The following is a 576716-nucleotide window of genomic DNA, read 5'->3' as shown; positions in this document are numbered from 1 at the left end:
CATGGGTTTTTTTTGCCTTCCCCTGGATCAACATGTTAGGGCATGTTAGGTTAGGCTATGGGTTGAACTAGATGGACTTACAGTCTTCCTTCAACCTTAATAACTATGTAACTATTACTGCAGCCCGCCACCAGTCAGGCCTTTATGGTAGAGTGGCCCAATGGAAACCTCTCCTCAGTGCAAGACATATGAAAACTTGAACAGAATTTGCTAAAAAAACACTTGAAGGACTCCCAGACTATGAGATATAAGATTCTCTGGTCTGATGAGATGAAGATAGACTTTTTTGGTGACAATTCTAAGCTGTATGTGTGGAGTCCTGACCTAAACCCAATTGAGCATCTCTGGAGAGACCTGAAAATGACTGTCCACCAACGTTTACCATCTAACCTGATGGAACTGGAGAGGATCTGCAAGGAAGAATGGCAGAGGATTCCCAAATTCAGGTGTGAAAATCAAAAGGGTGCTTCTACTCAATACTCATCAAAGGGTCTGAATACTTATGACCATGTGATATTTCAATTTTTCTTTTTTAATAAATTTGCAAAAAATTTTTACATTTCTATTCTTTTTTTCAGTTAAGATGGCGTACAGAGTGTACATTAACCCCTTAAGCCCCGAGGGTGGTTTGCATGTTAATAACCGGGCCAATTTTTACAATTCTGACCACTGTCCCTTTATGAGGTTATAACTCTGGAACGCTTGAACGGATCCTGGTGATTCTGACCTTGTTTTCTCGTGACATATTGTACTTCATGATAGTGGTAAAATTTCTTTGATATTACCTGTGTTTATTTGGGAAAAAAAACGGAAATTTGGTAAAAATTTCGCAATTTTCTAATTTTGAATTTTTATGCCCTTAAATCACAAAGATATGTCACACAAAATGCTTAATAAGTAACATTTCCCACATGTCTACTTTACATCAGCACAATTTTGGAAACAAATTTTTTTTTTTGTTAGGGAGTTATAAGGGTTAAAATTTGACCAGCAATTTCTCATTTTTACAACACCATTATTTTTAGGGACCACATCACATTTGAAGTCATTTTGAGGGCTCTATATAATAGAAAATAACCAAGTCTGACACCATTCTAAAAATTGCACCCCTCAAGGTGCTCAAAACCACATTCAAGAAGTTTATTAACCCTTCTGGTGCTTCACAGGAATTTTTGGAATGTTTAAAAAAAAAAATGAACATTTAATTTTTTTTCACAAAAAATTTACTTCAGCTCCAATTTGTTTTATTTTACCAAGGGTAACAGGAGAAAATGGACCCCAAAAATTGTTGTACAATTTGTCCTGAGTACCCCGATACCCCATATGTGGGGGTAAACCACTGTTTGGGCGCATGGCAGAGCTCGGAAGGGAAGGAATGCAAAATTGGCTGGAATTGAGATGGGACATCACGTTGCATTTGCAGAGCCCCTGATGTACCTAAACAGTAGAAACCCCCCACAAGTGACCCCATATTGGAACCTAGACCCCCCAAGGAACTTATCTAGATGTGCTGTGAGAACTTTGAACTCCCAAGTATTTCACTACAGTTTATAACACAGAGCCGTGAAAATAAAAAATCATTTATTTCTACAAAAATGTTTTTTTAGCCCCCCAAATTTTTATTTTCCCAAGGGTAACAAGAGAAATTGGACTCCAGAAGTTGTTGTCCAATTTGTCCTGAGTACGCTGATACCCCATATGTTGGGGTAAACCCCTGTTTGGGCGCTCGGAAGAGCTCGAAAGGGAAGGAGCACTGTTTTACTTTTTCAATGCAGAATTGGCTGGAATTGAGATCGGACGCCATGTCGCATTTGGAGAGCCCTGATGTGCCTAAACAGTGAAAACCCCCAATTCTACTGAAACCCTAACCCAAACACACCCCTAACCCTAATCCCAACCACACCCCTAACCCCAACTCCAACACACCCCTAACCCTAATCCCAACTATAACCTTAACCACACCCCTAACCCTGACATACCCCTAACCCTAATCCCAACTGTAAATGTAATCCAACCCTAACCCTAGCCCCAACCCTAACCGTAGCCCTAACCCTAATGGGAAAATGGAAATAAATACATTTTTCTAATTCTTTTATTTTTCCCTAACTAAGGGGGTGATGAAGGGGGGTTTGATTTACTTTTATAGCGGGTTTTTTAGCTGATTTTTATGATTGGCAGCCGTCACACACTAAAAGACACTTTTTATTGAAAAAAATATTTTTTTCGTCTCCACATTTTGAGAGCTATAATTTTTGCATATTTTGGTCCACAGAGTCATGTGAGGTCTTGTTTTTTGCGGGACGAGTTGACGTTTTCATAGGTAACATTTTCGAGCACGTAACTTTTTTTGATCGCTTTTCATTCCGATTTTTGTGAGGCAGTATGACCAAAAACAGCTATTCATGAATTTCTTTGGGGGGAAGGGGGGGGGGGGCGTTAATACCATTCCGCGTTTGGTAAAATGGATAAAGCAGTTTTATTCGTCGGGTCAGTATGATTACAGTGATACCTCATTTATATAATTTTTTATGTTTTGGCTCTTTTATAAGATAAAAACTATTTTATAGAAAAATGATTATTTTTGCATCGCTTTATTCTGAGGACTATAACTTTTTTATTTTTTCACTGGTGATGCTGTATGGCAGCTCGTTTTTTGCAGGACAAGATGACGTTTTCAGAGGTACCATCATTATTTATATCTGTCTTTTTGATCACGTGCTATTCCACTTTTTGTTCGGCGGTATGCTAATAAAGCATTGTTTTTTGCCTCGTTTCTTTATTTTTTTTACGGTGTTCACTGAAGGGGTTAGCTAGTGGGACAGTTTTATAGATCGGGTCGTTACAGACGCAGATTCGCAAGTGATTTACAGTACAATGTAAATCAATAGGAAAAAAAAATGCTGTGCTAATAGTGCTGAAAATTCCGTGCGGAAACGCTGCGGATTAAAAAAAGTAGCATGTCACTTCCTTTGTGCGGATCTGCATTGCTTTTGTACCCATTCCATTATAGAAATCCGCAGGGGTTAAAAACAAAGTAAATCCACACATAATCCGCAGCAAATCTGCACAAAAAAACGCATCAAATCCGCACCTGCGTTTTCCGCCAAGAGATACAGAATCCGCACAAAAAATTCCTAAGGCTAATCCGCAACGTGGGCACATAGCCTAAAAGTATATACGCTTATTATTTCACATGGGAATTCGTGTATTTCTACCTTTTTTCTATGCAAATTGCCTCTTCAGAGAAAAAGAGGACTTGAACTCTATAGCACCTCCTATTGGAAGTAGCGATCCTACAAGTTACAATCAACCCTTAAGGCTATGTGCACACGTAAGAAAAGAGGTGCAGAATTTTCTGCACTAAATCTGCATCTCCTGGCAGAAAACGCAGGTGCAGAGTTGATGCAGTTTCGGGGCAGTTTCTGTGCAGTTTCTGTGCAGATTTTACCAGTGCATATTTTTATCATGGAGGGGTGCAGAAACGCTGCAGAACTGCACAAAAGAAGCGACGTGCACTTCTTTGAAATCTGCAGCGTTTCTGCGGAATTGCCGCGGAAATTTCTGCGGAAATTTCCGCGGCAATTCTGCAGCTCCTGCCGCGGGTATATCGCATGCGGAATTGGCATGCATATTCCCGCAGAAAACTAGCGTTTTGCAAGCATAATTAGCTTGCAGAATGCTAGCGTTTTCCAAGCGATCTGTAGCATCGCTTGGAAAACTGATTGACAGGTTGGTCACACTTGTCAAACATAGTGTTTGACAAGTGTGACCAACTTTTTACTATTGATGCAGCCTATACCGCATCAATAGTAAAAGATAGAATGCTAAAAATAATTAAAAAAAATAAAAAAATGGTCAGCAGCTTCCGTTCCTATAGATGGCGTGTGTGCAGGACCTTTGATGACGTCGCAGTCACTTGATCGCGACGTCATCGCGATCATGTGACCGCGACGTCATCGCAGGTCCTTCACACACACCATCTATAGGAACGGAAGCGGACACGTGCACCGCTGAAAGGCGGGAGGACTCCGGGGGCTATCGAAGGTGAGTATATCATGATTTTTTATTTTAATTATTTTTTTTTTTTTAAATTATATGGTGCCCAGTCCGTGGAGGAGAGTCTCCTCTCCTCCACCCTGGGTACCAACCGCACATGATCTGCTTACTTCCCGCATGGTGGGCATAGCCCCCTGCGGGAAGTAAGCAGATCAATGCATTCCTAGGTGTGTGGAATCCTCGCGATTCCGCAAATTTATTGAACATGCTGCATATTTTTCCGGAATGCGATTCCGCTGAGGAAAAAAATGCAGCATGTGCACAAAAAATGCAGATTGCATTCTATTAAATAGGATGCTTAATGTGAGCGTTTTTTTTGCGGTTTTATAGCGTTTTTATAGCGAAAAAAATGCGAAAAATCTGCTACGTGTGCACACAGCCTAAATCGCAGTGCAGTTCTGCAGCGTTTCTGCACTAAATCTGCATCATGTGCACATACCTTTAACGAGTCTTGCAATATGACTTAGAATAAGAGCCAAATCAGTATCTCAATTCGCAGACACGGTATTTTGGGCTGTTGGCCCTCGTCAGTGCGAAGCATGAGAACTGATTTGGCTAGGTGAGAGGCTCTGGACTGAGGTCTGAGGGGTAAGGTTTCTCCTTGTGGAGAGTGACGTACCAGCTCTGACGAATGTTGACGAGGGCTAACAGCCGCAAACACCGTGTCTGCGAATTGAAATACTGATTTGGCTTTTATCCTAAGTCATATTGCACGACTCGTTAAAGGGTTGACTGTGACTTGTAGGATCGCTACTTCCAACAGGTGGTGCTATAGAGTTCAAGTCCTCTTTTTCTCTGAAGAAGTAATTTGCATATTACATTTCCCAGAGGAGCATTGCACGGCGAATAAGCCTCCTTACCTTGACAAGCCAGAGATGGTATGTCACTTTCCACAAGGAGAGAAAACATACCCATTTTCAGCAGACAATATCTCTGTTTTGTGTAATCCAGACAGTAGTGACAGCAGTGGCGTAACTTGAAACTCATGGGCCCCGATGCGAAAGCTCCAACGGGGCCCCCGAATATTTTAAATCTTTAATAGCAATAGTCTTTTTCTATAGGCCAAAGGGACTTTTAGGGCCCTCTAGGCTCCAGGGCCCGGGTGCGATTGCAACCCCTGCACCTGTTGTAATTACACCCGAGTGACAGGAGGTCATCCTGCCAGAGATTACAAGCACTGATTTAGTGACTGTAGTCAGAGCCAATGTTGATCGGTGCTGTGTGTGGCTGTGAAACCTGATCCTGTAGCAATCAGCACAGAGCTCCGGGGCCACAGTGAGTAAATCACTGTACTCTGACCTGTTAAAATATAAATAAAACAATTTCTGAGCGGGGCTCACCTGCTATTGGCAGTGCGGAGACAGGGAGAAGCTGCAGGAGCGTGACAAATGGTGGATCTCAGGCCACATTGTGTGCTGATCTCCATCTACAAAGGTGGGATGCTGTCCTGGCTGGGAGGAGGAGCTAAGCAGACAGGGACGTGTGCACGTATGGACACTGGAGGGAGACACGGGCCTCCGCCCGAATTAAAGTGCCTAGCAATGAGCCTGGCAGTACGCCACTGGATGGAGGCCCTTAAGGTGAGTGGGGGCCCAAGGCATTTGCCTAGTCTGCCTGCCTCTAACGCCGGCCCCGATGACCACCAATACGTCTTTTTACTGACCTGCGATTTAAGAGAAGAGCATTCTCCGACAGGTGACAATCCTGCAGCTGTCAGCTGTACACTGTAGCTGACAACTTGCTGCATCAATAGTGACTACAGCATCTAAATGGTTAACAGAGTGTGGGGCTCCCTCTTAAATTCCATTGGCACCCTGAGATCTTGCTCATGTGGTCTTGATGTTTGTCATCGCAGTTCATGGCCAAATAATGGGCTTAGAGTCTTCCGGCTAGAGCAGCTTGTTCAGAAGTTAGCGACATTTAGATGGTAAAAATAACATTTTTCCTTTCTGTCATGACACTTTTAATTAATTCCTGAAAAGCACCTGAAGGGTTAATAAACTACCTGAAATCAATTTTGAATACATTGAAGGGGGTGTTTTTTTTAAATGGTATCACTTTTGGGGGTTTCCAATATATAGGACCCCCAAAGTCACTTACAAACTGAACAGGTCCCGAAAAAAAAGTTTTGTAAATTTCCTTGAAAAAATGAAAAATTACTGCTACATTATTAATCCTTCCAAAATGCTAACAAAATAAAACATTTCAAAAATGGTGCCAATGTAAAGCAGACATGAGGGAAATGTTATTTATTAATGTTTTTGTAATGTGCTGCTGCAGTGCAGTATAGTGCAACCTCCACCAGGAGGTGCTGGTTAAGGAAAAGAGGTTGTACACACAGCGCAGCAATACTGAACAACAACACATGTGTCACAGGTAATGAGAGAGAAGTCAGACATTCCAAGGTCATACACAGACAGATAAGCGCAGTACACAGGGGAAGTCAGAAGAATGGTCGGGGACAAACAAGAAGTCAGAGCCTACCGGGAACGTGGTAACCAAAATGTGAGACGTAAGACGAAGTCGGGATACAAGCCAGAGGTCAGAACAAGTCATAAACAGGTACAGGCAGTCAGAGGCAAAAAAGGAACACTAGTACAAGTGAACAGGTCAGGTGCTCAAGCCGTGCAGCATGAACTATAGCTGACACTGGCCCACAGGCTGCAGAGAACTTAAATAGCTCAGCCAGCTTCAAAGTTAGGCAGAGGGGATTAACTCCCATATGACCAGTCCAGAGAGAAGACAGCTGAACATAAACTCAGAACTGGATCATGACAGTTTTATTGTGGTATAACTATCTGGATTGAAGGGATAATCATTAAAAATTTGAAAATTGCAAATTTTTTAAAATTTTGGTCAAATTTCTGATATTTTTATAACAAAACGTAAAACATATCAGCTTAAATTTACCATTATCATAAAGTATAATGTTAATTATGCAAATTGTCTCTTCAGAGAGGAAGAGAGCTAGAACTCTAGTGCCACCTATTTGAGGGTAGCAATTCTACAAGTCAATGTTGACCCTTTAACCAGCCTTGTCATATCACTTAGGATAATAGCCAAACGAGAATCTCAATTTGCAGACACTGTGTTTCGGGGCACTGCCCCTCATCAGTGCAAAGCGGAGGTCTGGTTTGGCTGTGTGAGAGGCGTCAGACTGTTATCCAACAAGTATTGTTTATCCTTGCGGAGATCGACATGCTAAGCATGCCGAGATGAGGAGACTTAAACCCGCAATGCTCCTCTGGGTAATATGCAAATTATGCAAATTGTCTCTTCTGAGAGGAAGAGAGCTAGAATTCTAGTGCCGCCTATTTGAGGGTAGCAATCCTACAAGTCAATTTTGACCCTTTAACGAGCCTTGTCACATGATTTAGGATAATAGCGGCAACATTGACTTGTAGGATTGCTACCCTCAAATAGGTGGCACTAGACTTCTAGCTCTCTTCCTCTCTGAAGAGACAATTTGCATAATTAGCATATTACCCAGAGGAGCATTGCGGCTTTAAGTCTCCTCATCTCGGAATGCTTAGCATGTCGATCTCCGCAAGGAGAAACGATACTTCTTGGATAAAGCATAATGTGTCACAAAAAAAAAATCTCAAAATCAATGGGTTATGTATTTCAGAGTTATTACTACTTAAAGTGACAGATCAATGCAAAAATACCCAGACTCATATTGTTCAGTATGCCAAGCAATTAATGCCTAGCTACTTACATAACACTCCATGATAATTATATTCAAAAAGGAGAAAAATTGGAGTTTTTGGCAAAATTTCTATAACAACCTTTATTGAAACAGACCAAACATATATTAACAAACAAGATTTAAAAGATGTGATTAAAAAGGACACCAACACTGGCGGTGCTGGGGTGCGTCCAGTGGTGTGCCTCAGTCTGGGTAAGATGACCCTTTTATTCAACATAACATCTAGGTTGATTTTTGTGACCATATGTATTAAGGGGGCAGTATGGGAGAGGAATCCCCAGAGAAGATTCTACAACAGCCACTGGGCTATATTGATTAATGTCCTCCCTCCATTAACCTTTGGGAGCAGGTGGATGGACTTGTAGGTGATGGGGTCCTTAAAATATCATGTTGATTGAAGCCCTTTAGTATTACATTTAGTACTGAGTGCGGCCAGTGTTGGAGTCCTTTTTAATCACATCTTTTAAATCTTGTTTGTTAATATATATTTGAAGGTCTGTTTCAATAAAGGTTTTTATAGAAAATTTGCCAAAAACTCCAATGTTTCTCCTTTTTGAATATAATGTGACAGATGTTAGATTTTTAAAATTTGGCACCATCACTAAGGTGTTAAAACTGTTGAAGAAGGCACAAAAATTGTAATGAACATATAATACATTTGATGCACACAATGTACAATGCTTTTTTACAAAATTTGGGTACATTTTGCTCAGTAAATCTCCCTTTTATTCATCCCAATTGTGATCATTTTCTTTCCAAATGTATTCTCAACTGAGGTGCTGCATTTAATGAAAACATGTGCAATTTGCTAGTAGTGGTTGTGTAAAAGCAGCACTACATGTGTCAATACGTGTTAAAAAAAACACATTTGCTATCTAAGTTACAACTTGCAAACATCTGCTTAATCAATCGTTAACTCCCCCACTCCCACCCCTTCCTCTTACTCATAATATAATCTTACAGAAAATGTACTGCTTATATAGCGTGAGCTGGGACCATCGTGGGCACATCCCTGTAGAGTGACCATCATCGGCATTTTCATTTCAGCTCCTCTGCTACTTGGACAAAAACCGTATGTATGATATCTTCATTTACTCTCTCTTTCCCAATCTGCCTTTTATACAATCTTTGCATTACATCAGAACTTTAAATATTGAAACAGATTTGTTAATAAATAGAGTAAACAACAAAAACATTGGATTCGAGAATATTACAAATCAAAGTATTTACAGAATTGCTTAGTAAAAAATAGCATTTAATGGAAAATAACAATTCTGAACAACCTTTTCTTAGATCCCTGTTCTGTACTGTTTCTGCCCCATAAAATGGGGTGTGTATTTACAGTTTAAAGAAAAAGAAGTTTTATTATATTATGTTACTGCACAAATTGGCACGTTTCTATCAGGAGGGAAAGGAGAACACAGACTTATTAAGATGCAGCAGGGTTGTTATTTTATGAAAATAAAAAAGAAGTGAGAATAGAGTGTGTTTATGTAGAAAGATGTATTGGACGAGCCGACAAGTCCTCTTTTATTAGATTCATTATATACAGGTGCTTCTCACTAAATTAGAATATCATCAAAAAATTAATTTATTTCAGTTCTTCAAAACAAAAAGTAAAACTCATATTATATAGAGTCATTACAAACAGAGTGATCTATTTCAAGTGTTTATTTCGGTTAATGTTGATAATTATGGCTTACAGCCAATGAAAACCGTAAAGTCATTATCTCAGTAAATTAGAATACTTTATAACACCAGTTTGAAAAATGATTTTAAAATCCGAAATGTTGGCCTACTGAAATGTATATTCATTAAATGCACTCATTACTTGGTCGGGGCTCCTTTTGCATCAATTGCTGTATCATTGCGGTGTGGCATGGAGGCGATCAGCCTGTGGCACTGCTAAGGTGTTATGGAATCCCAGGTTGCTTTGATAGCAGCCTTCAGCTTGTCTGCATTGTTGGGTCTGATGTCTCTCATCTTCCTCTTGACAATACCCCATAGATTCTCTATGGGGTTAAGGTCAGGTGTTGTGTATCCGCTTTTTGGGCTCCCCTGGTGGTTGCTGGTGGTATTGGTGACTTGTTTGCACTTTGCTTCTTCTGTTCACCTGCTTCCATCAGCGTTTGGGAGTTTCCTATTTAACCTTGCTCTCCAGTCATTTCCTTGCCGGTCATCATTGCAACCAGAGCCTTCGGTTGCATGTTCCTGCTACTAGTCTGCTGATCAGCTAAGTGGACTTTGTCCTTTTGTTTTGTATCTTTTGTCCAGTTTGCAGTTTTTGTAATTCTCTGTAGCTGGAAGCTCTTGCGGGCTGAAATTGCCACTCCTGTGTCATGAGTTGACACAGGAGTCTTAAAGTAATTTCAGGATGGTTTTTGAAAGGGTTTTCAGTTGACCGTGAAGTCCTCTTTTGTATCCTTCTGCTATTTAGTAAGTGGACCTCTCTTTGCTAAATCTACTTTCATACTGTGTATGTCTTTTCCTCTTAATTCACCGTTATTACATGTGGGGGGCTGCTATCATCTTTTGGGGTATTTCCCTAGAGGTAAGCCAGGTCTGTTTCTTCCTCTACCAGGCGTAGTTAGTCCTCCGGCTGGCGCGTGGCATTTAGGAAGCCGTAGGTATGCTCCCTAGCTACTATTAGTTGTGTGGTAGATTTAGCTCACGGTCAACTCGAGTTTCCATCACCCGAGAGCTCGTTCGTTATTTATATGTTTCTTACGTTCCCTTGCCATTGGGAACCATGACGGTATGACCGGCCAGTGTTAAACTTATTGGCAGAAGAAAGGAGAGAAAAAGGAAGTCTGTAAATTTTTTTTTTTTTCTTTTTCCCTATGCTTGCTTCATAGTTGGATCAGTTGTATTTCAGCTCTAATTACTGCCTTTGCCTTTCTCTCCTTATAATCCTTGAATGGCTCTGAGCTCACCTGTTTAAAGATGGATCCTCAGAGTTTGGCTGCAGGTTTAAATAATCTTGCTACGAAGGTTCACAATTTACAAGATTTTGTTATGTATACTCCTATTTCTGAACCTAAAATCCCTACACCAGAGGTGTTTTCCGGAGATAGATCTCGGTTTCTGAATTTCAAGTATAATTGTAAATTGTTCCTTTCTCTCAGACCTCACTCCTCAGGAGATCCTGTCCAGCAGGTTAAGATTGTAATTTCTTTGCTGCGAGGTGACCCTCAAAATTGGGCATTTTCATTGGCACCAGGGGATCCTGCGTTGCTCAATGTGGATGCGTTTTTCCTGGCTTTAGGGTTGCTTTATGAGGAACCTAATTTGGAGATTCAAGCTGAAAAAGCTTTGATAGCCCTATCTCAAGGGCAAGATGAAGCTGAGATATACTGCCAAAAATTTCGTAAATGGTCTGTGCTTACTCAGTGGAATGAGTGCGCCTTAGCAGCAAATTTCAGAGAGGGCCTTTCTGATGCCGTTAAAGATGTTATGGTCGGGTTCCCTGCGCCTACAGGTCTGAATGAGTCCATGACAATGGCAATTCAGATTGATCGGCGGTTGCGGGAGCGCAAACCCGTGCACCATTTGGCGGTATCTTCTGAAGAGATGCCAGAGAAAATGCAATGTGACAGAATTATGTCCAGAAGCGAGCGGCAGAATTATAGGCATAAAAATGGGTTATGCTTCTATTGTGGTGATTCTGCTCATGTTATATCGGCATGCTCTAAACGTACTAGGAAGGTTGACAAGTCTATTTCAATTGGCACTTTACAGTCCAAATTTATTTTTTCTGTAACCTTGATTTGTTTATTATCAGTTATCACCGTGGATGCCTATGTGGACTCTGGCGCCGCTCTGAGTCTTATGGACTGGTCCTTTGCCAGGCGCTGTGGGTTTGATTTAGAGCCTCTGGAAGTCCCTATACCTCTGAAGGGTATTGATTCTACACCTTTGGCTTGTAATAAACCACAGTTCTGGACGCAAGTGACTATGCGTATGACTCCAGACCATCAGGAGGTGATTCGCTTCCTTGTGTTGTACAATTTACATGATGTTTTGGTGCTTGGATTACCATGGTTACAGTCTCATAACCCAGTCCTTGACTGGAAAGCTATGTCTGTGTTAAGCTGGGGATGTCGGGGGGCTCATGGGGACACTCCTTTGGTGTCCATTTCGTCATCTATTCCATCTGAGATTCCGGCATTTTTGTCTGATTATCGTGATATTTTTGAAGAGCCTAAGATTGGTTCACTCCCTCCTCATAGGGATTGTGATTGCGCCATAGATCTGATTCCTGGCAGTAAATTTCCAAAGGGTCGTTTGTTTAACCTATCTGTACCTGAACATGCTGCTATGCGCGAGTATATTAAGGAGTCCCTGGAAAAGGGACATATTCGTCCTTCTTCATCACCTTTAGGAGCCGGTTTTTTCTTTGTCTCTAAAAAGGATGGCTCTCTGAGGCCTTGTATTGATTATCGACTCCTGAATAAAATTACAGTCAAATATCAGTATCCGTTGCCTTTGCTGACTGATTTGTTTGCTCGCATAAGGGGGGCTAAGTGGTTCTCTAAGATTGATCTTCGTGGGGCGTATAATTTGGTGCGAATTAAGCAGGGGGATGAGTGGAAAACCGCATTTAATACGCCTGAGGGCCATTTTGAGTATTTGGTAATGCCTTTCGGCCTTTCTAATGCACCTTCTGTCTTTCAGTCCTTAATGCATGATATTTTCCGTGAATATTTGGATAAATTTATGATAGTGTACTTGGATGATATTTTGATTTTTTCTGATGACTGGGAGTCTCATGTTCAGCAGGTCAGGAGGGTTTTTCAGGTTTTGCGGGAGAATTCTTTGTGTGTAAAGGGTTCAAAGTGTGTTTTTGGGGTTCAAAAAATTTCCTTTTTGGGGTACATTTTTTCCCCTTCTTCTATTGAGATGGACCCTGTCAAGGTTCGGGCTATTTACGACTGGACGCAGCCTACTTCTCTGAAGAGTCTCCAGAAATTCTTGGGCTTTGCTAATTTTTATCGTCGATTTATAGCTGGTTTTTCTGGCGTTGCTAAACCTCTGACGGATTTGACTAAAAAGGGTGCTGATGTTGCCAATTGGTCCCCTGCTGCCGTGGAGGCCTTTCGGGAGCTTAAGCACCACTTTTTGTCTGCCCCTGTGTTGCGCCAGCCTGATGTTTCTCTTCCCTTTCAGGTTGAGGTCGATGCTTCCGAGATCGGAGCGGGGGCGGTTTTGTCGCAGAAAAGTTCCGACTGCTCAGTGATGAGACCTTGTGCGTTCTTTTCGCGAAAATTTTCGGCCGCCGAGCGAAACTATGATGTTGGTAATCGGGAGCTTTTGGCCATGAAGTGGGCATTTGAGGAGTGGCGTTATTGGCTTGAGGGTGCCAAACATCAGGTGGTAGTTTTGACTGATCACAAGAATTTAATTTATTTGGAGTCTGCCAGGCGCCTGAATCCTAGACAGGCACGTTGGTCGTTGTTCTTTTCCCGGTTTAATTTTGTGGTCTCGTACTTACCGGGTTCTAGGAACGTGAAGGCAGATGCTCTTTCTAGGAGTTTTGAGCCTGACTCTCCTGGGAATTCTGAACCTGCTGGTGTCCTTAAGGATGGAGTGGTTTTGTCTGCTGTCTCTCCAGATTTGCGACGTGCTTTGCAAGAATTTCAGGCGGATAGACCTGATCATTGTCCGTCTGGTAGACTGTTTGTTCCTGACGAGTGGACCACTAGAGTCATCTCGGAAGTTCATTCTTCTACTCTGGCAGGTCATCCGGGAATTTTTGGCACCAGAGATTTGGTGGCTAGATCCTTCTGGTGGCCTTCCCTGTCTCGAGATGTGCGTGTTTTTGTGCAGTCTTGCGATGTGTGTGCTCGGGCCAAGCCTTGTTGTTCTAGGGCTAGTGGGTTGTTGTTGCCCTTGCCTATTCCGAAGAGGCCTTGGACGCACATCTCTATGGACTTTATCTCGGACCTCCCTGTTTCTCCGAAGATGTCTGTCATCTGGGTGGTGTGTGACCGTTTTTCTAAAATGGTTCATTTGGTGCCATTGCCTAAGTTGCCTTCCTCATCTGAGTTGGTCCCTCTGTTTTTTCAAAATGTGGTTCGCTTGCATGGTATTCCGGAAAACATCGTTTCTGACAGGGGTACCCAGTTCGTGTCTAGATTTTGGCGGGCAGTCTGTGCCAGGTTGGGCATTGATTTGTCTTTTTTGTCTGCATTCCATCCTCAGACCAATGGCCAGACGGAACGAACTAATCAAACTTTGGAGACTTATTTGAGGTGTTTTGTGTCTGCGGATCAGGATGATTGGGTTGCCTTTCTGCCATTGGCGGAGTTTGCTCTTAATAATCGGGCTAGTTCTGCCACTTTGGTTTCTCCTTTCTTTTGCAATTCAGGGTTTCATCCGCGTTTTTCATCTGGTCAGGTTGAATCTTCGGATTGTCCTGGAGTGGATGCGGTAGTGGATCGGTTGCATCAGATTTGGGGACAAGTGGTGGATAATTTGGAATTGTCCCAGGAGAGGACTCAGCAGTTTGCTAACCGCCGTCGTCGTGTTGGCCCCCACCTTTGTGTTGGGGACTTGGTGTGGTTGTCTTCCCGTTTTGTCCCTATGAGGGTTTCTTCTCCTAAATTTAAGCCTCGGTTCATCGGTCCTTATAGGATTTTGGAGATTCTTAACCCTGTCTCCTTTCGTTTGGACCTCCCGGCATCTTTCGCTATCCATAATGTGTTCCATCGGTCGCTGTTGCGGAGATATGAGGTACCGGTGGTTCCTTCTACTGAACCTCCTGCTCCTGTGCTGGTGGAGGGTGAATTGGAGTACGTGGTAGAAAAGATCTTGGACTCCCGTATTTCCAGACGGAGACTTCAATATCTGGTTAAATGGAAGGGCTATGGTCAGGAAGATAATTCTTGGGTAACTGCCTCTGATGTTCATGCCTCGGATTTGGTTCGTGCCTTTCATAGGGCTCATCCAGATCGCCCTGGCGGTTCTTGTGAGGGTTCGGTGCCCCCTCCTTAAGGGGAGGGTACTGTTGTGTATCCGCTTTTTGGGCTCCCCTGGTGGTTGCTGGTGGTATTGGTGACTTGTTTGCACTTTGCTTCTTCTGTTCACCTGCTTCCATCAGCGTTTGGGAGTTTCCTATTTAGCCTTGCTCTCCAGTCATTTCCTTGCCGGTCATCATTGTAACCAGAGCCTTCGGTTGCATGTTCCTGCTACTAGTCTGCTGATCAGCTAAGTGGACTTTGTCCTTTTGTTTTGTATCTTTTGTCCAGTTTGCAGTTTTTGTAATTCTCTGTAGCTGGAAGCTCTTGCGGGCTGAAATTGCCACTCCTGTGTCATGAGTTGACACAGGAGTCTTAAAGTAATTTCAGGATGGTTTTTGAAAGGGTTTTCAGTTGACCGTGAAGTCCTCTTTTGTATCCTTCTGCTATTTAGTAAGTGGACCTCTCTTTGCTAAATCTACTTTCATACTGTGTATGTCTTTTCCTCTTAATTCACCGTTATTACATGTGGGGGGCTGCTATCATCTTTTGGGGTATTTCCCTAGAGGTAAGCCAGGTCTGTTTCTTCCTCTACCAGGCGTAGTTAGTCCTCCGGCTGGCGCGTGGCATTTAGGAAGCCGTAGGTATGCTCCCTGGCTACTATTAGTTGTGTGGTAGATTTAGCTCACGGTCAACTCGAGTTTCCATCACCCGAGAGCTCGTTCGTTATTTATATGTTTCTTACGTTCCCTTGCCATTGGGAACCATGACAGTCAGGCAAGTTTGCTGGTGTCACGATCTCCATTCTATTCCTGTCTGCTGTTACTTTGTGTAGAGGCTGTCAGTCTGTATTGGCTGTGCTGGGTCTGTGCTGCAATCATCTGTGTTTACTTTGGTTGATTAGCCTTCTACTTAAGTATGTTAGCTCCTTCATCCAGTGTCAATCATACACTTGCTGCTGCCTGTATAAGACTGATCCCTCTGTGCTCTGTGCCTGACCCAGGCTGACTTTATTCTCTTCCCGGACTTAGACTCTTTGCTTGTGACTTGACTTCTCTTGTGCCTGCTCCCTGTAAAATGTCTTGTCTTTCTGGTTTTCCTGACCTCGACTAGTAAATTGGATTTCGTCTTTGACTTCCCCTTGTTGTACTGCGCCATTTCCTGGACCTGACCTCAGATTGTTTGACCTCCCTTTACTTATTCTGTAAGTAGTGTATATTTTTGCTTTGTGTTATTGTCATGTCGGACGCTATTCACACTAGGGCGTCCGACAGACAGCGGTAATTCCACATTCGTCCACTATACGCTCAGTGGCGCCGGCTAGACTTTATCCAGGTTGTCCGGGATTAATCTAACTGGTAATCGGGTTGGAGGCTGGGTCACGCCCGTGGCCTTTAAAAAGTCATTCTGGACTTTTGGCGTCGCCGAATATAGCTTGTGTCTTGTGCCTGGTGATCTCGGTCTGGAGTGGTGGTCTGTTGTGAACTGTGTTTCTGGGCTCCCTCTGGTGGTCACTAACGGTATTGTGTTAGGTATGTCTTGTTGCAGGCCTGAGCTCCAGCTGTGTCGTTAAGCAGTGGGTGTTTCCTATTTGAGTCTCCTCTGGACTCAGTCTCTTGCCTGGCATCGTTGTATCCAGACCTATTTGGTCTCCTCCGGATTCCTTTCAGTCTGCCTCATGCAAGAAAAGCTAAGTCTGTTTTGTACAATTTGGATCGTTTGCATTATTCAGTGTTTTTGTCCAGCTTGCTTTACATTTGATTTTTTGACTCGCTGGAAGCTCTAGGGGGCTGATATTCTCCCTCCACACCGTCAGTGGGTGTGGGGGTTCTTGAATGTTCAGCGTGGATGTTTTGTAGGGTTTTCTTCTAACCGCATAGTCCACTATCTATTTTCTGCTATTTAGACTATTGGGCCTCACTTTGCTGAATCTAGTTCATCTCTACGTTTGTGTTTTCCTCTTGCCTCACCGTTATTATTTGTTGGGGGCTTTCTATATCTTTGGGGTTCAATTTCTCTGGAGGCAAGCGAGGTCTTATTTTTTCTCTCTAGGGGTAGTCAGTTCTCCGGCTGGCTCGAGACATCTAGAACCAACGTAGGCACGTTCACCGGCTACTTTTAGTTGTTTGTGTTAGGATCAGGTATGCGGTTAGCCCAGTTTCCACCTCCCTAGAGCAGTATTTATATTTTGCTATCTTGCCGGAATATCAGAGATCCTCTGCCATTGGGATCATAACAGAATGCCAGGCCAAAAGAAAATGTTTAATGCATCGCAGAAGCGGGATTAAAAAGAAGTTCTGAGTTTTTTTTTTGTTTGTTTTTTTTTTGCTGCAGTTTGCCTAGCTTCTTCCATCCCCTTTTTCTCTGAGTGGCTGAAACTCTGCTGCAGATATGAATGTCCAGACTCTGACTTCTAGTGTGGATCAGCTTGTTGCTAGGGTGCAAAGCATTCAGGATTTTGTTATCCATAGCCCTATGTCTGAACCAAAAATACCTATTCCTGAGCCGTTTTTTGGAGATAGATCTAAGTTCCTGAATTTTAGGAATAATTGCAAATTGTTTCTGTCTCTGAAACCTCGTTCCTCTGGTGATTCAGCTCAGCAAGTTAGGATTGTTATTTCCTTTTTGCGCGGCGACCCTCAAGATTGGGCTTTCTCTCTGGCGCCAGGAGATCCTGCATTGGTGAATGTTGATGCGTTTTTTCTGGCACTTGGTTTGCTTTATGAGGAGCCTAATCTTGAAAATCAGGCTGAAAAAATGTTGCTGGTTATCTCTCAGGGTCAGGACGAAGCTGAGGTATATTGCCAAAAATTTCGGAAATGGTCCGTGCTTACTCAATGGAATGAGTGTGCACTGGCCGCAAATTTCAGAAATGGTCTTTCTGAAGCCATTAAAGATGTGATGGTGGGGTTTCCTATCCCTACAGGTCTAAATGATTCAATGGCTCTAGCCATTCAAATTGATCGACGTTTGCGGGAGCGCAAATCTGATAATCCTTTGGCGGTGCTGTCTGAACGGTCACCTGATTCTATGCAATGTGACAGAATTCTGACCAGAGCCGAGCGACAAAATCATAGACGTCAAAATGGGTTGTGTTTCTACTGTGGTGATTCAACACATGTTATCTCAGCATGCTCTAAACATTTAAAGAAAAAAGTTAATCCTGTCGCCATTGGTACTTTTCAGCCTAAGTTTATTTTGTCTGTGACTTTAATTTGTTCATTATCTTCTTACTCAGTTATGGCTTTTGTGGATTCTGGTGCTGCTTTAAGTCTGATGGATTTGTCGTTTGCCAAGCCCTGCGGTTTTGTCCTGGAGCCTTTGGAAAATCCTATTCCTCTTAGAGGAATTGATTCTACGCCATTGGCAGAGAATAAACCTCAGTATTGGACGCAGGTGACCATGTGCATGACTCCTGTACATCAGGAGGTGATTTGTTTTTTGGTACTGCATAAAATGCATGATGTTGTCGTTTTGGGTCTGCCATGGTTACAGGCCCATAATCCAGTTTTAGATTGGAAAGCTATGACTGTGTCTAGTTGGGGGTGTCAGGGGATTCATGGCGATTCTCCATTGGTGTCTATTGCTTCTTCTTCTCCTTCTGAGATCCCTGAGTTTTTGTCAGACTTTCAGGATGTATTTAATGAGGCCAGGTCCAGTGCCCTTCCTCCTCATAGGGACTGTGATTGTGCTATAGATTTGATTCCTGGTAGTAAGTTTCCTAAGGGACGACTCTTTAATTTATCTGTGCCAGAGCATGCCGCGATGCGGAGTTATATAAAGGAGTCTTTGGAGAAGGGACATATTCGCCCATCCTCGTCTCCTCTTGGTGCAGGATTCTTTTTTGTGGGCAAGAAAGACGGGTCTCTGAGACCTTGTATTGATTATCGTCTTCTGAATAAGATCACTGTTAAATTTCAGTATCCTTTGCCATTGTTGTCTGATTTGTTTGCTCGGATTAAGGGATCCAGTTGGTTCACCAAGATAGATCTTCGTGGTGCGTATAACCTTGTGCGCATAAAGCAGGGAGATGAATGGAAAACGGCATTTAATACGCCCGAGGGTCATTTTGAGTACCTGGTGATGCCTTTCGGATTATCTAATGCTCCTTCTGTGTTTCAGTCCTTCATGCATGACATCTTCCGGAAATATCTGGATAAATTTATGATTATTTATCTGGATGATATTTTGTTTTTTTCTGATGACTGGGAGTCCCATGTGAACCAGGTCAGGATGGTGTTTCAGGTTTTGCGGGAGAATGCTCTATTTGTGAAGGGCTCAAAATGTATCTTTGGGGTACAGAAGGTTTCTTTTTTGGGTTTTATTTTTTCCCCTTCTACTGTGGAGATGGACCCAGTTAAGGTCCGTGCCATTCATGACTGGACTCAGCCCACGTCTGTTAAGAGCCTGCAGAAGTTCTTGGGCTTTGCTAATTTTTACCGTCGTTTTATCGCTAATTTCTCCAGCGTGGTTAAACCTTTGACGGATATGACCAAGAAGGGTTCTGATGTTGCGAATTGGTCTCCTGCGGCCGTGGAGGCCTTTCGGGAGCTGAAGCGTCGGTTTACTTCAGCGCCAGTCTTGTGCCAGCCGGATGTCTCTCTTCCCTTCCAGGTTGAAGTTGATGCTTCTGAGATTGGTGCAGGGGCTGTTTTGTCGCAAAAAAGTTCTGATGGCTCCGTGATGAAGCCATGCGCCTTCTTTTCAAGGAAATTTTCGCCTGCTGAGCGGAACTACGATGTCGGTAATCGGGAGTTGTTGGCCATGAAGTGGGCATTTGAGGAGTGGCGACATTGGCTCGAGGGAGCTAGACATCGTGTGGTGGTCTTGACTGATCATAAAAATCTGATTTACCTCGAGTCTGCCAAGCGCCTGAATGCTAGACAGGCCCGTTGGTCGTTGTTTTTCTCCCGTTTTGACTTTGTGGTCTCGTACCTGCCTGGTTCGAAGAACGTGAAGGCTGATGCACTTTCTAGGAGTTTTGTGCCTGATTCTCCGGGAGTCTCTGAGCCGGCTGGTATTCTCAGAGAGGGAGTAATTTTGTCTGCCATTTCCCCAGATTTGCGACGAGGGCTGCAAAAATTTCAGGCTGATAGGCCTGATCGTTGTCCACCAGAGAGATTGTTTGTCCCTGATGGATGGACCAACAGAGTTATTTCTGAGGTTCATTCTTCGGTGTTGGCGGGACATCCTGGGATTTTCGGTACCAGAGATTTGGTGGCTAGGTCCTTTTGGTGGCCTTCCTTGTCGCGGGATATGCGTTCTTTTGTGCAGTCCTGTGGGACTTGTGCTCGGGCTAAGCCTTGCTGTTCTCATGCCAGCGGGTTGCTTTTGCCTTTGCCTATCCCAAAGAGGCCTTGGACGCACATTTCCATGGATTTCATTTCGGATCTTCCGGTGTCTCGGAAGATGTCTGTCATCTGGGTGGTGTGCGATCATTTTTCTAAAATGGTCCATTTGGTGCCCTTGCCTAAGTTGCCTTCCTCCTCTGATTTGGTTCCTTTGTTCTTTCAGAATGTGGTTCGTTTGCATGGCATCCCTGAAAATATTGTATCTGACAGAGGATCCCAGTTTATGTCCAGATTCTGGCGATCCTTTTGTGCTAAGATGGGTATTGATTTGTCTTTTTCGTCGGCTTTTCATCCTCAGACTAATGGCCAGACCGAGCGAACTAATCAGACGTTAGAGACTTATTTGAGATGTTTTGTTTCTGCTGATCAGGACGACTGGGTTACCTTTTTGCCACTGGCCGAGTTTGCCCTTAATAATCGGGCTAGTTCTGCCACCTTGGTTTCACCCTTTTTCTGCAACTCTGGTTTTCATCCTCATTTCTCCTCGGGTCAGGTTGAACCTCCTGACTGTCCTGGGGTTGATTCTGTGGTGGATAGGTTGCAGCGGATTTGGAACCATGTGGTGGACAATTTGAAATTGTCACAAGACAAGGCCCAGCGGTTTGCGAACCGCCGCCGCGGTGTGGGTCCCCGACTTCGTGTTGGGGATTTGGTTTGGTTGTCTTCTCGGCATGTTCCTTTGAAAGTCTCCTCTCCTAAGTTCAAGCCTCGCTTTATCGGTCCTTATAAGATTTTGGAAATCCTTAACCCGGTGTCTTTTCGCTTGGACCTTCCAGCGTCTTTTGCTATTCATAATGTGTTCCATAGGTCCTTGTTGCGGCGGTACGTGGTGCCTATGGTTCCTGCTGTTGAGCCTCCTGCCCCGGTTTTGGTTGAGGGCGAGTTGGAGTACGTGATGGAGAAGATTCTGGATTCTCGTATCTCTAGATGGAAACTCCAGTATTTAGTTAAGTGGAAAGGCTATGGTCAGGAGGATAATTCCTGGGTTGTCGCCTCTGATGTTCATGCGGCTGATTTGGTTCATGCCTTTCACGCTGCTCATCCTGATCGCCCTGGGGGTCTTGGTGAGGGTTCGGTGACCCCTCCTCAAGGGGGGGGTACTGTTGTGAACTGTGTTTCTGGGCTCCCTCTGGTGGTCACTAACGATATTGTGTTAGGTATGTCTTGTTGCAGGCCTGAGCTCCAGCTGTGTCGTTAAGCAGTGGGTGTTTCCTATTTGAGTCTCCTCTGGACTCAGTCTCTTGCCTGGCATCGTTGTATCCAGACCTATTTGGTCTCCTCCGGATTCCTTTCAGTCTGCCTCATGCAAGAAAAGCTAAGTCTGTTTTGTACAATTTGGATCGTTTGCATTATTCAGTGTTTTTGTCCAGCTTGCTTTACATTTGATTTTTTGACTCGCTGGAAGCTCTAGGGGGCTGATATTCTCCCTCCACACCGTCAGTGGGTGTGGGGGTTCTTGAATGTTCAGCGTGGATGTTTTGTAGGGTTTTCTTCTAACCGCATAGTCCACTATCTATTTTCTGCTATTTAGACTATTGGGCCTCACTTTGCTGAATCTAGTTCATCTCTACGTTTGTGTTTTCCTCTTGCCTCACCGTTATTATTTGTTGGGGGCTTTCTATATCTTTGGGGTTCAATTTCTCTGGAGGCAAGCGAGGTCTTATTTTTTCTCTCTAGGGGTAGTCAGTTCTCCGGCTGGCTCGAGACATCTAGAACCAACGTAGGCACGTTCACCGGCTACTTTTAGTTGTTTGTGTTAGGATCAGGTATGCGGTTAGCCCAGTTTCCACCTCCCTAGAGCAGTATTTATATTTTGCTATCTTGCCGGAATATCAGAGATCCTCTGCCATTGGGATCATAACAGTGGTCTAGGAGAAGAAATATCGTATCTGGTGGTGTGTTATCCTTTGTCATATTTCTCCTTCCTATATTTGTATTTGTTTTGCCCTGTGCACATTATAGTGTTTTCCTGTGTGTCTGCGGCGTGGTGCGTTTTTTAGTTTTCCCTGTCTGTGCTTTCTGTAGGGGTTGGTGTGTGGTCTAATCACTGGGTGGCGGGTGGAGGTTTCAGCTTAGGACTGAAACAGGAGTCAGGGTCAGGCCTGGCGGCCCAGACAAGCACACCATCAGTGTAAATTTTGGGAGAGGGACAGACAGGGTTTTCCCTAGTCTGAGGGACATCGCAGAGGCCCGGGTAAACAGCTGTAGTTTACCCAGTACCCGCATGACTGTTATATTAGTCTCTCTCCACGTCTGGGGCTAACATTTATTATAGTGACTCATGCCACATTACGATTAACCATTCATTTTTTTTCTTTTTCCACCTATGGATCCGTTACGTACTTTGTGTGATCAGGTGGCGAACCTGACTCAGTTAGTCCAAGATCTGGCCTTAGAGCGACACAAACTAGCAACCTCATAGGCTCAGTTACAGGGCCAGATTTCTGGTACTCTTACAGACCCTCAGAATCTCTTTCCTTAAACCACTGTTATGACTTCTGAACCATCTGACGTATCTTTGAGCCCCCCTGAACCTGTTATAGCACTCCTGGACAAATTTTCAGGGGAAAAAGACCAGTTCAGAATTTTTAAAGAGAGTTGTAAATTATTGTTTACCTTGCGCCCCCGGTTATCAGGGAGTAACAGCAGGTGGGAATTACAATGTCACTTTTGCAGGGGAGTAGGGGGTCCTCAGACCTGCGCATTTTCCCTACCCTCTTTTGCTCCTGAACGTCTTTCGCTGGAGGCGTTTTTGACACTTTAGGACAGATCTATAACAAACCTGACAGGGTCAATGTGGCTGAGACAAGGATCATGAACCTGACACAGGGGAACCGCACAGCAGAAGACTATTGTACTGGGTTTTGTCAGTGGTCTACTGAGGTCCTGTGGAATGACGCAGCTCTCAGGTGCCAATTCCTCAGGGGTCTTTTGGAGTCTTTAAAGGATTGGGTTTCATTGTGTCAGCCTCTGAGTTTAAGATGGATCCTGGGAAAGTTCAGGCCATCATTGATTGGATTCAACCCAGCGAACTCAAGGCTCTGCAGCACTTTTTAGGGTTCGCAAATTATTACAGAAAATTTATTAGTGAATTTTCTCAGATCGTCAAGCCTCTTATGGACCTCACTCATAAAGGGGCAGAGCTAAAGGTTTGGTCGCCAGAAGCGGTTGGGGCTTTTGATAATTTGAAGGAATGTTTTATGTCTGCTCCTGTTCTTGTGCAACCAGACCTCCAGAGGCAGTTCATTGTGGAGGTAGATGCTTCTGAGGTCAGGGTGGGGGCTGTATTGTCTCAAGGTCCTGAGACTTTAACTAACCTGCGACCATCTGCCTTCTCTAAAAAAATTTCTCCTGCTGAAAGAAACTATGATGTGGGTAATTGGGAGTTACTTGCTGTCAAGTTGGCTTTTGAAGAATGGAGGTATTTTTTGGAAGGTTCCATTCATCCAATAACCACGGTGACAGATCATAAAAATCTAGCTTATATTGAATCTGCCAAGCAGTTGACACCTAGACAGGCCCGATGGTCTATATTTTTCTCACAATTTAATTTTTCTATTACGTTCAGACCAGTCTAAGAACGTGAGGGCGGATGCCTTGTCTCGTAGTCTTGATTCTGTGTCTCCTCCAGAACCTCCTTCCTCCATTCTTCCTCAGGGTATTGTTGTGGCCATGGTTTCCTCTGAGCTGGAAGCTGAAATCCGTACTGCTCATTCCTTGGCTCCTTCCAATACCCCTGAATGCTAGCTTTTGCAAGAATTCCATGGTTCTGAGTTGAATGGTCATCCAGGGGTCACTGCCACCCAGAAGGCAGCTTCTAGACACTTTTGGTGGTCTGCTATGCATAAGGATATTAGAGATGTTGTGTCAGCTTGTGAAACTTGAGCACACACTAAAGTACAGCATTGCCGGACAGCCGGGGGAATTGGCTGCTTTGCCAATTCCGGAAAGACCATGGTATGATCTGATCTGATATGGATTTCATTTCAGATTTACCGCTGTCTGAGGGGATGACTGCTATTTGGGTGGTAGTCGATCGCTTTAGCAAACAAGTTCACTTCGTCCCATTATCTGGATTACCCAATGCTGAAACTCTCACCAAACTGTTTATTACTCATATGGTACGATTGCATGGGATTCCTCTAAATATTGTATCGGATAGGGGTGTACAATTTGTCTCTAGATTTTGGAGAGCTTTCTGCAGAAAATTGGGGATTGATTTGTCCTTTTCCTCCGCTTATCACCCTGAAACTCAGACAGAGAAGACAATTCAGTCTTTGAAGCAAATTTTAACATGTTTTGTTGCCAATCAGCAGGAGAATTAGTCATCATTTCTTCCTCTGGCTGAGTTTGCTTTTAACAGTGAGGTTAATCAGTCCACGGGGACCTCAACGTTTTTCTGTAATTACGGGTTTCATCCTCATTTTGGTGAGTTATCCAGGATAAGTTCCGGGTGTACTGGGGTGGATGTCACCATCCAAGAGCTGGGGGATGTCTGGAGGGAGGTTATAAAGAACTTTGGGGTGGCTCAGTATCGGCAAAAGAGGAAAGTCGATAGCAAGCGCTCGTCATGGGCTGCCTTCAAAGTGGGAGATAAGGTATGGTTATCCTCTAAGAATATTAGATTGAAGATGCCCTCGCAGAAGTTGGGTCCTAGATTCATTGGTCCGTATGAAATTCTGGAGGTGGTCAATCCAGTTTCCTTCCGATTAAAACTCCTTCAATATTTCCGTATTCCTAATGTGTTCCATAAGTCATTGTTGAAGGACTTTATTCCCTCTGCTCTGTCTTCCTTGCCCCGCCTCCTCCGGTGTCTATTGAGGGAAGCTTGAAATATAACATAGTAACATAGTTTTTAAGATTTAAGGAAGACTTTAAGTCCATTAAGTTCAACCCATATTCTAACCTAACCTGCCCTAACATGTTGATCCAGAGGAAGGCAAAAAAAAACCCATGTGGCAAAGAGTAAGCTCCACATTGGGGACAAAAATTCCTTCCCGACTCCACATACGGCAATCATACTAGTTCCCTGGATCAACGCCCTATCAAGGAATCTAGTGTATATAACCTGTAACATTATTCTTTTCAAGAAAGGCATCCCAGCCCTTCTTAAATTTTAGTAATGGATCACTCATTACAACATCATACGGCAGAGAGTTCCATAGTCTCACTGCTCTTACAGTAAAGAATCCGCGTCTGTTATTATGCTTAAACCTTCTTTCATCCAGACATAGATGATGCCCCCTTGTCCCTGTCTCAGGTCTATGAGTAAAAAGATCATTAGACAGGTCTTTGTACTTTATTTATACATTGTATTGATACATTGTAATAAGATCACCCCTTAGCCTTTGTTTTTCCAAAGTAAATAACCACAAGTGTAACAACCTATCTTGGTATTGCAGACCCCCCAGTCCTCTAATAACCTTGGTCGCTCTTCTCTGCACCCGCTCTAGTTCAGCTATGTCTTTCTTATACACCGGAGACCAGAACTGTGCACAGTATTCTAAGTGTAGTCGCACTAGTGACTTGTATAGAGGTAAAATTATGTTTTCCTCATGAGCATCTATGCCTCTTTTAATGCATCCCATTATTTTAATAGCTTTTGCAGCAGCTGCCTGACACTGGCCACTGAATATGAGTTTGTCATCCACCCATACACTCATGTCTTTTTCAGTGACAGTTTTGTCCAGTGTTTTACAATTAAGCACATAATTACACCTCTTATTTCTTCTGCCCCAGTGCACGACTTTGCAGGCCACAAATGTGCATGTGTCTGCACAAACGGTTAGAAACCGACTCCATGAGGATGGTCTGAGTGCCCGACGTCCACAGATGGGGGTTGTGCTCACAGCCCAACACCGTGCAGGACTCTTGGCATTTGTCACAGAACAACAGAATTGGCAAACTCTCCACTGGCACCCTATGCTCTTCACAGATGAAAGCAGGTTCACACTGAGCATATAAGACAGACGTGACAGAGTCTGGAGACTTTGAAGATATACAGTAAGATCGAAACACGCGTTAAGGGGTACGCTGAACCTGCACTTATATAGGGTAATTATAATAACTTTGGATATTTTGTGTCTGATATTTTCATTCTTATATTTGGGTACCTCAAAGTTATGGTGTGCACATTATTATTGGTCACTTAGCCTGATATTATAGTAATAATGATATTTACTTAATGTGTATTGCTTTATGCCTTTGGATATATTATAGCTACATGAATTAATTTTTACCATCTTTGCACTATGCACTTTATGTCCTGTATTTAGTTTTATTCATACCTTGATTTATATTGGTTTGTGGTTTCTTATATGTGGCATACCTTATATGTATACAGTGGGGCAAAAAAGTATTTAGTCAGTCAGCAATAGTGCAAGTTCCACCACTTAAAAAGATGAGAGGCGTCTGTAATTTACATCATAGGTAGACCTCAACTATGGGAGACAAACTGAGAAAAAAAAATCCAGAAAATCACATTGTCTGTTTTTTTATCATTTTATTTGCATATTCTGGTGGAAAATAAGTATTTGGTCAGAAACAAACAATCAAGATTTCTGGCTCTCACAGACCTGTAACTTCTTCTTTAAGAGTCTCCTCTTTCCTCCACTCATTACCTGTAGTAATGGCACCTGTTTAAACTTGTTATCAGTATAAAAAGACACCTGTGCACACCCTCAAACAGTCTGACTCCAAACTCCACTATGGTGAAGACCAAAGAGCTGTCAAAGGACACCAGAAACAAAATTGTAGCCCTGCACCAGGCTGGGAAGACTGAATCTGCAATAGCCAACCAGCTTGGAGTGAAGAAATCAACAGTGGGAGCAATAATTAGAAAATGGAAGACATTCAAGACCACTGATAATCTTTCTCGATCTGGGGCTCCACGCAAAATCCCACCCCGTGGGGTCAGAATGATCACAAGAACGGTGAGCAAAAATCCCAGAACCACGCGGGGGGACCTAGTGAATGAACTGCAGAGAGCTGGGACCAATGTAACAAGGCCTACCATAAGTAACACACTACGCCACCATGGACTCAGATCCTGCAGTGCCAGACGTGTCCCACTGCTTAAGCCAGTACATGTCCGGGCCCGTCTGAAGTTTGCTAGAGAGCATTTGGATGATCCAGAGGAGTTTTGGGAGAATGTCCTATGGTCTGATGAAACCAAACTGGAACTGTTTGGTAGAAACACAACTTGTCGTGTTTGGAGGAAATAGAATACTGAGTTGCATCCATCCAACACCATACCTACTGTAAAGCATGGTGGTGGAAACATCATACTTTGGGGCTGTTTCTCTGCAAAGGGGCCAGGACGACTGATCCGGGTACATGAAAGAATGAATGGGGCCATGTATCGTGAGATTTTGAGTGCAAACCTCCTTCCATCAGCAAGGGCATTGAAGATGAAACGTGGCTGGGTCTTTCAACATGACAATGATCCAAAGCACACCGCCAGGGCAAGGAAGGAGTGGCTTCGTAAGAAGCATTTCAAGGTCCTGGAGTGGCCTAGCCAGTCTCCAGATCTCAACCCTATAGAAAACCTTTGGAGGGAGTTGAAAGTCCGTGTTGCCAAGCGAAAAACCAAAAACATCACTGCTCTAGAGGAGATCTGCATGGAGGAATGGGCCAACATACCAACAACAGTGTGTGGCAACCTTGTGAAGACTTACAGAAAACGTTTGACCTCTGTCATTGCCAACAAAGGATATATTACAAAGTATTGAGATGAAATTTTGTTTCTGACCAAATACTTATTTTCCACCATAATATGCAAATAAAATGATAAAAAAACAGACAATGTGATTTTCTGGATTTTTTTTTCTCAGTTTGTCTCCCGTAGTTGAGGTCTACCTATGATGTAAATTACAGACGCCTCTCATCTTTTTAAGTGGTGGAACTTGCACTATTGCTGACTGACTAAATACTTTTTTGCCCCACTGTACATCGCCCTATTCAAGGCATAATCTTATTACTTAATGTCCAGCATTTGCGTTTTCTCCATCACATGTATGGTTTACTGGCATTTCCTACTTTTAATTGTTCTTAAAAAATGTTCTTAAAAAATGTTATATTTGAATAAATTTTCTTTATATTTAAGTTTAATGGTGTTGGAGGACTTTGTCTCTTTCGTTCCACCGATTCACATGCGGTCCTCCGTGTGTACTTTGGGGCTACTCATTCTTGTTTAACCTTGTCTTAACCTGAACTCGCCATGTCTGAGTCTGAGCCTTTACCAGTCCTGTCTAAACCAGTACTGGCACCCTGAGTCTGTCCTGCCTGAATCAGCTCTAATAATCTTTATGGCATGACCCTGATACTGTTCTGCTGGCAACTTTGAGTCTGTACCATAATTCCTGACCCCTGGGGTCAGCTTCTGAGGTTCCAGGATCTATCCTGAAGTGGCACCTGGTGACCACTTGTGGATCAAGTCTAACCACATCAACTGGGACTCTAGTGAAAACCCAGGTGATTGCTTAGTTACACCCCTCTAGACTCTCTTTGGTCCATGGCACAGTGGATTCACGATTAGAGATGAGCGAATATTTCAGTGTTCGATTTGGATAATGTTCGCCAAATTTGCAATATTCGTCGAACATTACCGAACTCCATTCACCTCAATGGGAGGCAAAAACAAACGCATGCACAACACCTTAGAATGGCCCCAAATGCTGACAAAACACATCAAATGAGGACAGACACCAGGAAAGTGGCCTCAATTAACACACAGTACAAATTGCAACATGGAACTGCAGCAATCAGCCAGGCATGAGGTATTGGGGTCTGGGTCAGCATTTAAAGCTTTCCAATGAATGTCACAGTAAGATGAGTTGGGTGAGGGATCGGTGGGAGCCCTGACACCACATGCTACACCTCTACCTGCTTTCATGCTGAGCCACACTCAGGTGGCACAAATATCAGTTCTCTAGACTACCATTGTCAGAAAAATTTAAGGATAGTAATACGGGTAGTTGAGTACTAGGAAGTGGAGGTCTGATGGTTTCAGAGGCCTACTGCTACAGGCAACACGCATGAAGGAGACCTAACCAACCAGGAGTGTTCAAATTTCCCCAAATTATTGGCAGACACCACCAAAGTGGCATCAATTTCACCACAGTAGAAATAGTAGAATAGTGACCAACAGGTCTTTCACTACACCCAATACAGCAGATGGATACCCAACCAGTAGTGTTCACGTTTCCAAAAATTATTGGCAGACACCACCAAATTGGCATCAATTTCACCACAGTAGAAATAGTCTAATAGGGACCAACAGGTCTTTCTCTACACCCAATACAGCAGATGGACACCCAACCAGGAGTGTTCACATTTTAAAAAATGAGGGCCTGACCCCACCGAAGTGGAATAACTTTTACGACAATAGAAATAGTATATTTGGGACCGACACTCCTGTCTTCCACTGCAGCTAACACAGCAGATGTAGACCAACCATGACTGTTCACATTTCCACACATTTGTGTTAATATCAGCAGCAAGAGCATCCTCAGAAGCGACACTAAAGATATCAGAAAGTGCAGTTACGCGACATTAATGCATCACACTAAAATTGCAATATCACTAGTCTCTACAGTCTGCTATTGGGGTGCAAAAGTCCTTGGAGATCCATGACTTGTTCATCTTAATGAAAGGTAGGCAGTCAACACTTTCAGGGGACAGATGTATGTGTTTATCTGTCAGGACACCACCTGCAGCGCTGAGGACATGTTCTGAGAGAATGCTGGCTGCTGGTCATGATAAAACCTCCAAGGCATGTGATGCGAGCTCAGGCCACTCATCCATTTTGGAAGACCAAAATGTGAAAGGGTCCAAACCCTCCCTGATGGTATTGATATTTAGTTCTAGATACTCCTGCGCCATCCTCTCCATTAATTCACAACGTGTAAGACATGTTGGTGCACAAGTTGGTCTAAAAAAAAGTGTGAAAGGACTCATAGAAATTGCTTCTTCCACTTCCACCACAGCTGCTGCTGCTAATGTTTTGGCGTTGACGAATTGACGTGCCGGAGGTTCTAAGTCTACAGCTGCGATGTGAACTGTATGCTTCACTGCTGTCTTGGGGAAAAGCTCTCAAGGTTGTATAAAAGCGTGTTTCGATACTCCAGCATTCGCGGGTCCCTTTCTAAGGGGAATCATCTGGCAAAATTTGCTTTCATAACGTGGATCTAATAAGGTGGCAACCCAGTAGTCAGCATTACTCCTAATCATTAATATACAGGATCATGTTGCAGCAAGAAGGCATTCATATGTCGGCCTCTACCATGAGATCCGAGCCCGTTCTATGTTGGTGGCTGGGTAACAATGAGGCTTGTTTCCTTCATCCCCTCCTGCCAACCACGAACAACAGAGAGTGGAGGATTATCCTCTTCATCCTACAGTTGCGTGCTAGTGATGAGCTAGTATACTCGTTGCACGGGTTTTCCAGAGCATGCTTGGGTGGTCTCCGAGTATTTGTGAGTGCTCGAAGATTTAGTTTTCCTTGCCGCAGCTGGATGATTTGCGGCTACTAGACAGCTTGATTACATGTGGGGATTCCCTAGCAACCAGGCAACCCCCACATGTACTCAGGCTGGCTAGTAGCTGTAAATCATCCAGCTGCGGCAAGGAAAACTAAATCTCCGAGCAGTCATAAATACTCGGAGATCACCCGAGCGTGCTCGGGAAAACATGAGCAACGAGTATATTCGCTCATCACTATTGCTTGCCCATCATCTCTTCCTTCTCCATTTGTTCCTCGGATCTTCAAACTTCGATAACAGTTTGTCTGTAGTGTGTTGAGCATTCCGATACCGCAAGTATCGGGTATCGGCCGATACTTGCGGGTATCGGAATTCCGATACCGAGATCCGATACTTTTGTGGTATCGGGAATCGGTATCGGGATTAATATCAATGTGTAAAAGAAAGAATTAAAATAAAAAATAGGGATATACTCACCTCTCCGACGCAGCCTGGACTTTACCGCCGTAACCGGGAGCCGTTGTACCTAAAAATGCGCGCTTGAAGGGCCTTAGATGACGTCACGGCGCTCTGATTGGTCCGTAGCGGTCGCGTGACCGCTACGGACCAATCACAAAGCAGTGACGTCACCTAAGGTCTTTCAAGCGCTTGAAAGACCTTAGGTGACGTCACGGCTTTGTGATTGGTCGCGTAGCGGTCACGCGACCGCTACGGACCAATCAAAGCGCCGTGACCTCATCTAAGGCCCTTCAAGCGCGTATTCTTAGGTACAACGGCTCCCGGTTACGGCGGTAAAGTCCAGGCTGCGTCGGAGGGTGAGTATATCCCTATTTTTTATTTTAATTCTTTCTTTTACACATTGATATGGATCCCAGGGCCTGAAGGAGAGTTTCCTCTCCTTCAGACCCTGGGAACCATACAGGATACCGTCCGATACTTGGTGTCCCATTGACTTGTATTGGTATCGGGTATCGGTATCAGATTAGATCCGATACTTTGCCGGTATCGGCCGATACTTTCCGATACCGATACTTTCAAGTATCGGACGGTATCGCTCAACACTATTTGTCTGTTATCATCGCCAGTCCCCCACGATCGCTGTAATCCACCCTCCCTTGGCACCTGCCTGTGTGACAACAGTCTTGAACTTTGAGACAATGTTATCCCTTCCGCAGCCTCCTCTGCTTCCTCCTCTTCTTCTGGGACCACCATCTCCTCCCGCAGGCTATTCAAAGTCTGCTCCACCATATAAATGACCAGAATAGTGATGCTGATGACGGTGTCATCAGCGCTAACCATCTTAGTAGCCATTTTAAAACTGTGCAGAAGGGTGCAGAAGTCCTTTATCTGTGCCCACTCTGTAAACGTGATATGAGCCACCTCCGTACTGCGTTGACCCAGGCTATACGATATGACATACTGCGCCAGGGCTTGTTGCTGCTGCCACAGTCGCTGCAACATGTGCAGAGGGGAATTCCACCGTGTTGGCAATTCGCATATCAATCTGTTAACTGGCATGGACAAAGACCTCTGTATCGATGCAAGTCGATGAGCAGAGGGGTGCGAATGGCGGAAATGAGCACACAGCTTACGCGCTTTCTGGAGCAGGTAACCCAGGCCAGGATAGTGGCTGGGAAAACATTGTACCACCAGGTTGAGGATGTGAGCCATGCAAGGCACATGTGTGAGCTTGCCTCACTGTAGGGCTGCCACCATTATCATACACGGCCTTCCCTGGATGCAGGTTCAGCAGAGACAGCCATTGATCAATTTCAGCCTGGAGATTTGTCTGCAACTCTTCAGCTGTATGACTGCAATCTTAAAGGCATATCAATTTTAAAACTGCCTGATTGCAGTGAGCCCTGACTGCACAGTATGGAGGTGGTGGGGATTTGCTATGCACTGTTGGAACGCATGTCTCATGAATGTAGAGGTTGAGGATGCAGGTGGAGGCAGAAGCAGTGGAGGAAGTGTTAAATGTAGAAGTTTGGCCTGCAAGCCTTGGAGCGAGATGTAACGCCTTTGGCCATGCTTACTTGTCCAAGTGTCTTTGGTGAAATGCACCTTGGCAGACAGAGATTTTGTCAAGGAACGGGTGATGTTGTTTGCTACCTGCTGGTGTAGCGCAGGCACAGCTTTCTTAGAAAAGTAATGGCGACTGGGTAATTGGTACTAGGGGACTGCGATGGCCATCAGCTTTCAGAAAACTTCGGTATCCACCAGGCGGAAAGGAAGCATTTCCGTGGCCAACAAATTGGAGATGGTGAAGTTCAACCTCTTAGCTTCGTCATGTGTAGGAGGAAACAATCTTTTCCATGACCACAACTGCGGAATCGTGCGCTGGCTACAGTGCTGTGAGAGGGCTGAGTACTGTGAACCAGACAATCTGCTGGACTGTGAGAAAGGTGCAGGTGGAGATGAAACTGTGGATTGAGAAACTTGTGGTGTGATCGTTCTCTAAGATCGGTCAAAAACAGCAGGCATTTCTGCTTCCGTTACAAACTGAATGCGGCCTCTCAGTCAGCGTGACTTGATCGGGTAAAAAACCCAAGGTTCTGCGGTCATAGACCTGCATCTCAATAGTTGGCATGTTAACAGAGGAGGAAGAAGCAGCAGATGCGATTGATGTGGCAGCTGATGGTGGTTGATGTCATCTGGTCCACATTTTTGCGCAATGGGATTCCCACACTAAAGCATGTTGATTGCGCATGTGAAGGTTCATACATGTAGTAGTCAAATTATTGCACTTTTTTACCTCAACTCAGTTTTTTTTTGTAAAGTTTGCAGATTGCATGAGTTGGCTCATCCTCTGCAGTGTCAAAAAAAAACCAGGCTAGGTAACCCTTACCACCCCTGGGAGCTGCAGACCCATGGATGCTGCAGGTCAGAGGCACAGTTGTGGCTGAGGATGCATTGCTAGTTGTGGCTGCATCACTATGTGTCTGCGATGGATGGTGCAACATAACCTCCTCATCTTCCTCCTCAGATGATCTACTCAGCTGTGTGCCTCTATGTTCACTGGGATGTAACACCTCATCATCATCCTCTGTGTTATCAAATTCCTCACCATTGGAGTCACCCTCCTCCTCTTTTTGCCCTGACAGCACATTACAGTCCACGTGAGCCTCAGATACCTGAGTCTCATCAGGATCACCTCCCCCAGGGGTTAACGTCTGATGATAAGAGTCAGGATGCTGTTCAGACCATACTTCTTCCTGCCCCAGATCCAAGCTAAAAAAAATTTGGGCATCGGTGCAGGTTTCCTTCTCTTGACTCTGAGAAGCTTTTGCGTACACTTCTGATGAACATGGTATAAATTGTGTGAACAGCTCTTCAGACTCACCCATCTGTTGTTCCGTACAGTCAGTTGAACATTTGGATAGTTGGGATGCGGGGGAAGCAAGGGGAATTTGAGTGCCACATCTGTGGACTGTATTGGGTGTGATGTTGAGGTGGAGGAAGGGGAGGAGAGGCCACTTGAAGCTGCACTTGCCATCCACTCGAGTACATGCTCTTTCTGGGCATCATCGACAAGGCCTACCGCTATGCGTCTGCCAAACAAAGGTAGTTGTGTAGCCTGTCCAGTAACATAGGTTGGCAGTTGTCTTTGCATAGAATGTGACGTTGCTTCACTAGTGATTTTACAAACGTTACCACCTATCCCACGTACACCTTGAACACCAAGCCTAATTCCCCTTCCACCACAGCCTCGCTTTTTCCCAGTCATGTTGCCTAGATGCTACAAACTATTTTCAATGTCAGGTCCCTTACTTTGTGATATTAATAACAGAAGAATTTGTTTGTGGCCTATGTATCAGGCCTCTATAACACACTAGATGCTACAAACTATTTTTCAAGTCAGGTCCCTTACTGTATGACGTTAATGACAGAAGAATTTGTTTGTGGCCTATGTGTCAGGCCTCTATAACCTACTACAGCTAACATAGAAAAAAACTCAGAAAAAACACATACCAAGTGATGAAGCCTTCCTAATACCCTGTCTGATGACAAATGCACACTTAGCAGGATGCAGCAGGCCTCCACTGATAAAGGCTAGGTGCGGCACGAGTGCAAACTACTTGATAAAAACAACCACCCCTATCCTCCAAACATTGCAGGGGTTGGCTGCCTAGTAGAAAAAATGCACATTGATATGACTCACATAGGACGCCAGTCACACTGATAGGTGTGGTGCACAGTGTCTGGTATGCAACCTATTAATGACGCCCCTTGTATTAACAGGCGGGCTGCCCAGCACTATAATATGCAGCACACGGTGACAGACGCCCCCCCAAAAAAAACCTAACCAACATAAAAAGGCCTGGCCACATCCTGCCAAAAAGGATATGATATAGTGCAAAAAAATGTATGCATATGATAAACACATACACTATATGAGGTATTGGTTTATTATTTTGGCCAAAACAACGTAAGCCCGCAACCCAACGTCAAGGGTCCCCATAATAATGCGGGTCCTACCACTAATATCATAAAACAGCTAACATAGAAAAAAACTCAGAAAAAACACATACCAAGTGATGAAGCCTTCCTAATACCCTGTCTGATGACAAATGCACACTTAGCAGGATGCAGCAGGCCTCCACTGATAAAGGCTAGGTGCGGCACGAGTGCAAACTACTTGATAAAAACAACCACCCCTATCCTCAGTGGAGGCCTGCTGCATCCTGCTAAGTGTGCATTTGTCATCAGACAGGGTATTAGGAAGGCTTCATCACTTGGTATGTGTTTTTTCTGAGTTTTTTTCTATGTTAGCTGTTTTATGATATTAGTGGTAGGACCCGCATTATTATGGGGACCCTTGACGTTGGGTTGCGGGCTTACGTTGTTTTGGCCAAAATAATAAACCAATACCTCATATAGTGTATGTGTTTATCATATGCATACATTTTTTTGCACTATATCATATCCTTTTTTGCAGGATGTGGCCAGGCCTTTTTATGTTGGTTAGGTTTTTTTTGGGGGGGCGTCTGTCACCGTGTGCTGCATATTATAGTGCTGGGCAGCCCGCCTGTTAATACAAGGGGCGTCATTAATAGGTTGCATACCAGACACTGTGCACCACACCTATCAGTGTGACTGGCGTCCTATGTGAGTCATATCAATGTGCATTTTTTCTACTAGGCAGCCAACCCCTGCAATGTTTGGAGGATAGGGGTGGTTGTTTTTATCAAGTAGTTTGCACTCGTGCCGCACCTAGCCTTTATCAGTGGAGGCCTGCTGCATCCTGCTAAGTGTGCATTTGTCATCAGACAGGGTATTAGGAAGGCTTCATCACTTGGTATGTGTTTTCTCTATAACCTACTACATGCTACAAACTATTTTTCAAGTCAGGTCCCTTACTGTATATATTAATAACAGAAGAATTTGTTTGTGGCCTATGTATCAGGCCTCTATCACACTAGATGCTACAAACTATTTTTCAAGTCAGGTCCCTTACTGTATGACATTAATAACAGAATAATTTGTTTGTGGCCTCTGGATCAGGCCTCTACAGCTTAATTTCAACCCAAACAAATGACAAAGTGTGATACAGAGGGTTGTCTAACTTTTTGCAACTGAAAAATTATAATTTTTTTTAATGTACCTTAGGTCTGCAGATAGGTACTATCACCGCCACAAAATGACTACGTGGGATACAGCAGGCTGTTTCACATTTAGCAACAGAAAAAATTATACCTTTTTTTTTAATGTGCCTTAGGTCTGCAGACAGTTTTTTTCACCACAGCACTAGATTACAAGGTGGGATACAGCAGGCTGTTTAATATTTTTTCACTAGCTACATGAGAATTAGAATGCTATACTTGTGCATTGATCACAATAGATGCAGTGCACAACACGTGCCCTGCTGGATTTGTTTGTGCACCTCAGTGTGGCCAAAAAAGAAAAAACAGTCCTGCAAGGTAAATTTAACAGCCACACTGGACACTAGCTTCCTACAGTATTTGACTGATATACAACCACCTATATAACTAGCTAAAATGTGGGATACAGCAGGCTTTTTCACATTTACCTACTGAAATAATATTATCTAGAATGCTATACTCGTGCATGAAGCACTATAAAAGCAGTGCACAACACACTTGTAGAACATGTGCCCTGCCGGCTATGTCTGAAAACCTCAGTAATGCCATAAAAAAAAAATTACGGAAGCTAAATTTTACAGCCACACTAGACACTATCTAGCCACACTATCTGACTGATATACAACCGCCTAACTAAATAGCTGAAATCTTACTAGTAAAACTGGCAGTGTCAGGAGCAGCCTCTCTGCGCTGTATCCGTGTCCAAATGGTGCTAAAACCACATGTCTACTACTTACATGGAGAGGGACATGTGATTTCAGCAGCCAATGACACAAGCCATGGTGTCAGGACATTGTGGGTGTTTCCTGCGCCCTGATTGGTTAGCTGCAATGTGAACACAAAGTTAGGAAAAAAAAATTACTGCTATGCTGTTCTTCCAAGAGCACCATGCCTCTGAGCTCTGCAAACTCCCTCCCATCATCAAACACGTGCCAAATGCTTATGATACACCACCATTATTAGGCCGGCGTCACACTAGGCATATGAAAATACGGTCCGTTTTTTATGGCCATAATACGCAGAAATGTTCCCAAAATAGTTATCCGTATGTCATCCGTAGGCAGGGTGTGGCAGCGTATTTTGCGCCTGTCATCCTCCGTATGTAATCCGTATGGCATCCTTACTGCGATATTTTCTCGCAGGCTTGCAAAACCGACATACAGTGGATTCATGGGCTCAAATATTCGTTAAAACATATATACAGTCTATATATATATATATATATATATATATATATATATATATATGTCAGAGAGACATATATATGTATGTATATATATATCTAATATATAATTGCCTAGAATACTACTTCCTGCAATTTGTGCCAACTTCCGTGGCTTTGTCCGGAGCTATTGTCCGGAGCTATTGTCCGGAGCTAATGTCCGGAGATAAGTGACGTCACCAGTGTCCTACACCCAGGCAGAGCACAGTGGCCCCAGGCAGAGCACAGGGGCCCCAGGCAGAACATGGGGCCCCAGGCAGAGCACAGGGGCCCCAGGCAGAGCACAGGGGCCCCAGGCAGCATATGGGGCCCCAGGCAGAGCACAGGGGCCCCAGGCAGCATATGGGGCCCCAGGCAGAGCACAGTGGCCACAGGCAGAGCACACACCAAATCGGAGGCCGAGGGGCCCCGCCAACCAAATCGGAGGCCGAGCGGCCCCGCCCACCAAAGCGGAGGCCGAGGGGCCCGGCCCCGCCCACCAAATCAGAGGCCGAGGGTCCCCGCCCACCAAATCGGAGGCCGAGGGTCCCCGCCCAACTAATCGGAGGCCGAGGGTCCCCGCCCACCTAATCGGAGGCCGAGGGTCCCCGCCCACCAAATCGGAGGCCGAGGGTCCCCGCCCACCAAATCGGAGGCCGAGGGTCCCCGCCCACCAAATCGGAGGCCGAGGGTCCCCGCCCACCACATCGGAGGCCGAGGGGCCCCGCCCACCAAATCGGAGGCCGAGGGTCCCCGCCCACCAAATCGGAGGCTGAGGGTCCACACCATCCAAATCGGAGGCCGAGGGGCCCCGTCCACCAAATCGGAGGCCAAGGGTCCCCGCCCACCAAATCGGAGGCCGAGGGTCCCCTCCCACCAAATCGGAGGCCGAGGGTCCACACCATCCAAATCGGAGGCCGAGGGGCCCCGTCCACCAAATCGGAGGCCGAGGGGCCCCGTCCACCAAATCGGAGGCCGACGGGCCCCACCCACCAAAGCGGAGGCCGAGGGTCCCCGCCCACCAAATCGGAGGCCGAGGGTCCCCGCCCACCAAATCGGAGGCCGAGGGTCCCCGCCCACCAAATTGGAGGCCGAGGGGCCCCACCAACCAAATCGGAGGCCGAGGAGCCCCACCCACCAAATTGAAGGTCGAGGGGCCCCGCCCACGAAAGCGGAGGCCGAGGGTCCCCGCACACCAAATCGGAGGCAGAGGGACCCCGCCCACCAAATCGGAGGCCGAGGGGCCCCGCCCACCAAAGCGGAGGCCGAGGGTCCCCGACCACCAAATCGGAGGCCGAGGGTCCCTGCCCACCAAATCAGAGGCCGAGGGTCCCCGCCCACCAAATCGGAGGCCGAGGGTCCCCGCCCACCAAATCGGAGGCCGAGAGTCCCCGCACACCAAATCGGAGGCCGAGGGGCCCCGCCAACCAAATCGGAGGCCCAGGGGCTTTGCCAACCAAATCGGAGGCCGAGGAGCCCCGCCCACCAAATCGAAGGCCGAGCGGCCCCGCCCACCAAAGCGGAGGCCAAGGGGCCTGGCCCCGCCCACCAAAGCGGAGGCCGAGGGGCCCCGCCCACCACATCGGAGGCCGAGGGTCCCCGCCCACCAAATCGGAGGCCGAGGGTCCCCACACACCAAATCGGAGGCCGAGGGGCCCCGCCCACCAAATCGACCGAGGGTCCCCGCTCACCAAATCGGAGGCCGAGAGTCCCCGCCCACCAAATCGGAGGCCGAGGGGCCCCGCCAACCAAATCGGAGGCCGAGGAGCCCCGCCCAACAAATCGAAGGCCGAGCGGCCCCGCCCACCAAAGCAGAGGCCGAGGGGCCTGGCCCCGCCCACCAAAGCGGAGGCCGAGGGGCCCCGTCCACCAAATCGGAGGCCAAGGGTCCCCGCCCACCAAATCGGAGGCCGAGGGTCCCCTCCCACCAAATCGGAGGCCGAGGGTCCACACCATCCAAATCGGAGGCCGAGGGGCCCCGTCCACCAAATCGGAGGCCGACGGGCCCCACCCACCAAAGCGGAGGCCGAGGGTCCCCGCCCACCAAATCGGAGGCCGAGGGTCCCCGCCCACCAAATCGGAGGCCGAGGGTCCCCGCCCACCAAATTGGAGGCCGAGGGGCCCCACCAACCAAATCGGAGGCCGAGGAGCCCCACCCACCAAATTGAAGGTCGAGGGGCCCCGCCCAAGAAAGCGGAGGCCGAGGGTCCCCGCACACCAAATCGGAGGCAGAGGGACCCCGCCCACCAAATCGGAGGCCGAGGGGCCCCGCCCACCAAAGCGGAGGCCGAGGGTCCCCGACCACCAAATCGGAGGCCGAGGGTCCCTGCCCACCAAATCAGAGGCCGAGGGTCCCCGCCCACCAAATCGGAGGCCGAGGGTCCCCGCCCACCAAATCGGAGGCCGAGAGTCCCCGCACACCAAATCGGAGGCCGAGGGGCCCCGCCAACCAAATCGGAGGCCCAGGGGCTTTGCCAACCAAATCGGAGGCCGAGGAGCCCCGCCCACCAAATCGAAGGCCGAGCGGCCCCGCCCACCAAAGCGGAGGCCGAGGGGCCTGGCCCCGCCCACCAAAGTGGAGGCCGAGGGGCCCCGCCCACCACATCGGAGGCCGAGGGTCCCCGCCCACCAAATCGGAGCCCGAGGGTCCCCACCCACCAAATCGGAGGCCGAGGGTCCCCACACACCAAATCGGAGGCCGAGGGTCCCCGCCCACCAAATCGGAGGCCGAGGGGCCCCGCCTACCAAATCGGAGGCCGAGGGTCCCCGCCCACCAAATCGGAGGCCGAGGGTCCCCGCCCACCAAATCGGAGGCCAGGGGTCCCCGCCCACCAAATCGGAGGCCGAGGGGCCCCGCCCACCACATCGGAGGCCGATGGGCCCCGCCCACCAAATCGGAGGCCGAGGGTCCCCGCCCACCAAATCGGAGGCCGAGGGTCCCCGCCCACCAAATCGGAGGCCGAGGGTCCACACCAACCAAATCGGAGGCCGAGGGGCCCCGCCCACCAAATCGAAGGCCGAGGGGCCCCGCCCACCAAAGCGGAGGCCGAGGGTCCCCGCACACCAAATCGGAGGCAGAGGGACCCCGCCCACCAAATCGGAGGCCGAGGGGCCCCGCCCACCAAAGCGGAGGCTGAGGGTCCCCGACCACCAAATCGGAGGCCGAGGGTCCCCGCCCACCAAATCGGAGGCCGAGGGTCCCCACCCACCAAATCAGAGGCCGAGGGTCCCCGCCCACCAAATCGGAGGCCGAGAGTCCCCGCCCACCAAATCGGAGGCCGAGGGGCCCCGCCAACCAAATCGGAGGCCGAGGGGCCCCGCCAACCAAATCGGAGGCCGAGGAGCCCCGCCCACCAAATCGAAGGCCGAGCGGCCCCGCCCACCAAAGCGGAGGCCGAGGGGCCCGGCCCCGCCCACCAAAGCGGAGGCCGAGGGGCCCCGCCCACCACATCGGAGACCGAGGGGCCCCGCCCACCAAATCGGAGGCCGAGGGTCCCCACCCACCAAATCGGAGGCCGATGGTCCCCGCCCACCAAATCTGAGGCCGAGGGTCCCCGCCCACCAAATTGGAGGCCGAGGGTCCCCGCCCACCAAATTGGAGGCCGAGGGTCCACGCCCACCAAATCGGAGGCCGAGGGTCCCCGCCCACCAAATCGGAGGCCGAGGGGCCCCGCCCACCAAATCGGAGGCCGAGGGGCCCCGCCCACCAAATCGGAGGCCGAGGGTCCCCGCCCACCAAATCGGAGGATAAGGGGCCCCGCCCACCAAATCGGAGGCCGAGGGGCCACACCAACCAAATCAGAGGCCGAGGAGCCCCGCCCACCAAATCGAAGGCCGAGCGGCCCCGCCCACCAAAGCAGAGGCAGAGGGACCCCGCCCACCAAATCGGAGGCCGTGGGGCCCCGCCAACCAAAGCGGAGGCCGAGGGTCCCCGCCCACCAAATCGGAGGCAGAGGGACCCCGCCCACCAAATCGGAGGCCGAGGGGCCCCGCCCACCAAAGCGGAGGCCGAGGGTCCCCACCCACCAAATCGGAGGACGAGGGGCCCCACCAACCAAATTGGAGGCCGAGGAGCCCCACCCACCAAAAGTAAGTGCGGCCCCAAAAGTAAGTGCGCCCCCGGGTGCAAAAGTAAGTGCGCCCCCGGGTGCAAAAGTAAGTGTGCCCCCGGGTGCAAAAGTAAGTGCGCCCCCGGGTGCAAAAGTAAGTGCGCCCCCGGGTGCAAAAGTAAGTGCGCCCCCGGGTGCACAAGTAAGTGCGCCTCCGGGTGCAAAAGTAAGTGCGCCCCCGGGTGCAAAAGTAAGCGCGCCCCCGGCCCCGGGTGCAAAAGTAAGCGCGCCCCCCAGTCCCGTGTGTGAAAAGTGCTGCTGTAAAGCTGGTAGCGCTGTTCAAGCACCATGTATTTCCTTCAGGAAATGCCCATCTAATATATAATTGCCTAGAATACTACTTCCTGCAATTTGTGCCAACTTCCGTGGCTTTGTCCGGAGCTAATGTCCGGAGATAATGTCCGGAGCTAATGTCCGGAGATAATGTCCGGAGCTAATGTCCGGAGCTAATGTCCGGAGATTAGTGACGTCACCAGTGTCCTACACCCAGGCAGAGCACAGGGGCCCCAGGCAGCATATGGGGCCCCAGGCAGAGCACAGTGGTCCCAGGCAGAGCACAGGGGCCCCAGGCAGCCTATGGGGCCCCAGGCAGAGCACAGTGGCCCCAGGCAGAGCACAGGTGCCCCAGGCAGCATATGGGGCCCCAGGCAGAGCACAGGGGCCCCAGGCAGCATATGGGGCCCCAGGCAGAGCACAGTGGCCCCAGGCAGAGCACAGGGGCCCCAGGCAGAACATGGGGCCCCAGGCAGAGCACAGGGGCCCCAGGCAGAGCACAGGGGCCCCAGGCAGCATATGGGGCCCCAGGCAGAGCACAGGGGCCCCAGGCAGAGCACAGGGGCCCCAGGCAGCATATGGGGCCCCAGGCAGAGCACAGGGGCCCCAGGCAGCATATGGGGCCCCAGGCAGAGCACAGTGGCCCCAGGCAGAGCACAGGGGCCCCAGGCAGAACATGGGGCCCCAGGCAGAGCACAGGGGCCCCAGGCAGCATATGGGGCCCCAGGCAGAGCACAGGGCCCCCAGGCAGCATATGGGGCCCCAGGCAGAGCACAGTGGCCCCAGACAGCATATGGGGCCCCAGGCAGAGCACAGTGGCCCCAGGCAGAGCACAGGGGCCCCAGGCAGCATATGGGGCCCCAGGCAGAGCACAGTGGTCCCAGGCAGAGCACAGGGGCCCCAGGCAGCTTATGGGGCCCCAGGCAGAGCACAGTGGCCCCAGGCAGAACATGGGGCCCCAGGCAGAGCACAGTGGCCCCAGGCAGAACATGGGGCCCCAGGCAGAGCACAGGGGCCCCAGGCAGAGCACAGGGGCCCCAGGCAACATATGGGGCCCCAGGCAGAGCACAGGGGCCCCAGGCAGCATATGGGGCCCCAGGCAGAGCACAGTGGCCCCAGGCAGAGCACAGGGGCCCCAGGCAGCATATGGGGCCCCAGGCAGAGCACAGTGGTCCCAGGCAGAGCACAGGGGCCCCAGGCAGCCTATGGGGCCCCAGGCAGAGCACAGTGGCCCCAGGCAGAACATGGGGCCCCAGGCAGAGCACAGGGGCCCCAGGCAGAGCACAGGGGCCCCAGGCAGCATATGGGGCCCCAGGCAGAGCACAGTGGTCCCAGGTAGAGCACAGGGGCCCCAGGCAGCCTATGGGGCCCCAGGCAGAGCACAGGGGCCCCAGGCAGCATATGGGGCCCCAGGCAGAGCACAGGGGCCCCAGGCGGCATATGGGGCCCCAGGCAGAGCACAGTGGCCCCAGGCAGAGCACAGGGGCCCCAGGCAGAACATGGGGCCCCAGGCAGAGCACAGGGGCCCCAGGCAGCATATGGGGCCCCAGGCAGAGCACAGGGGCCCCAGGCAGCATATGGGGCCCCAGGCAGAGCACAGCGATATTTTGGACCACTGTGTGGTGTTTCAGACCCCCTGTGTGATGTCTGGGGCCCTGTTCTTAAATATATTAAAGATTAAAGTAACGTATATTAAAGTATATTATAGATCAAATTTGACACGTTTATAAGCACCATTGAGTGATATACTCAAGAATGACATAATTTTTCAACATTTTATGGTTTCAAACTGTAAACACTCACGAGTTTTTTTTACTTCAACCAGAAAACCTTAACGGTTCATAAAAAACTTGACTGTTCAGGATATGATAAAAGTCATAGTATTCTGAATCTTTAACTTATAAAGATACCTTTACATGGGGTGATTATTGGTTCCAGAGAGGCTTTCGGCCGATAATCGTACACATGGCTGGTGACAGGACAATACAATATAAACGTTCAAAGGTAAACACTGATAACATTAAAATCTAATATATAATTGCCTAGAATACTACTTCCGGCAATTTGTGCCAACTTCCGTGGCTTTGTCCGGAGATAATGTCCGGAGATAAGTGACGTCACCAGCGTCCTACACCCGCTCAGGGTGGACAAAGATATATGCCTTCGTGGTGCGCGGCACTTTTCTGATTGGTTGCCGCCTGCCGCGAGCGACCAATCAGAAATGTGCCGTACTGTCAAGAATTGTCAAGAGCTGGTGAGTGCAGCCATTTTTTGTTCTTTCTTACTATTATTTATTAATTGTATTATTCTTACATTTGAATAAATAAAGTATATATGGATTCTAGACTCCCGATTCTTTAGAATCGGGCTGCCATCTAGTATATATATATATATATATATATATATATATATATATACTGTATTTATATTTAATTCAGCGCTAGATAGCAGAAAAGCCGGTAATTCAATTGACGGCTTTTCCTATCTCCTTCACAAACACGACATGATATGAGACATGGTTTACATACAGTAAACCATCTCATATCCCTTCTTTTATTACATATTCCTCTTTACTAATGTAAGAAGTGTCTTGGTGTCAAATTTGGGGTCTCTAGCTATTAAATTAAAAGGCTAAATCGCGGAAAAAACTGGTGTGGGCTCCCGCGCAATTTTCTCCGCCAGAGTGGGAAAGCCAGTGACTGAGGGCAGATATTAATAGTCTAGGGAGGGACCATGGTTATTGCCCCCCCCGGCTTAAAACATCTGCCCTCAGCCACCCCAGAAAAGGCACATTTGTAAAGATGCGCCTATTCTGGCACTTAGCCTCTCTCTTCCCACTCCCGTGTAGCGGTGGGATATGGGGTAATGAAGGGTTAATGTCACCTTGCTATTGTAAGGTGACATTAAGCCAGGTTAATAATGGAGAGGCGTCAGTTATGACACCTATCCATTATTAATCCAATAGTACGAAATGGTTAATAAAACACACACACATTATTAAAAAGTATTTTAATGAAATAAAGACACATGTTGCTTTAATATTTTATTATACTCTTAATGCACCTGAAGACCTTTGTCACCTGAAATAAAGTTAAACAAAACAAACAACAATATTCCATACCGTCTGTCGTTCAGTCTTGTCCCACGCTGTAAATCCATCTGAAGGGGTTAAATCATTTTACACCCAGGAGCTCCGCTAATGCAGCTGTGCTCCTGTCTGTAAAACTTGGTGAATGAATGGAGTGCAGGGGAATGTACTGTAGTTACCTCGAGTCACAGTGATGCGCCCTCTGCTGGATGAACTCATATGAACTCGAGCCTCGGAAAATATTCTGAAAAGTTCTTAACAGCAACTACTTCTGTTTTGACGGCAGGATCCTCCACCAGCTCAGGGGCACCGCTATGGGGAGCCCCTGTGCGCCAAGCTACGCCAACCTGTTCCTCGGCAGGTGGGAGGACAGTGTCGTCTTCTCAGAGATCAACGAGGAGTTCACTGTCTATATTGACCTATGGGTTCGTTATATAGACGACGTCTTTGTTTTGTGGAAGGGTACTAGAGAGACTTTCCAGAGGTTCATGTCTTCTTTAAATCTTAATGACGTGGGCCTGAGGTTTACCTCAGAAATGGAGGAGAGAAGTTTACCATTCCTGGACATCACAATCTCAAAGTCGACTAGTGGTGACGGCCTCGAGACAACCATCTTTAGGAAACCCACCTCTACAAATTCCATGTTGAGGTGGGACAGCCACCACCCCTACCCACTTAAAAAAGGTATCCCTAAGGGTCAGTATCTGCGCTTGAGAAGAAACTGTTCTAATGATACTGATTTCAAGATTAAAGGATCTGAGGCGTAGATTTTTGGCGAGGGGGTACCCTGACCGGGTGCTGAGGGAGGCATACCATTTTGCTAGGGGGCAAGTCAGAAACAGCTTACTGACACCACGAGAAAGAGAGGGGGATGGATTAAGAACTATCAGAATGATTTGTGCCTTTGACAATGGGGCTCCTTCTGTCAGGGCTATACTTAAAAAACACTGGAGCATCCTTGCTATGGATGATGATCTCAGAGACGCTGTAGGAGAACAGCCACGGATTACATACAGAAAATGTAATAAAACGTTGGGTGACCGACTAGTACATAGTCATTTGAGTACACCTGTAAGGGATACCTGGTTACCAAAGAGGCCTAGAGGATGTTACAGATGTGGTACGTGTTGTGGATTCTGTTTTTGGGCTCCCTCTGGTGGTTACAACTGGTACTGGGTGACTTTGGTGGGTTGCGGTTTCTGGTTTCCACCTGTCCATCAGAGGCTGGGTGTTTCCTATTTAACCTGGCTTCCCTGTCATTCCCTTGCCGGCTATCAATGTTCTCAGATGTTCTCAGTTTGGTTCTGACTACCTGCTTCCAGATCTCTCAGGATAAGCTAAGTTATGCTTTTCAGTTGTTTGGTTTTTTGTCCAGCTTGCTAAATATTATTCTATGCTAGTTGGAAGCTCTAGTGGGCTGAGGTGCTCCCCATGTGCCATGAGTTGGCACATGGGTGCTTGTAATCTCAGGATGGTTTTTGATTAGGGTTTTTTGCTGACCGCTCAGACCCCTTTTGTATCCTTCTGCTTTCTAGTTATAGCGGGCCTCGTTTTGCTAACTCTATTTTCATATCTATGTGCGTGCCTTCCTCTCATTTTCACCGTCAATACATGTGGGGGGCAACTATACCTTTGGGGTTTATTTCTCTGGAGGCAAGTTAGGTCTTTATTTTCTCTGCAGTGCTAGTTAGCTCTTAGGCTGGCGCGTGGCGTCTAGAATCAACGTAGGCACGCTCCCTGGCTATTTCTAGTTGTGTTTGTCAGGAGTAGGGCAGCGGTCAGCCCAGGTTCCATCACCCTAGAGCTCGTCCGTTATTTTAGTTATTTTTGCTTGTCCAGTGCGATCCCCTAGCCATTGGGATCCATAACAATTTAATACGCCTGAGACTGTTATGGATCCCAATGGCTAGGGGATCGCACTGGACAAGCAAAAATAACTAAAATAACGGACGAGCTCTAGGGTGATGGAACCTGGGCTGACCGCTGCCCTACTCCTGACAAACACAACTAGAAATAGCCAGGGAGCGTGCCTACGTTGATTCTAGACGCCACGCGCCAGCCTAAGAGCTAACTAGCACTGCAGAGAAAATAAAGACCTAACTTGCCTCCAGAGAAATAAACCCCAAAGGTATAGTTGCCCCCCACATGTATTGACGGTGAAAATGAGAGGAAGGCACGCACATAGATATGAAAATAGAGTTAGCAAAACGAGGCCCGCTATAACTAGAAAGCAGAAGGATACAAAAGGGGTCTGAGCGGTCAGCAAAAAACCCTAATCAAAAACCATCCTGAGATTACAAGCACCCATGTGCCAACTCATGGCACATGGGGAGCACCTCAGCCCACTAGAGCTTCCAACTAGCATAGAATAATATTTAGCAAGCTGGACAAAAAACCAAACAACTGAAAAGCATAACTTAGCTTATCCTGAGAGATCTGGAAGCAGGTAGTCAGAACCAAACTGAGCACATCTGAGAACATTGATAGCCGGCAAGGGAATGACAGGGAAGCCAGGTTAAATAGGAAACACCCAGCCTCTGATGGACAGGTGGAAACCAGAAACCGCAACCCACCAAAGTCACCCAGTACCAGTTGTAACCACCAGAGGGAGCCCAAAAACAGAATCCACAACAGGTACGTGTGTTGCGTGTGAATCAATACAGGTGGGCAGGGAATTCTGCAACACTCACACACAACAGACATACACTATAAAAGAATTTATCAATTGTAAAACAAAAGGAGTTATCTACAGAGCTGAATATATATATGGTATCACCTATATCGGTAAGACGATCAGAGAATTCAGGAGACGGGTGGGAGAGCACCTGGGGGATATTAGAAATCAAAGAGATACCCCCATTGCCAGACATATCAACATCAGTCATGGTGGCAATGTTAAAGCCATAAGTTTCATGGGGATTGATAAGGTCCCTCCACCAGATAGGGGAGGAGATTTTGATAAGATCCTATTGCAGAGAGAAACAAGATGGATCTTTTTGTTGGACACCTGTCACCCCCGTGGACTTAATGACCAACTTAATTTTAGCTGTTTTCTCTAGGTTTACTCTGATGCTCCAAATAGGTGTTTCCTTTCCCCATACCCTCTTTTTCGTAGTATCCCCCTCTCTCCCTCCTTCCCCCCCCTCTTTCCATTTTAGGTTTCTAGCATTCAAGTTGGCCAATGTCTGTGATCCTGTCCTGCCATTGAGAATCAGCCAAATTAAACAAAACGTCATTGCTTTCATAATTTCGGTACAGGGTCAATATCCTGTCCCGTGGCTCTCCTCTTTACTGTATTTCTGGTTTCGGTGGTTTGGATACGCTAATACCACTGATTGATCTTCCAGAAATGAGGAATGCTTTTTTATTTATGGACAAAGAGACTCGATGAGTCTCATATGTATATGGCCCTTTTGTCTACCTGACTGCTGTGAATTGTAGTCAGGGTTATTCCATCTAATATCCGTTACCCCCTCCATATATCTCCTCCCCTCACTCTCCCCTCCTTTCTCTTCCCAATTCCTGCCTCCTCCCTTCCCTTCCTGTGCCTGCTAATTATGATCTTAAGCCCTGAGTACCATATATATGTGGCATGGACACTTCCAGCCACATGCATGTTATCCGGAGTTCCATTAGTGTATATGTGGCATGGACACTTCCAGCCACTGCTATACCATTTTGTGTATGTGACAATACTGTCTGAAAGTAAATATGATATAGGTAGGGTATGGTGTCTGTCGTCTTCTTTACTGTAGGGGTCAGATATATGCGGCACGAAGTGGGTTTGGTTAGCGCTTCATAATTGCAGCGCGTCGGACTGTATGGGCACTGAGGGCATCAGGTGAGCTCTGTTTGCGTTCCACTATTGGAGCGCACTATAGGAATAACGGCGAACCGGAAGTGACATATTCAAGATGGCGTTGGTACTTCCGGTTTCGCCTGCACGCTTTGTTCGTAACAATGCAGGAGACTGGGTGGTTTTGGCGTGCGTTCCAGTGGAGGAACGCAGCGTGGAGCCTGTCTGGCAATGATAGCGATGACATGTGAGCAGGGGCTGCTAGTAATGACATCACACGCCGGGAGGAGGGACCTTGTGTGTATAAGGTTTATATGGAGGTAGTGGGTGCCATACACAGATGACTCACATATTGTGACACATGGTCACATAGGATCGCTCACTCCTGGGACTACTTAGCCACTGCTAATACCCGACTCTTATGGACATTTGAGCTGATATCTGGGCCTATTGGCCATTGAAAACTCCCCTGATGACTCTCCGGGATTGGAGAGGAAACGCGTAGGGAGGCGTTTGAGATATTTTTCAAGTTGGGGGTGTCCATAGTGAGGCTTATTTGGGACCTGTCCTTGTGAGGACAGGAGTTACTGCTGGGGCACGACAGGGGTTTAGGGAAAAGGTCCCCATATCCCCTACCTCACTCTGCTACCGTGGACCCTCCCTGGACCATGCACAACCAATGTGGGGACCCTTTCTTCCATAATTGGTGAGATCAAACCAGTTTTTTTACTAGAGCACAGTTTTCGTCATGAGCACTTTTTTTTGTATTATATGTGTTTAGTTTGTCCATTTTAAATTTATTAGTAAAGGTTATGTTTTAACAATTGGGTCAAACTCTTCTGGCTGCTGTATACTACTTACCCTAAGAGTTGTGCAACAGTTTGGTTATTCTGGGCTGTGGCTGATTATATAATAAAATATTAAAACAACATGTGTCTTTATTTCATTAAAATACTTTTTAATAATGTGTGTGTGTTTTATTAACCATTTCGTACTATTGGATTAATAATGGATAGGTGTCATAATTGACGCCATTAGGCCAGGTTAATAATGGAGAGGTGTCAATTATGACACCTCTCCATTATTAACCTGGCCTAATGTCACCTTACAATAGCAAGGTGACATTAACCCTTCATTACCCCATATCCCACAGCTACAGGGGAGTGGGCAGAGAGAGGCTAAGTGCCAGAATAGGCGCATCTTACAGATGTGCCTTTTCTGGGGTGGCTGGGGGCAGATGTTTTTAGCCGGGGGGGTCCTATAACCATGGTCCCTCTCTCGGCTATTAATATCTGCCCTCAGTCACTGGCTTTCCCACTCTGGCGGAGAAAATTGAAAATTGCGCGGGAGCCCACGCCAATTTTTTCCGGAATTTAACCCTTTAATTTAATAGCTAGAGACCCCAAATTTTACGCAGAGACACTTCTTACATTAGTAAAGAGGAATATGTAATAAAAGAAGGGATATGAGATGGTTTACTGTATGTAATCCATATCTCATATCCTGTCGGGATACCGGCTTTTCTGCTATCTAGCACTGAATTAAATATAAATATATATATATGTCTCACTGATATATATATATATATATATATATATATATATATATATATATATATATATACCTATTCTATGTGTACACATTTATTCTACCTATTCTATTCTGTCAGTGTGATTTTACTGTACACTGAATTGCCGGCTTTTCTAGAGAACACCGTTGCGTATTTCTCGCAAGTCACACTGCTGGTCCATGTGTAATCCGTAATTTTCTCGCCCCCATAGACTTTCATTGGCGTATTTTTTGCGCAATACGCTGACAAACGCAGCATGCTGTGATTTTCTGCGGCCGTACAAGACCGTATAATATGGATCCGTAAAATACGGCAGATAGGAGCTGGGCCATAGAGAATCATTGTACCGTATGCAATCCGTATTTTCTGCGCCTCTCATACGTCCGTAAAACACGCCAGTGTGACGCCGGCCTCAAAGTGCTGAAAATATTTTTGTGGCAACGCAAATATTTTCCTGCCCTTTTACCAAATGTTACCGATTTTTAACGATTTTATAACATTTTGCTAGAGTTTCCGATCACAAATCTGAATGTGCCATATTCGTGCCGAATGTATGTTTGGCGATCGTTTTCCGATCAAATTCACTCATTTCTATTCACGATCGACCAGCATGACATGGATCCTACAAAATTTAAATTTTAGGATCTATTCAGTTTTTGTTTTGGGGCCTTTTCTCATTTTGTCCAACATTGTAGACAAAATCTGTAACAGAAGCTCCTAATAAAGCCTCTAATACAGATGTGAACAGAGCATAAGCAAATAGATTAAAAAGTTGTTTTTAAATTTGCACAAAAAATAGTAAAAAATGACTATTAATAATGTGACTACAATTTTATTTGTATTACAGTTTATAAGAAATATGACTTCCGATAAAGATAGATACTCCCTTGTCAAGGGTGTCAGAAGCCTGGATTTCTCTGGCGACAAGGTGCCATGCAAACTACTCCTGAATGGTGACACCTCATTCCCAGTATTAGTGACTCCTAAAAGGCATGTACTCGTCGCTGCCTCTAAATATGGAAAAGGACGAGTAGTAGTTATGAGCCATGAAGCATATTTGAATCTTCCTCCCTTTATGGATTTCCTGAAGAACACAATATTCTGGCTGAAACCATCTTCAGAAGCAGTAATTGGTGTTGACAAGAAGTTCAACCATTTAGAGACGACCCTCTCTCAGTCTGGATACAAAGTTGAAAAAATTTCTGGTCTGAAGAAAGGTTTGGGAGTGCTCTGTATATCTGGATATGATGATAGTCAGGCTGTGGAGATTGTATCCTTTGTAAAAGAAGGTGGAGGCCTTCTTATTGGAGCGCAAGCCTGGCATTGGTCTTCTACCCACACACAAGATAATGTTCTGCTCCATTTCCCAGGAAATAAGATAACTTCTGTTGCTGGAGTGTATTTCACTGCTGAATATGGAGAAAAAGGTGTTTTTGATGTGAGTGACCACATGCCAAGGACGCCATGGTGGAATTAGTGAGTATTCAAATACATAAGATATCTAATAATGTAGAAATGCAATTGTAGTTTTATCATGAAGTTACTGTAAAAGAAATTTCCAGGTTACTTTTTTGTTTCAGAGAGATGCTTTAACAAAAATACACCTGCTTATATTTCAAATCCTTATTGTTTCCTCCACTATATACTCATGGCTTATATTTATATTACTACTGTGATGATGTGACTTACCAACATGAGACCACTGCTGTAAATCACTGGGTCCATACTTCCGATACACGAATATAGCAAACAACAACAAATGTAAAAAAACTATAAAACATACTTTATATGAAAAAATTACATATAGGCTCTAAATAGTATCACATAGAAAAGAGGGTGACAAATAGCAGGAAAGGACATGTGACAAGTAGATTGTAAATGAATATCTTATATCTAACTATTGACACAAAGCTGGCATATAACAGTACCAATTTAATACAGTTTCAATGATCTCTTACACTGTAAAATATAGTCTTTATCACCGTGTCTTGTCAGTAATGGATATCACTGTAAAAATAAGATTTTTACAGGACATTGAGAAAAATAATAAGATAATATGACATGGAATAACAATTCTAATTAACAAATCCATCATGTCTTCTCTTGGAATGGTGCCCAGTTCGATGCGCGACATTCTATAGCCTCATTTCTCTGGAAATATGCTTTGCTTTAACGGGCCAAACCACATGTTAATGTCCATATTTACTTTGGCGATACCCCTCCTTGATACTATATACAGAACCCATATGTATGCGTCTACTGGGCAATATACTACGTGGCTGGGCAATATGCTACGTGGATATGCATATTCTAGAATACCCGATGCTTTAGAATCGGGCCTCCATCTAGTGTGTGTGTATACATATATATATATATATATATATATATATATATATATAAAAGAAAAAAAAGAAAAAAATTGGAACAGCATCAAATATTACCTTACAAAACATGCAAAGCTCTCCCAACCAGCAATCCAATGGTAGATTCAAAAAAAGGAAAGCAGCACAAAAAAGGTTTGAAAAAAAATAAGTGGACTTTAATGGCTGAATGGCGTGGCTTGAGAAAGGATATTACATCCGAAACGTTGCCATGCCATTCAGGCATTAAAGTCCACTTATTTTTTTCAAACCTTTTTTGTGCTGCTTTCCTTTTTTTGAATATATATATATATATATATATATATATATATATAATGTGACACGCCCATCAGGGCCGTGGGGTACTCGGAAGCGGGTCGGACAGTTCTTTGGGGAAGTCACGGGACCGTGACCTGACTCCGTGGCTCTGGCTGTGTTGTAAAATGGGGAATATATATATGGGATTTAACGTGACGCCACCTGTGGTGTTCGGCAACAGATGGCCGACACTGCTAAAGGAGACCGCTGGGGCAGATGGTGACGCAGCTGGGATGGTTCTGCTCCCCACAGGTGGAGCTGGGCCCCAGGGCTACCGGTTCCGTTTGTCAGGCTTCGTGTACCTTGTGGTACAGGACTCAGGGCGCAAGAGATCACTGGAGGACACAAGGGCTGTAGTTTTCTTTTCCTTTACTTGATGGTTAATAGTACAGACCAGGGCACTGGTAACAGATCATAATGGAGAGCCGGGCAGCCTGGAACCAATTTTGGATACACCTGGCCAGGTAGGTATGTAGGCCTTCCTTCTGCGCTGTCCTCCCTTTTTCCTTGCTGCCTCACAGCTCACCCTCCTGCTGCTAACTGTCTCTCTCTGTTTTTAAAAACAATCCGTTGCTTGAAGCCAGGCAGCTCGAGCCTATCACAGGTGCTGTTCCTTTGTGTCAGCTCCAGGCTCTGGTATGCTGCTGTGCCGCCGGGTATTACATATGGTCAGGAGACCTGCAGTCCCCTGCCCTCTGGATTTAGCTGCCGGGACTTAAGTACCCACGCAACCACAGACTCCGGTATCTGATTCCTAGCGCTCAGCTGTGGGGAAAGTTTATGTCACAGGGAAACTAGGTAGACTAAGGCTGGTTACCCGGGCCCCTGCAATATCCCTCAGGCTAGGGAAACCCTGTCTGTCCCATTCCCATAAGTTACACTAAAGGTGTGCATGTCTGGGCTGCCAGGCCTGACCCTGACTCCTGTTTCAGCCCTAAGCTGAAACCACCACCCACCACCCAGTGAAGAGACCACACACCAATCCCCACAGAAAGCACAGAAAGGGAAAACTGAAAAACGCACCACGCTGCAGACACACAGGAATACACTATAATGTGCACAGGGCAAAACAAATACAAATAGGAAGGAGGAATATGACAAAGGATTATACACCACCAGATACGATATTCCTACAACGAGACCACCACTCCAGACCGGAATCACCAGGCATAAAGCTCAAGCTATAATCGGTGACGCCCAAAGTCCAGCGCGACTATTTAAAGGCCGTGGGCGTGACCCAGCCTCCAACCTGATTACCAGCTAGATTAACCCCGAGCAAGCTGGATAAAATCTAGCCGACGCCACTGAGCGTGTAGTGGACGTAAGTGGAATTACTGCTGTCTGTCAGACGCCCTAGTGTGAACAGCGTCCGTCATGACAGTTTAATCACTGCTCCACTCCCCAGGTTCTGCTTGATTTCTCTCCTACTGACACTTGGTAAGGGGACCCCTCCTTGCTTCCAGGCATGACATTACTCCCTGTGAGGGAGGCATTGCCACTGCGGAAACCAAACTCCTGGGGTGCCACATTCCCCCCTAGAGAAATTCAGTACTCCCGGACTGAGGAAACAAATAATAAACAAATTAACAAGTGAACAATCAGAACTATTTACAAGATTTCAAAAATAAAAATTACAAAAAACAAAACTCAAAAATAGTCATGGTGATCTTTAATCCATGCGTCATTGTCCATTGTTCATTCCTGAGCCAGGTTGGTAACTATATACAAGTATTGTCCTGGTCACAACGAGTCCAGTGACCCAATCGTCCATTAAATCAAGTAAAATAGGATAGCTCAAGAGTTCTTACAGAATCTCTGTAGGCTCATATGCTTGACGGTTACGTACTTACATTACATATTTACATATCTTATTTGCACAATCTACTAACATGCAGAACATTATGGGGATTTGACCTAGGGAACTATGGGTAGACCTTCGTAGCACTGGTACTGCCGTAGTGCGCTCTCTATTGGCTGTGCTACAGGTGACTCTACGCAGCACGGATATACCTGATGTTCTACGACCACAGAAGCTCACGGTGGGCATGACAGATTCGCCGCTGGCAGGGGGTGGATTCTCTTGCTCCGCTGCTGGTGTGGCATCTGCTGGTTGAGCCCGCTGGTCTTCAGGCTGGTCTTGAGTCACATCTTTTCTGGCACTACTAGCTGGGCGAAGGTCAAAATGTGCACGACTATGGCCTGATTCACCCTTGTCCAGTTTTAGGGAACTTGCCGAGTACTGTGCCGATCTTTTCCTCCACCTCTTCCACTGGCTGAGGAATGTCTTGGTCTTCATTCCTTTCATTTAGTTGGTCAGGGCATGGTTTTAGATGATCCCTTCACACTGCCGCTAAGGTTTCTCCTCCATCTTTACTGATGAGGCACACCTTGGTGTTGTCAAAGTCTGAAGGTAAAACGGTGTATGGCTCAGCCTCCCAGTGGTCGTCTAGTTTGTGAACTCTTATCTTCCTTTTGAGTATCTGTTCTCCAGGTGACAAGGGAACTGCAGGGATTTGCTGATTATAATTTCTTTCCTGCCTCTGTCTTGCCTGGGACAAACTTTTCTCTACACATTCTTGCACCTTGTGATGTTGTTGCTGCCACTCTGTATCCCAGTCTGCATCTGGTGATGTCATCTCAGGTGTTAAAACTCCCATGTCCAAGTTCATGGGTAACTTGCCAGGTCTTGCCCTCATCAGGTAGGCGGGTGTACAGTTGGTGGAGTTCACCTGGATGTAGTTATATAAGTCTACCAAATCCGGTAACGTCTCTCGCCACAGGCTATGCTCTTCCAGGGGCAGAGTCTACAGGTCTATTACTACCTGGTTCATTTTCTTGCATAACCCGTTGGTCTCGGGATGATACGGCGTGGTTATTATTTTCTTACAGCCGTACAGGTTACAGAACTCCTAGAAAAAGTCTGCTTCAAAGGCTGGGTCATGGTCTGTAAGCACTCGTTCAGGGTAACCGTGCGGGTGGCAAAAGTGTTAATGAAATGCTTTGGCTGCCATCTGATCCTTCACTTGCACTACTACCATGAACCGGGAGTAGTGGTCTACTATGTTGAGGACGTAGACATAGCCTGACTGGCTTGGGACCAGCTTTATGTGGTCCAATAATAATAAGATTCTTTATTTTTATATAGCGCTAACATATTCCGCAGCGCTTTACACATTATCATTGCTGTCCCCATTGGGGCTCATAATCTAAATTGCCTATCAGTATGACTTTGGAATGTGGGAGGAAACCGGAGAACCCGGAGGAAACCCACGCAAACACAGAGAGAGCATACTCTTTGCAGATGTTGTCCTTGGTGGGATTCGAACCCCGGACTCCAGCGCTGCAAGGCTACGGTGCTAACCACTGCGCCACTGTACTGCCCTGGTCCAAGGTTACCAGCTCAAGCGGTTGTTTGGTGACTATGGGCTGTAGGGGAGTCTTCTGGCTATCACGGTCTTTCCATCTCAGGTTGCATTCTCGACACTATTTCTCGATTTCTTTCCTCATATAAACCCAGTAGAATCGCTCACGTAGCAGGACTTCCAACTTCTTCCACCTGAAGTGTCCTGTTCCATCGTGGTACACTTCTAAGACCATTGGCTCATCCCGCTTCGGTTCTACCACCTGTCAGACCAGTTTGTGGGTTCGTGAGACATTTCTCTGACACAGCTTTCCCTCATAGATGAACAGCTTGCCCTTCTCCTTCCACAACTGTTGGGTCTCTTGTGGAGCATCTGGACCAGATTGCGAATCAGCTTGTGTCAGCAATTGCTTTACTAGGCGGACTGCTGGATCACTGTCCTGTGTTTCTGCACATCCATGGTGGGGCAATGGGTTAATCGTTGCCTCTTGCACGGCATAGCGCTTGTCCCTCATGCAGTGGGAGCACTGGGCCACACCGGGGTGGTGGAAGGCTGGTAACTTAATTTCTTTGAGTTCCTCCGGGTTTTCTCCCCCATCGGGCAAGTTGGGCATCCTGGACAGCTCATCAGCATTAGCGTTTTTATGCCCCGCCCGGTATTTGATGGTAAACTTGTAATTGGACAGCCGAGCCATCCATCTCTTCTCCAACGCACCTAGCTTCGCTGTTTCAAGGTGGGTCAGCGGATTATTATCTGTATAAATGGTAAACTTCGATGAAGCCAGGTAGTGCTTGAAGCGCCTTGTTACCGCCCAGACTATGGCGAGAAACTCCAGTTTAAAGGAACTATAGTTGTCGGGGGTTCCTTTCCGTGGGACAAAGCTTCCTGGTGGCGTAGGTAATCACTCTCTCTGCCTTGCTGTACCTGGGACAGCACTGTTCCCAATCCCACGTTGCTGGCATCTGTATAGAGTATAAAGGGTTGGCCATAGTCGGGGTAGGCCAGAACTTCGTCTACCGTAAGAGCCATCTTCAACTGAGTGAAGGATTCTTCTTCTCTTTTACTCCACTCGAACGGAGGACTCAGGTTCTTGGCCTTCTTGGACTGGCCTATTAGCAGATCCTGCATAGGTGCCACTATCTTGTGAAGCCCTTTATGAATCTCCTGTAGAAACCTACCAGCCCGAAGAACTGGCACACTTCCTTGATAGTGGAGGGTCTTGGCCAGTGATTGATCACAGTGACTTTTTCAGGGTCTGGTGCCACACTTTCGGAGCTTACCACGTGACCTAGGTACTGTACCTTGGGCTTCAACAGGTGGCACTTGGACGGCTTTACTTTCAGGCCAAAACCAGATAAGGCCTCAAACATCTCAGCCAGGTGGTCTTCGTACGTCTTTGAGTAGACAATGACATCGTCCAGATACAAAAAAAAATGGTTTCAAATTTTCTATGTCCTAGGCAGCATTCAATTAACCGCTGGAATGTTCCTGGTGCATTGCAGAGACCGAATGGCATGCAGTTGAACTCGCAAAGGCCCATTGGTGTCATAAACGCTGTCTTCTCTTTGTCTGCTTCTGCCATGGGAACCTGCCAATACCCACTGGTGAAATCTAAAGTGGAGAAATAGTTAGCTGACGTCAGTGCAGCTAATGATTCCTCAATCCGTGGTAACAGGTAGGCATCTTTATGTGTAATGTGGTTAATCTGCCTGTAGTCAACACACATCCTCATTGTACCATCTTTCTTTTTAATGAGGACTAACTGAGCTGCCCACGGGCTACAACTATCTCTGATTACCCCAGCCTCCTTCATCTCCTGTAACATACCCTTGGCACATTGATAGTGAACTGGGGGTACAGGCCGATACCTCTCTTTAATGGGCGGATGATCTTTGGTAGGGATATGGTGTTGGACCCCTTTTACCTGCCCAACGTCTAGAGGGTGTTTGCTAAAGACCCGCTCATATTCTCGAACCACCCGGTAAGCCCCATGCTTTTGGTGCGAAGGGGTGGAGTCAGTACCTATGTGTAGCTTCTGACACCAATCCTCCAGCTGCCCCTCAGAGCCATTGTCCTCCGCCTGGAAGCAAGGGTTCCACTGCCTTTATTGCATTATTACTGACAGTGTACAGCTTAGCATGGGTGGCATACCGGGGTAAATGGACCTCTTTCTCCCCACAGTTCAGGATGTGTATCAGTACCCTCCCCTTGCAGACATCGACTACCCCTCTGGCTGTCAGGATGGTGGGTCTACTATCAGAGTACACGGATTCTACCATGGCCTGGTAATCTTGACCCCTGAGGCCTATTGCTGCCCGACACCAAATCAACATTTCACTCCTAGGGGGTAATGCAATGGGGAATGGATCACTCACTCTGACACTGCCGACTTCTCCACCAGACAGCTCTACCTGTTGTCTCAGCATCAGGGCTCTGATTTCCTTTTACAGGACACGCTGCTGACTGGAACTGGTGGTCTTGGCTACCTGTTGCAACAAAACAATAATGCCTCAAAGACAATTCTCTATTACATTGGGGCTTAGAGTAATCATAGGATGGCATTCTTGTCTGTCAATATCAACTATAATCAAACCTTGCGACTGCAATTTTACTCGGCCAACCTTGAAGGTTACCAAGGTCAGGAGAAGAAGAAGAGTAGCGAAATGTGCGTAGGGGCGGCAGGCTGGGGTCCATGTTTCTCTTCCTTTAAGTAAGTTACATCTCGGCACATGTTTTATATTGCACTTTTTAGTAGGACCGCACTACTCTGCACTTATTAACCAAAAACACAACTAGAATCAGCATGATAGAGGCGAACCGCCTTCTAAGTTTAGATTAATGAAAACAAATAGGTACTAATATGCTGATTAAGGAAAGGGACTAGATGACCGGACTGGTCACTAAGACAAATATAGCAAAGGATGGGTCACAAGGGCCCAGAAGAAACGACCTTCAAGTCCATATGAAACAGTATATAAATAACCTTTATTAATCATAAACAGGTGAGGTATAGTGCCACATGGTGTACACAGACACCGCACAGACGTGTAAGCGTACCAGGGGCGCACGGAGCCGGGGACGAGAAACACCCGCAACCGTCAATTTATCATCAAAGGACTCACACTCCCTATGTATGGGAGAGATTCATATAGATAGCAAAAAATATGCTTTCAACAATAGGGACATAAGGTGCTCAATGTTAAATCTAGTATAGAATCATAGTCCAACGTATAGTATAACAAAACGGCATAGTCCCAAAATTTAGAGGAAAGTAAAAGGTGCTAGTTACCTCTTAGTAGAGTGCAGGGTGTAAGGCTCCCAGGGTCCGTGCGCCCACCCCGATGCGCGTTTCAGTCACACACCTTCTTCAGGGGGCAGTTTCGGTCACACACCTGAAGAAGGTGTGTTTCATATGGACTTGAAGGTCATTTCTTCTGGGCCCTTGTGACCCATCCTTTACTACTCTGCACTTGCAGATTATATCCTGTCTGCTGTAATTAGCATTCAGGGAGATTGCTTTCACATACCTTTCAATACATGCGCTGTTTTCCTTACTAAATAATTCCCTCTTTCAAATAGCTGGACATAATTGTTTTTTTACTATACACAGCATGTTTTTGCATAAACTATTTTTATAACTATATTAAACCTTTGTGCCTTTTGCTATTTATGTACAGCAATGCTCTACCAAATAATATTTTACTATATTTATAATTATTGATTGTGTAGATTGTTGTCTATATTATTCCTGGTTCTATTTTTTCCCCTTTTTTGACCTGCTTGGTATGTGGTACTCTATTCTTATGTAAATGAATTTTTGTCTGATATATAATAAAATATTGTAATTTTGAAAGTACTCCTTACCTCTTTGGTTAAATACATAATAGAGGCTACAGTGTGTCATTGCAATTGGAGTTTAATTACCTTTACAATTTTGAGATTTCGTGGTGTCTAATTATATTTCTTTGCAACTGTCTCACTTGACTGACCGGCAGGTCACACGATGCTCCATACTGTATAATGGCCACACAGTGCTCCATACTGTATAATGGCAACACATGATGCTCTGTACTGTATAATGGCCACACATGATGCTCCATACTGTATAATGGCCACACATGATGCTCTATACTGTATAATGGCCACACATGATGCTCCATACTGTATAATGGCCACACATGATGCTCTATACTGTATAATGGCCACACAGTGCTCCATACTGTATAATGGCCACACATGATGCTCAATACTGTATGATGGCCACACAGTGCTCCATACAGTAAAATGGGTCCACATGATGCTGGGTACAGTATAACGGCCCCACTCATATAGTGCTGTTATCTGAGTACTATATGGCCACTTCCCTCCCTCCCCACCCCCACTCCACCAAACTGCCTCCCTCATGGTCTCGTCTTAGTTGATATTCTTCTCATTCCTCTGCAGTCCTTACATGGAGATACAGACCCCGCAGGTCCCACCATGTGAGACGTATACACACTGCAGAGCTGAGATACACGACGGATACAGTGCAGAGCTTAGATACATGATGTATATACTGTACACAGCACTGCGCAGAGATACACGAGGGATACAGCGCACAGCTGAGATACAGGACTATACAGTACAGAGCTGAGATACATGAAGTATACACCGTACACAACACAGTGCTGAGATACACAATTAATACACCGTACACAGCGCAGCGCTGAGTTACACGACGGATACAGTGCAGAGCTGAGATACACGATGTATACACTGTACACAGTGCTGTGCTGAGATACACGATGTATACACCGTACACAATGCAGCGCTGAGATACACAACGTATACACTGTGCACAACTCAGTGCTGAGTTAGGCCTCTTTCACACTTCCGTCTTTGAGCTCCTGTCGAAATCCGTTGATTTTTGAAAAAACAGGATCCAGCAAATGTTTCTACTGGATCTGTTTTTTTCATAGACTTGTATTAGCTACGGATTGTGACGGATGGCCTTCCGTTTCATCCATCGTGCGCTGGATCCGTCGGAACATTGCTGTCCGTCGGGCGGATACAATGCACAGAGAAATGTTTTTTCTGTACGTCAAAAAATCGGATACAGCACAGAGCTGAGATACACGATGTATACACCGTACACAATGTACACAGAACAGTGCTGAGATACATGATGTATACACTGTACACAACGCAGAGCTGAGATACACGATGTATACAGAGAGCTGCAATCCAGAGCACAGACACGTCACTGTGAATTACAGCCTGTACGCTCACATCCAGGATGGAGGACTGCGGGTCTTTGCGCTCTAGAAATGGGGCGCCACCGTGTTAGAAATACAAGACACTTACTGATATTCTTCACCAATCTCCACCCGGCAGCTCAACCAAAGGCTTGTGCCGACACAGGAGGCAGCGTCCTACCATCAGGAGACCAGAGCAATGTGGGGCTGGCTGACCGCGCATTTCAGTACCCAAGCCAGGCCCCTTCTCTGTGCATGCACGGGCCGTGATGGTGATGGGAGACAGATTCCCACTCACTTCAGTGGCAGCCAGCCCCTTTACCTGTAATAGGTGGTGGTGGAGAAAGGGCCACTGTCCGCAGTCGGCCAGCCCCCTTCACACACAGCATCTAGGTCACACCAGCAGAGAAAATGTCTTCTGTGAAGGGCACAAGGTGGGTGGCAGAGCCACTGGGACCAGTCATCAAGAAAGAACGGCACAGTTTGACGTTGGTGCAACATTGCGCCATTTTGCACAGAGAGCAGCCGTCTGGGTGGAGGCAGAACTTGGGCATTTCAGGAGGTTTTCTCCTCCATTCACATCTAAAGCTGCTTGGAACATGGGCGGGGTGGGGCGAGGGGGGGAAGCTGCCCCCCTAAAAGCAGGGGCACGCCGCGCACCTATCATGATGAGGACTGGCCACCTGTTTTTCCTGCCGCCAGCCCTTTAAATGTTCGGGCACGGCGGCTTTACAGGTGCATGCATCAGTGAGTCAGTGGTCCATGTGCCCTGCACAGAGGGGTTAAGAACACCTGATGTTGATCAGGACGTTCTTTATGGGCAGAGAGAGAGTGCTCTGCTCTCCCCGTCTCTCGCCCCTGGCTGCAGCAAGCTGCTGAACGTATCAGGATCAGGTCTCAGGCATCCGGAGGAGCTCCCAGTATCCGTGCGCTCCGGAGGCAATCGCTACAGGTGCTGAGCTGGGGCCTGGGGCTGATGTATATACAGGGGCTGGGAGCTGGCTGTGGCTGGGCTGATGTATATACAGGGGTTTGGGGCTGGCTTGGCTGATGTATATACAGGTCACGTGCTGGGGCTGGCTGTGGCTGGGCTGATGTATATACAGGGGCTGGCTGTGGCTGGGCTGATGTATATACAGGGGCTGGCTGGTTTGATGTATATACAGGTGCTGGGGGCTTGGGCTGATGTATATACAGGGGCTGGCTTTGGCTGGGCTGATGTATATACAGGTGGTGCTAGGCTCAATGGGCTGGGGCTGGTAATATATACAGGTGGTGCTAAGCTCAGTGGGCTGGGGATGATATATACAGGTGGTGCTGGGTTCAGTTGGCTGGGGCCGGTGATGGCGTATATACAGGTATAGGGCTCATTATACTGTATGGCGTATTATATGGGGCACATTCTGTAACGAATGGAAACGGAGGCACAGAAGTTGAAGTTCACATCAGTTTTTATTAGGATTAGACGTGGAACCTCGGGACCACTGTCCAGGAGGCTCCGAATGGGGCGTGACTACGTGAGCCCCAGACACTTGTGGTAAGTCAGAATGGAATGCCTGGGGGACACGGGTGCTACCTCCAGTTAGACCCCGAACTCATAGCAGCTGTCCCAGCGGGACAAACAGGGTTAGCGGGAGACGTGGAGCTAACCAGGTGATACTGGGTGGAACGGTAGCAGCAGGTTCCAGTGGTACTGGCGGTGTCCGGAGATGAGGATGGCAGATTGGCGGAACGAGATGGATCTGGCGTAGACAGAGCAAACGTCGTCCAAGATTGCCGGGTAACCAGTAGCTGATGATCTGTGGAGACAGACAGTATAAGCAGAGTACTGGCAGAGAACTTCAGAAACAGAAGCACATGCTGACAGGAACCGGAAGAAGCAACAGTGGATACTTGTTGCTCCGGCGCCATCCCTATGGTGGAGGAGCTAGAAATAGCAATGAACATCACGCCATTGGCCAGAAGCATCTTTTTAAAAAATGTGCGCTGTCTCTTTAAGAGACCGGGAGTGAGCACCCGCGTGACCTAAGCACTCTGCCTGAGAACCTGCTGGCAGCGCGCCAGGAAGCAGGAGAGGAGGGAGAGGCAGAGGCTGCATCCTGACAGCGTGGAGCCAGCACATAGCAGGAGTCCTGACGGGGACCCCGCAAAGGTACAGAAACCGAACCGGGTGTAACAGTATCCCCCTCTTTACGCCCCCTCTTTTTCAAGCCTGCGTAGAATCTTTTTAGAAGAAGAGGAGCCCGTATATTCTCCTTAGGCAAACATGACCTCTCCTCAGGACCAAAGCCCCTCCAATCCACCAGATAATAGGTGGCCAAGATATTCTCTACCTCAAAAACATCCTCCTCACTGACAGGATTTGGAGTAGAACCCGAATCTTTAAAGAAGGAACTCAAAACTACTGGTTTGAGAAGGGAGACATGAAAAGAGTTAGACACACGTAAAGAAGGAGGCAATTTCAATTTGTACGAAACTGCGTTAATTTGTTTTAAGACTACAAATGGACCAATGAAGCGAGGCCCCAGTTTGTATGAGGGCATCCTCAGACGATATACTTGGAGGAAAGCCACACCTTATCTCCAGGCTGAAAGATTGGAGCTTCCAGACGTCTTTTGTCCGCATGCCTCTTCATACCTTGTGAGGCCTTCTCCAAGGTGACTTTTGTGTCACTCCATATCTTCGAGAATTCTCCAGTAAAGGTGTCAGCTGCAGGAACCCATGAAGGCCCGGAGATGGGAAGAGGAATCCCAGGTTGGAGTCCAAACACAATCTGAAAAGGAGATTTTTCTGGAAGATTCACTTACTTGATTATTGTACGAGAATTCTGCCCAAGGCAGCAACTTGATCCAGTCATCATTATGCACATTGATGAAATGTTGCAAGAATCCAGTCAGGATTTGATTGGTCCTCTCTATTTGCCCATTGGATTGAGGATGGTATGCAGAAGAGAAATCCAGCTCCACTTGCACAGATTTACAAACCGCTCTCCAGATCTTGGAGGTGAACTGGGCACCCCTGTCAGACACAATGTGGAGAGGAAATCCATGAAGACAGAAGATGTGCTGAATAAAATGATCCGCGAGCTCAGAAGCAGATGGAAGACCAGGTAGTGGAACAAAATGAGCCATCTTTGAGAAACGATCCACCACTACCCAGATAACAGAACAACCAGAAGAAACAGGAAGATCAGTAATGAAGTCCATCGCGATGTGCTGCCAGGGAACAGAAGGAACAGAAAGGGGTAATAACTGCCCGGAGGGGAGATGTTTAGCAGTCTTGTGGCGGGCACATGAAGGACAGGTAGCAACACATTACAGGACATCTTTGCAACGAGAAATCAATTGCAAAGTTTTCTTCTGACCGGCATGACCGGCCAATTTTGAAGAGTAAACCCAGCGGAGAACTCTAATCTTATCAGAACTAGAAACAAGAGTCTTACCCGGAGGAAGACGAGCAAGATTAACTGCAGCAACGGACACAAACCTGGACGGTTCAATGATGTGTTGCGGTTCTTCCTCAGAGTCGGGAGGCAGGAACGCTCTAGAGAGTGCATCAGCTTTAACGTTCTTATTAGTTGGACGAAAATGAAGAACAAAATTAAATCGAGCAAAAAATAAGTCCCAACGGGCCTGGCGAGGATTCAATCTTTGAGTGGATTGGAGATAAGCGAGGTTTTTATGATCAGTAAAGATGACAACCTGATGAACAGCTCCCTCAAGGAGATGCCACCACTCCTGCAGGGCTAACTTGATTGCCAACAATTCACGATCTCCTACAGAATAATTCCTTTCAGAAGTGGAAAAAACCTTGGAGAAAAAACCACAAGTAACCATCCGACCAGTAGATGACTTCTGGGAGAGAACCGTGCCAGCACCTAAAGAAGAAGCGTCTACCTCAAGAAAAAACTGTTGACAGAATGCGGACGATAGAGAACAGGTGTGGAAGAAAAGGCCTGTTTTAGAGAAACGAAAGTCTCCTCTGCCTCAGGAGTCCATTCCTTGGCGTTCGCGCCTTTCCGGGTCAAGGCCAAGATGGGTGCCACTCGGGTGGAAAAGTGTGGAATAAACAAACGGTAATAGTTGGCAAACCCCAGTAAGTGTTGTATGGCTTTCAAGCCGGATGGACGAGGCCATTTTAGGATAGCAGATGCCTTTTCCAGATCCATCTTTAAACCTGTGGACGAGAGTATGTATCCAAGAAAGGGCAGAGAGGCTTGTTCAAAGAGACACTTTTCAAATTTAGCATAAAGTCTGTTCTCCCTGAGTCTTTGTAAGACCAGACGTACTTGTCTCCGATGAGAGGCTAAATCTGCAGAGAAGATCAAAATGTCGTCCAGGTAAACGACCACACACGAATAGAGCAGATCTCTGTCTGAAAATATCAGATTCCTGAAAAACTGCAGGTGCATTGCTTAGGCCGAATGGCATTACCAGGAATTTGTAGTGTCCATCCCGGGTGTTAAATGCGGTTTTCCACTCGTCTCCTTCACAAATGCGTATCAGGTTGTAGGCCCCCCTGAGGTCCAGTTTGGTGAAGATTGTAGAACCCCTAAGACAGTCAAACAACTCAGAAATTAGTGTCAATGGATACCTGTTCTTTACCGTAATCTGATTCAGCCCCCTGTAATTGATACAGGGCCGTAGGGAACCATCTTTTTTCTTCACGAAGAAGATTCCTGCTCCGGCTGGCGAGGATGACTTCCGAATAAATCCCCTGGCCAGGTTCTGCTGAATGTATTCATATATGGAGAGAGTCTCTGCTTGAGAAAGAGGATAAATTCGCCCTCGAGGAGGAGATGTTCCGGGAAGCAGATCGATGGGGCAATCATACGACCTGTGCGGAGGTAATTTCTCCGCTTCATTTTTCTCAAAGACATCAGCGAAGGACCAGTAAGAAGATGGTAGACCCGGCAGGGCAGTGACCTGGACTGGAGGAAGGACAGGACGGACGGGAATGATACACCGATCCAAGCAGGAGTCTCCCCAGCGCAGAACCTCTCCCGTCTTCCAATTTAAGACTGGTTCATGTATCCGAAACCATGGTAGACCTAGAAGCAAGGGGTGAGACGAATCTGGCAACACATAAAAGCAGATTCTTTCAGAATGCATTAAACCTACCCGGAGTTCCAAAGGCTCAGTCTGGAACCGAACGGACTCGGACAGAGGTTTGCCATCCACGGATTTCACCTGCAACGGTTCCGGAAGGTGCTGGACTGGTATCTGATAACGATCCATTAGTGCCTGCTGAATGAGATTTCCGGTGGCTTTGGAATCCAGGTGACTGAATTCTGAAAATGTTATCTTGCCAAAGACCACGGACACAGCAATTTGTAGTAAAGGAGAGAGATGATCCTTACCTAGGGTATCCTCTCCTACAGACCCTAAGCACTGAAGTTTCCCGACTTCTTTGGACAAGAGTGGATATAATGCTTAGAACTGCCACAGTAGAAACAGCTCCCCTCCTGGCAGCGTGCCTCCTGGCGGCGGTTGCCAAAGCTTACTTGATCTACCTCCATAGCCATAGGTGAGGAAGATGAAGTTGAGGAGGTCGATGATTTAGGAGTGTTAGAAACCTGATGGTAGGACCCCTTTTCACATTTGGTCTCCTTGGAGTGTTCTTGAAACCGTAGATAAATCCGAACTGCCAGGGAAATCAGGTCATCCAGAATTATAGGTATGTCCCATCCCGCCAGCTCATCCTTAATTCTTCCCGAAAGACCCTGCCAGAAGGTTGCCACCAAGGCTTCGTTGTTCCAGGATAATTCAGACGATAGGGTACGAAACTGCACCGTATACTGAGCTACTGTAAGATCCTCCTGTCGTAGTCGAAGAAGAGCTGAAGCTGTCGATGTAGCACGACAGGGTTCATCAAAGGTCCTGCGAAATGCCTCAAAAAAAGATTGGAGATTAGTAACCATAGGATCCATTCTCTCCCACAGTGGATTCAACCAGGCAAGAGCTTCTCCATCAAGATGGGACATGATGAAACCCACCTTGGCCCGATCAGAAGAAAACATATGCCCCAGGAGTTCAAAGTGCAGTGTGCACTGGTTAATGAATCCCCGACACTGAACGGAATCACCACAGAAGCGGGTGGGAGCCCCCAGGCAAGGACCTTTAATTGCAGTACAGCTTGATATCTGGATACCAGTAGCAGAGACAGGTGCAGTCAAAGAAGCCAGGGTATCCATGCGAGCAGACACGTTGTGCAGAAAAGTCATGAGCTTGTCCTGTTGACCCTTTAGACCAGTGTTTCTCAACTCCAGTCCTCAAGACCCCACAACAGGTTATGTTTTCAGGATTTCCTTAGTATTGCATAGGCGATGGAATTAATGCTTGAGCAGGTGATGAAATTATCACCTGTGCAATACTAGGGAAATCCTGAAAACATGACCTGTTGTGGGGCCTTGAGGACTGGAGTTGAGAAACACTGCTTTACATGGTTAACTTCTTGACATAGCTCCACGGCCGGCAAAGTCTGGAATCCAGCGGGTTCCATGGGCAGAGCAATCTGTAACGAATGGAAATGGAGGCACAGAATTTGAAGTTCACATTAGTTTTTATTAGGATTAGACGTGGCACCTCGGGACCACGGTCCGGGGGGGCTCCGAAGGGGGCGTGACTATGTGAGTCCCAGACACACGTGGTAAATCCCCTCGAACAGGGTCAGAATGGAATGCCTGGGGGACACGGGTGCTACCTCCAGTTAGACCCCGAACTCGTAGCAGCTGTCCCAGCAGGACAAACGGACAAGCAGGGTTAGCAGGAGACGTGGAGCTAACCAGGTGATACCAGGTGGATGGGTAGAAGCAGGTTCCAGCGGTACTGGCGTTGTCCGGAGATGAGGATGGCAGATTGGTGGGACGAGACAGATCTGGCGTAGACAGAGCGAACATCGTCCAAGATGGCGGGTAACCAGTAGCTGATGATCTGTGGAGACAGAGAGTATAAGCAGAGCAGTGGCAGAGAACTTCAGAAACAGAAGCACATGCTGACAGGAACCGGAAGAAGCAACAGTGGATACTTGTTGCTCCGGCGCCCTCCCTATGGTGGAGGAGCTAGAAATAGCAATGAACAACATGCCATTGGCCAGAAGCATCTTTTTAAAAAATGTGCACTGTCTCTTTAAGAGACCGGGAGTGAGCGCGAGCGTGACCTAAGCACTCTACCTGAGAACCTGCTGGCAGCATGCCAGGAAGCAGGAGAGGAGGGAGAGGCAGAGGCTGCATCCTGACAGCATGGAGCCAGCACAGAGCGGGAGTCCCGACGGGGACCTCGCAAAGGTACAGAAACCGTACCGGGTGTAACACATTATACTTAATGGAGCAATATATGGGAATCATTATTCTGTATGGAGCAATATATGTTATTCTGTCTAGAGCGCAATGTGGTGCCCATTATACTGTATGGAGCAATATATGTGGCTTATTATTCTGTATGGAGCAATACATGGGGCTCATTATTCTGTATAGAGTAATATATGGGGCTCATTATACTGTATGGAGCACTATATGGTACCCAAAATATTGTGTGGAGCAATATATGGGGCAGGTTATTCTGTATGGAGCACTGTGCGGTGCCCACAATACTGTATAGAGGACTATGTGGTGCCCATAATACTTTATGGAGCAATATATGGGGCTCATTATACTGTATGGAGCAATATATGGGGCATGTTATTCTGTATGGAATGCTATGCGGTACCCACAATACTGTATGGAGGACTATGTGGTGCCCATAATACTGTATGGAGCAATATATGGGGCTCATTATACTGTATGGAGCAATACATAGGGCTCATTATACTGTATGGAGCAATACATGAGGCTCATTATTATGTATGGAGCACTATGTGGTGTCCAGAATACTGTATGGAGGACTATACTGTCTGATTTATGACCTATTGTAGAATGTACAATAGTTATCACTCATGTAATGTATGGGGGGACTGTGTATAAGATTGGAGCCCTATAGGTGGGCTGTACTGTATGTGTTTGGGGGGGTGCCGTTTTGAAGTTTGCCTCAGGCAGCAGTGTGGCTAGGTTCACCCCTGAGGGAGTGGTTCAGCACGGATTACCTCATGTGAGGATACTACTGCATATCCAGTGTAGAATCGCCCATCCTGGTGGTATCTGGAGCCATCTACAAAAAAACTCAAAATCTTCATTACGAACAGGTGTTTTTTTTTCATGTACGTGTGTAAAATCCACTTTTTCCTGGCTGATCAGTTCAATGCAGTCATGTTCATACGTCATGTCAAAGTACTCTTCCTCACTTGCTAATACTGTCACCAATTCCCTCTTTCCTGAATCCACAGGCAGAAGGGTGGCTGGATTCAGAACATTACATCTTTTGAGGGTGACTTATTCAGGAAGAGCTCATTCAAGTGGAGCTGTCTGGCCATAGACAACTGTTTTGGTTGAACTTGTAAGAGTATGGCATGGATGTCATGTGGGGAGTAAATTGTCAAAGGAAAAGTCAGTGTGATCTCACATGCCTAGCGGTAGTGCAGCAGCTACTACAGCATGGACAAACGTAGAAGACCCTCTGATCACTGGGTCTAATTGTGCTCAGTAGTAAGCTATCGGTCTCTTTTCCTCCATGTTGCTGTGTCAGCACCTGTTATGATCCGGTGGTAGGATCTCAAAACTGACCTGATACATATAACCAGAATGTTAGGACAAGTTCTGGGGATGTGGAAGCTATACTGATCGCGATCCTGATCCTATCCAACACACTAAAGGCAGCCGTGGAGCCAGGGCCGGACTGGCCATAGGGCACTTCTGGCAAATGCCAGAAGGGCCGGTGCCAGTGGTGGGCCGCTCAATCCGCCGCCCCCGCCGTCGCATTCAACTATACCGGCGTATAGACGCCGGTACAGTTGAATGCAATGATGGAGGAGAGAGTGTCTACAGACGCTCCTCTCCCATCATTCCCCGCTCTGCCTCTGACACTGCGGGTGCGCGATGATGTCATATCATCGCGCACCTGCTGTGTCCCGGGCAGACTGCAGCTGCTGAGACAGGAGCAGGAACCAGGAAGCAACGCTGGGCACGAGGAGAGGTGAGGAGAGTTTTTTTTTTTTTCTGGACTGTGGGGCCATTCTCGGAGGAGGTGAGGGGAGGAAGAGAAGAGATGTGGGCTGTATATAGTTCTCTGTGGGCTGTGCTCTGTGCTGTATACTACTGTGGGCTGTATATAGTTCTCTGTGGGCTGTGCTCTGTGCTGTATACTGCTGTGGGCTGTATATAGTTCTCTGTGGGCTGTGCTCTGTGCTGTATACTGCTGTGGGCTGTATATAGTTCTCTGTGGGCTGTGCTCTGTGCTGTATACTGCTGTGGGCTGTATATAGCTCTCTGTGGGCTGTATATAGTTCTCTGTGGGCTGTGCTCTGTGCTGTATACTGCTGTGGGCTGTATATAGTTTTCTGTGGGCTGTGCTCTGTGTGTATACTACTGTGGGCTGTATATAGTTCTCTGTGGGCTGTGCTCTGTGCTGTATACTGCTGTGGGCTGTATATAGTTCTCTGTGGGCTGTGCTCTGTGCTGTATACTGCTGTGGGCTGTATATAGTTCTCTGTGGGCTGTGCTCTGTGCTGTATACTATTGTGGGCTGTATATAGTTCTCTGTGGGCTGTGCTCTGTGCTGTATACTGCTGTGGGCTGTATATAGCTCTCTGTGGGCTGTGCTCTGTGCTGTATACTACTGTGGGCTGTATATAGTTCTCTGTGGGCTGTGCTCTGTGCTGTATACTGCTGTGGGCTGTATATAGCTCTCTGTGGGCTGTGCTCTGCGCTGTATACTACTGTGTGCTCTGTGCTATATATAGTTCTCTGTGGGCTGTGCTCTGTGCTGTATACTGCTGTGGGCTGTATATAGCTCTCTGTGGGCTGTGCTCTGTGCTGTATACTACTGTGTGCTCTGTGCTATATATAGTTCTCTGTGGGCTGTATATAGTTCTCTGTGGGCTGTGCTCTGTGCTGTATACTGCTGTGGGCTGTATATAGCTCTCTGTGGGCTGTGCTCTGTGCTGTATACTACTGTGTGCTCTGTGCTATATATAGTTCTCTGTGGGCTGTGCTCTGTGCTGTATACTGCTGTGGGCTGTATATAGCTCTCTGTGGGCTGTGCTCTGTGCTGTATACTGCTGTGGGCTGTATATAGTTCTCTGTGGGCTGTGCTCTGTGCTGTATACTACTGTGGGCTGTATATAGTTCTCTGTGGGCTGTGCTCTGTGCTGTATACTGCTGTGGGCTGTATATAGCTCTCTGTGGGCTGTGCTCTGTGCTGTATACTACTGTGTGCTCTGTGCTATATATAGTTCTCTGTGGGCTGTGCTCTGTGCTGTATACTGCTGTGGGCTGTATATAGTTCTCTGTGGGCTGTGCTCTGTGCTGTATACTGCTGTGGGCTGTATATAGTTCTCTGTGGGCTGTGCTCTGTGCTGTATACTACTGTGGGCTGTATATAGCTCTCTGTGGGCTGTGCTCTGTGCTGTATACTACTGTGGGCTGTATATAGTTCTCTGTGGGCTGTGCTCTGTGCTGTATACTGCTGTGGGCTGTATATAGCTCTCTTTGGGCTGTGCTCTGTGCTGTATACTACTGTGTGCTCTGTGCTATATATAGTTCTCTGTGGGCTGTGCTCTGTGCTGTATACTGCTGTGGGCTGTATATAGCTCTCTGTGGGCTGTGCTCTGTGCTGTATACTACTGTGTGCTCTGTGCTATATATAGTTCTCTGTGGGCTGTGCTCTGTGCTGTATACTGCTGTGGGCTGTATATAGTTCTCTGTGGGCTGTGCTCTGTGCTGTATACTGCTGTGGGCTGTATATAGTTCTCTGTGGGCTGTGCTCTGTGCTGTATACTACTGTGGGCTGTATATAGTTCTCTGTGGGCTGTGCTCTGTGCTGTATACTGCTGTGGGCTGTATATAGTTCTCTGTGGGCTGTGCTCTGTGCTGTATACTACTGTGGGCTGTATATAGCTCTCTGTGGGCTGTGCTCTGTGCTGTATACTACTGTGGGCTGTATATAGTTCTCTGTGGGCTGTGCTCTGTGCTGTATACTGCTGTGGGCTGTATATAGCTCTCTGTGGGCTGTGCTCTGTGCTGTATACTACTGTGTGCTCTGTGCTATATATAGTTCTCTGTGGGCTGTGCTCTGTGCTGTATACTACTGTGGGCTGTATATAGCTCTCTGTGGGCTGTGCTCTGTGCTGTATACTGCTGTGGGCTGTATATAGTTCTCTGTGGGCTGTGCTCTGTGCTGTATACTGCTGTGGGCTGTATATAGTTCTCTGTGGGCTGTGCTCTGTGCTGTATACTACTGTGGGCTGTATATAGTTCTCTGTGGGCTGTGCTCTGTGCTGTATACTGCTGTGGGCTGTATATAGCTCTCTGTGGGCTGTGCTCTGTGCTGTATACTACTGTGTGCTCTGTGCTATATATAGTTCTCTGTGGGCTGTGCTCTGTGCTGTATACTGCTGTGGGCTGTATATAGTTCTCTGTGGGCTGTGCTCTGTGCTGTATACTGCTGTGGGCTGTATATAGTTCTCTGTGGGCTGTGCTCTGTGCTGTATACTACTGTGGGCTGTATATAGCTCTCTGTGGGCTGTGCTCTGTGCTGTATACTACTGTGGGCTGTATATAGTTATCTGTGGGCTGTGCTCTGTGCTGTATGCTACTGTGGGCTGTATATAGTTCTCTGTGGGCTGTGCTCTGTGCTGTATATAGTTCTCTGTGGGCTGTGCTCTGTGCTGTATACTACTGTGGGCTGTATATAGTTATCTGTGGGCTGTGCTGTATGCTACTGTGGGCTGTATATAGTTCTCTGTGGGCTGTGCTCTGTGCTGTATATAGTTCTCTGTGGGCTGTGCTCTGTGCTGTATACTACTGTGGGCTGTATATAGTTATCTGTGGGCTGTGCTCTGTGCTGTATGCTACTGTGGGCTGTATATAGTTCTCTGTGGGCTGTGCTCTGTGCTGTATATAGTTCTCTGTGGGCTGTGCTCTGTGCTGTATACTGCTGTGGGCTGTATATAGTTCTCTGTGGGCTGTGCTCTGTGCTGTATACTGCTGTGGGCTGTATATAGTTCTCTGTGGGCTGTGCTCTGTGCTGTATACTACTGTGGGCTGTATATAGCTCTCTGTGGGCTGTGCTCTGTGCTGTATACTACTGTGGGCTGTATATAGTTATCTGTGGGCTGTGCTCTGTGCTGTATGCTACTGTGGGCTGTATATAGTTCTCTGTGGGCTGTGCTCTGTGCTGTATATAGTTCTCTGTGGGCTGTGCTCTGTGCTGTATACTACTGTGGGCTGTATATAGTTATCTGTGGGCTGTGCTGTATGCTACTGTGGGCTGTATATAGTTCTCTGTGGGCTGTGCTCTGTGCTGTATATAGTTCTCTGTGGGCTGTGCTCTGTGCTGTATACTACTGTGGGCTGTATATAGTTATCTGTGGGCTGTGCTCTGTGCTGTATGCTACTGTGGGCTGTATATAGTTCTCTGTGGGCTGTGCTCTGTGCTGTATATAGTTCTATGTGGGCTGTGCTCTGTGCTGTATACTACTGTGGGCTGTATATAGTTCTCTGTGGGCTGTGCTCTGTGCTGTATACTACTGTGTGCTGTATATAGTTCTCTGTGGGCTGTGCTGTATATAGTACTCTGTGGGCTGTGCTGTATATAGTACTCTGTGGGCTGTGCTGTATATAGTACTCTGTGGGCTGTGCTGTATATAGTACTCTGTGGGCTGTGCTGTGTATAGTACTCTGTGGGCTGTGCTGTATATAGTACTCTGTGGGCTGTGCTGTATATAGTACTCTGTGGGCTGTGCTGTATATAGTACTCTCTGGGCTGTGCTGTATATAGTACTCTCTGGGCTGTGCTGTATATAGTACTCTCTGGGCTGTGCTTTATATAGTACTCTGGGCTGTGCTGTATATAGTACTCTGGGCTGTGCTTTATATAGTTCTCTGTGGGCTGTGCTGTATATAGTTCTCTGTGGGCTGTGCTGTATATAGTTCTCTGTGGGCTGTGCTGTATATATTACTTTGTGGGCTGTGCTGTATATATTACTTTGTGGGCTGTGCTGTATATATTACTCTGTGGGCTGTGCTGTATACTACTGTGTGGACTGTGCTGTATACTTCTACGTGGGCTGTGCTGTATACTACTGTGTGGTTTGTGCTGTATACTACTGTGTGGTCTGTGCTGAATACTGCTGTGTGGGCTGTGTTATCTACTACGCGAGCTGTGCTATAGTATGCAGGCTGTGCTGTATACTATGCGGTTTGTGCTATATAATATGCGGGCTTTGCTATATACTATGGGGAGTATATTATATTCTATGGGGGAGGCCATGTTATGTACTATGTGGCTGTGTTATATACTATTGTGGGGGTATATTATATTCTATGGGGGAGGCTGCGTTATATACTATGGGGGGCTGCATTATATTCTATGGGGGGCTACATTATATATTATGGGGAGGTGGGCTGTATTATATTCTATGGGGGTTACATACTCTGGGGTGGCTGCATTATACTCTGTGGGGTGGCTGCATTATACTCTGGGGTGGCTGCATTATACTCTGGGGTGGCTGCATTATACTCTGGGGTGGCTGCATTATACTATATGTGGGCTGCATTATACTGTATCGAGGACTATGGGGAATACGTTATACTATATGAAGAACTATGGGGTGCATTATACTATGGGAAGTGAATTGTACTACATGGATGACTGTGGCGGTGCATTATACTATATGGAGCACTATGAGGATTGTATTATGCTATATGGAGGACTATGAGGATTGTATTATGCTATATGGAGGACTATGAGGAGTGTATTATACTATGTGGAGGACTGAGCAGTGTATTTTAATATATGGAGGACTATAGGGAGTGTATTATACTATATGGAGGACTATGGAGCACATTATAATATATGGAGGACTTTACTAAACAAGTAAAATGCTGCATATTCGGATTGTTTTTGCTGGAACAAAAAGCCTTGTTGTCAGCAGCACATTGCCAGTGTAAACTGTAGATGTGCTGCTGAAAACATGATACTGTATGGTGATCTATTAGTGATCGTTCTGTCTCATCATTATTCCTCAGCTGGTGGAAAGAGGCCGGGAAACAAGCGTTGAACAACTTCAGTATTGTCGATCAAACTCGTTTAGCGGCCTGAACTCAGCGCACGTAAATACAACAGAAAGGCTTCTGTGTGATGTGCAATATGTTAGCATTTGGGGCCCCATTTTAAACTTTGCCTAGGGCCCCACTTTGCCTAAAACCGGCCCTGCCTACAAGTGTACAAAGATATTATACAGTCACCATGTGACAAGTGGGCCTGTGTAACTTCAAATGCCAGGGCTGAATTTTAGTCCCAGTCCGGCCCTGCGTGGAGCGTTACCTAAAAACCTAGACGCCTCTTCACAGCCTGAGAAACTGACTGCCCCCAGAGAGAAAGCAAAGACCTCACTTGCCTCAGAGAAATAACCCCAAAGTTATAGACAGCCCCCCACAAATAATAACGGTGAGTTAAGGGGAAAATACAAACATAGAAATGAAACAGGTTTAGCAAATGAGGCCCGCTAACACTAGATAGACAGAAAATAGATAGGAATCTGTGCGGTCAGTACAAAAACTATCAAAAATAAACCACGCAGAGAATACAAGAACCCCCACACCGACTCACGATGTGAGGGGCGCACTCTGCACCCCAGAACTAACCAGCAAGCAAAAAATCACATAAAAGCAAGCTGGACTGAACTCATCATATACTGAGAAACGTTTTCAAGGAAATAATGAGCAAAATGAACAAGCAAACTTAGCTTCTCCAGCAGGAGACTGGTCACAAGGAATATTCAGGAGAGCTGAGAATCAGGACTGAATACACCGACAGCAGGCAACAAATGAAGGTCCAGGTGAGTTAAATAGGCCCAGCATAGAAGGAAATGAAGCAGCTGAGCCCAGCCATATCGCTAAAGGCCACCAGAGGGAGCCCAAGAACAAACTCACACAGTACCACTCATGACCACAGGAGGGAGCCCGAGAACGGAATTCACAACAGCACCGCCTGTTTTCTCTCTTCAGTCAGGTGTGTTGTACCTTCAGCAATACAGTGGCCTAGAACCCTTCTATATCACGTTCCTTGGGGTGCCATCAAGCACAACGGGCAGGACTGGCCATCCTCCCACGTACTTGTCTCGCCTGTTTTGTGGGCCCTCTGCCCCAGGGGTTGCTTGTTTAAATTACAGAATCTTGCAATGTGCCCCGCTTTGTTGCAGCGGCAACAGATGGGCCATCTGTCCTGGTCGTAGCGATATTTGTCTCTCCCTCTGGTAGGTGGGATTCTCCTCTGCCGTTGCCACGGGACGTCATCTGGACTGGAGGCCAGCTGGATCTTCTCCTTTGGGGACGCTTGCATGAAGTGCACAGTTTTGGTTAGTGCAGCCACACTTTTGGTCAGCTCCTGGACCTAAAGACAGAGGCCTGCAGAGGAGTCATTATTTAGGGTCTGCGCATTGGCCTTCATGGGTGCCAGGGAAAAGGATGCCGCCTCCTGGTGGTATGTGATAGCTGGGCCCTGGAGGGGTGCAGTGCCACTTGGTGTTGGTTCTCACAGCACCTTGATGGCCCGGTCTTTAAATCGTCCAGGTCAGGGTTTTGCATGGCCATAATGCGCAGCTGTGTCCGCTAAGCGGTAGACAGGAGCCCCTCAGTAAACTGCTCAGTTAGCAATCTGTCCTCATATCGCACACTGTCAGGGTCTACCTGTTTAATGGCCTGCAGCACCTCTTGCAGGTTTAGGGTATAGTCCTGTACACTGTCCTGTGCCCTTTGTTTGCACCCGCAGAATTTCATTTTAATCTCTGCTGCTGTGCGGGTGTCAAAAGTATCCTTCAGCCGGGCCAGGATTTGCCTAACAGTTCTTTTGTCGGTGTCCGGCCAGGACTTCACCACCCACTGGGCCACACCAGTTAGCTGGCCAATAAGGATGCTGACTTTTTGGCTCTCTGACAGGGGGTACACTTCGAATAAACTATGTAGTCTCTCTAAAGTTGCTCAGGGTGTGTGACCCCCCTGAGTACTGAGGTAGCCAGGCCGCCCCTGGGATATATGGCATGGATAAAGGCATTACGGGTGCTTCGGCCACGCCCGCTGCTGGATCCTCCCCTAGACTGGGCATCTTCTTCCCTCCTAGTGAACCTCAGCCAGGCTCTGGGTATCATTACCGTAGTAAGCAGCTGCTCCGCACTCAAGATGGATTGAGCTCCCAGGGGTTTCCAAGTCGGAGCCTCCTGCTTTCTGCATGCCGTGTGGTGCAGTAATCGCGGCTATTATACAGTTTAATAAAATAAATCTATGGCACACAGTACGAAATCCTGTTCGTGATGCCAAAATGACACGCCCATCAGGGCCGTGGAGTACTCGGAACCAGGTCAGACAGTTCTTTGGGGGAAGTCACGGGGCCGTGACATGACTCCGTGGCCCTGGCTGTGCCGTAACATGGGGAATATGTATATGGGATTTAACATGATGCCACCTGTGGTGTTCGGCAACGGATGGCCGACGCTGCTAAAAGAGACCGCTGGGGCTGATGGTGATGCAGCTGGGATGGTTCTGCTCCTCACAGGTGGAGCTGGGCCCCAGGGCTACCGGTTCCATTTATGTCAGGCTTTGTGTACCTTGTGGTGCAGGACTCAGGGCGCAAGAAATCACTGGAGGACACAAGGGCTGTAGTTTTCTTTTCCTTTACTTGATGGTTGATAGTACAGACTGGGGCACTGGTAACAGATCGTAATGGAGAGCCGGGCAGCGTGGAAGCAATTTTGAATACACTTGGCCAGGTAGGTACGAAGGTATTCCTTCTGTGCGGTCCTCCCTTTTTTCTTGCTGCTTCACAGCTCACCCTCCTGCTGCTGTCTCTCTGTTTTTAAAAACAAACCGTTGCCCGCATGGCAGGCAGCTCGAGCCTATCACAAGTGCCGTTCCTTTGTGTCGGCTCCAGGCTGTGGTATCTGCTGTGCCGCCGGGTATTAGATCGGGCCAGGAGACCTGCAGTCCTCTGCCCTACAGATTTAGCTGCCAGGACTTCAGTACCCATGCAGCCATGGACTCCGGTATTTGATTCCTAGCTCTCAGCTCTGGGGTGAGGTTAATCACATCTCCAGTCCCCAAGTCATGCTCACCTTCTCTCCTACTGACACGTGGTAAGGGGACCCCTCCTTGCTTCCAGGGATGACATTACTCCCTGTGAGGGAGGCATTGTCACTGTGGCAACCGGACTCCTGGGGTGCCACACATGAATAAACAGTCATGGCCAAAAGCCATGAGACTGACACAAACTTTAGTCTTCACGTTTGCTGCCTAAGTTTTGTGTTTATTTGCGTTAACTCTAGATTTTTATGATGAGTGATTAGATGAATTGCATCGTTTCTCCTTATGGAGAGTGACATACCATCTCTGGCTTGTCAAGGTAAGGAGGCTTATTAACCGTACAATGCTCCTCTGGGAATTTAAATATGCAAATTGCCTCTTCTGAGAAAAAGAGGACTTAACTCTATAGCGCCACCTGTTGGAAGTAGCGATCCTACAAGTCACAATTAACCCTTTAATGAGTCGTGCAATATGACTTAGGATAAAAGCCAAATCAGTATCTCAATTCGCAGACACGGTGTTTGTAGGATCGCTACTTCCAACAGGTGGCGCTATAGAGTTAAGTCCTCTTTTTCTCAGAAGAGGCAATTTGCATATTTAAATTCCCAGAGGAGCATTGTACGGCAAATAAGCCTCCTTACCTTGACAAGCCAGAGATGGTATGTCACTCTCCATAAGGAGAAATGATACCCCTTAGACCCCAGTCCAGAGCCTCTCACCTAGCCAAATCAGTTCTCATGCTTCGCACTGACGAGGGCCAACAGCCCGAAACACCGTGTCTGCGAATTGAGATACTGATTTGGCTTTTATCCTAAGTCATATTGCACGACTCGTTAAAGGGTTGATTGTGACTTGTAGGATCGCTACTTCCAACAGGTGGCGCTATAGAGTTAAGTACTCTTTTTCTCAGAAGAGGCAATTTGCATATTTAAATTCCCAGAGGAGCATTGTACGGCAAATAAGCCTCCTTACCTTGACAAGCCAGAGATGGTATGTCACTCTCATAAGGAGAAACAATACCCCTTAGGCCCCAGTCCAGAGCCTCTCACCTAGCCAAATCAGTTCTCATGCTTCGCACTGACGAGGGCCAACAGCCCGAAACACCGTGTCTGCGAATTGAGATACTGATTTGGCTTTTATCCTAAGTCATATTGCACGACTCGTTAAAGGGTTGATTGTGACTTTTAGGATCGCTACTTCCAACAGGTGGCGCTATAGAGTTAAGTCCTCTTTTTCTCAGAAGAGGCAATTTGCATATTTAGATGAATTGCAGTCATTCCTTGCCATGAAAATTAAAGAAGCCCTCCCACTAACTTTTTCTATTCTCTAAATCTATGAATATGTGTATGTAGGTTACTGTCGGTGTGATAATACACTCACCTACCGCCTTCTTCTACAGATTCAGAACCGTTCTGCGTCTCTCCTGAGTGACTTCATCATTTTGCAGCTTCTCCAGGTCACACTGCGTTTTGTCTGATCCGGATATCGTTTTTACAATTCAAGTCTATGGAGCACCACAACAAGGCTTCATAGGCCTGCACAGTAAAGGAAACTTCCGGCTCACACATAGAATACAGAGTGATCCAGAGATTCTTAGGTGTGGTGACGTTACTGAGAAGAGGATCGAACCTGTGCTGAATACTAGAGAAGATGACTGATGCATTAGGATAGTATGTGGATTAATATAGTGAAGTAATGCGGTAAAAGGGTTGTCCAGGATTAGAAAAAAAGGTTGTTGGGTTTTTTTTTATCAGAAATAGCAACAGACTTGTTTATGGGCTTTGTCTAGTAATGCAATTTAGCCCTATTCAATCTGTATACAACTGAAAGCAACTCCCTTTTACATTTCAGAGCTTTAAACTTATCCTGAATATTTTTGTCATATTGTTTTATGCAGTTACAAGTCTAATGTAACTGTATTGATATATGACCTACATTAACTAAATGGGGGATCAGGTGGAGGTCATTCAGAGCTAGCACTTGCTGCAGCTCAAGCTTCATCCTGTATTCACAACCCCAGGTTCAAAATATTGATACATTTTTTTTTAATTGGACAGACAACAGAATTTTTTTAAACCATGTCTCTTTTCTCTTAGTGCTAATGTTTCTGATTATTTTCTCTTTGTAGCATGGACTTTACCAAAAGCCTAAAGACTATCCTGCAAAATATAACTACTCTGGATATCAGTGGGAGATATATTCCTTCAGAACTTCTGCTTCATGGACCTCTGACCTTTCCAGTTGGAATGACTGATGATTATCAGTGCTTTGTTGGGGCAGCCTTTTATGGCAGAGGACGTGTTGTTGTTGAAGGACATGAAGAATTTTTATCTAAACCTGAACTGAAGACTTTCACCATGAACACAATTTCTTGGTTAGACATGAGTAGAAAGGGGAAGATTGGTGTGAATAAAGAATTGAAAGCCCTTGCTGACTTCTTACAGAAAGAAGGCTTACCTTGTGTAGTATCTGATTTGGTTCCAGGACTCAGTGTGTACTGCTGTAGAGCTCACAGTGATACGGAAGCAGAAACAATCCAGCAGTTTGTAGCAGAGGGAGGAAGTCTTTTTATTGGTGGACAATCTTGGTCCTGGTCCTACTCCCATCCAGATGTGGTTTCTCAATATCCTGGCAATAAGATCATTAACAAATTTGGAATCACCATTCTGTCCAGGACAATTGAGCCAAAGTTGTATAAAGCATTGGATCCTCAGACAGAAGCTAACACATATCTCTTCCCCAGAGCATTGTGCCAACTCTTGAAGGATCTGAAAAGTGTGGCTGAGCTGAAGCCACCTCTGAGCTCCTGGATGTCCCAGCTCAAAAAGGATGTGACCAGTTTTTTGAAGTTACCGGCAAGTCCTATTGTTTCATCAATGTGGCAAGAGCTTTCAGACTTTGTGCAACCATTTAATTTACCCAATGTAAGCAAAGAGCGTCCAGTAAAAAGCTGCTCCAAGGAGGCTTTCATCATGATCTTGGCCCAGGAAATGAGCTGTATGGATAAACTGGGTGATCCCTGTGTTACAGTGCATATTGATGCAACAAACTTAGGTAATTAATCTACAACTAAAATGTATACTTTACAGAAGATCTAATCATACGTTGACTAATTATTTTATACATACTCTCTTTTCATAAAATCATGAAGTGATTCTTTTGCAATATAATATCCTACTACAATATGATTTTATACATTGATTGTAGTAACAAATATTTATTGAATTTTATTACATGTAGGTTCTGATGCCTGGAGAAGTACAGGACTCTACCTGGCTCCTAGAATAAAAGCAACACTTTTATTTCCAGCATCAGCTGTAGGGAAAGGTCTACAGGTAATTTTTAGAATAGGCGTTACAACATATATGTAAAGTGCCATGGAATAAATGGCGCTATAATAATAAATAATAATAATGTATTTTATAAAGTTGCCTAATGAAGGAGTTACTGTGATACTAGAAAACAACTGCATACATAGAGATATCCTTTAAATCTCAATATGCAAATAAATCTCCAAATCTTAACATAAAGTTGTTTGCAGGTCCAAAATCCTGTGCTTAAAGGGGTTGTCCACTACTAGGACAACCCTTTCTTAAACTAAATTTTTAGCCCTGATAAAATAATAAAACCTATACTCACCTACCATGCTGGCTCTGTTCCAACAGTGTCGGCACGCTCTCTCCCCGGGGCTGTGATGTGGTGGAATGACACGTAATGCCCGGCCCCCAATCAGCGCTGCCGTTACTGTCTCCACCTTCGGACAAACTGAACATGAGGAGGAAGTCCGGGATGAGCTGCAGCCCTGGCTTCCTTTTCGTGTTCAGTTGGTCCTAAGGCAGGGACATTGATGCCAGCGCTGATTGGGCACCGGCGTCACATGTCACAACACCGCATTTAATCGGGGCCGAACATTTGGTTTAAGACGGGGTTGTCCTAGTAGTGGACAACCTCTTTAATTATCTGTTAACCTATGTCTGTTGCAATCTGAGCTATCTTTTATAAATAGCTTCAAATTCCTATGTACTGTATAGATATAGATTTTAAAGACAGCATGCTGACCACCTGACGCTGCCACAAAAGAGATAATGGGAGGTTACTGCATATTGTCTTCTTATTAATTTCAATTTATGGCAATATGAGGTACCACTAGTATGCTAAATGTTTATACTTAAAGAGTTCTCTACCATTGGGAAATCCCTTCTTAAATGTCCCAAATAAAATAAAAACAACAGATACTGGCCTCCTGGACTGTCGTTGTTCTGGCAATGTTTGATGAAAGGTTGTAGCACTCCCGTGAATAATAATGTCTAGTGAGAAACTGCATACCAACATCACTGGGACAGCGCCAATCCCAGAGGTGAGTATGTGTTTTTATTTTATTTAGGACACTGGAGCATTTAGGAAGGGGTGGCCCACTACTGGACAAAGCCTTCGTAAATGCTATAGTGCCCCAAATAAATGAAATTTAATACTAAACTTTCTCTTTTGATGACTACAGGCAAATAGCATGTTTTCTTTATAATTTATGTTTATGCAGAAAAATGGAGTTCTAATCTCTGAAAAGTTATAATAATAAAATAATCAGCGTGTGTCAACTTTCTTCTGCTGGGGCTTTGAACTCTACAATAAGAGAAGCATTTAGGATTTCTAATGTTAGAGCCTGCTGAATGATGTGGTCATTTCTGTTCTGTAGTTTGAGGCTGTGTGCACACGTTCAGGATTTTTCGCATTTTTTTCGCTTTTTTCCCCCTATAAAAACGAGATAAAAACACTTTAAAAACGCATGCATATGCATCCCATCATTTATAATGAATTCTGCAATTTTTGTGCATATGTTGCGTCTTTTTCCACGAAAATTTTTATACTGATAACAAGTTTAAACAGGTGCCATTACTACAGGTAATGAGTGGAGGAAAGAGGAGACTCTTAAAGAAGAAGTTACAGGTCTGTGAGAGCCAGAAATCTTGATTGTTTGTTTCTGACCAAATACTTATTTTCCACCATAAAATGCAAATAAAATGATAAAAAAACAGACAATGTGATTTTATGGATTTTTTTTTCTCAGTTTGTCTCCCATAGTTGAGGTCTACCTATGATGTAAATTACAGACGCCTCTCATCTTTTTAAGTGGTGGAACTTGCACTATTGCTGACTGACTAAATACTTTTTTGCCCCACTGTAGGTTCTAGTGCAGCAATAACAATGACATCTTTTTGCAGCAATCTTATGTGCCAACGCTGAGAAATCATGTGTTGAAGGCACATGCAAATTTATCTTGATGTGCAGTGTTGATGTGTCCTTCCTGGCCTCATATGATACTAAGAGCTATGCAGGCAGGCTTTTTCTGTGTATAAAATACCAAGGAAATTTTACTACAAAATAATAAAATAAATAACAATTAAGCCATGGGGATAAATGTAAGGTCATGCACTTGGGTAGAGCAAATAAGATGTATAATTATGTGCTTAATTGTAAAACACTGGGAAAAAACCTGGGTGTATGGGTGGATGACAAACTCACATTTAGTGGCCAGTGTCAGGCAGCTGCTACAAAGGCAAATAAAATAATGGGATGCATTAAAACAGGCATAGTGTTATGGACTGGTGATTTAGGAGCGACATGCGACTAGCTCTGAGCAGGTGGTAACTATACTGACCGCAGTGTTGTGAATTTGCTTTTTGCTCCCTCTAGTGGTTGCTAGTTTTTTGACTCTGGTTTTTCTGTCATTCCTTTTATCCGCACCTGGGTCGTTAGTTAGGGGTGTTGCTATATAAGCTCCCTGGACCTTCAGTTCAATGCCTGGCAACGTAGTTATCAGAGCTAGTCTGCTGTGCTCTTGTCTACTGATCCTGGTTCCAGTTATATCAGCTAAGTCTGCCTTTTGCTTTTTGCTATTTGTTTTGGTTTTGTATTTTTGTCCAGCTTGTTCCAAATCTATATCCTGACCTTTGCTGGAAGCTCTAGGGGGGCTGGTGTTCTCCCCCCGGACCGTTAGACGGTTCGGGGGTTCTTGAATTTCCAGTGTGGATTTTGATAGGGTTTTTGTTGACCATATAAGTTACCTTTCTTTATTCTGCTATCAGTAAGCGGGCCTCTCTGTGCTAAACCTGGTTCATTTCTGTGTTTGTCATTTCCTCTTACCTAACCGTCATTATTTGTGGGGGGCTTCTATCCAGCTTTGGGGTCCCCTTCTCTGGAGGCAAGAAAGGTCTTTGTTTTCCTCTACTAGGGGTAGCTAGATTCTCCGGCTGGCGCGTGTCATCTAGAATCAACGTAGGAATGATCCCCGGCTACTTCTAGTGTTGGCGTTAGGAGTAGATATATGGTCAACCCAGTTACCACTGCCCTATGAGCTGGATTTTTGTACTCTGCAGACTACCACGTTCCTCTGAGACCCTCGCCATTGGGGTCATAACAGTTTGCCAGGCCAGTATTAAATGTTTAATGCATTGCAGAAGAGGGATTATAAGAAAGAAGATTCTGAGTTTTTTTTTTTTTTTTCTTCTTCCCCTTTACCTCAGAGTGGCTATGCTTGCTGCAGACATGAATGTCCAGACCTTGATTACAAGTGTGGACCAGCTGGCTACTCGTGTGCAGGGCATACAAGACTATGTTATCAGAAATCCTAGGTCAGAACCTAAAATACCGATTCCTGAACTGTTTTCCGGAGACAGGTTTAAGTTTAGGAATTTCGTGAATAATTGTAAATTGTTTTTGTCCCTGAGACCCTGTTCATCTGGAGATTCTGCTCAGCAAGTAAAAATTGTTATTTCGTTCTTACGGGGCGACCCTCAGGATTGGGCTTTTTAGCTGGCGCCAGGAGATCCGGCATTGGCTGATCTTGATGCGTTTTTTCTGGCGCTCGGTTTACTTTATGAGGAACCCAATCTTGAGATTCAGGCAGAAAAGGCCTTGCTGGCTATGTCTCAGGGGCAGGACGAGGCTGAAGTGTATTGCCAAAAATTTCGGAAATGGTCCGTTCTGACACATTGGAACGAGTGTGCACTGGCCGCTAATTTTAGAAATGGCCTTTCTGAAGCCATTAAGAATGTTATGGTGGGTTTTCCCATTCCCACAGGTCTGAATGATACTATGGCACTGGCTATTCAAATTGACCGGCGGTTGCGGGAGCGCAAAACCGCAAATTCCCTCATGGTGTTGTCTGAACAGACACCTAATTCGGTGCAATGTGATAGAAAAACCGCAAATTCCCTCATGGTGTTGTCTGAACAGACACCTGATTTAATGCAATGTGATAGAATCCTGACTAGAAATGAGCGGAAAATTCATAGACGCCGGAATGGCTTGTGCTACTACTGTGGTGATTCTACACATGTTATCTCAGCATGCTCTAAACGTATAGCTAAGGTTGTTAGTCCTGTCACCGTTGGTAATTTGCAACCTAAATTTATTCTGTCTGTAACTTTGATTTGCTCACTGTCATCTTATCCTGTCATGGCGTTTGTAGATTCAGGTGCTGCCCTGAGTCTCATGGATCTCTCATTTGCTAAGCGCTGTGGTTTTACTCTTGAACCATTAGAAAATCCTATTCCTCTTAGGGGTATTGATGCTACACCATTGGCAGCAAATAAACCGCAGTATTGGACACAGGTTACCATGTGCATGACTCCTGAACACCGCGAGGTGATACGTTTCCTGGTTTTACATAAAATGCATGATTTGGTTGTTTTAGGGCTGCCATGGTTACAGACCCATAATCCAGTCCTGGACTGGAAGGCTATGTCAGTCTCAAGTTGGGGCTGTCGTGGTATTCATGGGGATTCCCTGCCTGTGTCTATTGCTTCTTCTACGCCTTCGGAAGTTCCGGAGTATTTGTCTGATTATCAGGATGTCTTCAGTGAGTCTGAGTCCAGTGCACTGCCTCCTCATAGGGACTGTGACTGTGCTATAGATTTGATCCCAGGCAGTAAATTTCCTAAGGGAAGACTGTTTAATCTGTCGGTACCTGAACATACCGCTATGCGTTCATATATCAAGGAGTCTCTGGAGAAAGGACATATTCGTCCGTCTTCTTCCCCTCTTGGTGCGGGATTCTTTTTTGTGGCAAAAAAGGACGGATCTTTGAGACCTTGTATTGATTATCGGCTTTTAAATAAGATCACTGTCAAATTTCAGTATCCTTTACCGCTGTTGTCTGACTTGTTTGCCCGGATTAAGGGTGCCAAGTGGTTCACCAAGATAGACCTTCGTGGTGCGTACAACCTTGTGCGCATTAAGCAAGGTGATGAATGGAAAACCGCATTCAATACGCCCGAAGGTCATTTTGAGTACTTGGTGATGCCTTTTGGGCTCTCCAATGCGCCTTCAGTTTTTCAGTCCTTTATGCATGACATTTTCCGGAAGTATCTGGATAAATTTTTGATTGTTTATCTGGATGATATTTTGGTTTTTTTCTGATAATTGGGATTCGCATGTGGAGCAGGTCAGGTTGGTCTTTAAAATTTTGCGTGAAAATTCTTTGTTTGTCAAGGGCTCAAAGTGTCTCTTTGGTGTACAGAAGGTTCCCTTTTTGGGGTTCATTTTTTCCCCTTCTGCTGTGGAGATGGACCCAGTCAAGGTCCGAGCTATTCTTGATTGGACTCAGCCCTCGTCAGTTAAGAGTCTTCAGAAGTTCTTGGGCTTCGCTAACTTCTACCGTCGTTTTATCGCTAATTTTTCTAGCATTGTGAAACCTTTGACGGATATGACCAAGAAGGGCTCCGATGTAGCTAACTGGGCTCCTGCTGCCGTGGAGGCTTTCCAGGAGTTGAAACGCCGGTTTACTTCGGCGCCTGTTTTGTGCCAGCCTGACGTCTCACTTCCCTTTCAGGTTGAGGTGGATGCTTCGGAGATTGGGGCAGGGGCCGTTTTGTCGCAGAGAGGCCCTGGTTGCTCTGTTATGAAACCTTGTGCCTTTTTCTCTAGGAAGTTTTCGCCTGCCGAGCGAAATTATGATGTGGGCAATCGGGAGTTGTTGGCCATGAAATGGGCATTTGAGGAGTGGCGTCATTGGCTCGAGGGTGCTAAGCATCGTGTGGTGGTCTTGACTGATCACAAAAATCTGATGTATCTCGAGTCTGCTAAACGCCTTAATCCGAGACAGGCCCGCTGGTCATTGTTTTTCTCCCGCTTTGATTTTGTTGTCTCGTATTTACCAGGTTCAAAGAATGTGAAGGCCGATGCTCTTTCTAGGAGCTTTGTGCCTGATGCTCCTGGAGTCGCTGATCCTGTTGGTATTCTTAAAGATGGAGTTATCTTGTCAGCTATTTCTCCGGATCTGCGACGTGTGTTGCAGAGATTTCAGGCTGATAGGCCTGAGTCTTGTCCACCTGACAGACTGTTTGTCCCGGATAAGTGGACCAGCAGAGTCATTTCCGAGGTTCATTCCTCGGTGTTGGCAGGTCACCCGGGAATTTTTGGCACCAGAGATCTGGTGGCCAGGTCCTTTTGGTGGCCTTCCTTGTCAAGGGATGTGCGGTCATTTGTGCAGTCCTGTGGGACTTGTGCTCGAGCTAAGCCTTGCTGTTCTCGTGCCAGCGGTTTGCTCTTGCCCTTGCCTGTCCCGAAGAGACCTTGGACACATATCTCCATGGATTTCATTTCTGATCTTCCGCTATCTCAGGGCATGTCTGTTATCTGGGTGATATGTGATCGCTTCTCCAAGATGGTCCATTTGGTTCCTTTGCCTAAGCTGCCTTCCTCTTCCGATCTGGTTCCTGTGTTTTTCCAGAACGTGGTTCGTTTGCACGGCATCCCTGAGAATATTGTGTCAGACAGAGGATCCCAGTTCGTTTCCAGGTTCTGGCGATCCTTTTGTAGTAGGATGGGCATTGATTTGTCGTTTTCGTCTGCTTTCCATCCTCAGACTAATGGACAGACGGAGCGAACCAATCAGACTTTGGAGGCTTATTTGAGGTGTTTTGTCTCTGCTGATCAGGACGATTGGGTGACATTCTTGCCGTTGGCTGAGTTTGCCCTTAATAATCGGGCTAGTTCCGCCACCTTGGTTTCACCTTTTTTCTGCAACTCTGGTTTCCATCCTCGCTTTTCTTCGGGTCATGTGGAGCCTTCTGACTGTCCTGGGGTGGATTCTGTGGTGGATAGGTTGCAGCAGATCTGGAATCATGTGGTGGACAACTTGAAGTTGTCACAGGAGAAGGCTCAGCGCTTTGCCAACCGCCGCCGCGGTGTGGGTCCCCGACTACGCGTTGGGGATTTGGTATGGCTTTCTTCCCGCTTTGTTCCTATGAAGGTCTCCTCTCCCAAATTTAAACCTCGTTTTATTGGGCCTTACAAGATATTGGAAATCCTTAATCCTGTATCTTTTCGTCTGGATCTTCCTGTGTCGTTTGCTATTCACAATGTATTTCATAGGTCCTTGTTGCGGCGGTACATTGTGCCTGTAGTTCCTTCTGTTGAGCCTCCTGCTCCGGTGTTGGTTGAGGGCGAGTTGGAGTACGTGGTGGAGAAGATCTTGGATTCTCGCCTCTCCAGGCGGAGGCTTCAGTACCTGGTCAAGTGGAAGGGCTATGGTCAGGAGGATAATTCCTGGGTGGTCGCCTCTGATGTTCATGCGGCCGATTTAGTTCGTGCCTTTCATGCCGCTCATCCTGATCGCCCTGGTGGTCGTGGTGAGGGTTCGGTGACCCCTCACTAAGGGGGGGGTACTGTTGTGAATTTGCTTTTTGCTCCCTCTAGTGGTTGCTAGTTTTTTGACTCTGGTTTTTCTGTCATTCCTTTTATCCGCACCTGGGTCGTTAGTTAGGGGTGTTGCTATATAAGCTCCCTGGACCTTCAGTTCAATGCCTGGCAACGTAGTTATCAGAGCTAGTCTGCTGTGCTCTTGTCTACTGATCCTGGTTCCAGTTATATCAGCTAAGTCTGCCTTTTGCTTTTTGCTATTTGTTTTGGTTTTGTATTTTTGTCCAGCTTGTTCCAAATCTATATCCTGACCTTTGCTGGAAGCTCTAGGGGGGCTGGTGTTCTCCCCCCGGACCGTTAGACGGTTCGGGGGTTCTTGAATTTCCAGTGTGGATTTTGATAGGGTTTTTGTTGACCATATAAGTTACCTTTCTTTATTCTGCTATCAGTAAGCGGGCCTCTCTGTGCTAAACCTGGTTCATTTCTGTGTTTGTCATTTCCTCTTACCTAACCGTCATTATTTGTGGGGGGCTTCTATCCAGCTTTGGGGTCCCCTTCTCTGGAGGCAAGAAAGGTCTTTGTTTTCCTCTACTAGGGGTAGCTAGATTCTCCGGCTGGCGCGTGTCATCTAGAATCAACGTAGGAATGATCCCCGGCTACTTCTAGTGTTGGCGTTAGGAGTAGATATATGGTCAACCCAGTTACCACTGCCCTATGAGCTGGATTTTTGTACTCTGCAGACTACCACGTTCCTCTGAGACCCTCGCCATTGGGGTCATAACACCGCAGTTCCTGATCTTAACACAACACTAGAAGTAGCCGTGGGATGTTCCTGTCACTCCCTGGACACCTCGTCACAGCCGGAGAACTAGCTACCCCTAAAGGTAGAAACAGGAAAGCTATCTTGCCTCAGAGAAAATCCCCAAAGGATAGACAGCCCCCCACAAATAATGACTGTGAGAGGAGAAGGAAATGACATACATAGAATGAAACAAGATTCAGCAAAGGAGGCCACTTCTAGCTAGATAGATAGTACAGGACAGAACACTGTGCGGTCAGTAATAAAAACTAGAAAAAGTCCACCGCAGAGAAATGCAAAAATCTCCACACCTGACTAAAGGTGTGGAGGGCAAAATCTGCTGCCCAGAGCTTCCAGCTTAGCTGAATAGATCCATACTGATAAGCTGGACAAATGAGCAAAACATAGAATGTGCTGAACAATAAGTCCACAACAAGAGGACTGCAAAAGGACAAGCAAGGACTTATCTTTGCTGAACAGGTCAGAGTGTCAGGGAAATCCAAAAGAGCCGTGACTCCAAGCAGGAACAATTGAAAACTGGCATTGATTGAGGGATAAGGCCAGACTAAAATAGCCAAGCCAGAAAGACGAACAGTGGAAGCAGCTGCTGATGCTAAATCCAAGAAGCAGCCATACCACTCAAAACCACCAGAGGGAGCCCAAGAGCAGAACTCACAAAAGTGCTACTTACAACCACCGGAGGGAGCCCAAGAATGGAATTCACAACAGTACCCCCCCCCTTGAGGAGGGGTCACCGAACCCTCACCAGAGCCCCAAGGCTGATCAGGACGAGCCAAGTGAAAAGGACGAACCAAATCGGCGGCATGAACATCGGAGGCAACCACCCAAGAATTATCCTCCTGGCCATAACCCTTCCACTTGACAAGATACTGAAGCCTCCGCCTCGAAAAACGAGAATCCAATATTTTCTCAACCACATATTCCAACTCCCCCTCAACCAACACCGGGGCAGGAGGATCAACAGAGGGAACAACGGGTACCACATATCTCCGCAACAAAGATCTATGGAAAACATTGTGGATGGCAAAAGAGGCTGGAAGGGCCAAACGAAAAGACACTGGATTGATAATCTCAGAAATCTTATAAGGACCAATAAACCGAGGCTTGAACTTAGGGGAAGAAACCTTCATATGAACATGACGAGAAGATAACCAGACTAAATCCCCCACCCGAAGCCGAGGACCAACACACCGACGGCGGTTAGCAAAACGCTGAGCCTTTTCCTGAGACAACGTCAAATTGTCTACCACATGAGTCCAAATCTGCTGCAACCTGTCCACCACAGAATCCACACCAGGACAATCAGAAGGCTCAACCTGCCCTGAAGAAAAACGAGGATGGAAACCAAAATTAAAAAAAAAAGGCAAAACCAAAGTAGCCGAACTGGCCCGATTATTAAGGGCAAACTCGGCCAACGGCAAGAAAGCCACCCAATCATCCTGATCAGCAGACACAAAGCATCTCAAATAGGTTTCCAAGGTTTGGTTAGTTCGCTCAGTTTGGCCATTTGTCTGAGGATGGAACGCCGAAGAAAAAGACAAATTAATGCCCATCCTAGCACAAAAGGCCCGCCAAAACCTGGAAACAAACTGGGAACCTCTGTCAGACACAATATTTTCCGGAATGCCATGCAAACGAACCACATGCTGAAAAAACAATGGAACCAAATCAGAGGAGGAAGGCAATTTAGGCAAAGGTACCAAATGGACCATTTTAGAGAACCGGTCACAAACCACCCAGATAACAGACATCCTCTGGGACACAGGAAGATCCAAAATAAAATCCATGGAAATATGCGTCCAGGGCCTCTCAGGGACAGGCAAAGGCAAAAGCAACCCACTAGCGCGGGAACAGCAAGGCTTAGCCCGGACACAAGTCCCACAGGACTGCACAAAAGAACGCACATCCCGCGACAAGGAAGGCCACCAAAAGGACCTAGCAACCAAATCTCTGGTACCAAAAATCCCAGGATGACCGGCCAACATCGAACAATGGACCTCAGAAATTACCTTACTTGTCCATCTATCAGGAACAAACAGCTTCCCCATAGGACAGCGGTCAGGTTTATCAGCCTGAAATTCCTGAAGCACCCGCCGTAAATCAGGGGAGATGGCAGAAAGAACCACCCCTTCCCTAAGAATGCCAACCGGCTCAAGAACTCCAGGAGAATCAGGCAAAAAACTCCTAGAGAGGGCATCCGCTTTAACATTCTTAGATCCTGGAAGATATGAGACCACAAAATCGAAACGGGAGAAAAACAGGGACCATCGAGCCTGTCTAGGGTTCAGCCGCTTGGCCGACTCGAGGTAAATCAGATTCTTATGATCGGTCAAGACCACAACGCGGTGCCTGGCTCCCTCAAGCCAATGTCGCCACTCCTCAAATGCCCACTTCATAGCCAACAACTCCCGATTGCCGACATCATAATTGCGTTCCGCAGGCGAAAACTTTCAGGAAAAGAAGGCACATGGTTTCATCAAGGAACCATCAGAATTCCTCTGTGACAAAACGGCCCCTGCCCCAATCTCAGAAGCGTCAACCTCAACCTGAAAAGGAAGAGAAACATCAGGCTGACGCAACACAGGGGCAGAAGTAAATCGGCATTTAAGCTCCTGAAAGGCCTCAACAGCCACAGAGGACCAATTCGTCACATCAGCGCCTTTCTTCGTCAAATCGGTCAGGGGTTTAACCACACTGGAGAAGTTGGCAATGAAACGGCGATAAAAATTAGCAAAGCCCAAAAATTTCTGAAGGCTCTTCACAGATGTGGGCTGAATCCAGTCATGAATGGCTTGGACCTTAACAGGATCCATTTCTATAGACGAAGGAGAAAAAATAAACCCCAAAAAAGAGACCTTCTGAACTCCAAATAGGCACTTAGACCCCTTCACAAATAGGGCATTATCACGAAGGATCTGGAATACCATCCTGACCTGCTTCACATGAGACTCCCAATCATCGGAAAAAATCAAAATATCATCCAAATACACAATCAAGAATTTATCAAGATAATTGCGGAAAATATCATGCATGAAGGACTGAAATACAGAAGGAGCATTAGAAAGCCCGAAAGGCATCACAAGGTATTCAAAATGGCCTTCGGGCGTATTAAATGCAGTTTTCCATTCGTCACCCTGTTTAATACGAACAAGATTATATGCCCCTCGAAGGTCAATCTTGGTAAACCAACTAGCCCCCTTAATCCGAGCAAACAAATCTGAAAGCAAAGGTAAAGGGTATTGGAATTTGACCGTGATCTTATTAAGAAGGCGATAATCAATACAGGGTCTCAAGGAGCCATCCTTCTTGGCAACAAAAAAGAATCTCGCTCCCAATGTTGACGAAGACATCCGAATATGCCCCTTCTCCAAAGACTCCTTAACATAGCTCCGCATGGCGGCATGCTCTGGCACAGATAAATTGAAAAGTCAGCCCTTAGGGAACTTACAGCCAGGAATCAAGTCAATAGCACAATCACAGTCCCTATGTGGAGGAAGGGAACTGGACTTGGGCTCATCAAATACATCCTGGAAATCTGACAAAAATTCAGGAACATCAGAAGAGGGGGAAGAGGAAATTGACATCAAAGGAACGTCACTATGTACCCCTTGACAACCCCAACTAGTCACAGACATAGATTTCCAATCCAGCACTGGATTGTGTACTTGTAACCATGGAAAACCCAGTACAACAACATCATGTAAATTATGCAACACCAGAAAACGGCAATCTTCCTGTGGGCTGGAGCCATGCACATAGTCAGCTGAGTCCAATACTGAGGTTTATTCTTGGCCAAAGGTGTAGCATCAATACCCCTCAAAGGAATAGGGCTCTGCAAAGGCTGCAAAGAAAAACCACAGCACCTGGCGAATTCTAAGTCCATTAAGTTCAGGGCAGCGCCTGAATCCACAAATGCCATGACAGAAACGGATGACAATGAGCAAATAAGGGTCACAGACAGGAAAAATTTAGGCTGTACAGTACTGATGGTAACAGATCTAGCTACCCTCTTAATACGCTTAGGGCAATCAGAAATAGGATATGAACAGAATCACCACAGTAAAAACACAGCCCATTCTGACGTCTGTATCCCCTCTGTTCTGCTCTAGTCAAAATCCTATCACATTGCATAGGCTCAGGACTCTGTTCAGAGGACGCTGCCATATGGTGCACCACTTTGCGCTCGCGCAGGCGCCGATCAATCTGAATGGCTAGAGACATAGATTCGCTCAAACCAACAGGCGTGGGGAACCCCACCATAACGTCTTTAAGGGCTTCAGAAAGACCCTTTCTGAAAATTGCTGCCAGAGCGTCCTCATTTCATTTAGTGAGCACAGACCATTTTCTAAATTTCTGGCAGTATAATTCTGCCGCTTCCTGACCCTGACACAGGGCCAACAAGGTTTTTTCCGCATGATCCACAGAGTTAGGTTCGTCATACAATAATCCGAGCGATTGAAAAAATGCATCTACATTAAGCAATGCTGGATCCCCTGACTCAAGGGAGAATGCCCAGTCCTGAGGGTCACCACGCAGCAAATAAATAACTATTTTAACTTGCTGAATGGGATCACCAGAGGAACGGGGTTTCAGAGCAAAAAAAAATTTGCAGTTATTTTTAAAGTTCAAAAACTTGGATCTATCCCCATAAAACAAATCTGGAGTAGGAATTCTAGGCTCTAAAACCAAAGTCTGAACAACAGAATCTTGGATACTCTGTACTCTTGCAGCAAGCTGATCCACACGAGAAAACAAACCCTGAACATCCATGCCCGCGCCCAAATCCTGAATCACCCAGAGATTAAGAGGAAGGAAAAAGACAAAACAGACTAAAGAAAAAAAAAAAAATTTCCTTCTTTTGAGATGCATTCAACTCATTTTTGGCCAGTTGTACTGTTATGGACTGGTGATTTAGGAGCGACATGCGACTAGCTCTGAGCAGGTGGTAACTATACTGACCGCAGATCCTGATCTTAACACAACACTAGAAGTAGCCGCGGGATGTTCCTGTCACTCCCTGGACACCTCGTCACAGCCGGAGAACTAGCTACCCCTAAAGGTAGAAACAGGAAAGCTATCTTGCCTCAGAGAAAATCCCCAAAGGATAGACAGCCCCCCACAAATAATGACTGTGAGAGGAGAAGGAAATGACATACATAGAATGAAACAAGATTCAGCAAAGGAGGCCACTTCTAGCTAGATAGATAGTACAGGACAGAACACTGTGCGGTCAGTAATAAAAACTAGAAAAAGTCCACCGCAGAGAAATGCAAAAATCTTCACACCTGACTAAAGGTGTGGAGGGCAAAATCTGCTGCCCAGAGCTTCCAGCTTAGCTGAATAGATCCATACTGATAAGCTGGACAAATGAGCAAAACATAGAATGTGCTGAACAATAAGTCCACAACAAGAGGACTGCAAAAGGACAAGCAAGGACTTATCTTTGCTGAACAGGTCAGAGTGTCAGGGAAATCCAAAAGAGCCGTGACTCCAAGCAGGAACAATTGACAACTGGCATTGATTGAGGGATAAGGCCAGACTAAAATAGCCGAGCCAGAAAGACGATCAGTGGAAGCAGCTGCTGATGCTAAATCCAAGAAGCAGCCATACCACTCAAAACCACCGGAGGGAGCCCAAGAGCAGAACTCACAAAAGTGCTACTTACAACCACCAGAGGGAGCCCAAGAGCGGAATTCACAACAGCATAGATGCTCATGAGGGGAACATAATTTTACCTCTATACAAGTCACTAGTTCGACCACACTTAGAATACTGTGTACAGTTCTGGTCTCCGGTGTATAAGAAAGACATAGCTGAACTAGAGCGGGTGCAGAGAAGAGCGACCAAGGTTATTAGAGGACTGGGGGGTCTGCAATACCAAGATTAGGTTATTACACTTGGGGCTATTTAGTTTGGAAAAATGAAGACTAAGGGGTGATCTTATTTTAATGTATAAGTATATGAGAGGACAGTACAAAGACCTTTCTGATGATCTTTTTAATCATAGACCTGAGACAGGGACAAGGGGGCATCCTCTACGACTGGAGGAAAGAAGGTTTAAGCAAAATAACAGACGCGGATTCTTTACTGTAAGAGCAGTGAGACTATGGAACTCTCTTCCGTATGATGTTGTAATAATGAGTGATTCATTACTTAAATTTAAGAGGGGACTGGATGCCTTTCTTGAAAAGTATAATGTTACAGGTTATATATACTAGATTCCTTGATAGGGCGTTGATCCAGGGAACTAGTCTGATTGCCGTATGTGGAGTCGGGAAGGAATTTTATTCCCCAATGTGGAGCTTACTCTTTGCCACATGGGTCTTTTTTGCCTTCCTCTGAATCAACATGTTAGGGTATGTTAGGTTAGGCTATGGGTTGAACTAGATTGACTTAGTCTTCCTTCAACCTTAATAACAATGTTACTATGATGCACTCTAAAATCATTGTAGAATAAAAACAAGGGTGATGACTAATTAAGAGTGGTGTAGTGCATGTCAGTCTTAGTGAAGTGCTCGGTTGAGTACACTGGCATGATTCATTATGTGGCATGTGATGCTTAATGAATCAGGTGCGCCGGATATCAAGTGGGTACTGTTGCCAAAAATATACGTCAAATGGAGGCAAGCATACATTTGTACAGTGTCCATGACAAGAGGAAAATGAATGGCAACTAGAGTTAACAAGTCACCACTTATTTAGACGTGAATCTTGTGACCAGGAACGCAGCAGTAAATCACAGCTGGTAAACGGTGCTCAGCATGATAATGTGACATGGAGAAAGAAAAATTGCGGCACTCACCAGCTGGAATATATACAATAGTCTTTAATACACCATCAGTGCTTTAGACGAAGAGATGGATATGCAGGATTGCAGAGGTGTGCGGGGAGAGAGGCCAATGGCCGTTTCGCGAACACTCGCTTCAACTTTTGTATAGTAAGCTATGCCACTTTAGTGGTATACCTTATGATGAATTTGATGAACGGGCGTGACCACACCCCATTCCACCCATCCTACTCCCATATTAGTGTAGCTGGCCGGGACTAGAGTGGAAACGCCAGAAATTGCAATATTTTTGCGTGTCTGCCAGATAGGGCACAAATATTTTGGCATATTAGGCTACTTTCACACTTCCGTCGGTACGGGGCCGTCGCAAACCCTCGGCCCGACGTAATTTAGCACAACGTGGGCAGCGCATGCAGATTTACAATGCATCCGCTGCCCAGTGTGATGAGCGGGGAGGAGGGGGCGGAGTTCCGGCCGCGCATGCGCGGTCGGAAATGGCGAACACGTCGCACAGAAAAAGTTACATTGAACTTTTTTTGTGCGTCGCGTCCGCCAAAACACAACGCATCCGTCGCACGACGGATGCGACGTGTGCCCATCCGTCGAGATCCATCGCTTATTCAAGTCTATGGGCAAAAAACGCGTCCTGCAAACACATTTGCAGGATCAGTTTTTTGCCCATAACGACGGATTGCGACGGAGGGTAAAAGACGGAAGTGTGAAAGTAGCCTAAAGGTGCTTATGCCAGATTTTTGGTATAAATGCCTTAACAAATCACAGCAAAGGACTTTTTGATACATGAATGAATGTCCAATAGACACTTTGAAACCTAAAAATTAATCAACATGAAAGTCTAGTGTTAGAGATGTGCGATAGTTTGAAGTTTGAATTTGCCTCAAGAGAAAGACAGAAAGATCCACTGGGAATCCCTGATCTCCAATTCACTAAACACCACTGTAAAAGGTACGATAAACCAATATGTGAAGTCAAATGGTGCTGTGCAGGGAAGCCCACTTGACCACGGAAAACTAAATTGCTTCTCTAATGTGGGAAATGTTGCTGGGAAAGTTTTTTATGTTTGCAAATTAAATTACAAAGTGTTCAAATTTGCGTGGAAACGCAAATATCAGGAAATTCGACAAGAACTCAATCCTCCCCAGATTGATCCACTCATCTCCAGCTATTGCATTATATGCCTGTATATGAATTATAGAATGACTTAATCATCTTGATCCATAAATTAAATTACATACAAAGACAGGGGTAGTCTGGATTGTGCACCACCGTGTTACGTGATCTTATACTTTCTTTACTTCTTGTGATTATTTTTAGTATCTTTTAATTCTATTGCTAACTTTGTATTTATTTGAATCTATAGGCTATTGACAGTAGCTGGGTGTAACTTAATATATGGATTTTGATGATGAAGTTATTCCATACTCTGTTAATGAGTATAAAGTGTATTATGACTCCATAACTTTGCTGTCAGTGTGGGGCTCTTGCAACATAATTTCTATGGATGTTTGTATTGACCAGTACTCACATTAAGAGATTTCATCAGATAACTTAACTTAACCACATATCCTGTACAAAGATTTCAGAAGAGGTATAATTTTCCATCGGAATTCTTGTATAATGCACAGTAGTAACAGCAGCATCTGCCGTAGTTGCAGTAGGTGCAATAGTAGTACCTGCAGTAGATTGCAGTAGGTAAAAAGACGATTCTGAACCAGACATGCATCAAGATGAACTAGCAACATGGCTGACATACACTATTTGAGCAAGAAGAGCGGGGTTACTGACATCAGAGCTGGGCTACAGGGAGAGAGACAGGGCAAACTGATTACACATCACTTTTATAGAAACAATACAATGACAATACAATGCTGTATGATTCTCAAGTCGTGGGATATGTCATAATGCGCTAGCACTTTAATGTTGGTGAATTTCCAGGTTTCATTATTTGCTATCAGACATTCATTCCTGTATCATACAGTTCTTGGTTTTATTCTTTATTGATTTTAGTGTGCATCATGGCATAATAGTTTTTTTTTTTCAAGATATTATTTTGAAGTAAGTATTCTTGGTATTCAAGGTTTTTGTCTGGCTTATAGGATTTATTATTTATTAATTTGTTTGGTCCAGATTGATTTTTCTGCATCCAACCAGAACTAATTTTATGCACTATCATACTGCATTTTAGGTCCAGATCGGCTGTCAGACAGATGACCTGAGCTCAGCAGAACAGTTGTGTCGTGCCCCAGTGGTCGTCTGTAAAAAGAACGTTGTTAATGAGAAAGTTGTGATATCCAATGTCTGGGGAGGACTCCTGTATGTTATTGTCAAGGGGAAAAGTCAACTAGGAACAGTTCCCATTACAGTCTATGGAGCAGAACCAGCTCCAATATTTATAAATGGTAAGTGAGATGTATCTTTTTTATGTTCAATTAAAAGCACCGTTCAAAAAGGACATACTCTGCACATGACAAGCTCAAAGTTGGTTGAAGTGCAACCATATTAGTTTTATTGCCCAAATAAGTTTATCAGAAACTTATGCTAAATGGTTATTAGGTTTCTCAACTCTCCGGGTGTCTTCACATTAGGAGTAAGCAACTTGAAAACAAAATAGTACCCTCAAAAATATAATAATAATAACTTTATATAGCGCCAAAATATTTTGCAGCACTTTACAAATATAGAAATATGCAATGGAGCTTTGTGAAAGCTTAATTTTTGTGGTATGAGTTGCCTTTTATTGGTATTCTGTAAATTTGGGGTGCATAAGAGCTTTGATTGTTTTTTTCGGCGGGATAGATGATTTAAAAACAAACCGCACTCTGGTCGTTGTTTATTATTTTTTTTTATCGCATTTATCAAAGAGATTAAATAACATAATAATAATATGGATTGTTATGGAGGCCAAAGTCCTACATGTGTATCTTTTCTTCTCTTTTTTGACATAATAAAATATTGGTAATGGGCAAAATGTTTGTTATTGATGGTATAATTTGCTGCAATATTTCTGTATTGCAGTGAATTGTCCCTCTCAGCATTACACTGGAGGCAGTCTATTAGGCTCTACCAATGGCAGATCCTATATTCACAACAAATCTGGAGGCCAGTATAAAGCTGAATTTACACTTAAAAATTATCGCGAACAAACTTTCTTAAGAACGGTCATGGTTCCACCCCCAAGTGTGTCTGGGATGCAGTTACTGACAGCTCGTCAGTCCAATCTGGTATAGGGGTGTGCTGAAGCTGTCGGTACTTTGATTTACAACTTGGCCATCCAGTCTGGTACAGGGGTGTGCTGAGCTATCAATGTGTTGATTGACATTTCAACTATCCAATCTGAGACTGTGAGACGTCGGCTGTCTCCATGTGTTCATAATTCCAGTTAATCCCCATCTTCTTAACTGAGCTGTTTCTCCCAGACCTCTGCCAGACGTACATTCAGCCTTTGAGGCTTGTGCTTTCCTGTGCTTTGAGTTCTGTATGCTTAATCTGTTGCCTGACCTTGGCTTTCGTTCTGACCATCCACCTGTTTAACCCCTTCAGCTCTGGCCCGTTATCCTCCTGGTACTCTGACCTCAAAATGTTACCTTACCACGCTTTTATCTCTTTCTGCTGTTTATGACGTACCCTCCTGGCTTCTGACCTTGGACTCCTTGACCACTCTGACTCACGCCTTGGCCGTGAGAAGTGACAAGCATCACATTACGTCTGGCCAATACAATTTTCTTTTTCACCAGTATGGATCCTGTTCACACGCTCTTTGACTAGGTGGCGAATTTCATGCAGATGACTCAGGATCTGGCCAAGGATTGCCACAGTCTAGAGTCATCGCAATATCAGTTGCAGGGCCAGATAAATAACTTGATGAAGACCCCCCATAGCCCCCCACTGCCGGCAGTGGCTAAGACGTCAGTACTAGGGATGAGCGAGTATAATCGTGGATATTCGGTGCTCGGCAAGTAATGAGGTACTCGTAAAATGGCGAATATTTGACTACTCGCCGAGTACTATTCGGATCTCCCGCCCAGCATAGTATAGATGTATATATTATATATATATAGGTCATTGACACTCATATATATATATATATATATATATATTTGTGTGTATATATATATATCTTTATATTTCATAGAGAGTTTGGTAGCAGAACAGCCAACAATAGCCGACGGGGTATGAAACATGGTTTACATACAGTAAACTATTGCAGAAGTTAGATTTTTATATGTCCCTCACTAATAATGTTAGTAGTGTTTGTGTAAAATTTGGGAGCTGTAGGGATTAAATTAAAGGATTAATTCACGGAAAAAACTGTCAATTTTCTCAGCCAGAGAGGGAAAGCCAGTGACTGAGGGCAGATATTAATAGCCTAGAGAGGGACCATGGTTATTGCCCCCCCCCCCCCGGCTAAAAACATCTGCCCCAGCCATCCCAGAAAAGGCGCATCTGTAAGATGTAAGATGTAAGATGTAAGCTGGTCTCTCCTGAACCCGTGATGTCTCTCCCTGATAAATTTTTGGAAGAGAGACCAGATTAGGGTATTCATGGAGATCTGTAAGTTATTTTTTATCCTGAACCCCCAGGGGAGGAGTTCCTGTGGGTTGAACAAGAACACTCTTTTAACAATAATTTTTTGGTGTAAACAGGCTGCCATTCACCTGATGAGTGAAAACGTTTGTTCTTCGAGTGAAATGACCTATTGTGCAGAGCAAGAGATCACTGTGCTTGGCTGCACATTGTACTGTATAAACAGGACTAGGACTGCTGAGAACAAGAGCAGTCTTTTAGACCTAAACAATCTACTACTGTGTATTTCTACTGTACATTAAATTCACCTCAAAGTGAATGGATTTTACAGAAATCTGATGCCCATTGTGCATTTTTTCTTTGTGATGTGCAAACTGATTTCTAGTGTGTTTTTGCAATCAACAAGCTATCATTTTTTTCTTGCTGTAAATTTACAGATTTTCCCCTATAGACTTCAATGGGGGAGGAAACTCTGCTTGCAAATGTGTTTATGCTTTTTAGTGCATTTCTACTAAATATGCTTGCCATCTGCACTTAATCAGTAAAGTTTTAGCAAAATTAAGTACGGTAACTAACAGAAAGCTTCCAAATCAAATCCGTTTTCTCTAAAAAAAATAACATAGCAAAAGGAGACAAAAATCGCGGCAGAATAAAACATAAAAACACATGTAAAAATGCACTCAAAATGGATGTAACTAGCTAACCTAAATCAAGCAGAAATTCCTTGCCATTTTCAATATCTCTTGCTAATATAAGCAGAGACTGAAAACCCAAGGCTTCATGGAGCATGGAGTCTGTAAGGTAGCATGTGGATGAGAAAATAGTAGAAGTTAATTTCTGCATCTTCTCCATTCTGTGTCCATGAAATTCAAAAACTTGAATGCGTGCACGTCATCTGATTTGCAGAGCCGCAGCCATTTGCAGAGCATGCTGCAACTTTTTTTCTCATGCTGAATCAGTGGGGGTGCCAGATATCAGACACCCACCAATGTGATGTTGATGAGTTAAGTGGACAAGAGCTTTAACTATTAATTTTAGACCAATGATCTTTGGTATTGTGTTTCCCCCAGGCCAGACTGAAGTTTCATCCTGGTTGGAGACAATTCGTACATCCAAAATCCCTTGGGCTGAGCTGATAACAGAAAATATAATTTTGACTGTTCCTTCTGATTCAATCCGATCATTACAAGATCCAGATGTTTTGTTATCTCAGTGGGACACCATAATGTGTGCAATAGCCGAACTGGCAGTAATTCCAAAGAAATTTCTGCGCCCTGAAAGATTTGTTGCAGATGTGCAAATCTCAGCAGGTAAGAGACGTAGCCATTGAGAAAACATAAAATCTGCTAATAGAAGATATCTTTAGTAGGTTTCAGTAAGTGCAAAGCATTGCTCACCATAGACTGATTATAATGAGGGCATTCTGTGCTACCATCCGGGGCAAAAGGTTCCAGGATGCCCATCGCCAGATTACCCTCATCATATGGCAATGGCGGCCCACATATCCCGGCAGGTAGCTTTCCTGGCGCTGCGTTGTCAATGATACAGAATGGCAGTGCAGCTCCAGGTAAGCTCCCGTCGCCTCTGCTGTGATGTGCCAACATTTTGACATCATCAGCTGGCGCTGACATGATGACGTTATCGCAAGTACGCGCTGGCCAGTAGAACTGGAGCCTCAGGGACCTAGCAGAGAGCCAGGGGAATGCGAATGAGGTGAATATGTCTGTATGTGTTGTTTTTTTATTAATTTGTATGGCATATGAGCGCTCCTACTATGTATAGATTGCTTTGTGCAGGCTCATAATGTATATTGGAGGCTATATTGGGGTGTATACTATATATTGGTGGCAATGTAGGGGCAGCACGGTGGCTAAGTGGTTAGCACTGCAGCCTTGCAGCGCTGGAGTCCTGGGTTCTAATCTCACCTTGGATAACATCTTCAAGGAGTTTGTATGTGTTTGCGTGTGTTTCCTCCGGGTACTCCAGTTTCCTCCCACAATCCAAAGACCTACTGATAGGGAATTTAGATTGTGAGCCCCATTGGGGACAGCGATGATAATGTGTGCAAAACTGTAAAGCGCTGCGGAATATGTTAGCGCTATATAAAAAAATAAAGAAGAAAGAAGGCTGTATATACCATATATAGAAGGCTTTATAGTGGCTCATACTGTATATAGGAGGTTATTTGCAGACTCATAGTGTATAAAGAAGGCTATGTGGGAGTGCAAACTGCATATACAAGGCTATGTGGGGGCTCAAACTGTATATAGGAGGCTATGCGGGGGCTCACACTGTATATAGAGGGCTATGTAAGGGCTAATACCGCATATAGGAGGCTATTTGTGGACTCATACTGCATATAGGGGGCTATGTGGGGGATCATACAGTATCTTCGGGGCTGTGTGGAGGCTCCTATTGTATGTAGGGGGCTATGTTCTGTTCTGTTATCCTCATTGCAATACGGCTTATGGTCTCCTTTTCTTGTCCTGACTGAAGCAATTGTCCCTTGTTCCTGAAAATCCTGAATGACCAAAAGAGGGTGAAAATGCATTGGAAGAAGATGCCATTAAGCTAGGTAGACGTGTGTTCAGGCCATACAGGGTAATATAATAATTTTCATAATTCAATACAAACCGCCACCTGCCAACATGGCTGGCGGAACCACATAACTATTTATTATTATTATTTATTTATATAGCACCATTAATTCCATAGTGCTGTACATGAGAAAGGGGTTACATACAGAGTTATAAATATCGTTTACAGTAAACAGGTTTACAGTGACAGACTGGTACAGAGGGGAGAGGACCCTGTCCTTGCGGACTTAAATTATATGCAGAGGATATCTGTTCAATATATCAATAACACTGTGATCTCAGCTTTTCCATCAAGTAATCATGTATTGTATATTAACTTTTGAATAGTAAGCAGTAAACATAATGTATTTGACAAGGAGGCAATATGAACTGTTACTCCATAATTACACCCAAACTCAACATGTGCATGGTCACATAGGAGATGAAGATTACACCATTACTTTTCTAATTATCGTCCTGTCTGAATGAAATGGGGTGGACATAGGACTGTCTAACCAGGGATCCCATATGCGGGATATTCTATTCTTAGCTGCTAATGACTGAGCCAAAAATAATTGTTGACAATTTACGTTAATTCTTTCAACCACTTAATAGTAGGTACATTCTGATCTTTCCAGTTAGCCACAAGAGTTAATCTAGCAGCAATTAAAATGTGAGTTAGGGAACCTCTAAGATCAAAAGGAACTTTATCCTTTCCAATGTGATGTACCATTAAGCTGGGGTCCAATAATATCTGCATCATGAGAACCTTTTTAATAAGATGGGTTACCCCCTCCCAAAATTTAGTGACTATGGGACAAAACCACCACAGATGACCCAATGTACCTTTCTCTCCACATCCTTTCCAACATAGTGAGGACTGTAACAACCCTGCCGGCATCACTGCATGGCCTCTCATCCCCCACCTGCCTTACACACCAACTTGCTCACTACTTCGGGCCATGCTGTGAGTTCTGTATTTTGCCGGCTCCATGCTATGTGCCTTATGTCTCCTGCCTACTCTGTGCATGCTTCCTGGCTGTGTGCATAGGGGGCGGCGACGGCAATTCCTGGTTCTTATAGAGTCAGTGTGCACCTTCCTAAGGTGTCCCCGGCCAATTTCCAAGAGGCCTCAGGTACTTAAGGCATTCCCACCCTTAGGGGAATGCCTGAGCAACTATTTCCCTCAGTCAGTGTCTTGCTGCTGAGGCGCCAGGTCCTGTCTTGTTTCCGCCTTCTCTGGGGGCTGCATTCCCAGACCTGTTACCTTGCGCTTTGTGTCCTATGTTTCCGCCTCCTGGAGGGGTGCATACTTAGACCTGTGTCCTTGTCCAAGATTTTTTTCCATGTCCGTCCTTATCTGTACTTTGTCCTATTCTTGTATCCTAGATTCTGTCCCTGTACCTGATCTTGTTTGAACTCAGTTCTAACCTATATCTGTTTGTTTCCTTGTCAGTGGCTTCCTTTCCCTGCTGTGTGTATCCTTGTGTCTTCTCCGTCTGCCCTGCTCTCGCTCCACACTCTGCGGTTCTGCTCTCGCTCTGCAGCTCCGTTCTGCTCTTGCTCTGCGGCTCTGCTCTCGATCTGTGGCTCTGCTCTCGCTCTGCGGTTCTACCCTGCTCCGCTCCTTGTGGTTCTGCCCTGCACCACTCCTTGCGGTTCTGCCCTGCTCCGCTCCTTGCGGTTCTGCCCTGCTCCACTCCTTGCGGTTCTGCCCTGCTCTGCTCGTTGCAGTTCTGCCCTGCTCCGCTCCTTGCGGTTCTGCCCTGCTCCGCTCCTTGCGGTTCTGCCCTGCTCCGCTGCTTGCGGTTCTGCCCTGCTCTGCTGCTTGCGGTTCTGCCCTGCTTCACTCCTTGCGGTTCTGCCCTGCTCCGCTCCTTGCGGTTCTACCCTGCTCCGCTCCTTGCGGTTCTGCTCAGCTCTTGTTTCGCACCTCCTGTGTCTTTGTCCTTACAGTCTTAACAGGTCCCTACCTGTTCCCATATTCCACTCTCACCTGTCTGTGTTCCTGTCCTTCCCGAGTCAGTCGCTGCTCCTTCAGTGTGTACCAGTCTTTACCTGTTCCCATATACCACTCACGACTGCCTGTGTCTCAGCCGTGCCCACCTGTCTACCAGTGTCTCAACAGTGCCCACCTGCCTGCCAGTTTCTCAGCATGCCTGCCTGCCAGTGTTCCGTCCCCCAGTGGGATTAGCAGCCACAGCCAGACTCCACCCTGGAGTGGTACCTGGCAGCTACCTGCCGCACAAGCCTGACCTCACCATCAGAGGCTCCAGTGAACACCAAGGAAGCTGTTTAGTCACGTCCCTTCCAGGGAAGTCTGGTTTGTGGCACAGTGGGGCCACTCCCCCCACGCTCACGCCAACCAGTCAGGACTGATTTGGAACAAAATGAGCTACTTTCGCTGGCCACTGATACCATCGTACGTGTATCTTTTTCAAGTGTTCAAGAAGGTTTATACATGAGGATACATGTTGTACCTCTCCCAAACCCACCCTCCACTCGTCCAGTTCCAGGGATAAGGCTAATTCCGATTCCCAGTGCTTCATATAGGGTAGTTTATCAACTAAATCTATCTCATTCAGAGCTTTGTATAAAATTGAAACTCCTTTAGAATTAGATTCCGGTCATAGAATATAACTATTAGCCCGGTGTTCTATGGGGAGAGTGAAAAATACAGATTGTGGGGAGGTCTGGATGAGGTTTCGAAGTTGAAAGTATTGGTAAAAATAACGCAGAATCCCTGGAAATATTGCTGTCAATCGATCGAAGGGGATGACCGACAAATTGTCCATTAAGTCTTGCACATTTTTTACTCCTGCCTCTACCCATTTTTGAAGATTAAGAAAGGGAATGTGAGATTCAAGGGCTCTTAGTGAGTTGTCTGTTATGGGAATTTTTGTATAAATCAGTTTTATTGGTCAGAACAATAAAGAAAACATTTGAAAATACAAATTAGTAAATCTGTGCATTATTAGACAGTAGTTACATATTAATCAGATAAAACAACGTAACAATACTTGAGTCTTTCAATATAGTTGTCTGACTGATAATGTTGTTATTCATCTCGAGATTGTGAAATACTAACAGTAGAGATATTTAATAATTATCACTAAGTTGTTTTGTAAACAATTAAGGATATAATATATATTCAATCAAGTTATGGGGAAGACAAACAATTAGAGAAGAAAAGAAAAGAAAGGGAGATAGAAAGAAGAAGAGAGGGGTGGATGAAGGTATGGGAATGTGAGAAAAGGGGGGAGGGGGGGGAGAGTGGCTGTCGTCACGTCCAGCAGCCAAGGCGCAGGCCACGAAACGATCTGGGAGCTCACATGAGTGAGCTATATGATACATCAAGTTTTAGAAATCCAAAGATCTAGCTCAGGGGTTTCCCTAAAAGCAATCCAGGGGGCCCAAGTATTGTAGGTTTTTTCAAAATTATCAGATGACTGATTTATCAGTTGCTCCATTCTATAGATGTTATTGAGTTCGCCCACAAATTCCGCACGAGAAGGAAATTTTTCTTGTTTCCAAAAACGTGGAATTAAATTCCTAACTGCAGTAAGAAAATGTCTAAGAATGCCTCTTTTGAATCGAGATATCGACAAGTCACATAAGGACAGCAATGCTAGACTCGCTGAAGGTTGGATCTGTGTGATAGACAGCTTGTTATGAAGTTCAAAAATAGCCAACCACAGATCCTTTATGGGGGGGCAGTCCCACCAAATATGCATGTAAGAGCCTATTTCCTTTAAGCATCTCCAACAGGTGTCAGGAGTCGTGGGGAACACCGCATGTACCATGGATGGGCATCTATACCATCTTGCTAGGATCTTGTAGCTCCTCTCCTGTGATACCGCGCACAATGACGATCTAGACGAGAATAGAAGGATTTTTTCCCTGTCCTCGGAAGATAAGGGTCTTCCCAGATCACCCTCCCATCTCGAGAAAAACATTGGCCAACCCTGTGGCGAGGCTCCCCCCTCTTTAAAGATTTTATATAGCAGTGAGACAGTGTGATCTGGGGGGTTTGTTGATATGCAGAGCATCTCAAAGGGAGTTAGCGGCCTACTGATATTAGTTTGTTTAATAGTCTTGTGGATATAGCTTTTCAGCTGCTCATAAAAAAAACAGTCAACAGATTGCGCTTCGTCCTCTGGGAATAATTCCGGAAGAGACTTCATCCGATTATCCTTCAAATAATCATGGACGATGGGTTTGGAATCTTTATTTTTGTTTAAATACATCTCTTTATGTAGCCCTGCCGGGAAAGTGGGGTTATCATAAATCGGAGTCAAGGGGCCCGGGACAGCTGCAATCTGGAGGTCTTTGTTTCTGTTTTTAATAAGGAGCAATATGTTTCTTGTGAGAAAGGGTATATAAACATCCAGCCCCGACCCCCCGCCCCCAGACCAGAGAACAACTTGAGAATCACAACCATTAAGATCGTTTTCCAAGTTTACCCACTTTTTACTGGTTTTACTGTGATAAAGATCCAGGATGCATGATCCTATTGATGCATAACTATAAATCGCAAAATCCGGGAGGCCCAAACCGCCCATCAGTTTAGATCTACTTAATAATGAGTAGGAGATACGTGCCCGGTTATGGGACCAGACGAAGCGAGTGATTATTTGTTTGAGGCGAGAAAAGAAGGAGGCTGGTAAGAATAGAGGAATTGTTTGAAAAAAATATAAGAGGCGAGGCAGAAGATCCATTTTAACTGCATTAATCCTGCCTAACCAATATAATTGGAGCTTGTGCCAATTCTCTAAATCCTATATTGCTTTTTGAAGGGTTGGCGCAAAGTTGGTCTCAAACAATTTAGACGTTCTACTTGTAATTTTGATACCCAGGTAGGTGAGAAAGTCAAAACGCCATTTAAATGGGAAGGTCGTTCTCAATTTATCAACCAAGGGGAGTGGCAGTGAAATATTCAGGATTTCGGATTTGAGGGAGTTCATTTTAAAATTACTTAAAAGGCTGAATTTATTTAGTTCCGAGATAATGTTTGGTAAGCTCGTAGAGGGGGATGTGATATATAGGAGGATGTCATCTGCAAAAAGTGCTAGTTTATGTTCTTCAGACCGTAGTTTTATACCCTTAATTGAGGGGTTATTTCTCAGGGCCACAGCCAGATGCTCCATTGTTAGGACATATAAAAGGGGGGAAAGCGGGCACCCCTGCCTCGTACCATTTCTGATCAGAAACAGATCCGATAATACACCGTTTACCTTGACCTGTGCACTAGGGGAGGAATACAAGGCGGAGATCCTGCGCAACATATTTTCTTTTAAGCCAATTTCCTCTAGGGTCTGAAAGATGAACTCCCAATGCACCCGGTCAAAAGCTTTTTCAGCATCGATTGACATGATACATAGGGGATCCCCCCCCCCACCCGCCTTATCAAGTAGGGATATAGTACGGATTGTGTTGTCTCTTGCTTCTCATCCTGGCACAAAGCCCACCTGATCCTGGTTTATTAATTTTGGCAACAAGGGGCGTAACCTATTGGCTAACATCTTCGCATATATTTTAATATCTAAATTTATCAGAGAGATCGGGCGATAATTATCACATGTAGAGGGATCTTTACCGGGCTTGGGTAGAACTGTTATGTGAGCAGTGAGTGCTTGAGAAGGTAAGGGCTCTCCAAGAGAGACAGAGTTACAAGCCTTCAAAAATATTGGACTGAGTAATGTGTTAAACGACTTGTAGAAGCCTGCTGAAAACCCGTCAGGGCCTGGGCTCTTTCCTTGTTTCAAATCTCTAATGGTTTCAGAAACTTCCTCCACTGAGAATTCCCTTTCAAGATCAAGCAAATCACCTTCAGGCAATATGGGTAATTTGTGTTCCTGTAGGTACGATTTAATTTTGCTACGTAATGAATGTAGTGGAGCGTCTTTATAATGTCCTGCTATGTTATATAGAGATTTATAGTATTCACTAAAGTTAGAAAGAATATCTCTAGTATGAAACACTTTTGTCCCCTGTCTGTTCCTAATAAAAGGGATGTAGGTATTGGGATTACGTCTATTGAGGGCTCTGGCCAAGAGCCTACCACTTTTATTGCCGAGCTGGTAGAATTGACTCTTGAGTCTCTCTCTGAGACACCTGGGTTTTTGGTCTATGATGGTTAGCAGCTTTTGTCTGGCTGAAGAGAGCTGAGCAAATGTGTTAGCCTCAAGGTTTCGTTTATGTTTGTTTTCCAATTGGTGAATTTGCTCTGTTAGGCTGACTATTTCTGCTGCTCTTTCCCTTTTCAAGCGTGCACCATGAGAGATGAGGACGCCTCTTATTACACTTTTTAAAGCCTCCCATTTCACAGTAGGGGACGTGGTGTCCCTCTCGTGGTCAGCCATGAATTCTATGATTGTTTGTTCAATTCTGGTTTTACATATGTGATCCTGGAGCAAGTTTTCATTCAAACGCCAGGAGAAACATGGTCTCGAGGCAGAATGAAGCGAGATTGTTAGGTAAATAGGAGCGTGATCTGACCAGAAAATCGACCCCACGTCAGCCCTCACCTGCATATCAAGCAGCTTATGTGAAATGAAAAAATAGTCTATTCTGCTGTAAGTATTGTGTATTTTTGAGAAGAAACTATAGTCCCTAGTTGACGAGTTAAGGACCCTCCAGACATCTATCAGTCTCAAGCTGTGCAGTTGAGATCTTATTTTGTTAATGGAAGATGCAGGATATGAAGACTTACCCGAGGAGACATCCACCCGCAGGATTCATTGGGATATTAAAGTCGCCCCCAAGTATCACAGGAGAGGAACCAGTGAACTCCTCGAGGCGTCTTTTGCAATCGGCTCCAAACTTCTGCTGCCCTTGGTTTGGGAAATATACGTTAGCTATTACAAGTTTGTGGTTTGCCCATGTAATAAGTAAGAAGAGAAATCTGCCATTCTTATCAATTAGTGAGTCCAAGATCTCAGGCACAAAAGATCTGTGGAAGGCTATTGAGATACCCTTAGATTTCGAGAATGGATTTGGGCTGTGATACCATTTAGGATAATTTTTTGTGATACACTGTGGCACCGCACCAGTTTTAAAGTGTGTCTCTTGGAGCAGTAGCACAGAGATCCGTTTCTTGTGGCTATCAAATAGGACCTGACGTCTTTTCTCTCGTATATTTAGCCCCTTTCCGTTGAAGGAGCAAAATTTGATTTCATCCATTATCGAAAACCTTTACGTCAGCTCGCAATAACGTGCGCCCCATCCACCAAAGCACACGACAGCCACTGGTAGAAAGGAAAAAACAGTAGGAGGGGAGGAAAAGAGACAGGTTAAAGAAGAGCTAATAGAACATGGAAAACAAAACAGAAGGTGCGCTAGGGTTTACGCACCAAGCCAAACTTTGCATCTGTGAAATTAGGGCGAGAAAATGGAGAAGGAAAAGTTTCCTCCTCCTCTCCTACCCGTGCACCCCAAGTGGATAAAGGAAGCCGAGAGGAACACCAGCTTCCCCCATCCCCCCAACGAACCTGGTAAGGCCCGCGGATAAAAACATGTAAACACGTAAAGTAAGGTTAAACATAGTAATAACTCTTATGTAGGACAAATTCTCCGCATGCCACCGGAAGACCGCACGAGTAAAAATAATATTAATAATGCGTAAGCACATATATATACATGCCACACCGATGTCACACGGAACACCGCGTGCCCAAATGATTAAAGGTTAGAATCAAACCTCCAAGGCGAGCCTACAATGGGACAAACCGTCCCACTAGCAAGGTCGATCAGTCAACAACAGGAATCCTTGAAACCACTCAACCACAGCAGTGTCCAAGTTTATTGCAGCAACGAGCAGAAACTATATAAAATAAAAAGAAAACATGGGAACAAAGAAGAAGAACTTCATGGAGGATCAGGAGAGCCTTCATTGGTGCGCCGGTTCTTGGAACGGGGGATCTTGAGCCATCTAGGAGGAGCATCCGGGAGAGTCGGGACTAGAGGCCAAACCGGGAGATCTATTAGTGGGAGTTCAAATGTGCCCAGGATGTTGGCCAGATCTCCGATCCGGCGGAAATATGCGCTTTTACCTCCTTTGAAAGCTATTAGTTGAAAAGGGAACCCCCATCTGTAAGGGATGTCCCTTTCTTTGAGAACCGTCAACAGAGGCTTTAGGGCTTTACGTAAGAATAGAGTACGTCTTGATAAGTCTGATAGGAGTAGGATTGGTTGACCTTCAAATTGGAGTGATCCTTTTTTCCTAGAGGCCGTCATGATGGCCTCCTTAATTCTGAAGTAATGCACCCTGCAGATGACGTCTCTGGGGCGTGATTCAGACGTAGGTTTAGGACCAAGAGATCTATGAATTCTGTCAAACTCAATGGTGTTGTCCTCACAGTCGCCGAGAATGTCCAAGAATATTTTCTGAGCTGTGCGGTCTAGATCCTGAGGACCAACCGATTCTGGGAGACCACGTATGCGGATATTATTACGCCTGTTGCGGTTTTCCAGGTCCTCAAGACCGGACGCCATTTCCTCCAGTTTCATGGTGTGGTCCATTAAAATTTCGCTGTGTGTCTGAAGTTCTTGTGAGATATCTTCTTGTGTCCCTTCCACGTCCTCTATACGTGATGTAAATTCCATCTGCAGGTTATGTATCTCCTTTTTGTACGAGTTTTCAAGCCTGCAAGCAAAACTTTCCAGGTCTGATTTAGTAGGAAGAGCTTTAATATATTTACTCAATTCAGCTATATTCATGTCCTCAGGCATTTCTCTGTCTCCACCACCATTATCTGATATTTTCTTAGGAGAGTTATGAGAGGTCTGTGGATCTTTTGAAGAGGAACTATTTTTATGCGGAGTTTGCGACATAGCTGATCTGGTGTTTCTTGTTTGGAGTGGTTGATTTAAGAACCGTTCCATGTCCTCAATAGAAGGCTCCTTGTGTAAGCTTGAGGGTTGCCCCGAAATCTTCTTACTTTTACCCATATATGTCCGCTGCCGCTGATTGCCCGCTATAGTGTTCAGGGGGGCATGGGGGTGCAGCGGTCACTGCATTAGGCACGGTCCCCCATCAGCAAGCCCCCTCCAGGGTGCATTTGATTATGGCCTTAAAGTTGGTGAAGCATATATTGTGTCCTGGACCAGGAGAGAGGGGCCTCTAAATGTCATAAACAGTCTCAGCACTAGGTGTCGCCAGAGGACTGAAAATGTGAGGTGTGGGCTTATTAGGTGGTAAGCTGATGTTTGCTTCACTGTATTCCTGAAGATAAAGCACAAAGACAGCCCAGGAAATAGTGATGGTAAGGTGGCTACTTCTTTTCAATAGTAAGGGCTATGTGTAAGTCAATATGCAGGGAAGCCAGATATCTTCAGTAAGCCCGCCCCAAAATGGTGTTTCATTGAGAGGGGATCTGATCCCAAGATGGCATCCACCCCTCCACTGGCGGGAAAACGACCAACGCCGGGGGCACCTGTTATGGATCCCAATGGCTAGGGGATCGCACGGACAAGCAAAAATAACTCAAATAACGGACGAGCTCTAGGGTGATGGAACCTGGGCTGACCGCTGCCCTACTCCTGACAAACACAACTAGAAATAGCCAGGGAGCGTGCCTACGTTGATTCTAGACGCCTCGCGCCAGCCTAAGAGCTAACTAGCACTGCAGAGAAAATTAAGACCTAGCTTGCCTCCAGAGAAATAAACCCCAAAGGTATTGTTGCCCCCCACATGTATTGACGGTGAAAATGAGAGGAAGGCACGCACATAGATATGAAAATAGAGTTAGCAAAACGAGGCCCGCTATAACTAGAAAGCAGAAGGATACAAAAGGGGTCTGAGCGGTCAGCAAAAAACCCTAATCAAAAACCATCCTGAGATTACAAGCACCCATGTGCCAACTCATGGCACATGGGGAGCACCTCAGCCCACTAGAGCTTCCAACTAGCATAGAGTAATATTTAGCAAGCTGGACAAAAAACAAAACAACTGAAAAGCATAACTTAGCTTATCCTGAGAGATCTGGAAGCAGGTAGTCAGAACCAAACTGAGCACATCTGAGTACATTGATAGCCGGCAAGGGAATAACAGGAAAGCCAGGTTAAATAGGAAACACCCAGCCTCTGATGGACAGGTGGAAACCAGAGACCGCAACCCACCAAAGTCACCCAGTACCAGTTGTAACCACCAGAGGGAGCCCAAAAACAGAATCCACAACAGTACCCCCCCTTGAGGAGGGGTCACCGAACCCTCACAAGAACCCCCAGGGCGATCAGGATGCGCTCTATGGAAGGCGCGGACCAAATCAGTCGCATGAACATCAGAGGCGACCACCCAGGAATTATCCTCCTGACCATAACCCTTCCACTTAACCAAATACTGGAGTTTACGTCTGGAAACACGAGAATCCAAGATCTTCTCAACAACATACTCCAATTCTCCCTCCACCAGCACCGGAGCAGGAGGCTCAACCGAAGGAACAACGGGCACCTCATACCTCCGCAATAACGACCGATGGAACACGTTATGAATAGCAAACGATGCTGGGAGATCCAAACGAAAAGATACAGGGTTAAGAATCTCCAAGATCTTATAAGGACCGATGAACCGAGGCTTGAACTTGGGAGAAGAGACCTTCATAGGGACAAAACGAGAAGACAACCACACCAAGTCCCCAACACGAAGTCGGGGACCCACGCGGCGACGGCGATTAGCAAACTGCTGAGCCTTCTCTTGAGACAACTTCAAATTGTCCACCACCTGATTCCAAATCTGATATAGCCTGTCCACCACCACGTCCACTCCAGGACAATCCGAAGGCTCCACCTGACCAGAGGAAAAACGAGGATGAAACCCCGAATTACAAAAGAAAGGAGAAACCAAAGTAGCAGAACTAGCCCGATTATTAAGGGCAAATTCGGCCAGTGGCAAAAAGGCAACCCAGTCATCTTGATCAGCAGAAACAAAACACCTTAAATAAGTTTCCAAGGTCTGATTAGTTCGCTCCGTCTGGCCATTCGTCTGAGGATGGAATGCAGACGAGAAAGACAAATTAATGCCCATCTTAGCACAAAACGTCCGCCAAAATCTAGACACAAACTGGGATCCCCTGTCAGAAACGATATTCTCCGGAATCCCATGCAAACGAACCACGTTCTGAAAAAATAAAGGGACCAACTCAGAGGAGGAAGGCAACTTAGGCAAGGGTACCAAATGAACCATCTTAGAAAAGCGGTCACACACAACCCTGTTGTGAAATTGGATTCTGGGCTCCCCCGGTGGCCACTTGTGGAATTGAACTTGTGTGCATCATCCCCTCTGTTCACCTGCTCCTATCAGGATGTGGGAGTCGCTATATAACCTTGCTCCTCTGTCAGTTTCATGCCGGTCAACAATGTCATCAGAAGCCTTTCTGTGCATGTTCCTGCTACTAGACAACTCCCAGCTAAGTTGGACTTTTGTCCTTGTGTGTTTTTGCATTTTGTTCCTGTTCACAGCTGCTGTTTCGTTACTGTGTCTGGAAAGCTCTTGTGATCGGAAATTGCCACTCTGGTGTTATGAGTTAATGCTAGAGTCTTAAAGTAATTTCTGGATGGTGTTTTGATAGGGTTTTCTGCTGACCATGAAAGTGCCCTTTCTGTCTTCCTGCTATCTAGTAAGCGGACCTCGATTTTGCTAAACCTATTTTCATACTACGTTTGTCATTTCATCTAAAATCACCGCCAATACATGTGGGGGCCTCTGTCTGCCTTTTGGGAAAATTTCTCTAGAGGTGAGCCAGGACTGTCTTTTCCTCTGCTAGGATTAGGTAGTTCTCCGGCTGGCGCTGGGCATCTAGGGATAAAAAACGTAGGCATGCTACCCGGCCACTTCTAGTTGTGCGGCAGGTTTAGTTCATGGTCAGTATAGTTTCCATCTTCCAAGAGCTAGTTCTCATATATGCTGGGCTATGTTCTCTCGCCATTGAGAATCATGACAGTTTGACCGGCCCAAAAAAGGGTTAAATTACTGGCTGAGAAAGGAGAGAAAAAAGAAGTCTGCTACAATTTTTTTTTTTTTTTCCTCTAGTTCTGAGTGTGCTCTTAATTGAATCACTTGCTAGTCTGCCTATACTGCAGCCTTCCTTTCTTTCTCTCCTTCTAATCTTTGAATGGCTCTGTGTTCACCTGTTTCAAATGGATCTTCAGAGTGTAGCTGCAGGTTTGAATGTTCTCGCCACAAAGGTACAAAATTTGCAAGATTTTGTTGTTCATGCACCTGTGTCTGAGCCTAGAATTCCTTTGCCTGAATTCTTCTCGGGGAATAGATCTCACTTTCAAAATTTTAAAAATAATTGCAAATTGTTTTTGTCTCTGAAGTCTCGCTCTGCCGGAGACCCTGCACAGCAGGTCAGGATTGTCATTTCCTTGCTCCGGGGCGACCCTCAAGACTGGGCTTTTGCATTGGCACCAGGGGATCCTGCGTTGCTCAATGTGGATGCGTTTTTTCTGGCCTTGGGGTTGCTTTATGAGGAACCTCATTTAGAGCTTCAGGCGGAAAAGGCCTTGATGTCCTTGTCTCAGGGGCAAGATGAAGCTGAAATATACTGCCAAAAATTCCGCAAATGGTCTGTGCTTACTCAGTGGAATGAGTGCGCCCTGGCGGGGATTTTCAGAGAAGGTCTCTCTGATGCCATTAAGGATGTTATGGTGGGGTTCCCTGTGCCTGCGAGTCTGAATGAGTCCATGACGATGGCTATTCAGATCGATAGGCGTCTGCGGGAGCGCAAACCTGTGCACCATTTGGCGGTGTCTACTGAGAAAACGCCAGAAAATATGCAATGTGATAGAATTCTGTCCAGAAGCGAGCGGCAGAATTTTAGACGAAAAAATGGGTTGTGCTTCTATTGTGGTGATTCAACTCATGTTATATCAGCATGCTTTAAGCGTACTAAGAAGCCTGACAAGTCTGTTTCAATTGGCACTTTACAGTCTAAGTTTATTCTATCTGTAACCCTGATTTGTTCTTTGTCATCTATTACCGCGGACGCCTATGTCGACTCTGGCGCTGCTTTGAGTCTTATGGATTGGTCCTTTGCCAAACGCTGTGGGTATGATTTGGAGCCATTGGAGGCTCCGATACCTCTGAAAGGGATTGACTCCACCCCATTGGCTAGTAATAAACCACAATACTGGACACAAGTGACTATGCGTGTTAATCCGGATCACCAGGAAGTTATTCGCTTTCTGGTGCTGTATAATCTGCATGATGTTTTGGTGCTGGGATTGCCATGGCTGCAATCTCATAACCCAGTCCTCGACTGGAGAGCTATGTCTGTGTTAAGCTGGGGATGTAAGGGAACTCATGGGGACGTACCTTTGGTTTCCATTTCATCATCTATTCCCTCTGAGATTCCTGAATTCTTGTCTGACTTTCGTGACGTTTTTGAAGAACCCAAGGTTGGTTCACTACCTCCGCACCGGGAGTGCGATTGTGCCATAGACTTGATTCCGGGTAGTAAATACCCTAAGGGTCGTTTATTTAATCTGTCTGTGCCTGAACACGCTGCTATGCGAGAATATATAAAGGAGTCCTTGGAAAAGGGACATATTCGTCCTTCGTCATCTCCCTTAGGAGCCGGTTTTTTCTTTGTGTCTAAGAAAGACGGCTCTTTGAGGCCGTGTATTGATTATCGACTTTTGAATAAAATCACGGTTAAATATCAATATCCGTTACCACTGCTTACTGATTTGTTTGCTCGTATAAAGGGGGCCAAGTGGTTCTCTAAGATTGATCTCCGTGGGGCGTATAATTTGGTGCGAATCAAGCAGGGGGATGAGTGGAAAACCGCATTTAATACGCCCGAGGGCCATTTTGAGTATTTGGTGATGCCTTTTGGTCTTTCAAATGCCCCTTCAGTCTTCCAGTCCTTTATGCATGACATTTTCCGCGATTATTTGGATAAATTTATGATTGTATATCTGGATGATATTCTGATTTTTTCGGATGACTGGGACTCTCATGTCCAGCTGGTCAGGAGGGTTTTTCAGGTTTTGCGGTCTAATTCCTTGTGTGTGAAGGGTTCTAAGTGTGTTTTTGGGGTTCAAAAGATTTCCTTCTTGGGATACATTTTTTCCCCCTCTTCCATCGAGATGGATCCTGTCAAGGTTCAGGCTATTGGTGATTGGACGCAACCCTCTTCTCTTAAGAGTCTTCAGAAATTTTTGGGCTTTGCTAACTTTCATCGTCGATTTATTGCTGGTTTTTCTGATGTTGTAAAACCATTGACTGATTTGACTAAGAAGGGTGCTGATGTTGCTGATTGGTCCCCTGATGCTGTGGAGGCCTTTCGGGAGCTCAAGCGCCGCTTTTCTTCCGCCCCAGTGTTGCGTCAGCCTGATGTTGCTCTTCCTTTTCAGGTTGAGGTCGACGCTTCTGAAATCGGAGCTGGGGCGGTGTTGTCGCAGAGAAGTTCCGACTGCTCCGTGATGAGACCTTGTGCTTTTTTTTCCCGTAAATTTTCGCCCGCCGAGCGGAATTATGATATTGGGAATCGGGAGCTTTTGGCCATGAAGTGGGCTTTTGAGGAGTGGCGTCACTGGCTTGAGGGGGCCAGACATCAGGTGGTGGTATTGACTGACCACAAAAATTTAATTTACCTTGAGTCTGCCAGGCGCCTGAATCCTAGACAGGCGCGCTGGTCGTTGTTTTTCTCTCGGTTTAATTTTGTGGTGTCGTACCTACCGGGTTCTAAGAATGTTAAGGCGGATGCCCTTTCTAGGAGTTTTGAGCCTGACTCCCCTGGTAATTCTGAGCCCACAGGTATCCTTAAAGATGGAGTGATATTGTCTGCCGTTTCTCCAGACCTGCGGCGGGCCTTGCAGGAGTTTCAGGCGGATAGACCTGATCGTTGCCCACCTGGTAGACTGTTTGTTCCTGATGATTGGACCAGTAGAGTCATCTCTGAGGTTCATTCTTCTGCGTTGGCAGGTCATCCTGGAATCTTTGGTACCAGGGATTTGGTGGCAAGGTCCTTCTGGTGGCCTTCCCTGTCACGAGATGTGCGAGGCTTTGTGCAGTCTTGTGACGTTTGTGCTCGGGCCAAGCCTTGTTGTTCTCGGGCTAGTGGATTGTTGTTACCCTTGCCTATCCCGAAGAGGCCTTGGACGCACATCTCGATGGATTTTATTTCGGATCTGCCTGTTTCTCAGAAGATGTCTGTCATCTGGGTGGTGTGTGACCGTTTCTCTAAGATGGTCCATCTGGTTCCCTTGCCTAAGTTGCCTTCTTCTTCCGAGTTGGTTCCTCTGTTTTTTCAAAATGTTGTTCGTTTGCATGGTATTCCGGAGAATATCGTTTCTGACAGAGGGACCCAATTCGTGTCTAGATTTTGGCGGGCATTCTGTGCTAGGATGGGCATAGATTTGTCTTTTTCGTCTGCTTTCCATCCTCAGACTAATGGCCAGACCGAGCGGACTAATCAGACCTTGGAGACATATTTGAGGTGTTTTGTGTCTGCGGATCAGGATGATTGGGTTGCTTTTTTGCCTTTGGCGGAGTTCGCCCTCAATAATCGGGCCAGCTCTGCCACCTTGGTGTCCCCGTTTTTCTGTAATTCAGGGTTTCATCCTCGATTTTCCTCCGGTCAAGTGGAATCTTCGGATTGTCCTGGAGTGGATGCTGTGGTGGAGAGGTTGCATCAGATTTGGGGGCAGGTGGTGGACAATTTGAAGTTGTCCCAGGAGAAGACTCAGCTTTTTGCCAACCGCCGTCGTCGTGTTGGTCCTCGGCTTTGTGTTGGGGACTTGGTGTGGTTGTCTTCTCGTTTTGTCCCTATGAGGGTTTCTTCTCCTAAGTTTAAGCCTCGGTTCATCGGCCCGTACAAGATATTGGAGATTCTTAACCCTGTGTCCTTCCGTTTGGACCTCCCTGCATCCTTTTCGATTCATAATGTTTTTCATCGGTCATTGTTGCGCAGGTATGAGGTACCGGTTGTGCCTTCCGTTGAGCCTCCTGCTCCGGTGTTGGTTGAGGGTGAGTTGGAGTACGTTGTGGAAAAGATCTTAGACTCTCGTGTTTCCAGACGGAAACTCCAGTATCTGGTCAAATGGAAGGGATACGGTCAGGAGGATAATTCTTGGGTCACCGCCTCTGATGTTCATGCCTCCGATCTTGTCCGTGCCTTTCATAGGGCTCATCCTGATCGCCCTGGTGGTTCTGGTGAGGGTTCGGTGCCCCCTCCTTGAGGGGGGGGTACTGTTGTGAAATTGGATTCTGGGCTCCCCCGGTGGCCACTTGTGGAATTGAACTTGTGTGCATCATCCCCTCTGTTCACCTGCTCCTATCAGGATGTGGGAGTCGCTATATAACCTTGCTCCTCTGTCAGTTTCATGCCGGTCAACAATGTCATCAGAAGCCTTTCTGTGCATGTTCCTGCTACTAGACAACTCCCAGCTAAGTTGGACTTTTGTCCTTGTGTGTTTTTGCATTTTGTTCCTGCTCACAGCTGCTGTTTCGTTACTGTGTCTGGAAAGCTCTTGTGATCGGAATTTGCCACTCTGGTGTTATGAGTTAATGCTAGAGTCTTAAAGTAATTTCTGGATGGTGTTTTGATAGGGTTTTCTGCTGACCATGAAAGTGCCCTTTCTGTCTTCCTGCTATCTAGTAAGCGGACCTCGATTTTGCTAAACCTATTTTCATACTACGTTTGTCATTTCATCTAAAATCACCGCCAATACATGTGGGGGCCTCTGTCTGCCTTTTGGGAAAATTTCTCTAGAGGTGAGCCAGGACTGTCTTTTCCTCTGCTAGGATTAGGTAGTTCTCCGGCTGGCGCTGGGCATCTAGGGATAAAAAACGTAGGCATGCTACCCGGCCACTTCTAGTTGTGCGGCAGGTTTAGTTCATGGTCAGTATAGTTTCCATCTTCCAAGAGCTAGTTCTCATATATGCTGGGCTATGTTCTCTCGCCATTGAGAATCATGACACAACCCAGATAACGGACATTTTCTGTGAGACAGGGAGATCTGAAATAAAATCCATGGAAATGTGCGTCCAAGGCCTCTTCGGGATAGGCAAGGATAACAACAACCCACTGGCCCGAGAACAGCAAGGCTTAGCCCGAGCACACACTTCACAAGACTGCACAAAGGTGCGCACATCCCTTGACAAGGAAGGCCACCAAAAAGACCTGGCCACCAAGTCTCTAGTACCAAATATTCCCGGATGACCAGCCAACACAGAAGAATGGACCTCGGAGATGACTCTACTGGTCCAATCATCCGGAACAAACAGTCTTTCTGGTGGACAACGATCAGGTTTATCCGCCTGAAACTCCTGCAATGCACGTCGCAAGTCTGGGGAAACGGCGGACAATATTACCCCATCCCTAAGGATACCAGTAGGCCCAGAGTCTCCAGGAGAGTCAGGCACAAAACTCCTGGAAAGAGCATCTGCCTTCACATTCTTTGAACCTGGCAGGTATGAAACCACAAAATTGAAACGAGAAAAAAACAACGACCAACGAGCCTGTCTAGGATTCAGACGCCTGGCAGACTCAAGGTAAATCAGATTTTTGTGATCAGTCAAGACCACCACACGATGTCTAGCACCCTCAAGCCAATGACGCCACTCCTCAAATGCCCACTTCATGGCCAAAAGCTCCCGATTACCCACATCATAATTGCGCTCGGCGGGCGAGAATTTTCTAGAAAAGAACGCACATGGCTTCATCACCGAGCCATCGGAACTTCTCTGTGACAAAACCGCCCCCGCTCCAATCTCGGAAGCATCAACCTCAACCTGAAAAGGAAGTGAAACATCTGGTTGACATAACACAGGAGCAGAAGAAAATCGGCGCTTAAGTTCCTGAAAGGCCTCCACAGCCGTAGGAGACCAATTAGCAACATCAGCACCCTTTTTAGTCAAATCAGTCAAAGGTTTAACAACACTGGAAAAATTAGCAATGAACCGACGATAAAAATTAGCAAAACCCAAGAACCTCTGAAGACTCTTAACAGAAGTAGGTTGTGTCCAGTCACAAATCGCCTGAACCTTGACGGGATCCATCTCAATAGTAGAAGGAGAAAAAATGTACCCCAAAAAAGAAATCTTCTGGACTCCGAAGAGACATTTCGAGCCCTTCACAAACAGAGAATTGGCCCGCAGGACTTGAAACACCTTCCTGACCTGTAGAACATGAGACTCCCAGTCATCAGAAAACACCAAAATATCATCCAAATACACAATCATAAACTTATCCAGATATTCACGGAAAATATTGTGCATAAAGGACTGAAAGACTGAAGGAGCATTAGAAAGTCCAAAAGGCATTACCAAATACTCAAAATGGCCCTCAGGCGTATTAAATGCGGTTTTCCACTCATCACCCTGCTTTATCCGCACAAGATTATACGCACCGCGAAGATCTATCTTAGTGAACCACCTAGCCCCCTTAATGCGAGCAAACAAATTAGTCAATAATGGCAATGGATACTGATATTTGACTGTAATCTTATTCAGAAGGCGATAATCTATACAAGGCCTCAGGGAACCATCTTTTTTAGCCACGAAAAAAAAACCTGCTCCCAGAGTGGACAAAGATGGACGAATATGTCCCTTTTCCAAGGACTCCTTAATATAATTCCGCATAGCAGTATGCTCTGGCACTGACAGATTAAATAAACGACCCTTAGGGAACTTACTGCCAGGAATCAATTCTATAGCACAGTCACAATCCCTATGAGGAGGGAGCGAATTGAGCTTAGGCTCCTCAAAAACATCCCGATAGTCAGTCAAAAACGCAGGGACCTCAGAAGGAGTAGATGAAGCGATTGAAATCAGAGGTGCATCATCATGAACCCCCTGACATCCCCAGCTTAACACAGACATTGTTTTCCAATCCAGGACTGGATTATGAGTTTGTAACCATGGCAGACCAAGCACTAGTACATCATGTAAATTATACAGTACAAGGAAGCGAATCACCTCCTGATGAACGGGAGTCATGCGCATGGTCACTTGTGTCCAGTACTGCGGTTTATTCATAGCCAATGGTGTAGAGTCAATTCCCTTCAAAGGAATAGGAACCTCCAGAGGCTCCAGACTAAAACCGCAGCGTTTGGCAAATGACCAATCCATAAGACTCAGGGCAGCGCCCGAATCCACATAGGCATCGACGGAAATGGATGACAGTGAACAAATCAGAGTTACAGACAAAATGAACTTAGACTGCAGAGTACTAATGGCAAAAGATTTATCAACCTTTTTTGTGCGTTTAGAGCATGCTGATATAACATGAGCTGAATCACCACAATAAAAACACAATCCATTTTTCCGCCTATAATTTTGCCGTTCACTTCTGGACTGAATTCTATCACATTGCATAGTCTCAGGTGCCTGTTCAGAAGACACCGCCAACTGGTGCACAGGTTTGCGCTCCCGCAAACGCCGATCAATCTGAATGGCCATAGTCATAGACTCATTCAGACCTGTAGGCGCAGGGAACCCCACCATAATATCCTTAATGGCCTCAGAAAGACCATCTCTGAAGTTTGCAGCCAGGGCGCACTCATTCCACTGAGTAAGTACCGACCATTTCCGAAATTTTTGACAATATACTTCCGCTTCATCATGCCCCTGAGAGAGGGCTAATAAAGCCTTTTCAGCCTGAATCTCCAGGTTAGGTTCCTCATAGAGCAATCCCAGTGCCAGAAAAAACGCATCCACACTGAGCAATGCAGGATCCCCTGGTGCCAATGCAAATGCCCAATTCTGAGGGTCGCCCCGCAGGAAAGATATTACAATCTTGACCTGCTGAGCAGGGTCTGCAGACGAGCGAGATTTCAAAGAAAGAAACAATTTGCAATTGTTCCTGAAATTCAGGAAGGTAGATCTATCTCCAGAAAAAAACTCCGGAATAGGAATTCTAGGCTCAGACATAGGAGTGTGAACAACAAAATCCTGTATGTTTTGAACTTTTGCAGCGAGATTATTCAGGCTGGAAGCCAAACTCTGGACATCCATGTTAAACAGCTAAGGTCAGAGCCATTCAAGGGTTAAGAGGAGGTAAGAAGCAGCTAGACAGCAATTAAAGGCTAGGCAGCAAAACTCTGAGGGAAAAAAAAAAAAAAAAAAATTCCCTTCAACACTTCTTTTTCTCCTGCTTCAGCCCAAACAATTAACACTTTGCAGGCCGGCTATACTGTTATGGATCCCAATGGCTAGGGGATCGCACGGACAAGCAAAAATAACTCAAATAACGGACGAGCTCTAGGGTGATGGAACCTGGGCTGACCGCTGCCCTACTCCTGACAAACACAACTAGAAATAGCCAGGGAGCTGTTGTGAATTAGCTTTTTGCTCCCTCTAGTGGTTACTAGTTTTTTGACTCTGGTTTTTCTGTCATTCCTTTTATCCGCACCTGGGTCGTTAGTTAGGGGTGTTGCTATATAAGCTCCCTGGACCTTCAGTTCAATGCCTGGCAACGTAGTTATCAGAGCTAGTCTGCTGTGCTCTTGTCTACTGATCCTGGTTCCAGTTATATCAGCTAAGTCTGCCTTTTGCTTTTTGCTATTTGTTTTGGTTTTGTATTTTTGTCCAGCTTGTTGCAAATCTATATCCTGACCTTCTCTGGAAGCTCTAGGGGGCTGGTGTTCTCCCCCCGGACCGTTAGACGGTTCGGGGGTTCTTGAATTTCCAGTGTGGATTTTGATAGGGTTTTTGTTGACCATATAAGTTACCTTTCTTTATTCTGCTATTAGTTAGCGGGCCTCTCTGTGCTAAACCTGGTTCATTTCTGTGTTTGTCATTTCCTCTTACCTCACCGTCATTATTTGTGGGGGGCTTCTATCCAGCTTTGGGGTCCCCTTCTCTGGAGGCAAGAAAGGTCTTTGTTTTCCTCTACTAGGGGTAGCTAGATTCTCCAGCTGGCGCGTGTCATCTAGAATCAACGTAGGAATGATCCCCGGCTACTTCTAGTGTTGGCGTTAGGAGTAGATATATGGTCAACCAAGTTACCACTGCCCTATGAGCTGGATTTTTGTATTCTGCAGACTTCCACGTTCCTCTGAGACCCTCGCCATTGGGGTCATAACAGTTTGCCAGGCCAGTATTAAATGTTTAATGCATTGCAGAAGAGGGATTATAAGAAAGAAGATTCTGAGTTTTTTTTTTTTTTTTCTTTCTCCTTCCCCTTTACCTCAGAGTGGCTATGCTTGCTGCAGACATGAATGTCCAGACCTTGATTACAAGTGTGGACCAGCTGGCTACTCGTGTGCAGGGCATACAAGACTATGTTATCAGAAATCCTAGGTCAGAACCTAAAATACCGATTCCTGAACTGTTTTCCGGAGACAGGTTTAAGTTTAGGAATTTCGTGAATAATTGTAAATTGTTTTTGTCCCTGAGACCCTGTTCATCTGGAGATTCTGCTCAGCAAGTAAAAATAGTTATTTCGTTCTTACGGGGCGACCCTCAGGATTGGGCTTTTTCGCTGGCGCCAGGAGATCCGGCATTGGCTGATCTTGATGCGTTTTTTCTGGCGCTCGGTTTACTTTATGAGGAACCCAATCTTGAGATTCAGGCAGAAAAGGCCTTGCTGTCTATGTCTCAGGGGCAGGACGAGGCTGAAGTGTATTGCCAAAAATTTCGGAAATGGTCCGTGCTGACACATTGGAACGAGTGTGCACTGGCCGCTAATTTTAGAAATGGCCTTTCTGAAGCCATTAAGAATGTTATGGTGGGTTTTCCCATTCCCACAGGTCTGAATGATACTATGGCACTGGCTATTCAAATTGACCGGCGGTTGCGGGAGCGCAAAACCGCAAATTCCCTCATGGTGTTGTCTGAACAGACACCTAATTCGGTGCAATGTGATAGAAAAACCGCAAATTCCCTCATGGTGTTGTCTGAACAGACACCTGATTTAATGCAATGTGATAGAATCCTGACTAGAAATGAGCGGAAAATTCATAGACGCCGGAATGGCTTGTGCTACTACTGTGGTGATTCTACACATGTTATCTCAGCATGCTCTAAACGTATAGCTAAGGTTGTTAGTCCTGTCACCGTTGGTAATTTGCAACCTAAATTTATTCTGTCTGTAACTTTGATTTGCTCACTGTCATCTTATCCTGTCATGGCGTTTGTAGATTCAGGTGCTGCCCTGAGTCTCATGGATCTCTCATTTGCTAAGCGCTGTGGATTTACTCTTGAACCATTAGAAAATCCTATTCCTCTTAGGGGTATTGATGCTACACCATTGGCAGCAAATAAACCGCAGTATTGGACTCAGGTTACCATGTGCATGACTCCTGAACACCGCGAGGTGATACGTTTCCTGGTTTTACATAAAATGCATGATTTGGTCGTTTTAGGGCTGCCATGGTTACAGACCCATAATCCAGTCCTGGACTGGAAGGCTATGTCAGTCTCAAGTTGGGGCTGTCGTGGTATTCATGAGGATTCCCTGCCTGTGTCTATTGCTTCTTCTACGCCTTCGGAAGTTCCGGAGTATTTGTCTGATTATCAGGATGTCTTCAGTGAGTCTGAGTCCAGTGCACTGCCTCCTCATAGGGACTGTGACTGTGCTATAGATTTGATCCCAGGCAGTAAATTTCCTAAGGGAAGACTGTTTAATCTGTCGGTACCTGAACATACCGCTATGCGTTCATATATCAAGGAGTCTCTGGAAAAAGGACATATTCGTCCGTCTTCTTCCCCTCTTGGTGCGGGATTCTTTTTTGTGGCAAAAAAGGACGGATCTTTGAGACCTTGTATTGATTATCGGCTTTTAAATAAGATCACTGTCAAATTTCAGTATCCTTTACCGCTGTTGTCTGACTTGTTTGCCCGGATTAAGGGTGCCAAGTGGTTCACCAAGATAGACCTTCGTGGTGCGTACAACCTTGTGCGCATTAAGCAAGGTGATGAATGGAAAACCGCATTCAATACGCCCGAAGGTCATTTTGAGTACTTGGTGATGCCTTTTGGGCTCTCCAATGCGCCTTCAGTTTTTCAGTCCTTTATGCATGACATTTTCCGGAAGTATCTGGATAAATTTTTGATTGTTTATCTGGATGATATTTTGGTTTTTTCTGATAATTGGGATTCGCATGTGGAGCAGGTCAGGTTGGTCTTTAAAATTTTGCGTGAAAATTCTTTGTTTGTCAAGGGCTCTAAGTGTCTCTTTGGTGTACAGAAGGTTCCCTTTTTGGGGTTCATTTTTTCCCCTTCTGCTGTGGAGATGGACCCAGTCAAGGTCCGAGCTATTCTTGATTGGACTCAGCCCTCGTCAGTTAAGAGTCTTCAGAAGTTCTTGGGCTTCGCTAACTTCTACCGTCGTTTTATCGCTAATTTTTCTAGCATTGTGAAACCTTTGACGGATATGACCAAGAAGGGCTCCGATGTAGCTAACTGGGCTCCTGCTGCCGTGGAGGCTTTCCAGGAGTTGAAACGCCGGTTTACTTCGGCGCCTGTTTTGTGCCAGCCTGACGTCTCACTTCCCTTTCAGGTTGAGGTGGATGCTTCGGAAATTGGGGCAGGGGCCGTTTTGTCGCAGAGAGGCCCTGGTGGCTCTGTTATGAAACCTTGTGCCTTTTTCTCTAGGAAGTTTTCGCCTGCCGAGCGAAATTATGATGTGGGCAATCGGGAGTTGTTGGCCATGAAATGGGCATTTGAGGAGTGGCGTCATTGGCTCGAGGGTGCTAAGCATCGTGTGGTGGTCTTGACTGATCACAAAAATCTGATGTATCTCGAGTCTGCTAAACGCCTTAATCCGAGACAGGCCCGCTGGTCATTGTTTTTCTCCCGCTTTGATTTTGTTGTCTCGTATTTACCAGGTTCAAAGAATGTGAAGGCCGATGCTCTTTCTAGGAGCTTTGTGCCTGATGCTCCTGGAGTCGCTGATCCTGTTGGTATTCTTAAAGATGGAGTTATCTTGTCAGCCATTTCTCCGGATCTGCGACGTGTGTTGCAGAGATTTCAGGCTGATAGGCCTGAGTCTTGTCCACCTGACAGACTGTTTGTCCCGGATAAGTGGACCAGCAGAGTCATTTCCGAGGTTCATTCCTCGGTGTTGGCAGGTCACCCGGGAATTTTTGGCACCAGAGATCTGGTGGCCAGGTCCTTTTGGTGGCCTTCCTTGTCAAGGGATGTGCGGTCATTTGTGCAGTCCTGTGGGACTTGTGCTCGAGCTAAGCCTTGCTGTTCTCGTGCCAGCGGTTTGCTCTTGCCCTTGCCTGTCCCGAAGAGACCTTGGACACATATCTCCATGGATTTCATTTCTGATCTTCCGCTATCTCAGGGCATGTCCGTTATCTGGGTGATATGTGATCGCTTCTCCAAGATGGTCCATTTGGTTCCTTTGCCTAAGCTGCCTTCCTCTTCCGATCTGGTTCCTGTGTTTTTCCAGAACGTGGTTCGTTTGCACGGCATCCCTGAGAATATTGTGTCAGACAGAGGATCCCAGTTCGTTTCCAGGTTCTGGCGATCCTTTTGTAGTAGGATGGGCATTGATTTGTCGTTTTCGTCTGCTTTCCATCCTCAGACTAATGGACAGACGGAGCGAACCAATCAGACTTTGGAGGCTTATTTGAGGTGTTTTGTCTCTGCTGATCAGGACGATTAGGTGACATTCTTGCCGTTGGCTGAGTTTGCCCTTAATAATCGGGCTAGTTCCGCCACCTTGGTTTCGCCTTTTTTCTGCAACTCTGGTTTCCATCCTCGCTTTTCTTCGGGTCATGTGGAGCCTTCTGACTGTCCTGGGGTGGATTCTGTGGTGGATAGGTTGCAACAGATCTGGAATCATGTGGTGGACAACTTGAAGTTGTCACAGGAGAAGGCTCAGCACTTTGCCAACCGCCGCCGCGGTGTGGGTCCCCGACTACGCGTTGGGGATTTGGTGTGGCTTTCTTCCCGCTTTGTTCCTATGAAGGTCTCCTCTCCCAAATTTAAACCTCGTTTTATTGGGCCTTACAAGATATTGGAAATCCTTAATCCTGTATCTTTTCGTCTGGATCTTCCTGTGTCGTTTGCTATTCACAATGTATTTCATAGGTCCTTGTTGCGGCGGTACATTGTGCCTGTAGTTCCTTCTGCTGAGCCTCCTGCTCCGGTGTTGGTTGAGGGCGAGTTGGAGTACGTGGTGGAGAAGATCTTGGATTCTCGCCTCTCCAGGCGGAGGCTTCAGTACCTGGTCAAGTGGAAGGGCTATGGTCAGGAGGATAATTCCTGGGTGGTCGCCTCGGATGTTCATGCGGCCGATTTAGTTCGTGCCTTTCATGCCGCTCATCCTGATCGCCCTGGTGGTCGTGGTGAGGGTTCGGTGACCCCTTACTAAGGGGGGGGTACTGTTGTGAATTAGCTTTTTGCTCCCTCTAGTGGTTACTAGTTTTTTGACTCTGGTTTTTCTGTCATTCCTTTTATCCGCACCTGGGTCGTTAGTTAGGGGTGTTGCTATATAAGCTCCCTGGACCTTCAGTTCAATGCCTGGCAACGTAGTTATCAGAGCTAGTCTGCTGTGCTCTTGTCTACTGATCCTGGTTCCAGTTATATCAGCTAAGTCTGCCTTTTGCTTTTTGCTATTTGTTTTGGTTTTGTATTTTTGTCCAGCTTGTTGCAAATCTATATCCTGACCTTCTCTGGAAGCTCTAGGGGGCTGGTGTTCTCCCCCCGGACCGTTAGACGGTTCGGGGGTTCTTGAATTTCCAGTGTGGATTTTGATAGGGTTTTTGTTGACCATATAAGTTACCTTTCTTTATTCTGCTATTAGTTAGCGGGCCTCTCTGTGCTAAACCTGGTTCATTTCTGTGTTTGTCATTTCCTCTTACCTCACCGTCATTATTTGTGGGGGGCTTCTATCCAGCTTTGGGGTCCCCTTCTCTGGAGGCAAGAAAGGTCTTTGTTTTCCTCTACTAGGGGTAGCTAGATTCTCCGGCTGGCGCGTGTCATCTAGAATCAACGTAGGAATGATCCCCGGCTACTTCTAGTGTTGGCGTTAGGAGTAGATATATGGTCAACCAAGTTACCACTGCCCTATGAGCTGGATTTTTGTATTCTGCAGACTTCCACGTTCCTCTGAGACCCTCGCCATTGGGGTCATAACAGGGAGCGTGCCTACATTGATTCTAGACGCCTCGCGCCAGCCTAAGAGCTAACTAGCACTGCAGAGAAAATTAAGACCTAGCTTGCCTCCAGAGAAATAAACCCCAAAGGTATAGTTGCCCCCCACATGTATTGACGGTGAAAATGAGAGGAAGGCACGCACATAGATATGAAAATAGAGTTAGCAAAACGAGGCCCGCTATAACTAGAAAGCAGAAGGATACAAAAGGGGTCTGAGCGGTCAGCAAAAAACCCTAATCAAAAACCATCCTGAGATTACAAGCACCCATGTGCCAACTCATGGCACATGGGGAGCACCTCAGCCCACTAGAGCTTCCAACTAGCATAGAGTAATATTTAGCAAGCTGGACAAAAAACAAAACAACTGAAAAGCATAACTTAGCTTATCCTGAGAGATCTGGAAGCAGGTAGTCAGAACCAAACTGAGCACATCTGAGTACATTGATAGCCGGCAAGGGAATGACAGGAAAGCCAGGTTAAATAGGAAACACCCAGCCTCTGATGGACAGGTGGAAACCAGAGACCGCAACCCACCAAAGTCACCCAGTACCAGTTGTAACCACCAGAGGCAGCCCAAAAACAGAATCCACAACAGGCACCACGGTGGGAATCCCAGGGAGCCTCCTGTCCAGCCGGAGCCAGCGCTATCCCGCTCACCTTCTAATCCTGTGCAGTGAGACCGGAGTACTCATCAGGGACTCTCCTGCAGGGGTTCCGGTAAGTGTACCTGCAGCGTCCTCACCGCCCGCGCCGCGTGAGGCTCAAGTGTGAGAGGGACCCTTTCTCACCTCCCCCAGTAAGACGGGGGACCGGCAAACTTCCGACCTCCGCCGTGCACCTTGTGGCTTGCCGCCCGCCGGACCTCCTCGGGCCGATTGCTGTGTCTGTGGAGACTCGGCTTTGCCGGCCTGATTCCGGCGCGACCGCGCTGTGAGGCCGCTCCGCTTCTAGGGGTCTGGTGTGCCTCTTCGTCTCTGGTATGTTACCAGAGATTATTTGGTGGTCTGTGGTCTGTGCTTAATTGGGGTCCGGGGGAAGACCTTTATCTCCTCTTTGTTGGAGGAGCTCACCACCATGCGTCCTTCTTCACCAACCGCTGGCCACGCCCCCCCTGTTATGGGAATTTTAATCAATTTTGGGGCCAGTGTTCTCCAATATTTTAAGGTAACCTCCATTGTCAGGAGGCACGGAGTATAGGAGCTTTGTTTAATTGTCTCAGTTTCCAATACCGATCTGGTTGTGCCCCCTTTTAGCAAAAAAAAAGATTCTATTTGAAACCTTGTTGGGGTTGTTGACTAGCCACCAACTCCAGATCCCCCCTAGAATGGCTGCTCTATAATATGCTAATATATATTCGGAACTCCCATTCCCCCAAATTGTAGGTATAGTACATTGTTTTACTGGCCACTCTGGGTTTCTTATTAGCCCATATGAATTGGTTGGTTATCCCCTGAAGGGAAGATATATCTCAGGGGGATCTTAATCGGGAGGCAGCTAAAGCAATATACATTTTTTGGAAGTAGCATCATCTTAAAAGTATTAATTCTGGCTATCCACGACACAGATACAATTTGAAGATTCTCTAGGTCTTTTTTTATGGACTTTAATAATTTGGGGATATTACTGTCTAGCAGACTTTTGGAGGGGGTGAGCATATTACCCAAGTATGAGATTCCATCTTCCACCCACTCGAAAGGGTATTGATGCTTCAGGCGGTCTCTCACATCGGAGGAAACTAAAATAGGGAGAACCAAAGATTTATTGGCATTAAGTTTGTAATAAGATACTTTGGCAAACTCCTCCAATGCGGATAGAATATTTTGAAAAGTTGATTCTACATTTGTACATGATATAATATCTGCATATAGGCCAATTTTATGTTCCACCGACCCCACCGTAATACTCGAGATGCCACAGGAAGTTCTAATCTTTTCAGCCAATGGCTCCATACACAGGGCAAAAATAATGGGGGATAGAGGACACACCTGACAGGTACCATTAGATATTTGAAATGGATCTGATAGGAACCCCGAGGATAACACTCTTGCATTGGGGTTACAGTACATGGCTACCACAGCCGAAAAGATGGGACCTGTCAGTCCAAATTTAGTACACTCCTTAGGTAACCCCAGTGCACCCTATCAAAAGCTTTTTCAGTATCACGTGACAAGGATGCACTGGGGGAACCACAGAGCTCAGCAACTTTAATCAGATTAATCATTCTACGTGTTCCATCCTTCGCTTCGCGTCTCCCCACATACCCAACTTGGTCAAGGAAGATAATATTTTTTTGAACATATCTTTACGTCACAATTCAAAAGAGAAAAATAGGCCTGAAGTTACCTGGGCATGTAGGCAGTTTACCTGGTTTCTTTAATGTAGTAATCGTAGTCTCCAGATTAGAAGTGGACACAGATTCTTTTTTTTTTTTTTTTTTTATTTTTTATTTTCAAATTTTCAAATTACATGAACAAACAAAATGGTACACATGAATCTGAGACATCGTGTTACATACTTCTGAAAAGAATAAAAAGTACCATACAACTGCATATTAATATCGAGGTGACCATAACTATAGTTTATTTGCCTAAAATATAGGTGGCAATTTTAGGTCACGAGGTTCGGGTTGTGCAATCCAATAGGCTGAAAACAAAATAGTAAACAATAAACATGTAACTCCAGAACAACAAAAACTGGGGGTGAAAAGAGGGGGGGGGGGAAATACCGGAGGGGAGATAGTGGTCGATGTAGATATTTCTGAGTATAGGTTATTGGCTTGGGGAGGACGGATACACTACCACCCAAAACCAGTAGAAATTAGTCAGGAAGTTTCGACCATCTGTAGCAGAGTGCCATAGAGAGTATTTAAGTAAATCTAAAGAACCAGGTGAGTGAATAGTGCCCGGGTCCACCACAGTGCATTGTCAATAAATTCGATGATTTCACAGGGGAACCATTTTGTATAGCTAAGAAGAATAGCTAGTGGAAGGCAGCGAAGAAGGATTATTTAACATTTGCCATGGTAACCATGTCCGAAAGAATTTATCATGTGAATAAGAGTCCCAGCTGGACAATTCCTCCATCCTACAGATTTCCTGAACTTTTTTGGTCCATTCATCAATATGAGGGGGGTTCTTTTGTCTCCAGTGCAACGAGATCAAGTGTTTGGCTGCGGCTATTAGAAGAGGGAGAAGGTCATGTTTTTTTCGGTTTGTATGACTTCGTGGGAAGTGACAGTAGAGTTTCTTGGGGTGTTAGGTTGTGAGTTATCAGTCCCAATTGACGGAGTCGGTCGGAAACGTCTTTCCAGAATTTTGTGATAGTTGGGCATGACCAGAATATGTGTGATAATGAACCCTTTGACTTCATGCATCTCCAACAAAGAGGAGAGTCTGAGAGGCCCAGGTGATAGAGTGATTCGGGGGTTCTATACCATCTGGAAAGGACTTTAAAAGCATTCTCCTGTAACAGGACACATCTTGAGAACCCATGTGAGTGTCCTAAAATTTGATTTGATTCCTTGTTGGAGAGAGATATGTTTAATTCAGACTCCCAGGAGGATAGGTATAAGGGTTTGAAATTAGTGTTTGGGGAAATTAAATTATGGTATAGTTTAGATATTAATTTAGAGGGTATGGGATTAAGTTTTAGTATAAGTTCGAACCAAAGCCAATCTGGGTTGTGTTGTATGTTTGACTTTAGATTGGACATGATATGCTGAACGTGGTGTACTTGTATGAAGTCTCGGGGACGCTTCTTGGCTTCACATGGCCAATTGTTGTTACAGTTAATTAGATTAGAAAGCAAATGAGAAACTGGGAGATTCGGTAATGAGTCCCAAAGGTCAAATGCATCTACATATTTTGGATCAATGAGCCAAGGTACGACCCCCAGAGGCATGCTATCAAAAAAGAGACAGTATGGCCAGTTATTTGGGATCAGTTTCCTCCTAATGGACAGTGTTGTGCTAGTTATTTCTTCAAGGGAATTTTTTGGGGGGATGGCTGAGGTCCAGAGGTATTTCTCAGCTCCTTTTCCCAATAGTAAAAGTTCCAGATTAGGTGTTTTATGGGAGGGTCTGGGTTTGGTGAGAGATATCCACCTGGCCAAGTGGATTGCCCGGTAGTAATTCTCAAAATGTGGAAGTCCAAGACCCCCTTTTTTTTTCGGGAGTGAGAGGATTTTGAATGGGAGTCTAGGTCTTTTACCCTTCCAGACATATCTTTTGACCATTTTATTGATTGCCGTGAAGAAAGTCTTGGGGAGAGGTATAGGAATCATGTTCATTGGGTAGAATATCCTTGGAAGGATATACGATTTGATTATGTTTATCCTCCCAATCCATGAAATGTATGGTAAAGGCCCCGTCTCACATAGCGAGATCGCTAGCGAGATCGCTGCTGAGTCACAAGTTTTGTGACGCAACAGCGACCTCCATAGCGATCTCGCTATGTGTGACACGTACCAGCGATCAGGCCCCTGCTGCGAGATCGCTGGTCGTGTCGGAATGGCCTGGACCTTTTTTTGGTCGTTGAGGCCCCGCTGACATCGCTGAATCGGTGTGTGTGACACCGATCCAGCGATGTCTTCACTGGTAACCAGGGTAAACATCGGGTTACTAAGCGCAGGGCCGCGCTTAGTAACCCGATGTTTACCCTGGTTACCAGCGTAAATGTAAAAAAAAAAAAACAGTACATACTCGCCTTTCGGTGTCCAGGTCCCTTGCCGTCTGCTTCCTGCTCTCACTGACTGCCGCCGTACAGTGAGAAGTGAGAGCACAGCAGTGACGTCACCGTTGCGCTCTGCTCTCGCTGTACGGCCGGATCTCAGTCAGAGCAGGAAGCAGACGGCAAGGGACCTGGACACCGAAAGGCGAGTATGTACTGTTTTTTTTTTTTTACATTTACGCTGGTAACCAGGGTAAACATCGGGTTACTAAGCGCGGCCCTGCGCTTAGTAACCCGATGTTTACCCTGGTTACCCGGGTGCTGCAGGGGGACTTCGGCATCGTTGAAGACAGTTTCAACGATGCCGAAGTCGTTCCCCTGATCGTTGGTCGCTGGAGAGAGCTGTCTGTGTGACAGCTCCCCAGCGACCACACAACGACTTACCAACGATCACGGCCAGGTCATATCGCTGGTCGTGATCGTTGGTAAATCGCTTAGTGAGACGGGGCCTTAAGTCATAGGTTTGAAGGAGTGTTTGAAGGTTGTCCAGGAGGGGCTCAAAATTGTGTTTGTATAGAGTGTAGGGGTTTGCAGTGAGAAAGACACCTAGGTATTTCAATTTATCTGTAAGCCAATTAAAGGGGGTAGACTTTTTGAGATGTAGGGTGACCTCGTCTGGTAGTGAGATGTTCATGACTTCTGACTTGTGCATATTTACTTTGAAGTTGGAAACTACTCCAAACTCCTCGAGAAGTTTCGAAATAGAGGGGAATGCGGACTTAGGGTTTGAGATTAAGATCATAAGGTTGTCAGCGAAAGCAGCTGTCTTAAATTCTATATGATCCACGGTTAGACCTCTTATAGATTCTTCTTGTCTTATTTTCTGTATTAGCGTCTCCATAACCAACACAAAGAGCGTTGGGGAGAGAGGGCAGCCCTGCCTGGTCCCGTTTCTTATCCCAAAAGAATCCGAAAGTAACCCGTTGACTCTAACTCTAGCAGTTGGAGTTGAATACAGAGTCATGATGGCATCAATAAGAGGTTGTGGGAAGTCAAACTTCTTTAGAGAGCATACCATATAATGCCAGCTGACTCTGTCGAAGGCCTTCTCGGCGTCAGTTGATAATAGAGCCAACGGGATTCCGGAGCGTCTGGCATGTGAGATGGCTAAAAGGATTTTTAATGTGTTGTCCTTCCCTTCACGACCTCTGACAAAACCCACTTGGTCAGGGTGTATCAGGGAATCAAGGACACTATTGATCCTAGACACAGATTCTTTTACCTGCCAATGCTTATAAAGTCACAAAAGAAACAGGGATAATATTTGTTGGAAATGGCGATAATATTAATTTGGCAACCCGTCTGGTCCGGGGGCTTTATTACTCTTTGTCAATTTAATAGCAGTCCTAATCTCCTCGTCAGTGAAGGGAGCGTTAAGACATTTTAGCTGGTCTTGGGATACTCGGGGTAAATTAATATTTTGTAAATATTGATCAATCTACGACTGAGATGGTTGAGGAGTTTGAGGATCTCTATAAAGAGGGTCTCTATATAGATTATAAAGTTGGGTATAGTATTGGGCAAATAGGCCTGCTATCTCCGTGGGGTTCCGAACATAATTTCCATGAGGGTCTACAAGGTGATCAATTCTGGTTTGCATTTCGCGTTTTTTAAAAAACTCTGCATGCCAGTAGGGCTCCAGCTCTGTCCCCAGTTGCATAAAATCTCGTTTTCATTTTTTTTTAAGATTATATGCATAAATAGAAAGGAGATTTTCTCATAATTTAAATCTAAACTTACATGTAGTTTCTGAGTTATCAAAAGAAGGGTTGGATTTATTAATTAGTTCTAATTGATGGAGTTGCGTTATTATCTTATTTCTGCTCCTCTCTCTTTTCCGTTTCAAATAAGACGCCTGTTGAATGAATATTCCTCTAATGACCACCTTATGTGCTGACCATAAGGTCTCATCTCAAACCTCCCCCACATCATTAATGTTAAAGTAATGTGAAAGTTCTGATTACAGTTTTTCCATCCCATGCTTGTCAAGGACAAGAGAGGTATTTAATCGCCACCTAGAGGATGGGTTTGTGTGGTGTGGCAGGGCAAGTATCAAGGTCACTGAGGTGTGATCCAACCAGGAAATTAATCCAATTTTTGCTGAGACACATCTGCCTAAGGCCTTACTATCGACTAGAAAATAATCCTGTCTACTGTAGGTCTGATGTCGAAAGGAATACAAAGTAAAGTCCCTTTCGGTGGCTTGAGAATATCTCCAGTAATCATGTAAATGGAACTTGCTAATCAAAGGTTGTAATTCTTTCCGGAAGTAGTTCTTTTTATTAGAACAATCTACAAGTCTATCTACAGGAATATTGAAACGTGTGCACATACCCTCAATGAGGCTCTTAAGGAAGTGCGCAGACTCTCCATATCCCTTTTGTGAGAGGTACATTACACTCCTGCTCCCCTGTGTCCACTGCACCTCCCACCATGCCATGTGAGGAGTGAGAAGATCCAGAGGGAGATGCAGGCACCATTTTACCTGAACTCCTAGCAGTCTTCCCTCTGGAAAAGAAGTCCTCCAATCTTGGTGGGGATCAACGTTTCTTGGTTCTCCCCCTGGTCATCATGCGCCCAGAGCCTTCAGACACCTGCAGCCTGTGTTATGGAGGTAAGGATTCTGACTGGAAGCTGCTGTGTGCCGGTGTTAGGACCACAGTCTCAGGAGCCCTGGAGTTCTGCAACTGCTGCCATCTGAATGCAGGCCACGCCCCCTGAAGGGTTAGCCTCTTTGTAACAAGGACATCATATATGTTTCCTCTTGAACTTTGTTAGGGTTTTTTTTCTGGTCAGATTGTTCAAACATATTTATTATATATATATATGTACAATATATATATATATATATATATATATATATATATATATATATATATTGTACATATATATATATATACACTGTACATATACCGTATATACTCGAGTATAAGCTGACCCGAGTATAAGCCGACCCCCCTAATTTTGGCACCAAAAACTGGGAAAACTTAATGGCTCGAGTATAAGCCTAGGGTGGGAAATGCAGCAGCTACCGGTAAATGTCAAAAGTAAAAATAGATACCAATAAAAGTAAAATTAATTGAGACATCAGTAGGTTAAGTGTTTTTGAATATCCATATTGAATCAGGAGCCCCATATAATGCTCCATAAAGTTTATGATGGCCCCATAAGATGCTCCATATTAAAGTATGCCCCACATAATCCTGCATAAAGGTTAATAATGGCCCCATAAGATGCTCCATAGACACATTTGCCCAATATAATGCGGCACAAACGTTGATTATGGCCCCATAAAGATATTTGCCCCATATAGTGCTGCACAAATGTTGATTATGGCCCCATACAGACACTTGCCCCATATAGTGCTGCACAAACGTTATGGCACCATAGATGCTCCATACAGACACTTGCCCCATTTGCTGTTGCTGCGATAAAAAAAAAAAAAAAAAATCACATACTCACCTCTCCGTCGCTCATGCCCCCGGCACTTTCAATATTCACCCGCTCCATCTTCAGCGTCTTCTGCACTGACGTTCAGGCCAAGGGCGCACACTAACCACGTCACCACGCCCTCTGACCTGGGCGTCACTGCAGAAGATGCTGAAGACAGAGCGGCGCTGGAACGAGGAGCAGGTGAATATTGCGCAGCGCTCCCCTCCCCGTTATACTCACCTGCTCCTGGCGCTGTGCAGTCCCTGGCTTCCCCGGCACCTTCTTCCTGTATTGAGCGGTCACCGTTACCACTCATTACAGTAATGAATATGCGGCTCCACCTCTATGGGAGGTGGAGCCACATATTCATTATGGAATGAGCAGTACCTTGTGACCGCTCAGTACAGGAAGAAGCTGGGGCACCAGTGACCTGCAGGGACCGCGCCGGGAGCAGCTGAGTATAATTAGACAGCCCCCGCACCCCCTCCCCTGCCGACCCCTGGGTATGACTCGAGTATAAGCCGAGAGGGGAACATTCAGCCCAAAAAAGTGGGCTGAAAATCTCGGCTTATACTCGAGTATATACGGTATATATATACATACTAGATGGTGGCCCGATTCTAACGCATTGGGTATTCTAGAATATGTATGTATGTATATATATAGCAGCCACATAGTATATAGCACAGCCCACATAACACAGACAGCCACGTAGTATATAGCACAGCCACGTAGTATATAGCACAGCCCACGTAGTATATAGCACAGCCACGTAGTATATAGCACAGCCCACGTAGTATATAGCACAGCCCACGTAGTAAATAGCACAGCCACGTAGTATATAGCACAGCCACGTAGTATATAGCACAGCCACGTGGTATATAACACAGCCACGTAGTTTATAAAACAGCCACGTAGTATATAACACAGCCCACGCAGTATATAACACAGCCCACGCAGTATATAACACAGCCCACGTAACACAGACAGCCACGAAGTATATGGCACAGCCATGTAGTATATAGCATAGCCACGTAGTATATAGCAGCCACTTAGTATATAGAAGCCACTTAGTATATAACACTGCCCATGTAGTATACAGCACAGCCAAGTAGTATATAATACAGCCCACGTAATATATAGCACAGCCCATGTAATATATAACACAGCCCATGTAACACAGACAGCCACATAGTATGTAGCACAGCCACATAGTATATAGCATAGCCATGTAGTATATAGCAGCCACTTAGTATATAACACTGCCCACATAGTATATAGCACAGCCGCGTAGTATATAACACAGCCCACGTAATATATAGCACAGCCCACGTAATATATAACACTGCCTACGTAGTATATAACACTGCCCATGTAGTATATAACACTGCCCACGTAGTATATAACACAGCCACGTAGTATATAGCACAGCCACATAGTATATAGCACAGCCACGTAGTATATAAAACAGCCACATAGTATATAACACAGCCCACGTAGTATATAACACTGCCCATGTAGTATATAACACAGCCCACGTAGTATATAACACTGCCCACGCAGTGTATAACACAGCCCACGCAGTGTATAACACTGCCCACGTAGTATATAACACTGCTCACATAATATATAGCACAGCTGACATAGTATACAACACTGCCCATGTATATAGCAGCCACGCAGTATATAACACAGCCCAAGTACTATATAGCAGTGTGGGCACCATATCCCCGTTAAAAAAAAATTAAAATAAAAAATAGTTATATACTCACCCTCCGGCGGCCCCCGGATTAAGGCGAGGCATTTAGCGATGCTCCTTGCGATGCTCCAGTCACAAGAATGCATAGCCCAGAGCGTTGCGAGGAACGGGAAAGGTGCCGGAAGGTGAGAATAGCATCAATAGTAAAAAGTTCGTCACATAGGATAAATAGCAGCGGACTGTTATAACGCTATGTGGGTGGCGGGTGCTGACTGGGGGGGGAGTATGGAGGGGGCACTGAGTGCAGGGGAGTAGGGGGCGGCCATTTTGCGGCCGGGCTGTGCCCATCGCTGATTGGTCGCAGCCAGCTCGTCGCGACCAATCAGCGACTTGGGATTTCTGTGACATATAGAAAGACAGACAGATAGACAGAAAGACGGAAGTGACCCTTAGACAATTATATAGGAGATATCACACTTGTGGGGTCACACTTGTGACAAACTCACACGAGTCTTGCACCTCAATGCCCGGAACTGCCGCCTGCACTCGAGACCGGAGTGTGCGGCTGCATGAACTTATATGGAGCGGTCCTAGTGCCAGTGGCAGTGCCGGGTGTTGAGGTACGAGACTCGTTTCGTCACAAAACATTTCACTCTCGGGCTAAGCCTACAATTTATGGGCAGGTAGAGCTGATTACGGCCACCTGCAAGGTCAATGGCCCTACCTGCTCCATAAATTGTTGGCTTAGCCCGAGAGTGACATGTTTTGTCCATTGTTGTAGACTGGTGGCCCATAAGTGGCATGTACAGTAGAGTAGGACCCATCAGAGGGAGGTCACCTTGCCATGGTTGATGGGCATACATGAATTGGCCAATTTATGCGCAAAGAACCTTCATTTTCATCTATTACTGTAAGTTTTGTAAAAAAAAGAAAGTTTGAGAGGTATAATCTATATAGAATATTTTAAATGTTTTTCTGTATTTTCACATGGCCTAGATTCATGCACATGTGCTGCTGTGTTCTTTTTTGTCTATATAATGCAGTTTTGCAGCGTTCACGTGTTCACATTATGAGTACTGGTTGTTTTTTTTTGTCCATCTATACATCTATCTATCTGTGTGTGTAAACATTATTCTTCAATGGAGTATGTAAATGAAGAAGTTGGACAAGAAATGACATCACAATTATTTTTTTTGTTCAATAATAGATCTTTAGTTAGCTTTCAAAAACGCATAAAAATCTGCATAAAAAAAACACATGAAAATCAGCATCAAAAAGCACATAAAAAACGCATCAAATCCACACCTGCGTTTTCTGCCAAGAGTGGAAGAATCTGCACAGAAAATTCCACAGGAAAATCTGCAACGTGTGCACATACCCTTAGGGTGCCAAACTCCGCTTTCAGGAAGGGAATTGTTAAGTGCAAAACTAGTCCCCATTTCCCCTCATTTCTGTTCTTTTTTTATATCACTGTTTTTCTGCGCAGATGTGTGTGCATTTACAGTATGTCTGTATGTATTGGGTTTTTAAACTAGCTAAATAAAGAGAAAACTTTTTAATGTTTTTTTTTTCTTATGGTTTACATGTATAAGGTCCCCATAGGTTGATCACTGTGGTTGTTGATTGAGGGGACAATGTGGAGGCTCATATTTTATGTACGGGGCCATGTGGTGAGTCATATTGTATATAGGGGGATGACGGCATACTTAATTCTGTTCGATATTAAGTCATACAATTATTAATAACTTTTTTTTTTTATAATATACAGTAGCGATCAAACATTGAGCATGTTTTTTTTTTAAAGTGTGAGTAGTACTGTCTGGTTGTTGTGATGCCATTTTCCTGGTGATAAATTGAAAGTACATGAAGTTGTCATCATGCAAAACCTTAATTTTAACCAAAATGCTTTAGAATATAGATATGGACATTGAATTAAAGAAAACTGACTGCTAAACGTTTTGCATATACAACATAGAGAGTAATTCATTGCTTATAATGCCATAGCTTAGTATTTTGTAGCATAATCTCTTGCTTTAATTACTGCACCACACTGATGGCCATTAAAGCCACTAAGGTATTCAAGAAGACATCCTGAGGGATCTTGCCCCATCCATTCGCAGATCTGCAAACAATTCTTTATTGCTATGGGTACGGGCCCCAACTCATAGCCCTAACTCATCCCAAAGGTGCTTTATAGGATTTAAATCAGGCGATTGGCTCGGCCATTGCAACACGCAAACATTTCTCTTTGCTAACCCATTTTTTACTAAATTGGTTGTGTGCTTAGGATCATTGTCTTGCTGGAATTTCCAGCCCCTGCCTACTTTGGTTTTACAATGTGGCAGCATGATATTCTCCAGTATATTATTGAACATGGTAGCATTCATATTTCCATCAATTCTATGTAGAGGGCCAATGGCAGATGCAAAAAAGCACCCCCAACCATCAACCATGACATTGTTACCACCATGTTTCATTGTAGGTGTTTGGCACCTTTCATCATTACATTTTTCAAATGGGTGGCACATATAGTGCTTGCCATCACTACCAAGCAGATTGAACTTGTTTTTATCTGACCACAACACATTAGACCAATCTGACTATTTCTATTGGTTGTGTTCTTTGGCAAACTCAAGTTGAACCTTCTTTGCAGAGATGAAAGACTTCTTGACTGGAACTTGTGCATTCCATCCTATTGCTCTTAGCTGTCGCACCACAGTTTGGCGACTCACTTTGACACTAAATTCTTTGCTCATTTTGTGCGAAATCTGTACTGTACTTTTATGAACATCAGATACTGACTTTTTCTTAATGATGTGATCAACTTTGGAGGAAGTTTTCTGTAATCATCTACTTCTAGGTTTGTCATCTGTTCCATAACCTTTTTTTTCATTCTTTATTATACTTGACACTTGACTCTGAGAACAGTTGAATTCCATAACTACCTCTTTTTGGCTTTTGCCTGTCTTCACTCTAATAATCATACTCTTCCTGACATCTGGTGATAAATTTGACTTTGTCTATGCCATTTTTTAACCTAAAAATACATATGGAGAAAATTTTTTTTGACTACCATTGACAACTGAAAAATTTGACAAGCCATCACAAAATATGCAAAAATTTGGCAAAGCAAATGTTGAAATCTAACACATAAAGGGATAAAACAATGTCAAACACAATTTTCATCCATATAGCTGACAACCATTTGCTTCCATTTTACTAAAATCACCAGGAAAATGACACCACAACAACTAGACAGAAGTATCACACTTTTAATAAAACACAATGTTTAGCCGCTATTGTATTAATATTGAGCAGAATTAATTTCAGTCTGTTGGTTCGGCCTGAACAATAGTCACGGTCTGTCATGTGGCCCCATGGGAAAATGAATCTCCCACCCCTGCTCTATTTTGTATAACACTATGTTAAGTACAGTGCTGTACATGATGGAAACATTTACTGTATTGTTTTCCATCTACAAATGAGCACCAGAGCATCTGTGTGTAGTGAAGTAGTGTGTAGTGATGGGTGAATTCCTGGATGTTTGAGCAGGCTGAACAGTTAGAAAAAAGTTTGGTTCAGGTACCAGAACAGTACCCGAACCTGGACCCCATTCGCATGAATGGGGTCCCGAACATCCAGTGTTTACCATGCTTTCATATGCACTGCCTCTGTTCGGCAGTAAGATCAATACCTCCATTCATAGAGCTGTGATTCACATACTGACAGCAAGAGCCTGCAGCTGTGAGCAGAGGTAAAAAGTTTATCTCCAATTACAGACATTGGCTGATAGGACTACTTGTAATGATTATAAGGGATAACTCAGGAGACTCTTTCCATGGAACAAGACAACTACAGGACACAGTTTTATAAGTGGTAAAGTCTATATTATCACACAGTGATTCAAAGAGGTACAGAGAGAAACTCAAGTCCACAACACTTGGTGTAAATATTAAACACAGCTTAACAGTCTATAGGAAACTTCAGAGGAAAATGCAATCACGCAGAAAGTCTATGAAGCACAATTATTCTTGAGGATACTTGACACGAATAAGTCCTTGGTAGTCCAAACACAGATAGATATGCTTATAAGGCAGTTCAAATAATATCTTAGCACAACCAGGGAGGCCTGGGTAAAAGTCTCAGGTTTAAGCAGAGCAGCAACAGCTTACATGTCCAGCAAATGCAGATGGAAACAAACACAAGCAGCCAGATGGAGGATTACTGGAAACCGATGTATGCAGCAGAAACTCAGAGCTGAGTAGCAGGATCTCCACACAGGTTCACAGGAGCAGGTGCAGGTGCAAAGCCAGGGAGTCATCAGGAGCTGGATGCAAGGCAGAATACTCTAGCACAGACTAAAGGCTGGGGTGGAGTTATATAGCAGGAAGACACAGTGCACATGAGACCAAAGACGTCATCTTGGAAAAGGGCTGTAATGCACAAAAGGTAATCAAAATGTTCAGAGTCCTGACACTACTACTCCCATCAGCCTACGCATGTTGTCGCTGATAACAACGAGAACAGGCAAAGGCTGATGGAAGTATTCATAAGCTTGTGCATGCGATATTAATAAATACATTTTAAAAATGACGTGGGTTCTCCTGTAGTTTTGATAAACAGCCAGGCAAAACTGAAAGCTGCAGGCTGAAACCTTCAGCTGTCAACTATAGCAAGGCTGGTTATCAAGAATAAAGTTGTCCTCACACTTTTTTAAAACAATTATTTAAATAAATAATTGTAAAAAACAGAATGGGGTCCCCCCAGACAGCTGGAGGCTGGTATTCTCTGGCTGGGGCTGGTAAGGGGCCATGGTTATTGCCCCCCCAGCCTAAAAATAGCAGCCTGCAGCTGCCCCAGAAAAGGCACATCTATTAGATGCACCAATTCTGGTGCTTTGTGCGGCTCTTCCCACTTGCCCTGTGGTGGTGGCAAGTGGGGTTAATATTTGTGGGGTTGATGTAACCTTTGTATTGTCAGGTGACATCAAGCCCACAGCTTAGTAATGGAGATGCATCTCTAAGACAGCTATCCATTACTAATTCTATAGTTATATTGTAAATAAACAAACAGTCTGTATAAAGTACTTTATTTGAAATAAAAAAACCTCTGTTTTACCCTCCTATTTAACAATAACAAACACAGTTATACTCACCTAACGCTCATTCCATTGAAGCTATCGCCTCCTGTAAAAAAACAGAAAATAATAAACAACCATAATACTCACCTAACACCCATCCCATTGAAGACATCATCTCCTGTAAATAAACAACCATATCCATTACCTGTCAGACATTCTGTCCCATGCTGTAATCCATGTCTGCGATAAATAATTTTTAACCTGGACGATGCGACCATTCAGGCTAAAAGCTACTGGAGAATTTTCAGCCTCAGTGACTAGTGGTGATGTCATGGGGGTTAACACAGGTCACTGAGTCTGCCAATGAACTGCGGTGACGTCAGTGAGATCACTGCCAAAACTAGTTCTGAGCTCAGTGAGTTCACCAATGTTCACCATGAGAACTTTGAACTGTGATGAACTCACTGAGCTCAGCACTAAGACTTTTTTTTCTCATGGTGCTGGCGGTGATATTACTGAGGTCACCATAGTTCATTGGCAATATCCATGGCCCCTTATCAGCCTGAGAATATCAGCCAGCCCAGCTGTCTGCTTTAGCTTGGCTGGTTGTCAAAAATGCAGAGAATCCACACCATTATTTTTTTATTTATTTAAATAAATATAACCACCCTTGCTAAAGCTGACAGCTAAGTGTTGCAGCCCACAGCTGTCAGTTTTGCCTGACTGGTTATCAATAATAATACGGAACCTACGCTATTTTTTTTTACATTTATTTATTCATATCGCAGGTGCCAGCTGATGAATACACCCATCACTGGTGCCTGCTTTTGCTGTTATCAGCGACAGCAGGCATAGGCTGATGGGAGCAGTAATTCCATCGGCCGACGCCTGTGATCAGAGGTAAACTTTTAACCTCTGGTCACAGCTGCAAGTTCACGCTGTCATCTGACAACATGGCAACTTCAGCGCTCTGACCGGTGGTAATGATCTTACCACCGTTCAGAGCCACCAGTGCGAGAAATACCCATTGATCGGGGTGCCGAACCCGAACAGTAGCTGCTCGGTACGAACCCCGTACTTTAGTGTTCGGGTTCACCCATATTTACCTGTGTGTTACTCATATGACCTATCACATGATTTATCAGGGGATCATGTGACATGTCACGTGATACATTGGGTACCTGGGGGGGCCATGCATTCCACTTTGCCTGGTCGCTGGCTACTTTTAATCCATCCCTGGTGCTCATTATCTTATTGCTGCTATTATATAAATAGTGTTTAACATGTGTGAATACTTTACATTTTAGGATGGATGCATGCTGGATACCCAGTCATGTGTCTTCAACAGTCAGTCAAAGACTTCACAGATCTTAAAATCATAAAGAAAGATGGAATGTGGGGTCCCATACATGAACTTGGGCACAATCAACAGCAGCATGCTTGGGAATTCCCTCCTCACACTACAGAAGCCACATGTAACCTGTGGTCGATATATGTACATGAAAATGTGCTGGGAATCCCCAGAGATAAGGCTCATAATGATCTGAAACCAGAGAAAAGAGATGCCAGTATCAAAGAGTATTTGAAGAATGGGCCAAAATTGGCAGAATGGAATAAGTGGACTGCACTTGAGACTTATCTGCAGGTAAGACACAGAACTAATTTCCTTTCTTTATAATTTATTTTGCTCTCTATAATAACCACATCAAATCACTAAAGAAGCCATCCTTACTAACACATGGCAAAAATACCAGTTCACTGCAGGATGTAGACAAACTCCAATGATATATGATGGCGCTAGCACAGTTACAAAATGTGGATGAATGTCCACTCACACACCTACAGTATTACCCATGAGGGCTGTGGATGTTAATACTTAATATGCATTCAGATAAGGTGCCAGTCATACGGTAACCTGTAGCTCACTATGCTGGCTAACAGTCTATTGATTATGCAATACTACTTGATCAGACAGGTTCTATAAGGGTACCCCACAAGTATCGCAACCCTCTTTTCCCACAACAATATTTCAGGGCTTATGGTGACTAGGGATGAGCGAATTTGATCGGGTCCCTGCTTATTCGGCAAGCTATAACTATAGCGCCCAACAAACAGGCTCTCCATGCATGTGTTGTGTCTGTGAATCAGCCGTGACACATGCAGCTGTGGTGCCGAACAGCTGATCAGCCGGGAGCTCCAGGTTTGGGGAAAACATGGATGGTCACATAAGTGAGGTGTGCCAATAGGCCAGTCTGAAGAAAAACTTTTTAGGCCACATTTAAAACTGTGGGTATTTGGAATTAATTGAATTGTGCTGGGTAGTGCACTCAAAAGTATTGACGCAGCACATGAGAATTCTTGGTGACAGGAGTGGGATGTTCGGATTATAGAGGATGTTAGTTTTAGGTCATTAGCAGTGAGGAGGGCATGGGTAGGGTGGTAGACTGAGATGAGGGAGGAGATGTAGGGTGGTGCTAATCCGTGGAGCACTTTGTGGGTCAGAGTGATAAGTTTTAGTGATGAGCGAACTCGCCACTACTCGGTACTCGCCCGAGTATCACTATGCTCTGTGTACTCTGCGAGCACCAAGTATTTCCGGGATTATTCGGCGGAAGCTCAGGTCTCCTCCTTAATTTTGGTGCTTTTTAGAGTGCCAATCAGCATGCAGGGATTGTCTGCCATGCACTGTAATACCGCAGCCATCTTTGTTGTGGTATTATAGTGATTGGATGGCCGCACAGCATCATCAGGTCTATAAAAGACCTGGCACCACCCTGCTCGCCGCATCCTGCTCTGGACTCAGCTAGTGTAGGGAGAGCTGATGATGAGATAGGGTCAGATTCTTACATTTATTAGTTAGTGTGAGTCTACTAGTGTTCAATCCACAAATCCTGATAAACCAAAAGTCCTTTTTAGGGCTAATTCGGGGGGTACATAGATTGCAGTGCAAGGTAGGCAGGGGAGTCTATGGGCACATATCCACATCAGTGCAAGGCCTGCAGGCACTCTATTTGAGTATATAGATCTCACTGCATACATCCAAAATCTCCATTCCTGTCTGCTGCTGCGTATTTTATATATACGTAGCTGTAGGTATCCGTAGCAATTTTTTATTTTTTTTTGCACCTTATACCTGCTAATTTTAATAGAAAGCAATCCAGGGTCCTGATGTACCCTGATGAAGGAGTGCGTTACACTTTGAAACGCGTTGGTTAGTTTTGGCCCTATTGAGGTTCTATAGGCCAGTGACGTCACACGCTGCTTGTCAGTGTCGGACATTTTTTTCTCCATGCATCCAGGGACGCCACCGGCCGGGACGTCTCTGGTGCTGCACGTAATAGCGGTAACTCTCCACCTTCTGTTACCAGCACCAGAAGGTGCGCGTGTACCCTCTGGAGCGTACAGGGATTTTTCGGCCCCAGCTAGCAACGACGTGTGTGAGTCTTGTGCTCCGGTCCTTTGGAAGGCGGCAAGCTTCTTAGCAACCCGTACATGCCTTCGTGCACTAGGTATGTAAACAAATTGTCAATAAGTATTCAACTGCATCTGTAACTATATTGTGCAACAGGATTGTAGCATACGTGGGCGCAATACAAGGAAGTGTTGCCTTTTTGTGTATAAACTATTTGGTGGGCACGCATACCAGTGTTATGTACGGGGTGGTGCTTATGACCTTTTAGAGCAACAGAGTTGCTAATTTTGGGATTAGCCTCAGGCACTCGTAGCGCGGTATTTCTTACTATACATTTGTATTGAACTTTTAAAATATTTCAGTAGTCCATTTAAAATGGGCAAGGCAGGGGCAAGGGACGTGATGCTGATGGTGCATGCAGAGGATGAGGCCATGGCCAAGCTGAAAGTGGGCCACAAGAAAGACCCACATCTTCTCGCTCGATCTTCCTGTCCCTGTTTCTAGGGGACCACAGCACACCACTATTGAAGCCAGAGCAGTGTGAAACATTTGTTGGTTGGATAGCTGTTGTGAATTTGGATTCTGGGCTCCCCCGGTGGCTACTGGTGGAATTGAACTGGTGTCTTCATCTTCTCTGTTCACCTGTTCCCATCAAGATGTGGGAGTCGCTATATAACCTTGCTGCTCTGTTAGTTGCTTGCCGGTCAACAATGTTATCAGAAGCCTCTCTGTGCTTGTTCCTGCTCCTAGACAACTACTAGATAAGTTGGACTCTTGTCCATGTTTGTTTTTGCATTTTTGTTCCAGTTCACAGCTGTAGTTTCGTTACTGTGTCTGGAAAGCTCTTGTGAACAGGAATTGCCACTCTGGTGTTATGAGTTAATGCCAGAGTTTTAAAGTAATTTCTGGATGGTGTTTTGATAGGGTTTTTAGCTGACCATGAAAGTGTCCTTTCTGTCTTCTGCTATGTAGTAAGTGGACCTCAAATTTGCTAAACCTATTTTCATACTACGTTTGTTATTTCATCTTGATTCACCGCCAATACATGTGGGGGGCCTCTGTCTCCTTTCGGGGTATTTCTCTAGAGGTGAGCTAGGACTAATATTTTCCTCTGCTAGCTTTATTTAGTCCTCCGGCTGGTGCTGGGCATCTAGAATCAACGTAGGCATGCTACCCGGCCACTGCTAGTTGTGCGTTAGGTTTAGTTCATGGTCAGCTCAGTTTCCATCTTCCAAGAGCTAGTTCCTATATATGCTGATGCTATGATCTCTTGCCATTGAGATCATGACAGTTTGACCGGCCCACTAAAGGGTTAAAATCCTTGGCTGAGAAAGGAGAGAAATAAGTAGTCTGCTGAAATTTTTTTTTTTTTTTTTTTTCTCTCCTTTGAATGGCTCTGTGTTCACCTGTTTGCAATGGATCTTCAGAGTGTAACTGCAGGTTTGAATAATCTCGCCACGAAGGTACAAAATTTGCAAGATTTTGTTTGTCATGCACCTGTATCTGAGCCGAGAATTCCTTTGCCGGAATTTTTCTCGGGGAATAGATCTGGGTTTCAGAATTTTCGAAATAATTGCAAATTATTTTTGTCCCTGAAATCTCGCTCTGCCGGAGATCCTGCACAGCAGGTCAGGATTGTGATTTCCTTGCTCCGGGGCGACCCTCAAGACTGGGCTTTTTCATTGACACCAGGGGATCCTGCGTTGCTCAATGTGGATGCGTTTTTTCTGGCCTTGGGGTTGCTTTATGACGAACCTCATTTGGAGCTTCAGGCAGAAAAAACTTTGATGTCCCTATCTCAGGGGCAAGATGAAGCGGAAATTTACTGCCAAAGATTCCGTAAATGGTCTGTGCTTACTCAGTGGAATGAGTGCGCCCTGGCGGCGACTTTCAGAGAGGGTCTCTCTGATGCCATTAAGGATGTTATGGTGGGGTTCCCTGTGCCTGCGGGTCTGAATGAGTCCATGACAATGGCTATTCAGATCGATAGGCGTTTGCGGGAGCGCAAACCAGTGCACCATCTGGCGTTGTCCACTGAGAAATCGCCAGAGAGTATGCAGTGTGATAGAATTCTGTCCCGAAGCGAGCGGCAGAATTTTAGACGGAAAAATGGGTTGTGTTTCTATTGTGGTGATTCTACTCATGTTATATCAGCATGCTCTAAGCGCACTAAAAAGCTTGATAAGTCTGTTTCCATTTGCACCTTACCGTCTAAGTTTATTCTATCTGTGACCCTGATTTGCTCTTTGTCATCTATTACCACGGACGCCTATGTCGACTCTGGCGCCCCTTTGAGTCTTATGGATTGGTCCTTTGCCAAACGCTGTGGGTATGATTTAGAGCCTTTGGAGACTCCTATTCCTCTGAAGGGGATTGACTCCACCCCATTGGCTAATAATAAACCACAATACTGGACACAAGTAACTATGCGTATTAATCCGGATCACCAGGAGATTATTCGCTTTCTGGTGCTGTATAATCTACATGATGATTTGGTGCTAGGATTGCCTTGGCTGCAATCTCACAACCCAGTCCTCGACTGGAAAGCTATGTCTGTGTTGAGCTGGGGATGTAAGGGGGCTCATGGGGATGTACCTGTGGTTTCCATTTCATCATCTATTCCCTCTGAAATTCCTGAGTTCCTGTCTGACTATCGTGACGTCTTTGAAGAATCCAAGCTTGATTCGTTACCTCCGCACCGAGAGTGCGATTGTGCCATAGATTTAATCCCGGGTAGTAAATACCCAAAGGGTCGTTTATTTAATCTGTCTGTGCCTGAACATGCTGCTATGCGTGAATATATAAAGGAGTCCTTGGAAAAGGGACATATTCGTCCATCGTCATCTCCCTTAGGAGCCGGTTTTTTCTTCGTGTCAAAAAAAGACGGCTCTTTGAGACCATGTATTGATTATCGGCTTTTGAATAAAATCACTGTTAAATATCAATACCCATTGCCGTTGCTGACTGATTTGTTTGCTCGCATAAAGGGGGCCAAGTGGTTCTCTAAGATTGACCTTCGTGGGGCGTATAATTTGGTGCGAATCAGGCAGGGGGATGAGTGGAAAACCGCATTTAATACGCCCGAGGGCCACTTTGAGTATTTAGTGATGCCTTTTGGTCTTTCAAATGCTCCGTCAGTTTTCCAGTCCTTTATGCATGATATTTTTCGCGATTATTTGGATAAATTTATGATTGTGTATCTGGATGATATTCTGATTTTTTCGGATGACTGGGACTCTCATGTCCAGCAAGTCAGGAGGGTTTTTCAGGTTTTGCGGCCTAATTCTTTGTGTGTGAAGGGTTCTAAGTGTGTTTTTGGGGTACAGAGGATTTCCTTTTTGGGATATATTTTTTCCCCCTCTTCCATTGAAATGGATCCTGTCAAGGTTCAAGCTATTTGTGATTGGACGCAGCCCTCTTCTCTTAAGAGTCTTCAGAAATTTTTAGGCTTTGCTAACTTTTATCGTCGATTTATTGCTGGTTTTTCGGATATTGCTAAGCCATTGACCGATTTGACTAAGAAGGGTGCTGATGTTGCTGATTGGTCCCCTGATGCTGTGGAGGCCTTTCGGGAGCTTAAGCGCCGTTTTTCCTCTGCCCCTGTGTTGCGTCAGCCTGATGTTGCTCTACCTTTTCAGGTTGAGGTCGACGCTTCTGAGATCGGAGCTGGGGCAGTGTTGTCGCAGAAAAGTTCTGACTGCTCCGTGATGAGGCCTTGTGCCTTCTTTTCCCGTAAATTTTCGCCCGCTGAGCGGAATTATGATGTTGGGAATCGGGAGCTTTTGGCCATGAAGTGGGCTTTTGAGGAGTGGCGCCATTGGCTTGAGGGGGCCAGACATCAGGTGGTGGTATTGACTGACCACAAAAATTTGGTTTATCTTGAGACTGCCAGGCGCCTGAATCCTAGACAGGCGCGCTGGTCATTATTTTTCTCTCGGTTTAATTTTGTGGTGTCATACCTACCGGGTTCTAAGAATGTTAAGGCCGATGCCCTTTCTAGGAGTTTTGAGCCTGACTCGCCTGGTAACTCTGAGCCCACAGGTATCCTTAAGGATGGAGTGGTATTGTCAGCCGTTTCTCCAGACCTGCGGCGGGCCTTGCAGGAGTTTCAGGCGGATAGACCTGATCGTTGCCCACCTGATAAACTGTTTGTTCCTGATGATTGGACCAGTAGAGTCATCTCTGAGGTTCATTCTTCTGCGTTGGCAGGTCATCCTGGCATTTTTGGTACCAGGGATTTGGTGGCAAGGTCCTTCTGGTGGCCTTCCCTGTCACGAGATGTGCGAGGCTTTGTGCAGTCTTGTGACGTTTGTGCTCGGGCCAAGCCTTGTTGTTCTCGGGCTAGTGGATTGTTGTTGCCCTTGCCTATTCCTAAGAGGCCTTGGACGCACATCTCGATGGATTTTATTTCAGATCTGCCTGTTTCTCAGAAGATGTCTGTCATCTGGGTGGTGTGTGACCGTTTCTCTAAGATGGTCCATTTGGTTCCTCTGCCCAAGTTGCCTTCTTCTTCCGAGTTGGTTCCTCTGTTTTTTCAAAATGTTGTTCGTTTGCATGGTATTCCTGAGAATATCGTTTCTGACAGAGGGACCCAATTCGTGTCTAGATTTTGGCGGGCATTCTGTGCTAGGATGGGCATAGATTTATCTTTTTCGTCCGCTTTCCATCCTCAGACGAATGGCCAGACTGAGCGGATTAATCAGACCCTGGAGACATATCTGAGGTGTTTTGTGTCTGCTGACCAGGATGATTGGGTTGCTTTTTTGCCATTGGCGGAGTTCGCTCTCAATAATCGGGCCAGCTCTGCCACTTTGGTGTCCCCGTTTTTCTGTAATTCGGGGTTTCATCCTCGATTTTCCTCTGGTCATGTGGAATCTTCGGATTGTCCTGGAGTGGATGCTGTGGTGGAGAGATTGCATCAGATCTGGGGGCAGGTGGTGGACAATTTGAGGTTGTCCCAGGAGAAGACTCAGCTTTTTGCTAACCGCCGTCGTCGTGTTGGTCCTCGTCTTCATGTTGGGGACTTGGTGTGGTTGTCTTCTCGTTTTGTCCCTATGAGGGTCTCTTCTCCTAAGTTAAGCCTCGGTTCATCGGCCCGTATAAGATATTGGAGATTCTTAACCCTGTTTCCTTCCGTTTGGACCTCCCTGCATCCTTTTCTATTCATAACGTTTTTCATCGGTCATTATTGCGCAGGTATGAGGTACCGGTTGTGCCTTCCGTTGAGCCTCCTGCTCCGGTGTTGGTTGAGGGTGAGTTGGAGTACGTTGTGGAGAAAATCTTAGACTCTCGTGTTTCCAGACGGAGACTCCAGTATCTGGTCAAGTGGAAGGGATACGGCCAGGAGGATAATTCTTGGGTGAATGCATCTGATGTTCATGCCTCTGATCTGGTTCGTGCCTTTCATAGGGCCCATCCTGATCGCCCTGGTGGTTCGGGTGAGGGTTCGGTGCCCCCTCCTTGAGGGGGGGGTACTGTTGTGAATTTGGATTCTGGGCTCCCCCGGTGGCTACTGGTGGAATTGAACTGGTGTCTTCATCTTCTCTGTTCACCTGTTCCCATCAAGATGTGGGAGTCGCTATATAACCTTGCTGCTCTGTTAGTTGCTTGCCGGTCAACAATGTTATCAGAAGCCTCTCTGTGCTTGTTCCTGCTCCTAGACAACTACTAGATAAGTTGGACTCTTGTCCATGTTTGTTTTTGCATTTTTGTTCCAGTTCACAGCTGTAGTTTCGTTACTGTGTCTGGAAAGCTCTTGTGAACAGGAATTGCCACTCTGGTGTTATGAGTTAATGCCAGAGTTTTAAAGTAATTTCTGGATGGTGTTTTGATAGGGTTTTTAGCTGACCATGAAAGTGTCCTTTCTGTCTTCTGCTATGTAGTAAGTGGACCTCAAATTTGCTAAACCTATTTTCATACTACGTTTGTTATTTCATCTTGATTCACCGCCAATACATGTGGGGGGCCTCTGTCTCCTTTCGGGGTATTTCTCTAGAGGTGAGCTAGGACTAATATTTTCCTCTGCTAGCTTTATTTAGTCCTCCGGCTGGTGCTGGGCATCTAGAATCAACGTAGGCATGCTACCCGGCCACTGCTAGTTGTGCGTTAGGTTTAGTTCATGGTCAGCTCAGTTTCCATCTTCCAAGAGCTAGTTCCTATATATGCTGATGCTATGATCTCTTGCCATTGAGATCATGACAGATAGCGGATAATGCTTCCAGTCACTTAACCACCATCACCAACACGTCTTCCACACGGTCAAGTCTGAGTAGCCGTGAGTGTGGACCTCATATTACTCACCCTGATCCTTCTTCCTCCCACCATGCCGAGTACCCTGAGAAAACTGATCCCACACTTGGATACTCCAAAGAGCTGTTCAGTTTTCCCTTTAAAGACTCCGGACTCTCGGCCGGTCAACTTGAAGTGGGGCAAGATGAGATCGCATGCAGCGATGCCCAAAGATTTGAGCAGCCATGGTCACACAAAGGCAATGGTGGGAAAGTGTCACAAGAGGTGGATGATCATGAGACACAATTGCCAGAAAGTCAAGAGGAGGAGCAGGGTGCGGAAGTGGAAGTTGACCCAACATGGCAGGAGGACATGCAGAGTGAGGATAGCAGCACACATGGGGAAGGAGGCATAGCACCCCAACAGGCAGGAAGAAGCAGTGTGGTGACCGCAGACAGAAGGCGTGCATATGTTCCCCATAACACCAACATGACGGAAGTTGCCATTCCAACTGTTAGATCTTCCTGAGTCTGGTTATTTTTTAAACATTCTGCAGATAACCCCAAACAGGCCATTTGCAGCACCTGCCATGCCCGTATCAACCGGGTGTATCAAAACTGCCAGACTGACCACCATCGGCATGATCAGGCACATGGCAGCAAAGCACTCGACTTTGTGGGCCAAACCCCAGGCTACAGGAACACTGTCTGCAGGTGACACCACTACTTCTTCCACTGTTTTGCGTAGAAGCCAATCCCCAGTCCACAGTGCATGCGAAGATGCCTCATGCCCTGCACCTGTTGTTGCCCACAGTCAACCAGTACCATCATCAAGCCCGTCCACGTCCTTGTCCCAGCGCAGCCTTCAGTTGTCTATACCCCAGTCATTGGAACGCAAGCAGAAATACCCAGCCAACGCCCCACAGGCCACAGTACTAAATTCTAACATTTCTTGTCTGCTTGCGCTCGAAATGTTGCCTTTTAAGCTCATTGAGATGGAAGCTTTCCGCAACCTGATGGCGGCGGCCGTCCCAAGGTACTCGGTCCCCAGTCGCCACTATTTATCCTGGTGTGCCGTACATGTATTACACCAGGAGAACAACCCAGACAATCAATCTATGGACTACCAGAGAAGCACCACGCAGGTAATAGATTATAAAATGCCTTTATTTAATATTAGTGGCAAGGTTAAAACATAATAAATATGTATGCGCTTAACAGGACTGAAAATACCACTTATGATTGTTTCAAAGAACAGATGGTAAGGCAGACCCAATTATATATATATATATATATATATATATATATATATATATATATATATATATATATATCTCCAATCCCTCAATGGTGCAAAAAAGAATTAATGTGCATACTGTATATACTGTATATAAACCATAATAAAGAACGGTGCACTCAAATAAATCATGTGATTGAGTGTAAAGGATTCAAATACAGTATATTGTATAATGCAAAGTGCAGTGTGCAAAGTAAAAAATCACATACTAAAAATCTGATCACACTTAAAAGTGTTTCAACAATAAATAAAGTGCAACGTGCAAGGAGGGATTTGGGAAATTATAGGTATATACAGTACCTTTAAGAGTGATCAAATTTTTAGTATGTGATTTTCTACTTTGCACACTGCACTTTGCATTATACAATATACTGTATTTGGATCCTAAAAGAAAATCTCAATAAACCTATAAGCAGCATTATATCAACAGTTGAATTTAATATCCAAAATAGGGAAAAACATCCATCTTTTTATCATTTAAATAGCTGCACAGGAATAGGACTTATTAAAGGCCCAATCGCCACAAGTATAAATAGAAAACCAGGAAGGAAAAAATGCGATCAAAGAGGCCAATATAATACAAAGTAACAAAACTTTATTTACACAAATAATTTAGCAGAGATTAACAGTGGGTATTCTCACAAAACCAAAAGTGCTATCTAACAAAAGAAAACGCGGGACATGGACTGATGGTGGCTTGGGTAATCATAATACATATATAAATAAAGTTGGATATCTATATATACAAAAGGAAGATTATGAACACTCTGGACAAGCATCAGAGACACATGGGTCTCCTATCAGTATCACTAACAGATATGCACAGCTATCCATAGCTGAGGAGAGCAATGATACCCCTGGAAGAAATGAATTGCCTGGGCCGAGTCATAATAACAGTACCATATTTAATGAAGGTACCAAAAAGAAACATACTGACATTTATAGGAGACTGACGAGAACCGCCATCACCCCAAAATCATATAAACCCCCTACAAGGATAGGATTGGCCACTAATATTAATAGTAAAAATAACAACAACCCCAAGAGAATCCCTAGTCTCCTATCTAACAGAGGGAGAGGATTCAAATCGCAAACAACAATCAATCGGGATTTTTTCGGGTAAATATTCCAAAACCAAAAGAGGTAAGAGGGGGGGGGGGACTCTCCAAAAAGAAAGTAACTAAACCTCCCTCCACCCAAAAAATATTTAATCTAAGTTCTCATGTACTTTCCGAAAATGAAATCTCTCTCCTTCAGAAGGGATTGAAATTCGCACCAACTGCGACCGCGAAACCCTTCAATTTATATATTAGCCTAAAACAGTTTCTACGAAACTTGGTCATTAAAAAATATTTTCTCAAAAAGGGCCCACAGCTTACCACCGCGGATGCCCAGGAATACATACAGACATCGTTGTCCAATCCCTCTACGTTTCATCCTATACAGGAATATTCGAACGCATTTCGTGCATTTGAATCTGCAGTAACACAAGATATCAGAAAAATTAAAATAAAAAATCCAAAATATATTTCCCAAAATTTAAATAATCTTGAAAGGAAAGCACTACTCGAGCTCCAAGAGAATAACGGTATTGTGATACGCCCCGCTGATAAAGGGGGTGGGATCGTCCTACTTAACCAGACTGCATACCAGGAGGAATCTGGCAGACTCCTTAATGATGTAATTACCTATAAGAAACTCACTAGTGACCCCACTGAACGTTATGTCAAGATTCTTAATGTTCTAGCATCACGGGGCAAATATCGAGGTATTCTAAATAAAAAAGAATTCCAATTTATCCTAAATAAAAACCCCAGTACTGCAGTATTTTATTACCTTCCCAAAGTGCACAAGGATGAGACGCACCCACCAGGTAGACCTATTATTTCAGGCATTAATTGCCTGACTTCGAATTTATCACGTTATGTCGACTCACACCTTCAGAAGTGTATGTCTATTGTCCCGGCCTATCTTACAGACACCAGTCAAGTGCTCCAACTATTGGAAAAAATACATTGGGAGAATGGCTTCATCTTAGGAACACTTGACATTAAGTCACTATATACGGTGATAAGCCATTCAAAAGGATGCGAAGCGGCCAAATATTATCTGAACAAGTTGGACATTTACAAGGATACACAGATCAGGTTCATCATGGAGAGCATTTCATTTATTTTAGAACATAACTATTTTGTTTATGACGGCCAGTTCTACCTTCAGACATGGGGAACGGCCATGGGTACCCGCTTCGCTCCCAGCTATGCGAACTTGTACGTAGCCAAATGGGAGGAGCTACACATAAAACTCACCGACAGCCCTCACACTGGGTTGGTCATGTGGAAACGCTTTATAGACGATGTACTATTCATTTGGAATGGCCCCCAATACAAGTTGGATGCATTTATTGCCACCCTCAATTCAAACGATTTCGGGCTAGAATTTACGGCCACTACCAGCAAAACGGAAATCACCTTTTTAGATTTGAGTATCTTCATTGAGGACAATCAGGTGCTAACTAAATGCCACCGTAAGGCGGTGGACTGCAATGGCTTCATCGACATAAATAGCTGTCACCTACCCATCTGGTTGAACAATATTCCTAAAAGTCAATTCACCCGAATAAGACGGAACTGTACTAAACTACAGGATTATGAAACTGAGGCAGAATACCTGGCAGGGAAATTTCTTGAAAAAGGTTATCCGAAGGATCTAATTGAGGCAGCCAACAAGGAGGTACACGAAACCTCTAGAGACACCCTCATACATAAAACAAGGAGGGATACAAGCACCCTAGGGAGCATTCCAGAACAAATTCACCAACTACCCATCATCACGCAGTACCACCAGGGATATAAACACTTCACCAAAATTATACGTAAACATTGGTCAACCCTCCAATTAGACAGAGTGATAGGTGAACTACTACCACAACATCCAAGATTTATTTTTCGGAAATCTCAAACTATTGGGAACATTATAGCTCCAACAACTAGAAAGGGTCCTATTAAGAGTACACTCTCAAAAAATCCAGGTTTCACACCATGCGGTACGTGTTCCTGTTGTGTGCGTACTAACTTCAGGAAAACAAAACAACTGAGATTCTTCAACTCGGATGGAACCTGGGAATTTTTAATTAAGGACGACATATCGTGTTGGTCATCGGGAGTTATTTATTTAATTAAGTGCCCTTGCGACAAAATATACGTGGGCCGTACTAAACGTAGATTGATGGATAGGCTGAAGGAACATTTTAACAATATAGAAAAAGGCTTTGAAGGCCATCCTCTGTCAAGACATTTTAAGGAGCACCATGGTAGATCAACCAGGGGACTCACCTTCTGTGGCATTCAGGGGGTGCATAGGAATGGGAGGGGAGGTGACTATATTAAACTAATGTCACGTACAGAGTCCAAGTGGATCTTTACATTGGACAGTTTAGCCCCTAAAGGCTTGAATCATGAGGTTGAGCTTTATGCCTTCGCATGAATAAAGATGTTCTTCAGCCCCTCTTTTCTTTACTCTATTTTATTTGATTTTATTTCATAAACTCCTATATGACCCCCTTCTTCCCTCTCCCTGTGCATCCATTTCTTATTTTTGTCCGTGGCTTTATCTATTCTCCACCCCACCATGTGCACATTGTACCCCAATGTATGCATGGGGTGGATTATATTCACTTTTACCATAGGGTGGTTTTTAGAATGTTTATTGTTTTTTGTTCTTTTTTAGAAACCGCCATTTTTAACAAGCCCCCATTTTTAATGTATCTAATGTATATTTTTTAATGTATTTATGGAATAAAGTTTTTTATACGTATAGAGATTTCTACATATATAGGGATACACACCGCTTTTATTGTTGCACATTTATCTCCCCTACTTATCCACTTAAATCGAATTCCAGACCAGTTTTGCAAGTAGGTGTGGCTTTTATATGTTTTTTAGAGCATCAGGGGTTATATTAAGAGCAGGAGACAGCTGGGACCTATAGCCCTGACGAAGAAGGTCCGGAGACCTTCGAAACGCGTAGGCACTTTGGTCCCAATTCGGCACCCGTCCTCTGCTCTTTTTTTCCCTTTCCCATCCTGGTGACGTCACCCTGACCACACGCCCCCTCATTCCACCGCTCTCTCTAGCGGTGCCCTCGCAGCCCACGTGTGCCGGCTAACAGCGCTTCAGGCGTGTGCAGGCAGAGCACTAGCAAGGGAGGACGCTCCCCACTCAGTGAGTGTTTCTGCCGTGCCACACCGCCGTTTGGACCCCTCCAGCTCCGGACACACAGGTGGCTGTTGCCCCTGCTCCAATACATACCAGCACAACGCCAGCACCTGCACCTCAGCCATGCTATAAACAGTAAGTGTGCGGTCACTTCAAACTTGTCTGATATATATCGATCACTCTACACATGTACCGACCGTGGCAGTAAGATCTAGTGTTGCTGGTGATTACGAGTAACGGCTATCTGGCATTTGCGCATTATTATTATCAGTGTTATTATCAGTGTTGTTATTGGGGGTTGTAGCCACTTTTTCACTGGCTGCTGCCTCTGCAGGTTACCAATTAGTAGCATTTTTGCGTCCATGCATAGGTTTTTTCACTTTTTAGGTACACCTATCTAACTGCATTTCCTTGGTTGGTTAGCGCGGTGTCCTTATTTATTTAACACGGATATCTATATATACCAACCCTCATAGCAATAAATTATTATGGCGAGTCCAAGAGATCACTACGGTATTGTAGAAAGAACCGGGAATAGAAAAATAATATCACCAATGGGAGAAAGTATCATTGATACAGCCGTTAATAGTTCGAGAAACATATCATACCTGATGGTAAAACAAGGACCACCAAAGTAATGAAATGAGGGAGCCGTCCATACAGTCCACGTCACCCCGACGCGCGTTTCGGCAGAGCCTTCGTCAGGGGGCATGGCTTAGATTAATTGTGCACGTTTAAATCCGGAACCTATCAGTGAATGGCCGGAAGTATTATCCTATCACTATGGTAACACAGTATTGTTTATGGGCAAAGAATTACCATCAATAATGCCGATAATTCGGCAGAATATATCAGATCCACAAGGATACACCATGCAGCATCGGCATATATAGTATAACGGAGAAATGTCCCATCGCTACTTAATTGACACTTGCGCTGCCGAAAACCGGGCTCTGTCGGCCGGCGTCCGCGTCACAGGGAGGCGGAGCCAGGACACATGTGACCTGACCCACGTGACCCTTAAGACGCCGAGAGCCGGGAGACACAGCCAAGCACAGCGCGCATGCGTACAGAGCGATGGGCACAGAGACGGGATCTCCACCAGAACGAGGAAAAGGAAGAACATGTGTAAGGATAACATATTCTGGTCAAAGTGAAGAATTAGGACAACTTCATTCATATAATAGCAAGAAATAATGCAGTAATCACAGTACAAATGTAATCAAAACATATTTACAGAGATTAAATAATACAGTACATGCGATCCATATAATTAGTAAATAATGTAGTAATAAGCCAATCCTTCCATAGACCAATGGTAATAACTTCACATGGATGAAAGGTGAATTCACTTCATTTATCCTGAACCAGGGAGTATAGTACTTGAGCACTCAGAGACACAACAAGGTTAGGGGTGATCCTAAAATATTAAAATAAAATTAAAAACAAGAATAAAAAGTTAGATAAACATAGTCAGATGGAACAGAGACTAACAGGCACCAACTTAGAGAAAAGGAGCAAAACTAATCTGTTCATTAAGACCATTAGGGTGGAGTGTATTCAGGGACCAAATCCAGCGTGATTCCATTTGGGCAAGTCTTTCTGTCATCCTACCACCACGGATATTACTATCTAGGGAATCAATACCCCTTGCGCGGAATAAGGAGGCATCACAGTTATGGTGTAACCAAAAATGCTTAGGGACCGTTTTCAATAATAAAACATCTGTATGTTCCTTGGCAGCAAGGATATCTCTTACATGTTCCCTTATACGTATTTTCAAAGGGCGTGTGGTGAGCCCGATATAAATAAGCCCACAGGGGCATGTAGCAAAGTAGACCACATATCGAGTGGAACACGTGATATACTTCTTAATTTTAAACGTCCTCGACCTGTCAGCATTAAAGAAAGAATCACATCTTTCGATGTTTGGACACGCCACACATCTCCCACAAGGAACACAGACAATTTTTCTGGAAAATTGATCCAGAAACGTGGGCTTACTAACTGCATTATAGTGGCTGTGTACCAAGATATCCCGTAAGTTCTTAGAGCGTCTAGTAGAAAAGGCAGGCCTTTCAGGTATATATTTAGCAATTACGGGATCCGCACGTAAAATAGGCCACGATCTCATAAGTGCCTGTCTCAATAATTCAAAGTGATTATGATAACCAGTAACAAATCTCACCATGTCAGTTTGTATTTTAAAGTTAGATTTGTACAATAGATCGTGGCGAGAGGAATGTCTGGCACGATTGTAGGCATATTTAACCATTCTGCGACTATAGCCCCTCTCATAGAGTCTTAGTTTAAGATCAATAGCCTGTCTTTCAAAATCAGCACCACTCGAACAGATTCTTCGCAAGCGAAGAAACTGTCCAGTAGGAATCGACCGAATTACATGTGCTGGATGAGCGGATGAGGCGTGCAGCAAAGAATTTGTCGATGTAGGCTTTCTAAAAATGTCCGTATGTATATCATCATTAACATCCCTTTTGACCAAAACATCTAGAAACTCTACTCTCTCTCTGTCAAAGTGATATGTAAGTTTAATATTGCAGTCATTCGTATTTAGAGATTCCATGAATTGTTGCAATAAATCAACTGAACCCTGCCAGATCAGGAATACATCATCTATGTACCGCGTCCATAAAGGGACGCGGTCCATAGATGAGGCCCGATCAGACAGGAAGAGGTCCCTCTCCCACAGCCCCAGGAACAGACCAGCGTAGGCCGGCGCGAAGGCCGCCCCCATGGCTGTCCCTTGGAGCTGCAGGAAGAAGTCCCCTTAAAAGTAAAAAAATTATGAGTTAAAGTAAATTCAAGAATCTCCAACACAAAATCCTGAAACTCAATAGGGTAATCAGACATGCTCAAGAAATACTTCACAGCACAGAGACCATCAGAATGTCTGATGCTCGTGTAAAGTGACTCTACATCAGCCACTACCATAAGTGCATCAGGATCAAGATGTAAGTCATCAATGGTCCTGAGGAACACTCCGGTGTCCTTTAAGAATGAAGGAAGACTGGTAACAAAAGGCTGAAGTATGGAATCAATCCAACGATTGACATGATCCCGTCTCTGTGCCCATCGCTCTGTACGCATGCGCGCTGTGCTTGGCTGTGTCTCCCGGCTCTCGGCGTCTGAAGGGTCACGTGGGTCAGGTCACATGTGTCCTGGCTCCGCCTCCCTGTGACGCGGACGCCGGCCGACAGAGCCCGGTTTTCGGCAGCGCAAGCGTCAATTAAGTAGCGATGGGACATTTCTCCGTTATACTATATATGCCGATGCTGCATGGTGTATCCTTGTGGATCTGATATATTCTGCCGAATTATCGGCATTATTGATGGTAATTCTTTGCCCATAAACAATACTGTGTTACCATAGTGATGGGATAATACTTCCGGCCATTCACTGATAGGTTCCGGGTTCTTATTTAAACGTGCACAATTTATCTAAGCCATACCCCCTGACGAAGGCTCTGCCGAAACGCGCGTCGGGGTGACGTGGACTGTATGGACGGCTCCCTCATTTCATTACTTTGGTGGTCCTTGTTTTACCATAAGGTATGATATGTTTCTTGAACTATTAATGGCTGTATCATTGATACTTTCTCCCATTGGTGATATTATTTTTCTATTCCCGGTTCTTTCTACAATACCGTAGTGATCTCTTGGACTCACCATAATAATTTATTGCTATGAGGGTTGGTATATATAGATATCCAACTTTATTTATATATGTATTATGATTACCCAAGCCACCATCAGTCCATGTCCCGCGTTTTCTTTTGTTAGATAGCACTTTTGGTTTTGTGAGAGTACCCACTGTTAATCTCTGCTAAATTATTTGTATAAATAAAGTTTTGTTACTTTGTATTATATTGGCCTCTTTGATCGCATTTTTTCCTTCCTGGTTTTCTATTTGTATTTGGATCCTTTACACTTAATCACATGATTTATTTGAGTGCACCGTTCTATATTATGGTTTATCTGTATGCACATTAATTCTTTTTTGCACTATTGAGGGATTGGAGAGAGATATATATATAATTGCTGTTACTGGGAAAGTCCACCTAACCACAGACACGTGGACAAGTGCTTGTGGGCAGGGACAGTACATCTCACTGACGGCACACTGGGTTAACAGTGGGTTAGTGGAAGCCGGGACCCAGTCGGACTTTGGGATGGAACACATCCTCCTGATGCTGAGGATTGCGGGCCCTACATCAATCAGGGTTGCCCCCACAATCTACAGCTCCTGCACCTCTCCCCCCTCTTCCTCTTCAGCCTCCATCTCTGAAAGGAGCACATCAGTCAGAAGATGGAAGCACTGCAGCACTGTGTCAGCCAAGAGGCAACAGGCTGTGCTGAAGCTAATCTGCTTAGGTGACAAAACGCACAATGCTGAAGAGTTGTGGACAGCGCTGAAAGAGCAGTCAGATTTTTGGCTGACACCGCTGAACCAACAGCCAGGCATGGTCGTGTGTGACAATGGCTGGAACCTGGTGGCAGCTCTGAAGCAAGGTGAGCTCACACGCATACCTTGCCTGGCCCATGTGCTTAACCTCGTCGTTCAATGTTTTCTCAAAAGCTACCCGGAGCTGACGGATCTGCTAGTGAACGTACGCTGCCTGTCTGCCCATTTTAGAAAGTCATCTACAGCTTCAGCCATCCTTGCCGTGCTTCAGCAGTGTTTGCATCTTCCGGCTCACCGACTGGTGTGTGATGTCCCCACACTTTGGAACTCTACATTGCATATGTTCGAAAGGATTTGTTAGCAGAAGAGGGCAGTTGTTGACTACCAGCATCAACAAGGCCATCGTTATTCAGTTCAGAATCCAAACATAAGACCTCAGGAGTGGACATGGATGTCAGACATATGTACCATTTTCAAAAACTTGAATTGAGGACTCCACCAAGATGGAGAGTGGTGATGACACTATAATTTACGTCACCATCCCACTTCTCTGCATTTTGAAAACCTCTCTGTTTACAATTAAAGAGGATGCATTGCAGGTGGAGCACAATGATATGGAGCAAGGAACCATACAGGGTGATCACATTCAGCCCAGCCTCATGTCGTCCTAACGTGGATTGGTAGACAATGAGGAAGAGGAGGAGGAGGAACAGGAGCTACTTTCATGTGCTATAGACGGTACTACAAGCACAGCTGTCATACCGTCTGTTCAGCGTGGATGGCCTGAGGATGGAGGAGGAGGAGGACAGCATGGTCAGTCATCCTGTTGGTGAGGACACAGAAGTCTTGCCTGTTAGCAGTCTGGCATGCATAGCTGACTTTATGTTGCGCTGCGTTTCCCGTGACCCTTACATTATTACAATTTTCAGTGACACTCATTACTGGTTGGTGACACATCTAGACGCACGCTACAAGGAGAGCTTTCAATCTCCTCTTTCAGAGGCAGACAGGTGTATTAAAATGTTGTAGTACCAGAAGGCCCTTGTAGCGGAATTAATAAAAAAAATTCCCATCTGAGAATGCTGGCAGCAGACATCAGTTTGTTGTACAACCAAGGAATCCAAGCGAGAGAGAGAAGTACAATCCAGAATTGGCAAGGGAACAATGGCAAAGTTCTGGGACAGCTTTCTCAGACCCTTCCATCGTGCCCGCACAGAGGCATGGGGTGCTGTCACAAGAAGTGCAATGTTTGGGAAGATGCTGAGGGAGTACCTTGCTGATCGTACAAACGTCCTCCGTGATTTCTCTGTGCCTTTTAATTATTGGGTATCCAAGCTGAACACGTGGCATGAACTGGCTCTCTACGCCTTGGCTAGTGTTCTGTCAGAGCAGGTTTTTAGTGCTGCTGGTGGAATTATAACAGATAAGCGCATCCGCCTGTCAACTGAAAATGCTGACAGGCTGACTCTTATAAAAATGAACAAGGGCTGGATTGGGCAAGACTTCTGTACACCACCAAATGAAAGCAGCGGAACATAACCTCAAATACATTGTCTTTTTTCTGGAGGTGTATTCTCATGCACCTCTTCACAACCACACATGGGCATACGCCTCTTGATTTGGTCTGTTTGGTGTTATCCTCCTCCCTATCCTCATCCTCATCATCCACAACCACTAGAACACCAGGTTGAACGTATTCCATGATGCAAATGTAATGACCCAGGGTCATGGTCGTCACAGTGGCATTGCTTTCCCCATGGGGAGAGTGATGTCACGCTTGGAAGCGATGAAGGATATCTTTCACCAGGTAATCACTTACATACAACACGTTCATACTCCAGGCCAGAAGGGGGAGCTCTAAACCTGGATTAAGGGGAAGTTCCCTCATATTCTGGCTGGAGAGGAAGTTAGAGAGGATTCTGTCTGAGGACAGAGAAGAGAGCAGACAGACAGAGTGTTCGAAGGTCTGAAGGAGCTGTGTAGTCCGAGGTACTACAGCTCCTGGAGGAAGAGAACAGAAGGAATGAACAACTTGTAGAAAGAGCGCAGGAGCGAGAAAGCACAGGAGAATAACCCCAGTGGAGCAGAGCTGAGAATTGTCTACCTCCCTGGCTAGTGCAGATTCTTGGTAGCCGGAAGACCCTGGCAGTGCTGAACTCTATAGTGGCATAGCTGAAACCAGCACGACAGCTGGATTGTGCATCATCACCTGTCCGCATTGATACCCAGGAGACAGTGATACTGTATCTATAGTGCCCGGGTCATGATAGAGACCCTCTAAAAAGGCCCAGTTCACCTGTCATACGGGTGGTGTCCTAACCTTTATGGGGGTCAGAGAGGAACTGTGAGGACCTTATTGGAAGCCTTAGGCAGTAAGGGACTACAACACTACCGCACTTGGAGGAAGGCTTTGATCTTCATCTGGTAAAGGGGACTCTGGATTCGCTTCCAAGCCGGCGGGACTCTGCTTGCCCTGTGATCTGGTGCCCTGGACTGTGGTTGCCTGAAGCCTTCAGTAAACCAGGTAAAGAGACTGCAAACCTGTGTCCTCATTCTTTACCACACCATTCACCATCTTCCATCTACACACAGGGAGCCCTGGGGACCTACTTCACCTGTGGGAAGTTATACCATCTAGCTGCCATAACACCACCCCAGAGGAGCCCTTTAAGCAGCGTTGGTCCATACTGACCGAATACCACAGGTGGCGTCACAAACATGAACTTTATTCATAAAACGCATCAAAAACGCTATGTGTGAACATAGCCAAAGTGGTGGAGGAACATTTTGGTCTGGGGTTAATTATTTTGCGTTATATACAAGTCATTACCCTGGAAAGGATATACCTTAACATATTTCCCAGCAAAATCCATTTTGGTTTCGTTTTTGTATGTTTTTTGATGCACCTGTAAAAATGGCATGAAACTCTGACAACATTGCTTACAGCTGTGACCTAGGAGTCAGAAAGGCTTCCAGGGGCGATCCCTATGATGATCCTGTGTCATTTGAGCTGAGTTTCCATCATTTTCAGTCGTTTTCAGACCTTAAAAGGACCCCCTGGGGGATCGTGTTAAAAATACTCAGGTTTCCCATAGACTTACATTGGGCTCATTGCTCGGGTCGAGTACTCGAGTATTCCAATTTGCTCGACCTGAGCAACGAGCTTCCGAGCATTTTAGTGCTCGCCCATCACTAAAAAGTTTATAATAAACTGTGTAATGGATGGGCAAACAGTGAAATGAGCAGTTGACAAGGAATATGATTCTGGCCTCATTCAGGACGGATTGGAGAGGGAAGAGTTTAGTAAGAGGGAGACCGATTAGTAGAGAATTGCAATAGTCCAAACGAGAATGAATAAGAGCAACATTAAAAGATTTTGCAGAGTGAAAGGTCAGAAAAGGTTGATTTCTGGAGATGATTTTGAAGAGCAGGTGACATGAGTGAGTGAGTAAGTAAGTGATCGGAAGTACGGGGTGAATGAAATATCTAAATCAAATATGACCTGAAGACAGCAGGCATGTTTCTGGGGAGTAATGGTAGAACCACGCATGGAAATGCACATGGGTAGATTAGTGGAGGGAGGAAACATGAGGAGTTCAGTTTTTAACAGATTCAGTTTTAGATAGAGGGAGGACATAATGTTAGAGATGGCAGAAAGACAATCACTGGTATTTTATAGTAATGCAGGGGTGATATCAGGAGGCGATGTGTATAATTGGGTGTCAACTACATAGAGATGGTACAGAAAATCAAATCTACTGATGGTTTGTCCAATATGGGCAATATACAGTTTAAGGAAAAGAGGTGGCCTAGATCCTTGAGAAACCCTGACAATAAGGGGAAAAGGAGAGGAAGAGGAGCCAACTAATGATACAGTGAAGGAATGGTCAGAGAGACAGGAGGAGAGCCAGGTGAAAGTAGTATCCTTGAGTCTGAAAGCATGGAGGATAGTGGGGAGGAGCTGATGATCCACTGTGCTGAATGCTGCAGAGAGATCCAGGAGAATCAGCAGGGAGTAGTGACTAGTAATGAGCGAGTATACTCATTCGGGTTATCCCAAGCACGCTCGGGTGGTCTCCGAGTATTTGTGAGTGCTCGGAGCAGGGTCGGACTGGCCCACCAGAGAACTGGAGGATTCTCTGGTGGGCCCAGGCACTTAGACCTGCTGGCATACAGGGCAGGCAGCTTCTCCAGGGGCTCCAGGGGCCCCCAGCCAGTGGCGTGTCCCTAATAGCGGCACACCACACAGCTGCTATGGGTCCCGTGAGTCAGGGGGGCCCACCCAGTGCCAACAGAGCAGCAGCTGGAGACAGGAGCCTGTCCCTGTTGCTAAAGAGAAATTAATATTCACACTTCCCCATGCCCCCATGGGCATTGAGAGAAGTGAATATTTATTTTACTTTAATCGCGACAGTGTTAGCTGCTGGCTGAGGCTAACACTGCCTGCAGGGTAGATGCTAGAATGTATAGGTTGCTTCCAGGTATGATGTCTTTTCCGGGAGACAGCTAGAATGTATGGGCTGCAGTCAGGACCTGGCTGGAGCCCATACATTCTATCTACAACCGAGAAATCTGCCGGCGATGAAGATGCTGCCGGGATGTGCTGTGGCTGCGGGAAACATGCGGAGAGGTGAGTGGTGCTGTGTGTGTCTGTGTGCGTGCGTGAGTGGTGCTGTGTGTGTGTGCGTGCGTGAGTGGTGCAGTGCTGTGTGTTTGTGTGGTGCTGTGTGTGAGAGTGGTGCTGTGTGTGTGTATTTGAAAGGGCAATGATGTGGGTGATGGAGAGAGCAGTGATGCGGTGGTGGGGGAGAAGGCAATGTTGGTGGTGGAAAGGACAATAGAGTAGTGGGGGAGGAGGCAATGATGGAGGTGGTGGAATGGGCAATGATGGGATGGTGGGGTGAAGGCAATGATGGTTGTGGTGGAAAGGACAATGATGGTGGTGGGGGAGGCAATGATGGAGGAGATGGTGAAGGCAATTATGGGAGTGGTGGGGAGAAAAAATTTATAGAGGTAGTGGAAAGGGAAATGATGGTGTGGTGGGGAGAAGGCAATGATGTGGTGGAAAGGACAATGATGGTAGTGGTGGAAAGGACAATGATGGTGGTGATGGGGGAGGAGGCAATGATGGAGGTGGTGGAATGGGCAATGATGAGGTAGTGGGGAGAAAGCAATGATGGAGGTGTAGGAAAAGGCAATGATAGGGGTGGTGGGTGAGAAGGTAATGATGGAGGTGGTGATGAGGACAATGATAGGGTGGAGGGGGAGAACAATGATGAGGTGGGGGCTGTATTATACCCTATGAGGGGGGGCTGCATTATATTATATGAGGGAGGCTGTGTTATACTATATGAGGGGGTTGCATTATACTTTATGAAGGGCTACATTATATTCTGTGGGGGGCTGTGTGGATCAATTAAGGCCACTATTCTGGTGTCTGCCCCTAATTTGATATGTTTGTGTAGTTTTGGGCCCATTTGAAGGTGTATTGTAAGTGATTGTTTTTGCCTCTCATTGACTCCAATGACGTTAAGCTATGTTCGGCGAATATTCGATGAATGAATCAGCGAATTTTGCAAAATCGGCAATCGTAATCCGAACCGAATATTGAAATATTCGTTAATCTCTAGTTACAATACAAAATAAGACAGTGTGGATTTTGTCATCCTATTTGACCAAGTCAGATTTAAGAAAACCTGACATGGGCTTTTATTTTTGGAGAGATCTGCAGGATGGTGGTTTGGTTGGTTTCTCCCTCCAATCTGGGTTTTGCGAGTGGTCCATATTCATGATTCACATTTAAACTTTGAGTTTCAGTATGTCAGTTTGTTTGCAAGCATCTTAGCAGGGAGCTCTGTGCAGTACAGGTCTTTGTGAAGACTTCTCTTTTAGGACACATTAGATCCGTTGTTAATAACTTTTTGTTCTATTGTTTCAGCTACAGGAGGGTTTTGGTTGGGATCCCTTCAAACATCTTTTCTCCAAGTACCAGACCACGTCCGACGTCAGTAAAGATAATAAAGATAAGATGAATCTTTGGGCAAAGTTGTTCTCTCAAGCAGTCAATAAAAACCTGGCGCCATTTTTCCAAGTCTGGGGGTGGCCCATTGATGAAGCAACCAGAAATGAATTGACCACACTGCCAGAATGGGAGAATGACCCAATAAAAAAATATATTGTGTGAATATAATTATGTTAAAGAGGTTTTCCATTCTTGAAATTAGATAAAAAATAACAACCATAAAATAAAGTATCTGACAGCTTCAGCCAAGCATTGACCACAGTGGCTACATACAGTATATATATATATATATATATATATTTCTGTAGTGGTTAGTGATTTGCAATCTTGGTAACATGCCCATCTGTCAGAAACAGCAAGTGTAAACATGCTATTTTCAAGAATTTTAGATGGTTTAAGTAGTGGAAAACCTCTCTAAAGCAATATAAAGTTGTACATTGCATGGTGTGTTTTCAATGATTGCTGAAAGAAGTTGCCTGACTTATTGACTAAGGTGTCTACAGTAGATATCCCTTCAATTAACTATTCTTCTACAATATCAGAGTATGAACTTTCTATGTAGTTAATTAATGTGCTAGCTTTTAGTGGTGTTGCCCCTCATGGGATGCAAGTGCTGATTTCTGTATTGATAGCTTACCACTTGCCAACTGTCTGATGGCAATATAACCTAAAGATCAGATATCCAAACTCTCTTACAACCCCGGACAACACAAATTTATTTTAGTACGGTTATAAAAAAAAAATGACATATAAAATTAAGAAAGACACACATTTTCTATTTTACTCTAGTAATACACATAATACACATTCCTCAGCATTGAAATTGAACACCTAGAAGAAAAAGTAATAAGAATATGGAGATCACAGGATCGATAATCCTGTTATTGATCTGCAAATAATGAAAAAATGAAAACAACATTTTCAAAACTCTCGATTTATTTAGTATCGAGTAATAGTAACAGAAATACAAGAACTTACATGCTATCAATGAGGTTATTAACAGGCATTGAAGAAATGTTCTGCCATGATAAATGCACTTGGGTACTTAAATCATCTGTTGTTACAGTTGCCAGCAAATGACATCCCAGATGTGCTCGATGGAAGACAAGTCCGAAGACACTGCTGGTCATGGTAATACCATGTGATCTTGTGCTGTCATGTTGAAAAATAGCTTCTGGGACACTTTGGATAAATGGCTGTACCACAGTGTTCACAATTGATCCATTTTGTATTACAAGTCAAATTGGATATCACATACCAAGCTTAAGGTATCAAACAGTGTCTACACAAACCATCAGAAGTTGTTTGCACATGGTGCTAAGAGCCAGATGTCACCATGGTAGTACTCCTGTGCTTATAATGTGGGGTTACATAATGTACAGTAGCCAGATCCCTCTGGTTTTAATTCCACGTACACGATCAGCCTGACATTACATTGATTTGGTGCTGGAACCAGTGCTGTAGACATTTCTCCAAAGTGCCCCATTGGCCGTTTTTCAGCATGACAACATCAGGCTGCAAGTTGCTTGCACTATTGTGTGCCACCTGCATGCCTTAAATGTGCTACAATGGCCTGCAAACTTGTCTCCCATCGAGCTCATCTAGGATGTCATTGCTCGGCAATTGCAAAGGAAGTTGCCAGAAGTGGATTTTGATTTACGTTCACAAGTGCATTCGGTGTGGCAGAACATTCCTCAGACAACCATTAATATTATTGATAACATGTCAAGGTGTGTAAGTGCATGTGCTTCTTTGTCTGGCACTTACTCTCAATACTTAATAAACTATGTGTTGAAATTGTGTTTCCATGTTTTCATCATATGCCTATCATTAACATGTCTATCAATCCTATAATATCCATTATTCCACATTTTTTTCATTCTTGGTGCTACAATTTCAATATTGAGGATTGTATTTAGTCAATGTAAAAATGGTAAAAAAAAAACAAATGATAGAAAAGGATTTGGAAAGCATAATAGAATAAGCAATGTTCTACCCATCAAACTTGTACATTGGTAAAATTAAGATGCTTAGCTTTTTCTGTTCTTTAGCAGGAGAAAATTCCTCCTATTGTGGCATGTTTATCATGAAAGGCATACTATTGAGGAAGGAAAACAACTATACATATAGAATTGATTGTTCATGGACTGCTACAGTACTTGTATTTTTTCTTGTTTTAAAGTGTTTCAAATATTTTATTCTTATTGCTTTGTTAAACTCTTGCAATAAAGCCTTTCTAAGCTATAAACTGTTTTTATGTTTTCTACAAGAGCAATGTTGTCATCTCTTTGTCCTTTAGGTACTTTTCTGACTACTACCATAATACACTGGGGGAGGTTTATAAAATCTGACACCCACAAGAGCAACTTGCATTGCACACATGTTTATGCCTCCTTATTTTTTGTAGCTTACATGGTTGGTAAATTTAGCCAAGGAAAATAATCCATGAAATCACAAAGTGTGATCTAATGCAAGATGTGCTAAATAAATAAAATGTTGCAGACTGGTGAAACTGTTTGTGATGTGCACCCATTACATATTCAATTGCAATCCCTAGAGAGTAATGGAAATATTTTGTACAGCTATATAGAAAATAAAGTACTGCCACTAGTCTGTGGTTCTTGGCTCCACGACACACATTGACATCAACAAAATGTAAATGGTCACAGTAATAAGCAAAATAGAGCAGATCTTGGCAATCTGCAGACTATATTTGGGAAACTGGAAACAGTTTTGGTTGGGATCCCTTGAAATGTCTTTTCTCCAAGTACTAGAAACATATCCATTGTCAGTGAAAATATTAAAGATAAGATGATTTTTTAGGCAAAGTTGTTCTCTCAACCAGGCAGCCTCCAGCATTGCATATCCCCCCAAAATCCCACCACAGGCCACTCACTCCATCGCACTACCCCCAAATCCCACCACAAGCATCCCCCAAGCAGCATTACACACACCCCAAAATCGCACCACAGTTGTCCCGTGATTATTGCTTACCCCCAACCCCATAGGCATCTCCCAAAACTCAATACTCACCAAATCCTACTACAGGCAGCCGCCAGCATTGCACACTTCCCAAAATCTGACCACAGGCAGCCCCAAGCATTGCACTCCCCCCAAAATCTCACCACATGTGTCACCCCAGCATTTCACACTCGGAAATTCACTACAGGTCTCCCCTACCCCCAAAAAAAATTCTAGACTCTGAGGACACCACAATTCACCCTTTTTCACTTGCAGCTTCTCATTGATGCAGAACAAGCGCTTGTGATGGAAGATGTGCCTATCTCCCACCCTGAAGATTGGTGGGCTGTGCTCCAGAAGTATCCAATACGTGATGGAAATAACATCATACCTACCATGAGCCCATTCTAGCATCGATAGTTTGTACTGCACATAGCAGCCTCTTTAGCGGAAGAGAAAGGGCTTTATTTTGCTACAGATGGCAGAGAAAAGCACCAATTTTTACAGTGTCTAGAATTTTATATAAAAACTGTTGGAGGAAAATAGCGCAATAGGGTTTTATCTGAGATTAAACAGTCAATGCAAGGTAAAAGCACTCACCAAACGTAGCTTAGGACAAGCATTGGAGAGATTTGCTGCTGCAGATCCACGGATCCACGAGGGACCGGACGTTGAAAATACAAAGTAGGAGAACGTGGTCAAATTCTGCGCTGCTGAATCATGTAGTCCAAAGGTATTATTAAAAGTGGTTTTTATTCAACCTGTTTCTGAGTTTCCAAGAACTCCATCAGGAAATAATCTTATGTGGTATTTCCTTTGGACTACATGATTCAGTAACGCAGAATTTGACCACATTCTCCTACTTTGTATTTAGAAATTTAAATATGATTAGCAGCCCAGGCCACAGATATCGGTTTCCATTGTGACTAGTAACTTGCAGTCTTGTTACGTATCTGTACGTAATATAAAGTGCTGACATACTATTGTCAAGAATTTGAATGGTTTCATTAGTGGACAATCTTTTTAAAGCAATATAAAATTGTAGATTACATGATAGGTACTCAAGGGCTGCTGAAAGATGTTACATGGTTTATTGACCATGGCATTTTAATTTCATTTCAAATATCTATTCTTCTAACAAAATTAGAGTATGAGCTTTCAATGTAGTTACATAATGTGCCAGCATTGGTGGTGTTGCCCCTTATGGAATGCAAATGCTGTAAGTGCTCTCTGTGCTGACAGCTTACCACGTGTGTTATCCACTTGCAGTCTGCCTGATGACAACATAATTTCAGTTTATTTACATTATAGAGCCATTAAAAAAAACAGTAATCATGTGCTATGTCATTTGATTAGAAGGTGCCCGGTAGGGAATAGAGCTGCTTTACATCTGAAGTTGTATCTCTTCTGTAACTAGGGATGATATGCTCCAACATTTCAGAGTAAAAATAATTCTAAAGAGCAGATGTCTGCCAAAACTCATAACCTTGGACAACATAACTTTTAGGACAGTTATCAAATTTATACATTATAATAAAATTACATTATACAATTATAAAACATGGAGATATGGAACACATTAGACAATTTAAATGAGGCTGGAAGACGCAATCTATAGGCTACCGGATTAACTATTTCCACAATCTCGTAAGGCCCGATGAACTTAGGGCCTAATTTGGCTGACGGAACCTTCAGGTTGATATTCTATGTGGAAAGCTAAACCTTCTCCCCAACCTGAAACATGTGACCTGGAGTTCTCTTTCCATCTGTGAACAACTTATACCTCCCTTGAGCCCTGGAAATATTACGCCTTACCTCAGCCCACAGATCCCTTAACCGCTGAACAGATCCCTCTGCCCCGGGACAACCGGAATCCAATCGTGAGAGTTCCCCAAAATGAGGATTAAAGCTATAATTGATCAGAAATGGGGACATACTAGTGGACTGACATACCCGTTTGTTGAAGGTGAATTCAGCCAAAGGTAAAGCGTTGTACCAGTCATCTTGCCTAACAGAGGTCAAGAATCTGTTCCAAGGACTGATTGGTGCATTCTGTCTGGCCATTACTCTTTGGGAGATATGCGGAAGAGAAAGACAAAGAAATACCCAATTTCTTACAGAAAGCCCTCCAAAATTTAGCCATAAACTGCACACCTCTGTCAGACACAACATTCAGGGGTGCCCCATGCAATCAGACAACATGCTGAACAAACAATATGGACAAAGTCTCGGCTGAGGGCAATGAGGTTAAAGGAACAAATTGGGCTTGCTTAGAAAACCTGTCCACCACCACCCATATCACAGTATTACCCAAGGATGGAGGGAGATTGGTAATGAAGTCCATGGACAGGTGAGTACATGGCCTCTCAGGAACCGGTAAAAAGGAATAGAAGTGCTTTTGGTAGCTTAGCCCCTGGAACTAACACAGTGGCACAATCAAAAGAGTCTATGTGGCGGTAAAACCTCAGCCTCGCTTTCGGAGGACACGTCTTCGAAGTCCTTCAGGTACTCTGGAATACCCTCCAGACCGACAGACGACACAGAGACAGACTTAATGGGTTCAGATAATAATACAGATTCACAACCATGGTTCACACAATTAGAGCCCCATTGAACAATCTCCCCATCACCCAATTGAAGATAGGGTTATGGCGTTGCAACCAGGGCATTCCCAACACCAACCCAGCAGGCAAGTTCCCCAAGACAAAGCAACTTATCTGTTATGACCTGGTGGTTAAGGAGCATCACCGATATGACCTGGTGGTTAAAAGGAAGCATGGGACAAGCTCTGGAGAGGTGGCAACTTTACTGACCGCAGTTCCTAATCCTAACACCAACACTAGAAATAGCCGTGGGATGTTCCTGTCACTCCCTAGACACCTCGTCACAGCCTGAGAACTAACTACCCCTAAAGATGGAAACAGAAAACTATCTTGCCTCAGAGAAATTCCCAAAAGGAAAGATAGCCCCCCACAAATATTGACTGTGAGTGGAGAGGGAAATGACATACACAGAAATGAAAACAGATTTTAGCAAAGGAGGCCAATTCTAATCTAGATAGACAGAAATAGGAAAGGATACTGTGCAGTCAGTATTAAAAACTAAAAATCCACGCAGAGTTTACAAAAATGATCTCCACACCGACTCACGGTGTGGAGGGGCAAATCTGCTTCCCCAGAGCTTCCAGCTAGCCTGAATATATCATAATGACAAGCTGGACAAAAGACACATATCATGAACTGAGCAATAAAGTCCAAAGCAAATGGACAACAAAAGAACCAGCAAGAACTTATCTTTTGCTGAAATGGACAGGCCACCAGAGAAATTCAAGGAGAGATCTGAATCCAACCCAGAAAACATTGACAGCTGGCATGAACTAAAGACCAGAGCCAGGTTAAATAGCAAGGCCAGGAGAAACGATAAGTGAGAGCAGCTGCTACAGCAAAACTCAAGGAGCAGCAGTTCCACTTGAAACCACCAGAGGGAGCCCAAGGGCAGAACTAACAAAAGTACCATTCACAACCACAGGAGGGAGCCCCAGAACGGAATTCACAACAGTACCCCCCCCCTTGAGGAGGGGTCACCGAACCCTCACCAGAGCCCCCAGGCCGATCAGGATGAGCCAAGTGAAAAGCACAAACCAAATCGGCAGCATGGACATCGGAGGCAACAACCCAAGAATTATCCTCCTGGCCATAACCCTTCCACTTGACCAGATACTGAAGCTTCCTCCTCGAAAAACGAGAATCCAAAATCTTCTCCACCGCATATTCCAATTCCCCCTCAACCAACACTGGAGCAGGAGGATCAACGGAGGGAACCATGGGCACCACATATCTCCGCAACAAAGATCTATGGGCCACATTATGAATGGAAAAAGAAGCTGGAAGGGCCAAACGAAAAGACACCGGATTGATAATTTCAGAAATCTTATAAGGACCAATAAAGCGAGGCTTAAACTTAGGAGAAGAAACCTTCATAGGAACATGACGAGAAGACAACCAGACCAAATCCCCAACATGAAGCCAGGGACCAACACACCGACGACGGTTAGCAAAACGTTGAGCCTTTTCCTGAGACAACGTTAAATTGTCCACCACATGAGTCCAAATCTGCTGCAACCTGTCCACCACAGAATCCACACCAGGACAGTCAGAAGGCTCAACCTGCCCCGAAGAAAAACGAGGATGAAAACCAAAGTTACAAAAGAAGGGCGAAACCAAGGTAGCCGAACTAGCCCGATTATTAAGGGCAAACTCGGCCAACGGCAAGAAGGTCACCCAATCATCCTGATCAGCAGACACAAAGCATCTCAAATAGGTTTCCAAAATCTGATTGGTTCGCTCCGTTTGGCCATTTGTCTGAGGATGAAATGCTGAAGAAAAAGACAAATCAATGCCCATTCTAGCACAAAAGGACTGCCAAAACCTAGAAACAAACTGGGAACCTCTATCAGACACAATATTCTCTGGAATGCCATGCAAACGAACCACATGCTGAAAAAATAATGGAACCAAATCAGAGGAGGAAGGCAACTTAGGCAAAGGTACCAAATGGACCATCTTAGAAAACCGATCACAAACCACCCAGATGACAGACATCTTCTGAGAAACAGGAATATCAGAAATAAAATCCATGGAAATATGCGTCCAGGGCCTCTCAGGGATCGGCAAAGGCAAAAGCAACCCGCTAGCACGGGAACAGCAAGGTTTGGCCCGGGCACAAGTCCCACAGGACTGCACAAAAGAACGCACATCCCGAGACAAGGAAGGCCACCAAAAGGACCTAGCAACCAAATTTCTGGTACCAAAAATCCCAGGATGACCAGCCAACACTGAACAATGAACCTCAGAAATTACCCTGCCAGTCCATCTATCAGGAACAAACAGTTTCCCCACTGGACAGCGGTCAGGTTTATCAGCCTGAAACTCCCGAAGCACCCGCCGCAAATCAGGGGAGATGGCACAAAGAATCACCCCTTCCTTGAGAATACCAGCCGGCTCAAGGACTCCCGGAGAATCAGGCAAAAAACTCCTAGAAAGGGCATCAGCCTTCACATTCTTAGATCCGGGAAGATACGAGACCACAAAATCAAAACGGGAGAAAAACAGAGACCATCGAGCCTGTCTAGGATTCAACCGCTTGGCAGACTCGAGGTAAATCAGATTCTTATGATCGGTCAAGACCACAACGTGATGCTTGGCTCCCTCAAGCCAATGTCGCCACTCCTCAAATGCCCACTTCATAGCCAACAACTCCCGATTGCCAACATCATAATTACGCTCAGCAGGCGAAAACTTTCTGGAGAAGAAAGCACACGGTTTCATCAAAGAGCCATCAGAACTTCTCTGAGACAAAACGGCCCCTGCCCCAATCTCAGAAGCGTCAACCTCAACCTGAAAAGGGAGAGAAACATCTGGCTGACGCAACACAGGGACAGAAGTAAAAGACGTTTAAGCTCCTGAAAGGCCTCCACAGCCGCAGAGGACCAATTCATCACATCAGCGCCTTTCTTCGTCAAATCGGTCAGAGGCTTAACCACACTGGAAAAATTAGCAATGAAGCGGCGATAAAAATTAGCAAAGCCCAAAAATTTCTGAAGGCTCTTCACAGATGTGGGTTGAGTCCAATCATGGATGGCCTGGACTTTAACAGGGTCCATTTCAATAGCCGAGGGAGAAAAAATGAAACCCAAAAAAGAAACCTTCTGAACTCTAAAGAGGCACTTAGACCCCTTCACAAACAACGCATTAGCACGAAGGACCTGAAATACCATCCTGACCTGCTTCACATGAGACTCCCAATCATCGGAAAAAACCAAAATATCATCCAAATATACAATCATGAATTTATCCAGATAATTCCGGAAGATATCATGCATAAAGGACTGAAACACAGACGGAGCATTAGAAAGCCCGAATTGCATCACAAGGTATTCAAAATGGCCCTCGGGCGTATTAAATGCTGTTTTCCATTCATCACCCTGTTTGATACGAACAAGATTATACGCCCCTCGAAGGTCAATCTTGGTAAACCAACTAGCCCCCTTAATCCGAGCAAACAAATCAGAAAGCAAAGGTAAGGGGTACTGGAATTTGACCGTGATCTTATTGAGAAGGCGATAATCTATACAGGGCCTCAAGGAGCCGTCCATCTTGGCAACAAAAAAGAACCCCGCTCCCAACGGTGACGAGGATGGGCAAATATGCCCCTTCTCCAAAGACTCCTTTACATAACTCTGCATAGCGGCATGCTCTGGCACAGACAGATTGAAAAGTCGGCCCTTAGGGAACTTACAGCCAGGAATCAAGTTAATAGCACAATCACAGTCCCTATGAGGAGGTAGGGAACTGGACTTGGGCTCATCAAATATATCCTGGAAATCCGACAAAAACTCAGGAACTTCAGAAGAAGGGGAAGAGGAAATTGACATCAAAGGAATATCACTATGTATCCCTTGACAACCCCAACTAGTCACAGATATAGATTTCCAATCCAGCACTGGATTATGTACCTGTAACCATGGAAAACCCAGCACAACAACATCATGCAAATTATGCAACACCAAAAAGCGAATATTTTCCTGATGTGCTGGAGCCATGTACATGGTCAACTGTGTCCAGTACTGAGGTTTATTCTTGGCCAATGGCGTAGCATCAATCCCCCTTAAGGGAATAGGGCTCTGCAAAGGCTCCAAGGAAAAACAACAGCGTTTGGCAAATTCTAAGTCCATTAAGTTCAGGGCAGCGCCAGAATCCACAAATGCCCAGTCCTGCGGGTCGCCACGCAGGAGAGAAATGACAATCTTCACCTGCTGAATGGGGTCACCAGAGGAACGGGGTCTCAGAGCAAAAAACAATCTGCAGTTATTTTTAAAGTTCAAAAATTTAGATCTATCCCCAGAAAACAAAATCAGGAATAGGAATTCTAGGCTCTAAAACCGGAGTCTGGACAACATAATCTTGGATACTCTGTACCCTTGCAGCGAGTTGATCCACACGCAAGGACAGACCCTGAACCTCCATATCAGCACCAGAATCCTGAACCACCCAGAGATTAAGGGGAAAAAAAAGACAAAACAGGCTGCAAAGGAAAAAAAATGGTTCAGAACTTTTCTTTTCCCTCTTTTGAGATGCATTCAACACATTGTTGGCCAGCTGTACTGTTATGACCTGGTGGTTAAGGAGCATCACCGATATGACCTGGTGGTTAAAAGGAAGCATGGGACAAGCTCTGGAGAGGTGGCAACTTTACTGACCGCAGTTCCTAATCCTAACACCAACACTAGAAATAGCCGTGGGATGTTCCTGTCACTCCCTAGACACCTCGTCACAGCCTGAGAACTAACTACCCCTAAAGATGGAAACAGAAAACTATCTTGCCTCAGAGAAATTCCCAAAAGGAAAGATAGCCCCCCACAAATATTGACTGTGAGTGGAGAGGGAAATGACATACACAGAAATGAAAACAGATTTTAGCAAAGGAGGCCAATTCTAATCTAGATAGACACAAATAGGAAAGGATACTGTGCGGTCAGTATTAAAAACTAAAAATCCACGCAGAGTTTACAAAAATGATCTCCATACCGACTCACAGTGTGGAGGGGCAAATCTGCTTCCCCAGAGCTTCCAGCTAGCCTGAATATATCATAATGACAAGCTGGACAAAAGACACATATCATGAACTGAGCAATAAAGTCCAAAGCAAATGGACAACAAAAGAACCAGCAAGAACTTATCTTTTGCTGAAATGGACAGGCCACCAGAGAAATTCAAGGAGAGATCTGAATCCAACCCAGAAAACATTGACAGCTGGCATGAACTAAAGACCAGAGCCAGGTTAAATAGCAAGGCCAGGAGAAACGATAAGTGAGAGCAGCTGCTACAGCAAAACTCAAGGAGCAGCAGTTCCACTTGAAACCACCAGAGGGAGCCCAAGGGCAGAACTAACAAAAGTACCATTCACAACCACAGGAGGGAGCCCCAGAACGGAATTCACAACACTTATCTCTTCAACTTGATCAGAGACTACTTTGAAGGAAAAGATCTCAGAGACGTAACAACACCAACCCAGCAGGCAAGTTCCCCAAGACAAAGCAACTTATCTCTTCAACTTGATCAGAGACTACTTTGAAGGAAAAGACCTCAGAGACATAACAAATTTCTTCTTTAGTGAGGGGATAGGAGTCAATGGCCACCACTTTCATCGGAGTCTGGAGTCTAACTGCCCCTATCTTGCATTGGGAAATCAAATGAGGACTGACCAAGTTGATGAACAAACTGCAGTCCACAAAAGCAGTAGAAAAATATGGACAACCATCCACCAACAGTTCCACTGGCAGTAAAACTTTTGCAAATGAGGAAAAGTGTACCTGAGGGTCTGGATGGCCGCCTTCTTGAATAGTGAAGGGCAGGAAGGGCAATCCCTCTTCCAGTGTTCCGACTCTCCACAATAGAAGCACAGCAGCTTCTCATGACGACGTGTTCTCTCTCTTTCAAAGTAATGGCCCCCACCTCCATAGCCTCAGAGGTGGCCACGGCTTCATCTCCACTGGGGAGCAATGATGTTTCCAGTTTCATAACACCTCTTGCCCGTAATCTGCGATCCATATGAACCGCTTGGGTCATGGTGTCTTCCATGGAATCAGGTGGAGGATGAAGCGCCAGGTCACCCTTCAGATGTTTTGACAGGCCTCTATGGAACAACCCCGGAGGGCGGTGTCATCCCACGAAACCTCTGCAGCCCAACGTCTGAATTCTGAGCAAAACCACTGGTGCTTACCCTAATAAACACTCATCACCATATCCTCTGCCAGACGCACTCTATCAGGCTCATCGTAAATGTGCCGTAGGGCCTCAAAAAATGCACCCACCGACACTCTCAGGGGCCGTAGAGGGGAGAGAAAACGCCCAGGCTTGCGGAGCCCTCCTAAGCAGAGTCATGACATCGCCCACCCTCTAACTTTCATCTCCAGAGGAACGGGGTCTTAGCGAGAAGAAAAGCCTGCAGTCCTCCTTAAAGACTCTAAATTCTTTTTTGTTACCGTAAAATGTATCAGGTAACTTAATCGGGGGTTCGGGGGGAACAGAGTGACTTCTCTAGCCCCTGCCCCTGAATTCCTGAGGACAGAGCCCCCTGAACCGTGTCCGTCACCTGCTGTTGGGACTGGGCCAGGGCTTGCTGCTTTAGGTTTAGTTTCTGCAGCGTCTGAGACAGGTGCTTCACCTGCTCAGACAGGGTGGGCATTGGGTCAATACTGCACCCTAAAGATAGAAGGACACCCAACAACAGAGTTGTGAAATATGAGCTTCAGTGGAGTACACACCTGAGAAAACAGGAAAGATCTGAGCCTTTTCCTGCTCCCTCTTCTGCTAGTCTTGGACCTTTTCTCCCGCTCACTAGTCATTTATAAAGGGTAAACAATATGTTGAGATCATATGAACCAAAGTACATGGTTATCAGTTGCCACTACATTCTATTCCTTGTGACTTTACCCCGCACCTCAGGGCTAGGGCGATGGGAGGGTCTGAGAAAACTGTCCCAGAACTTTGCCAGTGTTCCCCTGCCTCTGCTGGATAGGAGTTGTCTCTCTCGACTATACTTCTTGGTTGTCCAACGAACTGTTATGTCTGCCGCAAGCGTTTTGAGATGGAATTTTTTTTACTAATTCTGCAATAATGGCCCTCTGGTAATGCAGCATTTTAGTACACCTGTCTGCCTCTGGAAGAAGAGATCGAAAGTTCTCTTTGTAGCGTGGGTTTAAAAGTGTCACTACCCAGTAATGACTGTCACCCAAAATTTTTACAATACGATGGTCACGGGAAAGGCAGCACAACATAAAGTCAGCCATGCGTGACAGACTGGCAACAGGCAAGTCGTCCATGTCCTCACCAACAGAACGACTGACCAAGGTGTCCTCTTCCTCCCTGTCCTCAGGCCATCCACGCTGAACAGACGGTAAGATAGTTGTGCTTGTAGTACCGTCTACAGTGCATGAAAGTAGCTCCTGTTCTTCCTCCTCCTCCTCTACCTCATTGGCAAACAATGCACATTCGGATGACATGAGGCTGGGCTGTGTGTAATCACCCTGTATGGTTCCTTGCCCAATGTCCTCCTGCTCCACCTGCAATGCATCCTCTTTCATTGTGAGCAGAGAGCTTTTAAGAATGCAGAGAAGCAGAATGGTGACACTAATTATGGCATCATCGCCGCTCACCATCTTGGTGGACTCCTCAAAGTTTTGGAGGATGTTACATATATGTCTGACATCCATGTCCACTCCTGAGTTCTTATCTGTGGAGTCTGACCTGAATAACGATGGCGTTGTTGATGCTGGTATTCAACAACTGCTCTCTTCTGCTCACAAATCCTTTCCAACATATGCAGTGTAGAGTTCCAACGCATGGGGACATCACACACCAGTCAGTGAGCCGGAAGCTGCAATAGCTGCTGAAGGGATGCAAGGGATGCTGAAGCTGTAGCTGACTTTCTAAAATGGGCACACAGGCGGCGTACTTTCACAAACCAATCTGGCAGCTCTGGGTAGCTTTTTAGAAACCGTTGAACAACGAGGTTCAGCACATGGGCCAGGCATGGTACGTGTGTCAGTTCGCCTCACCTCAGAGCCACCACCAGGTTCCTGCATTGTCACACACAACCATGCCTGGCAACAGGTTCAGCGGTGTCAGCCACAGATTTGCCTGCTCTTTCAGAGCTGTCCACAACTCTTCAGCATTGTGCAGTTTGTCACCGAAGCATATTAGCTTCAGAACAGCCTGTTGCCCCTTGGATTTGGCCGTGCTGCAGTGCTTCCAGCTTGGGACTGATGTGCTCATTTCAGAGATGGAGGCTGAAGAGGAGGAGGTGCCGGAGCTGTAGACTGTGGGGACAACCCTGATAGACATAGGGTTCGCAATCCTTGGAGTCGGGAGGATGTGTTCCATCCCAATGTCTGACTGGGTCCCGGCTTCCACTATGTTAACCCAGTGTGCCGTCAGTGAGATGTACAGTCCCTGGCCACAAGTACTTGTCCAAGTGTCTATGGTTAGGTGGACTTTTCCAGTAACTGCATTGTTGAGGGCACAGGTAATGTTGTGGGACACGTGCTTGTGTAATACCGGGGCGGCACAGCAGGAGAAATAGTGGTGGCTGGTGACCGAGTAGTTTGGGACGGCCGCGACCATTCCATCTCCATGAGCCTAAAAGGCAACATTTTCAACACAAGCAGTTGAGAAATATTAGAATTTAGTACTGTGGCCTGTGGGGCGTTGGCTGCATATTTTCGCTTGCATTCCAATGACTGAGGTATGGACAACTGAAGTCTGCGCTGGGACAAGGATGTTGGCGTGCTTGATGATGGTGCTATTTGAGTGTGGGCAATGGCAGGTGCAGGGCAGGAGTCATCTCCGCATGCACCGTGGACAGGGGATTGGCTTGCACGCACAACAGTGGAAGAAGCAGTGGTGTCACTCGCAGACGCTGTTCCTGGACCCTGGGTTTGGGCCCACAAAGTTGGGTGCTTTGCTGCCATGTGCCTGATCATGCTGGTGGTGGTAAGGCTGGTAGTTTTGCTACCCCTGCTGATGCTGGCATGACAGGTGTTACAAATGGCCTGTTTGGGGTTATTGGTAGAGTCTTTAAAAAATAACTAGACTTGGAAAGACCTAACAGTTGGACTGGCAACTTCCGTCATGCTGGTGTTACAGGGAATGGTTGCCCGCCTTCTGTCTGCAGCCACCACACTGCTTCTTCCTGCTTGAAGGGGTGCTACACCTCCCTCCCCCTGTGTGCTGCTGTCCTCACTCTGCATGAGCTCCTGCCAGGTTGGGTCAGTTACTATATCATCCATCACCTTATCTTCCACTTCTGCACCCTGGTCCTCCTCCTGACTTTCTGGCAATTGTGTCTCATCATCGTCCACCTTTTGTGACCGTGACTGCTGAAATATTTGGCCATCACTACATGGAATCTCATCTTGCCCCGCTTCAAGTGGACGGGTGAGAGGCCCAAATCTATAAATGGAAAAGTGAAGAGCTCTTCAGAGTGTCCGAGTGTGGGATCAGATGTCTCAGGGCACTCAGCATAGTGGGAGGAAGAAGGATCAGGGTGAGTAATATGTGGTTCAGATTCACGGCTACTCAGACTTGACCATGTGGAAGATAGTGTGCTGGTGGCCAAGTAACTGGTAGTATTATCCGCTATCCAACCAAAAACCTTTTCACACTGCTCTGGCTTCAATAGTGCTGTCTTGCAGAGGTCCCCTAGGACTTCGGACACTAAGGTCCAGCGAAAAGATGTGGGTGTTTTTTGTGGCCCAATTTCAGCTTGCCCGTGGCCTCGGCCTTGGCATGCACCATCACATTCACTTCCCCGTCCCTTGCCACGCGCCTTGCCCATAGTAAATGGACTAGAATATTTTACACGCTCACTACAAATGGCTGAATTGGAAACGAACTTGTATGTGATACGTGTGCCGGAAAACCACACGTTAAACTATCTGGACTTTAGTTAAAAATGTTTTTTTGGTTATCAAATTGGTGTCAATAAGTTGGGTAACAGACAGCAAAAACACTAGAATATGTAGGCATGAAATGGTCAAATTTTTAGCACAGATAGATGAGGCCTGTCACAGAAATACCACACTGCCAAATATGTGGCCTGTATTTTTTTTGAGGTTTGCTAAATAGTGCTGTATATAAGTAAAGTAACAGACAGGAAAAAAACTGGAATAACGACCTAAAATGCACAAACTTGGAGCACGCAGATATATGGGGCCTGTTACGGAAATACCACACTGCCAAATATGTGGCCTGTATTTTTTTTGAGGTTTGCTAAATAGTGCTGTATATAAGTAGAGTAACAGATAGAAAAAAAAAATTAATAACGGTCTAAAATGCCCAAACTTGGAGCACGCAGATATATGAAGCCTATCATGGAAATACCACACTGCCAAATATGTGGCCTGTATTTTTTTTGAGGTTTGCTAAATAGTGCTATATATAAGTAGAGTAATAGACAGGAAAAAAAATGGAACAACGGCCTAAAATGCCCAACCTTGGAGCACACAGATGTATGAGGCCTGTCACGGAAATGCCACACTGCCAAATATGTGGTCTGCATTTTTTTTGAGGTTTGCTAAATAGTGCTGTATATAAGTAGAGTAACAGACAGGAAAAAAAATGGAATAACGGAATAAAATGCCCAAACTTGGAGCACGCAGATATATGAGGCCTGTCGCAGAAATACCACACTGCCAAATATGTACCTAGTAGTCAACTGAAAATGCTGACAGGCTGACTCTTATAAAAATGAACAACAGCTGCATTGGGCCTGACTTCTCTACACTACCGAATGATAGCAGCGTAACATAAATTCAAATCCAGTGTCTTTTTTTGGAAGATCTATTCCAATACACCTCTTCACACCCACACATGGGTATACGCTTCCTGATTTTGGCTATTTGAAGTTGTCTTCCTCGTTCTCATCCTCATCATCCAACACCACTATATCACCAGGGTGACCGTGGTCCGTGATGCAACACCCACATAATTTTTTTAAACTTGATACCCGTTACAAAAAGCTTTTATTATTATTATTATTTATTTATATAGCACCATTGATCCCATGGTGCTGTACATGAGAAGGGGTTACATACAAGTTACAGATATCACTTACAGTAAACAAACAATGACGGACTGATATAGAGGGGCGAGGACCCTGCCCTTGTGGGCTTACATTCTACAGGATTATGGGGAAGGAGACAGTAGGTTGGGGGTTGCCTGAGCTCCGGTATTGGTGAGGCGGTAGCTTCAGTAGTAATGAGGAGGCAGCGGGGTCAGTGCAGGCTGTAGGCTTTCCTGAAGAGATAAGTTTTCAGGTTCCGTCTGAAGGATCCGACTGTGGTTGATAGTCGGACGTGTTGGGGCAGAGAGTTCCAGAGGATGGGGGATATTCGGGAGAAGTCTTGGAGGCGATTGGATGAGAAGCGAATAAGTGTGGAGGAGAGAAGGAGGACTTGGGAGGACCGGAGATTATGTGAGGGAAGATATCGGGAGATTAGTTCAGAGATATAAGGAGGAGACAGGTTATGGATGGCTTTGTAGGTCAGTATTAGTAATTTGAACTGGATACCCTGAGGGAATGGGAGCCAGTGAAGAGATTTGCAGAGGGGGGATGCGGAGGAGTAGCGAGGAGAGAGATGGATTAGTCGGGCAGCAGAGTTAAGGATGGACTGGAGAGGTGCAAGGGTGTTAGCAGGGAGGCCACAGAAAAGGATGTTGCAGTAGTCAAGGCGGGAGATGATGAAGGCATGCACAAGCATTTTAGAAGATTGAGGGTTGAGGAAAGGACGGATTCTGAAGATATTTTTGAGCTGGAGGCGACAGGAGGTGGAAAGAGCTTGGATGTGCGGTTTGAAGGACAGGGCAGAGTCGAAGGTTACTCCGAGACAGCGGACTTGGGGTACAGGGGAAAGCATGATGTCATTGATTGCGATAGATAGGTCAGGTAAGGAAGATTTGTGGGATGGAGGAAAGATGATGAGTTCAGATTTGTCCACATTGAGTTTTAGGAAGCAAGAGGAGAAGAAGGAGGATATGGCTGATAGGCACTCTGGGATTCTGGACAGCAGAGCGGTGACGTCTGGGCCAGAGAGGTAGATCTGAGTGTCATCAGCATAGAGGTGGTACTGGAATCCATGGGACTTTATGAGTTGTCCCAAGCCAAGTGTATAGATTGAGAAGAGTAGGGGTCCTAGAACAGAGCCTTGGGGGACTCCAACAGAGAGAGGGTGGGATGAGGAGGTAGTGTGGGAGTGGGAGACGCTGAATGTGCGGTTGGAAAGGTACGAGGCGATCCAGGATAGGGCGAGGTCTTTGATGCCAAAGGAGGAGAAGATCTGTAGTAGGAGGCAGTGGTCAACTGTGTCAAAAGCAGAGGACAGGTCTAGAAGGAGGAGTACAGAGTATTGTCCAGTAGCTTTGGCGGTAAGTAGGTCATTAGTGATTTTGGTCAGGGCAGTCTCAGTTGAGTGATGGGGGCGGAAACCAGATTGTAGATTGTCGAACAACAAGTTAGATGAGAAGTGGGAGGAGAGTTCAGCATGGACGTGCTGCTCCAGGAGTTTGGAAGAGAATGGGAGCAGTGTTGTGTATCCGCTTTTTGGGCTCCCCTGGTGGTTGCTGGTGGTACTGGTGACTTGTTTGCACTTTGCTTCTTCTGTTCACCTGCTTCCATCAGTGTTTGGGAGTTTCCTATTTAGCCTTGCTCTCCAGTCATTTCCTTGCCGGTCATCATTGTAACCAGAGCCTTCGGTTGCATGTTCCTGCTACTAGTCTGCTGATCAGCTAAGTGGACTTTGTCCTTTTGTTTTGTACCTTTTGTCCAGTTTGCAGTTTTTGTGATTCTCTGTAGCTGGAAGCTCTTGCGGGCTGAAATTGCTACTCCTGTGTCATGAGTTTACACAGGAGTCTTAAAGTAATTTCAGGATGGTTTTTTGAAAGGGTTTTCAGTTGACCGTGAAGTCCTCTTTTGTATCCTTCTGCTATCTAGAAAGTGGACCTCTCTTTGCTAAATCTACTTTCATACTGTGTATGTCTTTTCCTCTTAATTCACCGTTATTACATGTGGGGGGCTGCTATCATCTTTTGGGGTATTTCCCTAGAGGTAAGCCAGGTCTGTTTCTTCCTCTACCAGGCGTAGTTAGTCCTCCGGCTGGCGCGTGGCATATAGGAAGCCGTAGGTATGCTCCCTGGCTACTGTTAGTTGTGTGGTAGATTTAGCTCACGGTCAACTCGAGTTTCCATCACCCGAGAGCTCGTTCGTTACTTATGTGTTTTTTACGTTCCCTTGCCATTGGGAACCATGACAGAGCAGCGATATTGGGCGATAGCTGGACATAGCAGTTGGATCGAGGGTTGGCTTTTTAAGGATAGGCTTGATTGTGGCATGTTTGAACGCAGAGGGGAAGGTGCCAGAAGTTAGTGATAGGTTGAAGAGGTGGGTTAGGGATGGGATAAGTGTGGTGGTGAGGTTGGGGAGGAGGTGGGATGGGATGGGGTCGAGCACACAGGTGGTGAGGTGCGATTTGGAGAGGAGACAATTAAGCCCCCCTTCAGTGATGTTGGATAGGGAGGTTATGGGGTTTGGGCATTTGTCTGGTATACAAAGGGGTTGTGGTGGTTGAACAATAAAGACTTGCCTTGTCTGGTCGATCTTATTTTGAAAGTGTGTGGCAAAGTCCTCAGGAGAGATGAGGGAGGTTGGAGGGGGCAGTGGGGGGCGGAGGAGGGAGTTAAAGGTTTTGAATAACTGTTTGGGGTTGTAGGATAGGTAAGATATGAGGGTTGTGAAGTAGGCCTGTTTAGCAGAGGTGAGTGCAGATTTAAAAGCAAGTGTTGTTTGTTTGAATACAGTGAAGTCATCTTGCGAGTGTGTTTTCTTCCAACGCCGCTCCGCAACCCTGGACACTTGCCGGAGCTTTTTAGTGGTGTTATTGTGCTAAGGTTGTCTATTGATACATCACACTCTGCCATGGACGAGAGGGGCAACTGTGTCAATAGCTGATGCGAGAGTGGCATTGTAGAAAGCAGTGGCAGTGTCTGTGTTGTAGAGTGAGGATATGGATGCCAGTGGTAGGATGGAGTCAGAGAGTGTGGGTGTCTAGGTGTGCAAGGTTTCTGCGTGGGTGCACATGTTGCTGGACATGGATGACCGGTGAGGAGGACAGGGATGAGAAGGTGAGCAGATGGTGGTCGGATAGAGGGAGAGGGGAGGTGGTGAAGTTAGATAGAGAGCAGAGATGGGTGAATACCAGGTCTAGTGTATGCCCGTCCGTGTGGGTGGCTGCAGAGGACCGTTGAGTAAGTCCAAAGGATGAGGTAAAGGACAGAAGTTTGGAGGCTGTTGACTGAAGGGTATCAATGGGGATGTTGAAGTCACCCATGATGATGGTGGGAATGTCATCAGAGAGAAGGGGGAAGAAGCCAGGTGGAGAATTGGTCAAAGGCAGTGGCAGGGCCCGGAGGTCGGTATTTTATACAGTATGTTCATGTATACCCCCCATGGGTAAATGTTTGTCAGCCCATACACTTAGAGTATGGGTACTACAAGTATAGGAGACCCGCGCCTTTATAATTGGAGCATTTTTTATGAGGCCCTCCTCCTCCTCGTCTCATCAAAGGAGTATTGGGGTGTGTCCAAATTTTTGGCAGCAATTGCATTCACTGCATAGGCAAACAGTATGGGAGACCCACTTCCGAATAATGGGAAAATTGTTTTATGAGGCCCTCCTCCACATCTCTTCCAAGGGATATTGGGGTGCGTCAAAATTTGTGGCAGCTCTGGAATTCACTGCATAGGCAAACAGTATTTGCGCCCCACCCCCTTTTGGGCCTCCGCCCCCTGTTGAGACCCCCAGTATGGAGTGAGCTGCTTTCCCACGGAACCTTCCATCCCCTGGTATCTCTCAACCAGTCCAACAAGTTCATCGACATTACGGGGATCACCCTGGGCAACCCAAATGTGTACGGGCCTCGGCAGGGAGTGCGCAAACAGGTCCATCACCACCCGTTCTACAGGCGAACAGGACTCTGGCTGCAGCCATTTTTGAGCCAGGTGAAACATGTCAAACATTTGGGAGTGCGGTGGTTTGTCCTGGTGATACGCCCAACGGTGATCCCGCTGTGCCCTGAGAGTCATTGTTATGCCCAAGCGTGCAAGAGTCTCAGTTTTTAGCTTGCCAAGCTCATTAGCATCCTGCAAAGCTAAATCATAAAATGCTTTCTGGGGTTCCCCCGTCAAGTATGTGCCAGTATCTCTACCCACTGCTCTAGCAGGAGTTTCTCCCTCTCGGCGACCATTTCAAACACTGTCAGGAAAGCCTCAACTGTGCAATTCTCCATTGTAGATTCTTCAGCCTTAAAACTGCAATTCGCCAATGCCGAGTCTTCAGCCTCAACACTGCAATTCGCCAATGCCGGGTCTTCAGCCTCAAAAATGCAATTCACCACTTCTGGGTCTTCAGCCTCAAAATTGCAATTCGCCAATGCTTGGTCTTCAGCCTCAACATTGCAATTCGCCACTGCCGGGTCTTCAGCCTCAACATTGCAATTCGCCACTGCCGGGTCTTCAGCCTCAAAACTGCATTTCGCCAATGCAGGGTCTTCCGCCTCAAAATTGCAATTCACCAATGCAGGGTCTCCAGCCTCAACACTGCAATTCGCCACTGCCAGGTCTTCAGCCTCAACACTGCAATTCGCTAATGTCGGGTCTTCAGCCTCAAAACTGCAATTCGCCACTGTTGGATCTTCAGCCTCAAAACTGCAATTTGCCACTGCTGGATCTTCAGCCTCAACACTGTAATTCAGTGCATAGGCAAACAGTATGGTAGTACCAACTTCCTGATAATGGGATCATTGTATTCAGGTGGCCCTCCTGCACATCTGTTTAAAGGGTTATTGGGGCGTGTCCAAATTTGGGGCATTAACTGCATAGGCAAACAGTATGGGAGCACCAACTTCCTAATAACGGGAGCATTGCTTTCAGGTGGCAATCCTGTACGTCTGTTAAAAGTGTTCTTGGGGTGTGTCCAAATTTGGGGCAGGTGATGCATTCACTGCATAGGCAAACAGTATGGGAGTACCAACTTCCTAATAATGGGAGCAATGCTTTCAGGTGGCCATCCTGTATGTCTGTTCAAAGGGTCATTTGGGTACATCTAAATTTGGGGCAGGGCAGGCCTTGCATTCACTTCATGGGCAAACAGTATGGGAGTACCAAATTCCTAATAATGGGAACATTGCTTTCAGGTGGCCATCCTGCACATCTGTTCAAAGGGTTATTGGGGTGCATCCAAATTTGGGGCAGGTCTTGCATTCACTTCATGGGCACACAGTATGGGAGTACCAACTTTCTAATCATGGGAACATTACTTTCAGGTGGCCATCCTGTACGTCTGTTCAAAGGGTTATTGGGGTGCATCAGCATTTGGGCAGGTTTTGCATTCACTGCATAGGCAAACAGTATGGGAGTATCAACATCCTAATAATGGGAACAATGCATTGAGGAGGCCCTCCTGTACATCTCTTCAAAGGGGTATTGGGCAAATTTTGGGCAGCCCTGAAACTCACTGCATACGCAATAATAGTTTAATAATGGGAACAACAAAGCATAGCTGGCTGATGGCTCTCTAAGAATAGTCAGGGCTGACTGCTGGCCCTTTCAGAATAGTAAAGGCCACTTAATGGCCATATAAAAATAGGCTTTGTGACTTTCAGAGTCCCTCCTTCATAAATGAAACAGTATGTGTCTGATGATGTGTCACACACCACATGGCCAGATAAGGTTGTAAAATATTAAAATGACATTTCCCAGTGAATGCATTTGTCTTTGTTGAAAGCAATGCTAAAGTTGAGAAGCACATCAAAAACTACGTGTGAACATTGCCCAAGGTGTGGAGGAGCATTTTTGTTTTTGGTTATTTATTTTGCCTTATATACAAGTCATTATCCTGGAAAGGATGTTCCTTAACATATTTCCCATGAAAATCCATTTTTGTTTTGTTTTTGCATGTTTTATTGTGAGTCTGTAAAAGTGGCATAAGACTCTGACAACATTGTTCACATCAGTGACCTGGGAGTCAGAAATGCTTCCAGTGGTCTTCCCCATGATGTTCCCATGTCAGTTGAGCACTGTTCCCATTGATTTCCAGGATTTATAGTCACTCTATAGTCCCCCGGGGGGCACGGTAAAAATGAGTTTCCCATAGACTTACATTGGGCTCGTTGCTCGGGTCGAGCACCCAAGCATTCCAATATGCTTGACTTGAGCAACGAGCACCTATGCATTTTAGTGCTCGCCCATCAGTACTTATGACCTTTACAGAAAATGGGACATATCTGACATTCCATACATAACGGATCGCTATCTCTTCAGTACTACATGCACGTACGGCTTGGCTGAGTACGCATGTGTTTGTGATAATTATAGGTGATAACTCAGGAGACTCTTTGCATGGAACAAGACAACTACAGGACACAGTTTTATAAGTGGTAAAGTCTACACACGGTGATTCAAACAGGTGCAGAGAGAAACTCAAGTCCACAACACTTGGTGTAAATATTAAACGCAGCTTAGCAGTCTATAGGAAACTACAGAGGAAAATGCAATCAAGCAGAAAGTCTATGAAGCACAGTTATTCTTGAGGATACTTGACATGAATAAGTCCTTGGTAGTCCAAAACACAGATAGATATGCTATAAGGCAGTTCAAATCATATTTTAGCTCAACCAGGGAGGTCTGGTTAATAGTCTCAGGTTATTGCAGAGCAGAAACAGCTTACATGTCCAGCAAATGCAGATGGAAGTAGACACGAGCAGCAGATGAAGGAGGATTACTGGAAACCAATGTATGCAGCAGTAACTCAGAGCAGAGTAGCAGGATCACCACACAGGTTCACAGGAGCAGGTGTATAGCCAGGGAATAATCAGAGGTCAGGAGCTGGATGCAAGGCAGAATACTCTAGCACAGACTGAAGGCTGGGTTGGAGCTTCACAGCAGGAAGACACAGTTCACATGATACCAAAGACGCCATCTTGGGAAAGGGCAGTAATGCACAAAAGGTAATAAAAAATGTTCAGAGTCCTGACAGTGTTCTGAATGGGGAGAAGTGTCGCTGCTAGAAACAAAAGGACAGGGTGTTCAAATTCAACATTAGGTGGCTGATCAGGGAGTTTGATTAGCATAAATGTAATGTGTTTGGCCGGCTTTGTAGCACAAAGATTTTCAAGTCAGGCAACAGAGGGGCACAGAGCTCAGAAAGGATTCAATAAAACATTGAAAAGTTATAGTTATGGTTAGGAAAGTAATAGAAAAGAACGGTCAAGACTGGGACTGTCCTACCGTATCTGATGTTCTCTATCTGACAGGTTCCACACGCCTCTACTGGTTTCTTACTGTTCGAACTTCTGTGTGGCCGATATCCGCAGGGTCTACTTAATATATCAAAGGAAACCTGGGAAGTCGAAGAAATGCCCTACCGGAGCGTCATCAAGCAAGTCGCTCATGTTTTTCTGACCTCACAAAATTACCTTATTTTCATTGTTTTGATTGGTTATATGTGTTGTCTTTGTTTTTCGTTTGTTTTGTTTCTGGCACTATAATTTTGTACTTTATGTAATTGAATCTACCAAGAAGTGTGAATGGACACCAAAAGATTATTCAATCTTATGAAAGCCACTTAGGTGAAATGTACGTTGGAGTCCCTGGGTTCTTATATCTGGCAATACATTCTCTCTGCTTCTATAGAATATATATGTATCTATTGTTTTTGATCGTGACATCTACACATGATTAGGTTATTTATCTATCCACTTGGATTTGTTATGAGATATGTACTTGTGTGTGGATCTCATCCTTCTTGTGATGTGAGGCATCGTTAATACTATGATTTTTTATACACACTTCCTATAAATTTCTCTGCAATTTTTTCTATATAGGACTGTGTCCCCTCTACATGTTTTCTATTCTGTCTGTTGTGGAAGATAAAAATATCTTTGTTGTAATAATAATAAAATGTGTTTTTATTGAATAATCTTTTGATTTACTTAATCAATTAGTAAATAGCCACATACCATATGAATAACTAGCTAATTATTTTTCTGGTGTTGTTGACTTTATGTAATTGACCAAATGATTTAATTAAATGACTCTTATGAAAATTTGATTGTTATTGAAATGTTTAGTTGGAAAGTGTTACAACGCTTTTATATTCGGGTCACTTACCACTCTCTCGTTATTGTTAACAAATGTGTTTGTGATATGATTAAAAGGCACTTAATGCAGAAATTCAGCATAGAATATATTTATGTTTCCCATATTTTATTTTTAATGCCGTAATTCTAGAAAGGCCATATTAGTAAGTGCCTTATCACCATCTTAAACACATTTGTCAACAATAATAGAAAATGGCTAATTCTGTTAATCATAGTTTAACCCCTTCATGACCTATGATGTATAGGTACAGCATAGGTAACCCCTACCTCTTTGATGCGGGCGCCGGCACTTAGCCTGCACCTTTTTCAGCACACTTCAGCTGACATATGCTGCTAATATCTGATCATGTAGTCGCAAACCACCCGCGGCTGTTAACATGTTAAATGCAGCTATCAATCTCTGACAGTGTCATTTAACATATCCGTGTCAGAAGCGCGTCACTAGCGCCACCCATTGGCACCCCTGTCACAATATTGCGAGGCGTCGATGGGTTGGATTGACAACCCGGGTCGACAGGAGACCCCTGTGGTTGTAATTGCTGGAAAGCCATGAGCATCGCTCTGTGGCCGGCACTCATATGCAAGTTAACATTTTTGCTACACACAGTAGGGCAGAAGCCCTGCTGTGTGTAGCACAGGCTATCATATAATTGCAGCTTCTAGTCTCCCATGGAGTAAAAATAAAAAAAAAAATTAACAAAAAAAATAAAAGTTCAATTTACCCCCCGTTTGCCCCATTCAAAATAAAAAATAAAATAAAAATAAAAAATACACATATACAGTATCACCGCATTCAAAATAACCCGATCAATCAATACACTGTGTTCCAAATTATTATGCACAAAGAGTTTAGGAGTGATAAGGTTAGAATTTTTTTGTTTGTCATTTAAACTCATTGATGGTGATGTGTGTCAGGGCTCTTTATATCACTGAAAGCAATTGCAGATACCTGTGCAAATTAGTTTGGCAGGTGTGTCCAAATAAAGGCAAGACTACTTAAGAAGGCTGTTCCACATTATTAAGCAGCCTACATTTTTTGCCAAAACGGGAAAGAAAAAGGATGTGTCGGCTGCTGAGAAGCAACAAATTGTGAAGTATTTAGGTCAAGGCATGACTACAATCAACATTGCCAAGACACTTTATCGTGATCATCACACATTCAAGAAGTATGTAGCTGATTCCCAGCACACACGTGTGCGTGCTGATAAGGAAAAATTGAGGACTCTTTCCAACAGGCAATTGCATAAGGCTAAAAGAGCAGCTGCAAAAATGCCTTGTCATAGCAGCAAATAAGTTTTTGAAGCTGCTGGTGCCTCCAACGTCCCCAGAGCAACAAGATACAGGGTCCTTCAGAGGTTTGCTGCTGTGCGTAAGCCATCCTGTCGACCACCTCTATCCACTGCACACAAGCAGAAATGACTCCAGTAGGCCAAACGATACATGAAGACTGACTTCCAAACTGTTTTGTTCACCGATGAGTGCTGTGCAACGCTTGATGGTCCAGATGGATGGAGTGGAGGATGGCTGGTCGATGGACACCCCATGAAAACACGGCTAAGGCGCCAACAAGGAGGAGGTGGAGTAATGTTTTGGTCTGGAATCATGGGGAGAGAGATTGTCGGCCCCTTTATGATCCCTGAAGGGGTAAAGATGAACTCCATAATCTATGTGGAGTTTCTAAAACAACACTTCCTGCCATGGTTCAAGAGGAAGAACCGTGCTTTCCGCAGCAAGATCATTTTCATGCATGATAATGCACCGTCTCATGCTGCAAAAAACACATCTGCATCTCTGGCTGCTATGGGCATAAAAGAGGACAAACTTATAGTGTGGCCACCATCTTCCCCTTACCTCAACCCCATTGAGAACCTCTGGAGCATCATCAAAAGGAGTGTCTACCATGGCGGGAGGCAGTTCACATCTAAGCAACAGCTCTGGGAGGGTATTCTGTCCACATGCAAAACAACTGAAGCAGAAACCATGCAAAAACTGACATTCATTGGACGAGAGAGTTCAGAAGCTTCTTTCGAACAAGGGGTCCTATGTGCAAATGTAACATCACCTAGAATAAAGTTTTCACTTGAAAACTGTTTGATTTTATTTTGTAATAAGCTGATAATGCTTATAACTTCACAATTGACCATTTTTTTGTTCAAAATAAAAAAAAAGGTTGAAAACTCTGCTGTGCATAATAATTTGGAACATGCATTTTGAGTGTTTATTTTTTTTTTTAAAGATACAGTTTTCATAGGCAGTTTGTTCCAAAACATTGCAATTATACTAGAATAGTAGATGACTGGAAAATAACAATGACTGCAATTCAGATAGGTAATTTAGAGAAAGCATGAGGAAATATTATTTGCATAATAATTTGGAACACAGTGTAAATAAAAGGAATTAATCTGATCAGCGTAATAAAAAAAACAAAACTTCAGAATAATGTTATTTTGGTCACCACAACATTGCAATAAAATGTAATGTAGGGGTGGGATCCTGACAGAGGCCTAGCACGAGATAGAGAGCTACGGAGCTGCGCCTGCCCCTACGTGTGACAGCATCCTAAGAAAGGACACGAAGCGAAGTGTATTGTGGAGAGTGAGAAACGAAGTCACAGCACAAGGAGATAATACCGGGAGGAGTTCTTCCCCAAGATCGGCAGCCTCCATCTGAGGCGCGTAGCCGGTGGCCGGAACACCGAGGGAGTAATTGACTCTACACATTACTTCGGAGACCGGCAGGACAGTCAATTCCAAGATGGCTGCCTTAATACCTAAGAAGACACGGTGGCAAATTGTGGGGGTCGGGGCGTCTCTAGGGTCCCAATAAACAAGCCTCAGCCATCAGAAACATCCACGAAAGTTGTGAGGACTATCCCGTGGTGCTCAGCAGGGAGGTACTACAACACACAGGCGCTAGTAGGAAGGCTACTGATTTCCACCTGGCTAAGAGAGCTCTGGATTTGCCTTCGGACTGGCCGGACTCTGCCTGCCCTGTGAACGGTACTCTGGACTGTGGACCCTGAAGTCTTCAGTAAAAGGTAAAGAGACTGCAACCTTTGTGTCCTCGTTATTCATTGCGTCCTACAACGTTCACCATCAACACCTTCCACATCTGGGAAGCCCTGGGGACATACTTCACCTGTGGGAAGGTCAACCATTAAGCTGCCATTCCATCACCCCAGCTGACCCCTAAGCAGCGTCCGTCACCCTGACCGAATACCACAGGTGGCGTCACGAACACCAGACAAACTACACCTTTAATTGGACACCCCTCAGAAGGACCACGGACTGGGTCGGGCTACCGTAACATCCCTAGAACCGAGAGATAGACCCGGTACCGAGTACCCCATTGCCCTACATGTGGGGGCGCTCCAAATCTTGGCGTCATGAACAGGATCTACTTAAGCCTGAAAATCAGGTCATGTGTGCCTAAGAACTGTGTCAGAACTGTATTGGAACTGTGATTTATTGCAAAGACTGTGTATTGCCATTTGCCGCCAAAAATTCCTGCCAAAATCGCCGCCATTACTGCGCCACGAGGAGCACAGGAGAAGAAGAAGGGCGTTGAGTTGTGGGCGTGAACGAACTGAGAAGCACGAAAAATAATGGCTGCCCAGTCTAAATATTCCTGTATCTGGAAGGCGTGTCCATCAGCAACCGAGATCCGCCTCCTGATTCTCCATGGCGGGCGGACGGAGACAGCAAAAACAAAACCGATCCCTAGGGGAGGAAGGAATGGAGCTGGAGATCAGAGGGGACCCTTGCAAAAGAATGGCCCCGCACCGACCCCCGTCACAGGAGGATTACTCCGGCATGCCACAGCTGGAGAGAATGGACCCCTGGGAGCTGTCTACTGGACCTCTGCTGCCTGTACCAGCTCTGGCACCAACCCCAGAGGAATGGAGTGGCGTCGGAAGAGTCGCCTCACGAGCGGGTACTCAGTGCCCTGATATGCTGGGATTTTGCATCCCTCCTGCCTTTACTTCGACTGTCGCCGCGGCTGCTAGAACACCGGAGCCTCCGCCACCAGGCCCAGGACTACGCGAGCATAACCTTGGGCCCTTCCCATGGGGAGAATACTGGCGGCATCTGATCGCAGAGTACAAGAGGGAAGTCGAGCGGGAGGCTCGAGGCGACTTGTTGGACGACTCACTACCGAAGTGGGGTGTTGTGGTGGTATATCAACCTCACAAAGAGAAGGGATTCATCCAGGAGATCGGGTCGTCGGTGAGAGTCCACGTTCACCGGGACGAGGTGGAGTCCTGCCTGGGCGGGGACGGCGCGGACTCCGTCATGAAACCCGGAGATGCTGTGACCTACCGCCGGTACCAAAAGGCAAACAGTTGGTGGGCCTGGGATGTGCAGAAATGCACAGCCCTCTTGGCGGTATCCAGGACCCTGGAAGAAGACCTTACCCATGAAGCGGCTGCGGCAGCCCCCGCTGTAATGTGCATCATCCATCAGACCACCCAGACCTTTATTGCGGCACACAACCTGACCGTGCATGAGAAACGAACTCACGGAGTGTACCCGGAGCCGGGAGTGAGCTTGGACACGAACTATCCCAAACCACAGAGGGCTACCTGTCAGGTAAAGCCCTGGTGGAGGCCGCCAGAATAAACCTCGGAGAACCGAAAACTGTATATAGTTCTTTTAACCGTTTGTTCGTCCTTTGCTGCTTAAACCCATAGGGGTTAGTGAGTCCTCTGGAGAGCCATAGATAGATGGTTGATAGACTTTGCACTTAGAGAAAGAAAATGTTAATTTATAGTTGAGATAGCACTTAGTAGATAGAATACCTGTATGGGTAATTGGTTCTATAGATAGATAGTAACTGTTTTCGATCTGCCTTTTGCACAATGTAAATATGTTCTTGTTTGTAACGTTCAAGTGTCCTCACCTCCCATAAAGGGAAGCACTGTTAAATTAATTTGTTTACAGCATTCCAAAAATTTTGTATGTCTTTTGCTAACATGTATTGTTGTTCTTCTTTTCCCAGTCCCAGAGTAATGGATTAAACGGGGGGGGGGGGGGGGGGAGATTGCAGCGCCCCAGAGTCCTGGTTGTTGCAGTAATATCGCTCTTCCACCAGGGGGAGTGATATTACGTCTGATGGTACTAAAGGAGTTCACCTTGCCAGGTATCACGTCACACACTACACCTCACACTCCAGTCCACCAGGGGGAGCCTTGCTTCTATCTATTAGGGCACTCCTCACACATGGGTAAAACTGGTGGGTTGGATAGGAAGTTAGGGAGAAGCTACCTGGGTTTGACCCAGAGAGGACCTGTCAGGCAGACAGGGGGAGAAGGAGGAACATCTGAGCTGCAGACAGAGGGTCCCTGTCAGGGGTGGGATCCTGACAGAGGCCTAGCACGAGATAGAGAGCTACGGAGCTGCACCTGCCCCTACGTACGGCAGCATCCTAAGAAAGGACACGAAGCGAATTGTATTGTGGAGAGTGAGAAACGAAGTCACAGCACAAGGAGATAATACTGGGAGTAGTTCTGCCCCAAGATCGGCAGCCTCCTTCTGAGGCGCGTAGCCGGTGGCCAGAACACCGAGGGAGTAATTGACTCTACGCATTACTTCAGAGACCGGCAGGACAGTCAATTCCAAGTTGGCTGCCTAACCTTAATACCTAAGAAGACACGGTGGCAAATTGTGGGGGTCGGGGCGTCTCTAGGGTCCCTATAAACAAGCCTCAGGCTATCCCAGTCATAAGGGTTGTCCTATCCATACCATCTGGGGGACAGAGAGAGAGATAACATCAGAAACATCCACAAAAGTTGTGAGGACTACCCCGTGGTGCTCAGCAGGGAGGTACTACAACACACAAGCGCTAGTAGGAAGGCTACTGATTTCCATCTGGTTAAGAGAGCTCTGGATTTGCCTTCGGACCAGCCGGACTCTGCCTGCCTTGTGAACGGTACTCTGGACTGTGGACCCTGAAGTCTTCAGTAAAAGGTAAAGAGACTGCATGTGTCCTCGTTATTCATTGCGCCCTACAACGTCCACCATTACCACCTTCCACATCTGGGAAGCCCTGGGGACATACTTCACCTGTGGGAAGGTCAACCATCTAGCTGCCATTCCATCACCCCAGCGGACCCCTAAGCAGCGTCGGTCACCCTGACCGAATACCACAGGTGGCGTCACCAACACCAGACAAACTACACCTTTAATTGGATGCCCCTCAGAAGGGCCACGGACTGGGTCGGGCCACCGTGACATCCCTAGAACCGAGAGATAGACCCGGTACCGAGTACCCCATTGCCCTACACGTGGGGGCGCTCCATAGCCATTAGCCTTGAGTCTTGCTAGATATCGATTAGCTGTGTCATCTGCTTGGCATTTTACTTTAAAAACCCATTTACATCCTATAGCTTTTTTTTCTTTTGGTAGTTCTGTCAGTGTCCATGTCTTTGAATCATGCATGGATTTTATTTCTGTTTCTGCAGCCTTTATCCATTTGTTGGCCTCTTCTTCTGAAAGTTGAGATATGTCCTCTCAAGATGTAGGTTCATAAATTTTATTTGTACTTGCATTGTATGAAAGACATTGAGGTGTTCTTCCCTTGTTTTCTCTTATTAAGCTTCTTGGTTCTGTGTCTGTATGGAGCTGTATCTCTTGACTTTCAGTTTTTTTATTATCATCAATTTCCACTTCTTTCTCATCAGGTGTTCCTGCTGTTATATCACTGTCGTTTCTCTCATTTTTCATTTCCAGTGATGTCATTATGTCATCAATCATCATTTAGATCTTCAATGAAAGTAACACTGTTACTCACTGTGATTCTGTCTGTCTTGGGATCTAGGATTCTGTATCCTTTGCAATTGTCACTATATCCGACAAATATTCCTTCAATGGCTCTGTTTTGAAGTTTGGAGCATTTTTCTTCTGGAATAAACACAGAAACTTTGAAACCAAAAACTCTTAAATGATTCACACTTGGTTTCTTACCTTGCCGCAGTTCATATGGGTTTTTTGCAGTTTTCTTGAAAAAGTCTGTTTTGCAGACAAGTAGCTATCATTGCTGCTTCACCCCAGTATTTCTCTGCTATTCTGGAGTCTGTTAGCATACATCTTATCATTTCAGTCAGAGCTCTGATTTTCCTTTCTGCTACCCCATTCTGTTCAGGTGTGTATAGAACAGTCTTTTGATGCTCTATTCCATTCTGTCTTAAGTAGTTTTCTATTTGGTGTCCTGTAAATTCACCTCCATTATCACTTCTGATGATGATTGGCTTCCTCTGAAACTTGTTATTTGACTTTGTCACATAGTCTTCTTATTTTTCAAAAACTTCACTTTTATTCTTTATCAAGTTCGTGACTGTGTATCTTGAGTAGTCATCTATGAAGGTCACCATATACAGTATCTGTTACCTCCTGATGTGGTCACTTTCATGGGTCCCCGTACATCAGTGTGTACCAAGTCAAGTGGTCTTGTGCTTTTTGTCTCACTCTCTTTAGGTATAGATACTCTTGTAGCTTTAGATTTTATTCAACATTCACATTTTACGGCAATTGAGCAATCAGATATCAATAGGTCTTTTGTCAAATTCTTCTTTCATAACACCATTATACTCTCAGGATGTCTGTGTCCTAGACATCTATGCCACATGTGAATACAATTCTTGTGATTATTATGAGTACATAACTTCATCTGTTCCATTAATGTGTCTAGAGGATATAATTATTCACCTGCTTTGACATTAATTATTACCTTATCTCCTGCTAGGATTGTACAATTATTATCTTTAAATTTTACAGTAAGCCCTTTGGCTGTCAGACGCTTTACGGATAACAATCCTCCTTCTAGTCCTGGATCATATCGCACATCCTTTACTAGTAATTTTGATTTATGCCCAAAACTATCAGGACACATTAGCATTCCTTATGTGGATTAACTGATCATCCTCCACTAATAAGCTGATAGTAGCTCTTGCTTGTTTGTTTTTCTTATCCCATGTCTGATTTTTATCATTGGGTCTGTCTGTAGTGATTACCTCCCATAAATCATCTTTAGACAATAACATCTCCACTTTGAACTTCCATAACTGATAGTTCTCATTGTTCCAATTAGCTTAGCTATTGTGAGTCTCAGCTCTGAACTACTGCTCATCTTTAACTTATTTGTCTTACTTGTTAGGAGAGAAGTGCTCTGAACTATTCTTTTTGCATTCACCAAGTCATTTTTGTCTTCTATGCTGGGCCCGTAACTTGTTGCATAGTTTGGTCACAGAAGAAACTTGTGAGAGTAGATTATATGGGGTAATTCAACTTTTATCTACACAGAACATGAGGTACATGCATCAGCTTCTTAATACAGCATAACAGGAAGTCTGAAGGACTTTTTACCAGAGAGAAAGTGAAACCAAAGTACAATAAATATATGTATTACATTCAACTAAGCATATAACAGTAACAACATTGCCATCTAATGTCAGAAAAGTGTAAACTCCTCCTGCACACAAATAAGTCTGTATCTGTTGCATATCTGCCAACATCCCCTACAGTGTCAGGTTGGCGCTGTTATACTTATTAAAATGATACCTTAGTTGATGAAATCCATCTTGTGGTTGTTGTTTAATCTTTATGTGCAGTTTTCATGTAATGAGATTCTCGTGCTCCAGGGCGGGCTTGTGGGGGTCTTTATGTGGTGCTCTGCTTACATTCATCTCTATGGCTTCTGACAGGTCACTGATCCCTCAGAGACCTGCTCCCGTTTTACATAAAGCATATTTCATTGTTTAAAAAAAATTGCATTCATCATGCAGGCAGCGGCGCCTCCACTATAGCATGATCGCATCTATAATATATCAATATATTGATTTTTTGGGTGATATAAATTTGTTGAGAATATAACAAATTTGTCCTCAAAATAGCTCCTGACGCACCTCCGCAGTAGTATAATTCGGAACACAATAGATGCCTGCACCATATAGGAAAAAAAATTGAATCCACTAAGATAGCGCCAGAGGTGCCTGCGTAGTAGCATTTATCGCATCACCAATAGATGCTACTGCGCAGGCACTGACTGACAAAAACTGAAAGAAACTTTTTTTTCTCTCAACCTCAGAGAAAAACTGATGCGACTCTGATAACACTTCAAGTTGGATCTCCTTCATGTGTGTTGGCTGAATTTTGCAGGGCACTAAGAGCACCAGGCCTAAACCTGTCACTCATCCACCTGTTACTGATCAATGTTTCAGCTAGAAATGCTTTTTCAAGCCCTGTCCCATTCATCCATGCTGCGCAATTATACTATTTGTACTCTGGGTCAATTGATGGCACTTTGGCTGGTGTCTGTGGAGCGCCCCCAGATGCAGGGCCGCGGGTTACTTGGTACCGGGCCTCTCTGTCTTGGTCCTGGGGTTGTCACGGTGGCTAGACCCAGTCCGTGACCCTGCTAAGGGGCGTCCAATGAAAGGTGTGATGGTGGTGCGTGGTGCAAGGTGCGATGAATAACGAGGACACAGGGTTGCAGTCTCTTTACCTCTTTACTGAAGGCTTCAGGATCCGCAATCCAGAGCAGTGCTAACAGGGCTGGCTGAGACCGGCCGGTCCGAAGGCACATCCAGAGTTCCCTTTGCAGGTGGAAATCAGTGCCTACCTTCTGTGTGTTGTAGTACCTCCCTGCTGAGCACCACGGGATAGTCCTCACAACTGTTGTGTCTGTTTCTGATGTTCTTTCTCTCTCCGTCCCCCAGATGATTTGGCTAGGACGCACCCGTATGACGGGGTAGGCCTGGAGTTATTCTGGGACCCTAGAGACGCCCCTCTCCCACAATTGCCTCCGTTGTCTGCTTAGGTGATTTAGGTGAGACAGCCAACCTAAAGTTAACTGTCCTGCCGCCGTTTGAAGTAATGCTTGGAGCCCAATACTTCCTCGGCGTTCCGGCCACCAGCTACGCGCCTCAGTAGGATGTTGCCACGATCTTAAGGCACGTCTCCTACTGGTTCTATTCTCCTTTGTGCTGTGATCTTGTTTCTCACTTCTCCACAATAAACCTCGCTTTGTGTCCTTTCTTAAGATGCCACCGCAACGGGTGCAGGCGCGGCTCCGTAACGTTCTGACCTTTTTGCTAGGCCACTGTCAGGATCCCACCCCTGACAGAGACCCCCCTGAATCTTCCCAGGAACTCCCTCTCTCACAGCAAAACCCAGTCAGCTTCTCCCTAACTTCCTATCCAGCCCCCAGTTTTACCAGAGTGTGAGGAGTGGCCTAATACATAGAACCCTTTGCTCCCCCTGGTGGCCAGAGTGTGAAGTGTAATGTGTGACTGTCATACCTGGTCAGGTGAACTCCTTTAGTGCCATCAGATGTACCACTCCTTAGTGGTGGAGAGTCAGTACTGCAACGACCAGGACTCTGCATCTGCCCCTAATTTGAGCTGTTTGAGAAGCTTTTTGGCCCCCCCTTAAGGGGTTGTCTATGTCTTTGGTTTAGCCTCCCATTGAATTCAATGAGGTTCTGGTATGTTCGGCGATCATGTTTGTTAAACATCGGAACGTTCGCCGAACCAAGCCGAACTGAACCTTGAAATGTTCACTCTTCTCTGCTCATCTTTATAATTTGTCTGGGCCTGAACAGACTGCCATGAAAAAATATGTTAACAAAAGTTTGTGGAAGGGTGATATCCGTCCTTCCTCCTCCCTTGTGGCTGCTCGATTTTTCTTTGTCCTTGCCTCAATTTCCGAGAACTAAAAGAAATCTCGTTTACCCATTTCCACTCATCCCCGTCCTATATAATCAGCTTTTGGGAGCTAAGTGGTTTTCTAAACTTGATCTTAGAGGGGTTTACAATTTGATACACAACCAGATGGGTGATAAGTGGAAACCGTCAGAGGGTTTATTTGAAATCTTGTCATACCATTTGGGTTTTCCAATGCATATGCTGTTTTATAAAACTTTTTGAATGATATATTCTCTGATTGCACTGTGAGATTTGTTGTGATTTACCTGGATGATATTCTAATTTTCTCACCCGATATGGACTCTCACTGTAGGGTGCACAGGCAGGTAGTCATGGACAAGGGGCTGCTGTGTTCTCACACCCTGGCACCCTACAAATAAACAGTGTATGTATTCCTGTGTGCTGTGCGTGTGGTGCCGTACTCTCATGTTTAAGCCGCAGGCTTCCGGATCTAGGAACATCAGCAAACAATTCAGGGGACACTTGTTTTTAACAAACAGTTGAACTACTTTATCATCTTATGTTCAATTGATGATACAGCACAGTACATTTCCATGTTCTCTGTTTGTTCAACTTCAGCTATCCCTTTGCTTAATGGCTCCCTCAGACCCCATGGTACTCCATCCAGCATCTCATATTGTAAGGTTACATGGGATCCCTCTTAGGCTAAGTGCACACGTTCAGGAATTCTTGCAGAAAATTCCTGAGGAAACCCTGAAATTTTCTGCAAGAAATCTGCAAGAAAACCGCATGCGTTTTTTGCGCGTTTTTGACGCGTTTTTGGTGCTTTTTTGATGCGTTTTTTCCGGACATTTCCCAATGCATTTTAAGTGGGAAATCCGCAAAAAAACGCAAAATTAATGAACATGCTGCGTTTTTTACCGCGATGCGTTTTTAACGCAGAAAAAAACGCATCATGTGTACAAAAAGTGCAGAATTCATTAAAAATGATAGGATGCTTAATATAAGCAGATTATTTGTGGATTTATAGCGTTTTTATAGGGAAAAACCGTGAAAAAACCGCCGTGAATAATCTGCAACGTGTGAACACAGCCTTAATGTTGTGTCTGATAGGAAAACTCAATTTTTCTTCAAATTGTGGAAAGCTTTTTGTAGTAATCTATGGATTAAATTGCCATTTTTCTCCGCTTACAACCCTGAAACCAATAGTCTGACAAAGGACAAATCAATCTTTGGAACAAATTTTAAGGAGCTTTGTGTTGGCTCGGCAAGAGGACTAGTCTTCATTTTTACCTCTCGCTGAGTTCGCCTTTAACAGTCGAGTCTACTGGAACCTCACTGCTTCTCTGTAGTTATAGTTTTCATCCCCATTTTGGAGAATTTCTAGGAATAGTTATGAATGTTCTATGGTAGAGGTCGTAAGTCCTCTTTTTGTGACTTTGCTATTAAATTTAGTGTTAGGACTTGCAAGTGTGGGGACCCTTGACGCGAGTTGCGTGCTTGCATATCTTGGCCAAAATATCGACCTATACCTCATATATTATTTATATGCATATATTTTGCACTTGATTTTTCATGGTACAGCCAAGCCCAACATTTTGGGCCTTTTAAACTAGGGTGTCTGTTCTCATGGTATGCATTTAGATAGTGCTGGGCAGCCCACCTAATCGGTACATAGGGTCTCACTAATAGGCTGTAAGGAAGATACTGTGCATTAACTGTATGTGAACAGCACCCTATTAGTGATGAGCGAGTGTGCTTGTTACTCAAGTTTTCCGAGCATGCTGGGGTGTTCTCAGAGTGTCTTGGGTGTGCTTGTATATTATGTTTGAGTCCCCGCAGCTGCATGATTTGCGGCTGCTAGACAGCCTGAATACATGTGGGGAATCCCTAACAAACAGGCAACCCTGCATGTGTTCAGGTTGTCTAACTGCCGCAAATCATGCAGCTGCGGGGACATAAACACAATCTACGAGCACACCCAAGATGCTCGGAGAACACCCGAGCATGCTCGGAAAACTCAAGTAACGAGCACACTCACGCCTCACTATACCCTATACAAGCCAATTTTGTGCACTCTAATGCTAAGCAATCACCTCCACCATGAATTAATAGGTTGTGAGTGGTTGTCTCATCAGTATTTTGCACCTGTGTTGCCGCCATCTTTACTACATGGGTTGGCTGCATCCTGAGAGTGCATTAGTTCTGAGACCTATGAAGGTAAGCACTTCTGTCCCTTTTTTGCTGAATTAATTCTTGAATTTTTGGAGGATTTTTAGTCCTCTTTTTCTGGTTTTGCTTAGTTTTAGAGGTCATTGTGCAGAGACTTGAGGATGTCTGGAGGGCGGACCAAAAAAAATTATGGGACCATTCAGATTCGCCAAAAATGTAAAGCCGATAGAAAATGTTTGGTGGGTCCTCTTTTAAAATTGGGGATAGAGTTTGGTTATAATCTTGAAATTTTACACTTAAGGGCAGTCGGTGAAGTTGGGATCAAAGTTTATTAGGCCGTATGAGATACTGGAGATGGTCAATGCGGTGGTGTTTAGATTAAAGCTCCCTCCATTTCTTCATATCCCAAATGTTTTCCAACTTTGCCAGAGGAAAATATCAGACGTATGCACAGTCCCATAGAATAACATGGGTACGGGTGCTATCCGTCAAAACAATGGATAACGCTTGTCCTATTTTTACGGTCGTGTTCCCGAAAACCTTCAGAATGTAGAATTAGTATGCAACTAAATGAAAAATGTAATTGTTTCCATCTCAATTGTTTACTTTCATAAAGGGATAATAACCAAAACCTCAAACTGTATGAAAATACACTACTGACATTTTTTTTTAAATATCAGTGACCAATATATCACCCTTCTTTTCAATAACAGTCATGAGCCTTCCATCTATGAAGCCTGTCAGTTTCTTAATCTGGAACCCAAAAACATTTTGAGCAAATGCACATGCTGGTGCAAGCGCAATGCGTAGGTATGCATTCACACTGTAGCCATTTAACAAAGAGAACCTAATATAAAAGCAAAATTAGCAAATACCCTGTAGTAAGTAAATAACTAATAATAGTGCATGTAAATAACATAGAGTGCTTGGTTAACATTGTTTGGATCAAAAAAATGTAAGTCATCCCACCACTACACGGTGTACTCCAATAGAGTCAATACTTAAAGGGAACCTGTCACCAGGTTTGGCAGATAAGAGCCATCACATTTCAGGGTTGATATACAGCTTTCTATTAGGCTGGGGTCACACATGCGTGTTTTACGGACGTAAGAGCGCAGAAACTACGTCCGTAAAACACGCATTACATACGGCACAATGATTCTCAATGGGTCTAGTCCTATCAGGCGTATATTACGGATCCGTAATATACGGCGTTGTACGGGCGTAGAAAATCGCAGCATGCTGCGTTTGTCAGCTTATCGCGCAAAAAATACGCCAATGAAAGTCTATGGGGGCGAGAAAAATACGGATTCCACACGGACCTGCAGTGTGACTTGCGAGAAATACGCAGCGGTGTTAGTGAAAAGTCGGTAATTCAATTGCCGGCTTTTTCCTTCTCCTGCACAAACCCGACAGGATATGAGACATGGTTTACATACAGTAAACCATCTCATATCCCCATTTTTTTTGCATATTCCACACTACTAATGTTAGTAGTGTGTATGTGCAAAATTTGTGCACTGTAGCTGCTAAAATAAAGGGTTAAATGGCGGAAAAAATTGGCGTGGGCTCCCGCGCAATTTTCTCCGCCAGAGTGGTAAAGCCAGTGACTGAGGGCAGATATTAATAGCCAGGAGAGGGTCCATGGTTATTGGCCCCCCCGTGGCTAAAAACATCTGCCCCCAGCCACCCCAGAAAAGGCACATCTGGAAGATGCGCCTATTCTGGCACTTGGCCACTCTCTTCCCACTCCCTGTAGCGGTGGGATATGGGGTAATGAAGGGTTAATGCCACCTTGCTATTGGAAGGTGACATTAAGCCAGATTAATAATGGAGAGGCATCAATTATGACACCTATCCATTATTAATCCAATTGTAGGAAAGGGTTAAAAAACACACACACACATGATTTTAAAGGATTTTAATGAAATAAACACAGCGGTTGTTGTAATAATTTATTGTTCTCGCAATCCATTTGCAAACCCTCGCTTGGCAAAATAATAAACGCACAATATACATACCTTCTGATGTCAGATCACGTCCCACGATGTAATCCATCTGAAGGGGTTAACTAATATTACAGGCACGAGCCCTGCTAATGCAGCTGTGTGCTCGTGTCTGTAATCCCCCGGCGAATGAATGAAATGTAGGTCATTGACCTACATTTCCTTCAGTCGCGGTGATGCGCCCCCTGGTGGATGTCCTCATATGACCTGGAGCGTGGGAAAAAGTTCCCAGGTTGCAGTTCATGAGAACATCCACCAGAGGGCGCCTCACCGCGACTCAATGTAAGTACAGATCCAGCTTTCCTTTCAGCACCCCGGGATTACAGGTACGAGCGAATGGTTTATCGCAGCTCGTGCCTGTAATATTAGTTAACCCCTTCAGATGGATTACTTCGTGGGACGAGATGGTTCACCAGAGGGTATGTATCTTGTGCGTTTATTATTTTTCCAAGCGAGGGTGTTCCTGATGGATTGAGAGAACAATAAATTATTACAACAACCGCTGTGTTTATTTCATTAAACTACTTTTAAATCATGTGTGTGTGTGTTTTTTAACCCTTTCCTACAATTGGATTAATAATGGATAGGTGTCATAATTGACGCCTCTGTTGTGAATTTACTTTTTGCTCCCTCTAGTGGTTACTAGTTTTTTGACTCTGGTTTTTCTGTCATTCCTTTTATCCGCACCTGGGTCGTTAGTTAAGGGTGTTGCTATTTAAGCTCCCTGGACCTTCAGTTCAATGCCTGGCAACGTAGTTATCAGAGCTAGTCTGCTGTGCTCTTGTCTACTGATCCTGGTTCCAGTTATATCAGCTAAGTCCGCTTTTTGCTTTTTGCTATTTTGTTTTGGTTTTGTATTTTTGTCCAGCTTGTTCCAAATATATATCCTGACCTTTGCTGGAAGCTCTAGGGGGCTGGTGTTCTCCCCCCGGACCGTTAGACGGTTCGGGGGTTCTTGAATTTCCAGTGTGGATTTTGATAGGGTTTTTGTTGACCATATAAGTTACCTTTCTTTATTCTGCTATCAGTAAGCGGGCCTCTCTGTGCTAAACCTGGTTCATTTCTGTGTTTGTCATTTCCTCTTACCTCACCGTTATTATTTGTGGGGGGCTTCTATCCAGCTTTGGGGTCCCCTTCTCTGGAGGCAAGAAAGGTCTTTTGTTTTCCTCTACTAGGGGTAGCTAGATTCTCCGGCTGGAGCGTGTCATCTAGAATCAACGTAGGAATGATCCCCGGCTACTTCTAGTGTTGGCGTTAGGAGTAGATATATGGTCAACCCAGCTACCACTGCCCTATGAGCTGGATTTTTGTATTCTGCAGACTTCCACGTTCCTCTGAGACCCTCGCCATTGGGGTCATAACAGTTTGCCAGGCCAGTATTAAATGTTTAATGCATTGCAGAAGAGGGATTATAAGAAAGAAGATTCTGAGTTTTTTTTTTTTTTCTTCTTCCCCTTTACCTCAGAGTGGCTATGCTTGCTGCAGACATGAATGTCCAGACCTTGATTACAAGTGTGGACCAGCTGGCTACTCGTGTGCAGGGCATACAAGACTATGTTATCAGTAATCCTAGGTCAGAACCTAAAATACCGATTCCTGAACTGTTTTCCGGAGACAGGTTTAAGTTTAGGAATTTTGTGAATAATTGTAAATTGTTTTTGTCCCTGAGACCCTGTTCATCTGGAGACTCTGCTCAGCAAGTAAAAATTGTTATTTCGTTCTTACGGGGCGACCCTCAGGATTGGGCTTTTTCGCTGGCGCCAGGAGATCCGGCATTGGCTGATATTAATGCGTTTTTTCTGGCGCTCGGTTTACTTTATGAGGAACCCAATCTTGAGATTCAGGCAGAAAAGGCCTTGCTGGCTATGTCTCAGGGGCAGGACGAGGCTGAAGTGTACTGCCAAAAATTTCGGAAATGGTCCGTGCTGACACATTGGAACGAGTGTGCACTGGCCGCTAATTTTAGAAATGGCCTATCTGAAGCCATTAAGAATGTTATGGTGGGTTTTCCCATTCCCACAGGTCTCAATGATACTATGGCACTGGCTATTCAAATTGACCGGCGGTTGCGGGAGCGCAAAACCGCAAATTCCCTCATGGTGTTGTCTGAACAGACACCTAATTCGGTGCAATGTGATAGAAAAATCGCAAATTCCCTCATGGTGTTGTCTGAACAGACACCTGATTTAATGCAATGTGATAGAATCCTGACTAGAAATGAGCGGAAAATTCATAGACGCCGGAATGGCTTGTGCTACTACTGTGGTGATTCTACACATATTATCTCAGCATGCTCTAAACGTATAGCTAAGGTTGTTAGTCCTGTCACCGTTGGTAATTTGCAACCTAAATTTATTCTGTCTGTAACTTTGATTTGCTCACTGTCGTCTTATCCTGTCATGGCGTTTGTAGATTCAGGTGCTGCCCTGAGTCTTATGGATCTGTCATTTGCTAAGCACTGTGGTTTTACTCTTGAACCATTAGAAAATCCTATTCCTCTTAGGGGTATTGATGCTACGCCATTGGCAGCAAATAAACCGCAGTATTGGACACAGGTTACCATGTGCATGACTCCTGAACACCGCGAGGTGATACGTTTCCTGGTTTTACATAAAATGCATGATTTGGTTGTTTTAGGGCTGCCATGGTTACAGACCCATAATCCAGTCCTGGACTGGAAGGCTATGTCAGTCTCAAGTTGGGGCTGTCGTGGTATTCATGGGGATTCCCTGCCTGTGTCTATTGCTTCTTCTACGCCTTCGGAAGTTCCGGAGTATTTGTCTGATTATCAGGATGTCTTCAGTGAGTCTGAGTCCAGTGCACTGCCTCCTCATAGGGACTGTGACTGTGCTATAGATTTGATCCCAGGCAGTAAATTTCCTAAGGGAAGACTGTTTAATCTGTCGGTACCTGAACATACCGCTATGCGTTCATATATCAAGGAGTCTCTAGAGAAAGGACATATTCGTCCGTCTTCTTCCCCTCTTGGTGCGGGATTCTTTTTTGTGGCAAAAAAGGACGGATCTTTGAGACCTTGTATTGATTATCGGCTTTTAAATAAGATCACTGTCAAATTTCAGTATCCTTTACCGCTGTTGTCTGACTTGTTTGCCCGGATTAAAGGTGCCAAGTGGTTCACCAAGATAGATCTTCGTGGTGCGTACAACCTTGTGCGCATTAAGCAAGGTGATGAATGGAAAACCGCATTCAATACGCCCGAAGGTCATTTTGAGTACTTGGTGATGCCTTTTGGGCTCTCCAATGCGCCTTCAGTTTTTCAGTCCTTTATGCATGACATTTTCCAGAAGTATCTGGATAAATTTTTGATTGTTTATCTGGATGATATTTTGGTTTTTTCTGATAATTGGGATTCGCATGTGGAGCAGGTCAGGTTGGTCTTTAAAATTTTGCGTGAAAATTCTTTGTTTGTCAAGGGCTCAAAGTGTCTCTTTGGTGTACAGAAGGTTCCCTTTTTGGGGTTCATTTTTTCCCCTTCTGCTGTGGAGATGGACCCAGTCAAGGTCCGAGCTATTCTTGATTGGACTCAGCCCTCGTCAGTTAAGAGTCTACAGAAGTTCTTGGGTTTCGCTAACTTCTACCGTCGTTTTATCGCTAATTTTTCTAGCATTGTGAAACCTTTGACGGATATGACCAAGAAGGGCTCCGATGTAGCTAACTGGGCTCCTGCTGCCGTGGAGGCTTTCCAGGAGTTGAAACGCCGGTTTACTTCGGCGCCTGTTTTGTGCCAGCCCGATGTCTCACTTCCCTTTCAGGTTGAGGTGGATGCTTCAGAGATTGGAGCAGGGGCCGTTTTGTCGCAGAGAGGCCCTGGTTGCTCTGTTATGAAACCTTGTGCCTTTTTCTCTAGGAAGTTTTCGCCTGCCGAGCGAAATTATGATGTGGGCAATCGGGAGTTGTTGGCCATGAAATGGGCATTTGAGGAGTGGCGTCATTGGCTCGAGGGTGCTAAGCATCGTGTGGTGGTCTTGACTGATCACAAAAATCTGATGTATCTCGAGTCTGCTAAACGCCTTAATCCGAGACAGGCCCGCTGGTCATTGTTTTTCTCCCGCTTTGATTTTGTTGTCTCGTATTTACCAGGTTCAAAGAATGTGAAGGCCGATGCTCTTTCTAGGAGCTTTGTGCCTGATGCTCCTGGAGTCGCTGATCCTGTTGGTATTCTTAAAGATGGAGTTATCTTGTCAGCTATTTCTCCGGATCTGCGACGTGTGTTGCAGAGATTTCAGGCTGATAGGCCTGAGTCTTGTCCACCTGACAGACTGTTTGTCCCGGATAAGTGGACCAGCAGAGTCATTTCCGAGGTTCATTCCTCGGTGTTGGCAGGTCACCCGGGAATTTTTGGCACCAGAGATCTGGTGGCCAGGTCCTTTTGGTGGCCTTCCTTGTCAAGGGATGTGCGGTCATTTGTGCAGTCCTGTGGGACTTGTGCTCGAGCTAAGCCTTGCTGTTCTCGTGCCAGCGGTTTGCTCTTGCCCTTGCCTGTCCCGAAGAGACCTTGGACACATATCTCCATGGATTTCATTTCTGATCTTCCGCTATCCCAGGGCATGTCCGTTATCTGGGTGATATGTGATCGCTTCTCAAAGATGGTCCATTTGGTTCCTTTGCCTAAGCTGCCTTCCTCTTCCGATCTGGTTCCTGTGTTTTTCCAGAACGTGGTTCGTTTGCACGGCATCCCTGAGAATATTGTGTCAGACAGAGGATCCCAGTTCGTTTCCAGATTCTGGCGATCCTTTTGTAGTAGGATGGGCATTGATTTGTCGTTTTCGTCTGCTTTCCATCCTCAGACTAATGGACAGACGGAGCGAACCAATCAGACTTTGGAGGCTTATTTGAGGTGTTTTGTCTCTGCTGATCAGGACGATTGGGTGACATTCTTGCCGTTGGCTGAGTTTGCCCTTAATAATCGGGCTAGTTCCGCCACCTTGGTTTCGCCTTTTTTCTGCAACTCTGGTTTCCATCCTCGCTTTTCTTCGGGTCATGTGGAGCCTTCTGACTGTCCTGGGGTGGATTCTGTGGTGGATAGGTTGCAGCGGATCTGGAATCATGTGGTGGACAACTTGAAGTTGTCACAGGAGAGGGCTCAGCGCTTTGCCAACCGCCGCCGCGGTGTGGGTCCCCGACTACGCGTTGGGGATTTGGTATGGCTTTCTTCCCGCTTTGTTCCTATGAAGGTCTCCTCTCCCAAATTTAAACCTCGTTTTATTGGGCCTTACAAGATATTGGAAATCCTTAATCCTGTATCTTTTCGTCTGGATCTTCCTGTGTCGTTTGCTATTCACAATGTATTTCATAGGTCCTTGTTGCGGCGGTACATTGTGCCTATAGTTCCTTCTGCTGAGCCTCCTGCTCCGGTGTTGGTTGAGGGCGAGTTGGAGTACGTGGTGGAGAAGATCTTGGATTCTCGCCTCTCCAGGCGGAGGCTTCAGTACCTGGTCAAGTGGAAGGGCTATGGTCAGGAGGATAATTCCTGGGTGGTCGCCTCTGATGTTCATGCGGCCGATTTAGTTCGTGCCTTTCATGCCGCTCATCCTGATCGCCCTGGTGGTCGTGGTGAGGGTTCGGTGACCCCTCACTAAGGGGGGGGTACTGTTGTGAATTTACTTTTTGCTCCCTCTAGTGGTTACTAGTTTTTTGACTCTGGTTTTTCTGTCATTCCTTTTATCCGCACCTGGGTCGTTAGTTAAGGGTGTTGCTATTTAAGCTCCCTGGACCTTCAGTTCAATGCCTGGCAACGTAGTTATCAGAGCTAGTCTGCTGTGCTCTTGTCTACTGATCCTGGTTCCAGTTATATCAGCTAAGTCCGCTTTTTGCTTTTTGCTATTTTGTTTTGGTTTTGTATTTTTGTCCAGCTTGTTCCAAATATATATCCTGACCTTTGCTGGAAGCTCTAGGGGGCTGGTGTTCTCCCCCCGGACCGTTAGACGGTTCGGGGGTTCTTGAATTTCCAGTGTGGATTTTGATAGGGTTTTTGTTGACCATATAAGTTACCTTTCTTTATTCTGCTATCAGTAAGCGGGCCTCTCTGTGCTAAACCTGGTTCATTTCTGTGTTTGTCATTTCCTCTTACCTCACCGTTATTATTTGTGGGGGGCTTCTATCCAGCTTTGGGGTCCCCTTCTCTGGAGGCAAGAAAGGTCTTTTGTTTTCCTCTACTAGGGGTAGCTAGATTCTCCGGCTGGAGCGTGTCATCTAGAATCAACGTAGGAATGATCCCCGGCTACTTCTAGTGTTGGCGTTAGGAGTAGATATATGGTCAACCCAGCTACCACTGCCCTATGAGCTGGATTTTTGTATTCTGCAGACTTCCACGTTCCTCTGAGACCCTCGCCATTGGGGTCATAACAGCCTCTCCATTATTAATCTGGCTTAATGTCACCTTCCAATAGCAAGGTGGCATTAACCCTTCATTACCCCATATCCCACCGCTACACGGGAGTGGGAAGAGAGTGGCCAAGTGCCAGAATAGGCGCATCTTCCAGATGTGCCTTTTCTGGGGTGGCTGGGGGCAGATGTTTTTAGCCACGGGGGGGGCAATAACCATGGACCCTCTCCTGGCTATTAATATCTGCCCTCAGTCACTGGCTTTACCATTCTGGCGGAGAAAATTGCGCGGGAGCCCACGCCAATTTTTACCGCCATTTAACCCTTTATTTCAGCAGCTACAGCGCTGAAATTTTGCACATACACACTACTAACATTAGTAGTGTGGAATATGCAAAAAAAAGGGGGATATGAGATGGTTTACTGTATGTAAACCATGTCTCATATCCTGTCGGGTTTGTGCAGGAGAAATGAAAAGCCGGCAATTGAATTACCGGCTGTTCACAGATATCGCGCTGAATGAAATCTAAATACAGAATATATATATATATGTGTCTCAATGACATATATATATATATATATATATATATATATATATACTGTATATATGTTTTCCCTAACATTTGAGCACATAAATCCATTAGATGTCGGTTTTGCAAGCCTGTGCGAAAATCTCGCAGTACGGATGCCATACGGATTACATACGGAGGATGCCATGCGCAAAATACGCTGACACACCCTGACTACGGATCACTATTTTGGGAACATTTCTCCGTATTACGGCCGTAGTACGGACGTATAATACGTGGCGTATTGTCTTACGCCATGTGTGACTCCAGCCTTATGCTGTATATCTGCTCCCAACTCAACCTGTAAGGGTATGTGCACACGTTCAGGTTCTTTCGTGTTTTTTTCACGTTTTTTCGCTATAAAAATGCTATAAAAACTCATTAAAAATGCATACATTATGCATCCTATCATTTAGAATGCATTCTGCATGTTTTGTGCACATGGTGAAAAAAACGCATCGCGGTAAAAAAACCAGCATGTTCATTAATTTTGTGGATTTTCCCGCAATTCTATGCATTTGGAAAAAAACGCACAAAAACCGCGTCAAAAACGCGTCAAAAACGCATGAAAAAACGCATGCGGATTTCTGGCAGAAATGTCCGTTTTTTGTCAGGAAAATTTCTGCTAGAAATCCTGACGTGTGCACATAGCCTAAAACAAGAAAAATAACTTTTGTTAAACTTAGCTGCGTGGCGGTCCATTCCAACGGGTGTCATCCATACAGGCTCCACGATTCCGGGGAGCCTGTGTTGATGATCCAGGGACGCGTCATCTACATGAAGCAAGCAGGAGGACGGGGATCGTTGGAAGATGGGAGGCGCCGGACCAAGAAGAGCGACACCCATTGGACTGGACCGCCTTTCAGGTGAGTGTAATAAAAGTTATTTTTCTTCTCTTACACATCGGATAGGGGCAGGGGCTGGCTGGCAAATTTTAGCCTGGGGGGCAAGCACACAGCAGTGGCCCATGAGTAGCGGCCCATCCTTAAAGGGGTTGTCGGATCTTAAGCTACATGTCTAGTCACTATGTGTGAATCCTCATATCGTGCGCACTGTGCGCTGTGAGGATTCTCCGGTGCCTGCGCCGGGAACAAGTGGTCTTGTGACTGCAATATATATGACACACACATGCACAGTCCCACTGTAAAATTGACACGCACAGCCCCACTGTATAGTGACACACACGCACAGCCCCACTGTATAGTGACACACACGCACAGCCCCACTGTATAGTGACATATACACGCACAGCCCCACTGTATAATCACACACGCACAGCCCCACTGTATAGTCACACACACACAGGGCCGGACAGGGACAAAAAAGCAGCCCTGCCACAAAAAACCTCACCAGTCCACATACTCAAACACTCCCCACCCCCAATCAGTGAATTTTGCTATACTTTGTTCTGCCCTTCAACAATCCTCTTAAAGGAGTTATTTGAAGAGCCACATGTGAATGGCGCCGAAGTGCGCATGATCGACCACAGGTCCATTTACATGGTGCTCTTTAGAGCTCCAGCTCTCGGGATCATGGGGGGTCTCAGCGGTTGGACCCCGGCGATTCCAAGATCTCGGCATAGGAGATTACTTGGGATAATCCATTTAAATGGATTTTCCAATATTTTTTAAAATTTTCCTATAAAAAAACTGAAAATAATAAACCAGTATTGACCTTCCCAAAGACCAATGTCGCCTCTCTGACAACAGAACAGGAGAAATGGCACCATGCAGTGTATATATACAGGACAGGAGAGGTGGTACTGTGCAGTGTATATATACAGGACAGGAGGAGTGGTACTGTGCAGTGTATATACACAGGACAGGAGGAGTGGTACTGTGCAGTGTATATATATACAGGACAGGAGGAGTGGTACTGTGCAGTGTATATATACAGGACAGGAGGAGTGGTACTGTGCAGTGTATATATACAGGACAGGAGGAGTGGTACTGTGCAGTGTATATATATACAGGACAGGAGGAGCGGTACTGTGCAGTGTATATATACAGGACAGGAGGAGTGGTGCTGTGCAGTGTATATATACAGGACAGGAGAGGTGGTACTGTGCAGTGTATATATACAGGACAGAAGGAGTGGTACTGTGCAGTGGATATATACAGGACAGGAGAAGTGGTACTGTGCAGTGTATATATACAGGAGGAGTGGTACTGTGCAGTGGATATATACAGGACAGGAGAAGTGGTACTGTGCAGTGTATATATACAGGAGGAGTGGTACTCTGCAGTGTATATATACAGGAGGAGTGGTACTGTGCAGTGTATATATACAGGACAGGAGGAGTGGTACTGTGCAGTGTATATATACAGGACAGGAGGAGTGGTACTGTGCAGTGGATATATACAGGACAGGAGGAGAGGTACTGTGCAGTGGATATATACAGGACAGGAGGAGTGGTACTGTGCAGTGTATATATACAGGAGGAGTGGTACTGTGCAGTGTATATATACAGGAGGAGTGGTACTGTGCAGTGTATATATACAGGACAGGAGGAGTGGTACTGTGCAGTGTATATATACAGGACAGGAGGAGTGGTACTGTGCAGTGTATATATACAGGACAGAAGGAGTGGTACTGTGCAGTGTATATATACAGGACAGAAGGAGTGGTACTGTGCTGTGTATATATACAGGAGGAGTGGTACTGTGCAGTGGATATATACAGGACAGGAGGAGTGGTACTGTGCAGTGTATATATACAGTACAGAAGGAGGGGTACTGTGCAGTGTATATATACAGGACAGAAGGAGTGGTACTGTGCAGTGGATATATACAGTACAGAAGGAGTGGTACTGTGCAGTGTATATATACAGGACAGGAGGAGTGGTACTGTGCAGTGTATATATACAGGACAGAAGGAGTGGTACTGTGCAGTGGATATATACAGTACAGAAGGAGTGGTACTGTGCAGTGTATATACAGGACAGGAGGAGTGGTGCTGTGCAGTGTATATATACAGGACAGGAGAGGTGGTACTGTGCAGTGTATATATACAGGACAGAAGGAGTGGTACTGTGCAGTGGATATATACAGGACAGGAGAAGTGGTACTGTGCAGTGTATATATACAGGAGGAGTGGTACTGTGCAGTGGATATATACAGGACAGGAGAAGTGGTACTGTGCAGTGTATATATACAGGAGGAGTGGTACTGTGCAGTGTATATATACAGGAGGAGTGGTACTGTGCAGTGTATATATACAGGACAGGAGGAGTGGTACTGTGCAGTGTATATATACAGGACAGGAGGAGTGGTATTGTGCAGTGTATATATACAGGACAGAAGGAGCGGTACTGTGCAGTGTATATATACAGGACAGGAGGAGCGGTACTGTGCAGTGTATATATACAGGAGAGGGGGAGTGGTACTGTGCAGTGTATACATACAGGACAGGAGGAGTGGTACTGTGCAGTGGATATATACAGGACAGGAGGAGTGGTACTGTGCAGTGGATATATACAGGACAGGAGGAGTGGTACTGTGCAGTGTATATATACAGGAGGAGTGGTACTGTGCAGTGTATATATACAGGAGGAGTGGTACTGTGCAGTGTATATATACAGGACAGGAGGAGTGGTACTGTGCAGTGTATATATACAGGACAGGAGGAGTGGTACTGTGCAGTGTATATATACAGGACAGAAGGAGTGGTACTGTGCAGTGTATATATACAGGACAGAAGGAGTGGTACTGTGCTGTGTATATATACAGGAGGAGTGGTACTGTGCAGTGGATATATACAGGACAGGAGGAGTGGTACTGTGCAGTGTATATATACAGTACAGAAGGAGGGGTACTGTGCAGTGTATATATACAGGACAGAAGGAGTGGTACTGTGCAGTGGATATATACAGTACAGAAGGAGTGGTACTGTGCAGTGTATATATACAGGACAGGAGGAGTGGTACTGTGCAGTGTATATATACAGGACAGAAGGAGTGGTACTGTGCAGTGGATATATACAGTACAGAAGGAGTGGTACTGTGCAGTGTATATACAGGACAGGAGGAGTGGTGCTGTGCAGTGTATATATACAGGAGGAGTGGTGCTGTGCAGTGTATATATACAGGAGGAGTGGTGCTGTGCAGTGTATATATACAGGAGGAGTGGTGCTGTGCAGTGTATATATACAGGACAGGAGGAGTGGTACTGTGCAGTGTATATATACAGGAGGATTGGTACTGTGCACTGTATATATACAGGACAGGAGGAGTGGTACTGTGCGGTGTATATATACAGGACAGGAGGAGTGGTACTGTGCGGTGTATATATACAGGACAGGAGGAGTGGTGCTGTGCAGTGTATATATATACAAGAGGAGTGGTACTGTGCAGTGTATATATACAGGACAGGAGGAGTGGTACTGTGCGGTGTATATATACAGGACAGGAGGAGTGGTACTGTGCGGTGTATATATACAGGACAGGAGGAGTGGTGCTGTGCAGTGTATATATATATGCAGGAGGAGTGGTACTGTGCAGTGTATATATACAGGACAGGAGGAGTGGTGCCGTGCAGTGTATATATACAGGACAGGAGAAGTGGTACTGTGCAGTGTATATATACAGGAGGAGTGGTACTGTGCAGTGTATATATACAGGAGGAGTGGTGCTGTGCAGTGTATATATACAGGAGGAGTGGTACTGTGCAGTGTATATATACAGAATAAGGCCACATGTTCAGTATTTGGTCAGTATTTTTTATCCGTATTTGTAGCCAAAACCAGGAGTGGGTGATATGTGGTGCATATGTTTCTATTATACTTTCCCTCTGATTGTTCCACTCCTGGTTTTGGCTACAAATACTGATGTAAAATACTGACCAAATACTGATAGTGTGAACGTGGGCTTAATACAGGTACTCATTAGGGTGGAATCACAGTAGAATATGGCATCGGATGTGAGAAGAAAATCGTACCACTTTTGTAGAAGAAAATGGAACCGATTTTTTTTTATACTCTTTATTAGCCCATGTGGCAACATTTCACTTCCATATCAGAGAAATGTTCAGTTATGGATCTGAAACGTTGCCACATGGACTAATAAAGAGTCCGCTAGTTTTCTCACAATTAATTGGAATGATAGATAGATATATAGATACACACACATACATAGTAAGAATAGATACTGAGAATTACACCATTTATGCAGGACAGTAGAAGTATACACAGCTCCCAATATACCGTATGTACTCGAGTATAAGCCGAGGCACCTAATTTTGCCACAAAAAACTGCAAAAACTTATTGACTCGAGTATAAGCCGGGTATACATTGTCCCCACATCCCCGTCCTTGTTTGCATGGCTCCTTATCCCCGTCCTTGTATACATTGCTCCTTATCCCCGTCTTTGTATGCATGGCTCCTCATCCCCGTCCTTGTATGCATGGCTCCTCATCCCCATCCTTGTATGCATGGCTCCTTATCCCTGTCCTTGTATGCATAGCTCCTTATCCCTGTCCTTGTATGCATAGCTGCTCATCCCCATCCTTGTCTGCATGGCTCCCCTGTCCTTGTGTGCATGGCTCCTTATCCCCGTCCTTGTATGCATAGCTCCTTATCCCTGTCCTTGTATGCATAGCTCCTCATCCACATCCTTGTCTGCATGGCTCCGCTGTCCTTGTGTGCATGGCTCCTTATCCCTGTCTTTGTATGCATAGCTCCTTATCCCTGTCCTTGTATGCATAGCTCCTCATCCCCATTCTTGTCTGCATGGCTCCGCTGTCCTTGTGTGCATGGCTCCTTATCCCTGTCCTTGTATGCATAGCTCCTTATCCCTGTCCTTGTATGCATAGCTCCTTATCCCCGTCCTTGTATGCATGGCTCCTTACCCCCATCCTTGTATGCATGGTTCCTATAAAAAAAAAAAAACACTTCCTACTTACCTTCCCTGCATGCCCTCGCAGCATCTCGTTCTGGTGCCAGCAGCTCCTATGGCTGGGCGATCACATGTCCCCCACTCATTAAGGTAATGAATATTTACCCACACCTATGGGAGTGGAGAGGGGTGAATACTCATTACTTTAATGAGCGGAGGACACGTGATCGCTCGGCCTGAAGAGCTGCTGGCCCCGGAATGAGATTCAGTGAGGGCGCACAGGGAAGGTAAGTAAGATGTGTGCTGGAAGCTGGCGGCTGTGGCTGTGCACACTGTAAGAGAAATGAATATTCACTGCCAGCGCAGTGAATATTCATTTCTCTTTAGCAGCGGCACAGACTTTAGCCTCAGCCGCCGGCTCCTACCTCTATGACCCGCTGCTCCCCCTCCGTCTTTCTGTGACAATGACTCGTGTATAAGCCGAGGGGGGGCGTTTTCAGCACTAAAAAAAGTATGCTAAAAACCTCGGCTTATACACGAGTATATACAGTATACTACAATCTATTATATACACAGCTGCATATTATATATCGTGTTAAGGAATATAGAGCGGTGTATATATTATATAGTGTATAGATGTGGCAGCAGTGTATATTTAGTGTGAATTCCACACTATATACATAGCACCACACTATATAAACATCTCTACACCATATAAACATCTCTACACTATATAAACATCTCTCCCTCTCTCTCAATATATTATAATTAAGACACCATTATACTATATTATGATGCATACATTATGATGCATACATCACATAAGAGACACCGCGACTGCTGAATATATATCACATTGAAACTACTGTATATACAATATATAGTTGATACTGCGACTGATGTGCATAGTTGTAGTATCACCTATATATTGTGTGATACTGTGACTGCTGTAGACACATTATTTAGGTGAAACTGCTATATATACAGTGCCTACAAGTAGTATTCAACCCCCTGCAGATTTAGCAGGTTTAATAAGATGCAAATAAGTTAGAGCCTTCAAACTTCAAACAAGAGCAGGATTTATTAACAGATACATAAATCTTACAAACCAAAAAGTTTTGTTGCTCAGTTAAATTTTTATAAATTTTAAACATAAAAGTGTGGGTCAATTATTATTCAACCCCTAGGTTTAATATTTTGTGGAATAACCTTTGTTTGCAATTACAGCTAATAATCGTCTTTTCTAAGACCTGATCAGGCCGGCACAGGTCTCTGGAGTTATCTTGGCCCACTCCTCCATGCAGATCTTCTCCAAGTTATCTAGGTTCTTTGGGTGTCTCATGTGGACTTTAATCTTGAGCTCCTTCCACAAGTTTTCAATTGGGTTAAGGTCAGGAGACTGACTAGGCCACTGCAACACCTTGATTTTTTGCCTCTTGAACCAGGCCTTGGTTTTCTTGGCTGTGTGCTTTGGGTCGTTGTCTTGTTGGAAGATGAAATGACGACCCATCTTAAGATCCTTGATGGAGGAGCGGAGGTTCTTGGCCAAAATCTCCAGGTAGGCCATACTATCCCTCTTCCCATGGATGCGGACCAGATGGCCAGGCCCCTTGGCTGAGAAACAGCCCCATGGTTGACTGTAGGGATGGTATTCTTGGGGTCCTGTCATGATCTCTGCAGGCAGAGATCATAGCAAGCCTATAGAGGGACAAGCTCTCGGAAGATGGAACTATACTGACCATGAACTAAGCCTGCCGCGCAACTAGAAATAGCCAGGTAGCATTTCCTATTTATCGCTAGATGCCCAGCTCTGGCCTAAGACCTAAATAGCTAGCAGAGGGAAATATAAGACCTGGCTCACCTCTAGAGAAATATTCCAAAGAAGACAGTAGCCCCCCACATATAATGACGGTGAGTTCAGATGAAACAACAAACGCAGCAGGAAAATAGTCTTAGCAAATTTGAGGTCCGCTTACTAGATAGCAGAAGACAGATAGTATACTTTCATGGTCAGCAGAAAAACACTAACAAAACACCATCCAGAGATTACCTTAAACTCTGGCATTAACTCATAACGCCAGAGTAGCAATCCCTGATCAACGAGAGCTTTCCAGACACAGTAACAAAACTTCAGCTGTGAACTGGAACAAATAGGCAAAATGAAACATGGACAAAAGTCCAACTTATCTAGTAGTTGTCTAGAAGCAGGAACAAGCACTGAGAGGCATCAGATAACATTGTTGACCGGCAAGAAACCACCAGAGAAATGAGCTTAAATAGCGACACCCACTACTGATGGAACCAGGTGAAACAGGAAAGAGGATGACAAATCCAATTCCACAAGCGGCCACCGGGGGAGCCCAGAATCCAAATTCACAACAGTACCCCCCCCTCAAGGAGGGGGCACCGAACCCTCACCAGATCCACCAGGGCGACCAGGATGAGCCCTATGGAAGGCACGAACAAGATCAGAAGCATGAACATCAGATGCATTGACCCAAGAATTATCCTCCTGGCCGTAACCCTTCCAGTTGACCAGATACTGGAGTCTCCGTCTGGAAACACGAGAGTCCAAAATCTTCTCCACAACGTACTCCAACTCACCCTCAACCAACACCGGAGCAGGAGGCTCAACTGAAGGTACAACAGGTACCTCATACCTGCGCAATAACGACCGATGAAAAACGTTATGAATGGAAAAGGACGCAGGGAGGTCCAAACGGAAAGAAACAGGATTAAGAATCTCCAATATTCTATAAGGGCCGATGAACCGAGGCTTAAACTTAGGAGAAGAGACCCTCATAGGGACAAAACGAGAAGACAACCACACCAAATCTCCAACACAAAGCCGAGAACCAACACGACGATGACGGTTGGCAAAACGCTGAGTCTTCTCCTGGGACAACTTCAAATTGTCCATAACCTGCCCCCAGATGTGATGCAATCTCTCCACCACCGCATCCACTCCAGGACAATCCGAGGATTCCACCTGACCGGAGGAAAATCGAGGGTGAAACCCCGAATTACAGAAAAACGGGGACACCAAGGTGGAAGAGCTGGCCCGATTATTGAGGGCGAACTCTGCCAATGGCAAAAAAGCAACCCAATCATCCTGGTCAGCAGAGACAAAACACCTCAGATATGTCTCCAGGGTCTGATTAGTCCGCTCGGTCTGGCCATTAGTCTGAGGGTGAAAAGCAGATGAAAAAGACAAATCTATGCCCATCCTAGCACAGAATGCCCGCCAAAATCTAGACACAAATTGGGTACCTCTGTCAGAAACAATATTCTCAGGAATACCGTGCAATCGGACAACATTCTGAAAAAACAGAGGAACCAACTCAGAAGAAGAAGGCAACTTGGGCAGAGGAACCAAATGGACCATTTTAGAGAAACGGTCACAGACCACCCAGATGACAGACATCTTCTGGGAAACAGGCAGATCTGAAATAAAATCCATCGAGATGTGTGTCCAAGGCCTCTTAGGAATAGGCAAGGGCAACAGCAGTCCGCTAGCCCGAGAACTACAAGACTTGGCCCGAGCACAAATGTCACATGACTGCACAAAGACTCGCACATCTCGTGACAGGGAAGGCCACCAGAAGGATCTTGCCACCAAATCCCTGGTACCAAAAATTCCGGGATGACCTGCCAATGCAGAAGAATGTACCTCAGAGATGACTCTACTGGTCCAATCATCCGGAACAAACAGTCTATCAGACGGACAACGATCCGGTCTATCCGCCTGAAACTCTTGCAAGGACCGCCGCAGATCAGGAGAAACGGCCGACAAAATTACTCCCTCCCTAAGGATACCTGTGGGTTCAGAATTACCAGGAGAGTCCGGGTCAAAACTCCTAGAAAGGGCATCTGCCTTAACATTCTTAGAACCCGGTAGGTATGACACCACAAAATTAAAGCGAGAAAAAAATAAAGACCAGCGCGCCTGTCTAGGATTCAGGCGCCTGGCAGTCTCAAGATAAATCAAATTTTTGTGGTCAGTCAATACCACCACCTGATGCTTAGCCCCCTCTAGCCAATGGCGCCACTCCTCAAACGCCCACTTCATGGCCAAAAGCTCCCGATTCCCAACATCATAATTCCGCTCTGCGGGCGAAAATTTGCGAGAAAAGAAGGCACAAGGCCTAATGACGGAGCAGTCGGAACCTTTCTGCGACAACACTGCCCCAGCTCCGATCTCCGAAGCGTCAACCTCAACCTGAAAAGGCAGATTCACATCAGGCTGACGCAACACAGGGGCAGAGGCAAAACGGTGCTTAAGCTCCTGAAAGGCCTCTACAGCATGAGGGGACCAATTAGCAACATCAGCGCCTTGTCTGGTCAAATCAGTCAGTGGTTTAACGACATCCGAAAAACCAGCAATAAATCGGCGGTAAAAGTTGGCAAAGCCCAAAAATCTCTGAAGACCCTTAAGAGAGGAGGGCTGAGTCCAGTCACAAATAGCTTGCACCTTGACGGGATCCATCTCAATGGAAGAGGGAGAAAAAATATACCCCAAAAAGGAAATTTTCTGGACCCCAAAAACGCACTTAGACCCCTTCACACATAAAGAATTAGACCGCAGAACCACTTAGCACCCTCTATACGAGCAAACAAATCAGTAAGCAATGGCAATGGGTATTGATACTTAACAGTGATCTTATTCAGAAGCCGATAATCAATACATGGTCTCAAAGAGCCGTCCTTTTTTGAGACAAAGAAAAACCCAGCTCCCAAGGGAGAAGAAGATGGACGAATATGTCCCTTTTCCAAAGACTCCTTTATATATTCCCGCATAGCAGCATGTTCCGGCACAGACAGATTAAACAAACGACCCTTTGGATATTTGCAACCCGGTATCAAATCTATGGCACAATCGCACTCACGGTGCGGAGGTAACGACCCAAGCTTGGGTTCGTCAAAGACGTCTTGATAATCAGAGAGGAACTCAGGGACTTCAGAGGGAATGGACGACGAAATAGAAACCAAAGGTAAGTCCCCATGAATACCCTTACATCCCCAGCTCAACACAGACATTGCTCTCCAGTCCAAGACTGGGTTGTGAGACTGCAACCATGGCAATCCCAGTACCAAATCGTCATGTAAATTATACAGCACCAGGAAACGAATAATCTCCTGGTGATCCGGATTGATACGCATGGTTACTTGTGTCCAGTATTGTGGTTTATTATTAGCCAATGGGGTGGAGTCAATCCCCTTCAGAGGAATAAGAGTCTCCAAAGGCTCTAAATCAAAACCACAACGATTGGCAAAGGACCAATCCATAAGACTCAGAGCGGCGCCAGAGTCAACATAGGCGTCCGTGGCAATGGATGACAAAGAGCAAATCAGGGTTACAGACAAAATAAACTTAGACTGAATGGTGCCAATGGAAACAGACTTATCAAGCTTCTTTGTACGCCTAGAGCATGCTGATATAACATGAGTAGAATCCCCACAATAGAAGCACAATCCATTCTTCCGTCTAAAATTCTGTCGCTCGCTCCTGGACAGAATTCTATCACACTGCATACTTTCTGGCGTCTTTTCCAAAGACACCGCCAGATGGTGCACCGGTTTGCGCTCCCGCAGACGCCTATCAATCTGAATAGCCATTGTCATGGACTCATTCAGACCTGCAGGCACAGGGAACCCCACCATAACATCCTTAACGGCATCAGAGAGGCCTTCTCTGAAAGTTGCCGCCAAGGCGCACTCATTCCACTGAGTAAGCACAGACCATTTACGGAATTTTTGGCAGTAAACTTCAGCTTCGTCTTGCCCCTGAGATAGTGCCATCAAAGTTTTTTCTGCCTGAAGTTCCAAATGAGGTTCCTCATAAAGCAAGCCCAAGGCCAGAAAAAACGCATCCACATCGCGCAACGCAGGATCCCCTGCTGGCAATGAGAAGGCCCAATCTTGAGGGTCACCCCTGAGCAAGGAAATCACAATCCTAACCTGCTGAGCAGGGTCTCCAGCTGAACGAGACTTCAGGGACAAATAAAGCTTACAATTATTTCGGAAATTCTGGAAGCTAGCTCTATTCCCTGTGAAGAACTCCGGCAAAGGAATTCTCGGCTCAGATACCGGAGCATGTACCACAAAATCTTGTAAATTTTGTACTTTCATGATGAGATTATTCAAACCCGCAGTTACACTCTGAAGATCCATTATTGTCAGGTGCACACAGAGCCATACAGAGATTAGGAGGAGAGAGAAAAAAAAGACTGCAGCAAGGCAAACTGGAGGAAAAAAAAAAAAAAAATTCCAGCAGACTTCTTATAACTCTCCTTTCTCAACCTGGGTCTTTAACACTTTATGGGCCGGTCAAACTGTCATGATCTCTGCAGGCAGAGATCATAGCAAGCCTATAGAGGGACAAGCTCTCGGAAGATGGAACTATACTGACCATGAACTAAGCCTGCCGCGCAACTAGAAATAGCCAGGTAGCATTTCCTATTTATCGCTAGATGCCCAGCTCTGGCCTAAGACCTAAATAGCTAGCAGAGGGAAATATAAGACCTGGCTCACCTCTAGAGAAATATTCCAAAGAAGACAGTAGCCCCCCACATATAATGACGGTGAGTTCAGATGAAACAACAAACGCAGCAGGAAAATAGTCTTAGCAAATTTGAGGTCCGCTTACTAGATAGCAGAAGACAGATAGTATACTTTCATGGTCAGCAGAAAAACACTAACAAAACACCATCCAGAGATTACCTTAAACTCTGGCATTAACTCATAACGCCAGAGTAGCAATCCCTGATCAACGAGAGCTTTCCAGACACAGTAACAAAACTTCAGCTGTGAACTGGAACAAATAGGCAAAATGAAACATGGACAAAAGTCCAACTTATCTAGTAGTTGTCTAGAAGCAGGAACAAGCACTGAGAGGCATCAGATAACATTGTTGACCGGCAAGAAACCACCAGAGAAATGAGCTTAAATAGCGACACCCACTACTGATGGAACCAGGTGAAACAGGAAAGAGGATGACAAATCCAATTCCACAAGCGGCCACCGGGGGAGCCCAGAATCCAAATTCACAACAGGGTCCTATGCAGTGCCATCCAGTCTCCAAACGTCACGTGTGTGGTTGGCACCAAAGATCTCGATCTTGGTCTCATCAGACCAGAGAACCTTGAACCAGTCAGTCTCAGAGTCCTCCAAGTGATCATGAGCAAACTGTAGACGAGCCTTGACATGACGCTTTGAAAGTAAAGGTACCTTACGGGCTCGTCTGGAACGGAGACCATTGTGGTGGAGTACGTTACTTATGGTATTGACTGAAACCAATGTCCCCACTGCCATGAGATCTTCCCGGAGCTCCTTCCTTGTTGTCCTTGGGTTAGCCTTGACTCCTTGGACAAGCCTGGCCTCGGCACAGGAGGAAACTTTCAAAGGCTGTCCAGGCCGTGGAAGGCTAACAGTAGTTCCATAAGCCTTCCACTTCCGGATGATGCTCCCAACAGTGGAGACAGGTAGGCCCAACTCCTTGGAAAGGGTTTTGTACCCCTTGCCAGCCTTGTGACCCTCCACGATCTTGTCTCTGATGGCCTTGGAATGCTCCTTTGTCTTTCCCATGTTGACCATGTTTGAGTGCTGTTCACAAGTTTGGGGAGGGTCTTAAATAGTCAGAAAAGGCTGGAAAAAGAGATAATTAATCCAAACATGTGAAGCTCATTGTTCTTTGTGCCTGAACTACTTCTTAATACTTTAGGGGAACCAAACAGAATTCTGGTGGGTTGAGGGGTTGAATAATAAATGACCCTCTGAAAAAACTTTTCCCAATTTAAAAAAAAAATAAACAAAGAAATAACATTCTTTTTTGCTGCAGTGCATTTCACACTTCCAGGCTGATCTACAGTCCAAATGTCACAATGCCAAGTTAATTCCAAATGTGTAAACCTGCTAAATCTGCAGGGGGTTGAATACTACTTGTAGGCACTGTATATATATACAGTATATATATATATACACATACACACACACACAGATATATAGTGCGACTGTACACAGCAGTATCACCTATATAACGTATATGCAGTAGTCAACATTATACAGGTGATACTGCAAATGTTGGATACATATTATATAGGCAATACTGCTACTGCTGTGTATGATAGTATCACCTATATAGTGTATATACAGCAGTCTATATAGATTATATAGGCAATGCTGCTACTGGTGTGTATATACATTATATATAGGTGATACTGCTGTGTATATATATGTACGTGTGTGTGTGTATATATACACACACAAGTATCGCCTATATAACGATACAGTATATACACAGCAGTATCACCTATATAACGTATATACACATCAGTAGCAGTATTGCCTATATAATGTATATAGACTGCCGTATATACATTATATAGGTGATACTGTGATTACCGGTATATACAGGAGTAGCAGCCAGTATCACCTATATAATGTATGTATAGCAGTCTGTATCTTATATGGGCAATACTGCTACTGATGTGTATATACGTTATATAGGTGATACTGCTGTGTATACAGTGGTGTGATATATACACCCCCCCCCGCAGTGTCACCTATATAAGGTATATACACATCAGTAGCTGTCTCACCTATTTAAGATATAGACTGCTATACGTACATTATATAGGTGGTATAGTGATTATATACAGCAGTATCACCTATATAATGTATATATAGCAGCCTATACACATTATATAGGTGATACTGCTGTATATAATCACTATACCACCTATATGATGTATGTATAGCAGTCTATATCTTATATAGGCAATACTGCTACTGATGTATATACGTTATATAGGTGATACTGCTGTGTATACATGTACATATATATATATACATACATACATACACACCCCGCAGTGTCTCCTATATAAGGTATATACTCATCAGTAGCAGTGTCCCCTATATAAGATATAGACTGCTATACATACATCATATAGGTGGTATAGTGATTATACACAGCAGCATCACCTATATAATGTGTATATACAGCAGTCTATACACATTATATAGGTGCAACTGCTGTATATACATTAAAAAAATTCATCTTGGGACTCACCCAGGTCCCTGAGATGGGGGGGAGGTCGGGAGGATGAAGAGCTGAAGTGGGTCGGGTCCTGTCCAGCATAGGCGGTGAAGAGGAGAGGATCCCAGGCATTGGTGAGGAGGAGAACAGTCTTCTCTGACGCTGGTACAGGCCGGCCAGCGTCAGACACACAGTCAGGTGGAGGCGCCCTCTATGCGCGCCGGACTTTTCAAATCTCTCCATGTGCGCGCGTGGTCTCCTGCTTGCCCGCGCTGGCACAGGCAGCAGACGAGCACGCGCAGGAACTAGTAATGCGGCCGTGCTCGCGCACTACCCGGGCCGCCGCGGCACTTCTCAGCGCGGGCAATGCGCGCACACAGGACCTGGCTAACAAGATTTAAAGGGCCGGCTGGCGAGATGCGCTATATATTAAAATCGCTGCCGGTCCTCCAGCGGCCCTGTGCAGCTGCTCAGGCACCGGCCCGGGGGGCATATGCATTCCTGCAACCCGGGCCAGTCCGCCCCTGGATAGGGGGCTTATATACAGCATTATAGAATGCTGTATATAATCCATGAAAGGTGATGGCTGTATCTCTTTTTGGCCAAACCTGGTGACAGGTTCCCTTTAACTCTTTTTAGTGTCTATGTGTCAGCAGATGTGACTTTTCTTAATCTGTTGACTATCAAGGTTTTGGACATCTCCAACCACAATCTTCCAGACACTGTTTAGAGAGTAGTACTGTTTTCTTTCACTGTAAATCTCCAGGTTACAGGGAATCTGTCAGCCGCTTTTTGTTATTAAATCTGAGAGCAGCGTAGTGTAGGAGTATAGAGCCTGATTTCAGAGATGTGTCACTTCTTAAGCTGTGTGATGTAGTTTCAGTACAATCAGTGCTTTATGAGCAGGAGATTATCACTAATGAACTAGTCATGACAGCAACGACCTCCCGCACTTGCACAGAACCCTCCTGAACGCCATAACACGTAGAAGTCCTGTCACAATGTGGGAGCTACAAAGTTCCATCATGAGTGGTGGGGAATTCGAATATACAGTGGGAACCAGACAGGTGGTGTTGAGAAGGGGCCGTTGAGGTCAGCAATGAGCTGAGTATATCTATTTTTGTTGCTGTTTTTATCTTAACCTTTGATGAACACCATTTTGCTGAATTTGTGTGGAAGTGAATTACAAAAAATTTGAGTAAATTTCAATTCCATTCAAATGTATTTGCTCATCTCCTCTTACAGTATAACTTGTAATGCTCAATGAACAGCATAAAAAAGAATAAATGATAACAATAACTGAATTGTAGGATTTTGTTCATTCTGCATCTGAAAATTCTGAATAAAAAGCGATAGAAAAAAATGTATGCAACCCAAAATGGTAAATTTCAAATAAAAACAATTTACTGATCAAGGGGAGAAATGTATAAATTAACAGGGTAGATATCCTAAAACATAACCTTTAATATTAATGTTAACAAGCCTCCTGGATTATAGACATAAATAGCAGAATGAAACACAACAAACATATACTGTACAGTATATCCTCATGGATGGCCTTTGGATATCACCAAGTGTAATAATCCAACAAGCAATACATATGGTTCTCAAGAGCTATACACCAATTCATATAAGGAACAATCTCACCGTGAGGCTGGAGGTGTCCTGATAAGAGGTATTCTAGGTGACTGATCCTTAGCAGTGGACAAAAGGCGGGTGGGGGAGAGACATTCTCACAGAAAGCCACACATTACCCCATAGTGTTATCCCTGGGATCAATAATACAAATTCCCGACAGTAATCCCAAAATGGTACCACTAAAATTTCAACTTACCGTGCAAAAAATAATCCCTAATATAGTATATGAACAAAATGGCTTTCAGAATATGGCTAATATGGTCAATACATTGTGCCTAGCTTGTGCCTATGGACACATGCAATTTATTAAGTGGGCTCTCCCCACTACAGCTATGCCAAACATGTGAATGCTAACTGTGGTTTATGGGGCTCAAAAGGGAACATAAGTAGAACACAAGCCTAACCTTATACTGAAAGAGATTGAAAAATGCTACATATCTGAAAATTATATAAAAACTTCAACTTATCCTGCAAAACTCAAGTCCCCACTCAGGACCATCATCTGTCAATAGAAATATTGGATTAGAGGTCACTGGATAAGATATTTCTTGGCCCAGTCTTGATGCTTTATCTTATGTTTCTTGTTCAAAGGTGGTCATTTTTCAGCCTTCCTTACCTTGGCCATGTCCCTGAGTATCGTACACCTTGTGCTTTTTGTTACTCCAGTAACGTAACAGCTCTGAAATATGGCAAAACTGGTGGCAAATGGCATCTTGGCAGCTTCACGCTTGATTTTCCTCAATTCATGGGCAGTTATTTTGCGCCTTTTTTTGCCCAACACCCTTCTTGCAACTCTGTTGGCTATTTGCCATGAAACGCTTGATTGTTCGGTAATCGCGGTTCAAAAGTTCGGCAATTTCAAGACTGTTGCATTCCTCTGCAAGACATCTCACAATTTTGGACTTTTCAGAGCCCATCAAATCTCTCTTCTGACCCATTTTGCCAAAGGAAAGGAAGTTGCCTAATAATTAAGCACACCTTATATAGGGTGTTGATGTCATTAGACAACACCCCTCCTCATTACAGAGATGCACATCACCTGATTTACTTAATTGGTAGTTGGCTCTCAAGACTGAACAGCTTGGAGTAGGACAACATGTATAAAAGGATCATGTGATCCAAAAAAACAACTTGCCTAATAATTCTGCACACAGTGTATAGGCTGAACTGGATGGACAAATGTCTTTTTTTCGGCCTTGCTAGCTATGTTACTATGTAACTATGAATGAGCTGACTTGGGCAGCAGATCTAAATAGCTCCAACAACTGTATAGTTGCCACAGCCAGGTACTGCATATCCAGGCCTTCTAACATCCTAACAGAATGAAAGGACATTTGAGACATGATGCTGATATAAAGTAGACATGCGGGAAATTTTATTTTGTGTGATGAGACTATATGGTTTAAGGATATAACATTAAAATTTTGAAAATTGCTAACTTTTCACCAAATTTCAGATATTTTCTTAAAAAAAAAAAAGCAAACATATCAACTGAGCTGCTGACAGGCTTCCTTTAAACCCACAAATTTCTAACTAACAAAATGAAAAAAACTACTAATCAAGGAATCTAAATGGGTACAGTAGCGCAGCTGCTGGGGAAGAGGGTGCGGTTGCCCCGGGGCACATGCTCAGAGGTGACCATCTGGAGCTTCGCTACTCTTAACTGATCAGCATGCATAGCACGCCAATACAGTTTAGCCCTGTGGTGGAGCAGAGAGACATGATCTCTCTGCACTACTGCTCTATGTTCTGTAGACCTCAGTTCACTTAAGGCTTGCGATCTACAGAATATCCATAGTGCCAGCGCGCACAGAGGACGTCAGAGTCCCTTCATGGTGACATAATCATGCCAGGACTCTGACGTTCTGTTCGTGCATCGGCAATATGAATGTGCATTGCCTTGCTGCGGAACTCATCAGGATCCTGGATTAGGTGAGTATATGATTTTTTTATTATTAAAATTTGTGCTGTGTTGTGGGGGCATCATAAACAATGGGAAATCCTTAAAATGTGGGGTCCTCATACATTCTAGGGACTAATGCAGGAGCCTTTATACAGCTTGTGGACAAATGCAAGGGCCATTATACAGTTTGGGAACTATTGCCAGGGCCATTATACAGTTTGAGGACTAATACAGGGACCATTATACAGCTTGTGGACTAATGCAAGGTCCATTATACAGGTTGGGAACTAATGCAGGGCCCATTTTACAGCTTGAGAATTAATGCAGGGGCCATTATACAGCTTCGGGACTAATCGAAAAAAAATGAACTGAGGTATAAGTTGGCATGCATGCAAAATAGGAGCATGTTTACACTGACTATTAAAGAGACACAATCTAAGAAATAAACAAAATTAACATACAGTATAACCTGCTGTAAGTAAACATGTAAAAGCAATAGAGCATATAAATAAAATGGGGTATTTAGTAAACACCGTTTTTTATGCTAAAAAAAAGCGTAAAAGCCATCCTACCAGCATCAAGGTGTACCCAAATCTGCATGGTTCTAACTTATAAAAATGGCACATGCGATTCATGAATTTGGCGTCAAGTTAAAAAAAAGGGGCGTTTTCCTGGCTTGAATGACTGAATGAAAAAATACATTTTTCCTACAGAAATGTTAATTTTGCCTCAAATTTTTCATATTCACAGGGGTAACTGGAAGAAAATACCATAAATTGTTTTTGTGCAATTTCTCCTGAGTATGTGATACCACCACATATGTGTTGGAAAACTACTGTTTGGATGCACGGCAGGGCTCGGAAGGGAAGGAGCACCAGCTGAATTTTGGGGCTTCATTTTGGCTGGAATAGATAGCAGATGCCATGTCATATTTGAAGAGCCCCTGACATGCCAAAACAGCAGAAACTGCCACAATTGACCCAATTTTGGAATCTACACCTTTCACGAAATTCATCTAGGTGTGTAGGGAGCATTTTAATCCTTCAGGCGATTTACAGAATTGTATAACATTGTGATGATTAAATGTAAAACTACCATTTTTTTCCAGCAAAATGTTGCTTTGGCCCCTAGTTTTTAATTTTCATAAGGTATAGCAGGAAAAAATGAACTTTACAATTTGTTACACAATTTCTTCTTGGTACGCCAATGCCCCAAATGGCGTACCAAGAAGGTGTCGGGAATAAGATGTATTTGATTCTCTATTATCATGCACACTGAGCTCTGCTACATCCATTAGATCTGGGTACAGACACACGCTGTGGGCTTTTGACCCCCCTTCCTCCCAGCTCCTTCTCCTTGCTGACAATACAGCTGTAACGTGAAACACCAGTGTGTGACTCCGTTCCCCCTCCCTCAAGAATGCGTGGGTTAGCAGAAAAACTTCCTTTGCCTGAACCATGTGCTTCATTGTGAATCAGAGAGTTATTCAAGATGGAATAATTCGACCCCAGGTAGCGAGATAGGTGTGAAAGTTACATATTTGGGATGTGCCAGGGTAGAGCGACACGCACAGTGTTTTTCTAATGTCCTGTAAAAGCAGAAACTGAGAAATGCATTACTACTTACCCGAGATATATAGCCAAGCCATGTTTACACTTAATAGAACACTACTCTCGAACCAAGATCAATGGTGGTCATGTCGTCATGCCACAAGCTTGCCCCATTGAGTTATGAAATTAAGGAAGTTTTGGTTACTTAAGAAAGAGGAGTGCTTTCATAACTCAGCCCATTCAGTGATGTCATTACCAAAGGGGGGTATAAGATAGTGGGAGCTCATTTTGCACTAGTTTTTTGCCCAGGGAGCCAGCTAAAGAGAGACTCTGTGATGCATTTTGATGTCATCCCTCCCCCACACCACATGGTCAGCCATGATATAAGACAACTGTAAGTTTACTTTCATCTATAATCCCTTTTATTTTGTTAATAAAGAATGTGTACACTGGCGCCTATTCACCTGAAAGGATGGTTTGGAATGCTGTGGGAGCTGCAAGTGGTTACAACAGGTTCTGCGCCAACCCTGTTAAAAAAACAACCAAGTAGTAAAGGATAATAGGAACCACTGCGCTACCCAAGGGAAAAAACACCAAAGGGAATACTTACTTAATAGGGAGTCAGTTTGTGAATATCAGAGCCACTTGTTCCTTTAGAAGGGAGGTAGACCCTGATTGTAGTATATTGCTAGAAGGGATAGCGTAGAATAAGTGAATTAGGTATGGATAAGATAGCACAGATGGGTGATACAGGTTATTATATGTACACACTTACTTAATGTGTGAGGCTGATTGTGTGCTACACTGTAAAGGTACCTTCACACGAAACGACTTTGTAACAATATCGCTAGCGATCCGTGACGTTGCAGCGTCCTCGCTAGCGATATCGTTTAGTTTGACACGCAGCAGCGATCAGGATCCTGCTGTGATGTCGCTGGTCGCTGAATAAAGTCCAGAACTTTATTTGGTCGTCCGATCGCCGTGTATCGTTGTGTTTGAAAGCAAAAGCAACGATACTAGCGATGTTTTACACTGGTAACCAGGGTAAACATCGGGTTACCAAGCGCAGGGCCGCGCTTAGTAACCCGATGTTTACCCTGGTTACCAGCGTAAAAGTAAAAAAAACAAACAGTACATACTCACCTGCGCGTCCCCCAGCGTCTGCTTCCTGATACTTACTGAGCGCCGGCCCTAAAGTGAAAGTGAAAGCACAGCGGTGACGTCACCGCTGTGCTGTAAGGGCCGGAGCTCAGTCAGTGTCAGGAAGCAGACGCCGGGGGACGCGCAGGTGAGCATGTACTGTTTGTTTTTTTTACATTTTACGCTGGTAACCAGGGTAAACATCGGGTTACTAAGCGCGGCCCTGCGCTTAGCAACCCGATGTTTACCCTGGTTACCCGGGGACCTCGGCATCGTTGGTCGCTGGAGAGTGGTCTGTGTGACAGCTCCCCAGCGATCAAACAGCGACGCTGCAGCGATCGGCATCGTTGTCGCTATCGCTGCAGCGTCGCTTCGTGTGAAGGTACCTTAAGGTGTTCCTTTGTGGATTCAGATAATGGTCCTTCCACAGGTTTAAGAGTTATTTCTGGAGAGAAATAGTATATAGCGTGTTATAGAACATGAGTCCCCTAACCAACCTCAACCTTATAGTAATGTAGATATCGATTAGAACCACTTACTGTTTGTATAAAGCTAGGACGGCTGCACCTGAAGTGCTTGCTTGCCGCTGTCTGGTGAGTTGATACTAATAAGGAGAGGGATAGGATGGTGATGTGAACTATCTGTTGTATTAAGAACAGACTGTTCTAAACTTATAGAACAACTAGAAATGCCAATTAAACTGTCCGTTCACTCACCATATGATTGCTGGAGCCAGCGCTTGTGGATCTGGTTTGTAGCGCAAGTGCCCGCCGGCAGTTGATGGTGCAGAGTGATACCAGGAATTATCCTGAAGAGACGCGTCTTGGCGAGAGCGCAGGAGCGCGGGAGAACACCAGCGCCTCGCGTGCCCCGGCCGGAAGCAACGCTGAGGACGCGGTGAAAGATTGGGGGCGGAGCTAATGTGACGTCACACAGAGAGAGTAAGGACGGGAGCGTGGTGGAGACAAGCTGCCTACGCGTTTCGAGGGTTAACTTCCCTCTTCGTCAGGGCTATGTCTCCACTGCAGAGATCCATCCTTAAATAATCGCCTGATTGCTGATTGAGCGCTCTTGGAACCCCTGATTGATGATTGGCACCATAATTAAAGCTAATTGCTCTCATTTAGTGATCCTAGATCATCAATTAGCCTGATGGTTTAAACTAGAACTGCCGGATGGTGGATTATTATCTATTGCTGTCAGCCCAGAACTATGGAAATAGAGTCATAGAAAAGGAACTTAGGGCTCTGTGTAATCACAAACACTAAATACTCCTATACATACCATTAAATATTGGCCTAAATGTTAAAAAGACTTTTGTTGATTTATAGATTAAAAACTGCTATATTTGGAGCAAATATGAATCATTAAAATTAATTTTTAATATTTAAATTTTTTAAAATTCAATAAAATGGTAAAAACAAACCACAAATATATATAAAAAAGTGAGAATAATATGTAATAAGAGATGGAAATAGTCAGATGTCACACCTGGCCATCCCCTATATTTATTAATTAAAACCTAAAAGGATTAACTGGAATTAAATATAGATAAATAATTAAAATGTGTAATAGTAATAATCTCCAGTCACACCACCTACTTTCATATCTACGCTAATGTGTGTAATGGGGTAGGGGGGGGGGATTAGGGGGGAAAAAGGTTTTTTTTTTTATTAGGGCCATACTAAAAGGCGTATAATTCTATTTCCTGATTTAAGCCCGTCGGAGCCAGACTATCTAAGGTGAATATCCACCTGGACTCTACCCGAGACATAGCTTTAATATAATCCCCCCCTCGAGAATTATGTGGGACCACTTGAATGCCCCAAAAAGATGATCCACAGATAGAGTGATTATGTTGTTCTGAAAAATGTCGGGATAATGGATGTCCTGTGAACCCCTTACTGATGTTGTTAAAATGTTCGTTAATCCTATCCATCAACCTTCTTTTTGTACGGCCTACATAGATCTTTCCACACGGGCATTTTAGTATATAAATAACCCCTGTGGTTTGACAAGTAATATATTCATATATGGGATATTCATACATTTCATTGGCGTCCTTGAAGCTGGTGCGGATCTCTTTTTTATAAGAGACTCGTCTACAGCATGTACATTTTCCACATGGTATGAAACCTTGTAGTTTTGCTTTGGGATCAATTAGACATGCCTGTTTTTTGTTATTAGGATTTTTGGTAGATTTTGTGGTTGGTGCAAGTAAGAGTCCCAAGTTCTGTGCTTTGGTGTAAACAAACTTAGGTTTTGTAGGTAATAGATTGCCAATACATTTGTCCCCCTTCAAAATGGGCCAGTGCTTGTGAATGATGTTTATAAAACGCTTATGGCCTGAATGAAACTGCGTTATTATTGGGACTTGCCCTATTTGTTCTTGTATAGTAGGGGGATTGCAGGTGGTTGTGATTTTGTGGATTAAAGAGTCCCTTGGCACAGTTTCTACTTCTGATCTTGTTTTCTTTAGAGTGGATATATCATACCCTTTTTCCTCAAATTGTGCTACCAAGTAATTTCTTTCCCTACGGTAATCCTCAACCTCCGTGCAATTTCGTCTGATTCTCAGAAACTGGCTTTTTGGTATATTTGAAAGCCAAACTGGTAAATGACAACTGCTAATGTGAATGTAGCTATTCGAATCTACTTGTTTATGGAAGCCCTTAGTAATTAATTTGTTCTGTTCTGCACAAATAGTTAGGTCCAAAAAATTAACGCTGGTATAACTAATAGTAGGCGTGAACTCTAGGCCATAGTTATTGGAATTGAGGCTAGAAATAAACCTTTGTAAATCTGTTAGTGAACCATTCCATATAAAGAGGATGTCATCTATAAAACGATGCCAAATTTGAAGGCCTTTTCGAAGATGACCATTCGTATAGATGAACTCTAGGTCCCACTTTCCTACAAACAGGTTTGCGAAACTAGGCGTGAACCGCGTACCCATAGCGGTCCCGTGAGTTTGCAGATAATACTGCTTTTCATATAGAAAATAGTTATGTTTTAAAATGAACTCAATGCCCTCAATTATAAACTGAATTTGTGTATTTTTGTAGGTACCTAGATTGTTAAGAAAAAATTCTGCCGTTTGACAACCCTTTAATGGGTCAATTACAGTATAAAGGGACTTGATGTCCAGAGTTCCCAAAATGAACCCGCTTCTCCATTCTATTGCTTCCAAAATTTGTAGAGTGTGTGTGGTGTCCTTTAAATATGCAGGCAACAGTGGCATGCACCTTTGTAGATGGGTGTCCACGTACCTAGATAAGTTAGCTGTTAAGCAGTTTATACCCGATATGATGGGTCTTCCTGGTGGGTTATCAATATTCTTGTGTATTTTTGGAATGTGGTAAAATATGGCTGTAGAGGGGGTTTTATTGTTTATAAACTGATATTCTTTTTTATTTAGGACACCTAAAGTTTTACCCTTAATAGCCAGTGTGTTAAGTTCTTTCATAAATTTTGATGTGGGATCAAATGTCATTTTTTTATATGTTACTGTATCGCCCAACAGGTTTAGAGATTCGTTGTGGTATTTCATATAATCCAATACGACAATACCACCCCCCTTATCCGCCGGGCGGATTATAATATTGTTGTTCTCCTGTAATTGGATGATGGCATTTCTCTCGCTAGGATTTAAGTTGTGTGGGGCATATTTAGAATTCTTTTTGTACATTTTTTTAATATCTGCAGTTACCATGGTTTCAAAGGCCTGGAACGAGTTGGAGTACTCGTTAAGGGGATTGAACGTGGATGGACAAGCTAAATTAGTATGGACATACTCCGTGGGTAACTGGTTTAGAGTAGAAGTAGTGGTCCCTGGGTTATTGTTGCTCTTTTTGAGAAAGTATTTCTTAAGAGCTAGATTTCTTAGGAATTTTTTTATACTTATATAGAGATTGAAGGGTTTGGCTTTGGCTGTCGGTGCAAACTTTAAACCTTTTTGTAGGAGCATTTGTTCATTCTGGGTCAATATATATGAGCTGAGGTTGAAGATCTTTTGGGTGCTAGTAGTTGTTTGTTTGCTTATTTTCTTTTGGGAGAGTGACCCTCCTCTCTTACCTCTTTTGGTCTTGCGCCTAGTGCCCGAAAAAAATCCTTATTTGTATTAGTATTTGGTTTGGGTCTTAGTGTTTTTTTAATATTATTCCTATTGTTGGTGGTGTTACTATGAATACCATTCGTGGGTTTGGCGATTGAGTTCCCATAATTATTACCTTGTGCTTTTTTGTTGTTGACTGGATTCGATTGTTTGGTAAAAAATGTCCGCATTTGTTTTTGCCTAATCGGTTCTACCCTGTGTGGAGGTTGACTGGTACCTGCAGGGGTAGAGACCTCCCAGCTTTCATTAATGGCTGGTTCCTCATCACGTAAAGATAGCTGAGCATATCTATTAGAAGTAGAAATGTTTGTTGGTTCTATGCTCAGTTGGTCCTGCCTCGTTGTGGTCCGTACGTTGCTATGAGAGTCATTAATAGTTTCTCCCTCTCTTATGGATGTAGTAGACTGGGTTCTACCATTGGTGCGAACCGACACCGGGGTATAACTCAGCCCACTCAGTGATGTCATTACCAAAGGGGGGTATAAGATAGTGGGAGCTCATTTTGCACTAGTTTTTTGCCCAGGGAGCCAGCTAAAGAGAGACTCTGTGATGCATTTTGATGTCATCCCTCCCCCACACCACATGGTCAGCCATGATATAAGAGAACTGTAAGTTTACTTTCATCTATAATCCCTTTTATTTTGTGATCGTTCTTGTACATATATAATTGTCTCATTTTGGTAATATCTATATTTATATACTTTTGTAAACACTACCTAATCTTTTTGGAGTAAAAGTTATAATATTTACTAGTCTCATCTAAAACGTACCTCCAGCATCCTCTGAAGTAAATTACGCTACTGATTGGGTTGGCTCCTGACCAGCTATTAGTCATAGGAATAGGAGCTGGTGACAGCAGATCGTACTGAGCTTGTTGGATAATGCTGGCAGTGACGGAACGGGGTTTTGTAAGTGTATTGCTCAGCTGTGGCTTTGAATAGTTATATCGCCCTCGCTGCAGTGTGCCCAATAGCCAGTACATAGCAGGCAGCTTTTCTGGCGACTAATTATCCTAGGTGCAGTTCCCAGACTGACCTCAGGGTAAGGGGGCACTAGAGAGGTGCAAGTTCCAAACCGGAACTGGGAAGTGGGATGTAAATAAATCACTGCAGAACGAACTGGGGGCAACCAAACACCCCTGGTTCATGACAGAAGGGAAGAAGCGCCATATTGGAAATTTTGCTGACATTGTTTAAGGGTGCCATGTCACTTTGGCAGAGCACATGAGGTGCCACTGAGGTGCCAGAAAAGCAGAACCCCCTCCAAAAGTGATCCCATTTTAAAAACTACACCCCAATGAATTCATATTTAGGTGCAGTGAGTATGTTGACAGCAAAGGTGCCTCATAGAATTTTTTTTACATTTGGGAGGTGAAGAAAGAATTATTAAATTTTTACCAATAAATGTTGTTTTAGCCACAAATTTTTTAATTTTTAGTAGGGATATTGGAAAAAAATGGACATCCGTTTGTTGTGCAATTTCTCCTGAGTGCGCCAATACCCTACATGCAACCAGGAAATACTTTTGAGGTACAGCTGAAAGCTCAGAAGGGAAGGCGTGCCATATTACTGTGCATACCGTATTTGTTTTTATGATTTGCAGGTGCCATGACGCACTGTAAGAGCCCCTGAGGTGCCATAACAACAGAACCTCCCTGTAAGTGACCCCTTTTTACAAAGTACACCTCTCAATTAATTCATGTAATGGTGCAGTAATCATATTGACACCACTAATGTTTTCACAGAATTTTATACCATCGAACAGTGAAAAACTAATAATTACATTTTTACCACAAAAAATTTGTTTTAGCCCGAAATTCTTAATTTTCACATGGAACAAGGAACATGGGTAAAAATGGTACCAAAATTTGTCACACAATTTCCGCTGATCATGGAAATACTCCATATGTAACTGTACAGCCATATGGCAAAACTCAGAAGAGAAGGAGCGTTTTTTATCCTTTTGGAGAACAAATTGTTGTAGAATAGTTTGCGGACTCTATATACAAGGCCCTTAAGTGTTATAGGAGCAGAATACCTTTTCTAGTGACCCATTTTGGAGATTACATGGCTGTCATTTTGACTCCATGGTGTTTTCCAGAAATAAGCAGCAGTTAGTTGACATTGCCGAGTGAAAATAGCAAATCTGCCATACATTGTAGTGCCCAGTACACTTTGCCCATTTAGTACTTCTGGAGACATGCACTTATAATTTAGGCGTGCTCTCATCGCTACAGAAATGCCTAACATGTGAACGCTAAATACGGTTTAAACACACTATGGGGCCTAGAAGGGAGGGGGCATTTGAATTTTGTAGCACAGAATTTTCTGGATTTATTTTGGGGGGTGATGAGCCATAGCGTTTTTCAAGATTCTTTGTAGTACCAGTAATATGAAAGCCGCCTATATTTCTGTTGACAGATTATTATGAACTTAAGTGGGGACTTGCTTTTTTTAAATTTATTTACTAACCCCTTTCTGCCATCGGACGGAATAGTACGTCCGATGGTAGCACCTCCACTTTGATGCTGGCTCCGGCGGTGAGCCCGCATCAAAGCTGGGACATGCCAGCTGTTTTGAACAGCTGACATGTGCCCACAATAGGCACGGGTGGAATCGTGATCCGCCCGCACCTATTAACTAGTTGACAGAGGCATTTAGCGCTCGCTTCCTGCCATTGGGGCGGAAATGCGCGCACCGCTGACCCCATCACGTGATCGAGGGTCAGCGGTGCATCAGCATGACAACCAGAGGTCTGAAGTCCAGAGTGCCACCCTGTGGTCGGAATTTTTTTCACCACTTAGATAAACAGTGGCCAATTGTGCTTTTTATGCAAGCTTAAAAAGACGGACACCGGCCAGATGGCATTCACAGTGACTCCATCTGCCTTATCATAGGGAATCTTCTGCCAGAGGTTCTGTTTGAATCACATATTTCATGGAATTACACGGAAACCCCAGTGTAAGCGCTGAGCACAGAGCGAATAATAATAATAATAATTTTATTTATATAGCGCCAACATATTCCGCAGCGCTTTACAACTTATAGAGGGGACTTGTACAGACAATAGACATCACAGCATAACAGAAATCACAGTTCAAAACAGATACCAGGAGGAATGAGGGCCCTGCTCGCAAGCTTACAAACTATGAGGAAAAGGGGAGACACGAGAGGTGGATGGTAACAATTGCTTTAGTTATTTGGACCAGCCATAGTGTAAGGCTCGTGTGTTCATGTAAAGCTGCATGAACCAGTTAACAGCCTAAGTATGTAACAGTACAGACACAGAGGCTATTGACTGCATAAAGTGTATGAGAACATGATGCGAGGAACCTGATTATGTTTTTTTTTTGTTTTGTTTGTTTTTTTTTTATTAGGCCACACAGGGATAGTTAGGTTAATGCGTTGAGGCGGTAGGCCAGTCTGAACAAATGCGTTTTTAGGGCACGCTTAAAACTGTGGGGATTGGGGATTAATCGTATTAACCTAGGTAGTGCATTCCAAAGAATCGGCGCAGCACATGTAAAGTCTTGGAGACGGGAATGGGAGGTTCTGATTATTGAGGATGCTAACCTGAGGTCAGTAGCGGAGCGGAGGGCACGGGTAGGGTGGTAGACTGAGACCAGAGAGGAGATGTAGGGTGGTGCTGAGCCATGGAGTGCTTTGTGGATGAGGGTAGTAGTTTTGTACTGGATTCTAGAGTGGAAGGGTAGCCAGTGTAAGCGAAAGATAAATGTGAGCGAGCCTACTGCGATCTTTGGGAAACAAAATTAACAATTTAACAGAAGGTCAAGTATTGGTTTTATTTCTTTTTTACACCATTCCTTGTGAAGTATAAATGATTAGATGACTTTATTCTGCAGGTTGGTGCAATTACAGCGATACCAGACTTATATAGTTGTTTATGTTTGACTGCTGTCACACACTAAAAGATGCTTTTTTTTTGCAAAATATAGCTTTTGCATCACCATATTTTGATAGCTATATTTTTTCTATAATGCTCAAAAAATAAAGGGAACACTAAAATACCACATCCTAGATATCTCTGAATGAAATATTCCAGTTGCAAATTTTTATTCATTGCATAGTGGAATGTGCTCAGAACAATAAAACATAACAATTATCAGTGTAACCCAAAATGAATATCCCACGGAGGTCTGGATTTGGAATGATACTAAAAATCAAAGTGGAAAATCAAATTACAGGCTGATCCAACTTCAGTGGAAATGCCTCATGACAAGGAAAATATGCTCAGTATTGTGTGTGGCCTCCATGTGCCTGTATGACCTCCCTACTGTACAACACCTGGGCGTGCTCCTGATGAGGCGGCAGAGGTCTCCTGAGGGATCTCCTCCCAGACCTGGACTAAAGCATCCGCCAACTCCTGGACAGTCTGTGGTGCAACGTGACGTTGGTGGATGGAGCCAGACATGATGTCCCAGATGTGCTCAATCGGATTCAGGTCTGGGGAATGGGCGGGCCAGTCCATAGCTTCAATGCCTTAATCTTTCAGGAACTGCTGACACACTGCAGCCACTTGAGGTCTGGCACTGTCCTGCATTAGGAGGAATCCAGGGCCAACCGCACCAGCATATGGTCTCACAAGGGGTCTGAGGATCTCATCTCGGTACCTAATGGCAGTCAGGCTACCTCTGGAGAGCACATGGAGGTCTGTGCTGCCCTCCAAAGAAGTGCCACCCCACACCATTACTGACCTATTGCCAAACTGGTCATGCTGAAGGATGTTACAGGCAGCAGATTGCTCTCCATGGCATCTCCAGATGCTGTCACAGCTGTCAGATATGCTCAGTGTGAATCTACTTTTATCTGTGAAGAGTACAGGGCACCAGTGGCGAATTTGCCAATCCTGGTGTTCTGTGGCAAATGCCAAGCCTCCTGCATGGTGTTGGGCTGTGAGCACACCCCCATCTGTGGACATCGGGCACTCAGACCATCCTCATGGAGTCCGTTTCTAATCGTTTGTGCAGACACATGCACATTTGTGGCCTGCTGGAGGTCATTTTGCAGGGCTCTGTAAGTGCTCCTCCTGTTCCTCCTTGCACGAAGGTAGCGGTCCTGCTGCTGGGTTGTTGCCCTCCTATGGCCCCCTCCATGTCTCCTGGTGTACTGGCCTGTCTCCTGGTAGAGCCTCCAGCCTCTGGACACTATGCTGACAGACACAGCAAACCTTCTTGCCACAGCTCACATTGATGTGCCATCCTGGATGAGCTGCACTACCTGAGCCACTTGTGTGGGTTGTAGAGTCCGTCTCATGCTACCATGAGTGTGAAAGCACAACCAACATTCAAAAATAACCAAAACATCAGTCAGAAAGCATTGGTACTGAGATGTGGTCTGTGGTTCCCACCTGCAGAGCCACTCCTTTACTGAGGGTGTCTTGATAATTGGCAATAATTTCCATCTGTTGTCTATTCCATTTGCACAACAGCATGTGAAATTGATTGTCAATCAGTGTTGCTTCCTAAGTGGACAGTTTGATTTCACAGAAGTTTGATTTACTTGGAGTGATATTTTCTTGTTTAACCCCTTCATGACCCAGCCTATTTTGGCCTTAATGACCTTGCCGTTTTTTGCAATTCTGACCAGTGTCCCTTTATGAGGTAATAACTCAGGAACGCTTCAACGGATCCTTGCGGTTCTGAGATTGTTTTTTCGTGACATATTGGGCTTCATGTTAGTGGTAAATTTAGGTCGATAATTTCTGAGTTTATTTGTAAAAAAAACGGAAATTTGGCGAAAATTTTGAAAATTTCGCAATTTTCACATTTTGAATTTTTATTCTGTTAAACCAGAGAGTTATGTGACACAAAATAGTTAATAAATAACATTTCCCACATGTCTACTTTACATCAGCACAATTTTGGAAAGAAATTTTTTTTTTGCTAGGAAGTTATAAGGGTTAAAATTTGACCAGTGATTTCTCATTTTTACAACAAAATTTACAAAACCATTTTTTTTAGGGACCACCTCACATTTGAAGTCAGTTTGAGGGTTCTATATGGCTGAAAATACCCAAAAGTGACACCATTCTAAAAACTGCACCCCTCAAGGTGCTCAAAACCACATTCAAGAAGTTTATTAACCCTTCAGGTGTTTCACAACAGCAGAAGCAACATGGAAGGAAAAAGTGAACATTTAACTTTTTAGTCACAAAAATGATCTTTTAGCAACAATTTTTTTATTTTCCCAAGGGTAAAAGGAGAAACTGGACCACAAAAGTTGTTGTCCAATTTGTCCTGAGTACGTTGATACCTCATATGTAGGGGTAAACCACTGTTTGGGCGCACGGCAGGGCTCGGAAGCGAAGGAGCGCCATTTGACTTTTTCAATGAAAAATTGGCTCCAATCTTTAGCGGACACCATGTCGCGTTTGGAGAGCCCCCGTGTGCCTAAACATTGGAGCTCCCCCACAAGTGACCCCATTTTGGAAACTAGACGCCCCAAGGAACTTATCTAGATGCATAGTGAGCACTTTAATCCCCCAGGTGCTTCACAAATTGATCCGTAAAAATGAAAAAGTACTTTTTTTTCACAAAAAAATTTTTTAGCCTCAATTTTTTCATTTTCACATGGGCAACAGGATAAAATGGATCCTAAAATTTGTTGGGCAATTTCTCCTGAGTACGCCGATACCTCATATGTGGGGGTAAACCACTGTTTGGGTGCACGGCAAGGCTCGGAAGGGAAGGCGCGCCATTTGACTTTTTGAATGAAAAATTATCTCCATCGTTAGCGGACACCATGTCGCGTTTGGAGAGACCCTGTGTGCCTAAACATTGAAGCTCCCCCACATGTGACCCCATTTTGGAAACTAGACCCCCCAAGGAACTTATCTAGATGCATAGTGAGCACTTTAAACCCCCAGGTGCTTCACAGAAGTTTATAACGCAGAGCCATGAAAATAAAAAAATATTTTTCTTTCCTCAAAAATTATTTTTAGCCCGGAGTTTTTTATTTTCCCAAGGATAATAGGAGAAATTGGACCCCAAATGTTGTTGTCCAGTTTGTCCTGAGTACGATGATACCCCATATGTGGGGGTAAACCACTGTTTGGGCGCACGGCAGGGCTCGGAAGGGAAGGCACGCCATTTGGCTTTTTGAATGGAAAATTAGCTCCAATCATTAGCGGACACCATGTCGCGTTTGGAGAGCCCCTGTGTGCCTAAACATTGGAGCTCCCACACAAGTGACCCCATTTTGGAAACTAGACCTCCCAAGGAACTAATCTAGATGTGTGGTGAGCACTTTGAACCCTCAAGTGCTTCACAGAAGTTTATAACGCAGAGCCATGAAAATAAAAAATTATTTTTCTTTCCTCAAAAATGATTTTTTAACCCACAATTTTTTATTTTCCCAAGGGTAACAGGAGAAATTGGACCCCAAAAGTTGTTGTGCAGTTTCTCCTGAGTACGCTGATACCCCATATGTGGGGGTAAACCACTGTTTTGGCACACGTCGGGGAGCGGAAGGGAAGTAGTGACGTTTTGAAATGCAGACTTTAATGGAATGCTCTGCGGGCGTCACGTTGCGTTTGCAGAGCCCCTGATGTGCCTAAACAGTAGGAACTCCCCACAATTGACCCCACTTTGGAAACTAGACCCCCAAGGGAACTTATCTAGATGTGTGGTGAGCACTTTGAACCCCCAAGTGCTTCACAGAAGTTTATAACGCAGAGACGTGAAAATAAAAAATGTGTTTTCTTTCCTCAAAAATATTTTTTTAGCCCAGAATTTTTTAATTTTCCCAAGGGTAACAGGAAAAATTTGACCCCAAAAGTTGTTGTCCAGTTTCTCCTGAGTACGCTGATACCCCATATGTGGGGGTAAACCACTGTTTGGGCACATGGCGGGGCTCGGAAGGGAAGTAGTGACGATTTGGAATGCAGACTTTGATGGAATGGTCTGCGTGAATCATGTTATGTTTGCAGAGCCCCTGATGTGCCTAAACAGTAGAAATCCCCCACAAGTGACCCCATTTTGGAAACTAGACCCCCCAAGGAACTTATCTAGATGTGTGGTGAGCACGTTCAACCCCCAAGTGCTTCACAGAAGTTTACAACGCAGAGCCGTGAAAATAAAAAATCATTTTTCTTTCCTCAAAAAAGATGTTTTAGCAAGCAATTGTTTATTTTCACAAGGGTAACAGGAGAAATTGGACCCCAATATTTGTTGCCCAGTTTGTTGTGAGTACGCTGGTACCCCATATGTGGGGGTAAACCACTGTTTGGGCGCACGTCAGGGCTCGGAAGGGAAGTAGTGACATTTGAAATGCAGACTTTGATGGAATGGTCTGCGGGCGTCACGTTGCATTTGCAGAGCCCCTGATGTGCCTAAACAGTAGAAACACCCCACAAGTGACCCCATTTTGGAAACTAGACCCCAAAAGGATCTTATCTAGATGTGTGGTGAGAACTTTCAACCCCCAAGTGTTTCACATAAGTTTATAACGTAGAGCCGTGAAAATAAAAAATAATTGTTCTTTCCTCAAAATTATGTTTTAGCAAGTAATTTTTTATTTTTGCAAGGGTAACAGGAGAAATTGGACCCCAATAGTTGTTGCCCAGTTTGTCCTGAGTACACTGGTATCCCATATGTGGGGGTAAACCACTGTTTGGGCGCACGTCGGGGCTTGGAAGGGAGGGCGCACCATTTGACTTTTTGAACGCAAGATTGGCTGGAATCAATGGTGGCGCCATGTTGCGTTTGGAGACCCCTGATGTGCCTAAACAGTGGAAACCCCTCAATTCTAACTTCAACACTAACCCCAACACACCCCTAACCCTAATCCCAACTGTAGCCATAACCCTAATCACAACCCTAACCCCAACACACCCCTATCCACAACCCTAACCCCAACACACCCGTAACCCTAAATCCAACCCTAATCCTAACCCTAATCCCAACCCTACCCACAACTGTAACCCCAACACAACCCTAACCCTATCCGTAACCCTAACCACAAGCCTAATCTTAACCCTATTTCCAACCCTAGCCCTAATTCCAACCCTAAGGGTACCGTCTCACATAACGATTTACCAACGATCACGACCAGCGATACGACCTGGCCGTGATCGTTGGAAAGTCATTGTGTGGTCACTGGGGAGCTGTCACACAGACCGCTCTCCAGCGACCAACGATGCCAAAGTCCCGGGTAACCAGGGTAAACATCGGGTTACTAAGCGCAGGGCCGCGCTTAGTAACCCGATGTTTACCGTGGTTACCAGCGTAAAAGTAAAAAAAAAAAAAACGTACATACTCACATTTTGGTGTCCTTCAGGTCCCTTGCCGTCTGCTTCCCGCTCTGACTGAGTGCCGCCGTACAGTGAGAGCAGAGCGCAGCGGTGACGTCACTGCTGTGCTGTGCTCTCACTTTCCGGCCGGCAGACAGTCAGAGCGGGAAGCATGGGAGGGCTCGGAAGGGATGGAGCGCCATTTGGAATGCAGACTTAGATGGAATGGTCTGCAGGCGTCACATTGCGTTTGCAGAGCCCCTAATGTACCTAAACAGTAAAAAAAAACCCACAAGTGACACCATTTTGGAAAGTAGACCCCCTAAGGAACTCATCTAGATGTGTTGTGAGAGATTTGAACCCCTAAGTGTTTCACTACAGTTTATAACGCAGAGCCGTGCAAATAAAAAATATTTTTTTTTCCACAAAAATTATTTTTTAGCCCCCAGTTTTGTATTTTTCCAAGGGTAACAGGAGAAATTAGACCCTATATATTGTTGTCCAATTTGTCCTGAGTACGCTGATACTTGATATCTGGGGGGGGACCACCGTTTGTGCGCATGGCAGAGCTCGGAAGGGAAGGAGCATCATTTGCAATGCAGACTTAGATGGATTGGTCTGCAGGCGTCACATTGCGTTTGCAGAGCCCCTAATGTTCCTAAACAGTAGAAACCCCCCAAAAGTGACCCAATATTGGAAACTAGACCCCCCAAGGAACTTATCTAGTTGTGTTGTGAGAACTTTGAACCCCCAAGTGTTTCACTACAGTTTATAACGCAGAGCCGTGAAAATAAAAAAATAAAAAATTTCCCCCCAAAATTATTTTTTAGCCCCCAGTTTTGTATTTTTCCAATGGTAACAGGAGAAATTGGACCCCAAAAGTTGTCCAATTTGTCTTGAGTACGCTGATACCGCATATGTGGGGGGGAAGCACCGTTTGGGCGCATGGGAGGGCTCGGAAGGGAAGGAGCGCCATTTGGAATGCAGACTTAGATGGAATGGTCTGCAGGCGTCACATTGCGTTTGCAGAGCCCCTAATGTACCTAAACAGTAGAAACCCCCCACAAGTGACACCATTTTGGAAAGAAGACCCCCTAAGGAACTCATCTAGATGTGTTGTGAGAGCTTTGAGCCCCCTAGTGTTTCATGACAGTTTATAACGCAGAGCACTCTGTCATATCACCGATCTCACTGACAGGGCTGCAGGCTTACCAGCGTCTGCACTGAGCAGACACTCGGTAAGCCACCTCCTTCCCTGCAGGACCCGGATGCCGCGGCCATCTTGGATCCGGGACCTTACAGCGGATTTCCAGTGTTTTTTTGTGCGGATTTCACCTGCGGATTCCTATTGAGGAACAGGTGTAAAACGCTGCGGAATCCGCACAAAATTGACATGCTGCGGAAAATACACAGCGTTTCCGCACGGTATTTTCTGCACCATGGGCACAGCAGATTTGGTTTTCCATAGGTGTACATGGTACTGTAAACCTGATGGAAAACAGATTAGGTTTTCCAGCCATGGCCGATGATATTGCAGCATCGGCCATGGCTGGATTGTAATATTTCACCGTTTTTTTGGGTGAAATATTACAAATCGCTCTGATTGGCAGTTTCACTTTCAACAGCCAATCAGAGCGATCGTAGCCACGGGGGGGTGAAGCCACCCCCCCTGGGCTGAAGCACCACTCCCCCTGTCTCTGCAGATCGGGTGAAATCGGAGTTAACCCCTTCACCCGATCTGCAGGGACGCGATCATTCCATGACGCCACATAGGCGTCATGGGTCGGGAAGGCACGGGTTTTCATGACGCCTACGTGGCGTCATGGGTCGGGAAGGGGTTAAGTGTTCCCTTTATTTTTTTAAGCAGTGTATATTTCCGCTAACAACAGAGTCATGTGAGGATTTGTTTTTTGCAAGATGAGCTGATATTTTTATTGGTACCATTTTTGGACACACAACATTTTGATTTTCTATTCCGATTTTTTGGAGGCATCTTGAACAAAAAACAAATTCAGGAATTGTTCTTTTTTTATGCCATTCATCATATGGTAACTTTGATAAGGCAGCTTTATTCTTCAGGTCAGTACAGTTACAGCGAAAAAACATTTCCATAATTTTTTAATGTTTTGCCTCTTTTACACAATAAAGACAATAGAAAAAAAATATATTTTTTCATTGCTATATTGTGAGTGCTATAACTCTTCTATTTCTCTACAGACAGAACTGTATGGCAGCTTGTTTTGGACTGGATGACATTTTTGGCTGTACTATTTTTATTTCCATTCAACTTTTGATAGCGTTCTATTCCACTTTTTTGGGTGGAATGATGAAAAAGCATAGCTTTTTGTCATGTTTTTATTACTTTCTTTTATGGAGTTCAATGAAGGGGTTAAAAAATGTGACCATTTTATAGGTCGGGTCGTGACGAATTCGACAATACCAAATGTGTGTTTTTGTGTGGCTTTTTTAACATAAATATACCTATTTATTGGTTGAATGTTTATTTTAATATTTTTTTAAAATACTTTAAAATTTCTTTTCACTTTTTTTTCACGTTTTTACATAATCCCTCTACTAGACTAGTTGGCTGACTCAGAGGTCGTCATGATGATTGTTGCCATGGCAACGATTGGACTCTCACTCTTTCTGCCTTGTAAATGCTGCGATCACTATCGATTGCAGCATTTAGGGGGTTAAATGGCCTGAGGAAGTACTTCTGGCAGTGACAGCCGAGGCTTGGATTTCACTTAAGCCAAGCTCCCTGCAGTGATCTTGTGGGCACTACTCCTGTGCCCGCATGGTCGTCATGACATAAATTTAAGTTATTTGGTGGGAACCCTTTCCCGACCATAACATTAACTTACATCAAATGTAGTCTGGGGTTAAAAAAGAAGTTGCAATCAATGAATCAGGCATAAACATCTCATATTGCTAATTTCAACCCATAAAACGGAAAGAGGGGGTATATCTAAAGAAGAATATAATGCTGTCTGCAGGGCAAGAGTTAGAAGAGCTAAAGCCAGTAAAGAAGTAAAGCTTGTAAGGGAGACGGGGAGTATTTCAAAAGCAAAAAAAAAGTCAAAGATGCTATAGGATTTTTACAGGATGAAAAGGGTGAGGTGGTCAAAAATGATGTTGACAAGACCAAACTTTTAAATTTCTAATTTGCATCTGTGTTTTCTAATAAAGCAAATATAACTGATCTTCATGGTGCCATCAAAGGAATAAAATAATCCACACTATCCATAAACAGAGAATTGTTGAGGAAACACTTAGCTAATTTTAATTAATTTAAATCTCCTGGTCCAGATTAATTACATCCTAGTGTACTGAAAGAGTTAGCAGAGGAAATTGCAGAACCACTAGCCAGAATCTTTGAAAAATCCTGGAAAACAGGAGAAGTCCCAGAACATTGGAGAAGGGCAAATATTGTCCCTATCTTCAAAAAAGGAAAGAAGATGGATCCAAGAAATTACAGGCCAGTGAGTCTTACTTCTATACCAGCCAGGAAAAATCTTTGAACAAATTAATAAACAGCATGTTTATAAGTACGTGGATAAGAATACAGCAATTAACCAGAGCCAGCATGGGTTTGTAGCAAATAAGTCATGTAAGACTTTCCTTCTATGATGGGATCACTGACTGGGTGGATCAAGGAAATGCGGTAGACATAGTATATCCTGACTTCAGCAAAGCATTTTATATAGTATCTCATACTATCCTTATTGAAAAAATGACCACATATGGGATTGACAAAGCTATGGTTAGGTGGAATTATAACTGGCTCAGTGATCGTACTCAAAGAGTGGTAACAAATGATTGCACTTGTTTTAAGTGGGGTGCCACAAGGGTCTGTCCTGACCCCAGTGTTGTTCAACATTTTTATAAATTATGTAAAATTAGAACAATTGGAGTCAAAACTACTGTCTTTTGAAAATAGATAGTATTGATTCAGCAACAAAATAACATATTAAAGTCACCATTTTCAACAATATAATAAAAGCGTATAATCATCTCAGGGTAACTACTACACAAATGAAGGACACAGGTAGCACATCCACAACTCCACACTAATATGAGAAATCCAACCTGAGGTATCAGGTTCTTAACCCCTTCACCCCCAAGGGTGGTTTGCACGTTATGGACCGGGCCAATTTTTACAATTCTGACCACTGTCCCTTTATGAGGTTATAACTCTGGAACGCTTCAACGGATCCTGGTGATTCTGACATTGTTTTCTCATGACATATTGTACTTCATGATAGTGGTAAAATTTCTTTGATATTACCTGCGTTTATTTGTAAAAAAATGGAAATTTGGTGAAAATTTTGAAAATTTCGCAATTTTCCAAATTTGAATTTTTATGCAATTAAATCACAGTGATATGTCACACAAAATACTTAATAAGTAACATTTCCCACATGTCTACTTTACATCAGCATCATTTTGGAACCAAAATTTTTTTTTGTTAGTGAGTTATAAGGGTTAAAATTTGACCAGCAATTTCTCATTTTTACAACACCATTTTTTTTAGGGACCACATCTCATTTGAAGTCATTTTGAGGGGTCTATATGATAGAAAATACCCAAGTGTGACACCATTCTAAAAACTGCACCCCTCAAGGTGCTCAAAACCACATTCAAAAAGTTTATTAACCCTTCAGGTGTTTCACAGGAATTTTTGGAATGTTTAAATAAAAATGAACATTTAACTTTTTTCACACAAAATTTAATTCAGCTCCAATTTGTTTTATTTTACCAAGGGTAACAGGAGAAAATGGACCCCAAAAGATGTTATACAATTTGTCCTGAGTACGCCGATACCCCATATGTGGGGGTAAACCACTGTTTGGGCGCATGACAGAGCTCGGAAGCGAAGGAGCGCCATTTGACTTTTCAATGCAAAATTGACTGGAATTGAGATGGGACGCCATGTTGCGTTTGGAGAGCCACTGATGTGCCTAAACATTGAAACCCCCCACAAGTGACACCATTTTGGAAAGTAGACCCCCTAAGGAACTTATCTAGAGGTGTGGTGAGCACTTTGACCCACCAAGTGCTTCACAGAAGTTTATAATGCAGAACCGTAAAAATAAAAAATCATATTTTTTCACAAAAATGATCTTATCGCCCCCAATTTTTTATTTTCCCAAGGGTAAGAGAAGAAATTGGACCCCAAATGTTGTTGTACAATTTGTCCTGAGTACGCTGATACCCAATATGTGGGGGTAAACCACTGTTTGGGCGCATGGGAGAGCTCGGAAGGGAAGGAGCGCCGTTTGACTTTTCACTGCAAAATTGACAGGAATTGAGATGGACGCCATGTTGCGTTTGGAGAGCCACTGATGTGCCTAAACATTGAAACCCCCCACAAGTGACACCATTTTGGAAAGTAGACCCCCTAAGGAACTTATCTAGATGTGTGGTGAGCACTTTGACCCACCAAGTGCTTCACAGGAGTTTATAATGCAGGACCGTAAAAATAAAAAATCATATTTTTTCACAAAAATGATCTTTTCGCCCCCAATTTTTTATTTTCCCAAGGGTAAGAAAAGAAATTGGACCACAAAAGTTGTTGTACAATTTGTCCTGAGTACGCTGATACCCCATATGTGGGGGTAAACCACTGTTTGGGCGCATGGGAGAGCTCGGAAGGAAAGGAGCGCCGTTTGACTTTTCACTGCAAAATTGACAGGAATTGAGATGGGACGCCATGTTGCGTTTGGAGAGCCACTGATGTGCCTAAACATTGAAACCCCCCACAAGTGACACCATTTTGGAAAGTAGACCCCCTAAGGAACTTATCTAGATGTGTGGTGAGCACTTTGACCCACCAAGTGCTTCACAGAAGTTTATAATGCAGGACCGTAAAAATAAAAAATCATATTTTTTCACAAAAATGATCTTTTCGCCCCCAATTTTTTATTTTCCCAAGGGTAAGAGAAGAAATTGGACCACAAAAGTTGTTGTGCAATTTGTCCTGAGTACGCTGATACCCCATATGTGGGGGGGAACCACCGTTTGGGCGCATGGGAGGGCTCGGAAGGGATGGAGCGCCATTTGGAATGCAGACTTAGATGGAATGGTCTGCAGGCGTCACATTGCGTTTGCAGAGCCCCTAATGTACCTAAACAGTAAAAAAAAAACCCACAAGTGACACCATTTTGGAAAGTAGACCCCCTAAGGAACTCATCTAGATGTGTTGTGAGAGATTTGAACCCCTAAGTGTTTCACTACAGTTTATAACGCAGAGCCGTGCAAATAAAAAATATTTTTTTTTCCACAAAAATTATTTTTTAGCCCCCAGTTTTGTATTTTTCCAAGGGTAACAGGAGAAATTAGACCCTATATATTGTTGTCCAATTTGTCCTGAGTACGCTGATACTTGATATCTGGGGGGGGACCACCGTTTGTGCGCATGGCAGAGCTCGGAAGGGAAGGAGCATCATTTGCAATGCAGACTTAGATGGATTGGTCTGCAGGCGTCACATTGCGTTTGCAGAGCCCCTAATGTTCCTAAACAGTAGAAACCCCCCAAAAGTGACCCAATATTGGAAACTAGACCCCCCAAGGAACTTATCTAGTTGTGTTGTGAGAACTTTGAACCCCCAAGTGTTTCACTACAGTTTATAACGCAGAGCCGTGAAAATAAAAAAATAAAAAATTTCCCCCCAAAATTATTTTTTAGCCCCCAGTTTTGTATTTTTCCAATGGTAACAGGAGAAATTGGACCCCAAAAGTTGTCCAATTTGTCTTGAGTACGCTGATACCGCATATGTGGGGGGGAAGCACCGTTTGGGCGCATGGGAGGGCTCGGAAGGGAAGGAGCGCCATTTGGAATGCAGACTTAGATGGAATGGTCTGCAGGCGTCACATTGCGTTTGCAGAGCCCCTAATGTACCTAAACAGTAGAAACCCCCCACAAGTGACACCATTTTGGAAAGAAGACCCCCTAAGGAACTCATCTAGATGTGTTGTGAGAGCTTTGAGCCCCCTAGTGTTTCATGACAGTTTATAACGCAGAGCACTCTGTCATATCACCGATCTCACTGACAGGGCTGCAGGCTTACCAGCGTCTGCACTGAGCAGACACTCGGTAAGCCACCTCCTTCCCTGCAGGACCCGGATGCCGCGGCCATCTTGGATCCGGGACCTGCAGCGAGGAAGGAGGTAGGAGACCCTCGGAGCAACGCGATCACATCGCGTTGCTCCGGGGGTCTCAGGGAAGCACGCAGGGAGCCCCCTCCCTGCGCGATGCTTCCCTATACCGCCGGTACACCGCGATCATGTTTGATCGCGGTGTGCCGGGGGTTAATGTGCCGGGGGCGGTCCGTGACCGCTCCTGGCACATAGTGCCGGATGTCAGCTGCGATAGTCAGCTGACACCCGGCCGCGATCGGCCGCGCTCCCCCCGTGAGCGCGGCCGATCGTGCTGGACGTACTATTCCATCCTTGGGAAGTAGGGCCTACCCCACATGGACGGAATAGTACGTCCAATGACAGAAAGGGGTTAAAGTATATAGGCCGTATAATAATAGGAACTATATGTCCCAGCAGATGTCTAATCACATAAATAAGTTCAAGACTGATCCTCACCCATCATGGTCATAGTGTGGAAGTGGAATACCAGGCCCTACTCGCGTTTTAGGATTCTTCAGGGGGCCATCATTTTTATAAATGATCTAGATAAGGGAACTGAAGGGAAACTAATCAAATTTGCAGATAATGCAAATATAGGAGGGATAGCTAAAATAGAGAAGACAGAGAAAGGATTCAGAAGGATCTAGATAAGCTTTAACAATGGGTAGCGACTAATAGAATGGTATTTATCAGGGAGAAATGCAAGATTCTATATCTGAGCAGGAATAAAATTACATCTACAGAATGGGAGGAATAGAACTAAGATACAGCATGTGTGAAAAAGACTTGGGTATACTAATAGATCACAGACTGCACATGAGTCAATAGTGTGATGCAGCAACAAAAAGGCAAACACAGTTCTAGGATGTACTAAGAGAAGCATAGAGTCTAGATCACATGAAGTAACTATTCCCCTCTACTCCTCCTTGATCAGGCCTCATCTGTAATACTGTATTCAATTCTGGGCACCTCATTTTAAAAAAGACATTGAAAAATTGGAGTAAGTTCAGAGAATAGCTACCAGGAAGCTGAGCGGACTGCAACGTATGTCCTACGAGGAACGATTAAAGGATGTGGGACTGTTAAGCTTGCAAAAAAGAAGGCTAAGAGGAGACTTAATAGCTGTCTACAAATATCTGGGATGTCACAATGTAGTGGTATCATAATTTTTCTCATTTGCACATGGAAACACGAGACGCAATGGAATGAAACTGAAAGGGAGAAGATACAGATTAGATATTACAAAATAATTTTTGGCAGTGAGGATGACCAATGAGTGCAACAGGTTGTCACAAGAGGTGGAGAGTTCTCCTTCAATGGAAGTCTTCAAACAGAGGCTGGACAGACATCTGTCTGAGATGGTTTAGTGAATCCTGCATTGAGCAGGGGGTTGGACATGATGACCCTTGAGGTCCCTTCCAACTCTATCATTCTATGAATTGCTAAACTCCACCCACAAAACATAGAGCAAAAAAAAAATCAAGCACAAGTAAAATAGACTTTAAAAATGGTGTAAACAGATAATTTGATGCAAGCAAATAAAGGTGCAAAATACACAAACCTGGACAAAAACACAGGTGAAAGGCATGATGAATCGGGACTAGTATGCCATGTATAGTACATTATAAAATCTAATAAAATCTTCAGTGAGCAGATATAGCCAATACTATTTGTCTAGTGAATGTTGATAATCAACTGCTCCACCAACGTAGATTAAACACATGAACATCACAAGATTCTTTATTTAAGCAAACTCTCAAACACTGGTGATATTTCTTTACTATTCCCACATTATCATTATCTTGTCACAACGCTGCCTGTATATAGTGTGAGCTGTATCTAATGTGACCATTTTGGGCTGATTGATCATCAGTTGCGTCTCACTTTTCAAGTTTGAAGTCTTCTCACACAGGTAATACACAATAAACCAAATGATGAATAGGACTGTTGTTTAGGCTTCTTTCTATTATGTTTTGTTGCTTTGATGTGCCCTTTCTCTCATGTACCCTTTATTTCCCCTATCATGTTACCTAAAGCCATTTAAGTTTCAGACTAAATTAATAAACAAGGTGAAAAATGAGTGAGACTTTACACATAGGGGTAGATTCATTAAAAATGTCATAGCGAAAGCCTGTCTTAAAAAGGGTTATCCAGGTTTGGAATGAAAGTATGTATGCACTCTATGTGACTGAAGACTTGTGAATCCTCACAGCGCGCATGGCGTTTGCTGTCAGGATTCTCCAATTTCAGGGCATGGAGAAGGTGGTCATGGGAACACAAGTATGCAAAAATACATACTCCCGGCCACATTCTGGGTAGACATGTGCAGCCTCACTCAACACAAATTATTTGATTGAAGCCACATATCTAATCAGAATGCGCTGTGAGTATTTAGAAGTCTGCAGTCGCATAAAGTGACTCCAGACTTTTGTGCCAAACAAGGACATTCCCTATAATGAAGAGACTCACTGGAGTACAGTGTACCCAATTCATTAAGTGGCGCATGCCGCTTGATAAATTAGGGGCATCTTTTACCCGGTATGTGCCACTGCCAGAAATATACTCCAGAGGACTTCTAATTAATTTGATGGGCGGTGTGGCAGAGTGCATTTCCACCCATATCCAGTTGATGCTACTCTCAGAATGACTTAGCTTGTCAGGACTGGTGTGTAAATGCCAAATGTTGCAATATTGTTGCTCAACTTCCAAGTTCCGCAAAAATATTGTAACTTAATAAGGTGTTTTACACCACAATTCTGGCATAAACAGTTGAACTACTTAATGACTGCTGATACGCATTTTTACATAGGCCATTAAGGAGATGTAATACTCAGTGCTGCTTTTTCACAGCACTGAAAATTAAATGTATATAGCCCCCCAACAGGCAAAAATCCCATTGGTGTCAGCTATATATGACAGTTGATAAGCTACGGCATTGGCCCCAACCAGTTTTGGAACTAACTGGAGTCAATTAACCCCTTAAATGCTAATTGGTTAAAAGGGGGTTAAACTGAGACTGACAGGTGTCAGGCACTGCAGTAATTGAGTACTACAGTGCATGAGACCACGCATAAAAAAATAAATAAGCAATAACTGAATTGCAAGTTTTTGTTAATTCTAAGTCTGAAAAATCTGAATAAAAAGAGATTTACCCTAAAATGGAACCATAAAAACTTAAATTCATCACGCAAAAATAATTCCTCACACAGCTCTGTTCGCTAAAAAATAAAAAGGTTACAGCTCTCATAATATGGCGAGTGGCACCCAAAAAACTATTTTTTTTAATAAAAAATATTTTAACTGTGTGATAGTAGCAAAGGTATATACAGCTCTGGGAAAAATAAAGAGACCACTGCAAAATATTCAGTTTGTCTGATTTTTCTCTTTATAGGTATATTTTTGAGTAAAATGTAAATTGTTCATTTATTCTTCAAAATTCTGACAACACGTCTCCTAATTTCAAAGCAATACATTTTGTAGTTTTTTTCTGAAAAGGAGAAATGGTAAAAAATTTTTTAAAAAAACAGTGCTTTCAGTTCATAATCATTTAAAAACAACAATATTAATGTTTTAACTCAGAAAGAGTTCAGAAATCAATATTTTGTGGAATAACCATGATTTTTAATCACAGCTTTCATGCGTCTTGGCATGCTTTCCACCAATCTTTCACACTGCTTCTGGTGCAAAAATTTAAGCAGTTCTTTGCTTGATGGCTTGTGACTATCCATCCTCCTCTTGATTACATTCCAGAGGTTTTCAATGGGCTTCAGGTCTGGAGATTGGGCTGCCCATGAAAGGGTTTTGATGTGGTGGTCTCTTACTTTTTTGCCAAAGCTGTGTATGTACCCACGAAGAATTAATACCTTAGGGTTAAGCAATATGATACCGATAAATTTTGAACAAGTATTTTGTGGGTTATATAACAACGAAATGTACTCCAGACCACGCAATAGTCTATAGGTGAGCATTATAATGCCGATACATTTGTGAACAAGTTATTTGAGGGTTTTATAGCAACGAAGTTTACCCAAAAAGATTTAATGCCCTTTGAGTCAGCTGTACGATAACAATATATTTGGAACACGTTTTTGGAGGCATATTTAGCAACAAAATGTACCCAAGAATATGTAATACCCTATGCATGAGCAATATAATACCGATAAATGTTGAACAATTTTTTTAGGCTTTTATAACAACAAAATAATACTGACATATTTGGAACAAGTTTTTGGAGGTTTATATAGCAACCACAGAATAAACAGAGGCTAGTACCCATACAACTTCCGGCTTGTCTCTCCTTCGTGGATGGGAATGAGCAGTAAGAGAGGGAGGATGAGGAGATGAAAAGTCATCATCATGGTGGAAAAAGTGAAGTGTTAGCTGAAGGGAGCTTGGCTCAAATGGTTGACTTTATGTATTGCTGCCTTTGAAGTGACCCTTGCAAGGGAGGCACACAGCAGAGGCAGGGGTACATTGTCAAAGGCTTGTGCTATTTTCATGACACCAGCCCAGCATCCAGGACCTGATGACCGGGTATTTTTGACAAGGGGGGACCAAGCCAGCATACTCACTAATTCTTCTGCTCATTTCAACTATTGGGACTCAAAGCTGGACACCTGTCATGAGCTGTCCCTCTATCATTTGAAGGTGTTGTGCTGCCCTTCCACTAGAGTCTTGTCTGAGCAGGTTTGTAGTGCGCCGGGGGCTCATAATAGATAGGTATTCATAGAATCATAGAAACATAGAGCTGGATGGGACTTCCTTGGTTATCTGGTCCCACCACCTGCTCAATGCACTATTCACTAAATCGTCTCAGACAGATGTCTGTCCAGCCTCTTCAATTGAAGGAGAACTCACCACCTCTTGTGGTAGCCTGTTCCACTCATTGATCACCCTCATGTTCCAAAAGTTTTATCTAATATCTAATCTGTATCTTCTCCCTTTCACCTTCAACCCATTGCTTCTGGTCTTTCTTTGTGCAAATGAGAATAAAGCAAATCCCTCTACACTGAGACAGCTCTTGAAATATTTGTAGACAAGTCTCCTCTCAGCCTTCTCTTTTGCAAGCTAAACAGTCCCATTCCGTTCCTCATAGGACATTGTGTGTAGTTCCATTCTGGTTGCTCATCTCTGAACTTGCTCCAGTTTGTTCATGTCTTTTTTAGAATGGGGTGCTCAGAATTGAACACAGAATTCCAGATGAGGTCTGACCAAAGAGGAGTAGAGGGGGATAATTACTTCACGTGATCTAGACTTTACGCTTCTGTTGATGCAACCCATAATTGTGTTTGCCTTTCTTGCTGCTGCATCACACTATTGACTCATGTTCAGTCTGTGTTCTATTAGTATACCCAAGTCTTTTGTACATGTGCTGTTGCTTAGCCCTATTCATCCCATTCTGTATATACTTTTTTCATTTTTCTTGCCTAGATGTAGGACTTTGCATTTCTCCCTGTTAAAAGTCTTTCTGTTAGTTGCTGGCCACAGTCCCAGTTTGTTTTCATCTTTTTGAATCCCCTCTCTTCTATAGTATTAGCTATGCCTCCTAGCTTTGTGTCATTAGCAAATTTAATCAGATTACCCTCAATTCCTTCATTTAAATAATTGATAAAGATGTTGAACAACACAGGGCCCAGGACAGAGCCCTGTGGAATCCCACTTGAGACATTCTTTCAACTGGATGTGCAGCCATTTGTGACCATTCTTTGGGTCCAATCACTAAGCCAGTTATGAATCCATCTAACAGTTGCCTTATCAATTCCATAGTTGGTAATGTTTCAATAAGGATGGTATGAAATATTTTATCAAATGCTTTGCTGAAGTCAAGATATACTATATCTACTGCGTTTCCCTGATCCACCCAGTCAGTGATTCTGTCATAGAATGTGTTTTTACCAGTCAACAGAGAATGCTTATAGACTCACTCTCAATAGAATGAAAAAAGCCTGGATTAGGCTTTCCACACCACAGCAGCACATAGTGTTTTTAATATTCAATATATGTAAGAGGCCCTCCAGTTGTTGCCTTCAAGGGTGTATGAATGACGCTCCTTATAATTTTTTCCTGGTTTTGCACATTCTGCAAAGCCTTTATGAGTGTAGAAGTACATCAACTACAATATTAATATAATTAGGTTTAAAAAAATGTTGTGGATTTAATTGGTCATCCATAAAGTTTAACGCAGATATTGTTCATTATGGTTATATGTAAAAGTAAAAAAAAGGGTTAAATTTTTTTTCTGGATACAATTACTCATCCATAGAGTATTATGTATGTGCTCTTGGATACATTTCTTTGGTATATAACACTCCAAAAACATGTTCAAAAAGTTGCGTGGATTCAATTTGTAATCCATACAGTGTAACATGCTTAGTGGGTGGCAAGGTGACAAAATGGCAGAATCCCATGATACTCCCGAGAGAGCGACCAAAGGAATATCGTAGCTAGACCAAGTCGGTGCAACACTGAAGGTGGCAGTAGTCTGTAGTCCGGAACTGGTCACTTTCCCAAAACTACCAAGGCCCGAACCTACACCACATCCTTCACGGCTTAGGTTCTTGCAGACAGCGGATGAGTGAGCCAGGATCCAGGAATTAGTGAACAGACCTCAGCTGGTGAGAAGAGAGAAAGAGGTGAGCCTGTACCAGGGCTGGAGAAATGATAGCGGGCCCACTATCCGCAAGGTACAGACAGATGGCATCCCGGGTGAAGATCGATGTGCAAGACCAGCAGGAGGTCATTCAACCAGAGGGCAGTAGAGATGAAACACTTGCCTCAAAGGCTGCAAGAGATCACGTTCCTCAAAATAGAGGGTCAACATCGTTGGTATGCGGTGGGTGTGATCTAAGAAGGAAGGGAGCAGGATGAACCCTTTTTTGAGAAATGAACATGTCGGGGGGGCTCAGGCACTACCCGAAGCCAGGTCAATTACAGCTAAGGCATCGGGAATCGGGCTTCAGGAAGCAGGTGGAGGCAGTCCCCCCAGCCTCCCAAGGGAGAAGAAGAAGGAGATAAGTGAAGAGCATAACTGTATTCCCTTCTTATACTTTTTTCTTGCCTTTGCATTTTCTGCAAAGCATTTAATAGTGTAGGAGCATATCAACTTTACTTTAAAAAAAGTTTCTGGATTCAATTCAAGTCATCCACACGGTTTATTGCGGTTATTGTTACAAAAAGTTTCTGGATTCAATTCAAGTCATCCACACGGTTTATTGCGGTTATTGTTACATTACGGTGGTATAAAATTTTGAAATATCTCTGGCCTGGTATAGTTCACAAAATATTTTTGCTCCAAAAATTTACCATTGTCATATATACTGCAGAACCTACTTTGTGTGAAATGTTGTTGGTTTGAATCATCCTTAGTCCTTACCCCACAAGGTGAGACATTGCATGGAGACCTAGACCGAGGAAGATTGGCAATCATCTTGTGTTTCCACCGATATATATACTTTTAAGTAGTGACTCCAGACTTTTTAACCCAAGTGCTTTATGACTAATCTTGTCCATTATGTCATCATGGTTATTATTGATTCTTGTTACTAAATATTGTTATATGATATTTCAATAAAAATACTTTTTGTATAGTACTCAAACAGACTTTTTTGACAATTAAACATAAAGCTTTGCATGTGGACCAAGTGGAGATGACGGAAAACATGACACAGGCAGATACTACCCAGCCCAGCCTCATCTCATCTGCTCAGCGCAGATTGGGTAGCAACAAGGAGGTGGTGGCTGAAGAGGAGGAGGAGGAACAGGAGCTGGCTGCCAGCGCAACAGAGGCTAGTACCCACACAAACTTTGTCCTGTCTCCCTCAAAAATTCTCCATTAAATGTCACCTGCTTAACCCAGCAGGAAGTACGACAGCATCTAAAAATCAATAAAGTTGACAAATTCCCAGGCCTGGATGGGATACACTCCCAAGTACTGCAGGAATTATGTACAGTCATTGATAGAGCATTATTTTTCATCTTTAAAGATTCTACTGTATAATATTCAGAGTCTGTGCCACAGGACTGACATATAACAAATGTGGTGCCAATATTCAAAAAGGGGACAAAAACTGAACTTGGAAATTATAGGCCAGTAAGCTTAACCTCTACTGTGGGTAAAATTCTGGAGGGTATACTAAGAGATTCTATACTGGAGTATCTGAAGAAGAATAACCTCATGACCCAGTATCAGCACAGGTTTACTAGGGACCGTTCATGTCAGACTAATCTGATAAGCTTCTATGAAAAGGTTAGTTCCGGTCTGAACGCGCAGTGGATGTTGTGTATATGGACTTTTCAAAAGCTTTTGATACAGTGCCACACAAAAGGTTGACACATAAATTGAGAACAATGGGGATAGGGGGAAATATGTGTAAGTGGGTTAAGAGCTGGCTCAGGGATAGGAAATAAAGGGTGGTTATTAATGGAACACACTCGAACTGGGTCACAGTTAACAGTGGGGTACCACAGGGGTCAGTATTAGGCCCGCTTTCTTTTTAACATATTTATTAATGACCTTGTAGGGGACATACAGAGTAGAATTTCAATATTTGCAGATGACACTAAACTCTGCAGGATAATCAATACAGAGAAGGATAATTTAATATTACAGGAATATTTATGTAAACTAGAAGCTTGGGCTCATAAATGGCAAATGAGTTTTAATGGGGACAAATGTAAGGTCATGCACTTGGGCAGAAGAAATAAGATGTACATTGCTTTGTGAAAGTATTCGGCTCCATGAATCTTTTCAACCTTTTCCCACATATCATGCTTCAAACATAAAGATACCAAATGTAAATTTTTTGTGAAGAATCAACAACAAGTGGAACACAATTGTGAAGTTGAATGAAATGTATTGGTTATTTTAAATTTTTGTGGAAATTCAAACTGAAAAGTGGGGCGTGCAGTATTATTCGGTCACTTTCATTGCAGCAAACTTACTCCAGAAGTTCATTGTGGATCTCTGAATAATCAAATGTTGTCCTAAATGCCTAATGTTTTTAAATATAATCCACCTGTGTGTAATCAAATCTCCGTAAAAATGCACCTGCTCTGTGATAGTCTCAGGGCTCTGTTTCAAGCACAGAGAGCATCATGAAGACCAAGGAACACAACAGGCAGGTCCATGATACTGTTGTGGAGAAGTTTAAAGCCGGATTTGGATACAAAATGATTTCCAAAACTTTAAACATCCCAAGGAGCACTGTGCAAACGATCATATTGAAATTTAAGGAGTATCATACCACTGCAAATCTACAAAGACCCGACTGTCCCTCTAAACTTTCATCTCAAAAAAGGATAAGACTGATCAGAGATGCAGCCAAGAGGCCCATGATCATTCTGCATGAACTGCAGAGATCTACAGCTGAGGTGGGACAGTCTGTCCATAGGACAACAATCAGTCGTACACTGCACAAATCTGGCCTTTATGGAAGAGTGGCAAGAAGAAAGCCATTTCTCAAAGTTTCCAGAAAAAGTGTTGTTTAAAGTTTGCAACAAGCCACCTGGGAGACACACCAAACATGTGGAAGAAGGTGCTCTGGTCAGATGAAACCAAAATCGAACTTTATGGCAACAATGCCAAATGATATGTTTGGCGTAAAGGCAAAACAGCTCATCACCCTGAACACACCATCCCCACTGTCAAACATGGTGATGGCAGCATCATGGTTTGGGCCTGCTTTTCTTTAGCAGGGACAGGGAAGATGGTTAAAATTGATGGGAAGATGAATGGAGCCAAATACAGGACCCTTCTTGAAGAAAACCTGTAGGAGTCTGCAAAAGACCTGAGACTGGGACTGAGATTTGTCTTCCAACAATACAATGATCCCAAACATAAAGCAAAATATCCAATGGAATGGTTCACAAATAAACATATACAGGTGTTAGAATGGCCAAGTCAAAGTCCAGACCTCAATCCAATCGAGAATCTGTGGATAGAGCTGAAAACTGCAGTCCACAAACGATCTCCATTAAACGTCACTGAGCTCGAGCTGTTTGCCAAGGAAGAATGGGCAAGAATTTCAGTCTCTCAATGTACAAAACTGATAGAGACATGCCCCAAGCAACATGCAGCTGTAATCGCAGCAAAAGGTGGCGCAACAAAGTATTAAGTTAAAGGGGCCGAATAATATTGAACGCCCCACTTTTCAGTTTTTGAATTTCCACAAAAATTTAAAATAACCAATAAATTTCGATCAACTTCACAATTGTGTTCCACTTGTTGTTGATTCTTCACCAAAAATGTACATTTGGTATCTTTATGTTTGAAGCATGATATGTGGGAAAAGGTTGAAAAGTTCAAGGGAGCCAAATACTTTCGCAACGCATTGTATATGCAACACCCGCTAGGGCCGTGGGGTACTCGGAACCTGGTCGCACTGCTCTTAAAGGGGTAGTCATGGCAGTGGTGACCTGGACCGTGGCCCTGGGCATGCAATTAAAAGGGATGAGGGAATCTTTGTAGGGGATTGTTCGTGACGCCACCTGTGGTATTCGGCTATAGATGGCTGACGCTGCATAAAGGGACCGCTGGGCCGATTGTGATGCAGCTGGGATGGTTCTGCTCCCCACAGGTGGAGCGGGGCTCCAGGGCTACCGGAACAGACTATGAGGGGTTGTGGACATTGGGGTGCAGGAATGGTTGGAGGACACAGGGACTGTAGTTTCTTTACCTTTAACTGTAGGTGCAGTCCGGAGCAAAGGTACAGGTGGTATTGGAGATCCGGGCAGCCTGGAAGCAGTTCAGAATCCCCCTAGCCAGGTGGGGTTGGAAGTCTCAGGTTCTTGATGCCTTAAGCTCTCTTCAAGTCCTTCTCTCAGTCTGTCCTTTAAGTGGAACACTACCCGCATGGCAGGTATCTCGAGCCTTTTCCTGATGTCACTCCCTCGTGGTGACTCCAGGCTCTCTAGTTTGCTGCTGTGCCTTCGGGCGTCAGATGTGGCCAGGAGACCTGTAATCTCCTGTTCTCCGGATTCTCTTGCTGGGCATGCAGTTCCCACACAACCATAGACTCCAGTGCCCGGTCTGTTGTGCTCAGTCCTGGGTTGAGCTTAGTCACAGCTCCTATCCCCAGCTTCTCCTCACTTGCTTCCTCTTCCTTCACTAGCTCTGACTGACTAACCAACCCCACCTCCAGACAGAACTTATCAAGGAAGTTCCCCTGAAACTGGGTTTAGAGCTCCCCCTTCTGGTTTGGAGTCAGGAAAGTGTTGCATGCTAGTGTTACCTGTTAAGGGGATCTCTTCTTGCTTCCAGGCATGACATCACCCCCTGTGAGGGAGGCATTGCCACTGTGGCATCTGAACTCCTTGGGTGCCACATTCCCTCTAGTGAAATTCAGTACTTCCGGACTGAGGAAACATAAAACAAACATATTAACAGATGAACAGTTATGGCTATTACAAGATTTCAAAAATGAAAAATTACAAAAACCTCAAAAACGGTAAACAATTGACAATTAAGTTCCTGAGGGCAACACTGTTCCATTTGCGTTGCCCTACAGATTTCTGAGTTTCCTCGGTGGGAACTGCCCCAATCCACCTTTGATTCGTTCCCGGGCGTGGCTACGGGACTCCAGACCTGACTTTATTTGGCTCTTCGACCACGCCGACAGTTTATATTTATGTCAGGTTGGGGAACTATACACGATGAAGGTCCTGACCACACATAGTCCTGAGGCCCAATTGTCCTTCAACAGGTTATAATGAATATTTTTAAAAGTTCTTACAGAGTCTCTGTAGGATCATACACTTAATGGTTGCAATTATGTATTCAACTTATTTACATTATTAATACATTAACATTTTAGTCCCTATACCGGGCTGGGATCTGACCTCTGTACAACGGGTGGAACTACGAAGTACAGGTACCTCTAATGACCTTACCTGGTCTGATATGTCTGCTGCTGCTGCTGCTGTTGTGGACACACTAGTGTCTGTGCTACTAGTAGGATTGCATTGTATTGGCAAACTGGGCAACCATCTGTGATTTCTTAGACTCACCATGGGTCTGACAGATTCACCGTTAGCATGGGGTAGATTTTCTTGCTCCGCTGCTGGTGTAGCATCTGATACTGGAGCCGACAGATCTAGAGTCTCTGCTGATTCAGGTGCAGTAGGTTGGGGAAAGATCAGGACAGGTACTATGATGGCTTGGTTTACCTGTGTCCATGACTGGGAAAAGTTTCCAAGAACGGTATGGATTTCCTTTTCCGCCTCTTCTGTGGGTTGAGGGGCATTTTGATCTTCCTTTTTGTTCCTCAATTGATCAGGGCATTCCTCAGATGATCCCTTGACACTGCTGAGGTTTTTCCTCCATCTTTACTGATGAGGTATACCTTAGTATTATCGAAGTTTGAAGGCATGACGGTGTATGATTCAGCCTCTCACTGATCATCTAGTTTGTGCATCCTCCTCTTTCTTTTGAGAACCTGTTCTCCAGGTACTAAAGGAGTAGCCAAGGCTTGTTGGTTTTAGCTCTTTTCTTGTCTTTGTCTTGCTTGGGACAAACTTTTCTCTACGCATTCTTGCACTTTGTGGTATTGATGCTGCTGCTCTGTATCCTAGTCTGCATCTGGTGATGTGGTTTCAGGCATTAGAACTCCCATGTCCAAGTCAATGGGTAACTTGCCAGGTCTCGCTCTCATCAGATAGACCGGAGTGCAGTTGGTGGAGTTCACCGAGATATGGTTGTAGAGATCTACCAAGTTCGGCAACTTCTTTGGCCACAGGTTTCTCTCTTCTAGGGGCAAGGTCTTCAATAGGTCAATTACCACTTGGTTGATTTTCTCACACATGTCATTTGTCTGTGGATGAAATGGCGTTGTTCTGATTTTCTTGCATCCGTACAGGTTACAGACCCGACGCGCGTTTCATGTATTGCTTCGTCTAAGGGGAAGTGCACTGTTTTTCTGTCACTTTTTGGCATTAATTGCATGGTAAAAAGCACCTTTTGTGGACTCTTTCAACTGTACTCCTTCCATAATTTAATAGGTTCAGCGCATGATATATACTTACTATAGGTATCTATTGTTAAAATTCATGTATATTTGACAATATTGTAATTTATTGCCTCTGTTGTGGTTCCTTCTTTTTGCATAATCCTATCCCCACTTTTTTACATCTCTTACTATATTATTGTTTTTATAAATATTTCAATAAAATCTTGTTATTTTATGGTTATCCGCTTCTATGTTCTTTTTTTTTATGTATGTATTGCTTGGAAGCTTTGCCATTGATCTAGGCAGCAATTTTTTCTTTTGATGCATCTGCTCTATCCCTGTACATTTCCAGTGCATGCTCTGCTCTGTCCCTGTATGCTACCAGTGCGCACTCTACCCTTCTCTGTCCTTGTACGTTTCCAGTGCACGCTCTGCTCTGTCCCTGTACGTTTCCAGTGCATACTCTGCTCTGCTCTGTCCCTGTACGCTTCCAGTGCATACTCGTCTCCCTCTGAGATCCCGTGTCCCTGGAGTGAACTCAGCCTTGTCCTTGATTCCATGACATTCTGTGGCTGCTCTGCGTCGTCTGGTCCTCGGTGAGGACCCTGAGTCTTCTCATAGTTCCTGAGCCATGCTTCTGGCACTAGCTATTGCGGTTACCTTCCTCCCAGGCCTGCCCCTAACGGTCCCTGTACAGGGGTCAGTTCCACCTGGCCAGCTCACCTGGGTTCGCTTGGCACCGTGATCCAGTGGGTCCACTCCTGGACTTGTAATAGCTAGCTTCATCCGAGTGAAGGATTCTTCTAGCCTGTCGTTCCACTCGAACGGAGGACTCTTGTTCTTATCTTTCTTGGATTTGCCCACCAGTAAGTCTTGCAGAGGTGCGGCTATCTTGGTGAAGCCCCTGATGAATCTCCGGTAGTAGCCTACCAACCTACCAAGGAACTGCCGTACTTCATGAATGTTGTTCAGTTTTGGCCAATCCCTGATAACAGTGACTTTGTCAGGGTCTGTTGCCACACCTTCAGCGCTTACCACGTGACCTAGGTACTGCACATTGGGCTTCAGCAGGTGGCATTTGGATGGATTCACTTTCAGGCCAAAGTTGGACAGGGCTTCAAACACCTCGGCCAGGTGCTTCAAGTGGTCTTCATAGGTTTTGGAGAAGACAATGATGTCATCCAGGTACAACAGAATGGTTTCAAAGTTCTTGTCCTGAGGCAACACTCCATCATCCTCTGGAACGTCCCTGGTGCGCTGCAAAGCCCGAATGGCATGTATAGAACTCGGAGTGGCCCATTGGTGGTCTTTAGTGATGAGCGAGCACTAAAATGCTCGGGTGCTCGTTGCTCAGGTCGAGCAGATTGGAGTACTTGGCCAGAACAACGAGCCCAATGTAAGTCTATGGGAGACCCGAGTATTCTTACCGCGATCACCCCCGGGGGTCCTGTTAAGGTCTAAAAAGTCTGAAAATGATGGAAACACTGCTCAAATGAAACAGGAACATCATGCGGATCGCCCTTGGAAGCATTCCTGACTCCTAGTTCACAGCTTTAAACAATTTTTTCCGAGATTCTTGCCATTTTTCCCAGTGCCACCAAAAACACACTAAAACAAAACCAAAACGGATTTTGCTGGGAAATATGTTAAGGTATATCCTTTGCAGGTTAATGACTTGCCTGTAAGGCCAAATTATTAACCCCAGAATGAAAATTTCCTCCCCCACTTAGGCTTAGTTCAGACACAGGGTTTTTGAAGCGTTTTTCAACTTTAACATTGCTTTCAACCACTACAAATGCGTTCACTGGGAAATGTCATTGTAACATTTAACAACCCTAGCTGGCCATGTGGTGTGTGCCCAATTCCCAATTCATGCCCAATTCCCCAATGTGGGGTCCTTTTTTTACAAAATAAAAAAGTGCCATCACAGCCCCCTTGCCCAAAATGCACTGTACAGAGCACGTTCACCCTGGTGATCTAGTGGCAGTTAAAGGAGATGTTGCAGGAGACAGAATTAAGAAGTAGGCCCAATGTAATGTCATGCCCAATTCCCAATGTGGGGTCCTTTTTTTACAAAATAAAAGAGTGCCATCACAGCCCCCTTGCCCAAAATGCACCGTACAGAGCACGTTCACCCTGGTGATCTAGTGGCAGTTAAAGGACACATTGCAGGAGACAGAATGAAGAAGTAGGCCCAATGTAATGTCATGCCCAATTCTCCAATGTGGGGTCCTTTTTTCACAAAATAAAAGAGTGCCATCACAGCCCCCTTGCCCAAAATGCATGGTACAGAGCACGTTCACCCTGGTGATCTAGTGGCAGTTAAAGGACACATTGCAGGAGACAGAATGAAGAAGTAGGCCCAATGTAATGTCATGCCCAATTCTCCAATGTGGGGTCCTTTTTTTACAAATTAAAATAGTGCCATCACAGCCCCCTTGCCCAAAATGCACCATACAAGCCCGTTCACCCTGGTGATCTAGTGGCCGTTAAAGAACACATTGCATGAGACAGAATGAAGAAGTAGGCCCAATGTAATGTCATGCCCAATTCCCTAATGTGGGATCCTTATTTTACAAAATAAGAGTGCCATCACAGCCCCTTGCCAAAAATGCACTGTACAGAGCACGTTCACCCTGGTCATCGAGTGTCAGTTAAAGGACACATTGCAGGAGACAGAGTTAAGAAGTAGGCCCAATGTAGGGGGGTCTCTTAGACTTGTAATGGAGTGCCTGGCCTGACAAGCATTTGCTCATAGGTGGTTAATTTTTCCCAAAAATTGACTTCCTGTAGCAGCACGGAACACGTGAATCCTGGTGATCTAGTGGTGGAAAATGAGGAGACATTGCTGAAGGCCTCATTAAAATCTAAGCCCAATGTAAAGGATTGTGTCTCCTACACTTGTAATGTTCACACAATAAGTGCATGGGCTGACAAACATTTCCCCATGGGGGGGGGGCAATTTTTAAAAAAAATTGTTTACGGGAATCATAAACACCTTGCAAAACTGTAAAGTGGTTTCCTACACAGTTGCTGCTGGGAAGGTACAGGTTTTTAGTAAAAATATGGCGGACAAATCGTTGGATAAAGTGATCAGGAAAAGGGGCATGGTGATGACAGGAATGGGAACGTACATGATTAATAACAGCGGTGGCTATGGGAGGTATGAGATCCAGGATACAGCCTACAATGATTAGTCGTTTAGCCACCACCAATTACCAGAATGTGTTTCATGCACGTCAGAAGATCTGTGTAACAGATGTGCATGTTGGACTCGGCCTAAAAAATGCCTGTCAAAAATATGTTGCCAAAGATGCACATGTCTGTCTAAAGGGCAAAGTGCAACATGTTCGAGAGATGCTGAATTAGAGGAAGCAGATCAGTGTTGTAGGAAAACCAAAAAAAGATGGATGCTTGTGAAAAACAAAGTTTAAAGAGCAGTGCACCGTCCGTAACTATAAACACACCCATGGCACAAGCTTCTTCATCTTCACCCATACATATTACCAATAATATACAAATGTCACAGTCGAAAATTATTTGTTCTAGTGTAACGAACACTGTTAAAGGAAGTCACTAAACGTAGATAACCATGACCCTGGGAAACACCAGATTTCCTCTTTACAAGATAAGGACGATGATGGTATTTATGTCATGTCGGACGCTGTTCAGACCAAGTCGTTCGACAGACAGTGGTAATTCCGCTTTTGACCACTATGTGCTCATTGGCGTCGGCTAGATTTTATCTAGCTGTTCCGGGGTTAATTTACCTGATCCTCGGATTGGAAGCTGGGCCATGCCCATTGCCTTTAAATAGTTCTCCTGATCATTGGGCGTCACCGATTATAGCTTCTGTCTTGTGCGTTGTTATCTCGGTCTGGAGTGGAGAGCTGGTTGTTGGAGATTCGTTGCTGGTGGTGTATTTTCCTTAGTCTTATTTACTCCTTCCTATATTTGTATTTATTTTGCCCTGCACATTTATAGTGTATTCCTGAGTGACTGCGGCGTGGTGTATATTTTCCTTTATCCTTGTCGGTGCTAACTGTGGGTATTGGTGTATTACCTCTTCACTGGGTGGTGGGCGAAGGTTTCAGCCTAGGGTTGAAACAGGAGACAGGGTGAGGTTCGAGGCCTGGACATGCACACCATCAGTGTAAACTCCAGGTAGAGGGTCAGTCAGGATTTCCCTAGTCTGAGGGAAATTGCAGGGGCCTGGGTTATTAGCTCTCGCTCACCTAGTCTCCCCGTGACAATTTATGACGACTTTGAAATTTACTACATCAACACCAAGAAGATGAAGATCACAGCTGCAAAAAATGTGCAAATAAGGCCGAGAATGTCTGGAAAATTATTTTCTCTTGTGCAAACTTTCCCTCTTACTAAAGTGGTACCGAATGATGCATACACAGCTCTCATGTCTATTTAGCGTGAGATGGTTGAAAGATGATGTATTCTGTTTTGTCCATGTCCACATTTTGAAAGGGAGCATAAAAGAAGGATAAAATAGTGGCAAGACGTGTGATTTTGGTCAGTGAGGAGGTAATGTCAGTTACAGATAGGTAAATATGCATGTCATCGGCGTACTGATGATATTGCAAACTGTGCCATTGCATCAGCTGTCCCAGGGCGAAGGTGTATATGGAGAAGAGTAGGGGTCCTAGAACTGAGCCTTGGGGAACACCAAAAGACCGTGGTCGAGGTGAGGAGGTGTGTGGGAGAGGGAGACACTGAATGTCCCCATAACACCCTGGTTGTTTTTTAAAGACTCTGCCAATAACCCCCAGAAGGCCATTTGCACCAACGGCCATGCCTGAATCAGCAGGGGTAGCAAAACTCCCATCCTAACCACCACAAGCATGATCAGGCACATGGCAGCAAAGCACCTGACTTTGTTGGTTGAACACAAGGCTCCATGAACAGTGTCTGCGGGTGATACCACTGCTTCTTCCGATGTTGTGCGTGCAAGCCAATCCCCTGTCCATGGTGCATGCAAAGATGCCTCATGCCCTGCATCTGCAGTTGCACACAAACTCAACTAACACCATCAACAAACACGTCCACGTCCTCGTCCCAGGGCAGCGTTCAGTTGGCCATACCCCAGTCTTTGGAACGCAAGCGGAAATAAGCAGCCAATGCCACAGTACTAAATTCACACATTTCTTGTCTGCTTGCACTCGAAATGTTGCATTTTAGGTCCGTGGGAGATGTAAGTTTTCTGCAACCTGATGCTGGTGACCATCACAAGGTACTCGTTACCCAGCTGCCACAATTTTTACCTGTCTGCCGTCATGACATTACACAAGCAAGCACGTGTCCCACAACATTACCCAGACCCTCTACAATGCTGTTACAGGGAAAGTGCGCCTAAACGCAGACACTTGGACAAGTGCACGTGGGCAGGGATGGTACATCTCGCTGATGGCACACTGGGTTAGCATAGAGGAAGCCATGACCCAATCGGACATTGGGAGACCATGTTGCTGATGTATGGAGACAGGTTGTGGAAGGCTTTGTCTGTCACAGTTAGGGTTTTGAACTGTAGCCTTTGGGAAATTGGAAGACACTGAAGGGCCTGGCAGAGAGTAGAGGCTGGGGAATCACAGAGGGACAGTTGGATTACTCGGGCATTAGACTTTATGATAGATTGGAGTGGTGCAAGAGTGCTAGAGGGGAGGCCAGAGAGCAGAAGGTTGCAATAGTGTAGGTGGGAGATCATGAGGGCGTGCACAAACATTTTTTCAGTTTCTTAGAATGTACAGATCCTGGAAATGTTTTTGAGTTGCATTGGGCAGGAGGAGGCAAGGGCTTGGATATGTATCTTGAAAGAGAGGGCAGAGTAGAGGATCACCCCAAGGCCTCGAACATGCGTGACTATTTGGATTTCCGCAACCTGAAGGCAGCGGCCGTCCCTAGGTACTCGGTCCCCAGCCGCCACTACTTCTCCCAGTGTGCCGTCCCGGCATTACACAGGCACGTGTCCCACAACATTACCCGTGCCTTCCACAATGCAGTTATTGGGAAAGTCCACCTAACCACAGACACGTGGACAAGTGCTTGTGGTCAGGGAAGGTACATCTCACTAACGGCACACTGGGTTAACATAGTGGAAGCCGGGACAGAGTCCGACCTTGGGATGGTGCACGTCCTCCCAACAACGAGCATTGCTGGCCCTGCGTCAATCTGGGTTGCCACCACAGTCTACCGCTCCTGCACCTCCTCCTCCTTCGCATCCTCTTTGGTCTCCATCTCCAAAAATAACACATCAGTCACAAGCTGGAAGCACTGCAGCACTGCCTCAGGCAAGCGGCAACAGGTTGTGCTGAAGCTAATATGATTAGGTGTCAAACAGCACAATGATGAAGAGTTGTGGACAGCTCTGAAAGAGCAGGCAGATCTGTGGCTGACACCACTGAACCTACAGCCAGGCATGGTCGTGTGTGTCGAGGCGAGCTCACACACGTGCCATGCCTGGCCCATGTGCTTAAACTCATTGTTCAACGTTTCCTGAAAAGCGACACGGAGGTGCCAGATCTGCTAGGAAAAGTATGAGGCTCTGCGCACCCATTTTAGAAAGTCAGCTAGAGCTTCATCTGCCCTTGCCATGCTTCTGCAGCGCTTGCAGCTTTTGGGTCACCGACTGGTGTGTGATGTCCTCCCCATGCATTGGAACTCTACACTGCATATTTTGGAAAGGATTTGTGAGCAGAAGAGGGCAGTTGTTGACCACCAGCATCAACAAGGCCATTGGTATTCAGTTCTGACTTCACACATAAGATCTCAGGAGTGGACATGGATGTCGGACATACGTACCATTCTCCAAAACTTAGAGGAATTCACCAAGATGATGAGCAGCAATGACACCATAATTAACATCTCCATTCTGCATCTCTGTGTTCTAATATAAATATTTATATTTATTTATATAGCGTCAACATATTTACAGTTTGAAACACAACAGTCCTAAGTAACAAAGATAACAATAATACAGTAATTAAACAGAAAAAAAAACAACCCTGCTCGTGACAGCTTACTATCTACACTAAGTAACAACCAGAACAATAATGAGACCCCCAAAAAACCATCCTGCTCGTGACAACTTACAATCTACAATGAGGTGGGGGAGATAAAAACTACAGGGAAATGTATTTACAAGGATGTATTTACAATTATATTACTGAGGTTTGTCGAAAGTTGTGGAAGCATGAGGACAAGGAGGAGGAGAGCATGGTCAGTTGTCCTCTTGGTGATGACACAGAAGTATCGACAGTTAGCAGTCTTGCACCCATGGCTGAGTTTATGTTCCGCTGCCTTTCCTGTCACCCTCGCGTTCTCAAAATTTTGGGTAACAGGGAATACTGATTGGTGACACTTCCAGACCCAAACTACAAGGAGAACTTTATTTCTCTTGTTCCAGAGGCAGACAGGTGTACTACAGTGTTGGAGGACCATAGGGCCCTTCTTGCTGAATTCTTACAAAAATTCCCATCTGAAAATGCTGGCAGAAGAGGTCACAGTTCGTTGGCAAAGCAAGGAGTACAGGTGAGAGACAACTCCAAGCCAGCAAAGGCAGTGGAACACTGACAAAGTTCAGGGAGAGTTTTCTCACACCCTCCTATCGCCCTGGCCCTGAGGCATGGGGGACTCTCACAAGGAGTGCTTTGTTTTGGAAAATGCTGAGGGAGTACCTTGCTGACTGTACCAACGTCCTCTGTCATTCTGCCGCAGGGCCGAGGGGTACCCGGTACCGGGCCTCTGAGTCTCTGCTCTGGGGTTGTCACGGTGGCTAGGCCCGGTCCGTGACCCTGCCGAGGGGGCGTACAGTAAATAATAGATGTGGATGGTGGTAGTGGTGCGGTGTAGTGCCAGTCGCAGTAAATAACGAGGACACCAGGTTGCAGTCTCTTTACCTCTTTACTGAAGGTCTCTGGGTCCTCAGTCCAGAATACAGTTCACCAGGCTGCGCAAGTCCGGCCGGTCCAATGGCACCTCCAGAGTTCTCTTTGCAGGTGGAAATCTGTGCCTTCCTGCTAGCGCTATGTGTTGTGGTCCTTCCCTGCTGTGCTTACGGAAAGTCCCCACAACTGTTGTGTCTGTTTCTGATGTTCCCTCACAACTCGTTCGGATGATGTTCTTCTCCTCTGTCCCTCCCTGATGTTCTGGTTAGGACGGCACCCGTATGACGAGTAGGCTCGGAGCTCTTCCGGGACCCTAGAGTCGCCCCTCTCCTAGTGCGCCCCCCATGTCTTCATAGGTGATGTATGTGAGACAGCCCGCCTGAGACTGACTGTCCTGCCGTTGGTTTGAAGTATTGCTTGGAGCTAGATATATATATACTTCCTCGGCGTACCGGCCGCCGGTTGTGCGCCTCAGTAGAATGTTGCCTCGGTCTTACAGCACGACTCCTACTGGTATTTCTCCTCTTGCTATGATCTCGTTTCTCACCCAGCACAATATATCTCGCTTCTAATCCTTTCTTAGGGCACCGCCGCTATGCTGAGTAGGCACGGTCCCGTGACGTTCTTCCTTGTTGCCAGGCCTCTATCAGGGTCCCAAACCTGACAGGGACCCTACCGAATCTTCCCCCACAACACCCTCTGCCACCAGGTGTTGTCTGGTCCAACCCAGTCAGCTTTCTCTTCTAACTTCCTGCCTGACCCCCAGTTTACCCACAGTGGTGAGGAGTGGCCTAATAAATAGCACCCTTAGCTCCCCCTGGAGGCCCGGCTGTGAAATGTATTGGTGTATGTGATACCTGGTCAGATGAACTCCTTCAGTGCCATCAGACGTACCATAGCCCCCCTTAGCGGCGGAGCCACAGTACTGCAACGACCAGGACTCTGGGGCGCTGCAATTCCTCTGTGCCCTTTCATTATTGTTTTACAAAGCTGAACACGGAGCATGAACTGTGTCTCTCTACTGCGAACGTGCGCTGTACTCACGGTCATGGAGCGCACGGTGCCTCGCTCTCTGGCGATCACTGTAAACATGGCTCCTCACATTCTGGCAGTACCGCTTTTATTGGCGGGAGCACGCGCCATCGTTATAGAGAGACAGAGTACAACACCGCAAAAGCGTTCACACTCTGGTCCTCAGACTTTCTATGTGCGCAGTGACTGCCTCTAGGCAGAAGATGATGATGGTGGTAGTAGTAGTTGGAGCATTTAACACAGTCATGAAGCAGCCATAACAACTTGAAAGAGAAGTATTTTTAACGAGATACCACACTGTTCGATATGTGACCTGTATTTGTTAATTTTTGTAAACTAAAATAGTGTACCGAACTAGGGTAACAGACAGCAAATATAGCTGAATGTAGGCCTGAATTTCCACATTTTGTAGGCCACAAATAAATCTGACGTCTGACAGCGATAACACACTGGCAAATATGTGGTCTTTTTATATTTTTTTAAGCTACATAGTGCTGTATAAAATTAGAGTATCGGACAGCAAAAAAAGTGGTACATTGGACTACAATGACCAAACTTGGAGCACACAGATATATGAGGGCTGTCACGGAAATACCACACTGGCAAATATGTGGCCTGCATTTTTTTAAATGCAAAATAGTGCTGTATATAAGTAGAGTCACAGACATCAAAAACAGTGGAAAACCGGCCTAAAATGCCCAAACTTGGAGCATGCAGATATATGAGGGCTGTCACAGAAATAACACACTGGCAAAAATGTGGCCTGTTTTTTTGTTAAAATGCAAAATAGTGCCGTACAGAATTAGAGTAACAGACAGCAAAAAAAGTGGTACACCGGCCTATAATGACCAAACTTGGAGCACGCAGATATATGAGGGCTGTCACGGAAATACCACACTGGCAAATATGTGGCCTTTTTATAATTTTGGAAGCTAAATAGTGCGGTATAGAATTAGAGTATCAGACAGCAAAAAAAGTGGTCCACCGGCCTACAATGACCAAACTTGGAGCATGCAGATATATGAAGGCTGTCACGGAAATACCACACTGGCAAATATGTGGCCTTTTTTATATATGCAAAATAGTGCTGTATAGAATTAGAGTAACAGACAGCAAAAAAAGTGGTACACCGGCCTACATTGACCAAACTACGAGAACTCAGATATATGAGGGCTGTCATGGAAATACCACACTGGCAAAAATGTGGCCTGCTTTTTTTAAATGCAAAATAGTGCTGTGTAGAATTAGAGTAACGGACTGCAAAAAAAAGGCACACCGGCCTACAATGACCAAACTTGGAGCATGTAGCTATATGAGGGCTGTCACGGAAATACCACACTGGCAAAAATGTGGCCTGTTTTTTTTTTTTTTAAATGCAAAAGTGCTGTATAGAATTAGAGTAACAGACAGCAAACAAAGTGGTACACCGGCCTATAATGACCAAACTTGCATGCAGATACAGTACTGACCAAAAATTTGGACCCACCTTCTCATTTAAAGATTTTTCTGCATTTCCATGACTATGAAAATTGTAAATTCACACTGAAGGCATCAAAACTATGAATTAACACATGTGGAATTATATACTTAACAAAAAAGTGTGAAACAACTGAAAATATGTCTTATATTCTAGGTTCTTCAAAGTAGCCACCTTTTGCTTTGATGACTGCTTTGCACACTCTTGGCATTCTCTTGATGAGCTTCAAGAGGTAGTCACCGGAAATGGTCTTCCAACAATCTTGAAGGAGTTACCAGAGATGCTTAGCACTTGTTGGCCCTTTTGCCTTCACACTGTGGTATAGCTCACCCCAAACCATCTCGATTGGGATAAGGTCTGGTGACTGTGGAGGCCAGGTCATCTCGCATAGCACCCCATCACTCTCCTCCTTGGTCAAATAGCCTGTCACGGAGTGACTGACCCGGTATAAAATGACCCAACCGTAGGTCTGTCACGAACAGCACAACACACAAGGGAACACCGGGGACACAATTACAACGGTGGGCCCTGTCGGTAGGGACTGGGGGAATGCGCACCTCCTGCACTGGCCTGCAGATGTGCCCTGATCTTGCTACCGTCCCTATATGGGTTCTTTCAACCCGTCGCCGACCAGGATACCTAGTCCCTCACTTGCCCTGCACCTATCCCTAAGTAGGGAACTGGCAGGTGAGAGCACTGGTCCCACTGCTGCACTAATACAACACGGGGTAAGGAAATACAGACAAGGTAAAGGAAAACAACACTTAGCTTAATGCTGCAAGGCACAGCACAGCTGGAAGAAACACCAGATTCACTGGACACAGAAGTAGAACAACAGTTCCCAGCAAGCTCCTACTCCCAGCTTGGTCGCTGAAGAATGAACTAACACCGAGAGTCAGCTGATAAACCAGGTGACCTCTTAAAGGATGGAGGGAGTGGTCACCACAAACATCAGCTGACCCAGCAGCAATTCAATAACACCAGCGGCCACCTGGGGGAAAAACTGCATTAACCCCCGATGACCAGAAAGGAAAAAAGGTCTTAAACTGAGGCAAACCAGATCTGCCACAAATCCAAAATTGGATCGTGACATAGCCCTTACACAGCCTGAGGTGTGTTTGGGGTCATTGTCCTGTTGAAAAATAAATGATGGTCCAACTAAACGCAAACCGGATGGAATAGCATGCCGCTGTAAGATGCTGTGGTATCCATGCTGGTTCAGTATGACTTCAATTTTGATTAAATCCCCAACAGTGTCACCAGCAAAGCACCCCCACACCATCACATCTCCTTCTCCATGCTTCATGGTGGGAACCAGGCATGTAGAGTCCATCCGTTCACCTTTTCTGCGTCGCACAAAGACACGGTGGTTGGAACCAAAGATCTCAAATTTGGACTCACCAGACCAAAGCACAGATTTCCACTGGTCTAATGTCCATTCCTTGTGTTCTTTAGCCCAAATAGGTCTCTTCTGCTTGTTGCCTGTCCTCAGCAGTGGTTTCCTAGCAGCTATTTTACCATGAAGGCCTGCTGCACTGTTGTGAACTCTGTTTTTGGGCTCCCTCTTGTGGTCACAAGTGGTACTGTGTGATTGCTGTCTTTGGGCTCCCTCTGGTGGCTCTTTGTGTCATTCTGCAGGTCTGAGGCCGGATCAGCTGTCTCGTTATCTGTTAGCTGGTTTCCTATTTAGCTCACCTGGACTATCAGTTGTTGCCTGCTGTCGATGTATTCAGTGCTATTTTGATCTCTCCTGAATTCCTTCGCTATCAGTCTCTTCAAGAGAAGCTAAGTTTTCTGTTTGGTTATTTTTTGCTCATCAGTGTTCAATATGTTTCTTGGTTATTTATTTGTCCTTGTCCAGCTTGCTAATATGTGATTTCCTAGCTTGCTGGTAGCTCTAGGGGCTGAGTTTCTCCCCTCACACCGTTAGTTGGTGTGGGGGTTCTTGAATTCTCAGCGTGGATATTTTGAATAGGGTTTTTTACTGACCGCACAGTTCCCTGCCTGTCTTCTGCTATCTAGTATTAGTGGGCCTCATTTGCTGAATCTGTTTTCATTTCTACGTTTTGTATGTTCTATGTTCAGTAACTTAGCTCGTTCATTCTGTGATCCTCAGCCATTAAGGATCATAACAGTACAGCAGGCCAAAAAGTGTTTAATGCATCGCAGAAGTGGGATAAGAGAAGCCCTGAGTACAATTTTTTTTTTCCTCTCCCTTTGCTGCAGTCTGTCCAGCTTCTCTCATCCCCTTAATCTCTGGGTGGCTTTGAGTTCAGCTGCAGACATGGATATTCAGAGTCTGACTTCTAGTGTGGATCATCTTGCTGCAAGGGTGCAAAGCATTCAGGATTTTGTTGTTCACATTCCTATGTCTGAGCCAAAAGTACCTATTCCTGAGTTGTTTTCTGGAGATAGATCTAGGTTTCTGAATTTTAAGAATAATTGTAAATTATTTCTTTCTTTGAGACCTCGTTCCTCTGGTGATTCCGCTCAGCAAGTTAGAATTGTTATCTCCCTGTTACGTGGCGACCCTCAAGATTGGGCTTTCTCCCTGGCGCCAGGAGATCCTGCATTGCTGAATGTGGATGCGTTTTTTCTGGCGCTTGGATTGCTTTATGAGGAACCTAATCTTGAGAACCAGGCAGAAAAGGCCTTGCTGGCTCTCTCTCAGGGCCAGGATGAAGCGGAGGTGTATTGTCAAAAATTTCGGAAATGGTCAGTGCTTACTCAATGGAATGAGTGTGCCCTGGCTGCAAATTTCAGAGAAGGTCTTTCTGAAGCCATTAAGAATGTTATGGTGGGGTTCCCCACGCCTGCAAGTCTGAATGACTCAATGGCTTTGCCATTCAGATTGATCGGCGTTTGCGGGAGCGCAAATCTGCGCACCATCTGGCGGTGTTTTCTGAACAGAGACCTGAGTCTATGCAATGTGACCGAATTCTGACCAGAATTGAGCGGCAAAATCATAGACGTCAAAATGGGTTGTGCTTTTACTGTGGTGATTCAACTCATGTTATCTCAGCATGCTCTAAGCGCTTAAAAAAAATCGCTAAAACTGTCACCGTTGGTACTATACAGCATAAATTCATTTTGTCTGTTACTTTAATTTGTTCTCTGTCATCCTACTCGGTTATGGCTTTTGTGGATTCAGGTGCTGCCCTGAACCTGATGGATTTGTCGTTTGCCAGGCGCTGTGGTTTTGTCCTGGAGCCTTGAATTGATGCTACACCATTGGCTGAGAATAAGCCTCAGTATTGGACTCAAGTGACCATGTGCATGACTCCTGTACATCAGGAGGTGATTCGCTTTCTTGTGCTGCATAATTTGCATGATGTTGTCGTTTTGGGTCTGCCATGGTTGCAGGCCCATAATCCAGTACTGGATTGGAAAGCTATGTCTGTTTCAAGTTGGGGTTGCCAGGGGATTCATGGTGATACTCCTTTGGTGTCAATTGCTTCTTCCACTCCTTCTGAGGTCCCTGAGTTTTTGTCGGACTACCAGGATGTATTTGATGAGCCCAGATCCGGTGCCCTGCCTCCTCACAGGGATTGTGATTGTGCTATAAATTTGATTCCTGGTAGTAAGTTCCCTAAGGGACGACTTTTTAATTTGTCTGTACCAGAACATGCCGCGATGCGGAGTTATATAAAGGAGTCTTTAGAGAAGGGACATATTCGCCCGTCCTCCTCCCCTCTTGGTGCAGGATTCATTTTTGTGGCCAAGAAGGATGGCTCTCTGAGACCTTGTATTGATTATCGTCTTCTAAATAAAATCACGGTTAAATTTCAGTATCCTTTGCCATTATTATCTGATCTGTTTGCTTGGATTAAGGGGTCCAGTTGGTTCACCAAGATAGATCTTCGTGGTGCGTATAACCTTGCGCGTATTAAGCAGGGGGATGAATGGAAAACAGCATTTAATACGCCCGAAGGCCATTTTGAGTACTTGGTGATGCCTTTTGGACTCTCTAATGCTCCTTCTGTGTTCCAGTCCTTCATGCATGACATCTTCCGAGAATATCTGGATAAATTTATGATTGTGTATCTGGATGACATTTTGGTCTTTTCTGAGGACTGGGAGTCCCAGGTGAAGCAGGTCAGGATGGTATTTCAGGTCCTGTGTGCTAATGCCTTATTTGTGAAGGGCTCGAAATGTCTCTTCGGAGTACAGAAGGTTTCCTTTTTGGGTTTTATTTTTTCTCCTTCTACTATTGAGATGGACCCAGTCAAGGTCCAGGCTATTCATAACTGGACTCAGCCTACATCTGTTAAGAGTCTTCAGAAGTTCTTGGGTTTTGCTAATTTTTACCCTCGCTTCATTGCTAATTTTTCTGGTGTGGTTAAACCCTTGACGGATTTGACCAAGAAGGGTTCTGATGTGACTAATTGGTCTCCTGCGGCCATGGAGGCCTTTTGGGAGCTGAAGCGCCGGTTTTCTTCGGCTCCAGTTTTGTGTCAGCCTGATGTCTCTCTTCCTTTTCAGGTCGAGGTTGATGCTTCTGAGATTGGAGCAGGGGCTGTTTTGTCGCAAAGAAGCTCTGATTGCTCTTTGATGAAGCCTTGTGCTTTCTTTTCGAGAAAGTTTTCGCCTGCCGAGCGGAATTATGATGTTGGTAATCGGGAGTTGTTGGCTATGAAGTGGGCATTTGAGGAGTGGCGACATTGGCTCGAGGGAGCTAAGCATCGTGTGGTGCTCTTGACTGATCACAAAAATCTGATTTATCTCGAGTCTGCCAAGCGGCTGAATCCTAGACAGGCTCGTTGGTCGTTGTTTTTCTCCCGTTTCGATTTCGTGGTCTCGTACCTGCCTGGTTCGAAGAACGTGAAGGCTGATGCTCTTTCTAAGAGTTTTGTGCCTGACTCTCCGGGAGTTTCAGAGCCGGCTGGTATCCTCAGAGAGGGAGTGACTTTGTCTGCCATTTCCCCAGATTTGCGACGAGTGCTGCAGAAATTTCAGGCGGATAGACCTGACCGTTGCCCACCAGAGAGACTGTTTGTCCCAGATAGATGGACCAGCAGAGTTATTTCCGAGGTTCATTCTTCAGTGTTGGCAGGCCATCCTGGGATTTTTGGTACCAGAGATTTGGTGGCTAGGTCCTTTTGGTGGCCTTCCTTGTCGCGGGATGTGCGTTCCTGTGTGCAGTCCTGTGGGATTTGTGCTCGGGCTAAGCCTTGCTGTTCTCGTGCCAGCGGTTTGCTTTTGCCTTTGCCTGTCCCGAAGAGGCCTTGGACGCACATTTCCATGGATTTTATTTCGGATCTTCCAGTCTCTCAGAGAATGTCTGTCATCTGGGTGGTGTGTGATCGCTTTTCCAAAATGGTCCATTTGGTGCCCTTGCCTAAGTTGCCTTCCTCCTCCGATTTGGTTCCTCTATTTTTTCAGAATGTGGTCTGCTTGCACGGCATCCCTGAAAATATTGTGTCTGACAGAGGATCCCAGTTCGTGTCCAGATTTTGGCGGATCTTTTGTGCTAAGATGGGCATTGATTTGTCTTTTTCGTCGGCCTTCCATCCTCAGACGAATGGCCAAACCGAGCGAACTAATCAGACCTTGGAAACTTATTTAAGATGTTTTGTTTCTGCTGATCAGGATGATTGGGTGACTTTTTTGCCATTGACCGAGTTTGCCCTTAATAATCGGGCTAGTTCTGCTACTTTGGTTTCGCCTTTTTTCTGCAATTCTGGTTTTCATCCTCGTTTTTCCTCGGGTCAGGTTGAGCCTTCTGACTGTCCTGGGGTGGATTCTGTGGTGGATAGGTTGCAGCAGATTTGGAACCATGTGGTGGACAATTTGAAGTTGTCACAGGAGAAGGCTCAGCGCTTTGCCAACCGCCGTCGCGGTGTGGGTCCCCGACTTCATGTTGGGGATTTGGTATGGCTGTCTTCTCGGTATGTTCCTATGAAGGTCTCCTCTCCTAAATTCAAGCCTCGCTTCATCGGTCTTTATAAGATTTTGGAAATCCTTAACCCCGTGTCATTTCGTCAGGACCTCCCAGCGTCGTTTGCCATTCATAACGTGTTCCATAGGTCTTTGTTGCGGAGGTATGTGGTGCCTGTGGTTCCTTCTGTTGAGCCCCCTGCCCCGGTGCTGGTTGAGGGCGAATTGGAGTACGTGGTGGAGAAGATCTTGGATTCTCGTATTTCTAGACGGAGGCTTCAGTATTTGGTTAAGTGGAAGGGCTATGGTCAGGAGGATAATTCCTGGGTTGTCGCCTCTGATGTTCATGCGGCCGATTTGGTTCATGCCTTCCATGTTGCTCACCCTGATCGCCCTGGGGGTTTTGATGAGGGTTCCGTGACCCCTCCTCAAGGGGGGGGGTACTGTTGTGAACTCTGTTTTGGGGCTCCCTCTTGTGGTCACAAGTGGTACTGTGTGATTGCTGTCTTTGGGCTCCCTCTGGTGGGTCTTTGTGCCATTCTGCAGGTCTGAGGCCGGATCAGCTGTCTCGTTATCTGTTAGCTGGTTTCCTATTTAGCTCACCTGGACTATCAGTTGTTGCCTGCTGTCGATGTATTCAGTGCTATTTTGATCTCTCCTGAATTCCTTCGCTATCAGTCTCTTCAAGAGAAGCTAAGTTTTCTGTTTGGTTATTTTTTGCTCATCAGTGTTCAATATGTTTCTTGGTTATTTATTTGTCCTTGTCCAGCTTGCTAATATGTGATTTCCTAGCTTGCTGGTAGCTCTAGGGGGCTGAGTTTCTCCCCTCACACCGTTAGTTGGTGTGGGGGTTCTTGAATTCTCAGCGTGGATATTTTGAATAGGGTTTTTTACTGACCGCACAGTTCCCTGCCTGTCTTCTGCTATCTAGTATTAGTGGGCCTCATTTGCTGAATCTGTTTTCATTTCTACGTTTTGTATTTTCCCCTTACCTCACCTTTATTATTTGTTGGGGGCTTCCTATCTCTTTGGGGTCATTTCTCTGAGGCAAGTGAGGTCTTACTTTCTCTATAGCGGTAGCTAGTTTCTCAGGCTGCGTCGAGACGTCCAGGAATTTAGGCACGTTCACCAGCTACCTTCAGTGTGTTTGGTTAGGATCAGGTTTTGCGGTCAGTCCAGTTACCACCTCCCTAGAGCTTGTTCTATGTTCAGTAACTTAGCTCGTTCATTCTGTGATCCTCAGCCATTAAAGATCATAACACTGCACAAAGCCTCCACTTAACAGTTGTTGTAGAGATGTGTCTGCTGCTACAATTCTGTGTGGCATTGACCTGGTCTCTAATCAGAGCTGCTGTTAACCTGCGATTTCTGAGGCTGGTGACTCAGATAAACTTAAACTCAGAAGCAGAGGTGACGCTTGGTGACTCTGCTCTTCCTTTCCTGGGGCGGTCCTCTTGTGAGCCAGTTTCTTTGTAGCGCTTGATGGTTTTTGCAACTGCACTTGGGGACACTTTCAAAGTTTTCCCAATTTTTCAGACTGACTGACCTTTATTTCTTAAAGTAATGATGGCCACTCGTTTTTCTTTACTTAGCTGCTTTTTTTCTTGACATATTACAAATTCTAATAGTCTATTCAGTAGGACTATCAGCTGTGTATCCACCAGACTTCTGCTCAACACAACTGAAGGTCCCAACCCCATTTATAAGGCAAGAAATCCCACTTATTAAACCTGACAGGGCACACCTGTGAAGTGAAAACCATTTCCGGTGACTACCTCTTGAAGCTCATCAAGAGTATGCCAACAGTGTGCAAAGCAGTCATCAAATCAAAAGGTGGCTACTTTGAAGAACCTAGAATATAAGACATATTTTCAGTTGTTTCACACTTTTTTGTTAAGTATATAATTCCACATGTGTTAATTCATAGTTTTGATGCCTTCAGTGTGAATTTACAATTTTAATAGTCATGAAAATACAGAGAAATTTTTAAATGAGGTGTGTCCAAACTTTTGGTCTGTACTGTATATATATATAGTATATATATATATATATATATATATATATATATATATATACTGTATACACTGTATATATTTTTTTTTTTTGTTTATTTATTGGCCCATTTCGCAACGTTTCGGATCCATAACAGAACATTTCTCTGCTATGGAACTGAAATGCTTCTTGCTTGCTCAGGGTCTTGGCACTTGCGATACTTACCTCTCCCAGCTCCTCCGCTACGGCATCTTCCGTGTCTTCTGACTGTGTCAGGTCAGAGGGCGCAATGATGTCACTAGTGTGGGCCCTCTGCTCTGAACAGTCACAGTGCAGAGAGCTGGAAGACACAGACGCTGAGGAGTCTGGAGCAGAGCAGCGGCTAGCGAGGAGAGGTGAGTATTTCATTTTTGTTTTTTCATGTTTGGAGCAATATATGGGGCCCATTATATACTGGAGCATCATATGGGGCCCATTATATATGGAACATTACATGGGCCCATCATATACTGGAGCATCATATGGGGCCCATTATATATGAAGCATCATATGGGGCCCATTATATATGCAGCATTTTAAGGGGCCCATTCTGTTTGGATTAATATATGGGGCCCATCATATACTGGAGCATTATATGGGGCCCATCATATACTGAATGGACTCATATAAAAGAAAAAATGCGTATACTGAACATTTAATGAAATAGTCTTTATTATCAATAACACACGTGGGATATGATCCCCATAGCATACATAGTACAAAAAACAAAAAGAGACACACGCCTGGTAGCCATATGTGCGTGTTAATGGTGAGCCAACAGAAAGATTAGTGGCACCCCTCTGAGTGTATATCAATATCAAAGGCAAAAGAATCTGTAACTAAACAACCATATGTTGAATGTAAGTAGTAATGACCAAACCAACAATACTAGGATGCAGGTAATAGATAGAAACAAATCATACTAACGTCATATTGTAATAAATAGGAGCCGCTATAACACGGATCATTAAGTACCAGCACACAGGTTGGCGGCAGTTAACAATCATATAAGCCAGACAATAATGAAAATATCTTACCCACACACTCAGAAGATGGTGCCACGACCCCTACGCGCGTTTCGGCAGCGTGCCTTCGTCAGGGGGAAGGCACGCTGCCGAAACGCGCGTAGGGGTCGTGGCACCATCTTCTGAGTGTGTGGGTAAGATATTTTCATTATTGTCTGGCTTATATGATTGTCAACTGCCGCCAACCTGTGTGCTGGTACTTAATGATCCGTGTTATAGCGGCTCCTATTTATTACAATATGACGTTAGTATGATTTGTTTCTATCTATTACCTGCATCCTAGTATTGTTGGTTTGGCCATTACTACTTACATTCAACATATGGTTGTGTAGTTACAGATTCTTTTGCCTTTGATATTGATATACACTCAGAGGGGTGCCACTAATCTTTCTGTTGGCTCACCATTAACACGCACATATGGCTACCAGGCGTGTGTCTCTTTTTGTTTTTTGTACTATGTATGCTATGGGGATCATATCCCCCGTGTGTTATTGATAATAAAGACTATTTCATTAAATGTTCAGTATACGCATTTTTTCTTTTATATGAGTTCAAGTATATAGCGTTGAACATATATATATATTCTCCGCTATTATAGACGCTGCATGTGTTTGCCACTGATGGTTAAATAGATTTAATATATATGCGTCATATTTGTTAAAGGTAATCATTTGGTTTTCTATATACTGAATGGAGCATTATATGGGGCCCATTCTCTTTGGAGCAATATATGGGGCCCATCATATACTGTACCATTATATGGAGCCATCATAAACTATATGGAGCATTATAAGGGACCTATTTGTTATGGAGCAATATATGGGGCACATTATATACTGTATGGAGCATTATATGGTTCTCATTATGTATGGAGAAATATATGGGGCTCATTATGTATGGAGCAATATATGGCTCTCATTATGTATGGAGCATTATATGGGTCTCAATATACTGTTTGGAGCATTATATGTGGCTCATTATTCTGTATGAAGCACTATGTGGTGCCCATAAAACTGTATGGAGCAATATATGGGGCTCATTATAATATGTGGAGCACTATGTGGTGACCATAATACTGTATGTAGCAATATATGGGGCTCATTATTCTGTATGGAGCATTATGTAGTGCGCATAATACTGTATGGAGTAATATATGAGACTCAGTATTCTATATAGAGCACTATGTGGTGCCCATAATACTGTATGGAGCATTGTATGGTGTCCATAATAATGTATGGAGCAATATATGGGGCTCATTATACTGTATGGAGAAATATATGGGGGCTCATTATTCTGTATGGAGCAACATATTGGGCTCATTATTCTGCATGAAGCATTATGTGATGCCCAAAATACTGTATGGAGCATTATTTGGTGCCCATAATAATGTATGGAGCAATATATGGGGCTCATTATACTGTATGGAGCAATATATGGGGCTCATTATTCTGTATGGAGCACTATGTGGTGCCCATAATACTGTATGGAACAATATATGGGGCTCATTTTTCTGTATGGAGCACTATATGGTGCCCATAATACTGTATGGAGCAACATATGGGGCTCATTATTCTGTATGGAGCATTATGTAGTGCGCATAATACTGTATGGAGTAATATATGAGACTCAGTATTCTATATAGAGCACTATGTGGTGCCCATAATACTGTATGGAGCATTGTATGGTGTCCATAATAATGTATGGAGCAATATATGGGGCTCATTATACTGTATGGAGAAATATATGGGGGCTCATTATTCTGTATGGAGCAACATATTGGGCTCATTATTCTGCATGAAGCATTATGTGATGCCCAAAATACTGTATGGAGCATTATTTGGTGCCCATAATAATGTATGGAGCAATATATGGGGCTCATTATACTGTATGGAGCAATATATGGGGCTCATTATTCTGTATGGAGCACTATGTGGTGCCCATAATACTGTATGGAACAATATATGGGGCTCATTTTTCTGTATGGAGCACTATATGGTGCCCATAATACTGTATGGAGCAACATATGGGGCTCATTATTCTGCATGAAGCATTATGTGATGCCCAAAATACTGTATGGAGCATTATTTGGTGCCCATAATAATGTATGGAGCAATATATGGGGCTCATTATACTGTATGGAGCAATATATGGGGCTCATTTTTCTGTATGGAGCACTATGTGGTGCCCATAATACTGTGTGGAGCAATATATAGGGCTTATTATTCTGTATGGAGCGCTATGTGGTGCCCATAATGCTGTATGGAGCAATATATGGGGCTCATTATTCTGTATGAAGCACTATGTTGTGCCCATAATAATGCATGGAGCAATATATGGGGCTCATTATACTGTATGGAGCGCTATGTTGTGCCAATAATACTGTATGGAGCATTATATGGTGTCCATAATAATGTATGGAGCAATATATGGGGCTCATTATACTGTATGGAGAAATATATGGGGCTCATTATTCTGTATGGAGCACTATGTGGTGCCAATAATACTGTATGGAGCAATATATGGGGCTCATTATTGTGTACTAGATTGTGGCCCGATTCTAACGCATCGGGTATTCTAGAATATGCATGTCCCCGTAGTATATGGACAATGATGATTCCAGAATTCATGGCAGACTGTGCCCGTCGCTGATTGGTCGAGGCAACCTTTATGACATCATCGTCGCCATGGCAACCATTATGACATCTACGTCGATACTGTGCCCGTCGCTGATTGGTCGAGGCGAATTCGCGGCAGACTGTGCCCATCGCTGATTGGTCGAGGCAAGCTTTATGACATCATCGTCGCCATGCTGTGCCCGTCGCTGATTGGTCGAGGCCTGGCGGCCTCGACCAATCAGAGATGCGGGATTTCCAGGACAGATAGACAGACAGAAAAACCCTTAGACAATTATATATATAGATGGAGCACTATGTAGTGCGCATAATACTGTATGGAGCAATATATGGAACTCGTTATTCTATATAGAGCACTGTGTAGTGCCCATAATACTGTACGGAGCAATATATGGGGCTACCACATGTGAATTTTTTTTTCAATGGGGTGAAAAAGGGGTGATTTAAACTTAGATTTTTTTTTCATATGTTTTTTTTTATTAATTTTTTTCTGTTATCGTTAGCCTTCTTAGGGGACTTGGAGATGTGATTGTACGATCATTTGTGCTATATACAGTGATGCAACAGCATCGCTGCATATAACAGAAATCACTGTCTCCTTTGAAGCCCGACTACAGGCAGGGTCTCAAAGGAGCTCCATAATGACAAGAACAGGGATCATTAGCTCCTCCCTGGCTGTCATGACAACCCGCCGTCACGTCACGGATGCGCTGATGGACAGAGAAAATGACGCACGTGCACATCGGCATGTTTTAAATGCCGCTGTCAGAGATTGCCAGCAATATTTAGGAAGTTAACAATCGCGAGCCGAGCACTGCTCCACCCATGATTGTTAGGGGCATGTTCTAGCTGTAATACACAGTCACCACCTGCTGAGTATGGGGCAGGCTTGGTATGTAAGCCCGCTCCATACACTTGCTTCCGCAATGCGCCGTACATGCATGATGGATGCCATGAAGGGGTTAAAATTATTTTCAAGTATTAACTTTTTTTATTGGTATAAAATGTTTTTAATTAAAATATTAATACTTTACAATCAAAGGGAGTGTAAAAAAAGTCAACAATTGGAGAAATGTAAAGTTTTATGGAATATGTTGGCACTATATAAATAAAATTATAGTATTCCAGTAGTATTCAATAAATAACAAAGGTCAAAAGCAAATCTAGGTTTTCCTGCACCTGGAGCAAAATTCACTTTAATTCTCCCTACTACACACAGCTTAAGCAATTTGAGTGAGTAGTCGTCATGTGACCTCACACATACGATTTGCATACATACATTCTGCTTCTGTAGATGACAAGGCTACAGACACTTCTGTCTGCAAGACCAAGAAAATGAACGTTCTCCAAGCTGGAACAAATAGCCGCTTATTGATTTACAATTTGTGATGAGTGAATATACTCAATACTCGAGATTTCTCGAGCACGCTCGGGGGTCCTCCAAGTATTTTTCAGTGCTCGGAGATTTAGTTTTTATTGCTGCAGCTGAATGATTTACATCTGTCAGCCAGCATAAGTACATGTGGGGATTCCCTAGCAACCAGGCCACCCCCACATATACTTATGCTGGCTAACAGATGTAAATCATTCAGCTGCGGCAATAAAAACTAAATCTCCGAGCACTGAAAAATACTCGGAGGACACCCGAGTGTGCTCGAGAAATCTCGAGTAACGAGTATATTCGCTCCTCACTATTTACAATCAATTAAGCCATCACCCCAGTCTGCGTCCACATAGCCTGTGAGTTTTAGATCTCCTGTTTCAGATATCCTTAAATTTATGTCTTGAGTCTCTTTCAAATATTGAAGAACTCTTAATGGCATTCCAGTTTTTTGGAGTAGATTTTCCATATATCTACAGAGAATTCCAATTGTTGCTGCCATATCCAATCGAGTCATAGTTTCTTTGTATAGAAGTGCCCCCACTGCCTGTCTGTATTTCTCATTTTTAGGTAACAGATCATGTTCTCCTTCCAACTTTAAGTAGGATGATTCCATTGGGGTCTATATACCTTTGGCTTCTGACATTCCAAACCGATTTAGAATTGAGTTGATTTTTGCACTTTGGTCTAGAAGAAATCTTCCATCTTCTCTTTGGACATAATATGTCACATTTCCAAAGTCCTTAATTTCAAAATGCTGATTCAGAATTTTGATACAGGAAAGAAATATATCTTGGTACCGTGTTAGCCAGTAGATAGAAAAATATTTAGAATTGAGAGTCCTCAGTGGTTGATACCTTTTAATGGCTAACTGAAAAGATGGTAACAAATTGCAAGCTTTCGAAACTACATACGTCTCTTCATCAGGCAAAGACTAAAACAAATTCTGAAGAATCACATATTTATGCACAACATAGTATAGAAAAAAAAAAAAAGGAGAGGGGAAAATAAACATGGATAAGCCAGGTGACATGAAGCAGAATTACCATGGGTGATAAACAGTTATGTCCATAAATATTGGGCCAATTCTTAGATAAGGATTGTTTTATTGTCCTGTGATTAGGGTCTCTGTTGTGATGACCCCACATGGTCAAACTATGTTGTCCATAAATATGTGATTCTTCAGAATTTGTTTTAGTCTTTGCCTGATGAAGAGACATATGTAGTCTCGAAAGCTTGCAATTTGTTACCATCTTTTCAGTTAGCCATTAAAAGGTATCAACCACTGAGGACTCTCAATTCTAAATATGATTCAGAATTTGTCATCTTTGCAATTTCTGTTTCCTCTCGATGAACCATAATCACATCTTCCACATCTATATATATAATTGTCTAAGGGTTTTTCCGTCTGTCTGTCTGTCTGTCTGTCTGTCTGTCTGTCTTTCTGTCTGTCTGTCTGTCTGTCTGTCTGTCTGTCCTGGAAATCACTCCATATAAGGTATGGTCTACAAACAGGATACCTTATATGGAGTGGTCGGCGGTTTGTAGACCATACCTTATATGGAGTGGTCGGCGGTTTGTAGACCATACCTTATATGGAGTGGTTGGCGGTTTGTAGACCATACCTTATATGGAGTGGTCGACGGTTTGTCGGGCGGCCTCGACCAATCAGAGATGGGCACAGCATGGCGACGATGATGTCATAATGGTTGCCATGGCGACGATGATGTCATAAAGGTTGCCTCGACCAATCAGCGACGGGCACAGTCTGCCGCGAATCACATACTACGGGGACATGCATATTCTAGAATACCCGATGCATTAGAATCGGGCCACAGTCTAGTATAAGAATATGCATCCACTTCCGTCTGTACATTTTGTGTATAAACATGGATCTGCTTGACCTCTTTTAAATCCATCTTCCAACAAGAGTTTGTCATTTTGATTAGTGTTGAGCGATACCGTCCGATACTTGAAAGTATCAGTATCGGAAAGTATCGTCCGATACCGGCAAAGTATCGGATCTAATCCGATACCGATACCCGATACCAATACAAGTCAATGGGACTCAAGTATCGGACGGTATTCCTGATGGTTCCCAGGGTCTGAAGGAGAGGAAACTCTCCTTCAGGCCCTGGGATCCATATTAATGTGTAAAATAAAGAATTAAAATAAAAAATATTGCTATACTCACCTCTCTGACGCAGCCTGGACCTCACCGAGGGAACCGGCAGCGTTGTTTGCTTAAAATGCGCGCGTTTCCTGCCTCCCGCGACGTCACGGCTTCTGATTGGTCGCGTGCCGCCCATGTGGCCGCGACGCGACCAATCACAGCAAGCCGTGACGTAATTTTGAGGTCCTGGAAGCCTAATTCTAGGCATTCAGGATTTTAAAATTACGTTCCGGCTTGTGATTGGTCGCGTCGCGGTCACATGGGCGACGCGACCAATCACAAGCCGTGACGTCACGGGAGGCAGGACACGCGCGCATTTTAAAATTACATCACGGCTTGTGATTGGTTGCGTGCCGCCCATGTGGCCGCGACGCGACCAATCACAGCAAGCCGTGACGTAATTTCAGGTCCTGAATGCAGAAATAGGCATTCAGGACCTGAAATTACGTCACGGCTTGCTGTGATTGGTCGCGTCACGGCCACATGGGCGGCACGCAACCAATCACAAGCCGTGAAGTAATTTTAAAATGCGCGCGTGTCCTGCCTCCCGTGACGTCACGGCTTGTGATTGGTCGCGTCGCCCATGTGACCGCGATGCGACCAATCACAAGCCGGAACGTAATTTTAAAATCCTGAATGCCTAGAATTAAGCTTCCAGGACCTCAAAATTACGTCACGGCTTGCTGTGATTGGTCGCGTCGCGGCCACATGGGCGGCACGCGACCAATCAGAAGCCGTGACGTCGGGAGGCAGGAAACGCGCGCATTTTAAGCAAACAACGCTGCCGGTTCCCTCGGTGAGGTCCAGGCTGCGTCAGAGAGGTGAGTATAGCAATATTTTTTATTTTAATTCTTTATTTTACACATTAATGTTGTATTTTACACATTAATGTTGTTTCGATACCGATACCCGATACCACAAAAGTATCGGATCTCGGTATCGGAATTCCGATACCCGCAAGTATCGGCCGATACCCGATACTTGCGGTATCGGAATGCTCAACACTAATTTTGATGTTTCATGCTCTTGCCGATTGCTTAAGACATGATATGATATGATGAAACTTGAGCTTCACAAAGGTCTAATCAATCATTACATCTTTGCTTATTGTGACCTTGTTTGTTTCTGGGTGCAGAATTCAATATCCTGTTTGGGTTTCACTGTAGCCCACCAGGTTACCCTCTTTTGCATGAAATTCACACTTGGTATGTTTTTCTTTATACAAATACTTTACTTCCAAATATTCTCATGTGTTGTAGTTCAGGCTTCTTGCTGTTCCATTGCTCAAATGGAAATTTCTCAGTAGCTTTACCCCGTTGTCTGTTTTGAAGATAGCAAGCTCTTATGATTGCTTCACCTCAATACCTCAATACCTTGTTGTTGGCAAATCTGTATCAAATAGGGTACTTCTTCCACTTTCACAAAGTGTCCGGTTCCTTTCTACACCATTCTGTTCAGCGTTGTATGGTACAGTGATCAGAAACAGGATTCTATTTTTCCTTAAGTCATTTTGTGTCTCATTAAATCATAATGACAAACCAAAACATCCAAATGACCCGGATCAAAAGTTCATATACCCCATTTCTTAATACCATGTATTGCCCCCTCAAACATCAATGACAGCATGTGGTAGTTGTGGATGAGGTTCTTTATTTTCTCAGATGGTAAAGCTGCCCACTCTTCTTGGCAAAAAGCCTCCAGTTCTTGTAAATTCCTGGGCTGTCTAGAATGAATAGCGACCTTGAGATCTCCTCAGAGTGGCTCAATGATACTGAGGTCAGAGACTAAAATGGCCACTCCAGAACCTTCACTCTGTTCTGCTGTATCCAATGACAGGTCGACTTGGCCTTATGTTTTGGATCGTTGTTATGTCACACTGTATTCTTCTTTCCTTCAACTTTGACAAAGTTTCCCTTGCCTTTGTAGCTCACATATCCCCCAAACATCAACGATCCACCTCTGTACTTTACAGTAGTAGGAATGGTGTTCCTTTCATCATAGGCCTTGTTACATAGTTACATAGTTACATAGTTATTAAGGTTGAAGGAAGACTTTAAGTCCATCTAGTTCAACCCATAGCCTAGCATGCCCTAACATGTTGATCCAGGGGAAGGCAAAAAAACCCCATGTGGTAAGAGTAAGCTCCATCATGGGGAAAAAAATTCCTTCCCGACCCCACATACGGCAATCAGACTAGTTCCCTGGATCAACGCCTTATCAAGGATTCTAATATATATACCCTGTAATATTATACTTTTCCAGAAAGGTATCCAGTCCCCTTTTAAATTGAAGCAATGAGTCACTCATTACAACATCATACGGCAGAGAGTTCCATAGTCTCACTGCTCTTACAGTAAAGAATCCGCGTCTGTTATTATGCTTAAACCTTTTTTCCTCCAGACGTAGAGGATGCCCCCTTGTCCCTGTCACCGGTCTATGATTAAAAAGATCAGCAGAAAGGTCTTTGTATTGTCCCCTCATATATTTATACATTAACATAAGATCACCCCTTAGTCTTCGTTTTTCCAAACTAAATAGCCCCAAGTGTAATAACCTATCTTGGTATGGCAGACCCCCCAGTCCTCTAATAACCTTGGTTGCTCTTCTCTGCACCCGCTCCAGTTCAGCTATGTCTTTCTTATACACCGGAGACCAGAACTGTGCACAGTATTCTAAGTGTGGTCGCACTAGTGACTTGTATAGAGGTAAAATGATGTTCTCCTCATGAGCATCTATGCCTCTTTTAATGCATCCCATTATTTTATTTGCCTTTGTAGCAGCTGCCTGACACTGGCCACTGAATATGAGTTTGTCATCCACCCATACACCCAGGTCTTTTTCATTGACGGTTTTGCCCAGAGTTTTAGAATTAAGCACATAGTTATACATCTTATTACTTCTACCCAAGTGCATGACCTTACATTTATCCCCATTAAAGCTCATTTGCCATTTATCAGCCCAAGCTTCTAGTTTACATAAATCAGCCTGTAATATAAAATTGTCCTCCCCTGTATTGATTACCCTGCAGAGTTTAGTGTCATCTGCAAATATTGAAATTCTACTCTGAATGCCCCCTACAAGGTCATTAATAAATATGTTAAAAAGAAGAGGGCCCAATACTGACCCCTGTGGTACCCCACTACTAACCGTGACCCAGTCCGAGTGTGCTCCATTAATAACCACCCTTTGTTTCCTATCCCTGAGCCAACTCTCAACCCACTTGCACATATTTTCCCCTATCCCCATTATTCTCATTTTATGTATCAACCTTTTGTGTGGCACCGTATCAAAAGCTTTTGAAAAGTCCATATACACTACATCTACTGGGTTCCCTTGGACCAGACCGGAACTTACCTCTTCATAGAAGCTGATCAAATTAGTCTGACATGATCGGTCCCTAGTAAACCCGTGCTGATACTGGGTCATGAGGTTATTCCTCTTCAGATACTCGTATAGCATCCCTTAGAATGCCCTCCAGGATTTTACCCACAGTAGAGGTTAAACTTACTGGCCTATAATTTCCGAGTTCAGTTTTTGTCCCCTTTTTGAATATTGGCACCACATTTGCTATACGCCAGTCCTGTGGTACAGACCCTGTTATTATGGACTCTTTAAAGATTAAAAATAATGGTCTATCAATGACTGTACTTAATTCCTGCAGTACTCGGGGGTGTATCCCATCCGGGCCCGGAGATTTGTCAATTTTTGTGATTTTTAGACGCCGCGTACTTCCTGCTGGGTTAAGCAGGTAACATTAAATTGGGAATTATTATCACTAGTCATATTGGCTGCCATGGGATTTTCTTTTGTAAATACTGATGAAAAAAAGTCATTTAGCATATTGGCTTTTTCCTCATCCTCATCCACCATTTCACCCAGACTATTTTTAAGGGGGCCAACACTATCATTTTTTAGTTTCTTACTATTTATGTAGTTAAAGAATATTTTGGGGTTATTTTTGCTCTCTCTAGCAATGAGTCTCTCTGTCTCAATCTTTGCTGCCTTGATTTGTTTTTTACATAATTTATTTAATTTTTTTTATTTATTTAATGCCTCCTCACTACCTACTTCCTTTAATTCTCTAAATGCTTTCTTTTTGTCACTTATTGCGCCCCTTACAGCTTTATTTAGCCATATTGGTTTCCTCCTATTTCTAGTATGTTTATTCCCATACGGTATATACTGTGCACAGGTCCTATCCAGGATGCTAATAAATGTCTCCCATTTTCTTTGTGTACTTTTATGTCTCAGGATGTCGTCCCAGTTAATTGCACCAAGATCCTCTCTCATCCGTTGGAAATTTGCCCTCCTGAAGTTTAGTGTCCTTGTCACCCCTCTACTACACATCTTATTAAAGGAGACATGAAAACTTATTATTTTGTGATCACTATTCCCCAAGTGACCCCCAACCCTTATATTTGATATGCGGTCTGGCCTGTTGGTTAATATTAGGTCTAGCAGTGCCCCCCTTCTTGTTGGGTCCTGAACCAGTTGTGAAAGGTAATTGTCTCTCATAGTTGTCAAAAACCGATTACCTTTACTGGAACTGCAGGTTTCTGTTCCCCAATCTATTTCAGGGTAGTTGAAGTCCCCCATAATAATGACTTCTCCTTGAGTCGCAGCTTCATCTATTTGCGTTACAAGGATATTCTCCATTGCTTCCATTATTTTTGGAGATTTATAACAAACCCCTATCAGTAATTTATTATTTTTCCCCCTCCCCTTATCTCCACCCACAGGGACTCTACATTTTCATTAGATTCACCTATATTATCACGCAGGATGGGTTTTAAGGTCGATTTTACAAACAGACACACCCCACCCTCTCGCTTATCTGTACGGTCATTTCTGAAAAGGCTATAGCCCTGCAAGTTAACAGCCCAGTCATGGCTCTCATCCAGCCATGTTTCAGATATCCCCACCATGTCATAATTATGTTCCAACAACATTAGTTCTAATTCATCCATTTTGTTGGCGAGGCTTCTGGCATTAGTATACATGCACTTGATGTTCCTCTCTGTACATCTATTCTTTCTTAAATTACTAACTGTTCTAACCCCACCCCCCATGCCTCCGCCACCCCCAACTTCCTTATTTTTGCCCAGGTCTCTATCTGCATTATCTTCCCCACCTATAAAATGAATACCCTCCCCCCATTCCCTAGTTTAAACACTCCTCCAACCTTCTAACCATTTTCTCCCCCAGCACAGCTGCACCTTCCCCATTGAGGTGCAGCCCATCCCTAGCGTAGAGCCTTTAGCCAACTGAGAAGTCGGCCCAGTTCTGCAGGAACCCAAACCCCTCCTTCCTACACCAATTCTTGAGCCACTTATTAACCTCCCTAATCTCCCGTTGCCTCTCTGGCGTGGCACGTGGTACAGGCAGTATTTTGGAAAATACCACGTTGGAGGTCCTTGCTTTCAGCTTGCAGCCTAATTCCCTGAAATCATCTTTAAGGACCTTCCACCTACCTCTAACTTTGTCATTTGTGCCAATGTGCACCATGACCGCTGGGTCCTCACCAGCCCCTCCCAGTAATCTGTCCACCCGATCAGCGATGTGTCGGACTCGAGCGCCAGGTAGGCAGCACACCGTTCGACGATCCCTGTCTTTGTGACAGATTGCCCTATCTGTTCCCCTAATAATTGAGTCCCCCACTACCAGCACCTGTCTGGCCTGCCCTGCTCTCCTATTTCCTTCCTTACTGGAGCAGTCACTCCTCCGGCTTTCAGAGGACATGCCTGGCTGCAGCAGTGCTACCCCTGTACTGGCACCCCCCTCATCTGCCAACTTAGCAAACTTATTGGGGTGTGAAAGATCAGGACTAGTCTCCCTGGCACTCTTCCCTCTACCCCGCTTCCTAACTGTCACCCAGCTAACTGCCTCACTGTCCTGCAGCTCCATCCTACCATCCCCCTCCTCATCTATCCCATTGAGCGTCTGCTCTGTGAGCAGAAGACTCCTCTCCATATTGTCTATGGATCTCAGTGTTGCCAGCTGCACATTTAGATCCAGTATCTGGGTTTCCAAATGCACAACGTGCTCACATCTCGCACAGCAGTATGCACCCTCGACCGGCTGATCAAGGACTGCATACATGTGGCAAGATGTGCACTGGATGGCATTAACAATAGTGGAGCACATTTCCTAATGGGGATTGCACCAGACAGAAACGTTAAATAAAAATAAATGCAAAGTATTAATTAACACTTGGAGCACATTTCCTAATGGGGATTGCACCAGACAGAAACGTTAAATAAAAACTAGATGGGTATTTCCTGAAGGAACTACAGATAGTGCTTTGGAATGGTGCCCGGGCTGCCCCTGCAAGACTTTCACACTTGGGTGCCCCTCAGGCGGTCCGATTTGGTGGGTTGGGTCAATCTGGGTCTGATTTTGTGGGCGGGGTAAATCTAGGTCCGATTCGGTGGGCGGGGTCACTTTTGGTCCGATTCTGTGGGCGCGGCCACTCTGGGTCCGATTCGGTGGGCGGAGCCACTCTGGGTCCGATTTGGTGGGCGGGGCACCTTAGGGACCAATTTGGTGGGTGGGGTCACTCGGTCCGATTTGGTGGGCTGGGCACCTCAGGGTCTGATTTGGTGGGCTGGGCACCTCAGGGTCCGATTTGGTGGGTGGGGTCACTCTGGGTCCGATTTGGTGGGCGGGGTCACTCTGGGCCCGATTTGGTGGAAGGGGTCACTCTGGGTCCGATTTGGTGGAAGGGGTCACTCTGGGTCTGATTTGGTGGAAGGGGTCACTCTGGGTCCGATTTGGTGGGCGGAGCCACTCTGGGTCCGATTTGGTGGGCGGGGTCACTCTGGGTCTGATTTAGGGGGCGGGGTCACTCTGGGTCCGATTTGGTGGGCCGGGCCCCTCGGGGTCCGATTTGGTGGGCCGGGCCTCTCGGGTTCCGAATTGGTGAGCGGGGTAATCTACTATCTAATTATCTAAGGGCACGTCCGTCTTTCTGTCTCACAACACCGCTACGTCATCATCTCGTGAGACCGCAATGCACTCTTGGGACCGGAGCGCGCAACAAGCATCGGGTACCGGCCACTCCAGGTGCAACAAGCATCGTGTACCGGCCGCTCTAGGAGGTGCAACAACCATCAGATACCGGCCGCTCCAGGAGGTGAGTATGTAACTTTTTTATTTTAATTCTTTTTTTTTTTAACAGGGATATGCAGTATACTATGTGACTGGACAATATACTACGTGACTGGGCAGTATAACTACGTGGCTCTGCGCTGTATACTGCGTGGCTCTGTGCTGTATACTGCGTGGCTCTGCGCTGTATACTACGCGGCTCTGCGCTGTATACTACGCGGCTCTGCGCTGTATACTGCGTGGCTCTGCGCTGTGTACTGCGCGGCTCTGCGCTGTGTACTGCACGGCTCTGCGCTGTGTACTGCGCGGCTCTGCACTGTGTACTGCGCGTTCTGCGCTGTATACTGCGCGGCTCTGCGCTGTATACTGCGCAGCTCTGCGCAGCTCTGCGCTTTGTACTGCGCGGCTCTGCGCTATATACTGCGTGGCTCTTCGCTGTATACTACGCGGCTCTGCGCTGTGTACTGCGCGGCTCTGCGCTGTGTACTGCGCGTGTCCGTGCTGTGTACTGCGCGTGTCTGCGCTGTATACTGCGGGGCTCTGCACTGTATACTGCGGGGCTCTGCGCTGTATACTACGCGGCTCAGCGCTGTATACTGCGCAGCTCTGCGCTGCATACTGCGTGGCTCTACGCTGCGTACTGCGCGGCTCTGCGCTGTATACTGGGTGGCTCTGCGCTGTGTACTGCGCGGCTCTGCACTGTGTACTGCGCGGCTCTGCGCTGTGTACTGCGCGGCTCTGCGCTGTGTACTGCGCGGCTCTGCGCTTTATACTGTGCGGCTCTGCGCTCTGTACTGCGCGGCTCTGCGCTGTGTACTGCGCAGCTCTGCGCTGTATACTGCGCGGCTCTGCGCTGTGTACTGCGCGGCTCTGCGCTGTGTACTGCGCGGCTCTGCGCTGTGTACTGCTCGGCTCTGCGCTGTGTACTGCGCGGCTCTGCGCTGTGTACTGCGCGGCTCTGCGCTGTGTACTGCGCGGCTCTGCGCTGTGTACTGCACGGCTCTGCGCGGTATACTGCGCGGCTCTGCGCTTTATACTGTGCGGCTCTGCGCTCTGTACTGCACGGCTCTGCGCTGTCTACTGCGCGGCTCTGCGCTGTGTACTGCTCGGCTCTGCGCTGTGTACTGCGCGGCTCTCCGCTTTATACTGCGCGGCTCTGCGCTTTATACTGCGCGGCTTTGCGCTGTGTACTGCATGGCTCTGCGCTGTGTACTGCGCGGCTCTGCGCTGTGTACTGCACGGCTCTGCGCTGTGTACTGCACGGCTCTGCGCTTTATACTGCGCGGCTCTGCGCTGTGTACTGCATGGCTCTGCGCTGTGTACTGCGCGGCTCTGCGCTGTGTACTGCACGGCTCTGCGCTTTATACTGCGCGGCTCTGCGCTGTGTACTGCACGGCTCTGCGCTGTGTACTGCGCGGCTCTGCGCTGTGTACTGCGCGGCTCTGCGCTTTATACTGCGCGGCTCTGCGCTTTATACTGCGCGGCTCTGCGCTGTGTACTGCGCGGCTCTGCGCTGTGTACTGCGCGGCTCTGCGCTGTGTACTGCACGGCTCTGCGCTTTATACTGCGCGGCTCTGCGCTGTGTACTGCACGGCTCTGCGCTGTGTACTGCGCGGCTCTGCGCTGTGTACTGCACGGCTCTGCGCTTTAAACTGCGCGGCTCTGCGCTGTGTACTGCACGGCTCTGCGCTGTGTACTGCGCGGCTCTGCGCTGTGTACTGCGCGGCTCTGCGCTTTATACTGCGCGGCTCTGCGCTGTGTACTGCGCGGCTCTGCGCTGTGTACTGCGCGGCTCTGCGCTGTGTACTGCACGGCTCTGCGCTTTATACTGCGCGGCTCTGTGCTGTGTACTGCACGGCTCTGCGCTGTGTACTGCGCGGCTCTGCGCTGTGTACTGCACGGCTCTGCGCTTTATACTGCGCGGCTCTGCGCTGTGTACTGCACGGCTCTGCGCTGTGTACTGCGCGGCTCTGCGCTGTGTACTGCGCGGCTCTGCGCTTTATACTGCGCGGCTCTGCGCTGTGTACTGCGCGGCTCTGCGCTGTGTACTGCACGGCTCTGCACTGTATACTGCGTGGCTGTGCAATATACTACGTGGACATGCATATTCTAGAATACCCGATGAGTTAGAATCGGGCCACAGTCTAATAATCATAAGACTACGGATAGTGGTTTGGAATTGTGCTGTACTGTCACTTTAAGAGCTGATATTATCTGACAAAACTTGTGACCTGGTGAGCTGATGTAGATTTCATAGGAGTTGGCATAGTAACTGTGTCTGACTGCGCATATCAATGAGCTAATCAGCCAGGTGGCAGTTATTTTTAGAAATTGCCTCAGAAACCAGCCCATTATAAACGTATAGGAAAATTTCTCCATTGAAACGCATTGAAAGACTTTTTTCAAACACAAATTGCGCAAAAACTACAAATCCGATCGACACGAAAAATACTTAGCACACCTCTCAGGAACGCTGGCTTCGAAATGACACCTCACTGGAGTCTGTGAGTTTAGCGGTTCGGGCCGCATTACGTGCGGACTGAATAATAAGAATAAGAAGAAGTTTACCACGGTGGAATAACAGTATAGTGCTTTGTTCCAAAGCACTATAATAAATGCAAAGTATTAATTAACACTTGGAACAGCAATTCCTCCCTTGGAAACTCCCTGATTCCAAAGTCACTGAGTCACAAGTCACACTTACCGCCGTCCACACTTACGCTCAGGTCACACTCAGCTCGCTCACACTCGCTATGCTGAAGATTTAAAGATTTTTTTTTTTTTTTCCTCTATTTCCCTTCAACAACAAGCCACTTTGCTGTTCAAATGCACTTCCAAAAAAAGTGACCTCTCTCCAAACGTAACGTTTATGGCTTTGGCTAAAAAGTTCAATTTTAGTCTCATTACTCCAAATTACCTTGTTCCAGAACTTTTGAAGCTTGTCTCTGTGCTGTTTTGCATATTGTAGGTGACAAAATTTGTGGCATTTGCGCAGTAATGGCTTTCTTCTGGCAAATCCACCATGCAGCCCATTTTTCTTCAAGTGCCTCCTTTTTGTGCATCTTGAAACAGCCACACTGCTAGTTTTCAGAGAGTCCTGTATTTCAGCTGATGTTATTTGTGAGTTTTTCTTTGCATCCCAAACAATTTTTCTGGCAGCTGTGGATGACATTTTTGCTGGTCTATCTGACCGTGATTTTGTTTTTATAGAGCCCCTGATTTTCCATTTGTTAATCACAGTTTGAACGCTGCTGACTGGCATTATCAATTCCTTGGATATCTTTTTATATCCCTTTCCTGTTTTATACAGTTCAACTACCTTTTCCCGTAGAGCCCTTGACAATTCTTATGCTTTCCCCATGACTCACAATCCAGAAACATCAGTGACTGGATGAAAGATGCAAGAGTCTGTTTGGATACCAGAAACTCACTCAGCTTTTATGCACACACACTGATACAAACAAACAGGTCATAGGTGAGGATGTTACCTTTAGTAGCCATTCAAACCCATTTGTGTCAACTTCTGAGCATGTTATCAGGCCAAAATCACAAAGGTATGTGTTAAATAATGCTTATTTTGAATAATTAATTATTCAGGGCTCTTTACCAGATGCAATACTCTAAAGAAAATGTCATGATATTTCTCATAAAAAATGTAGTGGTTTATTGGATTGTCCACCAAAAAGCATCATTGCAGCAAAACATAAAATAGGTGAAATAGTTACAAAGAGATTGTACATTTGTCCATATCAAAGTTTGTTCCCCATCTTTCCTGAGATTCTGAATGGTAAATGGCGCCTGTCTCTGTCATGAAGTATGGTAGAAGTCATCACTCACATGCCAGCTGTTCATCTTGTCTCAAGTCTGTGTCTGTCTTGTGTGTCCGCAGAGAATGAAGGAAAAACCCCACAAGTGACAGCCCCCCAGTGAGTCGTGGATATATATGTCCCATAGAGCACGTGTTCTCTCTATATGGTGTTAACTTTTACTCTGAGCTAAATATACAGGAATAGCATATGTAATGTCGGCCAAACCTTCCATGAGGCTCAGTACAGAATTGAGTATAAGTTAATAATTAATATTAAACAGTATGTGAACTTTTGATCAGGGTCATTTGGATGTTTTGGGTTGTCATTATGATTAGTGTTGAGCGATACCTTCCGATATTCAAAAGTATCGGTATCGGATTGGATCGGCCGATATCCAAAAAATATCGGATATCGCCGATACCGATACCCGATACCAATACAAGTCAATGGGACAAAAAATATCGGAAGGTATCCTGGATGGTTCCCAGGGTCTGAAGGAGAGGAAACTCTCCTTCAGGCCCTGGGATCCATATTCATGTAAAAAATAAAGAATAAAAATAAAAAATATGGATATACTCACCCTCGGACGGCCCCTGGCTGTCACCGCTACAAGCGTCTGCCTCCGTTCCTAAGAATGCAGAGTGAAAGACCTTCGATGACGTCACGGCTTGTGATTGGTCGCGTGACCGCTCATGTGACCGCTCATGCGACCAATCACAAGCCGCGACGTCATCGCAGGTCCTACACTCACTGCATTCTTAGGAAAGGAGGCTGCCGGTTACACCGCTAAGGTCCAGGGTCCGCCAGAGGGGTGAGTATATCCATATTTTTTATTTTTATTCTTTATTTTTTACATGAATATGGATCCCAGGGCCTGAAGGAGAGTCTCCTCTCCTCCAGACCCTGGTAACCACACACTGGGAACTTCCGATTCTGATTTCCGATATCACAAAAATATCGGAACTCGGTATCGGAATACCGATACAGCGAATATCCGCCGATACCCGATATTTGCAGTATCGGAATGCTCAACACTAATTATGATATAAAAAGAGAAAACACAGTAGTTTGACAATAAATGGCTTCACCCAACTACTAACCATGAGTGGAGAAAAAGGTTTTGGTGTTATCATTCATATTCTCTAAAAAAAAGGCCAAGAAATCAAAAATTCTGCCGTGGTATATAAACTTTTGAGCACAACTGTACATAAGAACGGCACCAGGTATGTTGAGTATGCATTTGACAATGATAGTCACATTTTGTATTACACTGGAGCATTACTTTCATTTTCAACTAAGTTAATTGCTCTTGAAGGGAATTGAGATTTGTTTGTAGGTAATCTTTGTTTTTAGTTGATCTCTAAATCTTTATGCTAACATGTTTACACTTTTTCGTCTCTTTCTTTCAGTTAATAATAAAAATGTCTTCCAGTAAAGATTACAAGTCCCTAGTCAAGGGCATCAAAAATCTAGATTTTTCGGGGGACAGTGTGCCATGCAGTCTTCTTCTGATTGGTGACATTGCATTCCCAGTGGTGGTAAGTTCTGCAAAGCATGTCCTTATTGCTGCCTCGAAGTATGGAAAAGGACGACTTGTAGCCATTGCCCATGAAACCTCTTTGGATCAACCTCAATTCATGGATTTTCTGAAGAATGCAATATCCTGGTTGAAACCTTCCTCAGATGCAGTAATTGGAGTTGACACAAACTTCAACAATTTGGAGAAAACACTCTCTGACTCTGGACACAAGGTTGAGAAGATCACTGGTCTGAAGGAAGATTTAGGCGTTCTTTGTACAACAGGATATGAGGAGAGTCAGACAGATGACATTATTTCATTTGTAAAAGAAGGAGGAGGTCTTCTTATTGGAGCTCAACCCTCAGATTGGGCCTCCAAAAACAAGTCAGATAAGGTCCTGTTTAATTTTCCTGGTAATAAGATAATCTCTGTTTCTGGAATGTATTTTACAGAGACTTCAGGAGAAAATGAAAATGTTAAAATCAGTGATCAAATGCCATTGACACCATGGTACAATGAGTGAGTACACACAGTTTAAGATATTTCTAATAACGTACAAATGTAGTCTTATCATATATGTAGATACAATGTAACATTGAAAATACCATTAATATACATAATGTTTAATTTGATCTGATGCTATGACTCAGTTGCCAAGAAAGTACACGGGTTTATGACACTTGGAGGAGCCCCATGGCCCTTTTTCTTGCATGTCAGAAAATGTATGAAGTGAGTCATCTAAGTAAAAGAGAGCATTAAACATCTTATTTTTGTCTTACACTGAATGACTATTTTATTAGAGACATGCCCTTGATTTGAGCTTCCCAATGTAATTACTAAACAAGTAAGTGCAGAGTGCAATTTAAAAACAATTTTCTGTGGATCAGTCTCGGTGAGAATACACATTAGAATCAAATAATTGAGGAATCTGAATGAGGGAATCAATGGTGTCAGGGAATCAATGGTGTGGGAAATGTTTCCCTGGCACCCCATGATGGACGTTTGGACTGATACAGTATTTAGTAAGACTTTGCTAAAAATTATGGTTGTCTATCCCTTCATGGCAGGTGTTCACTAATGACAGAATAATACTTTCGGTAGGGCAAGACACCAAGGCTCATATAAAAAAACATGAGAGAAATCTCCAAAGTTGGCTCACCTGCTGGGAGTCCACTGCACGGAGACTGTGGTTCATAAGGGGTTACCAGAGACGAGAAGAATTATAGCAGCAGGCAGATCCGGTACAAAATTCCAAGCATTTATTCAAATGGTTATTAAAGGCCACAAACACACTTCACCCACCACCACTTGTGAGGTTAAAAGCTCTGGCAGATGCGTTTTGGATACGTCTTTAATCATTGCCCTAGACCAGCTGACTTGATAGGACCAATTCCTTAGGAGACTCAAAGCACAGATCAGGTATAATTAAACCAGGTTTAACTCATAATGATAGATCAGTTCTTGCCTGATGTTCATACCTAGTGGTGATTGTGTTTTAAGTACAGGTCCTTCTCAAAAAATTAGCATATAGTGTTAAATTTCATTATTTACCATAATGTAATGATTACAATTAAACTTTCATATATTATAGATTCATTATCCACCAACTGAAATTTGTCAGGTCTTTTATTGTTTTAATCCTGATGATTTTGGCATACAACTCCTGATAACCCAAAAAACCTGTCTCAATAAATTAGCATATCAAGAAAAGGTTCTCTAAACGACCTATTACCCTAATCTTCTGAATCAACTAATTAACTCTAAACACATGCAAAAGATACCTGAGGCTTTTAAAAACTCCCTGCCTGGTTCATTACTCAAAACCCCCATCATGGGTAAGACTAGCGACCTGACAGATGTCAAGAAGGCCATCATTAACACCCTCAAGCAAGAGGGTAAGACCCAGAAAGAAATTTCTCAACAAATAGGCTGTTCCCAGAGTGCTGTATCAAGGCACCTCAATGGTAAGTCTGTTGGAAGGAAAAAATGTGGCAGAAAACGCTGTACAACGAGAAGAGGTGACCGGACCCTGAGGAAGATTGTGGAGAAGGACCGATTCCAGACCTTGGGGAACCTGAGGAAGCAGTGGACTGAGTCTGGTGTGGAAACATCCAGAGCCACCGTGCACAGGCGTGTGCAGGAAATGGGCTACAGGTGCCGCATTCCCCAGGTAAAGCCACTTTTGAACCATAAACAGCGGCAGAAGCGCCTGACCTGGGCTACAGAGAAGCAGCACTGGACTGTTGCTAAGTGGTCCCAAGTACTTTTTTCTGATGAAAGCAAATTTTGCATGTCATTCGGAAATCAAGGTGCCAGAGTCTGGAGGAAGACTGGGGAGAAGGAAATGCCAAAATGCCTGAAGTCCAGTGTCAAGTACCCACAGTCAGTGATGGTGTGGGGTGCCATGTCAGCTGCTGGTGTTGGTCCACTGTGTTTCATCAAGGGCAGGGTCAATGCAGCTAGCTATCAGGAGATTTTGGAGCACTTCATGCTTCCATCGGCTGAAATGCTTTATGGAGATGAAGATTTCATTTTTCAGCACGACCTGGCACCTGCTCACAGTGCCAAAACCACTGGTAAATGGTTTACTGACCATGGTATTACTGTGCTCAATTGGCCTGCCAACTCTCCTGACCTGAACCCCATAGAGAATCTGTGGGATATTGTGAAGAGAAAGTTGAGAGACGCAAGACCCAACACTCTGGATGAGCTTAAGGCCGCTATTGAAGCATCCTGGGCCTCCATAACATCTCAGCAGTGTCACAGGCTGATTGCCTCCATGCCACGCCGCATTGAAGCAGTCATTTCTGCCAAAGGATTCCCGACCAAGTATTGAGCGCATAACTGAACATTATTATTTGATGGTTTTTTTGTTTGTTATTAAAAAACACTTTTATTTGATTGGACGGGTGAAATATGCTAATTTATTGAGACAGGTTTTTTGGGTTATCAGGAGTTGTATGCCAAAATCATCAGGATTAAAACAATAAAAGACCTGACAAATTTCAGTTGGTGGATAATGAATCTATAATATATGAAAGTTTAATTGTAATCATTACATTATGGTAAATAATGAAATTTAACACTATATGCTAATTTTTTGAGAAGGACCTGTATATACATCCACCATGTTTCTCTGTTAATGAGTTTTTTCTTATGATCACCTCCTCTATGAGGTTGTTTAACCCTTTCAGTATCTATGCACTGTTGCAAAATACTTTGACGCTGCAGAGCTTTTAAAAATTAATTTATACACTGTGTCTCACAAGTGTCTCCTAATCCTGATTTTTAAGGGACTGGCAGTGTACCTTTCGTTGCTAGCCAAATGTTGTTAGAATTTATCGATTCATTTAGATATAGACTATCTCCAATTGTGGGAGCTTTTCTTGCCACAAATCGCATTGGTAGGGATAAAATGGACTTTTTACCTTGAAAACATATAGGGATGTGTACTCTAATGAGTGAGCTAATCGCTCAAAATGGGGGGGCTATATGTACGTATGTATGTAAGTCTTTAACTTTACGATGCCATGTTATGGGTAAACAGGATGAGGGTAATTTGGAACCTGACCACCACTCACAAAATTTTCCTGAAGGTAGAACTGAATGAGTGATACCTAAAATTGGGACATTTTCTGAAGAAAATGCAATCTTGGAATTAAAGACCCGAGCCACTGACTATCTAGTATACCGACAATTTGAATCAGTCTTGCATTACAACAAAACCATATTATTATCCTGTTGCATCGCGGCCTCCCATACTTGATACTTTTCAGGAGATTGTTGAGGATGAACTAATTAAAACAGAGGACTAAATCGCTACACTTTCACTCTAATAATCTGACATCTGCAGAACAATTGGCGCTAAGAGAACTGAGTAATAATAAGGGGTGGTTGTTATTTTGAATGCCATGTTATGCAAAAAAGTGAATTTATTAAAGCTTAATAATCAGGATATATACTGTAAATTCCATTGTAATTCCACCACTGTTTTTAAAAAGCAATTATTGGAGCTGCTTTAAAAGGGTGTGAAAATGGGTGGTTTAGATAAAAAGTTTGGCATCCGATTTTTTTTTGTCTCACATCAATAATATTAATAATTTAAACTTAAAATTCACCCAAAATCATCAGGAAAAAAACAATACATTTTTTGGATATTTCGCTTACTTTTGATCAAGACAGGAGTAATAATAATAATAATAATAATTTTATTTATATAGCGCCAACATATTCCGCAGCGCTTTACAACTTATAGAGGGGACTTATACAGACAACAGACATTACAGCATAACAGAAATCACAGTTCAAAACAGATACCAGGAGGAATGAGGGCCCTGCTGCTCGCAAGCTTACAATCTATGAGGAAAAGGGGAGACAGAAGAGGTGGATGGTAACAATTGCTTTAGTTATTTGGACCAGCCATAGTGTAAGGCTCGGGTGTTCATGTAAAGCTGCATGAACCAGTTAACTGCCTAAGTATGTAACAGTACAGACACAGAGGCTATTAACTGCATAAAGTGTATGAGAACATGATGGAGGAACGTGATTATGTTGTTGTTTTTTATTAATAGGCCACACAGGGATAATTAGGTTAATGCGTTGAGGCGGTAGGCCAATCTGAACAAATGAGTTTTTAGTGCACGCTTAAAACTGTGGGGATTGGGGATTAATTGTATTAGGAGGAGTGTAGTGTTCTCCCCATATAGGAAGGAGACAGCTGCAAACTGTATATTATACGCAACCTGCTCCCATTCTAAAAAGGTTGTGAATAATATCCCTGTGGGTGAGCTTTTTAGGTATAAACACAACTGTACTCTGGAAACTCTATACAGAATGAAATTGTAAGCAGTAAAAAACAGACTACGGGCATGGCATTATCCATAATGGACACTGGATAGAGAAGAGAGTATAATGAATGAAAAAAAATCTAGATAACATATTGAAAGATTAAGAATTGCCAACAGTGGATAAAAAAATCTGAAAATAAACCAGTGACATTCGTATGAACATATAACCCCCAGTTTGGAGTGATTAGCTCACTTATTAGAGAACTTTTTCAAGATAAAAAGCTCAAGTCTATTTTATGCAAACCAGAAAAGCTCACACAATTGGAGATATTCTCAAGTCTATATCTAAATGAATCTATACATTCTAACAACACCTGGCTAGCAACGAAAGGGTCATATAAGTGTGGACACACCGACTGCACATGCTGCAAATACAGTATATGCAGAATACTAAAAGCTTTTCTTCCTCAGTGACAAATTAAAAATATGACATATAAACTTACATTAATTGTAATAGCTCATATATTGCATATTGTTTATTTAATTACCTGTACCCATTGTAATTTACAAAATGTGGGCTGCACTACCGGCCTCCTTAAAAATCAGGATGAGACACCTGTACGATGCAGTGAATAAATTAATTTTTAAAAGCTCTGCAGCATCAAAGCATTTTGCAACAGAGCATAATGATGATGTTTCTCCCTTTTAGAATACAAAGGGTTAAACTACCTTATAGAGGAGGTGACCATTGGAAAGAAGCTATTAACAGAGAAACATGGTGGAGGTATAAACTTACAACAAGATCACCACTAGGTATGAAGTCAGGCAAGACCTGATTCATCATTAATCATTATGAGTAAGACCTGGTTTAGTTATACCTGACCTGTGCTTTGAGTCTCCTCAGGAATTGGTCCTATCAAATCAGCTGGTATGTCCAGGATATTGTTGTGGATTCTGTTGGTGGGCTCCCTCTGGTGGTTACTGCTGGTACTGGGTGACTTTGGTGGGTTGCGGCCTTTGGTTTCCACCTGTCCATCAGAGGCTGGGTGTTTCCTATTTTACCTGGCCTTTCTGTCATTTCCCTTGCCGGCTATCAATGTGTTCAGATGTGCTCTGTTTGGTTCCTGCCTACCTGCTCCCAGATCTTTCAGGATAAGCTAAGTGCTGATTTTCAGTTGTTTGGTTTTTGGTCCAGCTTGCTTAGAATGTCTCTATGCTAGCTGGTTGCTCTAGTGGACTGAGGTTCTCCCCATGTGCCATGAGTTGGCACATGGGTTCTTGTAATCTCAGGATGGTTTTTTTGATTAGGGTTTTTTGCTGACCGCTCAGTCCCCTTTTGTATCATTCTGCTTTCTAGTTTTCAGCGGGCCTCTATTTGCTAAAGCTATATACATCATCTCTATGTGTGTGCCTTCCTCTCATTTCACCGTCAATACATGTGGGGGGCAACTATACCTTTGGGGTTAATTCCTCTGGAGGCAAGTGAGGTCTTGTTTTCTCTGCAGTACTAGTTAGCTCTTAGGCTGGTGCGTGGCGTCTAGAACCAACGTAGGCACGCTCCCTGGCTATCTCTAGTTGCGTTTGTCAGGCGTAGGGCAGCGGTCAGCCCAGGTTCCATCACCCTAGAGCTCGTCCGATATTTTGTTATACTTTGCTTGTCCTGTGCTATCCCTAGCCATTGGGGATTCATGACAGTATAGCCGGCCCACAAAGTGTTAATTGTTTGGGCTGAAGCAGGAGGAAAAGAAGTGTTCAAGGAAAATTTTTTTTTTTTTTTCCTTCAGAGTTTTGCTGCCTAGCCCTTAATTGCTGTCTAGCTGCTTCTTACCTCCTCTTAACCCTTGAATGGCTCTGATCTTAGCTGTTTATCATGGATGTCCAGAGTTTGGCTTCCAGCCTGAGTAATCTCGCGGCAAAGGTTCAAAACATACAGGATTTCGTTGTTCACACTCCCATGTCTGAACCTAGAATTCCTATTCCAGAGTTTTTTTCTGGAGATAGATCTACCTTCCTGAATTTCAGGAACAATTGTAAATTGTTTCTCTCTTTGAAATCTCGCTCCTCTGGAGACCCTGCTCAACAGGTCAAGATTGTTATATCGTTCCTACGGGGCGACCCTCAGAATTGGGCATTTGCATTGGCACCAGGGGATCCTGCGTTGCTCAGTGTGGATGCGTTTTTTCTGGCATTGGGATTGCTCTATGAGGAACCTAACCTAGAGATTCAGGCTGAAAAGGCTTTATTAGCCCTCTCTCAGGGGCATGATGAAGCGGAAATATATTGTCAGAAATTTCGGAAATGGTCGGTGCTTACTCAGTGGAATGAGTGCGCCCTGGCTGCAAACTTCAGAAATGGTCTTTCTGAGGCCATTAAGGATATTATGGTGGGGTTCCCTGCGCCTACAGGTCTGAATGAGTCTATGGCTATGGCCATTCAGATTGATCGGCGTTTACGGGAGCGCAAACCCGTGCACCAGTTGGCGGTGTCTTCTGAACAGGCACCTGAGACTATGCAATGTGATAGAATTCAGTCCAGAAGTGAACGGCAAAATTATAGGCGGAAAAATGGTTTGTGTTTTTATTGTGGTGATTCAGCTCATGTTATATCAGCATGCTCTAAACGCACAAAAAGGGTTGATAAATCTTTTGCCATTGATACTCTGCAGTCTAAGTTCATTTTGTCTGTGACTCTGATTTTTTCACTGTCTTCCATTTCCGTCGATGCCTATGTGGATTCAGGCGCTGCCCTGAGTCTTATGGATTGGTCATTTGCTAAACGCTGCGGTTTTAGTCTAGAGCCTCTGGAAGTTCCTATTCCTCTGAAGGGAATTGATTCTACACCATTGGCTATGAATAAACCGCAGTATTGGACACAAGTGACCATGCGCATGACTCCCGTTCATCAGGAGGTGATTCGCTTCCTTGTACTGTATAATTTACATGATGTACTAGTGCTTGGTCTGCCATGGTTACAAACTCATAATCCTGTCCTGGACTGAAAAACAATGTCTGTGCTAAGCTGGGGATGTCAGGGGGTTCATGATGATGCACCTCCGATTTCAATCGCTTCATCGACTCCTTCGGAGATCCCTGCGTTTTTGTCAGATTATAAGGATGTTTTTGAGGAGCCTAAGCTCAATTCGCTCCCTCCTCATAGAGAGTGTGACTGTGCTATAGAATTGATTCCTGGCAGTAAGTTCCCTAAGGGTCGTTTATTTAATCTGTCACTGCCAGAGCATACTGCTATGCGGAATTATATTAAGGAGTCCTTGGAAAAGGGACATATTCGTCCATCTTCGTCCCCTCTGGGAGCAGGTTTTTTTTTCGTGGCAAAAAAAGATGGTTCCCTGAGGCCTTGTATAGATTATCGCCTTCTGAATAAGATTACAGTCAAATACCAGTATCCATTGCCATTATTTACTGATTTGTTTGCTCGCATTAAGGGGGCTAGGTGGTTCACTAAAATAGATCTTCGTGGTGCGTATAATTTGGTGCGGATAAAACAGGGTGATGAGTGGAAAACCGCATTTAATACGCCTGAGGGCCATTTTGAGTATTTGGTAATGCCTTTTGGACTCTCCAATGCTCCGTCAGTCTTTCAGTCCTTTATGCACAATATTTTCCGTGAATATCTGGATAAGTTTATGATTGTGTATTTGGATGATATTTTGGTGTTTTCTGATGACTGGGAGTCTCATGTTCTACAGGTCAGGAAGGTGTTTCAGGTTTTGCGGGCCAATTCTCTGTTTGTGAAGGGCTCAAAGTGTCTCTTCGGAGTCCAGAAGATTTCTTTTTTGGGGTACATTTTTTCTCCTTCTACTATTGAGATGGATCCCGTTAAGGTTCAGGCTATTTGTGACTGGACACAACCTACATCTGTTAAGAGCCTTCAGAAGTTCTTGGGGTTTGCTAATTTTTATCGTCGGTTCATTGCTAATTTTTCCAGTATTGTTAAACCTTTGACTGATTTGACTAAAAAGGGTGCTGATGTTGCTGATTGGTCTCCTGCGGCCGTGGAGGCCTTTCGGGAACTTAAGCGCCGGTTTTCTTCTGCTCCTGTGTTGTGTCAACCAGATGTGTCACTTCCTTTTCAGGTGGAGGTTGATGCTTCCGAGATTGGAGCGGGGGCGGTTTTGTCACAGAGAAGTTCTAATGGCTCGGTGACGAAGCCATGTGCTTTCTTCTCTAGAAAATTCTCGCCCGCCGAGCGCAATTATGATGTGGGTAATCGGGAGCTTTTGGCCATGAAGTGGGCATTTGAGGAGTGGCGTCATTGGCTTGAGGGTGCTAAACATCGCGTGGTGGTCTTGACTGATCACAAGAATCTCATTTACCTTGAGTCTGCCAGGCGTTTGAATCCTAGACAGGCTCGTTGGTCATTATTTTTTTCTCGTTTCAATTTCGTGGTTTCATACCTGCCAGGTTCAAAGAATGTGAAGGCAGATGCTCTTTCCAGGAGTTTTGTGCCTGATTCTCCTGGAGACACTGGGCCTGCTGGTATCCTTAGGGATGGGGTAATATTGTCCGCCGTATCCCCAGACTTGCGATGCGCATTGCAGGAGTTTCAGGTGGATAAACCGGATCGATGTCCACCAGAAAGACTGTTTGTTCCGGATGATTGGACCAGTAGAGTCATCTCCGAGGTCCATTCTTCTGTGTTGGCTGGTCATCCTGGAATATTTGGTACAAGAGATTTGGTGGCCAGGTCTTTTTGGTGGCCTTCCTTGTCTAGGGATGTGCGTACCTTTGTGCAGTCTTGTGAAGTGTGTGCTCGAGCTAAGCCTTGCTGTTCACGGGCTAGTGGGTTGTTGTTATCTTTGCCCATCCCGAAGAGGCCTTGGACGCACATTTCCATGGATTTTATTTCTGATCTCCCGGTTTCACAGAAGATGTCCGTTATCTGGGTTGTGTGTGACCGCTTTTCTAAGATGGTTCATTTGGTGCCCTTGCCTAAGTTACCCTCCTCCTCTGAGTTGGTTCCTTTGTTTTTTCAGAACGTGGTTCGTTTGCATGGGATTCCGGAGAATATCGTTTCTGACAGGGGATCCCAGTTTGTGTCTAGATTTTGGCGGACGTTTTGTGCCAAGATGGGCATTGATTTGTCTTTCTCGTCTGCATTCCATCCTCAGACGAATGGCCAGACGGAGCGAACTAATCAGACCTTGGAAACTTATTTGAGGTGTTTTGTTTCTGCTGATCAGGATGACTGGGTTGCTTTTTTGCCACTGGCCGAATTTGCTCTTAATAATCGGGCTAGTTCTGCCACGTTGGTCTCTCCTTTTTTTTGTAATTCGGGGTTTCATCCTCGTTTTTCCTCTGGTCAGGGGGAATCTTCGGATTGTCCTGGAGTAGACGTGGTGGTGGACAGGCTACATCAGATTTGGAATCAGGTGGTGGACAATTTGAAGTTATCTCAGGAGAAGACTCAGCAGTTTGCTAATCGCCGTCGCCGCGTGGGTCCCCGACTTCTTGTTGGGGACTTGGTGTGGTTGTCTTCTCGTTTTGTCCCTATGAAGGTCTCCTCTCCTAAGTTCAAGCCTCGGTTCATCGGTCCTTATAGGATCTCGGAGATTCTTAACCCTGTATCTTTTCGTTTGGATCTCCCAGCATCGTTTGCTATTCATAATGTGTTCCATCGGTCGTTGTTGCGGAGGTATGAGGTGCCCGTTGTTCCTTCGGTCGAGCCTCCTGCTCCGGTGCTGGTGGAGGGAGAATTGGAGTATGTTGTTGAAAAGATCTTGGATTCTCGTGTTTCCAGACGCAAACTCCAGTATTTGGTTAAGTGGAAGGGTTATGGTCAGGAGGATAATTCCTGGGTGGTCGCCTCCGATGTTCACGCGACTGATTTGGTCCGCGCCTTCCATAGAGCTCACCCTGATCGCCCTGGGGGTTCTCGTGAGGGTTCGGTGACCCCTCCTCAAGGGGGGGGTACTGTTGTGGATTCTGTTGGTGGGCTCCCTCTGGTGGTTACTGCTGGTACTGGGTGACTTTGGTGGGTTGCGGCCTTTGGTTTCCACCTGTCCATCAGAGGCTGGGTGTTTCCTATTTTACCTGGCCTTTCTGTCATTTCCCTTGCCGGCTATCAATGTGTTCAGATGTGCTCTGTTTGGTTCCTGCCTACCTGCTCCCAGATCTTTCAGGATAAGCTAAGTGCTGATTTTCAGTTGTTTGGTTTTTGGTCCAGCTTGCTTAGAATGTCTCTATGCTAGCTGGTTGCTCTAGTGGACTGAGGTTCTCCCCATGTGCCATGAGTTGGCACATGGGTTCTTGTAATCTCAGGATGGTTTTTTTGATTAGGGTTTTTTGCTGACCGCTCAGTCCCCTTTTGTATCATTCTGCTTTCTAGTTTTCAGCGGGCCTCTATTTGCTAAAGCTATATACATCATCTCTATGTGTGTGCCTTCCTCTCATTTCACCGTCAATACATGTGGGGGGCAACTATACCTTTGGGGTTAATTCCTCTGGAGGCAAGTGAGGTCTTGTTTTCTCTGCAGTACTAGTTAGCTCTTAGGCTGGTGCGTGGTGTCTAGAACCAACGTAGGCACGCTCCCTGGCTATCTCTAGTTGCGTTTGTCAGGCGTAGGGCAGCGGTCAGCCCAGGTTCCATCACCCTAGAGCTCGTCCGATATTTTGTTATACTTTGCTTGTCCTGTGCTATCCCTAGCCATTGGGGATTCATGACAGGATATGACAAAACATGCCATGTTTTTAGTTTGTCTAGTGCAATGACTAAGGACATGCATCCAAAGCGCGTCTATGTCATGAATTACAGGGGGTATCTATTTGTATATTCCCAGTTCCGTTTGGAACTTGCAGCTCTCTGGTGCCCCCCTTACGCTTAGGTCAGTCAGGGAACTACACCTAGGATAAGTAGTCACCAGAAAGGCTGCCCGGTCGTGTACTGGCTATTGGGCATGCTGCAGTGAGGGTGATATAACTATTCCCAGCCGCAGCTGGGCTATACACTTATAAACCCCTTTCCGTCACTGCCAACTTTACCCAACAAGCTCAGTACGCTCCGCTGCCACCAGCTCCTTTTACTATGAGTAATAGCGAGTCAGGATCCAACCCAATCAGTAGCAATTGCTTAGGCCGGAGGACTTAGAGTACGTTTAGAGCAAGGAAAATGACACTAGTAAATATTATAGCTTTTACTCCAAAAAGATTAGGCAGTGTTTACAAAAAGTATGAAAAACAATATTACAAGATGAGACAATTACAGTATGTACAGACAATTACAAATAAAAAGTGATTACAGTTGAAAAAACACTTACAGTTATCTCATATCATGGCTGCCATGTGGCAGGGGGAAGAGCGACACATCACAATGCATCAGAGCAGATTGTAGAGCTTCTGTTAGCTGACTTTCTGGGCAAAGACTACTCCTAAAATAAGGTGCCATATTTTATACCCTCTGCTTGTAACATCACTGAGGGGCTGGATACACCCCCCTTGGAAAGGTATGGAAAACCTTCTATTGCACATAACTCGAGGTGGGCACCTCGTAGGAGGACACCAAAACTATCATTCTCCCGAGCATGAGATGGGTGTTAATTTGAACCCAAACATGAAGTATCTGTATGACCCAGTTAAGTAGTAATCCATTTCTTGGATTCTGCTGAAGCTGGAGTCTAGAAATTTCACTGATGTGTGGGTCTATTAATGCACATTCCAAAAACATCAGCTTCACCCCATATCACTACTTGGGGTTGAGTTATTTAATCTTGAATAACTTTATCATACACAAAGAAGCACATGTTTCAGACAAAGGACTGGTTGTTGACAACCAACATTCCTGAGGGAGGGGGAAGGAGTATAGGATTACACAAGCCGGCAGGGAGAAAGAGAGAGAGAAGGAGGGGTGAGGGGGTCACAGCTGCAGCTTGGGTGCATGTCATTTGCAAACCCAAAAGATGTAGCAGAGCTCTGTATGAGTTATGGCACAATGAGGCTTACGTCATATTTCATGACAGTCTGCCTGACCTTTTAACCTCACAAATGGTGGTGGGTGAGATGTGTTTGTGGATTTTAATGACTACTTGTATAAATTCTTGGAATTTTTTTTATCAGATCTGCTTGTTGCTGGAATTACTCTGGTTTCTACAAGGCTCATATAGTTATGAACTTTTTCTAGAAAGATGATCGTAGGTTTTTCTTGCTTCCCTTAATTTCACAGACCACAGTTCTTAATTCTACAGAGTTTTGAACACCAAAATGAAAAACAACATTCTAATAGATGGGTGACTCTAATAAAGTGGCCATTTAGTGTATATTGTAGTAGAAAAAAGAGATGTCTGTATATATCAGGAGCTCAGCCATATACCTCTTCCATTTTAAAAACTTGCATCTGGCTGTAAGAAGCGGGCTGCAGCAGGAGCACCTAGCTCTGTCTGCGGCACAACCTAATGTAGCTAAACTCAACCCTGCCACTAAGTTCTACTCTTCAAACATTTATATGTCAGAAATGGAAGAGATCCATGTTCCTAAAAAAAACAGAAACAAATAAAACTGCAAACAAAAAGTGATCCATTTTTATCACTATGTTATCATTCATTTCTAGGTTTATTGATGCACGGAATAATCATGTTTGTAATTCAGATTCTTGCTTAGAGATCCTGGGTCCCAAAGCAAAATATGCAGCTGAGCTAATCATATAACATATTCCAATTATATTACTGATACATTTTTATGTAGTAGATGGACCTTTAGAACCCGTTAGGTGCCAGGGTTTTGGTGGTACTCCTGCTTCTGCATCCCTATTCCTGAATACCTGCAAATATTTTGTAAGTCACTAAATGTAAAAAATAAATCAAGTAAAAGGGACTGCTCACTCAATATTGGAACATGTTTATATGCTAAATACATTACTTTGGTTGAAATTTCTCAGATAAATGTGTTAACTGTGCAGTTCTTTGTCATGATTCTCTATTTACAGTGTGGACTTTTCAGCCGATCAAAATATTTTTCTGAAAGATGTAACCAATTTGGATCTCACAGGAGATAGTGTTTCTTCAGAAATTTTCCTTCATGGACCGCTGACATTTCCAGTTGGAATGACTGATGACTTTCGATGCTTTGCTGGTGCCGCGTTTTATGGCAGGGGACGAGTTGTTGTTGAGGGTCATGATTCATACTTCGATAAACCTGAACTTAAGACTTTTACCATGAACGCATTGTCTTGGTTAGGCATGGGTAGAGATGGAAAGATTGGTGTTAATAAAGGTTTGAAACTCCTTCCTGAAGTCTTAGAGAATGAAGGCTTACCTTATGTAATATCTGATTTGGATCCAGAACTCAGTGTGTATTGTTGTGCATCGTACAGTGATGAAGAGGGAGAAAAAATTCAGCAGTTTGTGGCAGAAGGAGGAAGTCTTCTTATTGGTGGCCATGCTTGGTACTGGTCCTACTCCAATCCAGATGTGGTTTCTCAATATCCTGGCAATAAGATCATTAACAAATTTGGAATCACCATTCTGTCCAAGACCATTCAGCGAAAAGTGTATCAAGTATTGGATCCTGATGCAGCAACTAACACATATCATTTTATCAGAGCATTGTATCAATTCTTAAGAGATGTTAAGAGTGGGGCTGAGCCAAAAACACCCTTAAGCTCTTGGCTAAGCCAGTTCAGAAGCGATGTGTCAAATGTTTTAAGGTTACCAGCAAGTCCACTAATTTCATCAATAAAACAAGAGTTTGTAGATTTGGTACAAGGACCTAATTTACCTAATGTTAGTAAAGAGAATCCAGTGAAAAACTTCTCCTTTGATGCTTTTATCCTGAGCTTGGCCTTTGAAATGAGCTGCCTGGATGATCCAATGTTATGTAATTTCCAATGTGCGAATACAGATGTTGTAACAGTACAGATTGATGCTACGAATGATGGTAATGTATCTTTTTACTTCTAGCAGTAATAACAAAAAATATAGATAACATTTTACAGGTTAAATAACTCTTAAAAGTTGTTCAGTATTAGAGAAACAAGGCTGCTTCCTTTTGCAAATCGCCACACGCTACCACTGACCATGAGTTTGTGACATTACAGCTCTGTCCCGTTAACTTCAAAATATTACATTCTAATTTGGTGTAGATTTATGCCAACCATGAAGTGACATAAAGAAGAAAAGCGTAACACGCCAAGTTGCACCAAAGACAATCCACACCCACTGTGAATAGAGCAGGCTTAGATCCTAAGTTCCACTAGGCACATGTGCACTTGACATTCTCCTAACATGTGCATCCAATTTTACTTTCTTTCTGACATTTTCTATACATGTATGTTGGAAAGGGGTTAAAAAGGATGCAATACTATGGACTTACACAAGAATGCAGGAATGCTTTATACAGCGCTTCGTTTATAGATGGTAACTTTGGATACACTGTTCTGCATTGGATCTGTATGCACAAAGTGGTAGAATATTTTTTTAATAAAGGTTATATCAAAATTACTTATATTTTTATTTCAGTTGTATTAAAACAAATTAGATAAACTCTTTTGAAGGTGGGCAAAATATTTAATTTATTAAAATTAAAGTTTAAATGTTATATAATTCATAACTCTTTCACGTTTGTTTGATGTAGCATGCATTTTTTTTAGATGAATCAATGGATCAGAGGAAAGCTACACAGTGGGGGGAAATAAATATTTTATCACTTGCTGATTTTGTGTTTCAATAGATTTTTATTTATTTTTCCAAACAGAAAAAAAAGAGATTTTTTTTTAACAATAACAAGCTATGCATGTGGCGTTACACTTCTATCTTTTAAGTATATCTTATCTCAATATTTTACTATACTTAAGACATATTATTTATTGTAATGGGAGGGATAGGCAGGGGCAGGGCAAGGAGGGGGGGTTGGAAGGGTAAAGGAATGGGTATATCCAAATCTAGGATAAAAACAGGAGTAAATGTTGTATAGTCCATCTTCTCAAAAACCAAACAAACAAAAAAAACTATAAAATTATTTATCTGCTTAAACTGTTATAATCATACTATTACCTATTATTAACAATACCAACTCTATATCCACCAATAATATGTAAGGAGGAAGACCAGGCTGTGGGTGCCTATATTGAGCTGGGTCCGGAACTGTCGAGGCTTCGTTCCATGTTGCCTGGGTGAAGGAACAGGGGACCGGACAGGCCCCATGACCCAGGGAGAGGGGATGTGTTTAGACAGAAAACAGAGCAGAAAGTGCACAAAGAGACAGTTTCCCACCATCAGGGAGAGTGCAGGAGGGTGATCAGTGCGCTCCGCACCCAGAGCAGCAGCATCATGACGCATTGCGGCCGAGATCTCCTGGACACTCCAGCGGGGTAGTAAGAGTGGGAAGCGCCATGCGCCCGGACGAGGGTAAGACCACACTTGTGCAGGAGAATGTGAGCCGGTTACTGGACATTAAGTTGCCATCCCCTCTACTGGAAAGCACACATCAGCCCAAGTTTGATACAGGGATCTCTGCAGCTCTCTTTACTTTAGCTGCACAGACTTATGGACTAGGGGTTCAATGAGTAAAACCGAAGACTGCCCGTTGCCGCCAGAAGCTGGACCGTTAGTTTTGGGACCCCATCTGAGGACACTGCGCCGGCTATTGCCGGTACTACAACCTCCAATGGATCATCTGCGGCTGAGTAACCTAAGGACACAATAAGTTTGATAAGTGGACTGTTGTTACATTATAACTTTCTCTTACAATTTAACTTTTATCTCCCTGCAAGGAGCCTCTTCATTGTACCAAATTAAATAGTTAATCTGTTAACCCTTGCTCTGCCTCCATTGCATCACTGCATCCCGCAACCTGTTACAAATACACAATATATTTACTTAGAATTATGTTTCTAATAATTCTACATTTAATAAAACAAATTTTTGTATTCCAAGCCTATATTTCTTTTTGTATTTATTAATTCTCCCATTGCAAAGGAGGGATCTTTGTCAGCCACCCGAGGACTTCTCATACTGATTTTCTTTTTTTTTTTTTTCCCCTTTTTCCCTTTCTCTTTCCTTCTCTCCTGTGATTAGAGGGGACTAGGTGAATGGTGTTGTGAATTCTTTATTCCAGGCCCAATTTTTGAGCATTTGGGAAATCTATTGTGTCTTATGGCATGGTTAAATTTGTACACATTATGTTTAGCTATTCTTTCTATGACATCCTCTATTTTTGGAGAATCTTTCCTTTTCTAATGGGATGCAATTAAGTGATTTGTTACCATTATTATAAGTGAGACTATATAGATATTTTCTTTAGGCATATCATTTATTCCTATTGTCAGAATTGTTAATTGTGGAGAGAGTCTTATATTATTGTGTGCAATCTGTTGTATCAGTTGTTCCACTTTTTTCCATGTTTCTTTAATCAAAGTACATTCCCAAAAGATATGCTTGATGTCTCCCTTTTTCCCACATTCCCTCCAGCACAACGGTGACTGTGCTGGGAAGATTTTATTAAGACTAACTGGAGTAAAGTACCATCTTGTAATTAACTTATAGTAAGTGTCATGCAGCGTAGCGGATGTATTGGATTTATATACTGTTTTAATAGATTGTTCCCATTGTTCTGAATCTTGAGTAAAGTTCAAATTTTTCTCTGTTTGTCATGTTAGTTGTCTTTTTAAAATCAATGTCGTTATTAAAAAGTTTATATAAAGCTCTGGCAAAAATTAAGAGACCACTGCAGAGTTTTATAAAAATCAGCTTCCCTACATGTCTGACAGCCATTCCATTCCAGTGCGCGTTGGATTCCAACCAGAGTACACCTCATTCTACTTAATGTGCTTCTGATTAGGTGATCAACTGAACCAAATCTTATTTAATGAAGGAAAGTATAAAAAACACTGCTGTGGTGTTCACAATCCTCTTGCAATAGAACAAGCTGGATGGCAAAACGAGTGCTAGTAATATTCCAAAAGAAATTGGAATGACAAAATAACTTTTAACCATGCCAAAGGAATTGAAAAGAAAAGTCTTTAGTGAGGAAAAGAAGGGCTCAATTTTGGCTTTACTAGCAGAGGGACACAGTGAGCGTCATGCTGCCTCCATCCTTAAAATTTCTAAGACGGCAGTCCATTACAATAAGGTAAGCAGACATTGAGGACAACGAAGCTACAGACCAGCAGAGGGCGAAAATTACTCTCCACTGACCGTGATGACCGCCATCTTATTCGAATGTCACTCAGCAACCGCAGGATGACATCAAGTGACATACAAAAGGAATGGCAAATGGCAGCTGGAGTGAAGTGAATGGCAAGAACAGTTCATAACAGGCTCCTAGTGGCAGGACTCAAAGTCATGTAAAGCTAGAAAAAAATTCTTTCAACAATGATAAACAAAGGAGAGCCAGGCTGAAGTTTGCCAAAGAACATAAGGATGGGACCATAGAGGACTGGAATAAAGTAATCTTCTCTGATGAGTCTAATTTTCAGCTTTGCCCAACATCTGGTCATCTAATGGTTAGACGGAGACCTGGAGAGGCGTACTGTTAGAATCTGTTTAGTTTGTGACTATCCGCCATTTTCTTGTGGAGTTCTGGCTGCTGGTCTTTTTCCTCTGGTGCAGGGTTTGTCTTGGGTCAGGTGTTTGTATCACTCTTTATTAACCAGCACCTGCATCCCAGTCCTTGCTGGACAACAGTGTTAATCTGCTTGAGCTCTAGCTTGGTGCTTTGCTTTGTCTTCTGTGATTGTTTTTTGTGCAGTGCTGGTACCTCTGGTTCTCCTAGCCTTAGTTTCTATTTTCTATTGGTTTCTGCAGCCTTCTCTGTGTTTTCTATTAGGAGGTGACCCATTTTTGTACCCAGTCCTTAGTTCTTTTAGGGAACCCCTTCCACTTATCTATAGGTCTTCGCTTGAGATTAACCTAGGATCGTCGGTGGGTCTATTCGCAAGGAATGATCACCCACTCCATCTTAGGGTTTCAGCCTAGTCATAGTGCAGGGTCAGTTTCCCCCTTCTACCTTAGTCCTGTGTTTCCTATCCATAACAGTTTGTCCAGCCAGAAAGAAGTATAAAAAAAAACCCTCCCGGATTTCTGCAATATGAACAGCATTCAAGATCTTGCTCAGCGTCTGCAAGGGTTAACGATGGAAGTTGCCTGCTTACAACAGCATGTGAGTAATTGCCCTGGCATCAGCCCTGAAGAACCTAAGGTGGGTTTGCCTGAATGTCTTTCTGGTAAACGGCAGGAATTTTTTTGTTGAAAAAATGCATTTTACTTTATTTTCAGCTTAGACCCAGGACTTCAGGGGCTGAATTACAGCGTGTGGGGATTATTATGTCATTATTGCGAGATGAGCCGCAAGTTTGGACATTTTCATTGCATCTGGATGACCCTTGTTTAATGTCAGTAGAAACGTTTTTTTTCTGCTATGGGGTATTATATGATGATCCTGATCGGGTCAATACAGCCGAGGCAGAACTCAGGCGGCTGAAACAGGGTTCTGGCAACGCTGAGAGATATTGTACCCAGTTCAGACGATGGTCTGCAGAGGGCAGCTGGAATTATCCATTTATTATTTTTAGCAGGTTTGAATGACAGGGTTAAAGATTTGCTCATTGCATATCCTGCACCTGCTATGCTTGAGGCTGCTATACAATTAGCTATCCGGGTGGATAGAACATTGAGAGGTAGACAGAATGAGGAGAAGGTTTCAATTTTGCTGGAGAGCCCAGTTGACTGTGGGGAGCCGATGCAATTTGGGGCGATGTCCTCTCGTTCCCAGGAAAGGCAGAGAAGATTATCTGAGGGGCTATGCCTTTATTGTGGTAAGGCTGACCATTTTGTTAAGCAATGTGAAGGATGCATAAACAAGGAAAAGAGCAAAAAAGGGTAAATCAGAATAACCCCCCCCTTTCGCATTGCATTTTTACAGTCGGCAGGAGTTTCTTTTTCTGGTAGTTCTACCTGTCATTGTCATTCGATTGATTTTCAAATGATGGTGGACTGTGGTTCTGCACTTAATTTGATTGATCAACAATTTCTAGACAAGTATAAGATTGATTCTGTACCTTTATCATGCCCTTTTCCTGTAGTGGCGATGGATAACACTCCTCTAGAGCATGGGTGCATTTCTCAAAAGGTCACCAGGTTTCCACTCACTGTGAATATGGAACACCAGGAATCTTTAGATTTGTTTGTACTTGATAAATTGCCTTTTCCAGTTGTCCTGGGGTTACCCTGGTTAAAAAAGCACAATCCTGTGCTACTCTCCCTAAGAGTCCTTTATTTAATCTGACGATTCCCGAGAGAGAGGCCTTAAAGGAATACCTGCAGACTAGTCTTCCTGCAGGTCACATAAAACCCTCTAAGTTCCCTGTGGCTGTGGGGTTCTTTTTTGTAAAAAAAAAAAAAAGATGGGGGTCTTAGGCCATGTCTGGATTTCAGGGAGATTAATAAGATCACTGTGCGCAATCCTTACCCCTTGCCGCTAATTCTGGATTTCTTTAACCAATTAGTTGGAGCCAAGTGGTTCTCTAAGATTGATCTCCGTGGGGCATATAATTTACTGCGGGTTTAAGAAGGCGATGAATGGAAGACATCCTTTAATACCCCGGAAGGTCATTTTGATTGTCTAGTTATGCCTTTCGGCCTTACAAATGCTCCGGCGTTCTTTCAAAATTTCATTCACGACATCCTGAGGCCATTGATCGGTAGGAGTGTGATTGTTTATTTGGGTGATATTTTGATCTATTTGCCCGGTCTGGAGTCACATTGGCAGAGAGTCCGTGAGGTACTGCAGATTTTGAGCGAAAACTCACTCTTTGCTAAACTGGAGAAATGAGAGTTTGCGGTACAGAAAATTCATTTTTTGGGGTACTTTGTTTCCAGTGATAGTTTTGAGATGCACCCGATGTGTTGGAGTGGCCTAGACCTGAATGCTTGAAGTCGATTCAGAAATTTTTGGGGTTTGCTAATTATTATAAACAATTCATAAAGAATTTTTCTGTTATCACAAAATCCCTTACTGATCTTACTAAGGAGGGTTCCAATACTGTCCAATGGTCCCCTGAGGCTGTTAAGGCTTTTGAGCATCTCAAGGAGAGGTTTAGCTCTACTCCTGTTTTGATCCAGATAGATGAGACTAAGCCCTTTCTTGTAGAGGTGGACACCTCATCAGTAGGACTGGGGGCTGTTCTGTCCCAGGAGGGAGAGGATGGGGTGCATCCCTGTGCTTTCTTTTCTAAGAAATTTTCAGAGGCGGAGCTTAACTATGATGTTGGGAACCGAGAATTGCTGGCTATTAAGCTTGCGTTTGAGCATTGGCAACATTATTTGGAGGACGCTAGACATCCTATACAAGTCTTAACTGATCATAATAACCTGATCTATCTGGATGCTGCTAAGCGTTTGAATGCCCGCCAAGCTAGGTGGGCATTGTTTTTTGCCCGTTTCCATTTCTCTGTGACATATATCCCTGGGACAAAAAATGTTAAAGCTGATACTTTGTCTCAAAGTTTCTCCCCACCGGTTAATACTGAAAAGGAAGAATCTATTCTGCAGAGAGGGGTGGTAGAGGCAACATTAGGTTCTGAGTTGGAAAACAGCATTCTTAAAGGCCAGGATGCGGAACCAACTAACACTCTGTATGGGAAATTATTTGTGCCTAAAGCCCTGAGGAGAGCTTTGTTCACTACATACACCTCCATCATTAACAATGCAAAACACTGGAGAATAATAGGAGTTTTGATTAAAAAAATGTAGAAAAACTTTATTTGTCACAATACAAAAATATTAAAAACACAGGCAAGGTAAATGGATATGTTATAGAAAAGACACCAAAAGATCATGGCACTCTGTACTGTACAAAATTTACTTTTTTATCGTAACCATTATCTAGTAATTTGTGAGGACAATCCCCTCCTTTAAATATCCCAAAAACAAATCCCTATGTGAAATGAATCAAGGCCCTTTCATCACTGACAATCACTTGTGGGCCACCTGGGGAAATGTTCACATAAGTATCCATCTGCTTTCTAAGGCATTATGCCAGTTTGAATATGCCCGGCATGATGGACATATGGGGGGGGAGAAAAGGAGGAGAAAAGAAGGACTCTCACAATGTACTGTAGTGCCCACTGAACGCACCCCGACGTGCGTTTCGCCACTGTCAGCCTCGCTTTCTCAAGGGGAGGTGTGGTTTAAATCAGCTTTAGGATTTTAAGTATCCGTGGATACAGGTCAAATGGACATCACATGACACGGCCCACTCCTGGCTGTGTGGATATGGCGCATGCACGCGCCGCCACTAACGCCAAAGCACCGCTGCCCGGACGCATCCAGCCGCACACACGAGTGAGTACCAGCAGGTCCCAGTCGTGCACACAGCAGGACAATGCCAGACAACAGGGGGCAGCTGCAAGCGACCAGCACGCTCACACGCACCACAGCCATGACGGGCACATATTGTGAACAGTCAAACAATGTGTATCCACAAAGACAGATGGCAATAAGTGAAAAATAAAAAGATAATAAAGCACATAAAGATTATATTCCGTCTAAAATCAGGCAAAGGTTAATTATTCAATCCTCTTCTAATGACATCAATATTCACATGCTTATTGAGAATAATCGGATCCGGAAAGAAAAACCATGATGAATAAGACAATTCTATAAGGACCTGTATATAACATATCATATAAACAAAATATTAAAAACCAAACAAACACAAATCAGTTAAAAATACAAATTCGGATGGTCATTAAGGCTCCTAAATATTGCTAAATATTAACATCACAAGAATGGGCCAAAATTTAGGGAAAAAAAAAAACAATGCACAGGCAGAGATGTTTACCTGTCTGAGGCCTCCAACTAATTACACTAACCAAAGTGCAGCAGACCCAAGTTAAGATGGTGGATGACAGATGCACAGGTGCAATAATACCGATACTGCAGCCAGCCTACAATCAGGATTTGGCCGCCTGGCACACCTGTGCAAAAATGATCTGTATGTGGCATGTTCACACAGAAATACAAAGCATATGGCTATGGCCTATTAGTTTTTTTTTGTTTTGTTTTTTTTTGTCCTCTTATGGTTTTTTTCTTGTTGTTAGCGTTAGGACCGGCAATATGTGAGGACTAGTGTTGAGCGATACCGTCCGATACTTGAAAGTATCGGTATCGGAAAGTATCGGCCGATACCGGCAAAGTATCGGATCTAATCCGATACCGATACCCGATACCAATACAAGTCAATTGGACTCATGTATCGGACGGTATTCCTGATGGTTCCCAGGGTCTGAAGGAGAGGAAACTCTCCTTCAGGCCCTGGGAACCATATTAATGTGTAAAATAAAGAATTAAAATAAAAAATATTGCTATACTCACCTCTCCGACGCAGCCTGGACCTCAACGAGGGAACCGGCAGCGTTGTTTGCTTAAAATTCACGCTTTAACTTCCTTACGTGAAGTCCCGGCTTGTGATTGGTCGCGTGCCGCCCATGTGACCGCGACGCGACCAATCACAAAGCCGGAACGTAATTTTAAAATCCTGAAGGACCTGAAATTACGTCACGGCTTGCTGTAATTGGTCGTGTCGCGGCCACATGGGCGGCACGCAACCAATCACAAGCCGGGACTTCACGTAAGGAAGTTAAAGCGCGAATTTTAAGCAAACAACGCTGCCGGTTCCCTCGGTGAGGTCCAGGCTGCGTCGGAGAGGTGAGTATAGCAATATTTTTTATTTTAATTCTTTATTTTACACATTAATGTTGTTTCGATACCGATACCCGATACCACAAAAGTATCGGATCTCAGTATCGGAATTCCGATACAGCAAATATCGGCCGATACCCGATACTTGCGGTATCGGAATGCTCAACACTAGTGAGGACCCTTGACGCGGGTTGCCGGCTTACAGTATTGTGGCCATAATACCAACTAATACCTTACATACATTGTTATGTTTTTGGACATGTCATTTTTTCAGGGTGCAGTTGGACCCTAGATGGCTCTGTATACTGTGGCCTCTGTTCACACAGGATGCATGATAGCAATGGCTGGCCCGCTATATGGCGTTACTAATAGGCCACAGCCATATGCTTTGTATTTCTGTGTGAACATGCCACATACAGATCATTTTTGCACAGGTGTGCCAGGCGGCCAAATCCTGATTGTAGGCTGGCTGCAGTATCGGTATTATTGCACCTGTGCATCTGTCATCCACCATCTTAACTTGGGTCTGCTGCACTTTGGTTAGTGTAATTAGTTGGAGGCCTCAGACAGGTAAACATCTCTGCCTGTGCATTGTTTTTTTTGTCTTGAATAGTGGAGTTTTTTTTTTTGTCCTCTTATGGTTTTTTTTTTTTAATTTAGGGACTCATTAAGGCCAGCGGGTTTCATGGTCCCCACTCCCCAAAATCACGATCCATGTCAACTCCCGTTGTGCTAGGAGTTTTTTAATATTTCCCCCCTATTTCCAACATGTACCACGTCTATTCCTCTAACCTTGAATTCCTTGGGGTTGGAATTGTGGACCATCCTAAAGTGTCTTGGGATGGTCTTGAGGGTCCTCCATTGTCCTAGCTGCACCAATGTACCGCACGTGTTCTCTTACACGCGTGAAGCTAAACCTATATATATGAGAGGACAGCTGCATGTAGCATAGTAAATCACGTTATTTGTGTTACAGGAGATGTATTCCCAAATTTAAAATTCTTTTTTTACTATCTACTGAACAAAAAGATGATGTGTGGAGGACATTGGTGCAAGCTAAGCAATGGCCACACTTAAAGGAGCCCCTAATTGGTTTTGTCATACCAAGTGGGTTTACATTAGGTGCAACATAATGGCTTGTTATTAGCAAATCCCTGAGATTTTTGGATCTGCGGGGGGGGGGGGGGGGGAAGGTCATAAGTTTTCTATGAGATTGACCCCTTCATGACCTGAGGTATTTTTGGTTCTGCGTTTTAATTTTTTGCTACCCTTCTTCCCAGAGCCATAACATTTTTATTTTTCTGTCAATACAGCCATGTGAGGGCTTGTTTCTTGTGGGACGAGTTGTATTTTAAACGACACTATTAGATTCAACATATCGTGTCCTAAAAAATGGGAAAAAAATTCCAAATGCAATGAAATTGCAAAAAAAAGTGCAATCCCATACTTGTTTTTTGTTTTGCTTTTTTACTAGGTTCACTAAATGCTAAAACTGCCCTGCTATTATGGATCTCCAGGTCATTCTGAGTTCAAAGACACCAAACATATCTAAGTTCTTTTTTATCTAACTGGAGAATAAAAATTCCAAACTTTGTTAAAAAAAAATAATAAAAAATTGCGCCATTTTCCAATACACGCAGCGTCTCCATTTTTCATGATCTCAGGTTGGGTGAGGGCTTATTTTTTGCATGCCGAGCTGACGATTTTAGTGATGCCATTTTGGTGCAGATATGTTCTTTTGATCGCCCGTTATTGCATTTTAATGCAATGTCACTGCGACCAAAAAAACATAACTCTGGCATTTTTACTTTTTTTCACACTATGCCGTTTATCGATCAGGTTAATCCTTTTTTTAATGATAGATCGGGTAATTCTGAACTCGGCAATACCAAATATGTGTATGTTTGATTTTTTTATCATTATTGTTTTATTTTGAATGGGGCGAAAGGGGAGATGTGATGGTGTGATATGCTGTGTGGGTATCATTTTTGTGTACATTTCTATTTTACTTATTTTCATGGTGTTGTCTTGTAGGATGAGTTATTTGCTAATTGATGAAGGGCTGTTGCTGCCATCTGATCTCAGCCCCCACAGTACTGTATTGTTTGCTAATATGCTAATGGCATATTGCCCTAGCTTGTTGAAACAATGAGCCCCTGAAACCTTCCCCCCTGACCTGTGAATGAGGAGGGGGACTTTTAAAATATCAGTGAGGTGAGACACAATCTCAGATCGTGTGTGGAACTATGATGTGAACACAGCACCTCAGAGAGAAAGAAGCGTATATGGACTGTTATCCTCTGTCTGCTGGATTGTTGGACTCTCATCTCCCAGGGCTTTTATCCTCTTACTGAACTGCATTCAGGTTCTGGACTATCTTATCCTTTGTGTGGTGGATTGTATATGGACCTTTCGTATTTTTGCCTAAATAAAGGTCTTGGGATTGTTCACTCTTCTCTTGCTCTGTGATTGTGTGATACCGAAGAAGGACCCCGTGACAGAGGGCTTTGAACTTTTATATATTTTTTATTTTTCTACATTTTTAAAACTTTTTTCACTTTTGGCATGCTTCAATAGTCTCCATGGGAGACTAGAAGCTGCCATAACCTGATCGACTCTGCTACATGCAGGTGATGATCAGCGGTCGGCGCACGGCTCAATTAGGGCAGTAGGGACCCACTAAGAGGTTTGTCGTGAATTAGCAGTGCGCTACATACAGTCTAATCATAATGTTCATCTAAGAACCTCTTGTTCAGTTAAAAATACATTTTTACCTAGCGGCTTTAGATCCATGTATGGTTTTTGGAGGTACGGTTCATGCTCCCATTGGGCACAAGTGATTTTAATTAGCAGGAGACTGCAAAGGGTCTGGCCCATTCTTTCTCTTTTTGAAGAGCTTGAGGAAGGCGAGTTTCAGTGCTCCTTTCATTTGCAGTTGGTGCTGTGTGGCGGCCATAGTTGCTGTGGCTTTGTACTGGTGTGTTGCTGCAGTTTAGAGTCATGGTGATTCAGTCATGAAGCATGGTTGCAGTTAGGCACCGGGCTGTCTGCCTTGCCATTGCAGTGCCACTCTGGCGGTGGTCGGCACGTGGCTCCACTCCGTTGGGGCAATACGGACTCCTTTTATTTGGTATTGGTGCTGTGTGGCAGCCATTGTTGCTGTGGTTTTGTGCTGGTGGCACAGCACGGTCTTGAGACACCGGGCAAACATGCCCCTTCGCTAATACATGAGTCATTGTCCAGAAAGCAAGCATGGGAGGAAGAGGGGAGCGACAGAGCAGCGGCATGAGTTGGCAGCTGTGACATCATACCCTCCTCGCGCTGTCACTGAACATCCCTGCATCTCCGTTGTCCTGGCGCTGGCAGCTCTCCTGTCCTGTGCTGAGAGGTCACGTGGTACCACTTATTCAGCTAATGCATATGCACGCATCTCCACTTCCATAGGCGGGCACGCATATTCATTACCTAAATGAGCGGTACCACGTGACAACTCAGCACAGGAGAGGAGAGCTGCCTGTGCCAGGACAACGGAGATGCAGGGACGTGCAGCGACTGCCCGAGGAGGGTGAGTATGATGGGGAAGCTCAGCCATGCATACAAGGACGGAGGATCCCAGTCATGCATACAAGGATGGGGGAGGAAGGGGGGGAGCTAAGCCATGCATACAAGGACAGGGGAGGATGGGGGGGAGCCCAGCCATGCATACAAGACAGGGGAGGATGGGGGGAGCCCAGCCATGTATAGAAGGTCATGAGAGGACGGGGGAGCCCAGCCATGCATACAAGGATGGGGGAAGGCAGGGGGGAGCCCAGCCATGCATACAAGGATGGGGGAGGACAGGGGGAGCCCAGCCATGCATACAAGGACGGGGCGGGGGAGCCACACAGAGCAGGACAGGGATCAGGGGACAATGCATACATGGCTTATACTCGAGTCAATAAGCTTACCCAGTTTTCCAAAGCAAAATTAGGGGCCTCGGCTTATACTCGGGTCGGCTTATACCCGAGTATATACGGTACTTGCGGAGAGAAGGAGGTTGTCACTCAGAATTTTACGGTACTTGGCTCCTTCCATTCTCCCATTGATGCGGCAAAGTAGTCCTGTGCCCTTAGCAGAGAAACACCCCCAAAACATAATGTTTCCACCTCCATGCTTGACAGTGGGGACTGTGTTCTTTTGGTCATAGGCAGCATTTCTCTTCCTCCAAACACGGCGAGTTGAGTTAACGCCAAAGAGCTCAATTTTTGTCTCATGTGACCACAGCACCTTCTCCCAATCACTCACAGAATCATCCAGGTGTTCATTGGCAAACTTCAGATGGGCCTGCACATGTGACTTCTTGAGCAGGGGGACCTTTTGTGCACTGCAGGATTTTAAACCTTTACGGCATAACGTGTTAAGAAAGGTTTTCTTGGTGACTGTGGTCACAGCTGCCTTGAGATCATTAACAAGTTCCCCCATGTAGTTTTAGGCTGATCTCTCACCTTCCTCATAATCAAGGATACCCCACGAGGTGAGATTTTGCATGGTGCCCCAGATAGATGTCGCTTGACAGTCATTTTGTATTTCTTCCATTTTCTTACTATTGCATCAACAGTTGTCTCCTTCACACCCAGCATCTTACTTATGGTTTTGTAATCCATTCCAGCTTTGTGCAGGTCTATGATCTTGTCTCTGACATCCTTATGAAGCTCTTTTGTCTTGCTCATGTTGTAGAGGTTAGAGTCTAACTGATTAATTGAGTCTGTGGACAGGAGTCTTCTATAAAGGTGACTATGTAAGACAGCTGTCTTTAATGCAGGTAAAGAGTTGATTAGGAGCATCTAACTGGTCTGTATGAGCCAGACCTCTTAATGGTTGGTAGGGGATCAAATACTTATTTCTCACTTATAAATTTATATAATTTATATTATGTGAGTTTCTGGATTTTATTTTTGATACTCTATCTCTCAATGTTAAAATTAACCTATCCTTTAAATTGTAGACTGTTCATGTGTTTGTCAGTGGGCAAACTTACAAAATCAGCAAAGGATCAAATACCGTATTTTCCGGATTATAAGACGCTCTGGATTATAAGACGCACCCCAAATTTTGAGGAGAAAAATAGGAACATTTTTAAAAAAATAAAACGGTGGTGCTTCTTATAATCCATGCGTGTTATTGCTTACCGGGGGTGGTGGCTGCAGTGAAGCAGGGTCTCAGGGTCGCTACTGGAGGAGGCAGGAGTGGAGTGATGCTGCAGGCTGCAGGCTGGGATGAGGGGAGTGTTCCGATGTGTGGCGCGCTGCTCTGGGTGCCCAGTGCTGCTGCGGGTGTCTCCGGTGCTGCGGGGGGCTCGGTCAACCTTTTTTAAAAGGTCAGAGCCCCAGCAGTTCCATGGCTTCCTGTGTGGTGGACTCTAGGAAAAAGGCCGCCGGGGGCGGTGCATGCGCAGATGGAGATCTCGGCTCCAAGATCTGCAGCAGGCTACAGCAACGGTACTGGTAAGGTATATCTGCATTATAAGACGCAGACCCATTTTCCCCCTAAATTTGGGGAAAAAAGTGCATGCTATAATCCCGAAAAATACGGTACTTATTCCCCCCACTGTATATATATATATATATATATATAGATACAAAAAAAGTGAAAACAGCACAAGCTCACCGACGGGTGCCAGGCCTTCCAGGCAGGACAGTCCACTTATCCACCCAAGTATCATAGAGATTAGAAAAAGGAAGGCAGCACTCCAATATTTGTAAAGGTGAAAAAAGCTGTGACGTTTATTTCAGACCCACATCTTCATACGACGTTTCGGCTCACACTGAGCCTTTCTCAAGGCTTGAGAAAGGCTCAGTGTGAGCCGAAACGTCGTATGAAGATGTGGGTCTGAAATAAACGTCACAGCTTTTTTCACCTTTACAAATATTGGAGTGCTGCCTTCCTTTTTCTAATCTATATATATATATATATATATATATATATATATATATTATTTATCTATATAGCACCATTGATTCCATGGTGCTGTACATGAGAAGGGGTTACATCAAAATACAAATATCACTTACAGTAAACAAACTAACAATGACAGACTGGTACAGAGGGGCGAGGACCCTGCCCTTGCGGGCTTACATTTTACAGGATGGTGGGGAAGGAGACAATAGGTTGAGGGTTGCAGGAGCTCCGGTGTTGGTGAGGTGGTAGCTTCGGTAGTGGTGAGGTATATATGTATATATATACTGTATGTATATAATGTGTGTGTGTGCGCGCTTGCATACATTATATTACAAAGAGGAAAAAATTTAATTTGATTTTTGTGATAAAATATGTTACACTATTTTGTATCCAGGTAACGGTGATGCATGGAGAAGCACTGGACTCTATCTGCCTCCCGAGAGATCTGTAACATTTATATTTCCAGCCTCAGCTGTGGATAAAGGTCTCCAGGTAACTGCACATTTTGTGTGTTTTTCAACTTGAGAAAAAAATAAAACTGTCAATAATTATAGATAGAAAACGGTTCTACAAATGAAAGATAGATCTTTCCTGGAACTGGCTATTGTCCTAGGAATTAGACCTAGACAGTTAATATTCCATAAAGGGAATTTGTCAGCAGGATTTTACCTCCAAAACTATTAATGTACATTCCGCGCTGCCTAGTCCTGCTTGACTGGCAGCTTCTATGCTTTGTGACTTCAAGCTAAGGAGTCGTCAATCAAGTGGGAGGAGGCGGGTAAGAGAGCTGGAGTCTTCAGAGCTACAGACTCATTTGCACATAAATTCAAATGCTGATTTCTTAGTGGTGGAGGAACAGAATAACCATGTAAAGGAACTGTTGGACTTTACATGGAGTTAAGGTACCATCACACTCAGCAACTTTGCAAAGAGAACGACAACAATCTGTGACGTTGCAGCGTCCTGGATAGCGATCTCGTTGTGTTTGACACGCAGCAGCGATCTGGATCCCGCTGTGCCATCGCTGGTCGGAGCTAGAAGTCCAGAACTTTATTTCGTCGCCAGGTCGGCGTGTATCGTCATGGTTGACATCAAAAGCAACGACGCCAGCAACGAGCATAGGGGGCGTCGTAGCGTCTCCTTCTAGCCAGGTAGGCGTGTTACATTACAAAAGGAGACGCCCTCAGCCGCGACGACCTGAGAGGGAACTTGCAGCAGGAACAATGGTTGTTAGCTGGGCGGAAATGAGTGGCTGTGACGCCGTCTCCCTGTCAACGCTGATAGACCACAGCGGGATCATCTGTACCTGCGTTCCGGAATATAAACTGCGACTCTACTCAGTCTTTCCTTTGCGATCACTTGTGCGTCCTGTCTGCAACGCCCCTAGATGTGTGTCGGGTTGGTACACTCCGGCTGTTTGACATGGAGCTAACAACCAGCGAGAATGAGAAGTGAGTCGCCGTTACGTCACTGGATCGCTCCTGCATTGTTCTGGAGTTGCTGTGTTTGACGTCTCTACAGCGACCTAAACAGCAACGCTCCAGCGATCTAGTTAAGGTCGGCTCGTTGTCTATATCGCTGCAACGTCGCTGAGTGTGACGTTACCTTAAGTGGAGTTGTGCATGCACCAATATAAACTGTTAAGCAAAAGCCTCTATATCTTTTGTGGCACTATAGCACTTTACCGGAATTGACTTCACGGACACCTCGTCTTTAATGTCCCCTCATTTGGTGTTTTGGGTTTGTAATATTGCTTTATCTAATATATAATTGCCTAGAATACTACTTCCTGCAATTTGTGCCAACTTCCGTGGCTTTGTCCGGAGCTAATGTCCGGAGATAATGTCCGGAGCTAATGTCCGTAGCTAATGTCCGGAGCTAATGTCCGGAGATAAGTGACGTCACCAATGTCCTACACCCAGGCAGAGCACAGTAGCCCCAGGCAGAGCACAGGGGCCCCAGGCAGAACATGGGGCCCCAGGCAGAGCACAGGGGCCCCAGGCAGAGCACAGGGGCCCCAGGCAGCATATGGGGCCCCAGGCAGAGCACAGGGGCCCCAGGAAGCATATGGGGCCCCAGGCAGAGCACAGTGGCCCCAGGCAGAGCACACACCAAATCGGAGGCCGAGGGGCCCCGCCAACCAAATCGGAGGCCGAGGAGCCCCGCCCACCAAATCGAAGGCCGAGCGGCCCCGCCCACCAAAGCAGAGGCCGAGGGGCCCGGCCCCACCCACCAAAGAGGAGGCCGAGGGGCCCCGACCACCACATCGGAGGCCGAGGGGCCCCGCCCACCAAATCGGAGGCCGAGGGTCCCCGCCCACCAAATCGGAGGCCGAGGGTCCCCGCCCACCAAATTGGAGGCCGAGGGTCCCCGCCCACCAAATCGGAGGCCGAGGGGCCCCGCCCACCAAATCGGAGGGCGAGGGTCCCCGCCACCAAATCGGAGGCCGAGGGTCCCCGCCCACCAAATCGGAGGCCGAGGGTCCCCGCCCACCAAATCGGAGGCCGAGGGTCCCCGCTCACCAAATTGGAGGCCGAGGGGCCCCACCAACCAAATCGGAGGCCGAGGAGCCCCGCCCACCAAATCGAAGGTCGAGGGACCCCGCCCACGAAAGCGGAGGCCGAGGGTCCCCGCACACCAAATCGGAGGCAGAGGGACCCCGCCCACCAAATCGGAGGCCGAGGGGCCCCGCCCACCAAAGCGGAGGCCGAGGGTCCCCGACCACCAAATCGGAGGCCGAGGGTCCCTGCCCACCAAATCGGAGGCCGAGGGTCCCCGCCCACCAAATCGGAGGCCGAGGGTCCCCGCCCACCAAATCGGAGGCCGAGAGTCCCCGCCCACCAAATCGGAGGCCGAGGGGCCCCGCCAACCAAATCGGAGGCCGAGGGGCTTCGCCAACCAAATCGGAGGCCGAGGAGCCCCGCCCACCAAATCGAAGGCCGAGCGGCCCCGCCCACCAAAGCGGAGGCCGAGGGGCCTGGCCCCGCCCACCAAAGCGGAGGCCGAGGGGCCCCACCCACCACATCGGAGGCCGAGGGGCCCCGCCCACCAAATCAGAGGCCGAGGGTCCCCGCCCACCAAATCGGAGGCCGAGGGTCCCCGCCCACCAAATCGGAGGCCGAGGGTCCCCGCCCACCAAATCGGAGGCCGAGGGTCCCCACCCACCAAATCGGAGGCCGAGGGGCCCCACCAACCAAATCGGAGGCCGAGGGTCCCCGCCCACCAAATCGGAGGCCGAGGGTCCCCGCCCACCAAATCGGAGGCTGAGGGGCCCCGCCAACCAAATCGGAGGCCGAGGGGCTCCGCCCACCAAATCGGAGGCCGAGGGTCCCCGCCCACCAAATCGGAGGCCGAGAGTCCCCGCCCACCAAATCGGAGGATAAGGGGCCCCGCCAACCAAATCGGAGGCCGAGGGGCCCCGCCAACCAAATCGGAGGCCGAGGAGCCTCGCCCAACAAATCGAAGGCCGAGCAGCCCCGCCCACCAAAGCGGAGGCCGAGGGGCCCGGCCCCGCCCACCAAAGCGGAGGCCGAGGGGCCCCGACCACCACATCGGAGGCCGAGGGGCCCCGCCCACCAAATCGGAGGCCGAGGGGCCCCGCCCACCAAATCGGAGGCCGAGGGGCCCCGCCCACCAAATCGGAGGCCGAGGGTCCCCGCCCACCAAATTGGAGGCCGAGGGTCCCCGCCCACCAAATCGTAGGCCGAGGGGCCCCGCCTACCAAATCGGAGGCCGAGGGTCCCCGCCCACCAAATCGGAGGCCGAGGGTCCCCGCCCACCAAATCGGAGGCCGGGGGTCCCCGCCCACCAAGTCAGAGGCCAAGGGTCCCCGCCCACCAAATCGGAGGCCGAGGGTCCCCGCCCACCAAATCGGAGGCCGAGGGTCCCCGCCCACCAAATCGGAGGCCGAGGGGCCCCACCAACCAAATTGGAGGCCGAGGGGCCCCGCCCACCAAATCAGAGGCCAAGGGTCCCCGCCCACCAAATCGGAGGCCGAGGGTCCCCGCCCACCAAATCGGAGGCCGAGGGTCCCCGCCCACCAAATCGGAGGCCGAGGGGCCCCACCAACCAAATTGGAGGCCGAGGGGCCCCGCCCACCAAATCGGAGGCCGGGGGTCCCCGCCCACCAAATCAGAGGCCGAGGGTCCCCACCCACCAAATTGGAGGCCGAGGGTCCCCGCCCACCAAATCGGAGGCCGAGGGTCCCCGCCCACCAAATCGGAGGCCGAGGGGCCCCACCAACCAAATTGGAGGCTGAGGGGCCCCGCCCACCAAATCGGAGGCCGAGGGTCCCTGCCCACCAAATCGGAGGCCGAGGGGCCCCGCCAACCAAATCGGAGGGCGAGGGGCCCCGCCCACCAAATCGGAGGCCGAGGGGCCCCGCCCACCAAATCGGAGGCCGAGGGTCCCCGCCCACCAAATCGGAGGCCGAGAGTCCCCGCCCACCAAATCGGAGGCCGAGGGGCCCCGCCAACCAAATCGGAGGCCGAGGGGCCCCGCCAACCAAATCGGAGGCCGAGGAGCCCCGCCCACCAAATCGAAGGCCGAGCGGCCCCGCCCACCAAAGCAGAGGCCGAGGGGCCCGGCCCCACCCACCAAAGAGGAGGCCGAGGGGCCCCGACCACCACATCGGAGGCCGAGGGGCCCCGCCCACCAAATCGGAGGCCGAGGGTCCCCGCCCACCAAATCGGAGGCCGAGGGTCCCCGCCCACCAAATTGGAGGCCGAGGGTCCCCGCCCACCAAATCGGAGGCCGAGGGGCCCCGCCCACCAAATCGGAGGGCGAGGGTCCCCGCCACCAAATCGGAGGCCGAGGGTCCCCGCCCACCAAATCGGAGGCCGAGGGTCCCCGCCCACCAAATCGGAGGCCGAGGGTCCCCGCTCACCAAATTGGAGGCCGAGGGGCCCCACCAACCAAATCGGAGGCCGAGGAGCCCCGCCCACCAAATCGAAGGCCGAGCGGCCCCGCCCACCAAAGCAGAGGCCGAGGGGCCCGGCCCCACCCACCAAAGAGGAGGCCGAGGGGCCCCGACCACCACATCGGAGGCCGAGGGGCCCCGCCCACCAAATCGGAGGCCGAGGGTCCCCGCCCACCAAATCGGAGGCCGAGGGTCCCCGCCCACCAAATTGGAGGCCGAGGGTCCCCGCCCACCAAATCGGAGGCCGAGGGGCCCCGCCCACCAAATCGGAGGGCGAGGGTCCCCGCCACCAAATCGGAGGCCGAGGGTCCCCGCCCACCAAATCGGAGGCCGAGGGTCCCCGCCCACCAAATCGGAGGCCGAGGGTCCCCGCTCACCAAATTGGAGGCCGAGGGGCCCCACCAACCAAATCGGAGGCCGAGGAGCCCCGCCCACCAAATCGAAGGTCGAGGGACCCCGCCCACGAAAGCGGAGGCCGAGGGTCCCCGCACACCAAATCGGAGGCAGAGGGACCCCGCCCACCAAATCGGAGGCCGAGGGGCCCCGCCCACCAAAGCGGAGGCCGAGGGTCCCCGACCACCAAATCGGAGGCCGAGGGTCCCTGCCCACCAAATCGGAGGCCGAGGGTCCCCGCCCACCAAATCGGAGGCCGAGGGTCCCCGCCCACCAAATCGGAGGCCGAGAGTCCCCGCCCACCAAATCGGAGGCCGAGGGGCCCCGCCAACCAAATCGGAGGCCGAGGGGCTTCGCCAACCAAATCGGAGGCCGAGGAGCCCCGCCCACCAAATCGAAGGCCGAGCGGCCCCGCCCACCAAAGCGGAGGCCGAGGGGCCTGGCCCCGCCCACCAAAGCGGAGGCCGAGGGGCCCCACCCACCACATCGGAGGCCGAGGGGCCCCGCCCACCAAATCAGAGGCCGAGGGTCCCCGCCCACCAAATCGGAGGCCGAGGGTCCCCGCCCACCAAATCGGAGGCCGAGGGTCCCCGCCCACCAAATCGGAGGCCGAGGGTCCCCACCCACCAAATCGGAGGCCGAGGGGCCCCACCAACCAAATCGGAGGCCGAGGGTCCCCGCCCACCAAATCGGAGGCCGAGGGTCCCCGCCCACCAAATCGGAGGCTGAGGGGCCCCGCCAACCAAATCGGAGGCCGAGGGGCTCCGCCCACCAAATCGGAGGCCGAGGGTCCCCGCCCACCAAATCGGAGGCCGAGAGTCCCCGCCCACCAAATCGGAGGATAAGGGGCCCCGCCAACCAAATCGGAGGCCGAGGGGCCCCGCCAACCAAATCGGAGGCCGAGGAGCCTCGCCCAACAAATCGAAGGCCGAGCAGCCCCGCCCACCAAAGCGGAGGCCGAGGGGCCCGGCCCCGCCCACCAAAGCGGAGGCCGAGGGGCCCCGACCACCACATCGGAGGCCGAGGGGCCCCGCCCACCAAATCGGAGGCCGAGGGGCCCCGCCCACCAAATCGGAGGCCGAGGGGCCCCGCCCACCAAATCGGAGGCCGAGGGTCCCCGCCCACCAAATTGGAGGCCGAGGGTCCCCGCCCACCAAATCGTAGGCCGAGGGGCCCCGCCTACCAAATCAGAGGCCGAGGGTCCCCGCCCACCAAATCGGAGGCCGAGGGGCCCCGCCCACCAAATCGGAGGCCGGGGGTCCCCGCCCACCAAGTCAGAGGCCAAGGGTCCCCGCCCACCAAATCGGAGGCCGAGGGTCCCCGCCCACCAAATCGGAGGCCGAGGGTCCCCGCCCACCAAATCGGAGGCCGAGGGGCCCCACCAACCAAATTGGAGGCCGAGGGGCCCCGCCCACCAAATCAGAGGCCAAGGGTCCCCGCCCACCAAATCGGAGGCCGAGGGTCCCCGCCCACCAAATCGGAGGCCGAGGGTCCCCGCCCACCAAATCGGAGGCCGAGGGGCCCCACCAACCAAATTGGAGGCCGAGGGGCCCCGCCCACCAAATCGGAGGCCGGGGGTCCCCGCCCACCAAATCAGAGGCCGAGGGTCCCCACCCACCAAATTGGAGGCCGAGGGTCCCCGCCCACCAAATCGGAGGCCGAGGGTCCCCGCCCACCAAATCGGAGGCCGAGGGGCCCCACCAACCAAATTGGAGGCTGAGGGGCCCCGCCCACCAAATCGGAGGCCGAGGGTCCCTGCCCACCAAATCGGAGGCCGAGGGGCCCCGCCAACCAAATCGGAGGGCGAGGGGCCCCGCCCACCAAATCGGAGGCCGAGGGGCCCCGCCCACCAAATCGGAGGCCGAGGGTCCCCGCCCACCAAATCGGAGGCCGAGGGGCCCCGCCAACCAAATCGGAGGCCGAGGGGCCCCGCCCACCAAATCGGAGGCCGAGAGTCACCGCCCACCAAATCGGAGGATAAGGGGCCCCGCCAACTAAATTGGAGGCCGAGGGGCCCCGCCAACCAAATCGAAGGCCGAGGAGCCCCGCCCAACAAATCGAAGGCCGAGCGGCCCCGCCCACCAAAGCGGAGGCCAAGGGGCCCCGCCCACCAAATCGGAGGCCGAGGGTCCCCGCCCACCAAATCGGAGGCCAGGGGTCCCCGCCCACCAAATCGGAGGCCGAGGGGCCCCGCCCACCACATCGGAGGCCGATGGGCCCCGCCCACCAAATCGGAGGCCGAGGGTCCCCGCCCACCAAATCGGAGGCCGAGGGTCCCCGCCCACCAAATCGGAGGCTGAGGGTCCCCGCCCACCAAATCGGAGGCCGTGGGGCCCCGCCAACCAAAGCAGAGGCCGAGAGTCCCCGCCCACCAAATCGGAGGCAGAGGGACCCCGCCCACCAAATCGGAGGCCGAGGGGCCCCGCCCACCAAAGCGGAGGCCGAGGGTCCCCGCCCACCAAATCGGAGGTCGAGGGTCCCCGCCCACCAAATCGGAGGCCGAGGGTTCCCGCCCACCAAATCGGAGGCCGGTCCCCGCCCACCAAATCGGAGGCCAAGGGTCCCCACCCACCAAATCGGAGGACGAGGGGCCCCACCAACCAAATCGGAGGCCGAGGAGCCCCGCCCACCAAAAGTAAGTGCGGCCCCAAAAGTAAGTGCGCCCCCGGGTGCAAAAGTAAGTGCGCCCCCGGGTGCAAAAGTAAGTGCGCCCCCGGGTGCAAAAGTAAGTGCGCCCCCGGGTGCAAAAGTAAGTGCGCCCCCGGGTGCAAAAGTAAGTGCGCCCCCGGGTGCAAAAGTAAGTGCGCCTCCGGGTGCAAAAGTAAGTGCGCCCCCGGGTGCAAAAGTAAGCGCGCCCCGGGTGCAAAAGTAAGCACGCCCCCCAGTCCCGTGTGTGAAAAGTGCTGCTGTAAAGCTGGTAGCGCTGTTCAAGCACCATGTATTTCCTTCAGGAAATGCCCATCCTAATATATAATTGCCTAGAATACTACTTCCTGCAATTTGTGCCAACTTCCGTGGCTTTGTCCGGAGCTAATGTCCGGAGATAATGTCCGGAGCTAATGTCCGGAGATAATGTCCGGAGCTAATGTCCGGAGCTAATGTCCGGAGATAAGTGACGTCACCAGTGTCCTACACCCAGGCAGAGCACAGGGGCCCCAGGCAGCATATGGGGCCCCAGGCAGAGCACAGTGGCCCCAGGCAGAGCACAGGGGCCCCAGGCAGCATATGGGGCCCCAGGCAGAGCACAGTGGTCCCAGGCAGAGCACAGGGGCCCCAGGCAGCCTATGGGGCCCCAGGCAGAGCACAGTGGCCCCAGGCAGAACATGGGGCCCCAGGCAGAGCACAGGGGCCCCAGGCAGAGCACAGGGGCCCCAGGCAGCATATGGGGCCCCAGGCAGAGCACAGTGGCCCCAGGCAGAGCACAGGGGCCCCAGGCAGCATATGGGGCCCCAGGCAGAGCACAGTGGTCCCAGGCAGAGCACAGGGGCCCCAGGCAGCCTATGGGGCCCCAGGCAGAGCACAGTGGCCCCAGGCAGAACATGGGGCCCCAGGCAGAGCACAGGGGCCCCAGGCAGAGCACAGGGGCCCCAGGCAGCATATGGGGCCCCAGGCAGAGCACAGTGGTCCCAGGTAGAGCACAGGGGCCCCAGGCAGCCTATGGGGCCCCAGGCAGAGCACAGGGGCCCCAGGCAGCATATGGGGCCCCAGGCAGAGCACAGGGGCCCCAGGCAGCATATGGGGCCCCAGGCAGAGCACAGTGGCCCCAGGCAGAGCACAGGGGCCCCAGGCAGAACATGGGGCCCCAGGCAGAGCACAGGGGCCCCAGGCAGAGCACAGGGGCCCCAGGCAGCATATGGGGCCCCAGGCAGAGCACAGGGGCCCCAGGCAGCACATGGGGCCCCAGGCAGAGCACAGCGATATTTTGGACCACTGTGCGGTGTTTCAGACCCCCTGAGTGATGTCTGGGGCCCTGTTCTTAAGTATATTAAAGATTAAAGTAACGTATATTAAAGTATATTATAGATCAAATTTGACACGTTTATGAGCACCATTGAGTGATATACTCAAGAATGACATAATTTTTCAACATTTTATGGTTTCAAACTGTAAACACTCAGAGTTTTTTTTGCTTCAACCAGAAAACCTTAACGGTTCATAAAAAACTTGACTGTTCAGGATATGATAAAAGTCATAGTATTCTGAATCTTTAACTTATAAAGATACCTTTACATGGGGTGATTATTGGTTCCAGAGAGGCTTTCGGCCGATAATCGTACACATGGCTGGTGACAGGACAATGCAATATAAACGTTCAAAGGTAAACACTGATAACATTAAAATCTAATATATAATTGCCTAGAATACTACTTCCGGCAATTTGTGCCAACTTCCGTGGCTTTGTCCGGAGATAATGTCCGGAGATAAGTGACGTCACCAGCGTCCTACACCCGCTCAGGGTGGACAAAGTTATATGCCTTCGTGGTGCGCGGCACTTTTCTGATTGGTTGCCGCCTGCCGCGAGCGACCAATCAGAAATGTGCCGTACTGTCAAGAATTGTCAAGAGCTGGTGAGTGCAGCCATTTTTTGTTCTTTCTTACTATTATTTATTAATTGTATTATTCTTACATTTGAATAAATAAAGTATATATGGATTCTAGACTCCCGATTCTTTAGAATCGGGCTGCCATCTAGTCATCTCAATAAATTAACCCGCCCTCCCTTTACATACCCCTCCCCCCTACTCACATCATTAGTTTCCAGATATTTTTTCAATGAACAGATAGTTGGAAGGGAGTTTATCTAAGAGCTGTGAGGATAAGCCATCATTGAGTAAGGGCGCCACTTTGCATAAAATATTAGGGTGTCAACCTCGGTGGCTAGGTAGGAACAATGATTAGGGATACCGGAGGGTGAGTTATGATATTTCAAACCGTGTTGTCAATCCCCAAAGTGATTAAAATTGCTTTTCTTTGGATATCTGACAATCAATATATTCTTGTAGAATATTTGTTTTTGGTTATGTAAATGATATTAAGGTGACAGACTCCATAGGTTTGTTGTTAATCTTGAACAACTGGTCTTACCCTTAGGAACTGTACTATCACCTTTAGCTTCTATTTCAATTTAAAACTCCCTACCCCTTACCTCCTTCCTGTCTCTCTCATTCCCCCATTACCTTTTTTCTTGTATTGTGCACTGGTTACCCTTGTGAGTTTTTTAACTACAGACCGAATCAGGTGTGGTATTGTTACTTTTGAGGCTTCATGGCATATCTATTAAGTCAGGGAATCATAGGGAGAATCTAGGGGTAACCATCAGTGAGCGGGGCGCCAATTATTTGTGTTCAGCTAGAGTCACACACAAGGTATAAAAAAAAATCAGTCCGTTTTACACGGACGAGAATCGCAGAAATGTTCCCTGAACATTGATCCATATGTCATCCGTGTGCAGTGTGAGGATGAGATTTTTGCGCATCTAAGCATCCATGTGACATCCATGTGGCATCCATATGGCGAGATTTTCTCGCTGGCTTGCAAAATGGACATATAATGGATTCATGGGCTCAAATATTCGTGAAAACATACAGTACAGACCAAAAGTTTGGATACACCTTCTCATTTAAAGATTTTTCTCTATTTTCATGACTATAAAAATTGTACATTCAGACTGAAGGCATCAAAACTATGAATTAACACATGTGGAATTATATACTTAACAATAAAGTGTGACGCAACTGAAATTATGTCTTATATTCTAGGTTCTTCAAAGTAGCCACTTTTTTGCTTTGGTGACTGCTTTGCACACTCTTGGCATTCTCTTGATGAGCTTCAAGAAGTAGTCACAGGGAATGGTTTTCACTTCACACCTGTGCCCTGTCAGGTTTAATAAGTGGGATTTTTTGCCTTATAAATGGGGTTGGGACCATCAGTTGTGTTGAGCAGATGTCTGGTGGATACACAGCTGATAGTCCTACTGAATAGACTGTTAGAATTTGTTTTATGGCAAGAAAAAAATAGCTAAGTAAAGAAAAACGAGTGGCCATCATTACTTTAAGAAATGAAGGTCAGTCAGTCCAAAAACATGGGAAAACTTTGAAAGTGTCCCCAAGTGCAGTGGCAAAAAACCATCAAGCGCTACAAAGAAACTGGCTCACATGAGGACCGCCCCAGGAAAGGAAGACCAAGAGTCACCTCTGCTTCTGAGGATGTTTATCCGAGTCACCAGCATCAGAAATCGCAGGTTAACAGCAGCTCAGATTAGAGACCAGGTCAATGCCACACAGAGTTCTAGCAGCAGACACATCTCTACAACAACTGTTAAGAGGAGACTTTGCGCAGCAGGGCTTCATGGTAAAATAGCTGCTAGGAAACCACTGCTAAGGACAGGCTACAAGCAGAAGAGACTTGTTTGGGCTAAAGAAAACAAGGAATAGAAATTAGACCAGTGGAAATCTGTGCTTTGGTCTGATGAGTCCAAATTTGAGATCTTTGGTTCCAACCACTGTGTCTTTGTGCGACGCAGAAAAGGTGAACGGATAGACTCTACATGCCTGGTTCTCACTGTGAAGCATGGAGGAGGAGGTGTGATGGTGTTAGTGTGCTTTGCTGGTGACACTGTTGGGGATTTATTCAAAATTGAAGGCATACTGAACCAGCATGGGTACCACAGCATCTTGCAGCGGCATGCTATTCCATCTGGTTTGCGTTTAGTTGGACCATCATTTATTTTTCAACAGTTCTATGACCCCAAACACAAAGAACAAAAAGACAGCGCCACAATGGATGTTGAAAAAATAGGAGCTTACATTTATTCTGCCTCCTGTAGCGACGTTTCGGTCAACAGACCTTTATCAACGTCGCTACAGCAGGCAGAATAAATGTAAGCTCCTATTATTTCACCATCCATTGTGGCGCTGTCTTTTTGTTCTTTGTGGTCTTGGTACTGGCCGGGATGGGCTCACTGGTTTTGGACGTGCGCCCTTGTGTCCGCTGAGACCTTCAATTTATATATAAAAGGGTGCGCTTTTGACTTTCTTTTGTTTTGACTATGACCCCAAAAACACCTCCAGGCTGTGTAAGGGCTATTTGACCAAGGAGAGTGATGGGGTGTTACACCAGATGACCTGGCCTCCACAGTCACCAGACCTGAACCCAATCAAGATGGTTTGGGGTGAGCTGGACCGCACACTGAAGGCAAAAGGGCCAACAAGTGCTAAGCATCTCTGGAAACCCCTTCGAGATTGTTGGAAGACCATTCCCGGTGACTACCTCTTGAAGATCATCAAGAGAATGCCAAGAGTGTGCAAAGCAGTCATCAAAGCAAAAGGTGGCTACTTTGAAGAACCTAGAATATAAGACATAATTTCAGTTGTTTCATACTTTTTTGTTAAGTATATAATTCCACATGTGTTAATTCATAGAGAAAAAAAACACAAAAATTGAGCTTAACTTGAGTTGGTACACATGCAGAGGTTAACGCATGTTCACATTGGCCACAAAACATTAAAACCTACAAGAGAAAAAAGTAAGCAAAAACCCTGATGTAACTAAGTAAAAAAGCAAAAGTGCATTTAAATAATAGAGTTTTTAGTAATACTGTTTTTTGATCAAAAAATAGCACAAAAGCCATCCCACCTCGTCAAGGTAACTCTGATAGGGACAGTCCTACACTGTCTAATATTAAAACCTTAACATGTGTCAATGTTGACCTCAGTGTGAATAAGGGCAGACAAGGCCTGGGCTCAATTCATAGTTTTGATGCCTTCAGTGTGAATGTACAATTTTCATAGTCATGAAAATACAGAAAAATCTATAAATGAGAAGATGTGTCCAAACTTTTGGTCTGTACTGTATATATAGTCTATATATATATTTATGTCAGTGAGACACATATATATATTTATATTTCATACAGAGCTAGATATCAGAATAGCCGGTAATTCAATTGTTGGCTTTTGCTAAATCATCACCGAACCCGACAAGATATGAGACATGGTTTACATACAGTAAACCATTGCATATCCGTTATATTTTTATATATCCCTCCCTAATAATGTTAGGGGTGTGTGTGTGTGTGTGTGTGTAAAATTTGGGAGCTGTAGGTGTTAAATTAAAGGGTTAATTCACGGAAAAAACTGGCGTGGGCTCCAGAGCAATTTTCTCCGCCAGAGAGGGAAAGCCAGTGAATGAGGGCAGATATTAATAGCCTAGAGGGGGACCATGGTTATTGGCCCCCCCCTGGCTAAAAACATCTTCCCCCAGCCACTCCAGAAAAGGTGCATCTGTAAAATGTGCCTATTCTGGCACTTAGCCTCCCTCTTCCCACTGCCCTGTAGCATTGGCATATGGGGTAAAAAGGGGTTAATGTCACCTTGCTATTGTAAGGTGACATTAAGCCTGGTTAACAATGGAGAGGTGTCAATAAGACACCTATCCATTATTAATCCAATAGCCTGAAAGGGTTAAAAACACACACACACATTAAGAATAAAGTCTTTTAATGAAATAATGAAACACACAGGTTTTAACATCTTTATTGTACTCTCAATCCAAGCGAAGCCCTCGTTCTTCTGTAAAAAAGCCAAAATAAAAAAGCAACAATATCCCATACCTGTCTGCTGAACAGTCAAGTCCCACGCAGTAATCCATATCTGGGGGCATTTATATTTTACAACCGGGAGCACTGCTAATGCGGCCGCCCCCGGCTGTAAACAACTGGGGAATGAATGAAATGCAGGGAGCGGACGGCACCGCTAGTCACCAAAGCTGCATCCCCTGGCAGCATGAACTCATATGAACTCTTCAGCCTGGAAAAATGCCAGCTGATTTTCCCACGCTCAAGAGTTCATATGAGTTCATGCTGCCAGGGGGCGCAGCTTCGGTGACGGCACCGCTAGTCACCGAAGCTCCGTTCTCTGCATTTCATTCATTCATCAGTCGTTTACAGCCGGGAGCGGCCACATTAGCAGCGCTCCCGGTTGTAAAATGTAAATGCCCCCAGATATGGATTACTATGGTATGGGATAGTGTTGCTTTTTTTTTTTTGAATCTTTTTCAGGAGAACGAGGGCTTTGCTTGGATTAAGAGTACAATAAAGATGTTAAAACCTATGTGTTTCATTATTTCATTAAAAGACTTTATTCTTAATGTGTGTGTATTTTTAACCCTTTCATACTATTGGATTAATAATGGATAGGTGTCTTATTGACATCTCTCCATTATTAACCAGGCTTAATGTCACCTTACAATAGCAAGGTAACATTAACCCCTTATTACCCCTTATGCATATGCTACAGGGCAGTGGGAAGATAGAGGCTAAGTGCTGGAATAGGCACATCTTACAGATGCGCCTTTTCTGGGGTGGCTGGGGGCAGATGTTTTTAGCCAGGGGGGTCAATAACCATGGTCCCTCTCTAGGCAATTAATATCTGCCCTCAGTCACTGGTTTTCCCTCTCTGGCGGAGAAAATTGCGCTGGAGCCCACGACAGATTTTACGTGAATTAACCCTTTAATTTAACACCTACAGCTCACAAATTTTACACACACACTACTAACATTATTAGGGAGGGATATATAAAAATATAACAAATATGCAATGGTTTACTGTATGTAAACCATGTTTCATATTCTGTCAGGTTCTGCAATGATTTAACAGAACCCGACAATTGAATTATCGGCTATTCTGCTATCTAGCTATGTATGAAATATAAAGATATATATATATATATGTGTGTTTGTCAATGACATATATATATATATATATATATATATATATACATACACCTATACTATGTGTAGACATTAATTGTATCTATTCTAATCTAACCTGTCAGTGTGATTTTACTGTACACCGCACTGAATTGCCAGCTTTTCTAAAGGACACCGGTGCATATTTCTCGCAAGTCACACTGATGGCGATTTCTCTCGCACGTATAATGCGGCTGAGAAAAAAACGGATAATAGGAGCTGCTCCATAGATTAACATTGGTCCCAGTGCTATGTGATTTTTTTATCGCATAGCACTCGTCCATATGAGGGCTCTTTCACACGTCCTGATATTTCCGGTACCGGAAAAACCGGTACCGGAGATATCCATGTCCGTATGTCCGGGTGCTCAAGTGGCACATACGTGCGGCATCCGTTTGCCGCCTGTGTGCCGCCTGAGGACCACACGGACCGTGCAGGAGAGACAGTGCTACACTAAGCGCTGTTCCCCCCGCATGTGGTGCTGAAGGCATAATTCATCTCTTCTCCCCCAGCGTTCGTTGGAGAGAATAAATGAAAGATCTTTTTTTTTGGGGGGGGGGTGAAAAATAAAGTTTGCATGTACCCAGGCCTCCCCCCCCAGTGTGCCGCCTGCCCCCTTGCTGCAGAAATACTCACCTAGCTCTCCTCTGTCCTCTCCGCGCTGGCAGCTTCTCCTGTGTGAGCGGTCACGTGGTGCCGCTCATTACAGTCAGTGAATATTCCCTGACTGTAATGAGCGGTCCCACGTGACCGCTCACACAGTATAGAGGCTGCCAGCGCTGAGAGGAGACATCGCAGGAGCTGGCCGGGTGAGTATTTCTTCTGCAAGGGGCCAGGCGGCGCACTGGGGGGGGAGGCGGGGGCACATGAAAACTTTATTTTTCACAAAAAAAAAAAAAAACTTGATCTTTCATCTCTTCTCTCTGGCGGGGGAGAAGAGATGAATTCCACCTTCAGCACCACACTCAGCGGGGACAGCGCTTACTGTAGCGCTGTCTCTCCTGCGGGCGGTACGTGCACACGGAGGAGAGTGCACACTGTTCTCCGTGTGCACGTGTGCTGTCCTTATTGTGGTCCGTGCTGCCGGTAGAAAACGGACATGTCTACGTGTTTTCAGCACGGACATACGGTCCGTGTGAAAACACACACATGTACATAGACCCATTCATTTGAATGGGTCTACGTGTGTCAGTGTCTCCGGTACGTGAGAAAACTGTCACTACACGTACTGGAGACACTGACGTGTGAAAGAGGCCTTATACGGTAGTGTGACTCCAGCCTTCAAGTCAGGACGCCAACCTCCGTGGTAAGGTAGGGGTGAACTAGGGAGCACTAGGGTTATCTAGGCCTTAACTTGGTTTACCCTAGTATACCATTATACTGTTTTTGACCTTTTGCTTGGTAAGGCATTATTAGCGTTTGTTTGCTGTGTTTTAAATGGTTAAAATAAAAGGTTCATTTAAGGTATTAAAATTGCTGCTCTTTAGTTCATGGATTTATCTGCATACTGGGTGTATACCAATAGGGGATCAAACTACACGGTGTTCCAAATTGTTCTGCCCTTCCTAATTAAGGACAGGGGTTCGTCCAAGCATTAAAGTTTCACTATTATCATAGTTTTGGTTTTTCTGTGTTATAGCACCACCCAGTGGTAGATAAATTTATTACCTGTGTTTTTCTTAGTGTTTATTAGAGTGTTGCATTATGGGATTGTACCAAAGCATCATGGGACATGGGAATTCCCCATTTTTTCTCTCTGTGTATTTTCCTGTTACACTCGCGTTATTCAGCTGTGTTGGAACTACTTCACTTGCTTGCCACCCTGGTTAGTTTATCCGGTAAGATTGCTATCCTTGTTCTTGTAATATAGTGTTCTATAGAATGTGATTACTGTATAGCAACTAGTACCTGGGAAATCTATTATCTGTGAGTTACTGTATGTAGTTGCATGTAGAAGTTGCATCATCCTGTATGCTTTCCCTGTTAGTTATAGTATCAGTTGTGCTGTTATGTGTCCAAAACTTACCCAAATCATTTGTATTCTTATAGTTTTACCGCATTTCAATACCTGTTACCAATAAACAAGTTAGACTACAGAAAACAGTCTGCTTACTTTGGAAGACAGAAGTGGTTTATGCTGTATGTTGGATCACACACCGTATCAACATGTATGAAGACAGAACAGTAAAACGGAAGCTAGGCGCCGGGATGACAGTAAAAGGAGGCTAGACGCCAGCGATAGCAAATACCACTTACGCAGCCGCTTGTACCGCACCGCACTGCCTGCAGATACCGCAGCGGCCGCCATACAGTCACAAGTACCGAGAGTGCAGCCCACCAAGCACCACACGTCTCAGTCCACGCCGAAGTCACCCCTACCTGCTCTGAGACGTCCTACAGCCTGCAAACAGACATAAAATGTCTGCAAGTCAAACATCTTCACTCAAGACGAGATCCCAAACAAGCCGCTCTAGCAAGTCTTCCTCGAAAAGGTCTGCCACCCTCGCCCGAGCAGAAGCTGAGGCGGCGAAAGTAAGATCCTCCTTCGCTGCACAAGAGATGCAGTTAAAGTTAAGACAAGCAGACCAAGTAGCAGAAGGAGCTCGCCTGCAAGCAGAGCAGGAAGCAGAAAGAGCAGAGCAAGAAGCAGAAAGAGCCCGCCAAGAAGCAGAAAGAGCCCGCCTGCAAGCAGAGCAAGAAGCAGAAAGAGCCCGCCTGCAACCAACCTTAGAAAGGCTTTCCGCTGAAAAAGAAGCAGCAGCCGCAATAGCCAAAGCTGAGTTTTTAGAAGCCGTGGAGTTTCCTGAATCCAAGCGAGGCAGCGACATACGCGGACCAGACCTTGATCATCAGGACCCTGCTCAACGCGTCTCAGAATATGTCCGCCAACATCCCAAAATAGAAGACAACTCTGATCCGTTACACCAACCAGCCTATACAGATTACCAGAGACCCTTCCTCCAAACACCGTACTGGAAGCAGGAAAGTATACGGCGAAACGACATTGATCACCACTACCGTCTTACGGAACAGAAGGTACGGCCTCCGCCCAGACTGACATGGACACCCTTCGCCACTGAACGGGTTTACACAGACTTTCCTAAGCCAGAAGCTCCTACCAGGTATGAGGATGCACTACAAACACCGCATAACAACAGCACACCAGCTCACGTCGGCACTGACTCAGCCACTATGAACTTTGCAAGGTTCTTTACCCGCCGGGAGCTGGTGACCAAGGGACTTGTAAAGTTCACTGATCGAGCTGAAAGCTACAGAGCATGGCGAGCCTCTTTTCAGAATGGCATCAGAGACTTGCATCTTTCCAGTAGTGAAGAGTTAGATCTACTGGTTATGTGGCTTGGGAGCGAGTCAGCTGAACACGCCAAAAGAATCAGGAACATTAACATAAAGTACCCACACACAGGACTTCGTATGGTGTGGGAGAGACTCGAAGAATGTTATGGGTCAATAGAAGCTATAGAAAATGCTTTGTATAAAAGAATTGATGATTTCTCCAAGATAGCAAATAAGGGTTATCAAAAGCTCAGGGAACTGAGCGACTTGTTAATGGAGGTACATGCTGCTCAGGCAGAAGGTGATCTACCAGGGTTGGCATTCCTGGACACTGCCAGAGGTGTCAACCCGATTGTCCAAAAGCTCCCTTACAACTTACAAGAAAAGTGGGTCAGTCACGGGTCCCGTTACAAACAGGCTCATAAGGTACCATTTCCTCCCTTTGGGGTGTTTGTAGACTTTGTTGCTCAGCAGGCTAAAGTTAGAAATGACCCTAGTTTCGATTTCACTATGTCATGTACCGCTGCCTCTGGTGTAAAACCCAGTAAAACACCAGTGGCAGTCCACAAAACTAATGTTACCTCCACAGGGTTTCCTTACAGGGCAAGTAAGTCCTCTCCAGAAGAGGACAAACCACAGGATCTCAGCAAACACTGCCCCCTACACAAGAAACCTCATCCTCTACTAAAATGTAGAGCCTTCAGGGAGAAGTCCCTAGAAGACCGTAAGAGTTTCCTAAAAGAAAACAAGATATGCTTCAGATGCTGCGCGACAACCTCACACTTCGCCAAGAACTGTGAAACCAGTGTGAAGTGCACAGAATGTAGTAGTGTGGAGCACAACATGGCCTTACATCCTGGACCACCCTCAGGGGTATCGTCGCGAGTAGAAGAGTCTGCCGAAAAACAGATGGACACTGACATGGACACCCCAGTGGTCACTTCTCGGTGCACAGAGATCTGCAAGGAACTCGTAGCAGGAAGATCCTGCTCAAAGATCTGTCTTGTCAGAGTATTCCCAGCGAGCCAACGGGATAAGGCTATCAAGGTATATGCAATCTTGGATGATCAGAGCAACAGGTCTCTAGCTAAGTCCTTTCTCTTCGACACCTTCAACATTGCTGGTCCCGGCTCTCCGTACTCCTTGAAGACATGTGCAGGTACTGTCGAGACGGCGGAGAGGAGAGCAACTGGATTCAAACTAGAGTCTATAGACGGTCAAACCTGCTTATCCTTGCCATCAATACTGGAGTGCAACCAGATTCCAAACAACAGGTCTGAGATACCTACACCAGAGGTAGCAGCTCATCACACCCACTTGAGATGTATAGCTCACCTGATACCAGAGCTCGACCAAGGAGCTCCTATCGTCTTACTCCTCGGAAGAGACATACTACGGGTCCACAAGGCTAGAGGACAGATCAACGGCCCACAAAACGCCCCATATGCTCAGAGACTTGACCTAGGATGGGTCATTGTGGGAGATGTCTGTTTGGGTGGAGCACACAGGCCGACATCAGTCAACAGCATGCTCACCAATACCCTCGAGAATGGACGCCCGTCTCTCTTCCAGCCATGCGAGAGCAGTTTCCCGATTAAAGAATTGCCACACCACACCCCTCCACCTTGTCCGTTAGCTGATCCTTCCTGTGAAGACCATGCGTGCGACGGTGAGCAAGATCATATAGGGTGCACAGTTTTCCACAGGACAAGAGAAGACAACCAGGTAGCAATGTCCATAGAGGACAGACTGTTCTTGGACATCATGGAGCGAGAGATAGTAAGAGATGAATCAAAGAGTTGGGTCGCACCTTTACCATTCAAACCACAGAGGCAATGCTTACCCAACAAAAGAGAACTTGTCTACAGTCGATTTGTCTCCCTTACGCGCAAACTGCAGAAGGCACCAGAAACAAAACAACACTTCTTTACCTTCATGGAGAGAATATTCCAGAGTGGCCACGCGGAAATTGCACCTGTACTTCAAGATTCCGAGGAATGTTGGTACTTACCTATTTTCGGCGTGTATCATCCGAAGAAACCAGGTCAGATAAGAGTGGTATTTGACTCAAGTGCCAGATACGAAGGTGTTTCTTTAAACGACGTCTTCCTGTCTTGTCCAGACCTCAACAACAGACTTCTGGGAGTACTTCTTCATTTCCGCAAAGATGCAGTAGCATTTATGGCCGACATACAACAGATGTTTCACTGCTTCCTTGTTAAAGAAGAACACAGAAACTACTTGAGGTTCTTCTGGTACCACAATAACGACCCCTACAAGGACATCATGGAATATCGTATGAAGGTTCACATCTTCGGGAACAGCCCTTCCCCTGCTGTCGCTATCTATGGCCTTAGACATGCTGCCAGAGAAGGTGAAGCGAAGTATGGATCGGATGTAAGATCTTTTGTGGAAAAGGATTTCTACGTAGATGACTGCCTGAAATCCACACCCACAGAGGAGTCGGCAGTCAGTCTCCTGAAAAGGGCACAAGAAATGCTCGCTTCATCCAATTTGAGGTTGCACAAAATTGCTTCCAACAGCCAGAAACTAATGGCAGCCTTTCCCTCTCAAGATTACTCAACCGATTTAAAAGACTTGGATTTAAGCACGGACTCCCTTCCCATGCAGCGGAGCCTGGGTCTACTCTGGGATTTGAAAAAGGATGCATTCACCTTCCAGATCAGCGAAGAAGAGAAACCCTTCACGCGTAGAGGCGTCCTGTCCGTTGTGAACAGCTTGTACGATCCTCTGGGATTTGTAAACCCTGTAACTATCCAAGGTAAAATGATGTTGAGAGACTTCACCCAAGAGACATCCGATTGGGATGATCCGCTTCCCAGCGATAAAAGAATTGTGGGAAAGATGGAAAAATTCTTTAGAAGCCCTGTCAAGTCTCTACGTGGCACGACCATATGCTTCTGTGCCTTCATCAGAAATCAAGGTGCAAAGGCTTTGTATCTTCTGCGATGCTTCAACCAAGGCAATTGCAGCAGTGGCGTATTTGAAAACAACTGACATCAATGAACAATGCCATGTAAGGCTTGTTATGAGCCGGACAAAATTGGCCCCACTCCGTGAACACACAGTACCCAGACTGGAACTCTGTGCAGCTGTGCTGGCAGTAGAGTTAGCTGAGCTTATCTCGACAGAAATGGACCTGGAAATCAAAGAAGTCGAGTTCTACACTGACAGCAAGGTAGTGCTGGGGTACATTTGCAATGAAACTCGTCGCTTCTATGTCTATGTCAGCAATCGGGTGCTACGGATCAGGAGATCCACCGAACCTAAACAGTGGCACTATGTGTCCACGCACCACAATCCGGCGGACCACGCAACCAGATCCGTTGAAGCAAGACAACTTAAGGACACAACCTGGTTCACCGGTCCTACATTCTTATACCGTTCGACGCCATATGTGGACGAGTCAAACATCTTTGAATTGGTGGATCCAGAGGCAGATGAGGAAATCCGTCCTCAGGTATCCGTTCTACGTACGGTGACTAAAGACAATCACCTCAAATCCCACTCCTTCAACAGGTTCTCAACTTGGGACTCACTTGTTCGTGCCCTCGTTTGTTTAATTCATGTGGCTCGATCCTACAAGTCAACGTCACCCGCCATCCAGAAACCTTGCAAAGGTTGGCACCACTGCAAGCTTGCCTTTACCGTTCCAAGCATGGAAAATGCCAAGAACGTTATAATTCGTACCATACAACGTGAATGTTACGCCAAAGAAATAGATAACCTCAATAAAAGCCAACCTGTTTCCAGAGATAGTGTCTTGAAGAAGCTTGATCCAATCATTGACCAGGATGGGCTGTTAAGAATTGGAGGTCGTCTTCAAGAAGCTGAAGTGGAATTTGGGGAGAAGCACCCTATAATAATTCCTGGACATCATCATGTCACGACCCTGCTTGTGCAACACCACCACGTCTTGGTGAAACATCAGGGACGACTGTTTACTGAAGGAAATCTACGAACTGCTGGACTATGGATAGTCGGAGCAAAGCGATGCGTGAGTAAACTCATTTTTGAGGGGAGGCCACAGAGCAGGAGGTTGCAGTAGTCAAGGCGAGAGATGATGAGGGCATGGACTAGGGTTTTTGCAGATTCTTGGTTGAGGAATGAACGGATTCGTGCAATATTTTTGAGTTGAAGTCGGCAGGAAGTGGAAAGGGCTTGGATATGTGGTTTGAAGGAGAGATCAGCATCAAGGATAACCCCGAGGCAGCGAGCTTGTGGGACTGGGGAGAGTGGGCAGCCATTTACTGTAATGGATAGGTTCGTTGGGGGGGTCACGTGAGATGGGGGAAAGATGATGAATTCTGTTTTGTCCATGTTAAGTTTCAGAAATTTAGCGGAGAAGAAGGATGAAATAGTGGACAGACATTGAGGGATTCTGGTTAGTAGGGAGGTGATATCTGGTCCAGAGATGTAGATCTGTGTGTCATCAGCATAGAGGTGATACTGAAAGCCATGAGATTCTATGAGCTGTCCCAGGCCAAAGGTGTAAATGGAGAAGAGCAGGGGCCCAAGGACTGAACCTTGTGGGACTCCGACAGATAGGGGGCGAGGTGAGGAGGTGGTGTGTGAGTGGGAGACGCTGAATGTCCGGTCTGTTAGGTATGATGAGATCCAGGATGGGGCCAAGTCTGTGATGCCAAGGGATATCAAATGTTTAGAAATTCTACTGTGCCTAATAATTTGGAACAGTGCATTTTGAGTCTTTATTCATTTTGGAGATTTTTCTGTTCTCATTGGGAGTTTTTAAAATATTTAAAATTCGATGTATACTCTAAGGGTGATGATGACTTTTTTTAGACTGACTGTCATTTGAACCGACCATTTAGGAAAATCCGAGAAAAATTTCATTTGCATAATAATTTGGAACATGGTGTAATCTTATTACTATCTAAACATAGCAACTAGCGTTGAGCGAAACGGATCGGTCATTTTCATAAATCGCCGACTTTTAGGCAAACCCGAACCGATCCTAGTGTGGGATCAGCCATGCGGTCGGCGATCAGAGCGCCAAAGTCGCGTTTCGTAGGACGCTTGTTGTGAAATTGGATTCTGGGCTCCCCCGGTGGCCACTTGTGGAATTGAACTTGTGTGCATCATCCCCTCTGTTCACCTGCTCCTATCAGGATGTGGGAGTCGCTATATAACCTTGCTCCTCTGTCAGTTTCTTGCCGGTCAACAATGTAATCAGAAGCCTTCTGTGCTTGTTCCTGCTACTAGACAACTCCCAGCTAAGTTGGACTTTTGTCCTTGTGTGTTTTTGCATTTTGTTCCTGTTCACAGCTGCTGTTTCGTTACTGTGTCTGGAAAGCTCTTGTGATCGGAAATTGCCACTCTGGTGTTATGAGTTAATGCTAGAGTCTTAAAGGAATTTCTGGATGGTGTTTTGATAGGGTTTTCTGCTGACCATGAAAGTGTCCTTTCTGTCTTCCTGCTATCTAGAAAGCGGACCTCGATTTTGCTAAACCTATTTTCATACTACGTTTGTCATTTCATCTAAAATCACCGCCAATATATGTGGGGGCCTCTGTCTGCCTTTTGGGAAAATTTCTCTAGAGGTGAGCCAGGACTGTCTTTTCCTCTGCTAGGATTAGGTAGTTCTCCGGCTGGCGCTGGGCATCTAGGGTTAAAAAACGTAGGCATGCTACCCGGCCACTTCTAGTTGTGCGGCAGGTTTAGTTCATGGTCAGTATAGTTTCCATCTTCCAAGAGCTAGTTCTCATATATGCTGGGCTATGTTCTCTCGCCATTGAGAATCATGACAGTTTGACCGGCCCAAAAAAGGGTTAAATTACTGGCTGAGAAAGGAGAGAAAAAAGAAGTCTGCTACAATTTTTTTTTTTTTTTTTTTTCCTCTAGTTCTGAGTGTGCTCTTAATTGAATCACTTGCTAGTCTGCCTATACTGCAGCCTTCCTCTCTTTCTCTCCTTCTAATCCTTGAATGGCTCTGTGTTCACCTGTTTCAAATGGATCTTCAGAGTGTAGCTACAGGTTTGAATAATCTCGCCACAAAGGTACAAAATTTGCAAGATTTTGTTGTTCATGCACCTATGTCTGAGCCTAGAATTCCTTTGCCTGAATTCTTCTCGGGGAATAGATCTCACTTTCAAAATTTTAAAAATAATTGCAAATTGTTTTTGTCCCTGAAGTCTCGCTCTGCCGGAGACCCTGCACAGCAGGTCAGGATTGTAATTTCCTTGCTCCGGGGCGACCCTCAAGACTGGGCTTTTGCATTGGCACCAGGGGATCCTGCGTTGCTCAATGTGGATGCGTTTTTTCTGGCCTTGGGGTTGCTTTATGAGGAACCTCATTTAGAGCTTCAGGCGGAAAAGGCCTTGATGTCCTTGTCTCAGGGGCAAGATGAAGCTGAAATATACTGCCAAAAATTCCGCAAATGGTCTGTGCTTACTCAGTGGAATGAGTGCGCCCTGGCCGCGATTTTCAGAGAAGGTCTCTCTGATGCCATTAAGGATGTTATGGTGGGGTTCCCTGTGCCTGCGAGTCTGAATGAGTCCATGACGATGGCTATTCAGATCGATAGGCGTCTGCGGGAGCGCAAACCTGTGCACCATTTGGCGGTGTCTACTGAGAAAACGCCAGAAAATATGCAATGTGATAGAATTCTGTCCAGAAGCGAGCGGCAGAATTTTAGACGAAAAAATGGGTTGTGCTTCTATTGTGGTGATTCAACTCATGTTATATCAGCATGCTTTAAGCGTACTAAGAAGCCTGACAAGTCTGTTTCAATTAGCACTTTACAGTCTAAGTTTATTCTATCTGTGACCCTGATTTTTTCTTTGTCATCTATTACCGCGGACGCCTATGTCGACTCTGGCGCTGCTTTGAGTCTTATGGATTGGTCCTTTGCCAAACGCTGTGGGTATGATTTGGAGCCACTGGAGGCTCCGATACCTCTGAAAGGGATTGACTCCACCCCATTGGCTAGTAATAAACCACAATACTGGACACAAGTGACTATGCGTGTTAATCCGGATCACCAGGAGGTTATTCGCTTTCTGGTGCTGTATAATCTACATGATGTTTTGGTGCTGGGATTGCCATGGCTGCAATCTCATAACCCAGTCCTCGACTGGAGAGCTATGTCTGTGTTAAGCTGGGGATGTAAAGGAACTCATGGGGACGTACCTTTGGTTTCCATTTCATCATCTATTCCCTCTGAGATTCCTGAATTCTTGTCTGACTTTCGTGACGTTTTTGAAGAACCCAAGGTTGGTTCACTACCTCCGCACCGGGAGTGCGATTGTGCCATAGACTTGATTCCGGGTAGTAAATACCCTAAGGGTCGTTTATTTAATCTGTCTGTGCCTGAACACGCTGCTATGCGAGAATATATAAAGGAGTCCTTGGAAAAGGGACATATTCGTCCTTCGTCATCTCCCTTAGGAGCCGGTTTTTTCTTTGTGTCTAAGAAAGACGGCTCTTTGAGGCCGTGTATTGATTATCGACTTTTGAATAAAATCACGGTTAAATATCAATATCCGTTACCACTGCTTACTGATTTGTTTGCTCGTATAAAGGGGGCCAAGTGGTTCTCTAAGATTGATCTCCGTGGGGCGTATAATTTGGTGCGAATCAAGCAGGGGGATGAGTGGAAAACCGCATTTAATACGCCCGAGGGCCATTTTGAGTATTTGGTGATGCCTTTTGGTCTTTCAAATGCCCCTTCAGTCTTCCAGTCCTTTATGCATGACATTTTCCGCGATTATTTGGATAAATTTATGATTGTGTATCTGGATGATATTCTGATTTTTTCGGATGACTGGGACTCTCATGTCCAGCAGGTCAGGAGGGTTTTTCAGGTTTTGCGGTCTAATTCCTTGTGTGTGAAGGGTTCTAAGTGTGTTTTTGGGGTTCAAAAGATTTCTTTCTTGGGATACATTTTTTCCCCCTCTTCCATCGAGATGGATCCTGTCAAGGTTCAGGCTATTGGTGATTGGACGCAACCCTCTTCTCTTAAGAGTCTTCAGAAATTTTTGGGCTTTGCTAACTTTTATCGTCGATTTATTGCTGGTTTTTCTGATGTTGTAAAACCATTGACTGATTTGACTAAGAAGGGTGCTGATGTTGCTGATTGGTCCCCTGATGCTGTGGAGGCCTTTCGGGAGCTCAAGCGCCGCTTTTCTTCCGCCCCAGTGTTGCGTCAGCCTGATGTTGCTCTTCCTTTTCAGGCTGAGGTCGACGCTTCTGAAATCGGAGCTGGGGCGGTGTTGTCGCAGAGAAGTTCCGACTGCCCCGTGATGAGACCTTGTGCCTTTTTTTCCCGTAAATTTTTGCCCGCCGAGCGGAATTATGATATTGGGAATCGGGAGCTTTTGGCCATGAAGTGGGCTTTTGAGGAGTGGCGTCACTGGCTTGAGGGGGCCAGACATCAGGTGGTGGTATTGACTGACCACAAAAATTTAATTTACCTTGAGTCTGCCAGGCGCCTGAATCCTAGACAGGCGCGCTGGTCGTTGTTTTTCTCTCGGTTTAATTTTGTGGTGTCGTACCTACCGGGTTCTAAGAATGTTAAGGCGGATGCCCTTTCTAGGAGTTTTGAGCCTGACTCCCCTGGTAATTCTGAGCCCACAGGTATCCTTAAAGATGGAGTGATATTGTCTGCCGTTTCTCCAGACCTGCGGCGGGCCTTGCAGGAGTTTCAGGCGGATAGACCTGATCGTTGCCCACCTGGTAGACTGTTTGTTCCTGATGATTGGACCAGTAGAGTCATCTCTGAGGTTCATTCTTCTGCGTTGGCAGGTCATCCTGGAATCTTTGGTACCAGGGATTTGGTGGCAAGGTCCTTCTGGTGGCCTTCCCTGTCACGAGATGTGCGAGGCTTTGTGCAGTCTTGTGACGTTTGTGCTCGGGCCAAGCCTTGTTGTTCTCGGGCTAGTGGTTTGTTGTTGCCCTTGCCTATCCCGAAGAGGCCTTGGACGCACATCTCGATGGATTTTATTTCGGATCTGCCTGTTTCTCAGAAGATGTCTGTCATCTGGGTGGTGTGTGACCGTTTCTCTAAGATGGTCCACCTGGTTCCCTTGCCTAAGTTGCCTTCTTCTTCCGAGTTGGTTCCTCTGTTTTTTCAAAATGTTGTTCGTTTGCATGGTATTCCTGAGAATATCGTTTCTGACAGAGGGACCCAATTCGTGTCTAGATTTTGGCGGGCATTCTGTGCTAGGATGGGCATAGATTTGTCTTTTTCGTCTGCTTTCCACCCTCAGACTAATGGCCAGACCGAGCGGACTAATCAGACCTTGGAGACATATTTGAGGTGTTTTGTGTCTGCGGATCAGGATGATTGGGTTGCTTTTTTGCCTTTGGCGGAGTTCGCCCTCAATAATCGGGCCAGCTCTGCCACCTTGGTGTCCCCGTTTTTCTGTAATTCGGGGTTTCATCCTCGATTTTCCTCCGGTCAAGTGGAATCTTCGGATTGTCCTGGAGTGGATGCTGTGGTGGAGAGGTTGCATCAGATTTGGGGGCAGGTGGTGGACAATTTGAAGTTGTCCCAGGAGAAGACTCAGCTTTTTGCCAACCGCCGTCGTCGTGTTGGTCCTCGGCTTTGTGTTGGGGACTTGGTGTGGTTGTCTTCTCGTTTTGTCCCTATGAGGGTTTCTTCTCCTAAGTTTAAGCCTCGGTTCATCGGCCCGTACAAGATATTGGAGATTCTTAACCCTGTGTCCTTCCGTTTGGACCTCCCTGCATCCTTTTCGATTCATAATGTTTTTCATCGGTCATTGTTGCGCAGGTATGAGGTACCGGTTGTGCCTTCCGTTGAGCCTCCTGCTCCGGTGTTGGTTGAGGGTGAGTTGGAGTACGTTGTGGAAAAGATCTTAGACTCTCGTGTTTCCAGACGGAGACTCCAGTATCTGGTCAAATGGAAGGGATACGGTCAGGAGGATAATTCTTGGGTCACTGCCTCTGATGTTCATGCCTCCGATCTTGTCCGTGCCTTTCATAGGGCTCATCCTGATCGCCCTGGTGGTTCTGGTGAGGGTTCGGTGCCCCCTCCTTGAGGGGGGGGTACTGTTGTGAAATTGGATTCTGGGCTCCCCCGGTGGCCACTTGTGGAATTGAACTTGTGTGCATCATCCCCTCTGTTCACCTGCTCCTATCAGGATGTGGGAGTCGCTATATAACCTTGCTCCTCTGTCAGTTTCTTGCCGGTCAACAATGTAATCAGAAGCCTTCTGTGCTTGTTCCTGCTACTAGACAACTCCCAGCTAAGTTGGACTTTTGTCCTTGTGTGTTTTTGCATTTTGTTCCTGTTCACAGCTGCTGTTTCGTTACTGTGTCTGGAAAGCTCTTGTGATCGGAAATTGCCACTCTGGTGTTATGAGTTAATGCTAGAGTCTTAAAGGAATTTCTGGATGGTGTTTTGATAGGGTTTTCTGCTGACCATGAAAGTGTCCTTTCTGTCTTCCTGCTATCTAGAAAGCGGACCTCGATTTTGCTAAACCTATTTTCATACTACGTTTGTCATTTCATCTAAAATCACCGCCAATATATGTGGGGGCCTCTGTCTGCCTTTTGGGAAAATTTCTCTAGAGGTGAGCCAGGACTGTCTTTTCCTCTGCTAGGATTAGGTAGTTCTCCGGCTGGCGCTGGGCATCTAGGGTTAAAAAACGTAGGCATGCTACCCGGCCACTTCTAGTTGTGCGGCAGGTTTAGTTCATGGTCAGTATAGTTTCCATCTTCCAAGAGCTAGTTCTCATATATGCTGGGCTATGTTCTCTCGCCATTGAGAATCATGACAGACGCTGTTACCGCCGTTTTTCATCCAATGAAGGAGGACGCAGAGTGTGGGCAGCGTGATGACATAGGTCTCGGTCCCCACCATCTTAGACAAGGGCATGGCAGTGATTGACTTGCTGTCTGCGGCGTCACAGGGGCTATAAAGGGGCGTGCACGCCGACCGCCATCTTACTTCTGCCGATCTGAGCATAGGGAGAGGTTGCTGCAGTTAGTCAGAAGCAGGGACAGAGTTAGGGAGGAAATATAAACCCCCAAACCGCTTGTGCTGGATCGATTTTCACTGTCCAACACCACCTTTTTGTGCAGGGACAGTGGAGGTCGTATTTTAGTGCAGCAGCTGCATAGCTGTGTGCACGGTGCTGTGCAAACCAACTGCTTTTTTCAAAGCAAAAATCCTGTTGCTCCTTTCTGCACAGTTACCTGTCTTGTTTATTTGTCTACCAATTTTTTTGTTCAGCAGTCCTTTTTATTGCTGCCATACTTGTCCTGAGATCATTGTAGGAAGCTTGTTATTGCAGTATTTTTTGTCTCTGGGAATGAGGGTCTTTGTGAATTGGCATGTAAAGTGATTGATTTCTACCTAAAGCCCCTGGTGCATACTCTTCCATCTTTTGTTCAGGACACCACGGCAACATTGCGCAGTTTTGATGGGCTTGTTTTGCATGACAATATGGTTCTTGTAACAGCTGATATTGAGAGCCTTTATACATCAATCAGGCATCAGGACGGACTTAGGGCGGTCTCTTGGTTCCTTGAGGTTGGAGGTTTTGATAGAGGTTTGGCCGATTTTATATTGCAACTTTTTAAGTTTCTTGACACACAACTGTTTTATATTTTCAGACCAGATTTACCTCCAACTTCAGGGGACCGCTATGGGGGCCGCCTGTGCTCCGTCCTATGCTAACCTGTTTTTGGGGGCTTGGGAGAGGGGTATTTTTCTCAGCGATCCAGTGGTGCACATTGATAAGGTGCACCACTGGATTCGCTATATTGATGATGTATTCTTTGTTTGGGAAGGGACGATTGAACAACTCAATGAATTTATGTCCAGGCTCAACATGAATGATCTCAACATTAAACTTACCTTCTCCCATGGCCGCCAGGTTAATTTTTTGGATTTGGATGTGTGTGTCTCCCCTCAAGGCTTGATTGAGACTAATGTTTATCGAAAGCCTACGGCAACCAATACACTCCTACATGCAAGCTCATCTCACCGGCAATCAACTATTAATGGTATTCCTATCGGACAACACCTGCGGATTAAGCGGATTTGCTCCAGTCAACAGAAATTTCAAGATCAGGCCCGAGATTGGTACCAGCACTTCAGGGAACGTGGATACAGTCACAGGCAGATCCGTAAAGGTTATAAGAGAGCTTGTTCAACTTCTCGTGACGAACTTCTTTATCAATTGACGCCAAAGATTAAGGATGATGCCCAGGTGAGGTTAATCACTCCTTTTAACAGCCAATGGAATGAATTCACTCAAATAGTTAATAAACATTGGGCTATATTGCAAACTGATCCCATTTTGAAGAAGATTCTCTCAGATAAACCATTGATAACTGCAAAGCGATCTGACAACCTTCGTGATCTGCTTGTTCGCAGTCACTACTCCCCTGATGATAAAAAGAAGAACACACATGGACCTATACATGGGTTCTTTCCATGCACTTTTTGCAAGGGTTGCCAGAATCACATCAAAAGCAAGGAGTTTTCTAATCCCCAGAATGGCCATGTCTTTAAAATTAGGCATCAACTTACGTGTGCCTCTAAGGGAGTAATTTATCATGCGCAATGCCCTTGCAATAGAGTGTACATTGGAATGACCACACGTCAACTCAAACTGAGAACAAGGGAACACGTACGGGATATTGAAAGGGCAAAGGCTGTTAAAACTGCCAAGGAGATTGAATCACTTAAAACCTTGGCACGACATTTTTACTTATACCATGAATGCAATGCAAGCAAGCTGAAAATTAAAGCTATTGACCAGGTCTCATTGGGTCCACGGGGCGGGGATTTATTTAAAGCCCTCGCCAAGGTTGAAAGCCGGTGGATTTACCGACTCAATACAATTACCCCAATTGGCCTCAATGAGAACTTTGGGTTTGGATCTTTCTTATAATTGACATCATCACGTTTTTTATGGGGGGGTTGGGTTCTGGTTTTTATTGTATGATGATTGTTTTGTTTTTAACTCTTGGTTTTCTTTAGTATTTTAGCCTTGGCCGCTTGTGTAACTTGTTCGACAGAGGCACGTCCTATTCCATGTCCGGTCCCACCTACTATCTACTGAGATGGAAGATTCTTATGGGGATTAAGGAATTTTGTCTAGGACATATGTTTGATGTGGATTTGCCATGGATTTGTCCCTATGAACTTATTTTATGTATTTGTTCCAAGTTCATTGATATTTTTATATATACCATTATATTCACATACGTTTATTTACACTTTTTGTGCAGGTTTCTTAGTTTATTTCATATGGTATTTATCACACTAGAACAATATATGTTATATTATAATTATAATTTTATATATGTCTTTATTTATGTTTAGCACGCCATTCGTCTAGTATAAAGATGGTTTTTCACAGCGCTGCGCAATGTTTTGCGTAACTGTGCAGTTTTGCACAGTTTTGCGTGGCATGTGCGCAGCATTAGTGTTTAATATTGCACGTTATGCTTAATGGTTATTGCACGTAATATTAGTGGAACATATGAATGGCCTGTCCGTTACATCTATGCCCTAAGTTTATTTTAAATGTGATTTTATGCCGTGTTACTATACTATATACACGCAATCCAATTCCCCTCTTCCTGGCTCCCAGCACGCATGCTCTGCTTCCTTGACTCCTGGGTCATCATGGGGGTGGCATCTGGCGCACAGCATGTGACCGCCGTCTCCATGACGGCGCTCCTTGTTTGTGTTCGACGGCCGCTTCTGTGTGGGCCCGTTTGGTTGTCTTGGAGGTGGCGCATGCGCCGTACATGTGGAGTCCGGATATGGGTGCGTTCTAATACACGTCATCTTTGGTTTACACTCACAGGGGAGTGTCTAATGTCGGATTGCTGCATCAGCGCTTGGCAGCTGATGGTAGTTACTATTGCAACTGTGATTGGCCATCGGGTGTTTAAATAGTTGGAACCCCCTCTCCAGCGCACGCCTCCTGAAGAAGTTTTGAACGAAACGTGCGTTGGGGCGGCGGGGACCACATGTTACCAGCATTGTTGCCAATTTAAGCACTGTAAGTATTGCTCACCTCGTATTTCCAGCATGATTGCACATTTTATAAATTAGTCCATTTTGGACATATATGCACTTAGCACTTTTTTCATTGGAATATACATGCTGCTTTAGCGCATTATTCAGACATAGTTCTGTCTGTGTTTTTGCACATTTACTAGCTGAGGGATATTGAGCATCAGCATTTATTAAGGCACTTTACATGCTGGTCACAGTGCTCCCTGTTATTGTAGCATCCAGTAAGGTTCTTTTTATGTCTTCTGATATATTTGTCATTCTTATTGTCTCGACTCAATAGAAATATATATTTTTTGGATTATACTCTTCTGGTAGTTTTTTACCTTTTGTTGAAAATACAGTACTGCTAGTGTGTCATATATCAGGCAGCCACTTTCTGCCACGTTCATAGTGTTGTGTTATACCACTGGGCCAGAGTTGTGGTTCAGTGTCTCCCCCCAAAAGTAAGATAGTAATTCTCACAGTTTATATTCTGCTGTACTGCTAGTGTGTCGTATATCAGGCAGCCACTTTCTGCCACGTTCATAGTGTTGTGTTATACCACTGGGCCAGAGTTGTGGTTCAGTGTCTCCCCCCAAAAGTGAGATAGTAATTCTCAGACAGTTTATATTCTGCTGTACTGCTAGTGTGTCATATATCAGGCAGCCACTTTCTGCCACGTTCATAGTGTTGTGTTATACCACTGGGCCAGAGTTGTGGTTCAGTGTCTCCCCCCAAAAGTGAGATAGTAATTCTCACACAGTTTATATTCTGCAGTGCTGCTAGTGTGTCGTATAGTGTGTACCCCTGTTACCCATTATTAACAGCATTGAGCCTACTTTTTTTATTTTAGACCTAGTAAGTCTGTCTGTGCCACTCCTAGCAATCGTCCTCCGCTGACCAAACCAGTGCTGCTTGTGTACCCCTGTTACCCATTTTAAACTGCATTGAGACAACTTTTTTATTTTAGGCCTAGTAAGTCTGTCTGCGCCACTCCTACCAATCGTCCTCCGCTGACCAAAACAATGCTGCCTGTGTACCCCTGTTACCCATTATTAACAGCATTGAGCCTACTTTTTTATTTTAGGCCTACTAAGTCTGTCTGGGCCACTCCTACCAATCGTCCTCCGCTGAACAAAACAATGCTGCCTGTGAACCCCTGTTACCCATTTTTAACTGCATTGAGCCAACATTTTTATTTTAGGCCTAGTAAGTCTGTCTGCGCCACTCCTACCAATCATCCTCCGCTGACCAAAACAATGCTGCCTGTGTACCCCTGTTACCCATTATTAAAAGCATTGAGCCTACTTTTTTATTTTAGTACTACTAAGTCTGTCTGGGCCACTCCTACCAATCGGCCTCCGCTGAACAAAACAATGCTGCCTGTGTACCCCTGTTAGCCATTTTTAACTGCATTTAGCCAACATTTTTATTTCAGGCCTAGTAAGTCTGTCTGCGCCACTCCTACTAATCGTCCTCTGCCTAACAAAACGATGCTGCCTGTGTACCCCTGCATTGAGCCAACTTTTTTAATTTAGGCCTACTACCTGTGTCTGTCTGAGCCACTCAATACAGCTGTCCTTCACTGCACAAAGCAGAGCCTCAATTTGCAGCCGATATCACATATTAAAGTGCATTTGGCCTACTAGTTTGGTTGGGCCTACTAACGGTGTCTGCCGCTCCTTGGTATTCTCCTGTTTTTCTCCTGAGCTTCAATCTTCAGGCTTTCGGCCTATAGGAATTTTAAAACTGCATTTGGCCTACTGGTTTGGTTTGGGCCTACTAATGGTGTCTGCCGCTCCTTGCTGTTCTCCTCCACTGAACAAAGCAATGCTGCCTGTTTACTCCCGTTACCAATTTTGAACTGCATTTTGCCTACTTTATTCTTTGGGCCTATATCTGTGTTTCCTCCTTATCCTACCCATTGCCCAGCCACTGCTAGATGAGTTTGCCAGTACATTGACCCAGACCACTACATTCTTCTTGCACTCTACATAGCCAGTATCTGACCCTGCAGAAAGTCTGGTTTCCCTTCCCGCATACTATACCACCTTACACGAGGACAAAGAGGAAGGTGCAGATGAAAGTGCAGGTTCCTTCAACAGGTGGGGGGGGCATACTCGTTGGCGATGTCACTGGCACAGGGCCCCTCATAGTACGCAAAAGTGTCTCTGCCGGTGGGAGGCGCCCCCGCCGTCAATCACAACGCCGTACTTTGAGGGGCCCTGTGCCAGTGCCAATGCGAATGAGTGTGCCCCCCCTGCTTGCTCAGGATCACAGCACTTGCAAGCTTGAAATACTTACCTCTCCCTGCTCCACCGCCGTGACGTAGTCTGCGTTTCCTGGGCCCACGAAAAACTTGAGCCAGCCCTACCCCCCCACAACTTTTGCCAAATGACCCCCAGATTTTCAATGGCTAACTATTATTATAAGGTAAATTAAGATTGACAAGCTTAAGTAACAAGAATTGATGTTTTGGGCATTAAAATGGGCTCTGTTGGTGTTTTCCTGTCCTCCACTAACTGCCGACTTTGATTCTCCATTGACTTGCATTGGGTTTCGTGTTTCAGTCGGATCCCAGACTTTTCGCAATAATCGGCCGATTTCACCTGAACCGACTTTTGACAAAATCGGGTTTCGCGAATTCCGACTCGATCCTGAAAAAGTAAAAGTCAGTCAACCCTAATAGCAACCTATTATACGTTTCCATTTTCAGCACTTGTTAAAACCTTTTAATAAACAATAAAGTAGTATAAATGTATGTTACAGACTGTAAATCAGAAATAGGTGCAGTACTTTTATTCACATATATAACTTTGGAATTTATTGTAGGTACAGGTTGGCTGCCATTCTGATGACCTGAGCTCAGCAAAACACTTGTGTCGTGCCCCAGTGGTTGTGAATCAAAAGAATGTCGTGAATGAGAAGGTTGTGATATCTAATGTCTGGGGAGGACTCCTGTATGTTATTGTCAAGGGGAAAAGTCAGCTAGGAACAGTTCCCGTTACAGTCTATGGAGCAGAACGAGCTCCAACATTTATAAAAGGTAAGTAGAGTTTAGTCTGCTTTACTCGCTTCTTATGTTTTATGCAATTACTCATATACTTTTTTTTTTTACTAATTTTTAGCATACCACAGCTCGTGGTCTCAGATTTTTCTCTATAAATTAAAACAGAGAATAAAAGTTTAAATTTATGTAGGTGAACAGAGAATATCAAAAATCATAAAAACGGTACAATGCAGCAAAGCAAGTGTTTTGCGGCTCCTATTACAAATAGGGATGAGTGAGCACTAAAATGCAGTACCGAGTGTAATAGAAGTAAATGGGAAACGCAAGCGTTTTTCCAGAAAATCCCAGCAGGAGGACTGGGGGGGGGGGGGGTTGCAGGAAAATGGATGGAAACAGCTCAAATGGAATGGGAACAGCATGAGGAAAATGTCTGGATGCATCTCTGACTCCCAGGTCGTTGCTGGGAACAATGTTGTCAGAGTATTACTCCACTTTTATGGACGGACAATAGACTTGCATTAGCTTAAGTAAACCCACAGTTAAAAAAAAAAGCACATGGGCCATAAGTGTGTTTACACAAATGTTTTTAACCTGGTTTAACCCAATCATAAATTTAAAAAAATGGGATCCCCCCTATTCTTGGTAACCAGCCAAGGTAAAGCAGAGTGCTGCGGGCTTATATTATCAGGCTGGGAAGGTACATGGTTATTTTGACCTACCCAGTCTAATAATGCAAGACTGCAAAATTGTCGCATTACATTAGATGTGCCAATTCTGGCACTTTGCCATGCCAGTCTCTTCCTGATTTCCCTGGAGCTGAGGTAATGGTAGTAGTTGAGTTTTATGACAGCTGGGATTTGTCAAAAATCACAGCTGGTATCAAGCACTAGGGCAAGTAATGGAAAGGTATCAGACACCCCCATTACTAACCCAGTAATAAAAAATAAAAACACACACAGAAAAAATACTTTATTTGAATAAAGACTCCCCCACACTATCCCTCGTTCACCAATTTATAGAAACAAAATTCCCATGCTTCTTCCGCTGTAATCCAAAAAATCCAAAATAGTATTGAAAAGGATACCTGAAAGACCTAAAAAGACAGAAATAAAAACAAGATTCAGTCCCTCATTCACCAATTTATTATCCAAAATGTTGCCACACAGGTTCAATGTAATCCAAGTTTCTCAATTTTATTTCTGGCGCCTATGAATTGCAGTAAAGTGACCGCTATTCACAGTCGTCGTAGAGTGACATCAACGCTCAGCGAGACTCGGCAGATTTGATGGTCATTGTAGCCACTATCTGGCGCCTGTGAACAGCAGTCACATTACTGCTATTCACAGGTTCTAGACACAAAATTAAGAAATGTGGACTACATCGGACATACATGACAACATTTTGGGTATTAAATTGGGTAATGATTCCTCCTCAACAATCTACAATGACACTAATATCTTTGGTTAAAAGTCCAGACTGTCAGACAATAACTCAGTTATTTCACTTACACAAGTTGTCACCAAAAAAGAAAACTAGGCCAAGGGAAAATGGGAGTAGGAAAGAGTAAGAGGGGCAAAAATAGAGGACCAAGGACTAAAATATAACCCAGCCAAAAAAGAACTGCACCAAACAGCACAAATATTCAACCTAACAAATTATATATTGAATGAACATAAAATCTCTACGTTATCCAGAGGTTTGTCATACTTCCCCACAGCTCCACCTGATCCTTTTCAGCTTTACTTAGATATCATCATGTTAATAATAAGGTTCTTGTTATGGCCAATTCAAATCCACCTCTCATCACTATGGATCTTTGCCCTAAGGCCGGCGTCACACATAATGTAAAAAAATACGGTCCGTTTTTTTACTGCCGAGATACGCAGAAATGTTCCCAAGCAGTGATCCGTATGTCATCCGTGTGCAATGCGAGGATGCAATTTTTTCTCAAAAAAGTATCCATGTGTCATCCGTATGGCATCCGTATAGTGAGATTTTCTCGCCGGCTTCCAAAATGGACATATAATGGATTCATGGACTCAAATATTCGTGAAAACATATATATAGTCTACATATATATACATATATTTATATATATGTCAGTGAGAAATATATATATATATTTCATTCAGAGCTAGCTAGCAGGAAAGCTGGTAGTTCAATTTTCCGCATCTGTAAAATCATTACAGAACCTGACAGGATATGAGACATGGTTTACATACAGTAAACCATTGCATATCCGTTATATTTCTATATATCCCTCACTAATAATGTTAGTACTGTGTGTGTGTGTGTGTGTCAAGTTTTGGAGCTGTAGGTGTTAAATTAAAGGATTAATTCATGTAAAAAAACTGGCATGGGCTCCCGCGCAATTTTCTCTGCCAGAGAGGGAAAGCCAGTGACTGAGGGCAGATATTAATTGCCTAGAGAGGGACCATGGTTATTGCCTCCGCGGCTAAAAACATCTGCCCCCAGCTACCCCAGAAAGGCGCATCTGTAAAATGCGCCTATTCAGGCACTTAGCCTCTCTATTCCCGCTGCCCTGTGGCATTGGCATATGGGGTAATAAGGGGTTAATGTCACCTTGCTATTGTAAGGTGACATTAAGCCTGGTTAATAATGGAGAGTGTTATGATCCCTAGTGGCTTAGGATCACAAATCTGACCAGCTAAGAAAACGAACATAGGACGAGCTCTGGGAATGTGGTAACTGGACTGACCGCAATCCTGATCCTAACCGCACACACTAAAGGTAGCCGGTGAACGTGCCTAGAAATCCTAGACATCTCGACACAGCCTGAGAAACTAGCTACCCCTAGAGAGAAAGCAAAGACCTCACTTGCCTCAGAAAAATAACCCCAAAGATATAGAAAGCCCCCCACAAATAATAACGGTGAGTTAAGGGGAAAATACAAACGTAGAAATGAAACAGGTTTAGCAAAATGAGGCCCGCTAACACTAGATAGCAGAAGATAGCGAGGAAGCTGTGCGGTCAGTACAAAACCCTATACAAAAATATCCACGCAGAGAATGCAAGAACCCCCACACCAACTAACGATGTGAGGGGAGAAACTCTGCACCCCAGAGCTACCAGCAAGCGAGGAAATCACATATTAGCAAGCTGGACAGAACTCATCATATTCTAAGAAAAATATTGAACATAGATGAGCGGAAAATGCACAAACAAAAACTTAGCTTCTCTTGGAGAGACTGGTAACAAATGAAGTCAGGAGAGATCAGAATAGCACTGAATACATCGACAGCAGGCAACAAATGAAAGTCCAGGTGAGTTAAATAGGAAACCTAACTAGCAGCTGACGAGGCAGCTGATCCCAGCCACAGACCCGCAGAATGACAAAAGAGCCACCAGAGGGAGCCCAAAGATACAACTCACACAGTACCACTCGTGACTACAAGAGGGAGCCCGAGAACAGAGTTCACAACAGTACCCCCCCTTGAGGAGGGGTCACCGAACCCTCATCAGAGCCCCCAGGGCGATCAGGATGAGCCACATGGAAGGCATGAACCAAATCGGCCGCATGGACATCGGAGGCGACAACCCAGGAATTATCCTCCTGACCATAGCCCTTCCACTTAACTAAGTACTGAAGCCTCCGTCTTGAAATACGAGAATCCAAGATCTTCTCCACCACGTACTCCAATTCTCCGTCAACCAACACCGGAGCAGGAGGATCCACAGAAGGAACCACAGGCACCACATACCTCCGCAACAATGACCGATGGAACACTTTATGAATGGTAAACGATGCTGGGAGGTCCAAACGAAATGACACAGGGTTGAGGATTTCTAAAATCTTATAAGGACCGATTAAACGAGGCTTGAACTTAGGAGAGGAGACCTTCATAGGAACATAACGAGAAGACAACCATACCAGTAGTGTATCATAACTACCATTCGTCAAACTCAATCTGACAGGTGGCCCGCCCCCTATCAAGATGTATCAAAAGGGGGGTGTAACCCCTCCTCCCCGCCCTGTCAGCAGCTGTCCCTTCTTGTCTGACTGTCAGCTTTTGATACAGTATGAATTGTTAATTGGATCCGGGGATTATTATCCTAGTATTTGTTTTAATTAGATTTTGATATTAATAGTTTTATACAGCGCATGCATTCTGTAATCAGGGCATGTGGCCCCCATGATGTGTTGTATTTCTTTTATAACAACATTATATGGAGCTGCGAAATTAAAACATTTGTTTGTGCCTCTGTAACATGTATTTTAGAAACAACTGGCCACTGCCCATTTAGAATGAAACAGCATATTTTTCAGCTTATAACGCAGTTTCTCATTTTCATGAGTTTTAAGAGGTCGTGTTATGTGTGATAAGGGGCTATATGCTCGTGTGGTTAATAGATAAAATACAGATAAAATATGCCAATTCACCAACAGTGCACGGCTTACACATAACTCGTCAATAATCAGGGGTAGATATACAATACAAGCTATAAGATGTGCTTCTGACATTTTCATAGCTAGGGCCCTCTTTTATTGACAGTTTGATACTATAAACAGTACTGATCTTTGTAAAATAAAGAACGAGAGAACTTTTCAGATAAAAGTAATAAAGTTTATTGAACAAAATCAATTACATTTTCTAAAAAAGTCATGTGAATAAATTTCGCTGTTCAATTAGATCAAAAAGCTACTTCTTGAAATCCACAATACACCGCAAATAAACAAATCAAATCAATTATCACTGAACACTCATTATTACATTCCAAGCCAGCGCAGCTCGCTGAGCGTTACCGCTGTACTCATTTCTCATTGCTGCTTCTGAATGTACACTATTCTCACCCATGGACGGTTTTCCTTTAAAAAATATGAATATTATTGAATATAAGGTTTTACATATGTTACAGTATTTTATTTTTATTAATAGCTACTTTTAACTATTCTTTTAGAGTGTCTAGTAGTTTTATATTCTCTGCCTGATATATTTCTACACAAAGCTTCAAAACTATTTTGCAATTTATAAGAACTTGTTGGATTAGTGAATATAATAACGTTTGTCATATTTTATAACATGTAGCTAATGATTCATGCTTCCAACATGTATGTATCTGGATTAAAATAAAGAATAATGACCTAGCTGATTGTTTGGGTGATATTGTAAAACCATTTATTGACATTTTGTATAGCAGATGTGTTTCTCCTGATTTTTCTAGCGCAGCTCGCTGAGCGTTACCGCTGTACTCATTTCTCATTGATGCTTCTGAATGTACACTATTCTCACCCATGGACGGTTTTCCTTTAAAAAATATGAATATTATTGAATATAAGGTTTTACATATGTTACAGTATTTTATTTTTATTAATAGCTACTTTTAACTATTCTTTTAGAGTGTCTAGTAGTTTTATATTCTCTGCCTGATATATTTCTACACAAAGCTTCAAAACTATTTTGCAATTTATAAGAACTTGTTGGATTAGTGAATATAATAACGTTTGTCATATTTTATAACATGTAGCTAATGATTCATGCTTCCAACATGTATGTATCTGGATTAAAATAAAGAATAATGACCTAGCTGATTGTTTGGGTGATATTGTAAAACCATTTATTGACATTTTGTATAGCAGATGTGTTTCTCCTGATTTTTCTAGCGCAGCTCGCTGAGCGTTACCGCTGTACTCATTTCTCATTGATGCTTCTGAATGTACACTATTCTCACCCATGGACGGTTTTCCTTTAAAAAATATGAATATTATTGAATATAAGGTTTTACATATGTTACAGTATTTTATTTTTATTAATAGCTACTTTTAACTATTCTTTTAGAGTGTCTAGTAGTTTTATATTCTCTGCCTGATATATTTCTACACAAAGCTTCAAAACTATTTTGCAATTTATAATGTATCACAGTAGTTTCATATGAAGTTACATCTTAGGCCCCGTATAACAGATGTGTTTCTCCTGATTTTTCTAGCGCAGCTCGCTGAGCATTACCACTGTACTCTTTTCTCATTGCAGCTTCTGAATGTACAATATTCTCAACCATGGACGGTTTCCCTTTAAAAAATATGAATATTATTGAATGTGTTTTACATATGTTACAGTATTTTATTTTTATTAATAGTTACTTTTATCATTATATGTTGTATTAAATAGAGTCTAGCTGGCACATTACACGTCTTGCTGAACCAGTATGTATCAGACTGCAATGGCACATCACACTGCTTGCTGTAGTGAATAGAGCTTCTATATGCGATTGCGAAACTTTCAGGCAAGTACAGTATATTCTGGACATATTATGTATAATTATTAGTAGAGTCTAGCTGGCACATTACACGTCTTGCTGAACCAGTATGTATCAGACTGCAATGGCACATCACACTGCTTGCTGTAGTGAATAGAGCTTCTATATGCGATTGCGAAACTTTCAGGCAAGTACAGTATATTCTGGACATATTATGTATAATTATTACTTAATTTTTTCACTAAAACGATCATTTCTGCCAGAACAATGACAAATTTTGACAAAAACACTTCAATAATATAAAAATTCTTACAGAATATAAAGCAAAAACATTAATATGTATTTTAGAAACAGATGACCACTGCACATTTAGAATGAAGCAGACCCAGAGACGCGCCCACCCTGTACAGATAACATCCATACTTGTGGCTTCTTTTTGTTAGTTTAAAAGCATATTGTTATGTATGTCTCTATCAAAAGACTACCCGGCCATTATATGTTGTATTAAGTGTAGTCTTATTTACAACTACAGCTCAGGGAGCTGACCACGGCACATTTAGAATGAAATAGCGTCAGCATAATTTTTTCAGCATGTCCCGGGTGTTGTGTATGTATGTGTGATAAACTATCAGTGTGAAACTTTCAGGCAAGTACAGTATATTCTGGACATATTATGTATAATTATTAGTTAATTTTTCACTAAAATGACACAATTGTGTTTTATAATACACCATGCTGTTTATTCATTATATGCTGTATTAAATAGAGTCTAGCTGTCACATTACACGTCATGCTGTACCAGTATGTATCAGACTGCAATGGCACATCACACTGCTTGCTGTAGTGAATATTTGCAAAAACTATCCTATATTAATGCTCGTATTTTTATTACACTCAGCCCCAAATGAGTCACTGCTAATTTGATGCCCCAATTTTTATCATTTCAATACTATACATTAACTAAATGCTAGAGCTTATGTTACAATATTTTATCTGTTTATTTTATATCATATTAGACTTTCACATTATTTGTAGCGGTTTGTGTGGGTGCTAGATTATGTATATTCTGTGCTTCTGCACTATTATTTGTTGAAAATTTATCACTAAATCGATAATTTCTAACAACGTCGTCTTTTGTAATATGCAACAACTCATATTTGTGGCTTCTTTTTCTATTTGCAGTGTAAGCTCAGCACGGGGCTATGTTATCTTATCTAGCTTAAACAGACTAGCGGGCTACGCCCAACAAAGCATCAAAAAGAAACTTTGATGACACAGATATAACTCAGCTAACTAAATGCTAGAGTTTCGGTTTTCCTTTAAAAATATGAATATTATTGAATAGCCTCATATCCCATCTCCGACAATAGACTCTAAGCATTTTTCATATTATTTGTAGACACTCTAACGGACATATTATGCACAGCCCCTGTTTTGACAAGTATGAAGCGGCGTGTTTTTATACGTTCATAACAATCATAACCACTATACTGCAAACGTTTAAACGTGTATTTTATTCACAGTTCTCACAAGTCAGGTTTAGATTTATTTAAATTCAGAGGTGGTGTGTATGTACACAGGAATGATTTAGTTTAAAAGCATATAGTTCAGCGATAATGTCTGGCGTTGGACAAGCAGTTATCAATCTTTCATACGTATCACAGAAAGATTTTAGTTTGAACTGTGCGAGTTTAATTTCTGCGTACTGGCCAGCCATGGCAATAAATATTTTGATGTGTTCAGCATTCCACACAGGGGTCCCCCTGTAACAGGAATGTTCAGCAACAGGGGGTTTTTTACTAACGCGGTGCCGCGGCACTGCGCGTTTCTTTAGAGGTAGAACATTGTCAAAATCGCTAGAAGATCCCGCAAGACCAGAATCTGCAGACTGTGCAGCATGGCGTATCCGTATATTGAACGGACCTGTGGGGGACCACATACCAACAGAGAGCTGCTCATATTCTCTGTTTTCAGAAGTAACTTGTGGTATGTTATCGGTGCTACCGGACTCCTGAGTTGTGCAGGGGCTGTCGTTCAGCGCTGCAAATCTCTTTCTTGAGGCATTCTTAGATTTTTGACAGGGAATCTTGGGAATTGGATTCCCGGTGTGTTTGGGTGCCGCGTACCCTTCCGCACGAGCCTCAACACAGATGGGCGAAAGAGGCGCTGTTCTCACAGCCACATCCGCTCTTTGGGGATGATTCTGCGCAGGCCCGTAATTACAGCATTGCAAATCTCGTGGCTGAAGATCAGGCGTATCTAAAAGAAAAGATACAGGTGTCAGTTATCCGCAAAACCGCCGTAAAATTGGAAAAGCTGCATGGCTGTAGTTATCCACGAAGCGGCGTAATATTTGAAAACTTACTGGCGTCCGTTACCCATGAAATCGCTGTAACAACAGTTGCATAAATCCAGTATCGGCCAGGGCAGATATATACTTACAGGCATGAAACAGGGAGCGGTACCCCCCGCAGCTCCTGGTTTAATGCCCCAGCGCATTGTTCAAATGCGTCGAGACGGAGATATTCTCTTTTTTCAAATAGAATTTTTCCGAGCGCTAATTTACCAGTTGTAAATAAGTTATAACTAAATTATAACTACCACAGAAAAGCAAGAATCGTATGTATTTCAAGTGAACCGCCACCTTTTCTTTTGCAGAGACACCCGCTTAACGAATTTCCACGGCTTTTAGGCGCCGCGTCATTCTTGACATCTACGATCACGACGTCTGAGTCCCGGTCTTCACACGGTTCGGGAGCACGCCAGTCTTCCGGCATATAGACCGAGGGATCCGTGTCACTATCTGTATGAGAAATTACACTTAGTACGCGTTTACATACAAAGGATTAAAGCATCCGACATAGTATAATATAGTTTTACGGTATGGGCCCTGTTTATGGTGTATCCGTTAATAATTTAGTGTTATACTGGCGACTAACTGCGTAATTTGTTTAATAATTTAACCCTATATTTATTATGACATAATTTATGTAATACAATAGTTAATAGCTGCTATAGTTTCACGCCATAGCCAGTATTTGTTCTGCATAAATCGCGTTTGGCTGTGGCGCTACGGGATTAACACAGATTATATATATATATATATCTCTTTCTTACATGTGCTACAGGAAAGACCAATATCTTGCTACAGTGTTACATTGACATTTTTCCCTAGCTAAATGCAGAAAAAAGCGATATCCGTCTTTCTGCCGCGTATAAACATATTTATGCCGCTGGTGCATAAATATGCTGCTGAGGTGTATAAAATAGCCTACTCTGTCAGAACTTGTGGGCGGTGTTTTGTCTTTAAATGCTGGTCAAGCGCCTCAAGTTTTGTCATACAGAATCTTAAAGACACTTTTTCACCCATCTGGACAGCTGCTCTGGGCTACTCTCTGAAAAAGTAAGTTTGCCGGTAGCGCATATTTTGTAACATAGTTTTAAGTTGTATTTATTGTCGTTATATGTAAAGTTTATTTTTGTAACATAGTTTTAAACTGTATTTATTGTCGGTATATGTAACGTTTATTTTGTAACGTTTATTTTTAATCTGTATTTATTGTCGGTATATGTAACGTTTATTTTTGTAACATATTTTTTAAACTGTATTTATTGTCGGTATATGTAACGTTTATTTTGTAACGTTTATTTTTAATCTGTATTTATTGTCGGTATATGTAACGTTTATTTTTGTAACATATTTTTTAAACTGTATTTATTGTCGGTATATGTAACGTTTATTTTGTAACGTTTATTTTTAATCTGTATTTATTGTCGGTATATGTAACGTTTATTTTTGTAACATAGTTTTAAACTGTATTTATCGGGGGTACAGAAACAAAACTTTTCCCCCTTTTTATTTAAGATGGAATCCCAATATCAGCGCGCTCAATACAAGCCCGCGCTTACAAGCACCCCCCCCTAGGTATTATACCGAATATAATGTACAGGGTATCGGGTGACACGGATTAAGTAATTTATATTAATTATATATTCTTTCATTCTTTCTTATTTAAGAGGAGTGTCTGTCTCCCGATTATCGCAATAATTTCAACACGCAGAATTATGAACTCTTTGAATCCGTAGCTGCTGAAGCGTTAGAAGTTATTGGCCCTGCTCTACACCTTATCACAGGTAATTAGATTCTCCGGGAAAAATGTCAATGTAACACTGTAGCAAGATATTGGTCTTTCCTGTAGCACATGTAAGAAAGAGATATATATATATATATAATCTGTGTTAATCCCGTAGCGCCACAGCCAAACGCGATTTATGCAGAACAAATACTGGCTATGGCGTGAAACTATAGCAGCTATTAACTATTGTATTACATAAATTATGTCATAATAAATATAGGGTTAAATTATTAAACAAATTACGCAGTTAGTCGCCAGTATAACACTAAATTATTAACGGATACACCATAAACAGGGCCCATACCGTAAAACTATATTATACTATGTCGGATGCTTTAATCCTTTGTATGTAAACGCGTACTAAGTGTAATTTCTCATACAGATAGTGACACGGATCCCTCGGTCTATATGCCGGAAGACTGGCGTGCTCCCGAACCGTGTGAAGACCGGGACTCAGACGTCGTGATCGTAGATGTCAAGAATGACGCGGCGCCTAAAAGCCGTGGAAATTCGTTAAGCGGGTGTCTCTGCAAAAGAAAAGGTGGCGGTTCACTTGAAATACATACGATTCTTGCTTTTCTGTGGTAGTTATAATTTAGTTATAACTTATTTACAACTGGTAAATTAGCGCTCGGAAAAATTCTATTTGAAAAAAGAGAATATCTCCGTCTCGACGCATTTGAACAATGCGCTGGGGCATTAAACCAGGAGCTGCGGGGGGTACCGCTCCCTGTTTCATGCCTGTAAGTATATATCTGCCCTGGCCGATACTGGATTTATGCAACTGTTGTTACAGCGATTTCATGGGTAACGGACGCCAGTAAGTTTTCAAATATTACGCCGCTTCGTGGATAACTACAGCCATGCAGCTTTTCCAATTTTACGGCGGTTTTGCGGATAACTGACACCTGTATCTTTTCTTTTAGATACGCCTGATCTTCAGCCACGAGATTTGCAATGCTGTAATTACGGGTCTGCGCAGAATCATCCCCAAAGAGCGGATGTGGCTGTGAGAACAGCGCCTCTTTCGCCCATCTGTGTTGAGGCTCGTGCGGAAGGGTACGCGGCACCCAAACACACCGGGAATCCAATTCCCAAGATTCCCTGTCAAAAATCTAAGAATGCCTCAAGAAAGAGATTTGCAGCGCTGAACGACAGCCCCTGCACAACTCAGGAGTCCGGTAGCACCGATAACATACCACAAGTTACTTCTGAAAACAGAGAATATGAGCAGCTCTCTGTTGGTATGTGGTCCCCCACAGGTCCGTTCAATATACGGATACGCCATGCTGCACAGTCTGCAGATTCTGGTCTTGCGGGATCTTCTAGCGATTTTGACAATGTTCTACCTCTAAAGAAACGCGCAGTGCCGCGGCACCGCGTTAGTAAAAAACCCCCTGTTGCTGAACATTCCTGTTACAGGGGGACCCCTGTGTGGAATGCTGAACACATCAAAATATTTATTGCCATGGCTGGCCAGTACGCAGAAATTAAACTCGCACAGTTCAAACTAAAATCTTTCTGTGATACGTATGAAAGATTGATAACTGCTTGTCCAACGCCAGACATTATCGCTGAACTATATGCTTTTAAACTAAATCATTCCTGTGTACATACACACCACCTCTGAATTTAAATAAATCTAAACCTGACTTGTGAGAACTGTGAATAAAATACACGTTTAAACGTTTGCAGTATAGTGGTTATGATTGTTATGAACGTATAAAAACACGCCGCTTCATACTTGTCAAAACAGGGGCTGTGCATAATATGTCCGTTAGAGTGTCTACAAATAATATGAAAAATGCTTAGAGTCTATTGTCGGAGATGGGATATGAGGCTATTCAATAATATTCATATTTTTAAAGGAAAACCGAAACTCTAGCATTTAGTTAGCTGAGTTATATCTGTGTCATCAAAGTTTCTTTTTGATGCTTTGTTGGGCGTAGCCCGCTAGTCTGTTTAAGCTAGATAAGATAACATAGCCCCGTGCTGAGCTTACACTGCAAATAGAAAAAGAAGCCACAAATATGAGTTGTTGCATATTACAAAAGACGACGTTGTTAGAAATTATCGATTTAGTGATAAATTTTCAACAAATAATAGTGCAGAAGCACAGAATATACATAATCTAGCACCCACACAAACCGCTACAAATAATGTGAAAGTCTAATATGATATAAAATAAACAGATAAAATATTGTAACATAAGCTCTAGCATTTAGTTAATGTATAGTATTGAAATGATAAAAATTGGGGCATCAAATTAGCAGTGACTCATTTGGGGCTGAGTGTAATAAAAATACGAGCATTAATATAGGATAGTTTTTGCAAATATTCACTACAGCAAGCAGTGTGATGTGCCATTGCAGTCTGATACATACTGGTACAGCATGACGTGTAATGTGACAGCTAGACTCTATTTAATACAGCATATAATGAATAAACAGCATGGTGTATTATAAAACACAATTGTGTCATTTTAGTGAAAAATTAACTAATAATTATACATAATATGTCCAGAATATACTGTACTTGCCTGAAAGTTTCACACTGATAGTTTATCACACATACATACACAACACCCGGGACATGCTGAAAAAATTATGCTGACGCTATTTCATTCTAAATGTGCCGTGGTCAGCTCCCTGAGCTGTAGTTGTAAATAAGACTACACTTAATACAACATATAATGGCCGGGTAGTCTTTTGATAGAGACATACATAACAATATGCTTTTAAACTAACAAAAAGAAGCCACAAGTATGGATGTTATCTGTACAGGGTGGGCGCGTCTCTGGGTCTGCTTCATTCTAAATGTGCAGTGGTCATCTGTTTCTAAAATACATATTAATGTTTTTGCTTTATATTCTGTAAGAATTTTTATATTATTGAAGTGTTTTTGTCAAAATTTGTCATTGTTCTGGCAGAAATGATCGTTTTAGTGAAAAAATTAAGTAATAATTATACATAATATGTCCAGAATATACTGTACTTGCCTGAAAGTTTCGCAATCGCATATAGAAGCTCTATTCACTACAGCAAGCAGTGTGATGTGCCATTGCAGTCTGATACATACTGGTTCAGCAAGACGTGTAATGTGCCAGCTAGACTCTACTAATAATTATACATAATATGTCCAGAATATACTGTACTTGCCTGAAAGTTTCGCAATCGCATATAGAAGCTCTATTCACTACAGCAAGCAGTGTGATGTGCCATTGCAGTCTGATACATACTGGTTCAGCAAGACGTGTAATGTGCCAGCTAGACTCTATTTAATACAACATATAATGATAAAAGTAACTATTAATAAAAATAAAATACTGTAACATATGTAAAACACATTCAATAATATTCATATTTTTTAAAGGGAAACCGTCCATGGTTGAGAATATTGTACATTCAGAAGCTGCAATGAGAAAAGAGTACAGTGGTAATGCTCAGCGAGCTGCGCTAGAAAAATCAGGAGAAACACATCTGTTATACGGGGCCTAAGATGTAACTTCATATGAAACTACTGTGATACATTATAAATTGCAAAATAGTTTTGAAGCTTTGTGTAGAAATATATCAGGCAGAGAATATAAAACTACTAGACACTCTAAAAGAATAGTTAAAAGTAGCTATTAATAAAAATAAAATACTGTAACATATGTAAAACCTTATATTCAATAATATTCATATTTTTTAAAGGAAAACCGTCCATGGGTGAGAATAGTGTACATTCAGAAGCATCAATGAGAAATGAGTACAGCGGTAACGCTCAGCGAGCTGCGCTAGAAAAATCAGGAGAAACACATCTGCTATACAAAATGTCAATAAATGGTTTTACAATATCACCCAAACAATCAGCTAGGTCATTATTCTTTATTTTAATCCAGATACATACATGTTGGAAGCATGAATCATTAGCTACATGTTATAAAATATGACAAACGTTATTATATTCACTAATCCAACAAGTTCTTATAAATTGCAAAATAGTTTTGAAGCTTTGTGTAGAAATATATCAGGCAGAGAATATAAAACTACTAGACACTCTAAAAGAATAGTTAAAAGTAGCTATTAATAAAAATAAAATACTGTAACATATGTAAAACCTTATATTCAATAATATTCATATTTTTTAAAGGAAAACCGTCCATGGGTGAGAATAGTGTACATTCAGAAGCATCAATGAGAAATGAGTACAGCGGTAACGCTCAGCGAGCTGCGCTAGAAAAATCAGGAGAAACACATCTGCTATACAAAATGTCAATAAATGGTTTTACAATATCACCCAAACAATCAGCTAGGTCATTATTCTTTATTTTAATCCAGATACATACATGTTGGAAGCATGAATCATTAGCTACATGTTATAAAATATGACAAACGTTATTATATTCACTAATCCAACAAGTTCTTATAAATTGCAAAATAGTTTTGAAGCTTTGTGTAGAAATATATCAGGCAGAGAATATAAAACTACTAGACACTCTAAAAGAATAGTTAAAAGTAGCTATTAATAAAAATAAAATACTGTAACATATGTAAAACCTTATATTCAATAATATTCATATTTTTTAAAGGAAAACCGTCCATGGGTGAGAATAGTGTACATTCAGAAGCAGCAATGAGAAATGAGTACAGCGGTAACGCTCAGCGAGCTGCGCTGGCTTGGAATGTAATAATGAGTGTTCAGTGATAATTGATTTGATTTGTTTATTTGCGGTGTATTGTGGATTTCAAGAAGTAGCTTTTTGATCTAATTGAACAGCGAAATTTATTCACATGACTTTTTTAGAAAATGTAATTGATTTTGTTCAATAAACTTTATTACTTTTATCTGAAAAGTTCTCTCGTTCTTTATTTTACAAAGATCAGTACTGTTTATAGTATCAAACTGTCAATAAAAGAGGGCCCTAGCTATGAAAATGTCAGAAGCACATCTTATAGCTTGTATTGTATATCTACCCCTGATTATTGACGAGTTATGTGTAAGCCGTGCACTGTTGGTGAATTGGCATATTTTATCTGTATTTTATCTATTAACCACACGAGCATATAGCCCCTTATCACACATAACACGACCTCTTAAAACTCATGAAAATGAGAAACTGCGTTATAAGCTGAAAAATATGCTGTTTCATTCTAAATGGGCAGTGGCCAGTTGTTTCTAAAATACATGTTACAGAGGCACAAACAAATGTTTTAATTTCGCAGCTCCATATAATGTTGTTATAAAAGAAATACAACACATCATGGGGGCCACATGCCCTGATTACAGAATGCATGCGCTGTATAAAACTATTAATATCAAAATCTAATTAAAACAAATACTAGGATAATAATCCCCGGATCCAATTAACAATTCATACTGTATCAAAAGCTGACAGTCAGACAAGAAGGGACAGCTGCTGACAGGGCGGGGAGGAGGGGTTACACCCCCCTTTTGATACATCTTGATAGGGGGCGGGCCACCTGTCAGATTGAGTTTGACGAATGGTAGTTATGATACACTACTCATACCAAATCCCCCACACGGAGTCGGGGACCCACACAGCGACGGCGGTTAGCAAAGCACTGAGCCTTCTCTTGTGACAACGTCAAATTGTCCACCACATGGTTCCAAATCTGCTGCAACCTATCCACCACAGAATCCACCCCAAGACAGTCAGAAGGCTCAACCTGACCCGAGGAAAAACAGGGATGGAAACCAGAATTACAAAAAAAAGGCGAAACCAAAGTAGCAGAACTAGCCCGATTATTAAGGGCAAACTCGGCCAATGGCAAAAAAGTCACCCAGTCATCCTGATCAGCAGAAACAAAACATCTTAAATAAGTTTCCAAGGTCTGATTAGTTCTCTCGGTTTGGCCATTCGTTTGAGGATGGAAAGCCGACGAAAAAGACAAATCAATGCACATCTTAGCACAAAAGGACCGTCAAAATCTGGACACAAACTGGGATCCTCTGTCAGACACAATGTTTTCAGGGATGCCGTGCAAATGGACCACATTCTGAAAAAAAAGCGGAACCAAATCGGAGGAGGAAGGCAACTTAGGCAAGGGCACTAGATGGACCATTTTAGAAAAACGATCACACACCACCCAGATGACAGACATTCTCTGAGAGACTGGAAGATCCAAAATAAAATCCATGGAAATATGCGTCCAAGGCCTCTTCGGAACCGGCAAAGGCAAAAGCAAACCACTGGCACGAGAACAGCAAGGCTTAGCCTGAGCACAAATCCCGCAGGACTGCACAAAGGAACGCACATCCCGCGACAAGGAAGGCCACCAAAAGGACCTAGCCACCAAATCTCTGGTACCAAAAATCCCAGGATGACCCGCCAACACCGAAGAATGAACCTTGGAAATAACTCTGCTGGTCCAGCTATCTGGGACAAACAGTCTCCCTGGTGGACAACGGTCAGGTAAATCCGCCTAAAATTCCTGTAACACCTGTCGCAAATCTGGGGAAATGGCAGACAAAATCACCCCCTCTCTGAGGATACCAGCCGGCTCTGAAACTCCAGGAGAGTCAGGCACAAAACTCCTAGAAAGAGCATCAGCCTTCACGTTCTTCGAACCAGGAAGGTACGAGACCACGAAATCGAAACGGGAGAAAAACAATGACCAACGAGCCTGTCTAGGATTCAGCCGTTTGGCCGACTCGAGATAAATCAAATTTTTGTGATCAGTCAAGACCACCACACGATGCTTAGCTCCCTCTAGCCAATGTCGCCTGTTGTGAACTATACTTTTTGGCTCCCTCTTGTGGTCACTAGTGATTTGGCACTTGGATTGTCTTTTACCAGGTTTGTGCTCACCTGCTTCGTTAGGCCTGGGGTGTTGCTATTTAAACTTCCTGGATTCTCAGTCCAGTGCCTGGCATCGTTGTAATCAGTTCACTTCTGTTTGCTCCTGTCTTCAGGTCCTGGTTCTTTGCAAGATAAGCTAAGTCCTGCTTTTGTACTCTTGATCATTTGCATTGTTCATATTTTTTGTCCAGCTTGTACAATATGTGATTCCTGTTATTGCTGGAAGCTCTAGGGGGGCTGATATTCTCCCTAGGGGTGAATATCTAGGGGTTCTTGGATATTCAGCGTGGATATTTTGCAGGGTTTTTTGCTGACCATATAAGTCTTCTTACTATATTCTGCTATTAGTCAGTGGGCCTCTCTTTGCTAAATCTAGTTCATTCTTACGTTTGTCTTTTCTTCTTACCTCACCGTTATTATTTGTTGGGGGCTTGTATTACTTTGGGGTCTTTTCTCTGGAGGCAAGAGAGGTCTTATTTTCCCTGATAGGGGTAGTTAGTTCTCCGGCTGGCGCGAGACGTCTAGAATCAACGTAGGCACGTTCCCCGGCTGCTGTTAGTGTTTGCGCTAGGATCAGGTATATGGTCAGCCTAGTTACCACGTCCCTATGAGCTGGTATTTATGTTTGCAGACTTTGCTGTAATTTCTGAGATTCTTTGCCATTGGAATCATAACAGTATGCCAGGACCAATAAATAGTTAATGCATTGCTGAAGTGGGATTAAAAGAAAAGAAGTTCTGAGTTTTTTTGTTTTTTTTCTTCCTCCCCTTTATCTCTGAGTCGCTTGAAGCTTTTCTGCAGACATGAATGTTCAGACCTTGATTACTAGTGTGGATCAGCTTGCTGCACGTGTGCAGGGCATTCAGGATTTTGTTGTTAGCAGTCCTATGTCAGAGCCTAAGATACCTATTCCTGAGCTGTTCTCTGGAGATCGATTTAAATTTAGGAATTTTAGGAATAATTGTAAATTGTTTCTATCTTTGAAACCTCGTTCGTCTGGAGATTCAGCTCAGCAAGTTAAAATTATTATCTCCTTCTTGCGTGGCGACCCTCAGGATTGGGCTTTCTCGTTAGCGCCAGGAGATCCTGCATTGGCGGATGTTGATGCGTTTTTTCTGGCGCTCGGATTGCTTTATGAGGAGCCTAATCTTGAAATTCAGGCAGAAAAAGCTCTACTGGCCATCTCTCAGGGCCAGGATGAAGCTGAGGTGTACTGCCAAAAATTTTGGAAATGGTCCGTGCTTACTCGATGGAATGAATGTGCTCTGGCCGCAAATTTCAGAAATGGCCTTTCTGAAGCCATTAAGAATGTGATGGTGGGTTTTACAATTCCTACAAGTCTGAATGATTCTATGGCGCTGGCTATTCAGATTGATCGGCGTTTGCGGGAGCGCAAATCCGCTAAACCTCTGGCGGTGTTGTCTGAACAGACACCTGTCTCAATGCAATGCGATAGAATCCTGACTAGAACCGAACGACAAAATCATAGACGTCAGAATGGGCTGTGTTTTTACTGTGGTGATTCTACACATGTTATATCAGCATGCTCTAAACGCCTAACCAAGGTTGTCAGTCCTGTCACCATTGGTAATTTGCAGCCTAAATTTATTTTGTCTGTGACTTTAATTTGTTCATTGTCTTCCTACCCTGTTATGGCATTTGTGGATTCAGGTGCTGCCCTGAGTCTTATGGACTTGTCGTTTGCGAAGCGCTGCGGTTTTGTCCTGGAGCCTTTAAAGGTTCCGATTCCTCTCAGAGGAATTGATGCTACGCCACTGGCGGAAAATAAACTGCAGTATTGGACACAAGTGACCATGTGCATGACTCCTGAACATCGGGAGGTGATTCGTTTTCTTGTTCTGCATAAAATGAATGATTTGGTCGTTTTAGGTCTGCCATGGTTACAGACCCATAATCCTGTTTTGGATTGGAAGGCTATGTCTGTCTCAAGTTGGGGTTGTCAGGGAATTCATTGCGATTCTTCGCCGGTGTCTATTGCTACTTCTACTCCTTCAGAAGTTCCTGAGTATTTGTGTGACTATCAGGATGTATTCAGTGAGTCCAGGTCCAGTGCTCTTCCTCCTCATAGGGACTGTGACTGCGCTATAGATTTGATTCCTGGCAGTAAATTTTCTAAGGGACGATTATTTAATTTGTCTGTACCCGAGCATGCCGCAATGCGTTCTTATGTCAAGGACTCTTTGGAGAAGGGGCATATTCGTCCATCCTCTTCCCCTCTCGGTGCGGGATTCTTTTTTGTGGCCAAGAAAGACGGGTCTTTGAGACCTTGTATAGACTATCGGCTTCTGAATAAAATCACTGTTAAGTTTCAGTATCCGTTGCCGCTATTGTCAGACTTGTTTGCTCGGATTAAGGGCGCCAAGTGGTTCACCAAGATAGATCTTCGTGGTGCGTACAACCTTGTGCGCATTAGGCAGGGAGATGAATGGAAAACTGCATTCAATACGCCCGAAGGTCATTTTGAATACTTGGTGATGCCCTTTGGGCTCTTTAATGCCCCTTCAGTGTTTCAGTCCTTTATGTATGATATCTTCCGGAAGTATCTGGATAAATTTTTGATTGTGTATCTTGATGATATTCTAGTTTTCTCGGATGATTGGGATTCTCATGTAAAGCAGGTCAGGATGGTGTTTCAGGTTTTGCGTGATAACGCTTTGTTTGTGAAGGGCTCAAAGTGTCTCTTTGGAGTGCAGAAGGTTTCCTTTTTGGGTTTTATTTTCTCCCCTTCTGCCGTGGAGATGGACTCAGTCAAGGTCCGAGCTATTCATGATTGGACTCAGCCCACGTCTGTTAAGAGTCTTCAGAAGTTCTTGGGGTTCGCTAATTTCTACCGTCGCTTTATCGCTAATTTTTCTAGCGTTGTTAAACCTTTGACGGATATGACCAAGAAAGGTTCTGATGTGGCTAATTGGGCTCCTGCAGCCGTGGAGGCCTTCCAGGAGCTGAAGCGCCGGTTTATTTCGGCGCCTGTTTTGTGCCAGCCTGATGTCTCACTTCCCTTTCAGGTTGAAGTGGATGCTTCTGAGATCGGTGCTGGGGCTGTTTTGTCGCAGAGAGGCTCTGGTTGTTCTGTGATGAGACCATGTGCCTTTTTCTCTAGGAAGTTTTCGCCTGCTGAGCGGAACTATGATGTTGGTAATCGGGAGTTTTTGGCCATGAAGTGGGCATTTGAGGAGTGGCGTCATTGGCTCGAGGGTGCTAAGCATCGGGTGGTGGTCTTGACTGATCACAAAAATCTGATGTATCTCGAGTCTGCTAAGCGCCTGAATCCTAGACAGGCTCGTTGGTCATTGTTTTTCTCTTGTTTTGACTTTGTGGTCTCATACCTGCCTGGTTCGAAGAATGTTAAGGCTGATGCTCTCTCTAGGAGCTTTGTGCCTGACTCTCCTGGAATCTTGGAGCCAGCTGGTATTCTTAAAGAGGGAGTGATCGTGTCGGCCATATCTCCGGATTTGCGACGTGTGTTGCAGAGATTTCAGGCTGGTAGACCTGACTCGTGTCCACCCGACAGACTGTTTGTTCCTGATAAATGGACCAGCAGAGTAATTTCCGAGGTTCATTCCTCGGTGTTGGCAGGGCATCCGGGAATTTTTGGTACCCGAGATTTGGTGGCTAGGTCCTTTTGGTGGCCTTCCTTGTCACGGGATGTGCGGTCATTTGTGCAGTCCTGTGGGACTTGTGCTCGGGCTAAGCCTTGTTGTTCTCGTGCTGGCGGGTTGCTTTTGCCCTTGCCCGTCCCGAAGAGGCCTTGGACGCACATTTCCATGGATTTCATTTCTGATCTTCCGGTGTCTCGGGGAATGTCTGTCATCTGGGTGGTGTGTGATCGTTTTTCCAAGATGGTCCATTTGGTACCCTTGCCTAAGTTGCCTTCCTCTTCCGATCTGGTTCCTTTGTTTTTTCAGAATGTGGTTCGTTTACACGGCATTCCGGAGAATATCGTGTCCGACAGAGGATCCCAGTTTGTGTCCAGATTCTGGCGATCTTTTTGTGCTAAGATGGGCATTGATTTGTCGTTTTCATCTGCCTTCCATCCTCAGACTAATGGTCAAACGGAGCGAACTAATCAGACACTGGAGGCTTATTTGAGATGTTTTGTTTCTGCGGACCAGGATGATTGGGTGACCTTCTTGCCATTGGCGGAGTTTGCCCTTAATAATCGGGCTATTTCCGCTACTTTGGTTTTGCCATTCTTCTGCAACTCTGGTTTTCATCCTCGTTTCTCCTCGGGTCATGTTGAGTCTTCTGACTGTCCTGGGGTGGATTCTGTGGTGGATAGGTTACAGCGGATTTGGAATCATGTGGTGGACAACTTGAAGTTGTCACAGGAGAAGGCTCAGCGTTTTGCCAACCGCCGCCGCGGTGTGGGCCCCCGACTTCGTGTTGGGAATTTAGTTTGGTTGTCTTCTCGGTATGTCCCTCTGAAGGTTTCCTCTCCTAAGTTTAAGCCTCTGTTGTGAATTCTGTTTGTGGGCTCCCCCGGTGGTGTTTTATGGTAGTGTCACTTATTTGCCTTCTTCTATCCTTGATCACCTGTTGACACCCATTAGGGGAGTTTCCTATTTAAGGCTGCTTGGCTGCTGGTCTGATGCCGGCCAACAATGTATCAGTAGCATTCTGTTGCATTCTCCTGCCTCAAGATCCTGTTCAGCTAAGTTGAATTTTGTTTCTAGTTTATGCTATTTTTGTCCAGCTATTTGCAATGTGACTCTCTGTAGCTGGAAGCTCTCGTGGACTGAAATTGCCACTCCAGTGGCATGAGTTGTCACTAGAGTTTTAAAGTAATTTCAGGATGGTGTTTTTGAGTAGTGTTTTGAAGTTGACCGTGAAGTGACTCTTTCCTGTACTTCTGCTTTCTAGTAAGCGGACCTCACTGTGCTAAATCTGCTGTTCATCCTACGTATGTCTTTTCCTCTTGACTCACCGTCAATATTTGTGGGGGGCTGCTATCTCCTTTTGGGGTTTATCTCTGGAGGTAAGGCAGGCCTGTATATTCCTCTGATAGGGGTAGTTAGATCTCCGGCTGGCGCGTGGTGTCTAGGGCATCGTAGGAAACACTCCCCGGCTACTTCCAGTGTCGTGTCAGGTTCAGGTCACGGTCACTTTAGTTCCCATCACCCGAGAGCTAGTCCGTTGTTATTTTGATTTCCCTGCCATTGGGAAAATCATAACAGTTTGGCCGGCCCACACATGTGTTAAAACTATGCACTAAAGCAGGAAAGGATATGAAAAGGTTTTTTTTCCTTCTGTGTTTGGAAAGTGCACCTTAGTGCTTATTTGTACTCCTTGCTTAAACTGCAGTCTTCAGCCTTTTTTTTTTTTTTCTTCCTCTCCTCTTAATCTCTGAATGGCTTTGGTTACACCTGTTTGAATCATGGATCCACAGAGTTTGGTTGCAGGTCTGAATAACCTGGCTACAAAGGTCCAGAACTTACAAGATTTTGTTATACGTGCTCCAATGTCTGAACCTAAGATCCCTATGCCTGAATTTTTTACCGGAGACAGATCCCGTTTTTTGAATTTCAGAGAGAATTGTAAATTGTTTTTGTCTCTGAAATCTCACTCTGCTGGTGATCCTGCGCAACAGGTTAAAATTGTTATTTCTCTATTGCGGGGTGACCCACAAAGTTGGGCATTTGCATTGTCGCCAGGGGATCCTGCGTTATTAAATGTAGATGCGTTTTTTCTGGCTTTGGGGTTGCTTTATGAAGAACCTAATTTAGAGATTTTGGCTGAGAAAGCCTTGATAGCTCTTTCCCAAGGGCAAGATGAAGCTGAGATATACTGCCAAAAATTTCGTAAATGGTCGGTGCTTACTAAATGGAATGAGTGCGCTCTAGCAGCTAATTTCAGAGAAGGTCTCTCTGATGCCGTGAAGGATGTCATGGTGGGGTTCCCTGTGCCTACAGGTCTGAATGATGCCATGAAATTGGCTATCCAGATTGATCGGCGTTTACGGGAGCGCAAATCTGTGCACCATATGGCGGTATCTTCTGAGCAAAAATCTGTGCACCATATGGCGGTATCTTTTGAGCAAAAACCTGTGCACCATATGGCGGTATCTTCTGAGCAAAAACCTGTGCACCATATGGCGGTATCTTCTGAGCAAAAACCTGTGCATCATTTGGCGGTGACCTCTGAAAAGGCACCAGAGCATATGCAATGCGATAGTGTATTGTCTAGAGGCGAACGACAGAATTACAGGCTCAAAAATGGGTTGTGCTTCTATTGTGGAGATCCAGCTCATGTTATATCAGCATGCTCTAAACGCATAAAGAAGGTTGATAAAAAGGTTGATAAATCTTTTTCTATGGGTACCTTGCAGTCTAAATTTCTTTTGTCCGTGACATTGATTTGTACTTTATCATCTGTTACTGTGGATGCTTATGTGGATTCTGGCGCCGCTCTGAGTCTCATGGATTGGTCCTTTGCCAAGCGTTGTGGGTTTGATTTAGAGCCTCTGGAGGTTTCTATTCCCTTAAAGGGTATTGATTCTACACCTTTGGCTAGCAATAAACCACAATATTGGACACAAGTGACTATGCATCTTTCCCCAGACCATCAGGAGATTATTCGTTTCCTTGTGTTATATAATCTACATGACGTATTAGTACTTGGATTACCATGGTTACAAATTCATAATCCAGTCTTGGACTGGAGATCAATGTCTGTGCTGAGCTGCGGATGTCGGGGGATTCATGGGGATGCACCTTTGGTTCCCATTTCTTCATCTACTCCCTCTGAGATCCCAGCATTTCTGTCAGATTTTTATGATGTCTTTCAGGAGCCTAAGACTGATTCTCTCCCCCCTCACAGAGAGTGTGACTGCGCTATTGAGTTGATTCCCGGTAGTAAATTTCCTAAGGGTCGCTTGTTTAATTTGTCTGTACCTGAACATACTGCTATGCGGGAGTATATCAGAGAATCTTTGGAAAAGGGTCATATTCGCCCCTCTTTGTCTCCACTGGGGGCAGGGTTTTTCTTTGTGGGTAAAAAGGATGGTTCATTGAGACCTTGTATCGACTATCGACTTCTGAATAAGATTACAGTTAAATACCAGTACCCGTTACCTTTACTGACTGATCTTTTTGCTCGCATAAAGGGGGCGAAGTGGTTCACTAAGATCGATCTACGTGGTGCGTATAATTTGGTGCGGATTAAGCAGGGGGATGAGTGGAAGACCGCATTTAATACGCCTGAAGGCCATTTTGAGTATTTGGTAATGCCTTTCGGTCTCGCGAATGCCCCTTCCGTTTTTCAGTCCTTTATGCACGATATTTTCCGTGAATATCTGGATAAATTTATGATTGTGTATTTGGATGATATTTTGATTTTTTCGGAGGACTGGGAATCTCATGTTCAACAGGTCAGGACTCGAGTTTTTCAGGTTTTACGAGCTAATTCTCTATTTGTGAAGGGCTCAAAGTGTATTTTTGGGGTTCAGAGAATTTCCTTTTTGGGATATATTTTTTCCCCTTCATCTATGGAGATGGACCCTGTTAAGGTTCAGGCTATTTGTGATTGGGTACAACCTACTTCTCTAAAGAGTCTTCAGAAATTCTTGGGATTTGCTAATTTCTATCGCCGATTCATAGCGGGTTTTTCTGCCATTGCTAAACCTTTGACTGATTTGACCAAGAAGGGTGCTGATGTTGCTAATTGGTCCTCTGCGGCTGTGGAGGCCTTTCGGGAGCTTAAGCGCCGCTTTTCTTCTGCTCCTGTGTTGCGCCAGCCTGATGTTTCGCTCCCGTTCCAGGTTGAAGTAGATGCTTCCGAGATCGGAGCAGGTGCAGTTTTGTCGCAGAAAGGTCCTGACTGCTCAGTGATGAGACCATGTGCGTTTTTCTCTCGAAAGTTTTCGCCCGCTGAGCGAAATTATGATGTTGGAAATCGGGAGCTCTTGGCCATGAAGTGGGCATTTGAGGAGTGGCGTCATTGGCTTGAGGGTGCTAGACACCAGGTGGTGGTCTTGACTGACCACAAAAATCTAATTTATCTTGAGTCAGCCAGGCGTCTGAATCCTAGACAGGCGCGCTGGTCGTTGTTTTTCTCTCGATTTAACTTTGTGGTTTCATATCTGCCTGGGTCTAAGAATGTGAGGGCGGATGCCCTCTCTAGGAGTTTTGAGCCTGACTCGCCTGGTGATTCCGAACCTACTGGCATCCTGAAGGATGGGGTGATATTGTCAGCTGTCTCCCCAGACCTGCGGCGCTCTTTGAAGGAGTTTCAGGTGGATAGGCCTGATCGCTGTCCGCCTGGTAGACTGTTTGTCCCTGATGACTGGACCAGTAGAGTTATTTCGGAGGTTCACTCTTCCGCATTGGCAGGTCATCCTGGAATTTTTGGCACCAGGGATCTGGTGTCTAGGTCCTTCTGGTGGCCTTCCTTGTCTCGAGATGTACGTATTTTTGTGCAGTCTTGTGATGTTTGTGCTCGGGCTAAGCCCTGCTGTTCCCGGGCCAGCGGGTTGTTGTTGCCCTTGCCTATTCCTAAGAGGCCTTGGACGCACATCTCTATGGACTTTATTTCTGACCTTCCTGTTTCTCGTGGGATGTCCGTCATCTGGGTGGTGTGTGACCGTTTTTCCAAGATGGTTCACTTGGTACCTTTGCCCAAATTGCCCTCCTCCTCTGAGCTGGTCCCTTTATTTTTTCAGAATGTTGTGCGTTTGCATGGTATTCCTGAGAATATAGTGTCTGACAGGGGTACTCAGTTTGTGTCTAGATTTTGGCGGGCGTTCTGTGCCAGGATGGGCATCGACTTGTCTTTTTCGTCTGCATTCCATCCTCAGACTAATGGCCAGACTGAGCGTACTAATCAGACCTTGGAGACTTACTTGAGGTGTTTTGTGTCCGCTGATCAGGACGATTGGCTTGATTTTTTGCCATTGGCAGAGTTTGCCCTTAACAATCGGGCCAGTTCTGCCACTTTGGTTTCTCCATTTTTTTGTAATTCAGGGTTTCACCCTCGCTTTTCGTCCGGTCAATTGGAGTCTTTGGATTGTCCTGGAGTAGATGCTGTGGTTGATAGAATGCATCAGATTTGGGGACAGGTTGTGGACAATCTGAAGTTGTCCCAGGAGAAGACTCAACAGTTCACTAATCGTCATCGGCGTGTCGGTCCTCGTCTTTGTGTTGGGGACCTGGTTTGGTTGTCTTCTCGATTTGTTCCTATGAAGGTCTCGTCTCCTAAGTTTAAGCCTCGGTTTATCGGCCCTTATAGGATTCTGGAGGTTCTCAATCCTGTGTCCTTTCGTTTGGACCTCCCAGCATCTTTTACTATTCATAATGTTTTTCATCGGTCATTGTTGCGGAGGTATGAGGTGCCGGTTGTTCCGTCTGCTGATCCTCCTGCTCCTGTGCTGGTTGAGGGTGAGTTGGAGTATGTGGTGGAAAAGATCTTGGACTCCCGTGTTTCCAGACGGAAACTTCAGTATCTGGTTAAGTGGAAAGGCTATGGTCAGGAGGATAATTCTTGGGTGACAGCATCTGATGTTCATGCTCCTGATTTGGTTCGTGCATTTCATAGTGCTCATCCAGATCGCCCTGGTGGTTCTGGTGAGGGTTCGGTGCCCCCTCCTTAAGGGGGGGGTACTGTTGTGAATTCTGTTTGTGGGCTCCCCCGGTGGTGTTTTATGGTAGTGTCACTTATTTGCCTTCTTCTATCCTTGATCACCTGTTGACACCCATTAGGGGAGTTTCCTATTTAAGGCTGCTTGGCTGCTGGTCTGATGCCGGCCAACAATGTATCAGTAGCATTCTGTTGCATTCTCCTGCCTCAAGATCCTGTTCAGCTAAGTTGAATTTTGTTTCTAGTTTATGCTATTTTTGTCCAGCTATTTGCAATGTGACTCTCTGTAGCTGGAAGCTCTCGTGGACTGAAATTGCCACTCCAGTGGCATGAGTTTTAAAGTAATTTCAGGATGGTGTTTTTGAGTAGTGTTTTGAAGTTGACCGTGAAGTGACTCTTTCCTGTACTTCTGCTATCTAGTAAGCGGACCTCACTGTGCTAAATCTGCTGTTCATCCTACGTATGTCTTTTCCTCTTGACTCACCGTCAATATTTGTGGGGGGCTGCTATCTCCTTTTGGGGTTCATCTCTGGAGGTAAGGCAGGCCTGTATATTCCTCTGATAGGGGTAGTTAGATCTCCGGCTGGCGCGTGGTGTCTAGGGCATTGTAGGAAACACTCCCCGGCTACTTCCAGTGTCGTGTCAGGTTCAGGTCACGGTCACTTTAGTTCCCATCACCCGAGAGCTAGTCCGTTGTTATTTTGATTTCCCTGCCATTGGGAAAATCATAACAAGCCTCGCTTTATTGGTCCTTATAAAATTTTGGAAGTTCTTAACCCGGTTTCTTTTTGTTTGGATCTTCCGGTGTCGTTTGCCATTCACAACGTGTTCCATAGGTCTTTGTTACGGCGGTACGTTGTGCCTGTGGTTCCTGCTGTTGAGCCTCCTGCTCCGGTGTTGGTTGAGGGCGAGTTGGAGTACGTGGTGGAGAAGATCTTGGATTCTCGTCTCTCTAGACGGAGGCTCCAGTATTTGGTCAAATGGAAGGGCTATGGTCAGGAGGATAATTCCTGGGTGGCCGCCTCTGATGTTCATGCAGCCGATTTGGTTCGTGCCTTCCACGCTGCTCATCCTGGTCGCCCTGGTGGTCTTGGTGAGGGTTCGGTGACCCCTCCTTAAAGGGGGGGTACTGTTGTGAACTATACTTTTTGGCTCCCTCTTGTGGTCACTAGTGATTTGGCACTTAGATTGTCTTTTACCAGGTTTGTGCTCACCTGCTTCGTTAGGCCTGGGGTGTTGCTATTTAAACTTCCTGGATTCTCAGTCCAGTGCCTGGCATCGTTGTAATCAGTTCACTTCTGTTTGCTCCTGTCTTCAGGTCCTGGTTCTTTGCAAGATAAGCTAAGTCCTGCTTTCGTACTCTTGATCATTTGCATTGTTCATATTTTTTGTCCAGCTTGTACAATATGTGATTCCTGTTATTGCTGGAAGCTCTAGGGGGGCTGATATTCTCCCCCCACACCGTCAGTCGGTTTGGGGGTTCTTGGATATTCAGCGTGGATATTTTGCAGGGTTTTTTGCTGACCATATAAGTCTTCTTACTATATTCTGCTATTAGTCAGTGGGCCTCTCTTTGCTAAATCTAGTTCATTCTTACGTTTGTCTTTTCTTCTTACCTCACCGTTATTATTTGTTGGGGGCTTGTATTACTTTGGGGTCTTTTCTCTGGAGGCAAGAGAGGTCTTATTTTCCCTGATAGGGGTAGTTAGTTCTCCGGCTGGCGCGAGACGTGTAGAATCAACGTAGGCACGTTCCCCGGCTGCTGTTAGTGTTTGCGCTAGGATCAGGTATATGGTCAGCCTAGTTACCACGTCCCTATGAGCTGGTATTTATGTTTGCAGACTTTGCTGTAATTTCTGAGATTCTTTGCCATTGGAATCATAACAGTCGCCACTCCTCAAATGCCCACTTCATTGCCAACAACTCCCGATTACCAACATCATAATTCCGCTCAGCCGGCGAAAATTTTCATGAAAAGAAAGCACATGGCTTCATCACAGAGCCATCAGAGCTTCTCTGCGACAAAACAGCCCCTGCTCCAATCTCAGAAGCATCAACCTCGACCTGGAAGGGAAGAGAGACATCTGGCTGACACAAGACTGGAGCCGAAGAAAACCGGCGCTTCAGCTCCTGAAAGGCCTCCACGGCCGCAGGAGACCAGTTAGTTACATCAGAACCCTTTTTGGTCAAATCCGTCAAAGGCTTAACCACACCAGAAAAATTAGCGATGAAGCGATGGTAAAAATTAGCAAAATCCAAGAACTTCTGAAGACTCTTAACCGATGTAGGTTGAGTCCAATCATGAATAGCCTGGACCTTGACTGGGTCCATCTCAATATTAGAAGGAGAAAAAATAAAGCCCAAAAAGGAAACCTTCTGGACTCCGAAGAGACATTTAGAGCCCTTCACAAATAAGGCATTGGCACGCAGTACCTGAAATACCATCCTGACCTGTTTCACATGGGACTCCCAATCATCAGAAAAGACCAAAATATCATCCAGATACACAATCATAAATTTATCCAGATATTCTCGGAAGATGTCGTGCATAAAGGACTGGAACACAGAAGGGGCATTAGAAAGTCCAAAAGGCATCACCAAGTACTCAAAATGGCCTTCGGGCGTATTAAATGCTGTTTTCCATTCGTCGCCCTGCTTTATACGCACAAGATTATACGCACCACGAAGATCAATCTTGGTGAACCAACTAGACCCCGTAATCCGAGCAAACAGATCAGACAACAATGGCAAAGGGTACTGAAATTTGACCGTGATTTTATTTAGAAGGCGATAATCTATACAGGGTCTCAAAGAACCATCCTTCTTGGCCACAAAAAAGAATCCTGCACCAAGAGGGGACGAGGACGGGCGAATATGTCCCTTCTCCAAAGACTCCTTTACATAACTCCACATAGCGGCATGTTCTGGCACAGACAAATTAAACAGTCGTCCCTGTTATGGTTTCCAATGGCAAGGAAACATCAGAAGCATAGAATAAACGGACAAGCTCTCGGGTGATGGAAACTAGAGCTGACCGCGATGCTAAACCTACACACCACACTAGAAGTAGCCAGGGGGCATTCCTGCGTTGTCTCTAGATGCCGCGCGCCAGCCGGAGAACTAACTACCCCTGGTAGAAGAAAACACAGTCCTGGCTTGCCTCCAGAGAATGTCCCCACAGGAGATAGCAGCCCCCCACATATAATAACGGTGAGAGCAGATGAAAAGACACACGTAGTATGAAAGCAGATTTAGCACAGAGAGGCCCGCTAACTAAATAGCAGAAAGATACAACAGAGGACTTCGCGGTCAGCTGCAAAACCCTTCAAAACACCATCCTGAAATTACCTTAACTCATGTGACAACTCATGCCACTGGAGTGGTAATTTCAGCCCGACAAGAGCTTCCAGCTGCAGAGATTCACATAAGTGCAAACTGGACAAAACACACAAAAATAGACTTAAGGACTAAAGTGTCCAACTTAGCTGAGCAGAAAACTGGGAGCAGGAACATGCAACAGAATCACTCTGGATACATTGATGGCCAGCATTAGAATGACTGAGGAGCAAGGTTAAATAGGATACTCCCACATCCTGATAGGAACAGGTGAACTGAGAAGGCAAAGCTTGCAGGACACCAGTACCACAAGAGACCACCGGGGGAGCCCACGAACCGAATCACAACAGTACCCCCCCTTAAGGAGGGGGCACCGAACCCTCACAAGAACCACCAGGGCGATCTGGATGAGCCCTATGAAAGACACGGACCAAATCAGAAGCATGAACATCAGAAGCTGTAACCCAAGAATTATCCTCTTGACCGTAGCCCTTCCATTTCACCAGATATTGAAGTCTCCGTCTGGAAACACGGGAGTCCAAGATTTTCTCCACCACGTACTCCAATTCACCCTCAACCAGCACAGAAGCAGGAGGCTCAACAGAAGGCACAAGTGGTACCTCATACCTCCGCAATAATGACCGATGGAAGACATTATGGATAGCAAAGGATGCTGGGAGGTCCAAACGAAAAGACACAGGGTTAAGAATTTCCAAAATCTTATAAGGACCGATGAACCGAGGCTTAAACTTAGGAGAAGAGACCCTCATAGGGACAAAACGGGAGGACAACCACACCAAGTCCCCAACACGAAGACGAGGACCAACACGACGATGGCGATTAGCAAAACGTTGAGTCCTCTCCTGGGACAACTCCAAATTGTCCATCACCTGCCCCCAAATACGATGCAACCTATCCACCATGGTATCCACTCCAGGACAATCCGAAGACTCCACCTGACCAGATGAAAAACGAGGATGGAACCCTGAATTGCAAAAGAAAGGGGAGACCAAAGTGGCAGAACTGGCCCGATTATTAAGGGCAAACTCAGCCAACGGCAAAAAGGAGACCCAGTCATCCTGATCAGCAGACACGAAACACCTCAAATAAGTCTCCAAGGTCTGATTAGTACGTTCCGTCTGGCCATTTGTCTGGGGATGAAATGCAGACGAAAAAGACAAATCAATGCCCATCCTGGCACAAAACGCCCGCCAAAATCTGGACACAAACTGGGATCCCCTGTCGGAAACGATATTCTCCGGAATACCATGCAGCCGAACCACATTCTGAAAAAACAGGGGCACCAACTCAGATGAGGAAGGCAGCTTGGGCAAGGGCACCAAATGAACCATCTTAGAAAAGCGGTCACACACCACACTAGAAGTAGCCAGGGGGCATTCCTGCGTTGTCTCTAGATGCCGCGCGCCAGCCGGAGAACTAACTACCCCTGGTAGAAGAAAACACAGTCCTGGCTTGCCTCCAGAGAATGTCCCCACAGGAGATAGCAGCCCCCCACATATAATAACGGTGAGAGCAGATGAAAAGACACACGTAGTATGAAAGCAGATTTAGCACAGAGAGGCCCGCTAACTAAATAGCAGAAAGATACAACAGAGGACTTCGCGGTCAGCTGCAAAACCCTTCAAAACACCATCCTGAAATTACCTTAACTCATGTGACAACTCATGCCACTGGAGTGGTAATTTCAGCCCGACAAGAGCTTCCAGCTGCAGAGATTCACATAAGTGCAAACTGGACAAAACACACAAAAATAGACTTAAGGACTAAAGTGTCCAACTTAGCTGAGCAGAAAACTGGGAGCAGGAACATGCAACAGAATCACTCTGGATACATTGATGGCCAGCATTAGAATGACTGAGGAGCAAGGTTAAATAGGATACTCCCACATCCTGATAGGAACAGGTGAACTGAGAAGGCAAAGCTTGCAGGACACCAGTACCACAAGAGACCACCGGGGGAGCCCACGAACCGAATCACAACACGTCCCTTAGGGAACTTACTACCAGGAATCAGATTTATAGCACAATCACAATCCCTATGAGGAGGTAGGGCACTGGATTTGGGCTCATCAAATACATCCTGGTAGTCCGACAAAAACTCAGGGACTTCGGAAGGCGTAGAGGAAGCAATTGATACCAAAGGAGCATCGCCATGACTTCCCTGGCAACCCCAGCTTAACACAGACATTGCTTTCCAATCCAAGACTGGATTATGAGCCTGCAGCCATGGCAGACCCAACACGACAACATCATGTAAATTATGTAGCACAAGAAAACGAATCACCTCCTGATGTGCAGGAGTCATACACATAGTCACTTGAGTCCAGTATTGAGGTTTATTCTTAGCCAATGGCGTAGCATCAATTCCCTTCAGTGGAATAGGAAACTGCAAAGGCTCTAAGACAAAACCACAGCGCCTGGCAAATGATAAATCCATCAGATTCAGGGCGGCACCTGAATCTGCAAAAGCCATAACAGAGTAGGATGACAGAGAGCAAATCAAAGTAACAGACAAAATGAATTTAGGCTGTACAGTACCAATGGTGACAGATTTAGCAATCTTTTTTGTGCGCTTAGAACAATCTGAGATGACATGATCAGAATCACCACAGTAGAAGCACAACCCATTCTGACGTCTATGATTTTGCCGTTCAATTCTGGTCAGAATCCTGTCACATTGCATAGATTCAGGTTTCTGTTCAGAAAACACCACCAGATGGTGCGCAGGTTTGCGCTCCCGCAAACGCCGTTAATTTGAATGGCCAAAGCCATTGACTCATTCAGACTCGCAGGCGTGGGGAACCTCACCATAACATTCTTAAGGGCTTCGGAAAGACCTTTTCTGAAAATTGCTGCCAGCGCACACTCATTCCATTGAGTAAGCACTGACCATTTCCTGAATTTCTGACAATAAACCTCTGCTTCATCCTGACCCTGAGAGAGGGCCAGCAAAGCCTTTTCAGCCTGGTCCTCAAGATTAGGTTCCTCATAAAGCAATCCAAGCGCCAGAAAAAACGCATCCACACTCAGCAATGCAGGGTCTCCTGGCGCTAGGGAAAATGCCCAATCCTGAGGGTCACCACGTAACAAAGAAATAATAATTTTAACTTGCAGAGCAGGATTACCAGAGGAATGAGGTCTCAAAGAAAGGAATAACTTGCAATTATTCTTAAAATTCAAAAACCTAGATCTATCTCCAGAAAACAACTCAGGAATAGGTATTTTAGGCTCTGACATAGAGCTGGAAACAACATAATCCTGAATGCTTTGTACCCTTGCAGCAAGCTGATCCATATTAGAAGTCAAACTCTGAATATCCATGTCTGCAGCTGAATTGAGAGCCACCCAGAGATTAAGGGGAGGAGAGAAGCTAGACAAACTGCAGCAGAGAAAAATGCACTCAGGACTTCTCTTATCCCGCTTCTGCGATGAATTTAACACTTTGTGGCCTGCTGTACTGTTATGATCCCTTGTGGCTTAGGATCACAAATCTGACCAGCTAAGAAAACGAACATAGGACGAGCTCTGGGAATGTGGTAACTGGACTGACCGCAATCCTGATCCTAACCGCACACACTAAAGGTAGCCGGTGAACGTGCCTAGAAATCCTAGACGTCTCGACACAGCCTGAGAAACTAGCTACCCCTAGAGAGAAAGCAAAGACCTCACTTGCCTCAGAGAAATAACCCCAAAGATATAGAAAGCCCCCCACAAATAATAACGGTGAGTTAAGGGGAAAATACAAACGTAGAAATGAAACAGGTTTAGCAAAATGAGGCCCGCTAACACTAGATAGCAGAAGATAGCGAGGAAGCTGTGAGGTCAGTACAAAACCCTATACAAAAATATCCACGCAGAGAATGCAAGAACCCCCACACCAACTAACGATGTGAGGGGAGAAACTCTGCACCCCAGAGCTACCAGCAAGCGAGGAAATCACATATTAGCAAGCTGGACAGAACTCATCATATTCTAAGAAACATATTGAACATAGATGAGCGGAAAATGCACAAACAAAAACTTAGCTTCTCTTGGAGACTGGTAACAAATGAAGTCAGGAGAGATCAGAATAGCACTGAATACATCGACAGCAGGCAACAAATGAAAGTCCAGGTGAGTTAAATAGGAAACCTAACTAGCAGGTGACGAGGCAGCTGATCCCAGCCACAGACCCGCAGAATGACAAAAGAGCCACCAGAGGGAGCCCAAAGATATAACTCACACAGTACCACTCGTGACCACAAGAGGGAGCCCGAGAACAGAGTTCACAACAGGAGAGGTGTCAATAAGACACCTCTCCATTATTAATCCAATAGTACGAAAGGGTTAAAAATACACATACATATTAAGAATAAAGTATTTTAATGAAAGAATGAAACACACGGGTTTTAACTTCTTTACTGCACGCTCAATCCAAGCCCTCATTCTTCTGTAAAAAAAAAAATCCAAAATAAAAAAGCAACAATATCCCATACCTGTCCGCCGTACAGTGAAGTCCCATGCAGTAATCCATATCTGGGGGCATTTACATTTTACAATCGGGAGCGCTGCTAAGGTGTCCACTCCCAGCTGTAAACGACTGGGGAATGAATGAAATGCAGGGAACGGAGCTTCGGTGACCAGCGGTGACTTCACCGAAGCTGCGCCCCCTGGCGGCATGAACTCAAATGAACTCTTCAGCGTGGGAAAATCAGCTGGGAAAATCAGCTGGGAAAATCAGCATGGGAAAATCAGCTGTTTATTTTTTATTTTTTATAGGTGATCGATGGCTTCGGGGAATTAGGCGTGGTTGTAAGTATGGTGAAATTAAGAATATTAAAATACTTTTTTCTGGCTGTCTTTAACTCTTTCACTACTATAGGAATAGTAATGGACAGGTGTCTTAGTGGCATCTCTCCATTACTAACCGGGCTTAATGACACCTTACAATCAAAGGTGACATTAACCCCTTATTACCCCACATGTCACAACTCCAGGGTAGTGGGAAGAAAGAGGCTAAGTGCCGGAATTGGCACATCTTACAGATGCACCATTTCTGGGGCGGCTGTAGGCTGGTGTTTGTAGCCAAGGGGTCAATATCCATGGTCCCTTCCTAGGCTTTGAATATCAGCCTGCAGCTGTCTGTGGAGCGCCTGCCAGGTCCTAGGCGTACTCGGTACCAGGTCCAGTGGTCATTAAAGGGGAAGTCATGGTGGCAGCGATCCGGTCCTTGGCCCTGGACACCCAAGTAAAAGGGAAGGTCTTTAAAGGGGTTTGCAAAATAATAAATGTTCATTACGCCACCTGTGGTATTCGGTCAGAGGTGACCAATGCTGCTTTAAGGGGTCCTCTGGGGAGTGATGGCACTGCAGTAAAGATGGTATGGCTTCCCACAGGTGAAGCTGGGGTCCCAAGGCCAGCGGTGTGTTTATCAAAGATGGTGTGGTCCCAGAAAACTTAAGGTTGCAGTCTCTTTACCTGGTTTACTGATGGTAGACAGCCACAGTCCATGGTACCAGCAACAGGTGTTGGTGAGGTCTGGTCGGCCTGGAGGCAATGATGGATCCCTCTCTCAGGTGAGGTTAGTAAGCCTTCCTTCTCGCGCTTTGAGGAGAGTCCCTTGCTGCCTGTGGCTTCTGTCAAGGTCCTCTCTGTCCCTGTCCTAAGATAGTACCCGTATGGTAGGCAACACGAGCCTGTTTTCTCTATCATGACCCGGGCTCTATGTGTTGCTGTACCTTCAGGTGTAGATGTGGTCAGACAACCTGCAGTCTTCTGCACTCCGGTTCTACTGTGGGACATAAAGTACTACACAGCCTCAGGCTCCCGGTGACCGGTTCCTGTGCTTCAGCTTGGAGCAAGCCTAGTCACAGCTCTCCTCCAGATCCTGTGCTTCTCCCCTCTGGCACTTGCTATCAATGCAACCAGTCTGCTTCTCTTCTCTCTCTCCTGGAGCTGCAGATCCACACGTGGCTGCATGTTCCCAGCTCAGCTCTCACTCCTCTCTCCTCAACTGTCTGCCACCAACTACCTCCTAAGACTCACTAACTCCTCCTCCAAGTCAGAATATTTATATATGTATATCTAGCGAAGCTCCCCTGAATCCGGGTTCAGAGCTCCCCCTTCTGGCCTGGAATCAGAATATGTTGCATAGGTGTGTACCACCTGTTAAAGGGATCCTCCTTGCTTCCAGGCATGGCATCACTCTCCCCCAAAAGGAAAGTGACACCACTGTAACAACCGGTTTCCTGGGGTGTTACATCTGCATAGCCTTTTCTGGCTATTACTTATAGGGGGACCCCACATCATTTTTTGGGGGGTCCCCCTATTTTAATAGCCAGTAAAGGCTAAATATACAGCTGCGGGCTGATATTCATAGCCTGGGAAGATCCATGGGTATTAACCCCTTCCCAGGCTATAAACATCGGCCCTCAGTCGCTGGCTTTCCCTCTGTGGTGCAGAAAATTGTGCGGGAGTCCGCCCCAGTTTTTTTCATTTCTTTTTTAAATTAAACAGACATTGCGTTTAAGGCCGGGGTCACACTTGCGAGAAACTCGCATGAGTCTCTTACATCAATACCCGCCACTGCCGCCACTTGGGACCGGTGCGTGTGGCTGCATGGTGCATTTATACGGAGACTTGATAACACATAGGTGGATTATATTTATCATCATTAGGCATTTAGGACAACATTGGATCATTCAGAGATCCACAATGAACTTCTGGAGTGAGTTTGCTGCACTGAAAGTAAAGGGGCCAAATAATATTGCACATCCCACTTTTCAGTTTTTGAATTTCCACAAAAAAATGTAAAATAACCAAAAAATTTTGTTCAACTTTACAATTGTGTTCCACTTGTTGTTGATTCTTCACCAAAATTTACATTTGGTATCTTTATGTTTGAAGCAAGATATGTGGGAAAAGGTTGAAAAGTTCCAGGGGGCAGAATACTTTCGCAAGGCACTTTATCTATTATATATCTAATATCTATCTATATATCATCTATCTATCATCTATCTATCAATAGATCTGGGAACCGAAAAAAAAGGAAGGCAGCAAGTGCTTCAGAAAAGCTTTTGGAAGCCGAAATGTTGCACCATGCCACGTGGGCCCGATAAAGTCCACTTACCATATATACTCGAGTATAAGCTGAGATTTTCAGCCCAAATTTTTGGGCTGAAAGTGCCCCTCTCGGCTTATACTCGAGTCATGATCGGTGGTGGGGTCGGCGGGTGAGGACTGTCATATACTCACCTAGTCCCGGCGCTCCTGGCGCTCCCCCTGCCTGTCACACTGTCTTCTGTGCCGCAGCCTCTTCCCCTGAGCGGTCACGTGGGACCGCTCATTAGAGAAATGAATAGGCTGCTCCACCTCCCATAGGGGCGGAGCCGCATAATTCATTTCTCTAATCAGCGGTGCCGGTGACCGCTGACAGAGGAAGAGGCTGCGGCACCGAAGAACAGCTGTCCGGGGGAAGGAGCGGGACGCCGGGAGCAGGTAAGTATCGCATATTCACCTGTCCTCGTTCCACACGCCGGGCGTCGGGCCATCTTCCCGGCATCTCTCCGCTCTGACTGTTCAGGCAGAGGGCGCGATGACGCATATAGTGTTCGCGCCGCCCTCTGCCTGATCAGTCAGTGCAGAGAGACGCCGAGACGGGACGTGAGGAGCTGCAAGCAAAACAGGTGAGTATGTGTTTTTGTTTTTTTTTAATTGCAGCAGCAGCTATGGGGCAATAATGGACGGTGCAGAGCACTATATGGCACAGCTATGGGGCAATTATGAACGGTGCAGAGCACTATATGGCACAGCTATGGGGCAACGGTGCAGAGCACTATATGGCACAGCTATGGGGCAACGGTGCAGAGCACTGTATGGCACAGCTATGGGGCAACGGTGCAGAGCACTATATGGCACAGCTATGGGGCAATTATGAACGGTGCAGAGCACTATATGGCACAGCTATGGGGCAATGGTGCAGAGCACTATATGGCACAGCTATGGGGCAATGGTGCAGAGCACTATATGGCACAGCTATGGGGCAACGGTGCAGAGCACTATATGGCACAGCTATGGGGCAGTGGTGCAGAGCACTATATGGCACAGCTATGGGGCAACGGTGCAGAGCATTATATATATGGCACAGCTATGGGGCAACGGTGCAGAGCACTATATGGCACAGCTATGGGGCAACGGTGCAGAGCATTATATATATTGCACAGCTATGGGGCAACGGTGCAGAGCACTATATGGCACAGCTATGGGGCAACGGTGCAGAGCACTATATGGCACAGCTATGGGGCAATGGTGCAGAGCACTATATGGCACAGCTATGGGGCAATGGTGCAGAGAACTATATGGCACAGCTATGGGGCAATGGTGCAGAGCACTATATGGCACAGCTATGGGCCAACGGTGCAGAGCATTATATATATGGCACAGCTATGGGGCAACGGTGCAGAGCACTATATGGCACAGCTATGGGGCAACGGTGCAGAGCACTATATGGCAGAGCTATGGGGCAACGGTGCAGAGCACTATATGGCACAGCTATGGGGCAACGGTGCAGAGCACTATATGGCACAGCTATGGGGCAATGGTGCAGAGCACTATATGGCACAGCTATGGGGCAATGGTGCAGAGCACTATATGGCACAGCTATGGGGCAATGGTGCAGAGCACTATATGGAACAGCTATGGGGCAACGGTGCAGAGCATTATATATATGGCACAGCTATGGGGCAATGGTGCAGAGCACTATATGGCACAGCTATGGGGCAACGGTGCAGAGCACTATATGGCACAGCTATGGGGCAATGGTGCAGAGCACTATATGGCACAGCTATGGGGCAACGGTGCAGAGCACTATATGGCACAGCTATGGGGCAATGGTGCAGAGCACTATATGGCACAGCTATGGGGCAATGGTGCAGAGCACTATATGGCACAGCTATGGGGCAATGGTGCAGAGCACTATATGGCACAGCTATGGGGCAACGGTGCAGAGCACTATATGGCACAGCTATGGGGCAATGGTGCAAAGCACTATATGGCACAGCTATGGGGCAATAATGGTGCAGAGCACTATATGGCACAGCTATGGGGCAATAATGAACGGTGCAGAGCACTATATGGCACAGCTATGGGGCAACGGTGCAGAGCACTATATGGCACAGCTATGGGGCAACGGTGCAGAGCACTATATGGCACAGCTGTGGGGCAATGGTGCAGAGCACTATATGGCACAGCTATGGGGCAACGGTGCAGAGCACTATATGGCACAGCTATGGGGCAACGGTGCAGAGCACTATATGGCACAGCTGTGGGGCAATGGTGCAGAGCACTATATGGCACAGCTATGGGGCAATGGTGCAGAGCACTATATGGCACAGCTATGGGGCAACGGTGCAGAGCACTATATGGCACAGCTATGGGGCAATGGTGCAGAGCACTATATGGCACAGCTATGGGGCAACGGTGCAGAGCACTATATGGCACAGCTATGGGGCAACGGTGCAGAGCACTATATGGCACAGCTATGGGGCAACGGTACAGAGCATTATATATATGGCACAGCTATGGGGCAACGGTGCAGAGCATTATATATATGGCACAGCTATGGGGCAACGGTGCAGAGCATTGTATATATGGCACAGCTATGGGGCAACGGTGCAGAGCATTGTATATATGGCACAGCTTTATGTGGAGTATCTATGGGGCAATGGTGCAGAGCATTGTATATATGGTACAGCTTTATGTGGAGCATCTATGGGGCCATAATGAACGGTGCAGAGCATCATATGTGGCACAGCTTTATGTGGAGCATCTATGGGGCCATAATGAACGGTATGGAGTATCTATTTTTAATTTTGAAATTCACCGGTACCTGCTGCATTTTCCACCCTAGGCTTATACTCGAGTCAATAAGTTTTCCCAGTTTTTTGTGGCAAAATTAGGGGGGTCGGCTTATACTCGGGTCGGCTTATACTCGAGTATATACGGTATATTTTTGCTAAAACCTGGAGTGCTGCCGTCCTTTTTTTTGGTTCCTGTATATTTGGCAAGTATATGGATTAGTTGCTTGGAACCCTGTGCACCCATTTAATTGTATGTGTTGTTCCATTTTTTCTATCTATTTATAGATCTATCTGTCTATCTATCTCTGTGTGTGAACATTATTCTTCAATAGAGTATGTAAATGAAGAGGTTGGACAAGAAATGACATCCCAATTCTTTTTTTTTTTTGCTAAATAATAGATCTTTATTTAGCTTACAAAACGCACACAAATCCGCATGAAAAAAATGCATGAAAATCTGCATCAAAAACACATCAAAAGCACATCAAATCCACGTGGATTTTCACCTGCATTTTCTGCCAAGACATGCTGAATCTGCACAGAAAATTCCACAGGCAAATTTGCAACTTGTGCACATACCTAAAGCGTCCCTTCCCTTCCTTTCTTTTACTATCTACCAAAGATCCATAAATTAGGTCATTACCCCCCAAGGTAACAATCATATCTGGCATAGGGTCCCGTTCTTGTAATTTATCACATTTCCTTGATCTACACTTACAGAAATGAATGACAAGACAACACTACCTTCATATTTAAAGATTCCACCCAGTTCATTACGGAAGTGAAGTCCTTTAACGACATCATTAGAACAGTTCCAATCAGTTTTCTTACTGCAGATGTCTCAGTTCTATGTCATGGTGGCAACTTGGATGGCTCCTCAGCGCCCCCCCCCCCCCCCCCCACTCACCGTGCATTTTTTCCAAGCGGCAGGCCATTCCGCTAAAGTTTGTTTCTTCCTGCACTACCCTGCAGGAATGGTGTTTCCATCTGGCCATAGGGGGCATGGCCGGTCTCTCCAGGAATTTAACCCTGCTGTGTCCTGCAGAGATTTGGCTCCCCAGCCTATGTCATGCAAGCAGGTTCTATTTTATGCAGACCCCACAGACAACTCAGGATTCAGTGACCCCAAGATGACAGTACAAGTGCTGTAAGAGGAGATCTGCTCTCAGCGTGAGCGTCAGGACCAGGTCATGTGAGCTATCACAACCTAGCTGCAGGGTCTGTACACAGTCATGTCCAGCGAGTGCCCTTCTGAACAGTCAGCCTCTATGAAATCCACCTTGTGCTCCAGTTTCTGGTTGAGCTGCCAAGCTCCAGCTTCCACTTCCATCCCAGTTTGATGGAGAGTCATTACCTGAGAGAGTTCACCAGCAGGAGCTCATATGGTCCACACGCCCGCCCCAACGTACGCTTCGGAATAGCACCTTCTTCAGGGGGCATTGTTTAAACACTTAGCTTCAATAACAAGACTGTACCTCTACCTATGAGTCACCATCTTTCCCAGTAGCGCCCAGTGGTTCTTTGATGATAAGACACCTAGCTGAAAACTCCTCCTGAAACACGAAGTATGCATCTAGAAAATGGTCATTTTCTGATGATAGCTTCCCTTTAAACATGCCAATATCCCATAACATGATCTGTTTACACAAAGAAGACCTTTAATGTAAGAATTTCACATGTTTTCCTAGGTTAGTGATGGCGTTTGTGATGTGACCATGCTAGTTTCATTAATAATTAATAATTATAATTGTAATTTCTGGTGCCAAAAAACTTGCGTTTTCAAAAGTCAATAAAATATAACTATTTTTTTTTTCTTCAGGCCAGACCAACCTTTCTTCCTGGTTGGATACAATTCGAAACTACCCAGCTCCTTGGGCTGAACTTATAGCAGATAATATAATTTTGTCTGTACCCTCTGATGTGATCCGGTCTTTGGACGATCCTGAAACATTAATGTCTAAGTGGGACAGCCTGATGAAAGGAGTGTCTGAACTTGCTATGATTCCTGAAAAATTTCCACGTCCTGAGAGAATTGTTTCAGATGTTCAAATCTCAGCAGGTAACATTGTTCTAGGAAGCATTCAAATGAAATGTTGTAGCCTTGGTAAAGTTAGTTCATTATTATAGATATTACCATATTGGTGCACAACTTGGGGTGAGTAATGGTATTTTGCACTCCCAAAAATCAAGACTAGAGATGAGCGAACATCATTGGCTCCCTCCTTATGCGGCAAGCTATATCGCTTACCGAAGAAGTTGCATCGGGAACCCGGATACCAGTTATATAGGACGCCATGTGGTGGTTCATACTGTATATAAGAGGCTATGTGGTTTATCACACTGTACAGGCTATGTGGTTTAACACACTGTACATAGTAGGCTATGTGAGGGATCATACAGTATTTAGGGGACTATGTGAGGGCTCGTACTGTAATTAAGGGGCTATGTGATGGTTAATTCGTTATATAGGATGCTATGTGGCAGCTTATACTGTATATAGGAGGCTATGTTGAGGCTCATACTGTATATAGGATGCTATGTGGCAGCTCATACTATATATAGGAGGCCATGTGGGAGCTCATACCGTACATAGGAGGCTATGTGGGGGCTCATACTATGTATAGATAGACTGTGTGGACTCATGGTAAAGCAGCGGTATATAAAGTCAGCCATATGTGCCAAGGTCCCTACTGCCAACACTTCCCTGTCTCCACCATGATGATGACTCTCCATCTCCTCCTCCTCCCTCTCTTTTGCCTCAGCCCATCCACGTAGCACTTATACCGGTGTTTCCGTGTACATCTCTGAAATACATGATTCAAACAGAACCCCCGGTGAAAGATTCCCTATAATGAAACATGTGGAGTCACTGTGGATGCCGTAGGATCTGTGATCTGGGGGTGTCAGTCTTTTTAGACATGCATAAAAGCGTGGTCGACCACAGTTTTGTGCACTTCTGAAATGAAAGACACCACTGAACAGAGGCCAGACGGAGTCCAGAGTAAATATGATGCCTGATTATAGTGAATGGATCGATCAGGGGTTTAATATGTCACATCACTAGGACATTTAGATGGAAACTCCATAGTACCATAAGTGCTCAGCATAGAGCTCGGCCTAAATGTCATCCTAAATGTTATGTAAAATGTTCCCAATAAAAGCTTCAACTCAATCCATAAAAAAAGCAAGTCTCCACTCTGGTCCATCATCTGTTAAAGGAAATATGAAGGGTTTCATCGCTACTGGTAGTACAAAGGCTCTGGAAAAGCTAAATGGCTCCTCGCCCCCAAAAGAAATTCAGCAAATTCTGCACTCCCAAATCCAAATACTTCCCTCCCGAGCCCCAGTGTACATAAACCGTATTTAGCATGCACATGTTTGGCATTTTTGTAGTGATGAGAACCCACTTAATTTACAGGTGCATGTCTAAAGAAGTATGAGCTGGTCACTACAACTCATGGGTCACTATAACTCACGGGTCACTAAAACGGCAGTTTTCAATTTTCACTCAGCAGCATCCACTGCTGCTTGTTTCAGGAAAACACCCATGGAGTCAAAATTGTCAATACACCTGTAGATAAATTCCCAAGGGGTATAATTTCTAATATGGGGTCACTTGAGGGGGATGCTGCTTTTCTAGCACTCAGGGACTCTGTATATAGAGTCCGCAAATTATTCTTTGAAAATCTGCGCTCCAGGAGGCAAACAGCACTCCATTCATAGAATCACAGAATGGTAGAGTTGGAAGGGACCTCCTAGGTCATCTGGTCCAACCCCCTGCTCAAAGGAGGATTTGCTAAATCATCCCAGACAGATGTCTGTCCAGCCTCTGAAAACTTTTATGGAAGGAGAACTCACCACCTCTCGTGGTAGCCTGTTCCACTCATTGATCACCCTAACTGTCGAAAAGTTTTTTCTAATAGCCAATTTGTGTCTCCTCCCATTCAGTTTCATCCCATTGCTTCTAGTCTTTCCATGTGCAAATGAGAATAAAGATGATCCTTCTGCAATGTGACAGCCCTTGAGATATTTGTAGACAGCTATTAAGTCTCCTCTCAGTCTTCTTTTTTGCAAGCTAAACATTCCCAAATCCTGTAACCGTTCTTCATAGGACATGGTTTGAAGACCAGTCACCCTTCTGGTAGCTCTTCTCTGAACTTACTCAAGTTTGATGATGTCTTTTTTGAAATGTGGTGCCCAAAACTGGTCACAGTATTCCAGATGACGTCTGACCAAAGAGAAGTGGAGGGCAATAATGACTTTGCATGATCTAGACTGTATGCTTCTGTTAATACATACCAGAATTGTATCTGCCTTTTTTACTGCTGCTGCATCACACTGTAGACTCATGTTCAGTTTATGATCTATTAGTATACCCAAGTCTTTTTCACATGTGCTGTTGCATTAGCCCTATTCCTCCTATTCTGTATATGCTTTTTTCATTTTTATTGCCCAGATGTAGTAATTTGCATTTTTCCTTGTTAAAATCTATTCTGTTAGTTGCTGCCCACTGTCCAGTTTATTTATATCTTTTTGAATCCTCTCTCTCTCTCTTTTTTTTTTTTTAATTCTTTATTTATTAACAACCGGAGTCAAGTGTACTGGGATACAGTAGCATGAGTGTTGGTTATTAAAAACTTTTTTTTAACAGCATCCGTAGATAGGAGGGTCAGAGGTATCCCTTTATTCCTAGCAAACATAATAGATTGAATGATTTTGGCTGAGTTATCCTTCCCCTCCCTTCCCCTTACAAACCCGGCTTGATCAGCATGAATGAGCTTAGGTAAAATTACGCTTAATCTGTTTGCCAGAATTTTGGCCCATAATTTTGTGTCCGCGTTGAGTAAGGATATTGTTCTGTAGCTAGCACAGGAGGTAGGATCTTTACCCTCTTTCGGGATAACCGATATAAAGGCCTCCAAGGATTGTTTGGGTAAGGGTAGGCCTTCCAGGTATGAGTTAAATAATAATGTCAAATGGGGCAGCAAGTGTTTAAGAAATTTTTTATAGTAGATAATGGGCAGGTCATCTGGCCCTGGAGCTTTCCCATTGGGGATTGTTGTCAGCGTATCTAATATTTCTTTAGGGGAGATGGGCGCTATCAGTATCTGGCAATCTTCTAAAGATACCTTGGGAAGTTTTAGGGATGCCAAAAATCCGTTTAATATTTCAGGAGCCTCTGGGGGTTCACTCATGTTTATTGGCATGGGTAAATTATATAGGCCTTCATAGAAGGATCTAAACTCTTCAGCAATTTCGGTAGTTTCACGTTTAGAGGATTTATTGGCAGATATAATGTGGTTTATAAACCTCTTTTCGTTGCGTTTCTTAAGTAGTGAAGTCATGAGTTTACTGCCCTTATTATCATGGAGGTAAAACTTCTGTTTCCTTCTCATGTAAATTTTAGCTGATTGTATATTCAAGAGGTTTTTTTAAGTTTGATGAAGTTCTGTCAGGTCTGTTTGGAAGTTATTGCTTCGGGATTTTTTATGTATCTTCTCGAAAGCATTAATTTGGTGTATAATAGATAGCGTTTTCTTTGTTCTTTCTTTTTTAACAAAGGATCCCAGAGCTATAAGTTCACCTCTCATAACAGCCTTGTGAGCGTCCCAAATCATGGGAGGTGATGGGCCCGAGTGTAAGTTTTCCTGGAAAAAGTTCTCAAGAGTGTCTGCTAGTTTAGATATATGAAAGCTAGAATCCAGCAGAGTCTCATTTAAAGTCCAGGACTTCGCAGGCCTAGGTAACGATGGGATACTCATTTCCAGGAAAATAGGAGCATGGTCCGACAGAGACATGACATCTATTGTTGCCGATTTTATGAGCCGGAGGTATGGTGTTTGTTTTAGAAGGTAGTCGATTCTATGATAGGTATTATGTGGGGATGAATAAAAGGTGCAGTCTCTGGTGGTGGGATGTAGAGTCCTCCATGGATCTAATAGGTTTATTGATTGCAATGAAAGATGGAGCCTTCTAAGGGCTTTTTGAGAGATAGAAGATTTTCTAGATGAACTATCCAGAAACAGGTTAAGAGGAACATTAAAATGTCCACCCACCACCACTATGACTTCTGCAAACAGCTTCAAGATGTTTAAAGTTTTACATAGCCATCCGACCTGATTTGTGTTGGGAGCATATAGGTTGTGTTACGCCATCCTATACTTACCTTTCCGGCCGGCGCGCTCCCGACGCTCCTCCTCGCTATTCTGTCTCTGCTTTCCGGGGTGCTCGTCCCTTTGCCGGTCCGCACATGCGCAGACGGGCTTCTCGTACCGCCGGGGCTTCTGGGAGTTCGTGACCCGTTGGCTCTGCCCCCAATATGGTGGCGCCCATCGGGTATTTCACTCCTGCAGTTGCCCTGGTTAGACGCCTTTGCGTCTATCGTGTTTGTCGGCTCCTAGCCGGCATCCCTTTAGTTTCCTTGGCTCCCCCAGTGTTTACTCTGTTTAGGTCCTTGTCTCATTGTTTCCTTCCTTGCCAGTCCTGTGATCCTGTCTCTGTACCAGTCCAGTGTTCCTGCCTCCGTTCCAGTCCAGTGTTCCTGCCTCCGTACAAGTCCTCTGTTCCTGCCTCCGTTCCAGTCCAGTGTTCCTGCCTCCGTACCAGTCCTGTGTTCCTGTCTCCGTGCCAGCCCTGTGTTCCTGCCTCCGTGCCAGTCCTGTGTTTCTGACGTCTTGCCAGTTCCGTGTTCCAGCCGTCCTTGCCAGCCCTGTGTTTCTGACGTTGATGACATCCTGCTCTGGTCCGCAAGGGAGTCGATCCTAATCTTTGGCCTCCAGAGGCAGAAACTGCCTTTCAAACTCTGAAACAAGAATTTGCTTCTGCCTCGGTGCTTCATCGTCCGGATACCAATAGGCCTTTTATTCTTGAAGTGGATGCGTCTTCTATTGGAGCCGGAGTTGTGCTTCTACAGAGATCTAACTCTGGATGGTTAGTTTCCTGTGGATTTTTCTCCAAGGCTTTTTCTCCTCTGGAACGCAATTATTCCATCTGTGACAAAGAATTGTTAGCCATCAAATTGGCCTTGGAGGAGTGGCGGTATCTTCTCGAAGGGGCTGTTCATCCCTTTGTCATTTTTTACGAGATCACAAGAATCTCGCCTACCTTCAGTCAGCCCAAAGGCTGAATCCTCGAAAGGCCAGATGGTCCCTGTTCTTTGGACGTTTCGACTTCGAATTACACTTCTCACCCGGGAATAAAATCATAAAGGCTGACGCCTTATCACGATCTTTTCAACCCTTGGATGAAGAAGAGAGACCTACACATGTTCTTGATCCATCCAGGATTGTTTCTTTGGCTCCTCTAGATTTGATCACTCCTCCTCCGGGTAAGACCTTCGTATCTAATCTTGACAGGCTGAAGATCTTGCGTTGGGGTCATTCCTCCCGGATCGCTGGACATGTTGGAGGTAAGAAGACTCTTTCTTTGATTTCTCGTCATTATTGGTGGCCCTCTCTTCGCCAAGATGTATTGGATTTCGTTGCTTCCTGTTCTTCGTGTGCTCGTAACAAGGTTCCTCGTCAGCTTCCTTCCGGATCTCTGCTTCCACTTCCTGTTCCATCTATTCCTTGGAGTCATATAGCCATGGACTTTGTCACCGACTTACCTAAGTCTTCTAGTTGCATAGCAATTTTGGTGGTGGTAGACAGATTTTCCAAAATGGCTCATTTCATTCCTCTGCCTGGTCTACCATCTGCTCCTGACCTAGCAAACATTTTTTTACTTCAAGTTTTTCGGCTCCACGGATTCCCTCAGCATATTGTGTCTGACCGAGGAGTTCAGTTTACTTCCCGTTTTGGAGAGCTCTTTGTGGTCTTTTGAAAGTTTCGCTAGATTTTTCTTCCGCGTACCATCCCCAGTCCAACGGTCAAGTGGAGCGTGTAAATCAAATCCTCATATCTTATCTTCGTCATTTTACTAATGCGCACCATGATGACTGGGTATCTCTTCTTCCCTGGGCAGAATTCGCCTACAATAACCACACTAGCGAATCTACATCCAAGTCTCCCTTTTTTATTGTTTTTGGGCAACATCCCGGCATCCCTCTTCCCGTTCTCCCCACCTCGGGCGTACCGGCGGCGGACTCCTTGTCCCACGAGTTCTCCAAGATTTGGCAGGAGACTAAGGAGGCGCTAGTAAAGGCTAGTAGCAGAATGAAAAGGTTTGCTGACAAAAAGGCATTTGGATGTTCATCCTTATCAACCTGGCGATAAGGTCTGGCTTTCCTCTCACTATATCAGACTTAAAATTCCCTCTCAGAAGCTGGGTCCACGTTACATCGGTCCCTTTGAGGTTTCTAGCCGAGTTAATGACGTAGCGTACAAGTTGAGATTACCCGCCTCCCTACGCATTCCTAATGTTTTTCATGTATCTCTCCTCAAACCCGCAATTTTCAATCATTTTCATTCTGTTCCTTCACGTTCTCACCAACCTATTTCCTCTGATGCTTTTTTTGAGGTTAAGAATATTCTCGCCAAGAAAACCGTCAAGGGCAAAACATTTTTTCTAATTGATTGGAAAGGGTTTGGACCCGAGGAAAGGTCTTGGGAGCCTTTTGAGAATATCAATGCTCCTTTGGTTTTGAAGAGATTCCTTTCCAGCTCTAAAGAGAGGGGGGTAAGAGAGGGGGTACTGTTACGCCATCCTATGCTTACCTTTCCGGCCGGCGCGCTCCCGACGCTCCTACTCGCTCCTCTGTCTCTGCTTTCCGGGGTGCTCGTCCCTTTGCCGGTCTGCACATGCGCAGACGGGCTTCTTGTACCGCCGGGGCTTCTGGGAGTTTGTGACCCATTGGCTCTGCCCCCAATATGGCGGTGCCCATCGGGTATTTCACTCCTGCAGTTGCCCTGGTTAGACGCCTTTGTGTCTATCGTGTTTGTCGGCTCCTAGCCGGCATCCCTTTAGTTTCCTTGGCTCCCCCAGCGTTTACTCTGTTTAGGTCCTTGTCTCATTGTTTCCTTCCTTGCCAGTCCTGTGATCCTGTCTCCGTGGCAGCCCTGTGTTCCTGCCTCCGTTCCAGTCCAGTGTTCCTGCCTCCATGCCAGCCCTGTGTTCCAGCCTCCGTACCAGGCCAGTGTTCCTGCCTCCATTCCAGTCCAGTGTTCTAGCCTCCGTACCAGTCCAGTGTTCCTACCTCTGTTCCAGTCCAGTGTTCCTGCCTCCGTACCAGTCCTGTGTTCCTGCCTCCGTACCAGTCCTGTGTTCCTGTCTCCATGCCAGCCCTGTGTTCCTGCCTCCATGCCAGTCCTGTGTTTCTGACGTCTTGCCAGTTCCGTGTTCCAGCCGTCCTTGCCAGCCCTGTGTTTCTGACGTTCCCCATTTACCGTGTGTCTCCTTCATACCGGTCAGTACTTTTTCCCTACATACTCTGCTCGTCCTGTGATTCTTCTTATCTGTTTGCCTCTGTGACACCATCTCTCCCCAATCTTCTGATCCATCTCTGGTTCTTATATCAGTCGTCCCTTTGGCTCTGGCAGCCGTGGCTTCACCCTCCGTGGGCCTGCTCCAAACACTCCCTGTATAGGGGGTGGCTCCATCTGGTCCGCTCGCCTTCGGGGGCTCTGTAGCCGTGACCCAGAGGGTCCACTACTCGGGTCGTAATAAGTTGCAGAGAGTTATTTTAGTATTGGCCAAAAGGCCTTTTATCATAATAAATCTCCCGTCAGAGTCTGTCATAGAATCTGCTAGCTCAAAGGGTAATTTTTTTTAAATAATTATACTCACTCCCCTAGAAGCCGAGGTGCCCGTGCTATGGTACCAATACGGGAATAGAGACCGAGACATATCGGGGACCCTTCCTTTTTTGAAATGGGTTTCCTGTAAGAAAGCAATGCTAGTCTTTTTAGAATGTAAAAGTCTCATTATTTGACCTCTTTTATTTGGGGAACTTATGCCTTTAACATTATATGAAGCCACCACTATGGTGGCAAACGGGCTGATATTAGTCATAACTGTTGAGGTGGGTGTAGAAAGATACCAGGGACTGTACCAAACAAGTATCCAGATCAACCAGAAAAACAACAAGCACAGCGGGGAAAAAGGGTAAACACTTATATACAAGTAAGCTACCCAACTGATGCAGAGGCGGGGGCAGGGGATTCCTCCCATAGCAGATAGGGTGGGCACACTCTGACGCGCGAGTGGTAATCTAACATATGAAAGTATGTTACTTCTAAACATCTAAAACTATTGTGTGGCTATTACTGCCTAGGCAGAAAGAAAAATGGCCGAGGACGGCAAAGGTCCCTCATCATAAGGATCAAGTTGTACGGGAGGTGGCGTTCATGGAGGGGGTTTCTTCTTGGCTCCAGATTTCCCTTGTCTGGGCGATGCAAGTCTTTTTACTGGAGTCCATTCTCCCTGGTCTCCAGAAACAGCTCGCATTGGATGAGGGGATCGTAAGTCTATGTCCAAGGGGAGCCAAGAAGGGATCTCTATTTCGGTCAAATTAAATGTATCCCAAACTTTGGGGAGGTCATCTGGGCTCCTGACAACCACTTGCTTGCCCCCGTCATGTATAGCTAGACCAAAAGGGAAGAGCTACTTATAGAGAATTTTTTTTGAGCATAAAGTATCTAGTAGAGGTCTTAGGATTCTGCGTTTCATCAGGGTTGACAGAGCAAGGTCTTGGTATAATTGAATAGGGGAATTTTCGTAGATAAGTGATTTGTTATCTCTGTAGGCCGTAAGTATGGCTGAAGTGTCCAGATAGCTCAGTAAACCGCAGATTAAATCCCTCGGCGGATCCGTGGATTTTGGTTTGGGTCTGAGCGATCTGTGGACTCTTTCGATGACAATCTGGTCACTTTTATCTTGTGGCAGAAGTAGGGCAAATATCTCTCTGGTAGGCTTTTCAAGTATCTCTTTAACATTATAGATTTATAAGATATAAGATGGACGCCTCTTATATCACCACTCGCGCCCAGGACTAAGATTTATGCAAGCATTTTCATGGCTTGTGTCTTCCTCCTGAATCTGGAGTGACAGTCTGTGATAGGAAATGTTATCAAGAAGGCATATAAGGTGTAGTCAGCAGCTTTTTGTAATATGTCAAATAGATATCTCCTCTGTTATTTTAAAGCATCTGAGGGGAGAGCAGGCCGCACCTCTGAACAGCTTCTAGCAGCTATGTATAATGTGGCGCCAGCCGCGTGTGGATGCCGAGGTGGGTGGAGCTTCACCTGCCACTCGGTTACCGCTCCGTTTCGTCTGGCCCATTGGGGAACGAGGGAGCTCTCACCTGAATCATCCAACGTCCACCAGACCTCAGGCCCCCCCCATCTAGGCGCCGCGAACAGGTACCTTGCGCTGCGGCTCACTCGTCGGGCGCCGCTGCCCGGTAGTCACGAGGTGCTCCGGTCCTCCTCACGGCTCCCCTGGGTCGTTGCGGCTTGGCTTCCCACAGCAATTAGTTGGGAGGCAGGGGGGAAGTCACGTCTCTGGTGCCACAAGGTCTGGGCAGTGAGCACACCAGGCCCCGCGTGTATCAGCGTCTCGGCGCCGCTTACTCCAGGATGGACAGGGAACTCCCCAGGATGCTGCAATAGATTTCTGTCATCTAAAGCGCCTCCAGAAAGCAGTCTATTGTTAATTTGGCAATTAAATCCTCTTTTAGAGGCAATAAAGTATGGCTGGGAGCGGGAGCTCCTGCAGAGCACGTCCGGCTTCGTTGTGTCCCAGGCCAAACCCCTGAATCCTCTCTCTCTCCTCTAGTATAAGCTATCCCTCCTAGCTTTGTGTCAACAGCAAATTTAATCAGTGTACCGCCAATTCTTTCATCTAAATCATTGATAAAGATGTTGAACAATACAGGGCCCAGGACAGAACCCTGTGGTACCCCACTCGAGACATTCTTCCAACTGGATGTGCAGCCATTTACGACCACTCTTTGGGTCCCATCACTAAGCCAGTTATGAATCCACCCAACAGTTTCCTTGTACATTCCATACTTAGTCATTTTTTTCAATAAGGATGGTGTGAGATACTTTGTCAAATACTTTGCTGAAATCAAGATATACTATATCCACAGCATTTCCCTGATGCACCCAGTCAGTGATTCTGTCATAGAAGGAAATTAAGTTAGTCTGACATGACTTATTAGTTACAAACCCATGCTGACTCTGGTTAATCACTTCATTCTTATCCAGGAACTTACATACATGCTGTTTAATAATTTGATCCAAGATCTTTCCTGGCATAGAAGTAAGACTCTCTGGCCTATAGTTCCCTGGGTCCACCTTCTTCTCCTTTTTGAAGATAGGAACAACATTTGCTCTTCTACAGTCTTCTGGGATTTCTCCTGTTCTCCAAGAATTTTCAAAGATTATGGAGAGTGGTTCAAAAAGTCCTTCTGCAATCTCCTTCAGTACTCTAGAGAACTCTGATTAATGAAACTGTGCACACACAGTCCTGGATAACTACTCTCTCCCTCCAATCACAACTATCCTTGAGCTGTTCAATGGCATCAGTGTGCCGAGCGTAGCGGCACCAGTCCTTATATAACCTCTGCGGAAGTAATGCAGCCACTCAATCACAGTAATGCCTCTACTAAGATGGCTACAGAATTACAATGACTGGCAGGGAATCCCCGTATGTTTATTGGCTGTGTAGTAGGTGCCAAACATGCAGGGCGGGGAGTTGAGCATTCAATCCAAGCACCACCAATGCTTGCTGCGTGCCGAGTATATCCAAGCACCCAGATACTTAAGTGATATCCAAGTATCATTGAGTACGCTTGCTCATCCCTAATAAACATAGTATTAATTTGCTAAAGTGATAGAAGTTTGATAACATTCAATAAATTGTACTGTACTTTTATAGAATGTACAGATTATAAAGTTAACCCTAGGGGAAAGTTCACACAGGGCATTTTTGGTGTGTTTTTTTCTGCAGCAAAACCGGATCATCTTGGCAGGAAAGAAGCTGCGGCAAAAACGCAGGTTTAGGTGCGTTTTTTGCCGCCTTTTTGGTGCATTTTTTTCCATGCGTTTTTTTTTTCACCTTTGTGCATGCCAATAAAGTTGAGTGCACACAGAGGAAAAAAAAAACAACTTCCTGTATACAGATAGACTGAATAGATAGATAGAATAGATAGATTGATAGAAAAGATAGAATGAATAGATAGATTGATAGAATAGAATAAATAGATAGAATAGATAGATAATTTACCTGTGGTAACCTCTTCCCTGGCATCTTCCCATGGTCTAGAGGTTACTTCAGGTCAGGCTATGAGGAAGCACAAGCTCAGTGACGTCACCGCTAGTTACTGAGCTTGCGCACACTGCGTCTCATTCATTCACCAGTAGCTTACAGCCGGGAGCAGCTGCATTAGCAGTGCTCCCGGTTGTAAGCTTTATCTCCCCCAGATACTGCGTGGGACACTCATTATAGTGGACTACGACGGATTAGGGAGTATACTTTTGCTTTTTTTATTTTATTTCTATTTCAGAAGATCGATGGCTTTGCTTGGAATGGCAGAACAATAAAATGATTGCAAAACTGTGTGGTGTTTTATTTCATTAAAAGACTTTTTTAAGCACGTGTGTGTGTTTATTTAATCCTTTAACTACTATAGGATTAGTAATGGATAGGTGTCTTATTGACACCTCTCCATTACTAAGCCAGCTTAATGTCACCTTACAACAGTAAGGTGACATTAGCCCCTTATTACCCCGCTGCTATTTTTAGGCTAGGGGCGCCTTACCAGCCTGAGAATACCAGCCCCCAGCTGTGAGCTTTAGCAAGGCTGGTTGTCAAGAATGGGGAGACCCCATGCCGTTTTTTTATATTATTTATTTAAATAATTAAAAAAAATAAAACCATGAGGACCCCTCTATTCTTGATAACTAGCCTTGCTGAAGCTGACAGCTGGGGGTTGCAGCCCCCAGCTGTGAGTTTTGTCTGGCTGGTTATCAAAATTAGGGAGAACCACATGGTTTTTTTTTTTATTATTTATTTGTAGCGCAGGAGCGGCAGATGAAAACTCCCGTCCGCTGCTCCTGCTCTCACTGTAATTAGCGGCTGTAGGTGTCAGATGATGAGAGCAGTAGTCCCATCAGCTGACACCAGTGATCGGAGTTGAAGTTTATACCTCCGATCACAGCTGAGCGCTCCTGCTGTCTTCTGACAGTGTGAGAGCCGCACCTCTGACCAGCAGGGATGATTTCCCCACCGATCAGAAGCGGTGTTTGCTGCGCTGTCATGCATATGACAGCATGTCAAAGACTGTAATGTCTGACCCCTGTAAGAGTCATGTCGGTCTGGTAGTCGGGGGCAGGTATATCTCGCCCAGGTATTTGTCCTATGTGAATTGGGCAGCTCAGTATCTTCAGGATACCGAGGGGTTAATAAGTGCAGGAATAAAGGCTGACCAGCTGGAGGTTTCAGGTGTCAGCCTGGGGCACACAGAATGCCTGTCTGTGTGAGACAAATGTGAGTAAGAGCTGTGCTCGTGATCTGTGTAATGTTAGCTGGGTGGGAGAAGCCCCCCAGTTGTTAGATAGGAACGTATTTGTATAGTTAGCGCCAGACAGGCAAGGATTTATTTTTATGTTTTGTTTTCTGTATTTGCTTTCACTTTAATAAACCTGACCTGAGGTCAGTCTACTTGGAAACCTGCTGTCGCCTCAGAGTTCAATGCACAAACCACGTGACCTTTGACCCCAGCAAAGGCGATCCCGGAGTGTTTTGTCACATTGTGGTGGAGAACGCGGGCACTCCGTGGCACAGGCGACAGTATGGAAGACGTGGTGAAAGCCCTAGTACAGTCCGCTGCCGTACAGCAGGAAGCTAACCGCTTGATGGCCGCACAGCTGAAGGAGTTGGTGGATGTGACGACTGCAGACCGCCAGCTTCTCCAACAGGTGGCGCAGCGCTTGGTGAGCATGCCTGAGGCTAACCCGGAAGCAGAGTCCAGGAGAATCCATGTGAGTCGGTACTGGCAAAAGCTGACCGCAGAAGATGACGTCGAGGCGTAGCTGACAACGTTTGAGCGGACAGCGTTGAGAGAGAAGTGGCCGAAGGAACGATGGGCCTATCTAATTGCTCCGTTTCTCTCCGGTGAGGCCCAAAAAGCTTACCATGACTTGGACCCGGAAGTCGCTCAGGACTTTGAGAGGCTGAAAGCTGAGGTCCTGGCCCGGCTGGGTGTGACGACGGCTGTCCGTGCACAGAGGGTACATCAGTGGACCTATCAGCCAGATAAACCGCCGCGATTGCAGATGTTCGACCTGATCTACTTGATAAAGAAATGGCTGCAACCCGAGGTACTGACAACTCCGGAGATAATCCAGCGGATCGTTCTGGACAAGTACCTGAGAGTACTACCACCGGCGCTGAAAAAGTGGGTGAGCCAAGGAAATCCCGCGACAGCGGATCAATTGGTGGACTTGGTGGAGCGTTATTCCGTGGCGGAAGGACTTCCTGATGATACCGCTACTACCCGAACTGTACCTCCTCCTCGTGGAACCGGTAAGACTGTTCCAGCGACTATGGGTGAAGGAAAATCGCCAAAAACTGTGGGGGAGGAACCCGGGACTGCTCGCACTCCGAGACCGAGAGTATGGGACGGTGGTCTCAGTAGGGGGCCTGTTAGGTGTTTCCGTTGCCGTGAGAAGGGCCATGTTTCTGCAAACTGTCCTGTTACCACTGAACCCATGCAGTGCGATGTTATAGACTCTAAGAAACGCATGTCTTTGGTTACACGGCTGGTGAATGTGAATGCGGACCAAAATGATATAGCAAAACACCTGTGTGAATTATCTGTTGATGGGCAAAGTCTTGTGGCGTTACTAGACTCTGGAAGTGTGGTGACTCTGGTGAAAGCTAGTCTGGTGGCACTTCCGTCTGGTTCGTCTGATAAATTCTCTGTAACGTGTCTGCATGGTGACACCTGCTCATACCTAACAGCGGTCATACCGATTTCCACTCCCTATGGGTCTGTGCAACACAAAGTGGGACTCGTTCCCGCATTGTTACATGATATAATCCTGGGTAGGGATTTTCCCCATTTCTGGCAGTTATGGGAGAATCAGTTGCTCCTTCACGGTAGCTGTGAACCTTCCCCCATGCCGTCTGGAGGTCCCGAGTTCCTAGACGAGACCCCACAGGAAGATGTTGCTGGGGAGGTTATTGAATCTAACCTTCAGTTCCCCTTCTCAGTTATGGCGGGGGAAACTGAGGAAACTGAGGAAACTCAGCGAGAGGCGGAGGCAGACAGTCATCCAGCACCCTGCCTACCCGATTTGGGAGTTCAGTTGGATGACTTCCACAGCGAACAAATGAAAGATCCTACCCTGACTCAGGCTAGGAAAAATGTAAAAGTGATAGATAGCGTACCCGTAGAACCTGACACTAGGCTAGCATACCCGTACATGGTTCTTGAGAATGATTTACTCTACCGGGTAGAAAAAAAAGGGGAAGACACTGTGCAACAGTTAGTGGTACCCAAACCTTATCGGCGGAAGGTACTGGACCTGGCCCACGGACATATAATGGGGGGACATCTGGGGGTACAAAAAAACCACAGAAAGGATATTGCATTGTTTTGTGTGGCCTGGAATACACAATGATGTGCGTAACTATTGTGAGTCCTGTCCAGAGTGCCAAATCTCGGCACCTAAACCTCGGTTCTGTAGCCCTTTGATACCCCTCCCTATTATTGGGGTCCCATTTGAGAGAATTGGGATGGATTTGGTTGGGCCCCTTCCCCGGTCCGCACGTGGGCATCAACATATCCTCGTCATCATGGACTATGCCACTCGTTACCTCGAAGCCATCCCTTTGCGTAACACTGCTACCAAAACGATCGCCAAAGAGTTGGTACAAGTGTTTAGTCGGGTGGGAATTCCAAAACAGATACTCACCGACCAGGGGACTCCCTTTATGTCAAGGGTGATGAAGGAGCTCTGCAGGCTCTTACAAATAGACCAGTTGCGTACGTCTGTCTATCACCCTCAAACAGATGGTCTGGTTGAGCGGTTCAATAAAACCTTAAAACAGATGCTCCGGAAGGCGATAGACAAAGATGGGAAGAACTGGGATTACTTGTTACCCTATTTGCTGTTTGCCATTAGGGAAGTTCCCCCAGTCTTCCACAGGATTCTCGCCTTTCGAGCTATTATATGCCCGTCGTCCCCGTGGACTTTTGGACGTCGCAAAAGAAACCTGGGAAGGTCAAGTCACTCCCTTTAAAACGGTGATAGACCATGTAACGCAAATGCAGGACCGGATTGCTGCTGTCATGCCCCTTGTTAGGGAACATATGTTACAGGCCCAGGGAGCTCAGAGGCAAAGTTATGATAGAGGCGCCAAGGTCCGTACGTTTGCACCCGGGGATAGGGTGTTGATCCTAATCCCTACGGTGGATGGTAAATTTCTGGCAAAATGGCAGGGCCCCTTTGAGGTCATGGAACGAGTTGGAGAAGTGAACTATAAAGTGCACCAGCCTGGTAAGAGAAAACCAGAACAGATTTATCATGTGAATCTGATAAAACCCTGGAAAGACCGCGCTGCCCTAACAGCGGATCTGCCCCGTCCGGTTTGCTCACCTACCATACCGGAGGTGCGGATTGCCGAGACTCTCTCTGAACGACAAAAATCTGAGGTTAAGCAGTTTTTGTTACAGAACCAACAGTTTTTCTCGGAAAAACCTGGTCAGACTAGGCTAGTGAAACATGAGATTGTCACAGAGCCTGGTGTCACAGTTCATGTGAAGCCATACCGGATTCCGGAAGCACGCCGTGAAGCCGTCTCCCGGGAGGTGAAGGCAATGTTGGACTTAGGAGTCATTGAAGAGTCGCACAGCGCCTGGTCCAGTCCAATCGTGTTGATACCTAAGCCGGATGGCTCTATACGGTTTTGCAATGACTTTAGGAAACTGAATGCGGTTTCTAAATTTGATGCCTACCCTATGCCCCGGGTCGATGAGTTGATCGATCGGCTGGGTAAAGCCCGATATATTACGACCCTGGATCTAACAAAGGGGTACTGGCAGATCCCTCTGGCCGAGGCGGCCAGAGAGAAGACGGCATTTGCTACACCGGAAGGGCTGTTCCAGTATATCTACATGCCGTTTGGACTTCACGGAGCGCCAGCAACGTTCCAGAGATTGATGGATCGAGTCTTGAGGCCCCACAGGCAGTATGCCTCTGCCTACCTAGACGACATCATAATTTACAGCGTGGACTGGGAAGCTCACCTCCGGAAGGTACAGGCGGTGATTGATGACCTGAGAGACGCAGGCTTAACGGCGAATCCCAAGAAATGTCACATCGGCCTTGAAGAAGCCCGATACTTGGGCTACGTGATTGGCAGAGGAGTGGTTAAACCCCAGATCGACAAAATACAGGCAATTCAGGGCTGGCCGCAACCAGTGAACAAGAAACAAGTTCAAGCTTTCCTGGGCATTGCCGGCTATTATCACCGGTTCATACCCAACTTTGTGGCCATGGCTACCCCCTTGACGGATCTTACCAAAGGGAGGGATTCCGTCATGGTAAAATGGACCTCAGCGGCTGAAGAGGCCTTCCACAGTCTGAAACGGGCTTTGTGCTCTCAGCCCGTACTAGTGACTCCTGATTTCAGCAGCGAGTTTGTGGTGCAAACGGATGCTTCTGATACTGGTATCGGAGCTGTACTTTCCCAGGTAAGGGACGGAGTCGAACACCCGGTCCTCTACCTCAGTCGGAAACTGAATGTACATGAGCAGAGGTATGCCGTGATTAAAAAAGAGTGCCTAGCCATCAAATGGGCTCTCGACTCCCTCAAATATTACCTGGCAGGTAGGAAGTTTAGGTTGGTCACGGACCATGCCCCTCTCAAGTGGATGCATCTCCACAAGGACCGTAATAGTCGGGTAACCCGGTGGTTCCTTGCTCTGAAGGCTTACTCTTTCACGGTGGAGCACCGCCCTGGGGTGCAGATGGGGAACGCTGATGCCCTGTCCTGAGTACACTGTTTCGAGAGTATTCTTGCTCGACCTGAGTGGTCTGAGCAGGGGGGGAGGATATGTAAGAGTCATGTCGGTCTGGTAGTCGGGGGCAGGTATATCTCGCCCAGGTATTTGTCCTATGTGAATTAGGCCGCTCAGTATCTTCAGGATACCGAGGGGTTAATAAGTGCAGGAATAAAGGCTGACTGTTGTGAATTTGGTTTCTGGGCTCCCCCGGTGGTTACTGGTGGTACTGAACTTGTGTGCTTCATCTCCTCTGTTCACCTGTTTCCATCAGGATGTGGGAGTTTCTATTTAGCCTTGCTCCTCAGTCATTTCTATGCCGGCCAACAATGTTACCAGAAGCCTTTCTGTTGCATGTTCCTGCTCCTAGACAACTATCAGCTAAGTTGGACTTGTAGTCCTAAGATTGTTTTGCATTTTTGTTCCAGTTCTCTGTTTTTGAATATTTCTGAGGCTGGAAGCTCTTGTGAGCTGAAATTGCCACTCTGGTGTCATGAGTTGATATTAAAGTCTTAAAGTAATTTCAGGATGGTGTTTTGAAAGGATTTTCAGCTGACTGTGAAGTTCCCTTTTCTGTCTTCCTACTATCTAGTAAGCGGACCTCAATTTGCTAAACCTATCTTCATACTTCGTATGTCATTTTCCTCTAAAATCACCGACAATATATGTGGGGGCTACTGTCTGCCTTTTGGGGAAAATTTCTCTAGAGGTAAGCCAGGTCTGTATTTTCCTCTGCTAGGGTCAGTCAGTCCTCCGGCTGGCGCTGGGCGTCTAGGGATAAAACGTAGGCACGCTACCCGGCCACTGTTAGTTGTGCGGTAGGTTTAGCTCACAGTCAGCTCGAGTTCCCATCTTCCAAGAGCTAGTCCTTTTGTATGCTATACTACGGTCTCTTGCCATTGAGAACCATGACAGTTTGGCCGGCCAAGAGTTAAAATAATTGGCAGAAGAAAGGAGAGAAAAGAAGTCTGCAGAGAATTTTTTTTTTTTTTTCTGAGTTTGCTCATTAGTTGATTCACTTGCATCTCTGCTTTCTGCAGCCTTCGTCTCTCTCTCCTTCTAATCCTTGAATGGTTCTGATTTCACCTGATTAAAATGGATCCTCAGAGTTTAGCTACTGGTTTGGATAATCTCGCTATGAAGGTTCAAAGTTTACAGGATTTTGTAATTCATGCTCCTATATCTGAACCTAGAATTCCTTTACCTGAATTTTTCTCCGGGGATAGATCTCGCTTCCAGAATTTCAAACATAATTGTAAATTATTTTTGTCTCTGAGATCTCGCTCCGCTGGAGATCCTGCACAGCAGGTCAGGATTGTAATTTCCTTGCTCCGGGGCGACCCTCAGGATTGGGCATTTGCTTTGGCACCAGGGGATCCTGCGTTGCTCAATGTGGATGCGTTTTTCCTGGCTTTGGGGTTGCTTTATGAGGAACCTCATTTAGAGATTCAGGCTGAAAAAGCCTTGATGGCCCTGTCTCAAGGGCAAGATGAGGTTGAAATATACTGCCAAAAATTTCGTAAGTGGTCTGTGCTTACTCAGTGGAATGAGTGCGCCCTGGCGGCGAATTTCAGAGAGGGTCTCTCTGATGCCATTAAAGATGTTATGGTGGGGTTCCCTGTGCCTACAGGTCTGAATGAGTCCATGACAATGGCTATTCAGATTGATCGGCGTTTGCGGGAGCGCAAACCTGTGCACCATTTGGTGGTGTCTACTGAGAAGGCGCCAGAGATTATGCAATGTGATAGAATTCTGTCCAGAAGCGAACGACAGAATTTTAGGCGAAAAAATGGGTTATGCTTCTATTGTGGTGATTCAACTCATGTTATATCAGCATGCTCTAAACGTACTAAGAAGGTTGATAAGTCTGTTTCAATTGGCACTTTACAGTCTAAGTTTATTCTATCTGTGACCCTGATTTGCTCTTTATCGTCTATTACCGCGGACGCCTATGTCGACTCTGGCGCCGCTTTGAGTCTTATGGATTGGTCCTTTGCCAAACGCTGTGGGTTTAATTTAGAGCCTCTGGAAGTTCCTATATGTCATGATCTCAATGGCAAGAGAACATAGCATAAGCATATATAGGAACTAGCTCTTGGAAGATGGGAACTGAGCTGACCATGAACTAAACCTAACGCACAACTAGCAGTGGCCGGGTAGCATGCCTACGTTGATTCTAGATGCCCAGCCCAGCCGGAGGACTAAATAAAGCTAGCAGAGGAAAATATTAGTCCTAGCTCACCTCTAGAGAAATACCCCGAAAGGAGACAGAGGCCCCCCACATGTATTGGCGGTGAGTTGAGATGAAATAACAAACGTAGTATGAAAATAGGTTTAGCAAATTTGAGGTCCACTTACTACATAGCAGAAGACAGAAAGGACACTTTCATGGTCAGCTGAAAACCCTATCAAAAACACCATCCAGAAATTACTTTAAAACTCTGGCATTAACTCATAACACCAGAGTGGCAATTCCCGTTCACAAGAGCTTTCCAGACACAGTAACGAAACTACAGCTGTGAACTGGAACAAAATGCAAAAACAAACATGGACAAGAGTCCAACTTATCTAGTAGTTGTCTAGGAGCAGGAACAAGCACAGAGAGGCTTCTGATAACATTGTTGACCGGCAAGCAACTAACAGAGCAGCAAGGTTATATAGCGACTCCCACATCTTGATGGGAACAGGTGAACAGAGAAGATGAAGACACCAGTTCAATTCCACCAGTAGCCACCGGGGGAGCCCAGAATCCAAATTCACAACAGTACCCCCCCCTCAAGGAGGGGGCACCGAACCCTCACCAGAACCACCAGGGCGATCAGGATGGGCCCTATGAAAGGCACGAACCAGATCGGAGGCATGAACATCAGATGCATTCACCCAAGAATTATCCTCCTGGCCGTATCCCTTCCACTTGACCAGATACTGGAGTCTCCGTCTGGAAACACGAGAGTCCAAGATTTTCTCCACAACGTACTCCAACTCACCCTCAACCAACACCGGAGCAGGAGGCTCAACGGAAGGCACAACCGGTACCTCATACCTGCGCAATAATGACCGATGAAAAACGTTATGAATAGAAAAGGATGCAGGGAGGTCCAAACGGAAGGAAACAGGGTTAAGAATCTCCAATATCTTATACGGGCCGATAAACCGAGGCTTAAACTTAGGAGAAGAGACCCTCATAGGGACAAAACGAGAAGACAACCACACCAAATCCCCAACAGAAAGCCGAGGACCAACACGACGGTGGCGGTTGGCAAAAAGCTGAGTCTTCTCCTGGGACAACCTCAAATTGTCCACCACCTGCCCCCAGATCTGATGCAATCTCTCCACCACAGCATCCACTCCAGGACAATCCGAAGATTCCACCTGACCAGAGGAAAATCGAGGATGAAACCCCGAATTACAGAAAAACGGGGACACCAAAGTGGCAGAGCTGGCCCGATTATTGAGAGCGAACTCCGCCAATGGCAAAAAAGCAACCCAATCATCCTGGTCAGCAGACACAAAACACCTCAGATATGTCTCCAGGGTCTGATTAATCCGCTCGGTCTGGCCATTCGTCTGAGGATGGAAAGCGGACGAAAAAGATAAATCTATGCCCATCCTAGCACAGAATGCCCGCCAAAATCTAGACACGAATTGGGTCCCTCTGTCAGAAACGATATTCTCAGGAATACCATGCAAACGAACAACATTTTGAAAAAACAGAGGAACCAACTCGGAAGAAGAAGGTAACTTGGGCAGAGGAACCAAATGGACCATCTTAGAAAAACGGTCACACACCACCCAGATGGCAGACATCTTCTGAGAAACAGGCAGATCTGAAATAAAATCCATCGAGATGTGCGTCCAAGGCCTCTTAGGAATAGGCAAGGGCAACAATAATCCACTAGCCCGAGAACAACAAGGCTTGGCCCGAGCACAAACGTCACAAGACTGCACAAAGCCTCGCACATCTCGTGACAGGGAAGGCCACCAGAAGGACCTTGCCACCAAATCCCTGGTACCAAAAATGCCAGGATGACCTGCCAACGCAGAAGAATGAACCTCAGAGATGACTCTATTGGTCCAATCATCAGGAACAAACAGTTTATCAGGTGGGCAACGATCAGGTCTCTCCGCCTGAAACTCCTGCAAGGCCCGCCGCAGGTCTGGAGAAACGGCTGACAATACCACTCCATCCTTAAGGATACCTGTGGGCTCAGAGTTACCAGGCGAGTCAGGCTCAAAACTCCTAGAAAGGGCATCCGCCTTAACATTCTTAGAACCCGGTAGGTATGACACCACAAAATTAAACCGAGAGAAAAATAATGACCAGCGCGCCTGTCTAGGATTCAGGCGCCTGGCGGTCTCAAGATAAATCAAATTTTTGTGGTCAGTCAATACCACCACCTGATGTCTGGCCCCCTCAAGCCAATGGCGCCACTCCTCAAAAGCCCACTTCATGGCCAAAAGCTCCCGATTCCCAACATCATAATTCCGCTCAGCGGGCGAAAATTTACGGGAAAAGAAGGCACAAGGCCTCATCACGGAGCAGTCAGAACTTTTCTGCGACAACACTGCCCCAGCTCCGATCTCAGAAGCGTCGACCTCAACCTGAAAAGGTAGAGCAACATCAGGCTGACGCAACACAGGGGCAGAGGAAAAACGGCGCTTAAGCTCCCGAAAGGCCTCCACAGCATCAGGGGACCAATCAGCAACATCAGCACCCTTCTTAGTCAAATCGGTCAATGGCTTAGCAATATCCGAAAAACCAGCAATAAATCGACGATAAAAGTTAGCAAAGCCCAAAAATTTCTGAAGACTCTTAAGAGAAGAGGGCTGCGTCCAATCACAAATAGCTTGAACCTTGACAGGATCCATTTCAATGGAAGAGGGGGAAAAAATATATCCCAAAAAGGAAATCCTCTGTACCCCAAAAACACACTTCGAACCCTTCACACACAAAGAATTAGACCGCAAAACCTGAAAAACCCTCCTGACTTGCTGGACATGAGAGTCCCAGTCATCCGAAAAAATCAGAATATCATCCAGATACACAATCATAAATTTATCCAAATAATCGCGAAAAATATCATGCATAAAGGACTGGAAAACTGACGGAGCATTAGAAAGACCAAAAGGCATCACTAAATACTCAAAGTGGCCCTCGGGCGTATTAAATGCGGTTTTCCACTCATCCCCCTGCCTGATTCGCACCAAATTATATGCCCCACGAAGGTCAATCTTAGAGAACCACTTGGCCCCCTTTATGCGAGCAAACAAATCAGTCAGCAACGGCAATGGGTATTGATATTTAACAGTGATTTTATTCAAAAGCCGATAATCAATACATGGTCTCAAAGAGCCGTCTTTTTTTGACACAAAGAAAAAACCGGCTCCTAAGGGAGATGACGATGGACGAATATGTCCCTTTTCCAAGGACTCCTTTATATATTCTCGCATAGCAGCATGTTCAGGCACAGACAGATTAAATAAACGACCCTTTGGGTATTTACTACCCAGGATTAAATCTATGGCACAATCGCACTCTCGGTGCGGAGGTAACGAACCAAGCTTGGATTCTTCAAAGACGTCACGATAGTCAGACAGGAACTCAGGAATTTCAGAGGGAATGGATGATGAAATGGAAACCACAGGTACATCCCCATGAGCCCCCTTACATCCCCAGCTCAACACAGACATAGCTCTCCAGTCGAGGACTGGGTTGTGAGATTGCAGCCAAGGCAATCCTAGCACCAAATCATCATGTAGATTATACAGCACCAGAAAGCGAATAATCTCCTGGTGATCCGGATTAATACGCATAGTTACTTGTGTCCAGCATTGTGGTTTATTATTAGCCAATGGGGTGGAGTCAATCCCCTTCAGAGGAATAGGAGTCTCCAAAGGCTCTAAATCATACCCACAGCGTTTGGCAAAGGACCAATCCATAAGACTCAAAGCGGCGCCAGAGTCGACATAGGCGTCCGTGGTAATAGATGACAAAGAGCAAATCAGGGTCACAGATAGAATAAATTTAGACGGTAAGGTGCAAATGGAAACAGATTTACCAAGCTTTTTAGTGCGCTTAGAGCATGCTGATATAACATGAGTAGAATCACCACAATAGAAACACAACCCATTTTTCCGTCTAAAATTCTGCCGCTCGCTTCGGGACAGAATTCTATCACACTGCATACTCTCTGGCGACTTCTCAGTGGACACCGCCAGATGGTGCACTGGTTTGCGCTCCCGCAAACGCCTATCGATCTGAATAGCCATTGTCATGGACTCATTCAGACCCGTAGGCACAGGGAACCCCACCATAACATCCTTAATGGCATCAGAGAGACCCTCTCTGAAAGTCACCGCCAGGGCGCACTCATTCCACTGAGTAAGCACAGACCATTTACGGAATCTTTGGCAGTAAATTTCCGCTTCATCTTGCCCCTGAGATAGGGACATCAAAGTTTTTTCTGCCTGAAGCTCCAAATGAGGTTCGTCATAAAGCAACCCCAAGGCCAGAAAAAACGCATCCACATTGAGCAACGCAGGATCCCCTGGTGTCAATGAAAAAGCCCAGTCTTGAGGGTCGCCCCGGAGCAAGGAAATCACAATCCTGACCTGCTGTGCAGGGTCTCCGGCAGAGCGAGATTTCAGAGACAAAAATAATTTGCAATTATTTCGAAAATTCTGAAACCCGGATCTATTCCCCGAGAAAAATTCCGGCAAAGGAATTCTCGGCTCAGATACAGGTGCATGACAAACAAAATCTTGCAAATTTTGTACCTTCGTGGCGAGATTATTCAAACCTGCAGTTACACTCTGAAGATCCATTACAAACAGGTGGACACAGAGCCATTCAAGGGTTAAGAGGAGGTAAGAAGCAGCTAGACAGCAATTAAGGGCTAGGCAGCAAAACTCTGAGGGGAAAAAAAAAAAAATTTCCCTTCAACACTTCTTTTTCTCCTGCTTCAGCCCAAACAATTAACACTTTGATGGCCGGTCAAACTGTCATGATCTCAATGGCAAGAGAACATAGCATAAGCATATATAGGAACTAGCTCTTGGAAGATGGGAACTGAGCTGACCATGAACTAAACCTAACGCACAACTAGCAGTGGCCGGGTAGCATGCCTACGTTGATTCTAGATGCCCAGCCCAGCCGGAGGACTAAATAAAGCTAGCAGAGGAAAATATTAGTCCTAGCTCACCTCTAGAGAAATACCCCGAAAGGAGACAGAGGCCCCCCACATGTATTGGCGGTGAGTTGAGATGAAATAACAAACGTAGTATGAAAATAGGTTTAGCAAATTTGAGGTCCACTTACTACATAGCAGAAGACAGAAAGGACACTTTCATGGTCAGCTGAAAACCCTATCAAAAACACCATCCAGAAATTACTTTAAAACTCTGGCATTAACTCATAACACCAGAGTGGCAATTCCCGTTCACAAGAGCTTTCCAGACACAGTAACGAAACTACAGCTGTGAACTGGAACAAAATGCAAAAACAAACATGGACAAGAGTCCAACTTATCTAGTAGTTGTCTAGGAGCAGGAACAAGCACAGAGAGGCTTCTGATAACATTGTTGACCGGCAAGCAACTAACAGAGCAGCAAGGTTATATAGCGACTCCCACATCTTGATGGGAACAGGTGAACAGAGAAGATGAAGACACCAGTTCAATTCCACCAGTAGCCACCGGGGGAGCCCAGAATCCAAATTCACAACACCTATACCTCTGAAGGGTATTGACTCCACGCCATTGGCTAGTAATAAACCACAATACTGGACACAAGTAACTATGCGTATTAATCCGGATCACCAGGAGATTATTCGCTTCCTTGTGTTGTATAATCTACATGATGTGTTGGTGCTTGGATTGCCATGGCTGCAATCTCATAACCCAGTCCTCGACTGGAAAGCAATGTCTGTGTTAAGCTGGGGATGTCAGGGGACTCATGGGGACGTACCTTTGGTTTCCATTTCGTCATCTATTCCCTCTGAGATTCCGGAATTTTTATCTGATTATCGTGACGTTTTTGAGGAGCCTAAACTTGGTTCACTACCTCCGCACAGAGATTGCGATTGTACTATAGATCTGATTCCGGGCAGTAAGTTTCCAAAGGGTCGTTTATTTAATCTATCTGTGCCTGAACATGCTGCTATGCGGGAATATATTAAGGAGTCCTTGGAAAAGGGACATATTCGTCCTTCGTCATCTCCCTTAGGAGCCGGTTTTTTCTTTGTATCTAAAAAAGATGGCTCTTTGAGGCCGTGTATTGATTATCGGCTTTTGAATAAAATCACGGTTAAATATCAGTATCCTTTGCCACTGCTTACTGATTTGTTTGCTCGAATAAAGGGGGCCAAGTGGTTCTCTAAGATTGATCTTCGTGGGGCATATAATTTAGTGCGAATTAAGCAGGGGGATGAGTGGAAAACCGCATTTAATACGCCTGAGGGCCATTTTGAGTATTTAGTAATGCCTTTTGGTCTTTCAAATGCCCCTTCAGTCTTTCAGTCTTTTATGCATGACATTTTCCGTGAATATTTGGATAAATTTATGATTGTGTATCTGGATGATATTTTGATTTTTTCGGATGACTGGGACTCTCATGTCCAACAGGTCAGGAGGGTTTTTCAGGTTTTGCGCTCTAATTCCTTGTGTGTAAAGGGTTCTAAGTGTGTTTTTGGGGTTCAAAAGATTTCGTTTTTGGGGTACATTTTTTCCCCCTCTTCCATTGAGATGGACCCTGTCAAGGTTCAGGCTATTTGTGATTGGACGCAACCCTCTTCTGTTAAGAGCCTTCAGAAGTTTTTGGGCTTTGCTAATTTTTATCGTCGATTTATAACTGGTTTTTCTGATGTTGCTAAGCCGTTGACTGATTTGACTAAGAAGGGTGCTGATGTTGCTGATTGGTCCCCTGCTGCTGTGGAGGCCTTTCGGGAGCTTAAGCGCCGCTTTTCTTCCGCCCCTGTATTGCGTCAGCCTGATGTTACTCTTCCTTTTCAGGTTGAGGTCGACGCTTCAGAAATCGGAGCTGGGGCGGTTTTGTCGCAGAAAAGTTCCGACTGCTCCGTGATGAGACCTTGCGCGTTCTTTTCTCGTAAATTTTCGCCCGCTGAGCGAAATTATGATATTGGTAATCGGGAGCTCTTGGCTATGAAGTGGGCTTTTGAGGAGTGGCGTCATTGGCTTGAGGGGGCTAGACATCAGGTGGTGGTATTGACCGACCACAAGAATTTGATTTATCTTGAGTCTGCCAGGCGCCTGAATCCTAGACAAGCGCGCTGGTCGTTATTTTTCTCTCGGTTTAATTTTGTGGTTTCTTACCTACCGGGTTCTAAAAATGTGAAGGCGGATGCCCTTTCTAGGAGTTTTGAGCCTGATTCCCCTGGTAATTCTGAACCTACAGGTATCCTTAAGGATGGAGTGATATTATCTGCTGTTTCCCCAGACTTGCGACGGGTCTTGCAGGAGTTTCAGGCGGATAGACCTGATCGTTGCCCGCCTGGTAGACTGTTTGTTCCGGATGATTGGACCAGTAGAGTCATCTCGGAGGTCCATTCTTCTGCGTTAGCTGGTCATCCTGGAATCTTTGGTACCAGGGATTTGGTGGCTAGGTCCTTCTGGTGGCCTTCCCTGTCGCGAGATGTGCGAGGTTTTGTGCAGTCTTGTGATGTTTGTGCTCGGGCCAAGCCTTGTTGTTCTCGGGCTAGTGGATTGTTGTTATCTTTGCCTATTCCGAAGAGGCCTTGGACTCACATCTCCATGGATTTTATTTCTGATCTCCCTGTTTCTCAGAAGATGTCTGTCATCTGGGTGGTGTGTGACCGTTTCTCTAAGATGGTCCATTTGGTCCCCTTGCCTAAATTGCCTTCCTCATCCGAGCTGGTTCCTCTGTTTTTTCAAAATGTGGTTCGCTTGCATGGTATTCCGGAGAATATCGTTTCTGACAGGGGAACCCAATTCGTGTCTAGATTTTGGCGAGCGTTCTGTGCTAGGATGGGCATTGATTTGTCTTTTTCGTCTGCTTTCCATCTTCAGACTAATGGCCAGACTGAGCGAACTAATCAGACCTTGGAGACTTATTTGAGGTGTTTTGTGTCTGCGGATCAGGATGATTGGGTTGCCTTTTTGCCCTTGGCGGAGTTTGCCCTCAATAACCGGGCTAGTTCTGCCACCTTGGTTTCTCCTTTCTTCTGTAATTCGGGGTTTCATCCTCGTTTCTCTTCCGGTCAGGTGGAGTCTTCGGATTGTCCTGGAGTGGATGCTGTGGTGGAGAGGTTGCATCAGATTTGGGGGCATGTGGTGGACAATTTGAAGTTGTCCCAGGAGAAGACTCAGCAGTTTGCCAACCGCCGTCGTCGTGCTGGTCCTCGTCTTTGTGTTGGGGACTTGGTGTGGTTGTCTTCTCGTTTTGTCCCTATGAAGGTTTCTTCTCCTAAGTTTAAGCCTTGGTTCATCGGCCCGTACAAGATATTGGAGATTCTTAACCCTGTGTCCTTTCGTTTGGACCTCCCTGCATCTTTTTCTATTCATAATGTCTTCCATCGGTCATTGTTGCGCAGGTATGAGGTACCGGTTGTGCCTTCCGTTGAGCCTCCTGCTCCGGTGTTGGTTGAGGGTGAGTTGGAGTACGTTGTCGAGAAGATCTTGGACTCCCGTGTTTCCAGACGGAGACTTCAGTATTTGGTCAAGTGGAAGGGCTACGGTCAGGAGGATAATTCTTGGGTGACAGCCTCTGATGTTCATGCCTCCGATTTGGTCCGTGCCTTTCATAGGGCTCATCCTGATCGCCCTGGTGGTTCTGGTGAGGGTTCGGTGCCCCCTCCTTGAGGGGGGGGTACTGTTGTGAATTTGGTTTCTGGGCTCCCCCGGTGGTTACTGGTGGTACTGAACTTGTGTGCTTCATCTCCTCTGTTCACCTGTTTCCATCAGGATGTGGGAGTTTCTATTTAGCCTTGCTCCTCAGTCATTTCTATGCCGGCCAACAATGTTACCAGAAGCCTTTCTGTTGCATGTTCCTGCTCCTAGAATACTATCAGCTAAGTTGGACTTGTAGTCCTAAGATTGTTTTGCATTTTTGTTCCAGTTCTCTGTTTTTGAATATTTCTGAGGCTGGAAGCTCTTGTGAGCTGAAATTGCCACTCTGGTGTCATGAGTTGATATTAGAGTCTTAAAGTAATTTCAGGATGGTGTTTTGAAAGGATTTTCAGCTGACTGTGAAGTTCCCTTTTCTGTCTTCCTACTATCTAGTAAGCGGACCTCAATTTGCTAAACCTATCTTCATACTTCGTATGTCATTTTCCTCTAAAATCACCGACAATATATGTGGGGGCTACTGTCTGCCTTTTGGGGAAAATTTCTCTAGAGGTAAGCCAGGTCTGTATTTTCCTCTGCTAGGGTCAGTCAGTCCTCCGGCTGGCGCTGGGCGTCTAGGGATAAAACGTAGGCACGCTACCCGGCCACTGTTAGTTGTGCGGTAGGTTTAGCTCACAGTCAGCTCGAGTTCCCATCTTCCAAGAGCTAGTCCTTTTGTATGCTATACTACGGTCTCTTGCCATTGAGAACCATGACAGCTGACCAGCTGGAGGTTTCAGGTGTCAGCCTGGGGCACACAGAATGCCTGTCTGTGTGAGACAAATGTGAGTAAGAGCTGTGCTCGTGATCTGTGTAATGTTAGCTGGGTGGGAGAAGCCCCCTAGTTGTTAGATAGGAACGTATTTGTATAGTTAGCGCCGGACAGGCAAGGATTTATTTTTATGTTTTGTTTTCTGTATTTGCTTTCACTTTAATAAACCTGACCTGAGGTCAGTCTACTTGGAAACCTGCTGTCGCCTCAGAGTTCAATGCACAAACCACGTGACCTTTGACCCCAGCAAAGGCGATCCCAGAGTGTTTTGTCACACCCCCCATTCAAATGAATGGGGTTCGGGTCCGCTCTGCTGGATGACAGGGTGCATCATGCAGCCTGCCATCTAGAAGTAGCAGAGTCAAGTGTGACATCACATCCGTCTGTCCTTGACTTTTCTGCAGCAAATACGCTGTAAGAAAAGTCAACCTGCGTATTTGCAGTGTTTTTTCATCACCAGTTCAAGTCAATGAGTGGAAAACGCTGAAAAAAATGCTGAAAAAACGTTGAAAGAAGTGACATGCTCTATGTCCAAAAAATGCAGCAAAGCACAAAATACTGATCACACAAAAAACCAATGTGTGTGCATGAGATTTCTGAAATCTCATAGGCTTTGCTGGTACTGTAAAAGGCAGCTGAAAAATAGCATAAAAAATTCAGCAAAAACATCCTGTGTGAACTTACCCAAGCACTGCAAGATTCACATTAGTTAAAGTTGTGATAAGAATGGCCGCTGTCTCATAGTCATGGCCAAAAGTGTTGGCACCCTTGAAATTGTTCCACAAAATGAAGTATTTGTCCCAGAAAATTATTGCAATTATACATGTTTTTGTTATATACACGTTTATTCTCTTTGTGTGTTTTGGAACAGCACAAAAAAATAGAGGAAAAATGGCAAATTGAACATAATTTCACACAAAACCCCCCAAAATGGGTGGGACAGAAATGTTGGCACCATCAACTAAATAATTGGTTGCACACCCTTTGGAATAAATAACTGCAATCAATCGCTTCCTATAACCATCAAAAAGCTTCTTACACCTCTCAACTGGAATTTTGGAGCACTCTTCTTTTGCAAACTGCTCCTGGTCTCTCATATTTGAAGGGTGTCTTTTCCAAATAGCAATTTTAAGATCTCTCCACAGCTGGTCAATGGGATTTTACATTCGGACTTATTGTGGGTTACTTCAGAACTCTTGAGGGCTTTGTTTCCATCCATTTCTGGATGCTTCCAGAAGTATGTTTGGGGTCATTGACCGTTAACCTGGGACGCAAACCCAGCTTTTTGACACTGGGCACTACATTTTGGTCCAAAATTCTTTGGTAATCTTCAGATTTTATGATACCTTTCACACAGTCAAGGCATCCAATGCCAGAGGCAGCAAAACAACCCCTAAATATCTTTGAACCTTCACCATATTTGATTGTAGGTACTGCGTTATTTTCTTTATAGGTCTCATTCCGTTTTCGGTAAACAGTAGAAGAATGTGCTCTATCTTGGTTACCTCTATTCACAAGATGCTTTACCATAGGGATTTCGGTTTAATCACAAACATTTTGGCAAACTGTAGTTTAGGGGGTTTTTTATGTCTGTGTCAGCAGTGGGGTCCTCCTGGCTCTTCTGCCATAGTTTTATTTCATTCAAATAGTTCACACTGACCATTATGCACCTTAAGCCTGCAGGACAGATTGAATTTCTTTGGAACTTGATTGGGGCTGTTTATCAACCATCCAGACTATCCTGCGTTGCAATCGTTCAACGATTTTGCAATGCAAAGATTGTTTATCTGGTTTGAGGTGTGATGTTCATATAGCCCACACCTGTTACTTGCCACAGGTGAGTTTGAACAAGCATCACATGCTTGAAACAAAGTTGTTTACCCACATTTTTGGAAAGGCGCCAACAATTTTGTTTTGCCCATTTTTAGGACTTCGTGTGAAATTATGTCCAATTTGCCTTTTTTTCTCTGTTTTCATTTTTGTGTTATTCCAATATACACAAAGGAAATAAACATTTGCATAACAAAAAATACAGTGCCTTGTGAAAGTATTTGGCCCCCTGGAACTTTTCAACCTTTTTCCACATATCATGCTTCAAACATAAAGATACCAAATGTACATTTTTGGTGAAGAATCAACAAGTGGAACAAAATTGTGAAGTTGAACGATATTTATTGGTTATTTTACATTTTTGTGGAAATTAATTAAAAAACTGAAAAGTTGGGCGTGCAATATTATTCGGCCCCTTTAACGTAATACTTTGCTGTGCCACCTTTTGCTGCGATTACAGCTGCAAGTTGCTTGGGGTATGTCCCTATCAGTTTTGTACATCGAGAGACTGAAATTCTTGCCAGTTCTTCCTTGGCAAACAGCTCGAGCTCAGTGAGGTTTGATGGAGATTGTTTTTGAACAGCAGTTTTTTCAGCTCTTTCCAAAGATTCTTGATTGGATTGAGGTCTGGACTTTGACTTGGCCATTCTAACACCTGGATACATTTATTTGTGAACCATTCCATTGTAGATTTTGCTTTATGTTTGGGATCATTGTCTTGTTGGAAGACAAATCTATGTCCCAGTCTCAGGTCTTTTGCAGACTCCAACAGGTTTTCTTCAAGAACGGTCCTGTATTTGGCGTCATCCATCTTCCCATCAATTTTAACCATCTTCCCTGTCCCTGCTGAAGAAAAGCAGGCCCAAACCATGATGCACCCACCACCATGTTTGACACTGGGGATGGTGGGTTCAGGGTGATGAGCTGTGTTGCCTTTATGCCAAACATATCGTCTGGCATTGTTGCCAAAAAGTTTGATTTTGGTTTCAACTGACCAGAACACCTTCTTCCACATGTTTGGTGTGTCTCCCAGGTGGTTTGTTGCAAACTCTAAATGACACTTTTTACGGATATCTTTGAGAAATGGCTTTCTTCTTGCCACTATTCCATAAAGACCAGATTTATGCAGTGTACGACTGATTGTTGTCCTATTGACAGACTGTCCCACCTCAGCTGTAGATCTCTGCAGTTCATGCAGAGTGATCATGGGCCTCTTGGCTGCATCTCTGATCAGTCTTCTCCTTGTTTGAGATGAAAGTTTAGAGGGACAGCTGGGTCTTGGTAGATTTGCAGTGGTATGATACTCCTTCCATTTCAATATGATCGCTTTCACAGTGCTCCTTGGGATGGTTAAAGTTTTGGAAATCAATTTGTATCCAAATCCAGCTTTAAACTTCTCCACAACAGTATCACGGACCTGCCTGTTGTGTTCCTTGGTCTTCATGATGCTCTCTGTGCTTCAAACATAACCCTGAGACTATCACAGCAGGTGCATTTATACGGAGACTTGATAACACATAGGTGGATTATATTTATAATCATTAGGCATTTATGACAACATTGGATCATTCAGAGATTCACAATGAACTTCTGGAGTGAGTTTGCTGTAGTGAAAGTAAAGGGGCCGAATAATATTGCACGCCCCACTTTTCAGTTTTTGCATTTCCACAGAAATGTAAAATAACCAATAAATTTCCTTCAACTTTACAATTGTGTTCCACGTGTTGTTGATTCTTCACCAAAACTTTAAATTTTGTATCTTTATGTTTGAAGCATGATATGTGGGAAAAGGTTGAAAAGTTCCAGGGGGCCGAAAACTTTCGCAAGACACTGAATGTAATTGCAATAATTTTCGTGGAGAAATACCTCTTTTATTGGAACAATTTCAAGGATGCCAACACTTTTGGCCATGACTGCATTCCAAGCTGCAACCTGTTCTAATCATTGGAGATTCATATGAATGAAACTGAATTATACTGAAATTGTACAAAAAGTTGCATTCTGGAGAATACAGATTTGTCATTTGTAGAGTAGAGTAATTTGTATAGTAGAGGGCAGGCTAAAGGTTAAAAATTAAAGAAAGAACATACCTCACTGCTCACCTCTCTGGCCGCTTCCTCTACTCTTTACTAGTGTTGAGCATTCCGATACCGCAAGTATCGGGTATCGGCCGATATTTGCTGTATCGGAATTCCGATACCGAGATCCGATACTTTTGTGGTATCGGGTATCGGTATCGAAACAACATTAATGTGTAAAAGAAAGAATTAAAATAAAAAATATTGCTATACTCACCTCTCCGACGCAGCCTGGACCTCACCGAGGGAACCGGCAGCGTTCTTTGCTTAAAATGCGCGCTTTTCCTTCCTTCCGTGACGTCACGGCTTCTGATTGGTCGCGTGCCGCCCATGTGGCCGCGACGCGACCAATCACAGCAAGCCGTGACGTAATTTTCAGGTCCTTCTAGGCATTCAGTATTTTAAAATTACGTTCCGGCTTTGTGATTGGTCGCGTCGCGGTCACATGGGCGGCACGCGACCAATCACAAGCCGTGACGTCACGGAAGGAAGTAAAAGAGCGCATTTTAAGCAAACAACGCTGCCGGTTCCCTCGGTGAGGTCCAGGCTGCGTCGGAGAGGTGAGTATAGCAATATTTTTTATTTTTATTCTTTATTTTACACATTAATATGGATCCCAGGGCCTGAAGGAGAGTTTCCTCTCCTTCAGACCCTGGGAACCATCAGGAATACCATCCGATACTTGAGTCCCATTGACTTGTATTGGTATCGGGTATCGGTATCGGATTAGATCCGATACTTTGCCGGTATCGGCCGATACTTTCCGATACCGATACTTTCAAGTATCGGACGGTATCGCTCAACACTAATGTGGAAATGTTTCTTATTAAGTTTTTTGTGTGACACATCTCTGTGATTTAAGGGCATAAAAATTCAAAGTTGGAAAATTGCTAAATTTTCAAAATTTTCTCCAAATTTCAGTTTTTTTCCCAAATAAACGCAGGTAATATCAAATAAATGTTACCACTATCATGAAGTACAATATGTCACGAGAAAACAATGTCAGAATCATCAGGATCCGTTGAAGCGTTCCAGAGTTATAACCTCATAAAGGGACAGTGGTCAGAATTGTAAAAATTGGCCCGGTCATTAACTTGCAAACCACCCTTGGGGCTTAAGGTGTTAATCCTGACAGGGCACACCTGTGAAGTGAAAACCATTTCCGGTGACTACCTCTTGAAGCTCATCAAGAGAATGCCAAGAGTGCGCAAAGCAGTCATCAAAGCAAAAGGTGGCTACTTTGAAGAACCTAGAATATAAGACATATTTTCAGTTGTTTCACACATTTTTGTTAAGTATATAATTCCACATGTGATAATTCATAGTTTTGATGCCTTCAGTGTGAATGTACAATTTTCATAGTCATGAAAATACAGTAAAATCTTTGAATGAGAAGGTGTGTCCAAACTTTTAGTCTGTACTGTAAATTTATATTGCATAGAGACATGGGCATACCCAGGATCAAAACTAGGGGGGGCAAGCCATGGTCGTTCAGGTTTTAAAATTTTAGAACGCGCGTACAACAAGTGGCGGCACTTTGAACGGAGTGAGGTTTCCGCTGTGTCCAAAGCGCTGCAAGTACGCAACGTGGAAACATACCCTAACACACTGCAGCGGCACTCAGGTATTTAATTACACTCCATGCAGACATGACATATTGGAACTTTCTTTGCATGAGAGAATAGATTAATTCATTATCACATGAGCACTGCACTGCTGCAGACTAAGGTGGCTACTAACAGCACTCTGCAGCAGTATGTATGTATAAAAAAACAAAATGGAGTTCTATACAGTTAGGTAAAAAAACAACACTTTATTAATCAATAATTACAAATACAAATAATATAGACAAAATATATAGACAAAAAGGACAATTGACCCTGGTAAAAACGCATGGGTCTCCAGGCATAAATGTCATTACAATTAAGTCAGAACATCACTATGGTAACAATCCATTATATCCCTACTTGATAAACTTAAACATGAAACGCGCGTCGGGATTGGGCCTGGCTCCGTGGCATAGCAATACATCATGGGTGAGCATTGAGCATATTTGACAGATTCATTATTTTCTACCTATACATACTGATGTTTGGGGAACTTCCTTAAGTTGTTGGTAGATGTTTGATCCCTGATGCTGTGTGCACTTTGGCAACTGGTAGCTTGGCTACATTAGAGTTGCATTTGCTTTAAACTTTGCATTTTGCTGCCAGAATTCGCACATAATGGATTGTTAACATAGTGATGTAACATCACTGATGTTCTGACTTAATGGGAATGACATTTATGCCTGGAGAGTGGAGACCCATGCTTTTTTACCAAGATCAATTGTCCTTTTATGTCTATATTATTTGCATTTGTAATTATTGATTAATAAAGTATTATTTTTTTACCTAATTGTATAGAACTCCATTTTTTTTTGTTCATGGATGTGGACTGGACACCACTTACCGCAGGTCTCAGTCTGGGACTCAGACTGGCCTGTCGGCTGCTCTGGGCCTGTGGCACACTGTAATGGCAGCCGCTGCCTGCCTTCTCAGCCTCTGCCTCAGATCTGGAGGGTTCATACAGGGTTCAGAGACGTGCTTATGAGCAAGCTGTACATGACACGCCTCTGAACCCTGTCTGAACCCCAGCCGGATCCAATCCCAGTGCGCCGCCAGGTGCCATAGCAATGCCACGCAGTCTCAGCCTACCCCACGGTAGGTACGCCCATGCATAGAGAGATAGATAGAAGAAAAGCCGATAAATCATCTGCTGTGTTCTGTAAAATCACTGCAGGAGCCGACAGGAAAGAAGAGATGGATTACATACAGTAAATACAGTGGGGAAAAAAGTGTTAAAATCATGTTAAAATTGCATTGCAATCGGATAGCAATTGCACTGCATACGGATGTCATACGGATACATAGGTGCGAGAAAATCGCATCATCACATTACAAGCGGATTACACACAGATGACCATACAGAGAACACTCCTGCAACTCTCGGCAGGGTGACTCGGACCGATTTTCCATACGGTAAGTGTGACCCCGGCCTAAGGCTGTTATGTGGTACAGTATCAAATGCCTTTGCAAAATCCAGATAAATCACATCAACCGCATTACCTACATCCCAATTTGCACTTACCTCCTCATACTGTAGAAACCCATCTTGTTAGTTAGACATGACTTATTCTTCATGAATCCATGAATTCTCTGAAATATATATCTGCAAGCCATTAGTGATGATGAGCGAACGTGCTCGCCACTTCTCGGTACTCGCCCAAGTATCACTGTGCTCGGTGTACTCGGCGAGCGCCAAGTATTTCCGGGATTATTCAACGGGAGCTGGGGTCTCCTCCTTTTAATTTTGGCGCTTTTTAGTGCATCAATCAGCATGCAGGGATTGTCTGCCATGCACTGTAATACCGCAGCCATCTTTGTTGTGGTATTACAGTGATTGACTGTCCGCACAGCGTCATCAGGTCTATAAGAGACCTGGCGCCGCCCTGTTCGCGGCATTCTGCTCCAGACTCGGCTAGTTTAGGGACAGCTGCTGATGAGAGAGGGTCAGATTCTTACATTTATTAGTTAGTGTGAGTCTACTAGTGTTCAATCCACAAATCCTGATAAATCAAGACTCCTTTTTAGGGCTAATTCGAGGTACATAGATTGCAGCGCAAAGTAGGCAGGGGAGTCTATGTGCACATATCCACATCAGTTCAAGGCCATCAGGCACTGTATGTGAGTATATAGATCTCACTGCATACCTCAAAAAGCTCCATTCCCGTCCGCTGCTGCTGTGTATTTTATATATACGTAGCTGCAGGTATCTGTAGCAATTATTTTTTTTTGCAGATTATACCTGCTAATTTTATAAGGCCGGCGTCACACTGGCATTTTAAACGGCCGAGTGCAATGCGATAAAAAAATCGCATTGCACTCGGACCAATGTTAACATATGGGGCAGCTCCCAGCAGCCGACTTTTTGTCGGCCGTTTTCTTCGGTCCGAGACAATGCTGCGATTGTCTCGGACCGAGGAAAACTTTTGGCTCACTCGCACCCATATGAGCCTATGGGTGCGAGTGAGACAGCGCACATCACTCGGATATCATCCGAGTGCTGTGCGTTATAAGCGGACCCCAGCAATGGAGGAGATGGAGAAATTCATTTCTCCGCCTCCTCCGCAGCTGTGCTCCGATCCTCCCTGTGCGAGAGAATCGGAGCACAGACGCATGACACTCGGCTCCTGCTCTGCTGCGAGAAGGAGCCGAGTGTCATTAGCATATCGCATCCGATGCTCTCGCATCCGATGCAATACGCTAGTGTGACGCCGGCCTTAGAAAGCAATCCATAGCCCCCTTTTTTCTACATTTATTTGCTTGGTCACACTGCAGACTACAGCCAGGTTATTGCAATACAAAAGCGTGAAAATCTAACAATTTAATTTTTTTTTTTTGTCACAGGCGTCAGATGTGTGTGCGCAGAAAAATCTGGCCTTTTTCTTGCTACTATATTATTTTTTGGAGTGTCTTACAACATTTTTGGACACCATTTTCCTGCCCCCAAAATCTGTAGCTGGCCCCAAAATATTTAGATACAGTTGTTCTATTTATCACTCTGATTTGTATGCCACACGCATCGCATATCATTGCGCTAAATATTTTACCATTTTAGTACTCCAGTTTTTTTTTTAGTGTCATAGCCTACTTATTGAGACAATTTTGGTGGGCCCCAAAAAATCAAGGGCCACATTTTGATCAGTCTGTTATCTCCGTCTGACGACTGGTCTATCTGTGGTCTCCAACTTCTTGCTTTTCAGGCATACATTGCATTTTTTTGGGTCTGCTAGCCTTGTTCTACTCATTATTTTGTGGTTTAATTTTTTTTTTTTTTTAAAGGCCACATATTTAAACAGTCTGTTATCTCCACCAGATGCAGTGTATCTGTGGTGTCAAAATCCTCGCATTCCAGGCATACATTGCATTGTTTTGTCTGCTAGCCTTGTTCTACTCAATAATTTTGTGGTTGAAAACATTTTTTTAAGGCCCCATATTTAACCCCTTCATGACCCAGCCTATTTTGACCTTAATGACCTGGCCATTTTTTGCAATTCTGACCAGTGTCCCTTTATGAGGTAATAACTCTGGAACGCTTCAACGGATCCTAGTGATTCTGAGATTATTTTTTTGAGACATATTGGGCTTTATGTTAGTAGTAGATTTAGGTCAATAATTTTTGCGTTTATTTGAGAAATCGGAAAATTGGCGAAAATTTCACAATTTTCGAATTTTTTATTTTTATTTTGTTAAACCAGAGAGTTATGTGATGCAAAATAGTTAATAAATAACATTACCCACATGTCTACTTTACATCAGCACAATTTTGTAAACAATTTTTTTTTTGCTAGGAAGTTATAAGGGTTAAAATTTGACCAACGATTTCTCATTTTTACAACAAAATTTACAAAACCATTTTTTTTAGGGACCACCTCACATTTGAAGTTAGTTTGAGGGGGTCTATATGGCTGAAAATACGTGACACCATTCTAAAAACTGTACCCCTCAAGGTGCTCAAAACCACATTCAAGAAGTTTATTAACCCCTCAGGTGCTTCACAGCAGCAGAAGCAACATGGAAGGAAAAAATGAACATTTACCTTTTTAGTCACAAAAATGATCTTTTAGCAACAATTTTTTTTATTTTCCCAAGGGTAAAAGGAGAAACTGGACCCTAAAAGTTATTGTACAATTTGTCCAGAGTACGCTGATACCCAATATGAGGGGAGAACCACTGTTTGGGTGCACGACAGAGCTCGAAAGGGAAGGAGCGCCATTTGACTTTTTGAATCAAAATTGACTCCAATCTTTAGCGGACACCATGTCGCGTTTGGAGAGCCCCTGTGTGCCTAAACATTGGAGCTTCCCCACAAGTGACCCCATTTTGGAAACTAGACCCCTCAAGGAACTTATCTAGATGTATAGTGAGAACTTTGAACCCCCAGGTGCTTCACAAATTTATCCGTAAAAATGAAAAAGTATTTTTTTTTCACAAAAAAATTCTTTTAGCCTAAATTTTTTCATTTTTACATGGGCAACAGGATAAAATGGATCCTAAAATTTGTTGGGCAATTTCTCCTGAGTACACTGATACCTCATATGTGGTCAGAAACCACTGTTTGGGTGCACGGCAAGGCTCAGAAGGAAAGGAGCGCCATTTGACTTTTTGAATGAAAAATTAGCTCCAATCGTTAGCAGACACCATGTCGCGTTTGGAAAGCCCCTATGTGCCCAAACATTGGAGCTCCCCCACAAGTGACCGAATTTTGGAAACTAGACCCCCCAAGGAACTTAATTAGATGTATAGTGAGCACTTTTAACCTCCAGGTGCTTCACAAATTGATCCATAAAAATGAAAAAGTACTTTTTTTTCACAAAAAATTTCTATTAGCCTCAATTTTTTCATTTTTACATGGGCAACAGTATAAAATGGAGCTCCCCCACAAGTGACCCCATTGTGGAAACTAGACCTCCCAAGGAACTAATATGGATGTGCGAGGGTAACAGGAGAAATTGGACCCCAAAAGTTGTTGTCCAGTTTGTCCTGAGTATGCTGATACCCCATATGTGGGCGTAAACCACTGTTTGGACACACATCAGGGCTCAGAAGGGAAGTAGTGATGCTTTGGAATGCAGACTTTGATGGAATGGTCTGCGGGCGTCATCTTACGTTTGCAGAGCCCCTGATGTGCCTAAACAGTAGAAACCCCCCACAAGTGACCCCATTTTGGAACCTAGACCCCCCAAGTAACTTATCTAGATCTGTGGTGAGCACTTTGAACCCCGAAGTGCTTCACAGAAATTTATAACACAGAGCCGTGAAAATAAATAATTTTTTTTTCCGCAAAAATAAGATTTTAGCCCCCATTTTTTTATTTACCCAAGGGTAACAGGAGAAATTAGACCCCCAAAGTTGTGCAATTTTTTCAGAGTACGCTGATAACCATATGTTTGGGTAAACCACTGTTTGGGTGCACGTTGGGGCTCGGAAGGGAGGGAGCACCATTTGACTTTTTGAACGCAAGATTGGCTGGAATCAATGGTGGCGCCATGTTGCATTTGGAGACCACTGATGTGCCTAAACAGTGGAAACCCCTCAATTCTAACTCCAACACTAATCCCAACACACCTCTAACCCTAATCCCAACTCTAGCCATAACCGTAATCACAACCCTAACTCCAACACACCCCTAACCACAGCCCTAACCCCAACACACCCCTAACCCTAATCCCAACCGTAACCATAACCCTAACCACAAGCCTAACCCTAACCCCAACACACCCCTAACCCTAATCTCAACCCTATTTCCAACCCTAACCGTAATTCCAACCCTAACCCTAAGTCTATGTGCCCACATTGCGGATTCGAGTGAGGATTTTTCCGCACAGTTTTTGAAAAATCTGCAGGTAAAACGCACTGTGTTTTACCTGCAGATTTACCATGGATTTCCAGTGTTTTTTGTGTGAATTTCACCTGCGGATTCCTATTGAGGAACAGGTGTAAAACGTTGCGGAATCCGCACAAAGAATTGAGATGCTGCGGAAAATACAACGCAGCATTTCTGGGTGGTATTTTCTGCACCATGGGCACAGAGGATTTGGTTTTCCATAGGTTTACATGGTACTGTAAATGTGATGGAAAACTGCTACGAATCAGCAGCGGCCAATCCGCTGCGGATCTGCAGCCAAATCCGCACCGTGTGCACATAGCCCAATTCTAACCTTAATTCTAACCCCAATCCTAATTTCAACCCTAACCCTAATTGCAACCCTAACCGTAATTCTAACCCTAATTGCAACCCTAACCCTAATTGCAACCCTAATTCTAACCCTAACCCTAATTGCAACCCTAACGCTAATTGCAACCCTAACCCTAATTCTAACCCTAATTCTAACCCTAACCCTAGTTCTAACCCTAACTCTAGTTCTAACCCTAACCCTAGCCCTAACCCTAGCCTTAACCCTAGCCCTAACCCTAACCCTAGTTCTAACCCTAACCCTAGTGTAAAAATAAAAGTAAATATTTTTTCTTTATTTTATTATTGTCCCTACCTATGGGGGTGATAAATTGGGGGTTTATTTATTATTTTTTTATTTTGATTGCTGTGATAGAACCTATCACAGCGATCAAAATGTACCTGGAACGAATCTGCCAGACGGCAGATTCAGCGGGTGCACTGCCATGCGCCCGCCATTTTGGAAGATGGCGGCGCCCATAGAGAAGACGGACGACACTGGGAGGGACACTGGAGCTTGGTAAGTATGTGGGGGTGGGATCGGACAGCTGGGGGAGATCGGACCGTGGGGGGAACGGACAAGAGGATGGAGGGGAGCAGATGACAGGACAGAGGACGGAGGGGAGGAGACCGGTGGTGGGGCAGATCATGGTCTCCAGCCATGGCTAATGCTATTGCAGCATCGGCCATGGTTGGATTGTAATATTTCACCAATTTTCATTGGTGAAATATTACTATCGCTCTGATTGAAAGTAAAACGTCACTTTCAACAGCCAATCAGAGCGATCATAGCCATGGGGGGGTGAAGCCACCCCCCTGGGCTCATGTACCACTCCCCCTGTCCCTGCAGGTCAGGTGAAATTACAGTTAACCCTTTCACCCTGCTGAAGGAGCGCAATCTGACCATGATGCATATGCTGTATCACAGGTCAGATTGGCACAGGTTTTCATGACGCATACGCTGCATCAAAGGTTGGGAAGGGGTTAAACAGTCTGTAATCTCCGTCAGCACCAGGTGTATCTGGGGTGTCAAAATCCTCACTTTGCAAGCATAAATTCCATTGTTTTGTCTGCCAGCCTTCTACTCATTATTGTGTGGTTTAAATTTAAAAAAAAAAAAAAAAAAAGCCACATATTTAAACAGTCTGTTGTCTCCATCAGACGCCTGGTGGATCTGTGGTGTCATAATCCTCGCTTTGCAGGCATACATTGTATTTTTTTGTCTGCTAACCTTGGTGTAATGATTATAGCGGATAACTCAGGAGACTCTTTGCGTGGAACAAGACAACTACAGGACACAGTTTTATAAGTGATAAAGTCTATATTATCACACAGTGATTCAAACAGGTGCAGTGAGAAACTCAAGTCCACAACACTTGGTGCAAATATCAAATGCAGCTCAGCAGTCTATAGGAAACTTCAGAGGAAAATACAATCATGCAGAAAGTCTATGAAGCACAATTATTCTTGAGGATACTTGACACGAATAAGTCCTTGCTTAGTCCACAACACAGATAGATATGCTCATAAGGCAGTTCAAATAATATCTTAGCTCAACCAGGGAGGTCTGGGTAATAGTCTCAGGTTCTTGCAGAGCAGAAACAGCTTACATGTCCAGCAAATGCAGATGGAAGCAAAAACGAGCAGCAGATGAAGGAGGATTACTGGAACTGGTGTATGCAGCAGGAACTCAGAGCAGAGTAGCAGGATAACCCCACAGGTTCACAGGAGCAGGTATATAGCCAGGGAGTCACCAGAGGTCAGGAGCTGGATGCAAGGCAGAATACTCTAGCACAGACTGAAGGCTGGGGTGGAGTTTTATAGCAGGAAGACACAGTGCACATGAGACCAAAGATGCCATCTTGGAAAAGGGCAGTAATGCACAAAAAGATAATAAAAAATGTTCAGAGTCCTGACATTACTCCCTCATTAGAGGCGGCCTCAGGACGATCCTGGACCTGGTTTCTCAGGGAATCTCTGATGAAAACGAGAAATCTTCTGTTGGGCATTGATGTTTTCCACAGGTCCCCAAGAGTGTTCCTCAGGAAGCTATCCCTGCCATCTTATCAGATATTGGAGCCGCTTCCTGTGAATCCTGGAATCAACAATTTCCTCCACCACAAATTGTTCTTGCCCATCAATCACCACAAGCTGCGGAGGTGGCACAACACGTCCCTGGAAGGTATTAGGAGATACAGGCTTTAGTAAAGATACATGAAAAACTGGGTGTACCTTCATAGTCCTAGGCAGTTTCAGCCGGCAGGCCACAGAGCTCACAATACCGTTGATATTGAAAGGGACAATGAATTTCTGTCCAAGTTTTTGTGAAGGAATGTTTAACTTCAGATTCTTAGTTGCTAACCACACGGAATCTCCTACCTTGAACATGGGTGCAGGTTTACGGAATCTATCAGCCGATCTCTTATAACGTTCTTGAGCTGTGGTCAGGGAATCCTTCAGAACCTCCAGATTTTGCCTCATCGCAGTCAGCCTTTCCTCCACTGCCGGAACCGGAGAATTAATTGGAGACCTAGGTAAGATACACGGATGATAACCCAGATTGGCAAAGAAAGGTGTAAATTTAGTGGAGGTGCTCTGAGAATTGTTATATGAAAATTCGGCTAACGGCAGCAACTCCAACCAATTATCCTGGAGATGACTGACATAGCATCTTAGATATTGTTCCAGCTTCTGGTTGGTATGCTCAGTCTGACCATTTGTCTGGGGATGGTAAGAGGAAGAGAGACAGACATTAATATTGAGTGCAGAGCAAAACCCCTTCCAGAATCTTGAAGTGAACTGCACTCCACGGTCAGAGATGATCTCATCCGGAACCCCATGCAACCAAAAGACATTCTGTATAACCAAGTTCACTGTATCTTTAACTGAGGGGAGGCCGGTGCACGGAACAAAATGAGCAGCTTTAGTCAGGCGATCAACTACCACCATGATTATATTCATCCCCCCCGATGTAGGCAGCTCCACAATAAAGTCCATTGATATAGACTCCCAAGGGTGGGACGGAACAGGTAATGGTTGTAGAAGGCCCGTAGGTGCCACATGAGGAGTCTTGTAAGGAGCACATACCTCGCAAGAGAGAACATAGTCCTTGGTATCCTTCAGGCAAGTTGGCCACCAGAAGAATCGGCTCAGGAACTCTTGTGTCTTCTGTACCCCCCTGTGACCAGCCAACTTGGAGTCATGTACCAACTTGAGGATCTGCAGACGGACGACCTCAGGGACATAGATACGTCGATCTCTGAACCATATGCCACCCTTAAAGACAAGATTAATATCCACAGGTGGGTTGGCCAGAAATACATCACCTTCATAGGCCTCCCTGCACTCCTTCCACAAGTCCTGATCGTGGATAACTCCGATGAAATTGGCATCAGATAGAATGGTCTTGGACGGGGCTCCAGGTACGGAATCTGCTGCATGGATTCGGGATAAAGCATCAGCCTTCCCATTAAGAGAACCTGGACGGTATGAGATAACAAAGTTAAATTGATTTAAAAATAAGTTCCAACGAGCCTGAGGAGGACAAAGACATCTAGCGGATCTAAGGAACTCTAAATTGCGATGGTCAGTTAGCACTATAATCTGTTGTGCAGCTCCTTGCAGATGATGCCTCCATTCTTTGAAAGTCGCAATAATAGCCATCAATTCCTTGTCTCCCACGTCATAATTCTTCTCTGCTGAGGTTAGTCTATGGAAAAAGAAAGCACAGGGATGTAGCAGACCCTTCTCTCCAGTTCTTTGGGAGAGAATAGCCCCCAAAGCATTATCAGAAGTGTCCACCTCCACAATGAAAGCAAGTGTTGGATCTGGGTGTATCAACAGCGGTGCTGATGTGAAAGCATTAAGCTACTTACTGGTAGCGGCATTTTTCGGAGGCCCATGACAGCACCACGAGAGAGGGGATCCTACCCTTAGGAACAGGAAACCACAGATACAAAAGGGCTGCACCTCTCCCATGTATCAGTTGGATTACAGAGCCTGAGAGGACTACCGCAGGTAAATGACAAGCAAACACAACATTATATACAGTTAAATACAATATCTTTAATAAAGTAACAATCCAGATACCACTCGTGAGAAAACCACTTTTTTTTTTTTTTCTAAGGATGTGCAACCCCCACGTGAATAGGGAGGGAACTAAGGGTGCTGTCATGGGCCTCCGAAAAATGCCGCTACCAGTAAGTAGCTTAATGCTTTATTCGGACTCCCATGACAGCACCACGAGAGATTTACAGCGATGCAAGCCATTTTAGGGAGGGACCACAGCCTGCAGCACCCTTAACCCGAAGGTGAGATCTGAGGAGAACCTCAAGTCCAACCAATAGTGTTTGAAAAAGGTGGAAGGGGATGACCATGTGGCCGCCTTACATATCTGGTCGATTGACACTCCAGACCTTTCTGCCCAGGATGATGCCATGGCTTGGGTGGAATGTGCCCTCAGATTCTGTGACGTAATTTCAGGTCCTGATGCCTATTTCTGCATTCAGGACCTGAAATTACGTCACGGCTTGCTGTGATTGGTCGCGTCGCGGTCACATGGGCGGCACGCAACCAATCACAAGCTGCGACGTAATTTAAAAAATGCGCGCGTCTCCTGCCTCCCGTGACGTCACGGCTTGTGATTGGTCGCGTCGCCCATGTGACCGCGACGCGACCAATCACAAAGCCGGAACGTAATTTTAAAATACTGAATGCCTAGAAGGACCTGAAAATTACGTCACGGATTGCTGTGATTGGTCGCGTCGCGGCCACATGGGCGGCACGCGACCAATCACAAGCCGTGACGTCACGGAAGGAAGGAAAAGCGCGCATTTTAAGCAAAGAACGCTGCCGGTTCCCTCGGTGAGGTCCAGGCTGCGTCGGAGAGGTGAGTATAGCAATATTTTTTATTTTAATTCTTTATTTTACACATTAATATGGTTCCCAGGGCCTGAAGGAGAGTTTCCTCTCCTTCAGACCCTGGGAACCATCAGGGATACCGTCCGATACTTGAGTCCCATTGACTTGTATTGGTATCGGGTATCGGTATCGGATTAGATCCGATACTTTGCCGGTATCAGCCGATACTTTCCGATACCGATACTTTCAAGTATCGGACGGTATCGCTCAACAGTAAAGGTGACCCATCCACTGTTTCCATGGTAATTGGAGAGGCTCTTTGGAAGGAAGGGAAAAGTTAGAAATACGGTTATATGCAGCAAACTTCTCCTGCCTAAGCTCAGTAAGGCGAATGTCAATGCACACACAATGCTGTATAAATGCCTCTAGCTCTTGTGGTGACTCAGAGCGAGCTAGTTCATCTTTTACAATACTAGACAGATCCCTTTTAAAAATAGGCAATTGTGCATAACTGTCTCAATTGGTATCTACCGCTAATCTCCTGAATTCAGTAGCATACTCAATAACAGAATGTTTTGCCTGGCGTAAAGACAATAAAGCAGATTCAGCGGTTGCACGGCGATTAGGATCAGCAACATTAATGCCATAGTGGCCAAGAAATCATCCAAGTTATTTAACCGTGGGTCACGAGACTCAATCATCGGATTCGCCCAGGCGAGCGCTCGTGCGGTCAGCAGCATCATTACACACAATACTTTGGATCTACCATTAGGAAAACGGTCAGCATGCACATCAAAATATAGCATACATTGATTCACAAAGCCACGAAATTTGTCACGATCACCATTAAATCTGAATGGGGGCAACTTAGGTGGGCTAGCTGGAGGCGGTTGCCCAGAGGGAAAAGTCGCTTGTGCAGCTATTTGCGTGCTTATGTCCTGAAAAGCCCGTCCATACTGTGACTCTATGCCAGCAAGTTTGTTTTCCTGGGCTGCGATACGGGTGCTTAAGTCCTGCAAAGTCTGTCCAAACACTTGTTGATTGAGTTCAAAGCTTCCAAACTTCTTTTGCAGACCTTCCACATCTTTCTGCAGTGATTATGGAAAACACCTGCTCTAGTCTGCTTTCTGCAGTCATTGTTCCAGCAGTCTCCTTTTTTTTTTAAGCTAGAGTATCCTGTAATAATTATAGGGGATAACTCAGGAGACTCTTTGCATGGAACAAGACAACTACAGGACACAGTTTTATCAGTGGTAAAGTCTGTATTATCACACATTGATTCAAACAGGTGCAGAGAGAAACTGAAGTCCACAACACTTGGTGCAAATATCAAATGCAGCTCAGCAGTCTATAGGAAACTTCAGAGGAAAATACAATCATGCAGAAAGTCTATGAAGCACAATTATTCTTGAGGATACTTGACACGAATAAGTCCTTGCTTAGTCCACAACACAGATAGATATGCTTATAAGGCAGTTCAAATAATATCTTAGCTCAACCAGGGAGGTCTGGGTAATAGTCTCAGGTTCTTGCAGAGCAGAAACAGCTTACATGTCCAGCAAATGGAAGCAAACACAAGCAGCAGATGAAGGAGGATTACTGGAACTGGTGTATGCAGCAGGAACTCAGAGCAGAGTAGCAGGAAAATTCCACAGGTTCACAGGAGCAGGTATATAGCCAGGGAGTCACCAGAGGTCAGGAGCTGGATGCAAGGCAGAATACTCTAGCACAGACTGAAGGCTGGGGTGGAGTTTTATAGCAGGAAGACACAGTGCACATGAGACCAAAGACGCCATCTTGGAAAAGGGCAGTAATGCACAAAAAGATAATAAAAAATGTTCAGAGTCCTGACACTTGGTCTACTCAGTATTTTGTGGTTTAAATTTTTTTTTTTTTTTTTTTTTAAAGGCCACATATTTAAACACTCTGTTATCTCCGTCAGATGCCCGGTGGGTGTATCTGTGGTCTCCAAATACTTGCTTTTCAGGCATACTGATTACATATAAGTTTTCTCAAAATTAATCCACTTGTATTGAACTTTTAAAATATTTCTGTAGTCAATTTAAAATGGGCAAGACAAGGGGCAAGGGATGGGGAAGCGGACGTGATGCTGATGGTGCATGCAGAGGACCTGGCCGTGGCCAAGCTGAAAGTGGGCCACAACAAAGACCCACATCTTCTCACTCGACCTTCCTGTCCCAGTTTCTAGGGGACCACAGCACACCACTGTTGAAGCCAGAGCAGTGTGAAATGGTGGTTGGTTGGATAGCGGATAATGCTTCCAGTCACTTTGCCACCACCACCACTTCTTCCACATGGTCAAGTCTGAGTGTGGACCGCATATTACTCCTCCTGATCCTCCTTCCTGCCACCATGCCGAGTGCCCTGAGACAACTGATCCCATACTTGGACACTCCGAAGAGCTGTTCAGTTTTCCCTTTAAAGATTCCAGATTTTCGGCTGGTCAACTTGAAGTGGGGCCAGATGAATTTGTGCAGTGATGCACAAAGATTTGAACAGCCATGGTCACACGAAGACGATGGTGGGAAAGAGTCACAAGAGGAGGGCGATCATGAGACACAATTGCCAGAAAGTCAGGATGAGGATCAGGGTGCGGATGTGGAAGACGAGGTGGTGGAAGACATAGAAACTGACCCAACCTGGCAAGAGGACATGCAGAGCGAGGACAACAGCAAACATGGGGAAGGAGGCATAGCACCCCAACAGGCAGGAAGAAGCAGTGTGGTGGCCGCAGACAGAAGGCGTCCATCCGTTCCCCTTATCACTAACATGACGGAAGTTGCCATTCCAACTGTTAGATCTTCCTGAGTCTGTTTATTTTTTAAATGCATGTAGAAAAGCCATGGAGACACCATCACGTGTTTCTCAACGCAAGCAATGAATAGCCAGGTCTTTCACCAGGAAGGAACAACCACGGGAAGGGCAGCATCCAATAAAGGAAAACCACCTATGCCAAAACATGGTATCCATCCACAGACAGCTGTTTCGGGATATTTGCCCCTCATCAATGTGGAGTAGGAAACTGGCTATTAGGAGCAGTGCCTAGTGAAAAGACTATAAACATAAGGATGAATGACCTCGGGGAGATCAAAACATTCAACACCGCGGAGACACCATCACGTGTTTCTCAATGCAGTGATCCACTGGATCACTGCATTGAGAAACACGTGATGGTGTCTCCGCGGTGTTGGATGTTTTGATCTCCCTGAGGTCATTCATCCTTATGTTTATAGTTATTTTTTAAAGACTCTGCCGATAACCCCAAACAGGCCATTTGCAGCACCTGCCATGCCCGCATCAGCAGGGGTAGCAAAACTACCAGTCTGACCACCACCAGCATGATCAGGCACATGGCAACATACCTGTCTTTGTGGGTCGAACCTCAGGCTCCAGGAACACTGTCTGCAGGTGACACCACTGCTTCTTCCACTGTTTTGCATAGAAGCCAATCCCCAGTCCACGGTGCATGGGAAGATGCCTCGTACCCTGCACCTGTTGTTGCCCACAGTCAACCAGCAACATCCGCAAGCCCATCCATGTCCTTGTCCCAGCACAGCCTTCAGTTGTCTATACCCCAGTCATTGGAACACAAGAGGAAATACCCAGGCAAAGACCCACAGTACTAAATTCTAACATTTCTCATCTGCTTGCGCTCGAAATGTTGAATTTAAGGCTCATTGATAGTGTTGAGCGATACCGTCCGATACTTGAAAGTATCGGTATCGGAAAGTATCGGCCGATACCGGCAAAGTATCGGATCCAATCCGATACCGATACCCGATACCAATACAAGTCAATGGGACTCAAGTATCGGACGGTATTCCTGATGGTTCTCAGGGTCTGAAGGAGAGGAAACTCTCCTTCAGGCCCTGGGATCCATATTAATGTGTAAAAGAAAGAATTAAAATAAAAAATATTGCTATACTCACCTCTCCGACGCAGCCTGCACCTTACCGAGGGAAGCGGCAGCGTTCTTTGTTTAAAATTCGCGCTTTTCTTTCCTTACGTGAAGTCCCGGCTTGTGATTGGTCGCATGCCGCCCATGTGGCGGCGACGCAACCAATCACAGCAAGCCGTGACGTAATTTCAGGTCATTCAGTATTTTAAAATTACGCTCCGGCTTTGTGATTGGTTGCGTCGCAGTCACATGGGCGACGCAACCAATCACAGCAAGCCGTGACGTAATTTCAGGTCCTTAAGGATTTTAAAATTACGTCCCGGCTTTGTGATTGGTTGCGTCGCAGTCACATGGGCGACGCAACCAATCACAAGCCGTGACGTCACGGGAGGCTGGACACGCGCGCATTTTAAAATGGGCGCGTGTCCAGCCTCCCGTGACGTCCCGGCTTGTGATTGGTTGCGGCGCGGTCAACCAATCACAAGCCGGGAGGCTGGACACGCGCGCATTTTAAAATGGGCGCGTGTCCAGCCTCCCGTGACGTCCCGGCTTGTGATTGGTTGCGGCGCGGTCAACCAATCACAAGCCGGGAAGCCATTTTAAAATGCGCGCGTGTCCAGCCTCCCGGCTTGTGATTGGTTGACCGCGCCGCAACCAATCACAAGCCGGGACGTCACGGGAGGCTGGACACGCGCCCATTTTAAAATGCGCGCGTGTCCAGCCTCCCAGCTTGTGATTGGTTGACCGCGCCGCAACCAATCACAAGCCGGGACGTCACGGGAGGCTGGACACACGCCCATTTTAAAATGCGCGCGTGTCCAGCCTCCCGGCTTGTGATTGGTTGACCGCGCCGCAACCAATCACAAGCCGGGACGTCACGGGAGGCTGGACACGCGCCCATTTTAAAATGCGCGCGTGTCCAGCCTCCCGTGACATCACGGCTTGTGATTGGTTGCGGCGCGGTCAACCAATCACAAGCCGGGAAGCCATTTTAAAAACCCTACGGGTTCACTCTCTGTCCTTAGTAACAAAGTAACTTTCTATGGGGACGCAGGGTTTACCTTCTATCCTCACCTTCATTATTACTTCGCTTACTTTCAACTATGCAGACCTCTATCTCTACCCCTACGGGCTCTCTGCATCTTTTCTTTCTGCAAAACATTATTTAGATTTCACATTTCAACAAATTCAACACATATAACTTAGCATGTAAAACAGTTACATTTCTTTTCAAGGCATTACTGTTCTGCAACAGTATCTCTCTCAAGTTCAGTTTCTCACATCCCCTTTAAGAGGGGACCAAGTCTTTCTGAGGTAGCTCGTCTTCTCAGCCTACCAGCCCACGCAAAGGTTCCGGTATGGTATCTTCGCAAAGTGTCTTTAACTGGAACCGGTAGGAAAGGTATCTTCACAAAGTGTCTTTGGCTCAAACCAATAGGGCAAATATCTTCGCAAAGTGTCTTTGGCTAAAACCAGTAGGGAGCACCTTTAAGAAGGTGCAAACTATTTACAAAGGAAGTTCGAATCATGCACAGTCCATGATTTCTGCAGTTCTTTAAACTTGTGCAAAATTTTAGGAAAACTCAGAACAAGCACAGGGATCCCGGGTCAACAAAGGGATCCATTAACCCTGGACGGGTTTTAGCAGCAACAGGAACAGTTAAAACAATAAAGTAGCAACTATGTACATTTTCATAAACATTGAAAGCTATATCTTACTGAGGTTCTGCGGAAGGTGATCTCCTTCCTGGCTTCACCAGACCCACAGATCGGCCCGATGAGCCAGGACGCCGTTCTGGTCCCAGTAAAGATAAGATTCCCCTCCGGGGGGTCCTCCTTGTCGGCAGGTGCACACGTCCCTCTGGAGTGCGGCGAGGCTGGGTTCCTTGCGGTTCCGCGGGGCCGGGTTCTGCTGCCTTTCCTCCGGGACTATCCCCTTCTGGTGTCCCCGCAGCAGCCTGGAGGGCGATGCATCGCTGGACCCCTCGAGCGAACCAGCCCGTCTCACTGGCGTTCCTTCTCCACCTCGTATAGGTGATGGCGTCCGGGATTATTTTCAGGTCCGGAGTCGGTAGCGTACCTTCAGACGCGGCCAGGTGGGACGGCGCGGGGGATACTGGGGACAAGCGGATCTCCGTTGGTTGACCCATCCGAGCAAGCACACGGGCATCCTCTTTCAGCCGGCGTGCTAACTGTCGGACCTCGGCTGCAGCCGCGCATTCCGCAGACATCGGTACAGGGGGTCGTCCCATCTGTGGCCCTGCGAGGGTCAGACCCCGCAGTGTTGGTATCTCTGGGGCTACCCCAGGCTGTGCAGCCTCAGGCCGGGCCGGGTCAGCTCCACATGGTGCTCCGGGTGTCGCCATCTTTTTCTCCTCTCCCGCGTCTTCTTCCCGCGGTCTCTTCCGTGGGCGGCCCCGTCCCCATGGTCTCCACCCTCCGACCAAGATCAGGAGGCGTACCTCAGCTGTTGACGGGCACGTCCTCAGGACACAGAAATACTTAGACTGGGCGGCCATTACTGTTCGCGCTCTCCAGCTCGTCTACGCCCACTCCACGCCCCTCTTCTCTTCCTGCGCTTTCCTCAGCGCTGCAATGGCGGCGGATTTTGGCGGCAAATGGCACAGCACACAGTCTTGCAATAAAGTACAGTCCAAGCACAGTAAATCACAGTCTCTAGGCACACATGACCTGATTCTTCAGGCTTAAGTAGATCCTGTTCGTGACGCCAAGTTGCGGCGCCCCCACACCGCCGCAGGGCCGAGGGGTACCCGGAGCCGGGCCTCTAGTTCTCAGTCTCGGGGTTGTCACGGTGGCTAGACCCGGTCCGTGGCCCTGTCCGTCAGTGGGGGACGTCCGGTGTAATAGGTGGTAGTAACGGTAGCGATGGAGCGGTACAGTTGTGGGGTGTAAGTCGCGGTAAATAACGAGGACACCAGGTTGCAGTCTCTTTACCTCTTTACTGGAGATCTCTGAGTCCTCAGTCCAGAACATGGTTCACCAGGCTACGCAAGTCCGGCCGGTCCAATGGCACCTCCAGAGTTCTCCTCTCAGGTGGAAATCTGTGCCTTCCTTCTAGCGCTATGTGTTGTAGTCCTTCCCTGCTGTGCTCACGGAAAGTAACCCCACAACGGTTGTGTCTGTTTCTTAAGTTCCCTCACAACTCGATTTGATGTTCCTCTGTAATCCACCCCTTCCCTGTATTCAGGTTGGAATGGCACCCGTTTGTCAGGTAGGCCTGGAGTTCTTCCGGGACCCTAGAGTCGCCCCTCTCCCGCAATTGCCCCCCAAGACTTCATAGGTGATATGTGGTAGACAGCCCGCCTGAGACCGACTGTCCTGCCGCTGTTTGGAGTATGGCTTGAAGCTGTATTCTAATCCACTCCCTCGGCGTTCCGGCCACCGGTATTGCGCCTCAGCAGGGTGCTGCCTCTTTCAACAAAACCCCTGCTGGTATTCTCCTTCTGCTTGATCTCGTTTCTCACTCAGCACAATCTATCTCGCTTCTAGTCCTTTCTTGAGTCCCGCCGCTTCCAGGAGCCTGCGCGGACCCGTTACGTTCTTTCAATGCCAAGCCTCTGCCAGGATCCCACCCCTGGCAGAGACCCTACAGTCTCTCCCTTCACAACACCCCCTGCCACAGGGTGTTGCTCCGTTCAATCCCGTCAGCGTTCTCTCCTAACTTCCTGCCTGACCCCCAGTTTACCCACTATGGTGGGGAGTGGCCTAATGAATAGCACCCTTAGCTCCCCCCGGAGGCCCAGCTGTGAAACATATTGGTGTCTGTGATACCTGATTGGAGGAACTCCTTCGGTGCCATCGAACGTACCATGGCTCCCCTTAGCGGCGAAGCCACAGCACTGCAACGACCAGGACTCTGGGGCGCTGCACAAGCTATTATACCATACCAGTTTGGTTAGTATATTTACAGTATATCTTGGACACCAAGCCCACCCCCATGATATATAACTATGTACATGGATCCAGGGCACCTTTCCCCCTGACATTGATATAAACGGGGTTTCCCCTCAGGACTGTAGCCTGACTACAGCATTCCCATATGACACCTCCCCCCCCGGAGATCGCTGGGTAATATACCATTGAGCACAAACCGATTATACAATTGTATATATACAGTTCTGATTGCTACCTTACTGTACATTATTCCTTCCAGGTGACACAACTGTGTTCTTCTATCTGACTCATCAGACATATGGTAACCTTACTATAAACAACAGATTTCTATTGGGGTATGTCCTCTTGCCTTGTTGTGGCTCTATATCATATATATACATTTTCTTTGAACTACTCTCTTCTGTATCTCTGTGATTTCCGATCATTTTGAGCTTCACTCACTGGATACAATTGATGTTCTTTATTTTGGATATATGGGTCCAACTATGTCTGTCAGTATCTTTAGCATGGATTTTTTATGTAAATATGTAAATATGTATATGTACACCTATCTGTTTGTGATATTTTGTTTGTCTTTTTTGCCTTGTTACAGCGAGTTTGTGATCAAGGCCACGGGCTGGCCGAAACGTTATATTCGCCAAGCACCTTTTTCACTGATTCAAGTTTAATAAAACCTTTGATGTTTGCAACTTTAACTACATGAGTGCAGTGATTACTTGGAACTCTATGATTTGTGGGACCCAGTATCCCATTCACTGGCACCGTGAACTATATTGATTGAGTGCTAGCTTTTCGTATTTTCTACAAGTGATTCACCAACAGGATGACTGACCATGCTGTCCTCCTCCCTGTCCTCAGGCCATCCAGACTGAACAGATGGTATGACAGCTGTGCTTGTAGTACCATCTATAGCGCATGAAAGTAGCTCCTGTTCTTCCTCCTCCTCTTCCTCATTTTCTACCAATCCACGTTATAACAAAATGAGGCTGGGCTGAGTGTAATCACCCTTTATGGTTCCTTGCTTCATGTCCTTGTGCTCCACCTGCAATGCATCCCCTTTAATTGTGAGCAGAGAGGTTTTCAGAATGCAGAGAAGTGGGATGGTGATGCTAATTATGGCATCATCGCCTCTCACCATCTTGGTGCAGTCCTCAAAGTTTTTGAGGATGGTACATATGTCTGACATCCATGTCCATGTCTTATGTGTGGAGTCTGAACTGAATAATGATGGCCTTGTTGATGCTGGTAGTCAACAACTGCCCTCTTCTCACAAATCCTTTCCAACATATGCAGTGTAGTGTTCCCATGCATAGGGACATCACATACCAGTCAGTGAACCAGAAGATGCAAACGCTGCTGAAGCACGGCAAGGACAGCTGAAGCTGTAGCTGACTTTCTTAAATGGGCAGATAGGCGGCGCACTTTCACTAGTAGATGCGGCAGCTCTAGATAGCTTTTCAGAAAAGTTGAACAACAAGGTTAAGCATATGGGCCAGGCAAGGTACGTGTGTGAGGTCACCTTGCCTCAGAGCCGCCACCAGGGTCCAGCCATTGTCACACACGTCCATGCCTGGCTGTAGGTTGAGCAGTGTCATCCAAAAATCTGGCTGCTCTTTCAGCGCTGTCCACAACTCTTCAGCATTGTGTGGTTTGTCACCTAAGCAAATTAGCTTCAGCACAGCCTGTTGCCATTTGGCTGAGGCAGTGCTACAGTGCTTCCAGTTTCTGATTGATGTGCTCATTTCAGAGATGGAGGCTGAAGAGGAGGAGGAGGTGCAGGAGCTGTATACTGTGGGGGCAACCCTGATTCATGTAGGGCCCGCAATCCTTGGCATCGGGAGGATGTGTCCCATCCCAAGGTCCGACTGAGTCCCAGCTTCCACTATGTTAACCCAGTGTGCTGTCAGTCAGATGTACCATCCCTGCCCAGAAGGACTTGTCCATGTGTCTGTGGTTAGGTGGATTTTCCCCGTAACAGCATTGTTGAGGGCACGGTTAATGTTGTGGGACACGTGCTGGTGTAATGCCGGTACAGCACACCAGGAGAAATAGTGATGACTGGGGACCGAGTACCTTGGGACGGCTGCCACCATCAGGTTGCGGAAAGCTTCCATCTCAATGAGTAGTGTTGAGCATTCCGATACCGCAAGTATCGGGTATCGGCCGATACTTGCGGGTATCGGAATTCCGATACCGAGATCCGATACTTTTGTGGTATCGGGTATCGGTATCGAAACAACATTAATGTAAAAATGTGTAAAAGAGAGAATTAAAATAAAAAATATTGCTATACTCACCTCTCCGACGCAGCCTGCACCTTACCGAGGGAAGCGGCAGCGTTCTTTGTTTAAAATTCGCGCTTTTCTTTCCTTACGTGAAGTCCCGGCTTGTGATTGGTCGCATGCCGCCCATGTGGCGGCGACACAACCAATCACAGCAAGCCGTGACATAATTTCAGGTCATTCAGTATTTTAAAATTACGCTCCGGCTTTGTGATTGGTTGCGTCGCAGTCACATGGGCGACGCAACCAATCACAAGCCGTGATGTCACGGGAGGCTGGACACGCGCGCATTTTAAAATGGGCGCGTGTCCAGCCTCCCGTGACGTCCCGGCTTGTGATTGGTTGCGTCGCCCATGTGACTGCGACGCAACCAATCACAAAGCCGGAGCGTAATTTTAAAATACTGAATGACCTGAAATTATGTCACGGCTTGCTGTGATTGGTTGTGTCGCCGCCACATGGGCGGCATGCGACCAATCACAAGCCGGGACTTCACGTAAGGAAAGAAAAGCGCGAATTTTAAACAAAGAACGCTGCCGCTTCCCTCGGTAAGGTGCAGGCTGCGTCGGAGAGGTGAGTATAGCAATATTTTTTATTTTAATTCTCTCTTTTACACATTTTTACATTAATGTTGTTTCGATACCGATACCCGATACCACAAAAGTATCGGATCTCGGTATCGGAATTCCGATACCCGCAAGTATCGGCCGATACCCGATACTTGCGGTATCGGAATGCTCAACACTACTCATTGAGATGGAAGCTTTCCGCAACCTGATGGTGGCAGCCGTCCCAAGGTACTCGGTCCCCAGTCATCACTATTTCTCCTGGTGTGCTGTACCGGCATTACACCAGCACGTGTCCCACAACATTAACCGTGCCCTCAACAATGCTGTTACGGGGAAAATCCACCTAACCACAGACACATGGACAAGTCCTTCTGGGCAGGGATGGTACATCTGACTGACAGCACACTGGGTTAACATAGTGGAAGCTGGGACTCAGTCGGACCTTGGGATGGGACACATCCTCCCGATGCCAAGGATTGTGGGCCCTACATGAATCAGGGTTGCCCCCACAGTATACAGCTCCTGCACCTCCTCCTCCTCTTCAGCCTCCATCTCTGAAATGAGCACATCAATCAGAAACTGGAAGCACTGTAGCACTGCCTCAGCCAAATGGCAACAGGCTGTGCTGAAGCTAATTTGCTTAGGTGACAAACCACACAATGCTGAAGAGTTGTGGACAGCGCTGAAAGAGCAGCCAGATTTTTGGATGACACTGCTCAACCTACAGCCAGGCATGGACGTGTGTGACAATGGCTGGACCCTGGTGGCGGCTCTGAGGCAAGGTGACCTCACACACGTACCTTGCCTGGCCCATATGCTTAACCTTGTTGTTCAACTTTTCTGAAAAGCTATCTAGAGCTGCCGCATCTACTAGTGAAAGTGCGCCGCCTATCTGCCCATTTAAGAAAGTCAGCTACAGCTTCAGCTGTCCTTGCCGTGCTTCAGCAGCGTTTGCATCTTCTGGTTCACTGACTGGTATGTGATGTCCCTATGCATGGGAACACTACACTGCATATGTTGGAAAGGATTTGTGAGAAGAGGGCAGTTGTTGACTACCAGCATCAACAAGGCCATCATTATTCAGTTCAGACTCCACACATAAGACATGGACATGGATGTCAGACATATGTACCATCCTCAAAAACTTTGAGGACTGCACCAAGATGGTGAGAGGCGATGATGCCATAATTAGCATCACCATCCCACTTCTCTGCATTCTGAAAACCTCTCTGCTCACAATTAAAGGGGATGCATTGCAGGTGGAGCACAAGGACATGAAGCAAGGAACCATAAAGGGTGATTACACTCAGCCCAGCCTCATTTTGTTATAACGTGGATTGGTAGAAAATGAGGAAGAGGAGGAGGAAGAACAGGAGCTACTTTCATGCGCTATAGATGGTACTACAAGCACAGCTGTCATACCATCTGTTCAGTCTGGATGGCCTGAGGACAGGGAGGAGGACAGCATGGTCAGTCATCCTGTTGGTGAATCACTTGTAGAAAATACGAAAAGCTAGCACTCAATCAATATAGTTCACGGTGCCAGTGAATGGGATACTGGGTCCCACAAATCATAGAGTTCCAAGTAATCACTGCACTCATGTAGTTAAAGTTGCAAACATCAAAGGTTTTATTAAACTTGAATCAGTGAAAAAGGTGCTTGGCGAATATAACGTTTCGGCCAGCCCGTGGCCTTGATCACAAACTCGCTGTAACAAGGCAAAAAAGACAAACAAAATATCACAAACAGATAGGTGTACATATACATATTTACATATTTACATAAAAAATCCATGCTAAAGATACTGACAGACATAGTTGGACCCATATATCCAAAATAAAGAACATCAATTGTATCCAGTGAGTGAAGCTCAAAATGATCGGAAATCACAGAGATACAGAAGAGAGTAGTTCAAAGAAAATGTATATATATGATATAGAGCCACAACAAGGCAAGAGGACATACCCCAATAGAAATCTGTTGTTTATAGTAAGGTTACCATATGTCTGATGAGTCAGATAGAAGAACACAGTTGTGTCACCTGGAAGGAATAATGTACAGTAAGGTAGCAATCAGAACTGTATATATACAATTGTATAATCGGTTTGTGCTCAATGGAATATTACCCAGCGATCTCCGGGGGGGGAGGTGTCATATGGGAATGCTGTAGTCAGGCTACAGTCCTGAGGGGAAACCCCGTTTATATCAATGTCAGGGGGAAAGGTGCCCTGGATCCATGTACATAGTTATATATCATGGGGGTGGGCTTGGTGTCCAAGATATACTGTAAATATACTAACCAAACTGGTATGGTATAATAGCTTGTGCAGCGCCCCAGAGTCCTGGTCGTTGCAGTGCTGTGGCTTCGCCGCTAAGGGGAGCCATGGTACGTTCGATGGCACCGAAGGAGTTCCTCCAATCAGGTATCACAGACACCAATATGTTTCACAGCTGGGCCTCCGGGGGGAGCTAAGGGTGCTATTCATTAGGCCACTCCCCACCATAGTGGGTAAACTGGGGGTCAGGCAGGAAGTTAGGAGAGAACGCTGACGGGATTGAACGGAGCAACACCCTGTGGCAGGGGGTGTTGTGAAGGGAGAGACTGTAGGGTCTCTGCCAGGGGTGGGATCCTGGCAGAGGCTTGGCATTGAAAGAACGTAACGGGTCCGCGCAGGCTCCTGGAAGCGGCGGGACTCAAGAAAGGACTAGAAGCGAGATAGATTGTGCTGAGTGAGAAACGAGATCAAGCAGAAGGAGAATACCAGCAGGGGTTTTGTTGAAAGAGGCAGCACCCTGCTGAGGCGCAATACCGGTGGCCGGAACGCCGAGGGAGTGGATTAGAATACAGCTTCAAGACATACTCCAAACAGCGGCAGGACAGTCGGTCTCAGGCGGGCTGTCTACCACATATCACCTATGAAGTCTTGGGGGGCAATTGCGGGAGAGGGGCGACTCTAGGGTCCCGGAAGAACTCCAGGCCTACCTGACAAACGGGTGCCATTCCAACCTGAATACAGGGAAGGGGTGGATTACAGAGGAACATCAAATCGAGTTGTGAGGGAACTTAAGAAACAGACACAACCGTTGTGGGGTTACTTTCCGTGAGCACAGCAGGGAAGGACTACAACACATAGCGCTAGAAGGAAGGCACAGATTTCCACCTGAGAGGAGAACTCTGGAGGTGCCATTGGACCGGCCGGACTTGCGTAGCCTGGTGAACCATGTTCTGGACTGAGGACTCAGAGATCTCCAGTAAAGAGGTAAAGAGACTGCAACCTGGTGTCCTCGTTATTTACCGCGACTTACACCCCACAACTGTACCGCTCCATCGCTACCGTTACTACCACCTATTACACCGGACGTCCCCCACTGACGGACAGGGCCACGGACCGGGTCTAGCCACCGTGACAACCCCGAGACTGAGAACTAGAGGCCCGGCTCCGGGTACCCCTCGGCCCTGCGGCGGTGTGGGGGCGCCGCAACTTGGCGTCACGAACAGGATCTACTTAAGCCTGAAGAATCAGGTCATGTGTGCCTAGAGACTGTGATTTACTGTGCTTGGACTGTACTTTATTGCAAGACTGTGTGCTGTGCCATTTGCCGCCAAAATCCGCCGCCATTGCAGCGCTGAGGAAAGCGCAGGAAGAGAAGAGGGGCGTGGAGTGGGCGTAGACGAGCTGGAGAGCGCGAACAGTAATGGCCGCCCAGTCTAAGTATTTCTGTGTCCTGAGGACGTGCCCGTCAACAGCTGAGGTACGCCTCCTGATCTTGGTCGGAGGGTGGAGACCATGGGGACGGGGCCGCCCACGGAAGAGACCGCGGGAAGAAGACGCGGGAGAGGAGAAAAAGATGGCGACACCCGGAGCACCATGTGGAGCTGACCCGGCCCGGCCTGAGGCTGCACAGCCTGGGGTAGCCCCAGAGATACCAACACTGCGGGGTCTGACCCTCGCAGGGCCACAGATGGGACGACCCCCTGTACCGATGTCTGCGGAATGCGCGGCTGCAGCCGAGGTCCGACAGTTAGCACGCCGGCTGAAAGAGGATGCCCGTGTGCTTGCTCGGATGGGTCAACCAACGGAGATCCGCTTGTCCCCAGTATCCCCCGCGCCGTCCCACCTGGCCGCGTCTGAAGGTACGCTACCGACTCCGGACCTGAAAATAATCCCGGACGCCATCACCTATACGAGGTGGAGAAGGAACGCCAGTGAGACGGGCTGGTTCGCTCGAGGGGTCCAGCGATGCATCGCCCTCCAGGCTGCTGCGGGGACACCAGAAGGGGATAGTCCCGGAGGAAAGGCAGCAGAACCCGGCCCCGCGGAACCGCAAGGAACCCAGCCTCGCCGCACTCCAGAGGGACGTGTGCACCTGCCGACAAGGAGGACCCCCCGGAGGGGAATCTTATCTTTACTGGGACCAGAACGGCGTCCTGGCTCATCGGGCCGATCTGTGGGTCTGGTGAAGCCAGGAAGGAGATCACCTTCCGCAGAACCTCAGTAAGATATAGCTTTCAATGTTTATGAAAATGTACATAGTTGCTACTTTATTGTTTTAACTGTTCCTGTTGCTGCTAAAACCCGTCCAGGGTTAATGGATCCCTTTGTTGACCCGGGATCCCTGTGCTTGTTCTGAGTTTTCCTAAAATTTTGCACAAGTTTAAAGAACTGCAGAAATCATGGACTGTGCATGATTCGAACTTCCTTTGTAAATAGTTTGCACCTTCTTAAAGGTGCTCCCTACTGGTTTTAGCCAAAGACACTTTGCGAAGATATTTGCCCTATTGGTTTGAGCCAAAGACACTTTGTGAAGATACCTTTCCTACCGGTTCCAGTTAAAGACACTTTGCGAAGATACCATACCGGAACCTTTGCGTGGGCTGGTAGGCTGAGAAGACGAGCTACCTCAGAAAGACTTGGTCCCCTCTTAAAGGGGATGTGAGAAACTGAACTTGAGAGAGATACTGTTGCAGAACAGTAATGCCTTGAAAAGAAATGTAACTGTTTTACATGCTAAGTTATATGTGTTGAATTTGTTGAAATGTGAAATCTAAATAATGTTTTGCAGAAAGAAAAGATGCAGAGAGCCCGTAGGGGTAGAGATAGAGGTCTGCATAGTTGAAAGTAAGCGAAGTAATAATGAAGGTGAGGATAGAAGGTAAACCCTGCGTCCCCATAGAAAGTTACTTTGTTACTAAGGACAGAGAGTGAACCCGTAGGGGTTAGAGAGTGAGTCCTTAAAGGAGCCGAGTAGAGCTGGCTCAGAGTTCTTTAAACAAAAGGAATGTTATGTCTATACTATGTATAGTAGCGAAAGGCAGTAGGCCCTGGATGAACAGGGCGGTCCTGTAAAAGAAAGGAGAGGCAGTAGGTCTGGTGCCATAGGGACAGGCGGTCCTGCAGGTTCAAAGAAGGAGAATGTGAAGTTACCTTACCCTGTAATGTGATTATAGGAAGGCCTTTGGTAAACTAAGAGTGTATGTTTCTTAAAGGCAATGTTAATTTATTGTTCCAGAATTTGCACTAAGTAGAATACCCGGTTGGGTAACAGGAGTTATGCATAGCCTGTAATTTATAATGTTGACCATGTTTGTAACGTTAAAAGTGTCCTCACCTCCCATAAAGGGAAGCCTGTTCAAGTATACTTATCGTTTTGCACTCAACAAAATTGTATGTCTTTTTGCTAATCTGTATTGTTGTTTTTCTTCCCAGTCCCGGAGTACTGTGTTTAACCAGGGGAGAGTGCAGCGCCCCAGAGTCCTGGTCGTTGCAGTGCTGTGGCTTCGCCGCTAAGGGGAGCCATGGTACGTTCGATGGCACCGAAGGAGTTCCTCCAATCAGGTATCACAGACACCAATATGTTTCACAGCTGGGCCTCCGGGGGGAGCTAAGGGTGCTATTCATTAGGCCACTCCCCACCATAGTGGGTAAACTGGGGGTCAGGCAGGAAGTTAGGAGAGAACGCTGACGGGATTGAACGGAGCAACACCCTGTGGCAGGGGGTGTTGTGAAGGGAGAGACTGTAGGGTCTCTGCCAGGGGTGGGATCCTGGCAGAGGCTTGGCATTGAAAGAACGTAACGGGTCCGCGCAGGCTCCTGGAAGCGGCGGGACTCAAGAAAGGACTAGAAGCGAGATAGATTGTGCTGAGTGAGAAACGAGATCAAGCAGAAGGAGAATACCAGCAGGGGTTTTGTTGAAAGAGGCAGCACCCTGCTGAGGCGCAATACCGGTGGCCGGAACGCCGAGGGAGTGGATTAGAATACAGCTTCAAGCCATACTCCAAACAGCGGCAGGACAGTCGGTCTCAGGCGGGCTGTCTACCACATATCACCTATGAAGTCTTGGGGGGCAATTGCGGGAGAGGGGCGACTCTAGGGTCCCGGAAGAACTCCAGGCCTACCTGACAAACGGGTGCCATTCCAACCTGAATACAGGGAAGGGGTGGATTACAGAGGAACATCAAATCGAGTTGTGAGGGAACTTAAGAAACAGACACAACCATTGTGGGGTTACTTTCCGTGAGCACAGCAGGGAAGGACTACAACACATAGCGCTAGAAGGAAGGCACAGATTTCCACCTGAGAGGAGAACTCTGGAGGTGCCATTGGACCGGCCGGACTTGCGTAGCCTGGTGAACCGTGTTCTGGACTGAGGACTCAGAGATCTCCAGTAAAGAGGTAAAGAGACTGCAACCTGGTGTCCTCGTTATTTACCGCGACTTACACCCCACAACTGTACCGCTCCATCGCTACCGTTACTACCACCTATTACACCGGACGTCCCCCACTGACGGACAGGGCCACGGACCGGGTCTAGCCACCGTGACAACCCCGAGACTGAGAACTAGAGGCCCGGCTCCGGGTACCCCTCGGCCCTGCGGCGGTGTGGGGGCGCCGCACTTGTCCGTGCACTATAGCTGTGGATCCAGCCGAAGGGGAAACAAATGCTGAAATATAAGTTAGATACTCATGAGGGCAAAAATGGGGATAAATCCTATGTTACCAAAGTATGGTCAAAAAGAGCTTATAGGGTACCTGTCATGTATATACAACCAGGAATTTTGACCAGGCCGTGTAATATCTGCTGCTTCTGAATTCTCACAGGGGGAGCTGTGGAGGATAGTACTGTGGGCAAGAGGATAATAAGTGGCTAAGACCTGGGGCAAGAAATTGGTCAATACATGTAAAATGCGGTCCCATGCGGTCCCTTCAAGTATCTGTCTCATATAAGGACTCAGGGGCACAGGTAGGGTTGTATAATCCTTGTGTGGTTTGGTATATCCCAGGTGGACACAGGGTTAATGATGCTGTAAGTAAGAGGATAACAGAAAGCTCAAAACCCTATGAGAGGTTTTTAGTTTACTTATCTGCCGGTTGTGCTGGGGTCTCACATCTGTTGTTCCTAGTTTCCTGTGCGTGGAGCAAGCGTTGGTGGCCTTTCCATGCTTGGGCTGCATGAGTTGCTCCAACGTGATCAAGGGCAGTGAGGTAGTACATCCACGGACTGGAAAGTCATACAAAATAAAGGACCACTACACCTGTGAAACCAAATTTGCAGTCTACATTATAAAATGCCCCTGTGGGCTGTTATATGTAGGGGAGACTACCCAGGCAATAAGGGATCGCATATCTAGCCATAAATCCACGATTCGATGTGGTAAACTATGGCTTCCCCTCCCCCTCCACTTCAAAGAAGCCAACCACAATGTAGCACAACTAAGGTTTCAAGTCATAGCAAAAGTCCAGTTTGGTTAGTATATTTACATGACTTTTGGATATGGGATGGACCCCACTCCTTAAAACCACCATAACTACTGTAAACCTAGGTACTAAAATAAATACACAAAACACATTATTTTGGTTGTCAAAATGGCCAAAGCTTTTATTCAAATCACAGGACTAAATCACAGTAGGAGTCAGGTGGAGTGCTAGTACTTTGGGATTCACAAGTACTGCGATATCCCCAGCTGTCTGACATACAGCACCAGGACAGACAGCCATAAAGGGGCGGCACGCACTGGCTTGCCATTCAAGCAGAGCCAGTAAACTTTCAGGGCACCAATGACCCTATTATCCTCACTCCTGTGCTTAACCACTGTGCCCGCCCCTGATTGATGTTACCATTACAATGTCCTTGAGGCTGGCCACCAAAGCCGAGCCTGCTCCCCACCATGAGGTTTTACATCCTCTATTAGTTAAAATGAGTCCACCTTAACTTGTCTGCAACTTCCACCTGACTCCTAAACCACAAAGCCGTGATGGGTTATAAATTCGAAGTCTCATTTAACTTTTTTTTTTTTTTTTAATAATTAAATCATTTTTTAAAACTTAAAAACTAGAAGTCCCTGCAAAAGCATTAATGGGTCTAAAATGGGCAAACCGCCGACTCACAAAGAGTCATCCTACAGCGCTCAGGAGACGAAAAAACCCCTGTGGAGGAAACCTCCAGGGAACCATGGCTGAAGGATTGCCCTTCCCTTGGGCTTAGAAGGTTACCGCAAATAATAACTCTTTATAGCCAATATACAATTGAACCTGGTACAAAATATACAATGACAAATTCAAAAATACAATAAAGCATTTATCATTATGCAAGCAATAATTAAAAAGTTTTAGGATAGAGATTATAAACAGGGCGGGAGGGCGGGTAATGTTTCCTCCTGTCCATCCTGTGAGAGAAAGAGGAAGAGCCAGAGTTGCCTCCCCTATATAAGCCCCACCCTCCTCACAGTAATACACCAGGCACAAACATCTAAACTTCCTCTTAAAGCAACAACACATTGTTTAAAATCTACACTGCATTACAAACAAAAGCTGCAGGAGTTCTCGGTCCACCCATCCCCAAGTCATGTCCACCTCAGTCTAGTCTCCGGTGGTTTCTGTATATCTTGGACACCAAGCCCACCCCCATGATATATATAACTATGTACATGGATCCAGGGCACCTTTCCCCTTGACATTGATATAAACGGGGTTTCCCCTCAGGACTGTAGCCTGACTACAGCATTCCCATATGACACCTCCCCCCCGGAGATCGCTGGGTAATATTCCATTGAGAAAAAAGAAAAAAAAAAGAGCATGAACCGCACATCCCAAAATCATACGTTGATCTAAAGCCGCTAGGCAAAAATGTATATACTGAACATGAGGTTTTCAGTTTAACATTCTGATCAGACTGTATGAAGCCCACTGCCACTTCACGGCAAACCTCGTAGTGGGTCCTAACGCCCTAACGGAGCGGAGCCGTGCGGCGACCACCGCCGCAGCGGCCATGCACCAGCAGGGCGGACAGCCTGTTGCCCCACAGCACCCATGCTGCGAGACTGAGCCCCCATGACTCCAGACCGCGCCGCCCCACCAGCACAAAGCCACAGCAACAATGGCCGCCACACAGCACCAGCACCAAAATGAAAGGAGCATTTAAACTCACCTTCCTCCAGCTCTTCAGTGAGAGCCAAAATGGGCTAGAACCATTACTTTGCAGTCTCCTGCTAATTAAAATCACCTGTGCCAAATGGGAGGAGTGCTGGTCCAAAAAAGAGACAAGAACATGCTTAAATGTTAAACTGAAAACCTCATGTTCAGTCTGTTACCTCTGCTATTAACCTTGTGTGACGAACATTTTACTATTGATGCTGCCTATGCAGCATCAATAGTAAAAAGATATAATGTTAAAAGTAATAAAAAAAAAAAAAAATGGAGCTATTCTCACCCTCCGGCGTCCACCGATGCGTGCGAGCGGCGAGGCTGCCGCCAGCTTCCGTTCCCAGAGATGCATTGCAAAATTACCCAGATGACTTAGCAGTCTCACAAGACCGCTAAGTCATCTGGGTAATTTCGCAATGCATCACTGGGAACGGAAGCTGGCGGCAGCCTCACATGCATCGGGACAGCTTCGGTGGACGCCGGAGGGTGAGTATATACAGTGGGGCAAAAAAGTATTTAGTCATTCAGCAATAGTGCAAGTTCCACCACTTAAAAAGATGAGAGGCGTCTGTAATTTACATCATAGGTAGACCTCAACTATGGGAGACAAACTGAGAAAAAAAAAATCCAGAAAATCACATTGTCTGTTTTTTTAACATTTTATTTGCATATTATGGTGGAAAATAAGTATTTGGTCAGAAACAAACAATCAAGATTTCTGGCTCTCACAGACCTGTAACTTCTTCTTTAAGAGTCTCCTCTTTCCTCCACTCACCTGTAGTAATGGCACCTGTTTAAACTTGTTATCAGTATAAAAAGACACCTGTGCACACCCTCAAACAGTCTGACTCCAAACTCCACTATGGTGAAGACCAAAGAGCTGTCAAAGGACACCAGAAACAAAATTGTAGCCCTGCACCAGGCTGGGAAGACTGAATCTGCAATAGCCAACCAGCTTGGAGTGAAGAAATCAACAGTGGGAGCAATAATTAGAAAATGGAAGACATACAAGACCACTGATAATCTCCCTCGATCTGGGGCTCCACGCAAAATCCCACCCCGTGGGGTCAGAATGATCACAAGAACGGTGAGCAAAAATCCCAGAACCACGCGGGGGGACCTAGTGAATGAACTGCAGAGAGCTGGGACCAATGTAACAAGGCCTACCATAAGTAACACACTACGCTACCATGGACTCAGATCCTGCAGTGCCAGACGTGTCCCACTGCTTAAGCCAGTACATGTCCGAGCCCGTCTGAAGTTTGCTAGAGAGCATTTGGATGATCCAGAGGAGTTTTGGGAGAATGTCCTATGGTCTGATGAAACCAAACTGGAACTGTTTGGTAGAAACACAACTTGTCGTGTTTGGAGGAAAAAGAATACTGAGTTGCATCCATCAAACACCATACCTACTGTAAAGCATGGTGGTGGAAACATCATGCTTTGAGGCTGTTTTTCTGCAAAGGGGCCAGGACGACTGATCCTGGAACATGAAAGAATGAATGGGGCCATGTATCGTGAGATTTTGAGTGCAAACCTCCTTCCATCAGCAAGGGCATTGAAGATGAAACGTGGCTGGGTCTTTCAACATGACAATGATCCAAAGCACACCGCCAGGGCAACGAAGGAGTGGCTTCGTAAGAAGCATTTCAAGGTCCTGGAGTGGCCTAGCCAGTCTCCAGATCTCAACCCTATAGAAAACCTTTGGAGGGAGTTGAAAGTCCGTGTTGCCAAGCGAAAAGCCAAAAACATCACTGCTCTAGAGGAGATCTGCATGGAGGAATGGGCCAACATACCAACAACAGTGTGTGGCAACCTTGTGAAGACTTACAGAAAACGTTTGACTTCTGTCATTCCCAACAAAGGATATATTACAAAGTATTGAGATGAAATTTTGTTTCTGACCAAATACTTATTTTCCACCATAATATGCAAATAAAATGATAAAAAAAACAGACAATGTGATTTTCTGGATTTTTTTTTCTCAGTTTGTCTCCCATAGTTGAGGTCTACCTATGATGTAAATTACAGACGCCTCTCATCTTTTTAAGTGGTGGAACTTGCACTATTGCTGACTGACTAAATACTTTTTTGCCCCACTGTAACTATTTTTTGTTTTAATTCTTTTTTTTAACAGTGATATGGTGCCCACACTGCTGTATACTACGTGGGCTGTGTTATATACTACGTGGGGTGTGTTATATACTACGTGACTGATATATACTACATGGGCAGTGTTATATACTGCATGGACTGTGTTATTTACTGCGTGGGCTGTGTTATTTAGTGTGTGGGCTGTGTTATATACTACGTGGCTGCTATATACTACGTGGCTGCTATATACTGCATGCCTGAGCTATATACTACATGGCTGTCTGTGTTACGTGGGCTGTGCTATATACTATGTGGCTGCTATATACTATGTGGCTGTGCTATATACTACATGGCTCTGCTATATACTACATCGCTCTGCTACATACTATGTGGCTGTCTGTGTTATATAGTATGTGGGCTGTGTTATATACTACGTGGCTGTGCTATATACTATGTGGCTGTACTATATACTATGTGGCTGTGCTATATACTACATGGCTGCTATATACTACGTGGCTGTGCTATATACTACGTGGCTGTGCTATATACTACGTGGCTGTGCTATATACTACGTGGCTGTGCTATATACTACGGGCTGTGCTCTATACTACGTGGCTGTGCTCTATACTACGTGGCTGTGCTCTATACTATGTGGCTGTGCTACATACTACGTGGCTGCTATATACTACGTGGCTGTGCTATTTACTACGTGGCTGTGTTATATAGTACTGGCTGTACTATATCCTGCACCCTGAACCCCCGACATCCAGCGCCCCAAACCCCCGACATCCTGCGACCAATCAGCGACAGACGCAGTCCAGCCACAAATTGACGCAGGATTTAAACCACGCTTCACTGATTGGTCGCTCCCGGCCGCTTCAGTGATTGGTCGTGGCCAGCCTTGCGCGACCAATCAGCGATATTGATGCGGTATTTAAACACCGCTTCGGTGTTTGGTCATGCCCGGCTGTCCGCGACCAATCAGCAACAGGTGCAGTCCGGCTGCAAATTGGAGCCGGATTTGAACCACGCTTCGCTGATCGGCCAGCCGGGCGCGACCAATATTGGTGCTGAATTTAACCCCCACTCACAGCGCGACATACATACATACATACATACATATTGTAGAATACCCGATGCGTTAGAATCGGGCCACCATCTAGTCTTTCTTATTCTCTTAAAAAAGGCCAAGAAAGCAAAAATTTGTCCGGGGTTTGTAAACTTTTGAGCACAACTGTAGCTCCCTATATACAGTATGAGCTCCCACTCAGCCTCCTATACACATTATGAGCCCTCAGATAGCCTCTTATATACAGTAGGAATCCTCACTTAGTCTCCTATACATAGGCACACATCCCATACATGTATTAATAAGAAAAAACAGAACACATACGTTGCTCCTGTACCCCCAGCACTTGGCTCTGGTGCATAGGGCTCCATTTCTTCTAATGCTAGCATGTAAGTGACATCATCACGTGATGACATCATCGAGCAAGCAGCAGAGCTTCAGGAAAAGTTCTTTGTCCAGAGACTGATACCATTTTGTATTTTATTGCAATGTTGCAGAGGCCAAAAAAACATACTTCTGGAGCTTTGATTTTATTTTTGTCATGCCGTTTACAAAATGCAACAATTTACTTTATATTTTGATCCGTCTTTCACAAACGCAGCAATACTAAATATATGTATTTTTATTTGTTTTGTTTTGTTTTAATGGAAAAAGGAGGGTGATTTTAGCTTTTTGTGTTTTATTTATTTTTTTCATATTTTTAAAATACTTTTTTTGTTCACTTTTTATTATATTTAATAGTCCTCTTAGTGGACTTGAAGTTGCAATCACCTGATTGCTTGTGCTATACATAGCAGTGCATCAGCACTGCTATGTATAGAGAGAATCACAATATCCAATGAACACCAGCTACAGGTTGGCTTTCACAGGATGATCATAATAACAAGCACGGGTCATCAGCAAACCCCTGGCTGTCATGACAACAAAGAGTAACACTTGAGATATGACGCATATATGCGTCATATTTTGTGAAAGGGGTTAATGGCACATGATGGCTGATAAAATTAGCCATCATCAGTCAGGAAATCAGGAAAGATGTGAGCTTGTCGTGCAAGCCCACATCAAAAGCAGAGACACAACTTTTGACAAAATACAAGTACGTCAAAAGTCATGAAAGGATTAAAAACTACATGTTATATGTATCAAAGAATTCTGAATATACATTGGACCATTACTTTGCATAAATTAAAGTAGATTTTCCCATGGTAGTGATCTACTAAATGGTCCAGAATTGTTGTGGCAAGAAATTGCCTACCTATATAGGGTTAAAGCCAAGGTCCCTTAAATATTGTACTTAATTACTACTTATCCAACGAGCTAGATACAAAAATAACCTCATGTATATAAATAGTATAATGAGGATACAATATGGGCAATATATGAATAGATTAATGTCAGGGGCATACGTAGAAATCATCAGACCGCATAGCAGAAGTTCTATTTGCTTTCTGAGCTATCCCCCCCCAAAAAAAAGAATATTTGACATCGTCACAGAAGAGCATATCTAGCAAATCTGCAGTTCTTACAAAGTAATTTTCCTACTTTCGAAACCCCTTGACTCCCATTTCATTGCCCTCATAATTTATGATGCTAACAAAAGTGCCCTCCCAAACACAGTATGATACCCCACCAGTGAATTCTTCCACAGAACCCTCCACACAAACAGCATGAATTCTACTGCCCCCCCCCCCCAGCCAAGTATGGTGACACCAACACAGTATGATGCCCTAACTTTGACCCCCAGCACAGCCCTCTATACATTATAATAGCCCCAACACAACCCTACACACAGTAGGACAGCCTCAAAATAAGCCTCAACACAGTATTATGACCCCAACACAACCCTCCACACTGTGTGATGGCCCTTACTAGCCCTCCAAACAGTATAATGGCCCCCACACAGCCCTCAAAACAGCATAATGGCCTCCACACAGTCCTTCAAACAGTATAGTGGCCTTCTAAATAGGATAATGGCCTCCACACAGCCCTACACGCTGTGATAGACCCTACACAAACTTTCACACTGTATAAATGCTTGCATACAATATAATGGCTCCCATCATAGCCTTCCAAACAGTATACTGGCCCCCATATAGCCCTGCAAACACTAAAATAGACCCCCAAATAGCCCTGCAAACAGTATAATGGCCCTCACAGAGAACTGCAACAGTATAATAATACCCACATAGCTCTACAGATAGTATAATGGCCCCCAAATAGCCCTCCATACAGTATAATGGACCACACATAGTCCTCCATGTAGTATAATGCACCTCACATTGCCCTTCATGTGGTATGATGCATATCACATTATCTTTCATGTAGTATAATGGTCTCCTATTGCCAGCCATACAGTATAATGGGCTCCACATTGTCCTCCATGCAGTACAATGGTCCCACATTGCCTTTAATACAGTATAATAGGCCCCATATTGCCCTCCATACAGTATAGTGGGCCCCATATTGACATCCACATAGTATAATGCACCCCACATTGTCCTTTATGTAGTATAATTCACCCCACATTATCCTCGATGTAAGTATAGTGCACCCCTCGTAGTCCTCCATTTAGTATAATGGGCTCTACATTATCCTCCATGTAGTATAATGCACCCCATATAGTCTTCCATTTAGTATAATTCACCTCACATAGTCCTCCATATGCACCCCACATAGTCCTCTGTATAGTATAATGTGCCCCACAGTGTTCCACACAGTATAATGTGCCCCATATTTCTTTCTATGTTGTATGATGCACCTGACATAGTCCTCCATATCATATATTGGGCCCCACATAGCCCTCCAAATAGTATAAAGGCCACACATTGACTTCCATGTTGTATAATGGGCCCCACATATTCCTCCATGTAGTATCATGAGCCTCCATTGCCTTCCATACAGTATGAAGGGTCCCACAATGTTCTCATTGATTAAAATATAAATACTCACTTCTCCCCGGTCAGTGGGCAGTCGGCATCATGTAGTGACGTCATCCTGCTCACTACACTGAGATGTCAGATCTCAGACACAAAGGGAAAATGACGAACGAGAGAGCGGACGACTCACTCCTCCATCATTGCATTCAACTGTATAGACATGCAGGATGCCGATACAGCTGAAAGTGCAATGATGGGCGTGGGGGGCTGGTGCCCCTCGACTCATGGGTCCCATACCAGCCGCGTTGCCTGCTGCTATTTGTGGTATGTAACTGATTAATGTGCAGCATATAGTGGAAAAATAATATACTATAATTTAAATATAAGTTATCAATTATACATGAAAATTACTAGCATGGGGAAATAGATGTTTTAAAGAATTTGACTCAGGAGTGTGATTTACTTTGCCAAATGCATTACAATAGCCCTCAAAGATCCTTTCATGTTTCATAAGGGAAGCATTTTTATGTATTTTAAATATATTTATTATACTCCTTTAAGTCTAAATAAGCCTTTGAAATGTAGAAAGATATAAGCGCTCTACAGTAATAGGAGTAAATCGTCTGTGCTACGGTTTGAATAACGCTAACCAGGTAATGGTTCCCCGTGTTAGGTGTTCTTGGTCTTCCCTGATACAATTTACCATAATTATGAATATAACTGATACAATTTACATCATAATTACAAATATAACTTCATTACTGCAGAGCGGGTGAGGGAAATCACTAAACCCCAGTTTTTTAAATTTTTCTAAAATATCTCTACTCAGAGCAACAGTAGCTCTACAGAGCATCAACTCCTCTCCTCTTTCCGGATGGTCCCTGTATAATTTGACTCTGTGCAGAAGCTGATAATAGCCCTGTGTCATTTGGAGAAGCGCTGTGTGCCCCATCCTGCAATGCGATCCAGAGGATGCATGCAATCTTGCAGGTGTGGAGCACAACATCCTTTCCACTCTGCCACTGAGCTTTGGCGGATGAGTGATTTCCTTCCTTTCCTTTATTCCAATTCATCATTAAACAGGAATAAAAAGTCGGACTAAAGATTTTAAATAAAATATATAATTTTTTTTATTAATAAAACATTTATTTTTAATTGATTAAAATTTAAATCCATACAATTTAATTTTTTAACTAATGGTTTATTTCAATATGTGTCTCTTCCACAGTGTATACGCTTGCAGTAACTTGTTAGTATAGCTGAGGGGGCTAAGTGTCGGGTGGCGGATCTTGAGGAAGTTGAGGTATTTCTTTTGGAGTTCGAGTCAGAGATGTGCTTTTCTTGCTCAGTATACATCTGGGGTTTTTTTTGCTTTTTTTCCCTTTCCAACTGGTGTTTAAAATAGACATGTTAATATAAAAACAGCTTCTATCTTTTACTATGAACTTTTATGCAAATAATAGCATACTGTCTGTTAACCATGAACTTTGACATGTGTCATCTGACTGCTTGGCGCTCGGTTTTTTTTTGTGTTTTTTTAAATTTGTGTGTATTTAATGCTCCACCTATGTATGTTCCATGTGGTATTTTCTGAAGAAGAGGTTGCAAAAAACCTTGAAACGCGTAGAATAAACCAGTGTCAAACTTTAATAACTTTCTGGAATCTCATCATTTGGGCAACGCGGACAAAATCCACATATTCTTTTGCAGAGTACTGATTAATGTGCAGCATATAGTGGAAAAATAATATAGCTATAATTTAAATACAAGTTGTCACTTGTATTATATATACATGAAAATTACTAGCATGGGGAAACACATGTTTTAAAGAATTTGACTCAGGAGTGCGATTTACATAGCCAAATGCATTACAATAGCCCTCAAATTATCATGACATATGTTGCCATTACTGGAATTATAAAAATAGTGTAGTGAAACTGTATAGCAGGCTGTCAGACCGCAACAGCATTGAGCCTGTTGTAACACCCAGGGCCGGACTGGCCATCTGGCAATTCTGGCAAATGGCAGAGGGGCCTGACTGGTCATGGGCTGCCTTGTCTGCTACATTGTTAAGAGAATCGGTGTTCTCAACACACCCATACTGTTAAGAGTTGTGATGGAGCACAAAGTTGCTGACTCCGTCACTTACTCCAGGAGGCCACGCGTATCATTAGAAATATTGGTCTTGTAGAAAATCTTCTTCCTCCATACAGGGTAATATCAGTAATATATGCCATCTGGTTCATGGGGACGGGGACAACATGGGCCTGAATGATTTCAAATGCCAGGCCTGAATTTCATCTCCAGTCCATAGCTGGTAACACCTCATGAGCTTCAGAGTTAGGTTAAGCGTTGAAGCATAGTGTCAGCTGGAGTCTATGTTCCACGTGGGTGGCAAGTCACTGTGTGTGCCACTACCCATAATGCAGTAGGACAGCAAGGTGATTATCAGTCTAATTATCCCTTCGCTAAGCTTTCCCTTTCTCGAATGAAAAGCTGGCTGCCAATTGAACTAACCCTGAACTACATATCAGGACAGAAGTCAATGATGTGCCTTTCACCAGTGTTTGCCAGCTTTTTCTAAGAGCCCTAAGAGATCCAGAAGTGAAATGGTCATCAATATGCTGTAAATATTTCAAATGGGATTACCCTTTAGCCATGATTCTTCATTGCCTCTGCACTTGTTTTTTGTCTATTTTTTTTGTGTTTTGTTCCTTTTTTTGTTTGCGCTCAATTCATTATTCTATTTTCACCTTTTTTTATATCTGCTCTCCTGTTTTTTTTTCTAATGCTTTGTGGGCGAAGTTTAGTGATTCCAGATGTTTTCACCCGATTCATCAATTACGTCTTTTTTTTAGAGTCTCAAGAATTTGCCACAACTTCACTTCAGTCCCCTTTGGTACATTTCAGAGTGTGTCCAAATTTTGGCATAATTTTTGCCAGATTTGGAGCCAAAAAAACCAGTTCAAGACATGAAAAAAGCCTATGTTTGACTTTGCACCAAATTAATGAATCATGTGCGTTATTTTGATGGATTTGAGCAGAAAACGGTAACTAATACCACAAAGCAGAAAATGAAAGTGATTTAAAAAAAACCACAAATAACGAATTGAGGCCTTTTACTTTTAATAAGGAAGCTGGGATTAAAGTAATTTAACAATGTGGCTCTGAGCAGAAAATGTGCATCCATGGTTTAGCAATAGTTTATTCAAAACACATGACAGCTTAGTGTTATAACACTGTTTTATTTCTTTTCTTACATTATTTTATTCTAGGATGGATGCATGCTGGATACCCAATTATGTGCCATATACCATCAGCCTCTTCCATGATAAATCTTGAAGATATAAAGAAAAATGGAATGTGGGGCTGCATACATGAACTGGGGCACAATCAGCAGCAGAGTGCTTGGGAATTCCCTCGTCACACTACAGAAGCCACATGTAACCTGTGGTCGGTATATGTACATGAAAATGTGCTGGGAATCCCGAGAGATAAAGCTCATTCTGATCTAATACCAGAAAAAAGAGTAGCCCGTACTAGAGAGTATTTGAAGAATGGAGCAAATTTGAAAGGTTGGCATGTGTGGACCGCACTTGAGACTTATCTGCAGGTAAGACACAGAATCTGTGTGGTTAAGGCTACTTTCACACTAGCGTCGGTACGGGGCCGTCGCGCTGCGTCGGCCCGACGTACCGACGCATACTTTGCAAGCACTGCACAACTGGGGCAGCGGATGCTGTTTTTCCACGCATCCGCTGCCCCATTGTGAGGTGCGGGGAGGTGGGGGCGGAGTTCCGGCCGCGCATGCGCGGTCGGAAATGGCGGACCGTCGGCACAAAAAAAGTTACATGTAACGTTTTTTGCTGCCGGCGGTCTGCCACAACACGACGTTTGCGACGTGTGTCAATACGTCGCAATGCATCACTAATGTTAGTCAATGGGGGAAAAACGCATCCTGCAGACGACTTTGCAGGATGCGTTTTTTTGCCAAAACGACGCATTGCGAAGTATGCAAAAAAACGCTAGTGTGAAAGTAGCCTAATCCATATACTTGTGTGCATTCACATTCACATTTCAATTTATGTAAAATGGTTGAATTTTAAAATTCAGTCTAATTCATCAGTAGATACTATATGAAATACTAGATGAAATTGCTTGTCATGTGATAAAGCAACTTTGCTCAAATCTCAAATTATTCTGCTGCGCTAGATACAGTGGTGCTTGAAAGCTTGTGAACTCTTCAGAATTTGTATATCTCTAAATAAATCCTAAAAGTAGTTAAAGGGAACCTGTCACCCCGTTTTTTGAAGATGAGCTAAAAATAGCGTTAAATAGGGGCAGAGCTGGGCGTTACATTAGTGTCTTTGTGTGCCTTTATAACCTACCTAAGCTGCCGAAATACCTTTGTAAAGTCGCCGTTTTCTGCTGTCACTCACGCTGGTCTGGTCCTATGGGCGTGGTGACAGCGCTGTTTCTCCCCCGGAATCCTGCTCATCATTACGTTGGTGGCATAGTGGTGTGCGCATGTCCAAAGCGAAGATCCACTGCCCAGGAGATTCAAAACAGCGCGGTCTTCGCTATTCGCCGTTTACCCGTGGGCGCGGCCATCTTTCCTGTGGCCGCGCATGCGCAGATGGAGCGCTCTGCTGCCCGGGGCTTCAGGAAAATGGCCGTGGGATTCCGCGCATGCGCAGATGGAGATTGCGGCGGCCGTCACATGATCGGGGGTCGGCGATGCATCAGGATGGTAACCATAGAGGTCCTTGAGACCTCTATGGTTACTGATGCCGGCCTGCTGTGAGCGCCCCCCTGTGGTCGGCGCTCACAGCACGCCTGCATTTCAGCTACATAACAGCGATCTGATGATCGCTGTTATGTAGCAGAGCCGATCGGGCTGTGCCTGCTTCTAGCCTCCCATGGAGGCTATTGAAGCATGGCAAAAGTGAAAAAAAAAAGTTTTTAAAAATGTGAAAAAAATATTAAAAATATAAATGTTTAAATCACCCCCCTTTCGCCCCATCCTAAATAAAACAATAAAAAAAAAATCAAACCTACACATATTTGGTATCGCCGCATTCAGAATCGCCCGATTTATCAATTAAAAAAAAGCATTAACCTGATTGCTAAACAGCGTAGCGACAAAAAAATCCGAAACGCCAGAATTACGTTTTTTTGGTCGCCGCGACATTGCGTTAAAATGCAATTACGGGCGATCAAAAGAACGTGTCTGTGCCAAAATGGTATCATTAAAAACGCCAGCTCGGCACGCAAAAAATAAGCCCTCACCCGACCCCATGGACACTAACGTAAAAAAACAGTGAATACCTCTGCAAGCACTAAGATATAACAACATACTATAAAGATGTGCATAGCTTATGGATATTCTCAGAGTACAATGGTCACATTAAAGTGGTTGGCTACTACTTCACTTTCATGTAAACTAACTACCATAGATAAGCCCTTCACTAAATACCTTACTTTTACAAATCCTTCCATAACCTGAGCTTGTCCTCTGGTCACATGATCTCTGGCTGAGAATCTTCTTGCTTACTGTGATGTTACATCAAAATCTTGATTAGTTCTTGGCTCTCGAAACTGGCAGGGGCATGGCTTGCCATGTGGGTAGGCAGGGCTTGCCATGTGGGTGGGCAAAGCTTCATTCGGCAGAGTTCAAGGCTGTTCCTGTGCATGCTGCTGCAGGCAATGCTCTCCCTGCAGATCCAGCCCCCTTTGAATCTGTATTTTTACAGCAGGGTGTATATACATGTATACACACTGCTGTATACTCTCTTTTATATACATAAAGTTCTCTTTTCTCCGTCAATTTATTCTATCTAATGAATCCATCTATCTTATATATCCCATCTATCTAATATAATCTATCCCATCTCTATATCTATTTTATCTATCCTATCTGAGAAATCAGTATTTTAATTGATATGTAAATTACACAGTAGATGTGAAGCCTCTGCCACTCCAGCTCTATTCCCTGTCCAGCACTGCGTCCTCCTGCTTGACTCACAGTCTCTATGCTTTGAAACTTCAGGCAAAAGAGTTATTAGTCAAACAGGAGGAAGCAGCCCTGGGCAGGGAATAGAGCTGGAATGACAAAAGCTTCAGATCTACAGCTTTTTTCGAATGTCTATTCAAACACTGATTTCTTAGTAATGGAGGAACAGACTGATGCAAGTAAAGTTATTGCTGGACTTGTCTTTGAAATAGCCACATGTGCATATAAATAGTTTGTGAAATGAAATCCTGTGGAAAGATTCCCTTTAAACGATTGCTTTATTAAAAAAAAATCTTAATTTTGTTTATTGCATAATACTCTTTTTGTGTTGTACTAAATGGTCCTAGATCATGAGTTTTGTAAGACCATTAGATATTGGATGGAGATTGCAAGCAGGATGCTGCGTTTATTTTTTTCTAGCCTGGACAGATCCTTAATCCTGGCTAGGAGAACATGTTTCAACATGACGTAAAGGAAGTGAAGGTTGCGGTAATACCTTGGAATTGGAGGAATCTCAGGGCCGTTATAAAACATATCATGATTAGCTTATCATCATGTGATGGGCCTGTTTAATCAAATTAGATAAATCAATATGTGTTACATCTCTGTAATCTTTAACCTTATTTGGGATAATTTGTTGTGTTTTTTTATGTTTCTTTTCAGCTACAAGAGAGCTTTGGTTGGGAACCTTTCAAACGCCTTTTCGCTGACTACCAGACCATGCCCAAAGGTAGCAATGACAATAAAGTCAAGATGAATCTCTGGGCAGAGATGTTTTCTCAAGCAGTAAATAAAAACCTGTCCCCATTTTTCAAAGCTTGGGGATGGCCTATTGATGAAGATACCAGTCAGAAATTGTCCAACTTGCCTTCATGGGATGAAGACCCCATGAAGACCTATGTTGAGACAGAATAAATGCATAAATAAAATAGACAGATGTGTTTTATCGCAAAATGTTTACCAGACTAATTGTCCTGTCCAATAATAAAGGTATAGTGCAATAAGTTCAATTCACTACTCTTCATACAAGAGTCAGGGTGTGATAAATACAGTTAGGTCCATATATATTTGGACAGAGACAACATTTTTCTAGTTTTGGTTATAGACAATACCACAATGAATTTTAAACAAAACAATTCAGATGCAGTTGAAGTTCAGACTTTCAGCTTTCATTTGAGGGTATCCACATTAAAATCGGATGAAGGGTTTAAGAGTTTCAGCTCCTTAACATGTGCCACCCTGTTTTTAAAAGGACCAAAAGTAATTGGACAGATTTAATAATTTTAAATAAAATGTTCATTTTTAGTACTTGGTTGAAAACCCTTGGCTGGCAATGACTGCCTGAAGTCTTGAACTCATGGACATCACCAGACGTTGTGTTTCCTCCTTTTTAATGCTCTGCCAGGCCTTCACTGCGGTGGTTTTCAGTTGCTGTTTGTTTGTGGGCCTTTCTGTCTGAAGTTTAGTCTTTAACAAGTGAAATGCATGCTCAATTTGGTTGAGATCAGGTGACTGACTTGGCCATTCAAGAATATTCCACTTCTTTGATTTAATTAACTCCTGGGTTGCTTTGGCTTCATGTTTTGGGTCATTGTCTATCTGTAGGATGAAACGACAACCAATCAGTTTGGCTGCATTTGGCTGGATCTGAGCACACAGTGTGGCTCTGAATACCTCAGAATTCATTCGGCTGCTTCTGTCCTGTGTCACATCATCAATAAACACTAGTGACCCAGTGCCACTGGCAGCCATGCATGCCCAAGCCATCATACTGCCTCCGCCATGTTTTACAGATGATGTGATATGCTTTGGATCATGAGCTGTACCACGCCTTCGCCATACATTTCTCTTTCCATCATTCTGGTAGAGGTTGATCATGGTTTCATCTGTCCAAAGAATGTTCTTCCAGAACTGTGCTGGCTTTTTTAGATGTTTTATAGCAAAGTCCAGTCTAGCCTTTTTATTCTTGATTCTTATGAGAAGCACCGTGCAGTGAACCCTCTGTATTTACTTTCATGCAGTCTTCTCTTTATGGTAGATTTGGATATTGATACGCCGACCTCCGGGAGAGTGTTGGTCACTTGGTTGGCTGTTGTGAAGGGGTTTCTCTTCACCATGGAGATTATTCTTCTATCCTCCACCACTGTTGTCTTCCGTGGGCGCCCAGGTCTTTTTGCATTGATGAGTTCACCAGTGCTTTCTTTCTTTCTCAGGATGTACCAAACTGTAGATTTTGCCACTCCTAATATTGTAGCAATTTCTCGGCTTGTTTTTTTCTGTTTTCGCAGCTTAAGGATGGCCTGTTTCACTTGCATGGAGAGCTCCTTTGACCGCATGTTTACTTCACAGCAAAACCTTCCAAATGCAAGCACCACACCTCAAATCAACTCCAGGCCTTTTATCTGCTTAATTCAGAATGACATAATGAAAAGATTGCCCACACCTGTTCATGAAATAGCCTTGGAGTCAATTGTCCAATTACTTTTGGTCCCTTTAAAAACAGGGTCGCACATGTTAAGGAGCTGAAACTCTTAAACCCTTCATCCGATTTTAATGTGGATAACCTCAAATGAAAGCTGAAAGTCTGAACTTCAACTGCATCTGAATTGTTTTGTTTAAAATTCATTGTGGTAATGTCTATAACCAAAATTAGAAAAATGTTGTCTCTGTCCAAATATATATGGACCTAACTGTATATACATTGTCTGGGAATATTAATAAAATAATAGTTAAATAAGTGCCTGTCCTCATTTCTTGACTTGTTGCGGCATGCACATGATACAGGGATTTTGACTCAACATGAATACATGAATGCGACAGAACCACCATCAGAACATGAATGCAGTGCCAGAACCACAGTGAGTACATGAATGCAGCATCTGACCCACTGTCAGTACATAAATAAGTCACCAAGCTTAGTCTCATGTACAATTGTATGGCATGAACCTTCAACTCCCAGAATGTCTTTAACAGTGGTAAGGAGATACTGGGAGTTGTTGTTACCAGTCATCATCAGACTGTGGACCATACAAGAACCACAATACTGATGAGACGCAGTATCACAAATAAACATTTACATCCAGGTACCTTATAGGCAACATCATCTCTGATTGGTGTCATTACCATCCCTTTTGTCTCCATGAAGTACAGACACCATGATGAGATTTCATGTCCACAGCTCGTCTCTGCAGGCTTCCCTCTAATCCATCTTTAGCAGCACTTCCCAACATGGTCCCTTTAAACAGTTGCACATCTTCTCTCTCTGGTCACCCACTGCCTCTTCCTGTCTGTTTCGGTACTGACGATCTCTTCCCCTCAGAGCTGCTGGCTGTGCTCTGTGTGTCAGCTTCCCAGGTTGGGTCGGTGACTTCGTCATTCTACCACTTCATCTTCCACCACCGCACCCTGGTACACTTAACTTTGTGACTTAACAACAAGACTTAGCGGCAACTGTGTCTCATGATTATCTTCCTCCTTATCACAAATTTGCCATTCCCCACTGTCATGTTCTTGTGGCCGTGGCTACTCCAGGTTTTCTGTATCACTAAACAGCATGTTGTCCTGTCTCTCTTGGAGAATGCAGGTTGAGAGGCCACAATCAAGAAATGTAGCAAACAGCTCCTCGGAATGTCCTAGAGTGGGATCACTAATCTCCTGGGACTCAACATGGTGAGAGGAAGGAGGATCAGGGTGAGGATTAAGTGATCCAGACTTTAGGCTGGTGAGACTGGACCATGTGGAAGACTGTGTGGTGCTGCCAAGCTTGATAAAAAACAAAAAAAACAAATATATAGAGATCAAAAAATATATATATAAAAAAAATATAAAATATAAATATTATATATAAGTATAAAACAATAGTGAGAGAGACTATATATGTATATATATATATATATTTATTTATCCCGATATATATATGTGTGTGTGAGTGTATATATATATATATATATATATATATATATATATATATATATATATATATATATACACACACACACACATATATATATCGGGATAAATAAAGTAAAACTGAAGCATAATAAATTGTAAAATACCTTTATTAAACGTAATTGGTAAGAGAGTGACACTACAGAATGTGCCTGTACTTGGAGAAGGGATACCAAATTTGTGCTTAAAAACAATTAATTATATGAATATGTAAAAAATAAAACTACATATAAGTAGCACAAAACACAGACAAAAGGAAAAAATTGAAAAAATATATTATCAGAAAAAAACAATCACTTGAACCATGATGCGTGCAACCATGCATACAGGGGCATATATGTGTATGTGCATATAACTGTGCACTCAGGGGCATATATATGTGTAAAAAATAATGCTATCAAACAAATAGTGCAAGCAAAGTGCAATCAAATGAAGAAAAAATATGTAAATGACCATGTGTGATAAAAAATATATAAATAAATAAGTATATATGTGTGCAAAAAAGTGCATAAGTGCAAGGAAAATATATATATAAGCCAAAACCTACTATAGTCAGCAGTGTTCACATGGATTTCAGTACTATGTGCACCCAAAGCACATGTAATGAACACCAGGCTCAAAGTAGAATAATATAATTAAATGTATAATATATACCTTTTGGGGTCCGTTCCTCCAAGTACAGCGCACCCCGACGCGCGTTTCGGATACAATCCTTCGTCATTTATTTTTCAACAGGACAATGACCCCCAAACACACCTCCAGGCTGTGTAAGGGCTATTTGACCAAGAAAGAGAGTGATGGGGTGCTACGCCAGATGACCTGGCCTCCACAGTCACCAGACCTGAACCCAATCGAGATGGTTTGGGGTGAGCTGGACCGCAGAGTGGAGGCAAAAGGGACAACAGTGCTAAGCATCTCTGGGAACTCCTTCAAGATTGCTGGAAGACGATTTCTGGTGACTACCTCTTGAACCGCATCAAGAGAATGCCAAGAGTGTGCAAAGCAGTCATCAAAGCAAAAGGTGGCTACTTTGAAGAACCTAGATTATAAGACATATTTTCAATTGTTTCACACTTTTTTGTTAAGTATATAATTCCACATGTGATAATTCATAGTTTTGATGCCTTCAGTGTGAATTTACAATTTTCATAGTCATGAAAATACAGAAAAATCTTTAAATGAGGTGTGTCCAAACTTTTGGTCTGTATTGTATATATATATATATATATATATATATATATATATATATATATATATATATATATATATATATACACAGTACAGACCAAAAGTTTGGACACACCTTCTCATTTAAACATTTTTCTGTATTTTCATGACTATAAAAATTGTACATTCACACTGAAGGCATCAAAACTATGAATTAACACATGTGGAATTATATACTTAACACAAAATTGGGAAACAACTGAAATTATGTCTTATATTCTAGGTTCTTCAAAGTAGCCACCTTTTGCTTTGATGACTGCTTTGCACACTCTTGGCATTTTCTTGATGAGCCTCAAGAGGTAGTCCCCGGGAATGGCTTTCAATTCACAGGTGTGCCCTGTCAGGTTTAATAAGTGGGACTTCTTGCCATATAAATGGAGTTGGGACCATTAGTTGTGTTGTGTAGAAGTCTGGTGGATACAAAGCTGATAGTCCTACTGAATAGACTGTTAGAATTTGTATTATGGCAAGAAAAAAGCAGCTAAGTAAAGAAAAATGAGTGGCCATCATTACTTTAAGAAATGAAGGTCAGTCAGTCCGAAAAATTGGGCAAACTTTGAACGTGTCCCCAAGTGCAGTGGCAAAACCATCAAGCGCTACAAAGAAACTGGCTCACATAAGGACCGCCCCAGGAAAGGAAGACCAAGAGTCACTTCTGCTTCTGAGGACAAGTTTATCCGAGTCACCAGCCTCAGAAATCGCAGGTTAACAGCAGCTCAGATTAGAGACCAGGTCAATGCCACACAGAATTCTAGCAGCAGACACATCTCTACAACAACTGTTAAGAGGAGACTTTGTACAGCAGGCCTTCATGGTAAAATAGCTGCTAGGAAACCACTGCTAAGGACAGGCAACAAGCAGAAGAGACTTGTTTGGGCTAAAGAACACAAGGAATGGACATTAGACCAGTGGAAATCTGTGCTTTGGTCTGATGAGTCCAAATTTGAGATCTTTGGTTCCAACCACCGTGTCTTTGTGCGACGCAGAAAAAGTGAACGGATGGACTCTACATGCCTGGTTCCCACCGTGTAGCATGGATGAGGAGGTGTGATGGTGTGGGGGTGCTTTTCTGGTGACACTGTTGGGGATTTATTCAAAATTGAAGGCATACTGAACCAGCATGGCTACCACAGCATCTTGCAGCAGCATGATATTCCATCCGGTTTGCGTTTAGTTGGACCATCATTTATTTTTCAACAGGACAATGACCCCCAACACACCTCCAGGCTGTGTAAGGGCTATTTGACCAAGAAAGAGAGTGATGGGGTGCTACGCCAGATGAGATGGTTTAGGGTGACCTGGACCGCAGAGGGAAGGCAAAAGGGCCAACAAGTGCTAAGCATCTCTGGTAACTCCTTCAAAATTGTTGGAAGACTATTCCTGATGAGTACCTCTTGAAGCTCATCAAGAGAATGCCAAGAGTGTGCAAAGCAGTCATCAAAGTAAAAGGTGGCTATTTTGAAGAACCTAGAGTATAAGACATAATTTCAGTTGTTTCACACTTTTTTGGTAAGTATATAATTCCACATGTGTTAATGCATAGTTTTGATACCTTCAGTGTGAATGTACAATTTTCATAGTCATGAAAATACAGAAAAATCTTTAAATGAGAAGGTGTGTCCAAACTTTTGGTCTGTACTGTATATATATATATATATATATATATATATATATATATATATATATATATATATATATATACAGTATATATACACTGCTCAAAAAAATAAAGGAAACACTTAAACAACAGAATATAATTCCAAGTAAATCAAACGCCTGCGAAATCAAACTGTCCACTTAGGAAGCAACACTGTTTCACAATCAATTTCACATGCTGTTGTGCAAATGGAGTAGACAACAGATGGAAATTATTCACATTTATCAAGACACACTCAATAAAGGAGTGGTTTTGCAGGTGGGGACCACAGACCACATCTCAATACCAATGCTTTCTGGCTGATGTTTTGGACACTTTTGAATGTTGGTTGTGCTTTCACACTCATGGGTAGCATGAGATGGACTCTACAACCCACACAAGTGGCTCAGGTAATGCAGCTCATCCAGGATGGCACATCAATGCGAGCTGTGGCAAGAAGGTTTGCTGTGTCTGTCAGCATAGTATCCAGAGGCTGGAGGCCCTACCAGGAGACAGGCCAGGAGACAGCCCTCCATGTGCTCTCCAGAGGTAGCCTGACTGCCAGTAGGTACCGAAATGAGATCCTCAGACCCCTTGTGAGACCATATGCTGGTGCGGTTGGCCCCGGGTTCCTCCAAATGCAGGACAATGTCAGACCTCATGTGGCTGGAGTGTGTCAGCAGTTCCTGCAAGATGAAAGCATTGAAGCTATGGACTGGCCTGCCCGTTCACCAGACCCGAATCTGATTGAACAAATCTGGGACATCATGTCTCACACCATCCACCAACGTCACGATGCACCACAGACTGTCAAGGAGTTGGCGGATGCTTTAGTCCAGGTCTGAGAGAAGATCCCTCAGGAGACCATCTGCTGCCTCATCACAAGCATGCCCAGGCGCTGTAGGGAGATCATACAGGCACATGGTTCAGGGCCGGACTGGGACTAAAATTCAGCCCTGGCATTTGAAGGTACACAGGCCCACTTGTCACATGGTGAATATGTAATATCTTTGTGCACCTGTAGGTCACAAGAAGTGAGGGGAGTGTAACACGACTATATAACATATAGTCACAGCTGTGCCCAGTATTACAGCTCAGTCCTATTTACTGCTCTTAGATGCAGGAGCGGGCAAAACTGCTATTTTACACACAGAGCTGGGTCTCATAGATAATAAAGATGATGCTGCGCTCTACATGGTGCTGCGGCCTCTTCATACACAGTAGCTGATGGACAGTGATGCAAAGGGTCAGATACCAATGAGCTAATATTTATGTATTTATTTTACTCACTGATATAGCACCACAGGTCTTTACAGACGTTATCATCACTGTCCCCATTGGGGCTCACAATCTACATTCCCTATGAGTCTTTGAAATGTGGGAGGAAACCAGAGAACCGGAGAAAACCCACGCAAACACGGGGAGAACATACAAACTCCTTGCAGATGTTGTCATTGGTGGGATTTGAACTCACGACCCCAGCGCTGCAAGGCAACAGTGCTAACCACAGTGCTAACCACTGAGTCACCAAAAACCTCTACAAAGGCCAAGATCTGTATTAACGCCATATCGTTACCATATAGCAGTAGTTATCAGCTCTGCATAACATATAAGAGATCACAGCACAGTTACAGATAATGACTTACAAATTACTTTCTTTCTGATTGACTCGTTCACTTTTCCCATCTTTTTCATCTGGCCTAGACCGACATGACAACTTCTCCAGCCACAACTCGTCTTCAGAGAATACAACAAAGACACATTTCACTTCTCATATTCCAGCCTCATCACCATCTATTCCCAACCTGCAAACTCCTCATCCTGCTGATACCCCAATACTGAGCCGCTGCTGCCGTATGTGTCCCTATTACTGCCCCTGATACCCCAATACTGAGCCGCTGCTGCCGTATGTGTCCCTATTACTCCACCTGATACCCCAATACTGAGCCACTGCTGCCGTATGTGTCCCTATTACTCCACCTGATACCCCAATACTGAGCCGCTGCTGCCGTATGTGTCCCTATTACTCCACCTGATACCCCAATACTGAGCCGCTGCTGCCATATGTGTCCCTATTACTGCACCTGATACCCCAATACTGAGCCGCTGCTGCCGTATGTGTCCCTATTACTCCACCTGATACCCCAATACTGAGCCGCTGCTGCCGTATGTGTCTCTATTACTGCACCTGATACTCCAATACTGAGCCGCTGCTGCCGTATGTGTCCCTATTACTGCCCCTGATACCCCAATACTGAGCCGCTGCTGCCGTATGTGTCCCTATTACTCCACCTGATACCCCAATACTGAGCCACTGCTGCCGTATGTGTCCCTATTACTCCACCTGATACCCCAATACTGAGCCGCTGCTGCCGTATGTGTCCCTATTACTCCACCTGATACCCCAATACTGAGCCGCTGCTGCCGTATGTGTCCCTATTACTGCACCTGATACCCCAATACTGAGCCACTGCTGCCGTATGTGTCCCTATTACTCCACCTGATACCCCAATACTGAGCCGCTGCTGCCGTATGTGTCCCTATTACTCCACCTGATACCCCAATACTGAGCCGGTGCTGCCCTATGTGTCCTTGTTACTGCCCCTGATACCCCAATACTGAGCCGCTGCTGCCGTATGTGTCCCTATTACTGCCCCTGATACCCGAATACTGAGCCGCTGCTGCCATATGTGTCCCTATTACTGCACCTGCTGTGTGGTACAAAAACAGCACTCCTTTTACTGCCCTACATAATAATGCCACCACTGTGCCCTTTAAATAGTAATAATGCCTTTGTGCCCTCTATATGGTAAAATTGCCCCCACTAGAAAATATTAATGCACTGTGCAAATGCACTTCAAAACAGTATCCACATTTTTCCCCTAGAAAGTAATAATGCCCCTTGTGCACATGACTGCCATAATACTCTGAGTGCCCCTATAACAATGATGCTTCTTAAGTGCCCAGTTAACATCTACTAAAGTCCCCTGAGTCCCCAATGTACAACTCCTTTATATACATTATGATGGGCAAACAGCTCCCCTATATACAGTATAATACACCCACAGTTACTCTATACACAATATGATGTTCCCACAACTGCCCTCTACACAGCATTATGGGCCTTAAACTCCACTATACATAGTGTGGTGGGCCCACAGCTCCCCAATACACAGTATGGTGGGCCCACAGCTTCTCAATGCATAGTATGGTGGGCCCACAGCTCTCCAATACACAGTATGGTGGGCCCACAGCTTCTCAATGCACAGTATGGTGGTCCCACAGCTCCCCTATACACAGTATATTGGGCCCACAGCTCCGCTATACAGAGTATGATGTCCCCACTTCTCCCCCAAAATACTGACTACCACAGTAGCCCTCAGACTGTATAATGGCCTCCAAATTTGTCACCAAACTGCATAATGGCCCCCGCACATTAGCTCACAAACTGTACACTATAATGCTCCTCCAGATTAGCTCCCAAACTGTATAATGGTCCCTGCATTAGTCCCCAAGCTGTATAATGGCCCCGCATTAGTCCTCAAGCTGTATAATGTCCCCTGCATTAGTCCCCAAGCTGTATAATGGCCCCCACATTAGTCCTCAAGCTGTATAGTGACCCTTGCATTAGTCCACAAGCTGTATAACAGATGCTGAATTAGTCCCTGAATTGTATGAGGCCCCCCACAAAGTTTCAGAGTCCCACACACTACGTAGAAGGGTCTCCCATTGTTTATGATGCCCCCACATCACATCACAAGTTTTAATTAAAAAAAAAATCATATACTCATCTAACCCAGGATCCTGACAAGTCCAGTGGCAAGGCAACGCAGTGTAGCATGTGCCAGGACTCTGACGTCCCCAGCGTGCATCGGCGCCTTGGTGGTTCTGTAGACCTGAGGCATAAAGTGATCTGCGGTCTACAGAACAGAGAGCGGTAGTGCAGGGAGATCTACTGCAGGGCTCAACTGTATATGCACATTATACATGCTGATTAATTAAGGGTAGTGCAGCTTTGGGTGCGCCCCCTGAGGCCCAGGGTAACCGTCCATTCTGCACCCTGGTAGCTGCGCTGCTGTATACTGTGGCTACAGACATAAGACGTTACACCAGTCACCTAGTTCCCTGTATATAACATCAGATGTCTGTGCACCACTTATATCATATCCCTGATATATCCTATGCTATGTGTACAGACATCAGATGCTATATACAAGATTATATGTCATGTCGTATATTACACTATGAGTACAGACATCAGATCTTATATCATCACATATTATCCTGTATATAAGATCAGATGTCTGTGCACATAGTATAGGATATGAGTGACATATTATCCTGTACAGTATGTGTACTATGTGCACTGTGTAATGTATATTATGATATATGCATTGACCGATTGCTCCTGGACCGGGCCACAGGACATACATGATATAATATACAGTGGCTATATATATATATATATATATATATATATATATATATATAATGTATGATTACCTGCAGCCAGGCTCAGGAGCAGTCAGCCTATGATCCTGTATACAGCTGTCTGCTGGGAGTTATTGCTGCAGCTTGTTCCGGCACACAGATCAGGCCACACTGGAGCTGATGACCCCACTGACAGTGCGACCCCATCTGTGTCAAGCTTCAAGCTGGACAATAAATCATCTCACCGGCCTCAGCTTGACTGCAGACACCACGACAAGATCCGACCCTGTCAGAGACCTCCTGCCCCGGCCCCCTGCTCTGCTGACCTCATCACTGAAGCTCCTCTCAGCCCAGCCGGCTCGCAGGTGACGTCCACCCTCCCATCATGTGGTGTGTCTGCAATCCTGGGATGTCCGGGCCGGCACTTGTACAACTTGATGGTACAGTACAGTGCCGGGAGGCCTAAAACTTCTGCACGGGGCAGACCTGCACAGTAGTGATGGGTAGTTCGTGAGTGAGTAGTTCAAAATGAACTAATCTTCAGAGTGAACTAGTTCATCTAGTTCACCATCCTGACAGAGATTAGTTCATTATGAACCAGGGCCGGACTGGGACTAAAATTCAGCCCTGGCATTTGAAGTTACACAGGCCCACTTGTCACATGGTGACTGTATAATATCTTTGTACACTTGTAGGCAGGGCCGGTTTTAGGCAAAGTGGGGCCCTAGGCAAAGTTTAAAATGGGTCCCCAAATGCTAACATATTGCACATCACACAGAAGCCTTTCTGTTGTATTTACGTGCGCTGAGTTCAGGCCGCTAAACGAGTTTGATCGACAATACTGAAGTTGTTCAACGCTTGTTTCCCGGCCTCTTTCCACCAGCTGAGGAATAATGATGAGACAGAACGATCACTAATAGATCACCATACAGTATCATGTTTTCAGCAGCACATCTACAGTTTACACTGGCAATGTGCTGCTGACAACAAGGCTTTTTGTTCCAGCAAAAACAATCCGAATATGCAGCATTTTACTTGTTTAGTAAAATACACCCCATAGTCCTCCATATATTATAATGTGCTCCATAGTCCTCCATATAGTATAATACACTCCCTATAGTCCTCCATATATTAAAATACACTGCTCAGTCCTCCACATAGTATAATACACTCCTCATAGTCCTCCATATAGCATAATACAATCCTCATAGTCCTCCATATAGCATAATACAATCCTCATAGTGCTCCATATAGTATAATGCACCGCCACAGTCATCCATGTAGTACAATTCACTTCCCATAGTATAATGCACCCCATAGTTCTTCATATAGTATAACGTATTCCCCATAGTCCTCGATACAGTATAATGCAGCCCACATATAGTATAATGCAGCCACCCCAGAGTATAATGCAGCCACCCCAGAGTATAATGCAGCCACCCCAGAGTATAATGCAGCCACCCCAGAGTATAATGCAGCCACCCCACAGAGTATAATGCAGCCACCCCAGAGTATGTAACCCCCATAGAATATAATACAGCCCACCTCCCCATAATATATAATGTAGCCCCCCATAGAATATAATGCAGCCCCCCATAGTATATAACGCAGCCTCCCCCATAGAATATAATATACCCCCACAATAGTATATAACACAGCCACATAGTACATAACATGGCCTCCCCCATAGAATATAATATACTCCCCATAGTATATAGCAAAGCCCGCATATTATATAGCACAAACCGCATAGTATACAGCACAGCCTGCATACTATAGCACAGCTCGCGTAGTAGATAACACAGCCCACACAGCAGTATTCAGCACAGACCACACAGTAGTATACAGCACAGACCACACAGTAGTATACAGCACAGCCCACGTAGAAGTATACAGCACAGTCCACACAGTAGTATACAGCACAGCCCACAGAGTAATATATACAGCACAGCCCACAAAGTAATATATACAGCACAGCCCACAAAGTAATATATACAGCACAGCCCACAGAGAACTATATACAGCACAGCCCAGAGAACTATATACAGCACAGCCCACAGAGAACTATATAAAGCACAGCCCAGAGTACTATATACAGCACAGCCCAAAGTACTATATAAAGCACAGCCCAGAGAGTACTATATACAGCACAGCCCAGAGAGTACTATATACAGCACAGCCCAGAGAGTACTATATACAGCACAGCCCAGAGTACCATATACAGCACAGCCCACAGAGTACTATATACAGCACAGCCCACAGAGTACTATATACAGCGCAGCCCACAGAGTACTATACACAGCACAGCCCACAGAGTACTATACACAGCACAGCCCACAGAGTACTATATACAGCACAGCCCACAGAGTACTATATACAGCACAGCCCACAGAGTACTATATACAGCACAGCCCACGGAGTACTATATACAGCACAGCCCACAGAGAACTATATACAGCACACAGTAGTATACAGCACAGAGCACAGCCCAGAGAGAACTATATACAGCCCACAGTAGTATACAGCACAGAGCACAGCCCACAGAGAGCTATATACAGCCCACAGCAGTATACAGCACAGAGCACAGCCCACAGAGAACTATATACAGCCCACAGTAGTATACAGCACAGAGCACAGCCCACAGAGAACTATATACAGCCCACAGCAGTATACAGCACAGAGCACAGCCCACAGAGAACTATATACAGCCCACAGCAGTATACAGCACAGAGCACAGCCCACAGAGAACTATATATAGCACAGAGCAGTATACAGCACAGAGCACAGCCCACAGAGAACTATATACAGCCCACAGCAGTATACAGCACAGCCCACAGAGAACTATATATAGCCCACAGCAGTATACAGCACAGAGCACAGCCCACAGAGAACTATATATAGCACAGAGCACACAGTAGTATACAGCACAGAGCACAGCCCACAGAGAGCTATATACAGCCCACAGCAGTATACAGCACAGAGCACAGCCCACAGAGAACTATATACAGCCCACAGTAGTATACAGCACAGAGCACAGCCCACAGAGAGCTATATACAGCCCACAGCAGTATACAGCACAGAGCACAGCCCACAGAGAACTATATACAGCCCACAGCAGTATACAGCACAGAGCATAGCCCACAGAGTACTATATATAGCACAGAACACACAGTAGTATACAGCACAGAGCACAGCCCACAGAGAACTATATACAGCCCACAGCAGTATACAGCACAGAGCACAGCCCACAGAGAACTATATATAGCACAGAGCACACAGTAGTATACAGCACAGAGCACAGCCCACAGAGAGCTATATACAGCCCACAGCAGTATACAGCACAGAGCACAGCCCACAGAGAACTATATACAGCCCACAGTAGTATACAGCACAGAGCACAGCCCACAGAGAACTATATACAGCCCACAGCAGTATACAGCACAGAGCACAGCCCACAGAGAACTATATACAGCCCACAGCAGTATACAGCACAGAGCACAGCCCACAGAGAACTATATATAGCACAGAGCACACAGTAGTATACAGCACAGAGCACAGCCCACAGAGAGCTATATACAGCCCACAGAAGTATACAGCACAGAGCACAGCCCACAGAGAACTATATACAGCCCACAGTAGTATACAGCACAGAGCACAGCCCACAGATAACTATATACAGCCCACAGCAGTATACAGCACAGAGCACAGCCCACAGAGAACTATATACAGCCCACAGCAGTATACAGCACAGAGCACAGCCCACAGAGAACTATATATAGCACAGAGCACACAGTAGTATACAGCACAGAGCACAGCCCACAGAGAGCTATATACAGCCCACAGCAGTATACAGCACAGAGCACAGCCCACAGAGAACTATATACAGCCCACAGTAGTATACAGCACAGAGCACAGCCCACAGAGAACTATATACAGCCCACAGCAGTATACAGCACAGAGCACAGCCCACAGAGAACTATATACAGCCCACAGCAGTATACAGCACAGAGCACAGCCCACAGAGAACTATATACAGCCCACAGCAGTATACAGCACAGCCCACAGAGAACTATATATAGCCCACAGCAGTATACAGCACAGAGCACAGCCCACAGAGAACTATATATAGCACAGAGCACACAGTAGTATACAGCACAGAGCACAGCCCACAGAGAGCTATATACAGCCCACAGCAGTATACAGCACAGAGCACAGCCCACAGAGAACTATATACAGCCCACAGTAGTATACAGCACAGAGCACAGCCCACAGAGAGCTATATACAGCCCACAGCAGTATACAGCACAGAGCACAGCCCACAGAGAACTATATACAGCCCACAGCAGTATACAGCACAGAGCACAGCCCACAGAGTACTATATATAGCACAGAGCACACAGTAGTATACAGCACAGAGCACAGCCCACAGATAACTATATACAGCCCACAGCAGTATACAGCACAGAGCACAGCCCACAGAGAACTATATACAGCCCACAGTGGTATACAGCACAGAGCACAGCCCACAGAGAACTATATACAGCCCACAGCAGTATACAGCACAGAGCACAGCCCACAGAGAACTATATACAGCCCACATCTCTTCTCTTCCTCCCCTCACCTCCTCCGAGAATGGCCCCACAGTCCAGAAAAAAAAAAAACTCTCCTCACCTCTCCTCGTGCCCAGCGTTGCTTCCTGGTTCCTGCTCCTGTCTCAGCAGCTGCAGTCTGCCCGGGACACAGCAGGTGCGCGATGATATGACATCATCGCGCACCCGCAGTGTCAGAGGCAGAGCGGGGAATGATGGGAGAGGAGCGTCTGTAGACGCTCTCTCCTCCATCATTGCATTCAACTGTACCGGCGTCTATACGCCGGTATAGTTGAATGCGACGGCGGGGGCGGCGGATTGAGCGGCCCACCACTGGCACCGGCCCTTCTGGCATTTGCCAGAAGTGCCCTATGGCCAGTCCGGCCCTGTTATGAACTAAACAGCAAGTGGGAGGAGACAGAGAGTGATCCCTCATACAGCTCCTCACACTGAAGATCCCTGCTCTCACACTTGCTCTTTATAGCTCCTGATGCTGGAAAAGAAGGTAGTAAAACACTATACCACACATCAAATACAAATATAATAGTAATAATAAAAACTGAAATTGTACAGTAGACAGACACAGCTCATGTGTGTATCAAAGAGAGTGTTTCTGTGGTGTGGTTCATGCCCCTCACCAGTCTTTGTGATAAGATCAGCCTCCTGTGGAGGATCAGCCTCTTGTAGCCTAGAAGATCAGGCTTGCTAAAATTTTTACCACTGGCTCCTGTTCTGTTCTCAGGATGCTGAACGGCTTCTCAGCTCCCTCATACACAATCATTTGGAGTCAGTACTCTACACTAATACAGGGGGAACTGCTGCTGGGCTCAGTGAGATGCATCACGTTGAACTAGGCTGTCCTGAGTCATTCTCAACAGAACATCTAGTTCAGCAGTTCATATAGTTCATTTAGTTCACAGGTCACATGATGCATTTCCTATCAGGCTGGAATATTTCAAAAAGAAAAAAAAGAAATTACTAACTTGAATAAATAACTTTTGATTTTTTTTTCTCCAGACGGAGTACCCCTTTAACAAGAGTTTGTTATGTAATGATCAGATGTATTAACTTTTTCTGATCATTTTAACAAAACTATAACTCATCCTAGGAGCCACAGCTTCTGTGTAACGAACTAGAACTGATCCATCTCTTCTCAGCAGAATCCAGAGAAATACTGAACTAAATGAACTAATCTTTTGAATTAATCTTTTCAGTGAACTAGTTCATGGTGAACTAATCACCAAAATTAACTAGATTTCCCATCACTACTGCACAGCACCCCCTGCTTGTGTGCATGATCGCGCTGAAGAATTGAAATCAGCAGAGCCAAGGGGCAGCACAGAACAGCACAGTCCTGCCCCTTTTCTGGTCCTGCTGGTTTGGTTTCATCAGTGCAGCGTGATTGTGTGTGCAGGCAAGCGAATGCTGCGCCTGCCCGACATGCACGCTGAAGAGGGAGTGGAGTGGAGGTGATTGAGTGGCCCATTAGAGGGACCGGCCATTCTGGCATTTGCCCGAAGTGCCCGATGGCCAGTCCGGCCCTGGATGCAACACACACACAACTGAACATAATTTCCTTGCCTTGAGGCATTTCCACAGAAGTTGAATCAGCCTGTAATTTGATTTTCCACTTAGATCTTGAGTATCATTCCAAATCCAGACCTCTGTGGGATATTAGTTGTGATTTATATTGATAATTTTTATGTTTTATTGTTCTCAACACATTCCACTATGTAATGTATAAAGATTTGCAACTGAAATATTTGATTCAGTGGTATCTAGGATGTGGGATTCTAGTGTTCCCTTTATTTTTTTGAGCAGTGTATATCGCAAATAAACAACAAATCAGTAAAGTCCAAAGAAGGTGCTGGCACACTGGACAGATTAAAAAAATGGGCAGGCATAGATGAATAATTATATATACTGCATATATATATATCTAATTGTCTAAGCGGTACTTCCGTCTATTTGTAACGGAAATCCTGCGTCGCTGATTGGACGCACCAGCCGCGACCAATCAGTGACAGGCACAGTCCGGCCGTGAATTGGCCCCTCCCTACTTCCGTCCAGTCAGTGCCCCCTCCATACTCCCCTCCAGTCAGCGCCCACATAGTGTTTTAGGACTGCTTTACACCGTGGCATAATGCAATCGCACATCAGAGGAGAGAGAAATAGGGTCCCAGATCCCCCCTATACTTACCAGTGCTCCTTGGCCCTCCTGCTTCCAACGGAAAGGGAAAAATGGCGGGCGCATGCGCAATGCGCCCGCCGAGATCTGTCTGGAAACAATAGGAAAAATTTTCCTACTGGTTCATTTTGGTCACTGTGATAAACCCTATCACAGTGATCAAAATATAAAATAGTAAATAATCCCCCTTTATCACCTGTTGTGAATTTGCTTTTTGCTCCCTCTAGTGGTTACTAGTTTTTTGACTCTGGTTTTTCTGTCATTCCTTTTATCCGCACCTGGGTCGTTAGTTAGGGGTGTTGCTATATAAGCTCCCTGGACCTTCAGTTCAATGCCTGGCAACGTAGTAATCAGAGCTAGTCTGCTGTGCTCTTGTCTACTGATCCTGGTTCCAGTTATATCAGCTAAGTCTGCCTTTTGCTTTTTGCTATTTGTTTTGGTTTTGTATTTTTGTCCAGCTTGTTCCAAAACTTTATCCTGACCTTTGCTGGAAGCTCTAGGGGGCTGGTGTTCTCCCCCCGGACCGTTAGACGGTTCGGGGGTTCTTGAATTTCCAGTGTGGATTTTGATAGGGTTTTTGTTGACCATATAAGTTACCTTTCTTTATTCTGCTATCAGTAAGCGGGCCTCTCTGTGCTAAACCTGGTTCATTTCTGTGTTTGTCATTTCCTCTTACCTCACCGTCATTATTTGTGGGGGGCTTCTATCCAGCTTTGGGGTCCCCTTCTCTGGAGGCAAGAAAGGTCTTTGTTTTCCTCTACTAGGGGTAGCTAGATTCTCCGGCTGGCGCGTGTCATCTAGAATCAACGTAGGAATGATCCCCGGCTACTTCTAGTGTTGGCGTTAGGAGTAGATATATGGTCAACCCAGTTACCACTGCCCTATGAGCTGGATTTTTGTATTCTGCAGACTTCCACGTTCCTCTGAGACCCTCGCCATTGGGGTCATAACAGTTTGCCAGGCCAGTATTAAATGTTTAATGCATTGCAGAAGAGGGATTATAAGAAAGAAGATTCTGAGTTTTTTTTTTTCTTTTTCCCCTTTACCTCAGAGTGGCTATGCTTGCTGCAGACATGAATGTCCAGACCTTGATTACAAGTGTGGACCAGCTGGCTACTCGTGTGCAGGGCATACAAGACTATGTTATCAGAAATCCTAGGTCAGAACCTAAAACACCGATTCCTGAACTGTTTTCCGGAGACAGGTTTAAGTTTAGGAATTTCGTGAATAATTGTAAATTGTTTTTGTCCCTGAGACCCTGTTCATCTGGAGATTCTGCTCAGCAAGTAAAAATTGTTATGTCATTCTTACGGGGCGACCCTCAGGATTGGGCTTTTTCGCTGGCGCCAGGAGATCCGGCATTGGCTGATCTTGATGCGTTTTTTCTGGCGCTCGGTTTACTTTATGAGGAACCCAATCTTGAGATTCAGGCAGAAAAGGCCTTGCTGGCTATGTCTCAGGGGCAGGACGAGGCTGAAGTGTATTGCCAAAAATTTCGGAAATGGTCCGTGCTGACACATTGGAACGAGTGTGCACTGGCCGCTAATTTTAGAAATGGCCTTTCTGAAGCCATTAAGAATGTTATGGTGGGTTTTCCCATTCCCACAGGTCTGAATGATACTATGGCACTGGCTATTCAAATTGACCGGCGGTTGCGGGAGCGCAAAACCGCAAATTCCCTCATGGTGTTGTCTGAACAGACACCTAATTCGGTGCAATGTGATAGAAAAACCGCAAATTCCCTCATGGTGTTGTCTGAACAGACACCTGATTTAATGCAATGTGATAGAATCCTGACTAGAAATGAGCGGAAAATTCATAGACGCCGGAATGGCTTGTGCTACTACTGTGGTGATTCTACACATGTTATCTCAGCATGCTCTAAACGTATAGCTAAGGTTGTTAGTCCTGTCACCGTTGGTAATTTGCAACCTAAATTTATTCTGTCTGTAACTTTGATTTGCTCACTGTCATCTTATCCTGTCATGGCGTTTGTAGATTCAGGTGCTGCCCTGAGTCTCATGGATCTCTCATTTGCTAAGCGCTGTGGTTTTACTCTTGAACCATTAGAAAATCCTATTCCTCTTAGGGGTATTGATGCTACACCATTGGCAGCAAATAAACCGCAGTATTGGACACAGGTTACCATGTGCATGACTCCTGAACACCGCGAGGTGATACGTTTCCTGGTTTTACATAAAATGCATGATTTGGTTGTTTTAGGGCTGCCATGGTTACAGACCCATAATCCGGTCCTGGACTGGAAGGCTATGTCAGTCTCAAGTTGGGGCTGTCGTGGTATTCATGGGGATTCCCTGCCTGTGTCTATTGCTTCTTCTACGCCTTCGGAAGTTCCGGAGTATGTGTCTGATTATCAGGATGTCTTCAGTGAGTCTGAGTCCAGTGCACTGCCTCCTCATAGGGACTGTGACTGTGCTATAGATTTGATCCCAGGCAGTAAATTTCCTAAGGGAAGACTGTTTAATCTGTCGGTGCCTGAACATACCGCTATGCGTTCATATATCAAGGAGTCTCTGGAGAAAGGACATATTCGTCCGTCTTCTTCCCCTCTTGGTGCGGGATTCTTTTTTGTGGCAAAAAAGGACGGATCTTTGAGACCTTGTATTGATTATCGGCTTTTAAATAAGATCACTGTCAAATTTCAGTATCCTTTACCGCTGTTGTCTGACTTGTTTGCCCGGATTAAGGGTGCCAAGTGGTTCACCAAGATAGACCTTCGTGGTGCGTACAACCTTGTGTGCATTAAGCAAGGAGATGAATGGAAAACTGCATTTAATATGCCCGAAGGTCATTTTGAGTACTTGGTGATGCCTTTTGGGCTCTCTAATGCTCCTTCAGTGTTTCAGTCCTTTATGCATGATATTTTCCGGAAGTATCTGGATAAATTTATGATTGTTTATCTGGATGATATTCTGGTCTTTTCTGATGATTGGGACTCGCATGTAGAGCAGGTCAGGATGGTGTTTCAGGTTTTTGTGTGAGAATGCTTTGTTTGTTAAGGGCTCAAAGTGTCTCTTTGGAGTACAGAAGGTTCCCTTTTTGCGTTTTATTTTTTCCCCTTCTGCGGTGGAGATGGACCCAGTCAAGGTCCGACCTATTCATGATTGGACTCAACCCACGTCAGTTAAGAGTCTTCAGAAGTTCTTGGGTTTTGCTAACTTCTACCGTCGTTTTATCGCTAATTTTTCTAGCGTTGTTAAACCTTTGACGGATATGACCAAGAAAGGTTCTGATGTTGCTAACTGGGCTCCTGCAGCCGTGGAAGCTTTCCAAGAGTTGAAGCGCCGGTTTACTTCGGCGCCTGTTTTGTGCCAGCCTGATGTCTCACTTCCCTTTCAGGTTGAAGTGGATGCTTCTGAGATTGGGGCAGGGGCCGTTTTGTCGCAGAGAGGCCCTGGTTGCTCTGTAATGAGACCATGTGCCTTTTTCTCTAGGAAGTTTTCGCCTGCTGAGCGGAATTGTGATGTTGGCAATCGGGAGTTGTTGGCCATGAAGTGGGCATTTGAGGAGTGGCATCATTGGCTCGAGGGAGCTAAGCATCGTGTGGTGGTCTTGACTGATCACAAAAATCTGATGTATCTCGAGTCTGCTAAACGCCTGAATCCTAGACAGGCCCGTTGGTCATTGTTTTTCTCCCGTTTTGACCTTGTGGTCTCGTATTTACCAGGTTCAAAGAATGTGAAGGCTGATGCTCTTTCAAGGAGCTTTGTGCCTGACTCTCCTGGAGTCGCAGAACCAGTTGGTATTCTTAAAGAGGGAGTTATCTTGTCAGCCATTTCTCCGGATTTGCGACGTGTGTTGCAGAGATTTCAGGCTGGTAGACCTGATTCTTGTCCACCTGACAGACTGTTTGTTCCTGATAAGTGGACCAGCAGAGTCATTTCCGAGGTTCATTCCTCGGTGTTGGCAGGGCATCCGGGAATTTTTGGCACCAGAGATTTGGTGGCTAGGTCCTTTTGGTGGCCTTCCTTGTCGCGGGATGTGCGGTCATTTGTGCAGTCCTGTGGGACTTGTGCTCGAGCTAAGCCTTGCTGTTCTCGTGCCAGCGGGTTGCTCTTGCCCTTGCCTGTCCCGAAGAGGCCTTGGACACACATTTCCATGGATTTCATTTCAGATCTTCCGGTGTCTCAGGGCATGTCTGTCATCTGGGTGGTATGTGATCGCTTTTCCAAGATGGTCCATTTGGTATCTTTGCCTAAGCTGCCTTCCTCTTCCGATCTGGTTCCTTTGTTCTTTCAGAATGTGGTTCGTTTACACGGCATTCCTGAGAATATTGTGTCTGACAGAGGATCCCAGTTTGTTTCCAGGTTCTGGCGATCCTTTTGTGCTAAGATGGGCATTGATTTGTTGTTTTCGTCCGCCTTTCATCCTCAGACTAATGGACAAACGGAGCGAACTAATCAGACTCTGGAGGCTTATTTGAGGTGTTTTGTTTCTGCAGATCAGGATGATTGGGTGACCTTCTTGCCGTTGGCTGAGTTCGCCCTTAATAATCGGGCTAGTTCCGCTACTTTGGTTTCGCCATTTTTCTGCAACTCTGGTTTCCATCCTCGTTTTTCCTCGGGACATGTGGAGCCTTCTGACTGTCCTGGGGTAGATTCCGTGGTGGATAGGTTGCAGCAGATTTGGAATCATGTGGTGGACAACTTAAAGTTGTCACAGGAGAAGGCTCAGCGTTTTGCCAACCGCCGCCGCGGTGTGGGTCCCCGACTTCGTGTTGGGGATTTGGTATGGCTGTCCTCTCGATTTGTTCCTATGAAGGTCTCCTCTCCTAAATTTAAGCCTCGCTTCATCGGTCCTTACAAGATATTGGAAATCCTTAATCCTGTGTCCTTTCGCTTGGATCTTCCGGTGTCGTTTGCCATTCACAACGTGTTCCATAGGTCTTTGTTGCGGCGGTACGTTGTACCTGTGGTTCCTTCTGTTGAGCCTCCTGCTCCGGTGTTGGTTGAGGGCGAGTTGGAGTACGTGGTGGAGAAGATCTTGAATTCTCGTCTCTCCAGGCGGAGGCTTCAGTATCTGGTCAAGTGGAAGGGCTATGGTCAGGAGGATAATTCCTGGGTGGTTGCCTCTGATGTGCATGCGGCCGATTTAGTTCGTGCCTTTCACGCTGCTCATCCTGATCGCCCTGGTGGTCTTGGTGAGGGTTCGGTGACCCCTCCTTAAAGGGGGGGTACTGTTGTGAATTAGACTTTTTTGGCTCCCTCTTGTGGTCTAGTGATATGACTCTGGGATTGTCTTTCCTCAGTTTGGCACCCACCTGGGTCGTTAGTCCAGGGGTGTTGCTATATAAACTTCCTGAATTCTCAGTCTGGTGCCTGGCATCATTGTAATCAGTTCCTTTCTGTTTGCTCCTGTCTGCTGGTCCTGGTTCTTGCAAAATTAAGCTAAGTCCTGCACCTTTGTTTTTTGGTTATTTGCATTGCTCTTATTTTTTGTCCAGCTTGTACTAAAAGTGATTCCTGATTTTGCTGGAAGCTCTAGGGGGCTGGTATTCTCCCCCCGGGCCGTTAGACGGTTCGGGGGTTCTTGAATATCCAGCGTGGAAATTTTGATAGGGTTTTTGCTGACCGTATAAGTCATCTTACTATATTCTGCTATTAGTCAGTGGGCCTCTCTTTGCTAAATATCTAGTTCATTCTTACGTTTGTCTTTTCTTCTTACCTCACCGTTATTATTTGTTGGGGGCTTGTATCCAACTTTTGGGGTCTTTTCTCTGGAGGCAAGAAAGGTCTATCTTTTCCCTTCTAGGGTTAGTTAGTTCTCCGGCTGGCGCGAGACGTCTAGAACCAACGTAGGCACGTTCCCCGGCTGCTGCTATTTGTGGTGCTAGGATTAGATATACGGTCAGCCCAGTTACCACTGCCCTATGAGCTGTTTTTTTGTTTGCAGACTTGGTATTTACTTTTGAGACCCTCTGCCATTGGGGTCATAACAGGGTTGCTACTGTTTAGGCACATCAGGGGCTCTGCAAACACAACATGATGCCCGCAGACCAATCCATCAAAGTCTGCATTCCAAAACGACACTCCTTCCCTTCCGAGCTCTGCCATGCGCCCAAACAGTGATCTTCCCCCACATATGGGGTATCAACGTACTTAGGAAAAATTGCACAACAACATTCATGGTCCAATTTCTCCTATTACCCTTGTGAAAGTAAAAATTTTGGGGTGAAAAAATCATTTTTGTGGAAAAAAATGATTTTTTATTTTCACGGCTCTACGTTATAAACTTCTGTGAAGCACTTTGGGGTTCATGGTGCTCACCACACATCAAGATAAGTTCCTTGGGGGTCAGTTTTCCAAAATGGGGTCACTTGTGGTGGTTTTTACTGCTTAGGTACATCAGGGGCTCTGCAAACGTAACATGACGCCCGCAGACCATTCCATCAAAGTCTGCATTTTAAAACGTCACTACTTCCCTTCCAAGCCTCGCTGTGTGCCCAAACAGTGGTTTATGCCCGCATATGGGGTATCGGCGTACTCAGGACAAACTGGTCAACAATTTTTGGGGTCCAATTTCTCCTGTTACCCTTGTGAAAGTAAAAAATTGTGGGCTAAAAAATAATCTTTGAAGAAAAAGAAAAGATTTTTTATTTTCACGGCTCTACGTTATAAAATTCTGTGAAGCACTTGGGGGTTCAAAGTGCACACCACACATCTAGATAAGTTAATTAAGGGGTCTAGTTTCCAAAATGGTGTCACTTGTGGGGGGTTTCCACTGTTTAGGCACATCAGGGGCTCTTCAAATGCAACATGGCGTCCGATCTCAATTCCAGCCAATTCTGCATTGAAAAAAGTCAAACAGCGCTCCTTCCCTTCCGAGCTCTGCTGTGCGCCCAAACAGTGGTTTACCCCCACATATGGGGTATCAGCATACTCAGTACAAATTGCACAACAACTTTCGCAGTCTAATTTCTCCTGGTACTCTTGTGAAAATAAAAATGTGGGGGTGAAAACATCATTTTGTGGAAAAAATGTGATTTTTTATTTCAACCGCTCTATGTTATGAACTTCTGTGAAGCACTTGGGGGATCAAAGTGCACATCACACATATAGATAAGTTCCTTAAGGGGTCTAGTTTCCAAAATGGGTTAACTTGTGGGGGGTTTCCACTGTTTAGGCACATCAGGGGCATCCTAAACACAACATGGCGTCCGATCTCAATTCCAGCCAATTCTGCACTGAAAAAGTCAAACGGCACTCCTCCTCTTCCAAGCTCTTCTGTGTGCCCAAACAGTGGTTTACCCCCACATATGGGGTATCGGCGTACTCAGGACAAATTGCACAACATCATTGGTGGTCTAATTTCTCCTGTTACCATTGTGAAAATAAAAAATATGGGGGCAAAAAGATCATTTTTGTGGAAAAAATATGATTTTTTATTTTCACGGCTCTACGTTATAAACTTCTGTGAAGCACTTGGGGGTTCAAAGTGCTTACCACACATATAGATAAGTTCCTTAAGGGGTCTAGTTTCCAAAATGGGGTCACTTGTGGGGGGTTTCCACTGTTTAGGCACATCAGGGACATCCTAAACACAACATGGCATCCGATCTCAATTCCAGACAATTCTGCGTTGAAAAAGTCAAACGGCACTCCTTCTCTTCCAAGCTCCAAGATCATTTTCTCTTTTTACACTTGTGAAAATTGGTTCTGAAGTAAAATGTTTGTAAAAAAAAAAGTTAAATGTTAATTTTTTCCTTCCACATTGCTTCACTTCATGTGAAGCATGTAAAGGGTTGATAAAATTCTTGAATGTGGTTTTGAGCACCTTGAGGGGTGTAGTTTTTAGAATGGTGTCACTTTTGAGTATTTTCTATCATGAAGACCCTTCAAAGTGACTTTAAAGGTGAGGTGGTCCCTAAAAAAAATGGATTTGTAAATTTTGTTGTAAAAATGAGAAATCTCTGGTCAACTTTTAACCCTTATAACTTCCTAATAAAAAACAAATGTGTTTCCAAAATTGTGCTGATGTAAAGTTGACATGTGGGAAATGTTATTTATTAACTATTTTGTGTGACATATCTCTCTGATTTAAGGGCATACAAATTCAAAGTTTGAAAATTTCAAAATTTTAAATTTTGTTGCCATATTTCCATTTTTTTCATAAATAAACGCAAGTAATATCGAATAAATTTTATCACTAACATGAAGTACAATAAGTCCCGGAAAAAAAATATCAGAATCAGCGGGATCCATTAAAGCGTTTCAGAGTTATAACCTCATAAAGTGACAGTGGTCAGAATTGTAAAAATTGGCCCGGTCATTAAGTACAAAATTGGCTCTGTCTCTAAGGGGTTAAAGTTCAAAGAAGGCACCGTCATGCCGGGTAGATAAAATTCATCTTCAATATAAAAAAAACACACATAGAGGACTCATACAGACATATCATTACGTAAGCATAAAATATCACCTGATATATGCAGAGAAATGAGTTTTTTGTGTAATAGTGAACCATATGTAAAATGTGTATAAGCATATATAAATGCATTAGGTTATTGGCCAGCCCTGGCACATAGCACACTATCCCATAGAGGCATTTTAGAGAGACTTATATTTCTCACTTGTAGAGCTGAACAGCTGTAGGTTTTCCCTATATTAGTACTCATAACAATGATAGTAACTTATCAGTAATAAACATTGGAGCTTGCAGCAATATCACACTCAGAAGTGTCCTGGATATCCACATAGAACGCTTAGAGCCCTCTAGTGGCCATGTCACTAAATTGCACATTGCATTTATGGGGCCTGCTCATGAGATCAGCTGTCATTGCAGCCAGCACATCGAGAAAACTTTGACTTCCTTGTTTCCCGACGTGGTAATGTGATCAGTAGTTGGTGCCGTCACCTCTGTGCCTGCCCAGATTTACCCATACACTGTGCATGATTGGCTGGACAGGGCAGATGACAGGTCACACCCTCTTGTGCATATAACATCTGTGTTGGAACCTTGGGTGTAGCTGTATCTCCATGTTCGGTGTGGGCTTTCTGCAGTGACAGGTATGTATCTTATCACACTCTATATACATTATGGCTAGCTTGATGTGTCTGATCCATGTGATTTACTCCTGAGCCTGGGATAATGGCCATGGACAGTATGGGAGATGTTCCTACTACAGTAAGTAGTGTCATACACAATGTGCCCATATACCCAGTACAAGGCAATCCTCATACACAGTGCAGGGTCAGATAGTCCGCTCTGTTCTGCACCGCCCTACAGGGTACTTATTATGTAATAACATCCTATGGCAGTAATGTATCGTACAACTCACGAATGTTTTTTTCTTGTCTTCTGTGTGCAGTCCGTTTTTTACTCAGTGTGGCATCTTTTTCTGATTTCAGAGTTAGGTCTCGCTCACACAAGCAACGTTTTATGAGATAGCACTTGGCCCAGTGTTATACTATGGGGCAGTGCAATCTGTGCTTTTTTTCTTATGCCGAATTGGTGTGAAAAAAGATTGCAGCATGCCGCGAGTGGCTCCACAGATCGGGTCATGTGCACCCATGGGCACTTATAAAACGTCGGACTGCACTCGGATGACATCTGAGTGCAGTCAGACATCCAAGACTCAGACGATGAAGAAGATGGAGAAATTAAGTTCTCCATCTTCGCCACACCTGTGATACCATTCTGTCAACTAAGAGAATCGAATGGCAGTAAACTGACACTCGGCTCAAACTCTGATTAGAAAGTCATTACCATGATCAATCAGATTCTCTCAGAAGAAAGAATCATTGCTCCTGTCCTAAAATCACAGTATGGGCAATTTTTTCCACAGACAAAGTCTGTCAGTGAAAATAAATATGTCATCATCACTGCCCCATAGGGTAACATTGCTCAGTGTGCTGTCCAATAAAAAATCAGATAGCACTCGTCCGATTTATATGGTGGTGTGAGCGAGCCCTTATAGGGGAAATTGTGAAATGAAAAATGTGTAAGGCTATGTTCCCATGATGAGACGTTTGGTGAGGTTTTGATGCTGACGCATTTCTGCTCTCATTAAGTAAATTAGGTTATTTGCGTCTTTTTCATTACGTTTAGAGCTCATACTCACTCGGATGAGTCTCACATGTTAATACCCGGCTCTACACCCGACACTCAGATCAGAGCGTGCGGCCACATAGGAATACATGCAGCCGCACGCTCTGCTCCTCTGTGCCGGGTGCAGTGCCAAGTAGGGTTGAGCGACCTTAGCTTTTTTAGGATCGAGGTGGGTTTTGTGAAACCCGACCTTCTCGGGTGTCGGATCGTATGGAATCGGCCGATTCTACTGTAAAGTCGGGTTCCGGACCCGGAACACGAAACCCAATGTATGTCAATGAAATTATTTTTTTATTCTCTCTCTCTCTCTCTCTCTCTCTCCCCTCCGTGCAAGGCATATGTTATTTTTTTGACTCCGGAAATTACTACGTCCGAAAACGTAACATAGCACTATGATGCCGCAGGAGCCGGAACCTATGTCATCACGCTGCCCACAATTAATTGGCTCAAAAAAATGGCGGGGAAGGCGTCATTCGAAACGCGACTTTGGCGCCAAGTTCGCGTTCCACGTGGCCGACCCACACTGGGATCGGATCGGGTTTCATGAGACGCCGACTTTGCCAAAAGTCGGCGACTTATGAAAATGAACGACCCGTTTCGCTCAACCCTAGTGCCAAGTATTGCCGTGCAAAACTCATTCGAGTCTCGTGCAAGTGAGTAGGAGCCGAGTGCGTTTTTTAATTTGCGCTTTATTGTGTTTTTGATGCTGTGTTTTTGTCTGACGTGTCATGGTTTAGATAAAACTGCTTTGTTTTTTATACCTTCTGGTATTTGACAAAACCTTATTAACACAGTCATGTGTGGATGACATGCGTTTTTGATGTGTTACCACTGCGGAAATTCACTAAAAAGGCAGGTGTGAGGGGAAAATCAGCGTAAAAGCAAGAGAAATTGACAAGTTGTGGATTTCAAACCCGCACTGAGGGTCAGTTTACGCTCAGTAAAAAAAAAGTACAGTGGGCCTGAGATTTCTATGAATCCCATCCACTCTACTAGACCTATAGGCTACGTTCACACTATCAGTATATGGTCAGTATTTTACAACAGTATTTATAAGCCAAATCCAGGAGTGGAATAATCAGAGGAAAAGTATAAGGGTATGTTTCCATGTTCCGGAAGCTCTGCGCTTTGGACGCAGCGGATACTCCGCTCCACCAAAGTGCCGCCCCCTTTTGATTCCGGATGTGCTCATTAAACACATACGGAATCGCCGCATCATATACATAGATTGTGGTATTTATCTTGCGGAGACAGAGCTTCTCCGCAAGACAAATAGACATGTAGAGGTCTATAAAGACGCGCCGCATGTCCGGATACGCAGGGCCGCCAGATGCTGCCGTGTGCACATAGTGGACATGGGATTTCATAAAATCCCCTCCACTGTGCTGTAACATCTGGCCGCTGCGGATTGGACGCTGCGGCTGTACGCAGCATCCAATCTGCAGCAAATACTCAAGCAATACGCCCTGTGGAAACATAGCCTAATCACCACTCCCTGATTTATCACCCACTCCTGGTTTTGGCTTACAAATGCTGAGGTAAAATACTGATAAAACACTGAACGTGTGAACATGGCCTTAGATGTCACATTTCTGACGGAGGGAAAATATGTAGAGTCAAAAACTCACCAAAAACTCACCTGGGGCTCACAGCTTAACCCCTTCAAGTCGCGGCCCTTTTCCGGTTTTGCGTTTTCGTTTTTCGCTCCCCTCCTTCCCAGAGCCATAACTTTTTTATTTTTCCGTCAATATGGCCATGTGAGGGCTTATTTTTTGCGGGACGAGTTGTACTTTTGAACGACACCATTGGTTTTAGCATGTCTTTTACTAGAAAACGGGAAAAAAAATTCCAAGTGCGGTGAAATTGCAAAAAAAGTGCAATCCCACACGTTTTTTGTTTGGCTTTTTTGCTAGGTTCACTAAATGCTAAAACTGACCTGTCATTAAGATTCTCTAGGTCATTATGATTTCATAGACACCTAATATGTCTAGGTTATTTTTTATCCAAGTGGTGAAAAAAAATTCAAAACTTTGCTTTAAAAAAAAAAAAAAGTGCCATACTCCTTATTACTTGTAGCGTCTCCATTTTTCGTGATCTGGGGTCGGGTGAGGACTTATTTTTTGCGTGCCGAGCTGGCGTTTTTAATAATATCACTTTTGTGCACATACGTTCTTTTGATCGCCCGTTATTGCATTTCAATGCAATGTCGCGGCGACCAAAAAAACGTAATTCTGGCATTTTGAATTTTTTTCTCGCTACGCTGCTTAGCGATCAGGTTAATGCTTTTTTTTATTGATAGATCGGTCGATTCTGAACGTGGTGATACCAAATACGTGTAGGTTTGATTTTTTTTTATTGTTTTATTTAGGATGGGGCGAAAGGGGGGTGATTTAAACTTTTATGTTTTTTACATTTTTTTCATATTTTTAAAAACATTTTTTTTTACCTGTGCCATGCTTTAATAGCCTCCATGGGAGGCTAGAAGCTGGCACAACTTGATTGGCTCAGCTACATAGCAGCGATCATCAGATCGCTGCTATGTAGCTGAAATGCAGGTGTGCTGTGAGCGCCGACCACAGGGGGGCGCTCACAGCAGGCCGGCATCAGTAACCATAGAGGTCTCAAGGGCCTCTATGGTTACTGTCCTGACACATCGCCGACCCCCGATCATAAGACGGGTCGGCGATGACGTCATTTCCGGCCGCCCAGCTGGATGCGGTAGTTAAATGCCACTGTCTGCGTTTGACAGCGGCATTTAACAGGTTAATAGCGGCGGGTGAATAGCGATTTCACTCGCCGCTATTGCGCGCACATGTCAGCTGTATAAAACAGCTGACATGTCACGACTTTGATGTGGGCTCAGCGCCGGAGCCCACATCAAAGGGGGAGACACGGCATGCGCAGTACATGTACGGCGCATGTCGTGAAAGGGTTAAAGAGAATCTATCACCCCAAAAATCGTATATGAGATAAGGCCACCGGCATCAGGGGCTTATCTACAGCATTCTGTAATGCTGTAGATAAGCCCCCGATGTAACCTGAAAAGGTAAGAAAAACAAGTTACATTATACTCACCCAGGGGCGGTCCCTCCTATCTTCATACGATCACGTCCTCTTCCTTGCTTCTTGCCACGGCTCCTGCGCAGGCGTACTTCTCTGCCCTGTTGAGGGCAGAGCAAAGTACTGCAGTGTGCAGGCCCTGGGAAAGGTCAGAGAGGCCCGGCGCCTGCGCACGGCAGTACTTTACTCTGCCATCAACAGGGCAGACAAAGTACATCTGCGCCGGAGCCGCGGCAGGAAGAAAAGAAGAGGATGACATCGTATGAAGATGGGAGGCCCCGGACCGGACCGCGACGCCCATCGGACCCAGGCCATGATCACGCTGGATGAACTTATTATTAAGAAAGTACAGTTATGTTTTTTTTTACTTATATTGTGGAACTACAAGTGACAACATGTCCTCTTTACTTCAGCTAAGATATTACAAGACATATAAAAGAGTGATTAGAATACTAATTAACCCTATTATTTCTTATTAATAGCATATCAACCTCCACCAAGGTTTAATCAAAAGTTGGAGCCCTCACCCTTGACACATCACCTTCACAGCTCAGTGTCCACATCATCTTAGATTTTGCACCCACACACCATAGACTTTTGCTAAGGGAAGAGTCACATGGCCATTATAAAAACAGGAGGACAATTTTCCCTGTATGAGTCATGATCATGAGACGCTGCAAAAGCCCCTGGCAGGGGGGAGGAAGCTCAGCTGGGTCAAAAGTTGACATGGGGAATGATAAAGGCCAGGACAAGAGTCTTCCTTTTTCTACATAGAGCAGAGAAAGAAAAGAATTAACTGGAGAGAAAGTGAAAAATGAGCAATTGTAAGTCCACAGTGCTGTATAATATGATGACTGTAATATATTTAGAGGATACAAAGTTTCTGGGTGTGTTTCTTTAAGAGAAATCTAAATTAGCTACAGAATTCCACCCTGTTTCAATATTTCTAGGTAAGTTGGAACCAGATATGGGTGTGTGTCCAGATGTCTATCTCATCTCATTAAATTGGTCACCCAATTTTAGAAATACGTTTATAATATAAATATTTATTTGACACAATTAATAAAGCAATTGATAGAACGGTTGATAATTAAGCCTAATTATAAGTGGAATTTTTTTCTTATATAAAGACCTCATTAACTAGGGTGTGAACACAAATCATTACCAATTAAAATAAAAGAAGTTGAATGAGTAGCTATTTCCACATCTAGATTACACTATTTTGGCATATCTAAATGCTAACAAAAAACACAACAGTATTTGATGCATTTTTGTAACACGTAAAACTTGAATTTTCTCCAATTGAGACGTGTAAGTCAAAATTTAAAAACATAAGGTACTTTAATAAGCATTTTTTTTTATCAAAGAGTGCAAAAACCATCCAACCACGTCAAGGTGAACTTTTTAATACGGATGGCACCTAACCACCTTATGTTTCACCTCTCCATGTGCCAAAATAATTTGCAATTAAAACATTATATAAATGAAAAATGAAAAAAAAAGTAAAATAGGGCCTATGCAGCACTCAGGAAGACCAGAAACAATTTATTTTCCAGTTTATGGAGAAGCATCGCCATGACTATTCTGATCAAAATAAAGCATGCTTCGTTAAAAAAAAAAAGTTTGTACATTTACTTTGCTGCAAAACATTTATTAAAACTAATTGTTAGTTCTGTGATGATTGAGCCACCAGTAAACAATGTTGCAATGTTACAAAATTTTGTGAATGTTACAGTCACCCCGAGTTATTCCCAGAGGTGAGACCTAAAAATTTACACCAAAAATGTTTGTCTGTCTCCCTACTGCACCCTATCTTTAGCATTAAATTAATGTACAGGTGCACAAGGACACTATCTGGCCAAAATGCAGATATATACATACATGATCGGCACACTGCGACTAATGAATACATGAATTACAGTATTGCTGCAAATGTTAAAAACATAAGTTACTTGGTTAGCGTTTTTGCTCAGAGACCGCAAAAGGAATCCAACCACGTCAAGGTGCACCTTTTTATATGGATGGAGTTCATGTATCTATTAGTCATTGTGCTGATGCATTGTGTATGTATATGTCTGTATATTGGCCACACAGTGTACTTTTGAACCTTTACATTGATTTAATACTAAAAGTCTGCAGGCCATATTTTTCTTTTTTTTTGTAGTGTATGTCAAAAATTAGAGAAAAAAAATATACCTAGCGTATGCTTTGTTTTGAAAAGAAAAAAATTATAACATGCGAACAAAAATGTTCCAAAACACCCAAAGCAAAAATGTTCTGTATGTGTTGTTTGTAATTATAATAATGATTTTGTGCCTGTGCTATGAGGTGATGATAGTTAACAAACTTGTTATTCCACTGTTTGGAAAATTTGTCGAATATGCAGATAATTTGTTGACGGTGACAAAAACATGACTATTATAAGAAACAAGGACATAGGGTATTACTTCTGCTTGAGTATTAGTTTTTATAGAAACTGTTACAATGGGAAGGATATATCCAAGTAGTTTTTCCTTCAACTTTCACAGAAGTCTGTGCAGTCAGCTGGACCTGGTAGAACCCTTCAAATTCAGTTCCAAACTCTCACTTATACACTATGATATTGTAATGTCACCCAATCTCCAGGCGGCAGATCACGTGTGCCCTCTAGGGATAATGGATCTAGAACTAAGAACACTATTGTGAATCGGTTGTTAAGTTTTCCACAATGCCCCCACATATACAGTTGAATTTGAGTGGGGTGCTTTTAATTGTTGAGGAAAATATGAGACTGTTTTGGGAGGAGTGCCAAACAGAATTTCATGTTAGGGGTCACATTTACTATGTGGAAGCTATTGGAAGACATTTTGTCCATGGCTTATATGTTTTTGCCATAGCTTTTTGTATTTTTTTAGTTTTTTTACCTTAACACTGCTCTGTGGGTGGTGATGTATTTGATGTATTTGAAATGTTTGCTCTATTCCAATAGCTTGCATGGTTTCTTGATAAACATGTGAAGTAAATTCTCAATAACTTTTGGAATTCCACATCTGTGCACTCCTTCTGATAATATTTTCTTAGCAACAATATTTGCTATTTTTGATGAATTTTTGACGCTGCACAATTTCTGAAAATATTTTTTAAATTAGGTTATCTACGTTTTTTCATTGCATTTTTGTGTGCGTATTTTTAACATGCGTTTTCAAGCTTCTTTTTTTTTTTCTCTTTTTGTTGTGTCATCTTTAAAGAAAGATTCTTTGTTTTTGATACTTCCTGGTTTTGGCTGTAACAAAACTTTATTAATATACTTAGGTGTGGATTACATACGTTTTTTATGCGTTTCTACTGTGGGAAACACACTAAAAACTCATGTGTATTTTATAACCTGTGGATTTTCCGCATTTGATGCAAATCTGTATGGAAAATCCGCACATAAAAGTCAGCATACCCGCAAAAGAAATTGACATGCTGCGGATTTGAGACATGCACCACAGATCAGTTTACGTTGAGTAAAATAAAAGTATAGTGGTCTTAAATCCCATCAACATTGCTGGAACTCTAAGGCACTGAATTTTTGATGGAAATATACAGCATCAAAAACGCACCGTGGAAACGTAGCCTAAGGCTGCATTCCCTCAATGAGATTTTGGTGAGTTTTTGATGTTGCAGCAGATTTTCTGCAACCATAGAAAGCTGTAAAAAATGTATTTGCAATAGTTGAAATGTATACAATGCCTTAAGTATAAGTTTTGAAGGTAATTTTCACTGCTTTACAAACATTACAATATGCGCAGATTTCACATTCTTATACAAATTTATCAGATGCAGAATGAAATCCTGGAGCTACCCATCCTTTTTTTTACCAAACCCACATTGCACCTGTAGATGGATGAGTATTAGGCTGGGGTCACACTTGCGAGTGTAATGCGAGAAACTCGCACGAGTCTCTCGCATCAATACCCGGTACTGCCGCGGGCACTCGGGACCGGAGTGTGCAGCTGCATGTATTTCTATGCCACACGTTCAGGTCCCGAGTGCCGGCGGCAGTGCTGGGTATTGATGCGAGTTTCTTGCATTACACTCGCAAGTGTGACACCGGCCTTACCGTGAGAGAGAGCACACATAATAGGGTACAGTGCTCTAGGTAGGCAACACTTATCTACCATCCAATCCAAAGTCTGTTTTCTCCTTTGGTTTTGGAAATTTTCTGCCATCTTTCTTTTTCCTGTCCACCTTGTTCCTTGGTTTGTGCTTGCACCTTTTCAATTGCACCTTGTTTAGGTAATTCTATGACCCTAAAGAATTATGCCGCTAATACTGCATTTTTTATTGGTGTACAAGAGGATCCAATGAAATTCCTGCAGTGTATTGGACTCTAATCATGTGCAATGCCAAATGCATAGTGGCTGTCCGTATACCCTATATATTTATTGTTCTATGGGAACTCAGCTATTATACATGCCTCTAAAAGTGCTTTTATATCCCCGGCGAGAACCTTTCCTCTTTAGGCTACGTTCACATTTGCGTTGTGCGCCGCAGCGTCGGCGACGTAACGCACAACGCAAATGTAAATGCATGCACAACGCAGCGTTTTGTGACGCATGCGTCCATTTTTGCATGGTTTTGGGCGCAGAAAAAACGGCAACTTGCTGCGTCCTCTGCGCCCTGACGCATGCACCACAGTGACGCATGCATCATAAAATGCAAGTGCAACGCATGTCCATGCGCCCCCATGTTAAATATAGGGGCGCATGACGCCTGCGGCGACGCTGCAGCGCCCGACGCTGCGGCGCCGAACGCTAATGTGAACGTAGCCTTATGCTGTCTTCTGGATTGAACAAATGGAGAGCTTCTGTCCAGGACATAAAGATACATCCCGGACAATTTAGCCTTTCCCTCGCTATACTTTCCCTCCTGGAAGGAAGCTCTTTGGGTAACTCTGGGAGAAGTAAACGGGGAAAAATTGAAGTAGATATTTGATCATTTAATTTGCTGATACATTATTGACTTATATTACTTTATTGCTGATTCTCCTTCAATACCTTTAACCGTATTTTCTTGTGCTTGTGTTTTTAACTCACTTTGCATTTGTGTTAGTGCTGGTGTATTGTATATTTGGGAAGACCCATGATTTCCTAAAAGCCTTGTGCTAGATGACAAAGTAATATTGAAATTTACTGGGATCTTAATTGAAGATAGTGAATATATCAAAAAGCCTTACCTTTGTTCGGTCATCCAGAAATAGGAATAACAGCCACACAGTTGTGTCCACAAAATGTACTAGTAGTAAGAATATCCAATGCAAAAAAGAGGTGGACAGGCAAATTCAATAATAAAAAATCTTCAGGCTTTATTCCAAAAACATATCTTTAAAAATGCATACAAGGATGATGTGGTACAGGAACTGCTCTGACGCGTTTCTGACACCTACTGCTCTATAACTAAGGGCACAGAAGGCGCCAGAAACGCGTCAGAGCAGTTAATGTACCACATCATCCTTGTATGGATTTTTAAATCTATGTATTTGTAATAAAGCTAGAAGATTTTCTTTATTATTGCATTGGATATTTCTGGTCAGTCATCAGCATTGGAATGGCACTCCGGAAAATAAAGACAAGCGTTTCTTAAAATGTGAGTATGATGGAAATTTTCTCATCTGTTTTTATAGTAGTAAGAATACATTTCCATTTCAGGGCACCCAATAATAACTTGGTTCTTACACTCCCAAGTTTAAGATTTAAGATTTTATTTTGGCAAACCACAATAATTAATTTCCTAAATATTGAGAGACATAATGTTATGCTGTTGGTGAGGTCACAAAGAGGCTAAAACAGACATGACAGGCACTGGTTATGATTAAATGACTTTCATTGATTGTATCTGTACAGTATCATTAAAGAGGGAGGAACAGATTCTGATTATTCATGACATCCACATTTGCCCATATCTTATACACACATGTTATGCATATAAGTATCAGAAAAACTTGTATGTGGTTCTTAATTGTCACACAGTCCCACATTACATATAAATTAAATTGGGGCTGACATAGTGTGTCCATTAATGCTTTTATGCAATTTGGGAAGAAGAAAGAAATTATTGTTAGAGATCAATTCAGATGTTGGCATAGAGCAAAAGTTACAAAAGTACCGTCTACGTTATTGGTAAAGAATAAAACAGATGTTGGTGTTTTAAAGGTATCTTTGGTAAAAACCAAGTTAAATCCTGGAACTGTACAAGTACTCATAGAGCAATATCCCTCGAGTAAGGAACAAAAAGCTGCTAGTACCATACAACTTCTAAGGTAATAAAAGATGGGATTGCTGATCCCCTTATAGTACATTTCTTTTTCCGGTAAGAAAAAACAAGTACCTGGCCAAATCCAAACTTACCAAATGGTCCATGATTTGCAAGAAATTAACGTATTGATTATCATAGATACAACCATAGTGCCAAGCCAACCAAAGACACTATTGCCGGAAAGTTTGCTAACCTTTCAGGTGCTTCACAGGAAGTAATACAAATTGGAATAAAAAAATGAAAAATTACAGTTTTTCCACTAAAATATTGTAAAAGCCCCAATTTTTACAATTGTTACAAGTGTTAGTAGGAGAAAATTAACTCCACGATGTATTATGAAATTTCTCACAAATGTGGCAATGACCCATATTTGGTTAAAATCTACTGTTTCGGCATCCGACAGGGCTTGGAAGAAATAGGGCACATTTCATTTTAGGAGAGAAATTTGGGCTGGAATAAGTTGCGAATGATTTATTACATTTGCAGGGCCCCCAATATGCAAAAACATCATAAACCCACATGAGACCATGTTTTACCCACAGGTTCTTTGCAAAAGTGTATAACATTGAGATGCAGAAATTAAAATGATGTTTCTTACACAAACATGTTGCTTTACCCTAAAATTCACTGCTCAAAAAAGTAAAGGAACACTAAAATACCACATCCTAGATATCACTGAAAGAAATAATCCAGTTTCAAATCTGTATTCATTATAAATTGAATGCTTTGAAAACAATAAAACATAAAATTGAGGATCTCATTCTGGTATCTAATGGCAGTCTGGGTACATCGGGCTAGCACATGAAGGTCTGTGCGGCCCTCCACAGAAATGCCTCACACACCATTACTGACCCACTGCCAAACCAGTCATGCTGGAAGATGATGCAGGCAGGACGTTCTCCATGGTGTTTCCAGACTTTGTCACGTCTGTCACATATGCTCAGTGTGAACCTGCTCTCATCCGTACTGTAAAGAGCACAGGGTGCCAATGTCGTATCTGCCAATCTTGGTGTTCTCTGGCACTTTTGGACAAAGGGGCCTGATATCACCCTGATGGAGTCTGTTTCTGACAGTTTGAGCAGTGGCCTGCTGGAGATCATTTTTGCAGGGCTCTGGCACTGTTCCTTCTGTTTCTCCTTGCACAAAGGAGGAGGTAGCGGTCCTGCTGCTGGGTTGTTGCCCTTCAAAGGCCCCCATTACATCTCCTGGTGTACTGACCTGTCTCCTGGTATCTCCTCCTTGCTCTGGATACTGTGCTGACAGACACAGCTACCCTTCTTGCTACAGTTCGCATTGATGTTTCATCCTGGATAAGCTGTACTACCTAAGAAACTGTGGGTTGTAGACACCGCCTCGTGCTACTCTACAGTACCTCTAGGGGTGAGAGCAATGACAAAATGCAAAAGTGCCCAAAGCAACAGCCAAAAAGGAAGAGAACAGAGAAATGGTCTGTGGTCACCATCTGCAGAACCACTCCTTTATAGGGGTTGTCTTGCTAATTGCCTATCATTTCTACCTGTTGCCCTTTCCATTTGCACAACAGCAGGAGAAATTGATTCACAATCAGTGTTGCTTCATAACTGAACATGATTATTTCACAGAAGTGTGATTGACTTGGAGTTACATTGTCTTGTTTAAGAGTTCCCTTTACTTTTCGAGCAGTGTATTTAATTTTCAAAAGGGTAGTAGGAGAAAATTGACTCCAAAATTTGTTGCACAATTTTATCCCAAATGTGACAATGTCACTTTTGTAGTAAAAAATTGTTGTTTAGGAACAAAAGAGAAAGAATGCAAATTTTTCTGGAAGAAATTGCAGATGCCATGTTACATTTGCAGAGTACTTGAGGTGCAAAAACAGCAGAAAAACGTCCCCCTGTTTAGGAAACTAAACGCCTCAAAGAATTAAACTAAGGCCACGTTCACAAGTTCAGTGGTTTAGTCATATTTTTACCTTGATTTTTTTAAGCCAAAATCAGGGTTGGAACAAACAGAGGAAAAGTACAATAGGAACACGTCACCACTTCTGTATTTTTCACCCTCTCCTGGTTTTGACTTATAAATACTGATGTAAAATACTGACCAAATATAGGGGTGTGGTATTTTAGGTGCCTAGGGATGTGGTATTTTTTACCCAGATGTGCTTCACAGAAGCTTGGGTAATAAGAGAAAATGAACACCACAATTTGTTATGCAATTTCTCCTGAACACAGTAATATACCCAGAAATTGTTGGATACTACTTTTTGGTCTTATGGTAGATCTTGAATCAGAAGGAGTGCTAACTGACTTTTGGAGTGCAATTTTGGCTGAAATAGATTGCTGATACCATATTGCATTAGTAGATCTCATGAGTGAAGAGTAGTGTTGAGCATTCCGATACCGCAAGTATCGGGTATCGGCCGATACTTGCGGGTATCGGAATTCCGATACCGAGATCCGATACTTTTGTGGTATCGGGTATCGGTATTGAAACAACATTAATGTAAAAATGTGTAAAAGAGAGCATTAAAATAAAAAATATTGCTATACTCACCTCTCCGACGCAGCCTGCACCTTACCGAGGGAAGCGGCAGCGTTCTTTGTTTAAAATTCGCGCTTTTCTTTCCTTTACGTGAAGTCCCGGCTTGTGATTGGTTGCGTCGCAGTCACATGGGCGACGCAACCAATCACAGCAAGCCGTGACGTAATTTCAGGTCCTTAAGGATTTTAAAATTACGTCCCGGCTTTGTGATTGGTTGCGTCGCAGTCACATGGGCGACGCAACCAATCACAAGCCGTGACGTCACGGGAGGCTGGACACGCGCGCATTTTAAAATGCGCGCTTGTCCAGCCTCCCGTGACGTCCCGGCTTGTGATTGGTTGCGTCGCGGTCAACCAATCACAAGCCGGGAGGCTGGACATGCGCGCATTTTAAAATGCGCGCGTGTCCAGCCTCCCGGCTTGTGATTGGTTGACCGCGACGCAACCAATCACAACCCGGGACGTCACGGGAGGCTGGACAAGCGCGCATTTTAAAATGCGCGCGTGTCCAGCCTCCCGGCTTGTGATTGGTTGACCGCGACGCAACCAATCACAAGCCGGGACGTCACGGGAGGCTGGACAAGCGCGCATTTTAAAATGCGCGCGTGTCCAGCCTCCCGTGACGTCACGGCTTGTGATTGGTTGCGTCGCCCATGTGACTGCGACGCAACCAATCACAAAGCCGGGACGTAATTTTAAAATCCTTAAGGGCCTGAAATTACATCACGGCTTGCTGTGATTGGTTGCGTCGCCCATGTGACTGCGACGCAACCAATCACAAAGCCGGGACGTAATTTTAAAATCCTTAAGGACCTGAAATTACGTCACGGCTTGCTGTGATTGGTTGCGTCGCCCATGTGACTGCGACGCAACCAATCACAAAGCCGGGACTTCACGTAAGGAAAGAAAAGCGCGAATTTTAAGCAAACAACGCTGCCGGTTCCCTCGGAGAGGTGAGTATAGCAATATTTTTTATTTTAATTCTTTCTTTTACACATTAATATGGTTCCCAGGGCCTGAAGGAGAGTTTCCTCTCCTTCAGACCCTGGGAACCATCAGGAATACCGTCCGATACTTGAGTCCCATTGACTTGTATTGGTATCGGGTATCGGTATCGGATTGGATCCGATACTTTGCCGGTATCGGCCGATACTTTCCGATACCGATACTTTCAAGTATCGGACGGTATCGCTCAACACTAGTGAAGAGACTTCATTTTGAAAATTATACTAATCCAGAATTTCATCTTGGGGTATATTGAGTATTTTGAACCCACATATGCCTCACAGAATTTTATAACATTGAACTGTGGAAAAAAAAATAATTACATTTTTATTACTAAAATGTTATATTAGCTGCAAATATTTCATTTTTACAAGTGGTAATGGGTAAAAATAGATCACACAATATGTTTTGAAATTTTTTTGTGAATAAGTTGATAGCCTATATGTGATCGGGACTACTGTTTGGCCACACAGCAGGGCTTCAAGAGAGGAAGCATTGTCTGACTTTTGGAGTGAAGATTTTGCTGGATTAGATTGTGGTCCCCTATTTACAAAGCCTCTAAAGGTACCTTCACACTCAGCAACTTTGCAAAGAGAACGACAACAATCCGTGACGTTGCAGCGTCCTGGATAGCGATCTCGTTGTGTTTGACACGCAGCAGCGATCTGGATCCCGCTGTGATATCGCTGGTCGGAGCTAGAAGTCCAGAACTTTATTTGGTCGTCAGGTCGGCGTGTATCGTCATGTTTGACAGCAAAAGCAACGATGCCAGCAATGTTTTACATGGAGCTAACGACCTGTGAGAACGATAAGTGAGTCACCGTTACGTCACAGGATCGCTCCTGCATCGTTGTGGAGCTTCTGTGTTTGACATCTCTACAGCGACGCTGCAGCGATCTAGTTTAGGTTGGCTCACTGTCTATATCGCCGCAGCGTCGCTGAGTGTGATGGTACCTTTAGGCCAGAACAGCAGAAAAAAAACACAAGGATCACCCCTCGATGAATTTATCCACAGTTGCAGTGACTATTTCTGGAGATACTCGTCCCGTAAATTGTTAAGTGGGTTCTTTTTCAATAGTAATGCCAAACATGTGGAAACTAACTGCGGTTTAGGTACACTGTCAAGCTTAGTGGATTGGGGGGGAGGCATTTACATTTGGGGGCTCAGATTCTGCTGGATTGGTTTTTGGGAGCAATGTCGCTTATCCAGGGACTTTGTGCTAACAGTAAATGAAACTTCCCCCGTTTCCATAGAAAGATGATAGATCTGAGTGAGGGCCTGCTTTTTGTGCTACTGCTTTGGGTTGCATAACAATTTGATTTACACTAAAGGCTAGGTTCACATTTATCCTGTGTTCAACACTGAGTACAATTCACTGTAATGAGGCAAATGGAGTCACTTTGGATTCTGGCTGATCTCTATTGTGGCAGCGTCCATCTTTTTAGACATGTACAAAAATAGAGGCGACCGTGCTTTTCTGTTACAAATATGCCTAAAAAGGAGGACGCCTCCTTTGTGAACTGAGCCTTATACTAATTTTTGGGAGAATAAATGAATATACAGAATTTCAAGAATTGTTTTATTTTACACCACTCACCATGTGGAATAACTGATAAAACAGCTTTACTCATTTGGTCTGTATGATTACAGCCAAATATATATATAGTTTTATATTTTGCAACTTTTACACACTAAAATTTTTTATGCTATGAGAGCTGTAATATGGGATTCTAAAGGCTATACGCTACCTTTACTTTACCTAATAAATAAGAGACACGACACTATGACATTGGGAAAATAGGCCGCAATTTTTTTTAAGGGATTATTAACAAATAAATCAATCTTAGACCAATGTAATAATAAATAGACCAATCAGTAATCAGCAGCTTAATTCTTAATTGACTCAAGTCGCAATAACAAACAATTAAACTTAACCAGCACCGCCCAGCCAGAGAGCGGGGTGTAATCCTCCAGGCCCTTCAGCGAAACTACATGATAGGGCCCCTCCAAGCACTGCGGCCTCAATCATGTTCTGCATATTTAGGTTGAATATGTCCAGACCAATTTCACAGAGATGTGCAAAATTGAATCTGTATAAACCAGGAATAAAACCCTTCAAATCTACATGTTCAAAGATGACAGAAAATTACTTATTAACCTCTTAATAAGTTTCCAGAATGAATTTGTATTCTGGACATGAACAAAATAACCTAGCAATAATCTCTGAAAAAACTATCTGAATTGAAATTAATAATAAATTAACTAGATAAAACCACCTTTTTTTATCTCAATTAACCCTCTGGTTTCCTTTCTACCCACATCATTCCCATTAAATAGATAAATCCTCCACCGCCTTCCAGCTGATCCACCAATCCTGGGATTCCTGGATTCTGGCGAGAAAACATCACCACACCTGCCCAGCAAAGAGGTAGCCCACCAAAATGCATCAGGATTAACCCTTAAGACACTCACATATATACTTAGTATTGGCAAAGGGCAAAAGGTCAACCATTTAATATTAAGTTGGCCTTATAATCCCATATGCCTCCTTAGTCTGTTACACGGGGGCATAACATTTTTTGTTATTCTACCAACATAATCATATGTGGGCTTTTTTTTCTACAGACAATTTTTTTCTCTTTTTTTTGCGTGTCAGTGTGATAAAAAAGCAGCATTTTTTATTTATTTTTACGGTGTTCACCATTTGGGAAAAACTATGTGAAAGCTTTATAGTTCAGATTGTTCCACATCATTATTTGTATATTTTGGGTTTATTGTTTATATATAAAACCTTTGTTTTTAGTGGCAAAACATTTTTCTGTGATTTTTTTATTTTTACTTAGTTCCACTATGCAACTTGAGTATTTTACACATTAACTGCTGATATCATGTTCATGCACTACATACCTGTTTGTGTCATGCTGCCACAGCCTGCTGGACCCTGTTTATGGCAGGGCATAACAGGCCATCATAGCTGGCAAATCCTTAGCCCATTATTTGGTCTCAGAGTTGCCATGGTAACCATTGGGACTCGGTGCTCCATCTAGATGCCGCTGTTGCTATGGACAGTGACATCTAGGATGTTAGCTGTCCAGAATCGGTGGTAACACCAGTCTGGACCAATGCAGGAGAGTGTATAACACCCTGCTGCACTGTCAGACGACCATCTCTTACTCTTACCAGGTAGCTTTATTATTTCTTTCTTTCATAGCAAGGTTACATGCTGCTGAGAGGCCTAGTGATTCTATTGTAAACTTTGAACAATCTAATTTTGTTACAAGGGCCCTTTAAAGGGCATCTGTAAGTAAGATCAACCCTCCTAAGCTGTCTGTATGGGCATCCACATTATATAAAGATGAATATAAAGATATCTTGATATTTGTGATTTGATGTTTTACTTCAGAGAAATCCACATATTTCTTAATATGTAAATGAGCGGTTAAAGCTAGAAGGAAACACTGTGCAGTGCCCAATTCCCCCTTCCCACTGCTCCTCCAGGTGATGCACTAATTGGGACGCCCGACTGAGCAACGGGAATAAAGGGGAAGGGGCGTCCAGCCACACCTACATGGGTTAAATGCAGGAACCCGGGGTCAGCGAATCTCTCTTTCTCCCCAGCTGACCCCTGAAAACCGTTGTCCCTCCCTTATATATTCATTGATGTTTTGTGGTGATAGGATAAATATAAATAAATGAAAAAAAAATAAATAAATATATATATACAGTATATATATAAATATGTTGTTATTAGGTCACAGCGGAAGTGTAGAGAGGGGCAAAGGTTCGTAACCGCTCATTAGCCTGCTCGCCTGTCGGTCGCAGACAGGGCCTTCGGCGATGAGCCCGTTATGACATGTAATTGCCCTTCTCTGCGTATGTCATTAATAAACTGTGACCGACCTGTTCGACCCATCCAGGTCTATCTGTGTTTTCACTGTGGGATCGGTGGGAGGGGGGAAGGCACTGTTTACGACACACGGGTCTCCGCAGTCTCTGTCCCTAGAGCCTATTTTAAATGGAAGGGGGAGTTGCCAGTGTGCTGTGTAATGACAATCTGCTCTCCTGATCTATATCCCTCACACTGGTGACATCCCCTTTCAGTTAAAATTAGCTCTGGAGGCAGATTCTCTGGGAGATCTAGGTCCGGCTCATAGATCTTCTCAGCTCATTTACATATTAAGAAAAACATGGATTTCTCTGGAAAAAGACAATGGATCACAGATATCAAGGTATCATTTTATTCAGCTGCATGTGACCCAAATGTCCATATAGACGACTTAGGAGGGTTGATCCTACTGGCAGATTCCCTCCAAGAGAAACCTGTGACCTATAAAACAGCTATTTACCTGCAGATAATCAGGGTAATAGGCAGGTAAAAAATAAATAATTTAAATCATGTTGGGCTGGTTTACTGGAAGCATTATATTCTCCCTGCAGCTTCTCGCTTCCAGTCATTGGGGTGGTGCAGTGATCGGTTAGTCACCTCTCACTGCACACTGAGAACATTGTAATCACTCCCCTGCACATTGATTGTGTGTGTGTGTGTGTGTGTGTGCAGAAGATTTTGTCACTCAAGGTGCAGGGTAGAGTTTGCATTGGCACTTACTGTGTAGTGAGCGGTTGCTGTAACTTCAGCCTAAGCCACCCCGATGACTGGAAGTAAGTGGCTGCAGGGAGGGTATACCTTCATTGTCACCCTGCTAACCTCCTAACGATTTTAATCTTCCTGGCGGTCCACATATCACTGTGCCAGTAGCGTAGCTACCGGGGGGGCAGAGGGGGCCATCACCCCGGGCCCCGCGCTCTGATGGGGCCCACCTGGAGCTACGCTACTGTAACAGCGTGCCAATACAGTTACATTCTGCGGCAGAGCAGGGAGAATCAATCTCCCTGTTCTGCCGCTATGGGGCCCCTGAGCAGGCGGGGGAGCCTGGTGCCAGCAGTGGGCCCCCCGCCGTCATCGCATGGTGAGCTGTATCGGCAACTAGCCAATACAGCTTACCGCATTGATGAGGGAAGGAGCGCTGCGCTCCTTCCCCCATCATCCCCTGTCGGCGTCTGACGTCACTCGCAGACGCCGACACTGACAGTGGGCGTGGTGATATCACTGCCTTGTGCCCGCTGTCAGGACAAGAGCGGGAGCAGGGAGCACCGCTGGAACAAGGAGGAAGAGAGGTGAGTATTGTGTTTTTTTATGGGGGCTGCCTTATACACTACAGGATCTGACTATGGGGGGCCTGCTGCCTAATACACTACAGGATCTGACTATGGGAGGCCTGCTGCCTAATACACTACAGGATCTGACTATGGGGGGCCTGCTGTCTAATACACTACAGGATCTGACTATGGGGGGGCTGATGCCTAAAACACTACAGGATCTGACTATGGGGGGCTGCTGCCTAATACACTACAGGATCTGACTATGGGGGGCTGCTGCCTAATACACTACAGGATCTACCTATGGGGGGCTGCTGCCTAATACACTACAGGATCTGCCTATGGGGGGGTGCTGCCTAATACACTACAGTATCTGCCTATGGGGGGTGCCGCCTAATACTACAGGATCAACCTATGGGGGCACTGCCTTATACACTACAGGATCTGCCTATGGGGGGGTGCTGCCTTATACCACAGGGTCTGCCTATAGGGGTACTGTCTTGTACTATATTGAGGACTATCTGGCACATTATACTATATGGAGGTTATCTATGGGGCCATCATACAGTGTGGGGATTACAGTGAAGGAGCCTTCATACAGTGTTGGAGCCATCAGTTTGGAGTCTACTAAGAGGTCAGTATACTGTGTGGGTGGTACTATACAGTGAGGGAGCATCATGCTGTGTATAGGGGAGCTGTACAGGGGGAGACTCGGGACATTATTAAATGTAAAGTGGGCACTTACAGTATTGTTATAGGGGAACTCGGGTTACTGTGACTATCAAAGGGGCACACAGGGCATTATTACTTTGTAGGGGGCTAAAATATGGGCAGTGTTCTCTAGGGCACTTGTAGCTGGCATTACTATATCATAGAGGGGGTGCTTTAGAATTTACACAGCAGGTGCAGTAATAGGGACACATACAACAGCAGCGGCTCAGTATTGGGGTATAAGGTGCAGTAATAGGGACACATACGGCAGCAGCGGCTCAGTATTGGGGTATCAGGTGTAGTAAGAGGGACACATACGGCAGCAGCAGCTCAGTATTGGGGTATCAGGTGCAGTAATAGGGACACATACGGCAGCAGCAGCTCAGTATTGGGGTATCAGGTGCAGTAATAGGGACACATACGGCAACAGCGGCTCAGTATTGGGGTATCAGGGGCAGTAATAGGGTCACATACGGCAGCAGCGGCTCAGTATTGAGGTATCAGGTGCAGTAATAGGGACACATATGGCAGCAGCGGCTCAGTATTGGGGTATCAGGTGCAGTAATAGGGACACATACGGCAGCAGAGGCTCAGTATTGAGGTATCAGGTGCAGTAATAGAGACACATATTGCAGCAGCGGCTCAGTATTGGGGTATCAGGTGCAGTAATAGGGACACATACAGCAGCAGCGGCTCAGTATTGGGGTATCAGGTGCAGTAATAGGGACACATTGCAGCAGCGGCTCAGTATTGGGGTATCAGGTGCAGTAATAGGGACACATACAGCAGCAGCGGCTCAGTATTGGGGTATCAGGTGCAGTAATAGGGTCACATATGGCAGCAGCGGCTCAGTATTGGGGTATCAGGTGCAGTAATAGGGACACATACGGCAGCAGCGGCTCAGTATTGGGGTATCAGGTGCAGTAATAGGGACACATACAGCAGCAGCGGCTCAGTATTGGGGTATCAGGTTTAGTAATAGGGACACATATGGCAGCAGCGGCTCAGTATTGGGGTATCAGCAGGATGAGGAGTTTGTGCAGGTTGGGAATAGATGATGATGGGGCTGGAATGTGAGAAGTGAAATGTGTCTTTGTTGTATTCTCTGCAGACGAGTCCTGGCTGGAAGAAGTTGTCATGTCGGTCTGGGCCAGATGGAAAAGACGGGAAAAGTGAACGACTCCATCAGAAAACATAAGCGGTAAGACATTAACTGTGCTGTGATCTCTTATATGTTCTGTAGGACTGTATTTACCATTGACCGTATGGTGGTAATATCTGTGTTGGTTCTCCAATATTAGGGCGTGTCACTGAATTGTAATCAAGGTTACCTGGTTAGGGGCCCTCTCTGAAGCTTCGCCCCTCCTGAACCAAAACCCTAGCTACGCCTCTGCACTGTGCAATAACGTTTTAGAATGTCAATGCAGAGTAAGCAGTTGCACAAGATTATTTCGGTGTAGGAGTTGACTGTTATGCACAGCTTGACTGTCAACAGAGAAGGCAAAGATGGTTTGTTACTCTCATAACTTCCTGATCACTGTATACACAGTGCTTAGCAAGTTCTATGTACATAGTTCAGAAAGTTCTACCAGCGCTTCCTCCTCCAATTACAGTGATCATATTACTAGGGGAACATGAGCTTCTGGACCCTAACTGACCCATATTATCTATGCAATGTAATTAGGAGGTTGAATTTGCCTTGACACTGGGGCTAATATACTTGCCCCAGTTACAGAGGAAATGAAATTAAAAAAAAAGTAGCTAAATGTTGAAGTGCCCTCCAAAGGTCTTTTATGGCCTTATAGTGCCAAGGAGTGTGATTTAGATGAAAAAAATGTGCAAATAAACTAAAGAAGGAAAAAAATATTGGTTTTAGCCCTGCACGAGAATGAATAAGAAATTGTGTGTCCAATATATAAAAATAATTATTATAATAAGGGGACTGCAATTTAAAATGTATTTTAGTGGTCTTTTATGGATTACAAAAAAAAGTTAAAAACAGGCATTTTGTTTTGTTTTTTCGTTTTTAAAAAGTGCTCATTTTGTGTTACAGAACATAGAAAATGGCTGCTAATGAAGACTACCGCTCTCTGGTCAAAGATATCTGTAGTGTAAATTTCTCTGGGAAAAATGTGCCTTGCAATCTCCTCCTGACTGGTGACGAAGCTTTTCCGGTCATAGCAAGTCCGGAAAAACATGTCCTTATTGCTGCCTCCAAGTATGGGAAGGGTCGGCTTGTGGTCATGAGCCACGAGGCATTCTTGAACCTGCCTCAATTTATGGATTTCCTAAAAAATGCAATATCTTGGCTGAAACCTTCCTCAGAATCGGTAATTGGTGTTGACAAAAGCTTCAACAACTTGGAACAGACAATTTCTGCCTCTGGACACAAGGTTGAAAAGATCTCTGGTCTGAAGAACGATTTGGGAGTACTCTGTACAAATGGATATAGTGATAATCAGGCACAGGAAATAGTGTCTTTTGTAAAAGAAGGAGGAGGTCTTCTCATTGGAGCTCAAGCCTGGCATTGGTCTTCGAGCCACAAACAAGATAATGTTCTGTGCAATTTTCCTGGAAACAAAATCACTTCTGTGTCTGGGATATATTTTACTGGTCAATATGGAGAAAGAGGGAACTTTAGTGTGAGTGAAAAAATACCATGGTGCCCATTCTACAAAGAGTAAGTACTATGGATTGTTCTTCACTGTTTATCTTCATTTAAATGTCATTATATAGATTTTTGCCTAATTAATCTGAGTATCACATAAAACTATATTATATTCACTTTATTTTATTTTTTTTTGCACAGTTTGACCTTTTCAGCAGATTTAAAGCATCTTACGCAAGGCGTTAGCAGCATGGATATTACTGGACAGTGTGTCCCCTCTGAACTTCTCCTTCATGGACCTCTGACGTTTCCAATTGGTCTAGCCAGCAATAACCAGTGTTTTTTTGGTGCAGCATACTACGGGAGAGGGCGTATAGTTGTGGCGACACATCAAGGCTATTTATGCAAACCGCAGCTCAAAACCTTCTGGCTCAATGCGATCTCATGGCTGGATAAGGGAAGACAAGGAAAAATTGGCGCTGTAAAAAAACTGGCTAATTTTGCAAAGGTCCTACAAGCTGAAGGTTTACAATGTGTGGTATCTAATTTGGCTCCTGAGCTCAGTGTGTACTGCTGCACATCAAGCAGTGATGCTGAGGCAGAAAAAATTCAACAGTTTGTTGCAGAAGGTGGGGGTCTGCTTATTGCTGGCCATGCCTGGTACTGGTCTTACTCTAATCCAAACGTGCTTTCTCAATATCCAGGAAACAAGGTCCTTAATAAGCTTGGAATCAGCATTTTGGGGAGAACAGTCGCTAAGGGCAACTATCAGGTTTTGGATCCTAATGCAGAAGCTACTACTTACCATTTTCCTAGAGCTGTCTCTCAACTGTTAAGTGACTTGAGAAGTGGGGCTCAGTTAACACCATCCCTGAGTGATTGGCTGCCTAAACTCAGACAAGATGTTTTGACATTCATGAAGATGCCAGCCAGCCCTCTTATTTCTTCTCTACAAGAAGAATTGGTACATCTGGTACATGGTTGTAGTATCCCAAATGTCAGCAAACAGTGTCCGGCGAAAAGCTGTTCTAAGGAAGCTTTCATGATGTGTCTCGCTCAAGAAGTCAGCTGTCTGGATAAGTTGCAAGATCTAGAATGTGAGAGTGGTATTTCTAAACCCCCTATTGCGGTGCAGATTGATGGCACAAACCCTGGTAAAGTACTTTTCTCATATCTCATTATATATATACTTTTATGTTTGTTTCATATTTAACAATGATTTTTTGAACAGATCATCAAATCATGTATTTCTTTGCCTTAAATAAACGTTTTTTCTCTTAAGACTTGTTTACATAGGCAGGGTATTATTCTTTCCCCACCCCCAAAACAAAAGATAAAGGTACATGTACCAATATACGGTATACATCTTTTTCATTTGTCAGGACACTGTTCTTATAGTACTATTTGGAGGAGTTCTGCCTGAAGCATTGTTTCAGGATTAATGCTTTTTTTTCTATAAAAATTACACTAACTATCCCAGTGAGAACATTGGAATACAAATTTTCCTGAAACTTTAATGCATGAACTGAGTCTTGTGAAATATGTGAACAAGCACTTACAGTCCACCTCATCACTAGCACTGTAGCATGAAAATGATAATTCAAAAGATGAGACTAAAAGGAAAGGAGTTTTGTGCTTGGGTCTAAGAACAAACAGGCAGGTTATTGCTAACAACTAGTGATGAGCGAGTGTACTCGTTGCTCGGGTTTTCCCGAGCATGCTCGGGTGATCTCCGAGTATTTGTTAGTGTTCGGAGATTTAGTTTTTATCGCCCCAGCAGCATGATTTACAGCTATTAGCCAGCTTGATTACATGTGGAGATTCCCTAGCAACCAGGCAACCCCCACATGTACTCAGCCTGGCTAATAGCTGTAAATCATTCAGCTGCCGTGATGAAAACTAAATCTCCGAACACTAACAAATACTCGGAGATCACCCGAGCGTGCACGGAAAAACCTAAGCAACGAGTACACTCGCTCATCACTACTAACAACCTGCCTTTTTTGAATGGGGATGATCTCTGCCGGTTCAGCCAGCAATACCCATTCTTCATTTCACCTCTCATCACACAGAGCCGATCTTCCTCTTCCTTTCTGTTCTGTCAACGGAGCGTCGCTGCAGAAGTCATGCTGATTGACTCCTTGCAGATAGGCAGTGGGAAGATGGCTGTCAATTAGCATGACATTGGCAGAGAAGCCCTATCGACTGAGAGGAAGAGAAGATGCTACTCTGTTGACATGCTGTGCTCTCGTCAGCTGCTGAATTGCACTGTTGCTCATGCCAAGGAATCCGTTCACCTTCCCATAAAGTAGCAGCTGAAATCTGTTTGGTTGCTGTGGCAACACTAACACTGCCTGCACCACTTTTCATGGTTCAGCATTTATTAAATGTGTTGCATCAGCGTTTGCAAGTCAAAATCGGGAGTGGAACCTACAGAGAGAAAACTATAATTAGAAGATTCACATCTCAAATGTATTTTGGAGCCACACCTAGTTTTGGCTTTCAAATACAGATTTACAATGACGTGTGAATAAGGCCTTAAAGTGATACTTTCACATTGGAATTACTATAAATTCTTAAAATCCCCATCACAATTGGCAAAAATAAAAGATAGTCAGAAGTCCCACTAGACTGTGAATCTAATGACCTGTGTAGTATCATAGATCCTTATGATCCTGTTATTAGCTCAGTCTGGGCCCGCATAAATTACCATAATTAGGGTCTAAAAGTGCACTTTTTTTTATTATGTATACCCCTTTTGACATGTAAAGCGCCATGGAATAAATGGCGCTATATTAACAAAATAAAATATTAATAATAATAATCTAATATGTTCATGTGAGTTTGGCGCAATGTATACAGCCTGTAAAGAGTCCCTATGGCTCATACTTCAGAGCTGTAAACACATTATATGCCTCCGTATGGTGCCTCAATACTGTAACAATACAGCAAGCAAGGCTTCTAGGGAAAAATACTTCCATTATTTCGGTGCATCATTCATACGGTAGTTTGTCTAGCACAACTGCTATTAGTCTCTTTCGCTCTTTTAACTTTTAACACTCATATCTATAATACTGAATGGGACCATTCACATATTTGTGATTTTTCACAGAACCACCTAGAGTGGGCCCAAAACAACATATTTATAAATGGATTTTCTGTCCCCAGGTGCCGGTGCCTGGAGAAGTACTGGACTCTACGTACCTCCACGGAAAACAGTAACTCTTGTGTTTCCTGCCTCAGCTGTGGGTCAAGGTCTACAGGTAATCTACAGGAATGATTCTTCTGAATACTAATAAGTGTTAGCAAGCTATCCTCTTCTAAAACTGCACCCAAATTCTTAAAATATTCCACAACATTTTATATTGTAAATGATCCCTTCTCTTCGGTGATAATTGTAGTAAAAGCTTGATATTTATTACAGGTGCAGGTTGGCTGTCAATCAGATGACCTGAGTGGTGCAAATCAGTATTGTCGTGCACCAGTGGTTGTGCGTAGAAAAGCCGTGGATGATGAGAAGGTTTCTATATCCTGTGTCTGGGGCGGACTTCTGTACATTATTGTCAAAGCCAAGAGTCAACTGGGCAATGTTCCGATTTCAGTTCAAGGAGCAGAACTTGCTCCTATGTTTATAAAAGGTAAGTATAGAATGCCCTAATTTTCTCTATATGTCTTAAAGTCAACAGAACCACACACAATAAATGGCAGTGCTCTAGAGCCAAGTCATAGATTCCAGATACTCTGAATACTACCATATTCCAGTGAAGGCCATGTTAATAATTTGTCATCAGTGATGCTGCTCCTTTATCCCACAACCAACATTTTATTTTGCATCTGCCACTTTTTTTGCGGCCACAGCACAGTTGATCTGCCAAAAAAAAAACACAATAGTCACATCAAGTAGCCATCAATAATCTTGAAATACAGTATATGCTATTAGTAACCTAGAAATAACTAAACAATTTGCATTGTGTCCACTTTTGCTTCAAAAGCTTTCGTTCCATATGCTTAGATATGACATTGAGAATAGTGATTAATGATTTTTCTGAAATGATTGATGCCAAATTTGCCAGGGAAATTCAATGTGCTGCAAATAGATTTGCGGTGAAAGTACTCCAAAACCTCCAATTGTCCTGATTTATGACACTCTATGACTCCTAAGACTGTATCCAACCTCTTTCAAGCTCTTTAATGCAAAGACAGCCTTAGTAATGTCTAAGTCACCTAAACATATGGTTTCAGGTAAATGTATAGTAATTGGTGGTAACCAACGTGTTTAATAACACACGTCCTGTCAGATTTTTCTATGCTTTTTTAAAATAAAAAAATCTAACCAAAAATGATCCCTTTTTGGGGGCAAATGCATGCCATGCTGATGTCTATACACATGTATGGTGTGTATGGTGTGTTATAAACAGCCCAAGGGCAGCAATGAACATGTAGAAGTTGCTTATCTTCCTCCATCCCATGTTGCATTCTTAGGACCATTTTTTCCAATATAAATATGAGAGGAATGATATCATTGGCGTGATAGTTTTCCCTACTGACAAAATTAGTAGCCTCCTCGAAAGGCCTCATTAGGCTCCGCACCCTCTCATCAGCTGCCATAGTAAATTTTCAAAGTAACCCAAGTTCCAGCTTGCCTACTGCATGATATAGGCTGTCCCTGCTTTACGCTGCTCGTACAGCGAATCCAACATATGCAGCATTTAATTCCATATCCTTGTAATCTCAGAAATCAGGCAGTTCTCAGTCAGACTTAATGAAGAATGGCCTCCAGGCTTTGCAGAAATAGAACAGTTGAAATGCCCAGACATGCTTCTGGCCATGAGTATCATCTTTTTCAAGTGATTATATTTCTTTAAAAAAAAATGTTGCACATTCAAATTCAAGTCATGCATCATACAAGGATCATGTGTTACTGTGCCCAAATGCAGTGCAGGCACAATATTCCTGACATAGTCATTTGCTATGTTGCCCAATTGTAGTCGATAGGGAAACACTTGCTGCTTTGCCCACTGTGCTTTTGTTGCCCATGTCTAAAATAAGTGAGATAGCTTGGCAGTGCTTAGCATACAAGAACTAAAAGACTGAGAGCGGGGAGTGAATTCAGGGTTCTGACTTGTTGCTGTTGGGGACAGGGATATGTCCATTGAGAAGAAGGTTACTAAACTGCGCCTGGTGTTGGAACCAGATGTAGTGCCCAACTGTGAAGGTGTCACCAACTATCCTTGCTGAAGGCATGCATTGTTGCCAATCAACAAATTTAACCAGTGATCTCTGGAAAACATGTATTGATGGTTAGAATTGCTATTTCACAAGTTGAGCAATTCACTTTTTCAAGCACAATCGTAAGACCAAGGTGCAGGTCACTTTCTACTGCATGAGAGAGCATAGAGTGGACACCACTTTCTGTGAGCCATAATGGCAGCTAGATATCCTCTTTCAAGGCTGATTTCACACCATAATTTCCTAAAAGGCAATGGAATCTACTGTGCAGATTGAATTTTATACGATAAAAAACTATTGTTTTTTTTAAGCAATTCTGATGCATTTTGGAACAGTTTTTTCCTGAAGCTTTTTTGTAGGTGTTTGATTTGGAAGTTCTGAGTGTAGAGCTTACTTCCATCAGGATCTGTTTTAAAGATATGACATATACAGGTGCTTCTCCCAAAAATCTGCAAAAATGTATTTTATTTCAATTCTTCAATTACAATTCTTGTCATTACAAACAGAGTGATCTATTTCAAGTGTTTATTTCTTTTAATGTCGATGATTATGGCTTACAGCCAATGAAAACCCAAAAGTCATTATCTCAGTAAATTAGAATAATTAACAAAAAAACACCTGCAAAGGCTTCCTAAGTGTTTAAAAAGGTGCCTTACTCTGTTTCAGTAGGCTCCACAATCATGGGGAAGACTGTTGACTTGACAGATGTCCAGAAGGCAGTTATTAACACACTCCACAAGGAGGCTAAGCCACAAAAGGTCATTGTTAAAGAAGTTGGCTGTTCACAGAGTGCTGTATCCAAGCACATTAATGGAAAGTTGAGTGGAAGGAAAAAGTGTGCTAGCAAAAGGTGCAAAAGCAACCGGGATAACCGTAGCCTTGAAAGGATTGTTAAGAAAAGGCCATTCAAAAATTTGGGAGAGATTCACAAGCAGTGGACTTCTGCTGGAGTCATTGCTTCAAGAGCCACCATACACAGACGTATCCAGGACAAGAGCTACAAGTGTTGCATTCTTTGTATCAAGGCATTCATGACCAATAGACAACGCCAGAAGCATCTTAACTGGGTCAAGGAGAAAAAGAACTGGACAGTTGCTCAGTGGTCCAAGGTGTTGTTTTCAGAGAAAGTAAATGTTGCAATTCATTTGGAAATCAAGGTCCCAGAGTCTGGAGAAAGAGTGGAGAGACACACAATCCAAGCTGCTTGAGGTCTAGTGTGAAGTTTCCACAACCAGTGATGGTTTGTGGAGCCATGTCATCTGCTGGTGTAGGTATCTTTTATGAAGACCAAAATCAGCGCAGCCGTCCATCAGGAAATTTTAGAGCACTTCATGCTTCCCTCTGCCAACAAGCTTTTTGTAGATGGAAATTTCATTCTCCAGAAGGACTTGGCACCTGTCCACATTGACAAAAGTATCAATACCTGCTTTAAAAACATCAGTATCACTGTACTTGATTGGCCAGCAAACTCGCCTGACCTTAACCCTGTAGAGAATCTATGGTGTATTGTAAAAGAGGACGATGAGAGACACCAGACTCAACAATGCAGATGAGCTGAAGGCTGTTATCAAAGCACCTGGGCTTCCAAAACACCTCAGCAATGACACAGGCTGATCGCTTCCATGCCACATGGCATTGATGCAGTAAGTGATGCAACTGGAGCCCGGACCAAGTATTGAGTGCATTTACTGAGCATACATTTCAGTAGACCAACATATCGGATTTTAAAATCATTTTTCATGCTGGTGTTATAAAGTATTCTAATTTACTGAGATAATGAATTTTGGGGTTTTTATTGGCTGTAAGCCATAATCATCAACATTAATAGAAATAAACACTTGAAATAGATCACTCTGCTTGTAATGACTCTATATAATATGAGTTTCACTTTTTGTATTGAAGAACTGAAATACTTTAACGTTTTGATGATATTCTAATTTTGTGAGAAGCACCTGTACTTTCTTATTTTCGACCAAGCATTTTCAAAGTCTAAAATGAAAAAAAGTGCTAAAACTCTACATGTGACATGTGAGAAGATTTACATTGATATTTATAAGTAGAGTAATTCAAACAGTTGGTACGCTATATTTGTTATGTTTACTTGAGCAATCCACACACACAAAATGTTCAAACCACTCCATTTGCACATAGTATAAGTGGCAGGGCCAAGACTGCACCACCAGCAACTTGACCAGGTAGCAGTTGACACAGAAGACAATGACTGGGCACTTGTAGTTGTTTCCTGACCACACATTCATGTATGGGTGACGCTGAAACATAGGATGATTATGGCAAGCAGTAGATGATGAAACTGATGATGGTGACACCAACCATATACTACTTTAGAAGTCGCCTGGCAACAAGAAAGACAACCATGATGAGGAGAACAGTCTTCAGACATGTTTATATTGCTGGTCAGTTTGCTTTTAACATATAAGCAGGCTATGCTGTTTCAAGTGCTGATGTAGACCTGTAGTTCCTAGTCGATTTTTGCTGGGAGATCCATGGCTTATTTTCCTACTGCAGAACCTGCACAGTTCAAAAGATTTGTCATCCAGCAATGTGGAGAATAATTCCCACACTGGATATGACACATATTGGATTTGCCACCACCAAGACCATGACCAGAGTTTTCATGCACTCTTGAGTCTTCTCTAACAATAGCAGCTGCAGCATCAGCATCACCCAAGCTGACCACATTCGAAGCAGATCTGTCTCTGGAAGATCTTTTGTCTGGATGTTGGCTCCATATCATCCTTCTCCTCTGACATCTCCTACATAGCATCCACATCTGGTTCCCAGGTCCTGTTAACCACATACAGTGGCTGGCAAAGTATTCCCCCCCCCCCCCCCCCCATTGCCTTGGCATTTTTTGTTTTGTCTTTAGTTAACTCACAGCCTGGAATTTGTTTTAGGGTTTGCACCAGTTCATGTAACGAACATGCCTGCAACTATGAACATTTGGTTTTATTTTTATTGTGAAGCAAACAACAAATAGGACAGATTTTTTTGTAATACCATGTTCTTTCCATTTGATGATAATAGATTTGATGGTGCTCTGGGGAATTAGCAGAGATTAGGATATTTTTTATAACCCAACCCTGACTTGTACTTTTCAACAACTTTGTCCCTGACTTGTTTGGAGATCTCCTTGGTCTTCATTGTTTGGTTAGTGCTGCCTCTTGCTTAATGGTGTTGCAGCCTCTGTGGCCTTTCAGAAAAGATGTATATATACTGATAGACCATGTGACACTTAGATTGCACACAGGTGGACTTCCTTTCACTAACCATGTGATTTATGAAGGTAATTGCTAGCACCAGACTTTTTTAGGGGTTTCATCACAAAAGGGGAGACTGCATATGCACATGATAATTTTTAGTTATTTGATCCCATACATTTAATTTATGCCTATATTTTTCTCACTTCACCAACTTAGACTATTTAGACTATTACAAAAATATTTAAACGCAGGTTGTAATGTAACAAAATAGGTAAAAAGCCAACGGATGTGAATACTTTGGCAAGCCACCATAATCATCCCTCAATCAAGTGAGAGGTGTCTAAGTGTGGGAAATGTCTTGAGTACCTCGACCCCTCCTTATTTCCATCCCTAATTTTGACCATACTGTGAGTACCTTCAGCATCATTACTTCCAGTGCCCCTGCTACCATAGCTGACAGTGCCACCACTATTAATACCATCACCAACACAGCTCGGCATTTTAGTCATGTCCTCCATCCTAGTCTCATCCAAACCAAAATGCTGGATGTTCTCATTCAATGTGTCAAATAGAAGAAGTTATTATCTGGTTGTAAAAGAAGAATTATCTTCTTCTACATCCAAAAGGCAGTGGATTTGGGGACAAAGCACTTCACTAGCGGTCAGAGAAGACAGAAATGTCATTATTGGAATTTAAAGTCCACAATCAAAATGATTAGCTGTTATGGTGATTGAGGAGGAGTGATGTGAAGGAAATTGACTCAAATTGACAGTGTCAAAAAGAACATCATCTTTCTGGGACTGAGATGAATGGTGTGCCATATAGCCCATAATGTCCTCTGTTATCTCCCCACTACTATACTTCCAGAAGACAAACAAAGATAATTGTGACTTGCATTTGGCAGTACTACAGGCCTAACTGGCAATAGTGGTGCGCTTGCTGTTACTTTTTGTCACATTCGTATTGCCAGATACCATGGTATAGGATTTTTTCTTCTACTTTCTGCCAGTTATTGCAATCACCACTACTTTTTATCATACATATTTACTACACTAGGATCAGCTTTTATCTTCTAAACAATTTCCTCCTTCCATAAAAGGCACAACCAAAAATGCTAAGTAAACACCGATAAAAATATCACAGGCTGCACGCAGCAATACTGGTGTGGCATGTAGACTAATAAAACAGACCACTAGAACAGATGCAAAAAAAGCAGTACTGTATTTGTAACGCACACTTTGTCAGGTATTATCATAGTAAAATGTTTTTTTAAAGCTTCCTTCTGCATTAATGCTAAAAATATGTTATTGAATTGTAGCAGCACTATAACCACACTGATTAAAGCACCACCTCAGCGTTTGTTTGTTTCTCAGCGCCGGAGAGGTGCTTTAAGACTGTGTGTACACGATGCGGATTTGCTGCGGATCCGCAGCGGATTTTTCCGCGCAGAAATGCTGCAGATCCGGACTGTGATTTACAGTACAATGTAAATCAATGGGTAAAAAAAAGCTGTGCACATGGTGCGGAAAAATCAGTGCGGAATTGCTGCGGATTTAAAAGAAGTGCATGTCACTTCTTTTGTGCGGATCTGCAGCGTTTCTGCACCCCTCCATGATAAAAATCTGCAGTGGCAAAAACTGCAGAAAATCCACACAAAATCCACATCAATTCCACGGCAAATCCGCATAAAAACCGCAGCAAATCAGCAGCTGCGGATTCTGCCAGGAGATGCGGATTTTGTGCAGAAAATTCTGCACCACATTTCCTACGTGTGCACATAGCCTAAGTGTAAGTTTCCTGCTCCCAGTCACATACTCACCCTCTGGTGTCTTCCCAGTTTTTTGGCACCGCTCCGGTCTTGCGATGCCATCTTGTGAGCGCAGCTTCAGACTGGCCGGAAGTCAGAAGCTACGTCACAAGCTTTCAATGTGACCTCAGTGCTGCTGCATGAAACACTGGAGCTGCCAGCAGGTCCCTCGACGCCGGATACTGACAGTAGTGACACTGGAAAATGATGAAGGTGGAGGAAGGTGAGTGTGAGACAGGACAGGGGAATTACATTTAAAGCACCACTCCAGTGGTGCAATAAAAACAAAACAAATTTTTCATGTTGAAACAAACACATGATGTAATAGTGACTGCAAACATTTTAGCTTTTTTCATTATTTTATTTCTCCATTGCAGAGAGAATAGCAAGCAAAGTATTAGTCATTTAGTCATTTAGTTAACTTTTTAAGTCAAAATGGGTGATGTCAGAGTTTTCACTGTATTTCCCCCTGTATGATGCTGACCAATCATAAGTAAGCAGCAACTCTCAAAGGAAAGAACAACCACACAGCACCATAGTTTATAGCAGGGTTTCCAGTGCATGAGAGATAAAATGACAGATAGTTCTGAACTCCTGGTTTACCGTTCTGCATGAGTCAGTGTGAGGGAAGCGACAGCACATATGAGTTTAGCTGTGTCACATTACAAACCATTCTATTAGCTCTCCTCCTCTCCTAGAATTGTCAGCTCTTCTCTTCTCCACACTGTCCAAAGATGTGTCAGTAATGACAATTTTGTCTGATGTGTTCAACTTGTAGTCACTCTGAGGTGAGATCAGAGAAGTGTCTCATTACATCTCATACAAACTCCAGAACAGGCAGGCAAAATGTATGAGATTTCATGCAGCCCTGATCTCATTGCAGAGCGATTACAAGTTGCTTAAGCAAAGCAGACATAAGTGTCATTACTGTCAACACTATAAGGAGAGCTGATAGAAGGGTTTGTAATGTGGCACAGCTAAATTCAGTGCCACTGCTCACCCACACTGACTCATGCAGGTTAGACCAGTAGATCAGAGCTGGCTGTCATGATACCTCTCTCACACTGAGAACTCTGCTATAAACTATGGTGGAGCATGTTCTTTTCTTTGAGTGTTGCTGAATGATTATGATTACTCAACTTCATACAGGGAAAAGAAGTATGTGCTGCCAGTGAAGACTCTCACAACACCCACTTGGACTTAAACCAGTTTACTCATTATGATCCAAATACTTTGCTAATATCTCTGAAAATCAAAATTAATGTTTAATTCTACTCTGCTGACACTATTCTCATTGTGTGTCCAGTTCAACATAAAAATTTAGCTAAAGGTCCACTTTGAGCAAGCAACTATGTCTCCCTCTCTGGCCCTGCCTCACAATATATCAGACACAGTAACTCTTCTATCTCTATCAACTAAATCTGTATTACAATTTTTCCTCACATGCTTAACTTCATTACTGTGTTGAACCACACTATCAGTACAGTTTCTTCAGCATTTTATGACTATTTCTACCTATCTCTATGACTAAGCTGTGATGTATTCTCACTATCCAGATTCAACACAAAATGGCTGTTGCATTTCATGCTTCTGCTTCTGTACATGCTATGATAGTCCCTGCTGATTAATTGACTGTACTATCCAATGTAATCTGATAGCTGCAAATATCATGGGAAAGCCTGCCCCATCAAACTCGACGTTATGTGATTACCAAAAATTGCATCAGCCATAGAACAATGTGTAAAATGGCAACTGCCAGTAGGATAATGTAGCAACTAATTCAGGAAGATAGGTAACACACTGAAAACTGCAACTTACCTTCCTGATTCCTGTACAGACTAGAGATCCGGACCACGCAGTCTTTAGTGGTTTCTGTGCAAGATGAGATAGCGCTAACCACAGACTAGATGATGGTAATTCTGACCTATGCTGCCTGAAAGGCCGTTGAGCACTTTACGTTCCTCCAAAAGAACCAGAAGGCAAAGCAGAGGGAAAATTACCTGCAAAAGAATAAAGTGTGCTGAAATAGAAAGAGATCCCAGAGTGAGTAAAACAAACTATCAAATACAAAATAAAGTATTAAGAATGTACTATTAGAGAATATGCTGCCTACTTCCTAAAAAGAAACATAAGATAGGTGCAGAGTAAAGAACATAAACAGCAAAGAGAGAAACCCTAGCTAGTCTTTCACTAACTGGCTTAAACTATCTCAGTATTGCTGTGCAACCAAATGAGACTATCACCAGCAGGAAATACCAGCAAGGGAAAAGTATATAAAACTGCACTTCAAAGGTAATAGGGCAAACAATTGAGTAAATGAAAACACCTGTTACTCTAAAACGACAGAAGCAAAGATAATAGAAACTAAACAAAAAGAGAAAAATTTTATTTGCTGTGGCTCAGTGGTCACAGAAGCTGACCAAAAAGCACAGGCTCAAGGGTTTGAACCTGGACGCCAGACACTGCCATTTAAGATGATTCACGGGAAGTCAAGTAGATATTGTTTGAATTGTGCAAATTCATTGAATTTCTACACAAATACGATTTGATTAGAAGCAATTAGCTCATCTGTAATTGTGATATATTTTATATATTTTTTTCTCCTTTAAAACATCGTAACCAAGCAAAATGCCTGAAAACACAAATACCTTGTAATTCTTAACTTTTCATTAGGTAAGACAACCCAATCATCTTGGGTGCAAGAAATTCGGAACTATCCATCTCCCTGGGCTGAGCTTATTACAGATAGCATTATTCTCACTGTCCCCTCTGATGTGATTCGCTCACTTGAAGATCCAGATGCTTTAATGGCTCAGTGGGATAAGATTATGGAAGCTATAGCTGATCTTGCTGTAATTCCAAAGAAGTTTCCACGTCCAGAAAGATTCGTTACAGATGTGCAAATTTCAAATGGTATGTAGACAATCACGACACTTTTTATTCATGTCACTACTTTTGAACAAAATTTTTAAGACTTAATTTAATAATTGTGTTAATGATAGTTACATGGGTAGAACATGTATATTTTATTATAGCAGAAATAACTAATTTACTGTATGCAGAGTGGTTGTATTGTAGCTATTATTTTTCACAATAACTTTTTTTTTTACTTACTACTACAGGTTGGATGCATGCTGGATACCCAATAATGTGTCATTTGCCATCAGCATCAACTTTAGTAAGCGTTACAAAAATAAAGCAAGGTCTGTGGGGGCCGATACATGAGCTTGGTCACAACGAGCAGAGAGGAGTTTGGGAATTCCCTCCTCACACCACAGAAGCCACCTGTAACTTGTGGTCGGTATATGTGCATGAAACAGTTCTCGGAATTCCAAGGAATAAAGCACATCCTGCCCTCAAGCCAGAAACCAGGGAAAACAGAATCAAGCAGTATGTGAAGAATGGAGCCAATCTTAAGGAGTGGAGCATGTGGACAGCACTTGAGACTTATCTTCAGGTACTTTTGTAAAACTCATGATTTTAAAATAATAATTAAAATGGTGAATTCATCATATTGTGCAAGATACTAATAGTCTACTATACCTATATTTTTTTAATGTAAAGTGTTGCTGTAAAAGCATATTCTATGGGGAGAATTAATAAAGACTGGCATCTGGTATGCTAGACTTAATCCAGAGTCCGATGGAGTAAGATATGCCAAATTCATTAAGAGCTGTCCATGCACCAGCTTTAGAAAATGCACTCCAGTCAGATCATAGTGAATTAGGTTAGCTACTGTAGGCCACTCCCCTTTCTCTAAGCTCCACACCACCTACTTTTCAAAAAGCTGCCAGGGCTAGCATAAAAACACCAAAAGTAGCAAAGTTTTTACACAATTATTTGTTGCGCAAAACTTTTATTTCAACATAGAGCACTGTACTTAAAAAAATACTCAAAATATCAATAATTTTTATTGATTAGCTTAAAATAAAAAAAACAAAACAATAGTGATACCACAAACAAACACCACCACCAGAATGAACCAAAGGGCTGTGCCTGGCCCTATTTCTCCACTGTAAATCCTTACCTTGCTGTGGAGGTTGACAGCCTAGAAATAATGCAAATGGTGACCGCGCTCACCGACCGCTATCCCTTCTGACCCTACCAGGCCCTGAATTTGGAAAGGAAAAAGAGACTTAAATAAGAACCAAGGATTTATCAGTATGCTATATGTAAAAATACACTACTGGAAAAAGGGGAATCCTTTGTTTCTTGTGCTCAAGATATTTAGCACAACATAAACAGTTGATCATCAGAAGGTTAATATCCGTTTTACAATAAGAGAGAAATTCCTTTAACCCCTTCATGACCTTGGGATTTTTCGTTTTTCCGTGTTCGTTTTTCACTCCCCTCCTTTCCAGAGCCATAACTTTTTTTATTTTTCCGTCAATTTGGCCATGTGAGGGCTTATTTTTTGCGGGACGAGTTGTACTTTTGAACGACATCATTGGTTTTACCATGTCGTGTACTAGAAAACAGGAAAAAAATTCCAAGTGCAGTGAAATTGCAAAAAAAGTGCAGTCCCACACTTGTTTTTTGTTTGGCTTTTTTGCTAGGTTCACTAAATGCTAACACTGACCTGCCATTATGATTTTCCAGGTCATTACGAGTTCAACACCTAACATGACTAGGTTATTTTTTACCTAAGTGGTGAAAAAAAATTCCAAACTTTGCTAAAAAAAAAAGAAAAAAATTGTGCCATTTTCCGATACTCGTAGCGTCTCCACTTTTCATGATCTGGGGTCGGTTGAGGGCTTATTTTTTGCGTGCCGAGCTGGTGTTTTTAATGATAGCATTTCGGTGCAGATACGTTCTTTTGATCGCCCGTTATTGCATTTTAATGCAATGTCACGGCGACCAAAAAAACGTAATTCTGGTGTTTCTAATTTTTTTCTCGCTACGCTGTTTAGCGATCAGGTTAATGCTTTTTTTTATTGATAGATCTGGCGATTCTGAACGCGGCAATACCAAATATGTGTAGGTTTGATTTTTTTTTTATTGATTTATTTTGATTGGGGCAAAAGGGGGGTGACTTAAACTTTTATATTTTTTTATTTTTTTCACATTTTTTTTAACTTTTTTTTTTTACTTTTGCCATGCTTCAATAGCCTCCATGGGAGGCTAGAAGCAGGCACAGCACGATCGCCTCTGCTACATAGCAGCGATCTGCTGTTCGCTGCTATGTAGCAGAAAATCAGGTGTGCTGTGAGCGCCGACCACAGGGTGGCGCTCACAGCTGCCGGGGATCTGTAACCATAGAGGTCTCAAGGACCTCTATGGTTACAATACTGAAGCATCGCCGACCTCCGATCATGTGACGGGGGTCGGCGATGACGTCATTTCCGATGACGTCATTTCCGGCCGCCCGGCCGGATGCAGTAGTTAAATGCCGCTGTCTGCGTTTGACAGCGGCATTTAACTAGTTAATAGGAGCAGGCAGATCGCAATTCTGCCCGCGCCTATTACGGGCACATGTCAGCTGTTCAAAACTGCTGACATGTCCCGGCTTTGATGCGGGCTCACCGCCGGAGCCCGCATCAAAGAGGGGCTTCTGACCTCGGATGTACTATCCCGTCCGAGGTCAGAAAGGGGTTAAAAAAGAACCACACATCATATTACAATGTGCAAGTAGTACAAAGCTATTAATATAGCCACACTCACCCTATTAAATCACTAAGTTATCCCTGCCTTGGCAGCAGAGTTTGGCACCCTATCATTTGTGCAATTGGCGCCCCCACTCAAAGGTGGCTGTCCCTTCTGGCCCTAATAGGCCCTAGTATTGGAAGGAAAACCCTAGAATGACCACGTTTGTCAAACAAATAACTATATAAAAGTGCAAGTGCATTTCAAAACGTATTTCTCTAGGGATATTGGGTTAAGGGTAAATCCATTCGGAAGAATTATCAAGTGGAGATTTACAGTCACCAGTGAAGACCTACAGTGTAATCCCCATGTCCAGGGGTCAAACAGATCTCTGGATATTATACAAATGTTTCAACCTTTATAAGATATTCAGTCAGCATAGGATTGCTGCTATACCAGATTAGAATAATTTTTAACTTGCAATTCTGTAAGCCTGTTGTTAGGGTTGGCGGATTGCACAAAATTAAACTATAAAGTGCAATCGCAACCTGGGGTTCACCATGCAGAGATGTTAAACTACTGCTAGTGTGAACAATGACGGATAAATAACTAGTGAAAGTTCCTACTTAAACACACTGAGTTAAACTCGACACAGTGTGAATGGAACGCAAAAAAACAAACCCAAATATAACTCAGAGGTGCACAGGGAAAAGAGTACCTACTCAGCTAACCACCGAGAGGTACAGGGACAGTAAGTACCAGCTCAGCTAATCAACGAGGGGTACAGGGAAGGTTAGTACCAGCTCAGCTAACCACTAAGTGGTACCCAGAGCCATTTGACCTCACGAGGAGTGCCCGGAGCCATATGGCCTCACCAACGGACTATAGGAAGTGTGCAATAACCCATTGCCGATGCTAAATAACACATGGGTAGAACTTGCTCTGTGGTGCAATAACCTGTTAACTCCACAGGGAAGTATAGCATACACACGGGACAAAACAGATAGCAAAAACTCACAGTCAGCAGAACATGCAGCAAACCTCCTCTGCAGAGGAGCCGGAATTCTAATGGCTTGATGCCAGCCCTGAACTCACACACCCAATCTCCTCTCCAGAGGTGCCAGAATTCTGTTGGCACTGGGCCAGCTGGTAGCTGTTACCGTGCAAAACACACCAAAAGCACAGAGAGCGGTAGCGTATCCACCCACTCACACACCAAACACAAGTGACACTAGCATGCCTGCATGGTTCGCTGAAAGCTCTTTATGCCCCAGGCTCCACCCCAAACACTCACACCCAGTCGGACAGGGCATTGTCTGTGGGCCAATCCAGAGCTGCCACATCACCAGAGCAGAAAGCATCCAAGCACCAATGACAAGGTGCCACGTCATGGACATGCTCATTAAGATGATTTCTGGACTTAGACTCCAGAGAGTGGGGTTGCCTCTGAATACCACTGGTGGGGTTGCCACTGAATACCACTGGTTACCATAGACTTTAGCTGGAGAGCCAGCAGTAACCACTCGTAAAACTGGAGCCTGAGCAAGATGCTGGGACCAAACTCTGCACTAAGCAGCAGACCCAGTGGCTGAACCTGAATAGGAGACCAGAGCAACAGTGCCTGCGATACATCCCGCCCAGCAGGGAAGTCCTGGCCTCTAACACCTGTTACTGTACCATGTCACAGAAATGGTAAATATATCAATCTTATTACCATATAACTGGACACATTTTCCCTTATTACAAAGGTTCATCAGGAGTATTAGATAATGGTACTATAGTATTGAAAAGTTACTTAGCTGACAGATGTCATTGTAACGTCACATGATGCACATAGATTTTGTGGTATGGTCAAAGAGGCACAAGGTATGATTCCCTCTGATGATATGCCTGATTTTATACGGTGAGTGTGGGTTTATTAATAGTTTTGTACTATCTGGTATATTATCAGAAGGAATCATTCCTTGTGCCTCAATGATCCTATCACGTTATCTGTAGGGTGCCAAACTCCGCTGCAAGGTAAGGATTTACTGTGGAGAAAAAGGGCCAGGCACAGCCCTTTGGTTCATTCTGGTGACGGTAGTATTATTTGTTTGTGGTATTACTATTGTTTGTTTTTTTAATTCTAAGCTGATCAATCAAAGTTATATTTTATGTGTATTTTTTAAGTACAGTACTCTCTATGGTGAATTAAGTGTTCTAATTATATCTATACTATACGATCCTAAGTAAATCTGTGATTATTTCAAATTTTGTACAAAACTTTACTTCTTTTTAACACCAGTTTTCTGGTGTAAACTGCTTAATGATTTGGCCCATTAGTTGTTTTCTATCTAAGCAAGAGAATAGCCTACCTGTGTATTTTATCTGTAGGCTATGTACACAAGAAGTTTTTACCGTAAAGCGAATAACCTAAATCCTTAGTTTATAAAGTAGATAAAAACATGTAACTTTATTTCAAATTTGCTAAAAACCATGAGACACCTACAACAGATATACACATAAAACACACAACCGTGCTCTCTAGCAAAAACCCTGCATGGGGTACTGCATAACCACTACCTGACAGCGGAGGTTGGCACCCTAAACACAGATGCGAGATTGGCGCCCCCACTCCTCGGCGGCTGACCCTGTTGCTCCTATCATGCGCCCTGATCAAAAGGTGTACCAAACACTCTGTCATATACACCTGACAGGAAAATTGTTATTCAGACAGCATGGATACATGGTCAAAGACCAAAGACCATGGTTGGCACCCTACTGTACAGCGGATATGGCGCCCCCACTCACCGATGGCTGACCCTGAAATGACCCTATGGATGTTCTGATACTCTATCCAATATGGGTAGACAAAATATGGGGTATAGTTAAACCCATATAGCAGGGCAGACAGGCAGGAACGTAGCTCCACAAGTCAATTGACAGGAAATTGAGATATAGCCGATAAAAAACATCATATCTCATTACAGAGGATAAGAGCCGATACTTATCATGTTGATGAGCTGAACACCTCAACGCGTTTCGCCAAAAGGCATATCTGGGCCTCCTGATGAGCCTTTTGGCGAAACGCGTTGAGGTGTTCAGCTCATCAACATGATAAGTATCGGCTCTGTAATGAGATATGATGTTTTTTATCGGCTATATCTCAATTTCCTGTCAATTGACTTGTGGCACCATATCCGCTGTACAGTAGGGTGCCAACCCCCACAGCCAGGCAGGGCATTCCTGGACAGGGTACAGAGGTAGTTGAGTGGTTGTTTTTTGCACAAGCACATTTTGTGTTTTCTGCACCTGTGTTTTAGTCCGTGTCTCTCACCCTGCCACATGCAGCCCTGTTAAGGGTATGACAACAATTTTACATTCACGTATATCCATCATGTATCCATGCTGTCTGAATAACAATTTTCCTGTCAGGTGTATATGACAGAGTGATTGGTACACCTTTTGTTCAGGGCGCATGATAGGAGCAACAGGGTCAGCCGCCGAGGAGTGGGGGCGCCAATCTCGCATCTGTGTTTAGGGTGCCAACCTCCGCTGTCAGGTAGTGGTTATGCAGTACCCCATGCAGGGTTTTTGCTAGAGAGCACGGTTGTGTGTTTTATGTTTATATCTGTTGTAGGTGTCTCATGGTTTTTATCAAATTTGAAATAAAGGTACATGTTTTTATCTACTTTATAAACTAAGGATTTAGGTTATTTGCTTTACAGAGATTTGATCATTAACCTTATGCTGTAGTATCAGCGCTTGTTTTTCTTTATTTACACAAGAAGTTTTTACTATAGAGTAAAAGATGCGGGCTGCAGCAAGAATAACTGTGAAACTGCTGGCGAAGCTGCTTCAGTAAAACTACCGCTGCCATTTTCCTGAAACAGCTTAGGTTAGGAAAACTTGGTGGTTGCCCTGGGGTCTGCAAGAGCCTAAATGGGATTTATTCTTCTACTTTCAAATTTATCAATTTTGCATTGTTAAATGACTGGCAATCAGATCAGGTGTTCACTGGACACTATGTAATCGGTCGTTCAGTGCTCATAGACTGCCATTGTTTCTGCATCATATGTCCTGTTTATTAAGGATGGTATGCCACTTAGAACAATGATTTTTTGAACACACCAAAATTGAATTGCATCTGACGAACAAGTGTTTGTTTTAGTCTTTGGGTGATCGGCATCCTGGTTAGACTGAATGATTATTGTGAAACAGGAAAGATATATATCTTGGTACCATGTTAGCCAGTAGATAGAAAAATGTTTAGAATTGAGAGTCCTCAGTGGTTGATACCTTTTAATGGCTAACTAAAAAGATGGTAACAAATTGCAAGCTTTCGAGACTACACAGGTCTCTTCATCAGGCATAGACTAATACAAATTCTGAAGAATCACATATTTAAGCACAACAAAGCACAAAAAAAACAAAAACAAACAAACATGGATAAGACAGGTGGCATGAAGCAGAATTACCATGAGTGATAAACAGTTATGTCCATAAATGTTGGGCCAGTTCTTAGATAAGGAATGTTTTATTGTCCTCTGATTGGGGTCTCTGTTGTGATGACCCCTCATAGTCTGAGGGGCAAGTTCCTTAGTTAATGTAAAAAGACATAAATCCATGTGACACATTCATTCCACCACTAAGACAGTCAAAGGTCGTCATCAGTTTATATTCCCAGACTCTTCTGTCTCTCTGAGTTTTGAAGTTACCTTTCAACACAAGTAATTTCATGTCCATAATGCTATGATTTGGGAGACAAAAATGTATTGCCACAGGTAGATCCATTCTTTTTTCTCTTATTGTATAATGAATATTGCACAGTAATCGTGATAACATAGTCTTTGTGGGTTTTACTTTTTTCAGCTACAAGAAGGCTTTGGTTGGGATCCATTTAAACAAGTTTTCTCAGAGTACCAAACAATGACCGATGTCAGCAAAGTCAAGAATGTCAAGATGAATCTTTGGGCAGAGAAGTTCTCTCATGCAGTTAATAAAAACTTAGCGCCATTCTTCAAGGCCTGGGGATGGCCCATTGATGATGCAACTAACAACAAACTATCTACACTGCCTGCATGGGACAAGGATCCTATGAAGTCTTATGTCACTTCAAAGTAATCCAAAAACTTAAAATATCTGAAAGTGAATTCTAATTTCTTAATAATTCAGGAACCTAAGCAATATGCCATCTCCTGTTTAACTATTAAGTTATATAATATTATTCTTATAAATGTTGATGTATTATGCTATAAATCTACAAACACATTTGTTCTTGTAATTTATTTTAATCTGCTTTTATCATTATGGGTTTATATGGGTTGGAAATAAGCAGAAACTACTGTATAAATATGTAGTTCTGTTCAACGTATGGTCACGACATCCATGGTTTTGTAATTGTATTATTCCATGTTTAAATAAAACGGATTTGGGTTACCCTTTATTGACTTGCAAATGTGTTCAGTGCATTCTTTACATGGAAAGATGGTGAGATTGGCTTCATTTCAATTGCCAAAACACCACAGTAAGGACTATTTTTCATTAGCAGTCACAGCAGTACGGTCACCTCTCACGTACACACGTCATAGCAGCAGTGGCCCTTGACCCAAGAGAAGTCAAAGCAAGCCACCTCAGACCCACATCTCCTTTTAATGTTCAGAAGAACTATTCCCCACTCCCATCCCATCTTAGTTGTCACGTCAGGACCAGCTTGGTCCTCTTCAGTGGTCACATAAAGACTTCTCCCAAACCTGCACTGTATGCACACCACCAAGGCTCTTGCAATGCACCCTGCACTTGCCGAAAGCTGTATACTAGCAGCCTACTGCCAACTCCCGTACATTTCTTGCAAAGTGCAGTCTTTAAATGCACACAAACTATCGATTCATAGCTGCAATAGACTGCAGACCATAAAAACAGAGATGAGATGAGCACAACAGCAATCAGGCAGAGTACCAGTCCTCCAATTAACATCCCTGGGACTGACTGAAACAGGGGTTGTATAGAAACGAGAAGTATCCATCTCGAGAAGACCACTTTAAGATGGCATTGTTGTAAAATGAAGGTGTAGCTGTCTGAAACATCGATACTCCGACCTCCGGGGTCTATGGCTAGTGCACACTGGGAGCATCTATAACTAACCTACTGTTATGAAAAACATCTGCATCTGATATAATACAGTGGAGATCTGTGGCTGTCACATGCCTTTAACTCTTTCATGACCTAACGATTCTCTATTTTTACACCTTCGTTTTTTTCCTCCACATATTCCAAGACTATAACTTTTTTATTTTCCCATCCACAGACATATTAGGGTTTGATTTTTGCAGGACGAGTTGTAGTTTTGACTGACACCATTGATTTTATTGTGTGATGCACCGGAAATTGGGAAGAAAAGTACAATTCCACATTTGTTTTATTATTTTTTTTTTTTTTTTTTGGGGGGGGGGGGTTTATTTACCATTTTCAATATATGGTAAAACTGACCTGGCAATATGATTTTTCAGGTCAGTACAAGTATTCAGATACCGAACATATATAGTTTTGAAAATTTGTAAGAAAATACATTTTTGCTTATGTCACCATTTTTCCAAGACGTAAGGTTTTAACTTTTTAATTTTTCTGGCATTTTTTTTTCCCATTACGCTATTTAACTATCAGATTAATTTATTTTATATTTTGATAGATTGGATATTTTTTAACACAGCAATACCAAATATGTGCATTTTTTTAATTGTTTTATTTTTAATGGGGGGTGATTTTTTTTAACTTTTTTTTCTCACTTTTTACTGACTCAATAGAATACAATACTATATGTTCTGTACTGCTCTTAACTTGATGGCTGTGCTGTTAGAGGCAGGCCCTGGCTGTAACAAACAGCTATTACCTGTCCGGGATGGGGCACGTTCATCTTGTGAGCCCACTCCATTCACCCGCTACCAACATGTGCGTACATGTACGGAAGAACAGAAAGTAAGTCTAAAGTCTAAAATAGAGTGAAAACTGCAAGATTTAAATATATAGACACAGGTGATTCTCACTAAATTAGAATATAATCAAAAAGTTAATTTATTTCAGTTCGTCAATACAAAAAGTGAAACTCGTATATTATATAGAGTCATTACAGACAGAGTGATGTATTTCAAGTATTTTTTTCTGTTAATGTTGATGATTATGGCTTACAGCCAATGAAAACCCAAAAGTCATTATCTCAGTAAATTAGAATACTTCATAACACCAACTTGAAAATTGATTTTAAAATCTGAAATGTTGGCCTACTGAAATGTATGTTCAGTAAATGCATTCAATACTTGCTTGGGGCTCCTTTTGCATCAATTACTGCATCAATGTGGTGTGGCATGGAGGCGATCAGCCTGTGGCACTGCTGAGGGGTTATAGGAGCCCAGGTTGCTTTGATAGCAGCCTTCAGCTCGTCTGCATTGTTGGGTCTGGTGTCTCTCATCTTCCTCTTTACAATATGCCATAGATTCTCTAAGGGGTTAAGGTCAGGTGAGTTTGCTGGCCAATCAAGCACAGTGATACTGTTGTTTTTAAACCAGGTATTGGTTTGTTGGCAGAGGGAAGCATAAAGTGTTCTAAAATGTCCTGGTAGACGGCTGCGCTGATTTTGGTCTTGATAAAACACAGTGGACCTACACCAGCAGGTGACATGGCTCCCCAAACCATCACTGGTTGTGGAAACTTAACACTAGACCTCAAGCAGCTTGGATTGTGTGCCTCTCCACTCTTCCTCCAGACTCGGGACCTTGCTTTCCAAATGAAATGCAAAATGTACTTTCATCTGGAAACAACACCTTGGACCACTGAGCAACAGTCCAGTTCTTTTTCTCCTCAGCCCAGGTAAGAGGTTTCTGGCGTTGTCTATTGGTCATGAGTGGCTTGACAGAAGGAATGCGTACACACACTCTACTGAAGAGCCCTGAAGCTATAGTGTAGAGTGTACCCTAAAACACACACAAACTCAGTACTGTGAAATCAATACAACAGACTGCAGCCTACAGAGATGTACACAATGTCACTCTAGTGATATAATAAAATAACACCGAAGACTGATTGTAAGTATATACGTGTGTGACAGTCACATTAGAGTACAGATCACACACATCACTGTGATATTTTCTCAACTAAGGGAAACCAATAAGCACCTGTGTATAAACTAATAAGCACCTGTGTATTCCAATGCAAATACAGGAAATATTTTAGTTCCAGAGGCCTCTTTTAACCCCTGGAGCTCGGCTATAAATACATCAATTTAGGCAAACCATATGGTTGGGGCTGACAATGAAGAGACACATACAGCCCCTTTCCTATCGGGATGACAAAAATGCTATTGAATGATGCATCACAAGGGTTAAATCAGATTCATGTCTCCACGGAACAGGTTTTCCTAACATAATAAGGCACAATGGCTTATTTTCATTAGTAACGCTTCCCAATAAAATACACGCAACCAAAATAGAGAATACAATATATTTAATGTTGCTTATGTCAGGTTAAAACAAAGGGATCAGAAAATATCCACCTTGCCCAATCTAGTTTTCCCCAGGCGACAAGATCAGACTTTGTGGGAGGACCGAGTAAGCATACAGTAAATGTAATAATAACTGTATTGTTCTGGTTGCCCAAGAATGTTCACTGGTCTAACTAGGGCAAGTAATACTAGTTCAACTGATGACATTTTTCTCCACGAAATATAAGAAAAACAACTTACAGATTCTAAGAACACCCAAAAAGAACTTGTGCACCTATTCAGGCACTGCAAATGCCATAACACAAAGTATCTTTTTTTAACTGTTTCTTTCAACTTTAATTATGCAAATTGTCTCTTCAGAGAGGAAGAGGACTAGAACTCTAGTGCCACCTATTGGAAGTAGCAATCCTACAAGTCAATGTCGACCCTTTAACGAGCCTTGTCACATGACTTAGGATAATAGCCAAACCAGAATCTCAATTTGCAGACACTGTGTTTCGGGGTCCTGCCCCTCGTCAGTGCAAAGTGGAGATCTGGTTTGGCTGTGTGAGAGGTGTCCGACCGATATCCAAGAAGTATCGTTTCTCCTTGTGGAGATGACAAGGCTCGTTAAAGGGTCGACACTGACTTGTAGGATTGCTACTTCCAATAGGTGGCACTAGAGTTCTAGTTCTCGTCCTCTCTGAAGAGACAATTTGCATAATTAGCATATATTTCCCAGAGGAGCATTGTAGCTTTAAGTCTCCTCATCTCGGCATGCTTAGCTTGTCAATCTCTGCAAGGAGAAACGATACTTCTTGGATTTTAACTTTAAATTATGTTATTATCTTACTTAAAATAGGTGAGTGAACTTGGAGGATTCGTGGTTATAAAATTAAGTCCCCTGGAAGAACTAAACCTTGAGGTACAGTAGTCACCTAGAACAAGGCATTTTGTATTGCCAATATTATAGGAAAAAATAGAATGAGTTATTGACAACACATGGGTTGTTTTTAAGGAGTTGTCCACTTTCAAGAAAGTGAGCCCCAAACAGTGTAAAAAACATAAAACAATGAACTTAACATCTATTCACCTTTCGTGGATCCATCACTGGCTCCCCACCGCTATTCCAGTCCTGGTATTTTGACTAAACTGATGACATCCCTGCTCTAGTCAGTCACTGAGCTCGCTGACTTGTACACTGAGCTCATTGTTGAGTGCTGTCAGCCTCAGTGCATGAGCACTGAACTCATTGACAAGCTAGAGTGGTTACTTGTGCTGATGTGATGTCGCTGCTCTAGTCACAACACCAGGACTGCAGACCACACAACACATTTCAGGACCATTTTATTGAAAGTGGACATCCCCTTTAAGGATACTTCATCCTGTTCTTCTAATTGGAACCATCTTACCTCAATCCAAAAGGTATTCATTATGACCAGGGAATCTTTGCTAAAGGAGTTTGACAGGGTAAAAAATACTTTAGTCATCCATAAATTCTTCTGCTCATCGGGTGCATTATATACTTGCCACTAGGGCCGGGACTGAAAATCAGCCCTGGCACACAAACCAAAGCAGCCCACATGCAAATGATAACTCACCAATGTTAAATTAGTGGACACCTCTTTAAATTCATTAAATACTAGCTGAAGAGCCCGGCGTTGCCTGGGTATAGTAAATACCTGTGGTTAGTTATAGCACCTCACTTCTCTCATTTTCCCCCTCACATCTTTCATTTTCCCCCTCACATCTCTCATTTTCCCCCTCACTCCTCTCATTTACCCCCTCACACCTCTCATTCCCCCCTAACACTTGTCATTTCAACCTCACATCTGTAATTTTCCGATCACTACACTATTTTCCCTCACTCCTCTCATTTTGCACTCACACCTTTTCATTTTCACCTCACACCTCTCATTTTCCCCTCAGTATATACATGTTTGTCATCTCCCTTATATATAGTATACACCTGTATGTCATCTCCCCTGTATATAGTATATACCTGTATGTCATCTCCCCTGTATATAGTATATACCTGTATGTCATCTCCCCTGTAAATAGTATATACCTGCTGTATGTCATCTTCTCCTGTCTATTGTATATACCTATGTGTCATCTCCTCCTGCATATAGTATATACCTGTATGTCATCTCTTCTGTATATAGTATATACCTGTATGTCATCTCCTCCTATATATAGTATTATATACCTGTATGTCATCTCCTGTATACAGTATATACCTGTATGTCATCTCCCCTGTATATAGTATATACCTGCTGCATGTCATCTCCTCCTCTATATACCTATGTGTCATCTCCTCTTTTATATAGTATAAACCTGTATGTCGTCTCCTCCTGTATATAGTATATACGTGTGTCATCTCCTCCTGTATATAGTATATACCTGTGTCAACTGCTCCTGTATATAGTATATACCTGTGTGTCATCTCCCCTGTATATAGTATATATGTGTGTCATCTCCCCTGTATATAGTATATACCTGTGTCATCTGCTCCTGTATATAGTATATACCTGTGTCATCTGCTCCTGTATATAGTATATACCTGTGTCATCTGCTCCTGTATATAGTATATACCTGTATGTCATCTCCTCCTGTATTAGACCTCATTCACACGTTATTTGGTCAGTATTTTTACCTCAGTATTTGTAAGCTAAATTGGCAGCCTGATAAATCCCCAGCCAACATGGTGGATTGGAAAGCACGGGGTTAAAATTTCGCCTCACAACATAGCCTATGACGCTCTCAGGGTCCAGACGTGTGACTGTGCAAAATTTTGTGGCTGTAGCTGCGACGGTGCAGATGCCAATCCCGGACATACACACACACACACATACATACACACACACATTCAGCTTTATATATTAGGCTACTTTCACACTAGCGTCGTGCACTGCACGTCGTGGCGCACCGACGCTAGCTGTGGAAGCGCCACACAACGGGGGCAGCGGATGCTGTTTTTCAATGCATCCGCTGCCCCATTGTGAGGTGCGGGGAGGCGGAGTTCCGGCCGCGCATGCGCGGTCGGAAATGCTGCAGTCGACGCACCAAAAAACGTTACATGCAACGTTTTTTGGTGGCGACGGTCCGACGCAACACAAGGCAACCGTCGCACGACGGTTGCGACGTGTGGCAATGCGTCACACTGCGTCGCTAATAAAAGTCTATGGAGAAAAAACGCATCCTGCAAGCACTTTTGCAGGATGCGTTTTTTCTCCAAAACGACGCATAGCGACGTGCAGTGCACGACGCTAGTGTGAAAGTAGCCTTAGATGTCCCTGGGTTGGGATGCAACACTAACTCACCTAGTGACCGAGATTTCTGCAGATTGGGGCAGGAACGACAACACACTGCAGCCTACCTCTTCTTCTGGAGATGATTAGGCAGCGACAAGGGGCATACATAGAAGTCACGGGGCCCCAGAGCAAAAGTCTTTAACCCCTTTCTGACCACGGACGGGATAGTACGTCCAAGGTCAGAAATCCCCGCTTTGATGCGGGCTCTGGCGGTGAGCCCGCATCAAAGCCGGGACATGTCAGCTGTTTTGTACAGCTGACGTACCCACAATAGCGGTGAGTGGAATGGAAATCCACTCACTGCTATTAACTAGTTAAATGCTGCTGTCAAATGCTGACAGCGGCATTTAACTAGCGCTTCCTGCCATTAGGCCGGAAATGCATGCATCGCTGACCCCCGATCACGTGACATGTGATAGCATATAGTCCTGCATATATAATGGTATCACATATAATGACATCACATATAGTCCTGCACATTTAATGACTTCTCATATGATTCCCCATGTATAATATGATGGCCCAATATACAGTATGATGGACTCGCATATAATACCTGAATTTCTTTTGGTGGGTGAGGAGCCATATAGCTTTTCCAGAGCCTTTGTGCTAGCAGTAATGTGGAAGCCACATATATTTCTGTTAACAGATGATAGACCTGAGTGAGGGCTTGATTTTTTATGGATTGAGTTGAAGCTTTTATTGGGAACATTTTACATAACGTTTGGGATCACATTTAGGCTGAAGTCACACTACTGTATAATATGGACGAGTGCTATGCGATAAAAAAAAAAATCGCATAGCACTCGGACCAGTATTCCTCTATGGGGCAGATCACATCAGTTTTTTCCTCGGCAGTTTTCAGTGTGCAAGTGAAATCATCATATCATCCGAGTGATGTGCGTTATACGCGGACCTCTGCAATTGAGATGGAGAAATTAGTTTCTCTGCCTCCTCCACAGCTGTTCTCCAATCCACTCTGAGCGAGAGGCTCAGAGCACAGACAAATGGCACTCAGCTGCCGCTTGCACCAGAACAGGAGCCGAGGGTCATTAGCATATCATGCTGAGCACTTTGGGGTTTCCATCTACATCTCTGAGTGACATGACAGATGAAACCCCAGATCCATTCACTATGAGGCAGCAGAGTTACTCTGGACTCCGTCTAGCCTCTGTTCAGCAGTGTCCTTTTCAGAGGTGCACAAAACTGGCTGACTGAGCTTTTATATATGACTAAAAAGACGGACACTGCCGGATCACAGGTCTTATGGCATACACAGTGTCTCGATCTGCCTCATTATAGGGAATCTTCCGCCGGGGGTTCTGTCTAAATCACCTATTTCTGAGATTTACATGGAAACCACGGTGTAAGAACTCAGCGCAGTGCGCGGGGTAAATGTGCCCTGAGTAGTGTTGAGCATTCCGATACCGCAAGTATCGGGTATCGGCCGATACTTGTGGGTATCGGAATTCCGATACCGAGATCCGATACTTTTGTGGTATCGGGTATCGGTATCGAAACAACATTAATGTAAAAATGTGTAAAAGAGAGAATTAAAATAAAAAATATTGCTATACTCACCTCTCCGACGCAGCCTGCACCTTACCGAGGGAAGCGGCAGCGTTCTTTGTTTAAAATTTGCGCTTTTCTTTCCTTACGTGAAGTCCCGGCTTGTGATTGGTCGCATGCCGCCCATGTGGCGGCGACGCAACCAATCACAGCAAGCCGTGACGTAATTTCAGGTCATTCAGTATTTTTAAATTACGCTCCGGCTTTGTGATTGGTTGCGTCGCAGTCACATGGGCGACGCAACCAATCACAGCAAGCCGTGACGTAATTTCAGGTCCTTAAGGATTTTAAACTTACGTCCCGGCTTTGTGATTGGTTGCGTCGCAGTCACATGGGCGCCGCAACCAATCACAAGCCGTGACGTCACGGGAGGCTGGACACGCGCGCATTTTAAAATGGGCGCGTGTCCAGCTTCCCGTGACGTCCCGGCTTGTGATTGGTTGCGGCGCGGTCAACCAATCACAAGCCGGGAGGCTGGACACGCGCGCATTTTAAAATTTTTAAAATGCGCGCGTGTCCAGCCTCCCGGCTTGTGATTGGTTGACCGCGCCGCAACCAATCACAAGCCGGGACGTCACGGGAGGCTGGACACGCGCCCATTTTAAAATGCGCGCGTGTCCAGCCTCCCGTGACGTCACGGCTTGTGATTGGTTGCGGCGCCCATGTGACTGCGACGCAACCAATCACAAAGCCGGGACGTAAGTTTAAAATCCTTAAGGACCTGAAATTACGTCACGGCTTGCTGTGATTGGTTGCGTCGCCCATGTGACTGCGACGCAACCAATCACAAAGCCGGAGCGTAATTTAAAAATACTGAATGACCTGAAATTACGTCACGGCTTGCTGTGATTGGTTGCGTCGCCGCCACATGGGCGGCATGCGACCAATCACAAGCCGGGACTTCACGTAAGGAAAGAAAAGCGCGAATTTTAAACAAAGAACGCTGCCGCTTCCCTCGGTAAGGTGCAGGCTGCGTCGGAGAGGTGAGTATAGCAATATTTTTTATTTTAATTCTTTCTTTTACACATTAATATGGATCCCAGGGCCTGAAGGAGAGTTTCCTCTCCTTCAGACCCTGAGAACCATCAGGAATACCGTCCGATACTTGAGTCCCATTGACTTGTATTGGTATCGGGTATCGGTATCGGATTGGATCCGATACTTTGCCGGTATCGGCCGATACTTTCCGATACCGATACTTTCAAGTATCGGACGGTATCGCTCAACACTAGCCCTGAGCCTTACTGAGATCTTTGGGAGGCAGAATGAAAAAAATCAACAGCATGTGAAGAATTGGTTTTATTTATTTTTTACACCGTTCCTTGTGCAATATAAGTGATTAGGTGACTTTATTCTTCGGGTCAGTGCGTTAACAGTGATACCAGATTTATATTGGGTTTTTATCTTTGGCAGCTGTCGCACACTAAAAGACGCTTTTTATTGCGAAAACAATAATTTTTCCATATTTCGTCCGACAGAGTCATGTGTGGCTTGTTTTTTGCGGGTCGAGCTGATGTTTTTATTGGTACCATTTTCAGGCACATGACATTTTTTGATCGCTTTCTATTCTGATTTTTGGCAGACAGAATGATCAAGCACCAGCAATTCAGGAATTGTTTTGTTTTTTTTAATGACGTTCCGTGTGTATTAAAATTTAAAAGGCAGCTTTATTCTTCAGGTCAGTACGATTACAGTGATATCACATTTATATTTTTTTTACGTTTTGTCGCTTTTTCAAAATAAAAACTTTTATAGAAAAAATAATTGTTTTTGCATCGCTTTATTCTGAAAGCTATAACTTTTTTATTTTTCCGCTGTCGGAGCTGTATAGCAACTTGTTTTTTTGCGGGACAAGATGTCGTTTTCATCGCTACCATTTTTATTTTGATATAACTTTTTGATCACGTTTTATTCTACTTTTTGTTTGGCGGAATGATGAAAAAGCAAAGATTTTTGCTCTGTTTTTTTTTTTTTTAATGGTGTGCACTAAAGGATTGAACAAGTGTGACCATTTTATAGGTTGGCTTGTTCCGGATGCAGCAATACCAAATATGTGTACTTTTTTTGTTTTTACATATATATATATATATATTTATTGGTTTAATCTATATTTTTTTACTTTGTGATTTTTTTTTAATAGTTTTAAAACATTTTTTGACTTTTTTAAACTTTTTTACTTAGTCCATGTTTGGGACATCAATTTTTATTTATGTGATCACTGGTCTCATACAATGCTATACCCATGCATGGCATTGTATGAGAGCTGACAGTGTTAGGCTGATTTTACACTTGCTGTGTTTTTTCGGCCCGTTTTTGCAGCCCCAATGCATTTCTATGGGGCCGCAAAAATTCGTAGGAGCGCCCGTTCGAAACAGCTGACATGTGCTGGAAAAGATGTGGGCTGAATAGCTCAGAGGGAACAGCTGCTATCTGGTGCACAAGAGCTGCTTGGGTTTGAGTCCTGACAGTACTCCACTCCTTCCAGGATGGCCTCTGGATGTCTCTGATGAAAAGCTCTTGTAAGCCTGGGTGAATGGATGTTGCCCTCCGGCTTCCATGCAATGGTCCGTAACCCCTCCATTGCACCAAATATTGTAGTCTTCCTCTAAATCTTCCAGAATCCAGAATTTCATCCACATACTTTTCTTCACCATGGACTTTTTCGGGTGGAGGAGGTGGCTGAGTTCTTCCTGGAAATGGGTTTTCACTGAATGGTTTGAGCAAGGACACATGGAACACATGGTGAATTTTAAGACTGTAAGGGTATGTGTCCACGTTCAGGATTGCATCAGGATTTGGTCAGGATTTTTCATCAGTATTTGTAAGCCAAAACCAGGAGTGGGTGATAAATGCAGAAGTGGTGCATATGTTTCTATTATACTTTTCCTCTAATTGTTCCACTCCTGGTTTTGGCTTACAAATACTGATGAAAAATCCTGACCAAATCCTGATGCAATCCTGAACGTGGACACATACCCTTAGGGTATGTGTCCACGTTCAGGAAACGCTGCGTTTTTGACGCTGCGTTTTTCCGCAGCGTCAAAAACGCAGCGTCCAGATGTTACAGCATAGTGGATGTGATTTCATGAAATCCAGACTCCACTATGCGTTAAAAAACGCATGCGTTTTTGCCGCGAAAACGCATGCGTGGTGCGTTTTTTCTAAACGCAGCATGTTGCTACTATGAGCAAAACACGCAGGCACACCGCAGGTGACCTGCCAGTGACCTCAGATGCAGTTTTGGTCAGGATTTTACCTGCATAAAATCCTGACCAAAGCCTGAAGCAAAACTGAATGTGGAAACATACCCTAAGGGTATGTGTCCACATTCAGGATTGCATCAGGATTTGGTCAGGATTTTTCATCAGTATTTGTAAGCCAAAACCAGGAGTGGAACAATTAGAGGAAAAGTATAACAGAAACATATGCACCACTTCTGCATTTATCACCCACTCCTGGTTTTGGCTTACAAATACTGATGAAAAATCCTGACCAAATCCTGATGCAATCCTGAACGTGGATACATACCCTAAGGCTATGTCTCCACGGTCCGTCTGGGGGCCGGTATCGGCGCAGCGGCGAAGCCGCTCGGCGATAAGCCCCGCCCCCTTAATGGGACGCGATGGTGCCGGATGTGTACAGTACACATCCGGGATCATCGCACCCCTCGCCATAGGGCCCTGTGATATGCCTTGCGGGGACGCTGCGTCCCCGCAAGGTGTACGGACATGCTGCGTTCTGAAAAGACGCGCAGCATGTCCGGAGTCGCAGGGCCGCCGCGTGCGGGTTTCCACGCATAGTGGAGACGGGATTTCATAAAATCCCCTCCACTATGCTGGAACATCTGGACGCTGCTTGTTTGACGCTGCAGCGTCAAACAAGCAGCGTTTACTGACCGTGGAAACATACCCTATGAAAGCTTTAAACGGAAAGTAGCTGGGTTAATTTGTGCAGAAATTTGAAAAGGTCCTGTGAATTTTTGACCCAATTTAGAAGACGGTACGTTCATTTTCAGATTTTTGTAGAAAGCCAAACCTTGTCACCGACCTGAAGGGTAGGAAGGGCTTTACGATGTTTATCTACTGTTTCTTTGTAACTCTGTATGTTTGTTTGTTACAGCAGGAACCAAAGTATTAAAGGGAAGATTAGGAATGTATACCGTATGCAGCCACAGCTAACAAAAAATGGACTTTGGGATGTAGAACTGTGTTTGGACTTATTATAGACTGCTGTTGGTAAAATGGTCCACCCACTCATCCTGAAGGTAAGAAATAAAACAGCGCAGGTATTGTTCGAGGGTTTGGTTAGTTCTTTCAGTCTGGCCATTGGATTGAGGGTGAAAGACAGTAGACAAATTGACAGTAACTCCTTGATATAAACTGAACACCTCTATCAGAAATGACATTGTCAGGAATTCCAAGCAGCCTAAATATCTAACAATTCTGCAGTTTGTTCAGCTGTAGGAATCTCTTTAGTTAGAATAAAATGGGCCATCTTTGTGAGCCAATCCACCACAAGGATAACAGTCATTTCTTTAGATGAAGGTAGGTCC

At 44.7% G+C, this 576716-nt stretch overlaps 3 protein-coding genes and 2 long non-coding RNA genes across 8 annotated transcripts; 4 read left to right on the top strand and 1 right to left on the bottom strand.

The window, feature by feature from the left end:
* Positions 1-8757: 8757 nt before the first annotated feature.
* On the top strand, positions 8758-172856 carry LOC143775760 (TRPM8 channel-associated factor homolog). 3 transcript variants are annotated; one of them, XM_077264281.1, is made up of 9 exons: positions 8765-8837; positions 25812-26126; positions 51041-51669; positions 80763-81688; positions 81875-81969; positions 99086-99299; positions 102495-102734; positions 146308-146645; positions 170514-172856. In XM_077264281.1, the coding sequence occupies exons 3-9, from the start codon at positions 51053-51055 to the stop codon at positions 170757-170759; spliced, it is 2676 nt and encodes an 891-aa protein (XP_077120396.1). In that variant the 5' UTR covers positions 8765-8837; positions 25812-26126; positions 51041-51052; the 3' UTR covers positions 170760-172856. The 3 variants fall into 3 exon arrangements, with proteins under 3 accessions (XP_077120397.1, XP_077120396.1, XP_077120398.1); XM_077264282.1 differs by lacking the exon at positions 25812-26126 and having other exon boundaries at positions 8758-8837; XM_077264283.1 differs by lacking the exons at positions 25812-26126; positions 51041-51669 and having other exon boundaries at positions 8786-8837.
* LOC143775761 (uncharacterized) lies at positions 110798-132485 on the bottom strand. The gene is made up of 3 exons (XR_013215700.1): positions 132427-132485; positions 131723-131797; positions 110798-110828 (listed from the first exon to the last, which is right to left on the bottom strand). It is a non-coding gene; the product is annotated as an uncharacterized LOC143775761 (long non-coding RNA).
* Positions 172857-260480: 87624 nt separating the features above from the next.
* On the top strand, positions 260481-495858 carry LOC143775758 (TRPM8 channel-associated factor homolog). The gene is made up of 8 exons (XM_077264279.1): positions 260481-260594; positions 309473-310101; positions 323304-324253; positions 339347-339444; positions 374161-374374; positions 416098-416337; positions 490828-491165; positions 494229-495858. Exons 2-8 carry the CDS (start codon positions 309485-309487, stop codon positions 494478-494480), a joined length of 2709 nt encoding a protein of 902 aa, XP_077120394.1. The 5' UTR covers positions 260481-260594; positions 309473-309484; the 3' UTR covers positions 494481-495858.
* Positions 383910-385141, top strand: LOC143775759 (uncharacterized). The gene is made up of 3 exons (XR_013215699.1): positions 383910-383957; positions 384572-384688; positions 385073-385141. It is a non-coding gene; the product is annotated as an uncharacterized LOC143775759 (long non-coding RNA).
* A 24614-nt stretch (positions 495859-520472) lies between the features above and the next one.
* Positions 520473-564263, top strand: LOC143775757 (TRPM8 channel-associated factor homolog). Of its 2 annotated transcripts, XM_077264278.1 has the most exons (9): positions 520587-520607; positions 541493-541582; positions 542435-543061; positions 543191-544143; positions 546158-546252; positions 546414-546627; positions 555920-556159; positions 556369-556703; positions 563681-564263. In XM_077264278.1, exons 3-9 carry the CDS (start codon positions 542445-542447, stop codon positions 563930-563932), a joined length of 2706 nt encoding a protein of 901 aa, XP_077120393.1. In that variant the 5' UTR covers positions 520587-520607; positions 541493-541582; positions 542435-542444; the 3' UTR covers positions 563933-564263. The 2 variants fall into 2 exon arrangements, with proteins under 2 accessions (XP_077120392.1, XP_077120393.1); XM_077264277.1 differs by lacking the exon at positions 541493-541582 and having other exon boundaries at positions 520473-520607.
* Positions 564264-576716: the final 12453 nt, after the last annotated feature.

The sequence above is a fragment of the Ranitomeya variabilis genome, chromosome 5, assembly GCF_051348905.1.
Source record: "Ranitomeya variabilis isolate aRanVar5 chromosome 5, aRanVar5.hap1, whole genome shotgun sequence".
NCBI classification, from domain to species: Eukaryota; Metazoa; Chordata; class Amphibia; order Anura; family Dendrobatidae; genus Ranitomeya; species Ranitomeya variabilis.
The sequence above is the reverse complement of the archived record's forward strand: the minus strand, read 5'-3'. Positions and strand labels throughout refer to the sequence as shown.

Excerpts from the sequence above, each read along its gene's own strand:
- LOC143775758 (XM_077264279.1), top strand. The coding sequence starts at position 309,485 with ATGTCTTCCAGTAAAGATTACAAGTCCCTAGTCAAGGGCATCAAAAAT. Across the intron at positions 339,445-374,160 it reads CTGTGGATAAAGGTCTCCAG|GTACAGGTTGGCTGCCATTC; the intron begins GTAACTGCACAT and ends AATTTATTGTAG. Across the intron at positions 374,375-416,097 it reads AGCTCCAACATTTATAAAAG|GCCAGACCAACCTTTCTTCC; the intron begins GTAAGTAGAGTT and ends TTTTTTCTTCAG.
- LOC143775760 (XM_077264282.1), top strand. The coding sequence starts at position 51,053 with ATGACTTCCGATAAAGATAGATACTCCCTTGTCAAGGGTGTCAGAAGC. Across the intron at positions 51,670-80,762 it reads AGGACGCCATGGTGGAATTA|CATGGACTTTACCAAAAGCC; the intron begins GTGAGTATTCAA and ends TTCTCTTTGTAG. Across the intron at positions 102,735-146,307 it reads AGATGTGCAAATCTCAGCAG|GATGGATGCATGCTGGATAC; the intron begins GTAAGAGACGTA and ends TTTACATTTTAG.
- LOC143775757 (XM_077264277.1), top strand. The coding sequence starts at position 542,445 with ATGGCTGCTAATGAAGACTACCGCTCTCTGGTCAAAGATATCTGTAGT. Across the intron at positions 544,144-546,157 it reads GATTGATGGCACAAACCCTG|GTGCCGGTGCCTGGAGAAGT; the intron begins GTAAAGTACTTT and ends TTCTGTCCCCAG. Across the intron at positions 556,160-556,368 it reads AGATGTGCAAATTTCAAATG|GTTGGATGCATGCTGGATAC; the intron begins GTATGTAGACAA and ends TTACTACTACAG.